The sequence below is a fragment of the Pezoporus flaviventris genome, unplaced genomic scaffold (genome assembly GCF_033815535.1).
Source record: "Pezoporus flaviventris isolate CSIRO_AGI_PZ_B2104156 unplaced genomic scaffold, CSIRO_AGI_Pfla_v1 ptg000034l, whole genome shotgun sequence".
In the NCBI taxonomy this organism is placed as follows: Eukaryota; Metazoa; Chordata; class Aves; order Psittaciformes; family Psittacidae; genus Pezoporus; species Pezoporus flaviventris.
In genome coordinates this window covers 876,638-1,331,450 of record NW_026892582.1, presented here as the reverse complement: position 1 = coordinate 1,331,450, position 454,813 = coordinate 876,638, and the positions used below count along the sequence as shown (strand labels likewise).

General features: G+C 50.9%; 4 protein-coding genes across 16 annotated transcripts; 1 reads left to right on the top strand and 3 right to left on the bottom strand.

Moving 5' to 3' along the window:
• Positions 1-25,104: 25,104 nt before the first annotated feature.
• On the bottom strand, positions 25,105-152,855 carry DNAH9 (dynein axonemal heavy chain 9). 2 transcript variants are annotated; one of them, XM_061461934.1, is made up of 41 exons: positions 150,967-152,855; positions 150,653-150,791; positions 149,638-149,925; positions 148,684-148,894; positions 146,075-146,202; positions 145,509-145,617; positions 144,733-144,880; positions 143,127-143,301; positions 138,984-139,157; positions 138,081-138,288; positions 133,532-133,697; positions 132,638-132,740; positions 130,838-131,077; positions 124,636-124,797; positions 124,084-124,280; positions 122,306-122,468; positions 120,408-120,531; positions 118,633-118,775; positions 115,898-116,059; positions 114,367-114,600; positions 108,699-108,959; positions 107,434-107,859; positions 105,456-105,575; positions 95,650-95,838; positions 94,097-94,332; positions 91,425-91,547; positions 89,298-89,502; positions 83,885-84,049; positions 81,541-81,681; positions 77,696-77,866; positions 75,970-76,092; positions 61,595-61,788; positions 58,522-58,670; positions 54,612-54,739; positions 46,971-47,198; positions 42,709-42,900; positions 42,020-42,211; positions 41,113-41,283; positions 38,515-38,697; positions 32,179-32,568; positions 25,105-25,904 (listed from the first exon to the last, which is right to left on the bottom strand). In XM_061461934.1, the coding sequence occupies exons 1-41, from the start codon at positions 151,023-151,025 to the stop codon at positions 25,677-25,679; spliced, it is 7,548 nt and encodes a 2,515-aa protein (XP_061317918.1). In that variant the 5' UTR covers positions 151,026-152,855; the 3' UTR covers positions 25,105-25,676. The 2 variants fall into 2 exon arrangements, with proteins under 2 accessions (XP_061317918.1, XP_061317919.1); XM_061461935.1 differs by lacking the exons at positions 124,084-124,280; positions 124,636-124,797; positions 130,838-131,077; ... (10 more) ...; positions 150,653-150,791; positions 150,967-152,855 and having other exon boundaries at positions 25,111-25,904; positions 120,408-120,596; positions 122,306-122,431.
• Positions 152,856-153,389: 534 nt separating this feature from the next.
• On the bottom strand, positions 153,390-194,176 carry LOC133273630 (dynein axonemal heavy chain 9-like). The gene is made up of 29 exons (XM_061462019.1): positions 193,835-194,176; positions 190,803-190,999; positions 189,286-189,444; positions 188,505-188,635; positions 186,414-186,625; positions 185,137-185,370; positions 183,851-184,018; positions 181,859-181,975; positions 180,512-180,662; positions 179,519-179,633; positions 177,285-177,353; positions 176,197-176,323; positions 174,786-175,041; positions 173,537-173,778; positions 172,282-172,417; positions 171,183-171,379; positions 170,679-171,103; positions 169,112-169,334; positions 166,788-166,954; positions 165,079-165,949; positions 163,172-163,302; positions 161,692-161,818; positions 159,091-159,243; positions 158,702-158,827; positions 157,320-157,559; positions 156,412-156,572; positions 155,078-155,234; positions 154,027-154,131; positions 153,390-153,822 (listed from the first exon to the last, which is right to left on the bottom strand). Exons 1-29 carry the CDS (start codon positions 194,174-194,176, stop codon positions 153,748-153,750), a joined length of 5,814 nt encoding a protein of 1,937 aa, XP_061318003.1. The 3' UTR covers positions 153,390-153,747.
• A 1,901-nt stretch (positions 194,177-196,077) lies between these two features.
• On the bottom strand, positions 196,078-212,497 carry ELAC2 (elaC ribonuclease Z 2). Its single transcript, XM_061461936.1, has 24 exons — positions 212,241-212,497; positions 212,116-212,166; positions 211,956-212,026; positions 210,420-210,484; positions 209,758-209,815; positions 209,221-209,289; positions 208,593-208,748; positions 208,048-208,106; positions 207,380-207,438; positions 207,223-207,295; positions 205,849-205,961; positions 205,205-205,303; positions 204,880-205,018; positions 204,718-204,803; positions 203,195-203,304; positions 202,328-202,424; positions 201,469-201,607; positions 200,862-200,900; positions 200,589-200,698; positions 200,075-200,174; positions 199,874-199,994; positions 199,589-199,667; positions 198,476-198,620; positions 196,078-196,834 (listed from the first exon to the last, which is right to left on the bottom strand). Exons 1-24 carry the CDS (start codon positions 212,495-212,497, stop codon positions 196,592-196,594), a joined length of 2,538 nt encoding a protein of 845 aa, XP_061317920.1. The 3' UTR covers positions 196,078-196,591.
• Positions 212,498-221,158: 8,661 nt separating this feature from the next.
• On the top strand, positions 221,159-446,986 carry MYOCD (myocardin). 12 transcript variants are annotated; one of them, XM_061461915.1, is made up of 14 exons: positions 221,159-221,423; positions 344,484-344,713; positions 422,599-422,664; positions 428,089-428,144; positions 431,730-431,805; positions 433,985-434,146; positions 438,057-438,223; positions 438,954-439,079; positions 439,867-440,120; positions 440,793-440,946; positions 442,092-443,039; positions 444,279-444,392; positions 445,338-445,395; positions 446,017-446,986. In XM_061461915.1, exons 2-14 carry the CDS (start codon positions 344,566-344,568, stop codon positions 446,583-446,585), a joined length of 2,898 nt encoding a protein of 965 aa, XP_061317899.1. In that variant the 5' UTR covers positions 221,159-221,423; positions 344,484-344,565; the 3' UTR covers positions 446,586-446,986. The 12 variants fall into 12 exon arrangements, with proteins under 12 accessions (XP_061317899.1, XP_061317903.1, XP_061317902.1 ...); XM_061461923.1 differs by lacking the exons at positions 221,159-221,423; positions 344,484-344,713 and adding exons at positions 413,757-413,821; positions 426,641-426,685; XM_061461922.1 differs by lacking the exons at positions 221,159-221,423; positions 344,484-344,713 and adding exons at positions 413,833-414,519; positions 426,641-426,685.
• The last annotated feature ends 7,827 nt before the right edge of the window (positions 446,987-454,813 follow it).

Sequence of the window (454,813 nt, the reverse complement as noted above, 5' to 3'; positions counted from 1 at the left end):
TCTTCACGGAAGGCAATCCCTGTGAAAGCATTGCACTTGCTGACCTTCCCACAGACCGGAGCTTGTGCCTCTTGAAGAGAAGAGAATCACACATGGCTCATGGGGAGGCAACCCCCGCTGAGGTTCTGGGGCTCTTCCATCCTCTCATGGCCCAAGCAAAGCCAGGATCTTCCGCCCTGCAAGCAGGGAGATGTGAACACTGTGGGAGAGGGGAGGCGATCCCAGAATCTCCAGGAGTTAAGATGGAAGAGTCGGAGGAGCAAAGGTGACCATGTGAGGCTGCGGGTAGGTGAACTCTCCTCTCTATCCATTTCCGTACTGTGTGTCTCAAGCTCTAGTCTTTGTTTAAATGTTCTGTTCATGAACATAAGAAACTGCTGGACCAAATGCCAATATGGACACGTTTCACTCAAGTAGCTCATGCTGTGCTGTGCTCCAGCCCATTTGACCTCAGAGCCTTCTCTTATTCTGACCAAGGCCCTCTTCTAACTTGTCCTACCTGGGCAGCAATCCTCCAAAGAAAACGTAGCCCCATTTCCTCATCTTTTCTATCAGCTCAACAGTTTCAAGCAGATGTGCCCCACGAGAACCATCAAAAAGACTTTCTAGGCCAAATCTCTTCAGGGACTCTGCCACCACCACAGAAAATTTTCAGCAAATTTCTTTGGGAAGGCACCATGATCACAATTTGTTCCTGCGCACCATGTCTTCCCATGGCTTGCTGTGTGTGCTGGAATGCGTTGATAGCTACAACACTGACATTGCAGCACACTGAGGTGTTCTTATGTCATTTGTTACCTTATTCTGTGTTCTGAGAGTTTGTCACTGAAAGGACACTTGGTTCAGGACTGGGTGTCATGATCCACAGGCTGGTCCCAAGCACTTTGGTTCCCCATGGTCAACATGTGTGATAATGGTAACGCTTCCCTATTCTGCAGAGGCATTATGAGGGTTCATACCATAATGTTGATGAAGTGCTTTGAGACCCTCCCACAACAGATACTGTAGAGCAGCAAAGCATTTTTATTAACATTGTTTGTCACCATTATCCTGCCACATCACATCTGATGTGTTGCAAGCCAGTGTCTGTCCAGAATGAGAGTGCTGGGGTAGGGGGATGCAGTTGCCCAGATTTCCTATTGCTCTCCTTCTGGTCAGGGTCTCTCACAGGCAAGCAGCTCTGAGGGATGCTGTGACCTGCACTTGGACCTTTCTGTTTTCTTCTCCTCATGTCTGAGTCACCTTAATGTTCAGCACTCAGGAGAAAAGCAGGAAGCAGTCACTCTCCTCTGTACAGTAAAATATCATCTGCCTTGATTCACCTAATATACTCTGAAGAATTGATCTGTCTTTCTCTCCAACCCCCAGGTGGAAACACACATCTGTGGAGTGTCCAGTTCCCAAAGTGCATGTGCAGGGACTGGGGGAGGGTGATGTGGAAAACTTTATATCGCTTCCTACAAACTGATAATGGTTTGCATTCCCCAAGCAGCAACACGTAAGAGTGAGCTGCACTGATTTTGTACAACTCTCCTTGATAGAGCTACACGTATGTATATGTATATACACACAAACACATGTATATACATACATACTGTAAATGCAGTCATTAAGCTCTGACTGACCCTGTACCAGTCTAAGCTTCCAAACTATGTTGAATCCTTCTTTGAAATGTGAAAAACTATTTGTAATGAACCACACAGAACACCACATGGAATGGAGATTTTGTCATAAAAGTCTTCTAATGCCACTGAATTGTGTTTTAAGGAAAAAACAAAATATTTTTCAATGTTTTAATGTTCCTTTTATAAATGAGGATCTGTTACTTGGGGGTGGGGGGATGTGTGGGTGGGAAGAAACAGGGACAGTTACCCGGGAGTAAGCCCTCCTTTCCTGGCCTAGATTTCATTTCTGTCTACTGTTCTGCTAGCCTGGCTAACTGCAAAGCTGGTCCCATGAGCCTGGGCTTCCCTCATGCATATTTCTGTTGAGAAGCATTCCCACCAGGAATCCACAAGGCCTTGGCATCAAGCTTTTATAAGGGATGGGTAGTTCCCGGTAGCTGGGAAGATGTCTCCATCTTCTTCCACCACAATAAACTTAACTATCATGAAAGAGGGTGACTCCAATTGTATTTGAAATAAATGTTCGGATTTGCAATCAATTTGCCGTTCTTCAGTTTATGTGATGGAGAAAAAGATCATCTTAGTTTTCTTTCAGATTTAGTGCTTATCCTGGAAGGAGGGACTCCGCTGAAATACACTTAACAAACACATTTCATGTGCAAGTGTGTTTCAGACGAGTGAAAAGCTGGTGGGGGTTAAATATTTTGATAAACAGTGTTGTTAGCAATAAGCCTGTGTGGTGGCTGCTTCTTAGAGAACAGCCACTTCTGTGTTGTATGTCCCTAAGTGGATGGTCGAAGGTCTCGATCCCAGCCTCTCTTAGCTGGTTCAAGGAGGTGCCCAAATCCAGCTGGGAAGACCAACCTACGCTTCACCCGCTGGCTGCCCGGGGCGAGGGGAGAGTTGGACAATCCCGTTCCAGCACGTCAGTGTACATCTGGAATAGGTCTCTGCTCCCAGCAACACATGAAGAGGCATCCCGTGGCTCCAGCAGGAGGTCGCCATCCCCACCAGCTCCGCTGCAGGCGGACGTGCGTCGCTGCCCGTGTGCTCCGCGATGGCTCCTGACCTTCTGTCTGCAAACCCCTCCGACGTTTTTGTAGCAAGAATTTCTTGGCTCTGAGAAAGACACTTCTTACTGTAGGCTTTTTAGTTTGGGGGACAGTATTTCCTAAGAGGGGGTAAGTGGATATTTTTGTGCTTTAGCCCGGTTTATGGATTCCATGTTTATTATACAGTAGTACTGAAGAGGAAGTACATTTGTATCTGTAACTTTGCACAGACTCTTGGTTGACCATTAAACAAGCTTCAAGATGAGCAGTATTTGACTGTTTTTCTCTGTATTATTCTCGTTGTTATACTTACCTGTAAAAGCACATTCTGTATGTACTGTAAACAAAAATATTATCAGTTTAGTAAAATTTAGAGTCTTAAGGATTTTTCCACTTTTGTCAGTAACAAATATTTATGGATTAAAAAATAAAGGCAATTTCAACATATAAATTGTTTCTTTTGGTATCTATTGGGGGGGTGGGGGAAAGGCCATTTTCTTGGCAACCTTCCCAATCTTTGTAACCAGCAATTGAAAGGTAGATATCTATATTTCTGTGTGTAGTTAAATTGCAGCTATTAAAATGAATGCTACAAGGCCTGGAAGAGTCATTATTTTTACATAATTCTTTACTGCATTTCATCATCATTCCAGAAAATAGCAGGGGAAGAAACGAGATGTTCCTATTTGCTGTTGAATTTTATCATGCAAGCCCATAAGGTTTTATTTCCATGTTGTCCTTCTTTAATTTTCCATTTAGAAGCCACGATCCATTCTCTATCTAGAACACCTTGTATTTAAATGCAGAGCTTGTGAAATGTCCCATAACGCTGGAGGCTTCTGTGGGTGCTTTGCTTTTGCTGCTGGCAATGCTGCACATGCAGGAGTTTCCCTGTCATTCTTCCAAGATGTGGGAAGTGCCAAGGAGGCCGGGGTGTTTTCCTCACTAAACAGCTCCCACTACTACCACTGCAGTTTCATTTCTACAAGCTCCGAGTCCGGATTTATTATTACTATGTCTTGATGGGAAACATGGCAGGGTTTTTCCTTATTTCATACTTCCATTTTCATATCACTTTGCCTTCAGCATTATGCAGATTTTCCTGCATTAAAAATGTGATGTTTTGGAATGGTTGCTGGGAATAAAAATCATTGATGCATCAGAACCCTTTCATACCACAGCACTGGGAGCAGATGAAGGAGGGCAGGCACTGTGGTGGTGCTTCCCTCCCACTGTGGAGCTGCTGGATGCCCATCCATGTGCTCCAGGGCTTTGGGAGAAGCTCTCCTCATCCAGTCGTGCCACATCACACCACATCTGCCCCTGTCCCTTCTCTGCTAGCTTGCAGCTCTGGTGCTGAGTTTCAGAGTTCTACTGAGATAACATCACAGGGCTAATGCCCCACAGGTCCTTCCCCACTGCTACTTTGATGTGATGCAGAGGTTATCACATCACCACCACTCACCCATCAATCCCAAGCACTCATTCGCACTCTTTCCTTAGGCATAGCTTTCTCCTGCTTTGCTGTTCAGCTTAAATAGATTAAACAAGCTTTGAGGAGTAAAAGCCACTGCCACCAAGAGAAGGTCCTTTTGTAGCCAGGTTAGTGCTTGAGGTCTCCTATCTCCCTAAGATCAGAGCTCAGAGTCAGCAAGACGTCATCAGCATTTCCTAAGAAACACATGAACCCAGAAGAGTGAATTAAAATGCATTTTTAAGTGAGAAGTTTCATTTTTCCTGGCAGTTCTATTTGTAACTTCCCAATCCTTTGTAGCACCAATAAGTGGGGAGGGAGCGATGGGGAATTACGGTTCAGAGTGCAGAGCTGTTCTGTCAGACCTGCCTGGTGGACAGGGGCAGACTGAGCAGGTTGTGAGACCCAGCAGATACCTTCCCTGAGGACCCAGAGGCAGCAGAGCACACAAAGGGCAAGACCAGCTGTAGCAGGGGTCTGTCAAATATCTGACTTATATCTGGAAGGACTTGGGGTGGTCATGATGGGTGTGGGGTTACCTGAGGAGCAATAGAGCTGGATTGTGTCAGCCGTTTCTTATCCTTAATAGAGACAGCTTGCCCACAGGTGGCTCCTACAGCAGGGTCCTGGTATCACCTCCTCACACCAGAGCAAAACCAGAGCTGAAGGGAAGCAAAAGAAAGCAGCAATCCCTCCAGTTGGGAAGGCAAAGATCCTCACACAAGAAAAAGAGACAGGATGGTGTCACCGAAAGGCAAAATCCAGAAACACTGCTGGTTTCTGGAGCACCAAAGGTGCTGCTGAAATGTGAAGGACAGGAGTCCAGATAGGAGGGGTGGCCACTCCATTGGTGACATCTTCCCAGCAGCTCTCCTGCTGTTCCTGAGCTCCAGCATGACATTTGGGAATGTTTTCCTAAACCGAAGGATTAGCATTGCTCCCAGTTGACTTGGAAAGATGTTGAAAAATGATGGAGCATTAAAGGGCTGCTGGATAATTAACACTTGCCAGCATGGGTTGAGAAAGGCAGAACTTATCCAAAACCCTGGAATTCATTCTCTCGTGTTCTTACAATCTGGACTGGCAAGGGTGATGTGTAGATGCAATACATTTAGCCTTTCCTACAGTACTGGATCATGTGCCACTTGATAATCTGATTTCTATCAATCACTGCACATCCCGGTGCAGTGATTGATAGCACATCCTGGAGAAAAGTGATGTTGGAGGGGTGCTGATGTTAAAGAGTGGAACTGGCAGCCCTCAGAGAGTTGGTTTCAGTGGGGTTTACCCTTCAAAGAGCTGTTGCAAGTGGCATTTGGCAGAACTTAGCACAAGACCACGCACTTTTCAACACTGAGCTCAGTGATCCAGAAATAAAGATGAAATTGCTGCTGCTAAAAGTTTCAGGAGACACGGAAGGTTTGGGATGCAAAGAGCAACAAAAAAGGAAGCTCTGAGTCAAGGGTGGGCTGGCTCCTTTGAACAGCAAGTGCCACAGTGCTGCCTATGAAGACCTGCAGGAACTGGAGCAGGGCTCCTGGGATTCATACAGATGCCTTAGTGGAGTAGTCCAGCTCAAAACTTGGTTGGAGAAATGTTTTTACAAAGCTCAACATTTTAGGTCATAGTGAGAGGCTGTGATGTGACTCGGTCACCAGGTATAAGCAATTTTAGGGGGTGAAAAGCGTAGGGTATTAAAAACCTCTTTAATCCAGCATCAGAAGAACCAGCTGATGACAGACAGACTGTCATTGGAGCAAACTCCCAAGGACAGACCAGATGGGCAGTGTTTCTTGCTGTAATAAATGCTGTGTGGCTGCTAATGCTAAGTCCTACTGCCACAGTAATCCTCTGAACAGGTTACCACCTTTCTCTCAGTTATTCTTGTAGATAAAACCTACAGCGCAGTGAGCTGTCAGGAGTTGAAGCTCACTTTAAACCTGGAACTGTTTTCTGCCCAAGAAGGAGGGATCTGTTTCCACAGGGTGTTTCCTCCCAGGCAGTAACACACTCAAAGGCTTTTAATAACTAATGGAGCTCTGCAAGAGCCTTCAGGAGCATTACCATTCCCTGCAGAGCCAAGAGGACATCAGAAGGAGACACCTTTGGAAGTGACTCACGCCAGGCACAGAGTGAGTCAGGAACAGCCTGGGAATACGATGCAGTCCCCCATCAACCTCCTTGTTGAAATGCCAGGGAGCAGCTTTTCTTGTCTGCCTCCAGCTTTGGGAATCACTTTCTGTGTGTGTTAATTCGACCTCTGGCTGCCAGCAAAGAGGCAGCGCGCTTCAGCTGTGCCACAGCCACACAGGGCTGCTGTGGGACAAGGAGGTCTAGTGCAGGGCAGAGGACAAGTCTTGTGAGTGATGTGCAGCACGTGCCCATTTCACCATCCAAGCAGGGCCAGGAAGCTTTTTCCCTCATCTTATTGTCTCTTCTTGCTCGACACAAGACTGCATCGACTCAGAAACCAGCTCAGGGCTGACTTCATGGTCTTTCAGAAGTTATAGTGCCAAAGTGTACTCAAAGCTCCTCAGGAGCTGATGTGCTCAGGGAACTCATGGGGTTATATGCTGGACTGAAGTCCCTGGGTTATACGCTGGACCGAAGTCCCTGCAGCGATCAAAACTCTGTTTAACTTCAGCAAAGCTCAGGAGCTATTTCAGTCCTTTCAGGACAGGAGTCATCTCTCCCTGCTTCAATGAGATATCTCTGTGCAAGCCGCAGTAGCTGTCTAACCCTTGCCCATCTCCCGTGTTAGTGACAGCAGCAGGAGACTGAAGGAGCCTGGAGAAGACTTGTTGTGAGAACAGCCTAGATCTATTTGTATGGCCTTTGGTCATTACTGCACCTGACACCATGGGCAGTGATCAAGCACAGGGTAGCACTTGACTCAACCAGACCTTCGGGATCTGTAGATCCAGCTCTGTGCTGGGAAGTCAGGAGGGTCTGTGCTTCTCGCAGGATCTGTGCTTCAGGCTGATCTGCAGACCTATCCAGCACCGTTCCATTTGGAGGGTCCTCCAAGGACAGTGAAATACTACACAGAGGTTTCTGTTCCAAGCTGTAGTGGGAAATGGAAGAGGGAGAACTGGGCCATGTTTTCAGGGCAGCAAGCACTGGATCTGCCCACACTAGCACCAAAAAGCATTTGAAAGCTTCTTTGAACCTCGCAACCAGCTTGCTACTCCTGTGCTCCTGTGGTCATGTGCGCTGAGCATACCTGTATCACAGACCCAGCCGGATGGTCTCCTTTGACTGACCAAGTCCAACATCCAGGTTTTTCCACCTTGTTATTGCCCTTTAACAGGAAAAGGGCTCCTCTGGTCCATGCAGGTTTCCAGGTCAGCAGGAGGTGTGCTGCTTGCTGAGCAACGTGACTCAGACACTTCCACAAAGCACACAGGGCTGGCACTCACTGCCAAATCTTCCACCAGGGAAGCGGAGGAGCAGCCCCAATAAAGAGACAGCCATGGAATCATAGCATTGCTTAGGTTGGAAAAGCCCTTTAAGCTCACCCAGTCCAACTGTTCCCAAGGCCACCCCTAACCCATGGCACTGAGGCCTCGTCCCCACGCTGTGTGAACACCTGCAGGGACGGTGACTGCAGCCCTGCCCTGGGCAGCCTGTTCTGGTGCTGAACTGTCCCTCTCACCCCAGTGAGTGCACGGCCATGCCCGTTGGTCAGAGGCACATCTCCTAACCTGCTGCTGCTGATGGTGACCTTCTCGAGCTAAAACGGCGGGTGCTTGTGCCTTCCGAGTAGCGCTCTCTCGGATGGTCAGTCCTTGCTGCCTCTGAAGCCCTTGGAAAGAAAACCTTTGTTACCCCCTACCTTATGCTTCAGATCAAGCCCAAGTCCTGTGCCGCTTCCTTTCCTCAACAGCCTAAACGGTGCTCCCTGGTGGAGCAAATGCCATCCATTACTGTCCCTGCTTGCCTGCTGTTCACAGCAGATGAGGGACAAATTCCCAGAGGATGCCTTTTTCACTCTGCATTTCACACCCGCCTCTGGAAAAGGAATGACTCATTTCCACCAAGTCCTTTCTGTGGCATCTATCACCAGCATAGGTAAGGCTGTATAAAGCTAACTTTATCTCTAGACACCCAGATGAAGTGCCAGCATTATCCTCACCACACACACAAAGAGCTGAGGCTTGGGAAGGAGAGAGTGAACGTGTTGGTGCATTCTGAAGGCTGGTTTATAAAAGGAACAGCTTTTTAGGACGTCATACAGCACTTCTGGGGATTAAAGGAAAAGCCTCAGCTCCAGCTATGAATTTGGAGCCCATAACCCCATCCAGCATCAGCCAGTAGCTCTTCCCTGCTCCATGCCCAAAGCTGCTTCTGAATTTGAAGGAGGGTTCTACAGGCAGCAGTGTCCCTTGAGCACCCAGCTCTGGAATGGCCCTAGAGAAGGTCTGCTTTGAGATAGGGCCACAAGCAAAGCTATCTGCAATCATTTAATGGATCCTCAGGCTGCAAAACTGCTTCTCTGATGGTATTTCCTAATTGGTTTAGAGCTATGGGGAATCACCTCATTCTTTTTAATGAACACTCTGTAAAATACAATCCCAGCTTCATCTTCCAATCCTCCCCTACTTTTCTCACATCAACTCACAGCTTAGACACCCATCAGCTCCCATTATTTTTGCCCAATTCACCCCAGTTCCTCTCCAGTCCTTTTCTGATTCCTTGCAAGCCAACATGCCATGCATGCAAAGCAGACCTCTTCCCCCTCCTGTGCTGGGTAAGGCTCAACAGTGGTTCTGTGAAAGCAGAGGATACATAGGAAACCTCCACTCATTTCTGGCTCCCTTGGTCAGTCCAACCTGGTGGGGCAGACCTCCTGTCCTGTCCCCATTGCCTCCCACCCCCAAAGCTCATGGGCCTGACCTTTATCAAACAGCTTTTGGCCAAATTTTGCCCAGGTTTTGTTTCAGTTTGATGCAAAAACTTTCCTGGAAAATGTCAAGTTTGGGAAAATGACAACCAGCTGGACGGAGTGTCTCCATGCAGGGTGTACTGAACAGGCAGGACCAGGCACCCCTCACCAGCCCCTGCTCACCTCACCTCTCAGCACACACACATTTACACAAGCACACTGCACAGATAAAGCAAACACAGAAAGGAGCTGTTGTAGCTTTAAATTCTGGGATATCTCTGCTATAAAACATAATACAGTTGGTAGGAAAAACCTCACACTACATCTACCCAGCAGCCATCCTACCAAGAGGCCAGTTCTTGTTCCAATTACTGTGCCATCAATTACGGCATCTTCTGCAAGGAGCCTTCTTGTTGTACCAGTCACCCTTGATTTGTGGCTGCTCTGCTCCATCTCCTTTGAGGCCCATTATAAATATTGACTAATTGAGGATTCTTCGGATCCCTGACTGTAATGGTAAGTACCTCAGGACTGGTGCTAACCTGTTGTGCTGTTCTAAGGTCTGACTTCGGATTACAGTTGAAGGCAAATTCATTCCTGGCTTCTCACTCTATGTAGTACAACCAAGCACTTAAGTAAAAGCGAAATGTGACTCTCACAGGTTTATAAATGGCCTTTTTTGGTGTGTAGAGGGAGATAGAAAGTAGTCCAAGCAGCAGGTTAACTAAACCAACTAAACCAATGTAGCTCCTTGTCTGTGAATAAGGAAGCATGAAGCTTTACATCCTGTATTTATGATATGGGACAGGGTAGCAGGTTGAGACAGAACAACTTATTTACAAGGTCTCTTAACGTTTGGGACCAACAAATACCATTTTTACTGGACTGGAGCTGTCCTTTGGACCAGGCGAAGATCAGAGTGGGAATGCCACTGAAACACACCTACTGTTCACTTCCGAGCACTTTTCTGACTGTTTGAACGGCTGAACCCCCTGCTCAGCACAACCTCACCCTCATCAGGGGGCTGTGCCTATGGGGTTAATGGGAAGATATCATTCTGGACATGCAGAATGGCCAATGAAAGCTCCACAAATACATATTCACAACTGTCCAGGGACCTGGAGGCAGTGGCTCTGCAGGGGTTCGTCCGAATGCCGGTGCCTTTGGACAGACAGGACTGCAGAGACTGTGAACATGTTGAAGCCCTGCTGCAGAGCTACCCCAGGGATCTGCCCCCAGCTCTGCCCATTCAACCTGAAGCAGGCACAGCTTTTCTGTCTTCCTATCCTATCATCTCCTATCTGCAGCCAGGGCAGGCAGCAGGGCCATAAACCCCTTGCCCACATGGTGGGCTACCGTGAGTGCTTCACCTGCAGTGTCTTAGGGTATGATTGAAGGGAAGTAAATGCACCTGAACGCAGGGCAGCAGTCGCCTTGCTTCCCATCTCCAGGTCCTGTCTCATCTTCAGTCCCGAGGAGAATTCACAGGCAGAAATCTTGTCTGTGTGCAGAAAGGTGTCTCAATATTCCTTGCTGGAGATGTGCCCCCAGCCTCTGGTCTAAGTGAAAACTGTGTCCGTACTGCTCCGCTGCAGTCCCAGGTGATCCACAGAAACTTGCTTTACACACTGCTAAGAAAGAAACACATGGAGGAGGAGAAAAATATGTGGGTAGGAAGGGGACATTCTGCTTGCTCACATGCATGTAAGGCCATTGAATTCTCTTGCCACAGAACAACATCTCTGCATGGAAGTATGGGGTGGGAGGCTGCTTCCCAAAACCTGTTGTCTGTCTGTGGAAGCTACCATGAAGCTGCCAGCACAGCACCCCAGCGTGTCCCCCCATGGTTTGGCAGCCTGCACCCACATACCTACTGCTCCAGCAGCCATTGCTGGTGCTGCAAGCTCAAGGTGACCCTGTTCACCTGAGGCAAGAAACTCAATGTCCCCCTGCCATGTCAGATAAGCCTCTTCCTATACCCCCAGTGTCCTTGTCACTGTGTTTACCAGGAATTGCCACTCAGTGCCTTCCTGCATGGCACAGGCTGTTTGCTGGGTATCCTAGAACCCCAGACTGGTTTGGGTTGAAGGGACCTTAAAGCTCCTCCAGCTCCAACCCCTGCCACGGGCAGGGACCCCTTCCACTGGAGCAGCTTGCTCCAAGCCCCTGTGTCCAACCTGCCCTTGAGCACTGCCAGGGATGGGGCAGCCACAGCTTCTCTGGGCACCCTGTGCCAGCGCCTCAGCACCCTCACAGGGAAGAGCTTCTGCCTAAGAGCTCATCTCAGTCTCCCCTCTGGCAGGTTAAAGCCATTCCCCTTGGCCTGTCCCTGCAGGCCCTTGGCCAAAGCCCCTCTCCATGTATCTTGTAGGTCCCCTGTAGGTACTGGAACACTGCTGTAAGGTCTCTGAGCATTCTGTATGCAAGTGGTGAGTCCGGAGTAATTGCTATGAGTGATGGCAGGAGAGCGTGTTAGTGCTCATTAGAGACAAATTGAGCTGCCTGCTGTGAGCAAAATAAAGAGGCATTTACCCAGTCTTCCTTAGCGGCTGTGTTTACACAGAAACATCCCCCTGTCTATGGGATTGAAGAGCTGCTTTTACCGGGGTCTCCAAGGACCGGGTGGGTAAATGTGGGCACGCTGAACAGGGATGGTGTGTGGTCTACCTCTGCCCACGGTACAGGGAGCTTGGCCTGGGGACATGGCTTTAAACACAATCAGCCAACCATGGTGGGAAAGCTTTACCACCAGGGAATCCGGCAGCTGGCTTGGACTTTGGTTTAATCTCCTCCACTTACTCGGGCCCCTCAGGCTGTGTACGTGCTGGAATCAGTTTACTGCAGAGGTCACCCATCAGCTCTGCCCCTCCAGTCTGGGCTGCTTCCAAAAGGCACAGCCAGCTCGGTGGCACCTTTGTTTGTAAGTGAGTTGTCAGGAAACCAGCACATCTTTGCTTTGGGTAGAGAGGGAGAGCAACCAACGTGTCCTAGGACCTGGGTGAGTTCAGCTGCACATCACTGGTGGTTTCCTGTCTCTGCTCCCAGGGCACGCTGCTCCAAGGCAGAGGCTGGACACAACTGAGGGGGTCTTGATTTGCTGTTTTCTGCTCCTGCCCCTCAGCAAACAGACTGTGCAATCAGTCCCATCCCCACTGCCAGAGAGCCCGGGATTACCCTTGATCCTCCCGTGAGTTTGCTGCTGGGCGATACGCGGATTGACTCCACGACTCGTTCAAGTTGTAAAGCAGGTATGCTTTTTATTCAGCGCTGAGACGCACGGGGATAGTTCCTCAAAGCCTCAGTGTTGTTTCCCTCTACGTTTGTTCTCTAAAGTTATATATATTCATAAGGTTGCACAACACGCCTATACATATTCATGTCCTATCCCCACTTCATATTATAATGAGCCAGAAGGTCCTCTGCGCCTGCGCATCGCCCCCTCTGGTCATGGGCAGGGGTCTCAAGATGAAGTAACTGAGTCTTCCTCCTGTGGGTAGGGGTCTTCAAGATGAAGTAAATGAGTCTTCCTCTTCTTGAACCTTTCACCTTTCAGTCTTCACATAGGGCCTTGAGGTTTGGTCAGTGTCCCAGCCCTAAACCATCTGCTTCTCCCCCTTCAGGGGTCTGCTTTTCCTTATCAATAGCTGCTTATCAGTAGAATCAGGCATCTGCTTTTCCTTGTCAATAGAACCAGCTGTCTGCTTCTCCTTATCAATGGTTAGTGCCTTTGTTCTGCTTAGTAGGCATGATAGGTACAGACAAGACTTTTGTTTCAGCAAGTGAATTCCTCTAACCCCCCCTGTACAACCCCCCTGTACAACCCCCTTGTACATTGGTTAACCCTGTATCACTGGGGATTCAAACCCAACCCGCTGAAGCATCCTTCTCCTGCATCTTCTCTCACAGCAGCAGAAAACGGGTTTTTAAGTGAGACAGTAAGAGACGTTTTCCTGTCAATCATGAGGCACTGCATACTGAAAGTGAGGGAGGAGGCCAAGTGTTCCAGGCATCTGCTGGCTGCAGATCTGGCTATAGAGGCAGAGAGCTCACTGGATGGACAGCTTGTTCAGGAGCCCTGCAGGGTGCTGGTCACATATGGCCTGGCTTTCTCCCCAAAGAGCTCATTCACTACAACCATTTGTCACTGGAAAAGTATGTGCACTCAAGGATGCTCCTCTCTCCATAAGGCACAGCTTTGTGCTGGCTCCAGCACAAAGAACTCCTAGGCTCTTCCATGCCTTTGCCAGGAACACATTCCTTCAGAATATGAAAGTCCACTCATATTTACTCATTGCATGCATGCATGAGTCTCAGGACTGTAGGGTTTGGGTATTCCCTGGAGCCTGCAACATGCTGGTGGGACATGGCATCACTGGTGCGACCTTAAGGAGTAGCATTCACTCATCCTGCAGGATGTGTTAGACCTGCTGCTGCCCTTACTGCCCCAGCTGTGAGCACCAGGGGTGCTCGTCCATGAAGTTCACCCATCCCTGTTATGGTTTGGAAATATTTTCCTCCAGGGTAGCCTGGTAGCGGGTAATTGGACAGATCAAAGAGCTCAAGAAATGGATTTAGTCAAGTGTTGGATTATGTGTTTAATCTGCCTTCCACAGCACGTCTTTTTCCCAAGGTAAATTCACACTAGCACCTGATGGAGAGCCCATTTGTCACTGTCCAGCATTGGAATTCAAAGGCTTTCCATGTAAGACAAGACAATTTCTCATTGTCTCTCAGAAGCTGGCAGTCACCTTCTTGGTTTGTACTTAACAAAAGCACTACACACCCACAACACGTAGCCACCACTTCCAAATGTGTCCCTCCAGCTTGAACAGCCTGCCATGTCCTCCAGAACATGATGGCTGCATCTTCCCATTAGCCAGTGGGGTCTGGATAACTGAATCTCAAGAGTAGGCATTGCCCTCACAGAATGGCTCTGTTGACCAGGGTAGCCCTAACCCAAGCAATAAAGGGTTTCAGCATGGAGATGCAGGGGATACCCAGGCAGATGTGATGGTTGCGGGAATGGTCATATCACCCTGTGGAAGCTCCGGCTGTCAGTGAACTTGCACTAACACAAGCAGGATGTGTTCCTAACCACAGGCACATCTGGGCACAGCTGGATCATGCTCAGCTGAGGTCCTCCACAACTTAAGTGGTTGAAGCCAGGGTTTTTTGTCCCGGCTGGTTTGTTCCAAGCTGTGAATCAGACTTCCAGGAGCAACCCAAAGGACTACTGTTATGAAGTTCTTTAAGGAAATCAGCTCATCGTCCCATGAGGAAAGCCCTAGAGGGAAATGAGTTCTTTGAGGGAGATGACTTCACAGCATGTACACAGTCCTGGCAGCACAGAAAGCTGAATGAGTTCTAGACACAATTCCTTCCTTTCTCTCAATATGTCTATGGAGCACTCGGTCTTCCCTAATTCCTGCCAAGGAAACTTACTAAAAGATTTGCTGATCAGGCATGGAAAAATAATCAAGGATTAGCATGGCTTTGAGGCTGGGTCCACAGGGAATGTTCGGAGGAACCCCTGCCACTTGTCACATTGTGATCTGCTCACCATAAGCCCACGGATGGGTGAATGAGCATAGGTGATGAGTGATGGCCAGAGTAGGCAGGACACTCTCTTGATGTGTCTCAACAGCAGTCCCAACCTATTCTTTAGACACAGGTTTAACCTTGAACCAGACAATCCATTGTGTGCACATGGACACTGAGGGGGAAGAGATAGCCCCTGATGAAGCACTGCTCTCTCATCCCTTGTCACTGCTAATAGACCTTTTTTATTGTTATCTCCATCAGCTCATACCAATTACCCTATTCTGCCCACTGGCACTGCTCCCAGAGGCAGAGGTCACCTGGAGCTGAGTACATCCCAGCTGGCAATCAAATGTCTCATTAATTTGCAGAGGTGCTTCTGCTTCCTTTCCCCCACACCATCACCTGTGCAGCGAGCCGGACCCTGCTCCAGAAATTCTCAGTCACATGCCCCAGGTCCCTCTTTACCTTGTCCCACCAACCTGGCCTGGGAAGACACCAGATGCTGTCGCTGACTCATCCCAGATGCTCCTAAACCAAACAAGCTGGGGGCAAATGACCTAGAGCCAACAGACAAGGAAGCTGGTGTGGCAGACATAGAAAGGGAAGAATCAAAGGCCTGTGGGCAGGCAAAGCAAGCAAGCTTTCTGAACACAAAGTGGTGCTGGCCCCACTGTGGTCTCACAGTAAAGCCAGGGTTCTTCTAATCAGTCTTGGAAGCACCTTCCCTGAGGAGCAGATTCACTCTTTGTGAAGCACAGAGCACTGGGTCTGACACGAGGTCCAGATGGTTTGATCTCTGGAAATAGCCCTGCGATGGTTTACCTGCAAGGGTGGGGAGCAGAAACAAAGACAATCACTCTACTCTCCTTATGGGACAAGGACATCTCCACTCTGCACCTGGGACTACAGCTGGGCTCTTAACTAAACACAGTGTACTTGAAAGCAGCCCTGGAAGCAGGGCTCAGCACTCCAGTATCCCTATCAAACCCCAAGCTGTTCCCAGGGAGCTGCTGTGCTCAACATCCTTTTCCAGCTCTGCTGGGTAGATGTGTTGCCAGCACTGCTCAGATCCCCTTCCACTGTGAAAGCATTACCAGGACCATCAGCCCTCATGGACTCCTCCCTCCTAGGATCTGTCAAGTTGCCATCCACACCCACTCTCCATTCCCCGAAGTGAGATTTTATTAGCATATTATGCATTATTAAATGAAATGCCTCCCATGAACTAAGTCTATTATATCTGTGCAATTACCTTTGCCAGCCCAACCTGAAATTGCATCATTTGTTTGCTTGACAAGACCCATGTCCTACGAAGCCTTGAAGTCAGGCAATAATTACATTGCTGTCATTTACTTCAAGTTTAGCGGGATTCCATATGACCTTTCATTCATGCCCCCTTCCTAAGCACTTCATCCAGTTTGGTCATCCTAGGTGGCCTTTTATCATATTCACACACTTTGGAGCCTGTGGAAATTCCCTTGTGTTCAAAGGCAGCTCAGTGTTGGTAGAGTAATGCCCCCAGTCCTGCCCTGGGAGAGCTATGGGCAAGCCAGCCGAGTGCGCTGAGCCCAGTAGACGTTAATAACTTGTCTAGCTACAGGTGCTGGGGTTCATTCCCCTGCTTTACTGAGCACAGGTGAATGCCTCACAACATGAAAAACCTGCATCTGGTGCCCACCTCTGCAAAGCAGGGGCCTGACCAGAGCACAGGTCATGGCCCCCTGTAGGCTTCCTCCACAAGAAACATGGAGAGGCGGAGGGGAATCCTTTGTGTGTCTCCATCACCCCTTGACGCAGGGCCAGCAGGCACCTCCACACCTGATCCCAGGAATTATTCCCAGTGCCATTGGATGAAGAGAAGAGCAAACCACCCCCGGAGTTCGTGTCTGCACAGTCCAGAGACAGAGCCCATGTTACACACTGAGCAGGAGCATGAGGCTACAGAGTCCAATCTAACCACAACTGGGCTTCATCTTCCTGACTTCCGCCCTTCCTGGTTCCTGCTGGAAGTTTTCCCCACTCTTTGATGTGGGACCTGACCCTCTGGGAAGGAACGCCACGACTGCTATGGGCTTTCTCCCAAAGTCTGCAGCTTTCCTTAGGGATTTCCCACATCTCACAGTCCTGGTTTCTGAAGAATTCTTTTCTCTCCTTTTCGTTTGCTCTCTATTCAGCATTATTCTCAGTTGCTAACACCATCCATCCTCCAGGCTTTTAGGCACAACTGCCACTCTGCTTGTGGCTTTTTGTTTCCAAATACCTTTCTTTAAAGGATTTTTAGGTTTTGCTCATTTTCTTTTCCCCCTCTACAATTTTCTCATTATCATTAATTTGGAGAACTTGGTCCTTTTGAAGAACAGATAATTGATTTCCAGGGCTGCCATCTTTCCCCCCTGTAATCAGATCCACATCCCTGCTCCCTTGTGCCCTTATGTGGTGCCTTTTGTGCTGCAGAATTGAGGGCTGGATCTCATGAGGCTTTCAGCTTTCTGCCTGCAGCCTCCAGCACGTCCCCTGGGCAGTGTGCACCGAGGCAGCCCCTCTCCTCTCCCTGCACTCTATGCAGCCAGCAGTGTGATGCGCAGATTAGGGGCATGGGTGGCACGAGAGGTGCTGGAGTCTCCACACTTTGGCAGCAAAGGGAAGAAACCTGCCAATAATAAGCTTAATTTGTGGTGGAGAGCTGACAGATGGCAAGCTCTCAGCCTGGTCCAAGCAGGAGTTGAACCTCTTAATGGATTCAAAGCAGCCGTACTTCACTTATCGCAAACCCATGTAATGTCACAGGGTCGTTAAAGAGGGGTCAGCTCAGCCTCCTAGTGCTGGGTGATGTTCTTGATGGGATAGATGATAGTGGTACACTGGAGGAGTGGAAGAGCAGGATGCTCTAATGCACACAGGTTGGTCAGGATGGGTCCCCAGTAGCATTGTCTGGGACAAGAGGGGATGGGGTGGGATGGGGTCGGATTTCATGTGAACCCGATCCAGGGCATCTCTGCTGGTGCAGGACTCCCCCTCTTCGGTGCTCAGGACACGGTGGTGTGTGCAGCGCTGTAAAGCAGACACGGCCTGTGTGATGCGTCACTGATTTCCCAGCAGAGGGGTGGCAGCAGAGCTGTAGGAGCTGGCTGCAGGGAGCAGAGCCCACCCCAGAGCCTCACAAGAAAACTAATGAGTGCTCAGTCAGTGGCTCCAGTCATCACTTTAAGGTCCCCCCCTGCCATCCTACCCCCAGGCAGCTCCCAAGCCATTGCCCCACAGCAACCGTGGTCTCTCGGTATCTGGGACCTGTGGGGAGCTGAGATTGAGAGACATGGCTGGGGCAGTGTCCTGGGTTCAGCTGTAACTCATCTTTCTCCTTCCTAGTATCTGGTGCAGTGCTGTGTTTTGGCTTCAGCCTGGGAACAACGCTGGTAACACCAATGGTTTTAGATGTTGCTCAGTTAATGTTTACTCTGATCAAGGACTTTTCAGTCTCAAGCTCTGCCAGGGAGGAGGAGCACAGGAAGCCGGGAGGAAAGAGCCAGGACACCTGCCCCAAACTGGCCAAAGAGGTATTCCATACCATGGCACGTCATGCCCAGTATATAAACTGGGGGCAGTTACCTGGAAGGGCTGGATCACTGCTCAGGTCGGGCTGGGTATCGGTTGGTGGGTGGTGAGCGGTTGTATTCTCTTCCCTTGTTATTTCCCTTATCATCATTATTATTGGTGGTAGCAGTAGTGGTTTGTGTTAAACCTTAGTTACTGCACTGTTATCTCAACCCATGGGATTTACATCCCCTCCATTCTCCTCCCCATCCCTCCGGGAATAGGAAGGGAAGAAGGGGGAGAATGAGGAGGTGGCTGTGTGGTTCTGAGTCACTGGCTGGGCTCACACCAGGAAAGGTCTCCCCTGCACCCTTGAGTCCATAAGACCTTCCCCAGAAGGGTCAATCCCCAGCTGAGACAGGGTTTGGGGAAAGCTGCCCCTTGCTTCTGGCTCTGCTGCCATTCACCTGCCTTCATGACCCTGCCAAAGGGGGATGTTAACACATTCATCTCCTAGGTACACACTGGGGAAACTGAGGCATGCGCAGTGGTCATGGCAATACTAAACACACAACCCCAGGCTGTAACAGCAGGTGTGACTGAGGGGTTCAACGTCCTCCATGGCAGTGTGATCTCCTCATCTGGCTGGAGCAAGGATGCACAATCCCAGCAGGGTGGGATGTGGGAGACGATCAGTCTTCCCACTGCCCAGGAGAGGAAAAGCCCACTGCTTCCCCATGGCCCATCATTACCCAAAGACCCATCATTCCCTCATGCCCCTTCATTCCACCATAGAGCACCATTCCCCCTCAGACCATTGTCTACTGCAGGACTGACAGTGGACACAGGATCTCAAGGCTTGAAGGACCCATGTCTTAGGGTTTTCCATCACACTGTCCTTGGTCTGTGGGCCTAAGAAGAGGCTTGCCATCCACCCAGGCTTCCTTGAAAACCAGCCTGGACCAGGTGCTGCTCACAAGCTTGGTCTGCCTTCAGAGATGGAGGCAGAGAGTGGAGGCAAGAATGGGCCCATCAGGGCACACCAAACCCCACTCTGCCTTCTGAGCTGCTGTACTGCCCATGCTGCCTCCTCGGAGGGGCTGATGGGACTTGTGCCCTGGAGGGGCACATCTGGGAAGGGACTCCAGATGTGACACAGATGGGGACTCCTGCCCAGGAGCCTGATGTGAGAGTGGGAATGTTCAGGTCTGCACAAGGAGGAACCTGCTGCTGAGGCCACCCCAGCTTCCAGGGAAATGCTGCAGTCAGGACACTGATGACCTCAGCTGGTACCAGCCTCCTTGGGTGGAGGTGCCTCCATGTGTTTACCACAGCATCTTCTCCCAGCCCCAGCCTGAGCCCCCACCTCCATTGTTACTAAATCATTTTCTAGAGAGGTAAACCTGCGTTCAGCAAGAGAGCTCCGATAGATAGCAATTTATTTCTCATTACCTAATAATTCCCCTTCTATCTGTTGCTTCTTCCCAAAGATAACATTACAGTAATGAATTAAAACACTTGTTAAGTAGACAGCACAAGGCAATGTCCTCACAATCCAGACGCATAAAAAGCACACAGCGATGGCAGATGGGGAGCGGGGCATGATTTCCAGGGATCATTTTGCTCAGATTTATCCTGTCTCTATTCTGACAAAGCAAAGGGACACATTCAGCCAACTCCTCTGCCAGGCTGCAGCTAACAAAACCCCTATTTCACTTCAACAATTAGGCAGTAGCTGTGTAATCTTCCAAAGCCCTTTGAACCCCCCCCCCCCATCTCTTATAATCATTCCCCCATTTACAAGGTCCCACGTGTACCTGGGGTTTTGGTGACTCCAGCATGGTTCTGCAGTAAGATCTCTGATAAGCAGAGCAGATGATGGGTTGCATGGCTTGGGTTTATCTTCAGCAGAAATGCCCCACAGAGGTCCACAGCATCCCACTGCTTGCTGGCTCTCAGTGCTAAGTCCAGCAGTCAGCTGAGCATCGTCCACTGCTGTCTGACACCAGTAAGGATGAGTTATGTGGGCATCTGGAGTTAAGTACCCTGATATTCAACACTGTCAGTGCAGAGAACCACAACCCACAGAAAGGAACGTGCAGCTCTTGTCCACAGTAGATTGATGGACCAGTGGTTTAATGCAAGTTTGAATTAAAGGTCGAGATCTGACAGTGGGGGTGTGCTCCAGATGCCAACAACGGTAGGTAAAACCCCACATCAGCTTAGGACCACTGAGTTAGGAAATGGAAACTCGTGGTGGACAAAAGGAGCGTAGCAACAGCAATGGACGTGGTTCTTGCCAAGCAGCTGGTATATTAAACTCTAAGGTTTTGGCCTTTGCTTGTGCCTTGTCCTGGAAGGAAAGGATGATGCTTCACTGCTTCTCAGCCTCCAGCCCTCCCCAGGACTAGTTCAGGACCAGATCAGTTCTATGGGCTAAGAAGAAATCCCTGCAGCTTCTCCAGCCCTGAGCAGTCAGTCACAAAGACCCTGGTCCACGACCATTACCAAGGTAAATATGTTTGGAGATTTGTTTGGGCAATTACAGTCATTTTAAAAACAATGTGTAAGAATGGACAAGACTCCAATAAGCCATTACTAATATTATTAATGCCACTTTAGAACATGAATGCATCTGGCTTATCCAGCTGATCCAGCGAGTTTAGTTCTGTAAATAACAGCAGTGATACAGGCAGAATTTGCATCCTGGGCATTGCCAATGCCTAATAATAGAGGCAATAAATGGGCTCTGGTGAACTGCTCTCGTACTACCAACCAGGTTCTCCCTTGACATGTTTTGTGTTCATTTTCCTTTGCTCTGTGAGAAACTGTTGAGTAGAATGGAGCTGGTTAACCCCTGAGTACGGGACACCATTACAAAGGGGTTTTGAAGACTTTGAAGTGTGCTCTCTGCCAATTATAACTTGCAGCAGGTACGGCACTCCCAGCCTATGGAAAGGCCATTTCCCCATCAGTTTCCCCTACTATTTTCAGTAGCACAATTTTCCTTCTTTCACTTTCATCCCTTTGGAAAATGTCACCAGTCTGGAGTTAGCTGACTGACCACGGACCTTGTGAAGAGCCAGGCCCACAACAGCACCACAGGGTGCTGTGCAGGGTCAGCAGCTGCAGAGATCCACAGAAAGGGGAAGAGCAAATCTGGGCTCCCCTGGGCATCCAGTACCTGGCCTCGCATGTGAAACACAGGATGCAGCATCTGGCTGAACTCTGGGACAGGGCAAAAGGGAAGGACACATAGGCTTGACCTTGAATGTAAGAAAGCTTCTCATCTCAAGCTGAGCTGGTGTTTCCTGGGCTCCATGTGGCAAAGAGACTCGTGGCACTTTGGCAGATCCTGATCCCACCATGGTATCACTAAGATGGGTCAGATGGGTGACTTGCTACTTGAGTCTATTTCTTTCCACTATAACATGCTCACAGATGAGCTCAGATGATGACACCTCTCTTGTGCCCAACTACCCTGCCCTGTTGCCCTGCTCCAGATCAGCCTCAGATCTGCCCTGGATGTTGTACAAAGCTCTGCAGCTCTGCCAGCCCCAGAGCCCCAGCGCTGTCTGTGCCAGCTTTGGGGATAGGGCTTTTCAATGCTCAGACCCTTCCAGTCAAATGAGCGAAGAACGGGAAGGAAATGCCAAGTGGGCACCTATCTCCAAGAGCTCACACCCAGACACGTTCACCTTTGACACATCCATCTCTCCTAATGCACAGCCTGGCCAGCTGTATTTAACTGCCTGGGTAAGGCAGATAGAGCTGGAAAATCTCATCCCTGTCAGGTCTTTTTCTTGCCCTAAAGCACCAAATTATTCACCATCCCCTCGTAGCATTTTGCAGCCAACTCTTTCCTGGGATGCTTTTCAAAGGATGAAGAATGAGCACCCTGGTGACATTTCTAGTATCTATAAATATCTCCCCACCACCCTGCCTGCCCAACTGGTGAATTATGCAGGAAGATATATATAATAAAACAATGGGATCCATTTTGTTGTCAACATCCCGTTCTTCAGCTGGCAAGGGAACAGCCAGGCTGTTGCTCTGGAAAGAGCGAGTGATGCCTGGGGAACTACTTAACGTCTCTTTGCCGGTAGGCAGGTATGGGGCACGTTGGAGGGCAGCACTGAGCAGAGACTGGCCCTGGAACGCTGGAGAAAGAAAGAGGGGCTGTAAAAGAGAAACAGCATGAAGTTTAGGGCAGTAACAGTCACCAGAACGGCAGGAAGCCCACATCGAGCACTGAGAAGCTTGTGCTAAAAGAAGCACTGAAGAAACACCAAAGCAGCACTAATCCAGCAATGTTATCTGGAGCACGATGCACTTAACTCCACATTCTGGTCCTGCTTTTATGTGTTTCGGAAGTTTAGATTGGATATAAGGAAGAAGTTCTTTACTGTAAGGGTGCTGAGGCACTGGAATGGGTTGCCCAGGGAGGTTGTGAATGCTCCATCCCTGGCAGTGTTCAAGGCCAGGTTGGACAGAGACTTGGGTGCCATGGTTTAGTGTGAGGTGTCCCTGCCCATGGCAGGGGGTTGGAACTGGATGATCTCAAGGTCCTTTCCAACCCTAACTATTCTATGATTCTATGATTCAGCAGCGCTCTATTTATGCAACTAAAGCTCCTGCATGGTGAAACACGTGGAGAATTTAATGCTCCCAAACATGCAAAGCTGAGGGAAGTGACCGGTTTACATTCATATCTAATTGGCATCATTTAAATTGGGAGGGATTTAAGTTACTAGCATAGCTTTCCCTAGCTATCAGCCCTCCTCCAGCCAGACACTGTTCTATAGCATAGCCTGCAGAATCTGGTGCCTCATTTATGAGTTAAGAGGCATTTTAAAATAGAAGTTTAGGACAGCTGTATCCTTTGCATTACGTATTTGCAGATGTGCCCTGCTAAGCCATAACTCACTGCTTCATCATTAGTTCTTGGTGCCTCCAAGACACTGCCTCCAATGAAACCAGGTCAGTACCTGAAAGATTTCCCAGCTCACCTTCATTTGGATAGTTGCTGTTTTCCAGGAGTACAAAGACAAGATGATTCCTGAAGGATCACGCTCAGACCATGAGTGTTGCTGTGGATGTCCTGAGGAGGTAAACCCTGAGGACTTCACCCTCCTGCATTATTTTGGGTAAGAGAACAACTGTGATGCACTAGATGGGCAGAGTTGACCATGTCCCCATCAGTGCGTGCTGAGGCCACCCATGAAGTTGTCCAGCTTCACACACTGCCCACAGAAAGGCTGTCATGGTTTTATCCCAGCTGCAGCCAAGCACCAGACACCCAGCTCCTCACTCACTCCCACCAGGATGGGGTAAATGTGCAGAAACTCATGGGTTGAGATAAAGAGTTTCACGTAAAGCCAGAAGTGAATGGCATGAGGACTGTGCAGAGCTGCTCTGAACACAGCATCAGAAGCATTTCACAGCAGCCCAGGGAAGGGTGGTGGTACAAGGTACACAGTGACAAAAGGACCGGCTGTGGTGCCTCCAGGGAGTTCCCTGGGGTATGGCAGGACCATAGAATCATAGAACAGTTTGGGCTGAAGGGATCTTAAAGCTCACTCAGTTCCAATCCCCTGCCATGGGGGACACCTTCCACTACAGCAGGTTGCTCCAAGCCCCATCTCAGGGCCTGGCCTCAGCACATGTGCCTGTGAAGACCCAGATCCCAGGGACACGACAGCTGCTGGCCTGGCACTGCCAGGAATGGTCTTCAATAAGGACCTGCCTTCTCTCAACTGAACTGACCCAGGGACAAGTGATGTCCAGGCACCCACACGTGCTGCTGCCAGGGATAGGTTTCAGATCACAGAGCAGCCCTCTTCTTATCCATTACCCATTCTATATCAAGCCCTCCACAACCCATGCAACTACCAGGAAGTTTCTCCCAGTGACATGCAACACACCCACGCTTCCAGGCACTGCAACACATGGAGCACAGTAGAGCACAGAGGGGAAAACACTGTTGCTTCCTTGATTTTTGCTTTCTGTTTGTTGGACTTCATGTGTACCCACCTCTTTAGGATGCTCTGGCTGAGGAACAGTCTTTCGAAGCCTCTGATCTATAGGCTTCTCTGGGAAGCTTTGTCTGTGGAGCTCTCCAAGTGATGCTGGTGGGCTCTGCTCATTGAAACACAGCAATGGGCTTGGCCCTCTTTTTGGAAGAGCCTTTCACAGCATTGCTGAGTTGGCCAAGGTGCACTTGGTGCAGGTCAGAGAGGGCTCGGTAAGACAGAGCAAGTGACCCCCAAATACCCTTTGTGGTTTGTACATGAGCCTCTTACCCATCTTCCTCCCACGATCTGCTCCACCATCCTGAGTGCTGCATGTGCTCCACAGCTACATTTCAGGCCAATGGACCATCTTCTTCTTCTGCTGCTTGTCCCAGGTGCAAATACATTGCTGGGTGACCCAGAAGACATTGGAGGTGGGATGGATGCACTGCTCTTGCCAACCCACCACTCTTTCCTGCCTCATGGTGTACAAGGACTCCAATGATGCTGAGCTAGAAGCTCAGCTGGGAAGCATCATTTTTAACCTGGAAGTAGATCCTCCTCCCGCAGTTGCAGTGGCCATACCACAGGCTGGTCAGACCCGGTTCACCTCAGTTAAGAAGTCTAGAACTTAAATATCTTGGTCTAGGCCACTCACTCTATTTCTTCACAGTGAGAGCAGGGAAATGAGAGCCAGATCAGACCCCTCTGACAACCAGTGCAGAATGAGCTGAGAGGACCAAGTCCCTTATGGAATACCAGGGCAGCTAAAGGTGACTTGCCCAGACCTGCAGGTCTCTCCAGGCTGTAAACTCCCACCCTATGAACCTCACAATTGCCTGGAAACAGGGTCCTGAAGTTTCAATGGCACCACCATTCAATGCCACCAAACACAGCTTCCCACATTTCCTAGCTCGCAAGCACTCAGCTTCTGCAGTGCAGAGCAATGCTCTCCGTGTTCAGCTCATTCAGGTAACCCACAGCCCAGGCATTCCTCTCTGTGCTTTCTGCTTTAGAAACGCTGTAGTTTTATTGATGGTTACATGAAGCACACTGGATATTAACACTATTTTAAATGGGTTTAAAATTTACAGCAATATTAGTAAGAAACAGTTTACATCCACAGTACCTGTTGATCTCCCAGCTTCTGCTATCACACCTATAACAAAGAAACACTCCTGTATAGAAAAGGATAAGATCTGAAGAATTTCACAGGTCCCTGGCCTATCTGAGGAGTCTGGAGAAGGCCACTCACTTTAAAACTACTTTGGATCCTGCAAGAGAAATCAACATTACATTCATTCTGGGGGTGGAAGATCCTGCTGCAGGTTAGGATCTTCCAGTGCTCCAGTGTAGGGATTACAGGGTAGTGATTGACAGCAGCCACGAATCTGCTCCATGTGTCCCCCTGAACCTCTGTCACCTCCTTGTAGGTTCTATTTCAGCTACGTGCCCAAGTGCTCAGAGAGGTGAATCCTGGGTTCAACCTCAGGATCCTATTTAAGTTGTCTGAGAAAGACCCCATGAGGGCTTTGCAATGAGGGGCCCTGCTGGGGATCAGACCTGCAGCAGCAGCGCCACACCAGCGAGCACCCACTTGGAGGGATTCTCTTTAGTTTTAAGGTTAAAAGTCCACACATAGGTTGGCCCTCTCTGGTGGGTTTTGTACACAGGACACGGGTACATGTTATGGAGATCTTGCTTGTCAGCAGGAATGGCTTTGAGGAAAACGACGGGCATGGCTGGGGTTAGCTCCTTGAGCCTGGCATCCGTGATTATCCCAGCCTACAAAGGCAAGAAGACAAAGTCTTAGTTAGATTTCTAAGCCATCCATCAGCTGTACCCCGATCCACATGATCCTCTGTGGTGCTTATACAGGCTGGTCTTACTGGGGAACAGGAGACATCTTTCCTGAGATCAAGGTGGGGGATAATTCTACTTGAAGTAAGGAGGGTCTGGATCAAACACCTCCCCTGTTCCATCAGAAGCCTCCTTCAAGCTTCATGCCTGGTCTCATCAGATGCTCAAACCCACACATACCTGAGCAGGACTCTGTGGGGGAATGTTCCTGGCCGTATCCAACCACACTGTCCTCATGCAGCTCTTGCTCAAGGTGTTGCCAGCCCAGAACAATCTCATGGGAAGTGCTGCTTATGCCAGGTTGTGCTAAGACCAACTGTGAACAGCTCAACGGGGCTCAACTGAGAGCAGCCTAAAAGGCACCGAGTAAATGTCCCACCACACAACCAGAATTTGAGCATGACCTGGGTGATGAATGCAAGCAGGGGTTTGTGTGGCCCCCAAAAACATCACAGGCTTGTCCCCACTCTCTCAGGTGCTCACACCAGCAATTGGGATTCAGAAGGATTGCTCCTTAGGGAATATCAGCATTAAATAATGCATCTGTATTATCCCCTTCAAAGCAGTGCTCTCACCCAGCAGGCTGTCCAACCCAGGAGGACAGTGTGCTGTCAGGGCATGAATTCAAGGCTTGTTTCTCTAACTCAGGTCTGTTTCTGACAATAAAATGCCCTACACATCAATCACTTTCCAGGAATGCTTTCAAAACTGCTTAATGCAAGCGAGAGAGACCAAATGAAAGCAAATACAGGTATGGAAATAAAACTTCTCAGTGCTCAATAAACTGCCTCTAACTGCAGCTTAGCTTTACATATCAGTATTATTCCAAATGCTCTTAGATCAGAGCTGTGGGATGAGGTTCAACATCTCCAGTTGTTTGTTTAGTTCTGCAAATGAGTGAAGAAGAAGAACCCCTTTTGCAACATACCTGGGTTTAATTGTACTAATGCCATCTGTTCTATTAAGCTGTGATAAAGCCAGCTCAGATTTCAGATTCTCTATTTACAACGTGCTGAACAAACATGAAATACGCTGCAAAGAAGCCATTTATCACACGCTCTTTTTAAACCCACTCCTCGAATTCCTGAGGCTGGATTTTGATCTGAGCTCTTTTTCTTACTCCCGACAATTCCTCCAATCAAGTTTTCAAGATACATTCCACCTATTCCTGGGTTAAGAAGAGCAGAAATCCTCCCGAGCTCTCTCTATGGAATACAGCACTTTGTTATGTCTGGGATGATTTGCATTTGCATTTTTTATCGCTCTCATCATCAGAAATTAATCTTCCTCTGAAAGCAATTTTCCCTCACTGCTTGGCACAGCACACCTGGTGAACAGCCACTGTCTGTGCTCGGGGCTCAGGCCTCACATCCTCAACAAATCCTCACTGCTGCTTGTCCTGGCTCCTCAACAGGCAATTTGAAGAGTGGACATGCTACACTGCTACGTATCAAAGAGCCCAGTGAGCCAAAGCAGCTGTCACGAGCCAGGGATGCTAACAGATGGGCCCAAATGCACAGGCAGTAGGCCAGCATCCTCACTCAACTGCATCTGGAGGTGTTACAGCACAGGCACACTTGCACCATGGCTAATTTAGGGTCAGTAAGCTTAAAGACTTCAATATGGCTTGGTTTTCTGTCTCATAGAGCTGTCTCTGCAGGGAAGGAGGGCTGGTGATCTGACCAGCAGTACTGCCAGCAGGGAACATCACTCCAAGGTGGTCCAGATATTGCTGGAGTTAATGGCTTCAGCTGGACACGGGGAATGAGAAAAAGAGCCACACATGGAACAAGCAGTGAAGAAGATCTGATGATAATGAGAGAGCTGGGCTGGGTCAGCCTGGAGAAGAGAAGGCTCCTGAAGGGGAGACCTGAGAGCAGCTCCAGTGCCTGAAGGGGCTGCAGGAAACCTGGAGAGGGGCTTGGGACAAGGGATGTAGGGACAGGACAAGGGGAATGGCTTTAACCTGCCAGAGGGGAGACTGAGCTGAGCTCTTAGGCAGAAGCTCTTCCCTGTGAGGGTGCTGAGGCGCTGGCACAGGGTGCCCAGAGAAGCTGTGGCTGCCCCATCCCTGGCAGTGTTCAAGGCCAGGTTGGACACAGGGGCTTGGAGCAAGCTGCTCCAGTGGAAGGTGTCCCTGCCCGTGGCAGGGGTTGGAGCTGGAGGAGCTTTAAGGTCCATCCAACCCAACCCAACCCATTCTATGATATGATATGATATATGATAGGATACGTGCTGTCCAGTAAAGCCAAATGAGAGAACTTTCAAAGTTGAGGTACAGATGGAAAAGGGTTTGCCAAGTTATTAATTTTTCAAAATAACTCTAAAAAGGAGACAGGCTGCTCACAGCACAACTTGTGTCCCCTCCAAGCCTGTGTTTTAAGCTCATCACTGGAGACTTCAGCTTGAACCACATCCTACTCTGTCTCACAGCTCACAAATACATGGGCCCTACGGACAACTGACATCTCCAAGAAAAGGCTTCACATGGTGTCCCATGAAACCTCTGGGGAAAATGTCCGTCTCTGGTGGACGAAGTCTGATGTACCTGGTGTCTCTGCAGAAGAACTGTGATGTCTGGGACTGGAGAACCAGCACCGGGCTGTACCAGGCCTGGGCTACACACTTGTGTTTTCATCTGCATCCGCTTCTGGGAGCATCTCAGATAAACGTGGGTGATGTGCAACTGCTCCCAAAGATCTTGAGCTACTTGAACCATCAAATGAACATGACGGTTCCTCGACACACAGATCTGCCCTTCTAAGCCTCTCCACTGATTTCAGATCGTGCTTTACGTAGGATTAGCCTTAAAAACCACACAGAACCTGTAGCTGGCTTGGCTTGGAGGAGGCAGGACACCCTCAGTGTTAAGCCACTGCTTAGTGCTGTGCACTGACGGGCATCTCCTTCAAGGACAAGGCGGTGTGCTCTCTACACTTGGCAAAGCTTCATGTAGCCATGTAGTGCAAAACCCACCTCTCCCCTTGTACCCCCTGGGAGTAGCAGGGCACATACCTGGCATCACACTCTCCATTGCTGGGAGCAACAAAACCAGGAATCAGGTAAAATGCCTCAGTGTCACCAGTCAAACTCTCTCTCACGGAGTCCCACTGACTTTAACAGTGCTACAGCAACACATCATTTGGGCCCAGCTTCCCTGCTTGGTTCATTCCACCTACCAGCTGCCTGCTGCTTTGTAATGAAGGCTTTATACAGTTAAGACTCTCCAGGGCAAACACAAATGTTTAAATAAACAGAAAAACGTGAGCAGCAGCACATGGAGGGACTTGCTCCTTTTGTGGAGGCACAACCTAAATGTGAAATATCCTTTAAAAAGCAGAGGTGCTCCCCAGAGGGGCCCTCCCATTGCCAGCAGAAGATGAATTTGGAAGGAGTATACAACTCAAAAGAACTGTGAACCTGGTTTACAAATGCTGTATCCACTAAGAGACACTGGTGCTCGGTGGGTTCCAGGTCAAATGAATAGTTCACCTCGTGGAAATGAGATCTCAGTGTCAGCAGCAACATATGAAAATACTCTTTTCTTCTCTGACATACCCTGAAGTGTGATACCCAGAGGTTTGGAATGGTTCTAGAGAGGGGACTGCTCAGTATCTTTCCATCACAAGGGAAATTGTAACCAGAAAATAAAGTCTGGATGATCTCTAAAGACAAACCTCATTGCTGACTGCAGTCACCCATACGAGTTATTGTATGGGAGGCAGAGGGGAGGAGCCATATGCTTCCCAAGAGATTGGCTTTGCACACCAAAACTGCTCTTCACTTCCACATGGGGATGGGTAAAACTGAGGCAGAACTCAGCCATTTGACCATTATATTTTCTAGTAATGGTGGTAATGATGGTAAAGGAAAACATAAGCTATCCAGTCACTAGGATTTGGTTTTGATGGAGTATTCTACATGCATTCTAACCTTTCCCTGTACTGCTGTGTGCAGCAGTCAGGTTTTGAGGGTAATGGAAATCCAATGCTCCCTGTAGCAAGGTGTTGTGATGTCCAAGAGCTGGAAGGGGGTACATATGGAAGCCACACCAAAGGCTGACACAGGGGAACAGGCAGAGAACTGTAGGACCAGGGCTTGGGAAATGGACTGGGCTGGTCCCTGTTCTGCTACTGTGACTTTTGCTGTTAGCAGAGCCAAAACCACAGAGACAGAAGATGTGAGCTGATACCTATGTGAGAACTTTACTGCAATGTTCTGACAGAGCCTTTGCCAGTATTCCTGACTGCCCATGGCTTTCCAGACCCAATGTACATGTAAACTCATTTCCAGAGAGAAAATGGCCTGGAGCTTCGACTTTCACAAGGATTCATGATAAACTGCACTGGATGCCATCAGTCAGTGGGTTCAAAGCTTTGCCTGGTTTCCTATCCTTCATGGAAAACTATTGCAGAGAGGGAGCTGAAAAATAAGTGGGCAATATTAGATCTAAATTGCAAGGTCAAGCTGGGATATGGTATAGAACACGTACAGTTTCTCTTCTCAGCATCCTACCACTAAGCCTCCCAACAGGTAAAGTAGGGGCTTCAAGGCTAAGACCCTAAGAGTGCCCTCTGAAGTAAGACCCTTTGCACAGATAAGTAAGCTCTGGGTGACCCACTTTGATCAGCCTTCACTCTCTCCTAGACCACTGGCAGCAGAAGGATCTCACTGGCTGTCCAGTGCAAGTGCTGCATGAATCACATGAATCACTGTAACAGGGAGCCCTGGTACCACAGGCCAGGCCACTCGGAGGACCAAGCCCAGGGGGGATTTGTGAGCCTAAATGCTCTGTGTCTGAGGACTGCAATCCTAACAGCTGACAACTGTCACAGGGAATGACAGGGACAGCTGTGCTGCTCTGGGATGCTGCGACAGGAGTGCTGACAGCTACAGAGGCAGGAAACAGCAAGTGTAGAAGCTTCCTGCAGCTGCCTGGTTGGTGGGTATGGATCGCACCTAGGCTGCCTTCAGGCTGGCCATGCTACAACTGAAGGTTGGGTCACATCCAGAAGGGGAAAGAAAAAGCCACCCATACTGATCTGCTTGCCCAGGGTGAGCCTACCCGTACACCGAGTCCTCAGCTTGAGTCTGCATTGACCATACCAGTTAAACCTTCATGCCAGTTTTACTTGGCACCCTAAGGGGATGCCTAAAGGATGTGATTAATTTTTGGTCACAAACCCCACCTGCACAGATCATAGAATCACAGAATAGTTCGGGTTGGAAAGGACCTTAATATCACCCAGTTCCAACCCCCTGCCATGGGCAGGGACACCTCACACTAAACCATGGCACCCAAGGCTTCATCCAACCTGGACTTGAACACTGCCAGGGATGGAGCATTCACAGCTTCCTTTGGCAGCCCTTTCCAGTGCCTCAGCACCCCTACAGTGAAGAACTTCTTCCTTATATCCAATCTAAACTTCCCCTGTTTAAGTTTTAACCCCTTACCCCTTGTCCTATCACTACAGTCCCTAATGAACAGATGGCATCCTGCAGCACCTGGCAGTGGAAGGACAGTGGCCTGCATTTGGCACATCCCACCCAGTCAGCTCTGGGGATGTGAAGATGTAGAAAATCAGAGTGTTCTCCTTTGTCTCCACTACTGCTGGACAGATGACAGAGCAGTGACACTGCAAGTCTGCCACGTCACTTTTGGAGGTAGCAGTGAAATCATGACCATGAAAAGGGGCAGGGACAACACAGGCCTGAGAGGACCCCATGTTTTCTGTTTGCAATAATACCATGAGCAATGACCAACGTTTACTTGGTTTTGGTAATGTGGCCTCAGGACCCTGGGGGAATAATGGGACTTGAAGAGCCTCAGGCTTGAAAGCTCCCTAAAACTACCCCAGGCAAACTAGGGGATGGAAATCCTCAGAACCATAGAGCTATAGGTTGAGATTCAGTTTATAAGAACTAGATTATCAGTCCAAGCTGGCCACCTTTAACTCCCCTCATGGCCATGGAACAGGCAGCTTCAAGGGGTGATTCACCTGCCCACCCTGGACACGCACTCTAGGCTGCAGAGGAGAGGCCCAGATTTCCTATCACCCCCATTCCTAAAGAAGCAGCTCAATGACTATTTTCGGTGAGTTCCTGTCTGGGCTGAGAAGTTCCCCCGAGTACAGCACCAAGCATTAAGGACATAACTCCCATGGCTGGCTGCTCAACACAAGAGCCTCGGTGAGCTCACCTGTGCATCCCAGCGCGCACCCTCCAGGAACAAGCCGTGGACGTACGCCCCTTCCCGAGGAGGGCTGGCAAAATCGTCCCTGTTCTTCTTTGTCACATCACACTGCAAGGCCATCTTGTCCAAAGGCCACCCGTTTTTCCGGGCTGTGCACTGCATGATGGCTGTCAGGATAGACTGGGGATTGAAGAACCCAGCAAGCCACACGGTGGAGGGTAAGGAAAAGTCTCCTGTCCAGGCCTCCAGCTCCTTGATGCGCGCGAGGAGGTCAGCAAACCACGAGCCCAGGCTGGCCGTGGAAGGGTAAGCTTTCTTTGTCCAGGACTCAGGCACCATGTCCAAGAAAAGAGCATTCTGCAGGTTCTCCATGTCGCTTGTCATGGTCAGTTCTCCCTGAGTGAGAAAGGGTACAATTAGCACCGATAACTGCTTACCTTGAACAAAGCCTGCTTGAAAGCAGAAGCTGAGCTAGGAAGTGTGGAAGTACATGGCAGCCTACCCAGTCATGAGTTTCAGATTTTCATGCACATCTTTTACTGCATAGTCTTGTATCCTCATCTTCCCTACTGTAAAAATACTACTTGGAGGAAAAGTTGTGTAAAACAGTGACAGGACGGGTGTCCCCCAGTTGTCCCAATGTCGTTTCTGTTTCCTCTCATTGACTGAAGATCTTCATAGGGCAGATTCTCAGCAGTGTAGACCAATGTGCCCCTGCAGCACAAAAGGCCACTAGTGTCCTGAGCTGCATTAGGAGGAGCATTGCCATCAGGCTACTGGCAGCACTCTGCTCAGCACTGGGGAGGGACATGCGCCACGCTGGGCCCCGTGATGGGATTGTTTGGCCTCAAGAAGAAATGGCTCAGGGAGGATTCTTTTCAGCACCTACAGATATCTGATGGTCGTAAGTTAGGAAGATGGAGCCACTTCTCAGTGGTGTCCCGTGACAAGAGGCGGATGGGAACCCCTCAAAACACAGGACGCTCCATTGAGATACAAGTACCAACTGTTCTACTTTGAGGGCACGGTCCTAGGAACCTGCTCTACCTGCCCCTGCTTTGAGCACAGGATTGCACTAGACAATCTTAGTGACACGGTTTAGTGGTGGCCTTGCAGTCCTGGGGTAACAGCTGGACTTGATGATCTTAAGGGTCTCTTCCAACAGAGCTAACTCTAAGATTCTATCCCCAAAACAACGAATCTGTGATTCTGTGACACTCAAGCCAAGCAGTCTGCAAAGACAAAGACCTTAAAGGCAGGCTCAGCATGACCACTGTAATGCCCTTCACAACTGAAATCTGCATGCCCCATGCTGAGCTGGAGCTGTACAACACACCAGAGCGGCTTGGAGACTGATGGCTACTGTTGATCACTGCTTTCCATTGTAAATACTTTTGTCCCCTTCTCATTTTGCCAGCATCTTTCTGCCTTATTTCTCTTTGCCTCAGGCAGAGTGGTTTTGGAAAGATTAACTGAAATCAGTTGAGCCATTGCTGAGAAGGGTGAGGGAATTGGGTCAGTCTGTTCACATTAAAAAATTCCAACTGCTCTTCCACAGGACTTCAGTGCCTCCAGCCACAAGGTCAGCAGAGGTGCCCTTTACTGGGACCACAAAAATCTGTGAAGCTTTAGCAGAAGTTGAAATGCACTTAAAGCACCCCCAACGCATGTTCAGCAATGGCTGTCGGAGTCCTGCAGTTCCAAATCTCTGCACTTCACTCCTATACTCACGGTGCCCTGCAGAGCTCTGATCTGCAGATCAGACTGAGAGGCTCCAGCAGGACAGGATCACAGCTAGACACCCAGCCAGACCATGGAAGAGCAGTAATGAGTGCCCTCGTTGACGGCCCATGCTGCATGTGCCACTAACAAGGGTAAGGGGGTTCAGTGCTGAGTGCAAACGAGCACGCTGGTGCTCTTGGGTTAGGAAGCACTTTCTCAAAGGAATTACACTACAAAGAGACCAGAGACTCCCAAGCTTGGAATGCCGACTTGTCATCAGCACAGAAATCCTCTGAGCTCACCACGCTGTTGCCAATGCAACACGCAGAGCTGCTGGGTAATGCTTAAACAAAGGGCGTGAATGCACATCTGCCCCATAGACTGTGTCTTACCAAAGCAAGGAAGGTGTCAGCACTGGAAGCGTCCATAGCAGCACTTCTGGCTGGTACAAGGTATTATCAAACCTCAGCTCCAAAGATGACTTGCTAAAAGTAATAAGCTTTTAAAGGTAGCAAATATCTGAACCTGCTGGGTTCCCCCATGGAGAACACATTTCTGGTGGACAGAGAAAATCGTACGTACAAAGGTTTTCTGATGGTCTTTGTTTTAACACTCTTGAAGCCAAAAGCAACAGATCAGGTTAAATCAAAAAGGGGAAACAGGACTATTTGTAATTAGTCCTAAAACATGAGAAGCAACCTGCAAACACCTTTCAAAATACACATCACCGCCTTTCATATCATGTGAGCAGGGACCAGGTAAGTCTGCAACCTCATTATTTCTATTTAATGATTTTACATTTGTAGGGAAACTCACAATGATGGGTCTTCAAAGTCCTGGGCAACTCCAAGGAGCAAATACAAATGAAAGGTGTCTCATGCTAGTATTTGCCACGAAATGACAAAGAAACACAATGGCAATGCATGCCCCATGCATTTCCTCTTAGGCACCTGAGCTGTTTCACTTTATAGCACACTACAAGATAATTTACTGACCCCAATTAAAGCTCACACAACAGAAAAGCAGGGGGGGTCTATTCAGAGGGGCTGGGTCCTGAGCTCCACAAGGATGTCAAAATGATTTGAGCTCCTCAGGGGGCAGTTGCTTTGTTATTTAATGACATCTGTTGGAACACAGAGTGTGAAGCATCACTGTGCTTCCTTCCTTGTTCACATCGCATGGGTCACCATCTCCCACCTGAGGAGAACTTAGACACTGACAAGACCAATTCAATTGGCAGCTCTCTGGCTAAGGCCATGCAGGAGAAAACAAAGTCTGAGGGGCAAAATACTGCACAGGTCACAGCAGGACACTGAGAACCACAGGGCCTTCTAACAGTGACAACCACTCCTGGAAAGGTTTTAAAGGGGTAAATGTGTGCGAGTGGTCAAACTGATCTGAAGACAAATCCTCCTGGTCGTATCTCATGTCTGCTTTTACTGGCAGGAAACAAATGACTTAGCAAAGGGAACTCGGAGAAAGCCTCAAAGAAAGCAATTTCTAAAGCCTGCATGCTCAAGCAGACTTGTTGGAAGCTCCTGTGAGGCTTCAAAGCATCTCTGGCAGCTATCTCATGTAGTTGTCCAAGCACAATTATGCATAAATTTGCATTGCAGATGCTGAATACTAAAGTGCATCGGGAATGAATCAAGTTAAGGGTTTTTTTTCCCAAATGCTAGGAGTAATTTTCATTAAAGGAAATCCTAATCAGCCTGCAGACCTCCCTTCAAGATGAGCAGACTATTGTCACCCATTGTTTTCTCTGTGAAGGTTATTCTCCCTTAATACAGTAAAATACCCAGCCAGCCTTACAAAATGGGGTCTTATTCCATTCTTCTATAACATTTATTATCCCCATTTTGGAGGCTTATCCTTCCCTGAAGTTGCAAAACAGGAAATCTGCTTGCAAAAATTACACTGGGTACAACATTAACATTCAAGTGTTTCAGCCCAGCCTCCGGGCTCACCCAAGTCAGCCAGAACAAAGGGCTTTGAAATGCAACATGCCAGTTATTTCTTTGATGGCTACCAGTCTATTGCAATTTCCCTTCCTCTTAATGGGATGTCTCCTATTTTTGGAGCAAACAATCACTTTCCGCTACAGAGAAACAATGAATTATTCAAACATTCAAATGAGGCATGACATTTCCAAATCGCTGCCTTTTAGCAGATAGGCAGTTAAAAACAATCAGACTTGCTTCCTCTGTGCTTTATTTATTCTCTTCTGAGATCTGTGGTTCCTCTTATGTAAACTCTCCTCCTCTGAGTGCTGTCAGTGAAGATCCCCAGTCCCATAGATTAACGTGCATTAGCAGCTCCCATAGGAGCTACTCTCAGGAGAAACAATTGAAGAGTGATTTCTCTCCCAAACTGAGTGTGAAGACTGAGCTGCAAGTCAGGACAGCAGCCCTGCCTACACAGCCAAGAGCAGGGCCAAGCTGTAGTCCTCAAGGTATGGGAGAATCCCCCTGGGGGATACTGTGGAGTGCAGGTCATGCATCATGTCTAATTCAGCTCTGCAGGGACCCACATGCAACTTGTGCTTGCAGGCAGAGAAGAACTGCCCACTGGTGGTATCTCAGACCCTTCATCCTAACACAGATACTGCTCCTCATCTGCTCTTCAGGAGTCCTTAAGTCCTGGCCCTGTGGTGGCCCTGGATCACCCCGCAGATGTGAGCTGCTGGGACCAAGCTCTGTAGCCATCGGAGGTGCCTTTCCTGCAGACATCATCTCACTCCCCTGCCAGGATCTGGGGAGAAATTTGCTCTCTATTATTGCTTGATTTCTGTGGTTTATTTTGTCTGAGGTTTATTTAAGCCCATGCATCCACTCATTCTCCCTACCAATATTAAATAGCTTGTTCTTCTCCTCCTCATTAAATCTAATTGCTATACATTGTCCAAGTTACAGTCATATCTTGTTTGGTGCTCCTTGATGAAACATTAAATCACTTCTGTTTACCTGTCTCAGGCAACTAAATTTTCAATTCCACTATGCTAGAAAACAAAGGAAATCTGTTTAGAATAATTGACTACATAAGTATCAGCCCATTTTAAAATGAATTGTACACACTGGGCCACCACAAAGTGGTTATGATGTCTCTCTCTTTAATCAAGACAATAAGCATCAGCAGCAAATGCAATGCAGAAATGTCTGAGCTCGCATGGACCAGGCTGCTGGGATCAGTGTAGAGCACAACGTGAAGCAGTCAAGTCCTACCCCTGCAGAGCTGCAGCTACCTAAAACCCCAGAGCTGAGCCTCCCACCTCTGCATGCACACTGCAGACATGTCCTTTGAAGGTCTCTCTTCAAAGCTGTCTCAGGAGAGAGTTGGGATTGTCATCCAGGTCCTCTCTGCTCACCTGCCAGCTTTCTCCTAACGGGGTCATACAGAGTCACTGCAGTTCCTTCAAGTGCGATGGTTCTCATGCTATACAAAGTACTTTTGGTGAAATATATGTGGTGTATTTCACCATTTTGATGAAATGGGACAAGAACCTGTCATTCAGGAAATGATGGAGCAGAGAATGGCCAGCAACTGATGTCCTTAATTGCTGCCTCACGCTAGGGAGCAATTGAATGTCAATCATGTGGGAAAGGCATCGGGGTAGCACTGAAGCTCCAGGTAGCATTAGTCTCCTCAACTTAGCCCTTTCTGAGGGATGCACTTGGCTATTGTGAAGTCTTTTGGGATGACAAGGTGAAGGGGAATTGTTGCTCCAGGGCACCAGGGCTGGCTAGGCAGGTACTCACTTGCAGTGCAGCCTGCTCTTTGCTGGTTTATCCCCTAATGGGCAGTCTTTTAGCCTTTTCCATTTTGTCCAACCAACTGCCCGGGAGGGAATTCAGCAGATGAGTTCCCCTGCCAGCAGAGGAAGCCTTAAAGCACAGCCCCCTTGCATATCTTGTTGAACCCAGAAATCTACCTGGTGTGTTTCCTGCCAGCCCCACAGCTCCTCACTGTTCTCCATAAGCCAAAGCCACCACCCCAAGGCACAGAGACATCACCTTCCTGGAGCGGATGGAGAAGGAACTATGGGGTGGAGGAATCAAGGACAGTTTGTCCACAGGGAGGGTCTGCTCGTGACCCCCCTCCATTAGCAAATAACTCATCCCCAGCCAGGGGAGTTGTATCTCTTCCAAAACTCTTTCGGTTTTAGGCTTTCTCTCTTACAGCTCTGGACATTCTGTCTCCTTACACACGATCACTCTTTCATTTCAGCTCAGTTTGTGCCTTTAATAACTTTTTGTTACGAGTCCCCCCCTGCCCAGTACCTGGGCATTGTGTGAAAAGCTGTGATTTTTTGGCTTACTTTTAAATAGGCCACATCTCAAATTCTGAGCAACCTGTTGTTGCTGTGCTACAATACGGGGTGGACAGAAGTGCCTGGTCTCTGTTCCCAAAAAGCGCCGTTGCTATGTGTACCTTTAACCTCTCCCAGTGCCTGTGGGCAATGTGTCATTTGAAATCCATCTGTGAGCCCTTCCCCACGGAGTCAAGTTGGTTTTGCAGGCAGTGCTCAATAGCGTGTGTGACCCCTTTTATTGTGTGAGCACCTCTTCCAATCAATCACCAAGGTTTTACAACACTGCAGCCTCAAGCATCCCAAGCTCTTACCTTCAGCCCTAGGTCCAGCTCCTTAAGAGAGCGCTTTATTTCACTGGTGAGGATGTTCATGCGCTCACATTCCTGGAAGGCAACCACAGCGTACGGTGTCCTCTCCTCCACCTTTGCCATCAGTTCTGCAATGTTAAACTCATCCATCAGTTTCTCTAACATCTCTTCCAGAAGGGCTTTCACCTGTGTGCCGAAGGGAAAACAGAGACGGATGTTGGTGAATGATCCACTGAGCTTCCCCAGCTGACAGCTGCCTGAATGCAGTATGAAAACTCCATCTGCCACTCAGTGCCTCTGAAACCATCAGTGTCAGCGGCGCTGGACATGGCACCTTTCAAAGAGCCTGCCCCATCCTATTAAAATTCAAATGCTCACAAAAGTTAATGTCAGATGAGAAGCTTTCAAAATGATGGTTCAGAAATGTCACTGTGACATGCAGCAGTCTCCTTTCTTCTTGGGTCTTGAGCCCGCAAATGGAAACAGAAGCAGGGAGAGGAGATTTAGGTTGGATCTAAGGCAGAAGCTCTTCCCTGTGAGGGTGCTGAGGCGCTGGCACAGGGTGCCCAGAGAAGCTGTGGCTGCCCCATCCCTGGCAGTGTTCAAGGCCAGGTTGGACACAGGGGCTTGGAGCAAGCTGCTCTAGTGGAAGGTGTCCCTGCCCTGGCAGGGGTTGGAGCTGGAGGAGCTTTAAGGTCCCTTCAACCCAAACTATTCTATGATTCTCCTAAGGTCAGATTCAATGCAAGGAGACGGAAGCGGGTAGAGCCTCAGCTGAGCCTCAGGACAAGTGAGCTTATGAGCTGGTTTTCTGCAGTATAATAATAGAGGTGATTATAGAAAACTTAATTTTAAGCTGAATTTTGCAATCTGAACTAATGGAGCCATGAAAGAAAAGCATAATGAAACAGAATTGTTTTCTGGTCACCACCAGAGCTTGCTTTGGGAACAGTGCTTTATATCTCTAAATACTGAACAGGGAATGCTCCGATGCAATAGGATGTATTGCCAGAGAAAATCAGTAGAGCAAACAAAACCCTTTCTGGCTGAGAGCGAGGCCTGAAGCCCTGATCTTCCTGGGATCTGCTGTATCTCTCAGGTGTACATGGACCAGTAGGCAGCTTGGTGTGGAAGCCTCTCACATAATGCTCTCCTTTACTTCCATGCCGGAACCTAAGCCAGACTTTTGCTCCTTGGGGATTTTTCAGGAATGCTTAATGCAGTTACAATTCTATGATGTGATGGGCAAAACCTGGTGTGAGGGTGGCAGTGGCAGAGAAAGCCCAGGGTAGGTATCACCGTGCCCGCCAACATTCATATGAAGGGCTCTGTACTCAACTTCCGGGCATTGGTGCTCTTCCAAACCCTCCTCACTCATGTCAGATGTTACAAAGAGGTGATGATGAGCAGCCTGTTACTGACCACTGAGGTGGCTAAAGGTAAAGCTCAGCTGGCCCATCTCTTCAGCTGCACCTCAGGGGCAGTACAGAAATACCCTCTCATTCTAAATTCCTCTGCAAATCCCTGCTTTTTACACAACGAATACAGCTTGTTCTTGGTAAAGTGGCCTCAGAATCCTGTGGGAATAACTGAACTTGAAGAGTCTCAGGAAAATAAGAGGCTTGCAAGCTCCCTAAAACCACCTCAGGCAAAGTAGGGGATGGAAAGCCTCAACTGGAGGATGCCTGTGACACCACTGCTGGATCACTTAATGATAATCTTGCTTCTCTGGCCAAGGAGTTTAATTGTACTTCAACATCAAAAGGACTGGAAGGGGACAAGAGGAAGTCACATTTGATGCCTGAGCATCTCCTTTGGCTTTGCTACCTCTGGGTTATTCCCCTCAACTCAAATTCCAGTACGATCCGAAGCACTGAGCACTTTAAAGAGCAAAGGCAGTTCCCCAGCTCCACACCAAGCCAAAGGAAGCACGTGTGAAGCCACAGACATCAGATAAGCTCTCTAATAGCTATTCATTACTTTGCAAAGCTTGAAACAGAGCTGGGACCTTAAGACAGCAGAAAGAAAAACCTGAGCAAGTGTTGGCTGATTTCATTAAAATCTTGGGCCAGATTTTAATGAGCCGTGAGCTTTGAGAGGAAGGGCTGGGATCAGCCTGGTACCTGGGCACAGCAAAGGAGCTCAGCTGGAGATAAGGTATTACAAGTCCCCTGGGAGCTCGATGGGACCTGGTGGCAGCAGCAATAGGTGGGTTGAGCTCCAGTGGCACATCACACATGGCACACAGAGCACTCAGGAAGCCCATTGGTATGCCAGGCACAGCGTGGTGCACAGGGACGGGGGGCTCAGAGGCAGTGGAGGCCACAGAAGGTTTATTTGCAACATCTTCACAAGATGATAACGAAGGCACCGCAGTTCAGGGGGTAATTAAAAGCCACTGTCCTATTACTGACAATACTCCAATTACATCCCACCATGGTGGTGTTCTGCATACTTAGAGTCAGGTGGTTTTAGACACCTGGTTTGTATCCAGCAAAGGCAGAACACATTATAATAAGCAGTTGTGAGACAAACCTGAGCTATACAGCACTACTTATGAATGAGGCAGGTATCAGAATGGAGCAGCTTGACCACTCTCACCGTTTCTTCCCTGGTCACCACTCCTCCATCACCCGTGCTGCTGTCCCGGGGCTGCATCTCCAGCACGGTGCGGAAGAGCTTCTCTGAGGTCTGGGTAAGGAAGCCAATCTCAGCATTGGGATGGAGGCCATACAGATAAGGAGACTCTGGAGGCAAGGCATCGTCTATGTACTGTACAGAGAAATCCAGGTTCAGGTTAGATGCATAGATCAAGGGCATTCTGCTTGCAGAGTTCACAGCGCTGGAATTATCAACTATGGGAGCAAGTAACCCCAGGCTGATGTAACTCTGCTTGTGCCTGAAACACCAGCACACTGATGAGAGAAAGGAGTGAATGGCTGTTTACAGAACTGCTTCTGCTCCTGCTGTGAAAATGTACTAATTGCTAAAGTTTGCCTTGGCCACGTATCTCAGGCCTGGACCTTCTCTAGCAATTACCCACGGTGCATCAATATCCTGGTATCTCCTGTGGGAATTTAGCTTCCAGTAATGAACAAAACCAGCCAAATATGCTTATCTCTGCTACCACATTTGTGTACAAGGAGCAGATGAGATCAGTGAGCAGAGCAACAAGACCCTTCACTCTTTCACATCAAAACTGATGATAAAAGGAACTCGAAAGGGCCATTATAGCAAACAGTATGTGGATGTAATTTTCCAGGAGCCCCACTCAAGTCTCAAGAACCAATACAGTTACTCTATTCATGCCCAAACAGAATGAGCCCATGATGAAGTAGCAAATTACCATTAGACTTGGTTCATCCAGGAATGTCTACAGAAACAGAATAGAGTGGGAAATAACAGGAGATGTGCTGAAACACTGCAGTCCTATTCGCTGCCTCCTGAGACAGATTATAAGGTAGTTACATTCATGAGTATAAATAGTGGCAGAAAACCAAGAGCTTACCTGATGATAGCCATTATAGTCCATGTTTGCTGGGAGGGGGAAGCCTGGAGCTAGGAGGAGTTCTCCCTCCAGCATTTCTGGCTTAATAAATTCTTCCAAATAGGTTCTGCAGAGCCGCCTGTCCCAGTCATCTGTAATGTGTCCTCCATACATGATCTCACCAAAGAGGTAGCGTAAATCATCATATGGGACCTGAGGAACGAAGCAGGAGGGTGTGAAGGAGGTTCAGAGAGCCAGAGCTCCACCAGCCGGGTTGCTGAGCTGCAGTCTACAGCACTGAGCCCTGATCTGCACAGTGAGTGCTTCCACTTCACTATTCCAGTTTCCTAAGTAAACAAGCATTAGGTAGTAGTTAAATCCTGCCCAAGGAAAACTGGATCACAGCATAGATTTTGTGCAGGTTCCCACTGAAATGCAAATTTATTCTCAGCTCTGTTAAACCAAAGACCACAGTGCATTTTCAATTAATAAGGACCACAGGCACTATTTGCTATGATGTGTAAGCTGCTACAGACATGGGGGACACTGAAGCTTCCCCTCTCACCACAAAGGTACACTGAACTGGGAAGTTATGAACCCAAAGATGCCAAGGAAATGGCATTTAAGGAGACTTTCCAGGAGTTTCAGCACAAGCCAGACCATGGCTGAGGGTTAAAAGCCACCAACCAGCCCATCTTTGGTTCACACACCTTTGAGCTGGCCTCCAGGTAATTATACAGCACGTTCACAGAGATGGTGAGGTCTCCAGTGTTGAAGGGGTAGGACCGGTTCCAGCCTTGGGGACCAAACTTGCGCCTTTCTGCCACCACAGCATGGAAATAGCAGAGGGCAAAGAGGATGCTCTTGAACTCATGTTCCCGGGTGCACATCTCCAGGGTATCCTGCAATACAAGCAAAGAGGCAGGGCTGTGTGAATCCACACTGCCCGCAGTCTCTGTGGCTCTCAGGGTCTCCTAAATACAACAGACTTTGGACAGGCGTGAAGTGATTTACCCAATTTGTTCATTTCTGCATAATATCCACAAGTCAGTGGCTTTTCATTGCAAATTTAGCAGCAAATTCGGATGCACATTTTACAAATTAGTATTTTCTTTCCCAATTCCAAGCGGCTTTGCACAGGAACGCACACTGACAGCCATGAAAGGAAGGACATGTGCACCCACCCAGTGCCCCACCACCTGCACATGCCCTACGTCCCACACCAGAGAGATGGAGAGGCACCACACAGGGCAAGTGTGCCATCAGTGGAACTGGGACCACGGCCGTAAGCAAGGCTCCTGCCGAGGAGTACTGTACCTGGAAGAACTAAAGTCCATCACAGAGTGGCTTGGTTTGGGAGGGACCTTAAAGCTCCTCCAGCTCCAACCCCTGCCACGGGCAGGGACACCTTCCACTAGAGCAGCTTGCTCCAAGCCCCTGTGTCCAACCTGCCCTCGAACACTGCCAGGGATGGGGCAGCCACAGCTTCTCTGGGCACCCTGGGCCAGCGCCTCAGCACCCTCACAGAGAAGAACTGCTTCCTTCTTCCTGTTTCAGTTTGAACCCATCACCCCTTGTCCTGTCACTGCAGTCCCTGATGAAGAGTCCCTCCCCAGCATCCTTGTAGCCCCCTTCAGACACTGGAAGCTGCTCTGAGGTCTCCATGCAGCTTCTCTTCTCCAGGCTGAAGAGCCCCAATGTTCTCAGCCTGTCTTTGTATGGGAGGTGCTGCAGCCCGTGACCATCCTCGTGATGATATTCTTTTCTTTTCATGAAAAGACTATTTTCTGGTGCCACAGAGGGTATGGGTCAATATCAGTCATTGTGACACAGTGATGAGAACCTGCCCTGTGGACTCACTAAGCACTGCAAGGCAGGAGCACCTGGAGCAGTGGGACACGGGGACATGGATCGAGCAACGGTGGCTCCCCAGGACACAGCCTGTGTGTCAGGACAGGCCAGAGCCCAGCGTGTCTCACTGCTGGAGGTAGCCATGCTTCTGCCGACCCCACTTTCCACATGACACGAAGGGCAAGAGCTAACTGCTTACATTTATGATGATCCCATTCCCAGAGACACAGACCATTGCATCCTGCTGCCCGGAACAATCATTAGCTTCATTCACACACCTCAGCAGCCAAGCTCTCACGTTCAGCCTGGAGAAGAGAAGGCAGCATGGAGACCTCAGAGCAGCTTCCAGTATCTGAAGGGGGCCTATAGGGATGCTGGAGACGGACTCTTCATTAGGGACTGTAGTGACAGGACAAGGGGTGATGAGTTAAAACTGAAACAGGGGAAGTTTAGATTGGATATAAGGAGGAAATTCTTTCCTGTGAGGGTGGTGAGGCACTGGAATGGGTTGCCCAGGGAGGTTGTGAATGCTCCATCCCTGGCAGTGTTGAAGGCCAGGTTGGACAGAGCCTTGGGTGACATGGTCTCTGTGAGGTGTCCCTGGGCATGGCAGGGGGTTGGAACTGGATGATTTTAAGGTCTTTTCCAACCCTAACTATTCTATGATTCTATTAAGACCCTGGCTGTTAACCCTAGAGCAACCAGAAGGGCCCGAAGGCAGCCTCACTCCTTGGACTGCCTTTTTGGTTCACTAGTGCTGAAGTTACCACGGCCTCTCCACCTTGGGAATGTGCAGGGGCAAACCTTGCAGGACTGCTTTTCTTTCTGTTCAAGCAGCCTCTTGTCACCATCCCAGGCAAGACTAACCCCATCCTGCCATGGATCTCACTCACTGGCCCATGAAGCAGAGAAATGTGGACAGTTCACCACTATTTTGCACTTAGATGCTGGTTTGGAGGGGATCTCAAGTGCAGGAGGTAAGTGCTGAGCAGGTGAAGCGGGGAGGCACCACATGAGGATTAATGCAACTAGTCAGGAAAGATTATTCCGTTTTCATCTCCTGTCATTCATCATCCTGAACTCCACGGAATGTCCTGGAGAGCAAGGGGAGGGGAGAACCTTCACCCCCAGGAGCACTTCCATCCTGCTCCTTTCAATCAGACAGTAATTAGCATTTTCTAAATTGCTGGGGCGTTATAAAACCTCTCTTATCAGAAATCCTGGAGCGAGTGGGTGGGGCCCCTTCACCCCTCATTTCCCTGCTTCCTGCAGAATGGATGTTCAGATTTAGCTCTCAGCTGAAAGCTACAAAGAAGGGCCATTATTCTGTGCGGGGAATATTGTTCTGCTTTGTGAGTGAGGAAAAATGCACAACTAAAGAGGGAGGCCAAATGAGACTGAGCTGGATTCGTACTCAGCGTTCATTCAGGCAAGCTCCCCTTGAAGTCCAGGAATGGTTTCTAAAATAAGAAAGGTGCTCAGCAGATATTGGAACCCGTTCTTCATCAGGTGGCTGATACCGAAGGGAGCAAAGAGCGCTGTCTCATCGAGGGGAAAACCGAGGTTTGGGACTGTTCTTGATCGTCTTATGCAGTTAGTGAACATCTTGCACAATTTAGAGTAATGGATTCCCTCTTTTCAGTCCATCCCCTGAGCTCTGTTATGCTCTTCAGGCTGATTACAGGTCTAACATTGGAGATTTTTAGGACAGATAATGAAGGGAAGTCACACAAGTGCCCTTTGTAGTCTGTGCCAAATAACAGAATGGATTTAAAGGGGCTGTCCCTGCGGAGGGATGGTGAAGGGGCTGGTGTAGCTACTCCCTCCTTATTCAGATGCTTGCTGAGCTGTGGAGGTCAGAGCCACGATATCCTGGATGCACTATTCCCAGACAGGGTTTGCATGAGAGGACATGGAGCTGTTGGAGCAGGTCCAGAGGAGGCCATGAGGATGGGGGCTGGAGCAGCTCTCATACAGACAGGCTGAGAAAGTTGGGGCTGTTCAGCCTGGAGAAGAGAAGCTGTGTGGAGACCTCAGAGCAGCTTCCAGTGTCTGAAGAGGGCTACAAGGATGCTGGAGGGGGACTCTTCATCAGGGACTGGAGTGATAGGACATGGGGTGATGGGTTCAAACTGAAACAGGGGAAGTTCAGGTTAGATCTAAGGCAGAAGCTCTTCCCTGTGAGGGTGCTGAGGCGCTGGCACAGGGTGCCCAGAGAAGCTGTGGCTGCCCCATCCCTGGCAGTGTTGGAGGCCAGGTTGGACACAGGGGCTTGGAGCAAGCTGCTCCAGCGGAAGGTGTCCCTGCCCCTGGCAGGGGTTGGAACTGGATAATCTTCCCACACAAAGCAGTCTAGGATTCTATTATTTCCCATAATTTCCACATGCTTTACTTCTGTGTCCTCTGCACTTTGTTGCAGCTCAGTCAAAAAGGAGTGGAGATGGTGCCTGCTGTAACAGGAGTGTGTGTAAGTGGTCACCATGCAATAAAAGCAATGAGCAACCTGCCGTTGGCTATTCTGCTTGTGGGCCAGCAGTTCTCAAGGTGGCCTACTTCATCCTTGCCTGGCAAAGCCAGTCCTCCCTGCAGGGAGATTTCAGCTCTAATTTGCACCACTTCAGATGTCAGCAAGGTTTTCAGCTGAATGAATGGCCTTTGAGCACACAACATCCCCTACCCTGCTCTGAAGAGTGCTGTGAGATGTGACCACATCAGCAGCTCTGAACCTGTAACCCTGGTTAAACAAAAGGGTGTAAAAGCGAGGTTTAACCTGAAATGTGACAAAAGTCTCCCAAATGCTGCATTCAGAAGTTTGATTCTGTAACAAAATAGCTTTTCAATGGTGTGAAAATGATTAAACTGGGCAGAAGTCTGGTATCCTGTGACCTTCTGCAAGAAAGAGGCCATTCAGGATCACCTGAGTCCTCACTTGGGAAAACCAGTGCTTGGAAAGAGATCTGTGCCCAGCTCCCGGAGAAGAGAGGAGGGGGCTGTTAGATCCAGAGACTCATGATGCAAAGGGACTGCAAAAGAAGCAATGCTCCCACACATCACACTCTACTTGGGGCACCACAGCAGCTCCAGTCCTACCTGCCTCCAGTCAACAGCGCTGCGGTCCTACCTGGTTGAAGTTGTCGAGGGCTTTGTGCAGGTTTGCGTGCATCCCGGTTGGGGCCTCGTTGGTGATTTTGATGGAGTTCTCCAGGATGCCCTGGGGAATGATGTGGCTCTCAGAGGAGGGGGCTGGCTCTGCGCTAATGAAGACACGGAAGTCCTGGTGGCTGCCCTCACTGTGCTGCTCCAGCTTCTTCTCCAGGGAACTCAGCCACTTGGCCACCAGGTGGATGTTCTGCAGAGATGAAGGGGACAAGGCTGCATCAGTTGCTCCCCTTTACACCAATGCTGGGCAGGCACCAAATCCATCACAACAACAAATGGCACCCACCAAGGCTATGCTGTAGGACTCGGTACTTGTCCCAGTAGTACCTGCGTGCAACTCAGAGCCCCAAATGTCCAGTTACATCAAGTACACTTTTAAATTCAAATATCAGTATAAACCATCAGCAATGAAGCAAGCCAGTGTGGGGCTGTTTGGGTAATCAGAGACTCATAGAATGGCTTGGAAGGGAAGGGACCTTAAAGCTCATCCAGTTCCAACTCCCTGCCACAGGCAAGGACACCTTCCGCTAGAGCAGCTTGCTCCAAGCCCCTGTGTCCAACCTGCTCTTCAACACTGCCAGGGATGGGGCAGCCACAGCTTCTCTGGACACCCTGTGCCAGCGCCTCAGCACCCTCACAGGGAAGAGCTTCTGCCTTACATCTAACCTGGACTTCCCCTGTTTCAGTTTGAACCCATCACCCCGTGTCCCATCACTACAGTCCCTGATGAAGAGTCCCTCTCCAGCATTGTTATGGCCCCCTTTAGACACTGGAAGCTGCTCTGAGGTCTCCATGCAGCCCCTCTTCTCCAGGCTGTCTCCTCCTTGTTAAGAGTAATATACAGCTGATGAACTAGAGTCACTTCCCCAGATCTACCAAACTCAAATGAAAAATGTTTGGTCATTTGGAACAGACTAAAAATGAGGACCCCCCATATCAGTTACTGAGAAACAAAGTCAAGCAGGTGGGTTTACAAAGACCTTTAACACAAAATACTTCTTTATTCATGCAACTAATTATACATATCTGTTAGAAAATGAAGCAGTGTTATGCTGAGATGGTGAAACAGAGGAAGACAAGCTTCAGTTTTCAACCTAAAGTCCTACAGAGTCTTGTAGTTTCCAGCCAAGAAAATAGTTTGAGGGTGGTTTCTTGTATTAAGAATGGGGCAGGTCACACACATCAGCGACTGTGGCCTAAAAGTACCTTCAGTTTAAAGTTAGGTGTGCAATCCAAGCACACTGTGCTAACAGGCCCCCTGGAAGGGGATTTATCCCATCCAAAGGCAGGACAAGGAATTTTCTAACCTTCAATTAAAAGCAGCCACCAAAAAAGATAAACTGCTTAGAGGTGCAAGGAAATGACATAAAGGACCCAGATCAGAAGCTCAGAATACATCACCCATTAAAGGGAGCAGAAAGGAGGTTTTGTGGTTGAAGAGTAATGGAGACTATCAGGAGTAAAATGACATTCTTCCGAAAGTGGAATTGGTGTCCAAATGAGGAAAATAGAAAACAGCACAAAATCCAGTCATGGTAAGGCCAAAAGGTTGTTTAAAGGAGCAGTATTCTGAAAGCCATAAAAACTACTAATAAAGTCTGTTCCAGAAGTCAGAAACCTACTAAAGAATCTGTAAAACCAGAAGATAACCAAAGTCTACAGCAAACGCCCAGGAAAGGCAAAGCCACCACAGAATAGCTCATGTGCAGGAACATTCACTGCAGAGCTTAGGAAAGCTCTCACAGTTACAGCCTGTGTTAATGGTGGGATCACTGAAACGCTGAGGCTGGAGACACCTCTGGAGATCACCCTGCCCAAAGCAGAGCCAGCGAGAGCAGGTTGGTAACTGCCACAGAATCACAGCCTGGCTTGCGTTAAAGCCCCTCCAGCTCCAACCCCTGCCACGGGCAGGGACACCTTCCACTAGAGCAGCTTGCTCCAAGCCCCTGTGTCCAACCTGGCCTTGAACACTGCCAGGGATGGGGCAGCCACAGCTTCTCTGGGCACCCTGTGCCAGCGCCTCAGCACCCTCACAGGGAAGAGCTTCTGCCTAAGAGCTCAGCTCAGTCCATAAATCACCAGACAACTCCTGCCAGAGGCCAAGCCTCCATCCCTGAGACAGCGGCTGCTTCAGAAACATGGGTCAAGAGAACTGTTATCTGGGGGAGCCATGGACACCTTGCATCTGCCCGCTCTCTTGCCCCAAATCTGATTCATGTGGGTGGGAACAACACTGGTTATTCAGAGCTGCATGAATTCATTCTCTTCCCCTGAAAGGGTGAGGGTTGTGCTCATTTTACAGGGATGACATGGAGTCTGAGGGCTTGGGGGAGACAAGGAGGAGATGCCTGAGCAAAGGAACCGCGCTCTTGGAAGCGCTGCCTTGTGGTAAACAATGACTCTGTGAAAGGCAGTAGACCAAATGCAATTACATCTGACTGCGGATGCACCAGTGCTTGTCTGATGCATTTAGGATTTCATGAGATGAGGTAATCCCCAGGGTCCTGGCACCCAACTCACTCTGAAAACACAAGTGTAATAATAAAGTGGGAGTGGACCGAAACCTGCAACCAAAGAGCTTTGAACAGCCACAGAGATTTACTAATTTAAGGAAAGAGCGCAACAAAACAGCAAAAGAAAACCTGTGCATTAAGCATCTGTGTAATCATAGACTCCATACCTGACCTTAAGCATTTCATCTTTAATTGGTAGTTTCTTCCTATATCTGCTTTTGTGTTGTTAGGTGGCTGAAAAATAATTGCTTTTGCTGCTGCTGACATGACACCAACGATCATTATTTGTCAGTATCACCACCTTCTAACAGCCAGTTCAGGGCATATCTCTAATCTAATGATAATGGAGTGCATTTCTACACAATCCTTTTGTGATAGAAGGGATGGAAAAGAGCAGTATATTGAGCAAAACATGGGTTGGCACTGAGAATTCCTGACTCCATCGAATGGCTGTGTCTGTAACCAGACAGATGCTGTGGAGGGGATTCACAGCTTTGGAGGAAACTTTGCAAATGAATTCTCTGCAGTCAGGTAACACAACTTGACAGGACGTGACTAATGACAACATAGGAGGTCGCACTACTTGAATATGTCAATTATCAACAACAACGTAACGCAGACAGTGCTGCAGTAACACCAACCGCAGCTGAGCTACATGTTGCTCGAAGAACCACCTCCTCTTGCTTGTTTGGAAACCTGCCTCCCACCAGTGTCATGGGTTACCTCTAGATCTTACTCAGGAGAAAGAGGAGATAGTTCAGCCTGCCCACCTTCTTTTGGCTCAGAGCTTCATGCACTCCCAATACTAGCTCCCTAAACCCCACTGTACAGTTTACACTGCACCAGTTTTACTTCCTTCTTGTTCCATAAGATCCCTGAAGACAGTTACCCAGGACGCAGCAAGGTAACTCGTTGTTTCACCCCATTTTTTTTCTCTTAGCCAGATTTTGGTCTGTTAAAGAGCTGTTGTGCAAGGGTAAAAGACCACTCCCCATCATCTCTGGGTTTTCACAGCTTATGTCTAGGTCTGTGCTGCAGGCAGAAATAGGCAGAGGTCTCCAATTCATTACCTTGCTTTATGAATGGATGGCCAACTCCTGCTGACAAGAAGGGAAAAAGACACCTGGAACATCTTCCCATGCACACTTCCCACTGCCACAGCACTTTGCCCTGTATCATTGCCCCACTCTGTGCTATGGCACACGAGTGACTGAGAGCAGGTACCAGAGGATGAAGATCTGCAGCACGAGCTGGGCTGCACATGAAGGAACCTGGGCAGGGGGGAACCAGATGCTTTCCTTTGGGAATTCACTTGTAAGCACCTCTGTGTTTGTACTTCACAAGGCAGAACATATATCACAGGATGCAAGCGTTGCTATGGTAACCATCAGAAATAGCACCATGTATATATAAAGCAGCACACACTCCACGATGTGCTTGCTCCCTTTGCTGAGAGCAACTGGAGACCCTTCACATTCCTGAAAGGGGCTCTCTCCTTCATGCCTTATCACAGATCACCTCCTGGAGCAATGAGAATGAGTTGCTTTTACAAAGTCTCATTCTCTCGTGAGATGCTCTCAGAAAATAGTCACCACATTCACAGTAAGTCCGAAAGCTACGATTTACAGTCCAGAGACAGCCCAGCACCTTAATACACAATGCATTGTGATAGGATATGAAAGGAGGGGCTCTGCAGAGGGTCCCTTCCCTTGCCATGCTTACTGTCAATGGTAGTGTGAGGTTCCATCCCATGAGAAGGTGCCACACATGGTCAGGAACAGCTCCATCCTTCCACAGGCAGTAGCCCTGTGGTCATGCAAATACTGACACAGGACCAAAATGGATAAGCACAGACCCTACTGCCAGCGCCTGCTCATACGTCTGAGAGATCTGGACCTCAGCCTAAATGGAGCCTTTACTGGTAGGGGAAACTTCTGGGATTTGCCAGGCCAGAGAGCAAACGAGCAGCAAGTACAGAGAAACTGGACTGACCTGAGCTCCCCAGAGTTTTAAAGACAACGCTGGAGCTTCTATTGCCAAATTTCACTTTGTAAGACACAATGATTTAAAGGTAGGTAGTGATGAGCAGCTGAAATGCACAGCAAAGGGCACGGTCTTGATTAAGCTCAAGAAATGGAGAAAAGATTCCATTGCATTTGTGTTGTAACCCAAAATTAGTCCTGAGACAGAGGTTTCTGTAGCAGTTGCACAACGAAACTGGGATTGCAGCAGTTACAAAGGTATTGAAAGCCCAAGAGAAACTTAATTCCATCCCAGATCAATATTTGGATTACTTGCGGGTCTGTAACTGGATTTGCTATTGGAAAAACTTGGGAATGGCTGTCACATGAGGCAGGATGGAAGACAGCTCTCTGAAATCCAAAACCTTTCTCCATCAGTGTATTAGTCTGAAAATCATGAAGAAGAACTGGAGGAAGACTGGGTATTTCTCCTTTTACATATATTTAAGGATGAAAAGATACTGTGGCTGGAAGGAAAACTAACTTGTTCTTTGCTGAAGCAGAGGCTTAGTGCCAAATGCTTATGTGTGCTTTGAATGGCCAATGTATCTCATACAGGACAGTGTATGTCTGCTGCTTGTAGCAAGGACTAGTGATGAAGTACACGGAAAAGGGCTCCATTGTATTTACAATGCAGTAAGAAGGGCTCTGCCAATGCCTGAATCACAGCTTTGCTCTGGGATATCCCTGTTATTCCATTTGGTACATGAACCTGACCCAGTGAAGCAACAACCTCTGGAAATGGAAAGATGCTCAAAAATTAAATTCACTTGATCACAAAGAGTGAAGTGATACTTTGGCCAATGGATGAAGACTACAATTAAATTCAGAGTATTTAATGTCTGCCCTTTTCCCTGCATCACTTCATTCAGACATACCTCTGGAAACATAGAATCATAGAATAGTTAGGGTTGGAAAGGACCTTAAGATCATCCATTTCCAACCCCCCTGCATGGGCAGGGACACCTCACACCAAACCATGACACCCAAGTCTCTGTCCAGCCTGGCCTTGAACACTGCCAGGGATGGAGCATTCACAGCTTCCCTGGGCAACCCATTCCAGTGCCTCAGCGCCCTAACAGGAAAGAATGTCCTCCTTATATCCAATCTAAACTTCCCCTGCTTAAGTGTTAACCTGTTACCCCTTGTCCTGTCACTCCAGTCCCTAATGAAGAGTCCCTCCCCAGCATCCCTACAGCCCCCTTCAGACACTGGAAGCTGCTCTGAGGTCTCCACGCAGCTTCTCTTCTCCAGGCTGAACAACCCCAACTTTCTCAGCCTGTCTCCATACAGGAGCTGCTCCAGTCCCTGATCATCCTCGTGGCCTCCTCTGGACTTGTTCCAACAGCTCCATGTCCTTTTTATGTTGAGGGCACCAGAACTGCACACAGTGCTCCAGGTGAGGTCTCACAAGAGCAGAGTAAAGGGGCAGGATCAGCTCCTTCGACCTGCTGGTCATGCTCCTTTTGATGCAGCCCAGGATACGGTTGCTTTCTGGGCTGCAAGCGCACACTGAAGCCAGCTCATGTTCATTTTCTCATCCACCAACACCCCCAAGTCCTTCTCCTTGGGCTGCTCTGAATCTCTTCTCTGCCCAACCTGTAGCTGTGCCTGGGATTGCTCTGACCCAGGTGCAGGACCTTGCACTTGGCATGGTCAAACTCCATAAGGTTGGCATCAGCCCTCCTCACACGAAGATGTGAATGGATGAAATAAAACCACTTCAGGCCATAGTACTCATCTGCTGCCACTGACGCAACAGACATCGAAGCTGACACTGCTAGCAGATCATTTACAGATCTAACCAGCATTGTAGAAAAGAGCCTTCACTTTGCATTACTAAATGGAATATGTCTTAAAAAGCTGCCTGTTTTCTTTGTCACCACCTCAAAGGCAGATGCCAGTATTGCAGCCACCTGTATTCAAAGCTCTTGAAAAGCTCAGCATTGTCTACCTTAGAGGCAGCTTGCAAAAGAAGCAAAAATTAAGATCAGAATATCAGTGGCATTCAGTTTAAATCCAAACCCAAGCCCATAGGCTCAGATCAGGACTCAAAGCTTTGTCTTAATCTCATTTTATCCAACCAATTCAGTGACAACAAACATTTGTAAAATCCACGTCTAGGAAAACAGAGGGGTTTTTAAGACCTGCAGTGAGCGCTGGCATCCCTGACTCTGCACATCAGCAAACCCAAACACTCACTGAGTAAGTGGCTCTGGAGACAGCACTTGACAGAGCTCCCTTTGCACCCTAAAAGGCTCTGAAACATTTTGCTGTGTTGTGATAAGAGCTTCAAACATTTATTTACCTGTTTGAGGATGCATGAAGGAATCGGTACCACTGCAGAGAGCCCTGCTTTCCCTGCGGTGGTGTGCATGTTGTCATTGCTCATTTAAATACATGGGTAGTCTTGAGTGGTAGTGAGAGAAACAGCCTAACACCTCTTACCAAAGCTCTATTTATTCATAAAGCAAATAAAAACACTGGAATGTAGCACAACCTTCCCTCAGAGGACTGCAGTGATAGGACGAGGGGTGATGGGTTCAAACTGAAACAGCAGAGATTTAGGTTGGATCTAAGGCAGAAGCTCTTCCCTGTGAGGGTGCTGAGGCGCTGGCACAGGGTGCCCAGGGAAGCTGTGGCTGCCCCATCCCTGGCAGTGTTCAAGGCCAGGTTGGACACAGGGGCTTGGAGCAAGGTGCTCCAGTGGAAGGTGTCCCTGCAGGGGACAGGGTGGAACAGGGGCTCATGATTGTGGAAGAGGGGACAGGTGGCAGCAGTTGGAACTGGATGATCTTAAGGTCCTTTCCAACCCAAACCGTTCCATGATTCTATGACTCTGCACAGCTACACACCCTTCAGAAGGTTCAAAGAGCAAGAAAATCGAAACGGCAATGCCTGATAAAAGCAATAGGTAGCAGCAAGGAGCAGTTAGAAGGTGGCTGCTTTGGACACCCAGACGACCCCTTGTCCCACCGCCCACCAGACAGGAACGACAGCCTGTCCTTGCTAAGGTGATCAGCGCCAGGCAACCTGGGAGAGCAGCGGGACTGATTCAGGACACCGTACCTGAAGGATGACCCAGTGACCCTCCTTTGCAGCCAGATCCAGAGCTTGTTCAGCAACGACCTCCTGACCTTGTCCAAGGGAAACGTTGTGGAAATTCCTGTTGTTAAAAGTATAACCGAGTTTCTTCCCTAAAATCAAAGAAGAAGAGTGATATTCAGTACTTACACCTGGACTGGCACACAGCACAGCTGAGCTCACACAGCACGAGCCAGACAGAGTTCATACAACCATGGAATGCTTTGGGTTGGACAGAACCTTACAGCTCACCCAGTCCCAACCCCTGCCACAGGCAGGGACACCTTCCACTGGAGCAGCTTGCTCCAAGCCCCTGTGTCCAACCTGGCCTTGAGCACTGCCAGGGATGGGGCAGCCACAGCTTCTCTGGGCACCCTGTGCCAGCGCCTCAGCACCCTCACAGGGAAGAGCTTCTGCCTTAGATCTGACCTGACCTTCCCCTGTTTCACTTTGAACCCATCACCCCTTGTCCTATCATTACAGTCCCTGATGAAGAGTCCCCCTCCAGCATCCTCATAGCCCCCTTCAGACACTGGAAGCTGCTCTGAGGAGTTCAGTTGTGTCAAAACCCCCCACAGATCTATCACACTTCTTATAATAGTATCATGTCTCCTCCTTGCCAAAGCACTGAAAACAGCAGTTGCTTCTTCCAAACTACTTTTAATTACAGAGCAGCCCCAACCCAGAGGTACATTATCACCAAGTGCTTGCTGTTTAAACAGTGTTATTCCCCTGCAACCCCGTGTAAAAACCTATTTTACACTGGTAGAAAATGAAATCATTTCCTGCTGATTAAATAGGCTTTGAACAAGACACGGCTCTGCGGGGAGATGCACCCCACGGTGTGCGCCAGACCTAGCAGTAGGGTTCGGATCCCACTAGGTTTTGAGGAGGCAGCTGAAGTGTGAGCTTCCTGTGGCCTCGAGCAAGGCCTCCCAGGTCTGCTCCCAAACCCCACGTATTTTACTGTCCTGCTCTGGAGCACCGATGGCAGCTATTTAGTGTTTCTTCACTTTGGGACACTCCTTCAGACTCCACAGGTTTCTCTGTGGCATCCAGTGCCTCAGATCCTTTAAGTGATCGTGGCTAAAGATCTCACATTGAGTTTTGTGAATCTATCCCCCAGAGATGGGGGACACCAGTCACCACTTGTCTCACAGGAGAAGCAAATGCCTGGAGCAAGCTACCTCTGCTGAGTGCTCCTCAGATGAGCACCAATTTGTGCTGCCGGAGGGAAGCAGCCCAACCAACAACCGACATCCACACAGGATAGTAGGATGTGTTCAGCTCAGCCAGGGAGTCACACACGTCCCACATGCTCATCCCTTGGGATTGCCTACACTTCTCCCGGCATGCAGATGGTGCATCCTTGATTCCTGATTTCTGCTGGAAGCAGCCAAGTGTTACAGTACAACAAGGAAAAGATTTGTCTTGCAAGACTTGGGATTCAGCTCTTGGTACAAGATTGGAAACAGATGGCCACAAGTAAAACAAACATCCAAACTCTTCCAGTTGCTCAAGCTCTCTACTTAGCCTTACTACAGCAACCCCCAGGGATACAGCTCTCCCCTTATTGTACCATTTCCAGTTTTCTTTCTCACCATCTCTGGTGGCTGCCAACCTTGAGAGCTGCTAATCTCCTCTGCCTTCAAGACCCACCCTCTCAGAAGGAATGGCACATGCTTCCAGAAGGCAGAGTGCTCCCCCAAACCAGGTGATTAATAGCAAGGTTAGTATCAGTTGTTATTTCCACTTCACAGGTGATAGGAACAGGCCTGCAGAGGGATGCACAGTGAGTCTGTGCTGCTGCCTCAACAAAGACAATGCAGCCTTCTTCCTTCCTCACTGGCTTGGAGAGGAGAGCCGATGGTGCAGCCAGGCTGCCGCAGGGAAGCAGGAAGCTTTCCCAGCCCTAAAGTGTTTCATAGAATCCCAGCCTGGTTTGTGTTGGAAGGAACCTTAAAGCTCCTCCAGCTCCAACCCCTGCCACGGGCAGGGGCACCTTCCACTAGAGCAGCTTGCTCCAAGCCCCTGTGTCCAACCTGGCCTTGAACACTGCCAGGGATGGGGCAGCCACAGCTTCTCTGGGCACCCTGTGCCAGCGCCTCAGCACCCTCACAGGGAAGAGCTTCTGCAGGGTCCTCCCCGTGTTGCCATGGAAAGGTCCCACGAGTGGGCAGCATCTGGAAGAAGCCATCTTCCATTTACCAGAATTATCTAGCCAGAAATAAACCAATAAAACCTAATGAAGGGCAAAGAAAACATGCACCAGTGAACTCAACCCAAACCCCACCACGGCAGGCGTTAGGGCCAGAGCAGCTGCACTGAAGCAATGCTTTTATTCCATTAGATCTTCTTTCACTTTTACTTGCTGTCACTTTTCTGGCTGACTGACCCCAGGTGCTCACAGCTACACTCAGCTTTACAGTTCCAATTAAACCATTCCTGGCTGGATTGTAGTGTTTCATTTCCCGTTCAAGAAAATAACACATTGAGAGACAGGATGACCGACATGGCTCCAAAAGAAAGCCAGGCACATGAGAGCCCCTTTCTCAGGGGAATCCCCTTCAATTCACAATGATGAGACCTGGTGTCAGGGCAGAAAGAGCACGAAACATGAATGCAAAGTACCCGGAATCTCCCCACAGCTAAGAAATGGGATCTGGCCTGTGGCTCAGGCTGCTCTGGGGTTTAATGTCTCTGGAAGCTGCTTGTGGCAACATGGGTAAAGATGGACTGAAGCATTATTTTGGGATGCCACAAAAGGTGCATCACAGAGAAGAAAACAAATCCAGGGAGCAGCATTTCTCCCCCACTCGCCTGAGTGATGGCCTGGTTTGATGTTACTGGTTTACCTGCTGAGGCTGCCCGCTGCTTGGTCTGGAGACCTGCACACTGAAAACCTATGGCAGCTTGATACATGATTAATGCAATTTAAACACATCATGCTCCACGCTACAGGGAGCGTCTGGCCTTGACTACAAGGCATGGTCTTGGAGATAAGTAGGGTGCATTGCTGGAGAAGGAGAAAAGACATCTGACAAGCCTGGCAATCTGGAGCAGCCCTAAAGCAGTACCCAAAGGCATCCAGAGGGATGGAGCCCCTCCACTGCCACAGTCTGGAAAGAAGTGACCACAGTTACCTGTGCTCAACAGTCAGAAGCAACCCCATTTCCAGACCTCCTGTAATTGCCATATTGAGCCTGAAAATGGCAGTTTTCATGGTGGAGCTGAGACCCAGAGCAAACTCTGCACGTTGGCAGCTTTAGAGCACAAGCATTGACTACAGCAGTCAGTGCACAACAGAAATCACTGCCTTCTCAAATAAAGCACCTTAAAGACGCACCTTTGGCTCCGAAGCCAGCCAGCCGCACTTCATCTGAGCATCCACACCAAAACCAACACAAGAAGGATGCCATTAAAAACTGGAAACTCTGCTACTAACCAGCAGACTGTTGCTTACTTTTAACTATCACAGAGTCATAGAATACCATGTTGGAAGAGACCTCAAGGGTCATCTGGTCTAACCTGTCTTGGCAAAAAAGCAAGCTATCTGACAGCATATGATATATCTCTGATGTAAATTATAGGCTGTGTATAAGGCCAAGTCAGAAATCATTGAGTGTGAAAAACGCTGGGAATTCAGGCAATGCAGGGAAGAGACAAATTTAATTTAAACTTTGGATGAAAACCCAAAAAACTTGAAGAAAAACATAGAAAAACACCCCCAAAACCCAATCACATCCTGTCACAATTACCTATTTTTAACAGATTACTCCATTATGTATAGAGATGAGAGAAATAACCCATAACAACAGAAGAATGTCATGCCAAGATAATTACACAGAAGATAAAAAGCAATGCTGTGGTATGCCTACAGACATGACTGGTTTACCTTGTTTCTCCACATCCTTCAGTGGGTCGACTCCCGGGGACAGGATGAAGAACACTGGCGTCGCAGGTCCCGATTCCTCAAAGGTTGTTGCAAAATCCAGGGATCTCCCTACCACGTATTTACTGCCAAGCTTCTCCTCCACAAAATCTCTGCCAGAAAGAAAACAGTTGCCAGTCTCCTGTTGTTCAGAAAGGACAGATCCCCCTGCAAATAACCCATTAATCACTATTGATTTTGCTGATTCAAACAAAAGAGAAACTAAACGGGCATGGAATAAGGTCAGAGAGGATGGGCAGACAGGGCTTCAGGAGTTAGCACTCAGTGGCAGCACTTAGCACTTCTTCCCGGGGTAAAATGACACATGGCACCCCGATATCTGAGAAATGAAAGGAAGGGAGAAGGGAAAGCATGGGGCCTACCAGCCCAGGCTGCGTTCAGAAGTTAAATACCAACTTGATGTTGACAAAGGTATTTCAGGAGAGAAGAAATAAGTTACGGTACAGGAAACTGCCACGGACTTTGTACTCCCCAGAGCCCTTGAGAGGAAAGAGCACTCCTTCAGATTTAACACCAAAAGTAGCAGCAAGTGCAGAGGATTTTCAAAATGACTTTGTTCTGGAAAGATAAAAGGGAAGAGCTCTGAGGATATGTGGCACGTGAAGCTTAGCCTCTGCATGAGAGGCACAAGGCAAAATACAACTGAGTGAAGAGGGAAAAGCTCAGCTCCACGGCAGCTGCTGAACAGAATACAGCACATGGAGAACGTCCAGGCTCAATTTCCCTGGGGTGAGCTTCCAAAATCACTGCTTTAGAACAAGAGGATGCAATGAATATTGATCCAAAGCTAGGAATGTTGTATTCAAAGCCCGGGAACGAGTTACTCCTCTAGTGCAAATGCATGATTTGGGCCTTTTGGAAAACTCATTATCATGGGGAAGAAAAACGTTTTTCACCTGGTAGATGATACAGCTTATTGCAGTCAAATCCTAAGAGAGCTGAGAGTCTCCTTCAAGGACTAGTGAAAGGCAACTGGAATAGAAACGCCTGTGGGACTGCAAAAGGAAAAGCTTCCTCATTGTTTGGTATGACTTCACCTTCACCAAGTCATACCTTGCTAGTAGATAATGGACTGATCTGACCTCATCATGGATTAGGAAGCACCAGGAGCACAACGTGTTGCAAGAAGATCCTTGCTGATGTTCTTCTATAAGACTGAAGGATGAAATGGGTATTTACCCTAGTGAGGAAATTACAGTTCTTGGTGATTGACCTGGCCTTGCTCCATCCCTGGTGGTGTTCAAGGCCAGGCTGGACAGAGCCTTGGGAAAAACGGTTTGGTGTGAGGTGTCCCTGCCCATGGCAGGGGGTTAGAACTGGATGATCTTAAGGTCCTTTCCAACCCAAACTATTCTTTGATTCTGTGATTCTATGATGGATAACAGAGCCCTGCCCCCACCTAGGCTCTAAGGAGTCAGGGTAAGTGGTTTCTCCTCAGGCCTATGGAACAAAACAGCCTGTACAGATATCCCTAGCGATCTGTTATAAAGAGTGGCTGAAAAAACTAACTTCCAGTCCAGCAAAATGCATGAATCCTGTATAGGTGTGGGTCATTTTAGATACCAAAGAGCTTCCTAGACCATCTTCATGGAGCTGGCACATATGACATGGGACATAAAGGGTCTTGCACCTTGCTGAACAAGGTAGGGGTATCCCAAGGCATGTAAAACACCCCAGGTCACCTGTGCTTAGCTTACCAAGTTACTCCTAAAACATACTTGTCAAGACTCTCTGAGAGACAGGAAGGTAAAGGAATACTAGTGATGCCCACTGATCATTGGTAAGGCAGAAGAGCTTTAGTCACAAACACCTTCAAGGGAAGGCACTGCGAACTCTTACTGTATATCCAGCCAAGCTTTTGAACCTGGATTCTGCTATCTTCTCACAACAGGGGAATATGAAAGGTGCTGAAACTTTGCGTTCTAGTTATTTTTGAGCTGTGTGAGTACCATTCTGATTGAAAGAAATGAGTTTAACTTGCTTCAGTGAATTATGCACTTAAAAGTTTGGAAAGACAAGAGCTTATTTTACTCAAACCAAACAACAACAGGAAAAGCAGTATTTTCAGCTGACAGAACACATGGAGAATCTAACCCTAAAAGAGTAAGAACTTCAAAGATGGCTTAGAATTTAATGACTGTCATAAATACAGTATTTCATTTAATAAAACATAACAACACTGACCAAAGGGAGATGGCATTCTGTCTTGGCTGCATTTCTCTGTGGATATTAGAGCAAAACCAGAAATCTGGTTCATACACTGGGTAATACATTCTGCTGCATGTACCCACAGACACGCACACACCAGTTGCTGGAGCAATATAAACTATTTGAGAGGCAGTAGCAGGAGAGACATTGCAAAAATGTCAAACCACAGACTACTAGGAAAGAGAAGTTAAAAACAAGTCCTAATGGGGTGAAAGACCTTTAGTTTCTCCTGGAACAAGCATATTGCTTTTGTGCACCTCCATAGGGCTTAGGCTCGCCTGGTTCCCTTCACTCCATAATTCACAACTACAACTTTCACAAGTAGCAGCACATAAATTTTGTATTTTACAGGGGGAAAAAAAAGGCAAAAAGAGAAAACCTCTCTAAGGCTTTCCTTTACTTCCACATTTGATTCCTATGCCTAAAGAAGAGCCATAAAGGATTTAGTAACTAAAATAGAGCTTAATGAACTCTAGGAGTCATACTGATGGTTCTAGCAGGTGTGTATGATGATGCCCATTTCTGATCTGGCATGTCTGCTCCTCACCCAATACTAGTTTTACTACTCCACTGCTGTTAGTGATATTGGGATTAGATCTCCCTAAGCAAACTCCTGTTGACTGTCTTGCAGAGTTCAGAGGGGACTCATTGAGCAGACTCCCTTATAGGAAACCATTCTGCAGAACTCACATTCTATAATGACTAAACCTAAATGTGTTTCTGAATTCCTGCTGTGCCCCCAGAAACACCCACCAAAAGCTGCTTCCTAAGCAAGAACGTTCCCAAGACAGTTGGGAAGTGCCTGTACCTGACAGCATAGGTCATGCGATCGGGCCGGATGGCTCTCAGGATACACAGGCGCTGCAGGGCTGACTTGTTCTTCCATTCCTGAGGGAACTTCTCCTTTTCAGGACACTCAGACTCAACAAATTTCTTCCACCGTTTTGCAGACCCCTCAATATCCCGATCCAGGTTTCTGAATTCCTCCATGGATGAGAGAGCCTGGAGAAAAACAAGGACAGTTCTCAGAAGAACAATCCTAGGTGCTTCTGAACTGGTTTTTGACATTAATCACAGAATCAAAGAATGGTTTGGGTTGGAAGGGACCTTAAAGCTCCTCCAGCTCCAACCCCTGCCACAGGCAGGGACACCTTCCACTAGAGCAGCTTGCTCCAAGCCCCTGTGTCCAACCTGCCCTTGAACACTGCCAGGGATGGGGCAGCCACAGCTTCTCTGGGCACCCTGTGCCAGCGCCTCAGCACCCTCACAGGGAAGAGCTTCTGCCTTAGACCTAACCTGACCTTCCCCTGTTTCAGTTTGAACCCATCACCCCTTGTTCTATCACTCCAGTCCCTGATGAAGAGTCCCTTTCCAGAATCCTTGTAGCCCCCTTCAGACACTGGGAGCTGCTCTGAGGTCTCCACACAGCTTCTCTTCTCCAGGCTGAACAGCCCCAGCGACTGCTCCTGTTTTGCTGCATCAGGAGGGTCATAGCTGGAGCCTGGAAAGCACAGTCAGAAACCCACCAGGATCAGACTTTGTCCATTCTCTTTCCCAACTCTGTTGTCACACATTGTGAACAGGAATCCACATGTGAACAGGAGCCAACAGAGGCCACAGGAAAGTAGGACTGAGAACAGCTTCATACTTGTGGAAGGTCTGAACTGGCAAGTGTCTCAAGGCCACCCACAGAACGCCAGCTCTAAAATCATGCTGCACCTAACACAGTGTTCCATAATGCCCTTAACACCCATGCCCAGCCTGTGAAGCTACTGGTGGCACCCAGGCCCTCACCCCTGCAGTGCAACCACTGGGACAGGGGAGCTTGGGAGTGACAATCCAGAGAAGGATGAAAGAGTCTGGCATCATCCACAATGCCAAATAACCTGTCTATAACCCAAAGAGAACAGAAATCTGCTCTCCTGTTTTGAAACCAGAACTGGAAGATCACAGGCGACAAGCATTTGCTACTGTCAGTTATCCAGAAATGCCTGATTTGGATGGGAACCGGGAAAGGTGAGCCCAAGTGTGACAGAAGACATCACTGGCATTCCTGTTGCTGCATGCCTGCAAAGAGTCTTTGTACTGCTTCAACAGACACAAAGAGAACTGTGCAGCAGAAATCACAACCACTGGTGGAAAAATGTGCTTTTGTATTAAGGATGCTCAGGATCCAAAGCTCAACAGAGACTCTGACCACGCTCACCAAAACTGGGGTTTTAAGGGATAGCTGAAATATTTAATGATCTTCATCTTTCTTCACATGCAGTTATTCTTCTCTCCCTGTTCCCCTGGGTGTATTCCTCCGTACCTGCATAGCCTGGTGCACATGTTGTGCAACCACAGCACTGTGTATTCACCATGCAGTTGTGGTGACCATGGAGCCACAAATCTCCACAAGCAGTGCAAACTGTGAATGGGTGGGATCTTTTCTTGGACAAGCACAGATATCACCCTGCACCACTGCCAAAATCAAATCAAAGTTCTGGTGTCCTCAGCATGAAAAGGACACGGAACTGTTGGAACAAGTCCAGAGGAGGCCACGAGGATGACCAGGGGCTGGAGCACCTCCTGTGTGGAGACAAGGTGAGGAAGTTGGGGCTGTTCAGCTTGGAGAAGAGAAGCTGTGTGGAGACCTCAGAGCAGCTTCCAGTGTCTGAAGGGGGCTACAAGGATGCTGGGGAGGGACTCTTCATCAGGGACTGTACTGACAGGACAAGGGGTGACAGGTTAAAACTGAAACAGGGGAAGTTTAGATTGGATATAAGGAAGAAATTCTTTACTGTAAGGGTGGTGAGGCACTGGAATGGGTTGCCCAAGGAAGCTGTGAATGCTCCATCCCTGGCAGTGTTCAAGGCCGGGCTGGACAGAGCCTTGGGTGACATGGTTTAGTGTGTAGTGTCCCTGCCCATGGCAGGGGGTTGGAACTGGATGATCTTGGGGTCTTTTCCAACCATAACTATTCTATGATTCTATGATATATACTTGCTAAGTGCACATGGAGATTAACTTCTTGGTGCTACAAGTCTGTGGCAGAAAACAGGTAGCTGAAGAATGCCCCAAAGAACAGCTCAGCAAGGCAGTAAATAAACTATAATGACAAAGAAAATGTAGCTACATTTTGTAGCTAGAATGTGGCGACCATGCACGTTATGCGGAGAAATAAAGAACCCAAATAATCTCCCTTACAAGCAGTGCAAAGCGTATGGCACAGCTTGCAAGGTTCTTCTGGATGTCGAGCAAAATTCTCGCTGTAACCAACATCTTCAGAGCATTTTGCATAATCTGAAGCTGTCAGCAGTTGAACATGAAGTGGAAAAGACAAGTGAAGTATAAAAGAGAGTGAATGAGCTGTTTTCTATAGAAACAGAAGGGCACACTCAAAGCGCAGAAGCTTCTTGATGGGCAGTGGTGTTCTGCAGCATCGATGCTCCAGCTCACATCCCTCACAGCTTCACTGTGCAGAGCAACTGAGGGAGCACCTTGAGAAATGCTGCTGTGACATCTTGGTCAGATCAACTGCAGAATACACACTTGCCACAGGGCTCTGAGAGTCATGCAAGAGCCCTGGCAGTAGTGCTGAGGGACTGCCTTGGATATGGTGCTGGTGCAAATGAGGCAGAAGACACTGATGGCCACTCTGCCCTAAAAACTGGAGAGAGCCACACTTCCCCACTGGAAAGGCTTCCCAGTGAGAACACAAGAAGGGGAAAACTTTGTTCTTTCTGATGGACTGAACTTCAATGCAGAGAGTCAACAAAGGGAAAGAAGGTGTCAGAAAAAGGGGCTTCTTAGAACAAATGAGTTCATGTTTTTAGCAGTGGGGATGCCTGTAGATGACAGAGAGAAAGAGTTTGTCAAGCTGTTCCCAGTAGGTACTACTGACCCGGAACATTTGTTAAATATACCCTCACAGCATCACAGGAGCAATGCTTGGAAGAAACCTCTGGAGGTGTCTAGTCCAACCTCATGCTTGGACTGGGACTACAGCCAGTACTGGAGCAGGTCAGCCATGGCTTTGTCTACTGAAATGCTGAAATGGGAGTGCTTCATTCTAAGCCTCTCTGGGTGCCTGTTGTAGAGCTGCACTGTCCCTCTGGTAAAGAAGATTTTAGGGGTTTATGTATGCTTATATATGCTGAACCTCCCCTACCTTCAGTTTATCACAGTTGATCCTTATGACATTCACTGTCAATAACATGGAGTGTGTGGCTCTGTCACCTCACAGCTGGAGAAATCCCTTCACCTTTCCCCACAGGCCATGTGCTCTAGGACCAGAATTAGAGCTATAGGGAGAAAAGTACTTGAAGATATTACTATAAAGCTGCTGTGCCAGGTCAAGCCTTACTTGAAATCATCATTCCATCGACAGCTCCACAGAAGGCTCAGATAAGAGCAGAGTGCTTGCAATACCACTTGAGAGCTACAGCATGGACTGACTCAATCTGGTACAGACCCTCTCCATGCCAAACTCTCAGGGATCCTAAGAATGCCATGAAGGAGTGTGAGCCAAGCAGCAGTTCAATGGATGTTTCCATGTATAGATCAGCACTAACATGGAGAAACGGCAGCGACAGAAGAACTTGCTCCACATCCAGCGCCATACCCTGCTTTCTGTGGGACGCCAGAAACCAGAGCACAGAACTCGAGGAACTGAAATTCACAGGAACAAACCCATGGATCCTGACCTGCAAAAACCTTGCCCTTGCAGCAGTAAATATATTTGATGCACCTCTCATTGCTGAACACATTACGGTAGCCAACATTGAATTCAGCAGATTCCTCGGTGCAAGTGCTTATACAGAACATCTTAAACACTGTCAGCTTTGGAAGTGACTTACTTAAAATACCACTTCAGAACTTTGGCTGCTGTTGCTTCGAGAAGTCTCCTGGTTGATGTTAACAAGGGAGACTGTGAAAAATTGCTTTCTTCTTTCTAAATGACAGACATAATCAGGGATGATAGGCTCCCTCCCCCTGAACAACACGCTGCAGCATCAAGCAAGCTCTAATTGCAAGGATAAAGTCTGTGTTACATAAATTAACACGAAAATTTTCATTAGTCAACAATTTTAATTGCGTGCATTAGGAGTGATGGTATTAATAAGAGATGCTGCTATTTAAAAGCCCGTGCAGTGAAAGCTATCTCAATCAGTAATCTTCCTGTGAATATTAATTGCTTTTCAATACCTCTGCTGTGAAATCTTCCAAGAAACTTGGACCAACAATACCTATCAGTGTTTCCAAGCAGCAGGAGGGAAAGCAGGTATGGTACATTGCCTCGGCAGATGGGTACAACACATCAACCTGTGCTGCGTGGCTATTTTTGCCAACACAGTGAAGAATGCATTTGTCAGTGAGAGTTGTCATGGAAATTGAGAAAGACAAAAAAACATTGATCAAAATAAAGCGTGATCAAAAGGGCTCGAGGACTCGAGTTCCTGTCTTTGCAACCCACGTTCTAATCAACACTGATTGTTGGAAACAGTGGAGCCTTGAGTTCCTATCTCAGAATGAGACTTTGCCAGCAAAACAGGTCTCTTCACACCATGTCAAGGCAAGGATCATTGTTTCCTCAGATAAAATGCTTTTTCATTCACTGAATCACAGACAAATCGCTTTAGCACTTTGGTTTTCTCTGACAGTTTCTCATCTATGTCAGAACCAGCTTTAAACTGGAGCTGGTATGTGAGCAGATCTGCGAATTTCACACATTCACACATGGCAAAGCGTTCTCTTTCTCCCCCACAGCTGTAGGAAACACAACGTGTGTCAGCCATCGGCTTTGAGGAAGGAATCCTAGTTGCCATTGCAAGGGCTGGTGTGCTCACAGGGTGTCCCTGACACACGAGGGGAGAGGGGATCTTCGCAGTGTCTCGGGGGACAGGGAGATGGACACTAGGAGGAGATGCCACACTCCATCCCCTCACTGCCTGCTGCCTCCAGAGGATGGGCTGAGTCTGTAGCTGAAAAGAACAACTTTGGGTCTAGTGTCACTGCTGCTGTATGCAGTTTATCTCCTAGGGCCAGATACACTACAACAAGCTTTTGTGAATATATTAGAGAAAACACTGGCTCTTATCGCTAAAGGCAGTTATTCTAAGGACACCATCCGGTCAAAACTGGCCTGAAGTTTAGGCATTGCTTCATAAAATCTACAGAAAAATACAATGTATTCTCTTCATGCTTTGTTCCCCTTGGCTGCAAAGGAAAACATTCTGTAAAAGAAAATATTATTTTGTATTTTAAGCTATTTCCATCATTTAAAATACCCTGCCCCAGAGCCAACTGACTCAAAAACAGCTCTGGGGCAAGGGAAGTCAACCCAGCAGCTCATTACCATGCTCTGCACTGACATAACTAGTGTTGAAAATAATACAGTGCAAGTCAAACCAGCGCTGCCAGAGCGAGCTTCTAACACCCAGCTCCCCAGCAGCCAAGAGACCGGCTCTTCAAAAGACATCATGAACTCATGATAAAAGAAATGTGATTTTCTTTTCAAGCTGTCCTTGCTCTCTGACTCCTCGGGCTATTCCCAGTTCACACTTTCAGTCTGAGCTCCTTATGTAGCTTTCTTTTCGGTACAAAACCCCAAATCCTCTACTTATAAAATGAGGTCTCTAAAGAACACACTGAACATCAAACGTCTCTCTATAAAAATCACACAACTTGACAACACTGGAAAGAAACGATAGTTCGTACTCTCACAGTTGTAATCATCTGAGAGATTATTAAATCCCAATGATTAGTCATCTACAAAGTTAGGGAGATGGGGGTTTCTGAAGGATGTGACACGGTTTCTAAGCAGAGCAGGCTCCACAGAGAAGCAGCTCACAGTGCTCAGCAGTTCTGCAAGGCACCCTGAGGCCGTCTCCTCCCGACAAGGTGATGCACACCTGAGGCACCCAGGTTCTCAGGGACGTTTGGGGAAGTCCCACCCCAGGCTGGCTTCCCAGCTCTCTGTACATGGGCTTGCAGAGTTTGAAGCAGTTCCTATGGGAACTTCTGCAACAGGGTTAAAGCAGAGCAGCTGGATGAATGCCTGACGCTTGGGAACAACCTCGTGTGTTCTCAAAGCACCTTCTGAAGGTCATGCATGGTCCATGTGCCCTGTGAGCTCTGCTCAGATAGGTTTCTGCAAATATTCACTGTTTCTTTCCTTCATTTTCTGCAGGTGGCCCAAATGCTGGTAAAAAAAACCAGCATCCCACAGTCAGAGGAAAACAGCTCCTGAAAGAATGATAAAGTCAAACTTGCATCTGGCTTGAATTGATAGATTGGATCATTCAGGAAGGAGACGTACAGGCAGATGAATTACTCCATTTGAATAGCACTGTTAATTAGAAGGATTAATGTAGAAAATGATGGATTATTTGCCATTTTTCCCACACTAGGTTTTGGGTTGTATTATTCATTCACTGAAGGTGCTGTTTTCTGTTTAGCTGCACTACTTGAATTATCCAACTCAGAAGAAAAATCTCCACTGAAGGTACAATGAAAGTGATGATGGTTTTGTCAAACTTCAATCACCCCTCAACACAAAAAAGGTTATTTTAATCCTCCTTATTTCTTTCACAGAAGCTGACTGACAGGCTCACTGCACTGTGTGCCCCTGTCTTCATTCAAACTCATCCTTGCTTTCTCCCCATGTCTAAATTATACTGGGGTTAAAAAGTGTGTAGTGCCATGACGTGTCACTATACAAAAACATCCTGTTTATCTGTAGCATCCTTCCTAGAGCATCAGAAAAGGCAGACACCTTGTGCTTGGATGACAGGAGTGGTCTGAGGAGTGATGGATCGGATCTTGCCACCTTTCCTTGGAAAATTCCTAGTGAAACCCATATCATAAATCAGAAAGCATCGGCTCCTGCACTCAGCTCCTTCCTGCTAGTACATTCTTCCATACAGGTCCACTGAACAGGAAAGCTCAGCAACCAAAATGAGATTTAGCCATGATCATTGTACTCTGGTTGTTTATAACCACCCACCAGATTCTGCCTGAGCTGCTTCACAGCTGGGGTCACACTGACATTCTTCTTGCATGCTCTGCAACAGATGTTCAAGAGGTTTTGAGAATGGGCCTCGGGAAGCCAGGCTGTTCTGCAAAGCCTCACTCTTTGTCTTTCTCTTTGATGCTTTCCAGCAAATCAGGGACACAGAGAGACCCAGCAGCTGGCTGTGGGTCCCTGATGGCCGCTGAAGGGTGGTACTTGTGTATTTCTGAGAGGTGCCCTGGGTTCGGCTGTTACAAATCACAGATGGGCCATTACCATGGGCTGCTGCACAGCAAAACTTAGAGAGAAAATACGTCTCACGGACAGGAAGAGCTCAGCCTCACTTCCCACTGCTCTCATCTACCCTGTCTCCAGAAGGTCTGGACCTTCTTTAAAATGCAACAGTCAAAGATCAAATCAGACTGCAGCAGAGGTGTGGCCAACTCTGAGTGAAGTGAAAAGTATGTCCCCATGCTCTGTCAGACTATATTCACTGCACAAGGATGCTCCTAGTCAGGTATTGGTGATACTTTGGTCCACTGATGCACTGTGACGTGGGGATGACACAGAGACCAGAAGCCCCTCCACAAAAGGCCATCTCACATGCTTCAACACAGGTAAAGCCTTGGTGTTACCATCAGGGTTCCAGAGATTGTTCCCAGTCAAAATATAGCTGAGCACTTAATCCACTGTCTTCAGAGGTGCTCATGTGAACCAGCACTGCCATGCAAAGGAAACGTTCATGAGCTCTGCCGCATTACAGAAATAAGGAGCTCCAACAAGTCCCTTATGGCAGACCTGGGCTTAAAAGGAAGAACTAATGAAGAGGTGCCATTTCACTTCATTGCCTTTCCAAAAGCATCTTGTACATCTAGGCACAGTATACAATGTCCAACCCAGGATGACTGCTTGTGTGCCCTTAGCTGGAAGTAGAGCTTGGCCATCAGACCTCTGCTGTCCCTCCTGGCTCCACAGTCCACTGGCATCTTTTCAGGAGTGCACTGCAACTGGTATTCTTTCTATTTTTTTAAGCAAAGCAGTAAGACTTCAAAAGCTTTACAATGGCCAAAAAAGACACATTTGATGTCTAAAAGATATCTCGGATGAAGCAATTACTTCCTTTTCCTTCTGTTTAAAAGGTGAAAGAACTTTAACATTCAAAATGACCATCTGACTGTAGGCTTTGTGTCATGGGTGGATTAAGAGTGAAGGACAACGCTGCTGTAGAAGCCTCTAAGAAAACTCATTTTCCACTCAGCAATCAAGCCAACAAAGTATGTCTTTAAATCTTTGATGTGATCAAAATCTCTGTTCTATTTCAGATAAGCATCAGACAGTCGGCCAGCAGGTTATAAAGGGAAAGGAAAAATAAAAGGTAAAACGTTCTTAAGAAGTAATTCTGTGAGACATCGGGAATATTTCTCCAAGATCTGACTGCTAGTGAGGACAGATGAATGGCCTTAGGAAACTTCTAGATGAGAGCAGAGAAATGCACACTGAAGGGTCATAATCAATGTTTTCTATCAAAGTGGCACTGAATGGCTGAACATCTGAAGAACTGAGTTAATGGAAAAGATTTAAGTAAGCCTATGACTTTCTGGCATAGTAACAACCCTGACTGTACATGGGACGCTGTGCAAGGCCTTCCTATCGGACCGGCCCGATCAAAGGACTTTGCTTATGCACAAAGAGTGCAGTGGATTGTGTCACAACGAATCTTTGACAAGAATGAAGCATCTCAGTGCCTAGAAAGTACAAGAAGTGAGAGTTGGGAGTGACATTACTGCTCTTTTGTCACAAAGAGCCCCCGTTCTCTAAAATGCAAACTGTGATTCGGTATTTCATCTCCTGAGCCACTCACGCAATCTGATCATCTGCATGCTGCAGGATTATAAATATGGAGTTAATATACTACTTTGTCTAGTGCTGCTCTCCTCCTCGAAAGCTGAATTCGGTATTTAGAGCTCATTATTCAACATCACATTTATTAAACAATGCCCTTTCAGCGGCGTTTTCATATCTACATAATGGAAATCCTCCCTCTTCAGAAAAAGCTGAGGGAAATGATTGGGATGAAGCAGTAATCCAAGTTGGCCAGGTGTATTCTTGCTGTATATTAACTAGCTTCACTTATCCTACGGGACACATCTGCATTCAGCAAAGAAGAGGCACTGCAGAAAATATCACAAAGAAAATCAGACTTGGGAAATGAGTATCTGTGCAAAGGAGATCCAGAGCTGCCTGCATCCAGCCCGTGGGAACACGCTGCTGCGGAGAGCCAGATGCAAACAGAGTTTACCAGGGAGCACAGGTTTGCAGGAGGCACAAAGCCAGAGGGGAACACGGGCACAGGTCCCCAGGAAGGGCATGGAAGGGGCTGAAGCATGGGAGAATTTTACATCACAGACCCCTGGGGTCACAGGGAAATCCATTCACCCAACCTCTCAGTGGCCTCAGAGCAAGCCTCATCTTCTAAAAAGGGATGGTTGTAGCCAAGGCAACCTCGCAAATGAAGGTGCGAAGGGCATGAGCACCAGCTTTAGCAGTAGTGGTAAAGGTCAAGAAGAGCTCAGCTTGACTGTGGGTATGTCCATATGACCTTTCCTAGGCAAATACAAACTGCTCCGCTGAACCCCTGAGGAGCACTGGCACTGAACAGAAGATGCGGAACTATGCCTTGTGTGAGGCTCATCTATGAAGCTGTTCCAGAGTGAGGCTGTCTCACACTATGGGAAGGAGGAGTGCCTTTCTGCCCATCTCATATCCCAGCATACCTATACAGTGAGGGGAAGACACACACTTTCTTCTTGCTTGCTGATGTGCTCCTGAATCTGTGGTTAAAGAAGAGGTCCAGGCCTGAGCTCACTGTGAGCCACACAGTTTGCTAGCAGCTTGCCATCTCACATTTGACTTTGGAGAACTCACCTGCTCTCAGAAAATGCCTGGACACAGCCAAGGATTGCCCACTGCAAGCAACCTGGTTTGGGACATGAGGGCACTTTCACTGTATGGATTTAGACACTGACAGGGCCAGAAAACAACTGCTGGGCCATTTTACTTGTTAGTCTAGACACAGTCTGCAACAACCACAAAAAACCCCGTGATGCCATTTCTATACCTGTGATCAGAGCAGAACCATGACATGAGCTGTCTGTCCTAGCCCTGCGGGTAAGTGAAGAACAGCTCAACAAGCAGAATGGGTTTCACACATGGTTGAAGAGACCACAGTGCACCAGTTCAGTGAATACTGAATACCGATATCAATACCCTCATATTAGACACTGGAAAACTTTTAGAGAAGGAAAGAAGCAAAAAATGGGGGAAAAACTCTACAGAGGACAATCTCCACCCTGATTCTATGTTAAGTTCAATCATGCAACAACAATATCAAAATGGTCGTTGGACATGGCTGTGTCCTGATGTCCTGTGCAGTTCAAGCAGTAGCATCACTGTACATTTGGGATCTAAGGTGTGTCCACACATTTACTGGTAAGGTAACCAATAGCCAAGTCAATCTCACACATACACAAAGACCTTTTCCAGAAGTACCAAGAGAAATGAAAACTCACAGCTAAGTCCAGGGAACACAGAGGGTAAGGCAAGTACAACAGAGTGTACTAAAGGAAATAGAAGAAAGACAGAAAACCTCATTAGGAGTAAAAAATACTTTGGACTTCTCAAGAGGTCACTATTAAGTACCGGCAAAAGACAGGCCTTAGAACTGAAATGACCAACTCTATTGAACACCAAAGCCAGGGACTCAGCAAAGGCACAAATTTCATTAAATGATGCTATTTTCTCCCCTTCCTGCTCATAACTAACCCTTCACTAACCCAGAGGCCGTATTTGCACTGAGGATAATGACTGTGTCCTTTGCTCCCATCTCCCCTTGCTCCAGAGCCTCTGCAGATACCACTATTTCCCCCATATCTGATGAACAGAATCAAGTTAAGCTCAGAGCAGTTTTCCTTGACCTGTATTTGGATTGAATTCAATTCAGCCTTAGAGAAGCACCTAAAAAGCCTGAAATTTTACCTATTTTTCCCAAGTCTATCAGCAGCTCTAATAAGAATATTACCCTTCCCTACAGACTGTGCCCTTCTGGGCAGGCAAGTGGGTTTCTTCATCCAGTGGTGAACATTGAGCTTCACTGGTTATAGTGAAAAGCTCTGTAAAACGTCTTACTGAACTGAAAAGAAGCTGGAAGCCTAAATCATGCACGTGTGTCCCGCAGACAGATCCCACATCATGAGCAGAACAACTGCAGAGGACTGTTAGCCTTTATGCATTATAAATCAAACAGCAGTAAATACTAAGCCAAGTCACACAAGGCTCCTTGCATGCCCAGAGTCCTCAACATTTAACGAGGCTTCCTTTGAAGTCAATGTGCCCAAAATGGGAGGCACAGAATGGGCCACAAATACCAATATTGATTTCTTTTGGCACCGCTACCTTGGCCTGAAAGCCCTGGCAAAGAGGAGCACTTTGTGGAGGAGCATTTTCTATGTTTCTGTGAAGAATGAAGGAGAATGCTAAATTCCACTTTGAATTTGAACTACGAATCTGAAATGTATTTTGCTCAAGCCTTGTTGGAAAAACAATTTATTATAGCACTTAATCTTGCCGATGAAAGCAAAGGGGATTTTAGCCTGCTAATAAGCTGTGTAGAAGCCATGACTAATTAACCTAATTATAGCAGTCTGTGACAAAATGTGATTATACTAAAACCATGCCTCAAGTAACTGGAGTTGCCAGAAACTCAAAGGCTAATAAACAAACACATTAATAGAACATAAACACTAATAACATTGACACCAGCCATATTATTTATAGCCAAATCAATGCTACAATTGTCACAGAAGACAAATCGGAAGTGTTCAGTAGCTGATAATATAGAATCCATACCCTAAAAATCCCTTATGCTTTTGTCTGTTCTCCTGGATATGTCAAATAGACGTAAGAATAAAGCGTGAAGAATGGATGGGAGTTGTTTTCCTTCTGGTGTTGATGACCCTAAGCTGGCAACTGTACCAACTTCATCACTGTAGTGAGGCTGTTGCAACACTCATGATGAAGCACACAAGGAACATGGAAAGTCGTTTCACCCACGCTGAATGGAACTGGCCAGCACAGAGGGGATTATCCCAGAAACAAAACTCACTGCAAACTTAGGCGGCTGCTTGGCGAACGTACTACTTCTAAGTCCGGACTAGCAAAGACATCCTTGGGCACTACAGGAGCATTGTGTTTCCTAAGATGCATAAAAAGAATCTCTAAAAATAGAACCAGAGCCCAAAACCTCTGAAACCTGTGGAGAAGGAAGTTCCCTTTCCAGATGAAATTTAGAGGACTGACGTAGAAAGCAGCTTTGTAGTGCTGAACACTCCCAAGCAGTGAAGAACGCCAACCCAGAAGGACTCCAGAGGAACTGGAATGCACCATCCACCCTCTGTATCCCCCCACTGAGCATGCACAGGGACAGAGCAGAGTTGAAGAGGTGTGAGATTTCAGGCAGTAATGTGTATGTACACTATAATCTCTACAGACTGCACAGCCCAAAGACAAAATGTGCTGTTGCAAAGCATGTATTTCATGGGCTTGACGGCTGAGCTCCCTGATTATGTGTGTTGACCCTAAGTGAACACTTAATTTGTCTTCAAAAGAGAGGCAAAAATAAAACTGCTGCTGTCTGAAGAGCAAAATGCCACTGCTGAACAGAAGATGATAAAAGAAAGGGTATAGAATTCTTTCAGTTCCGCCATTATCATGGAAATATGCCTTTTAGAAGATGAACAGCGCTGGTTTAGTGAGAAGTTCCAAGCTTATTTTATGGCTGAAAATGTGACTGTGACATTTTCAATGCGAGTTAGGCCACGTGCGTGCACAGAATGAGTCAACAATGACAACTCCTGGTCAGGACAGACACACCTGCTATGAACTGCTCCATGCTACAATTTGAAATCACTGTGGCTGGCCTGGGTCAGAAACATCGGCTTCATTTGACTTCTGAACTGCAGTCTGAAACTCAGTGCTTTAACTCCACATTACAAGACAGTGTTTGCCAGGTGAGGCACAGCCTGGCATGTGGAACCGTAAGCCAGGGCTCCTGGTTTACATGATTCAAACAGTAAAAGAATATCGGGGATGTCTTGGGTGTAGATGAAGATGTCTTGCCTGACCACCTTCCAGGAACCAGATCCATTCTCTGTGTAGCACAATAGAAGGGAGAGAAAGGGAAAACCACAATGCCCCAGAGGAGAATATAAGAACTATCCCGATGAAAGCAGGATGTCTTCACTCCCTACTTTACAGCACCAGAGAGATGTCACACAAAGGCAGCATGCTACAACCACATCACTACAAAAAGGGCCAGAGACTGAGCAGAAGCCCCATTAAACCAAAAGCTGCAATCTCAGATCCCCCCAGTGAACATGCCTAACTTGAAGAACATTTTGACCCCTTCCAGACAACCAATCACACCCTGCTGAACCAGGTCCAAATCCAGCACAATTCACATCGGTTGGCAAATTAGAGCAAAGATGGGATAACTCACAAGTCCTTCAGATGCAATTCCTCACCTCTCACTCCAAACATGCGGCAGCTGTTAGACCTTCCCACTGCCAGGACAGTGTTCTTCTGCAGAAGGTCTGTCAGCTGCGACTCCTCTATCCCCAGCACATCTCTGCAGATGGTGATACACTGAATTCCCACCTCTTCCCAAATACAGTGAGGATCTCCATTTCCTTTACAATCTATAACCACATAAATCAGAGATTGGATGGGGCTTGGAGCAACCTCCTCTAGTGGAAGGTGTCCCTGCCTGGGGCAGGGGGTTGGAACTGGATGAGCTTTAAGGTCCCTTCAACACAAACCATTCTATGATTCTGTGGTATTCTCATTCCTGTCTTACAGAGAGAAAAGCCTAAATCTTGGAAGAGAAAATCACCTTCTTGGGGACACACAGATCATTGGGGTACAGTCATGAGGAGCCCACAGAGACAGTCCTGTACCTACAAAACTCTCTATTTCTATGGCATTTTTGTGCTCCTTCTCATCTAGGGTCAGAACTTTGTTCACCAAATGCTGTAAGGACCAACCTGTATGCTCCTGAAAGGAGATACAGGAGGTATTTCCCATGGAGGGGAGATATGGGATGCTGATTCACACAGCTCAAGTAAAGCAGATACCTTGATTCCTCCCCAGGAGTGATTAGACAGGAAATCCACAGGGCTTGTGACTCTGGTCTGCGCTGGGTACCTTAGAAGAAAATCCAGTTCTACTGCATTGATCTCTTTACTCATCAGAAGTACCTGTAATTGCAAACAAACAAGATATCCTTGAGCAGCCAGGATACAGAGCAGGAATATACTCAATCAGATTCATTATTTAACTCATGCAGCTGTCAAATATGTGGCTCAAAGGTAAACGGTGTCCTGTGTTGAAAGGGTGTGATGAAACTTACCATAGAGGTGCTTTGGGCCTCCCCAAAAGAGAACCAGGAATGAGTATGGAGATTGGCAATATAAGTTTGGGAAAGCTCTGTGCTAAGGGCTGTGATCCAGGCTCATGGGTAACACACTTGAGAAGTCCCTGCCAGGGACAGTGACTCCATCACTGTGCTGGGCAGCCTGTTCCAATGCCCAAGCATCCCCTCAGTGAATACATTTTTCCTCATATCCAGTCTAAAATACATGGAATACATGGAATAAGACTGCCAGAGCAATGTTCGAGGTAGATCTGGATGCATGCTCAGAGCCCAGCCAGAGCCACATGGCTCCACACGCACTGGCTAGAGCCACGGCTCCATGTGCACTGTCAGACTTCTGGAATCTCAAAGTCCAAAACCCTGAATACCATTTCTGTACTGTGGAAAAAAGAACAGTGCTGGAGTGGTGAGTTTGTTATCTCCTTGTCACAGATCCCAGACCCTATCTCATTATTGCCTCCTGGCAATGGCATCCACAGTGTGCCGGCATCTTCTCTTCCACCAAGTACTGAGGTGCTTGGTTCAAGATCCAACTGCTTGTTTATATGGGAGAATCCTGGGCCTCCTCACTCAGCTGCCTCCACACACTGAACTGTAGAAGCTGTTTTTCCTTACAGCTTAAAGTGACCCATTAACTATTTTTAATGCTTAGTGTAGATACAAGTACAATGTGTGCTACTTCAATACTTCATTTAGAGATCTATATTAGAAAAAGATGGCATCCTTTGGGTCAGAATTATGGCTGCCATTGCAAAATATGAACTGACTTTTTACACACAGGCAATTTATGAACAAAATACAGTGTTCAATTGTTTTATGTGTGTCTATAAGTGTGTGGACACATACACTTCCTTGCCATTTCACACCTAGTTATGTAGAATGAAAAAAATCATGGCAATCACTGGATCAAGGTTAACGAGACACAGCGTTTCAGCACTTCAAACTTGCTTCATATTTGCATTCTCCATGGCAGGGCATTTACACAGTCATTCACTGCACAAAATAAATAACAACTTTGCAGCATCCTGCCAAGCACTATTAACTGATTGAATTTGATTTCAGCACAGGGATATACAAAGGTCTCTGTGCTCAGGTCGTAGACTGAAAATTATACTAACATACCAGCCAAAGACAGCAGTTATTTAGCAAGCATTTCTTTGGCCTTCAAGACCAGCTTACTTTGCCCTTTTTTTCAGGTCCTGCAAGTAGGTATTAATCTCTCCAACAACCCTTTGTCAGCACAATGCAAATCAAGCACAGCATCTGTAACTGTTACCGGCAAGAGAGGCAGAGAAGAAAATCCAATCCCCAGCCCTTGTCTTTTCTGCTCTGATGCTGAAGGCCACGGCTGTGATAGTTTGAGCTTTCCCTGCATGCCAATATCTTTGCCTATGAAATAAATCACTGCATGCAATGGTGCCACTTACCTGGAAGGTAACTTGAGCGGTGTAGGTCAATTTATCACACTCAAACAGCCCCCGGGTTGTGTACTGGAACACAGAGAACGTAATGCTGTCGATGAGGTTCAGCACGCGCGCCTCCAGGCTCTCATCCGGAGGTGCCCTCTCAATGGCTTTCTGAAACACGAGTCTGAAGGCCTAGGAGGGGAGACACAGAGGGTTTCTAGAGGCAGCCTGCATGCTCCTGGGTGTCACCTGAAGCGTTGCAGTAAGTGAAGCCACTCAAATACTGTACCCGTGGGGCCACAGACGAAGCATTCCCATCTGCCCAGCAGCGTGGCGCACCAGCTCCAGAAGGCAAGGGACCACATCTAGAGACCAGCCCCTGTATCTGCCTTTAGCTGCTCTTCCAAGTACAGCCAGGCAGTGACAACGGTCCCTATGACACTGCTCTCCTGCGTTTGATGAAGTGCAAACGTGGGCTGCCTGAACTAGGACACACACAGGAAACATTTCTCTGACCAGTTGTGTTCTCTCACAGGGATTAGAGTCCACATTTTCTGCAGAAGTTAAGCAAAAGGCAGGAGGAAGAGGAAGCCACACCTCCCACGTCCCAAACGTCCCCACGTGGAAAAAAGCAACTCCCTTAAATACAAAACCAAAAAGTGCAATGCATGTGTTACTGTTTGGGTTCAGCAAACCCCTCTGTGTGCTGAGGTGAACCCAGAGTGTGAACAGCAGCTCAGGGAGGGGATCCTGCCCCTCTGCTGCTCTCTGGGGAGAACCCCCTGTAGCCCTGATCCAGCTCTGGGGCAGCAGCACAAGAGGGACGTGGAGCTGTTGGAGCGAGGCCAGAGGAGGCCATGGAGATGCTGCGAGGGCTGGAGCAGCTCTGCTCTGGAGCCAGGCTGAGAGAGCTGGGCTGGGTCAGCCTGGACAAGAGAAGGCTCCTGAAGGGGAGACCTGAGAGCAGCTCCAGTGCCTGAAGGGGCTGCAGGAAAGCTGGAGAGGGGCTTGGGACAAGGGATGTAGGGACAGGCCAAGGGGAATGGCTTTAACCTGCCAGAGGGGAGACTGAGCTGAGCTCTTAGGCAGAAGCTCTTCCCTGTGAGGGTGCTGAGGCGCTGGCACAGGGTGCCCAGAGAAGCTGTGGCTGCCCCATCCCTGGCAGTGCTCAAGGCCAGGTTGGACACAGGGGCTTGGAGCAAGCTGCTCTAGTGGAAGGTGTCCCTGCCCGTGGCAGGGGTTGGGACTGGAGGAGCTTTAAGGTCCTTTCAAACACAAACCATGCTGGGGTTCTATGAATCTATGAAAGGAGTAGATGAGAGAGGAGGGTTGGACATCTTCTTATGGAAGTGGGATTAACCAGTCAGACAGGTTCCCTTGGGGTGGGGTGTATGCACTGAGAATGCTGCTCTGATTGAAGATAATAAGGGTTCTTATAATAACATTCCTGATTTAGACAAGACAAAAATCTTCTCAAGCTGCCCAAAGAAACTCCATCAGTAAATGATCAAATTCAAGTAGAAAAAGAAAAGCAAAGCCTAAGGCCTGATGAGCAATGCAAAGGCTCCATACACTGGGACCCAGCAACAGGATATAACCAGGCCAATCTGAATTAACCGCACCAGCCGGATGAGGCATGACTTTGTTGGCAGCATTAGTTGTAGGGTTCTACAAAGGAAAAATGATGCCTCAACAAACTCGAGTAACACTGATACCTACTGCATTATTAATTAATGGCAGAATGCGTTTTCCTACTGAACATTTCTTTAAGTTGTGTTAAACCAGGCTGCAGAGTCATGCATAAATCTTGTGTGCTCTAATTTATAATGGGCTTTTAGCTGCGTGGTTAGGAGTTTCAAATTACCTCCCTGCATCTTTACACGACGCTTTATGATGTGTCATCAGAATTTATTAGCTAAAAACATGTCATTCAATAATTTTCTATGTATTTATACACACTGCAAATGTTAACTAGGAAACATAAACCAAACCAAATACAGGAGACATAGATTAAAGGTGAAACCTCAGGAACTCCTGGATCTATTATGTATGTGGAAGGAATGAATCTTTCAAAGGGCACCCTCGGACAAAAGGGATTCTGTCCATTTTTCTGGTGGATATCACAACGTATGAGTTGTGGATATCAAGAAGAAAAGCTTCGTTGTGGATGAGGCTCCAAATATTGTATTCTTTTCTCAACTACTTTTTCCAGGTCACTTGTCAAGGTAAGAAATTCTCTGGAAGAAGTTCTAGCCTAGGATGCCATCTCATTTAACCCTCCCCCCCCCGAAACACCCTTCTCCTGTGGTAAAAACAAAAAGCCTTCCATTTATGAAAACATTACTACTGGAACTCTTGGATGAATACCCAAAAACCCTTGGGGGTTACTGGCCACACCGACTGGGACTACTCTGCCAAGGCAAGGGATTGTCTGCACTTTCAGTTTCACTGCAGCAGGTGCTGCTGAAGGGGGCCTACAAGGATGCAGGGACTGTAGTGACAGGACAAGGGGTGATGGGTTCAAACTGAAACAGCAGAGATTTAAGTTAGATATAAAGGAGAAATTCTTTATTGTGAGGGTGCTGAGGCGCTGGCACAGGGTGCCCAGAGAAGCTGTGGCTGCCCCATCCCTGGCAGTGTTCAAGGGCAGGTTGGACACAGGGGCTTGGAGCAAGCTGCTCTAGTGGAAGGGGTCCCTGCCCGTGGCAGGGGTGTGGAACTAAATGATCTTAAGGTCCTTTCTAACCCAAACTATTCTATGGTTCTATATCCACACAGGCACTGTGACCCTGATGACATCACAGATACAGAACCAATGTAAGTATAAAGAAAAGACTAAGCGATGGAGCAAATGACTCCAAATGCTGTGCAAAATCTCAGTGCATAAATACATAAAATACATAGAAAAAAAGCACTTGGCTGGTTCTTTTCCCATATGATATCTTTCAAATCCATTGTGTGTTTTGTTCTTCCAGGCCAAGGCTCTGAGTACAGAGAAAAAGAACAAGTGGCTTGTAAGGTTCTGCTTTGCAAAGGCACTTCCTGGGTTTTCAGTAACAAAGACTGTTAATGCATCGCTGAGCAAGGCTGTGTCTTTCCAAAGAGCTCAACTACTGAGAAAGAATCCAAGCAAAAGGAAGAACAGCCTATTATGCCTTTTCTAACCTGACCGCAGCCTGACAACCGGCATCAGGCTGACTGGCACATTCAGAGCTGAGTAGGGTCCCTCACCCAAACCCAGTAGCCAACACAGCAGGACCTTTTCTTTTGACATTCAGACCACTCCTCACCGGGTCTTTGCAGGTGCTGCTGAAACTCTGCTCCCTCCACAGAGGGCAGGAAGGAACATGCTCTGCTCAGCATGTGCCACAGGTTCTGACCAAACCTTTCCCAATGAGTACTAAAGAGGAGCACAACACAACTTACGTGTTGCAAGCTGGTGCTGGCCATCCCCTTAATGGAAAAGGAGGAAGTGTTCTTCCCTGTGAGGGTGCTGAGGCGCTGGCACAGGGTGCCCAGAGAAGCTGTGGCTGCCCCATCCCTGGCAGTGTTCAAGGGCAGGTTGGACACAGGGGCTTGGAGCAAGCTGCTCTAGTGGAAGGTGTCCCTGCCTGTGGTCTAGTGGAAGGTTCCTTGCAGCCCAAACCATTCTGGGTTTCTTCTATGAGTAATGTGTTAAGTAGGCACATAAAGAAATAAGTAATGCAAAGCTTTCCCATAAAACCAAAGAAGCAGAACCGTTTAGGTTATGAGCTCAAATATCCCCAAGAGACCCCAGAGGATGACTGTGAACTTCAGCAAGATCAAGAAGCAGCAGCATTGCCTCCTGCAGCCGTGGGGTGGCCCATGGCTCATAGAGAAAGTACCTTCAGAGAGAACTGGTACATGGGATGGATGGCATGGAGGTCGTTCATGGTGAAGTAGAGCAGAGAGGCCCGTGCAGCAGCAGGCCTGTAGTGCTCTCTGGCCTCATTAATCTTAGCTTCTGTCACCTTAGACTCCTGGACCTGGAAGGAAAACACAGAACCAAGTTACTGTGAAACACCTTTGTGAGTTGAACCTGCAGCCCAGGGGAGGGCTGGCATCTGCCACAAAGACATCAGCCCTGGCAGTGGGTAACCCCCATGGCCTAGAACCACAGTGCAGCCAGGCTTGAGCCGCCTGCTCCCCATGTCCCCCTTCCTTGGTCGTGTTCTCCATTTAACTGCATTTACCACCCTGTGCCCAAGCCTGTTTTCCTGAGCCCCCTCCAGGCTTCTCCCTGGATCCCTGCTCTTTACTAAGTGGAATTGTTTTTCTCCTCAATGAGTTTCTCCTGCTAATTGCCCCCTCCTGTGCAGGTCATTAATAACCCAGGGCTGAACAGTCCCCATGCTGCTCTCAAGGCAGCTTCCCCCCCAGGCTGAGAACTGCTAATTCATATTAGCTCTTTGCTGCCTTTCCTCAGCAGCACTTAACACACCCCTACCTTGCTGGCGCAGTGTCTGCACAGCTGCTGTGCATGCTGGCTGTGGTGAAAACCCTTTGGCCAGATAAATCACCTCATTATCATCTCAGTCCTGTTCATCTTCATTCCACTTCGGCAGCATGAAGTGACAGCCTCAAGCCTCTTGGGGACAATTTTAGGCTCTGGCTATGTACAGCCATAGGTGTCTAGCCATACAGCCACATGCCGCCACGCCAGTGCTGATCCAGCAAACCATACAACAGGGATGCAGCAGAAAAGGGCTCAGCACATGTTGTACAAGTCAGCAGGGCATGACACAGCCCAAAATACATGCCATTGGGTGCTCCTTTGCCGTGACCTGAGCTGGTGTGAGCACATCTGGCTGGAGCACATCAAACCTTGCCAACGAAGCACTTTAACCTGGGGTGTTCCACCAACACATCTTGGGATCTTTTGGCATATCCCCAGGGACAATGATGGACTGTGAGTCCCCCAAAGAACAGCTTCAACGTCTACTGCAGAAACAAGCATCCACGTGGACCTGTCTACATCAGATAAGTTCCCCTTCTGACAGCACCCATGTCTCCCCACTGACTATAAAGGATGCCCAGAGTCTAGCTTAGACTTAGGCAGCTAACTTTTAGATATCCCATCCCCCAAATGATTAATAAATCTAGTAAAATAAAAGCCCAAGGTGGGGAAGACAGGTGCTTTCCATCAACAGAGCAGGGAGGACTTCCACAGGAAGGAAAATGTTGCCTGAACATTTTTCTTTGGGTGATAGAGTAAGAACAGAGTGAGGGTTGACTTGAGAAGCAGGCCTCTAGCAAACTCCAAATTCACCAACAGAGCTGTCAGCAACCAGCTTTACAACCACAACTGGCTTAGAGATTGGAGCACTTCCAGAGGGAGATGCCAAGCTTGAGAGGTCGAACTCCCCTTCATCCCCTTTGGGTGTTCAAGTAAACCCTCCTTAAGGAGCTGAATGCATCCCATGGACCATGAATAGCCAGCAGAAGTAATTCCAGGTTTTAATGTGGAGGATCACTTAGCCCCTCAGTCACTGGGGCTACACTGCTGGGAAGAGAAAGGCAGCTCCAGCCCAACCCCACCCCATGGGTAACTCATCCAGGTAATTTATCCCGCCATGCAGGCTGTGAAGACGGGAGGATTGCAGAGGGAAGCTGTTGAGAACGGCCATGCAGGAGTCCTTTGGCTATCCTGGCATCACAAACACACTTCTCAAGTTCCCTCCATGGCACAGGGAACCACTGTGCATTTACCTAACCCCACCCAGCCAGCAAGGGGAAGGAGGTAGGTGGCAATGCTGACACTGCACAGCTAATCCAAATGGTGACTCACACTCCAAGGAAGCGTATGAAACACCCACGTTCTTGCAGATTCACCTGAGATCACAACTCCCTGCTCAGTACTAAACTCCAGCTTAACTGAGGAAGTGTGATGTATTCAGGCTTATGCTGGAATGGTTTAAAGCTGCCTTGGTACAGTGTGTCAATTTTATTGTCTTTACATCATTTTCTCTTGGTCTTAAATAGGCCATTTAACATACAAAAGCTCTCAAGAACTAAATGGCATGAAGCTGTCCAGAATGGAGAGCACTTCAATTTACACCACTTTCTATTCTCTACTATGTTCTTGCCCTGCATACCTAAAGAAGAATGTTCTCTTCTCTGTTCCATCCAGAAATCCCCACAGATAACACCACACACATGCTTTTCTCTAGGCTATTGCTCTCTTTGTACCTTCTCTCCGATCTCTGCAGCGGTCTGTTTAGTGACCTCCAAGTTCTCCACCAGCACTGTGTCTTCCAGGAAGTTCCCAGATGCTGATGACAGCCGAGAGAGCAAGTTGTCCTCTAGTGTTTTCAAGGTGATTTTGAAGCCATTTTGTTGCTTTGTGAGAGATGACTGCAAGAAACACATTCAGGCAGTTTTAGACACAAAACACATGGTAAAGTAAGGATTAGCCACCTTCACATGGGAGCAGGCTTCTAATTGACAGCTATCATAGTTAATATTGCTTACTCCTGCTCTTTGCTCTGGGAATCAGTCCATATCCAGCAAGCTATAAAGTCAGAGAAACCTCAAACAGCAGAGAAACCACAGGGATAACTGAGCCCTTTCACTAGAAATGTATGAAAATGATGGAAGTAAATCAGGAAGAAATGACCTTCAATCCCCATCTCATTCACATGTCCTGCATCTCCATCTTAGAAGTGTCTATTTATTGGGCTTAGGTCAGCCTAAATATCCCTTGATGCTTCTCACCCCTCCTGGTGAACCTCTGTACTTGCCACAACACACAGATACCAGTCACAGCAGCGATGAGGACCACAGGGTTAAAAACCTGATGGCAAAACCAACAGCAAGGCCACTTGGATCCAGAGCTGAGCCCAATGCATCTCAGGCTCAGAACCGAGAGCAAAGTCCCAGCCCCTCTTTGATTGCTGGACCCATGTGCATTCCAGCCTCCAGATCTCACTGGTGCAGGTGATCTCCTGGTGCCCTGTGCCTGCAGTGATACCAGTCATTAATGCTGTTCATGGTGAAAACAAAGACTCTCATCTAGCTCTTTTCTGAACTGATCCTCCACAGCAGGCTTTCTCCCATGAAATGTGATTGCTCTATTCTGTGTGTTAGCTTGCCAGAGAAATGGTATCTTTCCTGGCTGTCAGGTATATTCTGTTATTCCACTGTACAGTCCTCCTGTGAATGCCTATTTTTCTTGTTATCACAGAAAACATCCTGTGGAAAAGCTGTGCATCTGGCTTGGATGCTGCCAAGGTATAAGCCTGGTGGCTGTTCTATACATTAATGAAGCCAATCGCTAACACCCTGGAAAGTACAGCACTAGTGTGTGACAATTTTAAACCCTCAGGCTGCATTTAAGTGACAGAGTCTTACAAGGGCTGGTTTCAAGTACCTCCCACCTTCACCCAACTTCATTGATTGGCCTGAAATGTCTCAAATGGTGAAGTGAAGGAGGTGATTCCTCCCCTCTGCTGCGCTCTGGGGAGAACGCACTTGCAGCACTATGTGCAGTGTTGGGGTCCTCAACATCAGAAGGACATGGAGCTGCTGGAGCAAGTCCAGAGAAGGCCACAAGGATGATCAGGGGCTGGAGCACCTCCTGTACGGAGGCAGGCTGAGAACATTGGGGCTGTTCAGCCTGGGGAAGAGAAGCTGTGTGGAGACCTCAGAGCAGCTTCCAGTGTCTGAAGGGGGCTACAAGGATGCTGGAGAGGGACTCTTCATTAGGGACTGCAGTGATAGGACAAGGGGTGATGGGTTCAAACTGAAATAGGGGAAGTTCAGGTTGGAGATAAGGCAGAAGCTCTTCCCTGTGAGGGTGCTGAGGCGCTGGCACAGGGTGCCCAGAGAAGCTGTGGCTGCCCCATCCCTGGCAGTGTTCAAGGCCGGGTTGGACACAGGGGCTTGGAGCAAGCTGCTCTAGTGGAAGGGGTCCCTGCCCGTGGCAGGGGTTGGAGCTGGAGGAGCTTTAAGGTCCTTTGCAACCCAAACCATTCTATATGTCTATGATTCTATGACACAATCAAGAAATTCAAATCAATTGCAATGGAAAACATACCTACAATTTCCAGCTACCTACAGTGTCTAGAAGAGCCCCTGAAATGTGAAATGTGACCCTATGTCTCTTCCAACCCCACAACACTTAAAGGAGCCAGCAGTATTTGTGCTGTTGCCAGAAGTTTCAAGCAGACAAACCAACTCTTTCCTTAATAAGTCATCTTTCAATATGTGGGCTGAAATTTCATCCACTCGCTGCACACACACTCATTCCATGTTAATGTCAACCCAAGTAGTGTGCACTGAAGCATGCCCTTTATTGGCATTTCAGCTATAAATGGCTGGCTTTAAAGGCATGTTCTAGAGGCATTACACACAGGAGCTTGCCCATGGAGGTAAATATTTTACCAGTCTTGAAACAGAAAACTAACTTGGCTAATTTTGTGTGTTCCCATCCTTCAAGCACATTACACGCCTTGAGGAACTGACATTTTGCAAGCTAGGATTCCAGACCATGCACTGCAAACCCTGAAGTTATTCACGAGGACGTGTGTGATTTTTGCTCCAATAGCTTGCAATCACCATGCAGAAAGAAGCCCTCTGACGTGCACACAGTGCTGGATTCCCCACAACAGCCCACATCCATGCCGCTGTTTCCAGCAGTAGCAAGGTCATCAGCTCTTACTTCTGCAGTGGAGCATGATCTGTTATTTCACAGTTGATCTATAACAGGGCTACTTCTGGGAAACACGTTACTCTGGGACCCTTCAAAATGTCATTCCATTGGGAAAAACAGTTCACCAGAGCTACAGGCCAGAGGGAAGGGTTCATGGCCAACCCCCTCCCAGCTCAGCAATGCTTCCTCTCCTTGCTGCTTCTGCTGGGTTTCTTGTATTGTTTTAACATCACAAACCAGAGGGGGGAAAAAGTAATCCCTGTTCTTCAAGTCCATTCCTGCAGAGCAATTTGTTTCCTGGAAAAGCAGCTCAGCATTGGCCATGACAGCCTAAATGTGCAGGGACTTTCACATGCTTCACCTAACGAACCAGCGAGGCAGGACCCTAAGTCATGGCTTACTCACCATGACACAGCTGCCATAAGAGTCTTCCTAAGGCTGTTCTCAGCACAACAGACAATGAATGTGAAGCAAACACAACTTGAGACATTTCAGTCCAAACAGTGAAATCAGGGGAAGGTGGCAGATACTTGAAACCAGTCCTGGTAAGACTACATGGACCATGGGCAGCACCAGCAGCACATGGACCATGTCATCCTTGCAAAAGGGAGTTGCAGATGAGACTAGCTAAAGGCCAGAGGGTTTGTACTGACCTGAGAGGGGAGGTCTCAGGAGTTGGCTTCGACTGTCTTGACCTAAACTGGTTTCAGCTTCCCCTAGCTGTGACTGCCTCACAGCCGGGTCACTGCTGCGTTAGCCTGGCTTTAATTTCAAGTCAGAGCAAGCAGTTCTTCTGCACAGATTGATCTGTCTGTACAAGCAAAATATGGGAGAGGGCAAACGTGGTCTCAGACTCTGAACACCCGTCATAAGAGTGCAATCCTGTCAATCAGATAAAGACACCTTCAAAGGCAAGAAGGAACAGAAAGACTGAATAATGGGGAATCAATGAAGGAAAAGATTATGGAAACAGACTGTGTTGAGAAAGCATTTTAAACAATGTTAGTGTTATCATCATTGGATTAATAATAGCTGTTTGATGAATCTTGATTAGGTTATTAACAATAATTTCTGGGCTCTACACATAACGTGTGCTCCTTCTTTCCCTATGACAAGACTTTGAGCTCAGTAACTATTGTGCAGTACTGTAGGAGTCACCTCCACCTGCCCATGAGCCAGAGCCCTAAACCTTTCCCAGTCACCACACGTCCTTTTTGTCCCAGGGTAGAGAGGATGGATTAAAACACACCCAGGAAAGTGCCCTTTCCTTCTGGGAATCCAATGATCCAAATCTGTATCTTCAAGGATCTGAGACAACAGCCCAGTGGCTTTTTCACATCAGTAAATAGACGGGGGCAGAAGAAAGTACAGAGCCCCTGGCCAGCAGTCACCACAGGGGTCAGCCACTGCCAGCCCCCCTCCCTGTGTCTGAAGGGACAAATCCTTGCTTGTATCCCAGCAGGGAAGAGATTGTTTGGACACTGTTCCCCATCCAGCAGCACATCGGGAATACCAGGCTGGGTTTCTCCTCCTTGATACCTGCAGGGGCAGCAGGACTGCAGCAGAAGGGAAGCAGATGAGAGGGAGAGATAGTGGGCTCTGGTATTATCGTGCTTCGGTAACACAAAGGGCTTAAATATTCTTAAAGGAAGAGGTAATTACATCCCACACCACTCTGTATCTGCTTAGTGCTTTCTAAAGCAAGACCTCAGCCCCATATCCCTCATGCCAGTGGCATAGCTCATCTGGGAACACATTTCCCTGGCTCCTTTCTTCCACAGCACACATGTCCTGAAGAACTGGGGACTTCAGGAGACGCGATCCCTAACTCCCATCACTGTCAGTGTTTTCTAACAGCTCTTCCCAAGCACAGGAGGGAAGCGCTGCTGAATGCGAGTTACCACTTCCCAGAGCCTGGCTATGTTGTTGAGTGCACATGACAGTGAATTCATCTGTCTTATCCCGACAGCAGCCATTAACTGCAATGCTGCCGAGGTGAGCAGGAACGGTCCTTAACATCCCAGCACTTAATGCCACCACTGTGCTAATCGTGGCCATCCCCAGTTCCATTTGCAACCCAGTGCCCAGCCTGCACGAGGGGCGCCTGGCCAAGAGGCTGCGGGTCTCTCGCAGAGCCAGCCCAGACCCAGGGCTCACACATTAAACCAGCTCATGATGTATTTCTGATGCCCTCTTTTGGCTCATTAACACAGGAGCCTGGTTAAAACTAAATGCATCATTAAGGCTGCAGAGCTAAAATGCTTTAAAACCTCATTAAATGAAAAGATTATCACAGAACTGGCCTGGCCTGACTGAACATGTGCAGTAAATGTATTCCCAATCTCAGTAAACATTTAGTATGAGACGTATTAATTTCGTTGTGAAATGTGCCATTGGAACAAAGGATTTTCCTTGAAAAATCCTCTTGAAACCGAAGCCATAGTTATTAAGGGAGGGAGGGAGAACATTTTGGCCTGTTATAAATAAGGGGGAGGAAGAATCAGAACAGAAACAATTCATTACCAGCTCCGCAGTACTTACAGTGGGAATCCTGTACCCTTAATGCCTCAAATGAAGGGAGCCGAATCCTACCTACAAAATGAAATCTGTGAAGTCCAGAAAAACCTGATAAACTGAGAAACTCAGTTTCCATTTCTGGGAAGAGGAGGAAGAGAAAGAGATTTTTGCCCAACTTTTTGGAGGAAAACACTTGAAGTTGCAGTTTAAGTGTTCCCAAAATACCAAGGAAGCAAAAGAGTGAAGAAAAAGACTCTTCAGTGCTTGCCATTCAAGGGAAACCTCCTGATGTTACGGTGAGCAGAGCCACCTCTGCAGCCTTGCACATAAAATGCTATTTAATTACAGTAATAATGGTTATGAATTATTACTATTAATGCTGTTATCATGATTATTATTTATACTTGCTCCAAGTGGCAAATCCCAGCCACTGACCTTAAGCTCTTCCAAGTCAGGTCTCTCCATGTTGACCACTGCCGCAAGGAGCTGGTCCTCCAGCCCATCCCGTGTGACAGTGAAGTTGATGAGGGTGCACTGCGCCTGCAGCTCGGGCTGGAAATGGGGGTTTGCCAGCTTTGTGTGGAGGATGAGGCGGAAAGCAGGGTTCAAGTCACACTCCTTGTCCCCAATCTTAATGCACCTGCAATTAGAGCACAAGAAGGAGCACACGTCTCTTCCAGGATATCTCACCCAAAGAGAAATAGTGGCACTGGTCCATGGCATCTACCAGCATGGGATTTTGCACTCTTCACACAGAAATCACTCTGAAAGCAGAAAGTGTTTAAACTCAGGCACACCTGAATCACTTCTGAGTTACAATAAAACCCCCAGTTGTCCCTGAATTCTGGACTGTGTTAGAGAAGGTTCAGTTTCCAGCAGTAGGATGGTCAGTGCATTCAGAGAGACTGCATTCTATTTAAACCTGGAGCTCCATGGAGGAAAAGCCTATCAGCACTGAGATTTTAAGTAGCCACAGCTAAAACTGGCCAGTCTGCTGGCTCAGATCAGGCCAACTCTGTGGTCACATTGAGCTTGAGCAGTGAAGCCAGATGAGGTAGTGGCTGTTTGCAATTCATCACCCAGGAAAACCCAGCCTTCTCCTGCTCTGCATTGCTGACATCAGGCCTAGAACTTACAGAGGCCACAGGAATCAACATCCTCTGAACCCAGATTTAACAAAGCCCATGAGAACCACGGGAAAAGAGAAACTGGAAATGCTTTCAGGGATGCAGCTGGCCTATGATGGGAATTTGAATACACTTCCCAGTCAGCTCCCTTGGTGTCCTCTTGGCTACCTCTGCTTTTACAGCTGTGAAACTGAGGCAGAGAGAAATCACCCAGAAGTAATGCCGAGAGCCCTGACTTCAGAAAACCCTCTTGCTCTGGGTCTACCAGCATCTGTGGGGGGGGTTCTGTGATTCCTAGGCTCATGTCCTGGGAATTACAAACCCCAATGACTTCTTATTTCAGACTTATTTTCCATCTTCTTAAGAAAGATGCGATCTCACAGGGAGTTCTGAGGGCAGGGACACCCAGTCCCCAAAGGGGATGACGGAGCTTTTCCCTGCAGGGGGCTCAGGAGTCACACCAGCTCTGCTGTAGCCCCATCTCCACTTTCAAATGTTTCAATCCCCTTCACTAGGGCCATCATCACCTCTGAAAGGAGCCCTCCTGCACCTCCCCACAATGAGCCCTGCTCCTCACGATGTTTTACCGTGCAGGCTTTCGCAGCTTGCCTTTCCCAGCAGTTCACATCACCCCAGGATATTTTAGGCCAGTGGGGAAATGCTCCTCAAAGAACTTAAGCAATGTAAAAAGCAGAGCTTAGCAGCTTTTCATTCTTTACTGCAGCAGGCACAGAGCTCAGCCCATGCCAGGCTCCTGTGAGCAGCAGAGCTGTCCATGGCAGAGACTTCCAGCACCCCAAAGGATGCACATCCTTCTAAAGGCAGACTCCACTCTGTGAAAGCCAGCAAAACAACATCAAAACAGCCCCTGAATCACCTTCAGCGCTGAGCACACAGTTTAACTTGTTCCCATTATTGAAGCATACACTAGACACGTGTTTCCGTTACTTTACGGACAGAAAGAAGGGAAAACTGAAGTCCCTCTTGCTGCTCTCTGGGTTGGAGGGTGACCTGCATCTGCCATGAACATGACCTCATTACAAGCACTTATACATTCCTGATGCTTAACCCTGTCGCTGTATTCCTAAGTGAGGTGCAGTGGTTGCTAAAATCCAAGGTTACTTTTTCTCACACCAGCAACAGCTACTCTCGTAATAATTCAATGGCAGGAGAGCCAAATACAGCCCCCAAGGTCAGAATTACAGGCCTCTCTTTTCCAGGAGGTTTGAATGACGCTGTCCAACAAAATGGAACATGGAGGTTTATTCCCTATGGCTGAATTACCTGTGACTGACTGATTTAAAACGCCCTCCCTTCTGAAGGCAGGGTGTTAGTGCTGCTGTGTATGAACACCCACAGTCTGAGGTCAGGAAGAGAAAGCACAACAGCATAAAGAGCCCATTCACACGCACCGTTAAACCTCCCCGAAGCTCACCTTCCTTTCTTGATCGTTTCTCGCCCCAGTAACGGCCCCAAAACTGGATCCACGAATTCCTCCAGGTTTTCAATCAAAACCAGCTCTCCTGCAGCCAGGGCTTGTTCCAGCCTGTCCAGATACCTACGGGAAACAGCACTGGTACCCACTGCAGCAAAGCGGGATGCGACGCTTTGCAGCAAGGAGGATGCCAGGGGGACAGAGGATGCTCCACACTGCAATGGCAGCTACGTGCATGTGCCAGCAGTTGCAAGACAGAACAAAGGTGAAGATGGTTTCAACATATGGAGCAAAAAGTGGCATGGCAGAGTCTTGGCTGTCCAAAGAGAATTAGGTCTCAGACCTCCAAAGGACAAGCAATAGGAACTGTTTCTTCTTTCCTGGGAAAAGATCCTGGCCATCAGAAAACAAGGATAGGACAACTTGGAGCTGTTACTGACAAATACTCTGCTTCCCCTGAACCCACTGGTGCAGTTCATATTGAACAAAAACAAGGATGAAGAGCAAGTTTCAGCTCCATTTTGCCCAGGGTTTAGGGTCACATTCAGTACAGCTTCGTTCCTCATGAGGGAATTGGACCCCTTTGCCCAGTGCCTAACTGGGAATTGGAGATGCCCTGCATTGGGATGCTTTGTACCAGGAAGAGCAGGGTCAGGTGCTTGTTGCTCTCTCCTTCAGGGCTGCTCTGCACTTCACCCAACTCCCTTCCCTGAAAAAGGAGAGAAGGGCCCTGGGCAGGAGGTGAGGATGCTCCAGCTGCTGGTAACAGCATCACTGCTGCACTGAATGGGTCCAGCTAACTCTACTGGCTAAATTTAGGTTCCCCATCTAAGCTAGAGAGTTTGAGACCTCGAGAGGTGACAGAAAGATCAAAGACAAGAAGCTCAGAGTGCCCTTTAAACCAGCCTTTAAAGGAATATGTTGACGTAACGCAAAGCCCATCCTCGATCAGCAGCACCTACTTTTTTGAGTCCAGAAAGACTTTATACACAGAAATAGAGAGAGTGACAGCAACTGACCCTAAAGCTCCTCAATGGCCCTTTCCTGAAGGAGAGAAAGGGGTGGGTTTAAACTTCATAAAGCATTTGAAAGCAAAGAAGCACCATGTGCCAGATGTTGAAACACTCCCTTATTTACTGTAATGGGGCAGTAAATGATGCTTTTAGCCAGTGGCCCTGAGACATCACAGCAACACACAGAACTCCTCCCTTAAGTACCTGCTGGCCTGGTGTGTGGCTGGGGAGGAGGGGAAAAAGAGATGCTGTGTTTGTCCACCAAGCTGTAATGGCAGCACATGGATATTACAGGGTCTATTCCTCCTGTTCCACCTTGGAGGTTTGTATTAGGGTGCCTCCTCTGGGATCCTTACCTTGCTACGTACTGCTTTGGATAACTGCAAGGCATGCTGACCAGGTTGGCCAGGAAACAAAAATGTGCTCTAATGAAAACTGAGCTGTATTTTCATCCCACACAAGATCAAATCTAGTAACTTCTTGTTCTTCTCTATGATGAAAGAAGAGGAGACAGCAGCAAAACAACCTGGGCAACCCCAAGACATCTCTAAACCCACATACAAGCACTAAGCTTGGGTCCCTCTCGCCTGTTGCCAATGCTTTGCTCTTTATTAAAAGAAATAATCTCAGAGCTCCTACTCAGGCAGAGATTTGGCTCTGGGTCTTTTCCATCCCAGCTGGGACTCCTCCATAGTGGGTAGAAATAGGGGCAAACTGAGACAGCAGAAGACCAGCCTGCTGATAAGAGCCAGGAGGGAAAAGCCTTCCCATAGAAGATTTAGCCACATCACTGTAAATGCTGCAATAAGAACCTCCTAGCTGGTGCCAGCATGGGAGCAGGGTTCACCCAGCTGCTCTTGAGGACATGGTGACCCTCATGGCAGCTTCTCTCTCCATGGCCTGGCCCAGTCTCTTCTTTTAAGTAGAAAGCCCTACTCACCCCCCTGGGTGAAACTGAGTCAGGACATGACACATAAGGGGGCCTACAAGGATGCTGGAGAGGGACCTTCATTAGGGACTGTAGAGATAGGACAAGGGGTGATGGGTTCAAACTGACACAGGGGAAGTTCAGGTTAGATCTAAGGCAGAAGCTCTTCCCTGTGAGGGTGCTGAGGCGCTGGCACAGGGTGCCCAGAGAAGCTGGGGCTGCCCCATCCCTGGCAGTGTTCAAGGGCAGGTTGGAGACAGGGGCTTGGAGCAAGCTGCTCTAGTGGAAGGTGTCTCTGCCCGTGGCAGGGGCTGGAGCTGGAGGAGCTTTAAGGTCCCTTCCAACACAAACCAACCTCTGAGTCTATGAATCTATGAAAGAACTAGGTGAGAAAGGTCCTTTCCAACCCAAGCTATTCTATGATTCTAGAAGTTGAGCCCAATGGAGGATGCCACAGTCCTACATGTAGCTCAGCTTCCAGCTGAGAATGGCTCGCTCCATTCTCAGCTTCAGAAGAGTTTCCATGGTAACTGAGCCAAGCACTAAACAGAACCTCTATTTAACAAGAAATCTCTATCATTTGGCTAATGAATAAGCAGTTAATGCACAAATACATGTGAGGGTTTTCCTCAGTGTAATTGGTTGGGATGGTTGCAGTTAAATATACAGTGCTCATCAAGTAGGCAGCTAACCAGTAACAGGTACTATTATCTGATAAGGCTGATGTTTACCCCTTCTGCCCAATCCGGATCACTCGGAGGTCTTCTCCATACTTGGTTTTGATCCATTTGATACCCTGCAGCTGGGGGTCCACCATGAGAGGCCAGCGCTCACAGGTGCTCAGGATGGTGGCGTTCTCGGTGGACATCCGATCGGCCGGCAGGCCCTCGTTCTGCCAGGCTGCCACATCAGCATCATCGGCCAGCATGGTCAGAGGATCAAGGGATGGAGTCACAGGGATTGGCACCTGCGAGGAAAGGAGAAATGCTTCCTTGTGTGTCAGCAACAAGTGGCCAGCGTGACCTGCAACAGAGCTGAGCAAGGACAGTATTCCCAGACAAAAATCATGCTTATCAGTGGCCTCCCATTCTACAGGATAGTTTTGATGTAGTATTCAAGGTTTCCCAATTCAGTTGTGAATAAACCCAAACCCAAACCATGCAAGCAACCCAAAGACTTCTGCCTGCACAGCACTATGCACTCGAAGGACCGCAGCCCAGCCAGGTGGGCTCAAACCTGCCGGTACCAGCTCGCTGGGAAGAGAGCTCCTCATCATGAACATAATGAACACCCTCTTAAGCCTGATGCAAAAGAGCATCAGGAGGTCCAGAAACACTCCTCTGACATGGGAGGCCATTTGTGGGTGTGACAACCAGAACGTTCTCTGTGCCACTTATCTGAGCAGAATGGGCTTTTCCCTGAAATTTCTAAGCCCAGAGTCAGGTCATGATTTTGGACCAATATTGCTTTTCTTCACTAAATTTTTCCTATGAACCCAAATTTTGGCTTGGTTTTAAGAACTACAAAAGGTAGCTCTTCCTCTCCCATCTGAAGGAACTTGCTGGTTTCCTCACCAATTTGATCTGGGCATCGCTGCCCCATTGTAAGCTTATTTACAGCCTTCTTGGCATTGCACCAGGATTTATAACAGTGACTGTACTGATGTGCAAAAGCTCAATCCTGCAGGAGTCCCAGCACTTGTCTTTACAATGCATGGAGGACCATTAAAGATCAGTGAAATATTAAACAAGTTTGAAGCATGAGAGTCTCCATTTGGTCCTAAGGCATGGGTAAAACCAGCTGAGAGGCATGGCCAGCATGAACAGAGCTCGTGTCCAGCATGAACAGAGCTCGTGTCCAGCATGAACAGAGCTCGTGTCCAGCATGAACAGAGCTCGTGTCCAGCATGAACAGAGCTCGTGTCCAGCATGAACAGAGCTCGTGTCCAGCATGAAGACCCTTCCAGAGGCTTTCCAAGCCAAGTGGTGAGCTCAGCCTGCTCCATGCAATTCCTTCTCCACACTACCCCCATGCTTGGGTTGCTGCATTGGAGATTTTCCTCTGCATAGAGGGACTGGGTCACTCACATGGAGCAAGGACACCACATCTTCCCCAGAGAGGAGTAAATCAAGTGTGGCTACATCCTGCGCCTCAATCCAACTTAGTGGGGGAAAGGGATGCCCCTCGTTTGGGGACCCACTCACTTGGGGATCCCCTGTGGACATCAGAATTTATGTTAATTCTGGTAAGAACAGGTTTTCAGAGGAATCAGGTCTTGTCTTACTTCCAGCTGCTGCAAATACGGCCTCCAGATCCCATCCAGGAGGTCCTGTCGGTATTTCTTGGTGAAGTAGCCCAGGTAGGAGACAAAGGCTGTGATCAGCAAGACGTCTCCACACAACGTGCTGTGCTGCTGTTTGAAGTCCTTCACGGCTTCAGCCCATCTCACGTCCTCAGAGGCAAGTCCCCCAACCTACAATTTCCCAAGTCAAACTGATCATTACAGTGGGTCTGTAAGAAACACCTCGGGATCTGGCCAAGTCCAGACCTTGTTCCTGTTGTCAACTGTCATTTGCTAAAGTTTAAAACCTGGGGATGGGAAATATCCCATGCTAACCCCCCCTTCCTCACCCCCTCCCATTCAGTGAAAGACTGCAGTCAAATCTCAGCTCTCTGCTCCAGGACTCCTCTAAAACCATCAAGGGAGGATCCATCGCTTCCGCAGCGGGGATTCACATAAAGATGAGGATTGCTGAGGCGGCCCCAGTTCCCAGCTTCACACCCCATTACACCCTCTCACACGGTGCACTCCTCTCCAGCAGCCACAACCTTCAGCTATTGTACGCAATTTATTACTCCCCCAGGCAGATGGGATCTTGATCACAATCCCCTTGGGTCTACACTGGGATGTTCCTTGAGGCTCTGACCAGAAAACATTTCCTCAAAGACATTTTTCATGAGCATCCAGTGCACAAACAGTCCGAGTGAGGGCTGCCCAGCTTTGGAGAGGGTACAGCACCTCCTGGTAAAGTAAGAGATCCCTGCATGCACAGACACTCAATTAAGGAGCAAGCTTTAGGTTGATTAACCGAGAACCACAGCTTGGAAACCTGACCGGAATGCATCCTTCAGGTTTATTAAAACTTCCTTTACATCCTGTTCTGCAAACCTCCTTAGATAGGGGTGGCTCATACTATACTGTTTCCTTCCAGGTCGCTGTTAGATGCTAAACAGTACCATCTCTAACATAAACCTCTGTGATGAGCCTCATGAATACCTCAAACAACTAGTTCCCCTGAAGTGGGTTATTTTGCCATGTTAGCTGATATGCAGAACACGGGTCCCAAGGATGGGAAGGCACCACCTTCAGATCCATCCTGAATTCCACCATCACATGTTCAAAGTTGACCAAGTCCTGTTTCTGGCAGAATCTTGCTGCAGAGGGTTAGCAGACACCCTCTGGCTTCCTACACGAATTTACTCCTGGCCAGTTTACACCATTGGTTCTCCTGCAAAGACTCCTCCAGCTCCAAGAGAATCACAGAAACAGCCAGGCTGGAAAAGCCCTTCAAGCTCATCCAGTCCAACCCTTACCCCAGCCCTGCCAAGGCCACCCCTAACCCATGGCACTGAGGCCTCGTCCCCACGCTGTGTGAACACCTGCAGGGACGGTGACTGCAGCCCTGCCCTGGGCAGCCTGTTCCAATGCCTGAGCACCCTCTGGGGAAGGAATTGCTCCTCAGCTCCATCTAAACCTGCCCTGGTGCAGCTTGAGGCCGGTTCCTCTTGTCCCATCCCTTGTTCCTTGGGAAAAGCTCGCCTCTCACCCTCTTGGGTACCTCCAGGTTTTATAAGCAGCCATCATTTTCCAGGCAATGTGCTCTGCTTGGCTAAGCAAAAGAAGTTAATTTTCTTCTCTTCTGAAATCCATAATCACAGGAACAGCTCTACCAGGCCAGACCTAAGCTCCACCTCCTTTGGCATCTTGTCTCCTGACAACAGCCCTCAGCAGCCGACTTGGGAAGACCATACAAATGAGCATGTGGTAATGCTAGTTCATGACAATCTCCCACCTCCCCACAATTAGAGGTTAAGGACCTTCAGAAACAGAGTTTATATCTGTGTGCTTAACAGCTACTGCTGATTTTTTCCTTCATGATTGAGTCTCAGCTGCCACGGATACAAACCAACCTTTCGGCATCTCCAGCATCCTGTGGTCAGGAGACAGGCAGACTAGCAATGCTCTCTGTTAAAAAGGTACATCCTTTGATGAGCAGCCGGAACTTTTCAATTGCTAAAACCCATTCACACAGTGGAAAAACAGTGAAGAACCATCTTCACGTCACCTGCTCTGTACCACTTATGATTTCAAGCCCTTGATACCCCCTCTGCCGTCTCCTTTTGAGGCTGAAGAGCTTTACCCTATTCAACAACTCCTCACAAGGAAGCAGCCTTTTGATTGTCCTTGCAATCCATTTCCTTGCAATTCTTTACTGAATGATGCAATCTTTATTATCTGGTTTCTTTTCATTGTTACCTTTCCTGCACCATTTCCCATTCTACCACATCCTTTGAGGTACAGGGAAGCAGGCAGAAGTACAGCAAGATTTATTTAGAATGTATTTGTATTGTGAGGTTGTGATTCTGCTCTGTTTTGTTCTCTCTTCTTTTCCTAAATGCCCTAACGTTCCATTTTGGCCTGGGTTTGGAATTTCTTGCCTCTGGGAGCACAGAGCTCATATTCACAGAACTCTTAAGTGCATCATTTCATTCCTGAATGATAATTCAGCATCACCTTGCAGGGCATGAAAAGTGAAACCTGATTTTTCCAATAGACATTACTTCACATTTATCTGCCCCGCATTTCACACCTCCACCACTCTGTATCATTTTTACAATGCTTTATAGACAGCCTCCATCATTGTATTACTGAGGAGCTGTGTGACCTGTTTACACACCAGCTCATCCAGCTTGCTGTGATTCTTCTGACGAACAAAGGACGAACAGACACCTCTTAAAATACCTCTGGTGGCCTTTCTGCCTTGTCAAATCTGCCCCTTTGATCCAGTGAACCAGTGAACCAGGCTTCTCACAGCCTGCTTCCTTCCAGGAGCAGAGAGGCTGCGGGGTCTTCTTTGCCATATTCAACCTCAGAGCTCTCCCTAGGTTACAGCCTGAACAGATTCAAGCGGTCCTCACTGGCTGCTACCAATGTGCTCCTGGTTTAGAGACAACCAATCTGTTATAAATCCATAGGTACATGTCTGCATCTTGTATTACCAAATTCCATTCTATTCCTGTGTTTCCCTTACCCAAACCATCCAGTTACTTCAACTACAGTCATGCTTCCCCTTTATCTGCAGGAATTCTTAGTTTTATGTTTTCATTCTTATAGTTCTGTCTTATCATGGATTCTTTAAAGTGGAGCATATGAAGGCTGGAAAGTATCAGGGATCAGGCAGCATGGGATATACCTGCCCTGCTCCTCCTCTGACCTGGGCATTTGCTGGAGTCCAGCTGAAGCTGGGCAGACCCTGGTCTGAGGCCCCGTATCTGTTCTTCACATGATCCTACTTGTTGAAAAAGCAAAGCACTACTTTCAAGCGAGCAGTTACTCTTAAGGATTATACCTAAACTATCATTCATCTCAGTTCCAGGAACAGAGCGCACAGAGGTCCACTTCCTCCGGCTTTCCACCTCAGATCCTATAGAAGTCATTGGAATCCTTTTTATTTAGGAAGTGGCAAATAAAAGGCCATCTCATTTTATTATCTTTAGCTCTTTGATAATGGGGGATAGTGAACAATCATTCCCTACCCACCTTCTGCAAACCAGTCCTCATTGTATAGGCTTCTGTCCCATCTCTTCTCCAAAATGAAGAGTTCTAATTCATTTCCCCTCTTCACATAGGAAAGTGATTATAAACTTTGTGGTAGGTTTTCTACGTCGCCTACAGCCTTCTGACTTGGGCTAAGATGACTGGGTTCAGCATGAAAGCTGCTGATAGATGAGCACGACAGATCCGAATCAATGATCATTTAACTTCTGCTTCCTGATTTTTTCCTACCAATTGCTAATACTCAGTTTGCCTTCCTTCCTCCAGTGCTACACTGCTGTTTCTCTGCAATGACTCCACGAATTCTTCTGGGAGTGACAATAGTGCAATTAGAACCCATCAATGGAAATGCATGATTACAGCTCACTTGCCCTGCACGCATTACTTTGCGTCTCTCATCATGGTATTTCATCTGCTGCATTAGCACATATCCACTCACTAATACCGCCCAGCAGCCATCCTCTGGTGCACAAACCCCTTGGTATTCCCTGGTTCCCGTCCCTTAGGTCCTAGAGCATCTTCCTTAAGTCATCTAAGTTCATGAGATGCCAAACTAAGAGGAGGGCACTCTAAGGTTCAACTTGTCTTCATCCCCTTGATTCATTTTTTAATCCAAAGCAACACTACCTGTGTTCAGTTAGGTGTGGTCTTCATACAGCCTCAAATGTCTTTATTTCCAAGACTGAGAATTATTTTTGCCCACAGTCACATAGGTGACTTCTTGGATGTCTTGGATGTCCATTCTAAGTGAATAGATTCTCCGTTAACCCACAATACAAATGCTGCAGCTCATATCCCAGCCACAGGCAGAGACAGCTGATTTTCCAGGGACCAAGTGTTTCTCCTCCTCTCCCAACAAGCTCCCACCAGCAGAAGTAACCCTGGCCTTACCCAGACTTTTAGATCATCCCTGATCCTAATAATTTCCACATGATCCACAGTAAACAGAGACCCCTGGCAATTGTGCCTTGCTGTGTGCAGAGAATCCAGAGTTACTTTTCTCTCTTTGCTGGGAAGAGCCATGTTCTCCCCCATTAAAGCTTCAAACAGGAGCCCAGGGAGTATTCATTCAGAGGTTTCAGCTCCAGGCAAGCGTCTGAGCCAACAGCCCATGCTCATCTCCCATATGAAATGAGACACAAGAGTTTCAGGGTTTAGTCTGGATGACTTTGCTCAGCAGGGGCTAATGCTGCCTGCAGGTCCTGAGGCTTGATGCGGTTGTGTCTGTGCAATGTGTTTCTAGTTGTGTTGCAAAAAGTTCCATGCAAGAGGGAAGTTAAAGCCCTCACTGTGGCAGCAAGAGGTGAAAATCCCCTCCAGAAAACTAACCACAGCTCCGAGCCTCAGGGTGGAAGCTGGAGGTGAAGTTCCTCCATCTACACTCCAGTCCCAAGACAAGGGCGATGGAGGTCTCTACGGGAAGCATTGGTTGGGTTGCTCATGCACTACTAAACGGGGCTGCTATGTCTTTGCATCTTCTCCAGTGTTTTTCTGGAACAGCTGGGTAGGGTTAAGGGGGCTGGGACTGAGGGAGCAGCAGAAAGTGAGGTTTTGAGCCTTATCTATCTGCAGCATTACAAGAGCTCTAAGCAGCACACAGATCTCGTTCCAAATCCTTGCATTCAGAGATGTGGCAGCAGCAGACACTGAACAGGGCAGATGACACCTGGCTTTCTACCCTTGTTTGCTATCACACTCCTTTTTTAGACTGTGCATTGTTCAGAACAACAGGAGACTCAGTAGCGCTTTGTGTGGTTGTGTGTTTGTTCGTATCCTCATCTCTCAGCAAGCCATAGATAAAACCAGAACACAAACAATCCCACACCAGCCTTCTCTGCCTTATAAAAGCTCAGGGTTGATGCTGGCATCCCAGAGCTCTCAGCCTCTTATCTGTTATCAGTGTTTATGACTATCAGGCTGAACGCTTTACCCAGCAGATGATGTTTACCAGCTAGAGATCAGTAAAAACCACACCGCTTTCTTCTAGCTGAGCCCAGGGCATTGCCCAGCACACATCTTCCTCAGCACTGCAAAGACTATGCCAGCTGTATGACACTTCATTTTGTGTGATCCTAGTTGCAGGAAGATTTATTTCCACCTGCTTTATCTCTAATGATGAAAGCAATGGGTGTTCTAGATGATCTTAAGGTCCCTTCCAACCCTAACTATTGTATGATTCTGTGTTTCAGCCTGGGGAAGAGTGCATCCTGGCAGCATCTGGGGACAGAAGACAACAACACTGGCAAACTATGGAGAGAACAATGCTCACCCTGTCTCATTTGTGTGCACAGGCAGATGCTATGTGGGGAAGCTCTCCACACTTTCAAACACAGAGCAAAACTGCCTCCCAGCATCCTTGGACATCATCTTTGGGAGCACAGGAGGACATGACTGCTCATGGTCCCCCACTACAGTAATGCCCCATACTTGAGCAGATGTCCAAATTCCATCAAATGAAAATGCTTATAAACCTCAACAAGCTGCTGCTGAAGAACAGCAATGTAATCAAAGCAGAAAGCCCAGTGATGTCCTTCATCTGCCCCAAAACATCAAACCACCTCTTCCACAGAGTTCCCTTGATGCCAGATCAGGCTGCACCTTAACGCATCCTCTGGTTTCCTTTTACTGTTTTCAGTTTGCTTCGATGAGAGACTTGAAACCCGCTCACTAAACATCCTAACTTAAGTATCTATAAAAGACTGCAATAACTCTGGCAGCAGTCACCATCACCCACTGATGTCCGGGCAGAGCCACGCAGGGTTTCTCCCCTTCATGCAACACCAAACCCATTTGAGCACAACCACTTCCTAAAGGCTTTCATGGTTTCAAGAGTTCAAAGGTTGCTGCTGTTGTTCTCCTGAAGCCAGGAAAGGGAAAGGTTTCTTTCCAAAACCGGTTACCTTGTGCATCCAAGGAACTTCAGGAGGAAAGGAACTGCGAGGCTTTGAAGCCAAGGCAGCTGAACTGCTACACAGAATAAATCAAGACTGTGCCTTAACAAGTGGAAAACACACTGAGGTATTTTACAGTTGAGGATATAGTTCAGCACCAGCAAAGCACATCAGTAAGTACAGCAGGGGATGACCCTGACCCTGGCCCAGTTAATGAGGGAGATAAAGAACATGATTAAAAGCAAACATATCCTTGTTGATTGACTGAGATGATGCAGCCTGGGACACACATTCAGTGCTATCAGAACGCAGACTAACCCACACACCATCCCAACCTGAAGTGCAACCAAAGGAAGCTTTTCCAAACTTCATTCCTGTGGTTTAGCTCCATTTCAGAATCCAAAATCTTTCTTTTACAGGAAATGATTACATTGAAAAGATCATGTACGAACGGACATCACAAGTGACTCTCGATAAAATACCTGCTTGTTTTCCTTTACAAGGACAATTTTGTTAACAGAGATAAGCACCCCCCCATAAAAAAAAAACAAAAACCCAAACTCCACAATTTTTCTTTATCATAGACTCACAGACTGGTTTGGGTTGAAGGGACCTTAAAGCTCCCCCAGTTCCAACCCCTGCCACGGGCAGGGACACCTTCCACTAGAGCAGCTTGCTCCAAGCCCCTGTGTCCAACCTGCCCTTGAGCACTGCCAGGGATGGGGCAGCCACAGCTTCTCTGGGCACCCTGTGCCAGCGCCTCAGCACCCTCACAGGGAAGAGCTTCTGCCTCAGAGCTCAGCTCAGTCTCCCCTCTGGCAGGTTAAAGCCATTCCCCTTGGCCTGTCCCTCCATCCCTTGTCCCAAGCCCCTCTCCAGCTTTCCTGCAGCCCCTTCAGGCACTGGAGCTGCTCTAAGGTCTCCCCATAAGGAGCCTTCTCTTCTCCAGGCTGACCCAGCCCAGCTCGCTGAACCTGACTGAAGATTCATGCTTTAAGCCAAGAATTCACATGCTAAGCAGGCACTGTTAAGAAAATGTGTTCTGTTTGTTACAGTGGTACTAATCGAGGTGAAATTAAGCCCTATTCAGTGCAAAGCACACTTCTATACACACATATACTTACATGAAAAGAACTGAAACCATCATTTCTCTGTTTCTTTTTCATGAAACATTTTCTTCTTTAGTGTTTACTCACTCCTAAGTGGGACACAATCTACCTTCACATCCCATGCTAAACTGGATGTTTTTAGGCTGTGGAAAAACACAGGGAAATAACTCATCCTGCAAAATCTGCCCAGAAACGGCTCTTTCAAATGGAAAAGATACTTCCCTGTCTTAATTAAAGGCTTGGGAAGCATCCAGTGAGGCTTAACCTGAAGAACATGAAAGCATCAAACCTCTTTGGTGGTTGCATAAGAGATCTGCATCAGAACAGGAGGGGACTTATCTGCTATTTGTCTTTGACCCCTTACATCTGAGTCTATCACAGTCCTGGCTGCATTTGTTTTCAAAGGAAGCATGCAGAAATTCAAGACAAAAGGGGTTTTTTAGTAGTTCCCCAGTACCTAAGCATGTAATGGGTGAACAGAGAAGTTCCTGGAGCACTTTGATGCCCCACAACATGCCCATGAAAACCCACCTGAAATCTGGACAGCTCTGAAAATCCCAGCTAAAGCTGAAGGTCACATTACAAGGTTTGAGGGTAGGAGATAGAGAACTGAGCACAACTCTCCATATCCCAAGCAATAGGCTTCACTGCTCTGCTGTTTTTCCTTATCTGCACTGGGATAGGTACAAACAGATACTTTACATATAAATTACAGCCCAACACAGCCAGGAGCTGATAAAACGAGCAGAGAAACTTGGATTCAGCATCACTTCTGTACTGTGACTTACCTGCCACCAGCTCCACCAGCAGAAGCACCTTCAACAAGACAGAGATGAATCCCCATCCCTGAATACAATCAGACAGGCCAGGACACTCTCCTGGACATACAGGTACAGCCTCTTGGTAAAGAGACTGGTTTGAGTACACTCTCTTTATCTCCACTGCTCCTGGGAGGAAGGGCACTTGGGAGTGCACTGCCTAATCTGTACTCATAGGAGTCCTTACTGCTAACTGCATCTTATCATAGACTCACAGATTGGTTTGTGTCGGAAGAGACCTTAAAGCTCATCCAACTCCAACCCCTGCCACAGGCAGGGACACCTTCCACTAGAGCAGCTTGCTCCAAGCCCCTGTGTCCAACCTGCCCTTGAACACTGCCAGGGATGGGGCAGCCACAGCTTCTCTGGGCACCCTGTGCCAGCGCCTCAGCACCCTCACAGGGAAGAGCTTCTGCCTCAGAGCTCATCTCAGTCTCCCCTCTGGCAGATTAAAGCCATTCCCCTTGGCCTGTCCCTCCATCCCTTGTCCCAAGCCCCTCTCCAGGTTTCCTGCAGCCCCTTCAGGCACTGGAGCTGCTCTCAGGTCTCCCCTTCAGGAGCCTTCTCTTCTCCAGGCTGACCCAGCCCAGCTCTCTCAGCCTGGCTCCAGGGCAGAGCTGCTCCAGCCCCTGCAGGCACAGCGAGTCAGATGTTTTGAAAGCACAGAAGAGTTGAGGTTCTCCATGCAGATGATGTCAATGCTGCCTTTGGGTGCTGGAGGGTGAGCTTGAGTCAGCAGATCTGGCTGCTAGAACCAACTCCAACCCCCCCAGGCACAGCTCATGCATGGGACAGTCTCCTGCAGTCTGTTTCTTTGCTAGGAGGAAATGTGGCTTGCTCCAAGCTAACAGCCAGTGCAGAAGCCAAAGCACAAGGTTGTTATGGGTAATGGCAGCACTGGATGTGAGCTGAGGCTCCAGCTGAGAGGACAGTGGGACCAGTAGCTGCCATCTCTCAGTCTTTAATGGGTGAAGCAATGCCAAGGGCATTGCCCCCACTGAAGACAAGGGGGCTGCATGAAGATACAACAGGTGATGCATACTGATGGCCTGAGAACAGGGACAGATACTGCTTTTATGGGGCTAATCACTGCTTCTCAGTCCAGAACCTGCAAAGCTACTGGCATATTCCCACCTTTATTTTACCCATCCGATGTTTAAGTCACCCAGTTTGGGCCCATCAGTACTTGATCACACATTCAGGTAACAGAAAGGAGATGAGAGCTGTGAAGAGAGTACAACTGGTCTCTTTAAACACGAGCAGTGGATGCAAAGAGCCAAGGCAAAATCATTTCCATTCCTGAAGCTCGCTGCAGGGCAGGAAATGCATTCCCCACAAAGGAGAGGATGTCACGTACCGCGTGCACGTGGTTCACATCGCAGCAGCACCCGATACCTCCCATTCATGCCACGGGAGCTGCATCTGCTGACACTCACCAGGCGATTTGCAAGCGCGATGGTACACGCTGTGGCTTCAGCTTCTTGCTGACATTTGAGTTTGTCTGAAGTGGCCTTCTCAAACTTGGCTGTGAGCTTCCGCAGGTTCTCGTTGAGGCGCTGCGCATGCAGACAGGGAGACAAGAAGAGCACAGTTTGAAGGAAAACCCTTCCCCAGAGACCGTTCACCCCATGGGCAGTGCCGGCCAAGCTCCACCACCACACGCAGCACCATCACTGCCCAGGGTGCAGCCGCTAGGCAGTTGTTGTGGCATCAGGAGCCAGCACAGAGCAGTGATGTGCTGTGTTATTTTATGTGCTTGTAATTCACATCCTCAGCACAGGGCCAAGGCAAAGAACACGTAAAGCTCCTTTATGTGGGGCTCTGCCCTAGTGTGAATTTAAACTGGGAAAGGGGGTCCCATTGAGACCAAGTATGAATGACCGGTGCTATAGCTGAACAGTGAGGGGGCAGCTGAGAGAACAGCACTCCATGTTTCCTGATGCTGCAGCTCCCTTGGTCCCAGTGCAGCCCTTGAGGCTGCCTCACCAAGTTGTGCTCAAGTCCCCAGGGGATGCCTTGGGCAGCTGCAGGTATTGAACCATGTCCAAGCCATTCCTCTCACACCCTATTTCTAGAAGGGAATATAACAAGGGAATCAATAAAACTGTTCTGCTCCTGAGCGTGTCCCCTGGGAGGTTCCTGCAGAGGAGCCCAACCAGCACTAGCTGGGACCATCTCACATGCAGGTTGGCTGCAAAGTGCTTTGGGGCTGAGAAGGGGCAGAAAGGGCCCAAACCACCTGGAAGAAAAAAGCCCTTTGCTTGGACAGAGCTGTTCACACTCTGGTCTAAACCAAATCAGGAGCTCCCATGAGCACTTGGAACATCTCACTTCTGATAAGAAAAGTAATAATTGATTTTATCTGCACCCAATGCAAACTGCTTAAGGCTAAACTGCTTGTAAATCACTTTAACACTGGTTGAGCTACCACCAGAAACAAAGCTGGAAATGGAAAAGGATCATATTGGGCATCTGTAGCTCTCTTGGATACTGGGGAACACAAAGCTGTCTCTCCTTGACCTGCTTTGGAATTAATAACACAAAAAGGTTCTGTTTCTGCAAGCATAAGAATGTACGTGCAGACGTACACTTGTATATATAGAATCCCATTACACAAGCACGGTCTGATAAATGGGTACCTATGAGCTATGAAGAACAGATGACACCTGCAGTACCCCACAGACACATACATCTGTGTGCAACTGGGAGTATACATCTTGCTTCTACATCTCCCCTCCCCAGAGTCACAGCAAACGTATTTCCCAGGCAGACAAAGCAGAGGGAAAGGCACTCAATATTTCTGACAATCACAACAGTCTCATTTATTACTAAAAAAGGGGTATGTGACAGCTCAGGGCCTTGATGTGAGCAGGTATGAATTAGTCTCACATCAGTGAGGCTATCCAAGATACCCCAGCTTGGTAAGCAAGGATATACCTCCCCATACATCTCCCACACTGAGCAGTGTCTCATTACCCATGTGCAGAGGGGAAAACGCACCTAAACTGGGTAGTTTTGTAAGAGCACGCCAGTGGAGTAGCAGTAACCAACCCAGAGATTGTCATTTGCTTTAACATCATCATAAAGTTCAGGCATTAAAAGCTTTGGAAACAAGCAGCATAAAGGCACAGAATAAGTTCCCCAGCACTATTTTACATCTGAGATGTGAGAATTAGAGGCTAATTTCAAGGCCAGGTTGGACACAGGGGCTTGAAGCAAGCTGCTCTAGCGGAAGATGCCCCTGCCCATGGCAGGGGGTTGGAACTGGATGATGTTAAGGCCCTTTCCAACCCTTCTGTGATTCTGTGATCCCCTCCCTGCCCTTAAAATCCCACAAGCGCAGAGAAACAAAGCAGAGCTCTCTCCCCAAGCAGCGACTGCTGTGATGGGTGCCACCACGGGGCAAGCACTCACAGCGATTTTGGCCTTGATGCTGGCCAGCTTGTCCTGGGCAGCCGCCAGCTCCGCGTTGGCTTTGCTGAGCGCCTGCCTCTTGGGCTGCACCTCGCAGAACACGGCGTGGAAGCGCACGATGTTCAGCACCCAGGAGCAGAGCCCGGCCGCGGCCAAGGACTTGGTGGTCACGAATTCAGGCTTGAACTTGGGGTCTTGTAGATAGGGCTGAAGGGCTTTGAGGCAGTTCTCATGGATGTTCTCCTTATCGAACTTGATCAGGGAGTCCAGGAAGCCATCCACCCTGGCCATGGAGGCTTTCGCTGCCTTCCAGCTCCTGTCCTTGGGAATCCTTCCTCCCGGAGCCATCAGCACCATCACTGCCGCGGTGACATTGCTGACAGCTGAAGGTGGTGACCCAAAGGACCTCAGCTCTGTCAGGTTCTTCTGCAAAGGGGAAAACGAGGCTGTTAGACAAAAATGAATGGGCTTTCCTTTTGCTTTGCCACTAACAGAGTCAGGCTTCCAAGCTATCAATCTGATAAACTGGGTTGGCCAAAGCCCCTCTCCAGGTTTCCTGCAGCCCCTGTAGGCACTGGAGCTGCTCTCAGGTCTCCCCTTCAGGAGCCTTCTCTTCTCCAGGCTGACCCAGCCCAGCTCTCTCAGCCTGGCTCCAGAGCAGAGCTGCTCCAGCCCTCGCAGCATCCAGTGTAAAATGTCTCTTATGAACAAGCTCAATGACATGGAGCCAACCATGAGCACAGATAAGCCCCCCAACATGCCCTTCTCCACCCCGTGTGCCCTGCGCAGCTCAGCACATACTACATGGGCTCTCCCTAGCCTCACATGTGGTGGGGCTGCTGCTCAGGGTGCTGAGAGGGCTCCAGCAGAACAGCCAGTCTTTAGAGCCTGCATCTCTGTGGAACTCGGATGCTGAGCTGGTACCCTGGCATCTTCTCTAGGGAAAGAGCACTTCCATGACATGACAGGAATGGTGACTCTATGACCCTGAATGGGAGGAAGGATGTTGCTGTCCTGGTCAGGACACTGAGGAAGACCTGGGCAGCACGGGGTGCTGGTTTCCTTCCTTACTGCAAGAGCCTCTGGCACCACGGGAAGAGGACAAGCCAGGTCCTCAGTGAGTGCCATGCTGCTGGACCAGGTAACAGGAGCTCTGCCCTCTTCCCTCATGGCACCAGTTGGTGGCATTTTCGCAACCATCAGATGTCCTCTCCCCCCCCAAAGCAGAGGGGAGATCTGGATTCCCACAGGAATCCTCACCCTACCTTGTTGAGGGTGTTCAGAGCAGCCTGGGCAGCTGCCAGGGCAGGCTCAGCTTTGGCCAGGTCCTCCTCACAGTCCTTCTGTTTCTGCTCCACCTCCTGGGCGATCAGTGCCACCTTCTGCTCCTCCTCATCGGCGATGGCCTTTTCCCTGCTCACTTTCTCCGTCTCCACCCCCACCACCTGGATCAGCTTGTCAGCATCATCATTCTTCTGCTTCAGCTCCACTTCTTGGGCTGCCAGCTTGGCCTTCAGCTCATCCACCTAGAGGGAAGAAACACACGTGGGAACACGGATATCCACCAACCTATTCCCCCCCGCCCAGCAGCACAGGCTCACACCTGAGAAGGGGCTAAGTGGTACCCAAAAGCATGGCTGGCCTGTGTGTGAAGCAGACGATGCCCTGGGAGCACAGAAAAGCAGAATTTCTGGCTGTAAGCAGGATCCTACTGCTCATGATGCTTGGGTCACAGCTGGAAGTGCCCATGGGCATGGCCTGTACACCAGAGCAGCCTGCTAGTGGTGGGAAACCCAGCAGAGGAGACACCAGCACCAGCAGGATGAGCTGTTGAGGAGGTTGTCCCATCCCTGCTCAGCTGCCAGGGCAACGCGAACGTGGCTTTGAGCAGAATCCAATGGAAAGTAGGCAAAAGGTTTAATTTCAGGTGTACCTGAAATGGATGCAGGGATTATGCCCTGGGATTACTTCTGTACAGCCCAGGAGCCTCTCCACAGACCAGGCATTGGCAAGGAAGGTTCTTTCAGTGTAAAGCCAAGCACATCCAGCTTTGAACATGAGATGTGATGTTAAATCACAGTCCCAGTAAAGGCAGCGTGCAAGCGCTGTGCATGTGTGTTCTGCTGTGGAGATGACATGGTACAACCCAGCTACCCTTCCTATTGCTTCCCAACCTTGACACTGGCAGAACAGAGCATGTGAAGGACCTGTGCACCAGGTACCTGTGCACCCTGCCTCTCCCCCACCCCTCCATCCTCTGCCCCACACACACAGGGCAGAGGCAGCACCCCGTGACTTCCCTCGGAACCATCAGGTCCTACACACTTGTGATGGGAAGGGCATTTTTCACACCAGGAAGATCATGGCTGGGATCTGCTGCCAGGTACAGCCCTTGTCAGAGGGTGCAGGGCTCAAGGGGCTTTACAATGCAATATCACGTGAGCTTGAGAAAAGATCTCCTGGTCAGCCATCAGGACACATGGCAGTGGTGGCAGCTCCTCACACACTGCTCCACCGAGCACCTGCTCACACCCAGAAAGGTGGGGTGGGGACAGGGGGAAGGACCTGCATGGTGCAGGAGCTCACACCAGCTCACCTGAAGACAAAGTCTCTTCCTAAACCCACCCCTTCCCATGACTTCACATGGGCTTTATGCAGACCACAGAGGCTTTCACTGCCCTGCTGTCAGGCCCATAAAGGGCTGCTTGGAGCTCCCGGGGTACATCTTTACTTACATAAAATACTCACTAGAAAGGAAGTTGGACACTTGCTTTTGTTGATAATTCCATCTTCCTACCCAAAGAGAGCACAATTTGCAATCCTATAACCTGAAGCTTGTGACGTCTGGCCTCAGCTTGAAGTGGAGAGCGGTTTCTCTGCAGTCTCTTTGTGTAGTTGAGCCATTGTCAGCTCCTGCTGCCTGCCACTACAATGCTGTGTTCACCAGGACAAAGACACGACTCTAAATCCAAATGACTCCGGGCTCATGGCACATAATGCCTTCAGCTGGCAAACTCAGCGCCGGCTCCTTGCTCAGCTCCAGGCTTTCAGGGATGGCAGGAAAGGGAAGTTTTGCTGATGACAGATAAGGCTTGCGACCTTCTGCCCCCAGATCAGTACTCATGTGCTGGGTACACATGCAGATGGGGGCTTTAGGGGTTGACACGACCACGACAAAACAAGCCAGGGATTAAAACCCACGAGCACTGAACAGAATGAGCAGATGTAAACTCAGCCCAGGCACAGCCTGTGAGAACAGGAAGTGCCCTGACAAAACCTGCTTTCAGCCAAGCACATGAGCAATGGAAGGGAAAAGGACTTGCTCCAACATTGTCAGGACTGAAAAGAGCAAAAGGCTGCATAAGGCTTTGCCTGAGAAAGATATTTGGAAGCCCAGATGTGTATGTTACAGTGAAGGCCCCTGCCCAGCCCCAGGCTTGGGTTCCATTCCCAGTGGAAAGGATGCAAGTTATGTGTCCTAAGGCTCTGCTGGACCAACAGACCTCACCACACTGAGGGACACATGGTGACCTCCAGCCCCCCTAGCTACAGCAGAACTTTGCATCATGAAAGGAAACAACTCTTTCCCCTAGTGAGGCTAAAGCTCAAACACAGCTGATGGGGACAATTTAATAGTGTTTGTGCAGTGGCAAGAGTGAAATGGGAGCTGTACCTCAATAACCTCTCACTGTCCTTAGGGAGGCCCTGGAGGTGACACAGGGAATGTTCATTCATGGACTTTACTCTTCCAGTTCCACCCCAGCAAACAAGCTCCTCTTAATGCTGCTCTCACATCCACAGCGAAACCAGGCTGGCCCATTGGATCACGCTGTGTTGTGGAGCAGCCACAGACATGTGCTTTGTAAATCACCACCCAGACACCCCAAAAAGGAGTTGTCACCACATCCAGGGGAGGGCAGAAAACCACCATTGACTTTTTCAGTGTCTGCCAACACTGGTGAAGGCAGAACATGCCTTTTGGGTAACACGCAGCTGGTAAGCAGAAGAAAGCAAGAGCTACAAGGGAATAACAGTACAAGGAGGTCCTGAGGTGGCATGGAAAATGATAGCAGAATGTCCTCCCAAAAAGAAGAGACAATACTATGAACCTCCTTCCCATAGGCAGCACCAGATCAAGGTGTGGACAGATCCAGCATGTGCCTTAGCATATGGAACATCATTATGGGACACAAACAGTACTTTGTCCCAGACAGTGCTAAGAAATATGGAAAACCTGTAAGCAGCTTCCTCAGTCCATGACAATCTGCTAAGCAATTAGTAATGTGAAGTAGAAAGGGAAAGAGCAAAGCAAATGAGAGATTCAAGGGATTCATAGTACCTAGATGTACTATGACTGCAACAGGGAAGGAGAAGTGCTTGCTTAACACCAGGAGAGCGTAAGAAGAATTATTCAAGAACAGAAAAGCTGGAGGGCAGGCTCCCAGCAGGCTCATTTTATCTGATTGTCCTTGCCTTGTTTCAAGAACACCAAATACCTCACAAAGGTCAGCGATTAATTGATAGAGCAAGTGAGACCTGAATCTGGGATACAGTGATGCAATCCTAACCCAAGTCATCCTAAAATTACTCACGCTGAGCTCTGAGCAGAGTGCTGACCTCTTCAGAGCAAGCCTCTGAAAAACAAATTACTCATCCCACACGGCTTCCACGTCTGTTATGTCCTAGGAACTGGAAGCCAGCTTTTGCTTCTCTGAGTGCTGAGGACAGCCACTGCCTTCATGGAAGGACGGTTGGGCTTGTAAGGTAACGAAACAGGTTTCTTTAGAGGGAAGCTGCTCAAAGAAGTCCAGATCTCAAAAGACAAAAACAGAGCATGTGAGGGGGAGCAGAGTAAAAGGAAGGGGAGAGGTTACGTTGAACTGGAACAGCAAAGTCACAAAGTACTGGCCTCATGCTGAGGCCAGACTGAACAGCTTATGCAAACACGTACACCTCATCATTGACGTGTCCCAGCATCCAAGCAGCAGGAATCTGGAGAATGCTGCTGATGGGAGCATTAGTCCTCAGAGTTCAGGCACAACCTGGCCATACCCAGGTATCAAAATCCTCCCCCTTTGCTTTGAATACATGAGTTGCATCCATTACAGAACACAGCCTGGAGATGATACACCTGAGACCGAAGACTTGTCACATCCTCAGCACCAAGACCAGTCATTTCCATGGTGAAAATAAAGTTCAGGCTTTTAAATCCATATGAAAGATTGAACATTCTGGTATGATTTCCAATACTGGTAAGTATCTACCCTCTGGTTTCAAATCAACAGCAGCTTTGACAATTGCACACATCTGATAATTTAGGTGTTTAATTTTAGGCCCCCACTGTTAATTTTAGATTCAAATTTGACATATTTGTCCTCACTGCTCTGCATCTTAATCAACTTCACAAATAGGCACTTCTCGCCTTGCAACCGCAAAACCTACAAGACCCCGTCTCCTCCCAGTCCTCCACCACCACTTAGAATCTGTTTCATGGCTCATCAGAGAGCACTTGCCTACATAACACCCATATGAAGATATACATGAAGAATACAGAGTGGTCCCCATATCTGACACTACAGGAACCTGACTCCTCTCAAAGGTTATTTTTACATCAGTTGCTCCCAATGAAGAACAGACCCAACCAATCTTGTCCACCACTGGGGTGTCATCAAAAGCAGCAATGTCCCACAGGTCAGCAGAATTATTTGCCTCTATAGGCAAGGAAGGTGTAAGGCCTGCTTTGCATTGAGGGCATGCACTCCTTGCTTTGGTTGGCATCGCTGGTTGTGGTGGGTGCTGTTCATCCTTAGCTGCATCCTTACATAGGAGACGCTATAACCTGCAAAGGGGACATGAAACATGCCTACTCTCCTCCTGTGTCCCTAAAGATCTGTCCTCACCATGAAAGAAGCAACTGCTTGAAGTGAGATGCTTGAAGTGAGAGGCACTAATAAAGCCCATACATCACCCTCCAGTAAGGCATGTGTCCTACTGAGTGTGAGAGACATGATTTATGTTCCCAGCATTATCCAGAAGATCTATAAGGAAGGGGATGAACCTGCTAGTCCTCCATTCATGTCAACCCCCGCATTTCTTTGGAGCAACTTCAGGACAGGCCCACTTGCCACAGTAGAAGCTTGTAAATGAACATTTGTGAGAGTGAACAGAATACGAAATGGAGAGAAAAGCAGGAGTTTGGGAACAGAGGTAGAGAGCAAAGCTCTGAAAGGCAGCGTGTGCACTGCAAAGACCTCAGTTAAATACTCAGAACAACTACTTTTGTTGCTTTATAGCAGGGGGATTTTGGGATGGCTAATCCACATTTCAGCTAATCCACATTTCAGACATGCATTAATTTTCCTTAAAGATGGATAGCACAATGCAAGGGAAAATGATCAACTTCATTTTAAAAGGATGTTCTATTTAGTTTGAGAGGGGTTTTGCTGAAGTTATTGTAGATGTCCTGGATGCAAATCCATAGATCACTGATCTTCCTGTATTTTATAAGCTATTTTGCCAGCACAGCTGATTTTTAACCATCAAAAGAAGATGCACACAGCCAACTGGATCCCTACCTCCTTTTACTTACCATGATCTCTCACAGTTACCATCCAAACAGCAGAGACCGGACACACATGGAATCAGCGCGGTTGGAAAAGACCTTTAAGATTATCAAGTCCAACCACGGCCCCAGCACTGCCAAGGCCACCACTAACCCATGGCACTGAGGGCCCTGTCTTCTCCTTCTTTCTCCTTCCCAGTACAGACCATCACTTCTGCTCCTCCAGGAGCCCAGCTCAAGCCAAGATCTAACATAGATTTTACCCCTTGTACAGTTTCAGCCCATAAAGTTCTCCTCTAAACCAGGATGCAGAGATGTCCCTAACAGAGACAGGGAAAACCACCAGCTTTTAACCCAAGGGCTTTGCTTACTTGTGCAGAGGTGCTTTTGAGCTTCTCCAGACCATTCTCCAGCCGCTCCATTTTTGCCTTTAAATCCTTGCCCTTTTTCAAAAGCAAATTCTGATATAGTTTGATTTGCTCAAGGAATGACTTTGGAGTGGTGTAGTTATATCGCCGCTCATTGCTCAGATACAATCGGGATATCTCGTTGACACTTGTGTGGACGTAGGCCATGAATTTGCTTATTGAGCTTTTCAGTGAATCCTAAAGGTAAGATAAGAAGACAAGGAGAAACTATTTGAAACAGAACAACTATATATAACACACTCCTGTGCTGGATAGAAAGGAATTTATTAACTTTTTATTCTGCTGCAGCAAAATCCAGGATGTAACATCTAAGTTGATCCCTTTTCACTTCTTATCTCTAAAATAACTTTGACTGCTCGTGTACTTTATGCCTGTCTTTATGTCGTTTTATCTCATGCTTTATCTCATTCCGGGCAGATTTTCTTGCATTTAGCTTTACAAAATAACAGCCTTTTAAGTATAAATTTGGGCTTTTCTTCTGTACAAATGGGGAAAGTGCAAACTCGGAAAAAGAAGCAGTGTAGATTTTATTCTTTCTAAATCCTGCCCGGAAAAGCTAAACAAACAGAAATGAATCTCTTTTAGTCTAGAAGCAGGTTGTCATCAATGAGAACTTGACATAATTTGCCCTTGAGAATTACAGACACTCAGACACGGCAGCGAAGAGAAAAGTTCCCTGCAATAATCATAAGCATTAGGTTATTTCTGGACTGCTTTGTAAGGTGCCTCTTGTTAGCAAAGCAGTCATTTCACTGGCAATACCATCAGCGTCCAAGCACACACGTGTGGTGCCCATGGCCATACCTCTGCTAAGGCCCATGGGCCTCTCTGAGAAACACAGAACTGTAGAATTAGTTGGGTTGGAAAAGCCCTTTAAGCTCATCCAATCCAACCCTTACCCCAGCCCTGCCAAGGCCACCCCTAACCCATGGCACTGAGGCCTCGTCCCCACGCTGTGTGAACACCTGCAGGGACGGTGACTGCAGCCCTGCCCTGGGCAGCCTGTTCCAATGCCTGAGCACCCTCTGGGGAAGGAATTGTTCCTCAGCTCCATCTAAACCTGCCCTGGTGCAGCTTGAGGCCGTTTCCTCTTGTCCCATCCCTTGTTCCTTGGGAGCAGAGCCCAGCCCCTCCTGGCTCCATCCTCCTGTCAGGTGGTTGTATGAAATATGGACCATATTTGAAGCATGGTTCAATGAAGGTGAACAGAGCACCAGCAGTTCCTCACGAAACAGTCACCCAGATGTCCTGGGTAAGTGTTGGAAGGCAATAAAGGTGAGCAAACCCTTCCAGCCCAAACTATTCCATGACTCTATGACTCTGCAACACTCTCCTCACAGTGTGAGGCACTGCTTGCAGGAAGAGAGGTACAAAACCACACGCGGCTGCTGCCAGCACCGTGCACCCATGGGTGGCCAGCACAGGAACCCCATAGAGGAACCCAAGCTCGGATGGTGGCGGGTGAGGAGCTCACCTCCACGGCCTCTGTCTCACGCAGGAAGCGGAGGCTGACGGACTCGAGGGCCTCCCGTGGCCACTCCTGGAACCAGTCTATGGCCACGCAGCTGACGATGGCCGGGAACCTCCTGCTGCGGACACGGAGCCTGCTGCCGACGGGGGAGAAGCACAGCGCGACCTGCGGAGCCAGGGGAGGAGAAGGGGAGAAGACACGGCTGGGAGCAGGCACCAGGCTCCAGCCCAGCCTGGGCTCTACCAGCCACTTCCCCACCACCAGCGACCTCTGTCCTCAAGTCGCTGCACTTCACACCAGCAAGCCTGGCCTGGGAAAGGCATAATCCAGCAGTAAACACGTTTTTCCTCCGCAACGAACCCAATTAAATGCTGAGCATTGCTATGGGCACGCTTTCAAGGCTGCAGATGGGGTTTAATATAACCCCAGTTCCCTGCTTTAGCAGTGACACAAAGCTGCACCCAGCAGGGAACTGGCATCCAGATTCAAGTGGTGCAAGCAGAAATTAAAGCGAATGGATCTAAACTCTCCTGGCTTTGCTCCCCGAAGGCCAGCATTGAGGTGGCTCAAACTCAAAACCTCCTTTGAGCAGAATGAGAAGTTTTTGTTTTTAAATAGAGCACTCTCAACGCAAAGCAGCACAGGAATAAACCCATTTGTGAACGTGCAGTTTTGCACAGCAAGTCCTTTGCCTTCCAGGCTTTCATTTCAGTCTGAGTTGCAGCGAACGGTGCAGTGTGGGTGGGTCTGTGGGGAATCTCTGGGCAAGGGGCTCTTGCCCCCCTGCTCAGCATCCTCCTGCACCATTTCGCCTTCCCCCAGTCTTCAGGGCTCTTCCCTTACCCTTCTGCCTTGCCCTGCAGGCTGGGAGCCTCATGCCCCCCATAGCCAGTCTGCTCAGCTCCTCTCATGGATGCATGAGCTCTCCCTTTTCCAGAAGGAAATTTCCCATCAGCGTGTAAAGACAGGTCAAGGCAAAGAACCTTTCCTCTTCACTGCCCCTTCACCAGCTTTAACAGCAAAATAAGGCCCAAGGACCAAAACCTGCAACCACCATTGGTCACGGTTTGGATTTACAAACTCTGCTAATCTGGCACAAAGAAGAACACAGACAAGTTGCCAACGTGCAATGAAGCAGCAGTATCTGATCAAGGGCCAGTGTGGGCAGCAGCGCATCTCACTCAATGCATCATTCCTCTCCCACTTGTTAGCCCTGGCTGGTAAGTGCATACACAGGCCTGCAAGTACCATGGGGCAGGCTGCTCTCAGCCCAGATATCTCCGTAAGGTGTCACCACCTCCACCATGGGCCAAGATCTGGTTTTTAGAGGATGTCAAAGCCAGCCTGTAACAAAACTGCTTCTGTTTTCATTTCAGAAGAGAACTCAAAGCTACTGCTCCTCTGACATGGCCACTGCTTGCTCACACACAAGGGACAGACACATTGAATCATTTTTACACCTTCAAGCACAAGCCTCGGGCACCTCTGTGCTCCTCTTTCAGGAAGCTCTCCAGGTACTCTCCGGGTCTCTTCCGCACCTACCCTGCTCTCTCTCAAGACCCTGAGGCCGGTGTGTTGGTGCTCATGCTCTGTTGGGCCACGCTGCTCTTGAAAGTCCAGCATGCCCTGGGCAGCAAGGGCTTGATCAGCTTTCTGCACAGAGCATGATGCCATCACACAGTGCTGGGGAGAATAAACAGCACTTCCCAGCTGACCCCATCCATCTGCTCTAACACACTGCTCAGGAGAAGGGCAGACAAGGAAAAGGGCTCAGCCTCAAATAAATCACATTCACACTGCCCTTCCAGTGTACCTCAGTAGTGAACAGGAATATAACCAGGCAGAGGACAATCAAGGTGCTCTAAGAGCTACAAAACAGCACCAGTGCTCATCAGAAATTCCCGTCTATGCTGAGAGAGAGAGGGAGTAGGACAGGATTCCATCTCCTTGGGCCTCTATACTGTGTATGGTCCTCGAATTTTCCCTCACAAATCAACTCTCCAGCTCTTCCCCATCCTAACTGTGTACCCACCTACACCAAAAAGGGAACAGGACACCCTACCTCTGTGAACGTGTCACACCAACACCAACCAAGCAGTGAGGAAGGAGGAGGATATGCTTTCATTGAGCAAAAGTCAAGTCTTCACTCACTGCCTGGTCGCTAGCTCCCTGCTCTGGCACCACAGCGCTGTACAGTCCTGCAGATGGGTAAATACCTTTGGAAGAGTCTAACTCTCTTGCACTGTACTTTCTCCACATGCTGGGCATACCTGGGAAGTCCTGAAACTGTTCTGGGATCTTAGGACATATTTACAAGGCCTTTCTACAGGGCTGGAGAGGAAGAGATCCCGTAAGCATGCTGTGTCCCACCCAGTGCCCTGGTTGGGAATTACCAACAACATGAAGACCCTCAGTGCAGTTTTTCCAAGCAGCAAGACCCAGTCCTGATGTACCCCCGCTGAATCCCTGCGCATGGCTCTGAAAATGGGAAGGCTGGTGCTGTCAGCCTTTCAACCCCCATCACTTTCTAAAGCCCAACAAGTGATGGCAACACCCAGCATTTCCTATCTATGCTTCAGTACTGCATGGGGCAAGAACCTCAGCTCAGCTCATGACCAGGCAGGAAACCCTTCCAGGCTGCAGTCTGACCTCCCCACAAGGTAGCCCAAAGGGTCCCCATGTGGTGTCCCTGCAGCAAGGTCGATGGTGAGCACACAGACTCCCTCTGAACATCTCACCTTCAACTGTCGCCTAACGCGCTCTATGAAGAACTTCCAGCAAGTCTCCTTGGAGTCCAGCAGCCCCCGGCCTTTGACTTCATTCCTCACACTGTTGATGATGCTTTCAACTTCATCATCAGGAAAGAGATCCGGGATTTCACCTAGGAAAAGAAGACCCATGTTGGTTTTCTGCTCTGGGTTTTGCTGTGGTCTCAGAGCACAAGGAAGCAGCTCATTGCATGAGGCGCCCATGGGCTCCAGCCTCAGCAAGGTGGCACAGGTCACTCTGCTGATGAAGAAACACTTGTGAGAGCAAACTTCCTCATGAAAGCACAAGGTAAAAAGATGCAGAAAGAGTCAAAGAACACAAAGTCCATTTTTTTTCAGATCTACAGTGCTAATTAGAATACAAAGCCATTATAATTCAAAACTGACCAGGCCATACATGATCATGAAATCATTTTAGGTTGGGAAATGAATGTGTTACACGTCCAGCTCCTGAGGTTGTTCAACACCATGTCCAGCAGTGGTCAAATTACTCCCAGACCACCAAAACATCTTCAAATCTTTGAAAAACTTTTAGAAGTTAATAGTTCTGATTGCCAAAAACGTACCAAACCAGGATTTTTATAGTGGGGCCTTAATTTATCACCTATTCACTTCCTTTCTGGCTTTTGATCTGATTGAAACCATCGCTATTGAGCAAGATAGTGCCAATACGAACACTAATCACTCAGGTAATGCACTCATGAGAAATCTGCTCACTGATTAGAAAGACTAAAATGTGTATTTTGTTCCAGCTGCTTCGGTGATGCTAAGAAGTGAAACAAGCATGCAGATAGTCAAGAGCAGCCAAAGCCATCAGAGCACTCCCTGGGCAGCAGGAGCTCACATCCTGGGAAGTCACAATCCCTTCAGGGCCTCTTCCTCCCTGGACCTTGAGTGAGGACTCTGCCCTGTCCCTGGACCCCCACACAGCAACCACAGTTACAACAGAACACCCTTCAAAGCCACCATAAAACAACCGGGACATCCCAAAGCCAGGCTGCTCTGTCTGTCCCTTGCTGCAGGACACTGAAGAGCTTCACCCCGAGTCATGAGATGTTTGTGTCACCCACACCAGAGTTGGTGGGAGCTACTCGCCACCCTCCACAACAACCCCTGTTCTTAATCCTGGTTACAAAACCCATCACAGGCAGAGCTTGTTTGCTGCTGATACCAGATGGCCAATTTATAGCCACATATGTCAACTCTGGAGTTACTCACAAGCTATCACTCCACTGTGCTGTCAACTCTCCACCCCTCACCATCCATGGAGATCACCTGAACCAGCTGGTATCTTCCCACTCCCAACTCATAAATAAGGCACCAATAACCACAGGTACTCCAGTCAAATATTCTAGCCAGGAACAAGCTTATTTTAGTAGGTAACTAGAGTGAGGATGCATGGGATCCTTAGGCCAAACTCCTCATCTGTCAATACATTCCTTTAGCTCCGTCCTCAGCTGCAGTATCACAACAGATATGACACATAACCACCATATGGAGTATATACCATGAAGTATGGAAAAATTGGGTACAGGACATCAGAAGAAGAAAAAAGTCTACCAGATGATGGAGTGCATCCTCACCAAAGAAACCTTAGTGCTGCTTTTACTCTAGAGCTTAACCCATCCATATTCTAGCTTACTTCATAGATTGCCCTTCTGCATACCCTACAACTACAGATGCTACCATGAGCAAAACTACATTGAAATGGGGGAGAGGGGAAATGAAAGCAGGAAGACACGTACCTGATGCTAAGAAGTCATTCACCAGCACCAAGAACTGCTCGTCCGCCACTTGCGCGTCAGTCATGAGGAACACGGTGCCCATGTTCTTCACACCAGCTTTCAGGTACTGGTTTGCCAGGTCTGCCTGGGGGTTGAAAAGGCCTTAGGGGCTGCACCTACATTCTGCAGAGCATGGGCTGGGTACCACACCTACACGCAGGACATTTCAGGATCTTCCCATTAACCAAGAACAAAGCAACTGCAATTCATTAGCATGAACCAGCCCTCTGGCCACTTTCCATCCTCATGCTGAGGCTTTCAGGTTATATGGGGGAGACTATTGCTATCATCATTGTAAGACATTACCAAGGAGGATTTGACATTATGCCCAGGTCTATGTAACACAAAAATCAGAAGAAAGCCTCGGCCAGTACCACCAAAGGAAATTTCTGTGGCTGGAACACTCAAGAGGTCAATGGATTTGACTGAAAACATCAGACTGGGGTCTGCAAGGGGAGCTCATAAAGCTCGCTCTGCCACAGACTATGGGTGCAGTACAGCTCTTACAGAGAGAGGCTAAAGCACCACAGGGACTGGGGGAGACTGAAGTGACCAGAAATGTTGGTCCTTGATATCCCCTTCATTTCTTCAGTTGGGTATTTCCTCCTCTCTTCCATGGACTTCAGTGAGCAGTGATGCTGGCAGAGACCTGCTTGCATGGAAAAGCTGTTTCATTTCAAAGGGGACAGTGTCCTCCTAATGAAGGACACCATCTCTTTGAAATACAAGTTATTTATGAGATGGGAAAACCACCATCATCCTGCTCAAACTCCTGTCCCTCCAAGCAGGATCCAAGACATGCAGGGGCCCCTGAAGGCCATTGTTTCAGCAGCTCTCTTACAAATTCAGCACATGCAAAGCTTCTACTAAAGAATCATTTGTTACTTTCCTCACTGAGTAAAGGGAACAGCGAATTATCTTCCACCTCCACAGGCAGAGAAGCAAAGAGCTGCTTTGCAAACAAGTGTATTAATTTATTATCTATTATTGAGCTATGTTCCTGGCTGGGAGCACAGGCTTCCTCAAGAAATAGGCACGTAGGAGCTAGAAAATCCCACTAGTGGGGCTTAAAAACACAAAAGGAGAGTTGCAAACAGGCAATGGATAGGGGGACAGGCTCGTGTGACATGGTGAAAAGAACTTGCACACACACACAGGTAGGTCATCAGGTGGTGCCACTGCTGGGGAAGGAGCCCGGGGTTCATTGGCCATCACATCTCCCAGGCAGAACGGGGTGATGTTTCTGTGAGCGTGGTGATTACATTTTAAATGAGAATCATTTTGCCAGCAGCTACAATGGGTTTAAACCATTTCAGTGAGATTGTAAAATGCTAATTTATAACTCCCAGGCAGAGGCACACGCTGTCTGGAGTGACTCATCCACCACTCAGCCCCTCTCTGATACAAAATACCAGAGGAAGAACTGGATACGATTGGGAAACGCTCCTCCTCCTCTCTACTGCTCCTTCTCCACCTTGGTATTACCCCACAACAGGTACCTCATGGATGAGCTCATTACCACATCTTGGTTTCATTTCTATTAAATCTAGAAACCAAGGTTTTTCTAGGGAATAATGAGGGTCCCTTAGCACAGCCCAGGGCTGACACTAAGCCTTGAGCTGGGATGGCCTCAGGCTTGGCCAGCTCAGAGGACTGGCAGGGGACAATGGGTCTGTCTGCTCTGTGCAGAAACACTTCAGCAAGGTATTTTGAGAGCCACTGCTCCTCTCCACAGTCCCATATCGTGCTTGGAGCTTTTTAGCATCAGTGTCGCTCCAATATGCAACAGGGCGAAGTTTTCAGGGCCAGTTCTGCTTTGGATGTCATTCCCCATCACCTCAGCCTTAAAAGTCACTTACCTTCAGCTCAGGGATGCCATAGCCTTTCCTCAGGGTGATCTGGAAAACCTCCAGGGAGCTAATGAAGGCTGCCAGCCTGGTCAGGCTCTGCTTGCCACTTCCACCCACCCCGACCAGCAGAGCGTTTCCTCTGGGGGACTCCAGGATACGGTTGATGCGGCAGCTAAATTGAAGCATCCAAAACCTCTTATTAATCACAGCCTTTTCCTTTTTCTCTGCCCACTGCTTTTCAATACATATTTTATTCACTCAGAATCTGTATTGTGAACGGGATGAAAAATGTCAATCTGAGCGACGTGGCAGCCATCAATCCCCATCTCTGCTGAGACCTGTGCAAAGGACAGGGCTGATGAAAAACAGTTTGCCGGCAATTCAGACTCTGTCCAATTATTTTTGTCCACCTGCCAAGTCCTGCTGGACAAAGTTATTTTAAGGTGGAGGCCTGGACATGTTTGCAGGGAAAAACACATTAGGGAGACACGCAAAAACTGCGGACAAAACTCACAGCTCTAGCACACCTGCCCAGTAAACGTTTCTCTTCACCAAGCATTTGGGATTCGTGTTCAGTTTCATGTTCTGCTGTGCATTAAAACATGTTCATATGTCTAGAAGGGCAGAAAAGCTGTCTGGAAAACACAATCCATGTTTCTCATTTATCCAAATCAACCCTACTCTTTTCTCACTCTTCAAATGAACTTGCTATTATTTTCCAGGTCTGTTTCCCGTGGTAAGCTCTCTCTGCCTCCAATTTATTCTCCTTAAGAAAACGCTGACATCCCCACGTTACAACCCCAGGTGAGGAGCGGTTGGAGGATCCTGCCTGTGAAACCCCCCCTGTGCTCTGCCTGACATGCCAGCACCATTCTTCACTGTGCTGCCTTTATCCAGCTCAGTTAACCAAGTATTTGTCTAGCCTAATCTAATTAATTTTTCACATCAGACTGTGAGAAATATTGTACTGCTTTATTACAGCTCAAGTGTTTCCTGACCTATGTGCAGACTCCCACTGACAGTGAAATTATACCCAGAAAAGCATTCTGGTTTGTGTGGAAAGCTTTAGAATTCCTGCTTTCAGTTCTCTCAGCTAGCTCTCCCCAAAGGTGACAGTATGGTCTATGTCTGTGATGTGCTCCCAGGGCTGTGTGCTTTGTGAATCATGGAATGGTTTGTGTTGGAAGGGACCTTAAAGCTTCTCCAGCTCCAACCCCTGCCACGGGCAGGGACACCTTCCACTAGAGCAGCTTGCTCCAAGCCCCTGTCTCCAACCTGGCCTTGAACACTGCCAGGGATGGGGCAGCCACAGCTTCTCTGGGCACCCTGTGCCAGCGCCTCAGCACCCTCACAGGGAAGAGCTTCTGCCTAAGAGCTCAGCTCAGTCTCCCCTCTGGCAGGTTAAAGCCATTCCCCTTGGCCTGTCCCTACATCCCTTGTCCCAAGCCCCTCTCCAGGTTTCCTGCAGCCCCTTCAGGCACTGGAGCTGCTCTCAGGTCTCCCCTTCAGGAGCCTTCTCTTCTCCAGGCTGACCCAGCCCAGCTCTCTCAGCCTGGCTCCAGCAGAGCTACTCCAGCTCTCGCAGCATCTCCATGGCCTCCTCTGGGCTCTCTCCAACAGCTCCACGTCCCTCTTGTGCTGCTGCCCCAGTCCTGGATCAGGACCACAGGGGGGAGTCTCATGAGACAGACCCATTACTGATACCTACACCCTCCAGGAAACTCCACGGAAGCAATCTACACAGATATATGCTGAGATGAGATTACAAAGCCAGAAAATCTCCTTACACATGGCACATGGCATCCTCAAAAAGTACCAAGTTCATAGCAGGATTGACTTCATTGTAGTTGTCCAAGGCTTCCACAAGGATCTGGTTCAACTCCTCCCAGGTTGGAACTGGCCTATAGCAGGGTTCACCGATCCCTTTAGCAAAATGGCAATAAACATTCATTCTCTTGGTCTGCTCTAAAGTTTCCTCAATTTCCTGTAAAAGAAACAATATATATACATATACTTTGGAAATAGGGAAAGCAGTAGGTATTTGTGCCCGAATTGCACTTTGCTCCCATCAAGACGAGGGATCCAACCCTTCTAATGCTTTTGCCACACAAGACCCAAAGCACTTGAATAAACGAATTTAATTCATTCACAGAGCCCAAATCTCCTCTCACCAGTGCCCTCACGGAGCGCATCCTTTACTCATATCACAGCACTGCAGCCCAGGACACAGATGCCAGAGATTTTGTTCCTATAAGAACACTTCCCTCTGAGCAAATGGATGATGGGCAGACCTCGGCTTTCCCAAGGAACACTTTTCCTGTAAGCACCTCAACACTTACATCATAGAACTTCTTCACCATCTCCAGCTGGATTTTATCAAAGGTACCATAATCCTTTTCTTCAACCATCTTATCCCGGTACACCCGGTTTGACTCATGCAGGTAGAGTTTCACCAGGTCTTGGGGCTGCTTCAGACATTCAGGGGTAGAGAACAGAAGGCCCTGTGGAGAGCAAAGACACTCAGTAAACCTCACCCCCAGCATCCATGTTATCACCCTAGATAGGCTGAGCTGTTACAGCAACTTGCAAGTGAACTTCTGAATAAGCCCCTGGAGAACACGTTCTTTGCTATCCCCCATCTTCCAAAGCAGTTTCTATTCATTAGACTCATTTCGAGACCCCAGACAGCATCGCCAGGGCAGCCTGGCTGGGCTGATGGTCCTGATCTCAGCAGCAAAGAGCATGCAGAGCCCTGATGTGTGGCTTTTTGCATGCCAACACCATGCTATGGGTGCCTTGTCAAGAAGAAAGATAGTCTGGTAATGGCAGTGGTGATGTTTTTTTAAGTATTTCTTTTTTATTTTAAATCCATTCATTTTAATTAGGTGCATTCTGCCTGCAGGAAATATTTGTTGCTGTCTGCTTATCCCAGTGTGTTTACCATGAGCTCTATTAAAATGCATTAAAGAGTTATATCCCCAAAAGGTGTCACCTATAACTAAACCTATTAACCAGCACACAGGGTTTTTGATGGCATGGATTAAATAGACAGCTTTTATCCCTAACATCTTATCATTCCTACATAAAATACACCATGTATTAAAAGCCATAGGAAGCAGTGCCTCCCAGCTCCTGGACCATTTTGGATCATTTGGGTTTCACATTTGTCATTACAGCTGCCAAATTGTTCTTTTCTTTATTCCAGGAAGGAAAACTGAGTGAGAAGAGGTGCCAGCTTGAAGAGAGAGGTGAAACCCATCAGGTCCTCAACTGATGTTAAAATAAGCAGCACTCGGTCACTCTAAAGACACCCGAAGCCACACAAGTGGTTGTGTTCTTGATGCAAGCACCTGTAAGGCTTCCTCAGAGAGAGGAAAACCCACACTTCACACCTCCATCATCACTTTATTAACTTAACACCTGAACATCTCCCCTTTTGCCACGTTGCAAACCCAGCTCTCTTCACTCCTCTCAGCAGAGCTGCCAGGCTCTTCCATGAGCACAACCAGCAGCAGCTCCAAAGAGCAATGGGGATACTCTACCTGTCACCTTGAGCTTCCAGTAGTTGCCATAGTGCCTGCAGCTAGGATGCACGAGTGATGGATGAAATACATGGCTATATTTCAGCCACATCTTTCAGCTTCTCCTCCTTGCTGGAAAGGCCAGAGGCTGGTTAGGAAGCCATAGGCTTCCCTAGAAAATGATGTCAAATATCATGGCTCAATTCGATTTCACATTTTAATGTGTTCAATTCTGGGCTCCTCAGCACAAGACAGACAAGAAGCTGCTGTAGAGGGTCCAGAGGATGTCCCTCTCCAGGTTTCCTGGAGCCCCTTTGGGCACTGGAGCTGCTCTAAGCTCCTCACAGGAGCCTTCTCTTCTCCAGGCTGACCCAGCCCAGCTCTCTCAGCCTGGCTCCAGAGCAGAGCTGCTCCAGCCCTCGCAGCGTTTCTGTGGCCCTCAGTAAGAAGCCTCTGCACATACAGGACAATCATGGAAAGCCAAAGACCTTTCACACCACTACCTAGAACACACCAAACCCGATGTGTAAATGGAGGTTGAACGTGTTTAAAATGAGTAAGTACATAAAAAGCACCAGGGAGACTGAAACCTTTGTGGCAAAGCCTGCTGACCTGTACCACAGGTCCTGTCCTGTCATCAAGGACTGAAGCATTAGAGTGTGAGTTCCAGACAGCAGGCTTGCTCAGGTGCCACAAGGCACCCTGCAGCTGGCTGGCTTCCTGCTAGAGTTGCTGTGGGCAATCTGGCACAGGAAGCTTCCTCTGCCACCAGCCTGGGAGCGAACATGAGGGGCCTTACCCTGCTCCCACCTGGGGCCATCAGGTGACAGGACAGAAGGTTTCCAATGCATTAAAAGGTAAGACAAATTACTTTTTCCCTTTCTTTGCAGTGTAAATACCATGTGGGCAGTGCCCTCTTTCCAGCTGTCCTGTGCTGTTGGACTGAGCACCCTGCGCTCCTCCTTCCTGAGCACAGCATCATAGAATGGTTTGGCTTGGAAGGGACCTTCAAAAGTCATCTCATGTTACTCCTGGGGCTCCTGGAGCATCCTCAGCACTTTGAGGACAGTGGTGATATGAAAACATCATGATATAAAGTAGTATAGAAATATATATAATAAACCCCAGCATTACAATCAACAGTGTGTGGGTCATGCACCCAGAGCCCAGCAAGATGAGGGCCTCCAACCACCCCTTTGGCACGCTGGCAGGGCTGTGCCTGCTGTGTGTGACGGAGCAGCCCGTAACCAGCCACCAGCATCTGCATCATAGAATCCCAGACTGCTTTGTGTTGGAAGGGACCTTAAAGCTCCTCCAGCTCCAACCCCTGCCACGGGCAGGGACCCCTTCCACTAGGGCAGCTTGCTCCAAGCCCCTGTCTCCAACCTGTCCTTCAACACTGCCAGGGATGGGGCAGCCACAGCTTCTCTGGGCACCCTGTGCCAGTGATCTCTGTTAGGAAGAGAAATAACAGAGACACTAAGACAGGAGGAGGGGGAAGCTCTGAAACCAGGCTGCTCAGGGGACCAGAACCAAGCCCTAGGCTAAGTCCTGTCAAACAACTGCACAGAGCAAGGCATAAACCGAAGGTGCTGCTGACCCTGCGCCAGCCTTACACCCATTTCTGTCCCTGCTCCTGTCCCACAGCAGCAGGTAACACTCTGGCATCCTCTGGCACATGCCAGCCTGAAGCTTGCAGGGGTCTTTAGTGAGTTCAATCACAGGTAGATATGAAACCCCTTCTCCGTGCAAAGGAGTATGAAGTCTGCCAGCCACCAAAGCCTGCATGGAGGCAAAGCTCAGCTGGGGCCAGGCACCCTGGGGCCACTGCTATCATCTTGCTGTCAGGAAGAGAGAGAGGCTGTTCTTCCTCAGCTGCCACAGATCTTAATGTGACATGCTGCTTGAAAATCTTGTTAGAAATGGGAATAAAAAGCAAAATACAGCCCTGCTGAGCCTGTGATTATTATTTTACAGAGATGACAGATATAATTTAGAGCATAATACTATGGTAACCCTTTCAGATGGAAAGAAAGACAGCACCAGGGCTTTCTCCAGTGTGAGCCAGCAGGGGATGTGTTTCTAAAAGCATAATCCCCATCTCTGTCACTGCACAGACCTGTCTTCTTTAATCAAGGGGAAATTGCCTGGAGCATACCAATTGAGTTAGCTCTGCAGTGCGTGGTGGGACCCAGAGGCATGAAAAGATGCCACAGAAGTGTAAGGTAAAGTTGTGCTGGACAGCTGCAAATGGGACCTGCTCAAGAGGAAAAGTAATGGGTAACACCTTCTGATGAGCCCAAGAGGTTCTTAGGACTGATGGGTGACCTTGCCCCAGCAACATCAGTAATAGCGAGTGATACAGTGCAAGGACAAGGCACCAGGGCTGCCATTCCTGCAGATCTTGCCTAATCCTACTCCAGCCCCTTCTTGTCCACCCTCCTGGACTGTGGTTTCCAGCTTCTCCTCACCTAAACATTTCCTGTGGGTTGTGACACCAAATGTGAGCTGGTTTATTACAGCCAGTTCTTGCTGAGCTTTCTGTAATGGTTCAAAACCAGCCCTTGAGCTCAGGAGTTTAAGATGATCACAGACTCTGAAGCTCCTTGTTAGCAGGAAGAAGCATGCTGCAATCCAGACCCAGCTGGGTTTCCAGGTCAGCAGTGACCTGCATGTGTTTGTGTGCTCATCACAGAAACAATGCCCACTGCTGGCTTTCTTCTTCCCTTGGGTCTCCCCTTCTTCACCCCCAGCCCTTCTGCCAGTCCCTACCTCCCTGGAGCCTTGTGTTGCCCTTTGGGGAGCAACATTGAACCCCACGGTGGTTCAATGACATATTCCTCTGCTGCCACACAGGAGAGACCAGTTTATGTCTATGTGAGGTCCTGAACTGAAGCTCCATCCTGTGGCCCTTGGCCAGCTGATGCCAAAGAAGAGGTGGCACCACTGAGGACAATGCTGAGGCATTTCTTGGACTTCAGCATCCTGCTGAAGGTTATGTCCAGAGGCAAAACCCAAGTGAGAATGGTGAACAGAGATCATTGCTGTGCAAGAATACATGGAATTTCTCACAGTTCTACCAAGTCAACAACAACTACATGGTTCATCTGAGGAGACACCGACCCTACAGCCAAGGGAGCCTCCAAAGCAACACAGTTCAAGCAGCTGGGACAAGACACCAAAACAGAGCAGGCAGATACAAGAGCAAGATGCCCATGCCTTTGTACACCACTGGAACCCTCAACTGTGTTCCAGCGGAGAGAAACGGGAAATCCAGAGACCCCAAAAGCCCCAGGAACATTTAAGGTAAGGAAATAACTAAGAATGAATAATGAAAGATAAGGAAGGATTTCAAGAAAAGCTGAACTGTGTCTTCAATAAACACGGTGAGACCCAGGAGCCAGGCTCCAACAACGCGACCACCAAAAAGCCACCTGCGCTCCTGGCACTGCCCCTACCCTGATGGCCCAGCATCCAGCAGGACATTTCCTAATATCCCACACCCTCAGCACCTTCCAAGCAGAGCACAGCTAAAATTAAAGCTTCCCACTGAAACACTGCTTTTCTCAATCTCTGCCTTTCAAAGCACAGATGAACTAAAGCCAGGATTTAACATGACCCACATCTACCGTCAAAGGCTGCTCATGTTTAGCTGAGCACAGGTGACAGGTCTGATTCCTTCCTGACACAATGGAGTTAATAACTTTTGCAGGAGCCTGTTCTTGGATCTCCCATTGCCTGTCATTATTACAGCTCTTGTCTGATGGAGCAGACCACAAGGCACCGAACTTTCAGCACCTACTTTGTAAAACAGACATTAATCAGGACAGCAACAAATTACAACCTGGGGCTTTACAACAGGTTCTGGTGCTTCAAACCTCTCAATTTGGCTGCTCAGATCTTTCTCAATCAGCCTTAAACTCTGAACTGCTCTCTGAGCAGTAAAGGCTCGGGCTTCAAACCTGAGACTTTGGGAGAAAAAGAATCAGCTCCACTGTTGAATCGCTGCTAAAGCTGAGTTACTTCCCCTTGGTACGGAACTGGCTCCAGTGGTGATTCAGTTTCAGCAGTTAAGTCAAAGCTGGTTTGGATTTCTTTATTAACCATTTAATGGCATCCTTCATGCACATGTTGGGTACCTGACTACCAAGAAGCTAAGAGGATGTGCCAGTGTAGACCAACAAGCTGTCCTGGCTCTAAGCAGAGCAGATGAACTACTTACTGCTTTCCTATCTTCAGGGCCAGGAGCCCACAAAGTATCCACCACCTCCTTCAATGCAATCAAATGCTTTCCCTGTGGTGGAGCATGCCATTCATCTCCACATTCCCAAGGGTGGAACTAAGGCTTGCAAAGACAAGCCCAGCTCCACCACCCCCACCAACAGGCACCTCATCAAGTTAGGAGGCCAAAGCTCCTACAGGCAGAGAGCATTTCAACCCACCCCAAACCTGCACCTCTTTCTGGAACCAGTCATCACCATCCCTCCCCACTGACCATAGGAGGCTGGAAAGTCAATAAGCTTCTAACTGATACTCCTCAAAACCAATGCTCTGGAACCTGTCCAAAGTCAATCAGGAATTAGGGAATCATAGAATCACAGAATGGTTTGGTTTGGAAAGGACCTTAAGATCATCCAGTTCCAACCCCCTGCCATGGGCAGGGACACCTCACACTAAACCATGGCACCCAAGCCTCCATCCAACCTGGCCTTGAACACTGCCAGAAACGGAGCATTCACGGCTTCCCTGGGCAACCCATTCCAGTGCCTCAGCACCTCACAGGAAAGAACCTGAACTTCCCCTGTTTCAGTTTGAACCCATCACCCCTTGTCCTATCACTGCAGTCCCTAATGAAGAATGCAAGTGAATGGGCCAAGGTCACCCCCTTTACAAGGGGGACACGCACGCTATGTCACTGTGCTTGCTCACCCAGGCCAGCTGGGCCAGAGGAACACAGGTCCACAGACCTCCACAGCACTGGGACAAGCTCCAAGTGCCACGTGCCAGCAGCTGCACTTACCTGGAAGATATTGGAGAAGTCTCGCAGGTTGAAAACATAGTGGAACTTGATGGCTGTTGGCAGGAAAGTGGCAGCTACTTTCTGATGCAGTCGCAGAGCGAGGGTAAGCAGCTGCTGAGCTGACTTCTGCACAGCCCCCGGGAAGCCACCACTCGTCAGGTGCTGCATCAAAATGGTGCTGTAGATCCTGGACAAGGCCTCCTGGCCAGGGAGGGAGAGCGCAAAGACGCAGAAGTGACGCTGAGGAAGAGAAGACATGGGAAGGTCAGCACACGGACACGGACATGGGCAGCGCCATGGACAACCACCTCTCAAGCAGAACACCCTTGGAGGCTTGATGTGCTTGGACACAGCGCTAGGTGGTATCATCTGGGATCCCTTCCCCATGCAAGGTTGGACCAGGTGATTTTTTGAGGTCACTTCCAAGCCTGGGATGCTCTATGGTTCTATAGCTTGCAGTACGCCTATTTCTCTCTTCCGACTGTCCAGCAGAGGACAGTTGGCAAGGGACATCCTTCAGCTTGGGAATGATGCAGGGATTCAAAAGCACAAACCCCCCAGAGGGATCTTCAACAGCATTTCACAGCTGCTTTGCTGGAAATTCAGCCCACTGAAGAGCTCTGCAGGTCCTACTGACCTCTGATGAGAGCCAGTCACTGTCTCTGTTAGAAACAGCCCCTGGAAGGCGCCACCTCCCAGAAGACCCCTTTATTGAAGTGAAACTTGCAGACAGAGAAGATTCCCACATACAGCCAGAGGATGCTTCATTTTAACACCACAGCCTGTTAAAGAGGAGCCAGAGCCTGGGCTCAATCTGGTGAGGAGGTTTGTCCATGAGGATCAGGATCCAGGCTCCCCAACAGTCACAGTGCCATGAGCAGGATCTGTCCCTGCAGCCCCACTGAGTTACAGCTCCTCTTCCATGGGCACCTGTGTCTCAGGGTGTGCCCCGCTACTGCCTAGTGCCAAGCTGCATCCTACAGCACAGCAAACACCTGCCATGCTGCTGGGAAGGGCGCTGTCCCTCTGCTGCTGACTGCCCTCCTGGGAGCCAACAGGTCCTGCTCAGCGGCTTTGATCTGCAGGCACAGGGTACAGCCAGGCTACCTCTAACCAGGCTCTGTCTCCTGGCTGGAGAAAGGGTAAGGAACACAATAAGCCAGCTCTAATGACTCAGGTTGAGGCTCACAGCTCCCCAGAATCAAGCCCTGAGGTTTAAGATCTCTTAGCAAATCTGTACTTCAGTTACCATCAGCATTTGCACTGGTTTGGGGTTGGCTGGGGGTGGGGGAGGTCTTTGAGTTTCACCACCACCACCTCTTTTTAATGAGAATATACTGCCAGCTCCATCAGGAAATGACAGAAACCAAAAGGCATTATGCACTATGTTCCAGGGGCAAATGTTAGCTAAATGAAGGTCTGTATGAACCAGAGACTGTCCTGAAAGTAGGTGTTAAGCTGACCAGGAACTTCTCAGTTGGCTTCTTCCACTGACTGAGCAGCAGAATGTGAGGAAAAACAAAGTAGGGAAAAGGTCTGTTGCTTCACCATCAGGAATTACAGTCACTGCAGAGATCCACACCATTTCTGCTGATCAAATGACAGCAGGATATGCAGGATACCAGGTTGGACAGACCCTTGGGAGACATGGTCTAATGTGAGGCACCTCTGCCCATGGCAGGGGGTTCGAACTGGATGACCTTAAGGTCCTTTCCAACACACACCATTCTGTGATGCGCTGAGTTTCCTCCAGCCTCATGCTTAAATAACCCACCCCAAAATAAGCCCTAGGACATGCACCTGCAGCCGAGGGTTGATGGTGAAGCTCCCCGCGGTCGGGTTCATGCACGACACGTACTGCACGTTCCTGATCTCCTTCAGCGACAGCTTGGTCCTGTCGTACCTTTGGGCAGAAGGAAACAGCAGCGCAGTGACCACAACCTGTGAGCAACAGGCACTGCCTCTCCTTGGGGCAAGGAGGGGCCGACGTCCATTTGTCTTCAGGGGGTCAAGTTGTGCTTCTCCTCAAGGCAGGGCACAGGCTTGTCTGCATGTCAGCCCATGGCCTGGCTTCCCCGACACCCACTGCCTCTACTCCACTGCGTCCATACTCAGAAGTGTTTGGCCAAGCTCAGGTATGCATGTGGCTGAGACTGGAAACTGCCCTGTATTCCCTATGGGGATAGCTGCAAATATTCCCATCCTACACAGCACTGCCAGCTACGGTGTAACATGCACTGACTCCCTTCCAAAACATGTCACTGGTTTCCCTTCAGATTACCTCTGCCTAGAAAATGCTGTTGCTGCTGCCTGACTGGAAACAGTATTAGGTGCTCACTGCAGGGTTCATCCAGCTGAGGCCAAGTCCATGGCCTTCCTATGCTCCCAGCATCACAGCGCACAGAGGCCGAGCATCACGCTCCCCTTGCAGGCTGCACACTGGGACCACAGGCACGAGCCCCAGCAAGAGCAGAGCAAAGCTCCTCTCAGCCAGGCTTGTTTGCTGGGGATAGGGGAAAGCCTGAGGGTGCACAGTGCTCACCCAGAGCCTCCAGCAAGCTCCAGCCCAGCAGGATGCAATGGCAAACACAGGGTGGGAAAGGGAGCCAGGATATGCGACTTCCTCTCAAACCCCATCCCCAAGAGATGATGAACGAAAAGCTCTTGGATGACCAAGCCCAAGCAACTTCCTACCAGTGGCCGTAGTCCAGGTGCTGCCTGATCAGTGTATGGGGCTGCACAGTCCCGTAAGCATCCACCTCAGGCATGTTCAGATCATCGATGAAGTACACGAGTTTCTTGGTGCCTGGAGGGCCGTAATTCCTGCCAGCCTTTTTATCCAGAGGCTTCTCAAGCACCCCTGTGTGGAGCAGAGGAGCAAAGCTCAGCACCGTGCTGTGCTGTACCTCCTGAGCCATGCACAGGACAGGCAGGGCTCACCTCACAGCCCTCCAGCTGGCAACTGGGCTGGTTATTGCTTTGTGAGGAGGAAGAGGTGCTCTCAGCACCAGCTCAGGATGGTGGCTGTCACCAAAGTGCAGCCACAGAGCAGCTGAGAGCCCTGTGTGGAGCTGCCAGGGACCCTTGGGCAGCTTTTCAGTCTGACTCGACCCAAATCAGAGCGCTCTCAATTCCTCCTTTCAAACCAAACAGAGCAACCCAAATACAATACAGCAAACCAAACACAATACAGCTCCAAACCACATCCACTTCAGAGCAAACAAAAGCTTTTCAGGCAAGATAAAAGCCTTTTGAATCCCTTCTGGATAAGTTTTTTAAACTAAATCTTGCTTGCTGGTATTATTCTGAGCTGTACAGCAGAGCAGTGAACGTCCTTTGCTGCCTGCCCCAGTGACACAGGCAGTAGTGGCTGGGTACTGGGGAGGAACAGGGAGAGCTCTGGGCATAGAAGCCCACGAGCAAAGCTGATTTTGTGACTGTCAGTGCACTTCTTGCCTCTGGTAAACAAAAGCAGTAGGTGATTTTGGGGTAAAATCCTGCACATCTTCAGAACAAGCCAAATATTATTTATATAAATGTACCAAATACCCACAGGTTCCCTGCTCCCATCCCCAGCATCACCCAAACCTCCAGGTAACGTGACAAGGCTCAGTTCCAACAGGAGTTATCAAATGACCACCTAGTTTTAAGCAGGGTCGTGTTTGAGCAAGAGAAAGCATGGAGATAAAAGTTCCTCATTTCAAAGCTTTGGAAGGTTTCCATTCCCTTCAGCACAAGGCTGAGGTTCTGTGGTGCTCTGAATTACAAAATGTGGGGAATATTTATAAAGCTGGGCTGTTATTTGATAAAAACCACCCCCACTGCTGCACATGGGGCTTTGGGGCTTACTGATCCCCTTGAATGCAGCTCCAGCAACCTTTACTGACTCAGTAAGAGGAAAAGCAAACAGAAGAGCTCTGCTCTGCCCAGAGCCCGGGATGGGCTTTCTGCTGTGCGCTCACTTGGAGAGCATCCTCACTCCCCGGGGCTCAGTGCTCTCCTGGAGATGGAGGCAGAATTTCATTTACATTGTTTTAGGTGACAGGACAAGGGGTGATGGGTTCAAAATGAAACAGGAGATTTAGGTTGGATCTAAGGCAGAAGCTCTTCCCTGTGAGGGTGCTGAGGCGCTGGCACAGGGTGCCCAGAGAAGCTGTGGCTGCCCCATCCCTGGCAGTGCTCAAGGCCAGGTTGGACACAGGGGCTTGGAGCAAGCTGCTCTAGTGGAAGGTGTCCCTGCCCGTGGCAGGGGTGGGAGCTGGAGGAGCTTTAAGGTCCCTTCTAGCCCAATCCATTCCATGACTCTATGATTCTGTTAAGGTACTGTAGAGAGGAACATGAAGGAGCAATTCTTTGTCATTAGGGAAGACTAGCAAACGTAAATGGGACTGGGAATTCTTATTCAAATCAGCTTGTGAAAACATACACTTAAGGCATTCCTTATTATGGGCAAATTCTGTTAAGGAATGATTCTACGCTGCGTTTTGTTCAGACCACAGCACTTTTCACTGCTCCAGTGCATTGCAGACAGCTTGTCTTTCCCACTCCTCAAAACTGAGCTGATTTCTTGTCATGGAGCGCTGCTGCACAAAGGCAGGAATTGTGCTCAGGAAGGGAATGATGGATCTTCCCTCGGTGGAGCCTCTCTCCCCCTTCCGTAAACCCACGATATTTGAAGTTTCTGGTAGCAAGTTAAATTAAGTGTTTCAAATAAGCATTTAATCTCAATTTAATGAGGCCTTCATTAACATAGAAAATCAGCCCTTTTTGAGGTTAAACAAGTATGCAGGAGATTCATCACACTGAAATGCAATTACTGGGGATCAAGTGACATGTTTGGGAAAGTTGCATTTTAATTCAGAGCTGTATCTCACAGTATTAATAAAGGGCCTCTGAGAACCTGACACACTCAAATCAGCACTGAAAGAGTCACTGCAAATGGGACTCTCAAAGGGAGTGTGGCTCCTCTTGCCTGCTGGGTCCTGGTCGAGAGGGGAAAAAACCCAACATCAAAACCACCCAACACCTACGGCAGTTTTCTCAAGTTAGATCTGGAGTAGAAGGTGCTGAATGACAGAAGCCAGGGATGGAGAAGCATATGGTGGAGAAGCAAAGGTCCAAGAGGGCATGAAGAGGGAGAGCAGTCGGCTGGAGGTCTTCTAGGGCAATGGGCTGGGACTGCACCAAATGCCACACAAAGGGCAGTTCAGTCACAGAACACCGAAGAAAAGCCCCCAGCTGGCCCCAGGCTTGGGCAGAGTGTGGTTAAAACCCCTCTGCAGATGGCAATGCTGTCACCATGGGAGCCACAAGGATGATCTGACCCACATACCTGTGCTTACAGTGAAGGGCGCACGCTCTGCACCTTACAAATCCCTGCACCAACCGCCACCTGGTCTAGGAAATTAGGAGCTTTTCAAAGGAAAAAAAGAAAGAAATGCAAACCTGCTTGGTATCCGTATTTTGCACATTTAAAGAGGTGCTGCTGGGGAGAAAAACCAACTGACAAGCCACACAGAAAGGGACAAATTAACTCTAAAAAATGAGCAGCGGGGCGCCAGGCCAAGCAGTATAAATCATGCTTCCCGATGCAAATCTCACAGCCACATCTTCATCCCCACACAAGATGACTTGCTCCCCTCTGCAGAGGAAGAAAGTCGCTGTCTCAGCCCATCGCTCACAGCCAGAGTAAACAGGGACGTGCTGCCAGGGCTGCTGGCATCAATCTCAACACCTGCACACACTCATCCACCCTGATGGAGATAAATGAGGGCACGTTCCACCACCCAGGCAGCTGGGTGGACAGACAGACAGTTCAGAGACTCCACACAGGGAGGGAAAGAGAAGGGGCGCCTGGGAGGGGGAAAGGCAGGTTATAACCATCACACCACTCAATCAGGGCTGCAGGACCGGCCCAAAGGTGAGATTTTACCCAAGTTTTCTGCATTCCCAAATAATCTGCATTCACACTGTGGGCAGATTGTGGGCACAGGCACCATCCCGTTGGCTGACAGAGAGGGGCAGCAGAGCCTGGGAGGGTGCACACCAGCAAGACCAGAAACCCTTCAAACCTGCCCAGAAAGCAGCCCCACAGCATGGCCCCAGGTTACACATCATGGGATGAGCCTGGGCTGCCATCTCTCTAAAAGTGGGTCAGCCCCAGAGGGCAATGTTAAGCTCAAACAGGACATCCAGCTCCAACCCCTGCCATGGGCAGGGACACCTTCCATTAGAGCAGCTTGCTCTGAGCCCCTGTGTCCAACCTGGCCTTGAACACTGCCAAGTATGGGGCAGCCACAGCTTCTCTGTGGTCCTCTATGGGGCTGGGGAAGTAGAAGAACTTCAGGACACTTGGGTCAAACCAAGCTACATAAAGGCAGCACCTTGGTTCACAATGACCCATTCAACTTAAAACAAAGGAGGTTTATTCCTGGTTAATAAACACATGTAACAAATTATTTTCTCTCTCTTTAGTTCAACTCAAAGTGAAAAAAAAACATTCCAAAATGAACCACCTTTCAATAATTCCCTCCTTTCTTTTCAGCTCTGAAGAGAACACATAACAGAAGTGACCTTACCTTGATCTTAAACTTCATCTTTCACTGATGTGTCAAATCCTCATCAGCGATGTTCTTACGGACTTCCCCAGGGGCAGCAATTCCCTGGGGCTCTGAGCCCCACAGGGGCAGCAACTCCTGTGCCCTTGGGGATGGGGGACTTACTCCACAGGACCATGATGGGCTGTGGCAGGAAACCAGACAGCGCCAGGAACTGGCAGGCCTGGCTTATAGGCTGCACATATCCATTAGCACCATCCTCACTGGTAATTGGGATGCAATTCCTGTTACTTCACCATGAGGACAGTTTAGATCTCAGTCAATAGACCCATCCTATTCAGCATGGGCTTAAATTCAAGCATCTTAAAGACACATCTCAAGTCAAGTACTGTGTACTATACAAAACAGCAGCAGATTTAAGCACATGCTTTGGCACAGCCCTGAGCTGGAGTCATGGTGGTCAGCCCTCAAATCCTCACGATGGAAAACATCACCTTCCACAAAACCAGGGGTCTGCTGACCTGAGGGTTTCACAGTGGGTTTTAAGAGTCTGTGGGTGTCAATGCAGTGCCCATAGACAACAGAGGCAGCTCTCCCACAGGCCTTCTCCTGTTGGGAAGGACACCCCAGGAATTCTACCTGTCTGAGTCACAGACGGAAGTCCTGTGACTCAGCCACCTCCTTACCTTGCAGCATGGCAGAGGTGGTGTAGTAGTTAAACGGGACCTTCTTCACCACATAGGCATCCGTGTCCAGTGAGGACAGCTTGTCCCCCACCAGCACAGACTTGCCTGTGCCGGCATTGCCCACCAGCATCACCGGGCGCCGGCGCTCCAGGAGCCGGTCCATGAAGTACCGCACACGGACTGTCTCAGTGGTGGGCACCAGGCAAGCCTGAGAGGGGCAGAATGAGCAGATGAGCACCCCCATCCACAAGCCCACAGCCACCTTCTGGGGAGAAGCCCAATTAGGGGAGCCAGGAATGAGGGAGGCAGCCCCAGTTTCCAGACTGCAGCAGGAAGAGAGCTGTTAAAGTCAAATGGTACAGAGGGAACCTCGGGAGCTCGCTGCCGGAGCAGCACCTGCATCTCCCCGCAAACACACGTTTTCCTAAAATGGGAACAATTTCTAGCAGCCAGCTCCTCACTGTGGCACTTATAAAACAAAAGTAAAGCAGAGCTGGCAAACACAATTCGCTACCTGCAGGACGGCTCATTTTGTGTCCAGATCACAAAACCAGATCTATTTTCAGCCACGCAGAACGATGACATGGTGTCTCAGGGGCTTTGTCACTACATTGTCACACATCCTGCTTCTCTCTGAAGGACAAATTCCCCCCATCCTGCACCCTGGGCACACCAGCTCCAGGGTCACTGGGTGGCTTTGCGCCTGCCCCTCACGCACATCACTCATATTTGGAAGATGGATGGAGGATGTATCTTCACATGTAGAAAAAGCTGGGTAATTTGGTTGTACCTCATAAAGAAGCCATCCTTATTACGAAGTGCTTGAATGGGACTTCACTGAAATGCCCACATACTAAAACCCATGTACTCCTCCCAGACCAAATGCAGGTGAGGTTCACATACCTGTAATGGCATTTCTGGATCAAATTCAAACGGGGGAATAAGTTTAGACCAAGGCTCAAACTTCTTCGTTTCTGGCTCGATGTAAAAGTCAAAGACTGTGCCCTGAGAAGGAAACTTGATGGTCTTGAATTCTGCCACCCACCACTTGCTGAACTCCACTCTGTGGTCCACAAGCTGCAAGACAGTAAGTGGAGAAAATATGCTAATCTGGAGAAATTCACTAGTGCTGGAGAACGTTACCTATCCCAGGCCACCAGAGCAGGATTAGTCCTTAAACACATTCCATTCATAACGATTTTATCCCCTATTATTAAGCCTAATTTTTCATCTTCTTCATTCCTTCTCATCACTCCTATTTATTCCCCTAAATAATTCATCCTCAGTGTTGATCACTCTTGGTATGTCTGAGATTAGATAGATGGATCAATCTGAAAAAGAGAAATACGTGCCCGTGACTAAACAGACCCCTTGATTGATTCTGCTGCTTCTGACAGACAAGGACTCAACATCCATCTACATCTGTGGTCATGGGTAGCCAAAGCACGCATACTAAAGCCTTTCCTCATAAATCACACCCCTCTATTAATATTTAGGTTTTGTCTTCTGGCCTCTTTTCAGGCCACAATGTTTAGAAAAAGCTAGATTGGAGACACCAGTGTACCAAAGCACCAGAGAGAGAGCCTGCCCCTTTGTTTCTGTGCTGCTGCATCAGCGCTTCCTTGTCTGTCCCCATTTTATCTTCCCATCCATGGAGAATTTGGAGCACCTGATTATTTTTCAGGAGCTGGGGGGTCAGTTTTGCTCTCGATGCTGGGCCAGGACTTGCAAAATGTGCTTAGTCCCCTGCCCCAGGTCTCCTGTATGACACTGGGCCTGTCACTCAGCCTGAGCACCTTCCCATGCAGACAGTGGGGACTACAGACTCCTGCCTGGGGAGAAAGGGGTGGGAGAAAGAGGGGGAAAGTGCTGTTAGAAAGATGGCTGTGAAATACATAATGTGCTGTTCTAACAGTCCGTGGGGCATCTGCAGGTCTCACCTCCCCATAGCCATTCAATGTGCTTTGCCAAGCCACCAACACTTTGCCCATAGACTGCTCAGCCTCCAACAGGAAACGTGGATCAGAAGCTGAACTGAACCAAGTGGCCTCTATAGAGCCTCCTGAGTCACAAGCCACCAGGAGAGCAGAGGATTTGAGAAAGCACATTATTGGTACCCATGCTTTTGCAGTCCCGTGCTGTTCAGAGAAGCAGAATAACTGTTATCCTCCCTTCTGTTGCTCTGCCTCCTCGGTGCCAGCAGCAGAGCAGCCCGCAGTGGGGAGGGACGTGCAGCACTGCTAAAAGCTTTCTCACAAGGGTGCCTTTACCCCTACAGAGGCAAACTGCCTCCAGCTGCATTGTGAGGGGCTGCCCCCCCCCCAGCCAAGTAGTTCAGTGGAGCTGCTCCAGCCCCAGCTCTATTGCCAGAGCAGTGCTGAACTCAAGCTGCTTCTTTAATACAAAGCCCATATGGATTTCTGCTAATTTCAGAGGCTGGAAACGGCAAATCTATCATCTGGTTTTATCCAGGGGCCCCCACTCCCCACCAACAAGCACAGAGTAGCAGGAAGCCTTCCAGACTGTTTCTCCTGACATTTCGGCAGCAAAAGGTCAGCACGAAGGGCACCTTCAATGGAGAGCAATAAACAGATTTTATATTGGATCATTTTTCATCAGGCTTCCCCTCGCTCCGGCTGCCGCATCCTCACGCTCACACTCCTGACATTTACAGAGCATCACAAGCAGCAACGCAGAGTCCAGCCTCCAAGACAAAGCTCCCAGAGAGATGCTGTGCCCCTGCAGCACAATCCCAGGCACATGTGTCCGTGCCATTCCTCCCCAGGGAGCCAGGCAGAGCCTGAGGTGCCAGGGATTTAGTGGTGGCCTTGGCAGTGCTGGGGAATGGTTGGATTTGATGATCTTAAAGGTCTTTTCCAACGTGGCTCTTCCTGTGACTCTGTGACTGACTCTGCGGTGGCTCAGGGAGCAGTGTTCAGTTGCTACACGAGCGTGCTCCAGCCAACTTGCTGAAGGAGCTGTGAGCTCCTACAATGAGACAGCAGCTTGTACTGCTGAAGCAAGCACAAGCAGTGCTCCCCAGGCTTCACTGTGTTGCCTTTATGTCACCCTGTGGTGATGCCACTAAGGCTGAGCATTTCCCAGCTGGCACAGAGGAAATGCAGGGTTAAGTCTTCCACAGGGACCAAGAAAACTGGTCTTACACTGGTCATTTAACAGCCATGAGGCAGGATGGCTGAGCTTGACCTTTGTTGTTGTCACTTCCCAAAACATCTGCTCCTTACCCTGAAGCACAGGTGGAGTCCAGCACATGCTACTGGTGCACTGAGGCACAAGGGGAAACACAGACCCCAGTGAGCACTTGAGCAGCCCCTGAGAAGGGCAGTGCCTCCACCTGAGCTGGGAAAGGATCGCTGGTGTCAGGTCCATGGAGAGCCCCACACACTTCCAGACAACACAGAGCTTGACACATCAGTGTCCTGTCACACAGCAGACCCACATGTCAGGATTACATGCATTAAACCTGGGGACAAAGTATCCTCTGACCAGGAGATGCAACCACCCAACAGGTTCCCAGCAGGGACTGGGCAGAACATGTGAGCAGCTCCAGAAGATGCTAAGTGTATTTCAAAACCTGCAGACTTTGCAGCTACTCACACTGCCTTGTGCTACTTCCTGAAAACCTGGTACTCAAAACCTGGGTCTTCACATGCTTCATGTGCTCTTAGACAGCTCTGACCCTGCTTTTCCCAGGCAAGTCTGGAGAATACCCTTCCCAAGGTCGCTGCTGTTCACATGCTACAGCTCCCACCAAGCGGCTGTGTTTCAGCCTGGCTGGAGATGTCTCTGCTCCTCCCTCCCATGTTTTAAGGACAAGGACCTGAAAGGGGGCTGAAAATGCTCAGTACCAACTGCTGACCTTGAGAAAACTGTCTTCTAACAACATTGCAATGCAAGAGATCACCACCACCATCCCCATCCCCAACCCCCTTGTTTAATGCAAGCTGGTGGATTCAGAGCCTAACAGCAGCAGCAAATCCACAGGACAGACAACCTGGGAAGCAGCATGGAGAGTACTGCCCTGTCTGACTCTGCATCTCAGACACGAGTGTAGTTTGAACATCAGGGACGCCACTAGTGAACCACAGCCTGATTAATCCTCCTGGCCCAAGATCTTGCTCTCTAGATTGCGCCCTGCAGCGCTACAGTCCTGGGTGTGGGCATCCATCCACCAAGAGCTTGACTGAGCCCAGGAGCTCACGTCACAGACTCCAAACAGCAGGCTGCCAGAGGGAACTCAAGCTGAGCACCTACAGCCACCAACCTCAACCTATGACAAAGCACTGACTGGTTTTGTGGTTCAACATCTACCTGCACAGTCAGAGGGACAGAAGGCTGCTCCATTGACAGATCCATCTGATAAGTCAGTTTTACTTTGATCCCATTATGCACATCCACAGGCCTCTATAAATTAACTGGGGCCACACAGATGATAACGGGGGTGGAGCACCTCCATACGAAGACAGGCTGAGAACACTGGGGCTGTTCAGCCTGGAGAAGAGAAGCTGCGTGGAGACCTCAGAGCAGCTTCCAGTGTCTGAAGGGGGCTACAAGGATGCTGGAGAGGGACTCTTCATCAGGGACTGTAGTGATAGGACACGGGGTGATGGGTTCAAACTGAAACAGGAAGAAGGAAGCAGTTCTTCCCTGTGAGGGTGCTGAGGCGCTGGCACAGTGCCCAGAGAAGCTGTGGCTGCCCCATCCCTGGCAGTGCTCAAGGCCAGGTTGGACACAGGGGCTTGGAGCAACCTGCTCTGGTGGAAGGTGTCCCTGCCGATGGTGGGGTGTTGGAACTGGATGATCTTAAGGACCTTTCCAGCCCAAACCAGCCTGGAATTCTATGATAATCAAACATCTCTCTGCCTTTATCACTTGACTCCTCAGCCCTTCTCCCCTGAGGTCTTTTACAAAAAGGAGCTGTTGCATTCAGGTTTCTAACCTATGGTCACCTACACGAGACCCCCAGGCAAACAGCACTATGTAAAAGGCTTGCATAAAATGCTGAAGTGGCATTTTCATTCTTACCTGGTCTTGAAACATTGATCCACCAAAAGCCCAGACAGCAGCAAAGACAAAGTAAAGTTCATAGAGCTCCTTGGGACAGTCGGGAGGTGTGTTCTCCTCTGTCAGGAGGCATTCCAGGAGGTAGCACAACATCTGAACCATACTCTGCCCAGGAATGGGAATAATCTTCTTAAACCTAAGGGATGGCAATGTCAGCATCACAGCTATTCAGAACCCAGGCAGGCAAGGCTGGAAATGGTTTTTCAAGGCACTTCACTTGTCAGCAGTGCGTGTCTTGCTCCCTGGTACAGCAGCAGAGAGAACAGCCCTCCCCTCCCGCAGACCCGCTGGCCCCGGCACGTACACAAGTAATAACAGTGATCAGAAGTTTGAACCATTTTAAAACTTTGATCCTCTTGAAAGAAGTAAAATGGAAGCTAAAGGCTGTGATTTCCTGCGCGGACGAGCACTTCAAACGCGGTCAAATAGAGGAGTCATCAAATAAAACCTTTCATCTTGCCATTTTACATTCATTTAGGCTCACTTACAGAATTCCAAACTAATACTGCAGCAGCGCTCAAGTCCTCCATAAAGTAATGACAGCTATTGGAGAGGTGGCTTCTACAATTTCTGAATTAAGCAAGCTACCAAAACACCCTGCTCGGGGCTGCCTGCAGCTAATCCTGCGCCTGTCACGGGCTGACACAGCGCTTAGCAAATGGAGTGGGAGATGTCTCATGGACTCTGCTGCCAACAGCTATAACCAGCTTGGTCACTCAGAGAGCAGCTCCTACTTCAAAAGCCCACTGCTATCACTAATGCAGCTGCTTCTGACACATTCCCACTGTGGCTGAAAACTCCCATGTTCAACAGCACCTCACATATGGAGACAGGCTGAGAAAGCTGGGGCTGTTCAGCCTGGGGAAGAGAAGCTGCATGGAGACCTCGGAGCAGCTTCCAGTGTCTGAAGTGGGCTACAAGGATGATGGAGAGGGACCTTCATCAGGGAGTGGAGCAATGGGACAAGGGGGAATGGGTTAAAACTTAAACAGGGGAAGTTTAGGTTAGATATAAGGAAGAAATTCTTTATTGTGAAGGTGGTGAGGCACTGGAATGGGTTGCCCAAAGAAGTTGTGAATGCTCCAACCTCTGTGAAAATCCTGGCAGTGTTGAAGGCCAGGTCGGATGGAGGTGGGTGACATGGTTTAGTGTGAGGTGTCCCTGCATGTGGCAAGGGGGTTGGAACTGGATGATCTTAAGGTCCTTTCCAACCCTAACTATTCTATGATTCTATGGGGGTTTTTAAATTAAGGTATAACTATGAGAAGCAAGCAGAGGATAGCAGAAGATCCCTTACTTCAGTTTGTTGGGACTCTACTTTGGCCAGTCCTCCCCATAGTATAGGAGAGTTGTCTCACACAATGACAAGCAAGAACAACTTCCCTGTGGGCACAACTATGAAGCCAAATCAAGGTAAGGAGGCCCAGGGCCTGTTGTTTCTCTGCACTTAAACCAGTGATGCTCAGGGCTCTCAGGGGCAAGGAGGAAACCAGCCACCCGTGCCATGTGCAGCACAGCACAGCTGTGTCCCCTTGCCCTTGCCAGCAGAGCTAGTCCTCAATGGTACCTTGTCCTGAGGGTGTCCAGGCAAGTTGGCAGGTACTTATCAAACAGAATGGTCAGGTTGGCTCTCTCAGACTGGATCTCCCTCCTGTCAATCCAGCTGCTCACTGGGGGACTCCAGCCCAGGTCTGATGGGTTGATGTACAGGATGCCTTTAGGCCCAGGGTAAGAGAGAACATACAGTAAGGACAGAGAAGCAACTCTTCCTTTTCTCCAGCAGAATTTCTCAGCTACTTTCACACTAATAAAAGCCCATCAAAAACACCTTGGTGTCCCAATACCTATCCCCCACACACACATTGGAAACATTAACAGTGAAGAGACCTAACTCAGGAAACCAGGACACCTTTCTTGACCCTGCCCCAAATACAGAACACAGTCTTGCCTTAGTGATGTTACTGCTCTGGGCCTCATATGTACAATTAGGGGACATCTTCATTCCCTTTCCTATACTTCATGTACTCCAGAATATCAGGAGCTTTTTCGGATACTGTCCCTCTCCTCATCCAGTCTATAAAGGGCTTTGCACAACAGGACCACTTCTGCGGCAACGCTGAAGCCATGGTCACCCATCAACAGTCAGAGCACTCTGGACAGATCTCCAAGATGACAGCTTCCCAGGGATCTGGGGTCAGGATCCTCAGCCTGTCTATGTGCTTCAAGAACCCACCCTGGGAACTTTCAAGAGGGACCAAGCTGGCCAACGAAAGACTGGTTAAAGGCACTGGGTCCTACTTAGTCCATGCAAAACCCCAGTGTGAAGCTCAGGCCAGGACTCACCAGCTCTGGACACAGTGGCTGGAGTGGCTGTGCGCAGGTGGCTGATCTCAAAGACCAGCCTCATTGTTGGGTTCAGAGGGATTCTCTCATTGCTTGCCAGGGTCAGCACCTGCACGTGGCAGACAGACAGACAGTCAGACTAACTCCTCCCCCAGGAACAGGAATGAAAAGCATTCAGCATTTTATATTCAAAAGCTTGGCTGCTCAGCAGGTGGTTTCTAACAGACAGAACAATCCTTCTCTTCCATGACCCACAACACTCCCTCAGGGTGGGGAAGAAAGGTGTTGGATTATGACCCTGCTCTATTTTTAAAGGGCCTAAAGTTACAAGCAGGACATTTGTGGTTACTCATGAGCCTAACGCCCCAGGAAAGGGGAATTCCAGTGACAACATGCTTTGAGCTATTTCCTTCGTGTACCATTTTCTTTATGCACTATTGGTTGTTCTATCTGAAGAAACACAATCACATTATTTTAGGGGGTGTTATCACAGCATCTGCATCTCTCCCAGGCTGAATCACAACACACAATCAAGGAATATCCCCTCTTTGACTTATCTTCATTACCTTATTATCATCCATCACAGTATTAAGAGACTCAATCCACATCGGATCAATATCTCCATCTAGTACCATCCACTTGGGACCATCATGTGTGATGTTGGCCAGCTCTCGCATGATGGATGAAAACAGTCCTGGGAGTGGGACAGGAATATGCTGATGAACATTGAAGTTGCGACCTCTCCAACAGTGTTCTCTAGCAGATTACTAAAAATTATCCTAATTAATGTTTTCCTCTTAAGCATTCAAAGCTCTTTACATCTGTACCTATCTATTACTATCTCACAGTCTGGGTCTGGTCGGCATTATCAGTTACGATCACTGAAAACTACCACAGACCTATGTAACAGCTTCATTCTCACCGAGAATCATCAGGGATGATGAAAGTGAAGAACAGGTACTCAGAGGCAAAAGGAGGCATGAATTACACACTGCAGAGAAAACCACCTGAATATGCCTTGGAAATTTCTACGTGGTTTTCTGTGGCTGCAAGGATATCAGGGAAATCAAGATGCATTAAACGCTGGACCATGGCTTTAGAGAGATTGAGGGGAGAACAAGCACAAGATGACACTGAATGACAGAACAAACTGTCAGTAAAATCAAGGAGACAGAGAGGATACAGTGTCTCAAGGGGAGTAAATAATGAATGTTAAGAAGAGCAGGAAGGCTGGGAATAGAGCAGCAGCACTGCAGAGCAAATGCAAACTCCACGAAACTATCGCTCTCCTCTCCCTGTGAATACCTGGGGAGATGCTGCTCCTCATGACAAAACAACAGGCAAATGTTACAAAAAAAAAGCCTCTTTTGGTGAATTGTGACAAACACACCTTTTTTTTCTCTTCAGGACAAGCTATTTCTTTGGGAGCCAGGTCAGGAACAGCTACTGGAATTCTATGACTTAAGACCAAGCACAACAAATGCAGAACAGCTTATCTGAAACAGGTATCCCATTCAGAGAGGGGCCAAAAAAACCCCATCACATTTCACTGGCTCTGCCTTGATTCAGCTCCTGACACATAGGATACATGCCTTGGAAGCTGCTCCAGCATCATTAGTATCAGAAATAGCTGCTGGCTCAGAGCATCAATGGCTGCCTCAGAGCATCAATGGCTGCCTCATATACACCACAGCAGCAACAGAAAACTGTGTGCATCCACACCACAGGGAGGTCTTGGGATTTAAAAGAAGGGCTGAGTTCTACAAAGAACACTTTCAGGATTCCCTTGTGGGACCTTTTACCACCTAACATGTATAACCCTTTCAACTGCTGATAACGAAAGGAGTGACAGGACGAAAGAGGAGGAAAAGAAGGGGCTGATCCAGGAGGGGACACATCACCTCCCGTTAGGCTGGGGTGATGATTGCCTTGCTGATTTTTGACAAGAAACAACCTATTCAGGAATGGTTCATGCAGAAAATATCTGCCTCGAGACCTCAGCCTGGAGCTCCATAAGCTCCCTTGAATGTTTTGGCTAGAAACCACTGGACAACTTGTAGGATATCCCTCCTGCTGCTCAGTCCCACCAGCAGCCCTGACCTGCAGCCACTGCGCAGAGCTCAGGCTCTATCCCCCACCTCCCTCTTGTCACTTTGATTTAGGGTCCCTAATTACAATTAAAAAGACATTAACCCTGGCACTGGAGCAAAGCAGGAGGTCAGGAGAGGTCTCCAGCAGGGGCCAGGGTTGGTGGGTGGCAGCTCATCTCCTGGCAGGCTTCTGGCCAAGAATGATTTATGGCAACATCTTCCCTTACCTCCCACACCTCCAAAGCAGCCGCACGCGGAAATCAAAGCTGCCTTTACCCATTAGTCACAAGTGAGCCTTTCCACTCCAGATTTTGTAACCTTTCAGCAGGTTTTTAATGCCCATCTGATTTTCCTCAGGAGCAATCAGGATCAACTGACTGGCAAATGCTGGTGTGCTAGATTGGGCAGCAACAGTTATGTGGAAAAACACCACTTCTGCAGGTGTGCTACCAGGTACAGAAACTTGGGGATGGCACGTTCTGGGGGACCCCAGTGCACACCACAGAGCAAAAGGGAACGTTCTTCCATCACCAGTGCAGCCAACCCCAAAAAACTGCTTGCCAGGAACTGGTAAGTGCTGATATTAATGGACACTGGTAAGTGCTGATAGTAATGGACACAATTATTATGGTGACAGGACAGAATCATCAAATCCCAGCCTGGTTTGTGTTGAAGGGACCTTAAGGCTCATCCAGTTCCAACCCCTGCCACAGGCAGGACACCTTCCACTAGAGCAGCTTGCTCCAAGCCCCTGTGTCCAACCTGGCCCTGAACACTGCCAGGGATGGGGCAGCCACAGCTTCTCTGGGCAACCTGTGCCAGCGCCTCAGCACCCTCACAGGGAAGAGCTTCTGCCTTATATGCAACCTAAATGTCCCCTTTGTTTGAACCCAAATAGAACAGGTTTATGCTATACTTCCCGTTTGATGAGGCTAAAACATCCTGTGTATCCTTTCAACAAACTCTCGCAAAGCTATGAGCGCCTGGGCCTCCGCTGCACACAAAGAACCAGTCATCCTGCTGCTGCTCAGGAAGGTCATGAAAACATCCTGTATCTACAGATTCCTTCACAAAACGCCATTTACCATCCTTCCATTCTCTGGTTGCTGGGTTAATGATTCCAAAGAGCTCGTCATTGGTGACTGCTTTGGGGTTGAGGTCTGTCCAGACGGGACGCCGCTTCATTAGCTGGTAAGTCTTGTGGAGGGATTTCATCACCTGAGACTTGCCCGTGCCTGCGTTACCCACCACGAAGACAGAGTGACGGACAGTCAGCAGCTCCTCCAGCTGCACCACCTGGGGAAGAACACCCCCAGGTTTAGATAGAGATGCTAAACTGAAGCTCAGATCTACGACATTGCTCCCACTGGGGCTCTTCTTTAGAAAGATGTGACCCACAGACAAAGGGATTTGACACTGGGTTTGGTCTCGTTACTCTATAATCACAGTGGGTGAAACCCTCCAGCACTATTCACATCTGATGGCCAACAGCTGATGAGGCTCTGCTTTCCAGGGGCCACACTTCCCTAAGCCTACAAGAGTTTGCCCCTTTGGATGCCTCCAGAGAGGGAGGCTCTACAACCCCCCTTGGCAGCCTGTTCCAGGGCTCTGCCACCCTCAATGGCAAGAAGTTCTTCCTCATGTTGAGGTGAAACTTGCTGTGCTTATGTGTTTATGGTCATTCCTCCTTGTCCTGTCGCCGGGCACCACTGAAGAGCCTGGCACCATCCTCCTGGCACCCACCTTTGTGATACTGATCTGCATTGATGAGATCCCCTCTCAGTCTGCTCTTCTCCGGACTAACCAGGCCCAGCTCCTGTAATCTCTCCTTGTAAGAGAGATGCTCCAGACCCCTGACCATCCCTGTGGCCTCTGCTGGACCCTCTCCAGTAGCTCCTTGTCTTTCCTTGTACTGAGGAGCCCAGAATCCACAGCCTCCATCAAGGTCTGCAGAGCCCTCTTTGGGAAAGCAAAGATGGTTGAGAAAACCCAAGTGATGGATGGTGATGTAGGCACAGCAGAAGATCACTCGGCCTTACTTTGAGTATGAAGTTGTCCTCAGCCTGCAGCCGGAGGTCCAGCACCGCCTGCCTCACCAACGACTCAAAGTTCAGGTCACGCTTCCGAGGTACATCCAGAGCAGGGAAAAGGTCCCCAATGAGCCCCATGAACACCGGCACATCATCAGTCACAATCTTGGGGATGTTGAAGTCACGAAGTGAGCGCATCAGAACCTGCTCTTCGGGTCGCCCTGGGTCACCTCGCTTGAGGGAGCCGGCGACAACCAGCACTGACTTGATCGCACGTAAGCCCCAGTCGTAGTGATCCTGAACAGGGGAAAAAGCAAAGAAGGAAAACAAAAGGAGGGATGAGTTTGTGCTTACAGAGTACAACTCTTCATATTTCTGCTCTCTTAAGACCCTCCAGAGCACAGCTCAACAGTTGACTGCTTTGTATGGGAGACCATGGCTTCCATCAAGACTTCTAAAACACAGCACAAAGCTTCTGTGACAAGCATCGTCCACCCAGCCTCACGCTGGAACAGCCAAGATCAGGTTTTTCACCTGGAGTCCTCTTTCAACTCTTCTCTGGACCCAGCTCTGAGTTATGCAAATGATGACAAGGGAAAATCTGATGAATTAGAGCTTTGCACTGGAAGTGACCCTATCTGACATGACAGGGAACTTGCTCACAGATAGAATGGACATCAGAAACTCCTTACAGACAAGAGAATCAATAGGAAGCAAGAGACTGGAAAGCAAAGGGTCACTGGATACTACTTCAAACACGGTGTCATTTGAGCCCATTGGAAAATCTCTCCCATTAATACTGCTGGCCAAATGCTTTTGTCCTGGCAGATTCTTTAAAGTAAAGCAGTTCAAAAATGTCATTGCTCTGATGATGACAAACCTTCTCCTCTGCCAGAAGCTACTGCAATAGTTCAACAGCAGCTGTGAAGCTTTCGCCATAGAGATGAGTGGCAGAGTGCCACGTTCCTGCTGATTTTGGAGATCAACAGATTCATTGCACCATCCAGCCACAGAAGGGGCTCACCTTCTTGGACAGGAGCTCTCTGCAGAGCTGGTACAGGGTGATGAACTTCCTGGCCAGTGCCCGGGCCTCGATGAATCCCTCAGCCACCAACATGATCTCACAGATCAGCTCGAAGTCTGGCACAACCATTGCACAGGGCCTAAAGAGACAGACAAGAAAAGATTGCAGAGCGCAGTGGTTGCACAAGGCTGAAACCACCTGCAAATCCCCAGTACAAGTGAATTCCTCAAGGAAATGAAATCAAGCCTGCATGTTCCAAAAGACAATTTCTGCCATTGTTATAATACAGGTCACAAACCCTGACCTGGACTCACCTGAAAAGAGCTTTTAAGTTCTCAGGTAGCTCAGTTCGCCCTGCATAGCCAGGGTTCATGGTGATGAAAATGCCTACTGTGGGAACTAAGTTAATGTCTTCTCCAAGAAAATTGAAGGATTTCTTCTTTTCCCTTATTGCATCCTGCACACACTTCACCTAGGAACCAAGAGAGAGTTATAGTATCGGTGTTATGAACCAGACAACAGTGCTGCTTTCCTTACACTTGGCTCCATCTTAGGGGCTTATCCCTGCTTTGCTTTGGCTTTTTAGTGACCATACCAAGCTTTGTACATTGTTTGGAGATCTGTATGGCAGCATCAATGTCCCATCATAATCAGGCTTTGACAAAGCAGAAAAGAAGGCTGGAGAGACTGGCCAAAGAGCAAAGGAGTTGCAAGAATTTGCAACATTGGCTGAGAAGACAATGATGGACGTGGCTAAGGAAGAGCAGCTGAGGAGAAGTAAATGCCTCCAAAGCTGCCCACATCTCACCTTGGCTGTTGACATCACCTGCGGGACACTTCTCAGCACATCTCACAACAAAACCACCACCAAAAGCTGAATCATCTCTGAACTTCCCAAGCCAGCAGGAGGCCAGATGCCTGAGATGAGATTCGGGACTGGCCAAACATCCACAATGCAGCCAGCACCAAAATGTAGCCCCAATGACACAGTGCAGGTCACTGACCCCCTTCTCCCATCTTCACTCCCCACACACCACTGCTCTTCATGAGAACCCAAAACCCTCCTGTGGCTGCTCCAGACCCTGACTGGGCCCAGAAAAGGAGCAACATTTCCCATAAGCTTGCCCTCAGCTCAGTTGTAAACTGAACACTCGATATTGCTTTTAAAGACTTGAGGACATTAGATGCTTAATTTAAAAGCAAACCCACAAGGAAGAGGCTGTAAGACCTCCCCTGACACCTCCACTCACTAATGTATTGTCTTGTGTATTTGCCTGATTGCAAAAGACAAAAAACCCCTCTTTCCAAGGAGAGCAAGTTTATTAAAGCCAGATCACAGCACTCCAGTGAGGGAGAAATTCTCTATTCACTCCTCTAACCCTACTGCTCTTTGCCATCTTAAAGTTAAGCAATTAATCGATTCTTTCTCTGGAAGGAACTATATCGACATTAGCTGCATGACTAAGACAGCCAATTAAACATCACCATGGTTACAGCTCCTAATAGCAGCCAGGAAACATGATGATGGAATGACAGCCAGGCTGCTTCCTTCAGATGCTGCGCTCCAGCCAGGAGCGAGGGAATCATTAGCAGTTGAGTCATATCAGGGCTGCTTTTGTTCAGCTTCCTTTTTCATTTTAAGATCCTCAAAGACTTTTTTTCCCAATGGCAACTTTCAACTAGATCCTGATGGAAAAGAAATTGAGAGGGAACGATACATAAACCCCTGTTCCTGCCTGGGGCTTCTCTGGGACATCATGTCAGGTACCAATTACAAGTGAAAGAGAGATGAAAAGAGCGAGGAGTTCATGGAGGGGTTCAGAACAAAGTCTTTGACTGAAACATTCACAAAAGTGTAGAAACTTCTGGGCTCTCGATCCTTCTTTCTGCAATACCAAACCCAAAAGGGGGCCTAGGAAGAATTCAGCACCTTACTCAGACACTGGGATCCTAAAACCTGCACTCAGCTACAGCTGGGTCCAGAAGAACTCGATACTTTGGATACTTCAATTTGAAGTCCACCAAGGCTCAGCACTTTCAGTTCTACCCTTGTAACAGCTGTCTTGGTCTGGACAGTGCAGTTGAGCATCTGCCCTTTGCTCAAACTCCCCTGGCAGCTGAAATTAACTGGCACTTCCAGAGGATACTACTGAGATTTAGGCTCTGGAGAACAAACAGATAGAGCTCTCCTACAAAGCAAGAGCCAGAAGCGGGAGCATGGCCTGCTCTCACTGCTGCCCCAGGATTTCAGCTCCTGCCATAAGGATTCGCACCCACAGCACTTACCCTGGGTGCCTCCTCACCATCCCTGGGGCAGACAGGAGCAGGGTATGGAGCATCTCTCCTCCTGCAGTCCTTTGCCCTGTGTAAAACACCTCCAGATTTCCTTGTGGGTCAGTGAAATGAAGGGAAGGAGGTGGGAATGTGCCAGATTATGTATAAGCACAAGAGAACAAGACTCTCCAGCAGTTCTCTTCATCAGGGACTGTAGTGATAGGACAAAGGGGAACGGGTTTAAACTTAACTAGGAAGTTCTTTCCTGTGCGGGTGATGAGGCCAGTGCACCTCAAATCCACCCAGATTCATAGAATGGTTTGTGTTGGAAGGGACCATTAAGCTCGTCCAGATCCACCCCCTGCCACAGGCAGGGACCCCTTCCACTAGAGCAGCTTGCTCCAAGCCCCTGTCTCCAACCTGGCCTTGAACACTGCCAGGGATGGGGCAGCCACAGCTTCTCTGGGCACCCTGTGCCAGCACCTCAGCACCCTCACAGGGAAGAGCTTCTGCCTAAGAGCTCAGCTCAGTCTCCCCTCTGGCAGGTTAAAGCCATTCCCCTTGGCCTGTCACTACAGGCCCTTGTCCAAAGTCATCATTAATCTTGAATATAATCCTACTTGTTGAATATGACACATAACTTGCACCTGACTGAGGCAATAAGTAACCTCCGTAAGCCTGGACATGGATCTGCCCCAAGCACCTCTCTTTTCCTCCATGAAAATTATTCCCTACATGACTTAAGGCTACTCAGCCTGCCAAGGCAGCTCTCCTCCCTGAAATGATATGCTGCAGTTATCTCACAGACACCAGTGTCTTCCTCAGGTACAGAGCCATAGTGTGCACTGGTCTGGGAGAAGATGTTGTAAAGAATTGCCTCGACACAAATGCTGCAACTGCAGAGAGAAAAGGAGAGATAAAAATGCCACATTTCGTCAGTGCTGTGATATGCAGATGCTTAATCTTGGGATGTAATTCTTCACCTGCCTACACGTGGAACTGAAACTGGAAACAGGCACTTTCCATCTTTACCCTGGCTTCAAAGGCTGCATCACAGCTGTGCCTTGTTTGTATTTATTCACAAGCGTTTCTCCACTTACCTGTACAGCAACCACAGAGAGGACCTCAACTGAGATCCTGTTAAACTCATCAAAGCAGCCCCAGGCTCCTGTCTGGGAAAGGCCTTTGTAAATATTCCCACAAGACTGGAAGAGAAAAAGAAAATGACACAAATGAAATCCCAAACGGAATCAAGGAAGTGATTTCCCTGCCTGTTTATTTACATTTGCAGCCTATTGTGGGTATGGAACCAGCAGGCACAAGTCAATTATAATATTTATAGCTCTGCTGCTTGCCACTTGATTTGCTAATTGCACTTTAGCAGCTCTGTGCACTGCTTTCATTTAAAGGTTACCTGGGCTGAGTGATGCTTGGCTCCCAAAATGCCTGTACCCAAAGCAAGACTTGGCCCAACAGTTCAGCTTTCTGCAGTGGCCGAAGGTTTGGCACGTTTTGGACTTGTTATAGGAGAGGATCCTGAGAAAAGCAGGACAGGTTCCTTCCCATGCCAGTTCAACACAGGAATAGTAAAGAAGGCAGAAGCTCTTTCCTGTGAAGGTGCTGAGGCGCTGGCACAGGGTGCCCAGAGAAGCTGTGGCTGCCCCATCCCTGGCAGTGTTCAAGGCCAGGTGGGACACAGGGGCTTGCAGCAAGCTGCTCTAGTGGAAGGTGTCCCTGCCCATGGCAGGGGGTTGGAACTGGATGAACTTTAAGGTCCCTTCCAACACAAACCAGTCTGTATTCTATAAGAAATGACCAGCACCAAAATATCAGCACAGCCTCCATCTCATCTGAATAGGCCACAGTTTAGGAAACATTTCACAAGGAGTCTACCTCCAGAAGGGAATGGGAAGGTGTAATGAGGCAGAGAACACAGTTCGGGTCTCTGCCTCTTGAAGAACCTTGTACAAGTAGAAAACCTGGTACAAGTAGAAAAGTGAGGAGGAAGAGGTGTTCTGCAGAAAGGAACATAGCAGAGATTTGAGAGGTGGTGGATCAAAGCAATGGAATACTCCTATCCTTCATGTCCTATCAGGCCCTGAGCACCCCCAGCCCCATGTGACAATACCACGGCCGAGGTGGGAGTAGTACCTTGTAGTCCATCTGCTCGGAGCAGTTGAACACATACACCATGATGCCCAGGGCTCGCCCCAAATCCTTCGTAGTCTCCGTCTTGCCAGTGCCTGCAGGGCCCGCAGGTGCTCCGCTCATGGTCAAGTGCAGCGACTGGGTCAGGGTGATGTAACATCTTCCAGAGTGAAGGATGAAGGAACAAAGGAAAGAGGCTGAGCCTTGGTCCAACAGGTCACTGTTGGGCTGCAGAGAAACAGCACTAGGGCAAGGCACTCAGGAGAGCCTTTCTTCTGGAAAGCTGCACATAAGCAGGACATAATGGGCAACCTGATCTAGTTCAAGATGTCCCTGCTCATTGCAGGAGGGTTGGACTAGATGAGCTTTGAAGGTCCTTTTCAAACCAAACTATTCTATGACTCTATGTCTAAGCTGAAAGTCCTCTTGGGCATTACTTACCACTTCTGGCCACCTGTGTTTTCTTCAAGAGATACTCATCTTCCACTAAGGTCTGTCCAACCCCTTCACATCAGGCGGGGCGCTCTCTGGATCCTGACACCATTGGGCATGACTCATTGACACTGGGCATGTCCCACATAGTATGAGAAAAGGGCAGCTTTTCTGAAAGACCTTCCTCTTGTTTTCCCACTGCTCTTCATCCCAAAAGATCCCATTCCCCACCATTGAGAGAAACCTGCTCTGACGGCCTATGAATGATGCCACTCAACACTGCAGCAAGCTCAAAAGCTTCTCCATCATGCTGATGACGGACACCAGGGAGGTGCCCACATGGGGGTGTCCATACTCCCTGTATAAGCCACAGAACAGTAGTCAATAGAGCCAACAAAAGCTGATAATGCAGGGAGAGACTGGTTCAGCTGGCTAACATGGGTGACTAGGGCCACCCAGATGCTCCTAGCTACTGAAATACAACATAGGGTGGAAAGATTTGACAAAGGATCCACAGGAGACTTGCACACTTCTGGACTGGCTGCTGGAAGCCAGGTGCAACAACACAGAGCATCTCAAGTCAACCTACGTGTCTCTACTGAGAGAACTGATGTCTACTCCAAGATGGGATGAAAGCATTCTAGACTCACAAACTCCATGGACTGGGGACATCCTGTGCACAGGCAGACATCCACAAGTGAGCAAAATCTGTGAGCTAAATCCCACCTTGTGATCTGAGGCACAGATACTCCAAGGAGTAACACCATCAAATCACAAACCAGGGAAGAGTTAGAGCTCGGCCACCAGATGTTCCAACATGGAGCAAGAACAACCTCTTTGGCTGGCAGCTCTTTGTCTCAGTGCATGGCAAAGCCCAGCTGTGACGGTGTTTCCCAGGGACTTACCTGTCAGTCAGTGGAGTGATGACGAGCCGTGGGGTATTCCCAAGGTACTCATAGGAGTAGAGGAACTGAGCATCACAGATGTTGGCAAAGCAGTGCCGCTCCTCATCTGACCATCGGTGCCGGAGCTGCGACAGCCAAATGAACGCCTGGGCATTGTCCACCTGGAACACACCCACAAGCACCATCATGGGAAGGCCAGGAATGCCAGGCACACAGAGCCAAAGCACCAAAAGGATGACTGCAATGAAGTGTTCACTGGGGGTGGACTGGTTCTCACTGACAAGGCAGGTGTGGTGGGGAAGGTCATCTCCCCATCTCCCACCAGTAGAGGGTAGGAACCAAGTTAGCAATGACCTTGGTGGGAGAGGAAAAAGTGCATAACCAAAACCAGAAAGAGCAGCACAAGACGGGACTGTCCATCAGGGACTGTAGCGACAGGACAAGGGGTGATGGGTTTAAACAGATAAAGGATAAAGCCACAACCCAGCACACTCAGAGCACCTTCCCACCCACCCCCAGGCCTGGACACTTGACACAAGATGAAGGACAGGAGAGTGCTGTGGGAAAGGCATGCAGGACAAAGGAGTCCCAAAACAGTCCCTGTGGCCCCATACCAGACTGAGTGGGCTGCATCCAGCAGCCTCCCAACATATTGTTGTCATCCACCAACGTGGGGCCACACTCTTGCCCATGGTGGGAACGTGGCAAGTGCAACAAGCCCTTTGGTGTTGCATGGCCACGATCCAGAACAGCTCTGCTTACAGTGGCTTTCTGCCCCCTTACTGCAAACAGTGCAGAAGTACATTTAGTGATGTACCTCCCACTGGATGGCCTGTGGTTGGTCTCTCACTCCTGCAACCCCTGCCCCAAGTCCCATGAGAGGTCCATGCTGAGCTGCAAACACAAACCTTCTGCACTATCATCTTTGACACCACATCCCGAGCGTGCACGTCGATGGTGCATATGGTCATGATTTTCTGCCTGTCACCCTTGGAGAGCTGCCCAATGAGCATGGTCACGAGGGCATTCAGCTGGGCCACTTGCTTCTTGTGATACTCCTTCATCGCGTTCTCGTAGCCTTCCTCCACCCTGGCGAAGGCAATCCCAACCTCGGCTGTCCACCAGATCTGGGTGCAGGTAAGAGCCACCTATGGAAAAGGACTGGCTCAGTACCATGATAAAACCAAGGCTTCCTTACCTGCCAGAGTGTCTGATCCCCAGGGAGATCAAGGATGAAGTAACCGTGACATGAAATTAAGTGTTCTGTCATACAGCAGTCACAGCAGACAGGACAACGGGGATCTGCCCCGTGACATTCATTTCAAACACCCTATCGGTGGCAGACATATTTAGCAGCTACTTATTAGTAAATCAGCACCTTTCACGTGCTTGACACAGCAGAGGAGGAAGAGCTGAAGACCACAAAGCTGTCAGAGATGCATCTGAGGGGCTCTTTTCTCACTAGACCTTACCACTTGGTTGTCCTGCTGCACCTCTGGCTCTCTGGGTGTATAGATCCACAGGGTGCAGCAGGCATTGCCCAAACTCCCAGGCTCTGTAACCCAGCCAAGAGCATATCTTGCCTGGAGTCCCTGTCAGAGAATGGAGCTCAGCCTGGAAACCATCAGGAGATTGCCGGGATCACAGAACCCCAGGCTGGTGGGGATTGGAAGGGCCCTTAAAGCTCACCCAGTTCCAACCCCTGCCACAGGCAGAGACACCTTCCACTAGAGCAGCTTGCTCCAAGGCCCTGTGTCCAACCTGCCCTTGAACACTGCCAGGGATGGGGCAGCCACAGCTTCTCTGGGCACCCTCTGCCAGTGCCTCAGCACCCTCACAGGGAAGAGCTTCTGCCTTAGAGCTAACCTGAACTTCCTCTTTCATTTTGAACCCATCACTCCTTGCCCTGTCACTACAGTCGCTGATGAAGGTCCCTCTCCAGCATCCTTGTAGCCCCCTTCAGACACTGGAAGCTGCTCTGAGGTCTCCACACAGCTTCTCTTCTCCAGGCTGAACAGCCCCAATGTTCTCAGCCTGTCTCTATACAGGATATTCTGCAGCCTCTGATCATCCTTGTGGCCTCCTCTGGACTTGCTCCCACAGGTCCATGTCCTTAACAGGATAAAGGACAACCCATCCTCCCTGCTGCACAGCAAAGTGGAGGCCAGAAACTTCCACATCCACTGCTAGAGGCCACTACTTAAAGAAGGGAAAGGCAGGACTAAAGGGAAACCAAGCACTGCCTTTCCCACGTGCCAACCTGAGTGGAGATGAGGAGCAGTGCAGATACCTGGGCAGGGTAGTCGAAGAGCCACTGCTCCCTTGGCTTCTCCTCATAAGCCACAACAGCTTCCGTCATCTCATCTCTCACAGTAGCTCTCATGCTTTCCAGGACATGATTCAGCCAGACCTCAACCTGGAGGAGAGATTAAATGACAGTAACACATTTGCTCTTCTTAAGTGCCTTTGGTAATCAGTGAAGACAGTGAGGACCTTTCTAGCGTGGGACCAAAAGCTGTGGTGTAAGGAGGAATTAAATTACACACCATCTCTTCCAGCCTTTCTCATGCATAAAGGAAGAGCAGTGAAGCTTTGCAATGTCTTGGCAGGAGATGCCCACACAAGGCCAGGAGAGCAGACTCCACTGATAGTTCTGATAGACAAGGGCTTCCCTCTCACCTGCCCGCTGCAGTCACAGGGCTCACTGAAGCTGACATATTCCTCCTCTCTGCTGTACATTCCCAGGCCAACTTTGGTCGCCTTTTGCTCAGAATCCAGCTGGAATTTAATGTGGGCCAAGCTGTCAAAAAGCTTGGGAAGATGATGCTGCACCTGCAAAAGGACTTGGATAAGTAAAGCAACTGAGGTAGGACAAGGAGAATAGAGATCACCATTCATGTCACAGGAGCAATTATGTTCAGAAAGCATGCTCGTGGACGTCTTGGTAACACCACATCTTCTCACACAAGGCCAGGATACTGCCACCACAAGCCTCCTGCTGTCTCTCCCGATGCTTCCACCTGTTTCTGCATCAGTTAGACGGGCTTAATGAACCGCATTTCCCACTGGGAAAACATCTCACGTGGAGCAAAAGCACAGCAAACGTTCAAACACTGCAGGACCTCCTAGCCTCCATTTCCCTACACGACAGGTCTCTTAACTTCTCTCCACCTCATCCTATTCTCAGCACACTGCCGAGTTTTCTTCACTATGAACCCTTCTGGGTTTTCAGTACTAGAAATCAATTTTGCGCCAATGAAAAGCCCTGACTTGTCCTCTGTGGAGAAGAAAGACCTTTTTATTTCTGCCCAAGAACCATGATAAAATGCTCAACAACCCAGACCTACAAAACTACTCCCTTCTTGGACAAAACCACTCGAGGAAAAGAGTAATTCCCTCATGTCCTGTTCACACCCAGATGAATGTGAAAAGCCAGCAGGTTGATGCTAGCACCACTGCTGCAGGCTCTCAACATCAGCCCAGCAGGTCACCAACGCTGCTTCTAGATCACTAGAGAACACAGCTAAGACACTGTGTCACGCTGTCACAGGCTCCTCCCAGCACGGATGTCCCCACAGCAAGGGTCAGCTCACAAAGCTGTCTCCCTCTGAGGACAGAGACAGGAGATGGACACACTCCCATGGGTAGGATGAGAAACAAGCAGAGCCTGTGATGCCTGGTGCTTTCAGAGACAAATGGGTGGGCTTGTCCATTTAATTCCTCCTCGGTGACTCACAAAGGATTACAACACTGCCTCTCACAAGCTGTCCTGCAGGTGAGGACAGCTTCTTACTGGTGTCTAAGCAGGGCTAAATCCCAGAAGGTGGAAAGGAGAAGCAATGGGCACTCAGCTTCCCTCAGATAAGATTTTAATGGAGATATGATTAGAGTAAACCACAGAAACCTTTTCTTACACCTCGGAGGTCCCACTCCCAAATCCCCACTGTACATTCCCAGCCTCTGCCCTGGCTGCAGGACATTGGCTGCACTCGGTCCTTGGTGCAACCCTGCCACCAGCACCCTGACTACACCTGAATCTGTACAAGTTCAATATCCAGTTGAAGAGGATAATAACATTAATCCTTCTTTAGGAATTACCACTTTGAAACTACAGTGGAAAGGCTGAAAGCGAATCTGTGTGTGATCCCACTTGACATTTGCTTTGATTTTACTGCAAACAGTTTTGAATAACAGAAAGCACCACGAATTTCGTCTTCCTCCGTGGAGCACTGCAACACAGCATCTTCTGTTTGCTTCCTGGGGTTTTTTTCCTCTCCGTTTTAAATATCAATCAATATGTATTTATGATACTCTGCAGGCTTAAATCACCCAGCAGCAGAAACAGATATAAGCAGTTAAAGGTGCTCACATGAATGCTGAAAATGATGAAAAGCTTAAAGTAGGTGAGATTACTCACTGCTGACAGAGGGACTAAGGAAGAGCAGAGAAACCACTTCCTAAACCAGCAAGGGCACCACAAGTTCCTCCACAGGAGGGTCCAAAAACCCATCAAAGCCAACAGGAGGAATGGTGTATTTGGATCATTTCCCCATACCTGGCACTCAGGCACCACCCCCAGAAACCCAGCCTGGAGAGTAGAAGAAGGTGCAGGCCTGACCCTGGAGCTGTGCAGGGATGGATGGCAACCCAGGAGATCTCCTTGCTTGCCTTGGCCATAGCGACTGTCTCTCCACCAGCTGTGTTACCTTTTTCAGGCTGTGCTCTTCTCTTCCCCTATAATCAGGACATTCCCAAAGACCTTTGCATGGTGGAAGGAAGAAGCAGGTGATTTGCAAATGCCTCTTCTGCTAAAACAAGGGACCTCTCCAAGCCACCAGCTGTCAACACTGCCATATGTGAATGACCAGTCTGTGGCTGTTTCAACAGCAGATGCTCTTTGGTGGCATCCCAGGTTGGGGACTCAAGGTCAGCAAGAAGTTTTGGCTGAGCCCCTCAAGAAAGATGGTTTCCTCCAACCTCACTGTATCCCAGCAGAAAGAAAACCACTATTTTTATGGCATCAAAAGTGTAGCTCTACTCTGTGCAGCACTTTCAGAACCATCTGCAAGTATCACCAGCGTTAATCAGACAACACACAGGCACATGTTGCCTTTTAAAGATGACAGATGAGGGTCAGCTGTGAAAGAATCATTATTACTCCAAGTAAAAGGTTGGGAGAAAAAGCACTGAAGATGCTACAGGTGAGTCCCAAGACAGCATCTTCCACGCTCACATTACTGACAGCTACATAATGCAAAGGGGATGCAGTACAAGGCTTACCAGATGTGGGTTGGTGCCATTGGAAAGAATATCTAGTAAATCTGCAGAAGAAATGAAGTAAAATCTGGGAAAGGCCAACCTCTTCATGTCCAAATATTCAGCTAAAGCCTTCTCACACAGAGACAACCTGTGGAGACAAAGGAGTAGAACAGAGCCCAGGGCAGGGCTGTAAGCATTCTTTATCATAGAATGGTTTGGGTTGGAAGGGAGCTTAAAGCTCACCCAGTTCCAACCCCTGCCAGGGCAGGGACACCTTCCACTAGAGCAGCTTGCTCCAAGCCCCTGTGCCCAACCTGGCCTTGAACACTGCCAGGGATGGGGCAGCCACAGCTTCTCTGGGCACCCTGTGCCAGCGCCTCAGCACCCTCACAGGAAAGAGCTTCCTTACATCCAACATAAACCTCCCCTGTTTCAGTTTGAACCCATTGCCCCTTGTCCTATCACTATGGTCCCTGATGAAGCAGGGACTTCATCTTCCATGCTACAGTTTGAGTTAAGTAGATTCACCCCTCCCCTGTGTAATGCCAGGCAGGAGCTGAGCCCATAGGCTGGTCCTCTACAAAGCTCATAGTAACTCAGAGATCTCTCTTTACTCCCAGGGGTCAAACAGCCTAACAGTGAGAACAGCCTCATAAAAAAGCAGCAACAGAGGTGGAAGAAGAGGCTAGAAGGGTTTGCAGCCTGACCTACTGTGTTAGACAAGCTCTTATCTGCCACAGGTGACTTCCCACTGGGATGAAAGTTCCCATAACTGCTTTTATTCTAATGAGCCACATTTGAAAGTCTGATTCAGCCCTACTCAGCTTTTTGTGTTTGCAAAGCCTGAAAAGAAACTTGCTCGTTTCCATCTCAAATGAATGTTTCAGTGTTCACATGCTAAACTGCTGCTGAGCTTACAAAGTGCATAAATAACACGCAGCTACTCCTCTGTGAGGAACTGCCTTATCTGATTAACAAAGAAAATACAGGCTTCTTTAAATGGAGAGTTACTACTGACAGCAGCTACCACATTCACCTTTACTTGTGTTCCAGGTAGACCAGCTCCTATGTTTAGCGAGATATGGATCCATCTCAGGACACTAAGGGCTTTCTCAGGGAGTGCAGTTATCCCATGTGGCAAGGGTATACAGGCAGAGATAACTTTGTGAATGAAAGAACATGGGCTCAGCTCTGCTGCAGATATCCCTGCCTGAACTGCTCAATAGGTATTGAAGGGCTCCTGTACGGGGTGGCAAAATGAAACCAGCTGGATGCTGGTTCATACGTCAATATTGAGGATGAGGGTTTGCACATACACAGAGCCAGACTCCCCTCTGGGGGTTTCAGGGTGATGGATCACAGATAAGGCTCAAGAAAGATCAGAAATGCTGTGGCTTGTGAATGCAAAGAATGCACAGTGGAGGCAGAAAGCCTTGGAGCACAGCTTAAACAGGGCTGGTGGCAGTTTCTGACAAGCTCCTGGGACTGAAGGTCTACCCACCTACTCTGAATGTCCTCCAGTTGTTGGGACAGGCCTGGCTTATTGGTGGCTTCAACCACATTTGGGGTTTTCTGAACTTCATAGGCCAGTTCTTTGAAATCCACATCAATCCCTTCAAAGTGTTCCGAGTCCTAAAAAGCAAAAGGAAGAACATGTCCATGGTGAGTCACTATTCCTGTGCTAAAGGATCCCATCTCTTTGGAGTGAGGGGAAAAACTCTCTGCAGAGCCCTCTGTGCAGTGCAGAGGGACCTCTCCACCACTGCAAAGGGCTCTGCCACCACATGCTTGAAACAAGTCTCCAATCAGGCTCTTGTCTTCCTGTCTCTATATGCCAAAGGGCTTGTGGATAATGTGATCAGAGCAGAAGCCAGTGTCCAGGACCAACCATTTCCATGGGGCTGAATTCCCCTCTGAATATCTTCTCTTGCGTGCAGCCTCCCTGGCCACAGCCATTAGGAGATGCCACAGCCATTTCCATTAGGAGATGATCCCTTAAGGGGGAAAGGCTACCAACCTCATGGGAGCTCACTCTCCCCCTCCTGCCCCAGCACAGAAGTCCCATCCCTGAGTGACTCCTGCAGAGGAGAGCCCTTCCTCGCCTTGAGTAAGGCCCTGGAAAGGCCCTGGAAACCCCACACCAGCAGCAGAAGAGCACACTGACAATTGTGCTCTGCATTGAACAGGGACCCTCCATTTCTGGAGCTAAACAATGAAGAATAAAGTTATGTTCAAAATGTCTCTGCTCCTTCCTGAGTGAGCCAGGACACTGAATAGAAATGCTCCAAGCTTTCATTAGGGTTGGAAGGGCCCTCAAGATCATCCAGTCCAACCCCCCGCCAATGCAGGGCCACTCAGAGCAGATCACAGAGAGGGAGAGTCCACAACCCCCCTAGGCAGCCTGTTCCAGTGCTCTGCCACATCCAGTTCTCCCCCACATTGAGGCAAAACTTGTGTGTCAGTTTATGGCCATTGCTCCTTGTCCCATCACTGGGCACCACTGAGAACTTCCACATTAACCTCTGTTCAGCCCCAGTAGCAAGGCTCTGGCCAAGAGGTTGAGCCCTCCCTGCACACAAACCACGTAGGAAGCTCCCTACCCTCAGGGATTCACATCCCCTGCCCTGCCAGCACATCCTCCCCCAGCCCTGGATGCATCCCGAGCAGATTCAGCCTCAGGAGGCTTTGAGCTTCATCCTGCCACGTGCCAGATGGATACTGAGATACAAACAACTGCCCAGCAGGATGCAGCTTCAGACCCTGATGTGCTTTCATACATGCCATTAGGTAGCTGTTGGATATTAACAGCTTCCTGGCACGTGGGCCAGCCTTCACTGGTTATCAGCACCGGCAGAGGTGGCCCAGTCAGTGAGGTGTGCCCAGCGCTCCCCAAAGCAGGGGAAGGAACTCACAGACACCCCTGAGGAGGTCACCACTGACAACCCTGCTCCATCTTCAGAAGCAGGAGCGGGAGTCCAGCTGCCCAGCAGTGCTGAAGGCAGGGATGTGATGGGGATGCTGCCAAAGCTGCCTGCCCCAGCTCTGGTTTGATGATTTGCAGGGTCGAAGTCCCACTCCTCTCCCCTCTGAGGAAAGAGGGAACATGTCTGCGGCACTGAAGGAAGCCAGCAGCCCCCCTCAGCCTCCGGGAGCTCTGTATTTGCTCTGGAGCAGTGGAAGGGAGACAATCAGCTACTCAGCATGACTCAAGCACAACCCACAGTACAAAATCACCCTGGGGCAGCACTAGGGAAACTCCTAGAGCCCTAAGGGAGCCTCCAAAGATGCAAGGGAGGAGGAGAAAAAGCCCTGGCTCTGGCAATTTAGGATTATAAATACCCCTATTTTGTATAATGGAAGCTCTTTTACACTTTCCAAACAGAAAAAGCAGGATTTGGGGTTTCCTACCTTGGGAAGCTGTGCCCGTATATCTTCTGAGCCTATGAATATGCTCTCCAAGTGAGCCCATGTACGCTGCACTTCAAACCAGAGGCAGATGACAGAGTCTGCAGTGGAGAGCTTCCTCTGCCAGGCAGACACTTCCTCCAGGAAGAAGGCGATATACTTGGATGTCATTAGGTTCTGCAGCTGCACCTGGTTGTCTTCTAGAGTTTCAATGAGCTCCTCATCTGATCTCACCAACGGGATGTTTGTGCGGGGGTGAAGCTCATACTGAAACTCCATGGAACCCCAAGTCATCTTCAGCTCCTTCAGGACTTTCTCCATGCTCATCTCTCGCACTGCTTTGTCCACAATGCCATGAACCTCATCCTCGAAGTTATGCAGGTTGAGCTTCAGGAGGTCAGCCAGCGTGGTGTCCACGTCCATCACAAACCTCACACCCGTCATCTGCATCAGCTGGTTCCAGTGCCTTTCTCTAATGGCAGGATTCTGAAGCTCTGCCACAGCTTTCAGGGCTGTTAGCATGTTCTTCACCTTGCTGTCCAGCCCATTGAAAGCATCCCAGGCCCTCATTTCCTTATCCAAATTCCGAATGTCTCTTGCAAACTTTTTGCACTCCAGATCCATTTCTTCCACCTTAATATCCACCCATTTGGTGGTCTGCCAGTCAGCAAGGCGGCTGTTCACAAAGGAGATCATATCCCAGAGCTCTTTGAGCAGACACAGCTCCTTCCTGCACTGCTTCAGTTGTCTATAATCTGGCACCGTGACTTCAAACAGACCGGCTGATTCATAAATCGAGGTCATGGCTGACTCCAGTTGTTTAATCTCAATGTGTTTTGCATCCAGCACTTGATAAGGCTTTTTGGTGTCGAACCTAGAAAGAGATATTTATTCTTGCTAAGTGAGATTGCAACAGCTTCTAAAGAAAACAGAAACCAACCAGTGTGCAGAGACGAGGCACAGAGGAAATGTCTGCAGCACAAGCTGATGGCACAGCCATCTGATGCCACCTTACAGTGATGCTGTGCACTCAGCAGCCAAGTTCAGTCTCTTGTTAACACTGGACTGTGTCCCCAGAGACAAAACCCCCCAGGTGTTACAGATGTTAGAAGGAAGGGAATCATCAAACCACAGAACTGGAGGAAGTCCAGAGGAGGCCACGAGGATGCTCAGGGGCTGGAGCACCTCCTGTATGGAGACAGGCTGAGAACATCGGGGCTGTTCAGTCTGGAGAAGAGAAGCTGCGTGGAGACCTCAGAGCAGCTTCCAGTGTCTGAAGGGGGCTACAGGGATGCTGGAGAGGGACTCTTCATCAGGGACTGGAGGGATAGGACAAGGGGTGAGGAGTTCACACTGAAACAGGGGAAGTTCAGGTTGGAGATAAGGCAGAAGCTCTTCCCTGTGAGGGTGCTGAGGCGCTGGCACAGGGTGCCCAGAGAAGCTGTGGCTGCCCCATCCCTGGCAGTGTTCAAGGCCGGGTTGGACCCAGGGGCTTGGAGCAAGCTGCTCTAGGGGAAGGGGTCCCTGCCCGTGGCAGGGGCTGGAGCTGGAGGAGCTTTAAGCTCCCTTCAACACAAACCATTCCATGGTCAGGACGGGTCTCCACAGGCCACCTCACCTCACCTCACCCGCCCGCCCACAAGGACCCCGGCGCAACCCCCGGGGACCGGCGCCGTCCCCACGAGGCCTCCCCGCTCCGGTAACGCCCTCACCTGAAGGCCGCCTCTCTCCGGAAGTGCTCTCGGAAGCGGCGCTGCCGGGCCTCGAAGGCCGCACAGCGCCTGCGCAGCTCCGCCCCTTCGCTGGCCTGCAGGGGGGCCACGTGCTGCTTGACCGCCTGCGCCGCCTTCCGCACGTGGCTCCACGCGTGCGGCAGGTCCTGCGGGCAGAGCAGGCTCAGTGGCGCCGTGCAAAGGCCAGACCCGCAGCCTTGTGCGCAATTCGCGAGGCTCAGAACCCCGAACTGCTCGCTCCGTGCGCAGGAGCTTCGGGAGGGTCCCAGGATGGTTCAGTGCTCGAGAGAGAGCAGTGGCGGTAACACCATCCTGCTGGGAGCAAGCTGAAGGCGGGAGGATGGGCTGTGGATGCTCACTGAGGCACAGAGCCTGGGGAATTCCCTGGCAGCTCTTAGAGCAGGAGAAGTTGCACCAGAAGGATTCCTGCAGAGCTCTGTGGGCAAATGCTTCCACAGCCTGTGTGTATAATACTGGTACTAAATAAAACTGGTTTCTTTCTCAGGGCTGCATCCGAGCTGCAAGTGTGCAGCACTGCTGACAACCCACTCCCTCTTCCTGGGGTTTTCCTCAGAAAGGGATCTTATTTCTTCTCACCACGCTCCTCGGGCCACATCCTCAGCCCGGACACTGACACCAGCCAAGGGCTCTGCTATCCTCAAGTCCCAGTGCTTTGCCCTCAGAGAGCTCCATTCCCTATGTACTGTGCAAGCCTACAGGAAGGGCTCCATAGAATCCCAGACTGCTTTGGGTTGGAAGGGACCTTAAAGGTCATCCCGTTCCAACCCCCTGCTGGGCTTCCTTTTTCATCCCAGTTCACATACTTGGGGAGACTGAGACCAGCAACGCTATGGGAAGAAGGGAAATAACCTAGAGGCAGCTCTGAGGCAGCAGAGATGGCCAGTCCCTCCTGAGGGGTCTCCTTCTGGCACTTCATATTCCAGTCTCAGTAGAAATCACTGTTCATGACCACAGCAGGGCACCCATGGAGCTGCTTCCTCATCCTTCTCATACAAACTACCAGCTCCAGCCCAGCCATCTCCACAGCGATGGAGGGAGCAGTGCTCAAAGGAACTTACTTCTGTTTTTCCCACTGTACGTGGAAGTCAAGGAATTGTTCAAGTATGTGTTGCTGTCACTTGCCAGAAAATGTTCTGTTGCCTCCTGCATCTGACCAGCCCCACATACCTCATTCCTTTTATCAGACACATGAATCCATTGCTTGCATGTACCTGCACACACAGGCACCAAACAAGGAGCTCTCAGGCAGAGGAATCAGCAGGTTCCCCACAGCAGCATGGTTTATGTTGAACTGAAGCTGTAGCAGCAGCCTGTGCAATGCAGCTCTCTCAGTTGTTAGGGAGTCTGTAAGAACTGTCCTAAAGACACCTTTAGGACCCTACTGCAGATCTGGTGACCCCATCACTCATGGATCACAGCTGCACAAGCAGAACACCAGCTAGACCCCACTCAGCTCCCACCCAGCCTGCAGCAGAGGACTGGAGCCTTTGCTGCACAGGTGCCTAAGGCAGGAACATCTCCCTCAGAGATCCTGCTTTAAACCTTGTGTCCTACCCAGATCCCTCTGCCCACAGCACCCCATGGCTATAGGGTATCCATTAGCATGGAGCCACACACTTGTCCACTGTAATCTTGGCTGTGGCCAGTGCTTGTGTCCTGTCCCCCAAGGCTGGCTGGGCACCTCACAACCTAACCTCCATCTCCAACCTTTCCTAACCTCCACCTCATGGTCCCCTGCCCAGAAAGAAAAAGAATTCCCCAAAGGAAACTGATTCATCAGAGCCAAACGTGGAAAGGTGCCAAAATACTTTCACAACCTGCTCCCTGTGATGTTCTCTGGGTCAAGCAGATTTGGTGTTACAGACCCAGTGGAGGACTAAAGCCCTGTGAGAAGGCACCTCCTCTGCCAGCATTATCTTTCCCATCTCCACAGTTGCCAAGAACTGGCTGATTTAAAAATCATTATAATTCACCCTAATTAACAGATCGAGTTGAAAATGCATTAATTTTTGTCAAGAGCAATCGCAGGGAGTTGGAGGAGGCAATTCCCTGGTTTTCAGACATAACAAAAGCCTTAATCTCTGCTTTAAAAGAAAAATCTCAATATAACTCCAAAATGTGGATCTAGAAAGGCACATCCTGCAATAGCAAACATTATCCACTGAGGCCCTCTAACGACAGGGAGTAAGGTCCTAAACGTTCCTGCGCTGCTCTGAGGCTCACTCTCTCCTTGACATCTGCTACTTGGCAAAGCGGTGTGGCCATCCCAAGCGTTCACCCACCTCCAGCTGCTTGTAGACTTCCTCTGGTAGCTGTTGCTCATAGGTCTTCAGCAGTTCAACGGTTTGCTTCAGGGGCTCAAACATGGCATCGGTGACACTCTGCCTTTCTTTAACGGCCAAGAGGTGACCCATCACCTCCACCAAGCCACCATAATCACCTTTGTCAACCTTTTTGCTCAAACCTTGCTCAGCAGTTTTGATGAACTCCTCCAGGTCAGCCAAGCTGGGGAACACAAAGCAGGAAAGCACAAAATGAGAGCAGCTCCCACTGAAAGAGTTATCAGCATCTGCCAGGCAGCTGGACTGGCACAGACAGGGGAAGGGCCTGGCTAACCCTGACCATTGCATGGCAACATGCTGAGGGCATCAGAACCACAATTAAGGGATCCATAAATGTGATACTTGTGATACTGTAACATATCAGCTTCCTGCAAGGAACAGATACATAGAGGTTCTCCAACCTCTCAGGCTGGAGAAAAGGTATCTGAGAAGGAATACATTGGAGACCTGTGAGCTCAGCATTACCCCTGGCACTCAAAGTCCTATAAATTATTAGAGACAAGGAGAGTATGTGGGGGACATTTCCCCACCTGCTTACCCTGTTCTTAATCTCACCCAGCTACTGGGCACTATTGGCAGAGGCACGATGGGCTCCTGGATCTCTGGTCCGTTCCAGCACAACCTTTCCCCTCTCCTCAGAACACTTACTTTTTAAGTGCCCACTTAAATTCTGTGCATGCTGCTGAGCCAAAATGGGTCCTTAAATACTTCACCTAATAAGAACTAAACTGCTGAGTCAGGGACTCTTAGTAAGAGCTCCTAAATGCCCATTCTAAGCTACACAAAAGCGTCGTTGCACAGCAATTAGCTAACAGAATTATGGTGCTGAAAAGAACACCAGAGATCATCCCATCCACCACTCACAGCAACCTTCACTACTGCATGTCTGTAACTGCTTTGTAAACATCCAAGACCTGTGACATCCATCAGTTGCCACTACTCAAATGGATCACCTGGTGCATCATCCTGCAGAAACCTGAGAACTAAGCAGCTATTCAGAGCAGGGAACATGTGCTAATCCAAAACTTACATCCCAACCTCCTTTCTTTTTGTAACCTTGAAGCCTCCCCATGACAGCTCATGCCAGGCAACCCAAACTGAGTTGCACTCAGAAGAGTGCTGCATTTAGAAATACAGCCAGTATCTCATGGCATTCATGCAGCTTTACTGACGGCTAATCTCAAATTCAGCAAAGCACAGAGCCCTAACAGAGATTAGATCAGTTGGATCAGGATGAATGGACAAACAGACGTCCTATCTAACAACACACAGCAGATCCCAGGAGCATCAGCTCCTTGTCAGTGCTCCAGGAGCATCAGCTCATGGGATGTTAATGGTACCAAGCCTATGCAATGGTTTCCATTCTACACACTCAGCAGGCAGCATGGGCCCCTTCTCTTGCTCCTATGTTAGCTTAATGGTTACCAGGGTGTAATGATAAAGCCCAGCCAGACAAGAGAAATCCCCTCTGGTCAGCACAGGGTGAGGAGACAGGAACCTCTCTTACCTGTGCGTGACATGGTCCACGAGATGCTGCTTGAACACCAAGCTCCACCTTTTGATGGTGTTCAGCAAAGATGCCTTGAAAGGCCGAGCATCCACTTTCATCCAGCCATGGAAGATGCTGAAGGGCTCGATGCGATTCACCTCCTCATAGATCTTCTCGTAGGAGTCGATCTGCTCTTTGAACTGCTGCAGTGTGGGGGGAGTCTCAGGGACCCCGTCCTCCGCATGGGCCTCGACTTCTGCAGCGGTGAGGATGTGCCCGTAGAGGAGGAACTGGCGGCAGAACTCCTTCCTGTCCTCTCCGTAGAGGTAGGAGTAGTGGTCGAAGGCACTGCGGTACTCGCAGCACGCCACCATCACAGCCTGCACGCGCTCCATCAGCTCGTGGCGCATGTCAGCCAGATCTGCCATGTCCTCCATGTCAGCCTAGAGGAGAGGGGAGATGTGGGGGCAGCGTGGAACCTCCTCACCACCACACACCATGAGGGAGCTCCACAGCACGGACCTGGTAGTGGGGGAAGCCGCTGTGCTCGGCCAGCCGGGGCACCAGCGATGAGATCCCGTAGATGTCATTGAGAAGACTTTCCACCATGTCGTAGAAGCCATCGTTTGTGCCAGGGTCCATGGAGGGATGAAATATCAAATCCGGGATCACCAAATCCAGCTGCACCTCAAACAGGGGAGCGAGCCCAGCCTTGGGATCTGGTAGGGAAGAACGGAGATGCCAGGATCTTCTTCAAGAGGAGAAAAATGATCTTGAGCCACGTCTAACATCCTACCACAAGATGCACACATACCCCACAGGGACACAGACACCCACTCAGTGGGTCCAGTGACACTGTGCTGGCACACAACACAGAGGCTGATGGTCTGATACCCACAGGAGATACTGGAGACGAGACACAAGTGATTTAAGGACTGGAATAAAATGCTGTGGAGAATGCCTTAAAGAGACCAGGCTCTCCAGCTAATCAAAAGGGAGCCTGAGAGCTGAACAATTACAGCACACAAGTACTTGCTGAGGAGAAAAACAACAGGAACCAAGAGGCTCTTTAATTTAGTGGAGAAGGGCATGAAAACCTCAGCAACTGGAAACTGAAGCCAAATGCACATGTGAAATTCTGTGCGTGTTTTGAACAAGATGGGCAGAACTAGATGCAATTCCCACTGTGCCTCCATATCCAGGGGTGAAGTGTGCCTGGAGATGGGCTTTAGACGGACACAACTGGCTCTGGAGACTTCCCACACATGAGATTGTGTCACTTGTCCCTTTGTGCATGGGAGGGTGTAAGATTGATGCCCAAGCACAGACTTTGGATGATGCCTCAGTTTTGTCTGTCCATTAATCCCTGCAAATGATGCACAATCATTTCTATCCCTCCCCATAAGCAATGCTGGCTGGGAGATGGAGTCACCATGGAGATGAGGCCCTCAGTGACATGGTTTAGTTGTGGTACTGGCAGGCCTGGGGTAAAGGTTGGACTTGGTGATCTTAAAGGTCTTTTCCAACCTACCTGATTCTATGACCCTGTCTTGAGGCAGAACCCTCCCTTTGGTGAGACTGAAGCAGCCATCACAACCAGGGCAAAGGAACAAGCACTGACCTGTGTTTTCCAGGAGGTACTTGAGCGAGCACTCAATGGCAGTGAAGAATCCATCCAGGACTATCTCATCCACGTAATCCACATAGGCCTTCCAGACGTCAGATGCTGGGTCTGCGAGTAAGAGGCTCTGGTTTTCCTGCAATTAAAAGATGCAAAAGTAGTACCCAAATCCTCGCTGTGCTCCCCTCAGCAGCCTCAGGACCCTCCAGCCCCCAGGAGGACTTGAACAACCAAGGGAAGCCCAGCAGAGCAGCTCTTGGCCCCTCTGCTGCTGCTCCCCATGGTCTGAACAGCACAGCAAGGACAGAGCATGGGGACACTCATTTGGGGCCATGATGCCCTTCCCTCCCCAGGACCTCTGTGGCGCTTTGCAGTTGGTGCTGCCCCTGTGAGCAGCACTGGTGATGCCATCACACCGGTTGTGCCAGCCCTCCTGCCATGACCACAACCCCATATTCTCCTTGGCCAATCTAGCAAGTGCCCTGGTCTCTTGGGTGGTGGCTGGAGGTGGCTGAGCCTGTTACAGCTGTGACAGCAGAACCTGGGCATGGGAGACTCTCACTGTGGATTCAGGGTGCAGACAAGGGGGTTATTGGTCCAGGGCTGAGTGCAGACAGCAAGGTAAGGTTAGCAACAAGAGCTCAGTGTCCCAGAGAGGCTCTCTCCAGTGTCCAAGGCTGGATGGTGACCCTCAGGAGCAAGCTTGACCTAAAATCTACCTTCCTCCAGGCCAAGTCCTGTCCCTGGTGTGGTAACACCTCACTGCGAGCAGGGGAGGAGCTCAGCTCTGGGCTTTCTCCAGGCCTGCAAAGAGGGGTCTCAGCTCTGGCAAAGCCAGAAAGCACCAAGGTTTCAGGCAGCAGCTTTTGTCCTGTCACTCAGCTGACCCCCGGACTGGCAACGTCACTGCTTGCTCACAGAGGGACAAGCCTGAAGCAGAAAGGCAGGCAGAGCCTCTCTGCTGCCAGGAACATCTTTCAGAGGAGGATAATTCCAGCTCCTGCTGCACGACTCCCATCTAGTGGCTCCACAACTGCCGGGACTGGAGCCAGGCTGAGCCTGAACGGGGCGCCAATGGTGCCCAGCACCACACACGTAGCAGCTCATTTAAGCCACCCTTCATTAACACTGGATGAGGCTTGCAAAGGAGTTAAGGGAGTTCATTTTTAGGTGAAACAGCTCCAGACATTTCCTCCAGTGCAGAGACACGAAGCCTATGAGGAGCCAATGAATCCCTAGGGAAGTTCCCTCTCACCTTCAGCAGGGAATGAATCCTCTGCCCTGACTCCCGGACCAGGCTGTAACGCTTCCCCAGACGGTCCTGACAGTCCTCTAGGACCAGCAGTGATTCCCTTTTGCAGTCCTTCCTCTCCAGTATGGGTGACACCCAGGCCCGCACGATGGTCTGGATCTCCTCAACGTTGTCTTTGGCTTTCTGTACCCTCCGCTCGAGGTCATGGACACCATCCATCACCGTGGAGATGTGACCACAGACACCTGGTAAACAGGAGATGGTTGATGGCTTTTCAGAGTTGCTGGGCCAAGCTTTTGTGCACCCTCCCTAAGACCAGCCTCTGACTTACTCTCTGTGGTCTCATGTATTTCTTACCCATCATGGACACAGGAGACTTACCACCTCGACCAACAGACCCATTTCCAGCTCCCCCCTGTCCCAGCAGACAGCCACAGCCTCTGCCTTCTGCCAGGAGCACCATCCTCTGGGGATATCTGATAGGTCCTGATTCCCTCTGTTCAGGTTTGATCTCCCACTGACTGCTACTGGAGAGCTCAGCATGGGCAGGATGAGCACAACAGGCTGAGCATCTCTGCCACCATCACTTGAGCAGGGACCCATGGCCTCAACAGGTGGGCTGTGTCAGCCCCAGCTACCAGCGAGGGCTGCAGAGAGATGCAGGGAACTTAGGGTTCATCTGCAGGAAAACCCATCTTTATTACACAATGGAGAAAGAGGTTTTCACTGTGAGGACTTCTGCTCTGCAGGTACCCAAGGGAGGACACTTGTTCCTGTTCACACCACAAGCCTGATGACAGAAATGCATATTCCACCCGTGAGCAGTTCACTTTCACCAAGAGGAAACAAACTTCCTCCGCTCTACAGTTCAAACTGGTAAAGCAAGAAACTGCTTCAATCACCCTACAGCCAATGTGCACAATCCCACCCCAGCTGCAGTATTCCATCCTTCAGGAAAAGACGAGGTGGGCCTGGCTCCATCCCACTGCCCAGCCTTGCCATCTCCTTGATGGCACTGCTCACAGGGCAGCCTCTCCTCCCCAAAAGCCCGGCTGATCCTGAAGGGAGCAGGATCCTTTCCACAGCCCCAGCACATGAAAGGAATGTGGCAAGATGGGAGCTGCCATTCATCCCCCCCGTGCTGGCTCTGCTGGGAGTTGCAGTTGGGAACCAGGTGATGGAGGTTTGGCACATGGGCAAATCCCATGAGACCCACATGGAAGTGCTCTTTCCCCCTGCAGAGGCAGCTCACCTTCCACCTTCCAGTTCAGTGTTTCTTCTGCCTCTTTCAGCTTCAAGTCAATGTCCTGCAGCTGCCCCTGTATTAGAGGGTATTCAACCTCCAGGACTGTCTTCAGGACCCTGTTGTATCTGTTCACCATCAGCTCCAAGTTGGCCACCATCTGCCGGAAGGATTCCCTGGAGGAATAGATTTCTGCTGCCACAGCTGGGATGGCTCCCATCTGGCTGCTGGACAGGTAGCTCACCTCCCTCAGCACCGACACCAGCTGCAGAGAGAAGGCAGAGAGCTGAGCATGGGACAATCCCACCCAGTGACTTTCTGAGCATCTTAGGGATCTGCTGCTGCTGCTTTATTCCCAAAGCAGAATGCTCTGGAAAGAGCCTGGACACCCCCGACTCCATTCCATCTGTCTCCCATTGATCTTTGCCCCTGGTTTTCTTCCCAACCAAAGACAGCTCTGTTTACTACCCAGCCAGCCAAAGCCACGATGATCTCTGGCTCTCTCAGCTACCCTCATCAGTAGTCTTTCAGCAGCCCTGTGCCTGCAAGCACAGTTTAGCAGTTATCTAAGCCAAAGACAAGATGGTGCATGCTCAGCACACCACAGGATGCCACCAGGATGAAGGGTGGAAAACATCCCCTGTGGCTATTTGACTCCCACATTAGCAAGGAGCTTCCAAGGAGATGGACAAATCCTTTGACTGAGGGACCAACCTTGACTGAGCTCTAAACCCCAAAGACTTCCCTAACAGGAGCACGTCCCAGGGAGCAGGGGATGTGTCGGATTCCAGCGCTGCCCAGGCCCCTGCCATGCAGCACCTCCAGCAAATGACATTTCTACAATTGAAGAAGCAGCTTCTACAGAAGCTTCCACTCTATCTCCACACACTGCTGGCTTGGATCCCTGCTTCTCCTTTGGGCAAGGTGGATGGTCAGTCCTCCCTGTGCTGGAGGCATGCTTTAGGGGGGCTCTAGGGGACAGAGACAAGGTCTTAAAACTCCCCTAAGTCTCATGCACTGCAACAAAGGAAGTCCAACAGGAAGCAACCAAACTTTTCCTGGGCTTTTAACACCCTTTCAGGAAGCTCAGACTTCAGGTACATGTAACACAAACTCTGCAGGTGATGCCCCAACACCCCCACCAGTACAACTCCGGGCTGGAGATGCTGACACCCATTCACTGGCTACTCCGGGACTTTATGTCTGCCTTTAACCAGAATGTGCTCTGGTTAAATTGGAATTAAAGCCTGCAAAAAGGATGGTCCTTTCCAACCCTGACTGTTCCATGATGGTAAATCCATGTCAGCCATCACAGAAAGGGGTTCCGCAGACTCAGCAGCACAGATGTAGTACCAAGTTCACCAGGACCCCCTGCATACACTGGAGAAGCCCAGGCAAGCTCCTCGGCAGCAGTTTTTACCTGGGGATCAAAGTTGACTGTGATGAGTTTGGTGTCTGGGTCCCGCTGGATGAGCGGCTGGGCCAGGTTGTACTGGGATCGCTCAGACACTGTTTGGGACCAGTTCACGTAGAGCTTTTCCTGATACCTGCAGAAGAAAACCCCAAAGATCCATCATACAGCTACCAGCCCACCAGAGCGATGTATAGCACCAAAGGAGAGCCAAGGCCAGCCCTGAGGATGAAGAACATGAAGGAATATTAAAACCCCATCTATGTCATCTCCATGAGCAACATGGCTTCAAACACAAGCACCCAAAACCAGTGTCAGCATCAAGTCAGGAGGGCAAAGCTCTCTCAAGCATGATTTTCAAAAGCATTCAATCTAGAGTAACAGAGAAGCAGCTGCTGGGCATTTCCAGAGTGTCTGAGCAGGATGGGTGCACTACAGAGCCCATCAGCCTCAGGGGTATTGAGCTCTTGAAGAGCTCAGCATCACCGCTGGGGATGGAAATGCAGAGGGCTGACCTGGGGTCCTGGTAGCCCACATGCCATGGAGAGTCCCAGCACCCAAGCACCAGTGTCTTCTGAACCATGTTGTCACCTGAGCACCTTGGGAACAGCACCCAGCAAACACCACCTCTGTTGAGGGCACCCGGGATCCTCTGGTGCCTGCTTCCTTCTGGAAGGCTGAACCAGGAACACTCAGCCCCTGTTCTGGCAGTCAGAAACAGGAAGAGTTGGTCTCCATCCAACCACCCTGTGGTACCCAGCAGCCAGATGTCTCAGCTCCCTTCACTGCTGATGGAGAGCAGGCCCTGAAGGGGTATCTCCTTCCTGGGGAGGTGGCTCTTCCCAAGGGAAGTCCCGGAGAAACCAGTTCAGATGGAACATCAAACATCATGATACTAAGTCATGGGCAATGAATCTGTTCCTCCCATGGAAACTTCGAATTTCAAGATGGCACAGAAAGATTGTGGCATAGACACCTCCTCCTCTCTCACCAGGTGATTCCCTCTGGCTTAGAAAGAGACATTCCCAGGGCCTGGGCTTCCAAATGTGCTAGAAGGTGGCACACACAGCCCCAGCCTTGCCTGAGCCACCACCTACCTGTCGAGCAGCTGGATCATTTCTTCATACTTCTCCATCACCCTCCTTCCTTCAGCAGAGTCCAAGTAGCTGGGAGCACAGGAGACAAGCTCAGCATTATGTGTAGCTCTGCCCTAAATCTGCACCTACCCTTCCCAAGAGCAGCCACCACTTTGCAGGCAGGTTCTGACTGGGGACTGTGGATTTCATCCCCACCACATCACCCAAAACAAGGCACAAAAGCTATCCAAGGTTATCCAAAGGCTATTCAACCCTTAGTGTGCCCTTTATCTGGTATGTGCTTGACAACCTGCACAACAGGCTGTCAGTCTGATGACAGATTCAATCCCTGGTGGGAAAGGGGGCTCAGTGCTGCTGGAGGAATACCGGTCTCTGACATACCTGATGCTCCCAGTTCCACACTATTTGCACAGAGCATGGCAGCCTCTGCTCACCAGCCAGCACTTCCCAAGGTCTAACAGGCTCAGAAGGAAGCAGCACTTGGCTCCTGGGAGATGCAGCTCTTTGTGGTGCCAAATCTGTGCCCTTCAAACAGGGAAGGGCAAAGGCATCCCAGAGCTGTGGGGCTGCACCTCCAAGCCCAGGCAGGCAGAGGAATTCCACCTTTTCCCCACTGTTTTATGTACAATATTCCAGTTTTCCTGGACACAACTGTTGATTTTAGAGGCCGTTTTGACAAAACCTGAATGAACATCAAAACCTGAGCTGTCACCACTGGGCAAGTGCTGCTTAAACCTTCTGCAAGTAAACAGGTCCCCCCAGCAACCCCCAGCAAAAGCATCTTTGGTTTTCCTATTGACTCCTTCCTCCCTTTCAAGCTGCATGCAGGAAACAGCATCACTCCCCCTCCCTTCTGCGGGGCACGGCTTGAAGTGATCTAAACCAAGGAAACAAAATCAATGCAGAATGTAGATCTGGCTTCTTCTGCATGGTTCCTTGAATTTGGCACCCAGATTAAAACCAGGCGTGAGAACTGTGCTGGGAATGCTCCAAGATCTTGTTACATTGCACTCATGTCTTTATAACAGTGCACGTAAACCCTTCCTTAATGCAGTACACATTGAGAGAAGGCTACTGATACTGCCCAGTGAGAACCCTAGAACAGCTTGGGTTGAAGGGACCTTAAAGCTCCCCCAGCTCCAAACCTTGCCACAGGCAGGGACACCTTCCACTAGAGCAGCTTGCTCCAAGCCCCTGTGTCCAACCTGGCCTTGAACACTGCCAGGGATGGGGCAGCCACAGCTTCTCTGGGCACCCTGTGCCAGCGCCTCAGCACCCTCACAGGGAAGAGCTTCTGCCTAAGAGCTCAGCTCAGTCTCCCCTCTGGCAGGTTAAAGCCATTCCCCTTGGCCTGTCCCTACATCCCTTGTCCCAAGCCCCTCTCCAGGTTTCCTGCAGCCCCTTCAGGCACTGGAGCTGCTCTCAGGTCTCCCCTTCAGGAGCCTTCTCTTCTCCAGGCTGCCCCAGCCCAGCTCTCTCAGCCTGGCTCCAGAGCAGAGCTGCTTCAGCCCTCGCAGCAGCTCCATGGCCTCCTCTGGCCTCTCTCCAACAGCTCCACGTCCCTCTTGTGCTGCTGCCCCAGAGCTGGATCAGGACTGCAGGGGGGGTCTCCCCAGAGCACAGCAGAGGGGCAGGATCCCCTCCCTGAGCTGCTGTGCACGCTCTGGGGGTGCAGCCCAGCTGTTATGGAGATGACTTATTTTGCCCAAGCACATAAGTGGATCCAGGTACTCCAAATCCTACCCAGCACAAGCCAAACTGTTCCTGTGACCACAAGCTGCAGCTCCTGAAGCACTTTCTGTTATCCTGTGTCCAGTGCTGCTGCTTGCAGGGCTCTTAAATGCTGTCTCATATAATGCCATGAGACACGGCAGCTGAGAGCACAGGGCACCACTTATTCAAGACCACCCATAATAACAAGCATCTGGGTGATGAGTATTCCAGAACTCTCTTTCCTTGATCTTGGGAGATTGCTCCTTTGTTTAATGCTGAGAAAGTTCTGCCAGTGCCCAAAGTCCTCATCTTTTCAACCTCGAGACTCAGCCCCAATCAACACGTCTTAGGTGAGTCCAATGCAGCACCCCTCTGCCACCCACAGCTTGGATGATGCCAGAACCTGGGCAGAACCTTCCCCCCTCCAACTGGGAATGACTGCATCCATGACCATTGGATAATGTTCAACAGAAAGACAAACAGTGATTAACAAGACCAACTCAGCTGGCACGGACACGCACGCACGTGGGATGCGCCTCAAGTGACCAAACGGCCCCTGGATCCGTGTGCGCAGCTCCCGAGCCCAGCCCAGCGCTCCAGCCACGGGGGGCATGTTCTTGTGCACAGCAGGGGATCCTGGGGAGGGCACATTGAAACAGCATTTGGTTGAACACGGTACTTGTAACCTCAAAAGATACACCACCAGCAGCTCATCTCCACAAAACTGCTCTCGTTTCCCAGCTTCCTGCCTTACATCCAACATGCGATACACTGGGGGAGGTCTGTGACCAGGGCAAGTATCCACCAATCTCTCTGTTCCCTCTGTTAACCCACACTGGTTCCAGCAGTGCTGCCTCTCCCAGACTTGCCTGGCTCCAGTACAGCCTTCCTGAGGCAAGGGACCTGGGTGCTGTTCAACAGGACACACTCTTGTCCTCATAGCCTGACTGGAGTCTGACCCATGTCCTCCTGCACCAACCTTCCTGGGCCAGGATAAACCTGGAAAGGTTGATTAAAGCCTTGTTAAAGTCCCACTTACATTTACAGCATGACAGTGGAAACACAAGAACTTCATACTGAGGAGCACATGAGCAAGGCCCATGGGGTGTCCAAGGCAGGGCATAAGTGTGGAGAGAAACCCCCTGTTAGAACCTTGCTGGGGTAAAGCTCATTCCCACTCACATCCCACGGACACACATTTAAACCATGGTCTTTTCCCCCCAGTAGATCATTTGCTTTAATACTAAGAACAGCTTTCCCAGGCACTTCCATTGCCACCAGGAGCTACAGAGGCTCAAACCATTTGTAACAGGGCAAGTCTTGATCTCCTTAGAAGAAAGGAAATTGTTCCCCAAGAAATGAGTCTAAATAAATCATAATTATTAATATTAATAAATAATATAATATTGTAATAATAATATTATAATATATAATAATATAATAATAAATAATAATAAAAAGAATCTAAACCCCATTCCCTGTAGAACCTGTTGTACTCAGCATCAGCCACCCACCAAGCTCCAGCTCTGCCTGGATGTGCCTGGAGTAGATGAGCCTTGCATGGGCCACAGCACTGTGGAACATGCTGATGAGGACAAAGTATTTGTCAGCAGCATCTGCAGCGATCACTGGTCGCTCCAAGAGGCTCCCAAACATGTCCAGCAACTGCAGAGGGGAAGAAGCAGGAAAAGAACAGGGGAGAAATTCACAATGCAGACTTCAGCGGAGATCCACTGGGATCTCCTTCCCCAGCCCACATGCTTCATCCTTCTCACCAGCCCAAATGTCTGCACCAGTGGGTGCTGTGGAAAAGGGAATTCCTTTACCCTGCTTTTCCAAGTAGTCCCTTCCCTTTGTTAGAGAGATCATGGGATCACAGAAGCAACCAGACTGGAAAAGCCCTTCAAGCTCATCCAGTCCAACCGTTCCCCAGCCCTGCCAAGGCCACCCCTAACCCATGGCACTGAGGCCTCGTCCCCACGCTGTGTGAACACCTGCAGGGACGGTGACTGCAGCCCTGCCCTGGGCAGCCTGTTCCAATGCCCGAGCACCCTCTGGGGAAGGAATTGTTCCTCAGCTCCATCTAAACCTGCCCTGGGGCAGCTTGAGGCCGTTTCCTCTTGTCCCATCCCTTGTTCCTTGGGAGCAGAGCCCAGCCCCTCCTGGCTCCATCCTCCTCTCAGGCACTTGTAGGGAGCCATCAGGTCCCCCCTGAGCCTTCTCCAGACTGAACCCCCCAGGTCCCTCAGCCGTTCCCCATCACACTTATGCTCCAGGCCCTGCACCAGCTCCATTGCCCTTCTCTGGCCCCGCTCCAGCACCTCAGTGTCTCTCCTGCAGTGACTTTAGAACCATATTCCAACTGGCATTCTTCAAATGTTTCAAAATCTGCTGTTTTTTCCAAACCCTTCCAAAGGGAATTGCTCTCACTTCCCATGGGCTTCTCTACAGACACTTGTTTTGAAATTGGTCATATAATCCCATTTCTTTTTCCTGCAAGATGAACACAGCAGCCTGGTTCCTGGAAAACCCCCGTTTCCACACCTAAAATCCATCCAGCTATTATCAATATGAACAAATTGATAACAACCATCCCCACAGGTTGAACGGCAGTTCCCACCAGGAAATCTTACAAAAAGCAGAAGTTCCCCCAGCACGCAGAGACACAAGTCAAACGTCTGAGAGCCTGATGTGCATAACGTGACTGCTCCTCCTGTCTGTTCTCATTGTGCCACTCTCCATTCCCATGGGCCTGTAGCTACAGCACTGCCCGGGATCCCAGCTCGGGGATATTCTCACCCATGCAAACCACAGGTGCCCAATTTCCCCTCTCCAGAAGACAAGGACCATGACCAACAAACCTTAAAGGCATGCTCCAAGTCCGAGGCGTCATCAAAAGCCTGGATGAAAACAGTGCCCAACCGGCGGTCGATGTCTTCTACTTTCTGCTGGAATTCCAAGGCATTTTGCACAAATTCCTGTGGGAAGACAGAACAGCAGCTGTGAGGCTGTGGAAGGGCACCTGGAAGGTACCTGCATCCTCCTGATCCAGGGATCTTTCCTACTCATCAGGCATTAAACCACTTGACCTGAAGGCTACACCGCCATCCAGCCAACCCGCAGATGAACCTGCTGGGTCCAAATCCAGGTAGTTCCAAGGCAAAACAAGCCTGTGGTTTTCAGCTTGAATTGGCTGCAAATGGGACAACAATAAAGGCAGCTCGTAACACTGGCGCCGGTTGCCCAGAGAGGTTGTGGAGTCTCTACCCTTGGACATATTCGACCTTGGAGAAGGTTAACCTGCCTGTTCACAGCCTTGCTCTGGCTGAGCCTGCTTTGAGCAGGGAAGGTGGAGGAGGTGATTTCCAGAGGTCCTTTCTAACCTCACCAGGTCTGTGTTTCTGTAACGTCCATCCTCTTCCTGCACTGCTTCTTCAGCTCCAGTTGTAATAAATCCTTTCAAATTCAAGTGTAAAACCCAGGTTTGTTTTCCTACAGGTAAGAGCCCAAATCAAAGCCTCAAAGTGGGAGACATCAGTCCTCCTGTCCTGGCTTGGACAAAGCCACTAAAAATTAAGCCTCTAAATATGTCTGTTTTCTGTGTCATAAGACAACGGCTTCTGCCACTGCCGAGCTCCAGCAGAGCCATGTGCCCTGGTTTAGCTACAAAAGAGGCTCTAGAAAGTATCAGGGGCTGCAAAACATAAGCACTGAAAGAACAAGCACAACTCAATCACACAAAGGCCATGGGGTCAGTGAACCCCAGCCAGCTCCCCCAGAGCCAACGTCACCCTTCCTCCTGTGCCCTCCCTCCTGAAGCAGGGGGGACACGGAGCAGCAAGATCCCCCAGGCAGCACTGGGGACAAGCCAGCACTGCAGAGATGTGCTGGGAACTGCAGGAGGCAAAGCACAAGCAGCCATCCCCACAGCAAAGTCCCAACACTTGAGAGCAAGGCACAGCAGCCCCGTGTTCCACTGCCAGCCCTGACACCTTCCACCCCAGCACAGCAGGGAGCAAGGCAAAGGCCTGCAGGAGCCAGGACATTGCCCCAGGATCACCTTCCACTTGGATGTGTGTCAGAGCAGTGAGACTGGAGCTCCTCACCATGGAGCTGCCCTATGGCCACTCCAGTTTTAGCCCTGGGACAGGCCTGACCATGTCCTGCTCCTGAGGCACAGCGAGCTGAGCCTAAAGCAAATGGGACAAGCAGCAAAAGAAATCAAAGCTCCTCTCAGATCAGCCACAACCACAGGACCCAGATGGGACCCCTTCAGAAACCCCATCCTCACCCTTCCTTCACAGCTCACCCCCAGGCCACGCTGCTCAGTGTCAAGACCAAGAGCAGGAGTTTGTGAACAGGCAGTAAGCAGGCCCAAGGCACAGTTGCTTTGCCCTGCTTGCATGACACATGCTGCTGTGAACACCTGTGATCCAGACAGCCACTGAGCCATGACCCAGAGGGCTGGCAAGATTCATTAAAGAACTACTGATAACACAGCATGGAGCCTTTAAATTCCAGGAGCACCAGATGCCAATGTGTTCATCTAGACAAGAGCAAACACATCCCCAGAGGTTACCTGAGCTGGCCCTCATCACACAAGCTGGACACCAAGAGCAGGAAAGCAAAGAAACAGGGATGTTGGTACAGCTCAACCACACCAGCAAGTACCACATAGAGGGAAAGCTGGCGTAAAGGACATGGAAATCCCCGTTTCCCAGCTGCACTGGTGTCAAGTCCTGAGCTGGGAAGAGGCCAGCAGGACTGCATATGAGCCAGGGCTCCATGGCAGAGGAAGCTGTTGCTTACCAACACACACATTGCTGGAGTTACCACAAGCTGGTCCCACCTACCGTGTTGGTCAGGTCAAGGCAGTCATAGGAGTGCTCTGTCAACACCTTGTATGCCTCCTGGAAGTTCTCATTCATGTCCAGCACCTGCTGGCCCAGGGCCTTCCCTTTAATCCCACTGAACTCCATCTTTTCCAGCTTCATCAGGTCCAAGGCAGTTGCCAGAAGATCCTTCAAAGTCAATGGAGGACACAAGTTATATCGACAAAAGATGGCAACAGTGGTTGCTGTTGATGGCCGTACTTGCTGCCATTCCAAGGATGTCCCCAAGCCGAGTGGCACAACCAGGACAGGGGGAAGCTAGATGCTGCCTGTCCTGGTCACCAGCAGCTGCTCAGAACATGGCCCTCCCTAGGGGGACCTGCTGCTACCACCAGAAATACTACAACAACTCTAAACTGCTTTAAGGATGTTTAAAGGACAGGTCCAAAGCAGACCCTGGTCTGTCATGCACAAACCTCACAATCCCAATGTTAGAGGTATTGACCAAGAGACTTCTGATGTTTACAGGTTCACAGCTCCTGCCCAGACCTCCCTGTCTCCAAGTGGGTGTCACTGTCCCTGCTCAGCTCATCTCTGCAATGGGCAGGGACACCTTCCACTCCAGACAGCACGGGGCTGCCCCAACACACTCAGACCTGCTCTCTGCAGAACATCACCCCCAGCCCAAGGGGCCCTTGGCCACCCTGGGAGCTGAGGGATGAGGGGACTCATGACTCCAGATGTCACTGTCTTGGATGAGCATCTCACAAGCAGTGACAAACAGGGGCACCCCTCAACCACAGCATCCCAGACAGACAGACCATCAGGGTGTGAAGGTGTCACTGAAACCTGGTATCAAAGCGATGAGCTGGTGAGGAACATTTCCCTGCTCCTCCCCAGGCCCATGTGGCCACGCTCAAGGGGAGCACGTGGGCTCTGCAGCTCTGGGGTGTCTCTGATGGCAACAGGAGGACTGGGAGACTGTAGAGCCTTATTTACAGCTGTGAAATGCACAGCCTCCAGGAACTGCCATTCCCCTGCCCAAGAGGAGCAAGGAGTCCAGCAGGACTCTTTGGGAACAACACCACATTGACCAACCTGAGCAGGACACAGCTGCACCTTACACATGCAGCAGCAGGACATAGTAAAACAAAGTCCCAGCCTTGCTGTAACAGACCTAACAGCAAAGAAGTGCCCCATGCCCTGGTATCAGGTGAAGCGACAGGAAAGGAAGATGCCAGCAAATGAGTTCATGGCTACAGACCTCTCCTGAAGGCTTGCAATAGTTTTCAAGACCAGAGTCTCACCTCCACCATCTCCAGTCTCTCCAGGAAGCTGTCCAGCCTTGCAAACACCATCACAGCAGGGAATTTCCACTCCCTCACTTCCTGGCCTGGTCCATAATATGTGTGCAGTCTTTCCCTTCTCTCCTCAAACGCCTCTTTGAATGCATTCAGGATGCTGAGCACCAGCTGCACCTTGCCCAGGCTCTCTTCCATCTCTCCTTTCAGAAGATCTTCTGGACACAGGTACACCGTGGCCTAGAAAAGCAAAATTTGAGAGGTCACTTCTGCTGCCACAGAGAACATGGACTTCTTGCAGTGAACATGTCTGATCCCACCTCTCACATTAAGAATCCCTTTGCCAGGGAAGGATGGGGAATAGAAGGAGAGAAGGCGAGAGAATAGAAGGAGAGAAGCGAGACCTGGATAGGCTGGAGAGTTGGGCAGGGAGTAACTTGATGAAATATAACAAGGGAAAGTGTAGAGTCCTGCATCTGGGCAGGAACAACCCCAGGTTCCAGTATAGGTTGGGGAATGACCTGTTAGAGAGCAGTGTAGGGGAGAGGGACCTGGGGGTCCTAGTGGACGACAGGATGACCATGAGCCAACACTGTGCCCTTGTGGCTAAGAAGGCCAATGGCATCCTGGGGTGTATTAGAAGGGCGGTGGTTAGTAGGTCGAGAGAGGTCCTCCTTCCCCTCTACTCTGCCCTGGTGAGACCGCATCTGGAGTATTGTGTCCAGTTCTGGGCCCCTCAGTTCAAGAAGGACAGGGAGCTGCTGGAGAGAGTCCAGCGCAGGGCAACTAAGATGATTAGGGGAGTGGAGCATCTCCCTTATGAGGAGAGACTGAGGGAGCTGGGTCTCTATAGTTTGGAGAAGAGGAGACTGAGGGGTGACCTTATCAGTGTCTATAAATATATAAAGGGGGAGTGTCACGAGGACGGAGCCAGGCTCTACTCAGTGGCAAACAATGATAGGACAAGGGGTAATGGGTACAAACTGGAACACAAGAGGTTCCACTTAAACTTGAGAAGAAACTTCTTCTCAGTGAGGGTGACGGAACACTGGAACAGGCTGCCCAGGGAGGTTGTGGAGTCTCCTTCCCTGGAGACATTCAAAACCCGCCTGGACGCATTCCTGTGTAACATTATCTAGGTGTTCCTGCTCCGGCAGGGGGATTGGACTAGATGATCTTTCGAGGTCCCTTCCAATCTCTAACATACTGTGATACTGTGATACTGTGAAGGGACTTGCATGAAAGAACCCCCCTTGGCAAACACAGGCAGCATGGCCACGCACCCGCTGGATGAGGAGGTTGCAGATTTCCTGGAGCAGCACTACTATCCTTGCAGGCATGTTGTAGTGCTTGGAGGTGACCCAGATCAAACACACCACATGGAGCAGAGGGACCAGGAAAGGCTTCACCTCATTGAACTCAACCTTCTCGATGTCCTCCAAGTGGCGCTTGAGGGGCATCAGGTGCAGGTGAATGTCCTGAGCTTCGGCCAAAGCTGTGGTAAGAGATGGGAGAAGTGGTGAGACTGAACCAAGCTGTGGTGGGCTATAAGGTGGATGGAAGGTACCTGGGAAAACCAGGAGTCATGGAGCACACTCACCTACCTGTGTGCTGGAGAGTGCTCAGCCATGAACACTGCTCACCACAACAGGATGTACACTGACATGAAGTTGAGCAACAGGGAGCTGGGACAGGGCTCTGTGCACAACCTGAGTGCACAACTGCTAAATGTTGTGCACAGCAACCTGTGTGGTGCAGTCACCACAAAGGAGGGAAGGATGGGAACCAGAGGGACCTGGACACGCTTGAGAGGTGGGACAGTGCAAACCTGATGAAGTTCAACCAAGCCAAGTGCAAGGTCCTGCCTCTGGGCTGGGGCAACCCCAGGCACAGACACAGTTTGGGCAGAGAAGTGATTCAGAGCAGCCTCAGGAGAAGGACCTGGGGGTGTTGGGTGAGGAGAAGCTCCCCATGACCCACCTTCACTGAAGGGCACAACAAAAGGGAGAGGGGCAAAGGCAAAGGCAGGTGAAAACAAATCCCAACTGAAATGTTGCAGTCAGGGGGAGTGTTGCTGTAACTGGGTTAAACCCACATATTTGGTGTATTTTGATTAGATCCTTAAAGCTTTCATTACAGAACCATAGGATTAGTGTGACAAGGAACTCTTGGCTCCTTACAGAAGGGGGTTTTCTCGAGCCTGTATATAAACTGCACAGCATAGAGTATGACACAGATCCCTACTAGACTGTTTCTATGGGAAGGGGTGAAGAACAGAGTAACCTGTCAGCATGCACTTAGCTAGAAAAGCCTGGGTGATTTTCCTTGTAAGTCTTTAGTTCCCTCAACTGGGAAATGCAATCTTGTTTTCTCGCTCCCAGCTCTCGTCTCACTGCAGTGTGCCAGACTGGAAAAATACGGGAGAAGGCAGATTTGCTGATGCACATCACCATCTACAGGTCACCTGCCCCACAGCATCCTTGCAACCATCTCCCTATCAAGAAGGCCAGGAAAGCTGGGCAGGCCGGACCTTGCATTCAGGAGGACATTACTGGGTGGGGATGTGGGCAGACACATGGGCCATGCTCACACCATGCTGCAGCCGCTTCACAGCTACCAGGCCTCCAACCACAACGCAAAAGCTGGGGTAAATCCCGCTGCACTCACGTGAATCACAGGATCCCAGCCTGGTTTGTGTTGAAGGGACCTTAAAGCTCATCCAGCTCCAACCCCTGCCACGGGCAGGGACACCTTCCACTAGAGCAGCTTGCTCCAAGCCCCTGTCTCCAACCTGGCCTTGAGCACTGCCAGGGATGGGGCAGCCACAGCTTCTCTGGGCACCCTGTGCCAGCGCCTCAGCACCCTCACAGGGAAGAGCTTCTGCCTAAGAGCTCATCTCAGTCTCCCCTCTGGTAGGTTAAAGCCATTCCCCTTGGCCTGTCCCTACATCCCTTGTCCCAAGCCCCTCTCCAGATTTCCTGGAGCCCCTTTAGGCACTGGAGCTGCTCTGAGGTCTCCCCTTAAGGAGCCTTCTCTTCTCCAGGCTGGACAAGCCCAGCTCTCTCAGCCTGAAAGCTTTATTTCAACAGAGAGTTCCCAGATCCCCTCACTCAGACCTTCGGGAAGGATCTGGCTCAACAGACCAGGGATCAGGCTTGTCCCAGCCTGTAAAAAAAAGGCAACAGATCAAGCACAAGCAGCCCAGCTGCACTCCGTGAACCAGACAGGGCCAGACACAAGGCTGCAGTCCCCTCAGTCACAGCAAACTGAATGACCAGGGCCACTACAGCCACACTGGGCTTGAGACCAGTATCATCAGGCTAGGGACAAAGGCCAGAAACCAGCACTATGGTGAAGTTGCCCCAGCACCTCACCTGTCTCAACATCCATGAGCATAGTGTTGAAGGTTGGGATGTAACTGCTCCCAGCTCTCTTCAGCACCTCTATCATGTTGCTGACCTTCTTGGTTCTCAGCTGGTTGTAAATACATTCCAGGTTCTCACACCTGCAACAACCAAGACAGATTACAGCTGCCCCCTCACACCACGCATTTCCCTTGCCCCTGATTCAGGATTTCCTTCAGCTCCACATGGGCTGAGTGAAAGGAAATGGGAAGAAGACACAGACAAACCCCACAGGACAAACAGTGCAGGGGTTCAGCATTATCACAGCTCTGCACTGCCAGAACACTTCTGAAGGAAGCCATGACGAGCTTCTGCAGACACCAGTAACAGCTCTCCTGCAGGAAGGGCTTTAAATGATGGACTGACACAGCTCGAGAGTTTGCAAAGGGCAGAAGGAAATACCATTCCCAGGCTCTTGAGCCTCTAAAACCCCTCTGGCACAGACAGATGAAGAGCAGCACTGCTTCTAGAAGGCACTACAGAACACTACACACTACAGAACACTACACCACATCATCACTTCCTCCTGTGGCTGGTTCCTAGTGAACAGTGACAGAACTCCCTCGAGGTGCAGCCCCTGTGCTGGGGGCAAGTTAAAACACAGCCCAGGGCCCAGTGACCTCCCTGACACTCTGCAGGCCTTGCTCTTCTCAAGTCATAGAAGCAGCAGCTCTGTGTGTCTCCAGCACTCTCCCTCCACCCAAAACCAGAGCCAGTGACCACCATGCCCTGGGCTGGCCCCCCAGGGTACCTGTTCTCCCAGAACTCCAGTTCCACCTTTGGGTTGGGGTTGCTGCCTTGCAGGAGAGGCTCTGAAGACTCTTTCTTCAGTGCTTCCTGGATCTGGTAGCTCCAGTCTATGATGGACGACTCAGTGGCATAGACCAGAGATTTATCTATCAGCTCCAAGCTGCAGAAAACAGACCACGAGGTTAACTTTGCTTTCCTCTTGTTGATGGGCAATGCTCGACCGGATCTACTTCAAATGACCCCACGGATGGCTGGAGTTTACACATTGCAGTCTAGCTTCACCTTTCAACACCCCAGAACAATGGAAACCCAAAAGCCAGTTGCCACCTCTCTGCACAGCCAGTCACTGTGGCATCAGATCCATTCGGGTTCAGGGGCTGACCTGGAGAGCCAAACCTCCAGCAGCATTATCTCTCCCTGTACTGTTCTCCCTGAATACATTCCACCTCCCCACAGCCATTAACTCAGTTCAGAGAGAAACTGCACAGAGTGAGCTGTAGCCCATGTCTGGGCCACGTGCTTCCACTCGGGGACCTCAGGAGATGTGCAAACACATCTGCTCTATGGACCTTCCAGACTTAGTTACTGTGGATTGGGCCAGGCTCACAGCACTGCCACAGTCAAAATCCTTGCCCCCCCCCCAGCCTCTGGCACCAGCTTGGCTTCTTGGGAGGACCAGGGTGGAAGTTCCTGCAGCTGCAATGACACGATCAGCTAGCAAAGGATGAGGGGTCCTCAGCTGCCGGATAATGCCTGGCTACACAGGGGCCTCAGCCTCCCATGGCTGCCCAGTGATCTGGACAAGGAGATCCAGTGCACCTCAAGCTGGGCAGGAGTGCTGATCTGCTTGAGGGTAGAAAGGGTCTGCAGAGGGATCTGGACAGGCTGGAGTGATGGGCTGTGGCCAACTGTATGTGGCTCAATAAGCCTCAGTGCCATGGGTTAGTGGTGGCCTTGGCAGTGCTGGGGAACAGTTGGACTTGATGGTCTTAAAAGTCTTTTCCAACCTGAAAGTTTCCATGGTTCTATTCCACGGTAATAACTAGTGAGAAAACCTGGGGTGGCTTTCCTGGGGACTGGCCCTCAGGGCTGTAAGAGAACTTCAGAATCAGGATTGCTACCAGGGAGGTCCACCTATGACTGGAGAGAACCCAAATTATCAAAGTCTTTACTGAAGAGAAACACAGTGGGTGTTGAAGAGAAAGGCAGTGGGTGTGTGGAAACCACCCTGCTTCTCCAGGAGAACAGATGCAACAGGTTCTATATCTCTCTATGGGACCAGGAGCAGTTTAGGAGCTTGCTTGCAGGAAGTTTTAGGTGACTTTTCCCATACGTGATAAATCCACGTTTGAAAGGAGGCAAAATAGTCCTGCCCAAGCAGGCAGCATGGACCTCTATGAAACAGGGTAAAACCTCTCCTGGGTTTGGGTTTTATCATCATTGATCCCAGCAGTTCATTGCTTCTGGGGAGAGGCTCCCCAGAGGACCCAGCACATGCATCAGTGAGGTTGTACTCACCATTTCTCATTGTCCAGATCAATGTCCTCGATTCCCTCTGAACCAGCTGGAAGAGGCAGCAAGGTCTTGCCCTTTACTTGGCCAACAACCTTGAAAACAGTGCTTTTCAGGGTGTGGACATGACGTATAAGGTCTTGGGACACCACTCGTGGCCAGCCCTGATGGTTCTTCTGGTTCGTCAGGATGGGCACGATCACCTACAGCAGGAGTCGTGAGAGCAGTGAGAAACAAGTGCTGCAGGAGACAGACAGGCCACCCTGCTCCTAGGTCCTTGCTTGGCCAAGCCTGCACACTCATTGCTGCCTCAAGCATTTCCCTGCTACATGAAACAAGGGCAGATGATGATGAACAGACCTCATCAAACCCCTGTATAGGCCCACTCTGTGCACTTGTACATCCCTTCCCCTGAATCCAAGAGGCTGAGTAAGTTGGAAAGCAGCAAAGTGAGCAGCCCCATCTTCAGCCTCCCTCAGCCCTACATCTAGAGACAGCACCATGGGCCCTTCTCCCCTTGCCTTCACAGAACATCCTGGTGCTTGCTTCACCTTTCAGAGCACAGGCTCTCCCAGGGTGGCTCCAGGCTGGCACCAGCCTGCAGCAACAACCCGACAAAGCCTGGTTGTCCCTGGTGACAAACAATGGCCTTGGCTGAGGGGAAAGGGATATATAGCTACAAATACACTGAAAAGGAATAAATACAAAAGTGCAAAGGAGTCCAGCAGCCAGGCCTGTCCTGGTGCTGCCCCATCTCTGTAACTCCAGCTGGCACTGCAGACCTGGCACCAGCAACCGTCATGCTCAGGGAGCTGTGGGGAGGGCGAGCACAATCCCAAGGAACTAACTGTGGCTGCCCCATCCCTGGCAGTGTTCAAGGCCAGGTTGGACACAGGGGTTTGGAGCAAGTTGCTCCAGTGGAAGGTGTCCCTGCCCGTGGCAGGGGGTTGGAGCTTTAAGGTCGTTTCCAACATAAACTAGTCTGGGATTCTGTGAAACCATGGACTGAGAATGCCAGTGATGTTGTAACCAGTCAATGAGAGCTGCTCATTTTCTTCTTGGTTGTTAAACCCATTGTTGGGCTCCCCAGGAGGCCCCAGCTCCACAGAGCAGAGGCGCACTCCTCCTGCCAGGCAGACAAGGTTGCTTCCTCACTGAATGCACACACAGTTGTGGTGTGTCTGTTCCTGACATCCTAAAACACCCGCAGTGAGATGGACACAAACTGTTTCACTGACAAATTCTCCTAAGGCTGCCCTAAACCCCTCTGTTCAAGGACCAGAGACCCTTCCACTCCAGCACAGCCCCATCACTGTGTCCCACAAGTGACGTCTGAAAGTGGGACCAAGCCCGGGCAGAACCTGCTCGGCAGCAACCCTGCATGGGGAGAGGAAAGCCTGGGAATGACCATCAGGATGCACCATCCCACCTGCTGAAGGCAGCCCGGAAACAGGATCTACCGGGATCTGCTGGAGTGTTCCTGGCCTGTGCCACCACGTACACATCAACCCCAAATGCAAACCCCTGTCTGGGCAGAGTCACCAAGACCATGGGACTCAAGGCCCTCAAAAACAGAGCTGCCCACATACATAATTGTTATCCCACCAAAGTGGGATAACCGCTCTGCGAGGCTGCTCTTGGAATCCAGCCTATCCATCACCATCAGTCCACCAAGAGCATCTCCAATCAAGCAGCTCCTCTATTCCCCATTGCAGCCTTGCTGCTGAGACTTCTCCAGGTGAGAAGCCATCAGGAATAGCTGGGGACAGCGCTGCTTCTGGCTGCCAGCACAGGAAGGAGCAAGGACCTTGAAGATCCCTCTGGGCAAACATCAGCCTCCCGGGGTGTGTGAACCGAGTTCAGTGGCGCTGAATTCCTTTAGCTGAGTTCTTGTCACTGGTGGCTTTGCCCAGCTTGGAGCTGGTTTCTGGAGCCTTGGGCTGTGCACCCGTGCTTAGCTCTTGGAAGATAAAGGAGCTGCGTGGATACCAAGGGGCAGAAACCAGAGAGATGTGAAGGAGTTTACAGCCCACCTGTAAAAACAACCCAATAATGGACAAGGAGAGCCCAGAGCAGAACCCAGCACTGGACCGAGATGTGATGATATGCACACAGACCAGGGCTGCTCCTATTCCTGCACCACTTTGTTACACAGGCTACATGAGGCTCCCTCTGACCACCAGGGAAGGCTTTTCCACACGAGAGTAACCGAGCACTGGCATGAGGCTGCTGGGTTCTTGTGGCATCTCATCTGCATCCTCACAGAGACTTAGAAGCCACATGGGCATGGCCCTGGGCACCCGGCTTTGGGTGGCTCTGCTTTAACAAGGCTTGGACCAGGGGACATCGAGGCGTCCCCTCCAGCACTTTCCAGCCTGCGATTTGTGTCCCACAAGGACAGCAGCATTAGACAGGCCCAGAGCTGATGTGGGTCAGGACTGAGGAGGTTTAACTGAAAGACCCCCATGAAGCAGGAGGAGGTGCTGTGAATCATGGAATCAACTCCCCTGGAAAAGCCCTTTCAGCTCCTCCAGTCCAACCCTTACCCCAGCCCTGCCAAGGCCACCCCTAACCCATGGCACTGAGGCCTCGTCCCCACGCTGTGTGAACACCTGCAGGGACGGTGACTGCAGCCCTGCCCTGGGCAGCCTGTTCCAATGCCTGAGCACCCTCTGGGGCAGGAATTGTTCCTCAGCTCCATCTAAACCTGCCCTGGTGCAGCTGGAGGCTGTTTCCTCTTGTCCCATCCCTTGTTCCTTGGGAGCAGAGCCCAGCCCCTCCTGGCTCCATCCTCCTCTCAGGCACTTGTAGGGAGCCATCAGGTCCCCCTGAGCCTTCTCTTCTCCATCTGAACCCCCCAGGTCCCTCAGCCCTTCCCCATCACCCCTGTGCTCCAGGCCCTGCACCAGCTCCATTCCCTTCTCGGGCCCCGCTCCAGCACCTCAGTGTCTCTCTCGTAGCGGGGTCAGAGCGGCTCCAGTCGCAGCAGGAGCAGCCCCGCAGCCCGCTCCCAGCGCTGGAGGCTGCCCGGGCCTTACCTCCTCCACGAGGGCGGCGAAGTGCGGCAGGGGCTCTGCGGGGAGGTCCCCGCACAGCAGCGGCCCGGGGCCGGGCGGGCGCAGGAAGAAAAGCGCCTTGCGGCGGGCGGAGGGCGGCGGGGGGGGGCCCAGCTCCAGCTCCCCCCCGGGCCCGCGCCAGGCCAGCAGCGCCGGGCCCGCGGTCCCGCTCAGGAACGACCTCAGCGCCGGGGCCGCCGCCCCCAGCCCCGGCCCCGGGCCCAGCGCCAGCGCCGCGCACCGCTCCAGCCGCGACACCGCGGGGTCGGGGGCAGGCTCCGGGACCGGCTCCGGGCTCGCGGGGGGCTCCTCCGCCGCCTCCATCGCGCCGGGACCCGCCGTGTTTGCGGGCGGAGCCGCTGTTGCCCGGGGCACACCAAGGCGGGGCCCAGCGCCGGCCCCGCCCGCCCGCCCGGGGGCTTCGTTCGCCCCGTCTGGACGGGACGGGACGGGCGGCCCCGGAGCCAGCCCGCGGGGAGCGCAGCGGCCCAGGCTGGCCCCTGCCGCCACCCACAGCAGCACAGGGAGCTCACCGGGCCCCGCTGCACCCGCGGCGGCTCCATAGGAAAGCGAGAGGCGGGTCTGGAGCCATGAGCACGGGGGAGACCGAGCTGAGCTCTTAGGCAGAAGCTCTTCCCTGGGAGGGCGCTGAGGTGCTGGCACAGGGTGCCCAGAGAAGCTGTGGCTGCCCCATCCCTGGCAGTGTTCAAGGGCAGGTTGGACACAGGGGCTTGGAGCAAGCTGCTCCCGTGGAAGGTGTCCCTGCCTGTGGCAGGGGTTGGAGCTGGAGGAGCTTTAAGGTCCTTTCAACACAAACCAGGCTGGGGTTCTATGAGAAGAAATGATCCAATTCACACCCATGCAATAACAACAGCTCACTTAGTCTTACCCCAGGCCCTGCACTGGGGTTTCAGGACCCGGCTGTGCTGGTCATCCCCTTTCTGCTCTAGACAAGCACACTTAAAACACAGCTGATCAACAGAAGGTGCTTGGCTGCCAGTTGCCTTCTTACGTTTCCATGCCCTTAAAATGAAGCCTTAAATCTTTAATGCGTGCTGGCACTGTTTCCTGAGCCACCTCTGAAAGCAAAGCCAACTGAAGCAGCACAAAGCTCCCGCCCCTGCTCCCAGACACAACACTGTAACGCTGACCCCTAGGCAACCTCCATCACTCTCACCTTGACCCCAGGCTTTCCTCCTGTCTGCCCACTGCCAGCTCACAGCCGCTGCACCCAGGGTGGGAATCTGCTCCAGAGGCCTTCAAAGGCCACCTCAGACGTTATCAGTTTGAGTTGACACACGGAGCTGTGGATGTCCACGGGCCAACTGAGGCAGGCGGGACATCACTGGCAGGAAACAGCCAGCACAGGCCTGAGGCTCCAGCAGGCTGTGGTACTTACACGAGCGCTGTAATGCACAAACAGGTCAGGTCAGTGCCCAGAGCAGTTCAGGTGTTTGCTTTCCCTCACTAAGTCACAGAACTCCAGCCTGGTTTGTGTTGGAAGGGACCTTAAAGCTCCTCCATCTCCAACCCCTGCCACGGGCAGGGACACCTTCCACTAGAGCAGCTTGCTCCAAGCCCCTGTGTCCAACCTGGCCTTGAACACTGCCAGGGATGGGGCAGCCACAGCTTCTCTGGGCACCCTGTGCCAGCGCCTCAGCACCCTCACAGGGAAGAGCTTCTGCCTAAGAGCTCAGCTCAGTCTCCCCTCTGGCAGGTTAAAGCCATTCCCCTTGGCCTGTCCCTACATCCCTTGTCCCAAGCCCCTCTCCAGGTTTCCTGCAGCCCCTTCAGGCACTGGAGCTGCTCTCAGGTCTCCCCTTTAGGAGCCTTCTCTTCCCCAGGCTGACCCAGCCCAGCTGTCTCAGCCTGGCTCCAGAGCAGAGCTGCTCCAGCCCTCGCTGCAGCTCCATGGCCTCCTCTGGCCTCGCTCCAACAGCTCCACGTCCCTCTTGTGCTGCTGCCCCAGAGCTGGATCAGGACTGCGGGGGATGGGGGTCTCCCCAGAGCACAGCAGAGGGGCAGGATCCCCTCCCTGAGGTGCTGCTCACGCTCTGGGGGTGCAGCCCAGCACATGTAGGTGTCTGAACTGCCAAGTCCTCATTACTAACCCAGACAGAACCCAGCCTCTAGCACATGTCCAGTGGTTTATTCAGAGTCTAAATAAAGGATTTGAAAAAACAGGAGGAAAAAAACTGAGAAAACCACAATAAAATGGGAACAGCAGCATTCGCATCCTGACTTTAACCTAAATAGTAATTGGGTCCCATTTTATTGTGATATTTCCTCCTATGCTGATACAAACACCTCTGGGTGCCAATACCTGGTTACATTCCTCACAGCCCTGAGAGCTTCCCATCTCACTCTAGTGGACCCAGGGCACCTCCAGGGCTTCTCCAAGCTGAGCTGCACACGGCTGGCTGCTGCCCTTGCATCACTCATAGCCTGTAGCATAAAACCCAAATTAAAACAGTTGAGAGAGAACAACTTCTGGCTAAAAGAAAAATGAGAGCGGGACTGGTGAGACCCAGGGCAGGAGCTGCAGGGGCAGATACTGTCACCACAAGGCCTCGTGCTGCTCACGGCGTGCTCAGCAGCTTCAGCCCACAGAGATCCCTCACGACCAAGCAAAGCCAGACACTGAGGCCAGCCCTGTTCCATGGCTCTCACAGCGCTGCACACTCTGCGCCCCGCAGAGCAAGACCTCTCCTTGCAGAGCATCCCCAGCCCCTGTCTCTTTCAGTTTACACTTTTAAGCTTCTTGTTTGGAAGTTCCTGATGGTTCTTGACTTGTTTCCGTTTCTGGCACGGTGCCTCCTTGTTCTCCCCAGCACTCAACTTCTCCAGGATTAGAGCAGTCTCTTTCAGGAGCCGCAGCTCCCGTTTCTCCTTTCTCTCCTCCATTTCTACTATGTCATCTGCAAACAAAGCCTTCAGAGGTGGGATCAGCTTCGGGATGGTCTGGAAGTCACTGAAGCGTACCTGCAACAAAGCACAGGAGCACCTGCATGAGAGCTGAGCTTTGTTTTCCTGCCTCCAATTTAATTCCTACGAGACGTGGGTCCTGTCCACGTTTCGCTCCATCAGTGACTATTCCCACTGCTATGGCTGCATTCAATCCAACACCAGCAGTGTTGGGCTCCTCCGTGTCCTCTGCAAGAGGCATCAGCAGCACCAACAGAGAAGGGAGAATATGGTGGCCACTGTTAGAAACCCACAAGAGCTACACTCACTGCAGAGCCCGAGGGTCCAGTGGAGGACATCAGAAGTGTTATGGTCAGACTGGGCTCTAGTGATGGCGCTCGAGCTTCACTCAACCATACCTCTGACAAGATCATTTACTCTTTTTCAAAAGACTTGTGCTAAATTTCAGCTTTCTAAACGAAGGGGCAGTGAAAGTCAATACAGAACAAAGAGCGAAGGCAGCAGAAAGAACAACAGGTCAGTGCAGCTCTGGGCAAATTCAGTGTTCACGGCAGTTAATGGCTCATTTACATCCTGATTCCTACGTAGTTATATGAAGCCCAAAGGAACATTTAAGCACTATGTGTAGGAATCAAATCTGATTCAATTTATCAGGCAACTGCTGAAATATGGAGATTTGCAGATGTAATAAAGTAGCTTTATCTGAACTTGAACAGGACAAAAGTCAGCCTTTCCACTGGTTAAAGACCCCCTACATTCAGCTCTTAGCAAACTGAATTTCACATCAGAAGTACTGCGTGATTCCAAAGTTTCCAGAGTGGAAATGGAGCAATATGAAATGTCAAAGAGCCCATTATCATAGAACAGTTTGGATTGGAGAGGACCTTAAGATCATTCAGTTCCAACACCCTGCTATGGGCAGGGACACATCACACTAAACCATGTCACCCAAGGCTCTGTCCAACCTGGCCTTCAACACTGCCAGGGACAGAGCATTCACCACTCCCTTGAGTAACACATTCCAGTGCCTCAGCACCCTCACAGTAAAGAGCTTCCTTATAACTAACCTAAACTTCCCCTGTTTAAATTTAAACCCATTCCCCCTTGTCTGGCTGAATGAACTCCACAGACTTTACAGAGATTGTCCATAGCCAAGAGAACGATATCTGAACAGATCATAAGGCAGGAAAGGTGATGATGTACTGGAAAGTGTGGGATCTGGGCACAACATACATGGTGTTGAATAGGGGTGGATACTGCCCTGAGATAGTTTCAGCTTTAGAGTTTTAGTTGTTGCTCAACAGCATTTACCTGACAAAGCACTTTTCAGTCCCATGCTCTGGCAGTGAGGAGTGGCACAAGAAGCAAAGAAGGGGAGCAAAGACAGGACACTTGACCCAAACTAGCCAAAGGGGTATTCCACACCACAGAGCATCATATAAACTTTGGGGAGCTGGCCAGGAGCATATGATGCCCATCCCATCCCTGAGCAGCACTCTCAAGAGCCCTCAGCACCCATCTCACCCCTTCCCCACACTGACATCTGCTGCTAGCAGCAAAAGGAGCTCTTTCAGAGGAGACTGACTCTTCAGAAGGAGATGGTGTATTGATACGAGTGGAGAATTCAACTTGTGAGCAGCCATTCCCAAAGTAACACTGAAACCTTTCCCACAGGCTGGCTCCAAGCTCCCAACTTACCCTCATATGATCGAATGCAATTCCAACTTTCTCACTGAAGTCTTCACTGAAGAGCGGGATCTTGGCATATCTCTGGCTGAAGTGGTTGAGCATGATGAACTCTGCACCCATCTTCATCCCAGTCTGAATTGCCTGCGAGGTTGTGCTGCAAAGGAACAGGAACAGGGCACCATGTCCCTTTCACACACAGCCTGGCTGGTGCTGCTGCTCCAGGGTCAGGGCTGGCTGCTCTGCATGCAAGGGCACCTCCACACACACCACCAGGTCCTACTGACACGGGTGGAGCATGAGGTGTCCCTGCTCTCTGCAGCCACAGGCAGACACCTCTTCCTCTGGCAACCTGTGCTGGTGGCAGGTTTGACCTCCAAACATCTTCAAGTGCATGAGAGCAGCTGCAATTACCTGGATCTCTGCATTGAAGAGCTCCACAAAGTGGGGACAAGGGCTTATTCAAGTACTTGCCCCAGGGGTGCCAGCAAGTCCAGCTCCGGCACAGCAACTTACATGGAATTCTAAGAAGCTGCTCTCAGGTCTCCCCACTTTTGCTGGGGGAACACTTGGTATTGCAGCACTTGGCTCAAATTATGTAGTTGGGTGCAGGGACAAGATGACTCTTCCAGAGTAATAGTTTGTGTTGGAAGGGACCCTAAAGCTCCTCCAGCTCCAACCCCTGCCACAGGCAGCGACACCTTCCACTAGAGCAGCTTGCTCCAAGCCCCTGTGTCCAACCTGCCCTTCAACACTGCCAGGGATGGGGCAGCCACAGCTTCTCTGGGCACCCTGTGCCAGCGCCTCAGCACCCTCACAGGGAAGAATTCCTGCCTAATAATCTTCTACCTCCTGAGTTTAGTCCTCCATATAATCAAGCAGAGGGCCTTGCCTTTGGGCTAGGCTATTTGTAGAGCTACCGCAATCTACTACTCTCTGGGGACTTTCAGAGGAGCTGTGAAGGCTTCAAACTGGTGCAATGAGCAACACAGCATTTTAGTACTGAGGAGCTCTACACACACCAGAACCATGTACAGGACTTGGGCCCTCCACCACCAGCTCCAGGGACAAAACCCAGCTCAGCATCTCTGCCTTCCTCGTGAGAGACAGCAGAACATCCCCTACCTGTGTGTCTTCTCTATAGCTTCTTTCTCCATGCCATCTTCCAGCGTTGCTTCATGGATCAGCAGGGTAGCATTTTTACCTGGGTACAAAAAGCATATATTCAATGTTCAGGTGAATACAGACTGGTTCAACTGCCTGCATGAATTCTCATTTCCCCCTCTTAGAACCCTGGTGTGTTGCAGGCACAGCACCGAGGGTCTAGGGGTGCCCACTAGTTTAGGGGATACCAACAGTTCCAGACCTTTCTCCAAGACCTTCTTCAAGCAGAGGGTGTTTGTCACCTACCCATTTGTACTAAGGCCATGCAGGGCATTGTGTCCCCAGAGTAAACTACTTTCCAGCCAGATTTGTGGATCATTGCACATGCAAAAGCATTTTTACAGTGCTGGACTTCACAAGTCTGAAACTGAACAAGGACACAAGTGTTAAAGCTCAGGTCCCCCCTGGCCCCTTGCAGCAACTGTCCCTGCCAGCTCAGGAGCTTACCTCAGCCAAGTCGTAGCTTTGCAACAGAGAGCTGACAAACTCTTTAGCTTTAGGCTTGATGTTCTCACAGCCTTTCACAAGGGACTGGGATGGAATCATCCTGTAATGGAGGGGAGAGAACTAAGGACAGGTACAAAGGAAAATATCTTGTCTCTAAGCAGATGATTTCTCCTCAGTTCACAGCCTTACAAACAAGATGCCTTTGTGCAGGCTCACACTACCCAGTGGCCCAGAAACTCATCCAACCACTTCCCCCCCACTGCCCAGTACTCTGTTCCAGGAATCTTTGTTCACTTCCCCAACTCTCTGAAGGGGAAGCAGCATTTAGGCCTCTATGAAGTAGCACAACTGTAATAAACTGTCTCCCTCTCCTTTGCAAACTGCACATCCTAATTCTACACAATAGAAGGAGTCAGTCACCTTCAGTAAAGGGGTTGGGGAATGGATGACAGCAGTTTGCCTTGAGTAAGGACCCAGCAAGGCCATTCCTCCACATACCACACAGAACACTCACTTGATGTCTCCAAGAATCAGTTCACAGTGGTTGTGGTACTCGTGTAACCATGGCATGATCTGTTCAGGTGCTACCAGAAACAGGGGGCTGAAAGGCTGACCAAGGGCTGCCTGGAAAAGCAAAAGCGGGGGAAAAAACCAAACTCAATACCAGATATACACCAAATCGGAGATGAAATACCAAGGGAAAGGATGGTGCTTTTTCACTGCTCTGAAGTTCCCTCCCCTCGCCCTAAGGCGAGGTGCGGGGCAGTGAAACAGCAGCACTACTTACAAAAGCTTTCCGCCTCTCCATCAGGATGTGCAGCAGCCCCTGCAAAGGGAGTGAACAAGACACAAAGCTGCAGAGATGTCTGGGGTGGAAGTAACAACAGCGCTACCCCAGCTCGCTGCAGCGCCTGGAAGGTCTATAGTCAGGAATAGATGACAGCTCCTTTCCAGTAACTGCAAACTGCTGAGCTGTGGGAACAGTGGCACTGCTCCTACCCCAGGCCAGTGGCCAGCAGCCCCTCAGCCCTTGCCAGTGCTGCTGTGCTTTCCAGGCACAAGGCAGCAGGCCAGCAAAGGCCCTGATCAGGCCCAACCTACAACAGCAACTCGCCCTCCTTTGAGCAGTGACTGCAGAGCACTGAAGCAAGCTGGGCTGGACACTGCTAAACTATTGCAGCTCCAAATGGTCCCAGCAAATCTGCAGGGACCCCTAACTGAAAGGGAGAGGGGATGAGAAACAGAGAGGTTCAATAGTGCCTTAGGAATGCAGAGGAGATGAATACAGGCATCCCTGCCAGCAGGGCAGCCTGTAGTCATAAGTTACTCCCAAACCCCAAGGAGCAAAGCAGGCCTGGACAGGAGCCCATCTCCTTCCAACCCCCCCCACCTACCGAATGGTGGTCAGTGTGCATGTGAGACACAAACACAGCTGCTATGTTACACAGCACCCGGTCAACTTGCTCTCCGTAGTGGCGACAGAGCTGTCCAAAGGTTCCTTCTCCGCAGTCCAAGAGCAGGGAGTGGGTAGAGCTGACAAGACAAGTGACAATGACAGTGGGCACTGCATGAGCTCTGCCCAGGGCCCACTCAGGGAGGGGATCTGTTGGGTTGGATGCTGGAGAGGGACTCTTCATCAGGGACTGTAATGACAGGACAAGGGGTGATGGGTTCAGATTGAAACGGGAAGTTCAGGTTAGGTGTAAGGCAGAAGTTCTTCCCTGTGAGGGTGATGAGGCCCTGGCACAGGGTGCCCAGAAGTGGTAAATGCCCCATCCCTGATAGTGTTCAAGGCCAGGCTAGACAGAGCCTTGGGTGAGACAGTCTAGTGAGGCATCCCTGCCCATGGCAGAGGGCTGGAACTGGACGATCTTAAGGTTCTTTCCAACTCAAACCATTCTGTGATCCTATGATTCTAAGGCACAGAGCTCTCAGTGCTCTAAACCTCTAAATGCAACTCCAGCTCTACTAGCCATGGGTTTAGAAAGACTGTTCTGCCTGCACAGCTCATTGTGCTCTCGTATTAATGCTGAACACACCCTCGGAGCAGACGGTGAAATGAGATTTATGTTTGGCTTCACAAACATTGAATGCTTGGCTTTACAGGTGGCTCTCAGGTCTTCCCCTACAGAGACACAGGGGCCTGACACAAGTCCTACAGGCTTCACAAGAGGGGCACTCTCCCTGTGTCATCAAAACAGCCCTCTGAGACACTGAGCCGGCCCAAGCAGCATGCGTGGCACTGGGATTTACCTGGTATTTACCAGCGTGGAACTGACATTTCGGATCTTCATTGGAATTGCAGATCCTGTTCCCAAGAACACAATTTCAGGATAAGCACCCATATTTCCTGGAGAAAACAGAAGGATTTTCAGGCAATTTTATCCACATCCTGCCCAGTCAGACACCACTGAGTTCAAGAGCCTGGTAACTCCATGGTCTTCATGTCCAGTGTGTTTTTTGCTTCCCTCAGCCTCAAGCTTTCCTACAGCACTAAGGTGTATGAGGGAAGACAGAATGAGCATCACCAAGAGCACACATCACAGTCAAGTGCATATCCAGAGGTGGGCAGACAAGGCCTCTGCTCAATGACAGAGCTGGCAGCTCAGCAGTGACCTGATTCCTCCTGTTCTGCACTGCCCTGACTCTGGCCCAGAATCAGGATGCAGGCAGTGAGTGGTGCTCTGCCATACCATGGGAGCATCACTGCTGACAGGACAACTGGGATTTGGAGGAGAGTGCCTCCCAGAGAGCTGGATCTAGAGCCAGGACACGAAGACTCACACTGTGGCTGTTACGACAGCACCCAACATGAGCAGGGCTCTGCTCAGCTTGGAGCAAGAATCCATGGCTGCTTTGTCTCTGCCCCCAGCAGTGCTCAGTCCCCAAACCCAGCAGCTTCAGAAAAACAGAAGCACAAGATGGCCTAAACCCAACTGAAGCAAGACAACTCCATTTGCACTAAGCCTGGCCTCTGTACAGCTCCAGGAGGACTTAAAAGCATCTTTAAGGTCTCAGGAAAACTGTATGTTCACAGCTTTGTCTGGGTTCTAAGGCAGTGGGTCACCAAGACCACCTACTTCCCATTACACCGATCCAAGACAAGTTGCTGACTCTCACCTGGAACAGCAGCCAGGCTCTCTCTACACTCCTTCACTCGGGCCTGGAAGTCAGGGAGGTCCAAAGCTTCACTAACAAACGCGTCGTGATCGCAGACAGTCACAGCATCTCTGCAAGAACAGACCAGGAGCAGGATGGGGCAGGGTTGGAACTGAAAAGACAGCACTCGTCCAAGCACAGTGTGCCAAAACAGCCTTACAACAGTCACAGAACCCCAGACTGGCCTGTGTTGGAAGGGACCTTAAAGCTCATCCAGTTCCAACCCCCTGCCACGAGCAGGGACCCCTTCCACTAGAGCAGCTTGCTCCAAGCCCCTGTGTCCTGCCAGGGATGGGGCAGCCACAGCTTCTCTGGGCACCCTGTGCCAGCGCCTCAGCACCCTCACAGGGAAGAGCTTCTGCCTTATATTTAAATCTCCCCTGTTTCAGTTTGAACCCTTCACCCCATGTCCTATCGCTCCAGTCCCTGATGAAGAGTCCCTTTTCCAGCATCCTTCTAGCTCCCTTCACACGCTGGGTGCTGCTCTGAGGTCTCCACGCAGCTTCTCTTCTCCAGGCTCAACAGCCCCAATGTTCTCAGCCTGTCTCCATACAGGAGCTGCTCCAGCCCCTGATCATTCTCGTGGCCTCCTCTGGACTTGCTCCAACAGCTCCATGTCCTTCTGATGTTGAGGACCCCAGCACTGCACACAGTGCTGCAAGCAGGGTCTCCCCAGAGAGCAGCAGATGGACAGGATCCCCTCCCTGAGCTGCTGTTCACGCTCTGGGGGTGCAGCCCAGCACATGGTGGTGCTCTGGGCTCAAGCACACACTGAACCCAGCTCATGTTCAGTATGTTCTCACTCAATACTCCCAAGTCCTTCTCTGTTCAACCTGTGTCTGTGCCTGGGATTGCCCCAACCCAGGGGTAGGACCTTGCACTTGGCCTGGTTGAACTTCATGTGGTTCGCGCTGTCCCACCTCTCAAGTGTCCCTCTGGTTCCCATCCCTTCCCTCCCATGTGGTGACTGCATCTGTGTTCTATTCTGCCCAACAGAGCCAGAAGCTCGAGCCATGGTAGCTGCTATCCCCATGTGGTCCCTGCCCTTAAGCTCCTCACTGAGCAGCTTCACCTACTTGCCCACAAAACAAGCACCAGGGAAGTCTGCAAGTGTTCAAGCACAGCTCTGGCACCCTCTGAAGACCCAGAAAGCCCAGCAGGACTTTTACCAGGCTCCCCAGAGAGTCTCTCCCTGCCACCGCCTGCTCTGCCACAGCCACACTTGTGTGCACAGTGCACAAGGTTAAAGCAAAGGGCAGAGCAGTGCAGGAGGCTACAAGAGCGACAGAAACAGCACTCCAGACCACGTCCTACACCTTGTCTGAGACTTCCTGGGACAGGCACACAACTGACAGCTTAGCAGCTACCCCAGCACAGCCACCAGGAGGAATGTGCAAAGGACACCAGCCCGCCCCCCCCCATCCACCCTCAGCACAGACTCACCCAGAACACCCCAAAACCAGCAACCACAGATTCCCACCGACCTCTGCCACTCCTGCTGGGGTCTGAAGTGGTATTTCAAGAGGCATTCTCCTCGTACAATGGGCACGCTACACACAGCCTCTTCTTCCTGCAGGGAGAAGAGCGACATTAAACATGTTCTTTGCTCAGGAGCATGAAAAACAAGCATTCAGGGCTTGGCCTACCTTGCTCTGGTAGGTGCTGAGCAGAGGGAAGATCTCAGGGTGGATGAGGTTGAGCTGAGTTTGGATCTTGTAGCTGCGTGGGTTGTGCACGGCAGAGGAGTTCCCATTGAGCACCAAGTGCTGAGTTCCGGGTCCAAATCTGCAAGAGGACAACAAAGGGCACAATGGCTTCAGTCCGACATTAGAGTTGGCATATGCGTGCATCCGAGCCAGCAGAGCCCTACTGCCAGCCAACAGCTCTTTCCGTTCTGGGACGATGCTCTTATCAACATGATAAGAACATGCTGCTGCCCATCAGTGACACTCCAGGAATGAGATCACCCACCTCTGCAGCCACTGCTGGTAGCGGCTGTCTCGAAGCACTGCCTCTGGAGTCATGTGAATAACCAAGGCCACCTGATGCTCAGGATTTCCCTCCTGGTACCTGGGGCACGTTCAAATAGAGAGCACCTGAGCTTCAGCCTCCATCACCTTGGCCTCCCCTCTCCCGTGTGAGTGCTGTCAGAGATGCCCCCTGCAGCAGGCAGAGCACAGGAAGCTCAAGGCTCCACAAGGCCTAAGCCTGCCTTTGCTGCCACCTGCGCTCTGTCCCCAGGGCAGTTCCTCTCCTCCAAGAGCAAGACCTGCAGAGCCTTTCAGGAGCCTGCCATGCTTCTGCACAAGCCCTGCAGAGATGCTACACGCAGCCCAGGCTTCTACTGCACAGGGAAGCAGCAGTCTCTGCACTGCTGCCTTCCAGTGCACATGACCTTCTTTGAAGGCTCCTAAGGGAAGAGCAGCCTGTGACCATGACAGAACCCCACAGGTCCTGCACAGCCCTGCCTTTCCTAAAAGGCTCAACACACCACCAGGCCTTTCCTGGGTCTCTACCTCCTTAATAGTGCCAAGGAGCACAGACATCAGCCCCAAGAACCACCAGAATAAGAGCTTCTCTTTGGCATAGATGTGCCCCCCACACCACCCCGTTACCTTCGGAAGGTCTCGTTGTCACACACAGCATCCACAAAGCCCTCGTGGGGACACTCCAGCACAATGAACACTGGGCCAGGGTCACCAGGGGCGCACAGTTCTTCAGGAAAGAGCTGCAGGCAGATACACACAGACCACACCACCATCAGGTTATACACACAACTTCCTGCATCACTGTGTTTGACTCCAGAGAGGCGGTGGATGCCCCATCCCTGGAGACATTCCAGGCCATGCTGACTGTGGTTCTGGGCAACCTGATCTAGAAGATGTCCCTGCTCATTGCACAGGGTTGGACTGGATGAACTTTGAAGGTCCCTTCCAACTCAAACCATTCCATGGTTCTTTAGGGAGCTGTTACATCAGCTCCAGCAGCAACTCCCAATGCTCAGCAAACCAACCAATGCAGTTCTTGTTCCCTTTCTGCTCTCGCTACACATGTCTGCATTTTGCTGTGCAACAACAAATCCCAACTGTGGTCTTGGAGCAAATCCCAACATAACACAGAGGAAGGGAATTTCGGCAGTTGCCAGGTACCCATGGCAGCTTCAGACAGGAGCAAAAGCATGATTAAGAAAATACTTTGTGGAATTCTTATGACACAAACATACATCAGTCACATCTCCCAGGTTAGGATCTTCACTTACAGATCACCTGTGACATGGCCAGAGCTGGCTCTGCCTCTCACTTCACACTAGTGTTTGAGACATGAAGACCCTGCACACAGGAGCCACTGGACTTCTTTTGGTGCAAGAGGAGCAACCAGAGCAAGGAGGGAGTGACAGCTACACCAGCGTCCAACCCATGCAGGGATTAACTCTACTAATGCACTCCTAGAACTGCATCAGCTTCGGGCAGGGGAGGTAAGAAGCTCTGACAACCAGCAGCCACACAGCCATAAGCACAAGTGAATTCATTTCAGAGCACACCTCCTTCATCACACCCTGCCACAGCCCCACTCATGCTCCCCACAGGAGCCACATTCAGGCAGAACAGGGAGCAGTCACTCACCATTAGCCACTCAAAGCTCCAAACCAGCAAAAACCACACCAAGGAGGGGTGAGAGGGAACAGGCAGAAATCACTGGTGGGACACTGGCACAGGGTGCCCAGAGCTGTGGCTGCCCCATCCCTGGCAGTGTTCAAGGCCAGGCTGGACAGGGCCTGGAGCAAGCTGCTCTAGTGGAAGGTGTCCCTGCCCATGGCAGGGGTTGGAGCTGGATGAGCTTTAAGGTCCCTCAAAAATGGGTGTAAAAACCCACCCCATGTCCCAGTAATTACTGGTAGGCAAAATCTACACAAAAAGATTATTCCCCCGGGAGCCTGGTGAAGGAGGGAGGATGGCAAAGCCAAGGCACAAAGCACAGCCACATCTTACCTCTCTGCCTTCAAAAGTGATGCTCTCCCCATTCTTGAGAGCTGTGATTATGGGAAAAATGGCTGGAGTTCCCCTGAAACAAAGGGCATGGAAACATTCAGCTTGCCAGCAATGTGCCTGGGGTTTCCCAATCACCCAGCTGGGATCCCATACTCACACTGGCAGGCCCATCTCCTGTGCTTTAGCTGCCAGGAATTTTCCCTTCCTGGGGTGAATCTGAAAGGAAGAAGCAAAGCAGAATTACCAGCCAAATAAGAGAGATGGGAAACAAGATCCATGGATTTCCACTGGTCTCATTTTCCCCAGAAGAGACTTTTTTGTCTCCAAGATGCTGTAGCTGCTTCTTGCATATTTCTTTAGCCAAGGGAGCAGTACAGATTTCCCCATTGTAAGCATGAAGCAAGAATGGAACCTGTCCACTCATAGTTGGCTGCTCTATAAAGAACACTGCTCAAATATGCCTCCAGCTTTCACACATTCTTCTTCATGCTCCAGCCACTCTGAAGAGCAGCATCACAAAACAGCTTCAATGCCCTGCTGGAAAATGTCATCTCGAGTTAGATCTGTTTAGCAAGATGTCCTAATGACATTAGGAATCATTTCTTAACAGAAAGGGTGGAAAACCCTGGCCCAAGCTTCCCAGAGAGGTGGTTAACGCTCCAAGCCTGTCAGCATTTAAGAAGGGTTTGGACAATGCCCTTAATAACATGCTTGCACAGCCTTGAAGTGATCAGGTAGTTGGACAAGGTCACTGTTGAAGATCCCTTCCAACTGAAATACTCTTCTATTCTACACCGATTTTGATACCTTTATGCCCAAGCTTACTTTACAAAGGAAAGCCATGACCAGGTCAGGGTGCCTGCCTGCACACTTCTGTTCAGCACCTGTAAAAGAGAGCAAAAGACCACTCACAATCATCACTACCATTCTTCCTTAAAACCAAAATGCGTCCATGTTTGCTAAAGCACCAACAGGAGCAACATCTTCCAGCCCAGCAGCAGAATGCTGAATGAGCCTAAAGGCAGAAAGCCCACGGCTTCAGCTGGGAGAAACCAAATTAAAGCCCAAGACTGACAAGTAACTAATCCAAACATCCCCTTGTAATTACATGACACAGGCTGAAGCACCCACTCCAGCCAGCGGCAAACTACTACAGGGGCTATCCCCACCCCAAGCTGGAATCGTGCCCAATCTCTATGCCTTATTAGTTCCGTGTCAACTTCCAAAGTGACAGAACACATCCTGCTCCTTCAGCTGAGCTTCTCTATGGACCTTACTTCCAGACAGCAAGCAGCTTGGAGGACAAATACATCTCCTTAACTGGGCATCCTTTCATTAAAGTTAAAAAGGGAATACCATTTCTTTTTCACCTCTTTCCTTTGGGCTTTCTTCTTCCTTGCCTTTCTCCAAGCTTTGCTGTGCAGCTCTTGGGGATCCAGGACCTGCATCTCCTTTAGGGCTATTTCCACCTTGGGTTGATGCTCCAGGACTCTGAGGCAACATACTTTCAGCAGCTTGTGGCTTTCCTGTCCCAAATCCAATAAAACCAGAGAAAAATCACTCAATCCCAAGGGACAGATATGGAAGAGGGAATGCTTCTTGACCAGAACACAAGGCTCCTCCCCCCCAGTCTGACTTGTGCTTGCATAATCCAGTCACATTTCAGGAGCCATCCACCATCCAACTCCACAGTCCAACTGTCAGAATGGCTCAACTCTGTCAAGTCTGTGCCTGCACTATGGGAATCACAGCTCCCAGCAGTAAGAGACCACAGAAAGCTGAACACAGCAACAGTTCAAGGTCATTCTACACACCCACACCTAAAGGAACAATCCAAAGCCCCGACTCAGCAGGTCCTGTCTCTTTGAAGGAGATTCTCTTCCTGAGAAACACATGCAGCTTAATAGACATCTTACTCAGGCTTGCAACCAGAAGCCACCCTGAGCGTGGTTAGTGAACAAGCGCTTCTCCTGCGTGACTACAGCCTCACATGCTCACCTGCAAGAGGTATCTGGTGGACTGTCATCGTCTCATCCTTATACTCAGGCTCTGTGTGCAGCTGCACGGCTGGAAAGAGATCAGGAACTGGCATTAACAGGCTCAGAAGGAGATTTCAATCAGGAAAAACTCTTGTATCTTTCTTAAACAAAGCCTGATGAATATCCCCCTCCTTCCCTTCTCTGCCCAACTGTAAAGATTGAGTAATTACGCCTTAAAAGCCCAATATCCACAAGAAGCAGTCCACGACCCCATGGGAAGGTAGTTCACTGCCAGACTCTGCAAGCAAATTGCCTTCACAGTGGTTTAAAACAATGCTGTCTAATAGTCCAACAGACTGGCCATGGCCTACCAGAAACAGAGCTGGAAACTATCTATGGATCTGAAGCGGGTATCAGAGCAAAACAAAGGCTTAAAACTGAGTGGATCTAAAACAGAGGTTCTATCCTGCAGGTGTGACTTTTTGATGCAACCTCGGCTACAGCTGAAACAAAACCATTCCAAGCTCATATTCACTAAACATCACTCCCCACATACCTAAATCCATTCTTTTTAGGGGCCCAGGGAATTGCCGAATCGCTTTCAAATAGTTTTGCTGGAAAAGAGAGAGCATATCAGTTCCTTTCAGTGAAGTCAAAGGCTTTGCACCATGTCAGGCAAAACCTGGGCAGCACACAGCCAGCCAGAAAGCACTGGGCAGGTTCCCACATCCCATGGGCATTGCTCCTCTAGAAAGAGGAAAGAAACCCAAGAACCACTCTCCCCATCCTTTCCAGCAATGTAGTCAGCAGAAACTGTAAGGAAATGAAATAGTGCTGAGGACTGGGAATGACCAGCCTAGTCATGGCATTAGTCTGGCAAGCAGCACATTAAGCAGGAGATCAGAGACCAAGTTTCTATTAAAAGAACATTGAGAGGAAGCAGATGGGAGAACAAAGGCTGCCCTTGGAGGAAACATGAGTTACTAGAACCTCAGCTGACAAGACAGGCTCAAGGAGCATCAGTCTGATGCTGTCCTGTATGTAACTGAAGAGATTTGCTTCTCAAAGCCAGCCCTTTGGCAGAACCTTCAGGCTGGCACTTGCTCAGACCAGCACTTTCCACCTGTATGATGATTCACTCCTGTTCTACCAGCTCTCTCAATTCCAAGGTCAGCTTTAACACTAGAAGGGTTCCCTTCTTCAAGCTTCCCCACTTACCAGCTTTGGTGGCCCTAGGAAAACGCATCTTTGAAGCCCCATAGCCTTTAATGTGAGAATCATACCTAAAAGAAAGGGAGAAACAGCTTTATCACAGCCCTGTAAGCGCTGGTGGATAGTGAAGAAAGATCCCTAAAGGAGTGCTGGTTCTCTCCAGGAAGGCTGGAATTGAACTGGGATCCAAACTCAATTTCACCTCAGCTTTGTGGCAGTTTCAACAAGCCACTTAGCAGAAGATAAGGAAAAGATTCCCAAATCCTGACAGTCACAATTTAGAGCCAGTTACCTGCATGGATTGTCGAGGTGCTCCTTCCTGGAAGACTTCCAGTTTTAATGAATCCCAAACTGCTTTGGGGTGGAAGAACCTTAAAGCTCATCTTGCAATGGGCAAGGACACCTTCCACTAGACCAGGCTGTCCAGAAGCATATCCAGCCTGGCCTTGACTGTCTCCGGCGATGGTGCATCCATCACCTCTCTGGGCAATCTGTGCCAGCGTTTTACCATCCTCAGTGTAAAGAATTTCTTCCTCACATCCAGCCTGAATCTTCCTCGTTTCATCCTACCACAACAGGCCCTGCCATCCTTCTTACAGGTCCCCGTTAAGAACTGAAAGGCTGCAATAAGGTCTCCTCAGAGTCTTCTCCAGGCTGAACCAGCCCAGCTCTCCCAGCATTTCCTCACAGGAGAGATGCTCCATCCATCTGACCCTTTCTGTGGTCCTTATCTGGACCCTCTCCAACACATCCACATCCTTCCTGTGCTGAGGACTCAGGAGCTGGACACAGCACTGCAGGTGGGAGCTTACCAGAGCAGAGCAGAGGGACAAGAAGGGACCTTCTTTAATTTCACCCTGCACTGAGAACAGGAGCGGGGCAGAAGGCCCAGGAGGTGCCTGTAACTCAGGAGCAGCCCATGCCGGCAGTGCCAGGCTGGTAACGTCTCTGCTCTGGCAGATCGGCTGATGAGAAACTTAACATGAGCCGGCTTCAGTGTGTGCTCGCAGCCCAGAAACCAACCGTATCCTGGGCTGCATCAACAGGAGTGTGAGCAGCAGGTCGAAGGAGGTGATCCTGCCCCTCTGTGATCCTGCCCCTCTGCTCTCCTGAGAGCCCGCTTGCAGCATCGTGTGCAGTTCTGGTGTCCTCAATATAAGGACATGGAGGTGCTGGAGCAAGTCCAGAGGAGGCCACAAGGATGATCGGGGCTGGAGCACCTCCTGTATGGAGACAGGCTGATAGCATTGGCGCTGTTCAGCCTGGAGAAGAGAAACTGTGTGGAGACCTCAGAGCAGCTTCCAGTGTCTGAAGGGGGCTATAAGGAAGGTGTCCCTGCCCCTGGCAGGGGTTGGAACTGGAGGAGCTTTAAGGTCCCTTCCAAACCAAACCGTTCCATGACTCGGGCCGGTGAGGCCGGGGCTGCACCTCCCCCTTCCCCCTGGCCGCACCGCCGCGGGCACACCCCGCCGTGACCGCGCTTCCCCTCCGCACCCCGGGCAGCTCCCAGCGCCACGGCCGGCTCCAGCCCGCCCCGCTCACCTGGCAGCCCCCCGACGTTGGCCCAGGCCACCCGGCTCAGGAAGATGCTGTCCAGGTGCGAGATCTTCAGCCTGGGGGGGGGGGGGGGGGAACACGGGGCGGGAGCGGTGAGCAGGGCCCGCCGCGGCCCCCGGGCTCCCCCCCGCCTGCCCGCACTTACTTGTGCTCCTGCATGGCCCGCTGCGTGCCCTCGCCGCAGTTGAAGAGGTACCTGAAGGGGAAGGGAGAGGGGGGTTCAGGGCGGGCCCGGACGGGGGCTCCCGGCTCCGGCGGCCCCGCACTCACCGGTTGAACTCGGAGAACACGTAAACGGCGGCTCCGGCATCGCGGCTCCCGGCCGCCACCACCTGCACGTAGACGGTGTTAGGCCCGGCCAGGCCCGTGCCCGCGCTCCGCCGCCGCTCGCGGGCCCACACGTGGCGCGGCACGTCCCGGGGCCGCCGCGCGGGCCGCGCCGCCGAGGAGGCCGCGGCGCCGGTGTCCGCCATGGCCCTGCCCGCCCCGCGCCGCGCGGGGCCGAGCGCCCGCCACAGCGCCCACATCCGCACAGCGCCTCCGCGGCGGCCCCGCGCCCCGCCATGTGACGGGGGACAGCCAATGAGAAGCGAGAAACCCGGTTCTGCTCCACGCCCGTCCGCCGCCCCAAGCCCGTGTGGCCGCCGGCAGGGGCCGGGGCCCCAGGGGGGGGTGTTGGGGCTCGGTGGCCTCGCGGCCCTGGAGGGGCCGAGCCCCGCTCCCCGCGCTGTCAGGACAAGGGGGACACCTTTAGGCTCATCCGGTCCAGCTGCGCCCAAGGCCACCCCTAACCCATGGCACTGAGGCCTCGTCCCCACGCTGTGTGAACACCTGCAGGGACGGTGACTGCAGCCCTGCACTGGGCAGCCTGTTCCAATGCCTGAGCACCCTCTGGGGCAGGAATTGTTCCTCAGCTCCATCTAAACCTGCCCTGGTGCAGCTTGAGGCCGTTTCCTCTTGACGTGTCACTCAGAGCTCGTGGTCAGACCAGGCTGGATAAACCCCGTGGCCGCGGGGCTGAGCCAGAGCTCAGCCCTCCCAAGGTCCCTCAGAACCCACGCCACCATTTCCCCGTTGCTCACAAGCTGCGCCTCCACAGGAGCCTTGCTCAGGTGCTGTTCACAAGCACCGAGCACTCAGGCCGCAGCTGTGCTTATCCTTGAGTTCTCTACACCCCCTCCGAGCCCTCTGAGGCTTCGTGTTTGCTGCTCTACACTGTGCTGTAACCGGAGTACCCCAACATAAACAATCCTGATCATCAATATCCCTTCCTTGCTTCCAAAGGCGAGCCTTATCTTCCTCAGGGCTTTGCTTTCAAAACAGTCTCCCTTTATTCTTAATGCCAATGCTCTTCCCTTTCTTTTCCAGTGATCCAAGCAAGCGCTTTGAGTGGGGACCTGTCCAAACCTCATCTTGCCGTGGCTGTTGTACATCTGTGCCCAGTCTTCCTGCAGATCTATAGCTCACCAGTTCCCCTTCTTCTGACTCCCATCTCTTCACACCAATTAACGTGGTGGTTTTCCCTGCTTTTCCCACTTCTGGATGAAATAAAAGGCTTGTTGCTTTGAAAGGCAAGCTCTGTTCATGCATGTTTTCCACATTAGAGCCCTGCAGCCTAAAGCTCACTCCCAGCACTTGGCCCTGCTCCCTGCAGCCACATAGGAAGGGAAACATCACTTTAGATCCTATATTGCTTCCCAATAGAAGTTGAAGGTTCCTAGAGGTGGATTCTCTCTCTGGGCATCCCTCCCCACTGCTGCATCGCTTCCTCCCCATGAGGATGATTTTATGCTCAGGTGAATCATTAGGAAACATGAAAAGAGCTTTGTGTTTTTTGTGTTGTTTTTTTTTTTTTTTTGGGGGGGGGGGCCTTAATGCATTTGTTTCCACACCTTTGGGAGCACAAAAGCTTCTTCAGGGCTCTGACTCGAGTGGCCCGTGCTGTTCCAGCTGCAGTGTTTTGGGGCAGCTCACACGCTGGAAGGGATTCCAAAGACTGGTTCATTCAGGACAAAAAGTCTTTTATTTTACAGTTTTGGCCCTTCTTTTAGGTGAGAGGTCACATCCCAATGGATTTGCTGTCAGAAGTAGGGACACCCCCATAGTGACATAGGGACCTGTTGAAGAGCGTCCAGAGCAGGCAGTGGAGCTGCTGCGAGGGCTGGAGCAGCTCTGCTCTGGAGCCAGGCTGAGAGAGCTGGGCTGGGTCAGCCTGGGGAAGAGAAGGCTCCTGAAGGGGAGACCTGAGAGCAGCTCCAGTGCCTGAAGGGGCTGCAGGAAACCTGGAGAGGGGCTTGGGACAAGGGATGTAGGGACAGGCCAAGGGGAATGGCTTTAACCTGCCCGAGGGGAGACTGAGATGAGCTCTTAGGCAGAAGCTCTTCCCTGTGAGGGTGCTGAGGCGCTGGCACAGGGTGCCCAGAGAAGCTGTGGCTGCCCCATCCCTGGCAGTGTTCAAGGCCAGGTTGGACACAGGGGCTTGGAGCAAGCTGCTCCAGTGGAAGGGGTCCCTGCCCGTGGCAGGGGTTGGAGCTGGAGGAGCTTTAAGATCCCTTCTGTGACTCAGTGTGCGGGATCTCGGGGCCGCCCCACAGCAGAGGAGCCGGGGGCCGGGCCCTGCAGTACCCAGGTCCGGCTGTAGATGGCGCCGCGCTCCCGCCGGCGCCGCCGCTGCCCTCCGCCGCGGAGGGAAGGTGCCGTCGGGGCCTCAGGGGGTGACGAGGGATCCCCTGCGCGTCCCCTCCGCACATCCCGTGCTGCCCCTGCCCCTCCTTCTGCCCCCTCCCCACCGCCCTGCTCCCCCTGCCCTGCCCCATGTCCCGAGCCAGCTCCAGCACCCGCAGCTCCTCTGCCCCACGGGTGCCCCGTCCCCTCCGGGAGCAGCCTCCTGCAGCGTGTGACCATTTCACCCCAGAGCCGAGGCCCCGGCCGTGGGCCCCTGATGCACTGGGCACACGTGGGAGCCGGGACCAGCTCCGCTCCCACCCTCACCGCTGGGCCAGCCGCCCTCCAGCCGCAGCGTGGAGAGCCCGGGACCTGCCGTGGGGCCTGAAGCTGGTGCCCGGTGTGGGCAACCCCTGAGCAGTTAAACTGAGCTATGGAGCATCCATGGAGCGCATCCCCCTTTTCGTCCCTGGGGGAGTGACTCCCAAGGAGGAGCAGTGACCTTCCTCCTACCTGAGTCTGCCTCGCCCCAGCCCCTGCTCCCCATCCTTGCATCGCTTGTGTGCTGCAGGAGCGGATCCAGCAGGAGCAAATGCCCTGGATCTCTTGCGATAACCACCCCATCATCCCCATCCCCTCCTCCCGGTCACACCAGTCTTTACACTGGGCTCTCCCTGCCACGTGCTGGGGTGCAGAGCAGCACAACCCCAGCAGGCCCATCCTGGCCACCAGTGGCGCAGAACCAGCCCCCTTTGCTGCCAGAAGGGCTCTGTGGTCCTGAGCCTGTGTGCGGAGCAGGATGTGGGGTCCCACCTCTGCCCAGAGCCCTCCCTGCGTACGGAGCTGTTTTCCCTTGCTCCCTGTCATCCCATGGGAAGCAGACAGATGTCAGCAGGCGGGTGAGGGCTCACCCCTCAGCACAGAGCTCGTTTGACTCCATCCCCTTCCTCCTTTATTTATGGACCTTCATCCCAGCATGTCTTTGCCCTGATGGACGGCGTTTGCACATGTCCTCCTTATCCAGAGCATGGGGCTTTGCAGCCACTTCTCTCTTGACTGTAATTTTTAGCTCAGACACAACCAGAACTCCCACCCTGTCTGGGCGTCTCAGTGCACAAAACAAGACTAAACTATTTTGGGATGTTTTTCCCTTTTCCTCATACTTGGGTGCTTTCCCATGTGGCTAAGCCTTGCGAGCCTTGGGGAGGGTGAACCTGTTTCACACCCCCCCAAGACCTGCTCCTGGACCTCTCCAGACGCTTTAACCCTCCTCTGGCCATGGGCACCCCCAAGTGAGGCACCTTCGTGCTCCACTTGGGTTTGGGGGCTAGGAACGAATCCAGTGTCATGGGAAGGATCGATGGGAACAACCCTCCCAGGCTCCATCCGCACCACCCTTCCGTCACTTCCTCCCCATGGTGCCCACTGCTGTGTGCTGCTGCCCCACAGCATGGTGGGGATATGGGTCCAGAGCATGGGGAAAAGAGCCTGAAAACCACCCCTTTGCCTCCATCATTCCCGTTCCAGTCCTTGTTGCATGGCAGAGGCCGGCACGGAGCCGGAGGGATGTGCAAAGCTTCCCCCCTCCTGCCTCTGTCACAGCCAAGGGTCTCTCCATTGAAGTTTACTTCAAGGTCTTCATAACATTTCCAAACTGGAAAAATCTGTGCAGAGGGATGCTTTGTTTAAAGGAAGAGGGACCATAAAGATAAAGCCCGGCCCGGCCACAGCTCTCTCCCGCTGCAGGGACACAGCCCCGGCTGCAGGAAGAGCTTGTTTTCCTAAGGAGAAGTTGAAAGATTAAAAGGGGAGGGGGGGAGAAATCAGCCATTTGGAATCCTGTCCTGACGCTGCAAATACCCTCCTTAATAGATCTGTCTCGGTTTGTTACCTCATTTTAATTCATCATTAAACAAAGACAGCTGCCAAATTTCGCCTCTGGCTCCCAGCCTACAACTGACTCGGAGCCCTTGAAAAATAGACTATTTATGGTGCCTGGGCTTAAAGCTTCAATGTCTTGTATAAACTCTCCCCTTCCCCAGAGCAGCGTGGGGAGCTGCACCCGCAGTGCCCAGCCCCGAGCCCCGGACTGAGCCGGGAATGCGGGTCCCTCCGGCTGCCGCACAGCAGCGGCTGCACCCGTCCCAGCAGCATGCCCCGTGGACACGTGCTGTCCATGCGTGGGCAGGTGCCCCGTTCCCAGTGCCTTTGGGCAGAGTATCCCAATGCATGGGAGCATCCCTGCTTCCTCTGGGGCTGGCCAGGCCTCTGAGGGAGTCACAGAGTCATGGAATGGTTTGGGTGGAAGGGACCTTAAAGCTCCTCCAGCTCCAACCCCTGCCACGGGCAGGGACACCTTCCACTAGAGCAGCTTGCTCCAAGCCCCTGTGTCCAACCTGGCCTTGAACACTGCCAGGGATGGGGCAGCCACAGCTTCTCTGGGCACCCTGTGCCAGCGCCTCAGCACCCTCACAGGGAAGAGCTTCTGCCTTAGATCCAACCTGAACTTGCTCTGTTTTAGAAGCACCTGCAGAGGAGCCCAGGGCTGCTGCTCTGGAGCTGAGCTGCACTGCACCATGCTTAAAGCGCCCCAGTGGTGCTCTGACTGCACACACTACCACCAGTGTCCTGGTTTTGGGCACGCCCCTGCAGCAGCACCAGCAGCCCCTGAGCTTTGTCAGTGGGATCACACCACATCCCTTTGTGGGGTCTTCACCACTGTGAGCTCCTGGCTGCTGGGCTGGGAATGGGAAGGAGGTGATCAAACAACGGGGGTGCATGAGCCCCGTGGCCACCACATCATCCTGTGCCAGTGTGTCCACACGGATGTGGTGCTGGGATCCGCACTGCTGACCTGCCCCTCCTGGCCGGGGTTGGGAGCAGGGCCAGGCTGCAGGATGAGCTGCTCCAGCCACAGCTGGGAACGCGCAGCTCATCTGTCACAGTGCTCGTGGTGACACCAAACGCGTGTCACACGTGAGGGCTGACGGCCCCATCCCACCCACCCGGCTCCAGCCTCTGCAGCTAACATAAACTGTGGGATACACAGCCGGGATGGTGCTGGGAGGCTGCAGCTGGATGGGAACCAGCAAGGCGCGTGCGGTGCCAACAGAGCAGATCGTGTCCCCAGAACCTGCTGGACATGGGGAGCTGCCAGATCCAACCTCAGCATCTGGGTTCACCCCAGCAACCCCCTGGGACACCCCTGGTTTCCCCACCCCAAGCTAAGCCTGCGCTCCCCTGAGTGTGCTCTGCTCCCATGGGATTGCCAATGGAAACCCAAGCTGTCCACGGGCAGCACGGCCACACCACCTACCTGCCACTCACTGATGGCCCAGTGCCATCAACCTGCTCCATGCCCTGGGCTGTGAGGTCCAGAGGATGGAGCTGAGCCCCTCTGCTGCAGAGTGCTGTCAGCTCATGGGATAAAATCATAGAGACAGAGAATGGTCCGTGTTGGAAAGGACCTTAAAGCTCCTCCAGCTCCAACCCCTGCCATGGGCAGGGACACCTTCCACTGGAGCAGCTTGCTCCAAGCCCCTGTGTCCAACCTGGCCTTGAACACTGCCAGGGATGGGGCAGCCACAGCTTCTCTGGGCACCCTGTGCCAGCGCCTCAGCACCCTCACAGGGAAGAACTTCTGCCTTATATTTAATCTAAATCTCCCGTTTCAGTTTGAATCCATCACCCTGTGTCCTATCGCTCCAGTCCCTAATGAAGAGTCCCTCTCCAGCATCCTTGTAGCCCCCTTCAGACACTGGGAGCTGCTCTGAGGTCTCCACGCAGCTTCTCTTCTCCAGGCTGAACAGCCCCAATGTTCTCAGCCTGTCTCCATACAGGAGGTGCTCCAGCCCCTGCTCATCCTCGTGGCCTCCTTTGGACTTGCTCCAACAGCTCCATGTTCTTATGCTGGGGACACCAGCACTGCACACAGTGCTCCAGAACCTCCTCAGGGTGGCTATGGTGTTCTCCAGCTGCTGCCACATGGCACCCAGGTCTCCCTTGAAATGGAACCATCACCCTCCAAACGGATCCCTCCCTCTCCTCCTGTCACCCTGGCCTGGCTGGCAGCGCTGGACCCGCTGAGGCTGCACAGTGGTCCTGCCCCCCCTGAGCTCTTGTGGCCAAACCATCCTGAGACCTTCAGCAACCCAAGTCCGCTGTCAGTGGTGGCAGCGCTGTTAGTTCTGAACCCTAATGATGACACTTCAACAGCCCAGCAGTAGAGCAAAGGTCTGCTCTCCACCGCAGACATGAGGCTGCTTCCCTCTGTGCCGCTCTCCTAAAAGCCTGCTCCCAAAGGACCCTTTTTGGGGTAGCTCTGCCCTGCCCTGCCCAGCCACCCTTGAACAGACCCCTCCTGTGCAGTGTCCGGATGCGATGTGACTAACTTGCACAGGGACCATCGTGCCCGCTTTGGTCCGTGGCTCGGGTCTGCCCTGGCTCGGTATCTTCTTTGCCGAGGGCTCTGTTCACAAGCTCCGCGTACACGGACGTGGTGGGAGCCGAGGATTTGTGCTGGGGAAGGGCTGGGGGGACCCCTCCATCCATGTGGCTGCTTGGCCAGCGGCTCCTGCGCAGACCAGAGCCGTGTCTGTCCGTGTGAGCAGCCGGTTCAGCCCCGGCTGAGTTTACAGCCAGAGGGATATAAATAAACGGAAGGAAAAGGACTTTCGCTGCGCAGGGAGCGGTGTCCTGCGGAGCCCTGGGGCTGGATGGGTCCCAGGAGGGGTTTTCTTCAAGGGAGCTACCTGCTGCTGTCAAAAAATGGTAGAATCGCGGAGTCACAGCAGGGTTCGTGTTGAAGGGACCTTAAAGCTGGGGGGCAGCCACAGCTTCTCTGGGCACCCTGTGCCAGCGCCTCGGCACCCTCACAGGGAAGAGCTTCTGCCTAAGAGCTCATCTCAGTCTCCCCTCTGGCAGGTTAAAGCCATTCCCCTGCTGTGGAATCCCACAGTGGTTGGTTTTGGTTTGTTTGGAAGGGTGGAAGTTTGGGTGGGAGGAACCTGCCACCAGCAGCATCCCCAGCACATGGCACAGCAGTGGCACCCATGGAGCAGGGTGGGTGGATGTCATTCTGCTCTTCATCCCTCAGGAGAAAGGACCAGGGAGAGAATGTATAGAGCAGAGGCAGAAGAGGTGCAGGGAGCAAAGGCAGCAGCCTTTGGGGCTCGGTGTTAATGGAAAAAGAGGCAGAGACTGAGCAGAGGTGCTGCTCGCAGGCTGCTCCCTGCTTGGAAAACACCTTTGCACACCAGTGATGAGGACTGCACCCAGGAGGACCCTGTCTCCATCCAGGTTTCTTTTCCATCAGTGAGAGCCTGCAAACCTCCAGGCTTCAGCAAGACACTGACATCCAAAGGGAAAGCGTTGACTTAAGGGATGGTGAAGTATTAGAGGCTGCACTGGTGCAGCTCAGCCCAGCTCAGCTGAGCAGGATAGCCCAGGCTAGCCTAAGTCCCGAAAAAAGGGGGGTTATAGGTGGGAAAGTGGCATTCTGGGGGCTTTGATGCGTAGGTGAAGGGCACTTAGGAGCTCTTCGTTCTTCACTCCCAAGGATCAAACCTGGAGAAATGAAGTCGTTTGGGAGCTGCTGATGCAGCAATAAAGACAGTAGTGCTCAGAGCCCCGGGTGTTGGACCTCGGTGCTGTGCCCAGCCCAGACACTGTGACTTGGTCCCTGAGCTGTGGCAAGCCCCAGGCAGGTCCCGGTTCGCAGGTCCCAGCTCAGAGCCGTTTCTCCCCGCACCGGGACCAGTGGGATGCTCCCAGGGCCGGGAAGTGGGGCAGGAGCCTGTCAGGGCCGGGATCCCCACAGCAGCTTTTCCATCTGCCCCACTGCTCGTGCCGGGGTGCCGGAGGGGTGCAGAGGTTTGCGGGGGCCGCGGTTCGTGCGGGAGGTGGCAGCAGCCGGTGCAGCCCGGACCCGTGCCCAGCCCCGCGCCCCGCTGCGGGACACGGAGCCCCTCCAGCGCCAACCCAAACGTCCGCTGGCAGCGGTGGCAGCGTGGCCAGCATCGCTTGGAAGGCAGTTGGGAAGGGGAAGGGCGGGCTGTACCGCTGCCTGGTGCGCGCTGTTAATTCTGAACCCTAATGATGATTGAACCCACTTCAACACCACCACAGGTACTTTGCATCCCTATAGCAGAGCTGCGGTCTGCTCCCTCCCTCTGTGCCCTACAAACCTCCCGCTCCTAAAGGACGCTCCGAGCGGGAGCAATGGGAAGGGGGGGGACGGGGGGGGGACGGGCGGGGGGGTGGAAGCTCCGCCTCTTCCTTAACCCTTGCGGGGCCGGATCGGATCCCGCCGCCCGGGGCTGCGGCTGGGGATGCCCGAGACGCTGCGTAACGGGGCTGGGATCGGTGGGGAGTGATCCCCCCCCCACCGGACACAAGCAGAGACACGATCGCTTCGCACCCGCGGGGCTGCGCCCCCAAATTCCCCCGTTCACCTGAGCCGGGCAAGGTGCGAGTCCGGAGAGCCCCCGGCACCCCCCGGCACCCCCGGCACCCCCCGGCACCCGGCTCCCTCCGCTGCCCCACGGGCTGCAAGAAGTTAATTTGCCTTTGGAAGAGCAGCGCTCGGAGCTTGTCTAATTCCACCGCAGCAGCTCCTTGCGCTCTATTTTAAACCAGTTCTCCCCGTGCTTTAAGTTTATACAACCCCCCCCCACACACACCCAGTCCCTGCTCCCTGCTAAAAGCAGCCCTAACGCGCGGAGAAAGCGAGGAGGCACAAAAGCAGCATCTCTCCTCCGGGACACTGTAGCCCAGCCGAAAAGTTCCCAGGTAATTCGCTTTTCCTTCTTGATGCCTTTCTGCTCTTCAGCTGCTTTCTCACACGCGTTCGGTGCCGCTGACACACGGCACCTATGAGGGAGGCTGAGGTTGGGCATTGCCAGTGCTCCTGGGTCACTGGCGGGGCCTTGGTGGCCACTGGCTCCGTGTTGGGCTCTGTGCAGCCCATCCTGGAGCGTGGCACATGTTGGGGACCCGCACAAGGTGCTGTTAGGAGCTGGCCCTGCTGGAGAGGCCGGTGGGAGGGTGCTTTGCACGGAGTGGATGGTGGTGAAGGACCAGGCGCGGTTCCCAAAGGCTGCTCTGATGGTGAGCGTGACCCCACCACCCCATCAGTGCGGAGAGGAGGTGGCTCCTGGCTCTTATCCCTCTTGCTCCTTTGCCAGGAGGGGCTGTGGAGGGTAGCTCTGGTCGCACCAGATGCTCAACCCTTTGGAGCAACTTCTCCCTGTCTCACCCGTGCAACCCACAGAAACTGCTCCCGGTCGCTACCGCTCAGAGATTCGGGGCATTTATGGACTTTTTGTTTCCTTTAAACAAATGCACTGAAAAATGGTGCCAGCCACCAAGCCCTAATGTCATCTGTTGAGCACTGCAGTGCCCGGGGAGCACTGTCAGCCTCGTAAAGGGCTTTCTGGTGGCTCAGGGTTAATGCTTTCGAAAGCGCCGCCTTGGTCGCATTCCCAGCACAGTTGGGCTGTGTGGAGCGGGAAGAGCTGTCAGGATAGGGCTGTGCCTGTTATTCCTGCTCCTCCTCACAGGCTGCCTGATCCTGTGCTGCCCGTGGAGAACCTTGCTCCTCATCAGAGCAGCCCTCAGTGTGTGTACTTGTGTTCTGAGGAGAGGGATGAGGGTTTGGTGCTGTGCATCACAGCTGCTGCTTGCTGAGGTCCAGTTGGTTGACTTTTCCCTGCTGCCTCTTAGTGCCACAAACATCATTTCAGCTCTGGGTGGCAAAAAGCACCCCAAAAAGCAGAGAAATTAATGTTTTATTTCAGATTCCATGACCCCATCCCTCCTATAGACGTCATTTGTGAGGTGGCCTGAGGGACAGCAGAGTCAGTGACCCCCAGCTCCGTTGCTGCTCTCTCTGATGCTCTCTGTGTGTTTTGGTGGTCCAGCGGGCAGGGGAAGGGAGATGTGGTGCTGGTATGGAGTGTGCAGCCTAAAAATAGTTTTCCTCTTGTGCTCCATCTGAATGGGCAGCCACATATGACTGTACATGGATTGGTCTGATAGTCCCGTTTCGGTGTAAGAGACAAAATATCTTAGTTATGGCTTTGTTCTTCAGCTAACAATGGGTAGCTAAAAATATCCGACTTTGTTCCACTCAATAAAGCTCTCTCAAGGGGAGACACTAACGGTACGTTTTTGCCAAATCCTTGCAAAACACAGCCAAAGAAAATGCACATTTTTGCCAACAACTTTTCATAAAACATGGAACCAGAAGAAAACTCCATCCCGGCGCTGCTGCCTGCTCTGCTTCCAGGGACCTCCTCCCCGTGCCAGCATCCGGCCTTGGAATGCGGGCTGTGGGTGATGCGCCGCTCGTGCCTGGCAGGGGCACGTTGCCCCAGTGCTCCCAGTGGCGGGTGGTTGGTGGTCGCTGTGGTCTTGCTCCAATTCCCTTATTTCCCATTTGATGGCAGCCAGGGCTGGAGGGTGGCCAGGCCGGCCCCGTCCCGCTGTGCGAGCGCTGTGTTCGTGTTAAAAGCCTGGCAGGGCTGCTCGCAGCCTGACAGCCAAGAGGAAGCCAGCAGAGACCTCACTGAGCTGGCAGAGATGAGCTCTGCTGCGCTCACCCCATCTCCAAACAGAATCACCACGTCCCCACTGCTGCCATCCCGGCCCCTGGCTCCTCCCGACCAGGCAGGCACTGCATGGATGGGTGCTGCTCCCAGAGGAACCATCTCGCCACCGAGGAGCCAGCTTGCTCCTTGGGTGATGCTCACACCCTTGCCCTGCAGCATGGGCAGAGCAGGCCTGGGTGACCCCAGCTGAGGAAGCCCCTCTCTGGGGCAGAGCTGGTTTGGATGAGCCACGGTGTTTGCAGCAGGCCATTTACAAGGAGCTGGAGCCCAGTTTGGGTTGGGCTGCAGAGCTGCCCAGCAGGTGCTTAGAACCCCAGCCTGGTTTGGGTTGGAAGGGACCTCAAAGCTCATCGAGTTCCAACCCCTGCCAGGGGCAGGGACACCTTCCACTAGAGCAGCTTGCTCCAAGCCCCTGTGTCCAACCTGGCCTTGAGCACTGCCAGGGATGGGGCAGCCACAGCTTCTCTGGGCACCCTGTGCCAGCGCCTCAGCACCCTCACAGGGAAGAACTTGTGCCTTAGATCTAACCTGAACTTCCTGTTTCACTTCAAACCCATCACCCCTTTGCTTCCTGAGTGGGACCAAGGCTTGCTTTAGCTTTGCCCAGTATCAGGAAGGGATTGGGCTTCTTCCACCTTCTGTGGTCCTGCAGTTTTCCAGGGCTACAGATCATTCTTGCAGATCTTCTCTGAACACGTCCCCATTTTCCAGCATCCCTCCTGTTGTGAGGGCACAATGACCAGTAGTGATCTCCCCAATTCTGGATGTCTCGCTGTGCGGTGGTTGCTCTCCAAGCCACAGCGCCAGGTCCAGAGCTGCCATTCAACCAGTTTCCACTGTGCCCCTTCCTGCAATCTTGTCATGTTGCTGCTTTTCTCCAGGGTCATTCCGTGTGCATGTGGCTGTGCGAAAGCCACTGGCATCAGGTGGGGACAGGAGAACAGGAAAGCATGTGGGTTGCAGCAGAAGCAGTTCCCTGTGCCAAGACCTGTGGAGCTTGTTCAGTGCCAGCGAGCAGCTGAGGTTGCTGATGGAGGAGGATGTGAGCCAGGGGACACTGTGGCTCTTGCACACACTGAAGCAAAGCCTCTTTCTGCCTGGTGCTTATCCTGCTCCTTCCCCTGCCCTTCATGGAGGACCTGTCTCCTGCTCAGAGGCTGAGCTCTGGAGGTGGAGGAGCACATCTGTTGGGAAGCAGGGGCTGCCCGACCTGATCCATGCAGCGGTTGCTGCTGCACTGTTCCAGGAATGTTCTTGCTTTATTTCTTGGCCTTCTTGTCTGTTCCTGGAGAGGTGCTGAGTTCATGGATGGCAGATTAGATGGCAGAGATCCCATCCTGCTCCTGGGCTCAGGGTGTGCACGCACCCCTTGGGGTGGGGAGTGTGAACACAGGATGGAGCTCCCTGAGCTGGAGGGCAGGGACCTGCCAGGATGTTGCTTTGCCAGATGTGACACATCTGTGACAGGGTTATAAGTCACCGCCTGCCTTTGGGGCCTGGCAGGCTGGTTGTGCATGTAGAATCATAGAATCACAGAATGGTTTGGGTTGGAAAGGCCCTCAAGTTTATCCAGTTCATCCAGTTCCAACCCCCTCCAGTTCCAACACCTCACACTAAACCATGTCACCCAGGGCTCTGTCCAGCCTGGCCTTGAACAATGCCAGGGATGGAGCATTCACCACTTCCTTGGGCACCCTGTGCCAAGGCCTCTCTCACTCTCACAGTAAAGAACTTCTTCCTTATACCTAACCTGAACTTCCCCTGTTCCAGTCTGAACCCATCACCCCTTGTCCTGTCACTACAGTCCCTGATGAAGATGTCCCAGCACCGCCTGACTGCTCAGTGCAGGGAGTGTGCAGGTGGTCCCCTGCTCCTGAGGAAGCTCAGAGCATGGCTGAGGACATGGTGCCAGCTCAAGGCTTCCCTTGCCTGCGGGCCCATCAGCACTGCTGGAAGATGGTCCAGAGACACAGCACAGACCTTTGCACCCAATGGAGCAGAAAGAGGCGACAGGCCCAGACATGGGGACTTCTGGCTTGCAGGGGTAGCTGTGGACATAGGGCGTCATACATGAGAATGGCTCATCCAGCCATGGGACTTTCTAGCTACATGTTTGTGTCTGCATGGCCCCAAGATGCGATCTCATGACTGAGGGTTTATGAATGTGGCCTCCCCATGACCTGCTGTGGCCATCTCCTGTCCTGCAGCCAGTGCTGCTCATCAGGTGCTAATGGTTTAGCTTAAACCATGAGGTCCTTTCTGAGAGCCTCAGGTGGGACCATTGGATCGTCCAGATCTGTGTGTGTGGTGCCTGTGGCTTGCTGGTCAGCACGCTCTACGCTCTGGGTTCAAGAGCACTATGGGTTGTCCTGCTCTCTGGATTGTCCCTTCCACATCGTGGTGCTTAGTGTTTGATTCTGAAGCCAGAAGAGCCAGCGCAGTGACCTTCATGACTCTCTTCATGCCCACTGCACCTGGGACCTGCCCATGGCCATTGTGTGATGTGTCCCAGGCACACAGCAGCCACCGGCTTGGTGCTGTTGGCACTGTCCTGGAGGAGGCTGGGGACACACGTCTGCCTTCTCTGACTCATGGTGATTTATGTCCCAACATCAAGCCAAAAATACATGCTGCGTGCACGGGCCCGGTTGGAACAGATGCAGAGGGCTTATCAGCCATCCCCAGGGACTTCCTGGCTCTGGACCTCATTGGGAGGGTGTGATAGCAACCAGCACCCTCTGGAATGGGGCCATGCCCTCTCTCTGAGCTCTGGGGTGCTCATGCTGATGTTTGCTCATCTACCAGCACACTGTGCAGTGGGATTGCTGGTGTCAGCCCATGGGGAATCTCCTGGTGGGCCTGCAGATGTGTGATGAAGAACCTTTAGAACCAGTAGATGCCTTTGTAGAGCTGGGAAGGAGTTAAATGTACTAAAATAGATCCCAAGGTAAAGTGAGCAGGCTTTCCCACCCCGTCCCTCATGCTGGGATAGGATTAGCCCAGCCTGATGCACCAGCTCCTGTTTTCCCTTGGGTCTGCCCCAGCCCTGCACAGTGCAGGCATCACAGACCTTGGGGTGCCAAGAGCTGCTCTTGGGGAGCCTCAGGGCAGCTTTGGGGCTTGCTCTGTGCTCACCCCCTTCAGACACGTGGCCGTGGGTGAGCTGAGCGTGCACTCACGGCCATTCCTCATCCTTTGCCCCCAAGCTGTGCTCAGAAGGGAGAGAGGACTTCACTGTGTATCTCAGCGAGCACCATCCAGCCCTGGGCAGGCTCTGACCTCTCATGAGGAAGCCTGCCTGCGTCTTTGCGCATTAGCAGCAGGAATGGTGCCCAGTCTGTTGATATTCTTCATTCCCAGTAAACATCTAGGATACACCAGACACCTCAGCCAGGCTCCTGGCACCCTGCAGTTGTCCCTCTGCAGCATCCCTCTTCCCCTGCTAGAGCCTGTGCAAAGCCACTGCTGCTCTCTCTGTTGGCAGAGCTGCTTTTATCCTTTATGCTGTTTTTCAGGCTTCCCAAGGCCAGTGCATCCCCACATGCTGTTGTAGCCAGTGGAGGGGAAGAAAACAAAGTGGCTGTGGCCTACTGAGGATGAAAGCCCGGCGTACTGTGATGGAGAGAGGCTTGTCTGCTCCTAGGATGAGTTAGTGAGCAACAGGGTGATGCTGTTCCCATGGCACTTTACAGTGTATTACTCCCAGATTGAGTCATGCAACTTCCCTGCATTTCTAGAAGCTAAACTGCTGTTGAGGGAGAGCAAATGATGAGGAAGCAGGGCTGAGCATCCCGCTGCAGGAGCTGGTCTCAAGGCACCCTCCAGGGACTTGCTGAAGTGCAGAGGGACCTGGGGCTGGGAGAGCGACAGAAAGCACATAGACCCAACTGGGTGTGGATCCAGATCCAGCACATGTCTGCGCGTGATCTTCCCTATCTGCACTGCAGGCTGATGCAGTAAATCCAAGCAGAGCCCTGCCAGAGCAGGTCCTTTTGCGGGGCTGCCAGGCAGGGCATGGGGAGGGCGTTTAACTACCAGCAGCAGCACATCTCGCTCTGGTTTGTGCTGCAAGTAACAGCACCGTGCGTTCACAGCTGATGGAGAGTTGTGGTGCTGCGAGGGACTTGTGTGGGCTCAGGAAAGCTTCCTGGGAGAGTCTTTTCCCTCCCAGTGTTGCCACAAGAGCCTCAATTCCTGTCCCTGTGCCACAGGGGCTGCCCTGTGCCCCTGAGGAGGCCAGGGATGGATGCAGGCAGCTCGAGGAGTGCCCTATGCAGTGCATGCAGGCAGCTCGAGGAGTGCCCTATGCAGTGCATGCAGGCAGCTCGAGGAGTGCCCTATGCAGTGCATGCAGGCAGCTCGAGGAGTGCCCTATGCAGTGGATGCAGGCAGCTCGAGGAGTGCCCTATGCAGTGGATGCAGGCAGCCAGCTGCGCTGCTGCTCCCAGCCTCGCTGCTTCAGGCACGGTCCTTCAGGTGGTGTTTGGGCTTGGTCCATCCCTTGGTCCATCTGGGACATGTCCTGACACTGGCAGTGTTCAAAGGCCAGGCTGGACAGAGCCTTGGGCTGTATGGTCTAGTGGAAGGTGTCCCTGCCCATGGCACAGGGTTGGATCTGAATGAGCTTGAGACCCTTTCCAACCCAACCCATTCTATGATTCTATTGGTCCTGGGCACAGTGTGATGAAGGCACCTGGGACAAGGGACAGGGATGTCACTTGGAACCATGACAGATGGTTTGCTCAGTGGGGAGGTGCATTTGGCTCAGCCCTGGGTGCAGGACGTGACCTGCTGCTGTCACTAGAGCACAAGGGACTTACTAAAGCTGGGCCATGAAGAGTGCACTGAGGAGTGATGCTTACAGCAGTTAACCCATAGCACACTGCCAGGTCTAGAAAGAGATAAGGGATGTCTGAGCGCGGAGTGGGAGGCAGCAGCTCTTTGGAGACGAGCAGGATGTGCCAAGAGCCCCGTGTTTGTGCTCTGGAGATGGTCAGCACTCCCGATAATGCATCCGTGCAGGCTCTTCCGTCGGGGTTCTCAGCCGCGCAGCGCACCGGTGGTATCTGCTCCCCTGCACCGCCTCCCCAGCACGCACGCTGGCTGCCCAGCTCCCCAGCCATTCCTCATGGAGAAATTCAACTTTCTGAAGTCTGCAAGCCTGCTAAGAATAAACCTAATAAATTAGCGAGCGCATTCAGAGCGCACCCCTGCTCGCTGATCTGGCATTTTAATCTACTGGTGAAGCTATCCAGAGTGTTTGCGCAGCGTGTGGCCAAGTCTTGACATCTTTGCATGCTGCTATTGTCAGTACAGCTCCTGACCCTTTGCAAAGGGATGGCAGGAGGAGTGGATTTATAAGAATCTTCCACTGGCGAAGGTAGCGGAGTTGTTCCTGCTCACACACGCGCTGGAATTATCTCCCTGAGCTCATCTTTGCCCGTTATTCCGATCCAGTGGATGAGATACCATTAAACAATGCAGCTGGTTTATGTTCTCCAGGGCTACGCATCCTCTTCAGTGACACACATTCTTTGCAGGTCAGTTGTAAAACATGTTTGATGCTGGCACACAGGCAGCTGGAGCAAACTGAAGCCACTCTTTCTCCTGGGGAATGACGGCAGTGGTAGCTGCAGGTTGGAATGGCCTCTGCCCTGTTAAGGCAAGAAGTGGAAGCTGGGAGAGGGGACTCATGGAAGCAAGACAAGGGGCAAACAGCTCAGTGCAGGGCCCCACACAGAGAAAAACCCTGAGGAATTTGAAAGAAGTAGAAAAGCCTCATTTTCTTGAGAAAACAATTCATAAAAAGTTGATTTGGAAAAGGATGGAAAAGGAGAGCCATGAAAGAATAAAAGAGCTGTAAAGGGCAAGGTAAGGCAGAGGCCACAAATGCCCTGCTGTGATATGAGAAGGGGAAGGAAGTTACTGGGTCTGCCCGATACTCTGAACCTGGCCAGCTCTCTGTCCCTTCCCAAATTCACCTTCCACACTGCTTGACCATAACTGACCCTTCATGTTGGAGGCCTGTTCAGCAACCTTGGGTCCTACGCAGACCCACAGAGTTCAGAACACCTTGGCTCCCAGGCTGCCAGGGTAAGGAGGTCCAAGCGAGCAGGTCTGGGAAGGAGGAGAGGTTGCTTCTGCCATGTTCCATGATTTAACAAAGCTCTGTGAGATCAGTGCAGCTCTAACAAATGGGCATAGCTTTTTTGTAGCAACCTCACCAGGAAAAATGCCCATGTTGAAGCCTTTGCTGTCAATGAGGCATGACTGAAAGGGAACAGTGGGACTCGGCCTTTAAATATGAGCAAAGTCATCAGGAGTAGTGGCGGTTTAATTTTCAGAGTTCCTTTTCATCTTTGTTTGCACTAAGAGGCCTTCAGATACCTTTGTGACTATCCAGTCTGGATAGCAGGGGTAATCTGAGCCCAGATTTATTCCTGAGCAAGCAACCAAGCATGATGCATCATTTACTCATGGCGGAGATTCCCACACTGCCTCAGTAAATTGCTTCAGTGCCAGTAAGGATGATGCCACGTTACTAGTTTGTTTGCCTAACTTTAGGTTCCGCATGTTGGATCACACTAAAGCTCTGTCTGTGAGGCTGGAGAGTCTTCTGTGGGGAAATCCCTGTGGTCTAGATACCACAGCAAGCAGAACATGTTGAGCTCTGGCAGTGTCTCACTGCAAGGCTGGTCCTCTTTGGTCATCCTCATGGCTTTCCCTCCAATCTCTCAACATCCTGGTGCACAGTGAGACCCAGAACCATGTTCTGGCCGGACACAGGTGCCCAAGTGTGGGGCAGTGTAATTTCTGGAGGCTGCTGGTGTCCTTTTGGCCACCTTCACGTGCGAGGAAGGTACAGCCAGACTCCCATGGGTCTCACAGTCACCACTCCCCAGGACAGAGCACCCTCACTTGTGTTTGTGGCTGATAATCTGTGCCTTGTTCCTAGATGTATGACTATATTTGGCTGTATTAACTCTGCTTGTGCCCAGTGTAACCAGCAACCCAGGCCATTCTGCAGCAGTGAGCTGGCTGCTTCTCTCTTTGCTGGTCTCACAAGCTCAGTGTCATCAGCAAACATTGCCACAGATGATTTAATAGTTCTTGCAGATCATTGATAAAACTGCTGAGTAGCAGAGGGGCAGGACCCGGCCCCTGGGGACCCCACTGAACCCACCCTGCTGGGTGAGGAGTTCCTACTTACAATTGCATCTGAGACACGTCACCTAGCCAGCTGCGAATCAATTCCATATGTGCCATGTTGATCGTGTATTGTTCTAGTTTCTTCATCACACTGTCACACAGGACCAAGGCAGTTGCCTTGCAGAAGTCTGTTCCACCACCAATATTGTTTTTCTCAATCAAACAATTTCAGGGAGAAAATGGATCCGAGTTTGACACGTTCTGCTTTCCACAGTCTGTGTCAATTGGCATTAGTCATATTTGACTTAAATCTCTATTTGTTGTATGCTGTGGCAGCCTTTGGAGGTGAGTGCCTAGCGCTAATGCCAGGCTGGCCAGTATCTGCTCCAGCCAAACACTTCCATAAACACTGGCTTTCTTCTATTGCTGTTGTTTGCTGTAGCACATCCATCCACAGATAGAATAAGACACCCAACAGCTTCAGAAAGAGCTATATTTATTCCCTTTATATTGAGAGAAATGGCTTCTCATTAGCTTCAGGTTTGCAGCCCATACGTTGTCCTCAGCTCTTGGCTTTCCTTATAGGCTCTCTACAGTTTCACACTTCTCATTCATTATTGCCAGTTTCCACTTTCTTAAGTTATAGATGCTCTTCTTTGACACAGTTGTCTTCACTTCCCCCTCAAGCCAGAGGGATGGTTTTTGTCTTTTTGCTTTAACCAATGTTGCATCTTTCTCAATTGTGGGATTGTGGTTTTGGGGCAGCGCGTCAAATGTTTCCCAACAATTCCCACTTAGCATTCACGTTTTTCTGATTAAATTCCTTCTCCCAATTGATTTGGTTCCTAATTGTTTTCAGCTCTCTTAAACTCAAATCTTTTTAGCATTAAGGCGATGTATTTTCAGAGCAGAGCTTCACTTGAAATGTTTTCTTCATTGTCATTTTGCTCGTCAGTCAAATGAAAGCAAACACCAACTCTCAGAGACATTTGGCAGCGTTGTAGGGTCACAGAAGTGGGAAACGCAAACCCTTCTTGAGAAAAGATGTTTTCCTGAAGTGCTGTTTTGTCAAAATCCATGTTAATTTGACTGAAATGAGGCTTGTCTAAAATCCAGCAGCGTGAAGGTGCCATTGTCCCTCTTTTAGCAACTGAAGATTGAGACATTTAGTCTGAAACTCCAGATTTCCCCTCCATTTTGAGTTTGGCAGCTAAACAGGAGGAACTCTGCAGTCAGTGTGTGTGGAGCTGTGCAGATGGCACTGGAAACCCAATTTCCTTTTTTCTTTGTTTTGGTAGGAAATGTACGCTCTTGAAACGGTGACTTTGACACCCAAAGCACCTCATTCCAGTGACAAAACTTTAGAGCAAACACTTGCGACTCATTCTGTGGAAGGTGCCTACAGCTCAATGTCTCTTGTGGCCCAGCTCATGGCAGGACTTGTGTCCATGACGAGAGGGTGATGGCTGTGGATACGGCTGAACAAGCCATTGCAGGCACAGAAAACCATGGGGGGCAGGAGGGCAGTGGCCACTCAAGCCATGGGGTTGGGTCTCTGCTGACCCACAGGAGTTGTCAGCACAGTCCCAGTCTGTGCTTGCTTCTGGTCAGGATGCTCTGGTTGTGTGGAGCCTTCATGAACTCTTTGCTTTCCCTCACCCTCCTCTGGCTCAGACCCTGGGGTAGGCTCTGAGCTTTCCCCAGCCCTGGCAGCAGCCTCTGGGGTAAGATTACAGGACAAGATTACAGGACTCAACGTGTCATTCTGTTTCACTTTCTCATTCACAGTTCAGCATCTGCAGAACCATTTACTGGCTTGCAAGGACTAAAGACATCATCTGCTCTGACCCCTGCAGAGCAGGCCAGGGGCTTCCATCTGCTCATTCTTGCCTCCTGTCTGCAGTGTCTGGTCAAGAAAAAGCATTTCTTTTCCAGTGAGGTGCCCAGTGTTGAATTCAAGCTGCCTTGCTGAAAGCAGATCTGCTGCATCCCCAGCCAAGTTGGTCCAAAGGGCCAATAGTGCTCAGTGTTAAAAGTGCATCGCATATTTCTGTGTAGACCCTGGGGTTTGCTTGCCAGATGAAAGAGCACTCTGCCAGAGAGGTCTCCCTCCCACACTGGTGTTGCTGGATAACTGGAGACGCTCCTGCTTGCTGTGGAAAAGAAAGCTCCTTATTCCTGGGAGAGCTCCTGGTTTCCTCCAGATCTTTCACTCCCAGAGCCCAGAGCAGCCCAGGCAGGCTTCTCTCCCAGCTCCCATCCTTCTCTTCTTCTGCTTCCTACCCTGAGGAGACTTGCACATGCTTCTAAGGGCAGTATTTCTTTGATGGGATGCTTCCTCATGGCTTCCCTTCACCATTATTGACCTGTCCATCATGCACACCCTTTCCTCAGCTGCTTTACCAAGTGCTGTTGCACCCCACCGTTGGCCCTGGGCTCAGCAGCAGTGGGGCTTTCAGTGATGGACAGACCTGATGGACCCTGTCACGTTGGCTGGTTCTTCCATGCCACCAGGACTCCCCAGATCCTGAGTGCCTCCCTTGGGGCAGCATAAAAGCAAAAGCAAAGCGGGAACAACGTGGTCATTCTTGGCTCCCTCGTACCCTAAACTCAGGAGCCTTTTGCTGACCCTAAGGAATCATAGAATGGCTTGGGTTGGAAAGGACCTTGCAGTCATCCAGTTCCAACCCCCAGGAAGGGCCAGTGCCTGTGGGGCACACTCCTGGGAGATGCCCCATTGCACCATCCAGGTCTGCTCGTGCTCTGCTCCTCTCCTGCAGCCCTGGGTCACGTAGCTCGTGCTCGGAGCAGGCCAGACAGACTCTCTGGCAGACTCTCTGGCATCGCTTTTTCAAGCCTGATTAATGGAGCTTGAGCTCTCCTCCAGATTGAACTCAAGAAAATACCATTATCTCCTGTGCAATGACTCAGATATTGTATTGCAACATCTCGTTGGTAATGTCAGATCGCAGGCAACGATATTAAAAATGAACATTTTACCCTGGACAGGGTATTAACTCTGAAACGAAATCTGTATTTATTGCCTTTAGCCACGAGCATCTGGGCTCTTCCAGAATAAATGTTTTTAGTTCCTTGCAGGAAGATTCTGGCATTTATAGGCCAGACGTTTCTAAGGGTGACATATACCTCTTGTGCACACCCTGGGTGATAACCCTGGCTATGGGTTACCATGCCATGTGATGTCATGGCAGATATGATGAGCTCATACCCTCTTATGCTGCACTGAGATGAAATAAGCACCGAGTCCCAGAGCAGCTCCTTTCTGACCGAGGGCACGTGGCAAACACCAGCCACATCCATTTGTTTAGTGTCTTTGGCCAGTGCCTGGGGACAGCAGGTCCCGGAGGTGTGAGGATAGAGGGGGCTGTCTGTGGGATAAGCTTCATCTCCAGCAATAGGGCACCAGCCCTGGAATGGCGGGGATGACAGCACTTGTCAGCAGTAGGAAAGCCACATAGAATCATGGAATGGTTTGGGCTCGAAGGGACCTTAAAGCTCCTCCAGCTCCAAGCCCTGCCACGGGCAGGGACACCTTCCACTAGAGCAGCTTGCTCCAAGCCCCTGTGTCCAACCTGCCCTTGAACACTGCCAGGGATGGGGCAGCCACAGCTTCTCTGGGCACCCTGTGCCAGCGCCTCAGCACCCTCACAGGGAAGAGCTTCTGCCTTATATTTAATCTAAATCTCCCCTGTTTCAGTTTGAACCCATCACCCCTTGTCCTATCGCTCCAGTCCCTAATGAAGAGTCCCTCTCCAGCATCCTTGTAGCCCCCTTCAGACACTGGAAGCTGCTCTGAGGTCTCCACACAGCTTCTCTTCTCCGGGCTGAACAGCCCCAACGTTCTAACCTGCTGCTGTCCCGTTGTCCCTGGCATGCAAGTGTGTGCCATTCTCCAGCACAGAGGTGAGCCCAGTTTCCCTGGAAAGCTGAGGAAGTGCTGCAACCCCCCATCTTTCCCACCTGCTCCCCTCGGATGGAGGTGCAGCAGCAAAGTGGGCTGCAGGTTTCATTTGTCCAGGGTGAGTGAGATGACATTGAGTTTGCCATACAGAATCATAGAACCAAAGAATCATAGAACCGTAGAACCATAGGATAGTTTGGGTTGGAAAGGCCCTTAAGATCATCCAGTTCCAACCCCCGAATGGCCATGGGGAGATGCCTGCCAGCAGTGCACCCTCACCCAGGTCACAGCAGCTCCATGTCATGTGCTGAATGCAGGTGCTGGAATCAAACCCCGGTGGCTTGGTTTGAATGCAAGTGGTTTATCAGGGGAACCCTTTGGTTGAAAACCAGCAGGGAGGGATGTTGAGAGGCTGATTTTGAAAGGAGGATTTTCAGGTTGATTCAGCTTGCGTAATTATTTCTTTTACTTTCAATGTATTCCCTGTTTTGGACCAATATTTGCTATGCCTCTTGGGTTGGGTTGAGCTATTCTGGGTGAGTTTCTGGTGGTGCCCGGCTTTCATGCCAGTGTTCCTGGGCTGTGCTTCCTGGGAGGTAGGAACCATGCAGAGCCAGATGCCTGTGCCAGATACACCTGGAACCTCCACATGGCAGCTCCTGATGAAATCCTGCCAAACCAGCTGTCCAGTGGTGTTCCCAGTGCCATGGAGTGCCTTCAAGCACACCAAACAGGGCCAGCTCCTTCCTCAAAGCATCTTAACTCTGTGGTCACACTGGAAGGGGAAAGAGAACCAACCCCCCCAAGCTTGCTTCAGCATCAGCATGATGTGCTTTGCACTCCCTAATCGTGGCAGCATGGGTTCTCCCAGAGCCTGTGTTGATGCTTTAGGGCACTTCCCCATGCACGCCATGGGGTTCCTCTGCTTCCTGCTCCCCGTTTGCCTGCTCCCATGCAGGGCTCTTGCTCTTCCCTCCCCACCTTTCTTCCCATCAGTGAGCTGAAGCTGCAGCTCTTGCCTTGCATTTCCACCGTGTGGCTCGGGGTGGCTGCTGTCCCATGGGACATGAGCAGCTGGCTCCAGAACATCCCCCCCAGGCAGAAGCAGAGCACAGGCAGATTGTCACTTGCACCCCTTGGAAGGGCGGGATGGGACTGTTGGATTTGAAGGGCTTTCCCAAAAGGCACCGAGTCTGGAGAGCACATAGTGGTTGTTAAACGCAAGAATCCTTCATTGTTGTCAAGTGTAAAAATCACTTTCTGTTGTCTTGTGCAAGCAAAGCTGCGCTGGCCTCACACAGAGCGTGCTGGCAAGGAGCGAGCCTGGAAGGCAGTCTGCATTTAACAGCACTGCAGGGGCTGCCTGACCCCTTGGGAGGCAAGGAACAAGCAGATGCACGTGTGGGCCAGCATGCAGCACTGGGAGCTGGAACGTGTGCTTCCCAGGACAGCCGTGCTTCCCGGGGACAGGAGGCTGTGACGGCCACCCTTGGCTCCTAGGGCCATCTGGAAACCCTCAGACCTGCTGCTCCACCAAGGGCTGGTCCCTGGGGACAGCAGGGACTGCCCCATGGGTGACTATCCAGATATTGAAAGTACCTCCTGGGAAGAGGAGGCTGATGCTGTGGTGTCACTGTGTGTATACATATACAGGGCCATCAGCCTGCTGGGAGTGTAAATCCCAGGCCAGCTCTACCCTAGCACTCACCACAATGTGCCTCTTGTCCAAGTCTGCAGGGGCACATTGGATGGGGCATCCCATCCCGAGGAGAAAAAAGGAGGTGCACAGGTCCTTTCCCTCCTGAGGCTTCTGGGGCTGCTTGAGAACAGGGACCCCTTGGGCAAAGCCTCTGGCTCTTGTCCCCTGAGACATCCTTGTGGCCCAGAAGATGTCACCCATCCCCTTGCCCGGCAGCTCACAGGGGTCTCCTGCAATGCCCAAGGATGTGCAAGGCCACTGACTGCTTAGTCCAACCCATTTCCATCTTCCCTGCAGGGAGAAGGGACCACTCTCCAGGTGGGATGCTGGAGCAGGTCTGTCCAGGGGTCCCTTCCCACCACTGGGGTTGTGGCCACATGAAACCAAAAACTGAACCCTAAAGAATAAGGGGCATTCCAAGGAATAAGATGCCGTTAATCCTTTGAATGCTTCCTCTGCAAGGAGGAATGCTTCCTTGGATTCTAAGTATCCTTAGGAGCATTTGAAGGTAGCCTCAGGATCATCTGAGTATGTTACTGTGTGTATCCTTAGCACTGGGCAGCTCTCCTAGCAGTTTAACCAGGAATTGCCTTTGTTGACTGGGAACTCGGTGCTTGTGTCTTGTGAGATACCTTGCTCTGAGTTCTGGGATGCACTTTCAGTGCTGGAGCACAGGGTGGCTTTGGTCTGATTTTCTGTGCTAATTAAACCCCCCCTCCTCAGTGGCACGTTAAACAAGGACGTGAAGGGAACACTCCTGCAGCCAGGACATCTCCGAGCCTGGCTCTAACTCCCTGGAGCTGTGAGTAGCAAGAAGACTTAGAACCAAAGGGTGAATGTGCAAATGTCTCTGATGTCCTTGGCTTAGGGTCAGCACAGAGCAGCCCTTGCAGAGCTGACCAGCTCAGGCTTGTGGTAGCTTCATTTTCTCTGCCCTACCCACAAGAGACACATCTCCTGCAGCTCGGTGTGTTCTTGTGAGTGTGGGCAGTGCTCGGTTCTGTCTCATCTGCAGCTCCATCCCTTCCATTAGCGAACTTCTCTTCAGCAGTGGCATTTTTAAAGACTTCCAGGGTTAATGCTCACTTTTGCTGTGACTTCCCATAACGACGTGGACACTGTCATCAGTGGCATGAAGTAACTGGGGGGTTTGCTGGACAGGGACAAAATGCCTAAAAGAGGAATTTGGGGGGAAGAGCAGTGACTCAGGGAAGGGTGGACGTCTGAGCACAGCGAGTTCCCTGGGATTTGATGCTCAGCATGCAGGGAAAAGCAGGATTTTGTACACAGCTGATGCTAAACAAGCAAGACTTCATAAAATAAATATCTGACTCAGCTGCTAATGCTTCTAAGTGCAAACCTATGGGAACCCAGGGTTGACTTGGTGTGTGGCAGAGCAGCCTCTGTGAGTTGATACTGCTGGTGAATTGAAATGAGATAGATGATGGAGATGGTTGAGAGGAGGTGGAGGAGAAGAGGACACCTCCTGCAGGATCACTTTGGAAGTGTTCACAGAAGACCTGTGGAGAAGATGCTGGGGCAGAAAGTCCATCTACATGAGAGCCAGCAAGACTTGAGGGGGTGGAGATGGGCAGGACCTGCTGTTTGCAGTAGATGTCTCCTGCTGGTACAGGACCTGGAGGGCTGTTCTCATGTGGGGTCAAAGACCAATGCCTGGAGTGAAATGTCCCCAGGAGGTGCCTCTGGCTTGGTTTCGTATCCTAGTGCAATAAATGGCTGGGAAAACCAGCCGAGGGGAGAGGTTTTAGCAATCAGCTTGAGTGAACCAATTGCTGCCAAACTTATCCCCATAAAACAGAGACTCAGTGATCCAGATCTGATACCAGCTCTTGATGCGTGGCTTGGAGCCAGGCGTCGCTCCAAGCTGGCCCGAGCAGAGCTCAGAGCTGGGGGGGAAAGGGAGAAGGAAAGAAACCCCACCTGAACTGGCAGAGGGTCTGCAGAGACTCAAGTGACGAATGTGGCTGGGTATCGATGGGGCCTTCCAGGATAAACTTGCACTGGGCAAGCAAATAGTCACTGTTGGGGCTGGAGATCAGCGGAGGAGGCCAAAGGCACTCGGAGAGCCTTGGAGGTTGCCACAGATCCCAAATCTTTTCTGGCAGAGACACACCTGGAGGGGAGGGAGCTGGGAGCAGGGGAGGTGGATGCTGCTTGAGATATGGCTCCATGTCTGTTATTAATGGCGGCATCCTGCGAGTCCTTGAGCGCTTGGGAAGGGTGATGAGTCCTGTCTGTAAAGCAAGAGGACTGGCAAGAAGGCAAGACCGAGGAGAAGTGGTTGAGTTGGATGCTGGCACCTTCCAAACTCACCGTTTAAAGACCCTGCCTGGTTTGCAAGGCTGGGCCAAGGCACTGCTGGGCTGTGTGAAACAGGAGCAGCCCCGCCAAGGCTGGACAATGCTGCTGCTTGCTCCCTGCCTCCTGTCCTGGGGTCAGGACCGTCAGAGCTGTCTCCAGACCCAGCACTGCTGGTGACAGGACTGCCTTTAGTGATGGGAAGAAAATGGAAACCTGGTCTGGTGCTCAAACAAGCAGATTCTGCAGGCCATAGCGTGCTCCCAGACAGCATCCTTGCGGACTCTAGCACTCGTCTGCCTCCACTGCCCAGACAGCATCACACCAGGGTTTCCGGGTGGTGATAGACTCCATGGTGAGGGAAAACTGCTGCATGGACACATCCAGGCTCCCCCTGATTCCTGAGTGAGGGGGTGAGGGTGTCACTGAAGGGTTTGCAGTGGTTCTCTGAGGATGCCAGCTTTCCAGCTGCTCCCAGCCCCATATTGCTCATCCCAGGCACTCTTCCATCCGCATGCTGCTTTCTTGCCAGGTTGTTTCCTTGCCCTCTCTCATGCCCAGTGTTGCAGTGGTGGGAAGGGAAGGAAAGCATGGTGGCCGAGCTGAGGAGTGGGAGGGAAGGCAGGACCAGGCATACAGTGATGTGCAGGAGTCTGCTATCCGCTCCTCTCTTTGCCTCTCAGCTCCTAAAGGGCAGAAGAAGAACTCCTGGATCACCAGCAGCATTCTGGTGTTGCTATGGGAAAGCTGCCTGTTACAGAGGGTCAGGCTGAGTCAGGGAACGGGGTTAGGGACTTGCTGGCTGCCACTTGGCTGCTGTACGTTTGCCACCTTTGGGCAGTGCAGACCATCGGGAAGGTTTGGAATCGTGTTTATCCTGGGATTCCCTTTGCTGCTTAGAAGCTGTATTGGGAATAACCCACATCCTGTCTGGAGCTCTTCTGCCTTGTTTCTTGGAGGTGGAGTTGTTACTTCTTTCTCTAGGATGAATTGACTTTGGCCTCAGAAGCCTCTCTGATTCTGGCATTGTGGCTCTTGTCCATCAGCTTGGCAGCCCTGAGCTCCAGAGGGAATTGTGAGGTGCCGCAGGATGTGGTAGCAAGTCTGAGCCCACTGAATCATCCATTAATTCAGGTCTTTGTCATAGTTCAGCTTTTTCCGCTGATTCACTGCAATAGTGAGGCCTGGAGCTGCCATCTCCAAGACATCTGTCCAAGTGAGTCACACCTACATTATGGCCTCTTATCTCCTCTTCACTTATTTGGTCTCCCCTGTCCAACAAGCAGTGATTTACAGTGTCTCCCCCAGCTACGTAGCGTGCTGTGCACGAGCTGCATGTAAGAATAGCTCTCAAGTGTCAAGATAATCTTGATTCAGCTGAAATGGATCTGCAGCAGCGCGAGCCAGGAACCACAAGGGACCTCCTGTGATTGCAGTGGGGTTTCAGCTTTCCCTGTTCCTCCCTTGTGCTGGCCCAGAACAGGATGGGTTGGCTTGAGGAGATGCCTTGCCATGGGCTCCTCGAGGAGGTGAGGAAGAAGTTGCCTGAGCCTCTCTGCAGTGTTTTCCAGTCTACAAAGCTCATGGCCAGTGCTGCAGAGCATCAGTGCTGTGTCTGCTGTGTGTCCTTTGCACAGCGTGCTCTTGATGATCTGTGGTCACTGCCTGCAGCTCCTTCCTCCACCATCCCCGCTGTACCTGATTCTTTCAGAGCATCTCTTGCCCCTGCTCTGGACAGGCTGCAGCGCTCTTCTGCCTGGAGGTGGCAGAGTAAAGTTTGCTCCAGCTCATCCCAGACTTCCCATTCCGCCTCTCCCACCTTCATCCCGTGCCGAAAGCCCTGCTGGACCTTAGCAGTTGGTCCCGTTTGAACCTTCAGTCATGATTCCACTGGAGATCCCTGCTCTTCCTGTGCTGCCTGCCTGGTGCTGTGCTTTTCTGAGCTGAGTGGAAGTGCGCTTTCTGTTCATGACTGATCAGTGTGCTGTGGAGACAAGTTTGCCTGTGGATAGGGGATGCTGTGGTCAGGATGACCTCCCCTTTACTTAAGGGGATGTGCATCCCAGCCCAGTGGTCCCTGCCACTTGCCCAAAGTGGTTCACCCCTCTCCATGTTTTCTCCCCAGCTTGTGGCACTCCTTCCTTCCCCCAGGGATTCAGCTGAGGCTGGTCCGGAGCCAGCGCTGGAGTAGACCCAACCGTTGTAGTTTGGCAAACAAGCCTGGCAGCAATGCCCACAGCAACGTGGGGCACAGTCCTCCAGGTGGGGCACAGTCCTCCAGATCCTCCATCCCAGAGCAGCAGCCAGCGCTCAGGGACTTCTCCTTTGCCAGTGATGAGCACAGGATCAGGCTGAGAACATTGGGGCTGTTCAGCCTGGAGAAGAGAAGCTGTGTGGGGACCTCGGAGCAGCTTCCAGTGTCTGAAGGGGGCTACAGGGATGCTGGAGAGGGACTCTTCATTAGGGACTGCAGTGAAAAGACTTGGGGTGATGGGTTCAAACTGAAACAGGGGAAGTTCAGGTTAGATCTAAGGCAGAAACTCTTCCCTGTGAGGGTGCTGAGGCCCTGGCACAGGGTGCCCAGAGAAGCTGTGGCTGCCCCATCCCTGGCAGTGTTCAAGGCCAGGTTGGACACAGGGGCTTGGAGCAAGCTGCTCTGGTGGAAGGTGTCCCTGCCTGTGGCAGGGGTTGGAGCTGGAGGAGCTTTAAGGTCCCTTCAACACAAACCAGGCTGGGGTTCTGTGGTTCTATGGATGGCTTTCAAGCATCCTCACCCCAGCACTTGCAAACCAAACACCGTGTTTTCCTGAGGGGGAGGATGTGCTGCATGTGGCCAGGATGAGGATCCAGAGGGAAGCTCGGGGTGCCTCTGCTCCCCAGAGCTGATGGCAGCACTGCGCACACGCTCCTGGCTCACCAGCCACCGGCCCTGCTGCCAGCGCAGCCGCTGCCAGAGCTGCTTATTCCTGTGCTGAAGGGAGCAGCCTCCTTAGTGATAAGGAGGAGCTAAAAATAAAAGCCAAGCCTGAGCGCAGCGCCCAGGGGCCGGGCTGGCTGCGAGCCCCCGCCCTGGCTGTGCCCCGCAGCCTGGCACTGAGCTCCACAGACAGCCCATCGTGTGCACGCATCCGCAGCAGCAGTGCTGGGACACAGGGCTTGGTTCTGCTCACACCAAGCCGCTGGCAGCAGCTGCTCCAGCATCCCTTCAGCTGCTCCAGCATCCCTTCAGCTGCGCCAGCATCCCTTCAGCTGCGCCAGCATCCCTTCAGCTGCGCCAGCATCCCTTCAGCTGCTCCAGCATCCCTTCAGCTGCTCCAGCATCCCTTCAGCTGCGCCAGCATCCCTTCAGCTGCGCCAGCATCCCTTCAGCTGCTCCAGCATCCCTTCAGCTGCGCCAGCATCCCTTCAGCTGCTCCAGCGTCCCTTCAGCTGCTCCAGCGTCCCTTCAGCTGCGCCAGCATCCCTTCAGCTGCGCCAGCATCCCTTCAGCTGCTCCAGCATCCCTTCAGCTGTGCCAGCATCCCTTCAGCTGCAGGGTGCTGGGAAAGGCCGGAGGTGGCTGCCCGAAGCCACAGCAGACGGATGCTGTGCTGCCCATCCCTCCTCTGTCCCTTGGGTGCTGTCATCCCAAGGCCAGGTTGCTCAGTGCAGCTGCTCGTGGTCTGTACTCAGGGCACAGCGCTGCTCCCGGGTCAGTGTGGAAGCAGCAGGAGCAGAGCCGGTGTAAGCTGCAGGAGCTGCTCGCACCCCTGCTCCCTGCCCAGGACCCGCAGGGAGCCGTGCTCCTGCCTGGAGCCTCGGGAAGCCAAGGGTGCGGGAACTGCAGCGCATGGGCAGCTCCCGCCGTCCCTCTAGAGGCTTGCGAGTGACGGCTCCAAGCTGCTGGTGATGATTTCCAGGATGAGGGATGTGAGTGCTACTGAGCAGCGGGAAGAGTGCCTCAGGCACAGTCCTGCCACCAAACACCCGCTGTGGGCTGCGCTTCCTGCAGTCTCTGGGGTGGCTGGGTCCCCCGACAGCATCCTTCCCCTCCTACTGGAAGGGGGGCATCCAGCTGAGATGATCACAGGCTCTCACACAGCTTTGGCAGGTCCCCAGCACCACAACTGAGAGATCCAGGTATCCCCCCTCCCTCCTGCAGCCCAAACCTAGGCTCAGACAGCAAAGTTGAGATCTTCAAAGCTGAAGGCCACACTTTTGTCTCTTCCTGAAGTTCCTGAGCGTCAGATATGAGGGAGGAAGCAGGAGGGGGTGCCTTCCTTCCCGTGCCCTTTTGTTCCATCAGGCTAAGGCTGTGGCAGTGGGACTGTGTCCTGCAGCAGATGAGGTGGCTCAGTGTGGTGGAGCAGCTGGTACCAGAGGGGTGTTCTGGCACAAGGGTGGCAGGTTAAAGGGATCTGCTCACCATGGGTAAGTGAATCCAAACCTAAGGCATCTCTCAGAGTGGCTTTCAGGCCCTGATGTAGTTAGGCTGTGCTGCCAGCCAAGCCAGGCCACATGCACAGGGACTTTGCCCCCCTCAGGACACATTCTCCTGCTGGACTGCCCTGGGCTTTCAGAGCTTCTCTTGCTCTTGGGAGGCTGCTGTACGGTTCAGTGGAACGCTTGGACTGGGCACACTCTGCTGCTTGTGCCAGTGCACATTTCTCAGCTTGATTTAAGGAGAGGGGTGCTCTAAACACCGCCCTGCCTGGAGCAGCTGCTGGTGCAGGGCTGTATAACCCAGCGCTGCTGTGGACATGCTTGAGAAGAACCAGCCATGGAAAAACCCTGGAACATTCCTCGGCTGGTCCGGCTCCGGGTATCCGAGTGTTTCCTGCTGCGTTTCCACCTTTGAATCGTAATCCAAGGGCTCTGGGGGAGCAGAGAGAGGGTGGGTGAGGGCTCTGCAGAGCCAAAGCCCCTCTGAGGAGAGGGCAGGTCAAAGCTGGGTCACGTTGTCCACCCGTGAGGAGCCAGAGGTCCATGTCCGTGCCTGCAGGAGTGCTGAGCTGTGCCCCAGCTCCTGCTCTGGTCCCTGGGGAGCACCCACAGCTCGGGCTCCCCATAGTCCTCCTTTCATTCAGCAGCCAAAGGCAGTGCTCTGGCATCTCTCTAGAAAGGCTTTTAGGTCAGAAGAGCTCATTTCGACCCTCACCTCTTCATTAATAACCTATCCCTGCCTCTGTGAGCCCTCAGACCCGTGTGTAGGTGCTGGATGAGTTTCTAGTTAGCTCTGCTGGCTGCCAGGGCAGGAGGCAGCACTGTCCCCACCACTGTCCCTGGTTGGGTGGTCTGAGCTCTTTGGAAGGGTGGCTGGTGTCCAGCACTGAGCCTCCTCTGCTCTGGGAACCTGTGCTGCCTCCCTTGGTCCTGAGCCTTGCAACGACAGAATCGTAGTGCCCCAGAGTGGTTTGGGTTGGAAGGGACCCTAAAGCTCCTCCAGCTGCATCCCCTGCCATGGACAGGGACACCTTCCACTAGAGCAGCTTGCTCCAGGTGTGCTCCACACACTGCCCACCCCTGCGGTGTGTGCAAGGGCTGCCTGCTCTCCAAGCAGTGCAGACCTGAGGCCTGGTGTCTGCCAGCCCCAGGATAATGTGCCCAATGTCTGGCACTGAACATGGGGAGCCGGAGTGCGCTTCAGATGGAAACTGCTGAGTCCTTGCTGGCAGAGCATCAGCCCTCAGCCCCCAGCAGCTCCTACACCCGCCTGTGTCATGTGTGCAATGAGATCTGCAGCACATCAACAAGTTCCACGTCTCTGCTGCATGAAGGTGTAAGAAAGGTTCATGCATGTGACCTGGTCCATGCGCAGCTCTCCAACAGCTCCACAGAGAGCCATAGGTTGGAAAAGCCCTTTAAGCTCATCCAGTCCAACCATTCCTAAGGCCACCCCTAACCCATGGCACTGAGGCCTCGTCTCCACGCTGTGTGAACACCTGCAGGGACGGTGACTGCAGCCCTGCCCTGGGCAGCCTGTTCCAATGCCTGAGCACCCTCTGGGGCAGGAATTGTTCCTCAGCTCCATCTAAACCTGCCCTGGTGCAGCTGGAGGCCGTTTCCTCTTGTCCCATCCCTTGCTCCATGACAGAAGAGACCTACCCCACCTCACTACAACCTCCTCATGGGTGCCTCTGAAGTGACACCAATGGCTTCTTCTGCCTCTTCAACCGCAGCAGACCCTGCTTGCTTGGAGAGCAGCGTTGCCTGTTTATTGCCATTTTCCTTGAGTGTCACATTTAAGCTCTGCCAGCCCTCACCAAGGCACCCCTGGCTCAATTGTATAGATTCACTTTATGACTCACTGTGCAAGTGGATGCATTATGTCCAGATAAAAGACACTTTCTCCCTACGATAAAAACGGACCAAGATGATGTCAAAATAAAAGAATGTTTTCTCATCCCAATGAAAGCTGAAGCTGCCGTTCTCGGGGATATTTTGCTTAAAAACCTCCAGAGAAAGCAGGACTTTGAGTTTTTTACCATTTATAGCTAGTTTTAGACAATTCACCATTTGAAGTTTGCTATCTGCCTTCCTCCCCTCCGTTGGAGCTGGGTGTCTCTGTGTTGGTTGCCTGGGACCATGCTGTTCCTGTTGGGGATGCAGGGGAGGGACACGACCACCCAGGATGGACCCAAACCCATGGGACACTCCTTGGGTGGAGAAGGAGAAAGTGCATTGGGTGCTCACGATCCACAGCCGATGCTGTGGAAGACCTGGCACCTGGAGGCCACGCAGACACAGTCAAGAGCTCAGCCAGACCATGCCCACGCCACCACCGCGCTTGGGCACTCCTGCAGCAGGACCACAGCCAGGCATGAGGCAGGAGCGCTGGTGTGGAGCCCGGGCCCAGGGGAGCTGTGTGGCTCTGGCTGTGCTGCGCTGAGCAGGAGGGGGTTATTTTTAGCAAACAATGCCAATTAGAGAGGGATTGTTCAATGGCTGCATCGCAGTGGAGAGCAGCAGCCGCTGGCGCAGCGCTGGGGACCCCAACTGTGCAGGGATCCTCTTGGGACAGGGCTCTGCCCCGCTGCTGCTTCAGCTTCTGGTCACCATTCCTGCACCTTGAGCAGGAGAGGCAGGGCTCACTGAGTGACCAGGGTCCGCGCTCTACTGGGGCACCTTGGAAGTGTCCTCTTGAGGCACTAGGTCTAGATGCCATCATTGCCATCACTCATCCATCTCAGAAGAGCCTGTGCCACCCATGTCAGCTGCAGCTCGAGGGTACTCCTTGGTGCTGATTCACAGAGGTGCTGAAGGACCAGAGAAGATAGACAGGAGTATCTGCACCTGGTGAGCTGGGCTGCAGGTCTGGGGAAGTGCAGAAGAGTTAAGCACAAGTGGGATTCAGGCACCTTGCTGTGACTGTGCTGTGTGGTGTCGTTGGACCATCTGTGACCATCCTGCATCAGTTCTCATTTCAGAGGTCCCTGAATCACATTTCTTCAGTTAAATCTGATTAATACAGACAAACATTTTCTGGAGAAGGATCACAGATCAAGGTGGGGGGGGTGGAACCAGATGATCTTAAGGTCCTTTCCAACCCTAACTGTTCTATGGTTCTGTGATCACCTGCATCCTGATTGTAGGCATCCATGAGTCTGTCAAGGGAAGCTGCTCCCTGAAGATGCCTCAGGGTAAAAGTACCAACCTTGAGGTACCCAAAACTTGGTGCTTTCGGTGTTTCTGTGGCTCTGGAGACCAAGTTCAAGTCTGTGACCAGAATCAGTAAGCTTTTAACCTTCAGCCTGAGTCTGTCCCCCAGAGAGAGCCCTTTAGACAGTGGAGGGATGCAAGTCATAGGCTTGGTGTTAGTGATAAGCTCTCGGAGCAGACAAAGCCTTGTGCCTGTGTCAGAACACTGAGCCCATACAGGCTGCACACAGTGTCCTCCTCAGGAGAATGAGACAGTCATTGCTGCTGACCAAAGGGATTTCCAGCCAGCGCCAGGCTGTTTGCACGGTGCACAGTGCTCATCTGCAGGGAAACAACTTGTAAAAGAGGTGAAGAGAGACCACAAGAGGGAAAGGAACCGAATGGCAGAGACGTGGCTCTGCCTTGGTTTGGAAATGAAAGCGCCTGTTGGCAGGAGCAGAGCTTCACACGCTGAGCGGGAATCGCAACCCGGGGAAAGAGGGAATGAATTAAACAGAACAAGAACTGAGGGACTCTAAATGCTGTCTTCAACATTTCAGTAGGGGCCTCATAAATCTAGACAATTAGGAGATGCTCTAAAAGAAGGCCAGCATGATTCTGTTGGGGCAGGAGGCTCTCTGGAAACAAAGCTCTCTGCAGCTCTAGCATGAGGACACACTGGAGCTATGTGACCTGTGTGGGTCTTTAGTACCTGGAAGGGACAAGCTGGATGAATGGAGGGGGCTGGAAACACCAAGTCTGTTCACTGAACATGGGGCAAGACAGATGTTACCTCGAGGTAACTCGCAGAGGAGGCTCATCAACACCATCTTTGTGTGGATGCATGTGGGGAGGATCCAGCCAGGAGGAGCTGGGTGGGATGAAGCTGTCTGGATTTTCCTGTGCACTGTGGCTCCAGGGGTGCATCGTGGGTGAGGGTCCATGGGCTGCTCATGGGGCATCAGTGGCTGTGGTGGTGTCAGTGCTCGTGGTACCCGATCCTACGTCTGGGTGCCAGGAAGGGGAGGACAATGCAGTGCAAATGTAGGTTCAGGGGTTCCTGCACATCTGTGTTGTGTCTACAGCCCCACTGAACCTCCTCCCATGGACAGGCAGCACTGCCCGTGGTGTCTCCTCACTTCCTTGGTGTGGTCTCCTGCAGCTGCAGCATCCCTGTGCCAGGAGCACAGGGAAGGGAGGTTCTGGGCACGGGGGTACTCAGGGCTGCTGTCATGGAGAGCTCTGCTTTCGGGGGCTCTGGTGGGGTAGGCAGACACTGCACAGCCACCTCCACTCCCAGGTACCAGCACGAGTCAGGTGTGTTGTGAACCCCTGCAGTGGCTGTGGGCTGAGGGAGAGAAACCCACTGAGAGCCCTGTGTGAGGGCTGCAGAACAGCCCTGACCAGGCTGATGAGGTAGGACCAGTGGACTGCATGTCCCTGCACTGCAGCCCTGGAACCACCTGCAGGACGGACACAGCATGGACACACGGGTTGTGAAGGCAGGACAGTTTGGATGGCCCCACCACAACCTCTGCAGAGCTGTGAGCATGGTGTGTCTTGGCATCTCCTTTGCAGATCACCTCTCCAGCAAGGACCAGATGTCTGTGGTGTGGCTGCCAAGGAGGAGATCAGCTCTGGGATGCTTTGATGTGCTTGGCTGCCCAGAGCTTCCCCAGGACCACAGCCTGGCCATGCAGTTGGAGGGGATAAAGTGAGAGTTCACTGGGTACTTCCTTGGAAAAGATCATTTCCCTGTTTCCCTTAAGTGGGGGTGAATGAGTCGACCACAGGGAAGGTCATTCATAAAGCTGATGGGGTCACGGTGCCCTGCCTTGCTCCATCAGCCCATGCTGGGCATGGTGGCAGGCACAGCCCCTTGGCAAGGACCTGCTGGGGAAGGATGGGCTGTGTCTTTGCACACGTCTTGCTCACACCCCTACTCAAAGAGCAAATGCAGAGGTATTTTATCCTCTGTGCTTTTGTTTAAGGAAGTTTAAAAGCAAAATTGGCCCCCTGACTTTGAATCCTTGCTCCTATAAATTCAAACACCTTGGACAGAGCATGTCTGTGCAGTCTTACATGTGACATTTAGCTAAAACCACTTACAAACAACTTGCATTACAAGTTTATTCATTCCCTGCAGAATGTTGGCTCCTCTGAGCGTCTCGCGAGCCATCTGCTGCGGGCGAGCTGCTTATCTTTGCTATCAGAGCCCTCTTCTAAATATTATGACCAAACAGAATTCCAAGAACAACATCCATCCCGCTGCACTGCAAATGCGCAAAGCTGATAAACTGTTTATATATCATCAGCTAAATAAGTTGGGTTTATCTGGAAGGGTTTGCAAAAGAAAGCCTCTTGGGGTGCTTGGAAGGAGCGGCTGTTGCAGGTGGTGCTGGGTTGGGATGGGGACTTCATCGGGACCCAGCCATGCTGTGCCACCTTTGGCTGAGCCAGCCACAGGATGCCCATCATGCCGGCGGGATGGGAGACCTGGGAAGATCAACTGTTGCTCCCCTGGAACCTAATAAGCTGTGGTGCAGCGCTGGTTGGGCATCAGTATCTTGTGGGCATCAGCTTCCTGTGGGCATCAGCTTCTTGTGGGCATCAGCTTCTTGTGGGCATCAGCTTCTTGTGGGCATCAGTTTCTTGTGGGCATCAGCTTCTTGTGGGCATCAGCTTCCTGTGGGCATCAGCTTCTTGTGTTGTGTTCATCTGGTACCTGGGGCTGGGCTGAACCACTTGCCCCATGCCCAGCAATGAGGCGAAGAGCTCCAAGACCTTCTGCTGCCCTGGGTGGCCGTGTCTGCCTGATGCTTCTTGCTCCCCTGCTGCCCCACGCCCCGTGTTCTGCAGGTCCAGGGTACCAGTGGTGCTGGATCAGCCCTCAGGGCAGCCTTGGCCTGAAGTGGCAAACCAAGGAGCTGCCTGACCTCGGTGCGGGGACAGCGGCGGGAGCCGGCTAACCCTGGCGCCTGGGAGAGTGCCCAGAGCCACTGACCCCAGAGCCCCAGCATAAATTATCTAAAGGCTTGTGAAATGCACCCAAAGTGCCGCTGCCCTTCCCAGTGTCCCGCAGCCCAAATCGGGTATCACGGACTCTGTTTATTCGTCCACATCGGGTTTTCTTGACCGCTTTTTGGTGTCAAGAAGCCCCGGGCCAAGGCCATGAGTAGAGGTCACTGTGGGCTGGCGCAGCAGCCCCCGGCTGTCCCAGCAAATGGAGAGCATTTATTCTCCCCAGGGGACTCTGGATTTAAGGACACATCTGCTGGCTGCCAGGGAGCACATCTCACAGCTCAGACGGGTTCTGCTGGCCCCAGCCACCACCCTGTCCAGGACAGCCTGAGCATGGGGCACTGGGAGCCAGGCTGGCAGCAGCCCCTTTGGTGGCCCTGCATGGCCAAGGAGGAAGGGAGAGGCTGTGGCATTGAACACCAGCAGACCTGCCCAGCCCTGGCTACTGGGCACTGGTTTAGGACCTTGCCTCCTGGTCTGGGGAAGGGGATGGAGCTGCTGGGCTTAATAAACCCCAGGGCAGAGGCATCTCAGTGTGGGCAGGAGGAAGAGGAGGAGCAGGGTACTGTGACGTTAGCTGTGCTGTGGATGTGTCTGCACGCATCAGCCTGTGCTTCTTCATTGACCCAGTAGTGGAAGCATGCTCCTCCTGCTAACACTTGCTGAGGATCATAGCTCCTGGAGGGACATGGAGAGGGCAGCTGTAGTTTGCTGAGCTGGGTTGCATGGCAGATAGAGCTCATCCAGAGAAGATTCATCATCCAGGAGCTCGAAACTGTCCTCCAGGCTGGTCCAGAGATGCCTGTTGTGGCAGCCAGAGGGGAACAGGGGCTTTGGTGAGGAGGTGAAGTCAATGCAAGAGAAAGGGCTGGATGGGTGTCCACTGAGGAGGATCCATGCTTTCTGCACAGGACTATTCCTGTAAAGGGAATGTCATTCACTGACCTAAGCCAATGCTTCTCAGAGGGTCTGCAACTGGGAGAAGAGCTACGTAGTGGCTTCCAATACGGCTCATCCATCAGTCAGTGTCCATGGGCAGTTCAAGTGACAGCGCTGGGAGCTGTTTCCACCAGAGGTCCTCAGTCCTGGCAGGGTTGGTCCCCCACTGTCAGGTGGTGGGAATGCTGTGGTTCCTGGCACAGCAGCCCTACGGGGGGTGCTGCCACCCCTGTGCCTCATGGTTGCCCTCCTCAGGGCATGGCTTCTCTTCTGGCAGGCTCATAGCATTGACCTTGAATGGCTCTTTGCAGCAGTGCATTATTCCCATGCTGTTCTCATCTGAAGAACAGCTCATTGGAGCCATCATTACAAGCTGATCCAGGGAGAGACCCTGGCTCTTGATGCTTGGCAGCACTTGTGATGCTTGTGGTTTCTATGGCAAAGCTTGTGATCATGAGGTCTTGTTCCTGTATGAGTCCAGGATGGAGACATCTGGGGCAGACACGAACCCAGCTTCCACCCTGGGCTGCTGAATGCCCCATCCCTGGCAGTGTTCAAGGCCAGGTTGGACACAGGGGCTTGGAGCAAGCTGCTCTAGTGGAAGGTGTCCCTGCCTGTGGCAGGGGTTGGAGCTGGAGGAGCTTTAGGGTTCCTTCAACCCAAACCAGTCTGTGACTCTATGATTTGATGCCACAACCCTGCATCTCTCCACTGCTCAGCTCTGCCCTTGACCGTAAACAGTCAAAGCAAAAAGATGTCACTTCCCCTCTCATAGATGTGAAAATGGGCACTAAAAAGGGCCACAGTCATAGGGAGCCTGTTTGTAAGTGACCCTGGGGGACCAGGGTTCATCCTTTTTCTTTCCTACTTTCATGCTTCAGCATACTGAATCCTTGACAGAAAGGCCAAAGGAGGGGAGATGGTGGCTGGGGTGTTCTGTGCCATCAGAAGTGCTGTCCCTGTGGCTATCACCCTGCCGAGACACCCCGAAAGCTACTGCTCCCACAGAAAGGCTCTCCTTCTCTAGGCTTTCTGTGATGGGGGTGAAGGCGTTTCCCAAAGCAGACCTTCAGTACAGGCACCCCTTGTCCTGGAAGTTCAGGCTGGCTCCGAGCCTCATCATTCTGCATACCTCGTATACATGAAATAACCCCTTTGCATAAAGATACGGCGTTTATTGGGAGACATTGGAGCTTAGGAGCTGCCAGGAGTGGAAATCAAATCTGTTTCTGACATGCAAAGAGCCTTTCGTAGGCTGGGATGGGCACAGGACCGCAGCTGAGCACCTCCCCTCAGCGCTCTCCCCTTCCCAGGCAGCACCGCTCACTGGAGCCTGATACCTGGGGCTCTCTGCTGTGAGCTGGGTCCCAATCCCTTCCGGTGAGATAACACCGCAGTGTGAGGAGTATCTTGAGCTGCACTTATGGGAACACACCCACACAGACTCCTCAACTCTTGTCTCCTTTCCTGAAGCTCTTAATGTTCCGGAAAGCTCGTGAGCCAGGTGGCTGTGAAGGGCCATGGGATGCTGAGCCTGTGCCCTGTATCCCTGGAACATAGAGACAGAGAATCATGGAATCAAATGATTCTGTGGTTGGAAAAGCCCTTTAAGCTCACCCAGTCCAACCCTTACCCCAGCCCTGCCAAGGCCACCCCTAACCCATGGCACTGAGGCCTCGTCCCCACGCTGTGTGAACACCTGCAGGGACGGTGACTGCAGCCCTGCCCTGGGCAGCCTGTTCCAATGCCTGAGCACCCTCTGGGGCAGGAATTGTTCCTCAGCTCCATCTAAACCTGCCCTGGTGCAGCTTGAGGCCGTTTCCTCTTGTCCCATCCCTTGTTCCTTGGGAGCAGAGCCCAGCCCCTCCTGGCTCCATCCTCCTCTCAGGCACTTGCAGGGAGCCATCAGGTCCCCCTGAGCCTTCTCTTCTCCACACTGAAGCCCCCAGGTCCCTCAGCCCTTCCCCATCACCCCTGTGCTCCAGGCCCTGCACCAGCTCCATTCCCTTCTCTGGCCCCACTCCAGCACCCCAATGTCTCTCTTGGAGTGAGGGGCCCAGAGCTGAACACAGGATTCGAGGTGCGGCCTCACCAGTGCCCAGTGCAGGGGGGCAGTCACTGCCCTGAGAGCTGGAGAAGCAGCAGCTCCTCTCCTGGGGCTCCTGCCAGCCCAGGATGCTGACGGCTTTCCCATTTCCTTCATTGTTCTCTAAGAACACATCCGTCTCTTCCCTTTGCTTTGAGCCATGGGCACTCCCAGGCCCCTCAGCAACCCTCACCATCAGCAATACCTGCTTCAATGCGGCTTCTCTCCATCAGTGAGGGGTTTTGCTTCTTTTAGGTCTTTGCCCAAGGACTGGACAAGGTTGGACACAGGGGCTTGGAGCAAGCTGCTCTAGTGGAAGGTGTCCCTGCCTGTGGCAGAGGTTGGAGCTGGAGGAGCTTTAAGATCCCTTCAACCCAAACCAGGCTGGGGTTCTGTGAGCCTGTGACTGTGATCCAAAGGCCCAACCATGTTCCTGCTGCAGGCGCGCTCCGCAGGGACAGAGCCCTTCAGGCACTGTGGGTGGTGGAGACTCCAGCAGAGCTGCAGACACGTCACTGGGAATCTCGCTCATGCGGAGCTCATTCCAGGGCCGCAGCTGCCTCCTTTACGCGCAGTTTACTCAGCATTGCTGCATGCTGCAGCCAGGAAGTCATTCGCTGCAGTGTGTGACCCTGACCCCCCAAGCTGGTCTGATCGGGATCCTCATGGGGGATCCCAAACCATGGGCCTCGCCGTGGTGGTGGTTTGGAGCTGGATGGGTCCCAGCTCTCCCCCCACACAGGGCTCACCAGACCATGTTTTCCAGGGCATTCCACACAGACTCATCCCCGCTCCATCCAAGCCCTTCTTTTCCTGGTCCTGCAGCCCTTTGTTCTGGCTTGCTGGCAGGGCTGGGTGCTGCCCGGCCGGTGGGCAGAGGGGACCACGAGGGGATGCTGCTGCCCTGAGCCCCACAGCTCTGGCTGCAGGTCCTGAGCACCCAGGTGAGCCTTGCTCTGATGGGTCTGCCCTGGCCCCAGTTTCATCCATGGCACAAGGGGAGTGTCAGGAATGGGCTCTGTCTTGCATCCTCCAAAGGCAGAAATCGTCCTGCTCTGTGCCTCAGTTTCCCCATTGTTAAGGAAATGAAGTTCTGAACACTTTGAGAAAAGCCAGCTTGGTGGCTGCATCATCTGGGGTGCACGCTGGCCCTTCGGATGTCCCAGGGTGCTCCGTGGTGCTGCTGACGCTTCCCAGGTGCCCAGGAGGGGAGGGGTATTCCTCTAGGATCCTTCCAGCTTTTCCAGACAGCTCATTCCTAACCCTTTTCTGACACTGAGCTCCCATCAGACCATGCTGGGCTTGCCTCCTCCTGTCCCAGCGATGGTGGGAGTGCTGCATTGAGCTGCAAACAGCAGATTTATGGCCCTGGTGTCTAGACCAGCTCCCAGCTGCCTGGGAGGACAGGTACATCCTGGTGGAAGGTGGGAGGCTCATCTCTGCCCCTCATCTTACAGCCAAGCAGAGGGAATTACACCAAAATCACCCTGCAGCACCGGCCAAGGGCATGGGGGGTGTTGGCCATCGCTGTCGCACAGGGCTGATGGCTCCCGTGTTAATAGCACCAGCTCCCCCTCTGCTGTGAAACAAAAGGGATGGGGTCAGGATGGGACCCTGGCCCCAGCAATGGGTCTGCAAGGAGCCTGCAGCTTTCCTATGAACAGTCCCGAAGGGATGCTCCAGCCTGGCTGGGGGTCTCAGCTCTGTGGGAGCAGAGCTGGACTGGGAGAGTGGGGAGAGACAAGCAAGGATTGGAGCAGGCAGAACCCCAGGCTGTCCACATGCAGAGGGACATGAAACCACCAAAGGAGCGAGCGATCCCTTCTGCAAATGCATGCAAGGGAAGGGAAAGCAGCTTAGTTTGATAGGGCAGGGATGCTCAGAGGTGCTGGGAGCAGTGGCAGAAGTGGGAGGGGGGCATTTCCTTCCCATATGGGAGGTTGGAGCTGAAAGTCTTGGTGCCAGCAGATATCCTCACCCCGCTGCAGACGGCTTGTGGCACGTCAGTGCTACACTGAATGGTGTCCATGGGGTTGGCAAAGCTGCAGGGATGCAGGTCCCCACTGTAGAGGGGACAGTGCCCACTGATGCAGGAGCACCAGGGCGGGTGTCTAGGGTGGGAATGTGCTGTGGCTTTGCTGCTCTCTTCCTTCCATTTGCCATTTGATGGCATTTTGTGGGGGATTTAACATGGGAGGCATCACCGGCTGCCGAATGGAGAGCTCCATGCCTGTGTGTCACCGTGCAGACGTGTGCTCACACGTGCCTGCTGGTAAACACACAGATGTGAATGGGAGAACGAAATGTAAACATACACAATCGTTTCCCCCAATTTTGAGATGTTTTTGAGCAGAAAATTTCCATTTTAGGCTTAGGAACATCAATTTTCTAAATAAAAGATTGAAATAAACATGAGCATGGATCCATCAGCGCGCACACACTCACACACACACACACTCACACACTCACTTAAAATAGGCTCCCACACTAATTTTAAATAGTACAAACCAAATGAATTCTCCAAATATTGTTTAAACTGGCACGGGGGGTTATGATGTCATCGCTGTAGTAATCATAAACTTGTTTTCCTGTAATAAATGTGATCGCTCTTCCCATTAACAGTTTATTAGGATTTTTTGGTCTATGCAAGACCAATAGCAAACCGTGGCTGGTTTTGATTGCTGCAGACTGCATTAGGTCTCCATCCTCTCTGCTGGCTCACTCGCACTGCTGTCAATAGTCGCTCTTGTATTTTCTCATCCTTTTCCTCTGGGGAAATCAAGAGTGGCGCCTCGCTCACGAGCAGCATCTCTGCTTCTGCAGAGCAATGGGACTGTGCCCATGGGCCGGGTCACCAGCTCGAGCATTGCCCTCAGTGGGCTCAGGGTTGGGCTGGGGGCCAGAGGTTGACATGACACAGGCTGCAGGGGGATGGTGGTGTGGAGCAGAGGTGCAGAAGTGGTGACAACGAGCCTGGCTGATGAGGAAGTGCCCAAGGCACAGTGAAATGCCCTCGCCATGCTGAAGGCGCTGGGACAGTGTAAACCCGTTGTGCTGAGTCAAGGCTGTCACTGCCAGCCGCGTCCTCAGACGAGGTGAGTGTGCTCTGGGTGAGCGTCCTCAGCAGCTCCGTGGGGTCCAGTCCTGACTCTTGGGCACCTCCGCTTGGAGGAGCCTGTGCTGGATGGGGAGGTGACAGCCCCAGCAACAACAGCACGGTGGTTCCAGGCTTTCACCGTGAGTGCAGATGAGACCCGCTCCTGGGTGCCCTGCCTGGGCAATTGTAGAACCAGCTGGGCTGGAAAAGGCCTTTAAGCTCATCCAGTCCAGTCATTAACCTAACACTGCCAAGGCCACCCCTAACCCATGGCACTGAGGCCTCGTCCCCACGCTGTGTGAACACCTGCAGGGACGGTGACTGCAGCCCTGCCCTGGGCAGCCTGTTCCAATGTCTGAGCACCCTCTGGGGCAGGAATTGTTCCTCAGCTCCATCCAAACCTGCCCTGGTGCAGCTTGAGGCCGTTTCCTCTTGTCCCATCCCTTGTTCCTTGGGAGCAGAGCCCAGCCCCTCCTGGCTCCATCCTCCTGTCAGGCACTTGTAGGCAGCGATCATGACCCTGCCAGAGCAGGAGGAGCAGTCCCAGGGATGGATCAGGACTGGGGCTGAATGCATTTGACAGCATCTCCGAGCTGGGGGACAGCCTCAGCCGAGGGGGGCTGAGTCCCGCCGTTTTATCTTCTGTTCCATGTAGGAAACGCTGCTGGAAGCGGCCAGCGCTGCTCCTATGAGCTATGTTCATTCACACTTATCAGCACCGGGACACTGTGTCTCTGAATGACTTAGAATAATATTTGGAAGAAATCCATCTTAAGTGTATTAGTGCTTTAAAGCCTTTAAGTCTTCAGCAAGGGCCTTAATTCCAAGGACACTGGATCGTGCCTGTGCCAAGGATTTTTCCAGGCAGCCGGGCTCGTCCCTCGCCCCATCCTGCTGCCTTCAAAATGGTTAACAAATGTCTTACTGCTGGTAATGTGTTTCTGCTTAGCTGGGAAGCTGTGGGGTTCTGAACCCTGCTTTGTAGCACCCTGCTGGCAGCTTTTGTCATTCTCAGGCTTGGCACATTGTTGGAACCATTAAATGCTGTTGCATTGCCTCATTGTATTTAGATTTTAAACATATTTGTAAGGCTTTGAGAAGAAAAAAATAAATAATAAAGTTGTTCTCATTATTAGAGCAATGTACCAAGTACCTTCTAGTAAATAATGTGTGCCAGAAGGGCTCTGCTCACCCAGAGCGGGCTGGGGAGCAATAAACCAGCAAAAGGGAAGGGAAAGAATAGCGTGGATGTTACAGGGATATAGAGCCAGGAGTGAGAATGGGGAAGCATGGGATGATGCACTGAGCTCCCTGCAAGCTCCTGTGCACAGCCACCTCAGGAGAGCATCCCGCTGCCACCGGGAGCCCAGGGCACAGTGCCGGAGTGATGCGCGGAGCTCCAGGGAGAGGTGATGGGATGGACGGGCTTTGCCTTGTGCCCCTGCCTCTGGCAGTGCTTTGGCATGCAGAGTTTGGGAGCGAGGAATGTCAGAAAGTGCTCAGAGGTGTCCCCGAGGGCTGCTGGGGAGGGCAGCTTGAGGAAACACAGCCCCCACTGCCTTTGCTTCTCAGTGCCCCTTGTCCGAGCACCTTCATGGCCAGAAAACAGGCAAGAAGCCTTTGGTTCTCCAGGCTTGCCCATTGCAGCCCTCAGGGAGTGTAAAATGGAGTAACAGAGCCAATTTGCATGCTCACCTGCACGTCTCTCCATGGAGATAAGAGATGGAGATAGGGAGATAAGGATTGAGATGGAGATGGGGATGGAAATATGGAGATACGGAGACAGGGATTGAGATGGAGATGGTGGTGGAGATGGAGATGTGGAGATAGGGATTGAGATGGAGATGTGGATGGAGATGGAGGTAGATATGTCTGTGTTTGGGAAACAGTCCTAACCAAGTCATATGAGCAACCTTGACGTACCACAGTCACCATCTGCTTTATCCAGACTGGCAAAACACCTGAACACAAACCCCCTGCAGATGTTTTCCCAGAGTTTGGCTGATCCCTTGGCATACCTGAGCTTACACCTGCCACCAAGTGCTCCTCCTTCCCATCCCTTCAGACCAGATCCCTGAGGCCAGACTTCATCTGCTTCCCCTCTCCCCCTCTGGTGCCAATGGCCTGAGGGGCTCTGGCAGTGAGCCTGGGACACAGCGGGAGAGCCACATCGTGTCCCAGCTCCAGACTCCCTCCCCAGGGAAGGATGAGCTGTGCTGGAGAAGGAATAACATGGGTCAGTGCTCGCTGTTTACTTGCAGGGCCATAAAGCCTCCGTGCCAGCATCCCCAGGCTACAGTGCTATGAAGGCATTGGTGATCTGTCCCCCAGCTCCAGTGTCCCCAGCACTTCAGCAGCAAAGCTCATTGCTGGTAATTTAACTCACAGGACTGGCCTGGGCCAAGTATGTATTAGGTCAATCTTCTAGAAGCTGGGAAAGAACCAGAAAACAAACCAACCCCCCAAACCAACACCAACAGCACAACAAAAAAGCCAAGGAGAAAGGCAAATAGCTGCGATGCTGTTGTGATGTCTGAACACGAGTATTTTTGCACCGAAGGAATGCAGATGCATTTTTGCTGTGTTACAGCACAGCTCTAGACAGACCAGCAATGATGCACTGTAAACAGACCATGTTAAAACACATAGTTCTCTCTAGATCTTTCTGCAGCATTTTCTCTAAATAGTTATTTTGTAATAGGCATTTTATTTGCTTTGCAGAGTCCCTAAATAGTCCAAGTTCAGGAACATGCATGTTCTGGCATTTATTTTGAAGGGCTCTTTATTTAGTAAGTGCTGCGATAAGCGACATCCCCTGCCAAGGCTGCCCTCTGCACAGGGTGCCCTGCTCAGCCGGGGTGCTGCTCCCCAGCAGTGGGCTCTGTGAGGGGTCCCACTGGTGCAGGCTCAGGTGAGGTCTCTCTCAGCTCACTGCAGTCTGGCAGTGTTCAGGGCCAGGTTGGACACAGGGGCTTGGAGCAAGCTGCTCCAGTGGAAGGTGTCCCTGCCCGTGGCAGGGGTTGGAGTTGGAGGAGCTTTAAGGTCCCTTCAACCCAAACCATTCCATGATTCTATGAAGAGCATCTCCCCTCACTCACCAGGCAAGGCAGGAGCTGGGCTTTTCTCAGTGTTCATCCAGCAAAGGTTATTGAGGTAGACTTTTCCTCCTCCAGCAAACAGAGAAAGGGACAGAGGATGGAAACAACGGACAGATCTGAGCTCAAAACCCTTATGATTTGCTTCATAGACCATCAGGAGGTAAAGCCAAATCTGTGCTCTGCTGCCCTGCTTCCCTGCTTGCCCAGGGAAAGCACCCAAGGGGATGTGCCTCTCAATTATGTTAGAAGGAATGGGGCTTTCCTGCTATCAGATTTGCAACCTGATTAGTTCCTGAGAGACTGGAGCACCCTTTAAAATGCTGGACTGATCAAATGTGATGTTTCAGAGCGAGCAGTTACATATGAAGGTGGACAGGACACCCTGTGAAGGACATCTGGAGAAGCTGTTATCTCCCTTTGAGCTCTCAGACTCAAAAGGGATTGAGACCCCAAGGGATGTAGCCATAGGAAAGGGGAGACAGCCCTGAACTTTGGAGAATAAGGGTCAATACCCATGTGCTTCTCCATGCTGGCTGCATGATCCCATGCCAAAGAAACTTTTGGAGGAGGGACTGGACCTTGACAGCACCATTTGTCACTTGGCTGGAAGTGGGATGGAGCCAGGAGGAGTCCCGGTGTCAGTGCTGATGCTTCCAGCAAGTTGGAGGATGCACAGAGGTTTGGACACCACCCAAGCTCTTCTGCCTGCCTTGGGGCACAGGAAAGGTAGCCCTGTGCTGAGCATCGCCGGGTTGTTCAAGAACAAAAGTCCCTAAGAAATTCCCAGATCTCCCCAGTGTAAACTTCTTGTTGGGAGGAACACAATACAAAACCTGCCTTCTTTGACACCATTTTCTTCCTTTGTATAAAATCTATTCCTCCGTGGCTGCTCTTTGAGTTCCCCCCTCCAAACCTCCCTGTGTCACCAGCAGGAATTCCTTTATGGGTTGTAGGAAACAAATTGGAACCAAACTACAAAATATTTTGCTTTTGCAGGCAGGGGGAAGGGCAAACACAAGTTAAATGCAATTTTCTACACTGGTGTCATTTATGGTGCCAAGTTTTACCCATTGTGTAAAACGCAGCTCAAACCCAAGCAACGTAGAAGGAGATCCAGCACTTGGGGATGGGCGAAGCTGTTTGGGTTTGGAGATCACGCTATGTAACTGTACGCAGGAGGAGAGCTTGCCATTGTGGTTCCCAGCTCCAAACAGGGCTGGTATGAATAGCCAGACTTTTCATAGGCGTTGTAAATTGTGTTTCCACAAACCAACTTCCAGGAATAACAGCATGCTTTTCTAAACGATGTTTGTTTGCTCTCTGCACCCCTCCCAGCCCTCCCCCTTCCCCGCTCTGCTTTTTATTCTTTTTATTCATACAAGTGATGAAAACCGAGGGAATATTTTGGTGACTTTCACAGACATTTGTGATTTTTCCTCCTGAACTGCCAAAGTAAAAGTTGGCCCAGCCCAGCTCAGGCACTTCCATTGGGATTTGAGGATGGTAAATCAGGAAGAGGCAATAGCAGAGTGAAATCTTGGTTAGCAATGACAATGCCATTTTCCCCCTCGCAATGAACGGAAAGACAGAAATAACTTTAGGGAAGACTTTCCTGCCTCCGCAAAGCCAGTTGGAATTTGCAGCAAACCCAAAGCTTTTCTCCTATTTCCCACTTGCACATACTCCACATTTTACTTGTTAGCAAGTCCTGGACACGAGTCCTTGGTCCTTTATCTGATACAAGCAGTGGAGCAGCTGCTGGACGTGAGTTACAGTAATGGCCCACCTAAGTCGTGTGAATACTGGATCTCTATGGAGTGGGGGCAGGATCACACAGGCTCTGGTTCTGAATCACTCTTGGAGCTGTTCCTGTACAGGCCACACTTGCAATGAGGCTGCTTCCAGACCTGGCTTTGAGCAGCCTGGAGCTGAACTATTGTTAGGAACAGTTCAGTTGTGTCATGCTGACAAGACACTGCTCTCCATCCCAGCACAAGGCAAGGAGCTCTCCAGTGAGCTCCTCCACCTTCCTCCCAACATTGGGTGGCTGGTGAGCAGTCTGCTGGTTTGGGCATCATTGTGCATGATTTGACTGGGGACAAATGTGATGGGTTTTGGCTCTTTAGTCACTGCAGTTGTAGGAGATGCTTTGGGGCAGCACTGAACCCTAACATCAGTTACTGGTGTGAGGCAGGAGTTTGAAGCTGTGTCCTAATCTGTGGCAGAAGTGCTGTAATTGCTGCTTCTCCTGACTCTGCCAGCTGGTGGAGGGAGCCTCGACAGAACAGTAGCAGGGGGTCTGGCTAGAAGAGACAAGACGGTCGTGATGTTGGGAAGAGATGTTCTTCAAAGAAGCGTTAAGATCCTACACTTTTAAATTAACTTTAATAGTGGTTTTGCCATAAAAAGAGGGAGCACGCTGGAGAAGTCTATGCTGAATACAAGTGCAGTTGAAGCACAAGAGGAATGTCACCTCCTAAGAGGCGAGGGATGAAGAGCATCTCACCCCAGGTGGGACTTGAGGCCTCGTCTTCAGACAATCCAGAGCGAAGTCTGTAAGGGGTTATCACTCTGACTTAACGTGGAAGGGGATGAACTCGAGGTGGAGAGGGAGCTGTTGAAACTGCAGGACATTGCTGTTTAATAATGAACATCAAAGTGAAGAAGATGTTTCAAAAGCAGGCAAATACCAGAAAACCTTTGAAGTAGAAATGAGGAACAAAAAAGACTGGTGCCACAAAGCTCATCATAGCAGGGACTGGACATGACCAGACCGTGGTGAGTGGGCCTCTGCCCAGGATATCTCATGAATCCTGGGTCAGGGGAGATGCTGTGTTTCAGAGGAGAAGCAGCACAGGGCTGGGGCTGGGCTGTCACAGACACATCCAGTCACACACTGGTGGTGCTGACCTTGGACAATCCCCATGGGCAGTCTGCAGTGAGCCAGCAGTCACATTGCCCACAGCACCCAACAGCTTTGTACCGTGGGTCCAAGAGAACCAGGTCGGATTTTCCCCTCCAGCCAGCCCCTGACAAGCTGGACTCTCCTTGATAAATCATATTGCAGGGAGTTTACGGGGGGATAATGCTGCCAGGAGCAAGAGTTTCCAGGAACCAGACCCAGCCTGGTGGCACGATGTGATGTCTGAAAGGCCAGTGGGAAGCATGGGATGGATCTCACAAAGGAGCCATGGTCTCTTTCCTAGAATTTCTTCCATGTCAGCTGGAAAACATTGATTTAAACCTGAAACAGGTTTAAAAAGGGGATTGAAATAACCCCGTCAGGGTTCTGCTTGTGTTAGTTGTTCCCCAGCCTTTTAAAGGGGTCATTTTGAGCCATGCTTTGAAATTCAGAAAGCAAGAAACTCACTTTGAGCGAAACTTCTCCCACACTCATGAATCTTGAGGACAAAGGCGTGAAATCAGATCACCTGACACCAAACCGGGTGCTCAGAGCTTCCTCATGAGCTGCTGGACGTGCCCATGGGCATGGGGCAGGTCCAAGAGGAGAAGGTGGCAGGGGCAGGGTGGAACATGCCCGTGCTGCCTCCTGCACGGTGCCCCAGCTCACCCCGCAGCACGCAGACATGCTGCTTCCCCCTTTGCTGAGCGAGTCAATACATTGTCTGGGGACTGTGGACTGGCAACTTCATATCCTCTGGTGAATTGCCCTACAAGAAAATCCATTCCTATGCATGTTTCCATTTCTATACCCACTGGTATAACATCAGGTCCTGGGAATGCTCCCCCCTCCTGCACTCTTTCGGGGGGTATCGATGTTTCCATTTAATGTGGGTTTTTTTTGCCCTCGCTGAGGAATTTTACAAATAGTTTGTTTATTGTGTCAATCTCAGCCTTTGTGAGCAGCAGAGGGAGCATCTGGAGAGCATCATGAACTCTTGGCATGGATGCTCCTGGGAGGCTGTGCTCTCCCCAGCGTGAGAGAAGCAGCCCTTCCCCACCCCCTGAAGCCCCCATCACGTCCTCAGATGGGGTCCTGCCTCAGCTCATCGCTCTGCTCCAAGCTGTGTGAGAGCCTGGGGCAGGCTGCAGGGACAGCCACGCTCTCTCTGCTGATGGAAGGCTGCGTGCCCTGCTCCAAGGCCACATCACCCTTGCGGATTCACCTACGGAAGGTGAATTCTTCCTGGCAGAAGGAGGTCTCCTAATGGGTCAACTCTCCTGGGAGACGCAGGAGACCAAGACCTGTCTCTCCGTGTGTACCAAAGCAATGCAAGGCTGTTGTGCCTTAGGGCCATGAATCCACCATCGCGATTCAGCAGAATGGCAACCTACATCTGTGGTGTTGCCTGCTTGTGAGCAGCAGCTTCACCTCTCCATCAGCAGGGAATTTTCCATCACAATAGAGTTTCAACTGGGGGGAAAAAAAAATGAGAGGGCTGATTAATCCGAAGGGAAAATGTCTCATAGGAACGCATCAGTTCAAGTTAAAGTCTTATCTGCAAAGGTCAGCAGCATTTGGGAAGGAATGCTTCATTAGGACGGGCAGACCACCCTGCAGTCACCATCACCTACCGGTCAGGACACAGCTGGGAGCAGGGAATGCTGCAAAGTGGAGACTTGACCCTGGCTCCCTGCATCCCAGAAGAGCGCAGCGCTCCATACACTCCAGGACAAGCACATGCCTTTCCTGCCTTGTTAGAGCTGCTCAATTGTGTACAGCTAATTACTCTCCATTAAGTCAAAGGGAAGTTGGCCCTTGCTGTGCTCGGTGAGGTGCTGGCTCGAGTCCAAGTGATTATTCCTGGATTTATAGCGTGGAAAGTTGTGTTGGGACAGGCTGTACGGACCCGCGAGCCCGGCAATTCCAGTGCTCAGCTGGGGCCTGGGGGACTTCCAGTCTGCCAGCGCTGGAGAAGACCTTGGTCCTCCTTCCCGCACCCCAGCTGGGTCCTTGCCATGGCAATCCATCTGGGAGCGCCTTTGGTTTTTCATGGAAATCATTGAGGTTTTGGGTTGATCCTGGTGTGGGGTGGGAACATTTTGGGATGCTTTTAGCAGTTCAGTTGGAATGGTGAGCACCACGCGGGCAGGCAGGCTGCTGCTGTGCTGCAGCCAAGGTGAGGGAGCAGCGCGGTGCTGCTCGGAGCCTTGGGAGCAATGCCACAACCACACCAGTGCCCCATGCTGGCCAACTCCACAGCATCCAGGCTGGGGCTGCACATCCTGGGAGGCCATGGGACCTTCCCCCAGCTCAGGCTGGAAGCAGTGGCTTGTCAGGAGTGAGCTGCAAAGCCCACGTGCTCCTTTCTGTGTCCCAGACTGGCAGCAGGGATGGCTTCCCATCCCATGGGCAGGGCAGTCACCAGCAGCTGATGAATGACCTCCCCTGTCCCAGTTGAAGGTGGTTCATGGCTCGGTTGCTCTGTATCTGCCAGATTATAACAAGTCCCAGGCAGAGGGCTGGATGTAGGGCTCAAGTTGAACTCCACAACAGGCAACCAGGGATTTCCAGGTGATGAATCCGAGGAACACACTGGAGAAAGAACGCGGGTGCCTGTGCATGCTCAGAGGTGGGTTGGGTACCATTCCTCTGTGCACAAGGATGGGCATAGCCACAGGGACAACTCATGCACTGCCAGGAGAGCTGGGCACACTTTTCTGCCAATTCATCTCAATGGAAACTTTCCATAGGAACTAAATTTGTTTGGAAAAAGCATTGAAATGAAGCGTTCTGCTGGTGTCAGGGGCCTTGGCTTTGACATTAGGTGCTGAAACACTCGGATTTCTTGTTTTGACTTTTTGTTTCTACATCCTGCTGACTTCATTACCCCACTGTCCCTCATAAAAACAAGTGATAGAAAAAAAAACAACAAACCAAATGACTTCTCTTGGCCCCGGTGCCATTCCTCATGCAACACGTGACTGGCCAGTTGAGAATCTGTTGTTCTCATCCTGCTTAGAGACAAGATCCAATCCCCAAACAGCAGAGGTTTCTTTGAAATGGAATGATGTCGCTGCCAGCTCCAGGTGCAGGGCTGGAGCAGAGCTGGGATGGGGCCAGCTGGGGCAGCCTCCATCCTTGAGAGCAGTTTAACACCCAGCTAACGACATCTCCCTCTGTGCCGTCTCCTTCCCTGGCATCTTCCAGCTCCCATTTCCTTGGGTTCCCTTTGCTGCCAGGCAGTGCCTGAATCCCGACACAGCCACAGTGCCAGGCATGGCACGGTGTAAGGAGTATGGGAAGCAAAACTGCTCCTACATTTGAGTCCTCCCTGCACCTGTACCTCACCTCCGACCCTACTTCTCCTCCTCCTTTGCACCCCCTGTGCTTGGTGCTTGGCATTCCTGCCCAACAGTGCCAGGGGCACCATTCCTGTGTCTCTGTTCTCTGCTGCTCCGGCTGGCCATGGGCATGGTGCCGTATCACACACCAAGGACAGTTCTCCTAAGAGGCTGCTCAAAAGGCTTTACAGCGAGAAAACACGAGGAAAGCACAGTCTGAGCACCCCTTGGGACCGCTGCTGTTTGGTTGAAGAGACTGACATAACGCTGCTGACACACTTCGTTCCAGGCAGAGAGGAGCTCTTTGCTTTGGACCCTTGCAAGATGCAGTGAAGTTGCGCTCTGCCTGCACCTTGTGGGCAGGGCCTCAGGGCTGTTGTAGTGTGGCACATGCCTGGGCTCTGCACAGGAGAGCCTGCTTTGTAATGTAGGGCTGAAGCTTCAGAGGGAGCAACGCGTGCCTGCACTCAGGCTGCAGGGACTGGGCACTGGCACTGAGATGCTGAGCACTCTGGTCCCAGACTGGTCTGGGGTGGAAAAGACCTTAAAGCTCCTCCAGCACCAACCCCTGCCACAGGCAGGGACCCCTTCCACTAGAGCAGCTTGCTCCAAGCCCCTGTGTCCAACCTGGCCTTGAACACTGCCAGGGATGGGGCAGCCACAGCTTCTCTGGGCACCCTGTGCCAGCACCTCAGCACCCTCACAGGGAAGAGCTTCTGCCTAAGAGCTCATCTCAGTCTCCCCTCTGGCAGGTTAAAGCCATTCCCCTTGCCCTGTCCCTACATCCCTTGTCCCAAGCCCCTCTCCAGGTTTCCTGCAGCCCCTTCAGGCACTGGAGCTGCTCTCAGGTCTCCCCTTCAGGAGCCTTCTCTTCTCCAGGCTGCCCCAGCCCAGCTCTCTCAGCCTGGCTCCAGAGCAGAGCTGCTCCAGCCCTCGCAGCATCTCCATGGCCTCCTCTGGACTTGCTCCAACAGCTCCACATCCCTCTTGTGCTGCTGCCCCAGAGCTGGATCAGGATGCAGGGGGGGTCTCCTTTACCTCTGCAGCCATCCCTGCTCAGCAAACCTGGGGGACAGCAGCAGGACGCTGGGTGCTTGTGTGAGTCCTTTCCAGGTGCCTTTTAGCTCATGGTCTGAGGCACTTGGCCAGAGCCTTTCCTCTGCCATGGGCTGGGCTTGTTGGCACCCTGAGAAGGAGCTGCTCTTCCTGGTTTGCTGGGGAACAACTGCAGCCCCTGCCTCAAAACAACCTGAGGGCATCTCTGATTGCCTTCACTTTAGTTGGAGGCTGGGTCAGCACCACGCAGAGGCAGCCCTGTGCTCAAGCCCGTCATGCTGGCAGGTCTGGCTCTTTCCAGAGTTGGTTTCTGTCCATGGAGCAGAAGTTACGTGTGGTTTCCTCCCAGGAAGGTCCAGAGCCTGCTGCCTGCATCACGCCTCTGTGGTGGGGAACCTTCCCTGCTTGGAAGAGCTGGATTCGGACTTGCATCCTTCAGCAAAACACAGTGTTTGTTTATGCACAGTCTGCCTGGGTCCCTTGGTGGCCCTGTGGGACATCTGCCTTCAGAGTGAGGGAGCTGACAAGTCTTGCATGTAAAAGCTGAAGGCTGATGACCCCTACAGTCAGCCTGGGAAATGCATCCCTTCCTGAGCAGTTTCTGCCCGCAGTGGTCAGCGGCCACCCAGCCCCATCCGGGGATGCTCTCTGGGTACAGCTTCACCTCAGCCCTTCCTTGCCAGCAAAGAGCATCCTGGCTCAGCCCAGCTCTCACAGCAGGGATAGAACCATGGGTTTGGAAGGGACCTTCAAAGCTCATCCAGTTCCACCCCCCTGCAATGAGCAGGGACACCTTCCACTAGGTCAGGTTGAATGGTTCCTCGAGAGAGAGCTGATGCAACTCATTCATTGCTTGGAGACTGAGATCCTGCACCCACTATTTGCAGAGCACCCAGGGGCTGCAGAGAAGAAACTCTGTGCTCATTTGTGGCATTGATACAGGAGGTGCTCAGCCTCAGGCAGGATCAGACCCAACTGCTACAGCTCTTCCATATCCGCAGCAGGGACATGGTACTTGACCCATCCTCTGTCAGCACGGACACTGATTTATTGCTCTGCTGCCTTTCATTTCCAGTAGAATTGCTCAAATGGGGTCAGGAGCAGCATAACCTGTCCCACCTACAATGTACCTTGTAGCAAGGTTAGTTACCTGGGCTGTGTGTGTTTGCATGGCAAGCATGCCTGTGTTTATCCTTGTGGTTATATGGTTTGTCAGTGCTGGAGGCACCTGTAGAGCTCATTCCTGCATGGACCACATTAGATCCAGCAAGCATCAGTGTGGTGCTGCCTTGGGACGTGCTTACCCAGAGGGAATGCTGCTGTTTCTGATGCTGTGAGCACAGCCTGAGCAGCTCTGAGTCCCGGGAACCAGCCCCCAGTGGGATGAGTGCTGCCTCTGGAGCAGCTCCCACACAAACAGGCTGGAGAGGCAGGAGCCACGCTCCTGCCCCATTTCCTAAGAGGGAACTGAGGGGCATTAGGGGAAAAAGGAGTCCTTCCATGTAAAGAAAACGTGTTTTGCAGAAATAACTGGTTTTCCATTAAATCTGTCTGATTTTCTATCACAAAATGAATGGGCTGGAGCTGCAGTTTGGCCTCTCCCTGCGCACCTCCTTCCCCTGTCCCCATCCCCATCCTCCTCCAAGGGCTGTCCCCACCACGGCCTCACCCATGGGTCTCCCTGGCCAAGGCCAGCCTCAGCACAGGAGCTGTAGGTTCTGGGCTTTGGTCGTCCCCTGCAGCTCAAAACTTGTGTGAGGAATAGGACCGGGCTTTGCAGCAGCTTCAGGGCGTGCTCTGAAAGCATGCTGGGGGGCTTTGGGCAAGGTTTGAGCATGGGCAGAGCATTCTCAGTGTCGGCATTCCTGTGCTTGCCTCCTTGCAGCCTGATTTCCTGGTTTTGTCAGGGTAAGCCATTAATCCCCACCAGTGTAGGGGAAGTGCTGACTCGACCCGGGTACCACATCTGTAAACCAGCGACTCTCCCAGCGCCTGTTGGGCTGAACCCACAATTAGCAGTTGCTTTCTTTGTGTCTCAGCAGTGACACAAAGCTTATTTTGCTAGGGAAATGATGGCTGTTGAGCCTGGGGTAGGGGATGGGAAGATGCCTGTGTGACTGAGGGGAGTAAAACTCCTCCTTCACACATGTGAGTGCATCCTCATCCAAGTCCCACTCTGAAGGTGGGACCAGCACTTCCTCATCCAACAGCACTTTGCACCATAAAGCTGGGGGAGGGAGACCCTGGCATGGATTTGGAAAGCATTTGTAGGAATCCTGTGCACAGCCCCGCTGAGATCCCAACCTTGTGCAAAAGCTAAACAAAGTGACGAGAGGCTGACAAGCCTGAAGGGCAGGAGAGATACAAGTGGGAAAAGCAGCTGAGCAGAAAGGTCACTGCAAAGAGACAAATGCTTGAAGAAGCATGGAAGCAGAGGAGATGTAACTGCCCGTGGCAGTACAGCTGAGAGCCCCCCAGTGAGTTTAACTGGAGGAAAATGTGGGCTGGATATCAGCAAAACCCTGTCTTTCGGGCAGCAAGATCTATGGGAGCAGCGTGGTTTCCCAGGGGACAGAGCAAGCGCTCTATTGCTGGAGTAACTTAAAATTGGATGGGACAGAGTGCTTGGGAACATGCTGCAGGAGCTAATTGTGGGGCTGTGGCTGTGTGAAAATCCAGCGTGCATGGAAAATACACGCTTGCTGCAGAGGGATGCGGCTGTGGAGCAGTCAGTGGTTCGAGGGCTGGGGTAAAGAGGCTTTGGGTCTGGGGGAGGTGAGTGCTGCTCCCTGCTGAGTCAACAAGAACGCAGGGTCAAGGGGCTCCACAAGTCCTCACGCCACCTTGCACAGGGGGTACGTGCTGTCTCTCCATCCCATCCCGGTGAGACCCCTGTTCCAGGCAGGAATCTGCAGGGGTTTATTGCCTGGGGGGTGCGTGTGATCTCTGTCCATCCTGGTTGCAGCAGCCCCACACCATCACCTTCTTCCACCCTGGCAGGGATGAGGCGGTACCACAGGAGGGATGGACACTGCTCTTCCCGGCTGGTGTGGGAGCTGCTCTCCGCAGCATGCCGTGGGTTCAGTGCCTCTGTGCTCTGCTAACCTCTGCGCTTGGCTTTCAAACACCAGAGCAAACCAGTGCAGCGCTGCTGGAGCTGCAGGGCTGAGCTCTGTGTGCCAGGAGGGAAGGTGCAGGCTGCTGTGACCCTGCTTGGTGGGGAGCTGGGACGTGCAGCTGCAGCCTGGCTCAGTGTGAGCTCTGTAACGGGGAGGCACCTCAGTACCCAGTCAAAGGGCTGCTGGTACCCACTGGGTCATCAGTGATGGCTTCAAACCATTGTACCCCAACTGCTGTAAGGGCCGGCTGCCACCCACATGGGGTTAGGCACCCTGTGGCACGGGGGTGAGACTGCTCACGGTCCAGTCATGGATTCCCTCCCTGGTGCTCTCCTGTTGATCACCATGGGCTCTTCCCTCCATAGTGGTCAAGGGCAGAGCACCCCAATGCCTGCCCCTATGTCTACCCCACTATGGAAATACGAAAGGTCTTCTAGTGTCTGCCAGGACACGAGTTTCGAGCTTACTGTGGGACTGGTACCAGCAGACAGGCTGCCCCCCAGCAAGCTCAGTGATCCCTGGGGTGCCCCTGCCCAGCAGTAGGCTGTGCAGTGACTTCCTCACCCCCTTCCTGCAAGACAACCCCTTTCCTCAGCCTTGCAGAGTTAAAAATAGAGCCTTGCTTATGGAAAGTTCATGCTGGAGAAGAGACTGAGCAGGACGCTGCTGCGATTCCCATCTGCACGTAAATCAATCCCCGCGCTGCAGGCAGAGCGGGCGGGCAGGAGCAGGACAAGCCCCTGGCATGCTGCGAGTCCTCTCTTCCTTAGGAAGAGGCTGTTTGCTCCACTTTCTCTTCATCAGTAGGAGAGCAGGGCAGCGGCCAGGTTATGACACCCGGGCTCTGGCTGGTCTGGACACGGTGATGTGATGAGACCAGTGTCCTCCTCCTGGCTCTGGGCTCTATCAGGGTGAAGGGTCCTGCCTGGATGGGCTGTTGTGAGACCCTCACTGCTGGAGCCCCATGGGTGCATTTGCAAGGCAGCATCTTTGCTCCATGCGAGCCCAGCACTGTGTCACTGCTCGCCCTGCAAGCACAGGTCAGGATTCATACCTGTGGCTTCCAGCATGGACCAGGGAGCGAAAAGGCTTTGGGATGCTCTCTGCCAAATGGTCTCTGCTCTCTCTCCATGGGTGGCTGGGGTGCAGTGGGAGAGGGGTTAAAGCAGCCCCCGGTGTGCTGTGGGTGGGTGCTCGAGCCACTAACAAAGAATAGTAATGAATGGAAAAAGTGAAGTGTTTTTTCCCTAAAGCAAACAGCTCGGTCAGATTAGAAGCTCGGAGTGTGCTTTACCCAACTATTAATACATTCCTCGCTCATCTCAAACTAAACAGCCGCACTGAGCTCCAAGTTCATAAAAACAGCATCAGATCCATGAGAGCACAGTACATTTATAGTGTCAGCCAGTAAAACTGCCTGCTGGAGGTGACGGTACCCTGGTCCCCTGCCAGGGAGGAACAGGCTGGGCCAAGTGAGAGCAAGACCAGAGCAAAGGGACCCTGGCCCTACTCACAGGGGCTGCTGGTGGTGTGGAGGCAGCCTGGAGCTGCCCCTGCCACTGCTTAGGAATACTGAAACACAGCAAGCTGGGGCGGCCAGGTCCTCAGGCTTGTGCCTGTGGCTTGAGCATGGTCTGGGATCGGCAGGGTTGTTGGATGGGCTCAGTCTTCTCAAACATCCTGCAGGCATCCCCCCTGCTCCAGATTGCCATGCTCATCTCCCTTCCTAGGTATGATTCTATGATTGTAAGGAAAGGCCGAGGAGGGCAATGAGTGCAGTGGATCAGTCCCAGGGGGGTGCTTGCAACAGGGAAAGATGGGCAGGTTCATGCTTCCCCTTATTGGAGCAGAGGGGCTGTCCCCATTGAGTACCCATGCCTATGGTCCTGTGGCATGCAGTGTGCTGTGGAATGGAGCTCCTCAAGCCCCCTTTTGAAGCAAAGGAGATCCCTGCCCCTTGCTAACAAGTGCTGAGGCAGCCAGATGCTTGCCAGACCCCCACAGCTGTGAAATCCAGCTGTGCAATCCAGCTGCAGCTTTTCCTGAGCATCAGCCATGAATGGCAGCATCCCCTTTGCCTTCTGCAGCCTGAAGCTTGGTGCACCAGGTGTCTGCCAGAACAAGCATTTGGCAACCGAACGAGGGCTGCAGCTACTAGAGAGTGTGTGTGCCCATCACACAGTTCTGCCCATCACACAGTGTGTGCCCATCACACAGCTCTGCCCATCACACAGCTCTGCCCATCACACAGTGTGTGCCCATCACACAGCCCTGCCCATCACACAGCCCTGCCCATCACACAGTGTGTGCCCATCACACAGCTCTGCCCATCACACAGCCCTGCCCATCACACAGCTCTGCCCATCACAGTGTGTGCCCATCACACAGCTCTGCCCATCACACAGTGTGTGCCCATCACACAGCTCTGCCCATCACAGTGTGTGCCCATCACACAGCTCTGCCCATCACAGTGTGTGCCCATCACACAGCTCTGCCCATCACACAGTGTGTGCCCATCACAGTGTGTGCCCATCACACAGCTCTGCCCATCACACAGTGTGTGCCCATCACAGTGTGTGCCCATCACACAGCTCTGCCCATCACACAGTGTGTGCCCATCACACAGCTCTGCCCATCACACAGTGTGTGCCCATCACACAGCTCTGCCCATCACACAGTGTGTGCCCATCACACAGTGTGTGCCCATCACACAGCTCTGCCCATCACACAGTGTGTGCCCATCACACAGTGTGTGCCCATCACACAGCTCTGCCCATCACACAGTGTGTGCCCATCACACAGCTCTGCCCATCACACAGTGTGTGCCCATCACACAGCTCTGCCCATCACACAGTGTGTGCCCATCACACAGCTCTGCCCATCACAGTGTGTGCCCATCACACAGCTCTGCCCATCACAGTGTGTGCCCATCACACAGTACGTGCCCATCACACAGTATGTGCCCATCACACAGCTCTGCCCATCACACAGTGTGTGCCCATCACACAGCTCTGCCCATCACAGTGTGTGCCCATCACACAGCTCTGCCCATCACACAGTGTGTGCCCATCACAGTGTGTGCCCATCACACAGTGTGTGCCCATCACACAGTGTGTGCCCATCACACAGCTCTGCCCATCACACAGTGTGTGCCCATCACACAGCTCTGCCCATCACACAGCTCTGCCCATCACACAGTGTGTGCCCACCACACAGCTCTGCCCATCACAGTGTGTGCCCATCACACAGCCCTGCCCATCACACAGTGTGTGCCCATCACACAGTACGTGCCCATCACACAGTATGTGCCCATCACACAGTGTGTGCCCATCACACAGTGTGTGCCCACCACACAGCTCTGCCCATCACAGTGTGTGCCCATCACACAGCTCTGCCCATCACAGTGTGTGCCCATCACACAGCTCTGCCCATCACAGTGTGTGCCCATCACACAGTACGTGCCCATCACACAGTATGTGCCCATCACACAGCTCTGCCCATCACACAGTGTGTGCCCATCACACAGCTCTGCCCATCACAGTGTGTGCCCATCACACAGCTCTGCCCATCACACAGTGTGTGCCCATCACAGTGTGTGCCCATCACACAGTGTGTGCCCATCACACAGTGTGTGCCCATCACACAGCTCTGCCCATCACACAGTGTGTGCCCATCACACAGCTCTGCCCATCACACAGCTCTGCCCATCACACAGTGTGTGCCCACCACACAGCTCTGCCCATCACAGTGTGTGCCCATCACACAGCCCTGCCCATCACACAGTGTGTGCCCATCACACAGTACGTGCCCATCACACAGTATGTGCCCATCACACAGTGTGTGCCCATCACACAGTGTGTGCCCACCACACAGCTCTGCCCATCACAGTGTGTGCCCATCACACAGCTCTGCCCTGGCTGTGCCCCTCCCTGCCCTCTGCCTGGGTTCTCCTGCTCAGCAGCCATGTGGCTCCCTTGAGGCTCACCCGATGTGTTCAGTGGCTTGAGTTCCGATGGGGGATAGATGTGGGCAAGGAGCCCAGCTGACCGGGCACACTGGGAATGCTGAGGATGCAGCACGGAGCCTGGGGCAGATGCGGGGTTAACACAAAAAAAAATGGTTGGGAAAAGGAAAAAAAGAAATCCCTTGGAAAAGTGGGTTTGGTCTCATAGCGGTGCATCTTCCTGCTGGATAATTATCACTGTGGCACAAAGTGGAGCTCACTTGTCCGGCAGGATTTATTCTGTGTTTTGTGTTCAGCTCCTCAGAGGGGTTCACTTCTACGTGCACCTCTGCAAAGGCCACCAAGCACCTTAGGAGGGTTCGAGTGCAGCGGCCTCACATGTGCCTGGTGGCTGGCAGAGATCTGCACAAACCTTTTCTGGCTGCTGAACAGACACTTGCAAGGGCGGATGTTTGGAAAAGCAGCCTGTGGCTTGCTAACAGCCTGTGTTAGGGAACAAATGAGGCTTCTTCCATGACAATTTAATATACATTTTGTGAGCAGTAACAGTGCAGCTACTTCACCCTGCCAGGGACCAGACCCACACTCAGAAGGTTTGTTCTTAGAGCTCTTTGTACCTAATACATGCTGAAAAGAGCCTAGAAAATGTGCCAGGACACAGGACCTGGTCCAGAAACTGCTGCTTGTTAAATCATCTGGGTGGCAGAGGAGCAAGCTGATCAGAGACGAACTGATAGCTCTGGGATCTGATTGGAGATGAACTGATGGGTCTGGGATCTGATCGGAGATGAACTGATGGGTCTGGGATCTGATCAGAGATGAACTGATGGGTCTGGGATCTGATGGGAGAGGAACTGATGGGTCTGGGATCCAATTGGAGATGAACTGATGGGTCTGGGATCCGATTGGAGATGAACTGATGGGTCTGGGATCTGATGGGAGATGAACTGATGGGTCTGGGATCTGATCAGAGATGAACTGATGGGTCTGGGATCTGATGGGAGAGGAACTGATGGGTCTGGGATCTGATCAGAGATGAACTGATGGGTCTGGGATCTGATGGGAGATGAACTGATGGGTCTGGGATCTGATCAGAGATGAACTGATGGGTCTGGGATCTGATCAGAGATGAACTGATGGGTCTGGGATCTGATCAGAGATGAACTGATGGGTCTGGGATCTGATCAGAGATGAACTGATGGGTCTGGGATCTGATCAGAGATGAACTGATGGGTCTGGGATCTGATCAGAGATGAACTGATGGGTCTGGGATCTGATGGGAGAGGAACTGATGGGTCTGGGATCCAATTGGAGATGAACTGATGGGTCTGGGATCCGATTGGAGATGAACTGATGGGTCTGGGATCTGATGGGAGATGAACTGATGGGTCTGGGATCTGATCAGAGATGAACTGATGGGTCTGGGATCTGATGGGAGAGGAACTGATGGGTCTGGGATCTGATCAGAGATGAACTGATGGGTCTGGGATCTGATGGGAGATGAACTGATGGGTCTGGGATCTGATGGGAGATGAACTGATGGGTCTGGGATCTGATCAGAGATGAACTGATGGGTCTGGGATCTGATCAGAGATGAACTGATGGGTCTGGGATCTGATCAGAGATGAACTGATGGGTCTGGGATCTGATCAGAGATGAACTGATGGGTCTGGGATCTGATCAGAGATGAACTGATGGGTCTGGGATCTGATTGGAGATGAACTGATGGGTCTGGGATCTGATCAGAGATGAACTGATGGGTCTGGGATCTGATTAGAGATGAACTGATGGGTCTGGGATCTGATAAGAGATGAACTGATGGGTCTGGGATCTGATCAGAGATGAACTGATGGGTCTGGGATCTGATTGGAGATGAACTGATGGGTCTGGGATCTGATAAGAGATGAACTGATGGGTCTGGGATCTGATTGGAGATGAACTGATGGGTCTGGGAACTGGTCAGAGATGAACTGATGGGTCTGGGATCTGATCAGAGATGAACTGATGGGTCTGGGATCTGATTGGAGATGAACTGATGGGTCTGGGATCTGATCAGAGATGAACTGATGGGTCTGGGATCTGATTGGAGATGAACTGATGGGTCTGGGATCTGATCAGAGATGAACTGATGGGTCTGGGATCTGATTGGAGATGAACTGATGGGTCTGGGATCTGATAAGAGATGAACTGATGGGTCTGGGATCTGATCAGAGATGAACTGATGGGTCTGGGATCTGATTGGAGATGAACTGATGGGTCTGGGATCTGATAAGAGATGAACTGATGGGTCTGGGATCTGATTGGAGATGAACTGATGGGTCTGGGAACTGGTCAGAGATGAACTGATGGGTCTGGGATCTGATCAGAGATGAACTGATGGGTCTGGGATCTGATCAGAGATGAACTGATGGGTCTGGGATCTGATTGGAGATGAACTGATGGGTCTGGGATCCGATTGGAGATGAACTGATAGGTCTGGGATCCGATTGGAGATGAACTGATGGGTCTGGGATCTGATCGGAGATGAACTGATGGGTCTGGGAACTGGTCAGAGATGAACTGGTGGCTCTGGGAGCTGACTGACCTCAGTGTCATGTTCTGCCCCTTTTTTTATCTTTCCCACACATTGCAAAAGCCCCAGTCTGAAGTGATGCTATATATACAGCAAACTGTGCCATTCATCTGGGCAGCACGAAGCCCAGATTTGTAGGGATCTGTCTGGCTTTAGCGGATCGAAAGGTTATGTTATTGGTACATTGCTGCACATCCAAACCATGAGTCATCATTTCCAGAAAGGCAAAGACTTACTTACAGAGCCATGATGCAAATTGTGTTTCCCAAATATTTTATTCCTAATGCAACCCTGGACATCGAATCTGGGCGTGCAGTTTGTGAACAGCTGATCTACAGCAAAGGTTGAGGTAATGGGTCAAAGCTGCCTCCCAGTTTAGCCTGATTTATGGACAAAGTAATTTTGTTCTGAAAAATAAGCATACAAAGTACTTGGATGCTACAGTAAAACCATAAACAGTGCGCGTTGCCGTCCACATACAAGAACTAATTGCATTATGCAGCGGAACAGAAAACAGGCTGAGATGTGCTTGCTAGTATTTCATACTGAAGTGTGATTGCTAGGCTTTCATATTGATAGTTGTTGGTGTTATTATTGTTATTATTATTATTACTGACAAGGGTGAAATAGTTTTTAACTAGATATGTTTTGGAACTTCCCTTTCGCCCTGGACTCCAGCACTAAACCATCAACATCATTCCCCTGGGAGTTAGAAGGAAAAGCTACAAACAAAACCCAAATACAACTTCCCAGCTTGGAAAAAAGGGCAAATGTTGTGCCAGAAACCATGAAATTTCAATAAAATGCCAGCATTTTCAGGGTGCTTTTTGCACACACTCTTCACACCCCATGGCACGATGGCGAAGCTGCCACCATCCATCATGTGTCCACATGTGCACCCAGCATAGGTCCTGGCTCTCGTGAGCAGCCTTGGGTGAGGGACACTTCCCAACAAGCAGGACAGAAGAGCCCCTGTGTTTTGCGGAACAAAACTGAGTTTAGATGTGTGGACAGCAACCTCGTCGCTGCAGCTGTCCTTAGGGACAGAGAACATTCCATAGATTTGCTATTTATCTTATTCAGCAAAAGCAGCTGCTTCTCCAGGAGTCTCTCAAGCCGCACCCAGCCTCATCCAGGTTGGGATGAGCACCACGTGCACCAGGAATGAGCACAAATGGGCAGCAGGAGCAAGACATGGCAAAGGCCAGACTTATGTACAGCTATGCAAGTGATGAATAACCACTGTCCTGTGCCTGCCCTACCCCTTGCCAGACTGCTGCTCCCTATTCCCACGGTGCCAGCTCTGTGACTCGGCATCCCGATGTTTCTCAGAGCTGAATTGAGCAGAGGTGACCGAGGGGGTGGATAAGCCCATTTTGTCTCTCTACCATGGGATCCTCCATGGTATCTATTCTAAGGTTTGCTGTATCAGGCTCTGGGAATGAGCTGGGAGGCTGCCTCTCGAGCTGCCAGGGGTCCCTGGGGACCTTGTGGCTACCCACGTGCTCTTCCCAGGTTGTGTGGCCATGGTTCCTGATCCGGGAGATGCTGCTGGGGCTTTGCTCAGGCTGGACCTCCAGCAGGATGAGTGCTGGGCATCTCTCAGCAGTCCTGAGACCCTGGAAACCAGGCTTCAGACTCTGAATCTCTTAGGTATGGGTCTGTTATCTGCATCCTGCCTGACTAAACATCACCTCACAGCTTTATCAGCCAGGTGCTGGGGTAAAGGAAGGCTCCCCCAGTAACTGTGTGCAGCATTTCCCTGGATGCTGGTGACGGATTTAGTCATTTTACCATTTACTTAGCCTGATGCATGGGTACAGAGGGGCAGGTGTGCAAAAACCTGGAGCAGTTCATTCCTTACTTAGCACACAAGCTAGAGAGTTTCCAAGGGGGATATTTCCTTTCCTCTCCCACATGTTCTCCGAGGTCGCACCAGAGATGTTTTGCAGGGATTTTCAAGCTCCATCTCTGGTGGTGGTGGTGGAGCTACGAGGCCATGTTGTTTCTCCATGACTTTTGCAGTCACCAACTGTTGGACCTTGCTGGGCCCAAGACCAAATAGAATTTCTCCCAGAGTCCTTCAAGGACTGAAAGAGGAAACAAAAGGAAAAGAAATGAAGAAATCTATCCCAAAGTTTAATTTTAAGAATGGGAACGAGATAAAAATACAAAAGCAGTTAAAAAGGAATTCAAAAGGAAAACTAAATGGATAAAATATTTACAGAAGGCATAAAAACTGTTTAAAGGCAAAGTATTAGAGGCTTGAAATAAAGATATACAACCAATCCAGAATGTGCTAAAATACCCAGAAAAAAGCCCACATAACACAAAAACCTGCCATGCTTTAGGAGTGAAAGGAGTTAGAAGAAGAAAGAGAGATTCATCAAAAATGAAATAATTTCCAAAGAAGGAAGCTAGAATGGAGTGCAAAGTATGCCTGTGAGATGTAATACCCAGAATAAGGACAGGCCAAAAATATTTTTAGGAAAAACTTGCTAAAAGCGTAAAAGCCAATAATAAAACATTTCTCTAAGCATAAATCGTAGGAAGCTCCTCAGAAAGTGGCCCTGAGCTCAGATCTGTGGAGGAGAAGTCAGAAGAAAGTTAATGTTGCAGTGCAAGAGGTGAACAGCTCAGCTGCTGCTCAGTGGGAAGGAGAAGGAAGCACCCTACACTGTGCCCATCCTTTATACAAACCCCCATCCCATAACCAAGGGAACACCGAGAATCGATGACTATTTCTTAGACTCAAGTGTCAAACCTGGAAGTACCCTTGAGCTCTAACCTCAGCTGAACCTAATGCAGCATTTGGGAAGGTGGTTGGCCTGAAACCCAACGTTTCACAGCCAGGTCCCATTCAGCACAGGCACTTGCATCCCCAGGGAGCGTGAGCCTTAACACTAACCCTTCCTCTGCCCTGCACATCTCACCTTAATGCCCCCACTGACACCAGCCACGGGCTCCACATAGCATGGGAGCTTTCTGCACCCGCATGGAGCACCTCTTATTCTGCTGCTTGGCCAGCAAGGGACAGGCAGACACTGTGTGATACCCCTTCTGCTGTAGTGGAACTCTTGAATGCTGCTGCTAGCCAATCCTGTGGGTGCCCATCACTCCCCATTCCCCACCACCACTATCCTCTGTTGCATCTCACTGCCAGGCCAGTATACCCTTAGCTCCTTTCCCTAGGGTCACTGTCAGACCTAGCTGGCACCAGGCATGGCAGACCAGGGACACAAGAAGAGCTGGGCAGGGATGGGAGAGGTGCCAAGGAGAGAGGAACAAGTGTCTCATGCCCCTCCTTGGCTGAAGCCCTATGTTGTGGGCATCTCTTGTGGCCCCAGACCAATTTTGCATGCAAATAGGTAATGATCTGCCATTAGCCTGGGCTGGAACTGGAATATCTTCAGTCACATCTGAGCCCAGACTGGAACAGAATGAAAACCATGCAGTGGTTGGGCTCCCTGCTAACTGAGCACTGGGCTCTGAATTAGCAAGTACCGCTTGGAAACCTGGGCTTCTTGGGCTAGATCATGGAAAACATCATCTCAGTAGGGGGCAAGAAAGGGAATCAGATTTGGGGAATGATTAGGGAACTGGGAACAAAACAGAAAATGCAGTTCTGACATGATAAGTCCACAGCATCCTCGTGCCCCACGCAGGCTGGCATGTCCATTCCTGCCTCCTCTTCCTCTCTTCTCAGGAGAGTTCAGAAAACCAGGAAAGAGCAACCACCATGACCACAGGCACTTAACAGTGTCCTCGGGAACCATTAAATAGACAAGGGAGACATCTGAGTGGGGTGATAGGGGCTGTGATCAGCAGACAGGAGCAGTCTGGTGAGGGTGGGTATGGGACCATCAGTCAGTGCTCCTTTCTATTCAGGAACTAGGAGACACCCCATGAAGCTGTCAGGTAGCCGATGTAAAACAAACAAAAGGAAGTACTTTTTTCCACAACTCATAATTCATCACAAAACTCATTACCAAGGGACAGCATAAGGCCAAAAGTACAGCGGGCTTCAAAAAGCAATCACATTCAGGAAGAAAAATCATTGAGACTGTTAAACATAAGACACTGAGGATTAGTGAGGATCAGGCTGAGAACATTGGGGCTGTTCAGCCTGGAGAAGAGAAGCTGTGTGGAGACCTCAGAGCAGCTTCCAGTGTCTGAAGGGGGCTGCAAGGATGCTGGAGAGGGACTCTTCATCAGGGACTGGAGCGATAGGACAAGGGGTGATGGGTTCAAACTGAAATGGGGAGTTCAGGTTAGCTCTTAGGCAGAAGCTCTTCCCTGTGAGGGTGCTGAGGCGCTGGCACAGGGTGCCCAGAGAAGCTGTGGCTGCCCCATCCCTGTCAGTGTTCAAGGCCAGGTTGGACACAGGGGCTTGGAGCAAGCTGCTCTAGTGGAAGGGGTCCCTGCCTGTGGCAGGGGTTGGAGCTGGAGGAGCTTTAAGGTCCCTTCACCACAAGGCAGTCTGGGATTCTATGATTCTATGATAACCTCTCACTATCCAGACCCAAAGGCTGGGAATTGCACAAAGTATCACAGCAGAGATCCTTGCTGTCTTACATAGTCCTTCAGCATCTGTAACTAGCCACCTGTGGAGAGGACACACTGCACAGGGTGATACAGGCTGGCACAGTATAGGTGTTATAAGTTCTCTCCTATTCAAAGCTGTCCTTGGCCTGAGGGGAATTCATTCTTGTCTTCTCCTTCAGCTTTGGTCTTTAACCATCCCAAAGATAGCCATCCCCATCAAAGAGAAAGCGTGATTCATTTGACTGGGTGTAGACATGCCCTGTGCAGAGGAGCTGGAAAACCTCCTCTTGCCAAGGTTTTGCCTGACCTTTTGTTCTGGGCAAACAGGATCTCTCAGGGCTTTAATTACCAGCCTGTTCTCCGTTAGGTGTACAGGAGCCATCCTCTCTCCCTAGCAACAGCTATATGAGGCCAAAACACAGAACCAGGAATCTGCTGGGTAGATTCTGCTCTTAAGCAGAAGTTAGGATCTGCTCTCAGGAGCTTCTTCTGAGTTTGATGTAGAAAGAGTGATTAATCCCCAGACTGATCCATTTCACCTGCCATAGCCTTCAGGTGAGATGAATCACTGCAGAAGAGCACCTTCACCTACCACCTCCTGGCCATCAGGTTGCTCATGCTGACACTGGCCAGCTCAGAGCCCTGGCGTTGCAGAGAGGACACACAGAGTCATTGAATCATTTTGGTTGGAAGAGACACTGAAGTTCATTGAGACCAACCATAACCCTAACCCTGACAAGTCCATCAAGGAGAAGGTACCCAAGGTAACACCTGCTCCCCAGGAGGGAGCTGCTGCCTTCTGATGGGGCAAATGCCACCTCCTGGTGCTGTGCCAAATGAGAGTGCTCTACCAATGGCACCAGTGCTGGTGTTGCTTGGGCACACGGGTGTGTGTGGGTGGCTATGGGGGACCAGGGACACCAGAGACCCTCAGACGCTCACACACGAACGCGTGCACCCCTGACAGTGCGACAGGCAGCGGGAGGCTCTGAGGCAGGGTTGGGTGGCGGGTGGCAGGGCAGAACCACCCCCCGAGGCTGTCATGGTGCTGTAATCACACGTGACTGTTGCAAACGGAGACACGGCTCTATAGCAACAAACACAGACATCGTCCAAGTACATTCAGTTCGCTGCCCCGCTTCCCATCCGCCCCCAGAGTGGTGGATATGTAAATAGAAGTTATTCTTAGCAGGGAGGATTCCCAACAAAATGCCATGTCTCCTTGATGCAAGCAAGAACGTAGAACCCTGGCTTGGGGAAATACTGAGGTCTTCCTAGCGACAGGACAGGCAGAGCCTTCAACACTCCCTGGCAGGCCCGGGGATGGGGTGAGGGTTCGGGAACGACTTTTTACTTCTCCACACTGATGACATTAAAGGGGTGAGGAGGTTGATCAAGTAGCTGAGCCAGCCAGCGCTCAGTGCATAGAGTCATGGGATGGTTTGGGTTGGAAAGGATCTTAAAGCTCATCCAGTTACAACCCCTGCCACGGGCAGGGACACCTTCCACTAGAGCAGCTTGCTCCAAGCCCCGTGTCCAACCTGGCCTTGAGCACTGCCGGGGAAGCACTGCACATCTAGAAGAGCTGGTCAAAATTGCCATCAGATTGGTTAAGTGAAAAGCACAGATCTAATCAGCAATATAGCTTACAGCTTTTAGCCAGCTTACAATTCATGAGACACAAGGCGTGCTAGAGCTGGAGGGAATTGTCTGTCTGTCTGTTGTCTATTGCCTATTGTTTATTGTCTTTCTGTCCTGCAGATCTGCTTTACTCACTTCTCACTCATACCTGGTACCGGCGATGTCTCTGGGGGCATGGGTACTTCCCACACAGAGCAGACGAGCAGTGTGAGCACCCTTATTTAACTGGGCAGCTGCTGGTGTCCTTTGGTGTGACAGCACACTGCCACACGTTGTGTGTGATGGAGCATAGGGCACAATAAGGCAGCAGGGCAGGTAAGGGCTGTTCGTTTATCTGCTGGCACCTGAGGCACTGGGAGGTGTGAGCAGCACCAGATACAGGCTGCAGGATCAATGCAGGGCACGCTGAGACCCAGCGAGCCCCAAAATAGGGACCTCATTCCCTTGGTGGTTGCCATGCACGGGGCATAGCAATGAATTCTCTAGGGCTAAAGGCACAGTGTGGAAGCTGTGAGATCTGGGCACAGTTTCTCCTCAGTGTGCCTGAGAGATAGACCTGAAACCTATGCTTCTCTCTGATGTAACAGGGAGAGAGCTGGGATGTGTGAGCACTACAGCCTGCAGGGCACGAGGCCTCGCTGCTGGGGACGTGTTACTTCTTCCTGGCATTGAGGTATCTTTAGGGTGCACTCAGGGACAGAGCACCCAGCACCTCAACTTCCTTCAGGGAGCAGGAGGTTTGGGTGGGTGCTCAGCACCCAGTGGCCTGTCACATCACAGGACAGCACTAACAGCTCAAGCTTTTCTGCCCTGGCAGCGCTGTGCCCTGTGTTCCAATCTCTTCCTCAGTGGGATGTGCTGCTTCTTGCCCTCCAAAACCTGCCTGCAAACACATTCACATGCTTTGTCCCACCCTGCTGCCTGCCCGAGCTCTCTCTGAAAGCACACACACACACACAGAGCTACGCACAAGCCTGACCCAAGGTGCCTGCTTCATCCTATGCCTGGCTTGCAGTGAGCATGGGTGGCCGTGGGTGCTCTGTGTGCACACAGAACACCAGCAGGCAGCTGCCTGTGCTGCCCTGGCAGCAGTGTCTCAGCGTGGCTGCTCTGCCACCAGCACCCACGTCCCACCTCACCCCTCCGAGTGCACCAGCCCTCACCTCGTGGCTGAAGGTCTCGCAGGGCTGTTTGCAGTCTCTGGTTTCACAGAGCTCCATGTGTGCTGCTTTTCAACATCCTGCGTAATGTTTTAGTCACATTTAATAACAATAAAATTCTCCTTCGCAGCCGCAGGCTGGAAAATGGGGCTGATTTTACTAAAAACAATGAATGTGAATAGTTCATGGTCTTCTCGCATTACCCAGAGATTTATCACATCTCTTGCATAATTTAATCTCTACATCTGTGGGACACAAATGTTTTACATTTCTTACATTTATGGGCAGACATCGAAAACATCTGTGCAGACCCAACGCGCAAAAACATCTGGAAGACATCTCTGCCTTTTTATGACATACGTCTCCTGATCTTTTGTCTGGAACAAGTGTGCTGCTATCAGTAGTAGCTTTATGTGTCGGTTACTGGGCTTCCCGTTTGGGCTCTGACAGGCACAGGGGAGAATGTGATCAGCTCTGAATTTCAGCCCATTTCAGCAAGTGGGGAAGCAATTCCGGGAGCTTCCCACCCACCCACGCTGTGAGAATTTGGACTGGGATGGAAACAAGGCAGCCAGGGTTTGCTGCTAAGCCTGTGGACAGCACTGCTCAGGCTTGGAGCGGTGCTGAGCTGCTGCTGTCATGTCGCTGGAGCAGCCCAGGCTGGTGCAGCAGAGCGGATGAGGAAGGGGTTTGCTCCCTGAAACAGGACTTGGCTTGGTAGGGACTCCAGATGTGGGGCAGGCCAGACGGCTTCTAGGGACACTGTGAGGGTGCTGAGGCACTGGAACAGCTGCCCAGAGAAGTGGTGAATGCTCCATCCTTGGCAGTGCTCAAGGCCAGGCTGGACAGAGCCTTGGGTGACATGGTCTAGGGTGAGGCATCCCTGCCCATGGCAGGGATCTTGATCTTGAGGTCCTTTCCAACCCAAACTATTCTATGATTCTATGACGTGGGGGGACCATGTACACCCCCCAGTTTGGACATATTGCTGCTGCTGTTAATACCCCAGCCCATTGAGACTGAGACCTTCCTATGAGTGAGATGAAAGGCAATAACAGCACACGCAGATCATTCATTTTTTCACTGTACAGTTTCTGTATGCTCATAGCAGTGTGTCTGAAGAGAGTTTAGCTATCATTCCTAGAGATTTTAGGCCCTGCCATGTGGTCATGGGGTTGTGGAGTAGGCTACTTTCGTAGTATGGATGGAGCCATTGGACCCACAGATGTACTGTTTGCATTGGAGGTTTGGTTGGGAACTTGCTGTGGTGGATGTGGTGCAGAAGATGAATCAAAAGGTTGCTTCTGCCAGCATAGGCATGATGCAAAGAGGAGGCTGATGGAAAGATGCAGAGAAGCTAATGAGGCTTTAGGGCACTGAGTGGGGTGATCTGAAGGCTGTTGAGCTGCATGGGATAGAGCAGGAAGGTATGACCTCAAAAGCAGGGAGCCAGCGTGCTCATCTGAAAAGAGTGGATAAACCATGTCACTGCTGACTGATAAGGGAGAGCTCAGAAGAGCTTTGGGAGGGAAGCAGCGCCAGCAGGGGTGCAATAAGAGAGGTGAACAGCACACCAGGGGATTAGCTGCCACTGCAGTTATCACCTCACGTGTGTTTAATGTAAAAGCTGGCTTAAGCAGAACTGAATGCCTGGTGGAAACCAAGCGATGAAGCTGTCAAGTCTCTGCTCTTCTTGAGGTCATGCATGCCAGATACACACCCTGTATCTGTGTTACTCCCTCAGTACTGGTCCATTGTGGGCTGGTCAGTGGGGCTGAGCTGAAGCAAGCAAAAGCAGCTGCCTTCTGTCTGGGTGGAGACCTGAAAACCAAGGATGTGGTAAATGAGACCAGCTTTTAGCCAGGCATCAAACGCTCTCATTCCTGCTTCTCCTGCCTGTGCCAGGAAGGAGTCCTGGTCACCTGGACTGTCAGTGGCACTTTCTGCAGGGAGCACAGACACTGTGGCAGAGGGGAGCAGTGCCCCATCTCCTTCACCCTCAGGAAGATGGGTGAACCACGGTGTCCTTGCAGCCAGCCATTGACTTCCTTGGGGCTGGTCGTGTGAAGAGGTGACACGCACTGTGCCACCCCCAAATACCTGCTCTTTGGGGCATGCTCTCCCAGCCCTGTCCTGCCCTTGTTGGTGTGTGTTCCCCTGCTATCTGCACTTGTTCCAGCAGATGGGGACTCCAGCACAGCCCTCCCTTGTGTAGTGAGGACATATCTGTAAGGGCAGGGAATATAATGAGGATTGAATCAAGCCCCACCAATATGCCAAAGAGCAGTAAACCTGTGAGTGACACAGAGTGTGCTCCACAACCCCTGCACACTCCACTTGCCCTTGGCCCTTTTGGTCAGGTTTCCCTCTTGTCTTCCCACTGCCCCTGTTCTTGGAGCCAGAGCTGTCCAGGCTCCATTAGATGTGTCTCATGGCTACTGGTGACTTCAGCTGTAGCTCAGACCTGGTGGGTGCAGCGAGTGGTGTCCCTGTGTTGCACACATCAGGGTATCTGCTATTGTTATACATGTACATATATCTCAATATATGCTATTGCTATTAATCATCTGCAAAGCAGCAGGAGCAGGACATCCCTAGAGGATCTTATCCCTTTGGTTAGGAGCACGCACAGCTCCTGCCCTGTGCTCACACCCTGATTAAAACAAGCCCATGTGTGGGAACATGGTGAGCGGGGAGGCTCACATCTGGCGTGGGTGAGTGGGTGAGCAGGGTGAGGCTCACATCTGGCGTGAGAGATGCGAGTGGGTGCCACATCTGGCAAAGCTTTCAGCACAGATACAAGCACTGAAAAGGTGCACAGATACAAGCACCATCCAGGTCTGTGGGACAGCTTAAGAGTAGGAAGGTGACTGCAGCAAGTGACCCCCTGTGGCACAGCAAACATTCTGTTGTGTTCCAAATAGAGTCAATATAGAATCCTTTTTCTCACGGCTGAGCAAGCACTTAAAAAGCAAATGCTGAGGTCAGAATAGACAAAAGTTGAGATTTCAGAAAATTTGAAATGTTTCACATGAGTTTGGGTTTTGTTTTTTTTTAATGAAAATTAAAACAAATCTCAGCAATCTGATGCTTCAAACCATGTGTCAGGGGCAGAGGCTCTGCACAGATGTGTGTGTGTGAGTTCTTTACACAGCTTCAAATTGATACCTTTGTCAGTACGTTCTTACAGCTTTACATTTTGACACATCTGCATTTGCCAGTGCCAAGGCATTTTGTTCAAATTTTGTGAATAAATTCCCAGACTTTCCTGATTGCCTGCGCAATTCCATTTCCCTGCATCCTGAGAGAAGGTGGAATTACATGAACAGATGTTCTTTTTTATCATGGGAGGTACAAACTCAAACTTTTGGAGACACCTACTTTCATAGAATAGTTGGGGTTGGAAAAGACCTTAAAGCTCCTCCAGCTCCAACCCCTGCCACAGGCAGGGACACCTTCCACTAGAGCAGCTTGCTCCAAGCCCCTGTGTCCAACCTGCCCTTGAACACTGCCAGGGATGGGGCAGCCACAGCTTCTCTGGGCACCCTGTGCCAGCGCCTCAGCACCCTCACAGGGAAGAGCTTCTGCCTTAGATCTAACCTGAACTTCCCCTGTTTCAGTTTGAACCCATCACCCCGTGTCCTATCACTACAGTCCCTGATGAAGAGTCCCCCTCCAGCATCCTTGTAGCCCCCTTCAGACACTGGGTGCTGCTCTGAGGTCTCCACGCAGCTTCTCTTCTCCAGGCTCAACAGCCCCAATGCTCTCACCCTGTCTCCACACAGGAGGTGCTCCAGCCCCTGAGCATCCTCATGGCCTCCTCTGGACTTGCTCCAACAGCTCCATGGCCTTCTTATGTTAAAGACACCAGCACTGCACACAATATTTGATCAAATATAGCTGAATTTGCCAGAAGATGGTAGCTGGTTGGGAGCTCTTGCTGCAAAATGAAGTGGTGTAAACTTCTGAATGGTGGCTTTGAGGAGCTTTTTATCATAGATAAAACAAAATATCTTCCCCAGAGCCTGTTCTGAGGAATTGCTGACCTATTTAAGCAGAGTGCTTGCAAAATCTTCGAGTGGAAGCAGACATCCTGGCAGTCAAATCTGGGCTTTGGCAAACTCTGAGCTGTGAAGGGTTTACAGCAGAGCACTGATGGACATTACCTGCCTGTGGTGATAACAGAGCTTGTGTTTTCCATGGGTTATTTTGTAATACTTCTGAATTCCAGGATGGAAATAAGAAATCAGTGTCTGATTTCATCTTCCTCCGTGGTTATGGGGAGACACACTGAGTACAACATGGCTTGAGAAGTAACGAGGTACTGGCAGGGGAAGAGGGAAGTGTCCATATTGTGCCTAATTTCAAGAGACAGTGCAGGAGCCAAGGCCAGGTTTGGGTATTGCTGGGGTGGTGAATGTGGTACATGCTGCTATGATGGGAGGCTGTTGCTGATTGAGTCTGCTCCTTACCATGGAATAATTCACCCCCACAGGAACCTCGTTTGATCATAGAAGCAGGATTGGAGCCTTGGTTGCACCAGGAGAGGCTGACTTGTATGTTCTCCCCAACCCGGGCCAGTGCCTGCAGGCTGGAGCAGAGCCCAGGGATTTGGCAAGCACTGATGGCCATCATCTGGCTCCTGAATCACAGCTTCGAGATGCCAAACATTTGCAGCCAAAATGCAGCCAACTCCCAGATAACGCCCTCCAGCTCCCCGAGCTGCTGACAGAGCCCTCCCGTGCCCTGCAGCGGGGCTGATGGAGCGGGATGGTCCTGCTCCGAAGCGCTGTGAGGACCTGGAGGTTGGGGACGAGCCCATCACAGGCTCCTGCAGAGATGGGGCCTCCAGGGCTTCGGGAGCTGGCAGGAAGGGTGTAGTGAGAGCTGAGACTTGGCAGGAGAGGTCTGCAGGAGGAGGGCTCCCCGGGGCAGCCACTGCTCCCCCCAGACACAATACTCTACTGCTTCCAAGCACATTTTTCTCAGGCAGTGCTGGATAATCTGTGGGAATGTTAAACACCAAAATGAGCAGCAAGCCCGCCTGGAGCTTCTCTGCAGGACAAGCAGTGATCTTGTGCTCCTCTCCAGGGGTAAAGCAAAGGGTGGTGGAAGAGGTCAGTGTTCACAGGTCACCCAAGGGGCTCTGCCCATGTTGAAGGCACCTTGGACACTTTCAGGGCTGAATAGTCTGGATGAGAAGAGGCTGGCAAAATCACTTCTGGGCATGCTGTTACCTTGTTCGCTGCTGGGAACAGCAGTTCTGCAAGGGAGAAGTGTTGAGTCCGCTTTGCTTAGCAGCTTAGTAGTTCAGGGACTCAGCAGCTCTGGAATGGGCCTTTGTGCCCCCATTGCCAGCAGTCGGCCCTGCTCCCCTCCACAGCCGGACCTGTGCCAGGGCAGTGGGATCCGCAGCTGGAGGAGGGAAGGATGGAGGGTCTCTGCCCCGGGACATCACCTCCCAGCAAAGGAAATAATAGTAATTCTCTAGCCCAGGAGCAGAGGTTAGGTCTCCCACTATGCTGGTCCCTATCCCCATCCCAACATCCACGCTGCTGTATGGGGACACTGCAGTCTGGATCCCAAAAAGCTTCAGGCATAGAAACAGCACCTTCAGTCACCCACAAATGAGTGGGTTCTGCTGCAAAAGCCGCAGCAGCTTGTGTCCCCTTTTCACACTGGGGGACAAGCAGTGCCTGATCCAGAGTGATGTGACACCTCACTGCTCCAGCAACTTGTGCTCTGTGAGGGTACTGACAGAATCACAGAATCAACTGGGTTGGAAAAGCCCTTTAAGCTCCTCCAGTCCAACCCTTACCCAGCCCTGCCACGGCCACCCCTAACCCATGGCACTGAGGCCTCGTCCCCACGCTGTGTGAACACCTGCAGGGACGGTGACTGCAGCCCTGCCCTGGGCAGCCTGTTCCAATGCCTGAGCACCCTCTGGGGCAGGAATTGTTCCTCAGCTCCATCTAAACCTGCCCTGGTGCAGCTTGAGGCCGTTTCCTCTTGTCCCATCCCTTGTTCCTTGGGAGCAGAGCCCAGCCCCTCCTGGCTCCATCCTCCTCTCAGACACTTGCAGGGAGCCATCAGGTCCCCCCTGAGCCTTCTCTTCTCCAGACTGAACCCCCCAGGTCCCTCAGCCCTTCCCCATCACCCCTGTGCTCCAGGCCCTGCACCAGCTCCGTTCCCTTCTCTGGCCCCACTCCAGCACCTCAATGTCTCTCTTGCAGCGAGGGGCCCAGAGCTGAGCACAGGATTTGAGGTTCAGCCTCTCCATTCTCTTTGTGAACCAAAGCCGGTGCTCCGGGTGCTGCAGGGTCTCCATGTGCCCATGGCAGGGGATGCACTGCTCATGTAACCGGGTCCACGGGAATCCCGTGCCCAAGCTGGCTGCTGCTGGCCACCCTGAGCCCATGGTCACAAGTCACGGTGATGTACAGCTCCCAGCACTCGGGCAAGGAAGCGCATCCAGCCGAGGCCAAAATCCTCTGGGGCTGTGGAATCAGGGTTTTTCTCTCACACAAACACAGCGTTTTCATCTTTTTCAATAAAGTGTTCCCGTTTTGTGTGGGAACACCACAGGGCTTGTTTATTTATTTGCTTTTAATAACTGATAAATGTTTCCCTCTGAAGGGTTCTCCTGGGTTTCTTCCATGAAAACCCTCCCAGAAGTTCAAGGGGAACCATGAGGTGGGCTCAGCTGTTTTGGTTATTCAGTACAATGTCTGCTTGGTCTAAAACACCACTTTCCAGTAAGGGACAAGACCCATGCCCGGCCCTGGGGGTCGGTGCTGGGTGCCCATCCCTCCGGTGCCCATCCGAGCTGCAGGCATTTGCAAGCCAGCAGCAGCTCCCTGTCCCGGGGGTGCTGGAACCAGCGTGTCGAGGCTGTTCGTGCTCCAAGCTGCTCCAGGAAACCTCCCTCGGATTCTTGGCGCGGGCCCGGGCTCTGTGATCTGGCACCGACCCTCTGAAAGGCACAGGGAGGCTCATTATCATTTGCTGACCCAACTCCTGTTTTCATTCCTCGTGACAGGAATCTGCACAGTGTTTAATGCAAACAGAGGAAGCACATTTATTGCCCTTTCTAAAATATTCCGGTGTTTCAAAGCCGTGTTCAGAAAGCCAGGGCAACTAAATTCTTCTGTCTGCAACCCCAGCTCTGAATACTTTATGTTCTCTGGTGGGAGAACATCTTTCAAACCTCTGCCTAGGAGACATTTCTTTTACACATCCTGGACCTTCACCGAGGGGCTGCTGGGCTCAGTGTAAGGTCAGTCGCGCTGTCTGCTCGTAGGAACAGCAAGTTCTGTGCAGGAAGCTGTGTCCCTGCTGTAATTCTTCCCTGCAGAAACCAGGTTTGACAGTATCTTGATCTTCTCATGGGCTTAGCCAGACGTGTGCATCTCACTTAGCCTGCATGTCCATAGGGCTGGCCCTCCTCAGCCTGCACACCAGCAAATACAGGGGTTTCCATCTTTTACAAGAGCGAACAGTCATTACAGAGCTGCTAAGGAGAAAGCAAACGTGACCTCAAGGACAGGCTGGTGGTGAGCCCGCTGAGCTGCCCATGGCATGCAATGAGCAGCAGACTTCAGGATGAAGCCTGGATTGAGTGGGGTTGAGTGCACCCTCATCAGGCTTGCAGGTGACACCAGGCTGAGTGGTGTGTTTGGTGCTCGAGAGAGAGGGGATGGGATCCAGGGGGACCTGGACAGGCTGAGACACTGCAAACCTCCTGAAGTTCCACAAGGCCAAGTGCAAGGTCCTGCACCTAGACTGAGGCAATCCCAAACACAGGTGCAGGCTGGGCAATGAGCAGATTAAGAGCAGCCCTGTGGGGACTTGGGGGCATTGGTGGATGAAAAACTGAGCATGAGCCAGCAATGTGCACTCACAGCCCAAAAAGCCTGGTCACAGCATCCTTTTCCCCACCGTGTGCTGGCACAGAGCAGTGGGACCTGCCTCCGTGATTTGCAATCTGAGGCAGATGTGAAAGGAAAACATTATTATTTTAATCAAATTACAGCTCTGTGCATTGCTGCTTAGAGCAGCCTGAAGGATATCACATTGTTTTGAGGGTGCTTCACTGCCCTGAGTGCTGTGACCCATTAAATCACATCAGGGAACCCATTTTGAGCAGCTTCAAACATGTGTGCCATCTGTAAGGGTTGTGTAATGTCCGGTTTATCACAGCAGTGATTTACACTGTCATCCTTGCAGGAACTGAGGTACACCAGTGAAACATCCAACACGTCAGTCACCCAGCATGTGCTGGGGCTGCCAGAAGGACTCAGTGCCACAGTACCACTGATCTTTGTCCCTGCTCATGGCAGGGGGGTTGGAACTAGATGATCTTAAGGTCCTTTCCAAACCTAACTATTCTATGAGTCTATGATGCCTCTCGTAAGTCTGTGCTTACACAGCTCTGCTTCTTGCCATACAAACACCTAGCACAGAAGACAGCAGCAAGTCTTAAGCCAGGTGAACAGTGGTTTGTTGTAGGTCCAAGATGCCTGCTTGTGGGATAGGGTTAAAGCAAAAGTTTCCTCTGGATAAAGAGGATTGCACAAGACCTCACAGGCGCCTTGCTCACCTCATGCCCCTCCAGAGGAACATGGGCTGCTCAGAGCTTTGCCTTTTCTCCAGATCACCCCTTTGCTCCTGTGACACCAGGATCACTAAGTGGAACATTTGGAGCAAGTCCAGAGGATGCTCAGGGACTGCAGCACCTCCCATACCCATACAAAGACAGGCTGAGAACATTGGAGGTGTTCAGCCTGGAGAAGAGAAGCTGCGTGGAGACCTCAGAGCAGCTTCCAGTGTGTGAAGGCGGCTACAAGGATGCTGGAGAGGGACTCTTCATCAGCGACTGGAGTGACAGGACAAGGGGTGATGGGTTAAAACTGAAACAGGGGAAGTTCAGGTTAGATCTAGGCAGAAGCTCTTCCCTGTGAGGGTGCTGAGGCGCTGGCACAGGGTGCCCAGAGAAGCTGTGGCTGCCCCATCCCTGGCAGTGTTCAAGGGCAGGTTGGACACAGGGGCTTGGAGCAAGCTGCTCTAGTGGAAGGTGTCCCTGCCTGTGGCAGGGGTTGGAGCTGGAGGAGCTTTAAGGTCCTTTCCAACCAGAACCATTCTATGATTCCATCCTTTTGGTGCTCACAGAAGCCTTGCAAAGACTTCTGTCTCGTCTAGCCCCTGACTATTTGCTATTCCCAGTTCACTTTCTAAGGGCGGAAGTCTGACAGTGATGGGCGACACTGCTGGTCTGTGTTGCTTAAAAGGAGAGTTAGGAGCACACAGCTCAAAATCCCTGCTCTTCAGTTAAGTGAATTGTGTATCTTACCAGGACTGCAGATGAAATAAAGTGCTGTCATGCCGAGAGTGGCTTCACAGTCTTACCCTGTCCTCAACATAAAGATTAAGGGAAGCAGTTCTGGTTCAAGTGTTTAAGTGGGTGCCTGTATAATTGAATTTCATGCTTGCTCATTCCCTCTGAAGTGGTGTACGCAGGCAGTCACTTGAAAGGGGGAAAATCTTGCTCAAACGCTCTGTGAACCTTCCTACATTTAGAAAGTGGGTAAATCCTGCTTCAGATCCCTTTAGTGTGGGATGCTGATGAGAAAGGGCTTCTCTTTGTAAATGTTTCTGAGGATAAGGGGTCACTACAGTCTCCTTACATCCAAATGACCTGAAATGTTTGGCATATATCAGAAGCGATTCATGTAGATAAAATAATTGCGCACAGTTGCTGCCATTAAATAACAGAGTGAGACCCATGAACAGGTCTCCTCTGCCTGCCTGGCCTTTGACAGAAGCTTCTTGCTTCCAGCTCCTGAGTAAGCACCAGAATTCCTGTTATCTGCAGTCATTGTGCATCAAAGCCCATTGACATGGTGCCATAGGTCCCCCACCAGATGCCTGTACTGTGATGCATCCATGGGCCATGTGTGGGCTTTGCATCACAATGCTTCTGTGGTGACATCATGAGTTCTATGGCTGTAAGGTGTATTGTGTAAGCAGTGTCACACCACTACAGTCCAGTGTCTGGTCCACACTGGCCACTAGTGAGTCCATCAGGGTGCAGGGTTTCTGTACATCAGGACCTCCGATGCGTGGCACCAACGGAAAAGCGGTGACAGGGTGAGTGCTCACATGAGGACCATTGGTGCACTTGGCTGTGGTGGCCAGTGGGGTGAGATCCATCCCACCTTGTCTGTGGGAGGGCTTATCCACAGCCACAGAGCAGTGACCTCAGCCCCACGGGCCCCATGTGCAGTGGGTTTGGTAGATGGAAAGCAAAACACCAGTCAGAGCAGAGGGAAGGTCCATGCTCACTTCTGTGTGCTCAGATGGACGGGTAGATGGTCCGGGGTCCTGCTCAGAAAGCACAGCGTTGCCTGGCACTGGTTTAAGGGGGTTTGCAGGCAGCAGGAGCACGGACTGTGGCCAGTCTGAAGTGTTGAGTGTAAGGAGCTGGGGCCTCAAGCTGCCCTTGGGTTTGTTCTTACTGTTTCCATAGGGTGGGTCCAGCCCAAGTGCATTTGTGGTCAATATAAAGGCAGTTGTTTCTGTGCCGCCCTTCTCCAGCAAGTGGAACATCTCCTTCCCTTGCAGAGCTCGGTGCAGATGTGCCGGCAGGGGACATCCTATTCCCTCCCAGATTCTGGGGCTCAGAAAGCCAGACTTTCTCCCTCTTTGCAGGCAATAATGTAAGGCAATGTCCTCTGCTCTCCATGGCTGCAGTGTGCCCCACACACTCCTGCAAACTCAGCTTGGCTGAGCCAAGTTTTGCCAAAATAGGAGCATACTGCAAAGACAAAAGTCTTCGCCATGGCCTAGGCTGTAAACCCTTCTCCGGATCTCTCCTTACAAATCAGTCCCTTTTGTCTCAGTTTTCTCCCATTCTCCACTGCTTTCTGGTGTTGCCTAAACAGCAGCTTCGGGTGGTATCAGAGCTAAAGGATGCTGTCTGCCCAGTGTCACTGTTCTCTGCGCTGACATGATGTGCTCAGAGCTGTGTGCTTGCTCACTCTTCTCCCTCCAGCTGAAAGGTGGCTTTGGGCATACCTGAATGTGCTATGCCCAAAATGAGACGGTGATATAGCAAGAGCTAACTGGTGAGCTCCAAGGCGTCCTGGCTGAATATGTCCCCTTTACTGTGTGTGGTTACATATATGTGTATATGCATGCATACATATATTTATATAAATATGTATTTCACTGCATTTCAGATCTTGCATCCTTTCTGGGTCAGCAGCATGCTCCCAAGGTGATGCAGAGTTTGTGGGTCCCTGTGTGCACAGATTGCTTTGCTGTGTGGATTGCTGCAGACCCCAATCCTGCCCTTTCACTTTGAGACAGATCCCACCTGCACTTCTTCTGTAGGTCCCAAGGAAGATGCAGGCACCCAAAGGAGCTTCCCTGGCACAGTAAGATTTAACATGCCTCCAAGAAGACCATGTAGCTAAACAGCACCCTGCTGGGTTACAGCCTCAGCATGCCCGGAGTGCAGAGACTCATGGCAGTAACAGCATCTTCCCTGCTGAGCCTGCAGCACCCTCCCTGATCCTGTATTTTATCCATGAGCACTTAGATTCCAGGTGGCTGAAGAACAGTTTGGTTAAATGTGGCAGCTCTGCACTTCTGTTTCTGTGCACGTTTGTCTCCGGGCCTCGAGTACTGCTGCGGGCAGGGATCTGTTCCTCTGTGTCCATATGGTCATACCCATGATTGTCCATAGAGGAGGGGATTTGGGATATGGAGGGAATGTGCCTTCTCTCCAGTGTTAAGGATGTGTGTAGGTAACAGTGGGCTTTCTGACATGTGTTTGTGAAAGAATTATCCAGGGAAGTCTTTGCTCACAGCAGTGATTTGGCTCCGCAGCAGAGGTGTTCATCTGCCCTGGTCCTGCCCCTCTGCCCACTGCTGTTCCCACCTGCCTGGCATTTAGCTCCTGCATCACAACCTGGCTATAGGGAGATGAATCCATGGGGCATACAGGGCTTGTGCCACAGAGTTTTGGGTAATAAGTTTGTCTTGCACCCAGAGTCAGTCAGGAGCAAGGGAAGACACAGACTCGGGGTGTCAGACAGATGGGTCAAAAGCTGGAGCTGCTCCCAGTAGAATGAGACAAAACTTATCTGACCATTGGCAGAAGAAAAAGGGGTTTTTGTGATTATTGTGGCATTTGGACAGCCGGCAGCAGCGAGGAGTCCAGGGAGACGACAGGGCTGCAGATACCTTGGCAGGGAAGAGCAGATACTGTTGACAGAGCAAGACACTGGACAGGAGGCGAACAGAACCCCAGTGCTTCCTTCTGCCTATGAACTGGGGGAACTGGGAGACAGAAGTGTGTGGTGTTGACATTGGCCAGGCACCAAGAGATTTCCTGTTCTTCAGAGGGCCCTTGTCAGCAAACCACAGCTCTGCAGGCAGCAGCAGCACGGGGACCTTGCCCTGCAGAGCAGGGGGCTGCAAGGCCAGGTTGCCCCTGGGGAGCAGGATGGCTGCTGGCAGCAAAATGCCCAGTCTTGGGGCTCTTCTCCCCAGGGTGCCCCCATCATCGTGGAAACAGGGATGGATCCAGTAAAGGCAGAGTGCAGGGTCACAGGAGTGCTCTTCTCCCCTGTCCCCAATGCCAAGAAGAGAAGCTGCAGCTGCAGGTCCAGGGCATCCCTCCAGGCAAACCTCTGCTTCCGCAGTGCCGTGTCCTCTGCCTGGCTGAGGTGAGGGCATAAGAAGCTGCCAACTTGGATTGGAAGGGAGCTTAAAGCTCCTCCAGCTCCAACCCCTGCCACAGGCAGGGACACCTTCCACTAGAGCAGCTTGCTCCAAGTCCCTGTGTCCAACCTGGCCTTGAACACTGCCAGGGATGGGGCAGCCACAGCTTCTCTGGGCACCCTGTGCCAGCGCCTCAGCACCCTCACAGGGAAGAGCTTCTGCCTAAGAGCTCAGCTCAGTCTCCCCTCAGGCAGGTTAAAACCATTCCCCTTGGCCTGTCCCTGCACCATGCACACCACAACAGCTCATTTCTGGCCCATTGCCTGCACCGAGGGCACTTGTGGAGCAGCAGAGCCAGCGCTGTGGCGGCATTTCCCTTGAGGAAGACCGAGCATCACTGTGCTGAAAGGAGGGGCACCCTCAAGGCAAGATTTACAGCTGCATTGTCCTGTTGCCAGTAGACATTTGACCAGCACCCCACACATGACATTTGTTTGTTCAAATGTAACACAATTCATAGACTCTTTAGGAGACTGTTGATGCTGTGACATTAAGCAGCCGATTACTCCTGTGTTTGGCAGGCTCTCAGTCCTGCTGCGATATGGCTCGTGCCCAGCACCTTCCCTAGCAAAGTGCATTGGCATAAATATGTGAGCAATGCAGGTGACAGGCACTGTGGCTCTGGCTGATTATCCATTGCTTTTATGTAATTTATGCTCCAAAAGTAACTGTGCTTAATCTTGTCCATGAGCTTGATTCCTTTCATGTGGTTTTCTGTGCTAACGAGATTAAATCAGTTCCAATAGGCACCGTTTTAATGGAGATGATAAACTTTTATTGAACTCAAGCACATTAAAATGAAATGTAAGCAATAGGTGACTTTAGCATTCGTCTAGAGTCTTTTCCAATCTGGATCAAGCCAGCATACCTTCCCTGTTAAGCAACAGCCAGCACCCCAGCACGTTTTATGAGCTCCTAAAAGGGCTGAACATCCTTCCCCCACCGTGCTGCCATGTCGCAATGCTGCTGGAGGCCGAGGCTGAGCATTAATAGGAGCAGCTCCATGACCTGGTGCTGCAGCCATGAAGTGAGGCGTAAACACCGCTAAGTACAGGACTTCACATCTCAGGAAAACAGGAAAGCAGGGGCTGGGTAATTTGGTGTTTTACAGCAGCTTTGTCTGCTAATCTGTGCTCTGTTTGGTCTGCCAGGAGGATTATTATGGTGGGTTTACTGAAGAAGTGCCAAAAATGATGTTAAATAAACTGTTTACACAAAGTAACTACAGGCTGAAAAGCTAAACAGAGAGTCCCGAAGTCAGCCCCGCTGCAGGTTTGAAGAAAAATAAACTCCTTGACACTCCGGACTGGATGCTGCCGCTCGGCAGAGCCGGCTGTTTGTTGAATATTAAAACATAAAATTAATGTGTTTCCCCCTCGTTCTGGGGCTCTTTCCAAAGGTCTCATGGTTAGAAACATGATCGGATCATTCTGAGCTCCTTGGCTGTCCTTGGGATTTGCCGCGATCAAAATAGTCAAGTTCCAGAATGGCTCTAAGGAAGACGATCGTTCTTGAGAAGCGGGTTGTGTAACATCATGTGGAAGAGGGCAGGAAGAGCGAGTGCTTGCTCTTTGCTCTCCAAGGAATTGTATAGGAGATGTGGTGGGAGCTCATGGTGCTCTCCCATGTGGTGCATAGGGAGGCTGGTCATGCAAAGGGTCATTTCCACCAGTGGGTGGGTGATGCAGGTGACTTAAGCCACCAACTTAAAGGACAATGTGGAGGGATGCAGGAGCTTTCATCCCTTCCCTCTGGTTTTGCCTGTGTTTGACATGGGTGTATTCCTTGCTGAGGTAAAAACTTGAATAGAATTTGGAAAAATGAGTGGAGTCAGCTTTTTGGCTAAGGAATAGTGTGCTAACAGCTCCTGAATTCTGACTTGCCATTTAACTTCTGTTAGCCACAGCTTCCCCAGAGCAACCCAGACAGTTTCTATAACACGGGGGATAAGCACGTACATTGTGCAGAACCCATCAGTTACAGCCAGTGTTCGTTTCAAGTCTTTATCTTAGAGTCTAAGAGCATGGACGTGATTTTTTAACTACAGTGAGATGAACAGGGCATAACTGGCATTGCAATGACTTTAGGACCCTACCCAGGATGGGAATTCGGTGCTTGTACACAGTTTGGGAATAACAAATGCCTTAGAGATCAAGGAACCACACGTGTTCTGGCCATCGACAGCAGAGGGATAGGACAGCATGTGCCTGGCACCAGTTGCACAAAGGTTGTATTAATGTTCTCTCAACATGTCAAAACAGTGCCAGAGGAGGATAGCTGGCAATATTGGCATGGACTTTCAGAAGTCCTTCAAAAGACGCAGCTGAAGGGGTTGGATCATCCGTGGCACAGACAGGGATCAAAACATAGAGGCAGGAAGGTAAGCAAGAATCTGTTCAGAGGCTGACCTACAACAGGGCTTCTGGGGTTCTTGCCACGTTCTGTGCTGCCAGCTATTGTGATGTGCTTTGTACAGAAATGAAGGGAGCTGGTAGGAAGGTGCAGTGTAGAAAATGCCATTGGAACCCACCTGTGCAGTTTTGCTTAGCCTCTGTGCGTCTGCTTTGTGAGAGAGCTTTAGTCCTATGCAGCAGTAATTAGTTTTTTTCTTTTCTATAGGAACACCTTTATTAATTACACAATCTTACTTTGTGCTCTGAGATCTTGTGATTAGATAAAGCAAAGCTGCAGTGACATTGCACAGGCAATCCCATCGACGCTGCAGCATACAATCTATTCACACATAGGAGAAATCATCACTCATTCAGTGCAATGTAATCTTTTTGAAAGACATCAAACCAGCAGATTTGTCCTCAGAGTGGTGCACTACAGAGCTAGGTTCCCTCCAGTGCCCAAGCTCAGAGCCAGAGCAGCAGCCGAGTGTTGCCCACAGCATGGGCCAACCAGCAAAGCCTTCTGCTGGCTCCTCAGCAGCTTGCTGAGAGCAGAGAAATGTGGAGTCGTGCGAGTCAGGCATTGCAGTGTCCCAGCAGGAACAGCTCAGGAGTGGCAGGGTCCCCATTATCCGCCTTGGTGGCCAAGGTGGGTTTCTGACATAGGGGCAGCATGGAAATGCCAGTGGGTGCAGTGGTTCCCATTGCATGGATCATCTGGGATGAGGGAGAGGATGCAGAGGGGGGTGAGAAAATGTGGGTTTTGGGCACTTGTGTAATTGTGTGGATTTCTCACCAGAGACACAAGTCTGAAACCTAAGTGCCCTTCCCAAGTAATCTTGCCAATCTCTGAAGGACAAGCTTCCCAGCCAAGCCTCGATAAGAACTGAAGCAAACCTTGTCCTTCCCTGTAATTTTGCTTTCCAAAAGGACTGAACTTGTTCCTGCTGAAGCTGTCCCAGATTATTCAGCCCAAAGGGTTAAAGTTTGGCAGTGGTGTAAGCAACCGAACAATGGGTCATATCATGGAACTGTCAGGCAACCTTAAATATAGCTGTTATGATCTGCATAGTCTGCAATGCTCTGGAAACCAAGGATGAGCAGTGAGGGGAAAAAATTCATAGAGCCCATTGAGTTGTTTAGGTTAGTCAAAAACAGGGAGGGCTGCAGGGAGCTGAAGAAAGCCAAAGGGTGCCCTGGGGAAGGGAGGTTGATGGGAGCGTAGGAACAGGGCAAGGAGCCCACCAGGAGGAAGACAAGGATGAGGCAGACTGGAGGGCAGTCAGCGAGGGGGGGATGCTTTGGAAGTTCAGTGGCTGGTCTGACAGCAGCTGCTGGCCCCATCTTTCTGTAGTCCATCTTCTCATCTGGCCTCTCTAATCCACCCAGAGAACTGATTTAGTGTTGGCACAGACTGACCTAACAATGAGCCAGGAGTCAGGGCCAGGCTCAGCGCTGATGTGGGGGGCTCAGATATTCTCAGGGGAGCTGAAATCCACCCCTTACCACTCACCAGGGGCTGCAGTATATGGATGCCTGCTTCTTCCCCAGCCAGCATCCCAAGTATCCCAACTGAGGCAGCCAGCAAACACGGACTGAACTTGGAGCCTGAAAGCTTCAAAGTGAGTCGGAAACTATTTTATCACAGCAAGATCAGTGCGAGCCGCAGTGCTGGATGTGATCAGGTCTGAGGCTGAGGAGCCTTCTTACGGGAAATGGCTCTTAATGTGCTGTCTGAATGCGAGCCTGGCACATAGAGGGAGTTGCTGAGGAGCGTTGAGCTATGTAGGAGGTCAGACCCAACATCCCTTCGACCTCCAGCTCTACAGGCAGATGCTCAGCTGGAAGAGTGCTATAGCCACAAAGCCTGAATGATTTATACCACTGGAAGAGTTTTTCCTTTCCCTTCTTCCTCCCCACAGCCCTGCTCTCCCTTCTCCTCCATCAGCACTGATGTGCAGCTGAAGGGCAAGGGAGACATCCAAGTGCCTGCCCACATTGATGCCCCCAGCTCAGTCATGCCTTGGGGAATAGAGTATCACGGAACACCACTGCCCTGCTGCCCCTATACAAGTACCAAGGCAGTGACTGCTCTGCTGGTCCATGGCCTGTCATTTGCTGGCTGTGTCTTCAAGGAAAGAACACAGCCCTGGCCACATACAGAGGCAGCACAGAGATTCTGCGAGAGGGCTTTGGCTCCTATCAGTGCCATGGGTAGCTGCACTTCATTCCTCCCAGCATCCCCATGTCCCTCATGCTCATTGTCCCTATGGGCTCCCATAGCATCCCTGCCACCCCACAACCCACACCGCCTTCCTTTGTACTATCTGCTCCCACATCTCTGGCTGCTGTCACGGCTAAGAGCCATGTCCAGTGTGCCAGGCAGGGACAGGAGCTGCACTCAAATAGATTGGGATTCGCAGGGCGGGTTTGGGACAGGTCTGTGCCGGGGAGAGCTCCAGGGCGCAGAGGGACACCCCCCGTGCTACGTGGCACAGCGCTGACCTGAGTGTTTCCACTGGCCTTTTCTTGACCATTTTTGGTCCCTTCCATTTGTTTTTGAATCTGTTCCTCCTCTTTGCCCAAGTTCTTTGTGCTAATTGGGAACTGGCTCCTCTCGGGGTGGGAGGTCTGTCAGGACTGCCTTATGACAGATTTACTTTGTCTCTCTGTCTCTGCATTTTGGCAGTTGGGTTCTTCTGCAATGTTCTGGATTTGGATTTCGCTCCTCAGTGCTGATATCCTCACAATAGGCAGCCTATGGATTGACTAAATTAAAACATAACGAGCTGGAATGCAACTGGCAGCTCTGCAAGATCCCCATCAGCACGGCGGTGCCTTGCAAGCGCAGGGCTGAGCTGTGTCTCTAGGCGGGCATGAGCCGATGGCTGCAGCCCTGCTGCAACGGGGGAGACCAGGGTAGGATGCAGGTGCCCTGCTCATTATGCCATGAGCAATGGCACAGACACCCCACTGCGGGCAGGGGCTCACAGGAACGGCTTGCTGGACTCCAGCATGGGGTTGACACGTGTCAAAGTGTTGCTCAATAGAGATCAGAGGATGCAGGTTCAGAAAGAAAAGCCAGTGAGCTGAAGTGCTGTTCCTAGATCTGTTCCTCTTCACCAGTGTTTATCCTTGCACCCTGGATGCTTTGAGAGCATCCATTCTCTTATCTCCATGACTGGAACCTCTTCTTCATCCTATTGCCATGTTATGAGTGCCACCAAAAAACCCTGAAGCTGAGTTCATTCTCAGTGGCACCATGTTCATATCAGTCTTGCACCTCAGAGTGGTGCCTGTATCATCTTTCCCCTCACTTCAGCTGCAGGGTGTCCATGCAGGGGATATATCTCTCCCAGGAAACCCTTGCTTCAGCTTCCCCTTCAAAATTTCCCCCTTTTCTGAGCAACCAACTCCTCCAGGCTCGTTTTCAAGCCAAAGGGGCTTTGCGAGCCCATTGCTAACTTGGCCCAACCTGGCACGTCACCAAATGCAACGTGTCTTGTCCTGTGCATGGAGGTGACACAGAACCACTCGGCTCGTAAAGAGCAGCCAGCAAATGGAAGCAAAGGAAATCCTGGGTGGCACTGGATGTGGGAGTCTGTGGGATTGAGAGAATGCTCATCCCAGCTTGCAAGCCTTCAGAAGGAGATCCAAACCCAGCAAAGGCCCTTGAGAGATGGATAACACGCATGCTGGGGCCAGAGCTGAGAGCGGCTGTGATGGGAACCCGGGCAGGGAGCAAACGGGAAACAGCAAGGAAGGGTGAGAAAGCGGTTTGCTCTCCCTCCTGAGGATACTGCTGCTCACTGCAATCTGCCTTAGCACTCAGTGACCTGCCTGCGGGCTCTCGTAGGGCTCTACAGCCTTCCCTCCAGCCTGCTGTGCTTGCCAGCAACCTGGCGATTGCAAGTGGGAAGGCGCATGGCATAGGTATTGTGCAGCTTGGGTCAAACACCCAGGCAGTTATAGGAGGAGAGAGACAAACACATGAGCAAAACGAAGTGTGAGCCACAGGAGGGGAGAGCCGGAGTTGGGTGAGGTGAGCGGATAGCGCCTGGGAGGGGGAACAAGCAAGCCTAGGGGAAGGGGTGAGTCCCATGGGAAAGCACTGCTCGGATAAAGGGCAGAATAAGGTTGGCTTCAGAGCAGTGGGGTGAAGAAGTCCCCCCCTGAGCAGTTTCTCTGGGTATGTATCAGGACATTTTCCTTCTTGTTTCTCAGGAGTTTCTCTTCCTCAGTGAGGATCTGTTCTTACTTACCTGGACAAGCTCTGCATCCCCTCTCTCTGAGGTCTGGGTACCCACCTTGCCCATGGGAAGAGAACTGCTGCACAGAAACCACTTCACCTCCAACACGGCTCCTCTTTCAAGGCAGTAGGACAATAGCAGGACCACAGATAAAGTTTCCAAATTGCTCTCTGCTTTATTGACTGTGGGATATCTCTAAATCCTAACAGCAAGGCAGGGAAACACCAAACTTCACCAGTGCCCCTATAATGGATATTAATAACTGAATTAGGTAACTAAGTAAAGCCAGAGGGATGGTTGGAGAAGGAGATCAGAGATTCACTGTTGGTTAGTCCAAGAAGGGATGTCATCTGGCTTGCCTTCCTGCATAGACTAGGCCAGAGTGTTTCCCCAAGTGAGTACTTGCAGAGCACGTATTTTCAACAGTTGATTTGTACTGGGTTTTGAGTTGGCAGTGGCAAAAACTCCTCCCACAGCCCTGGTTGACTTGTTCCAGTGCATCTACATCAGATCATCAAACTAACCCAATGATCAGCTTGATTAAATTATAGTAAATCGAGTAACGGATCCATGTCATCTTCCTGGAAAGACATCAGTCTTCTTTAGCAATGAACTTCCCAAATCAGCTATCATTTGACTAGCTATGTCTCTTCCAACCCAACGGGGATTTTGGACTAGACACCCTCCTGAAGTCCCTCCAACTAATGTGTCTTTGCTTCTATTAATAGTTTGTCCTTGGAGATTCAACCTTTTGCATGGGCTTCAGCTTCATTATGGGACCACTTTGCTCAGCTCTGCTGCCAGCTGATGCAGCTTGACCAGAGCAGCACTGAGGCTGCCTCCTTCTTTAAACCTGGTGCTGTGTACACCACCCACATCCACCAGGCAGGACAGGCAGGGCATCCCATCCCGCTGCTTTGGAATTGCCCAGCTCCCAGGGTTGCTCACACAAGGCCTGAGGCTCCCAGCAATGAGCCCCTGGGGAGCTGCAGCATCCTGAGGAGCAGAGGTGGGGCCATGCCCCCGTGCTTACAGAGCAGCTCAGCAGGAATTAGCTCTGTCCCAGAACATAAACAGTGCAAGTGTCTCATTTCCAAACAAGCCCCAACGGCCCCTTTCCCTGAGCTGCTGTGACTAATCACACTGGGAGGTGTTGGGTCAGAATCAACAGTGGTTCTCCACTAAGGTCACTGCCTTTCCCTGCTTACACTGCTAACGTTATCACTGCTCAGAGTGGCTAATGGCATTATTTATACGTGTAACAATGATAAATGGTGATGCTAAATAAAGGCTTCCTGGCGTAGGCAGGTTAAGGGCTGATATGGCACATCTAGAACTTTATCATCAAAGGAATTAGCACTGTGGGTAAGAGCTTTCCTGGTTTTCAAGCAAAGCTGAACACTTATGAATGGGAAACGGTGTCAGCTATTAGCCTTGCCTGATAACAAAGCACATGGCTCAGGAGCAGGCCTTTAAGAGGCTGAAATTCACCCGGCTCCCAGGGAGGGCAAAGGGAAATCCCTCAGCCTGCTGGCCACGGTGAGAAGCTGCATGTGAAGGTGTTCACACCTTCAGCTTTGTAAAACAGGGTCTGTGGGAGAGCAGAGACAGGGCTGTGCCACTGCGAACATGCAGCCCAGGCTACCCGGGGCCACCCCCTGGGGGTGGGCAGCCCAAAGAGGAGCGCTGAGCTAATTGTGATGCTCAGGCAGGGCTTCTCATAAATCAGGCTTTTCCTCTGGAAAAAAAAACATTTACTTTCTAGTGAACCATCACAGCCCATATGATCCTGGTGGAAAGCAGGCTAAAAGCCAGGCTGTTTGACCCAGGGATACTGCAGGGGTGATTCACTGGACTTGTGGTTTTGGAAGCCCCTGTTATGGCCATCCTGCCTGGGGCAGCCTTCTGAGGTTGGACTACATCACCCATGGTGCTCCATGAGGATTTTGCTATCAGCTGGGCTGATGCGTGGTGAAAGTCCTTGGCTGAAGCCCAACCAGACTCAACCATCATGAGGCCCTGACATGTCTTTTCTAATTAGAAACCTCACCCTTTTCCAGAGGGATGATATTTTAGGAAACCTTTTGTGATATTTGATTCCATCTTGAGAGAAAATTTTTGGCCTTTTTCTTCTTGGAAAAAGGACATGGGAGTGTGAAAGGGTTCTCAAGGCCAGGAAGGCAGGAAGATCTGTTCTGGAGGCATCATGACCATGGGCAGCAGAGAAGGGGCAGCAATTGAAGTGGCTTTTGGAAAGGGGAACAGTGAACTGCTACCCCAGAGCTGTGGAGTGGCAGTAAAGCCAGAAAAGCAAGAGAGCATGGAGGGCCAGTGGGCAAGAATTCATCAAGCTGTGGTGGAAAGGCTGGTGGATGTGCTCTGACATCTTCATTCCTTGTGGTGTCCGTAACTGATGTGTTGTGGTGCCCACAGCATCCCAAATCCGAAGGTTAAACATCTTACAGAGTCCTGGATCCTGATCTTTATTCAAAATAAATGCACCTTATACAGATGCTGCTCTCACAGGTTAAGTAAGAGAGAGCACAACTCAGTTTCAGCCCTGGTTGAAGCCCCTGTGCTCTGCGCATGGGTCCTTTTCCCAGCTCCTCCTGTATGGTGAGACAGTGAAGGCGACTGCAGGTCCATGGGCTGGACAGGAGGCAGGGAGCAGAGATCCTGCTGACAGCAGTGTGGTTTTTCTAGGGACATCTGCCTGGATGTAGCCTGTGGTTCTGGGATGTGCTTCAGGGTGAAGGACTGGGGTGGCTGCACAGACTAAGGGTGTCTCATGAAGGATCTTTCCTCAGTGGAAGCTGCACAATGTGCGGTGCCTGCACCAGCCTTCTGGTTGGGTGGTGGGTGCAGATAGATCCAGTCCACAGCCTGCATTCACACAAACTCACTTCAGTGCAGAGCTGGGGCAAGCTGAAGTGCCATGGTTACGTGCAGTCCTTGTCCATGCATGGACTCTTCAAGCCCCAGCCCAGTGCACGATGCACAGGTGGGTCTGGGATTCTGCTGCTGCAGCTGATGTGTGGCTCCTCTGTGGCTCCTCATCCATGCCTTATACCAATTTCACCGAGATCAGGATTAGACCGACAAGGGTCTGGATGTCGTTCAGGAGATCCCCTGGGCATGGGTTTCCTCCACAGCAGACAGCAGAGCACCTCCACCTCCTTTGGGAAGATAGGACTTTCATATCCTCTGGAAATCCTCTGATACTATCTCACAGCAGTTCCATGGCTCTCACAAACATTCCCATCTATTGCCCTGCCTATGTGACAGCAGAGATTAAAACCCAGGAGCATAACCACCGCTGCATTTGGTAACATCAGTTTCTGAGTAGCTTTTCCTCTCTCCTCACAATGAAGGCACTAGGAGATCCTGCAGAGGAGCGTTGTTTGATGTCAGAACAGGATGCTTTGTGACTGTGAACCTAGATGACAGTTTTTGGAGGGAACTGGGGTATTTGTGAGTAGGGGAATTAGAGCTGTAAACCCAGGTGAAGATGCATCTTGTGAAGGATGATGCTGCTTGCCGCTCCTTCTGCTGGTGTGGTACCTGACTGGGCAGGGTGGTGTTGGGGCAGGCAGCCTTGGGCAGCCTTGGTGTTCACTGCCATGGGGTGCAGTTCTGATGGTCCATCAGAAATCAGAGGGCTGTTTCAGTGCATTTAGGAGGTAGAACTTGCAGATCTTCTCGATTTTGTGGACTACATTGCTGTTGATTGCTTTGGGTCATGTAAAGATTTCACTGTAGTAATAAAGGAGCCTTCAAAAATGGTTGGTTGATGCTGTACTGGGAGTCCCTTCCCCTTGGAAAGGGTGGCCATGTCCTTAGCCATATCCCTGCCCTCAATGGGATGCATCTGAGGAGTGGTGGGTGTGTGGCAGTCTGGCATGATGCTGGTTCAGGCCTTGTCTTGAGCCTTCTTTGTAGAAGGTGGAGGTGAAGAGCTATAGGAATGTCAGTGTCACAGAATGGGAGATCCTGCTCCTGGATAGCTGCTGCCTGCCAACAGGGCCAGCCTGAGCACATCCTCTGTCTTAGCAAGCACCTGAGAGCACATGCTGTGACAGGCTGAGCTGCAGTTGTGGGGCAGCCTGATTCCCTTTCCTTGTTGAATGCTTCCTGTGGGTAATACAGCAGGGCTGTAGGCGGTCCCTGTCCTCAGGGCTGGAGTCAAGAGCTATACATTCTGTTATGTGAGCTAGCACATTAATGTAAACAGCAGTCTCCAAAACAGTGGCAGGAGAATTAGCTGATGCTACATGCTGCTGCTTCATGTTTTCGTTGGAGTTGAGGAATAGGTTTTGGAGAGATTTTCCTCCCCATTTTCTACTCGTGCCCTTGGACACAGCTCTGTTATCCCCAGCTGACTTGCCTAAGCCTATAATCCCTGGTGCTCAAGAGAGTGAGAAGAAAATAGGATTCAGAGTCCAAATGCCTTTTGTGTCGGACTCTAGAAGATTCCTACCATATGCTCTGGCCACCAAGCAAAGGGACTGAGCTCATTTTGCATCCTGTCATGTATCACTGTTGTGCATAAGAATCTGGAAAAGCTGTGGTGAGGTCTGTCTGTCACACGTTTGGCATGTGGACCTGATGTAGTGTTGGGAATGCAGCACACCCTTACTGTGAGCTGCCCCTCAGGCAGTGCAGTGTCCAATAAGCTCCTATGCATCACCCCATGGAAACGTGGCAGTCAGAAAGCTAGGCAGATCCTGTGTGCCCACCTCAGGTAGGAGATGTAGTTTGAAAGCAATTATCTTGCATGCTTGAAACTGAAAGCACACCGGCAATCATTCTGCTGTTTGAGGAGGAGATAACTAAAGACCCAATGTGTTTACTCAGAGCAACTACCGACATATGAAGGGTCCTCCAAGATCATACCCAATCCTCTGCTTGTGGCCAGCTAGAGATTGAATTAACCTGATTTGCCAGGGGCATGGTGTTGGCTCTTCCATGCAATGCCGGCTGCTGTCATTCCCTAGGAATGCCCAGCTGGGGGGATCCAGCTCCTTTTCTACCCTGTGTGCTGCCACATCCCTTGACAGATGTCAAGTTGCAGCAGTAAGGATGGATTCCTATTATTTTTGACAATCTGTGTTGGTTTGGTTTACTTGCTTGGGTACAACCTGTAAGAAGCTGTTGGCATAGAAGAAATGTTTATTGTTAGTTGAGATGAAATTCTCTTTTACATGTCTCTCTTGCCAGTGAAGTCCATTGCTGCCTTATACTGCAGCGTAAGATGAATTTGCAGTCTTCATTTACTACTTTGTCATATACCTGGCCTCAGAGCAGCCAGTATTTACGATAGCCTGCAAATTCAGTCCTCTCCAAACCCTTTTTTATGATGGCAAGAACCATCACTGCTGGGGTCTAAAGCATCAGGGTTATGAACCCTGTGGATGCTTTTCAGAGTCACAGCGTAATTCCAGGGAACAGGCAGCACAGCAAGCCTTCTCTTTCAGAACAGATCCACCGATCCCTGGCTGCAGGTCAAGGGCAACCACAGGGCAGAGGTCATAGAATCATAGAATGGTTTGGGTTGGAAAGGACCTGAAGATCACCCAGTTCCATGCCCAGGAGTGTCCATGTGCAGATCTCCAGCACTGGTGTGGTGGAAAGTGGGGTCCAGCCACACATTCCCAGGAAAAGGAGCAACCACCATATCCCTAAGCTGAGATGCTGATTTTGTTGGACACCTCCATTACAGCTGGCACTGTCTCACTTCCACCACCAGCTAGTAAGTCCTGTTCTTTATTTTTCCATTAAATCAAAGATTCTTCTTGTAGAAATGTCGACTTATAAACACTGTTCGGTCAATTCATCATCTTTTCTTGGATCGGTTACATGGATTGACCTGCTTTAATCTCTCAGTAAAACATGCCCTTTAGATACAATGTCTTTTCTATAGCTCTTTTCTGAACCCTTCCTTTTGTTCATTTTTCAGTATCTTAAAAGCAATGCATAAGGTTAAAAACGGGACTGCATTGCCACATGTAGGCAAAGCATCCTGTTGGCAATTTGGGCTGTTATCAGCAGTGACCCCTAAGTTATTCTCAAGGTCATGGCTGTCCAGGGTCCAGTACTGTGTCCTGTCAATGAATCTTCATCTTCCTTCTTGAAAGTAAAACGTTCAGCTGGCTTTAGTGGCATTAAGATGTGTGGTCAGCAGTGCTCAGTTAACTGAAACCTCAGTCGCCACACAGTTCAAATGCTGCACGTACCAAATAGCTATGCTTTTTCTACTACCACACTTTCCTCAGCTTTGAAAACCACAACAGCAAACATTTTCCCCAGATCACTGATAAAGAGCTTGTGTTGGGCAGGGTTTGGAGCAGGACACTCATGCTCCCCCCCAGAATCTCCTGCAGTATCATCAGATAGTGACACCCTATGAGCAGATATGTTTCACGATCTGACTGTTGGGCAGACATAGCAAATGTCATTTATGGTCAATGAGAATCTCAAGCACAAAATATCACCTGGTTTCAGTCTTCAGGGAAGGTCAGTGTGTCTGTTGTTACCTTTACAGACCAAACTCCATACAATTATGTCTCGAATCCATGCTTTAAGAGCAGAAACAGCTTTCGATTCACTCTGAGTAGTCTTGTATCAGCTTGCCACAATTTCATCTGGGACTGATGTCAAGTTAAGAGGCTGACAGTTTATTCTATGCTCTGTAAATATTTGTACACTGTTGGCCTCTTCCAGTCCTTTGGAACAATATTCCAACATTTGTTAAAAATAAACATCAATGGGGTGGAGCTCAAGCTCCATTCTTTATAAACTCTTGTGTGCAGATTTTTAGGTTCCTGCCATTTGTGAGAGACTCGCTGCTTCCCACGTCTCGGCTTCCCAACCTGCAGCCACTTTGACACTAGTTTCATCAGTGGTTGCTGTTTTCAGCATGAAGTCACCGCGGGGTGTATCCAGCAGCTAAAGCACTGCTGCTGCTGGGTTTACTGACCCAGAGACCTCTTCACACTCCCAGGTTACTGTGAAGTCTCAGCTTTCACAAAGAGGTTGCAGAGAGATGAGAGCTGCAGACTGGGTCAGCGTGGGGCAAGGGAGGGGAGGGAAGGGAACCCCCAGTGTGGTGGCCAGAACATAGGCAGGGTTGGAGGAACGTCATCTAGCAGGAGCTGGGGCCTGGGGTGTCACATACATGGGTGGGAAAACAGCCCGGCCTCCAGACCCATCATCATTCAGGGATGGGTTTTTCCCAACTTTCCCATTACTGCTTAGGATTTCATGCCAAAATGAGGAACTGCAGTCATGCACAAAGGCTGAACAAGCCTGAGGAGCTAAGGAGGCATTCCCTCCATCTGACATAAAGCATCTACCTCAAGACCAGGCACGGAGTTTGCCAGGATAGCTGGAATAACGTGGGAATTCATATCCTTTCCCCTCGCCAAGCTTGCTGCACATCTATTGAGGCAACCCAGAGGAGCAAAAGGGAAAGTGGAATAGCCTTGGATGTAAGAGGAGCCCTCCCCTACCATAGGCACCAGGACAGTGGTACTGGACAAGGAGGGTGAGAACTGGCCCAAAAGTGCAGTGTTTCCATGCAGGGAGCCTCATGTAACTGTTGGCCTTTGGGGTCGAGGTGCTCACCTACTGCCTCCCACAGGGCACAAATCCTGACCACCAAAGAACAGAGATGGGGAAGCAAGGACACCTTGCAGACCTGCTGGCAAGAGGCAGGGGTCTGGCTTGGGTATGGAAGATTCCTGTCGGTTGTTTCTTGCCTTTTGCTATAGACCAAACCAGAGAAGATGCCACCATTGTCTCTTCTGGCCTCACCTTTGTGTTTAGCACTTCTGCCCTTGGTGAGGATGTGCAGCGTGAACACGAATTGCTGTGTCCGTCCTCCTCCTGGCTCTGAGGTGCCAACAGCATCCCCAGCACAGGGTGGAAAGAGTACAGAGAGTACAAATGTGTGCCTTGCTGGAAAAGACTGACAGAGAGAATGAGGCTAGGAAAGCATGTGTCAAACCCCAGGGAAACACTGAGCAAATAGTCTAAGAGCCTGGTACTATTATTCATTATGTTTTGAGCATTATATAACGGCATGAGGTTAAAATAACACACTCGAGTAAAGAAAGAAATGACCTAAAGGATACCAAAGCAAATACATAGGGAGGACAAGTGACTTTGGCTCTAAATCCTCCAGAGGAGGCTTGATGGGGAAACCCTGCTTTGGGGCATCTCCCCAGTGGTTTGCATGTGCCTTTAACACAGGCGAAGCTGGATGCAAGCATAAAACCATGAGAGTTCTCAGGGGGTGGGCAGGGAGGCAGGCAGTCGGGCTTGGAGGAGAGGGTGAAACCAAGTACAGACCCAGACACTGAAGGAGGAGTTTTAGTGAGAGTAGATTTTTGGTGCCAGCTGGAGCTGGCACAGTCAGTCCTCAGCTCATCAGGTTTTGTCAGGGCTCCGAGAAGTGGACCATCAAGCAGATATCCCAAGGCAAAGGCTCTCTACAGAGGCTGCTCTTTTCTCTTGGACTACTCAAATGCCATGAGCCAAAGACCCACTGCCATGGTGGGCAGTACTGCTGGAAGAGCCAGAGCCCGCTGGTGAGGATGCATGAGATGCCTGAGGGGTCAGTAGACCCCCCCAGTGTGGCACCGCAAGGCGTGGATCATTTAATTTGTGCCATAAATCTGTGCTGTCTTCCCAACCCCGGTACAGCTGGATCCAGTCCCTGGTATGTGTGATCCACATCAAGGGCCAGCACATTTTCAGCAAGATGGGAAAGCAGAGGAACGCATGTGCTGTGCATGATTGCAATTGGTGTGGACAGCTTGTTTGGGAACTGTGGTCATGTTCTATCAGAGGCAGCAGAGAATGGCAGGTTCGGCTTCGCTCCCCACAGCAGGGACAGCAGTGCCGTGCCCGGTGCCAGGCAGTGCCAGGGAGGCTTTCCCAGGGACACATTCCGGTCCCCTGGGTCATGGCAGCTCGCTTGGATGTTGTTTTCATAAAGCTCCCAAGTGGATGTCTGACAAAGTGCAGCCTGAAAAACAGCAAGTGAAACCCTCGCTCCTTCAAAGCCAGCGGGATTTCTGCCTCAGAATGCTGTGGGGTGAGGATTTCTCCCAGACTCTCCCCGCTCCACCCTTGACCACTCTAAGGCCATAAGGACAGGACAGAATGGGGAAAAGTGCATGCAACCATTCCCCAGATGCTCCCTTCTGCAACCAAGAGGGTTGCAATGGCAGGAGCTGTAGAGCTATGGAATACTGGGGTGCATCTTCTGGCTAAGGAATGGAAAACTTCCCACAGCTCTTTGAGAAGCCAGCCCAGGACATGTGGGGTGCAGCCCAGGTGGATGGGAAATCACTGCCTCACAGGGTGGGAGGTGGCTTCAACCCCTTTCAGTGTTTTTAACTCCGGACATCTCCATGTGCTCGCGGTTCCTGGGATGTTGGGTGCTCAGAGCAGTGTTTCAGGACTGTGCTGCATCCGTGATGGTTCCTCCTTGGCTTCCCCAACAGCCGACCCGCAGCACACCCCTGTCGCCTGCCCCACCATGAAGCACAGAGAATGGAGTGAGCAACAGTGTCCCCTCTCTGACCTCAGCTCTCTGCCATGGGACCCTGCCAGCTCCCTCATGGCTTAGCTCTCCATAGCACACGTGGTGTGGTGTTTCCTGCACGGCTGAAACGCTCTCCCTGTCCTCTTTTTCCTTTTCCCCAAGGTAGGCAGGGATTTCTTTGCTCACTCTTGGATGGAAAGTCATCTCCTGATGTGTAAGATGAGGTGTCACTTCCACAAACCCTTCATTCTTTAGCAGGAAATCTCTCTCTGTCTCAACCTCTCCTTAGCTGGACGATCATTTATCTTTGGGTTTCCACTGGTTTCATGTTTCCTGTTTTCTCCTTCCAGATTGTGATCCCTAACTGTAGATATTTTACAGCTCTGCTTTGCTTTCCACGTATCACTGCAGAGATAATCTCTGAGCAGACAGTTTCTTTTTCCTTGGTAGTTATTGGAAAAAACTGAGCTATCAAACCATGACTATGTCTTTGAAGCCCAAAAAGCTCCTCCTCTGACCATGGCCCTGGCACATTCCCCAGTAACTGGGATCTCTGTGTTTCCCAACTTTTGCTTTCCCAAGTTTTCTGTTTGCTTCTCCTTTAAATGCCCAGGAGCTTGCTGGTAGCACAGGCAGGGCCGATGCTGCCTTGCCAGTGGAGAATGCCTTGCACTTGGTTTTGTTGATACCTTTAATCTAAACTAAGTCATTCACCCAGAAAGTTCAAGGCTCTGGAGCGGTGACACTTTGGGCCCCGACCCAGGTGAACGTTCCTGTGCCCTGCCAGCTCCCAGGAGGGTCAATGGCTTTCTAGAACTCTCTGCAAATGCAGCGCCGCTGGAGTCAACTGTTATAAACCTGCCATGAGGGATGAGAGCTCAGGAAGGATAAAAGAGCCTCTTTACTGGCTGCCTACTCGCCTGCCTTTGGTGCTGCTTCCCATCACTGCACTTATCTCAGACTTAAGATGTACATAAGATGTACAGCAGCATCAAAACCATGTGCACACAGAAATGTTCTTAAAGCAACTGAACCCGACCTGGGTCATTCAGCGCTGTCACTGGTCCCATCTCAGCCATTTCCAGGAATCTCCTTCCCATCCCTTTGCTTTCTCAGAACTGAAGTGGTCACAAGTGTTCTGGGCTATGTTTTCTGAAGGGAAGACACGAGACATGGAAAGCTGTACCCATGAGGAAAGCCGTACAGCTGGTGACATTTGTCTAGGAGCTGAGCTCGGTTGCTGTGATACTGAGGGCTTTGTACTGTTTCTCCATCTACCGCTGCAGAGATCAGTTCCAAGGGGGAGGTTTCTTTGGATTTTCATGATTTGCTCAGAAAGCACTGGGGTGGGAGGCAGGGGATGCAGGGGGTGTGTGTGGGTAGAAATCTGGTGTCAGATTAGCTTTATAAAGAAAAGCAAAGCAATGGCTTCTTTGCTTGAGATAGCCCTGCTCAAGACCTGACTCCTGGTCATGCTTACATCTCTTTGGTCACGCATGGAGGATCAGGATCCTGGTGTTGAGAGCCAGCTCAGGTGACACTGGAGGAGTAGGCAGAAGATGCAGAATTCACACTTTCCTGCATCTGGGGACCTTCCTGTGGGGTTGCGAGGCAGCTCACAGCACCCTTGAGTTCAGCCTAAGATATCCTGGAGATCAGACCACCCTTTGGGCAGGCTCTCATGGATGCCTGCAATGCAGTTGCTCCCACTGACTCACGATCCACCACCCCTCTTCAGAAGGTGTGAAGCCCCAGGGCCTGTTGACAGCCAGGGACCATCCTCTCATTTCAGCCTCAGTGGTTCCACAAGCTGTTTACAACCACGCTCTTGTGCCAGCCCCATGGCTCATGCTCTCTATCTCCCCACCCTGCTGAGTCTGATGTTGGTTCTTCTTGTTGGACTCGAAGCTTTCATTTGGAAAGGCCTCTTCTGTACTTTGAGAGATTAGGGCTTGTGCTTACTGGGGTTTGGGAAGAGAGGCTGTGCCCTTACATGTATGGGATGTGTATGTATGGGATCACCATATGCTCATCCAGACTTTTATTGTGAGCAGTTTTCAGTCATTTCATGCCTTGCATCTCTCCTTGCTGTAAACAGATTGATTTTCCCAGCTGATTCAGAGGGCCCCACCTTCACAGACAGTTCTTTTTGAGCTTACACTCATGGCAGCCCCTCTACATAGATATTCATTAGTGATTGTGTAAAGAAGTGCCTTCCTATGTTGCAAATTGGTCTGCTCATAGTTTCATCCTACAATCTGCTTCTAGCACAGCAGTGGGGGAACAGCAGTCCTGTGTTCAGGTTTCCCATCACCTCCAGGAGTTTGCAAACCCTGCTGCCTCCTGCCTCAGCCTTCTCCTCAGCCTCCTTGCAGGTCTCTGCTCATGCAGCAGCAGCATCATCCCATCTTCATTTCCATCACTGCTCTCCAGATTTCTCTGACTCCATAATGTCCTTCTTGACACCGAGACTGGTTTCTGGTCATCTCCTGTCTTTTTCTCCATGCTGTCAGAACAGCCCCAGGCTAGCACATGTGCTGTGGATGATCCTGTGCTGTGCCAGCCCACGGCAATCAGCTACACATGCAGAACATGGGGTGGGACATCTCCTCCAAGCTATAAATGCTTCCTAAGCCAGCCCAAATGCCAATGCTCTGTCTGCGCTAATGCACCACAGCACTGCTCCTATGTACAGTGCCCAAGTGGATATTTAGTCTGAGAGAAGGCTCAGGGGGGACCTGATGGCTCCCTACAAGTGCCTGAGAGGAGGATGGAGCCAGGAGGGGCTGGGCTCTGCTCCCAAGGAACAAGGGATGGGACAAGAGGAAACGGCCTCAAGCTGCACCAGGGCAGGTTTAGATGGAGCTGAGGAACAATTCCTGCCCCAGAGGGTGCTCAGGCATTGGAACAGGCTGCCCAGGGCAGGGCTGCAGGCACCGTCCCTGCAGGTGTTCACACAGCGTGGGGACGAGGCCTCAGTGCCATGGGTTAGGGGTGGCCTTGGCAGGGCTGGGGTAAGGGTTGGACTGGATGAGCTTGAAGGGCTTTTCCAACCCAGTTAATTCTATGATTCTATATACTTAAGTGGCTCTTGCAGGCAGTGGGTGGCACCAGTGTCCCTCAGTGAACCCCCACCACCTCCTGAACTTGTGTTGGACCCTATAATAATCTCTCTTATTACCTGTGCCTCTACATGGGGGCAGCAGGGAGGACAGGGATGCTGTGTGGCTACTCTCCAATGTCAGCAGGGTGGAGAGATGCAACCCCAGCAATGAGCCCCACATCCTGCTCTGCTTGGCACAGTGGGCAGGGGCAGGACATGCACTGAGCATCTCAGTGCCCTGAAGGGGAGCCAGGAGCAGGCCTTGGAGTGCCCCCCTGGGCTGAGGCGCGCGTGGGGCAGGTCTGGCAGCGGGGGGATGCACACGGACACAGAGCAGAGCAGAGCCCCGGATTCTTGGCTTGCACCAACCGCACGATCACAGCCTGCGCTGCAAAGCTGGAGCTGAGATTTCCACACATGGTCCTTGTCGACTCCTTCTCCAGCGGCTCTGGGGAGCCGGCTCTGCCGCCTGTCACGTAACTGCCTGCCTGCAGGAATGTGCTGCTGTTTCTGTCAGGGGATTACTAGGTCGTTCCTGTCCTGGCTTTTTCCTCGGAAAAGCCCTTTCTGTCTGCAGGGCCCAGGCAGGATCTCTGGGCTGTGTAAAGCTTTGCACCACGGGGCTCTTGCCTGCTGCCTGTAGATCTGTGTCAGCAGAGACCAGTGGGGATGAGCGGCTCTGCTCCAGAGAGGAACATTCATCAGGATGCTGCCAATGGCAGAGCTGCCCATGCTGTGTGACCTGCAGCTCATCCAGCCTCTTCCCAGCTGTCACGGAGCTTCAGGTGGGATGCAGGTATGGGGCAAGCACTCCAGGAAGCACAGGGAGGTTGTTGCCCTGTTATTCTTGCTCTGAGCTCCTCTTTGGTCCTGGGAGATGGGGTATTTGGCTACCACAGTGCTGTGCAGGACGGCAGCAGAAGGGGACTCAGAGGGGAAGAACAGAACTCTGCCTATGCCCTCCCACAGCCCTCCCCTCCCGTTCACAGCCCTTCCTTCCTCCAGGAGCCCCCTGTCAAGCTGTTGGACTTGATGGTTGAGCTGGACATCATCTGTCATGGGATGTCCCCACATCTAATGCATATTGAAGTCCCAGTGGCTGGGAATGCATCCCTGGCATACAGCCATAGGGATAACCTGGAAATATAGTTTAGACATCATACGGTGGCTCTAGGCCTCACGTTTAAGCTCAGATTCAAGAGAATTTCTGCTATAAATAGCTGGAAACCCATGACCCACCTTGTTATCTGGAACTAAGAGATGTTTTCCATAGTCCACCTAATCTGACTGTGATTTCTGTGGGCTCCAAGGGCTCAGATGTGCTGCATTGCTGTCAGGCTTGGAAGCCACTGGGCTCATCCTCAATAGGAAGAGGCAGAAGGGGTCAGTGATTCAAAGGTCCTGTGCACTATAGACTGGACAAGGTGTCTGCTCCCACCTCTCCTCTAACACAGTTGTGCAATTCTTGATTAATCCAAAACCAGCTCCTATTTCCTCACGGGCATTTATGTACTCATCCTCCCAATGGCTGACTGCCGAAGGACCCCGCCAGGCTCTCCAAAGGATCCCTACAAAAAAGTCTTCGTTTACAAAGCAGTTGAGGATCAAAACATATCTTGTGATTTGTGTTTGCCTTATGTCAGCACTAGTTTGCTTCTGGATCGCAGCGGTTTCACTGAAGCAAGAGCTCTGTATTTGCAGCCCCAGAGATGAGGAGGAAATGCCTTTGTCATTGTACCAAATGGTAGACTGAGTCATAACTTTCCTAAGGGACCCATTGAGTCCATTCTAGGCTGTCCATTGCCTGTTTAAGAGTCTGTGCTCTCCCTGATCCTCCAGTGAACACACAAAATGCTTCTGAAGTGATGGGAAGATGCTCCTCAGGCTGGCCTGTGGGCAGGATGGAGACCAGCCTCCCTGTTGGCTTTGTCTGGGAGACCCACTTGTGCCCTTGTGCTGTGTGCATGGGAGGGAGCAGGAGGCACAGGAGCACCCATGTCTGTGTGTCACAGAGTGAAGGAGAGCCCACAGAGGGAGCAGGGTCTGGCCCTGCCCACGGGGAGGGTTGTGACACGCATACCTGTTCTGAAGGAGCATTTCCTCTCATTGATCGCCTCCAGTCCCAAAGGATGGCTCTTCTCATTGCAAATCCATCCATCTAAGCTATAGAGTGCCTGCCCACAGCCGTGTGCTGCAGGACAGCACAGGAGGGAGGAGGTTAAAGAGTTACCTTGAGCTGGGGTCTGTATTGTGTTACACTATTTGAAAGAACAGCATTTCTGCTGTTTCCTTCTCCAACATGCACAAGAAAAATGACTGTATTATGGTTGTGTCTAGTGTAGCCTCTGGCATGAGGCCAGTGGGATTTACTATGGCAGGGTGAAAAGTCTAGAGGGAAGGCAGTTCGTTTTGCTCTGGACAGGACGTACAGGGTCTGCAAGGACCAATCTCATAGCGGAGAAGGGGCCCATTGAAGTGCCAGGAGGGAAACCTGCCAGCAGAAAGCTGCTGGAGAAGCCATTTGTTCTGTCCATGAAACATGAAGTCAGCAGGACCCACCACCTCCTGCCAGGAGTGATAAGAGAAGGAAGGCAGCAGAGTGAGATGGGCTTTCTCTATTCTGGATGAAAGATCAATTTTATTGCAGCTTTTTAGCACATAGATTTTTCATGTTGGACGTTTCTGGCTGGAAGAACACATCTCTGGTTCCGAACCATTTTCAGAAAGAAGCACCTGGCCTCACTCCCTGCAGGGGAGGGAGCCCTGAACGCTGGTTTCTAATACTCTCTGCTAGATTCATATGCACTCCTGAAGCAGATTTCACTCTAGAGGCAAGTGTGGCTGCCCAGATGGACAGGTCTCTACTCTGTTCTGGTTCCCATCACAGCAGGTACGGAGTATTTTCCTGGTCTGCCTGAATGCTGTGTCCTGCCTCTTGTCTGCTCTCCTATCCTCACCAAAGGGAGAACCTCAGTCAATGAAGGGTCTTGTCCTGAGCAGTCTCACATTGGAGACTTGGGCTGTGGCACTGTGTGGACCCGTGTCTCAGCTGGGCACAGCAAGTTTGTTGGGTGGAGTCTGCAGATGCTTCACTCTCTGGGGATAAGACCTACTGCTGCCAGAGAGGGGATGCACCAAGATGCAGGGTGCGCTGTCCTGTGCCATGCAAAGCTGCAGGGAGTGCTGCAGCTTGGCTGCACCAAGCTGTGGGCACGGGGGGTGAGGGCTGAAACCTTGAACCTGGTTAGGACGATGGTGTGGCAGATGGGACTGACGGCTCCCTGCAGAACCTCGTGTCTTATTTGATATAGATATCAATGTTTAATGTTTAAACATTTGATATAGATATTGATGTCATGTCTATTTGATATAGACCAGCGATTCCCACGTGCTGAAGGCTCTGTGCTGAGGGACATGGCATGGCAGCAATTCAGCAAGGGTTGCCTTGTGGATGCTGCTCTGAAAGTTCAGGAACCCAACAGCACTTCTAAACTGAGGTGTGAGAACGTCCTCCGTCCTGCTCAGGAGTTAAAGCAGCTCTTCACTCTGGTGGGTTGGTTTGTGCAGTACCTGTCTGTCACTGGCACTGAAACCCACTCACTCCTTAGCAGCTCACTTTGTGGTTGCAGGAGGACAGGACAGCACTGGAGAGATGGACTCTGCAGAGAAAGCAAGGCATAGTCTGGAGGTGAAAGAGATTGTGGATTTGGTTCTTTGGTTTACTCTGACCAGGGCTGACAGTGGGTAGAGCTGGAAGAAACCGGTGTGTCCAGGTGGATTTCAGACCTTCAGGGACAGCGAATGCCTTTTCCAACAAAGGCACTGGCTTTTGGATAAGGGTTTGTAGACTTAGGTGGTGACCACAGGCAGAGACTGCAGGCATGGGTATCACATAGTTGTCACTCCTGAGCTAAGGAAGCAGTAGGTCAGACTTCACAGACACCACTCAGTGCTGCGAGGTGCCCTGTGCTCTGACCAGTAGTGCTGGGCCTCTGGACAGGGGGAGGATCCTGCCTTGGGATCCTGCACCATCCTTCTGAAGGGGTGAGATGTGGCTGCCCACACCTCAGCTGAGCTGCTCAATCCATCACTGGGGTGCATTAAACTTCTGGCCAGAATCTTTTCCTCTGTTGTGGTAACACCTCCAGCAGCACATGTGGGTGACTGGGACACACTGGCCCTGTGTCCTTGCCACCAGGTTTCACATCCTGGAGGATCGTTACAGCTTGGGTGAGGTGTTCCTTCAGGAAGCCCTATGGGCTTGCTTTCTCAGGATGGGCTGTGGCAGATACCCACCTGGCAGCAGCAGCAGCAGACCTGTGCTAAGAGTGGCCTGGCAGGATGTGATGAGGATGGGCAAGCACTGATTTACACAGCCATACCCTCACAAAGGTATTTAGCAGTAGACAAGTGCCTGTTAAACTGCTTTACTAGTTAGGATAAGATGCATTTTAAAGACTGGAGGAGAGAATTATTCTGGGAACCTGCTCTGGAAAATGTATCCTAAAGATGAATCCCCATGGACTGAGCAGCACTGGGAATACAATGCTGCTGCTTCCCTTGTAGGCCCACTCTGAAAAGTTGTCCTAAACCCACAGACCAGCGACTGGCTTGCATCTAGGCCCTTTGTCCCTGTCCAATCTGGACAAACTTTGTGTCCTGTCTTGGGAAATGAGCTAAAGCTGTCCCATTTCCCTTGCATCATCCTGGATTCTGGTCATGTCCTGGCTGGTGTTTGTGAATGGTATAAATTGGACATCTCTGACACCAGGCGTCCAGGACAGCCTGCCATTGAATTTGCTATTGACAACGTGAAAGCCAAGGGAGCCCCGATGCCCCAGGCAGATGGAAAGGACAGTTGTCTCCACCATGTCACCATGGCCCATGGGCTTTTGGGCCGGGCTGGAGAGCTTTGCTGGTCTGTGGAGTCAGGGGCACAAGAGCTGGCTCTGTGCATGGAGGTGTCCCCTGGCCTGGCAGTACCAGGTGTTGTGCATGTGGACCACCGTCCTACCTCGTACCCAGGCAAGACAGGCTGGTGAATCCCCTCGCACCCGTGGTCTCAGCTCCATTGATGCTGCCTATCCCCAGTGCAGGTGGAGGGAATGGGTCGAAGCCATCTCCGCTGGGGCAAGGGGAGCAGGCGTGAAGGCTCAGAGTGTTGGTGAGTGTCTGCCTGAGCATGCAGCTGCCTAAATCCCAGAGATTACTCACAGCAACCTCAGCACAAGAGTTACTGCTCAAGGAAAAACTTCAATGTCAAGAGCATGAGTAATAACCAAGCTGGCACTTAATGGTTCAAACAGAAGATAAGAGCTAAGGCTGGATTCTCAGAGGGCTCATTTTATCTCTTTTATATATGTCACAACTGAAGAAATGAAGAATATAAAAGTTATTTATTAGCGTTTCGTTCCTGCAGTACTTTAATCATGTGAAGCGTGCACTGACCCCACGGTACCACGGCACTGGAGAAGGGATTAATGGATTAAGGGACTCCTCTATCTCAGTAGGACCAGATTTGGGGGTGATCTTCACCCTCTGACCCCTTAACAGCTCTTCTCTCTTCACTTGTGGAGCCGTGGTGCTGCTCCTGCTCAGCTTGGAGACTTCCCCGCAGGGTGAAGAAGACATTTTTACCCTCTGGGCAGGAGGCTGGAGGTGTTCTGGTTCTTCCACTGGCCCTGGGTCAGCTCCTCTTGTTCTTGAAGAGGAGACCATCACCAGGCTGCACTTTTCCAACTCCTGCAGCACGTACTGGAGCACCTACCAAGTGGACATGCTGCAAGCACCATCTACAAGAGTCTGGTACTAACAGAGAGGTGAGAGAACTCGTCAAGGGCTGGGAAAATAATATTCAGACACAAAAATACGAGGAGCCAACTCTGTGATGTGCTGCATAGGAAACAAAGGTAGGAAAGGAAACCGGAGGAAGCGGGGAGAAGTGACAAACTTCAATCAGTAAGTAGAAAATACGTCTTGATTCTGTGATACCGATCGTGGCGATGCTGTGTGCAGCATCCTCAGCTGAAAAATGATCTTCCTTACAGTAACTTTGTCTTAACTGTGACAAAGGCAGTTCTGAGGTGTTGACCCTGCAAATGTAGTGGTAAATGTAGTAGAAAATGTAGCTGCTGACAACAATGGAGCTGAATAACGGAGTGGCTGTGGAGAGCAGTTCTGGTCCAGGGGCTCGGCTGCAGGGCAGAGCCCTGCACCATGTCCTCCTGATGCAGCATCGCGAGCTGAATTGTATTCTGACCAGTTTATATTGGTGCAGAAATGCCGAGCACTGACGGACAGTTTGAATCATTGTGTCTGGCTGAGCTAAACAGCAATGAAAGGGGCAGCGTTCTCAGTCTACACAGACCATCAGGGTGTTTACGTGGTGCAGGCAGAGGGATTGCTCCAGGGCTTCAGGTGTAGGAAAGGTCAATGATTAATTATTGAGCAGATGTGACAGTTTTGCTTGCATCTTCCCATACCCTGGCTGCTAGCAGGTGGTGACTGTCTTGACTCTGTCTGTGATCTGCAGTTAATCTCTGTCACTGAATAACTCTTGATCCTCAAAACATTTGCATGCTGTAAACGTAGCAGAAATTCAAGCCTGTGCCCTTTGATAGTACTGCAGGTAGGTCCACGCACTCAGGTTTGGTCTTGCAGGCTGGGAGGGAAGCAGAGTATTCCTGGTCTCAGACAGGATGTATGTGATACACCCTTACCGGGGTGGATCTGAAATATCATGGTTGAGTCCAGCAGCTGCAGTGTGGGCTATTTGAATCTTTAAGCTTGGAGATCAGCTTTCTTAACTATTCCTGTTTATGATGTCTATGAGCTGGCTCATTTATGGAAACCAAGTAAGACACAGGTAGGGGTATTGGGTTGGAGTGAGCATCAGCGCAGTGCTTAGGAAAATCCTCATGTGCCAAGTACAATCCAAGTACTGCAAAGCTCCTGGTCAAAGCCACAAGTGTTTGTTATTCTGAGTGTCAGGACAAACTCCAGTTGGAAGATGGGAGAGTCTTCCAGGAAAGAAGCATCATCACTGGGTGGACAAAGGGCTGGTAAATGCAGTTCTGGGTGTAGGCCTGGGTTGCTGATTCGGGAATGCCAAGTGTGCTCTCGATGGCACTTTAGACAGCTGCATTTTCACAGCTGTAATTCCTCTGATCTCACACAAAATGTGCTGGATTTTGGCATCAGCATCACCCTTTACAAAATGACTGGTACCCCTGAAGCAAACCAAATCTGCCTTCAAGGCAATTAAACGTGATATTCCAGATTGAAGTATGGCTTGTTGTTAGTGACAAGTAAGTGAGTAATAATCTTTGCAGCTCATGCCACTCAACACTTCTCATCTTAAAGGTCCACCTTCATTTGCCAATAACTCTGATGAACAGCCAGGACCCAGGATTCCTTATGTATATGCCCTATGCTGGATTTGTTTGAAACATTGCACTGAAATAAGTTCAGTTGCATCAGAGAATGAGGTTAATGAAAAAAAAACAAAGTTGATTTTGCCCATTTTCCAGAATTCTCATGTCTTTTATTTTGAGAAGCTCCAGCACATGCAGGCTATCGAGCAGCACATGACATTTGGCAGAGGAGGTGGTGTGTATGTCAAGATGTGCCTCTTGCTAATCGTAAAGATGCCCAAATTTGGGAACATTAAAAGTGTTTGAAAAGTCCCAGTTCACACAGTCTTAATGGAAACTAGTGAGAGCTTAGCACCTAAAACCTTGCAAGTTTGTCTGCACTGGTCATGCTGCAGCCCTGTTCTTTGGGTTATTCTCCATGAGTCCTGCTGAGGACAGGCTTGTGAGAGGGGCACGCTCTGGATGTGACCGTCCTGAGAAACAACACGGATCATGCAGGGGAAAGAAAGAAAACATGACAAGGATCCTGGGGTGAAGACAGACTCATGAGCCCAGGTGGGAGCAACAGTGTGGGGATGCAGGTGGGGAATGGGTGGGATGGGTACTGGGGGTTCATGGGGCTGAGAACAAGTGACACCGGTGGAGCAGTAGAAAAGGGATCAAGGGTCAGAAGGCCTGAGAGCTGGAGAACGTGGAGTGAAAAAGTGCACAGCAAAAGGGCTGGGATCTGTAAGGAGTTGGGCCAGAGAAAAGGAAGTGAGCTGGACAACAGAGCAGGCTGGAGACCAGGCGAGAGATGGGGAAGAGAGGTTGAAGAGCCAGGAATTTGAGGGAGGGGGTGCTTGGTACTTAGAGCACTCTGAAGCTTCAGTCATGACCAGATTTCAGTGTAAGAGTTGCTATATGAAACTAAATCATGGAATCATAGAATGGAAGAAATGTCTTTCCCAAGGGTGGACAAACTAAACAGGGCACACAAGGAGGTGGAGAAACATACCCAAGCATGGCTGGCAGGCCAGTGGTGGCCTTGCTCTGTGGGAGATGGATAATCTCAAGGAGCTGCTTTCAGTGGAGTCCTTCCCTACCTCTGCACTGAAACCTCAGTCACCTCCCAGAGCAGCAGCCAGGGAGACCTCCAAGTTGGGGCTTTACCCTTCCTGTCATTGCAGCTTGAGCCCTCAACCTGGGAAGACAGTTTTGTCTTCTGGACTTGGAGTGATGTGAAGGAAGGATTGCCACGTGTGGAGAGGAGAGGAGGAGAAAGCACTGCTGCTTTTCTTTTCACAAACATATTTCGGTCACCCCCACGCACTTGTTAGAATATTGTTTTAGCCTTTTAGCCAGTGACACCATTAATGCAGTGCTTGGTGCTTCCACGTGAGGACTCTCATGGAAGGGATAGGGCAGCACTAATGAAGGGCTCAGTCTGCTTCTATGCCTAAAGCAGACATGTTTAATCTTTCCTTATATGTCAGTCATCCCAGTGTCTCAGCCTTTCCCACCAGTTCTCATCTTTGCCTCAATTCCACTGCACTCTGTGATGCCTGTTGTGCTGGAAATGCCATAGTTGTGTACCAAACCATCCCCAATTTCTGTTTCCCACCCACCTGACACTCATCTAATCAGAGCCTATGGGCCCCAGCTGCAGGGTCTATCTTTAGCTGGTGAATTTAGGTCTCAGCAGGCAGTAGATACTCTTGATTTCTGTTATCCCCGAGGAATGGAAGGGCCCAGTGCACATCAGGCAGTCAGAGGTTTCCTGCAGTGACAGCCTGGCTGTACCAGTCCGTACAGCTGTGATGGTGATGGGAGAAGATAAGAAAGTCTTTCCATTGTATAATCCACACCAGCTGCAGGACCCAGGAGCATTTCTCTGCTTGGAGGCAGGCAGGGAACCCTGCAGCCTGGCTGCTCAGGGCAGGAGGATGTGCTGGGAGCAGACAGGACGATCAGGAGTCCTGAGGAGCTGTATGTGAAGCTGGCTCACAGCTCCAATGTAGGGAAGCTCCCTGGAAAAAGTGTTTGCCTGCACTGCTCCTGCCTCAATGTGGGACATCTCTTCCCCTTCTTCAGTGGCTACCTCACTCTGCTGGTTGCAAAGCCGGGTGAGAAACCCTCCACATCCTCCTGTTAACTGCTGTAGCAGCAGCAGGAAGCCTGTTCTTGAGAGCATGTGCCTGAAGATTTATGTCCGCTCTCCTGCAGCATGCAGGGGGCTGATGTACTGCATCCTTCCTGCACAGAAGTTCAGCTGCCATCTCATCAATTCACAACCCCAGCACAAGGTGAGGTTGCTGTCATCTCTGTATCCTGGCCCCTCTTCTGATGGTGTTATTCAACAGAAAGGGTACTAGACTAAACTATCCTTCTCGTAAAGATAGTGCAACACACGGTGTGCGTGTGCAGCCTCTGCGCCAGTGCTCTGCACTCAGGTTTGCTCTGCTATATGTTGTCTGACAGGACATGGGAGTTGGATTGTAATTACAGTTCCCGTGTTGTCATTTAATTAAAGACTGGAAGACAGGAAAAAGGGATAGTGGTGGGGGGTGGGAAGGGAAAATCAAACCTGGAAGAGCTGCAGGCTCAAGATTTGGGGAGCGTTTTACAACTTCCAGCTGTCTGCAATCTGGTGAGGGTGAGCAGAGCCATGGGAGTAGCACCCTGACCTCAGGGCAGATACATGGCAATGTGGGATCAACACAGGGAGAGGTGGGTGGACAGGACCACGTCCATCACCGTGGTCTCTCCTTCACCTTGCACAGCCCCTGGTGGGGTTTTCCCAGGGGAAATTCTCTGCTTTATTCTGGTAGAACACAGCTGCCCAGTTGCAGTTTCCTCCTGTTAAAAATGGTTCTGAGCTGGCAGTTGTAGAACCCCAGCCTGGTTTGTGTTGAAGGGACCTTAAAGCTGGGGGACAGCCACAGCTTCTCTGGGCACCCTGTGCCAGCGCCTCAGCACCCTCACAGGGAAGAGCTTCTGCCTAAGAGCTCAGCTCAGTCTCCCCCCTGGCAGGTTAAAGCCATTCCCCCTGGCCTGTCCCTACATCCCTTGTCCCAAGCCCCTCTCCAGGTTTCCTGCAGCCCCTTCAGGCACTGGAGCTGCTCTCAGGTCTCCCCTTCAGGAGCCTTCTCTTCTCCAGGCTGCCCCAGCCCAGCTCTCTCAGCCTGGCTCCAGAGCAGAGCTGCTCCAGCCCTCGCAGCAGCTCCATGGCCTCCTCTGGCCTCTCTCCAACAGCTCCACGTCCCTCTTGTGCTGCTGCCCCAGAGCTGGATCAGGACTCTAAGTGGCCCAAGGAAGGTCGAAGAAAGTGAGCCCTCTGATCACTGCAGAGGAGAAGCTCATAGATGAAATGGTGGGGTTGAAAAATTCAATGCTTTCTGTGCTTCAGCTGTTCCAGGAATCATTAACTTCAATGAAGTGATTAATGCAATTAACTAGCTACAAAGAGGGAGATGGATGGAATAAGAAATCATTCTGAGAGTGTTTCCATAAGTGAAATCCATTTATTTTCACCTCAGCAGGGCCTGCTGAAATTCTGCTGCATTTCTCTGGATCATTTAGGGAACTGAAGCCATCTCACAACTGGCAGCTCTCCCTGAGAACAAGGGCAGGGACAAGATTGTGTCTGTCTTCAGGCAGGGAGAAAAAAGGATCTAGATATATGGAATAATCCACATTATTCCAATTATACTGTGAAATGCTGGAACAAATGATCAAACTCTGTGCTGTTTGCAGACATCTAGACTAGGACATGATGAGGTGTAGCAGCCAGCTGACATGGAAAAACATAATGCTGAAATATCTTTCTCTCTGTGCCAACATATGTATTTGAGGCAGGGAGTAGGAATAGCTGACAAGTAACTGAATACTGCACAGATTCTGCACCATTGTGCACGTGCAGGTAGGAGATGCTTTGGGGTGGAACTGCTAAATTCTGGGTGCAGAAGGAGGTAGCAAGCGTGCTTGCTGGTCATTTGGCTTCTGTCTGAAGGGCTGTGGTGAACGAGAAACCACAGTCTGTCCTCAGTGGGATACCCCGGAAGATGCCCATGATGGAGATGGAGCAGGGGGTGTTTTCTGCTTCGGTGACTGATCACAGGCTGGGACAAAGGGGAAGTTCAGAACAGGGCAGGGTTTGGACTGGTTTAGAGCAGCATGCACAGAGCCCCGTGCTGGTGGTGGGCTCGCTCAGGAGGTGGCACGGTCAGACCTGTGGCTCGTGGCAGGTCTGTTCCAGCAGCAGGATGGGGTTTCTCACAGCCACAAGCAGGATGCAGAACCCTCAGGGAGCGGTTGGTTGGAATTCCCTGCTCCCGCTGCCAGCTCAGGAGGTGGCAGCATGCTACAGGAATACTGCTGCTCCCTCATGCACTTTACTTGAGTCCAGACTCTTCTTCCATCGGGCTCATACAACTGTGTGGACATCACAGACGGACTGAAGCTGCTTAACTTCTCAGCCAGATAGGTGGAGAGGGGACCTGACATCCTGTCTTCTCGCAGAGTGGCACAGCCCACCTCTGTGCTTCAGCAGATTTGGGGTGTCTCAGTCCTTTTGCATGTTCCCAGCCATCCTGATGTCTCCTGTCTGCTAAAGGCTGCGAGCAGGGAGGCAGAGGCTTTTGCTTCTGGTCCACAGGATGCTGTAAATCTTGGGGAGCTGCTGCTGTGAAGCCCTTCACAGCACCAAGCCTGCTGTCTATTGAGAAAAGCCAATACCCTTCTGTCTGTCAGATGGCACTTAACTGCTGCTGTTATTCTAGATGAGTGAACACTTGTGTTATATTTTCCAATAGCAAAAACTGGGGTCAGCAGGGTGTCTGCTGTTTTAGCCAAATCCAGATGGGGTTTTCCTATAAACAAGTGCACACAGAATATTTATACAGGCGATGGCACCTGACGCCTTAACACTTAGGCCATCCTATTGAGTAGCCACTCATACTATAAGTCACTTCAGTGCATTAAGTAAATATTTTAATATAGCCATGTCACTGTTTATTATATAATGGCGGGGGCCCAAATCTTGCCTAATGCTTGGTTAAAAAGTCAGTTTACACCATCCTTTACAGTGAATCAAAGAATGCATAAACGGGGCTCTTTTGTTACTCAGAGCTCTGTTTACTTTACTTTTCTGTAAACCTTTCGAAACACTTGCTTATAAGAGCTGATAGAACCCAGATTTTCCCCCGGGGCTGAGGTGTTCATGATGTTGGGAAGGTACCGCACCGAGTAATCAATGGAGTTTCCACTGAGCAGCATCAGGCTCACCCCTCACTATCTGTCCCTGGCTCCGGTTTGAAACCAGCTCGTGGTGGCATAAGGACTGCTTGTGTTGGAGGGGGAAGGATGGTGGCTCCTGCACCAGCACAAGTAGCTCTGTCTTGTGGAGACAGACCTGCTAGGAGCAGACAGCAGCAGTGCAGGGGAGCATCTTTGGAAGCAGAGGTGCAGTCTGTATCAGTAAATACAGAAGCTTCTTCAGCTGAAGGACTGCATGATCTGGTGACCACAGGGATGCATTCATATCTTCATTGCCTTCTTTCTTTACACTCTAAATGCAGCACTAGCATCATGCAGTGATTCTCTCTGCAGTGTGATGCTTATATACTTGTGGTCAGGAAGCACGTGCAAATCTTGCCTCAGGCAAGTGATCAGCTTAGAGGAACTCAAGATAGCAAAGACTAGAGACTGCGGACTTCAAAGGTCCATCACAGGTTCTGTCTCGGGATCTGGGATGTTGCACAGAGCATGTGGTGCTCGCAGCCCTGCTCATGGACCTGCTGTCACCCCTGTGTACTCCACTCCTCAGTTCTCTGTGTTTGACCCTAGTTCCTGTTCCAGCAGGGGAGAAACTTGACCTGAGCAGAACATGCATGATTCTTGTGAGGTACTTGGTAGGACAAGAGGAAACGGCCTCAAGCTGCACCAGGGCAGGTTTAGATGGAGCTGAGGAACAATTCCTGCCCCAGAGGGTGCCCAGGCATTGGAACAGGCTGCCCAGGGCAGGGCTGCAGTCACCGTCCCTGCAGGTGTTCACACAGCGTGGGGACGAGGCCTCAGTGCCATGGGTTAGGGGTGGCCTTGGCAGGGCTGGGGAGCAGTTGGACTGGATGAGCCTAAATGTCTTTTCCAACCTGGTTGATTCTATGATTGGTTGATTCTACTAACAAGAGTGGTACTTACCAACACAAGAGCATCCTCCAGGGCAGTGCCCACTGATCCTGGTTTGCCCTCCGCTCTTCCTCATGCTTCTACCAAGGGCATGAGTCCCAGTACAGCAGACAAAGCCTCTGCAGAGAGGACGTGGGTGAGGCTAGGACATGGGAAAAGTCCATCTGTAACCAGCCTGGCTTTGCCATGAGGTGTCATGCAGACTCTTCCAGAAAAGGATCAGGTTGGACAGGAAGATGCCAGGGACATTTGGGAATGGGTTGTGCCTCATTTTGCCTGCCTCACCAGCTCCCCATATGCTTGGAAGAGCATCCTGCACATGGTACAGTGCTAGTGCTCAGTGTACCTGTGAAAAACAGCTAACTAATGCCAGGGAAGACCTGAAATTACCTGGGGGATTAAACTGGTGGCCTGGCAGCTACTGAGTACTGAGTATACCCTGGTGTCCTCTGCATCCCCCTCTGAACTTGCCCCTGGAGCCCTCAGCTGAGAAGCATCACGTATCCCCACAAAGCTTCATCTGCCCAGGAGTTCATGGGAGCATCAAACCCACCCAAGCCGGGGAGGAAAGGCCTGCAGAATACCAGAAGGATGCAAGATGTTCTCTGCCACTGGGTCAGTCTGAATGGACAAAGAGACCCTGAAAGAGGGGAGAGGACAGAGCCAGTCTGTGGGAGGCAAGGTGCTTGAGGTAGCAAGAAAATGCTTCCTTGGGCTGGTTGTTTCAGTGTGCTGGGCGTGTGTATCCATAGGGAGTCCTTACACTTCTTGCTGGCTGATCCATCCAGCATCTGCTTTTGGTTACTCTGCCAAAACAACAAGTCTGAATGTAATTTTAAAGCATTGGTTCTGGAACTGATATCAATCAGAAAATTACCCCTCTGAGTTTCTAAGGTGACCAATGTCCTTGTTCTCCCCTGTGCTGTAGTACTAATGGCTATAGCACTTAGCACCTCGGCTCCCTGGAATGTGAGAGAAGAGGTTCGGGGTTAACCAGACACAAAGCTTGAGGACACAGGTGGGTCCTTGAGCCCCTTTGGACAGGCAAAAGGATAGGAGAGAGGAGAAGGGCCTCAGCGCTCCTGGTTCAGCACAGGGCAATGAGCCCAGCTCAGTACATGGGCTCTGCTCCTCTCCCCCGGGCTCAGCCTGCCCACAGCATGGACACGTCTTCACATACTCAGGTCCTTCAGCCACCCCCAGAGCAAGCTTTGGGCTCTCAGGGCTCAGTGAGAGAAGCATCTTTCTCCAATGCAGAATTTCCAAAGCTTGTGTGTTCAGTGTGATAAAGAGACGTTTTGAAGCCAGGCTGGACAGAGCCTTGGGTGACATGGTCTAGTGTGGGACATCCCTGCCCACGGCAGGGGTTGGAGCTGGGTGATCTTAAGGCTCTTTCTAACCCAAACCAACCTGTGATTCTGTGCTTCAGAGACTGTGCAGACCTATTGTGGGTGGAATAAAGCTCCCAGTCAACTCCTGAATGAGCAGAGCTTTGTAGCCAATACCCAGGGTGAGAAGAACCTACTCTACAACCCCAGCATGTCTGGTGAAGCAGTTGTATGTTTTCATCTGAAAAATAGAATCATAGAATAGTTTGGGTTGGAAAGGACCGTAAGATCATCCAGTTCCAACCCCCCTGCCATGGGCAGGGACACCTCACACTAAACCATGGCACCCAAGGCTCTGTCCAACCTGGCCTTGAACACTGCCAGAGATGGAGTAGGGAACTAGCTCCTGTGTGGGACTTCTGAGGAGTTTTAGGGTGGAGCAGCTCAGCTCCATCCCCCCTTACTGCCCCACTCCCTGTGTACTACTGGGAGAACAGTCCCACCTGCAGCGGCAGGGGCTGGGCGAGGATGAGCTCTCACCCTGCTGCATCCCTCCCCTGCCACGTGTGGATAGCAAGAGTAGTGGAGGGTAAATCCTGGATCTCCTGGGTCTCTGGCCCCTGTAATATACTGTTCTCCATTTCCCCCAGGGCAGCCTTGTTCCACTGGGTAATTGGAAAGTATTTATCTGTGTCATATTAAGAAGCATTGGGATAATTGTGAAATTGGCAGCCCCAGACGCCCTTTGTTTAGACCAGGACATAATTGGGTTAATTTTAGTGTTTTTTTTTAACTTTGCCACAAAAAGGCGGAAATTTAGATTCCATTATTTAGCAAGTAGCTCTGAGGAATGTCCCTTGGCAGCAGGGACGTGCGGTGGGGCCACAGGGCTTCTCACAGCCTTGGAGCATTCACTGTGCTGGGCGCATTGAGTCTCAGCCAGGCCTCAAGAGCCTTTACCACAGATCTCCATCCTTTCCTGAGCCATGTGTGTTTCTCCTCCCTGCCTGTGCTGCACTGTGCCACAAACCAGAGTTGATAGACAGTCACTAAAGCATGTTCACATGTGAAAACAGAGAGCATAAGAATGGCTCTACTGGGGGTCAAAAGACAGGCCAGTCTAGTCGAGTGTCTGGTCTCCAACCTCGTGGACATGGCTAGAGGAGATCACTGATTCTTAAGGCCCCATCTCACTTTGAGTTTGTTTTCTAACAGAACTCTGTGTTTGATATCTCGTGGTAATGTATTGTGATCATTCATATATCCCTGAATGTATCAAAGTGCCTTTTGAACCCTTCCAACCCTCGGGCATGTTCAGCATCCTGCAGCCGAGTTCCACAGTGTATGAAATGGGAGAGAAAAATCCTGCTTTTGTCTTTTTTAAACCTGATGCTTGAGCACATCACTGATCCTTCCTAGTTCCTGAAAAAACAACCACTTCCTATTGATGCTGTTTGGGCCACTCCTGACCGGGCAGTCGTCCAGCCTGAGGTCTCCTGCTTCAGTCCTCATCTTCCAAGCAAAGAGTTCCAGCCCATTTCACCTCTCTCTAGGTCATCCCTCTTGCTCTTCTCTGTGGATTGTTTTCCCCATAGATATTACTTTGCATTTACCTTTTTATCCCTCAGCCACTCAGTATCAGGATATCCTTGTACAGCTTTCCATGTCCCATTTCTTTTTCATGGCACTGAGTAATTGGACATTACAAGGAAAATTCCTCTCTTTATCTAGATCATTGTGTTGACCAGCATGAGCCCTAGCACTTCTTACCTTTTTCCTCCATTAAAACAAGCCTCTGGGTTGCTCATTATTCCTAAACACTCATATTCTATAAAAGCTCTTCAACAGCATTTAGTGAGAAGAGTTGTTAGAAATGTCCTGGCAATCCAAGATCACTCCAGTCACCTTTATCCAGGTACCTTCAAATAAGTAGCTTTAGCAGAGCCATTTGGATGGGTTGCCTGTACCATGTACCTTCTGACTCTTCATTACTCTTCCACCAGCACATCCAGCGGTGGTGCCAGGGTCTGAGCTTTGAGCCACCTGTTCTGGTACTCCTCTACCTTACTGAACCAGATTACACCTACTGTGGTTCTGGTGCTGAGGACCCATTTGTCTGTGGTTAGGGAAGGCTTAAATCTGTCCATGTGAGCTGTGGCTTGGGAATGGGGATCCACTGATGTAATACTATTGCCTCAGGAGAAGCCATCAATACCCTGACCTTTTCTAGGGTATTTGACAGGAGTAGGGAGATGTCCTTTCTCATCCCTAGACACCACTTCCCAAGGATCTTACTTGCCAGGACACAGACAAAACCATCAATGGAGACACTTCACTGCGTCTTGTCTTGTAGCTATGTTTGTGTCCTTTCCAAGCCAGACTCAGCTCCTCCATAAAGTTCTATTACAACTGGAATCTGGATTCTTCATGGAAATACTGGGCATGTGTCCTCGCATAACTGTGGGATAATTATTATTTTCTTTTTCTGGCATCGATGTTATCCATGGTGAAAGAATTCTGTAATTCCTGTGCAGCTTTACTGATCCTTTCCCACACAGGCAGGGAACTGATTTCTCAGGTGTTCCAGGGAGCTGTGGGTCATGGTCACTGAAATAAGAGGGACCAGTGATGAGACTGGCGACTGGACCTGGAGTTCCAGGTAATGCCAAGCCTTGCCTCTTACAATAACCCCACCTGTCCTTACCTAAACATGGCCCTTTTTGGGCACAGGCCTCGTGTTTTCAGTCTGGGTGATTTTGCAGATAAATTTAGACTGGAGGACATATTAAAATTTCTAGCCAGTAGAAGAATGACGTTCTTGAGCAGCCTTCCAAACCGGAAAGTAGGGGCAAGGAGCCGATGTTGTTTCTAGATGGAGCTCGATAAGTTAATGGAAGGGATTTTATGACATGACAGGAATGATCCTAGAGTGAAAAATGAAGTCATGGGATAATGGCCTTGAATGTTTTACTTGCTAGTATCTCTGGAAGGCTGCTAAAAAGAGAGGGCTTCTTCAGTTCTTGATATTCTTCATTGCGTGATGGTTTATTATCCTCTTGCTACAGAGCTTTAACTAGTTGTCTGAAAGAACCACAAGTTTTCTTTCACCCTGATGCAGCCTTGGCTTTTGGGATGCAGAAAGCAGCTTGATTGCTTTCATAGTACTTTGGCTAGAGGTGGGATCTGGAGCTGGTGCACTGCTTCTCTAGTGTCAGAGCACTCCTGTGTGCCTGTGTGAAGTACCTTGCTCACAGTAATGTATTGGGATGGGAGCCACACAGTGTTTTGCCCTCAGCTGGGCTGTTGGATCCATGTGTGGCTTTTCACCTTCTTTCATGTGATGAAGGAGCTTCACTTTTACAAGTCCTATGGGTGCAGGGAGAATGGGTAGATCTTTGGCTACCTTGGTCACTGGGACCATTGTAGAGGATCAGACCTAAAGATGGATGGTGACCACTAGTTCTGCCTTCTATCAAGAAATGAGTGAATCATTAATATCCTATGATGTCTCTCTTGTAGATCCAGGTATTTCCTGCAGGACACAGTGTATGTCCTTTCTTACCCCCATGAACGGTTCAGCTGCTCACTCTAAAGGGAAAAGCTGCTATGGGACAGTGACTGAGTGGGTGACCCACCTCAGGATGCTCTCAAGCTTGGGACCATCATGCACTTATCTTCATTCAGTGGAGACCTGTGTCTCCATGGGATACATCTCTTGCTTGAGGAGAGTTCCCATTTGTAAAAGCTGTTTACCAAGCTAGAGAGGGACTGAAAGGGGTTTCACCCTTGTTAATCGTGGGCTGGCTCTGACAACAGGGCCTGGTCCTTTGGGCCACACAGCACTGAGGAAGTCCAGCAGGAGACTGAAGAATGTCTCAGGCTTGGCTGCACTAGATCTAGCAACAAGGAAGTAAAGGGTCCTTGAAACCTACAGAAGAAAGAGTTGAAGCAGAGCCCTTTGCACAAGCCCTGTGGTCACTTCCAGCTTGTGGCAGCCCCCCTCATGGTTTCCAGTCACAGTGTCTGTGATCTGAAAGTTCACAGACTGCCCTGGAGACCTCTGCAGGGCTCAGCACCAGAAGACAGGCTATGCACCAGAACCCCTTTGTGGGGTTATGGTTAGAAGCTCTTACTGGGCAGCTCTGTTAATTCATGCAGCGACAGCAGCTTGCACAGGACGCACCCTGAAGCCCAGATGATTCAGTTGGATAGACCAGGGCCTGGCTGCCCTCTGGGCAGCAGACAGACACTGCTCCAGCTGCTGCCTGTGCCAACACTTGAGGGCACGAGAGAGAGGTCTGGACAAATGTGCCCTGTATTTTGACTAGGCTTGGAGCAAGGGGATGACAAGGTCTACAGAGGTCAGCGGATGCCCTGTGTTTCCTGCCTGTGCTGGCTGAATGGCTGAAGAAGGCAGAGAGGCTTTAGGTCACCAAGCCGAAACGTGGAGTTGGACATGACCCCTGCCACCAGATGGGTACTTACTTAGCGCTCAGACCCAGAGCCGTGGGGCTAGAGAGGCAGTGCACAGGGCATGACGCACTCAGTGCACATGCCCACCCCAGTCTGGCTCAGGTTGGTCCCTGCTGCAGCGGGAACACACCCCTTGGACACGAGTCCTCTGCCAGCAGTCTGGGACCTTTCCCAAAGCCCTGCCAGGTCAGCCTGTGGCCTTTCCCACCCACTGAAAGCTCCCTCTGCCAACTCCGGCTGGCGAGGCCCCCGCGCCGGGCAGAGGGACCAGCGAGCTGGCTCTGCCTTCAGCTGCACTCCCGTTTGAGAGCTGCCTTCGTCGCTTCATTAACAGTGTTTGTCACTGTGGGGTTTGTTGCTTCCCCTCCTTCTGGCCTCTAGCAAAGAGGCATGGCTCCAGTCTGCGCTCATTTTCCATTTCAGATCTCTGCCATGTTTTCTTTCTTTCAGAGAGATTGTGTTTATTACATTTCTAAAACGTAACAAAATGAGAGAGACAAAGATCAGACATAACCGCAAATGCCGCAGCGTTAGGGAACAGTCAGACGATGCAGCGATAACCAAAGACATTCAAATGACCTTCCATGAGACAAGACAGTGCTTGCTTGCAGAAATGTGGGGAGGAGGCTGCTGGTAGGGGTGCAAGTGTCACCGGGAGAGCCTGTCGGAGGTGGCTGATCACAGCTGGACCTCCCTGGTGGCTGCAGAAGAACCTGAGCTGGGAGCTGGGCTCCACTGACCATTAGGAGATGGGCTGGAGTGGGGAGACCCTGGGATGTGGGCACATTGCACAAACCCAGTGCAAAGTGCATCCACACTGTGTAATGTCATGTGAGGAGGACAAGCAGACCCAGGTCTGAGACAGAAGCTGCTCAGCACTGAGCTAGGGAACTACATGGGCTGAGGAACCTCAGCTAGTGTCTTGTTTTGGTGCTGCAGGGCCAGCCTTGCAATAGGCAGAGCCACTTTTCTGGTGAAAGACTCCGGCTGCTGAGTCCAGGACAGCTTTCCATGACAGTAGGGTTTTTTTCCTGAATGCAATGCAATGCTATGAGAAAACTCAACCTGGATGCTGTGGACAGTTGTGCCCAAGAGCTCAGGAAGCTCAGAGTAGGACAGGCAAGCCTGCTGTAGGGCCTGGCCTCAGGAACCCTCCACACTTAGCTGAAATGAGAAACCTGCCCATCATGTAGCTGTCAGAGCCATGACTTAGTAGGAAGCAGTGTCAGTGTTAATGGCAACAGTGGTGCTGGTAGTATTAAATACCAGCGGGCACTTCCAGAGGCCAGGAATTCTCCTATTTCACTGAAAAGTTGAAAAACATGAAATTTGGTTGGGGCTGTATTTAAACCCAATTCTGAAACCAATGTATGCCAGAGAGGGACTCTTCACCAGTGACTGTAGCAATAGAAGAATGGGCAATGGATTCAAACTGAAACGGGAGATTTAGGTTAAATATAAGGCAGAAGCTCTTCCCTGTGAGGGTGCTGAGGCGCTGGCACAGGGTGCCCAGAGAAGCTGTGGCTGCCCCATCCCTGGCAGTGTTCAAGGCCAGGTTGGACACAGGGGCTTGGAGCAAGCTGCTCTAGTGGAAGGGGTCCCTGCCCGTGGCAGGGGTTGGAGCTGGAGGAGCTTTAAGGTCCCTTCAACCCAAAGCATTCTAGGGTTCTATGTTGTTTCCTTTGAACCAGTTTGTCCTTACTAAACAGTCCAGGTGTCACAAGCAGAAACGGCTCATTGCTAAATGTTCATAAATAAAATCAAATAGAATCCCAGACTGGTTTTGGTTGAAGGGACCTTAAAGCTCATCCAGTCCCAACCCCCTGCCACGGGCTGCCGTCAAATCAAATAGTAGTTTAGAAACAAATGCTGCTGCTACCAAAGCCCTCATCCTTCCCATGTCCTCAGCCCACCAAGGCTGCTGGGAATGGGTGTGCAGCACCCTGCATCCAGTGTCCCAGCAGTATGTGGTGTGATCCAAGCACCACCAGCCCCAGCATATAGGGCTCATGAGTCAGACCTGGACAATTCACAAGATTAGCCTAAAAGCAGTTTTGCAAACAGAGCACGCAGCAAGAACAAATTTGAGGTTGATATCTGCTTTTTGAGCCTTTTCAGCATAGTTAGAACATTACCGCTTATTTTAAGATTTTGAAGTTTATTTTAAGATTACTTTAAAATCTACAAACATGGCCCAGATTCATAAGGAGGTGTTTTATCTAACTCAGAACTATTTGCATGTGTTGTCCAGTAACATTATAGTAGTGTTTTTAATGGACTGTTTTGCCAGGAAATAGCCGCAGACGCATGAGCAGGGCTAAGAACTGGTGGCGAATGCTAGGTAGCACGTGAAGTGCAATCCTTAAGGACTTCTGATGTCAAGCCAAATGCAGGAACCACAACCACAGCTGACAAAGTGCTTGTAGCAGAGGGCAGTAGTACAGCAGCCTGAGTAATGAGGGCTAGTAGCCCCTGTGCCTGGCCCTGGGCTAGCCCATGGTCAGAGCAGAGGCTGTGGATGACTGTGTAGGTCCCAGCCCTACTTCCCTATCCACTGTACCCTGGTCTTCTGAGTGTTTGTGTCTCTTTCTCAGCATGGAAAGAGGTTGTAAATGGAAGAGCAGGCTGGCTTTAGTGGCACGGGGCTTGCTCACAGGAGCCAGGGATCAGCACAAGGCACTAGAGGATAGTGCTGGAGTCTCCACAAGGGTTGTGTCATGTGGCATTAGGCATAAGTCTGCAGGAATGCCAAAGCACCAGCCCTAGGTCTGCCATCCACACCTTTAGTACAACCATGACCAGACCTGAATAAGGTCTGTACCAGAACAGGAGTTTGGAGGGCTCAGGCTGCCCCATGTCAGCAGGAAGATGCATCCTCTGTCTTCAATAGCCACAAGTGAAATTTTACTCCTGCGGCTCCTGCAGCCTGCTGCCCAGGCAGACTCTGCTCCCCTTCTCAAAGCTTTCATTCTTTCTGCCTGTGAGGATGACTCTGTTTCCCCCCCTTTCCCTTGGAGCGTTTACTCTGTGTCTGGAGCACAGTACCATGTCCCAGCATTATCACCACCATCCATCCCTTACACCGCCATCCATCACTGCGATGGGTCCTGTTAGCAGCGTGCTGGCTGTAGGGACATCTTCCCCTGGACAGTGCCAGGAACTGGGGCTGCCTCTGTGCCAATACAGAGCCTGTGCAGAGGAGCTGTACAAGGAGGCATCAAAACTTGAGGGCAATGTGAGCAAACAGGGTATCCTCTCCTCCCTGTCTTCTTTTGCAAGTTGCTGTGAATGAAGAGACTGCGCAAGAGTGGGACTGAGGGTTGAACACCCTGGACATGGTACAGCGTGGCCACTGTCTCAGCTAATCCTTCTTGTGAGTCCATCACAGAGGCGCTTTCTATAGCCAGTGGCAAGAAATGGGTGCTTTAGGGAGCAGATCATCTCACCTGCTCTTAAGCTCACAGACAGGCAGTAGAAATTCCTCTTTCACCCCGGTGAATGCAGAGGGAGCTGAGAGTGCCAGGCTCTAGTGCCTGCACTTGCAGGGTGACGTGGTCAGATGGATGCCAACCAGAGGGAGCTCTGAGAGCTGCACCAGGTTGTGGACCTGAGACATGCTGTTCTCAAGGCCCTGCGTGTTTACTGGAGGCTGTGGAGCTCTGGGTCTGATCAGGCAGCTGGCAGTGAGCACCAAGCTGGATCCTGCACAGATGTCAGCTAAGATCTTGTATAGCACAGGCCTGCTCCCAGGTCCCCTGAGAAAACTCGGAGTTTAGCCAGGGTTTCAGCCAGGTACCTTTTGGAAGGTTAATACTGACCTGGCACTTCCCTATTAATCAGTCCTGCAGAAGCAGCAGGCAGACATGGAACAAGAGAAGAGCTTTGCCATTGCCTCTTCCGTGCAGTTCATCACTCACAAGTGTCCCCACAGGCCCAGCCCAGGTCCCATCCACGCTGCATGCTCTGCCAAGCATCCCAACACATCCATGTTCATGAGCTACTTCCTAGCAAGGGAAGGAGATAGCATTAGTGTCAGTTTTGCACACTGCAAACGGGAGGATAAAGAAGGCTGACAGCTCTTTGGGTGTCCTAGTGGTGTCCCTGATACATCCTAATGCCATTGGATGTGTCAGGGGGACACCTTCTGCCACCGTGTTAGACTCCACATCACTGTGCCTTTTCAGGCACAAGGAGTCCTTGTTCTGGGAAGGGCCCTTGGGTGCCAGCAGGTGAGCTATGGACATGGATGCACAAGCAGGGAATCAGTTCTTGAGGAATTTCATAGAATCATAGGATAGTTTGGGTTGGAAGGGACCTCCAAAGCTCATCTGGTTCAACCCCCTGCAGTGAGCAGGGACATCTTCAAGTAGATGAGGTTGCAGGTTCAGAATCTGCACCAGTGAATCTGATCACTGAGAGCCTACACCAACAAGATCAGTTATTTCACAGTGTACAATTTGTCAGTCTGATTTTGTGCCAGACATCTTCAGCCTACTTAGAGGACTGTCAGAGAGGTGGAACTTAGGAGGATCTGGGGCCACAACTGGTTTCCTGTTCTCCACTGCCTCTGATACTTTTCACCAGCTAAAGCTTCATTCTGTGAAAAATGAAGGAGAAATTACTCCTTTTCAAGGCAGGGGAGGGGCAGGGCTGATGCCAAAACTGAGATGCTCCCTTGAGAACAGCAGTGCCTATATCCCATTGCCTTCCCCAGGCTGAAGGCCTGGGTGAAGATAGCTGCCACTTCCCATCACTGTGCTCTTTGCTGCTGTCTCAGGCCACATGGCCTGTGGGCAGCTTGGAGCAGCTATCAGTGCTGGCAATGTGGAGGCTGGAAAGCAGATACGATCCTAAACCCCCTGGGGTGCAAACAGCTGGCAAACCTTGCTGAGCGTGAGGATCACAATGTGACCAAACACTGGGCAAGTTTGCCTTGAGTGAAGATTTCATGGCCTCGTGTTTGCACAGCTCTGTTCACTGCGCCTTGGCAGAGGGGATGCACAAGGAGCTGCATGGAAGAACTTGTCCGTGAAGGGGGTATCCAGGCTTGGGGCAGGCTTCCTTGCTTTGTTTTCCACTTAGTGGGGAAGTCCCCTGGGTTTTCCAGGAGCTCCTCCTGAGCTGCAGCTTGCGTGGAGGCTGCAGTGGGGACCAGGTCACTTCTCTGGGCCATGGGAGGAATGTGCGGAGCTGTGGGAAACAGCCTGTAGGCTCCATGCTGCTGCTCCAGCGCTGTCACAGGATGGGGCTTTCTGCATCCCTGGAGGCACGAGGGAGTTCAGAGAAGGGAACCATCCGTGGGGACATCATCTGCAAGGGAAACAATGAGATAAGAGCAGTGGTGCGTTTCCTGGCAGCTCCAGGATGGTCCCAGAGGAGCAACGGTCTCTTCTTGTTCTGGGTGTAGGGGCAAGAGCTGTCTTCTGCCTTGCCAAGCATGCATGGCTCTAAAGGAGGACCAGGCAAGATTCCCACTGGAGGAATACATAGCAAGGTTTGATCAGCATTTGCAGCAAGACAGTACAAATGTCCACGGGACACACAGGAATCCAGAGCTACTTTTACTGTCTGAGCACTGTAAACATTAGCTAAAACACACAAAGTCCATGTTCAGTGAGATGGGTTTATCAGCAACATTCCTGCAAGCAGAAGTCCAGGAATACAAACACACCACAACAAACACGTGAAGAATTTGATAAGGCTGGTCTGCATCTCTGAACATCTCTCTCCTGGTTTTTCTCTTTGGGAATTCGAAGTTTTATGGTGGGTCACGATTGCTTAAGAGGACCTGCACATGCATTAGAGCTAAAAGTCTTTACTTCCACTTCAACCTCTAAGAGAGCAAACAGGAAAGCAGGGGAGGATTTAGATGGATCCAGTATGTGAGGAAGCGTAAGCTATGCTCATTCCCACCTCAGTGCATGCAGGAGGTGGCACAGGGGAAAAGGTGAGAAGGTGGAAAGTGCAGATTAGTTTATGGGTCCGTGCTGGGCAGGGAACAACCGTGCGGACCATCAAAGCTGCATCTCAGTAACCCAAGCAGGAGCCAGCCCTGTGCCAGTGTCGCTCATTAAGACATTCCAGTGAGACACTTCTAAAGGAAGACATTTGCATAGCAGCAGACTGCATTTTGAGGTGTTGTGCCTAATCCTATGCAGGCTACAGGCAGCAGCCAGGTGCCTAAACATGGGTGTCCCAAGCCTGTAGAGATGCCTTATGTCCAGCTGCCGTAGGCTCTGCATCCTGTCTGTCAGGCAAGCAGGGGTGTCTTAGATGGTGCTGGAGGCCTCTGCTCAGACACTGGGATCAAGCCTGGATCCCTGCATGCTTCACGTGACAGAGAGGCTTTCCATCTCCTTTCTGTCTTGTCCTTTTGGGTTGCTCAGGTGTACCTGCAGAGCAGCCATGGTGCTGAGCAGAGGAAGAAGTGTCTGTCCCTATGTTAGATGCCAGGCCAGGGCTCAGAAAGGGTCTTGTTTTGCTCCAGGGAGCAGCAGATCCTATTTCTGGTGCACACCTTGGCACGGTGCTCACTCCTAACTCGCTCCTGGAAAGCCAGCAAGAAGCTTGATCCACGTATTTGCTTGACACGGGGAGACCTGGGGTATGGAAGTGAACTGGTGCAACCTGGACAGGGAACTGTTCAGTTTAGGAATTTTCCAGACAAACCACTTCCTGGTTGGAAGCTGAGCTGCTGAAGCCAAAACTGTTTCTCAGGGGGATAAGGTTTTTTCCCCAATTCTTAAAATAATTTTTTGGTTTCTATGGTTTAGTTCATTTTTCTAAGAAGCAGTTAAAAAATGAAAAATTTTAGAATTATCCAGTGGGAAATGATGAGTGACCTGTTACCCTCCCCCCTGCTTTATTTTGCAATATCTCCCTATCTCCGTTCGGGATCAGGGGAGATTATAAAAAATCCTGGGAAGTTTTGCTGTGGGAAAACATCTCCCTCGGAGCTGTGACAAACTCGGAGCATCCTGCAGAGCCCCCAGTGCCATGCGTGTGGGTGCACGGTGTGCAGGAGCGATGCCTCCACCTCTGCAAAGCCTGAGCAGCACCAAGCACCCAGCCTGGATGAGGGCAGGGATGGCTCCGGGCTGCCCGATGATGCTCGGTGGTTGCTGTATTGGGCTGGGGGCTGCCGGGTGGCAGAGGGACACAGTCAGGGCTCAGCACTGAGGCAGAGCTGGTCTTGCCAAGCTGCCCCCATGCAGGGCTGTCCCCTGCATGAGTTACCCTGGCTGCATGGTGCGGAACGCTCAAGTCCAAAGGGAGGTCGAGGCACCTTCATCCATGCTCCAGGTCCACGGCACTCCCCAGGGATGTGCCTGCGCTGCGCTCCTGTTTCCAAACCGTGTAGAAACGTTCATGGCCGAGCTGTGCCTGGGCAGAGCAGGACCTCCCGGGCCCGCACAATCCTCAGTCTACATCTCCCCCAGCAGGACAGACTCAAAACCGAGCCTGGTGCGTGCGGGCACTGCACGGGCTGCCCAGGAGATGGGGGAGCAGGGTAAGGGGAGAAGGGCGGCTTGCCTGGGCACGCTGCTCCCTCCTGCAGCAGCAGGGATGGAGGGAAGGGAAGGCAGCACCCAGAGGGGTCAGTCTGCAGGCAGGGCCAATGCAATCCGCCTGTGTCACAGCAGGCACCAGGGACAGAGTGTGTGACAGCTCCAGGGGAATGCATGAACGCCTACGCTGCTGTGACCCAAAGGGTGATATGTGAGATGGTGCCATGACCTGGCCATACCCACCTGGCCAGTGAGGAGATGAGTCCATCCAGCCTGGCCCACATCCCAGGGAAAGCATATCCTCATCCGTGCTACAGTGCTCTCTGAACAGAAAGCAAGGAGGCTTGTAAACCAGGCATCTGCTCCGGAGAATCTCCAGTGTCTTACAAGGAAGTACACATGAGCCACCATGGCAGTCCAGCTTTATGAATTTGATATTTATAGTCAGAGAGAGATGGGAAATGGCCTGTACTGTGTATAGCCTTGCAATTTATGTGCTGGCAGCAGTGCTTGATGGGAGATGTTCTCCGAGGCTCAGAAGTGCGCTTAAGCTTTGTAAATAGTTGAGGCTGAAGTGAGTGAACAATGTGGGGTGTTTTGAGGCCAAATCTGACTTCAGGAAAAAAAGCCCCACCATTGAGCCGTTGGTGCTTGAGTGTGTGGTGGCTGCCTGTGTCTCAGGATGCCTGGCTCAGGCACCCCGGTGCACTCACTGCAAATTAAAGCGTTGCATGTGCCCTGAGTGCAAGAAGATTGTACCCAGAGCCTGTAAGAAGCCTTCCTGAGAGCCTCCTGCCTCTGCTGGTGGTCTCGCAGCTTCGGCACTGGCTGGCTCAGGCTCTCGATTTGTCAAAAGCATTAATAATCATAATCCATATAAAACTGTCATATTGGTTCAACATGTACGTCACCAAAGGCCTGACTCATTTATCAAAGATTTAGTGTTCAGTTGAACAAAGTCTCATTTTTGTAAGCAGATGCAGTTTGCTGGATTGTCCTGTCATCACCCGCTGTTTCCACTGCAAAGATGCATCATATCAGCAACTTCTAAACGTTCAAAACATGTACGTTTTAAAATAGCAATGTAAACACTTGTTGCATGTTCCACGTTAGTCACAAGTTAAATAGAGAGCTGAGGGGCTGCTTGTGCCAAAGTGGGTCTGCGGCCCTACAGCCACTAGTGGTGGATGTGCAGTGGGTCAGTTGCCCATCGCAGTGGGGCACATGCATGGCACAGCAGTCACAGCACTAGAAAAAGACCATGAGCTGCTAAAACGCTTGAGCAGAGATGGGAACTGAGACTGCCAGTTCAAAGATGCAGCACATCACATACCCAAAGATGCAGCACATCACACACCCAAAGATGCAGCACATCACACACCCAAAGATGCAGCACATCACATACCCAAAGATGCAGCACATCACATACCCAAAGATGCAGCACATCACACAGCCCTGGCTGTTTCCATGTGTAGTGGCAGCATGTCAGACTTTGGTAGGGATACCTGAACACAGATGAGGAAAGGGATGTAAAGGCAGTGGATATAAAGGATGGAGAAAGCAGTGATGGGAAGCATGTGGGAGAAAGGAGGGTCTGGTGGGTAAGGACTTGGCTTGGATCAAGAGTGGGTTTGCATTTGTTTCAGAGCCCAGACAGCAAGGTTGGGTATGGGCACAGGCTGCCTGAGGTGATGCACATGGGGGCAGTTTGGTGTTCCACCTCCAAAGTGATAAAGGGACACAAGCATTTTGGGACCTTCTCCCTTTCCACCTCATGGACACCCTACACGGAACCTCCCAGCAACAAAACCCAGTGTGAAGAGGATGGAGTATGTCACCTGCAGCCAGTGGGACACAGCCATGGGGCAGGTGGGGGCAGACAGTGAGATGGATGAGAAAGAAGCTGGCAAAATCCCTGCAAGTGCAGGGTAGGAAGAGGCCTGTGGGACAGTCCTGGCACACACAGCGTGGAGGAGATGGTATCGTATACAATGCACTATTCTTACTTCCTTATACAGTAAATTGGTAACTTTTTTGTATTAAATCAGATTTTATCACTGAATCAATCTTGCACTTTTCTATTCTTGCTCTCTACAAATGACCTTTTTTAGCTCTCCTCGGCTCTTTCTTGATGGGACTCATTAGGAGCTGGTGCTGATTCTTACAGGCATTCACTTTCACTTAGCATCTGGAGCTTTGTTTTAGACAACATGATGTTGAAACGGCCCTTGCAGCTTTCTTCTGCTGTGCTCAGTATCAGCAGCTCCTCCTGGCTCACGTGCATGCATCCCACAAATACATTTGGCGTGAGCTAAATCCTTCCTGTGCCTGTTTCTGGTGAGTTATGAGCGTCAGCAAGGCAAGCATCTCCTTGCCCACATAGATGTAGAAGCACAACTTGAATTTGCAGAATTTCCTGAGACTTTCCCTGATGTATTTTGACCATAAACCCCACATAAACTTCAGAGCAGAACAAACAACTCCTCCCATCCTTTGAAAACTCACACAATTCTTTACGTAATCTGGCTGAGTTCTTCATAAAGGCTTTAACTCTACCATGTGTGCTAGGGACAGGTTGGATGTCAATGGACAGTTTTTGCAGGGCATTTGTACACTTCCTGCTGTAAAAGCTAGCTGAGGTTTGCTATTTGGTGTTTGCTGTCTGTATCATGTAATTCTGTGTTGTGTGGAATCTGGATCTAACCTATTCTGTGTTGTGTGGAATTATTTCCATCACCCCGTTTTCTCAGCAGACCAGAGCTTTATATAAAGGAAGATTGACCTCATTTGTAGACCTGTTCTGTATTTCTAACAGTTGAATCGCTTTCTCATCATCAGCAGCAAAGTAGGCAAGGATGCAGACCCAACAGACAAGGAGAGCAGAACCAAGCAGGCAATAGGGAACCCTAAATTCTTCCTCTCCAGTGTGTCCAATGCAGAAGAACAGATGGAGTAATGGCTCCTCTGCTGTTTGATTGTTTCATAAATGCCAGTCTTTGTCCACAGTTCTATGAACTGGTTGGGAACTTCATCCTTACCTGCTCCTCTTCTCTTCCAGAGGTGACTTTGGGGTGTGCTTCTCTACCTGATCATCTGAAGTGGAGCAGCAGGAATCTGGACCATTCCCTTCAGGCACGGTGATGAATGGTGCGGTCAAACAGGATCGCTCCGACCACAGAAGCGCGCCGAGCGGGAATGAAGAAGAAAAGACACCCAAGGAAAAGGCTGGCAGCGAAGTGAGAGATGGCCCCAAGCTCCAGGCACCACCCTTCGCAGAGCGGAAGAACGGTAAGTGCCTCACCGCACGGCGTCACGAGCGGGGAGCTGAGGCTGGATAAATGCTGGTGGAGCATCTCTCACACGTGCTGTTTGTGGCTCACCATGGTTTTGGTGGGTGGTGCTTTTGATGGTGTTTCTGGTGGCAACATTGAAGTTAAGATGGAAGTGGCTCCTCAGCTCAGTATCTCCGGGTCAGACTTGAAGCAGTTGCTGTGTTATATACCAAGTGTTTGGTATAATTGTGGCTGCACTGTGGATTTCAAGGTCTTAGGAAAAGGCTGGTGCTTGGACCCCAGGGAATTTGTATGGGATTAGGGTGATGTGAAGTTGCTCTGTGGAGAAGGAATGGAAAAGGCATTTTGTTTGCAAAGGCACAGATAGACCTGTTCTGCCCTCACAGAGAACTGGATGCTTCAGATAACCTTGCCTTTAGCAAAACTGCTTCAGATCAATGTAACAGAGGCCAGAATTTTGCTAAAGGCAAGGGTCATTTGTATTTCCTTGGTCATGGGTCCAGCAGCTAGTCTTGCTGGCAGGTGTCGATCTGAGTTTCAGTGGAGATCTGTTGGTAGAAAGCTGATGGACAGAAAACCCCACAATTCAGCATGTGCAGAGCATGCTCAGGCTGAGGAGCTGTTTGCTGTTTCTTTCAGACAACTGCATAATATACGAAATGAAGCAAATTCCTTTTGTGCACGCTAAGGCTTTCAACATTAAGTCCTCAAAATATCATGCAATGTGAAAGTGCAGTTCCAAGGCACTATTTTCGCTTTGTGTCTTTCATTGTTTGCATTATTGTACAGAACCCAATTTTTCTCAATCACTATAAATCACAAATAATCCAAATGATGTCATCATGGCAATGTACTGGTGTCAGACTGGAGTAACACAGCAGAGAACCAGGCCCAGCATCTGCCCATAGTCAGACTTAGTCACACCACTGAGGGCACTTGTTTTTTACAGTCTCAGCTGTCAAAGCGTACCTAAGATCATATGATAACAATGAGAAAGACAACACGAACTTGTAAAGGGGCAAGACTGGTGATGTTCAAAGAAATCACATTTTCTCTGCAGCTTTCCCATCCTTGTTTTCTTTTGCATCCATTTCCCCCCATGTTTTTTACTATGAGAAGGCAGAGAAAGCAGTATCTCCTGTGCCCATAGGCAAAAGCTGACCAGCAGCCATGCAGATACTGACTGCACTGAGCCCTGCAGCGCTGCCAGCATCTGCCTTGCAGCCGACCCTGTGTCAGGCGGGTGTCCCACAGGACACGGCTCCATCCCCGGAACCCCTCTGCCCTGGATCTCTAACTGAGAAGAGCCCCCCCACAGTCTGGGCACCCCTCCAGCCCTTTGCTCTCCTGTTGCTGCTTTTCCCTTTCTTTTGCACATTGAGACAGCGCCGAGGCTCTGCTCTTCCTCCCGGTCCCCAGCTGGGAACAGCCGGCTCCCTTCATCTCACATCATCACGGGAGCTGGCAAGCCCACCAAGTGTCACACGTGTCCTGTGGCACCTGGGCTTGCCTTTGATGTCGGCTTCCCTGGTGTGACAGCTCCCGCAGGGCTCGTGGAGCAGCCTGAGGAGCGCCCAGACTGCGATTGAGGAGGGGGGGATCATCTGCGGGACACAACAGTCACCTCCCTTTGACCGCAGGACACTGCAGAGCCCTGAAGCAGGATCGTCCCTGCCCAGGTCCCTTCCTGTCCCATTCCGTGCCATTTTTTGGGTGGTCACAGCAGGGACCTTCTACCCCATCAAGTCACCGCAGGGTGGAAAGTCAGTAGCTGGGATTGCCATGGGGAAAACCCAGGATGCCAGTGTCTCATATCCCCATGAAGGGGGTCCTACCCATCCCCATGAAGAGCACCTCTACTGCTGTATTCACCACTCCCACCCTCATCCCACAGATACATGGGGATGTATCCACCATAAAATCATAGGAGCATAGAATGAGTTAAGCTGGAAAGGAATTTAAAGCTCATCCAGTTCCAACCCCTGTCATGGGCAGGGACACCTTTCACTAGAGCAGGTTGCTCCAAGCCCTGTCCAGCCTGGCCTTGAACACTGCCAGAGCACAGCTCCTCAGAGACGACTTGCTCCTGCCCAAGTCTGAACTTTCAAACTGCAGTCTTTATCTGACTTAACTTTGATTTAATAAAAACAGTCTAGCTTGAATATTTTTAGATAGGAAAAGAGCCTTTTAACTCTAGTATTATTCAAAAAATGGCTGAGGGGATTTTGTTTAAATTTGTAAAAATAAATCACCTTTGAGCAAGCAGAAAGCTCTTTCAGCAGGACCTACAAAAACCTGGGACTGGATGCATAGATCCAGGAGAACAGAGACTGGTACCTCTGCGACAAGCAGGAATCCTGATTTCTGCCTGGCCAGTTGCAGCCCCAGCCCCTGGCCCTTTCCTGCCCCTGCACTGTCAGGCTGCCCTTCCAACACGACTGTGCCCAGCCCCTCATCCCATGCTGCAGATATGCTCATCTGCTCAACTGACATCTCTTCCTCCTGAGTTCTGGTCCACACTGTGAACCACTGGTCTCAGAACTGAGAACCACTGTGCTCTCAGTGCAGACTGTGAACTGTGAACTGTGGTCTCGGAAAGGCGTAAGGCAAGCATGGCTGTGAGTCTTCTTAGAGTCACCACTGATGCTGGCTTTAGAGCTGAGATCTGCTTGAGCCCACCCCACCACCACCACCACCTCCCAAGGGTGCTGCAGCCTTCATCCCAGGAATGAGGGACAGTGTCTGCACTGCACAGTGACCCAGAGTCCCATTGTGCAGCTGCCAAAGCTCATCATGCCCAGATCCAGAGATCATCTTACATGTATCCTTCACACCCTAAGCCTCAGTTAGCCACAGGCTCAGGGCTCTCTGACCCCCTGTCTGGGGCTACAAAAGGGTTTCCAGGGCAACCCCTCTACATAGGGCACAATCACTGGGCAGAGGAAAACAAATATAATCTTTTTAACACCTCATGTCTGAGTAATAAACTGAGTTGCCTGCTGGTTCCTGGCAGTGCCTTAAGCATTGTTAGGATACATAAACTGCTTTTCCCTTCCATCTGAAACCCTCCCAGATGTTGACACCAGGCCCAGTAGTTGTGCTCTGAGCACCAATGCTCCTAAGATCATTTTCTTCAGCTGGTAACTGCTTCCATCCTATTGTATCCCACCCCACTCCATCCCATCCCATCCCATCCCATCCCATCCCATCCCACTCCAGCCTGTCCAGTCCATGCTGCACACCTGCACTTCATCTGTGGCAGCTGTGCCTGGGAACATCTGTACAGCATTTTCCTTGTCTTCTGTGGTTTGCATCAATTCTGCTCATTCCCTTCATGACCAAAAACGATGATTTCTCTGCACACCTTCCCAGCAGCAGGGAAGGCACTGAGGATGCAGGCTCTGCGCATGGACTTTGGCCATCGATCTCTTGCAGGGCCTGTTTGGCCAGATGGATTTCAGAAAGAACTTTCTGGTAACACTTGCAATCATGAGAAAAGGAGGCAGAGGACAGGCAGGAGCTACTTACCATAGAGCAGCTCCTCTGAAACTGTCTCACACGTGCGCTCAATGTGTGAGGGGTTAGGCATCCTCTGGTACAGTACAGACATGGCAAAGTCCCCGGCTAAGAGCTACTGTCCCTTGTTCCCTGCACTAGGACACTGAGAGTGAGATGTATTTCACTGACAGAGTTATCAAAGTGTGAGACATCCTGTCTGATCTCAGGAGGTTTCTCTGCCTCAGAAACCCTGTTCAGGGTGGGCTCAGTTCCCTCTGGAGGGTCCCATTTCTCTCCAGTGACTATCAGAGTTTTGATGACCAGCTCTGACCAAGACAGCTTTTAGAGAAGAGATTCATTTTAGCCATGTCCCCATATAGGCATCTCCAGGTTTGGGTGGCCAAGCTGCCGCTGTGGGTGATGGATCCATTCCTCAGGCGTGTGGCCAGAGGCCACTGGCAGGCTCCTGAAGTTACGGAGAGCTGATGAGTTCCCCTTGTGCCTGCTTCGGTTCAGCAGCACGTTTGGTAGCTGCTCCTAATGCTTCCACACAGGTTTCCCACTGCTCATCCTGGAAAATAATGTCATGAAACTCTTCTGTTTATTTGTGTAGTGAAATAGACCTGAGCACAGCTCCTTCAGCCCCCTGCAACAAAGGGGAGGATTTGCAAGTGCCCATCTGGTTTGTGTTTAATGTAATGTGCAGAAAGGTTGCACATTTCCAGGACCCTTGTTCATAAGTAGTAGGTTGTACAACAGTTTATTACACAAATGGAGCTTTATATTGCTGGGCTTTGTTGAGCTGCCAGTTGGGATAAAAAAAAACCCTAACGTGCTTCATAGGTCTATCAAGGAAAATTAGACAGCATTAAATTCTGCTCAAACTATCAGCCCTTGGCAAGCGGGTAATCAAATCCAGAAAGGCTGGTGGGAGGTCAAGGCTTTCTTGCTCTTGGTGTATCTGAATCAATAACTACTATGAAAGGCATGTAAGTAAAACAAACCAAAAAGAGAGGTGTCTTGACCTAGAAGTCATCACGATATCATGGTAGTCCAAAAGAGACAAGATACGTACAGTTTTGGGGGAGAAACCCTCACATAGTCTCCGCTCAGTTCTTGTGGGGAGCATGTGTTTCAGTTTAAATATATATTGAAATGGTTATTGAATTACTATCTAGTCCCAGGCAAAATCTAGCCCTTGTTCCACATAGCCAGGTAAGAGGTGTATCTGCAGGAAGATTTTCCAAATTACCTTTGGATCCAAATCAAATAAATCCTGCAAATGTTGTATTGAACCCAGGTGACATCTAATCCGCAATGAAATATCAGCCTGCAGCCTTGAACTGCACAGCCCAGCTTTAATGCCACTTAAATCAGAATGTAAGAACTAAAAGAATTCCAGGAATCCAATGATATAAGCTGTATTTTTAGCGCTGTGAGTGACTTGTGAGAGTGAAACATTGCAGTGACTAAAGATAGCAACAAGCAAGGTTTTCCATGATTTATCGCAAGAATGCTCACAGTGAGTTAAAGCCATCGAATGTTGGGATAGCAGCACCTACATGTTGGCATGTGTTCAAGACAAGTCATTCATAACATATTTGTCGCAGAGCAAAGTTTCCATAACAGAGCTCTCAGTTGTTTCTCACTTACACAAGCACCACACACATCACTTTTCTATTAAGGCACTGAGAGGTTCATTTGTTTCCTTAGGGTCTATTCTGTTCTCTTAGACAGCTTGGAGGAACCCGCTTGCCTGCATGTTTCAAACCTCTCCCAAACTCTCAGAGGTCAAAGTGGTGGTGGGAGAGGATCATGACCCTGCATTGGACCCAGACAGTCATGGTCCCACTCCGTTCCTTGCTGGCCATCTGGGGTTTAGCTGGTTCTTTAGTAGGAGCTCACTGAGTGATCCATCATTCCTCCTTGGGGGTCTGTGTTGATTTGTGCATGAAGAGGTTGGGTAGGACCTTTCTTTCCTGAGCAAAATGTCTACAGGGGTTATTTTAAGGATAAAGCCATGGCAAACATTTCCTGACACCTCTTGATCAGCATTGCTCTTGGCTCCTGGCCCTTGCTAGCTGCAGTTAACTGGATAAAGGAACTGGCAGAACTGTTTTCTCCCGGTTTCTAACACTGGGATGCACTCAGACAGAAAAGTCCCACTCCTGTGAGAACTCATCCACAGGCAGCTTAGCCCGTGCCTCCTTCAGCCACCTGCCCGACAGCCTGAGAGTCACCTCCAGTCTTGTTTTCCCATGTGTCAAGTCCCAGGCTCATCTTACAGCACAGGAGCTCACTGCACGTGTGGGGCCACGCTCCCAAGGCAGGGCCCCCTTCTGTGCTGGATGGGGACATCATGTGCAGGGTGTGGATGGTGTCTGGGACACTAGAGTCGGTTCCCTGCTCCCCTGCCCCTTGACTAGCCCTGCCCTCAGTCTCATGGTGTCCCTGCCCAGCTGTTTGGTCGCTACCCAAAACCAAGGCTATGCCCAACTATGTGTCGTCACCTTCACCCCCTTCTCACAGTGTGGGTATGTGTTTCATTTCTTTTCCTGCTATCTGTTGAGATGATTCTAAGGTTAATTTCAATATCATTATGACTCAAAGCTGCCGCGTTGTTTCATCTTCCAAAAATGAAGCTGAAATGGGGATAGCCTTTGTTACAATGATTCGTGTTCCATCTCTGTGTGCTTTGAACCATGTCCTGTGATACTTCCACAAGTGACCCTGTCCTGCTGCTTGTTGCAGCCTGAGCATGGCAAAGCACAGTTGTGCCGAGGTACTGTTGTCTTCACTGAGCCTGTTCTTGGTTGAGTGCTCCATGGGTCAGAACCATTGCTCAGACCCAGCAGGACTGAGCCCCCAGGAGGCTGGGTCTCCTCACTCCACCATCAGTCCAGCCTTAGCACTCAGTGCCCATTGCCTGTTCTTCCCTTGTCACCTTGCCTGTGGATAAATAAACCAAGGGTGCCAGTGATTATAAGCTTCCCTCTCCCCGCTGCACTGGGGAAGGAGTGCTGATGTCTCCATGCACAGCTTGACTTCAAGTTTCATCTCAGTTACATTTATGGTCATTTCTGTGGTGCTTTCCTGATTTGCACATTCATGAGGCTGTTGCTTGAAGCACCTGCAGTCAGGTTGCACTTAGCATCCCTTTGTTGTAGCTCATTTTGAGAGCTGCCTGGTCAAGGGTAAAGTTCAATCCAGGACATATTACTTAATTCTTGAAGTTGCTAAGCCACTGTCCATCATATTTGAAAGATCATGGCAGTCAGGTGAAGTTCCCAGTGACGGGAAAAAGGGAAATATAACCCCCATTTTCCAGAAGGGGAAAATGGATGACCCGGGGAACTACAGAGCAGTCAGTCTCACCTCTGTGCCTGGCAACATCTTGGAGCAGATTCTCCTGGATGGCATGCTAAAGCACATGAAAATCAACAAGGTGCTTGGTGACAGCCAGCATGGCTTCACTAAGGGGAAATCCTGCCTGACCAATTTGGTGGCCTTCTATGATGGGGCTACAAAACTGATGGACAGGGGTAGAGCAGTTGAGGTCATCTACCTGGACTTGTGCAAAGCGTTCAACACTGTCCCACATGGCATCCTTGTCTCTAAATTGGAGAGACATCAATTTGATGGATGGACCACTCGGTGGATAAAGAACTGGCTGGATGGCCGCACACAAAGAGCTGTGGTCAATGGCTCAATGTCCGGCTGGAGACCAGTAACGAGTGGGGTCCCTCAGGGATCGGTGTTGGGACCGGTCTTGTTCAACATCTTTGGCGCTGACATGGACAGTGGGATTGAGTGTGCCCTCATCAAGTTTGCTGATGACACTGAGCTGTGTGGTTCGGTTGATACCCTGGAGGGAAGGAATGCCATCCAGAGGGACCTCGACACGCTTGTGAGGTGGGCTGATGCCAACCTCATGAAGTTTAACCATGCCAAGTGCAAGGTCCTACACCTGGGTGGGAGCAATCCCAGGCACAGCTACAGGTTGGGCAGAGAAGAGATTCAGAGCAGCCCTGCAGAGAAGGACTTGGGGGTGTTGGTGGATGAGAAAATGAACATGAGCCGGCTGCAGTGTGCGCTCACAGCCCAGAAAGCAACCGTATCCTGGGCTGCATCAAAAGGAGCGTGACCAGCAGGTCGAAGGAGGTGATCCTGCCCCTCTACTCTGCTCTTGTGAGACCTCACCTGGAGCATTGTGTGCAGTTCTGGTGCCCTCAACATAAAAAGGACATGGAACTGTTGGAGCAAGTCCAGAGGAGGCCACGAGGATGATCAGGGGCTGGAGCACCTCCTGTATGAAGATAGGGTGAGGAAGTTGGGGCTGTTCAGCCTGGAGAAGAGAAGTTTGCGTGGAGACCTCATAGCAGCCTTCCAGTATCTGAAGGGGACCTATAGGGATGCTGGAGAGGGACTCTTCATTAGGGACTGTAGTGACAGGACAAGGGGTAACGGGTTAAAACTGAAACAGGGGAAGTTTAGATTGGATATAAGGAAGAAGTTCTTTACTGTGAGGGTGGTGAGGCACTGGAATGGGTTGCCCAGGGAAGTTGTGAATGCTCCATCCCTTGCAGTGTTCAAGGTCAGGTTGGACAGAGCCTTGGGTGCCATGGTTTAGTGTGAGGTGTCCCTGCCCATGGCAGGGGGGTTGGAACTTGATGATCTTAAGGTCATTTCCAACCCATTCTATGATTCTATGGTCAAGCCTGATAAACGGTGTGTGGATGACATCTGAACATGGGAAACTTGATTTTGAAACTGTGATGTAGCGTATAAAACCTGATAACCCTGAAATCCTAAGAAGAAAAAACATCCTTTTGCAAGAATAACTTTGTGTTTGCTCCATGCATGCTTAACCTGAAGGACTCAGTATATTGAGCTCACCGACACCAAAAACTCAGGAGGATTCTGGAAAGGCTTAGGTATTTCTGGACGTAATGAGATTATCCACAACATAATAAGCATGCATGTACCCAAGTGAAGAATCTATCAGGAAATAGCAGGGAAAGGCACCTATTGCAGTAAGTCCCTAGGTAAGCTGGCCTAACAGAAAAATTGACTCAGAAATGACGCTTAATTAGTTCTTCAGGGTGATTTGTCTATTAGACCAGCTATGGACTTACTGCAATCTTCAGCACTTTAAATCTTTCAGCTGAGATGCGCTGGTTCCTTCCAAAAGGAACAACATACAAGCAAATTACACATGTATGCAGACAGTTTCTCTGGCCCTTACTTCGTAGTCGGTTACCTCAGTGCTCTCAGGTGATGAGTAGCAAGCCCAAAGGAGTCACGGGAGGCTGTCACAGGAGACAAAGTGCTAACAGTCGAACAAAAGCAGCCTTGCTCCACACCAGCAAGTTTTAACTGATGCCTTAGTGCTGACACTGACAGCCTTTAAACCTGTGCTTTGGTAGTATTGGTAAGTTTTTAGTAAGAGATCACCAAGCTGTAAAGATCAGGAGCAGTGAAGGGATGATCATAAATGTTCAAAAGTGGCACCTTCAGTCCTTGAACAGAGTGAATACATGAACATAGCGGAACAAAAGATGTTTCCAGTTAATGCACCATCTGTCTTAGATCTGCTCATTCACAAAGAGGAAACATTTTCACTCTGAATGACTTTCTGAATTAAGAGACAAACAAGGAAAGCAAGTACGTAAGCTGTATCAGCACGCGGACGTGCGCGTGTGAACCCGCGGGCACTCTGCTTGGAGCTCTCTGCCCCCTGCACAGGAGGAGCAGCTCAGAAACCACAGGGCCCCACAGAACCCTCGTGACGGTCTCTGTCAGGCAGCAAAAGCTCTCTATTGGACTGACTTTGGGGAAATTGCCATCCATTAGGGGCAGCCCCGGCTGAAACACCTGGGATGCAGCCCCTGCTGTGGGAAGGGAGGGTGGGCTCAGAACAGGGGCTCCTGATGTGCACCAGGATTGGGTCTTGGGTGCTCCTTAAGAAGCCATGTCCACCCTCTCTTGTTAGCCAGTATGTGGGGTGAACTGGAGCTGACCTCCCTCCTGTAGAGGGGATTGACCAGGGCTTTATGTGTGCACTTCCACTGCAGTGTTCCACTCGCTTGCAAAGCCCAAAGGAGAGGTCTGAGCAGCCAAGTTGAGGATGCTGACTGCTCTGGGCCTTGGGGAAAGACTTTCCATGCCACTGCTTGGGAGCCACAGACCTCATGGATTGCTGGGGACCACAGGAATGGTTTTTGTGCCAGAAGCAGGGCCTGCTCCCGTGGCTGAACAGCAAGCAGGAAGATCTCTGTAGGAGACCTGCTCAGAGCTGGCAGCGTGGGGCTGGGGCTAGTTCATCCCTTCCTTTGACATTCCTGTCACAACATCCCTGTCTGCGCTCCCCTGTGTGCCCAGTCGCTCTGGTTTTGTGACAAGCAGAATCTCCCATGGGGACAGACAGGCTGTGATCGTAGCCATTGCACTCCGTCCCCATGTTTGTTGTAGATCCTGCTTTCTCAGGGCTGTTTCTGGGCAGGCTCGAATGGGTGGCACTTCCAGGAATCCATCTCCAGATCCAGCGCTGCATCATCTTCTGGTAACATCTGGCACGGCACACTCGCGCAGATGTTTAGTGCTGTGGCTGTTTCCCAGTAGTTCGGTGGGGTGGTGTTTGGAGAACAGCTCCATGGATGGGAAAAGCTGCTTTGTACTGGGCTTGTGCAAACCAGCTCATATATTTTAAAATGAGAAAAGAGGAAATTCACAGCTGGGTCTTTGTTATATGTGCATTTAGGGCCAAATCAGGCCTGTTTCTGGCTTGGATGCCGCAGGGAGAGGGCTGTTCCTTCTGAGGCTGCTGAGCAGCAGCAAAATCTCTCCACAGCTACTGCTTCCACCCTGAGTCTGTGCACCCGTTGTTTCTCCTGCACTGCATCTCCCAGAAGATACAGGAAATCTCTGCTGCTTCATCCCTGTTCTTTCATCCCCCTCAACCCTGCTGCTCAGGGGCAGGCTGTGCTGAAAACTGTGAAGTGGGAACAAAGGATCAATGTGGGTTCGGCTTCTCTGGGCTTTTCTGGACCCACAGGTCTGGGGTAGGACCTCTACTTTCACCCCTATGTTGCTGAGGGTTATGCTTTATAAACCCTCCTTCTCAACGCAGCCTCCCACAAAGTCTTGCTGAGCTGTCCCACAGGAGGGGCACGTTTTGAGGGTTGGGATCTGGGAAACCTCTTGGATCTATGATGGATTTCCTCATGCCCAGTTGTGTTGTGTTGCTGGTACTTTGTTTCCCTGGATGATGTTTTTGATTTTCTCAGTAAGGGATGTAAAGCACTGCAGGGAGTTCTCTTTGTAGGCTTGGTAACCAGAGCACTGTCACAGGTGAAGGATCACAAATCAGATGAAGAACCTGGAGACTCTGCACATAAATCAGCACCAGCACCTGAGCAGCAGTTTAACACTGCCCTGTTTCCACAATGTCAGCCCTTGCAAAGCTGCAGAGAGGGATGAGTTTTATGATCATGGACCCGTAGCACTCTGGCTTTTCCATCCCCTAGCCTAGGGCTCATGAACTTCTCTCCAGGCTGGGCAGGCAGCAGCTGGTTTTCTTGCCCCAGTGGTGTTCTGCACTTGTTTTGGCTGGATGAAGGATCACGAGCTTCCCTTGCAATGGAGGGCAGCCTGTCCAGGCTGTTACCCCCAGGGAGGTGCTCATCTCTGTGTCCCTCTCAGCCATCAGCTGGCTGGAGAGCTGCTGGGCTTTCCAGGTGGGAGCACATGTGGAAAGCTGTACTACAGGGACAGGGAAGGAAGAGGGTAGGAAAACACACTGAGACCAAAGCTGCTTTCCCCAGATGGCTTCCTGAACACTGATGGACAGGGCAGGGCACAGGAGCCTGGCTGAGCCTTTCCCAGCAGATGATTCCTCTCTCATGTTAAAACTAGTCCAGAAATGAACCTTGTGGCTATCTACCGTGATGACCATGGCTGCAATCCCACACCAACCAATGTGAACACAAAGCCAGCCTCTCCCATCATCACTGTGTTCACTGTCCCCATCTTCCTGATGCTGCAAGGCTGATTATGGTGCTTCCAAGCAGTTGTCAAACCTTCTGGATATCAGCAGCACCTATAGAGCTGCAGAGTCTGGAGTTGTAATTGCAGATGGATTTTAGGAGCATGGCCATGCACTGGTGTTAGCAGTGGATGTTAAACACTAATCAGGTTGGGGTAATGAACTTTGATTTGTTCCTTTTATGGGTGCTTACCCCAAAACCACAGTCCTACAGTGCTCATCCCAGATGTGAAGCACTCCTCTGGCTAGCCAGCAGCATGCAGGACAATAGACATTGTCCTCAGTGGTACGCAGTTTAGCCAAGGATGCCTGAACTGGTCAGGGTGCAAAAGGCTGCTCAGAAACGTGGAAGCAAACACTGATCAGCACTGCTCGCACTGATGCAGAGCTTCCAGCTCCACAGGGAAGCTAAAGAGGAGAAGAAAGAGGAGGACTGGGACATACAGGCATCAGGAGGGTGGCCAAAGTTTTAACATGCCTGTAACACCAAGCACAGAGCCTCTGTATGAGGGGACAAGGAGCAAGATGTCCTGGGGGACCACAGGAAGCCTGGAATGGGCTCTGGGCTGCTCCCATCTGGAGCAGCACTGCCCGGGCAGCAGGAGCACTGGGCTGCCAGCACTGCTGTCACCCGCAGCTAGGAGCAGCCATGGTTTGCTGAGTAGTGACAGGCATGGAGACCAGGGTGGCTGTGGATTTGTTACAGCATTGTTGTCCAAATCAGGAGAGGCTAATGTGAAGCCAGCAGGAGAAGCACTGCATGTTCTGTCCTCAGGACTGCATTTGCAAACACCAGAGCAGTGCTAGGAAGGAACATGGTTACTAGCAAGGATGTTAGTAAAACAAGAGGAATCGTAACATGAATGTAAACACAACAGATCCTTTCCTGATGGATGCATGTAGTCCATAAACATCATTGTCACACTGGAGGACTTGCCAGAGATTCCTAAAGGTGATTTCAAGCACGCTGCAGTCTTGTCCTGTGGTTCTTGGGGTTCCAAAGTTATGACCATCTGTTTGTAATTGAGGCCCATTTGGAAGCAGAGAGTGCTGCCAGGAGATTCCTTTTGGACTAAGAGTGCCTTCAGTCCTGCTGAGTAGTTCCCGCAGGCAGGTACAGGTACAGCCCAGAAGGGCTCTGCCTCATCCCAAGATGTGGTGGTCCAGCTCAGCTAAAATGCCTATGATGGGTACGATGCCAGGCCAGCACAAGGGGTGTGAACGGGATGGCTGGAGGTTTCTCAGATTCAAGGCCCAGCCCTGCAGATATCTTCCACCTGCTGTACTGGTGGTCATTGCTCAAAGTAAGAATTTCCAGGAGCGAGCATTAAGTTGCATTCCAAGGTTTGCAAGTGCAGCCAGGCTACCTGAAGCTTTGGCAGAATATTTTAATTCTTCCTTTGCAATATGTTGGATATAAAGACTGTGGCCATGACTTGAGAGAGCTGTCACAGGTCACCTCAGATTCCTACAAACCCTGACATGTGTCGTGTAGGGATAGTGGTTGGGCATCACTTTGAAAGTGCTCTGTCATCCTGGTGAGCTCTGCACTAAGGAAGGGATGAAAACATAGACTCTTTGCAGAGGGAAAGGGATCAAAAAGGAGCAGCAATCTTGAGAAGTTGGGAGTTTTTTCCAGTCCTTGAATGTTTCTGTTGAAACCACGGTGATGACATGGAATCTGTCGGTCCGCATTGTGTGGTTTGGACTTCCGTCATCCAAAAAATGCCCCTGGTAGCTCTAAACCATTGCACTGCTCTCCTCAACTCTGTGCAGCCTCAGATTCCCAATGGGAATGATCAGCAGCAGCTTTTCTGTACACCCAAAAGTCCCCTGAAGGAGGCTGTCTTCATTAGCACTGAACCAAGGGTTTGAACCCTGGCTTTAAATGTCAATCTGCTTTAAAAGCCTCAGGCAGCCCCTGACGTGTGTGTTGTGATCCTGTTCACTCAGCTCTGCTGAAAATGAGCCTGAAAGTTGATAAGAGCCCCTCATTAGGCCTGAAATAGCCCTTTGCAATGTGGGACTGTCTGGAACAGGTATCATGTGAAGAGGAATAGTGACAGCACAGCAGAAAGGAGACCGAGAGCATGCCTGCAGTCTGGTGCGGCCACAGGCTGCTCTGAGGTGTTGCTCTATGTCACCTAGGATAGTGACATTCTGGTGTTCCCTCTTCCTGAGATGCAATGCCAAGGAGATAGATAGATAGATAGATAGATAGATAGATAGATAGATAGATAGATAGATAAATAGATAGGGGGGGAGAGATGTTGGAGCTGCAGAAAAAGGACAGAAGTTTTTGTTGTTACCTGTGGATGAAATGCAGTGATCCTGATGCAAAAGAACCCCAGCAGTGATTCATTCCACTGCCTTCAAAGAGGGAGGAGAGATTACCCTCTATTTCCAGCCTCCCTTGGTACGGTGTGTAGGAAATGCTGTCGACACTGTGGCAACTGGGGTTTCACTCTGTCAGGGTTTTGCTTTGTGCTAATGAAAGACTCTTTGGTCACTTGTTGGGGATGGAAAACATGCCTGTGCATGCAAGCTCACTTTAAAGTCAGTCAAAACTGTCTGAAAGTGTATTTCTCTGCTATAGAACATAAAAGTATTATCCTTCTGGCATGCCTCCATGAAAATATTAAAAATAACTTACTGAGTTACTCTGTGAAACTCACTAATATAATAAGACTTTTGCGTCTTATTTCATTAATGAAGGAGCTCTAATGCTGGGCTTTAACGTGATACTGCTGTAAATCAATAAAGAATAGTTTGGGGTAAATGCAATCCTATTATTCAAGGATATTTTTGTAGGGTGAAGTTAGAAAGAAACATTTATTGCCATGACTTTTGTCAAGCTCAGTAAGCTGTTTGCAGCTGTAGTGCTAGCTAAGTGAAAGCATGCCTCTGCCCATGGGCTGGCATTTGCTTTGCCAGTTTGTTTTACTGCTGTTTGTCCAGCACGGGGGAGAATCTGTTTGGCAAAGAAAAGCTTGGAGCTAAAAGCAGTCCTGACCCCTCGCAGCAGAAACCTGTGGCGCTCTTAGGGAAGAGTCAGAGCAGGACAGGGCTCCCGGCTTTTCCTGAACAGCAGCCAGAAAGCAGCAAGCCTGGGATGTGGCCTGACTCTAAGGCTCAGGATTTCTGTCCTGTTTCCAGCCTCCAATTGTTTGTTAATACCCCCCTGGGTCTGTGGCCATCCCAGATGAATGCACTGAGAATTCAGCTGAAGACCACAGAAATGGTCCTGGCTGGGTCAGCGCAGGGGTTGCTCCAGGTCTCCCTCCTGTCTACAGCACTGGTACCCAAAACGAACCGTGGAGTACCAGGGCAGGCGTGCAGTAGCAGTTCTGCCACCCAACAACCAGGGATGCAGGGCTTTCCTTAACAGGGAGAAAGACTTGAGATTTAATGGCCTATTTCTTGTCTGCTTGCCTTCTGAACCCATGTAAAAGAGGTGATTTGCTGCTTCCGCTGCAGCCTGCTGAGGGGCATAAATCACAGCTCTGTGCAACACCCAGGGAAGCAGGCAGCATTCCTCCTGCTGCTGCTGCTTCCCAGCGTGCAGAGACAGGGAGAGCTCCCTGGTTCTGCTGTGTGCAAAGCTCCTGGGATGGTCTGTGCTTGGAGGCTGGACATAGCGTTCTGACACCACTGGAGTCCTCTCTTTGTTGCCCCTGCCATGGTTTCACAGTTGCCTGCCTTTAAGCAGGGTGAGGAATGGCTGATGCAGCAGAAGCACAGATGAGCTGAGGGAGAAGAGCCCTCTTAGACCAGAAAGAGTATTCAGCTGTTAAAGCTGAGAGCATCTGGGAGCAAATGATATAAACCACCACAGTGTTGTCGTGAGCCTTGAGCTAAGCATTGCATCCCACCTCTAAATCCATACGACCATGCTAGGTACGTCTGGAGGAAATCTTTCCTGCCCAAAGCCAAGATCAGCTTTCCCTCGGTCATTCCTGACAGAAGTTGTTCTTCAAAACCTTCTTTGATGGAGATTCCAACACTTGCCAAGACCACCTTCACTCTAGCTCCTTGCTGAAGTACAAGCCCATAACTCCTAGTACTACACAATATAGATATGGAGAATAAAACACTCTGTTTCTTTCCATGGTAATCTTCTCTACATTTAAAAACCTATCAGGGTCCCCCTCAGCTCAATCATTCTTCTCCAGGTCTTTGTGCCTTGTGCAGGTGAAACGCATGCGGTTTGCAGTCTGCCCTATACCAGCCTAGTGCCCATCCTCTCACACTCGTGTAGCATCGCGTGGTCTGGCGTGGCTCATGATCCAGGTCTGTTTCCACACAAGAGCTGAGGAACCTTTTGCTCCATACATTGTGTATGTGCAACAGGCCATTCCTGACTAATTCTCATTGGATTTGTTTCTGTAAATGTCCTCACAACTTAAGTACTTTTAAAAGTCATTTGGAGCTCTAATCCTGCTCTGCTGCATACGTGTGCCACCTTCCAGCTTCATCTCTTACCAAATAAAATCATCTTCGACTCCACTTTACAGAAGGACACAGAAGACAAGGGCACTCTGTGCCATTTATGACCCACTGAGAGCATCTTCCTGGGAGTGTTTTGCACCGTTGAGCCGTTTCACACAGACCATGTTTTCCCAGTGAGCTTTTGAGACTCTCATGTCAGACAGTGTCAACAGCCTTGTTAAATGGAAGATTGATGACATGTACTGCCTCTTCCTTATCCTCAAGTGTCACAGAAGAATTACATTTGACACATTCATATTGGCTGGGTTTATGTCCTTTCTCTGATTTGTTTCAGTATTTGTTTGTTGGCTCAATGAGATGTCCCAGTTCTTTTCTGGAAATGGGAGTTAAACTAGCTCATCCCTAACTGCCCTTCTCCAAAACCAGATATTCTGCCTACATGTGTTTGAAGTACCCGCAGGGATGGCAACTCAACCACTCCGCTGGGCAGCAATGCTTGCAACCTTTTTGGTGAAGAAATGTTTCCTGATATCCAACCTAAATCTCAGAAGCATTTCAGCCTTCCAGTGGCACTCCGGCTGCAGAGAGGGGCAGGGAAGGGGAACAGGGGTGCTGGTTTATGCACAGTGTCATGTTGGATGTTCTGCTTTAACACATCCTCAGCTAGGCTGCAGAGAAAGATTTGGGTCTTCTGGTCGTAAAACTCACAGATCAAACTAGACAGCCATGGGGGTGTCTAAAGGAAAGGGGCAAGACCATGAGCATGGTGATCTCATTATTGCCATGCTGTATGGGCCAGGACCCTGGGAAAGACCAACCAGCAAATCCTCCAGGATGCCAGCAGCAAGAGGGCTCCACCATGCAGAGTGAATTGGAGTAGCCTAAAAGCTGCATGCAATACAAAGCCTTATCAGAGATGGTCTCTGCCAATGCAAAACCCCAGGGTAAGGCTCTGTTTTTCATGTCAGTGTAACGCTGCAGAGGTGTTGTCCTGCAGCATATGGGGAAGGGCTGCTAAGACCAGGAGCTGGAGAAGTTTGTGACAGTCATTCTGGATAGCCTTTGCTCATGGATGGGCCATTCCCAGCTGATCTCGAGGTGGGGAATGAGCATGGTTGTGTCCGTGACTTGCTGCTGGTATGAATTCCTGGCATATGGAGCAAAGCAGGAGGCATAGAGGCAGGCTGCAGGTAGGGCTGAGGGGTGCAGCAGGGCTCCTGCTTCAGGAAAGCTCTGAGGTGTCGTAAGTGGCTTGCCCACAGCAGGAAGGCTGTGCCAGGATACTTGGATTAATGACATTTTGGGGAAAAAATCATCCATATTTTCTGAAAGAGACCAGGCAGTTTGCTCTGCTTTCCAAGGAGGAAAGGTGGTAGCAGCCCACAGTCCCCAAGCCTGTAGTGGCCCCATAGGACCCCCACATGGAGATCAACACCCCCCCCCCCCCCCCCCCAAGTCCATCTCATGCTAAGGTTTAAGGACTGTGAAGAGCTAGATCCTGTGGTTGGAGCAGCCCGGAGGATACAGCTGTCCTGCAAGCAGACACGCTGGAAGCCATGGGATACCCTGGCAGCCGACCAGTCACTTGTACATCCAAATAATGTCTGGGTTTCCTTGTAAATTAATGAAAACTGGTGCATTTCCATGAAACATTTTGATGTCTATGAATCAGCGTTTTCCAATAAAACTGTTTCATCAGAAAATTCCCAGCGAGATCCAGCCCTGATAAGGTCAGGAGCGTTGGATGCATTCCCGACAAGCCTCAGCCATGGGGCAGTGCTGGAGGGTGATCTCTGTGGGCGATGACGACTCTGCCTGACCTTTCCTGCAGTGTGACTGTGTGGCCTGGGCATCTGAGACGTTATTTATAGGCAGGAGCAGCAAGTGCTGTGGAGACAGTCTCCAGCAGCCCCTTTAGGCAGCGAGCTGCAGCAGGGAGCTGCTGGCAGGGAGCTTGTCCAGTGGAAAAGCCACTTTACAGAAACACGGATAGAAACAAACTCCCTTTCGGAGATAAATCATTCCTGATGGGGGCTTTGTTCTGTGCACGTGCTGCTCCCCGGCGTGGGGACGTGGGTAGCTGTGTGACATCGCTTATAGCAGTGGTTTCATCTCCTTCTCTCCATTCCTCTGCCCAGGCTGCTGCCAGAGGAGGAATTGTTATGGTACAGGGAGGCTCTGGTTTCACTGGTGTCTGCAGATCTGTGCATAGATGTTTTCATGCATCTCAAATGATAAGAACTGCTGGGGAAGGTTTGCTCTTTGTAAAGAAATGAGTTACTCTGGCTTCACCTGGGGCGTGAAATAGTGAAATCGAGTGACTCCCTCTCAGAGCCATCAGCACAGGGCCATCAGCACAGGTTTACTCTGGGTTGCCCAGAGCTTCTGAGCTCTCTAAAGGCCATTTTCTGTACTAGCCCAATGTGCAGGAGCTGCCACAAGCTGCGACACTCCATTGTCCCTCCAAGTTCTTCACACTTGCCAATGGATTTCTCCCCTTGTGTACAATGAAACAAAACACTGGAACCAGGGTGTAGTTTCTGCTCAATTTCCCTTCAGGCACGTGTGGACTAGTGGGACAACAGGCACATTTTATTCCAAGCTGACACCTTGGTTTGGCCTAAGGTATAACCCATGGGTACGCTGCTGCTGGGAGTGATGAGGTGGAAATAAACCCTCTCAAGCTAAGGAAGATGCACACTGCCAGAATGTATTACTTTATCTGAGCAAGCAAAGAGGCTGAAAATGTCCCTCTGAAGAGAAGGAATACCTTGAACTATGGCTGTCTGCATCCTTGCTAAAGTCATTACAGTGTCTACTAAGAGGACCCATAATATGCGACCATCAGAAGAGATGCCTGAAAAAGGATCCTGTCTGGTTCACAGCATGTGCAGGAGTTTCTTTTCCAGCAAGACTGATGTGTAGATGCTGTTGGATCTGATGCATTCTGATAAGCCATGGAATTGCAGGGCATCTATTTTATTACATTGTTATCTGAGACCAGAAGAGAAGGGAGCAGAGAAGGGAGGCAAAGGCTGCTGTGCCTGATGACTTGTTTACTGCTATAGCTTTTGATAACTCTTCGATGCACAGGTCACAGGTATGTAGGTTGTCCTAGAGATTTCAGTTCCATAGTGAGAGACACTATTCAGACAAGTCAGCTATTACCCAAAGAGAGTTCAGAATCTCCCTGAGAAATGAGCTGAACGGATGAACTTCTGATGCTTTCAATGCATGGTTCAAACTGGGTGAATATCTTCACTTTCTTTGGCTTCTCCTGGCACACTGAAAAGCAGCTCTGGGCAATTCATAGATAGGTATGCAGTGTATGAACGTGGAGGAACTTTGGCATTGTGTTCTTAGGCAAAGTTGTGTTTTAGTTTTCATCAGAACATAGAAGTCAAACACCAGCTCTTTAAGACTGTGTATAATTGCATCTCAGAAAAGAATAGGGTGGGATTACATGTCCTTGAAAGAAAATTCTGCATATTAACAAACAGGGAACAAATCCTTTATTCCGTGTTTTAATGTCAGAGACAGTTCAGAGGCAGATTTAGATCTGTGGTTTGGTGTCATGCTATGGCAATACGTATATTAATGGATTTACTTCGGACAGACATTTGTTTGCATACATGCACTCTGAGTCCCCTTTGGTGAAGAGAAATATTTATTCTGACAGCATATATTGTGTTTTCAAGATGGACCAATTCAGATTTTCATTCAGCAGTAGAGACTTGTGGCATATTATTAGTTGAAACAGTACAAATAGACTTTCATTCTTTCCTTTGTACTTCTGCTCATGCGAATCAGCAGCAAGACGTGTAAACCAAACCAGGTACCGCTCTTTCAAGGTAACAACATTTTTGTGTAATATCTGGAAACCACCTCGACATCCACATTGCAACAGTGGCTCCTGACAGCCAGGTCTGAACACAGTTCAGAATAAAATGGTGGAAGTAGATGGAAAACCGCTTCACATTCCTCAGATAAATATACTCCAAGCACTAAACAAAGCCTTCCAAGTGAGCAAGTGTACACTGAAGAGAGGTGGTTGCTTCTTTTACCTACCCGTCCATTCCTATTCATGCCATTAAACATCCATGGCCATTGGGAACCTGCCAAGTCTCACCTAGAAGAGCTCTTCTTGGAAATAGTGTATATGAGCCCCTGTGGAGCCATTCTGCCTCACTCTTAATTCAGTGTAGCGGTGCATGGGTGATGTGGATCTCAGTCACCAAGGAGGTCCAGGACTTCTGGTTGATATTCATAGAATCCCAGACTGGTTTGAGTTGGAAGGGACCTTAAAGCTCATCCAGTTCCACCCCCCTGCCATGGGCAGGGACACCCTCCACTAGAGCAGGGTGCTCAGTATTCGGTGTATTAATTGCAAAGGCTTCACTCCCCAACAGCCCTGCTCTTGCATTCCTTCAGAAACACAGCACAGAGCAGGTCCTCCCCTGTTGGACCTGAAAGGGAGACTCTGCTCTTAAGTGTCCCCATGGTGCCCTTGGAAGATGCTGCTGATCACTGCAAAGTTTGAGATCAGCCTGTAGAGCAAGCAGCACATCCAAACCCACTGTGTGCATAAGTAAGTGGAGAGAACAGGGACAGGCAGCTGCCTGCAATTAGGGTCTTGAGCAGGTAGCAATGAGGGGTTGGCTGGTACTGACACAGGGAGATGTGCACACCCATCATGCTTCGAGCACTTCTGTGATTGCTTTTCTCTGTGTGAAAAAACCAGCTCCTTCAGTCTCCCTGTAATGGCAGTGATGCAGCAGAACTGCAAGCTGCCTTTGGTGCAACTTATACCATAATTTATGTCATGATTAATAGCACTTAGCACTTGTGAAAGAGGATTGGTTACAGTTAAGCTGACATGGTCAATGTATAGTGACTCCCTGTATGCATCCTCCCTTGACAGAGAGCCAAATACCAGTACTGGAATGGACAACTTCCACTAGCTCTTGTTCATCTCTCAGAGCTGTGCAGTGATTGACTTTTTTATTATCCCTGATATTTCTCCTGCTGTTTCTCATTCCCCTCCTTCTTCCCAGCATTTCTCCTTTAATAAGGAGAAATAACATGCTCATATTCAAGTTCATAGGCTCCATAATTTCAGAAATGTCACTGTTCTGCAGTGTTCTCTCTTCACCCCACTGCAGTCAGTGATGGGCCCTACTATCTGATTCCAGAAAAACAAAACAAATATGCTGGCCCAATGATCTTCTGACCATATATAGGCTTAAATAGCCTTTGGGAAGATATGGTTGATATCTGTGATTAGCACAGGGCAATTAGAAACCATTATGGAACAACCCTCTTACCGTAATTTATTGGGCAGTCTCAAACTATTTCCTGGGGGGGGGGGGGGGGGGGGGCAGCTTCAAACCCACCTCCTGCTCAGGAGATGCAATGGGTTGATTTTTAGAGAATATCTGATGGGGAGGATGTGGAGCTCAGAGGAGTAATTCCATGAACCTAAGCACACAGTTACACCTTGGAAATGCAATGTCCCAGAGGAAAGCAGAAAGGAAAGGATTAGTGTAGATAGAGTTCTCACTAAAGCTGCTTTCTGGAGATACTTTGATGGAGTAGTCTTTACTTTTCAGTTGCCTTACAAGAAAATCTTTTCTCTTGTGTAATAAACAACACTACTAATTGCAGTCCCTACTACTTTGTAATAGGGGGAACAGGCTGTTGGTACCCGGAATGACAGTGCTGCTGCACCACGGTGTGCAGTGCAGCTGTGGAGAACTTACCTCCAGACTCCTCCTTTATTCATGGAGAGGCTGCATTGTCTATAGCAGGCTTTAGGGCCCAAAACAGCCAAAGGAGGCATGGGGCACACATGATGTATTCCAGCAGTGGCACAGCAACGTGTACCCTTGCATGTGCTCAAGTCTAGTTCTGTTGGACATATTGAGATCTTGCAGAAACATATGATTTTGTTTGCCATGGATATAGTGGAAAGAGGCAGAGAGGGAGTTTCGAGTCCCAAACAAGCTGGGTTTGAAGGTCTCATCATCATTTTTCAGTGACTTATGTGCAGCACAGAGCAAAATGATCAGCCTACAATGGCTGTTGGGGCAGGAAGGGGCTGGAGGAGAAGCCAGGGTGCAGGCAATAACACCAGAGGCTGAACTGCAGAGCTGCCTTTTCTTTTTAAAGTCATCTGTTGCTAAGAATAACCTGCCTGGACAATGTCCTACAGCATACTCCAACCTAAAGGGCATTTTGGTCTGACAAATGAAAACTATAATAGAGTGGAGCTATTACCACATGAACATGCGGATTGAAAACACGTGCTGAGTGATTAAAGGCGAAGGCTTGATGACAGGCCCATAGCGGAGATGGTGCATCTTGGGGAGGAGGCTTGCTGTTTGGGAAATGCCATATTTTACCATTGAGTTCATTAGTATTTGCCATAAGGAAAACAACAAAGGTTGACTCCAGCGAAACACTCCAGCTCAGATCCTATCACTGCGTACAAGATGTTTGCTTTGGAAACACCTCACCGGGGTTTCTGTCAGCCTGTTGCTCTGCAGATGCTGTCTCATGGACAGTTCAGGCTTTCACTCTGCCTGCGTTTGGGCCACGTCCCAGGAGCGTGCTTGGTGTCAAGAATCCAAGCTGGGAAAAGGGTGCATTCTGGAAAATGATCCACTGAGTGATGTCCCCACAGTGCCCACAGGTCAGCGTGCTCCAGGGCTGGTGTGGGCACTTGTCAAGCCATGCACCAGGGAGTGACCAAAGGCAGCGAGTGCTATTGCATCTATCAGTATCTGTGCAATAGAGACAGCACAGAGAGCTGTGCGGAAGTTTTGGTTCAATACCTGTTTATTATCCGTCACTTTCTGCTTGTCTGCTTGTGATACTCTGTCTTTCCTTAACGTTGGTAAGGTAATAACAGCCCCTGCAGTTTAACTTGACAACAGTATTTTCATGGGAAAAATAATTACATATCCTTGTTATTCGTATTTTGGGATGAGATGTTAACCAGGACTATGGGGCCAAACACCTCACCCCAAACATTGCAAATGGAAGTGCAAGAACAAATCAGTCACAGAGCAGGAACTTCACTGCATTTTGTGACAATAACCAGCGCATCTATCTGTGACTGGGTGCGATGTACCTACATCAGGCTAACATTTGACAGTCCTTAGCAGTCACAGTTGGTTTTCCGTCAAGGGATTGCATCAAGAGGTGGTACTTAAAAGCCAACTGAATTAAATATTTAGGTCCTCACTACATCAGTATCCAGGCAGCACCACTTTGGCTGCAACAGAGCAACAGAGGTAAAATCAGCAGTTCCTGAAGAAGCCCTCATGCCAATCAACTCTCAGGAAGTTTTACTGAGATGAAACACTCCACAGGAAAGCTTTTATCCAGCAGGAATTCCTGCTCTGTCACAGGTTTTGCGGGATGCTACATAGCGACCATTGATGGGTCACTGCTCCATTGTGGATTGGAGTTAAGCTGGGTGTGCTCTCACACTTACATCATAAGATGTTGTAAAAGCTGGTGACAAAGGGCTCATTCAGATGTGTGCCCGGGTCTGTTAATGTTGTGCAATGTATTAATTGTTGTTAATTGCTATGGAGTGGGATCTCCTGTCACTCCAGTCTGTTAAACATTATCTTGGTCCATTCAGAAATACTTTGTGGAATTGAAACGTTCAAAGTTTCACAAGTCTGAAGACTGGTGAATGATGACAGGGGGAATTCATTTTAGGCATGAAGAAAACCATGTTAGGATCTGTCTGGTTTCTATTGTTACACAGGTTTGGGGAGAATTAAAAAAAGACCTCAAAACTTTGATTTTATTTAAACTACACCATTCCCCTGACCTCTGCTTTGCCACCTCGGTGGTTGTGCTGGCAAAAGGGAAAGGCAGGCAGAGGGACTGAAAATCGCTATTGACAATTACAGCTCAATTATTGTTGAGTGCCTGTGATGAAAGGGTAAGACCAAATTTTGCTTTACTTTTTTGCTGGCAGTCAGCTAACAGTGGTTGGAAATGCAGAGAACTGAGAAATTTTTCTGCTTCTTGCATTCAGCACTCCGTCTTCTGGGTCTGCTTCTGGTAAAACAGGCTACTTAGTTCAATTTGTTCATTAAGTCCCTCTGGTTTCTTTTCCCCTTCCTTCGGAGCATGGAGGATATACCACAGTGTGGGCATGTGGGATCGTTTTTGATGAGTATCAGTTTCCCATAGTCCCATTGACCCTTTGAGATTCTAGCTGCTCACCCCCAGGACACTGCGCACTGATGCAGGCTGGGCAGATGGAGGTGGAGGTGTGCAGCTCCATGCCTGGCCCAGGGACAGGTTCTGCAGCATCCCCTGCACAGGGATTCCCTCTGTGCTGGAAGCAGGACTTCACTGTGCCAACACATTTCATTCAGCACATTGCAAATGTACATTCCAGTTTGGTATTGCCCGCGACATGTGGGAATGTAGAGCTAGAAATACAGAAAGCTGAGACACTTCTCTGGCCTCTTGGTTTGATAAGGACTCTGCGTGCTCTGTACGACGCTGTACAATAGGGAACAGAAAAACGGAAGTTGTTTGTTGTGGCTCATGCACCTCCTTTATTCCTCTTTCTCCCAAGACCCGGATAAAAAAAAGTCTATAAAGAAAAACTGCATGGAGGTGGCAGCTGGAGGCTGCGGGGCTCCAGGGAATGGTGGGAATGGGGTCAGAGACAGTGAAGGGACAGCCAAAAAATAGTGAGGTCTCTGCTGCCAAGCGTCCCCTGCCATTTGAGAAAGGGCACAGGGCAAGGGGTGGCTGCAGAGAAGAGGGCTCTCCCGCAGGACATTGGCATGCCTGTTAGATGAGGGGCATCGCTGCGTCCATCACTGGGAGCAGGCATGCCTGGGCAGAGGTGGTGGCAGCTCCAAGAGGGCAGGTAGAGAGCAAGAGAGCACTTGCCAGGCAGGCAGAGCTGCCTTTGCAAGAGGAGAGGATGCTGCTCTCGCAGACACTGCCAGGCAGAGGGCATTTGCTGCAGGGGGATCTCCAAAACAGACCTCGAGTCTTTGCTTCATGTGGCTGTGTCCAAAAGAGCCGCGTGGTACCCAGGCTGAAGGGATGCACCAAGTTGTTCCCCCTGCTACAGCCTGCAGAGTCCGTGTGGACACTGAAACAGGGGTTTGCAGTGTGGCAGCAGCATCTGCCCTCATGCACTTATCCTGCACTGCCAGAGCAGGCTCTTTCTGATGATCTGTTTGATGAGCAACAACGTGCCTGCTGCAGCATCCTGTTCCCTTCCTCCCCTGCTGGTCCCGCAGGAAGGCTGAAGGATCCCACAGGCACGTGTAGCCTGTTGCAAGCCAGGATCCTTCCCCTGAGCACAGGCAGAGCCAGCGCTCAGGAAGGGCAGAGCTGCCTGAAGCGGCTGCCTTCACACACCCCCGTCCATGGCTTCGACACGTAAAGCTCCCTTTCTGCCCGCCTGTGTTGGAATACATTAAACTGGTTTCTGTCTCCTGGTATTAATAATCCCTTGGATGTCTTTGTTTAAAGTATTGCAGTGGGAAGTGCTATTTTAAGGCTCCATTGAGTCAGGTGGAATGTGAAACCTCCTCCGGCCGGACACTTCACACTTGGTGCTTATCTGCTGCTCGCTGGTATTTCGTCTAATACAAGGCAGAGATCAGCTCCCCTCGCTGTTTCCCTTTCACAATTCACATGTCTCGTATCTGCAGCAGCCACAACAGCCTGCCTGAGGCTGCGGCCATGTGTTCCTGTGCTTTGCTTCGGAGGTGCCGAGGGGCAGGTCCTTCGAGGTGCCCATTGCCGGGCAGCCCCTGGAGCTGGCATGCTGGTGCTGGACTCCCGGAGCAAGCTCAGCTTGCTACCGATCCATCACGCAGCTGTGAGCGGGGTTTGGCTCTTCAGCCTGCGATAACTCTCAGCTGACTCGCTGCATATTCAGAAAGTGTTTCTGTGTTTGAAGGGCCTCTCAGTTAAAAACTCCCTCCCGCTGCTGGATAAATCCCTGTGGGAGAGGTCCTGGTGTAAGCACTCCTGGACTGGATGGGATCCGCTGTGTGCCAGCCAGCACATCAGCTCTGGACACTCAGCCTAGACCAGCACAAGAAGTGCTTTGCTTTACTTTTGTAAACCTGTGCTGTTTTGTTGTGACCGTGGACTGAAACTGGCTTCTGAACCGCAGGGAAGGGAATCCCTGTGGCTAAAAAAAGCTGTAAAAGCCATTGCTGAAAAGGAAATATTTTTATTAAGGTTGCAACAAAAGCCCAGACTAAAAATATGTCAAAAAAAAATGGTGCAGGAGGTGGGGTTTTTGACTAAATCTTCCTGAGATATAACAACAAGGGAAGGAGAGGTGGACTATCGGAGTAAGTACTGTCGTACCTGGGAAAGTTTGCATAATATGCATATAAAGAAAAAACCTGTGTGTTATTAATAAGAAGGAAGGGAAGACTGGAATTGCACAAAACCCTCAGGAATTTATGATTGTACAGCAAATATTTTATATGCAAATGTTTTAATTCAGTGTTCTGGCTTTGCAGGAAGCGTGACAACAGCATAGCGTGGCCACTTTGGGCTTTTCATGGTAGCAGCCACGGCCAAGACTGAGGACATGGGAGGTGCTAGCACCAGAGGGTCTGGGGGGGAAGCTCACCTCGACCCAGCTCTCTGGACTTTGCTCTGTGTCCCCACCTTCTGGGGTAGAACTAAGTCAGTGACTAGATCTTAGGAGCTAATCGAGGCTACACAGAGGCAGGCAGGTTCATCTCTTTGTCTGTCTTCTGCCTCAGCCGTTTGGCAGCTTGTAGAGGAGGATGGAGACAAATCGTCTCCAGCTCTCACTCTTCCAGTCATTATCTGGGACAATTCTTTTCCTCTCCTGGAGGCCTCCTGAGGAAATAGGCAGGTGAATGATTTCTCCAGCCATCTTCTCCTATCCAACCCTGGGGAAGGAGAGGGAAAATCTGGGGAGGTGAAGAATCTCTTTGGAGCAGATATTATCTCCTCTGGTCCTTGAGATGGTGGCATCTGGGGTTAGGGGTGTACCAAGTGGCAGATTCAGAGAAGCAATCCCAAATACCTGAAAACCAGAGAAGAGAGGCCTAAAGAGTCCCTCTGATGAGGTAGAGCAACCAGAACAGATGGCACAGGACAGGGCCAAACCAGATGTTGCTGCTCTCCTTGTTTCATGCGTGGTCCCAGGTTCCTCACTTTGGATTCAGCAGGCTGGGATCGCTATGGCTGGTTGATCCATTTTGAATGGGATCAGGCCAGGTGATTGTCCCACCAGTTCAGCCCTCCAGAAGGTTTGGAGAAAGGGATGTTGGTCCAGGCAAGCCCAGGTGTTCTGTGTTAGACTTCTCTCAAAGCCCCTTACACAGTTTTTAACTTACACAAACTATAACCATATCCCCATCCGCTGACACAGCGCTGCCACGGATGCTCTCTCCCACAGCAAGTGTGGTTGAAGAGAAGCAGAAATCGTGCCTAAGAGAAATAAGGGCTCCCACCTACAACCTGTGCCTCTGGGCTTGAGAAGAGGACCTGGAAGACATCCTGGTCCTGGTGAGGACAGGAAGCCCACTCCTTTCTCTGGGGTCCCTTTGGGTGGGCAGGAACCAGCCCTCCATCACAGCAGCACCATGATCCTCTGGGCAAGGAAAATCCAGAGCTGATCCCGGGTGCAGGGATGCCCAACCAGGGTGATCCCAGCAGCAGGGAAATGACTCTGCATAACGGTGCGAAGCAAGGGACAGCCTGGCAGGAGGGAGCTCCCTCTGCAAAGGAAAACAAGCCCGTTTTGGAGAGGCGAGCTTTGCTGAGTGCAGCGTGTGTCACTGCTGGATGTCAACAAAACATGTTCCTGCTTTACCCTTTGCAACCTTGCTTATAAATATCCTGATCTCCACTTTACCCATAACTCTGAAGGAACAAAGTTGATTTATTATTGTTCTTCCAGCCGTGGCTAATAATAACGTGTGAACTCCATGCAGAGCTGATCTCAGTACCAGGGACTCTCTTGGTATGAGCTCAGTGACTCCAAATACAGAGGAGATGGGTAAACATCAGAGGTGGTGTTGAGGCACTTTTCACACCCATTTTGAGGGCAAGCATGGGTCCAGGAACTCTTTGTTTAAAGCCTCTGGTCAACTTTGGCAGGTAGCTGCTGGTACCTCTGTTATTTCAAGTGGCACAGGGAGCTTGCAATGATTTACAAGTGAGAAGCAACAACATGGCAGCAGCACTTCTGAAGCACAGTTTTCCCCCCCTAAATCATTTTCAAGTGTTTTTCTGCAGAAGCTGGAGCCCTGCTGAGGAGCACTGGGTCAGGCCAGTGTTTCTCCCGTTTATGGTACCCCACGCACAGGCAGTAAATGCCTCCATTGGCCCTGTAGTTCCCTTGCCATCATAGGGCTGCCTTTGGAGAGGTCCAATCCCTGCTTCTGGCCTGGCAGGGATTCCTAAATCACAGAGCTTCACATCCTGCTCTTCAGGCATCACATACTCACTGCAAACAAGCACCTTCAGTTCTTCCCTGGAAGCTCCTTAACTCTGACCCTGCTGGAAAACTCAGCAAGATGGGGAGGATTGCATTAGAAAAGGTAAAAAACAACCAAATCCTCCTCAGCATGACATGGAAGAAAAATTAATATTTAAAATGCAATGATGTAATGGGACTTAAAATAGTCTGTATCCTGGAAAAAAGAGATTAACTGCTTAAGGCAAGCTAATGAAAAGGTCACTTGGACAATACTTGCAAAGCACTCCCTGTACTGCATCATGGACTTATCGGTTCTGTTTGACAGGGACTCACACATGATCCCAAGCACTTATCTCTGTTTTATACTTTATGAAAAATTGATTGACTTCTTTTGCCCAAGAATTTGTGTTAAATAAGAAAGAAAATGTTGTTTATGGACAACTTTCTCTTCCCATAATCATCAGGGGCCAGTTTTATAAGAACAGGGCATCAAATCTTAATACTGCAAAGTACCTGCATATTTGACATGGCAAAGTGAACTCTTCTGTTATTATCTCAGCTGGATCAGTTCCTAAAGTTAAACAGAAACAGCAGCGAGCATTTTCCATTCTCTCTGCCTGTAACCAGCTTCCCGCACCCTCTGGCACAGACCACATCCTGCCTAGGTAGCACCAGTCCCCCCAGTTATGCACAGTGAAATGGGTGGAATAGAGATCTCCCCGAAAGTGCCCCAAACCCATGCAGATGAGGCCCTTACTGACATGGTTTTTCAGACCCAACCTTGTATAATAGCATATGAGAGACTTGGAGCTCTCATGATAGCCCCTGAGCTGCCTGCTGAGGTGAGGACCATGGTCTAGGAAGGTGTCCTTGCATGCTTGCTCTATTCTCATCTCCTTCCATAGCCATCTGCTGTTGGCCACTGCCAGAGACTGGACTGTTGTCTGGATGAGCTGCAGTCACACAGAGTGGCCTCCCTCTGCTCCTTGCTGATGAGAGCACACCAGGAGGGGAGTGTTCAGTGCTCGGTTCCCTAGCTGAGAGTAGGTGGAAGAAACTGGGGATGGTACAGGGAAAAGCTTGAGCAGGTACCCTATGAAGTGAGGTGGAAGGAGCTGCGCCTGCTTCATCTGGCAGGAAGGAAGCTCAAAGGGAATCTAACAGCAAACTGCAACTGTTTGAAGGGTGGCTATAAAGGAAACGGCATTAAACTCTTAGTATTGGGAGACAGCACAGCAAGTGCCAAAAGCCATTCATAGTAGGAAATTCAAACCAAATTCCAGGAGAAATTCCAGCAAGAGTTTTTGCTGGAGCAAAACTCTCCAGCAATGCAGCACTAGGACAGATCACCCAGAGAGGATATGGGCTTTCCATCCCTGGAAGTCTTGAAGAGTCAGGTAGACAAGCCATGGCTGACCTGACCTGGGTTTACTGATAATCCTTCCTTGGGGAAGAGTATGGATGACAGGCTCTGAAGGCACCTTCCTGCTGACAGACCTGGGGTTCTGTGAGTCTTTTCACCACTATATTTCAGGGGTGCAGTTAAACAGGACATCATGTAAGGGTTGCTTCTGTTTAAAACATTGTTATTTTCATAAAGGAAGGACTTGGCAGTTAGCAAGCCTTCTGACCAGACTGTACCTGCTCTTCTCTATTGGAGTCTTGCTCGTGCAAGATTTGCTCAAGGATGTATTTGCTTTTCATCCATGCCCTATAGCTGCAGAGTGGAAATGTTTCTTGACTTCCTTTGGTGCAGAGCATCTGCTCTGCCTGAGGGAGATGGATTCTGAGCGAGATGGATTCTGTTTGACTTACCTCAACACAGGACACACATGTATTCCCTTGGGTGCTGGGAATGCAGCCTCTGAAAGAGATGTTACACAGTCCCTCATCCTAAAGATGGTTTTATTATCCTAAGTAAAGCCTTCAGAGATGTTGCAGTATACCTCAAATGCTGTATGGTGCTGCAGCCAGCACCAGGCACAAGGTGTTAGATCTCACAGTCCTACAAGTTGTGACTGTAGCAGCCTTGATAGGGAAGGACTCTGTTAGAAATGGTAGCTTGGATGGAAAAACACACTCCAGCCTGTGCTGAACTCACATTTTCTTTGCTAGGCTGGCCCAGGCTCTGCTGGATGAGCAAGAAGAGTTGTTCTGGTTTCACCTGCTACCATAACTTCTGCTCCCTGCATCCTGGGACATCCCACGTTGGGCTATGGATGTCCTCTCTGCCCAGGGCTGAGCAGCCTGCTCAGAGCAGTGTGGAGGAGCTTAGCTGTTCCTTGCTGTACCTGCCTAGTGACTGCCCAGAGGATTTCACACTGTGGCATCACTTCTGCAGCACCTTTCACCAATTACAAGTTCTTCCAGAAATGGAGAAAATGACCCAAAGCCATTGTTACACATAAACCCCTCAATTATACAAGTTCTGCAAACATCAGATAAGCCCATAACAGAGAAAAGGTCTCAGCAACACCAGCTATGTCATGAATAGCAGCAACAAGTAGCAGGCAGTGCCTGATTCAGTCTAAGGCTAGAAAGATGAAAAGATAGAAATGTTGTTGGCTTTAATCCTTTTGTAGTGTGTTCCAGGCAGCTGTCAACTGCTGAACATTCGAACAACCAGGGCCTCCCAAAGGGAAATAACATCTTTGGAATGGCCAGGCTCAAGAAAACACCACATCTTAGATGATGCATTGATGGGGAAAAATAAATTCAGAAGAGAATTTGGTGCTTTGCCGAGCAATGTCCCACAGATAAGCTTGTACCAGTTATTCAGTCACGCACTAATGATCCTTGGTTCATTACATGTTATAAATCACTCTGATGGATACAGAAAAGGGTAATAAATGGATAAATAAATAACAAACACTCTGTGGATAGTGCTGGTCATTGAAAGATGAATTAATCATAAACACTGTTTCCAAAGGCTGTGACACGAATGAGAATTCCTTTGATATCAGCCGTGCTCTTCTTCCCACCAGCTTGTTCTCAAATAAACATCCCAGTAAATATTTGTCTCCTTGCTCCGGACTTGCAAATAAAATGAGAAAGGCTACGTCGCTTCCTAGTCTGCAGGCAGCCGTTCCCTTGGGCTGCTGCTGGATCTCAGGTTGGGATTCACCTCCGTTCATTTTAGATAGCTTCTGTTTTGCCATCTCAGCCTAGTCTCATCCCCTTGGGCTCCCTTTGGAGCTACCCTTTAGATATGCCATCCTCCAGTACTTTCATTTTCTTCTATCATTGCTTCACTATCTGATGTCACACTCTGGTGCTCTGCTCTGGGAAGTTTTGGTGTCACACTGCAGCTCAGCGTGCACTAGAGTCCTTTCTGGTCAAGTGCTTTCCATCTGCATGCTCCCAGCTTCTGGAACACAGTCCATCTTCCACCTGAGCACTCCGTTGGCTTACTGCTGTCCTGCAGATCTGTGCCACCGCAGCACACCAGAACTGAAGTGCTGGAATCATAATCATGGCATGGTTTGTGTTGAAGGGACCTTAAAGCTCCTCCAGCTCCAAACCCTGCCACGGGCAGGGACACCTTCCACTAGAGCAGCTTGCTCCAAGCCCGTGTCCAACCTGGCCTTGAACACTGCCAGGGATGGGGCAGCCACAGCTTCTCTGGGCACCCTGTGCCAGCGCCTCAGCACCCTCACAGGGAAGAGCTTCTGCCTAAGAGCTCATCTCAATCTCTCCTCTGGCAGCTTAAAGCCATTCCCCTTGGCCTGTCCCTACATCCCTTGTCCCAAGCCCCTCTCCAGCTTTCCTGCAGCCCCTTCAGGCACTGGAGCTGCTCTCAGGTCTCCCCTTCTCTTCTCCAGGCTGCCCCAGCCCAGCTCTCTCAGCCTGGCTCCAGAGCAGAGCTGCTCCAGCCCTCGCAGCATCTCCATGGCCTTGCTCCAACAGCTCCATGCCTCTCTTGTGTTGGGGCTCCCAGACCTGCATGCAGGACTGCAGATGAAGTACAAAGGAAGTGGCAGCACAGAGCCACATCCCCTGCTCCCCTGGGGATGATGCTTCAAGGTTTGAAGTGCCCATCGGCAGTGGAACGAGGCTGCTTTACTGAGCTGACCCTCTGCCCACCTCCAGTACTGTTACACAGGACTAAGAGGCAGAGATGAGCATGGATCGCTCTGTAAGACTCAGATTGAACCTTTCTAATAGATTCAGGGCTGATTTCCTCTTTCTCTGCAACATTACTGCAAACATTTCATTCTTTGCCTGCTCTTTTTCTTAGGTAAAGCTCATTCACTGTTTTGAGCTGTATGCATAGCCCTTCTTTATCTCTAAACCCTACTGTTCCTCCTGCACTGATTACATGACTGCACACACTGGTAGCTTGCCTGAGCACAAACCCTCTTGCTGCTCCCTCTCTATGTTTCCATTGGCAGCAGACAGATGCTCTGAGGAATCATTTCTGATGCGTGGCTCTGCAGCTGGTACCTCATTCCTTAGGCTGCAGAGAGGTGACCACTGGGGCAGCAGCCTGTCCTACATCCATATCAGAACATCCTGCTTCCTGATGCACAATGTGTGACCTTGGCCTTCTCTCGCCTGCGTTTGTCCTGTTTGACCTCAGGAATTCCTTGGCAAGTCCAGCACACGAGTGGTCTGGAGTGGACACCATATCTCAGCCTCATCTTCAAGCTGTTGCTTCATCTTTATCACATTTAAAGCCTAAATTCTCGTACGCCAAAGCCAAATTCTGTCTCTAAGTTCAAGCTCCTAGTCACCTATTTTCTTGAAAGCAATATGGTTCAGACAATGGGAATGCTGCTGCAGATAGATGATGCTCAAAGAGTTTGGGATCCTCTACTTGACACAGGGTGTAAAAACCTGCGTGAGCAGCGCCTTTCAGCAGAAAACGTGTGATGCTTTACCAATAAATACATCTGGTTGCCTCCCCATGTGCACCATTCCCTCTGCTTACCCTCAGTGTTAGGAATGCCTTGAGATCACAGAGATGGAGGATAGCTAATGAGAGAATTCATTTAGCAATCTGAGGCAATAAGCAAGTTCTTAGCTTTCCCTGCTGCTCTTTTTTCCCTACATTGGAAATGAAACGAGTGGCAGAAGAACTGGAAGATTCTTTTCAGTGTGGTTCTGGCCTGCACAAATGACTCTAATGTGGATATTTCTGCATATTGTTTCTTAATAGGCCCCTCAATTAGTTCTGCTGAGTACAGCACAGTGGGAGAACTGGTTTTATCTCCCTGCCTCCAGCCTTGATTTTAGCTCAGCCAAAGAAGGCCGTTCACTGCTGTTTCTCAGCACAGGGCTTGAGGAAGCATTTGAAGAAAGCACAAAGATGAGCACAGCTGCAGGAAGAGAAGATGGAGGAGCAGGTATCCTACCCAATGGTCTCAGCTGACTCACAGCCATGTCTTCTCTAGCTGGCACCATGGCACTCCAGGCTGTGAGAAACATGCTGGGCTCCTTCCAGATGAGATGCCACCATCAGTAACAACAGACGTGCAAGACTTTGTGATGCTTGGTTTAAATCCCAGCCTCAGAGACGCCTGTACAATCCCCTTGCTTCCACTGTGACTTATGAGATGCCTGGGCAGGACTAGTTGGTGTAACAGAGCTGCGTGTTCATGGGTGGATGTGGAAGCCGAAGGATTCTGCCAGCCAGTGAGGTTGTGTTTGGTGCATGCAGGCACAGCTCTGAAACTTGCACGTTCAGGCCTGGAGCATAAGTGGGTGGTGGGAATCTGTGCAGAGGACAAAACCGTGCTGTAAGAAAACACTGCAATGGGGATCACCCTTGTCTGCCCTGCTTGAAACAGTGTGGTCCAGAATACCTTTCACTCTGCCCATCCCACAAGTGCTTCCACAAATCTGTGTGTTACGGTCTGGGTTCCCGACCAGATTTGTTGTATGGTCAGTCTCTGGAGACCTGCTTGTCTTTTATCAGACCATCTCTGCATAATCCCACAGTGGTTCAAGAAGGAACGAATCCTCTTCATGCTAATTTGCTTTGTTGTTCTCTGAATATATACCAAAGAACTAATAATAAGGACACATCTTTATTCATTATTGTCTTTCTGCCTTCAAAAAATGAAGGAAGAGAATAAATGGACATCTATGAGACAGAACAAGCTTTAATGAGATTAATATTAAATAACACAGTGAAGTGGAAAATCTTGCAGGTGCTGGAAAATTATATGACTTCAGTCAAGACTGGAAGGAGCCAGCTAAACTTAGGTCACTCTGACAACTGAATTTTTTGAGCTTGTAGTGCAAAGTTCTGCATTCAAAGGAATTATGTGTGCTGAGTCCAAACAGGAGGTTGGTGCAAAAGTGTACTCAAAAGCAACCAAAAATGGGCTTACTTTCAGTGCTACTGAGGGTAAAACATTACCCTCCAATAGGCTTGTACGAAAGGCTGGTGTGCATTCACCTGGGATGGATCACTCACCTTGCCTCAGAGGAGGATGCTGTGAAGACAGAAAAGGTGCAAACAAGGGCAGAAAAGATGGAGGGGCAGAAAGCATCCTACCTGAGGACCAGGTACATGGTTGCCATGACAGTATATAGACACATGGCCTGAGGGTGGCAGAGAAACATCAGAGCATGTTGAGGTTCCCACTTTGTTCTTTGCTGTCATCATTCAAGTGCTAAACTGCAGTCAGTAAGTTTAGAAAATAACACAGGAGGAGAACCTGGATGCTGTAAATACAGAAACTATGGATTCTGAGCAGGTTATACATTTATATGGGTAAGAAAGCTCCTGTGACAAAGCTTCAGAGGATGAATTGAAGACTTCAAGGCATTCTCTGACATAACTTTTCAAGTGCAAAGAAGGCACTTGAGCTATTTATCTGATTTTCCCCTGGAATATTTGCCTTCAAAGCATCCAGCACAGCCTGTGCTGTGCTGTGCAGGACAGGCACAGACTGCACTTTCTGCTACGGGCAGGTTGGAGGAGCTGAGCTTCAAGGGAGCAATCTGTAGACCATAAACTGATGATCCCTTGGAAGAGCTAATGGAACGATACGTCCTTAATTTGGGGGTGAGGGACAGCGACATTGGATTTGGGATAGTTTAAACAGCAGTGAGCAGCGGGTGTATGGGTGCCTGTGCACAACTGTGTGTGGGGTGACTTGCAGTGGAATTTACCTACCATTTCTTGTGACACTCAGTGACCTTGCTTCCCATCCCCTGGAGAGGCAGGAGGCCTGTCTGCTGGGCCTGTTGGTACCTGTTGATGTATGCTGGTGGAAGTTGGATTATCCCTGGAGTATCTTGCTGCTTTCATGTGCTGTTCTCATGGCTTGGCAAGTCAGGAGGAACATCTCTTGTCTTCGCAACTCTATGACTTTGCCCTCTAGTAGTCCTTCATCTCCTAAGTTTCCCTTAAGGAACTCCTACTTGGAAAGAGCCCCAGGATCTCTGATTGAGCCCACAGTGACAGGGCTGGCTGGAGCCCACAGTTCAGACTAGTCAGACTCAGCAGTGGGTTTCTGAGGGTCCTTCATCCAGAACCAGGATGGAGCAAACAGTGTGTGTTTTCCTTCTTGGCTTTGCATTCACCTCGGGTGATAGTGGCTTGTCCAACCTCCATTGTCCCAGTGAGATGCCCTCAAGTTTCTTCTACCAGGTAGATGTGGGCTCTCTGAGGCTGAGCGCTGGAGCCTGGCGAAGGCCCAGGAGGATGGATATCTGTGCTGGGTACAGTTCCAGCCCTGTCCTTCTGTAGGGCTCTTGACAGTTTCAGTCCATGGCCAGAGCAGAGCATGAAGGTAAATGTACTACATCAGTAAGCATGAATCCAATCCAAACCAGCAGGTAAGGAAGGCATCCCTCCTGCCACACGAGAGGCGGCTCCACAAAGTACAGGAGGTCCTGCCAGGAGCTTTTTTTGGCTGTTCAGTCTAAATTTCCCTTTGCCTAATTTTCCGTTGCTCCTGGGCACATTATGTGCCTTCTTGGAGCACCCCAAATAACTCTCACTGCTACCATTGACTTATTGTTCCATTTAAATGATATTGGAAGCTCCTTCAGCCCCAGCTAGGGAGAAAGGCTTTCCCTCCCTGCCAGGGGACTGTGTAACACAACAGTTTGCTGCCAGTACTGCTCTGTGGGGGCCAGGGGAGAAGCAGGAGGGACATAATGTGCTTTCCACAAGGGAAGCCCATTCTATCAAGGTCTGCTGGGGCTTGCCCTGCCGCTGGCATGGTTGCCTCTCCCAAGTTGTGCAGGACTTGATAAAGTCAGACAGCTGGATGAAAGAGCATAAATACCCTAAACTTAAACATGCTATTGAAAAGCTGAAGGCAGGACATAAATAACTGCACTCTCGCTTTCATGTTTATCATACAATTGCAACAGGACCATATTTGGAATAAATATTCCGATATTTGAATGCAACATGTGATTGGAGTTTATCTGTTATTATGTTTTGGATAAATAGTCAGAAAAGTTATTATTTCGGATATCCCGCTCTTCTCACTTCTGCCCAAGTGAGGTGGAGCTGGGCAGCTCGGACACTGCTTGAGCTGTCGGTCAGGGTTTCAAAGCCCTGAAGTCTTTCCCTGGAACTAAGCTCAGCACAGTTTGCTCCTGATCCACCCAGGAGGCAGGATCCGTGCAGGATGCGCACACCAGCCCCGGGATTCCCGGAGGGATGGCCACCCTGTGGAGCCACAGCTCCTCCTCACTGGAGGCCCTCTCTAGGTAGGTGACTGCAGGAGGGGACAGCATGGCTCCCCTGTGATAATGACAAGGGCCCAAAGCAAGGCCATGGCAGGATGGGATCGTGCAGTGGGACACCAGTGTTCAGGTGATGGGTGAGACCCTTCGAAAGGCTTTTGCTCCCTGGAAGCATCTGGAAGGTGATGGCTGCCATCACTGACCTCATTTCCAAGGACCTTAATCTGTAAAGGGGGACAGGATCTCACTGGCCCTCTGAGCTTCCCTTGATGGCAGCCACTGACTCCTGCAGACCAAGCTCAGCTAGTGCAGTGGTCCCACAGGGCTGGTGTGAGGAGCAGTGCCCCTCTTGAGGTGCATAGCAGGGTAAAATGATGGGTATAGTTCATACCAGCCTGTTTTGGATACTGCAGATGCCCTCATGGTCCCAGTCCTCACCTGCAAAGCATCCTCTATGTTTGGTTAGATCTACCTTGTAGCTGCCTGCTGGTACATGTGGGGACCTGCTACCTCCAAGGGATTGCTGTGCTGAAAGCATGACCCTGAGGGAGCTTTGAACTGAAAGAATCTGCCCTTCCTCCTGGAGACACCAAACCTGAGCAAAGACATGGTTCCTTCGGGCCTATGGAGCAGACCAGCAGAACCTCGCTAAGGGTAAACGCCTTCAATTAGCCCAGGTTATAGGGCAGGCAGGAATTTCCATGTCCTTAAGCTGTCTTCTGTGAAATTATTCCATTGATTAGATCCACATAAGAGCAGAAATGGTGCAAAGAACCCCAGGGTAGTGGCATCAGGCTGCAGAAGCCCAAGCAGGTGTCAGTATCCCTAGCAAGATGAGAGCTCAGTGTCAGAACACTGTGGTGTTCATGGTGAGGGTTTGTGTGTTGGGGATGGGGATGACGGTACTCTGCTTCTGCTGTATCCCACATCTTGGCCACTGATACTTTTCAAACCATAAGCAGCCCATTGAGCTCACCCTGGTCACAGCTCAGTGGCACTGGGGGCTGCACGGACCCAGGACCAGACAACCCTTACTTATATGGGATCCTGGTGCAAAAACTGTTTTTGCCTTTGAGTTTAAATAATGTCAAGTGCAAGACGTCACCAGAACTGCCAGCCATGATCAGGTGAAGCATAAAAACTTGTCCAAAAGCATTGAGAAGATGTAACAAAACCAGAGGATCAAGGATCACAGAACCCCAGACTGGTTTGTGTTGGAAGGGAACTTAAAGCTGATTCAGTTCCAACCCCTGCCACGGGCAGGGACACCTTCCACTGGAGCAGCTTGCTCCAAGCCCCTGTGTCCAACCTGCCCTTGAACACTCCCAGGGATGGGGCAGCCACAGCTTCTCTGGGCACCCTGTGCCAGCGCCTCAGCACCCTCACAGGGAAGAACTTCTGCCTTAAATCTAACCTGAACTTCCCCTGTTTCAGTTTGAACCCATCACCCCTTGTCCTATTGCTACAGTCCCTGATGAAGAGTCCCTCTCCAGCATCCTTGTATCCCCCTTCAGACACTGGAAGCTGCTCTGAGGTCTCCAAGCAGCTTCTGTTCTCCAGGCTGAACAGCCCCAATGGTCTCAGTGTGTCCGCATTCTGGAGATGCTCCAGACCCTGCTCATCCTTGTGGCCTCCTCTGGACTTGCTCCAACAGCTTCATGTCCTTTTGTTAACCACAATGACAATTGTATCTTCACCCCCAAGCCAGTATCGTTAACTGGGGTTATGTTTATACCCATTTGTAAGAAATTTAAATCAGTCAATATGTGGAGGGCACACAGGCTGTTCTGCACCGGCACTATGAACAGATGGAGGGCTGATGTCATCCCAAAGGTTGCTTAAAGAAAGGTATTCTCTGGTTAACAGAGCTTACAGGAATTGTGGTAGGCATCCCTGACAACCAGCCAAAGTGTTAACCCAAAGTTTGACCAATGCTGTTAGCCAGTGAAATGGTCCAGGGCTCTTCAGGCTCATGTGAGCCAGTTGCAGGGTCCTGCGTGACAATGCAGCTCCTGGGGTGCTTTTCCTCAGATCTGCTGGCTGAGGTTTGTTCCAGCTTTTACAAACACAGCTGATTAATGCACTGGTACCTTGCTAGGACAATGTGGATTTGATCAGGGCTTGTACCCAAGGTTACCTTTGCTGGGGAAATGCAGTGCTACCAAAGTAGCATTGCCCGTGACATTCCCTTTATTTTCCCTTTCACTCTTACTCTTACTAGATCAGATTTGGCAGGGAACATTTACATAATTTCATTTGCTTTTAAAAACACGAGATCTGCAATTAATTTTCATCTTTCTATTGTCTCAGAAATGTTGGTCAACAGGGAGAATAATTAGCCTTCTGGACTAGATTTCGAGCGTACATCAGGGTACGGCACCGCTCCGTGCTGCCAACCGAATCCCAGGCATGGGCTGCATTAGAGAGGAAATTAAATGGTGTGTGGAAACTCAGGATGTCCCCTTTGCACGTTTACATGCTCACTAGCACACGTGTGCACTCAACACTGCCAGTGCACTCATGGAAGCATTCACACTCTTACATGGGCACCACCACATGCAGTACGACACACGCATGTGCTCGGGCAGACACACCAGGGCTCCCAGCACTGCTGATGTGCTCCTGCCCTCAGCACCCGCACACCGGCACAGGCTGCTGTCACATGCCATTGCAGTACTTCTTCCTTAATGTTTTGGGTTTCCTACAGATGGGCCACAGGGTGCTCAGCATTCTTGGGATCGATGGAAATGCCATCTGTCCAGAGCTTAAAGCATAAATCTTCACTGACCCCTTCATTGCCAAGCTGCCCATGCTGCCGGGAGCACAAGCTATGGGTGAAAAACCAGATCACAACCTTTTAGCATGCCTCCTCTCTGCTGGCTCCGTGGCTGCACCCCCATTTGCTTTGTCACTGGGAGCACTGGGGCACAGAAATCTGTCACTCCCTTCTCCAAAGTGCCACTGTCCCTTTGTCAGATACCCACTTCCTTCCACACAGAAGACACTGCAGGTGCGACACTGGGCCTCTTGCAGTAGGGTACTCCTGGGTCTAGGTGCAGTCCCCACTCTGTCTCTTCGTTGTCCTACGTGCAGGCTGGAAAGATTTTGGATTATTCCTCCTTTCAGGGTTCATTTTAATGTTCTCATGCTCCATTTATGCACATTTTTAACATTTAGCTGCCCTGTTTTAAAACTCCATTTTCACCCCTCAAGAGAAGCATTATGGACCCTTCATCAGGGACTGTAATGACAGGACAAGGGGTGATGGGTTCAAACTGAAACAGGGGAAGTTCAGGTTAGCTCTAAGGCAGAAGCTCTTCCCTGTGAGGGTGCTGAGGCGCTGGCACAGGGTGCCCAAAGAAGCTGTGGCTGCCCCATCCCTGGGAGTGTTCAAGGGCAGGTTGGACACAGGGGCTTGGAGCAAGCTGCTCTAGTGGAAGATGTCCCTGCCTGTGGTAGGGGGTGGAACTGGATGATCTTAAGGTCCTTTCCAACCCCAACTATTCTATGTTTCTATGATTCTAAGAGGGGAGCAGCCAGGGTAGACAGAAAGGGTTGTTCCTTTGTGACCAAGACCGCCCTAAGAAAAGGCACTCTGGTACACGTTCTTCTTTCGTGAGGTCCTGCACTGAGTGTGACTCAGGTTCGAGCCGCTCCTAAACGTGGAGCTCCTTCACTCGGAGCAACTAATGCGGAACAGCGGGTTGAATTTGTTGACACATCTCGGAGAGATCTCACTGATTAATGTGCTGAATCTCAAACACAGGCTAAAAGCATGAAATCCTTAACAGGGGTTTAGATGAGAGATAACATAATAATACACAGAACTCTTGGAAACGTTTTCAAACCATGTAATGTCTATATTCTTAGTGTTCCTGACAGTGTTAATGGAACCAGCTAGTTGACAAGATCTCCTCTGTATTCAATTCCCTGATTGCTTTTAAAACCCTTTTCATGTAGGCATGGTTCTTCCAGCACCATTTAAATCATCCAAGCCTATAGGAACTGGGATCTCGAGCCTGGCAAGTCACTGTTGCTTCTCCCCACTCTGCGATCAAGGACAAAAGGCCTAAAGGCTGCCTCAAAGGTGATGCCCTTGCAAGGGGCAGGGAGGGCTCAGTTTTTCTGCTGGAAGGGAAGGTGATACAGGCCAACAGGAGGATGTTAGCTTTGTTTCTCAGCTTTTGTGTCCCCGTTCTGCTTCTCTGCAGCGTGTGGAGGGGAAGGATGAAACGGTGTTTGAGTGTTGGAGGCAGGTTAGGGAACACTTATCACTGCCTCATCCTGCAGGGAAAGGCGCACGAGAGAGCAGAGCACGCAGTAATTCATTAGAAAGCTCTGCTCCCCCCTGTCAGAGCCTTACATGGCGCACAGCTTACGCCTGCTGCCTTAATCCTTTGAAGATGCTGGGTCAGTTTTTCCTGTTCATCTGGCTTTAGCAGCACATGCCTGCGTTGAGCTGCCGGAGCCTCCTGAGCTCCCTGGAGGGGCAAAAGCGAGGTTTTAATGTCTGTTGCTCTTCTGAGCTGTGCCCAGTGCTTCCTTTGTACAGGAAACAACAAAGGCAGGGATGGTGCCCCTGTTAGTTCCCTCATGTGCCCGTGCCATCAAGTTCAGTCTCTTTAGGATTCCCGGGAGGCAGCTCTGGGATCTCATACTGAAGCCGTCAGGGATGTTTTCTCCGGGTTGTGAGGCAGCAAGGGGGAAGGTTTCTGAACCCCCCTCCGAGTTCTGGCACTGGTGCAATTAAATGAGCTGGAAAAGGGCCCTTCCCAGCAAGGGCTGTGCATGCACTCACAATGGAACGTGCTCTCAGGATCCCCATCCAAGCCCCACACACAGCTGGCTCCAGAGCACACTTCAGCTTCACCTGACTCATTTGCAGGTCTCACTTTGACTTTATCTGCTTTATTTTGCTTGCTTTGGCCTGCAACTGCCTTTGCTGACATGGGACAGAGACCTACTGGCACTGAACCATATGGAAGCAAAGCAAGATTGCTCTGGGAGTGCAGACCTTTAAGGAGCAGCCTCCAGAGGGAGATGCCAGCCTGGCTCTGGCACAAACAGCTTCTCTAACTTGAGCTATGCTCTGGCTTGCTGCTGGAAACGTGGAGCACAGGTCTCCAGGCGGAGGCACCAACCACCACCAGCTTTAGGCAGGGAATGTGAGGCAGCCGTGACTGAGTCCGTGAAGGAGGGGATGCCAGCATCAGAGCCAGCTTCTCCCCGACCCTGCCTCGCACCTCAGCTGTGAGGGGAGAGTACCTAAAAGCAAGGGCAGCCATCACCTCCTCACACAGCACAGGGTGGTACTAATGAATCATAGAACCAACCAAGCTGGGAAAGACCCAACAGCAGCATCCCCCGAGAGGCTGGCAGGTCCCTCCTCGTTCTCCACCCCAGGAGCACCCAGGGAAAAGGGAAAAAACAAGTGTGGGGTTTTGAGGGATACCTTGGGAACAGCTTGGATCTACCTGAAGCACATATGTGACAGCACAGTTCTTGGGTCACAAACTGAGGTCACACTATACCCAAGGACCTCCAGCGCAGCAAGGAGCTTTGTATGGCCTCTCCGCTCCCTTTCCATGCCCAGCTTTCCCACAAGCTCTCTGTTACTTTCCATGGTACATGCTCTGGTTTATGCCAAACCTCAGGGTGTGCTGCAGCCGGTGATAGGGGGTTTCACTCCTCAGGAGGTGAGTTTTGTGCATTATTGTCAAAGAACATTGTTATTTCTTTCCCACTCTTTGGAAATTTTGGGGACTGCACAGAACGGAAACTAAATTTGCCTGGCCAGTTGGTGCTGATTCCTGGCAGAATCAACACCGTATAACTTATACCAATGACTATCTTCCCGCTCCTCATTGCACAGGTTCAGTGGCACAGCACGTTAGGTAACAGCTCACAGCAGGATTTGGCCCTCTGTGCTTCTTTCTGGGGCTCTGAATGCCACTGAAGCCATTGCTCAGTGCAGTGGGGTACCCTGTACCTCACTGCATCTCTTGATGCTTCCTGGGCATGATAAGAAGCATGTGATTTTTTGAAGCATTACTTTAGGGAGAGCTCAACACCTCGGCAATCACTGCACTGCTCCCATTGTGTTTAACTGCAGTCCTGGCAGGACATGAGGACACCAAAACCTGGGCTGCTCCTTCCAGTTAAGCTAAATGGTGCTGTCAACCAGTTCCAGACTGGAGCAGAGTCCTATTGCCTGGGGAGCTGGGCAGCACAGCAAGGGAGAAGCCTGGTTTTCTTCTTCATAGAAACATTTCTCACTGGTTTGGGTAAAAGTTTGTTACTTGCAGTTCTTCTTATTAAAGAGACAGGAAAATAAGTAACACTAATTCAATTTACCAAACACCAGGCACTGGGAGCACTGCTGCTGCTGCTGCGGTGGTGATCTCAGCCACAACAGGACAGTGTTTTGTAGAAATAGCACTTTTGATCAGATGAATTGTGTCTGATCCTAGTTTTAGTTGATCTTGAGCTATTGGAAGTTGGCTGCCATATGCCAGCATGGATCAGGCCCTCAGGAAGTTGGCCGCTGCTCCAGACCGGGGTTCAGCAGCTGGGATCATGGGGAAGACTGCAGTACGCAAGTTTATCTTAAGACAAATGTAACCCACTGATGTAACATCACCATGAACGAGGCAAATGGAATTCCAGGATGCCTCAGGATGGCTCCTCCCAGCAGTGACAGGGAGAAACCGGTGCCAGGGAGCTGTAGAGACCATGTCTGGAAGGGTGCACGCAGTTCTGGTTGCTGGCTTCAGGAGACACACATTCATTGCTCTTTGCTCATAAGTCTGGGGTAAATACCAGGGATTAAGAAGAGCTGTTCTTGGCTGTTTCAGCTGAAGATCTTTGCTGGCAAAAGAACAAGTGGGTATAAACTGGTCATTATGAGTTTAATCTGAAAATGAGGAAAGAGTCTGAAGGTCAGGAGTGAGACACAGGAACAGCCTTCCCTATGAACTGATCACATCCCTTTGAAGTGGAGACGATCCACTGGAGGACAAAGGCACATGGCTGGCTGTAGGGTCAGGTCCAGCAAACCGCAGCGTGGCACTTCCTCCTTTGCAGAAGCTGCCCATAGACAGCCATGAGCTGCCTTGTGCACAGGGGACTGCCAAGGCAGAGGAGCTGAGGAGAGGCTCTGGTTATCAGCCCTTCCTCTGATACCTCATCCCCCCAGCCTAGGCTGTTTGGTTTGCTCAATCTTTCATCTCCCAGCGAAGTCCCATTTTTTCCAGACTGGGAGTTTCTGGGTGCTGAGAAGAGGCCCTGCTGCTCCGTGCGCGTGCAGATGGAGAGGGTTTGCTGCATGCTCACACTGCAGCCATCTGTGCCTTGAAAACAGCAAATGCGCTCTCAGGAGTTACCCCCGAGCAAAACTGGGTACCGCAGTGACCTCTTTTAGGGCAGACAGCGTGTGTCTGCCACATACATCTCCTGCAGATCGGTCCTCCCTGCACAGCCCCAGGGAGCATCAGCTCCACTTCCAGGCAGGGAGAAGGGGGTGTGCGGAAGGCTCAGCAATTGGGTGGGAGGCAGGTACAAGCCACACGGGAACAGTACATCCTTCCCATCACGCATCTAGAGTAGAGAGAAGAGGCAAGAGCGTGCTGAGATGTGAGTGGAGGGGAAGAAGGATGTATTTGTTGCACATTAGAGCAGGGTAGTGACAGCTTCGCTCACGCTGAGGAGCTTTTAATCCCTCTTTCCTGGTGAGACCCAGCAAGTCTTCTCACACAAGCACTTGGCAAGGAGGAGCACGGAGACCCCACAGCCAGAAATCAGGCTGCTCCCCCAGAGCTCTGCCAATGTGCCCTTATTCATGAGCAAAGAGTTTAAACAACTCTCCTTGGGTTTGGCTATTTGTTAGCGTTCACATTGTGTGACTGATAGTTGAAATCATCTGCCATTGTTTCTGTTCCCTAATTGGGTGGCTTTTAAACAGGGGACCCAAAAATACACTCGGGTAAGAAATTTCAGATGAATAACCACTTGGGATTGAATTTGTGTGTTTCTGCCTTGCAAACACTTGCCCCAGCATGGAGCTGCCATGCACGTGCTCACCAGGAACCCCAGCACTCCCAGAAATCCCAGCAAGCTGGATGTCAAACCACACTGAGCACACATCTTGGCAAAGCTCCTGTTCTTCAGTGTGTGACTGGCCCCAGGGGGTACTGAGCGACTTGCTCTGAGCACTGGGGGTGTGAAACGCTCTGCAGACTTTGACCTGTTCGTTTGTGAGCTTTGTGATTAATTCTGCACATCTTCCAATGGAACAAGTGTCACTGCAGGTACTTGCTGTGAGCATTGCACTGCTGTGAGAACTCTCGTCACAGCACTGGTCACTGACTGTCCAGGCCTTTTAATGCTGCCCCTCCACCTCCTTTCTCTGGTCTGCTAAGCAGAAGGGGTAATCATGGATGCAGTAAAGCACCCATGGTCATGGCTTCTGTCTGGGCAAGTAAGAGCTGTGGCAAGCAGCCCTGTGCAATGTGTGGTGCATGCCCCAGCCCTTCTCTCACAGTGTTCAGCCCTCCTGCAGGCCAGCTCTTAGCTTCTCGCCGGCGTGCACAGCAGGCAGGAGGAGTGCACTGTCTACAATGGCATCTGCAGCTGAGAAGTGACTTGGTACTTTGACCTCTTCCTACTCTGCCCATTGCCTGGAGGGAGCAAAAGGTGTGGAGGGAAGGTGCAGCCATGGGGCAGCAGCATGCACGAGAAAGTGTGCGCCAGGCACCCATTGCATTATCTCCACTTGAAAATGTCTCAGTTTGTCTCTCCAGAGGCCTTCTGGAAACAGGAGCTGGTACCTGCTGTAGCCCCCTAAGTCATTGCAGGAAAAACAAAGCCAGATACTGCTGTGTAATCCCAAACAGATGATAAATCCTGCTGTTTGTGTACAGTGGGGAGCTTGCCTGGCAGGTAGGCACTGGTGTGCCACTGGACATGGAGCAGAGCTCCTCTCCACTCATGGCAAGGAAGCGGGGTGGTGCCAGGCTCAGGCTCACTGGCTTTCCAAGGAAGTGATGTGCTAGTTCATGGGAATTGCTGCGTAACATCTTCAGGATGCTCAAGCCATGGAGGGTGCTTGTCAGGCTTCCAGGGAGCTCACTGCCCGGCAAGGAAACCATGAGCAGCTCCACTGGTGTATCTGGGGATAAGAAACCCATTTCAGGAGCTTCCTAGAGCAGGATGGGCATCCTGACCACACGTGGCTATCACCAGTGGGGATATCTGCTAACTTGAGATGAGTTTGGGCCAAGGAGGCAGGCTATGGAGGAGAAGCGACGAGGGAGGGCAGGTAAGCCCACAGCTCACTGGCTCAGTGCTTCACATCTCTCCCCTCTCCAGGGAAGGTTTCCCACGTGCCCAGGCACATCTGTGTCAGGAGCAGGGAAACGCTTGGCAGGGAAAAGGGCGGTGTGGCAGCTCTGCTTCAGAGCTCCGGAAGAGTCAATCTTCACCTCTCCCCTGCCGTGCTGACCAGCAGGCACCCAAACACTGGGAGTCGCAGCTTCTGCCTGAACGAGGCACTTGCGTGGCTTACCCCTACCCCTGCAACGCTCGGCTCACAGGCAGCCGGAGGCAGCCGCCTCGCTGCCATCCTCCAGGCTGTGTGCAGGGCAGCTGTGGGGCAGCACACGCACAGCACCATCAGCTGCGCTCCCCAGGGCTGGCGGGGAGTCCCCCTTCAGCAGGAGCTGCAGGAGCGGGCGGCCCTGGGCTGCCTAAGGCAGCGTGCGGGGTCCCGGGCAGCCGCCGGAGCTGGGATCAGGGAGCACGGATCACGGAACGCGGGTCAGGGGGGGAGGCTGGGGCTGGAGGAGCAGCCGTGGCTCCGCACCATTCCCACCTTGTTCTCCAGGCTGACAGGGTTCCCTCCGCTGGTTCCCACAAGCCAAATGCTGCCCGGGGGATCCGTGCCTTGCAAACTGCCTGTGCTATGCACTGAAGCACATTCCACTCGCCAGAAGGATGCAAACAGGTTTTATATCCTGAGTAGTGGGGGGGGGGGGGGCATTCAGGAAGGTTATTCCAAACCCCTTATGCATCCACCCTGACGGACTACTTGACAGAGCTGGCTGAGCATCCCACCTTGGAAACTCAAGGACAGAGTTTGTAGCAGAACAGAGTCAGGTCCAGACTGCTGGGTTTTTATTGGAGACACAGGTGAGATCCAGTTCTGGTGTCAAATCACCTCTGAAAGGGATTCAATAACCTCTCCTGTTTCCCTTCCCCCTAGTACAAGGGAGGGTCTCATGGACCTTTGATTCTCTGCAAGAGGATGCCAACCCTTTTTAGTGCAGGACAGGGCTCAAAGCCAAGAGCCTGGAGCCCAGCTACATTTGAAGGACAGGGTCAGGACCTGTCCTCTGCCCCAGTCTTTCCTGCTGACAGTGTATGTTGGTAAAGAGGGTAATACCCAGATGGCCCTCTGCAGGGTGGGCTGAAGATGAGTCCTACGTCAGGGGACTCCCCACTGCATGTCTGGCACAAGGCCTCAAAGGGGTAGAAGGAGTTGTCTGCGTGGTTCCCCACTCAGCTGCGTAACCGCTCTGAGCCCGTGAGCAGATGGCAGCTGAGAATGTGACACGGATCTCAGAAAATTAAGGGGACACAAATATTTGTGATATTAGAAATAGCTACAAAAATATAGACCAATAAAAGCCATGATTGGGATTATAATAAAAAAGTGCATTCCAGAGCTGCCGCTGTGTCTTAGCATGCTTGGGAAGCTGGCATCCCAGCCTCCCTCTTTCAGGGCTGGTTTTCCCCAGAGGTTGGCGTCAACTACATCCTTGTGTCTGTTGTCTGAGATGTCCAGCACTATCCCTTGGGATGAAGGAGGAGGGACATGAAATGGAGACTTCAGAGGAACTGTGTCCCTCATCTGATCTTGAACACCCCTTCCTGTTTCATTCTCCTGTGTAAAGGCTCCCCCCTTTGGAGAGCAAACCTGAAGAGACCTCCCAGCCAGGGTGCAGTGGGTTCTGGTGTCTTGTTTGCAAGGGCTGCTGATTTCCACTCTGCCTCACATTATCCCTCCTGGCTTTATCTGAAATAATTTTGTGTTTAAAGACCCCTTTCATGGGATGCTCATCTTGGTAGCTCTGTTTCAAAGCTCTGGAAGACTCCTGGCCCCACCACACTGGTTGTGGACTTAAACTCACTTGTTGCCATCACTGGAAGCACAGTGGGATTATGTAGACCAAGCGGTGAAACTGGGAAAAGGGATCCTAAATTCGCCGATTCAGGCTATCAATCACCACATGTTTATTTATATGGCCCGGGGATCTGTGAGCTCCAGAGGTCTGAATGAATTCTCACTCCATCCCTGTTGCTGACACCAGGTCAATGGTGGGAAGATGATCTGCAAAGGTTACCAACACGTTCATAGCAGCACACACAGCTGGCGGAGCAGGCTCAGTGAGGATGGCATGGACACAACAGGAGATGTCCCAGGTAGCACTGAAACTGGTGCACGGGGAGCAACCCACTGCTACATCCCCACCTCATATGGACACTGTTCCGTAGGAGGTGGCACAGTTTTCTCTAGTAGGTGACAAGTGCAATCACACGCAAGGTGCTGCAAGTGCAAGCTTATTGTAAGGATGCATTGTAAGGATTAGAGGTGTTTATCTCCTTCCAGGGCACCAGGTAGTGCCACGCACTGGGAATAGCCATGCAGCAATAGATCTATGTCCATCTTTGGGTCACATTCCTGCTGGGAAGTTCTGAGCTAGCAGAACTGCAATGGGAACGTGGTTGAACTGTGTTTTTAAGGGTCTGTGTACTGCAGTCTGGAGAGAGGTGCAAAAGGTATGAGACAGACAAGTACACAGCTGAGCACAGCCTCAGCTCAGCCCCAGCTCAGCCCCAGCCACTGTCATGGAGATGATGGCCCCAGCCCAGCAGCTGGCTCAGTCATCACCTCCACAACCCTGTGCATGGGGTCTGGGAGGTTCACTGGAGCTCAACCATGTCAGTGATACCTGAAGTGCAGGTATTGTGAATGGGAAGCAACAGCAGTGGTGTAGGAGATCATAGAATCATAGAATAGTTAGGGTTGGAACGGACCTTAAGATCATCTAGTTCATCATCTAGATGACAACTGTATCATCAGGGCTAGGTCACTCTGGGCTAAATCTGTCTCTAAGGAGCACCATCGTTCCTAGCTAGGCTGTTTTCCCCAAGCAGGAGCAGTCCGTGCTGCCAAGAGCTGGCTGCTCTCAAACACTGTCAATAGCCTTGGAGATGCTTGGAGATCAAGGTCAGGTTGGACAGAGCCTTGGGGAACATGGTCTAGGGTGAGGTGTCCCTGCCCATGGCAGGGGGTTGGAAATGGATGATCTTAAGGTCCTTTCCAACCCAAACCATTCTGTGGTTCTATGTTGCTGCTGCACCTCTAAATAATGTGAGGTGGTACCTACTGGCAACCATGGTCCTCTTGCGCTAAAAGCTTTGAGATGCTGAGCAAAACCATAAACACGCAATTTTAACAAAAACCAAGTAGGAAGGTCAGCAGAAATAGTGATAATTGTTTTCTTAGACCTTTGCATGATCCTGAAGATATTTAATGAAGCCACAAATTTTATGTTAGGACAGAGAGAAATGTCAAGGGGGGATGGGGAAAGAATGAATGGGAGTGGTTGAAGGTAAGAAGCCGTATTATCTTCTCTGGGCAGGTACTCAAAGCTAACCACATGCAGCAGCTGGTTCCATTAACCAAGCAGTAGCAAACCTGTGCCAAAGTTGGCTCTAGTCTACATGGAAGGAAGGTGGGAAAAGCTTCTCATTAATTCTTGAGGGGTGTGAGAAGTGCCCTTCTCTGGCAAGACTTCCCCAAAACACTTGTCCATGCTGAAGCTCTAGTTTGCAGACGCAGCCCTGCACTGCACACGATGAGCAGAAAGTAATGACTCCTGGGTGTTGCCAGTGTGTGCTGGTGTGGTAAAACACTGCGGTTTGAAGCTTCCTTTCCTTCTGTTGGGCTTCTAACCATTGTTCTACACATCCCTGTCTTTTCTGCACTGTTGGTGTTGCAGTATTCTGTTAAAATACTTTGAAGTGATTGGTTTTCTTCCCTTTATTTCCTGGGGAGGAACAAGTTCCTTGAATTACTCCCCATCCCAGCTCATGTAAAGCTCCTTCACAAGCAGACAAAACCAAATCCCTTTCTTTCCTCCCAGCCTCTGGTACAGCTTTTTCTCCTTGGACATTTGGTGTGCAGCCAAGAAGGGATGGGAACTGTCCACCACAGCAACCTCACAGAGGTGATGCAGTCCTGCTTGCTGAAGGCAGTGACTCTATTCACTAACAAGCAAAGAAACAAGTAGAGTTTTGGGAACTGCTTAGTTGGGTTTAACCATTCTGTGCTGCTTTTTGTCAGATCATACCACTGATCTGACCATAATGCCATGGAACTGCCTTCTGGAGGACACTCTTTGCAGAGTCTTAAGAGTGTATTCCAGCCCTAGCATGCAGAATGGGAGACTGTAGGCACCAGGAGGTAGAGAATATGGAGAAAGGAAAGTCAAAGGGCTTCACCATCCAGGACATGGAGGTGGGACTGAGGCAGGCAGTGGCGATGGGAAGGACTGCGGAAGATAACTGCATCTCGTGTCCCTGGAATCTACCTTTGCCAGGAATGTGCATGCATCATTCCCATCATGTCTGCTGGTTGTTCCCTTCTTCACTATGGTAATGGTGAGAACTCCAGCAAGTTTCTGAGAGATATCACTCTTTCCAAGCTGGAACAGCTTGTCCCCCCTGCCAACCCAGCCTCCCACAACAGAGCAGATGTGTTTGCCTTTCAGAGACATGAGTGAGTTTAATTGAGGGCAACTTTATATAATCCTCTTAACCAGCAGCTCTCCTTTGGAAAAAAAACAATTCCTTTCTGGAAAACACTGGAATTAAGCACATACTGCTCCAGTGAGGTATGAGCAGTGTGCATGGAGCAAGGTTTCCCTTGTGAGCACAGCAGCTTGCTCGCAGCACACACCAGCACAAAGCAGCAATGAGACCCTGACAGCTCCACTGCCCTGCCTCTTTCACTTGCCCCATGCACCATCCAGAACAGGAGGAGCATGTTGCTCTTGACAAGCTTTTTAGCATCCAGTTTAAAGACTGCCTCGTTTTTCCTGGTCATTCCCCCGCAGGGATTCACTTATCACATTCTTTAGGTGGCATTTGTTTCACTTGCTTGCACCTTTGAGCGCACACATGCACTCACATCAGAGCTAGCAATAAGTAGAACTTTTTCTTCCAAAACAGAAACTCATTCTTGTCAAGATTCCCATCTATAAATATCTCTGAAAAGGACAAGCAAGTTTAGCTTGGCATGAAAATGTGGGTACCATGAGGAATGCCATTTTTCAGTGCTACCGGCATAGGCCCCACAATAGATGCATCCCATGAACACATATGCTCTGCCCTGAACACATGCCTCTCCTTGTGCTTGTCTGCGTACTGCCGCCTGTAGAGTGACTGTGCCTCGTAAGCAACAGCCTGTGGAAAGCTGCAGGGTGCTTCAGGCAATCTGACTGGCCAGGCAACAGTGCACAAATTCCAGCCAGAATGCCATCTACAGTGAGGTAACAACACCACGAGGTGTTTGGACGTGAGCTGTGCCAGGCCAGGACAAGGGACACCCCTATCTGGAGGAATTTAGCATCTCAGTAAAACCCGTGTGGGAGAGGAAGTGGGCCAAGACGTGACTTGCTGGAGAGGGACTTCCCTGGGCTGGCAGTGACAAAGGCAGGTTCCCTGAGCATTGGTGCCAACCTGTGCCCTGTCTCCTAAACTACTTTCTCCAACTCGATGCGCACCCACCACCCCCTGAAGCCAGTGGCCCTACAGGTCTCCAATCCTCATGGTGCTTCCTGGGATACTTCTTGATCTCTCCTTGAGGAGTCCTTGCTTTCTCCTTGGGACACTGCCCCACTGCTGGGAGACCCTCCTCTTCACACACTAGTTCATCTCTTCCCTTCTGCCCAGAGGCAGTCCCACATCCTCTGGACTCTGCTGTCCATGGGCCATGCTCCCACCTCTGCACACATGAATGAGTGGGTAGGTCTGACGGTTGTGGCTGTGCTTGCATAGCAGAAGCGCTTGTTCCTCTGGGTGATACAACTTCCACAGGCACGTGGATATCCCCCAGGTCAGGTGTCTTCTCAGTAAGACAGCAAGAGTTCACCAAACGCTACTTTTCCAAAGGGATCGCCACTTTCCCAAGTGTCTGCTCTGATGCTGCTGTGCCTCTGGAATGCCCCAGGGATCAGTAAGCAGATTGCAAAGGACACTCTCATCCCCTGCACACCAGACACTAAACTGGGGTCTATGGTGGCAGAACAGCCCCTCGTCTCTGCTATCAGCTAGACCTCTCTCAGAAAGGACCCCATCTGTGACGGCTGCTGGGGCTGCTGATAGCGAGGTCCTTAGGTCAGACCATTTCTGAATAAAGCCTCCTATCTCAGCTCAAAATCCTTTCCCATTCCGTGTTTTAAAGCAATGCCTGGAGAGCCTGAGCACTCTGGGCACATTTGGCTAATCTCTGTCTGTGGCTGCCTGCTCAAAGCGCGGCTGATACCTGTCAAAGCGATAGCAGGGGTGGCTTTCCAAAGAGGCCTCTCCTCAAAACCCTCCGAGGGTCACGGCAAGTAGGAGCCAGAGCCCTCAGCCGTTATCTCCCAGCCGCGCTGAGAGGAACCCGAGGTGTGTGAAGGAGCCTTTATCTCCCCAAGTGACAAAACGCCTCAAGTAAATAAGCTACTGGCTTGGGCAAGGTCCCAGATGTGTTTGTGGGGCACGTTTTGAACTGTCTCAGTTCACCGTTGAGCAGGGAGCGCTGTGTGCAGCCAGCACAAGCCTTCCTCACACCCCATGGAGAACAGCAGGATCAGGGCATGGAGCAGACACCCGGACTGCCCATGGGAATCACCTGACAGCCATGGCAAAGACAGCAGTCAAAGGAGGTGTCCCCCTCCACTGGACCTTGGTGAGGGCAAGGTGGCACAGTCTTATCCAGAAGTACATCCATTGGGAATGTGATGTGTGCTGGCACAAAGGTACTGGTCACCTGGGATGATGTGGCCCCTTGGAAGGCGAGTCTGGGCTGGAGACCTCCATTCAGCATCACTCTGGGTGTCACCAAGGGAACTCTCCCTTATTTCCTTTCAGGCCAAAACCTGCCTGCCCCTCCTTTCCCAAGCAGGAAAACCAGCCAGGTGTCCCATCAGAGGGCAACAGCTCTCTGGACAGAGCCTAAGGATGCTGGGGAGGGACTCTTCACTGAGGACTGTAGTGACAGGACAAGGGGTAATGGGTTAAAACTTGAACAGGGGAAGTTTAGATTGGACATAAGGAAGAAGTTCTTTACTATGAGGGTGGTGAGGCACTGGAATGGGTTGCCCAGGGAAGCTGTGAATGCTCCATCCCTGGCAGCATTCAAGGCCAGGTTGGACAGAGCCTTGGGTGCCATGGTTTAGTGTGAGGTGTCCCTGGGCATGGCAGGGGGGCTGGAACTGGATGATCTTAAGGTCCTTTCCAACCCTAACTATTCTATGATTCTATGTGGATGTTTGCTGGCCTGCTCACCAAGTTACACACTCCGAGGGTGATGATCATTATGCCTCAGAGCAATATTACCGAGGGCAATGGGCAGTGTTGTACCAGCACCGTCATCTCCCTCTTTTAGCTCTCTCCCAGCTGCTTCTCTCCTCCCGTACGAGGGAAACTGGTGACCAGAGCCGTGGGGTCAGGGCACACTCGGAGGAGCAGGCAGGCCTGCCATGTCCCGATTATGTCATTGGAAGCCAGAAAGAAAACCAGGTTTTTCACATTTTTTCCCCAAATGTCATTTCCATTAGGTCGTCTGTTTCAGCCAATTTGAGCTCTAAGCAGAATTCCCACCAAATTTTACATCCACTATTTTAGGGAAGGGTTTAAAAAAGTGAAAGAGTTTGACTAATTTTAAACGCAGCGTTTCCTGAGGGACACTTAACAAAACATACAATGTCTAAAAACCTTTGCTGTTTCAAAGAGTTCAAAATAACATTCCAGAAGGGATCATTAGAAAAATGTTCCTTCACCGGTCCCGTTCCCGCTGCTGGGCCAGGCCGCCTCCCTGTAATGCACCACATTTGTTTTCCATTTAGTTATCAAACCTACATTAAACTGAAATCTCGGAGTAAATGAAATCAAACAAACCTACCTCCTTTCATTTTCAGGATGTTTAAGGCATATTAAGGAAGCAGAGCCCGTCTATTTTCATTCCCAACGGGGCTCCAGGTACTGGAGCTCACAAGCTCACCACTCCAAACCCATGCGGTGGGGATGGGGCTGAGCACACCTTTGCTTTCCCTCATCCCACACGACCATGTTCTGCGCTCTTAGTCCCAGAGACACTCCAAGAGAAAGGTTTTGGGGCTGTCCCTTCCACCAACACTTCAGTATGAAGGCTGCCACTTGCAGGGAATAGAATAAATCTCATTTCACACTAATCCAAGGAGTCTGCGAAGCTCCCTCTGTAGCTTTTGTCTGGAGAATCTGGACCTATTCAGAGATAGTTTATTAAAAGAGGCTGGGAAGGGGGTTTATTTCAATCACCCTGCTTGGCAAACTGATACAATTACCTGTGCTCAGCCCAAATTAAAACCACCAGATCATCTGCAGAGCTCTCTTCCTGATATAAAAACTAAAAAGCTTTCCTCACTTGACCAAAAAGATGTGTTTTCTTTTTCCTGTTGTAATACATTGCTTTTATCATGGCCCCCTCACTCACAATGTGATGTCCCCATCACTTTCGTGCACCAGCACAAGCAGTCCTGGTGATGGCAGGCATCTGAAAGTCATTTTACATTTGTATTGATCTGTGCGGTGGGGAGTGCTAGCGACAGTGCTGGATCTTTTGGAAGAAAGATCTATTTTGTCTGCTTTACTCCTGGTTGTCATAATACAGGTATTCTTCAGATTACAACATTTATTTCTGAACTTGTTGGTTTGTTTTTAAAGAAATAAAAGTGAAGAATTACTGTACATGTGTCCACATCTGCCCAGAGAGCATGTACTGAAATAGGAACTATACAAGTAACTCCATACAGTGATGACCTTCTTTTCATTAGCAGCAGATGACATTTCTTGTTGTCAACAAAGATATTCCAGATTTATTGAAGCGTGGTGGGGTATGTCTAGGTCCCAAACATACAAACAAAACTATAAATAGTGAAGAGACAAAAATACTCATTCTAAAATGAACACAGAACCCAGGAATCCTTCCCTGCTCCCCAGTATATTCAATAGTTCCAGATGTGCTATGGTGACCAGTCGGGGATTAGAGGTCTGAAGCTGCCCACTCTTCAGACAGAGTAAGTTGGAATAAATGTCCTACAGCACATCCTTTTCTCTATAGTTCTCCCTTACCTGAACAAGTACTTGTGTGTTTCATCAGAGAGACCTCTTCCACTTCACTTTGTTCTGCAGATCACTGTCAGGCAGTTGCATTTATTTTACTGCAGCTTCAAACCCTTTTGTCCCTTTGGGTTATATGGTCCTGCAGTCATCAGCACTGAACAGACTTGGATGTTGCAGTGGACCAAGAACCTCACTGTCCTCACGACCTTCACATTATTTTGCTTGTGAGCTTGGTCTAGAAAAAATGTCACATCTGGCAGCCTGTGACATGTCCCCATAGAGCCCTCTGACTGTCCCTGGATGTCCTGTACACAGCCTTGGCATACCTTAGACATGAACAGCCCCAAGATTTACTAGTATTATCCATGCAAAAAGCCCCAGGGATGCCTTCCCTAGGCCTTTCCCAAGGAGGCCCAGATTCATTAGGCAGACTGACAGCCTGTTATGTGGTACGAGACACTCCGGATTCATTGTACAGTGGCCAAAGCTGGTGCATACTCCAGCAGAGCCTCGCCATCCTACTGACATCCTGCACACAGGGCAGACTGATGGAGATATGCTGGGCCCACAGCACCACACAAGGCAAGAGAGACATTAGAGACAGAGCTAGGCATTTGAAGGAAGCCACTGTGGTCTGTTTTCAATGACTTCCCATCTATTCATCAAGCCTTCATCAACTTAAACCATCCCATTGCCGCATAAAGACTCCTAATGTCGTCCTCTCTGTGCCAGGCACAAAGGGACACTGACACTGTGTTAATGACACAATTTAGGTCTTGCTAGATCACACCCTAAGACTGGCAGATTTCATAACTCTTTAATATATCTGCTCAGATCTGGCCGGTGTGCTGGGGAGGGTTTAGAAGAGGAGTGGGAGAAAGTGAGGGCAGGGCACAATAGGGCTTGATCCAGTGCTTGTCAAGTTGCTTAGTACCACTAGGTTTTCCTGCATGCTTTCTAATGTCACTATTCAGAACTGCTTGCATCCCTGCCTCCCAGCATTCAGACCTGCTGTGTTCCTACCATGCTGCTCCATTGCTGTCACTTCACCAGGAACCTCTTTTCCCCCACAAGCCCATTCCCTCTACACTCATCTTTCCATGCTGCCCAGTGATCATCTGTCCTGTCTGTCCTTTGCGCTCGGCCACGTCTCATGGGATCCATCTCCTCTCACGTCAGTTATCTGAAAGACAGAATCTAGTCCTAGCTGTCATCTGGGCTTCCTCTCTGCCTAATGGAAAGAGAGCCTTTGCTCCAAAGACCAGCTCCTCCCAGTCTGAGCTCAGGGTGGAAGATAAGCAGAGCCGGTGGCCCTCTGCCAGCACCTGCTTTCCTCCTCTGCCTGTGCAGGAGACCTCAGAGCTGAGCCCTGCATCTCAGACAGCCAAATGGGGAAGGGTGAATGCAGCTCTCACACCACAGCAGCCTTGCTCCTTACAACAGGGCACAGGGAGGAATCGCCCCTCACAGCCAGCACGGGCCATGTGTGGGGTTCTCACAGAGCACCCTCCTTCTCATCCAGAGACGTGAGGCTCTGACAAAGCCCTCAATGCTTTCAAAAACAAATGAAGAAGTTAACTTCTGAAAAGAGGTTTGGAAGGATCTATTGTAAAGAGCGAGGATGGGCACCTCCTTTGGGTTTATTTTCCCTCGGAATGGACAGGAAAAGGCTTGTTAGGGCAGTGTGTGAAATGATTTTGTTTCCAAATTTTCCTGTCTACACAGCAGCTCAGAGACCTGTCCAAATAACGTTCCTGTTTGTTTACAAGTCAGCAGCAGGAAGCTCCCTATTACCACTGCTTTAATGCCTGCTCCTTGCAGAAGTATGAGCACAGGGACCTAGAGCTACCTGTTGTGCAGTACAGTGCTGCCCTGTTTCTAGCAGCAGGCCTATCCCTTACCATTTAGATGAAACAAACATCTACTTTAATGTTAAAAGGTTATACCTAACATTAACTTTTATTTTCATAATCTTTAAAATAGCTCCCACAGTTATATCAAACCCGCCCACTTTCTGTTTACGTGGGGTTTATTATCCTGGAGGAGGTTTCCTGGGAATTGTGTCCCCGCGCTGCAGCGCTGCATCAAAGCCTTCGCTCAGGTTGCTCATCTCCAAACCTGTGTTTTGCAAACCTTGGCACCTCCCTATCCCTCCCCAGCTGGGAGGATTTCAAAGTCTCTGCTTTCTCTCCTGCTCGAGTAGCCTGAACTGATTGAAGCAGGAGACTTGAGGAAGCTGCTGTAAATAGGATTAACTCTCAGCTATCCTGGCTTCACAATACGGCTCCTGGTTCTGAGTTAACAGTGGAAGAAGATGCATCAGATACCCTGGGTGAACCATAGAACCAACTGGGTTGGAAAAGCCCTTTAAGCTCATCCAATCCAACCCTTACCCAGCACTGCCAAGGCCACCCCTAACCCATGGCACTGAGGCCTCGTCTCCACGCTGTGTGAACACCTGCAGGGACGGTGACTGCAGCCCTGCCCTGGGCAGCCTGTTCCAATGCCTGAGCACCCTCTGGGGAAGGAATTGTTCCTCAGCTCCATCTAAACCTGCCCTGGTGCAGCTTGAGGCCGTTTCCTCTTGTCCCATCCCTTGTTCCTTGGGAGCAGAGCCCAGCCCCTCCTGGCTCCATCCTCCTGTCAGGCAGTTGCAGGAAGCAAAAGGCCACCAGGGAGGGATTCAGCAGCAGCAGCAGAGCTGCCCTGCGGAGGCTGCAGGAGGAACCGGTGCTCTCGGAAGCTGGCAGCTCCGGCGCAGGCTCTGCTGCAGATGATGAACAGACCCGAGTGTGAAGGGGGAGCTCCCGCAGCCCCTGTGCTCACAGCAGCGCTCAAGCAGGGGGCCGAGGTGCAAGCAGCAGCAGCCTGAAACCGTACAAATAAACAGCACGGGCAGATCCCCGGGAGCAGATCGGGCTGCTCCCAAAGGATGCCATGGCCGGGCCCACAGGGAGCCTATAGCTCTGACATACCCCCAGCAGCTCTGCTGGGTGCAGGCCATGCCCTCGCTGCCTCTCACAGTGCTTTGGAGGAGGCAGAGCCCTGCAGAAGTCACAGATTCTCTGGTTTTAGCATTATTTCACGGTGGGAGAACTGGGCTGGAGAAGGTCCATGTGTGACAGAGCGAGGGTAAATGATGCCTGGGAGCTGGGGTCCTTCCAGGATGCTCCTGAGGAGGTGAGGGAGCTCAGAGGGCTGGGCGGTGCTGGGCACTGGGGCAAACACCATCATTCACAGGCTCCTGTTCTGCCCCAAACCACCGAGGCCACACTCAGTATTCCTGCCTCTGGGCTGATGGAACGCTGAGGAACCTCTCCTGCACCTGGGGAAGGGCCAGGCTTAGTTGTGAGGAGTAAACAGTGACAGGGAAGGGCACTTGAAGCATCTGTGACAGGGCCAGCACCTCCATGAGGGCAAGGACCATTAGCCCAAGGAAACAGGAGAAAGATCCTGTCCTGAGAGGCTCAGGTGGGATCAGCATCAGAACATCCATGTGCATCAGGAGCTCGTCTAAGCCCAGAGGTCACCTGGGTGAGGAGGGCTGGCAGCACCGCAGGCACAGTCCTCCAGGAATCTGACAGTGGGAGTGAAATTTGGGATCCATCTGCACCCTCTTCCATGGCCAAGGCAGGCAAGCAATGCCACAAGCTTCAGTGAAATGATGCATCTAATCCGCCTGAGTAATGCTAATGCAAGCCTCTTGATTAGTGTTTAGAAACCAGGCAAACAATTGATTTAAAATAATTGGTAAATTATGATTAAATAAAAACATTTATACAAAAGAGTTTGTCATTGATATGGTTAAATAAATATTTGTAGAAGTAACTTAGACTTGGCCCCGTGCCTGGGCGATGAGCTCTCTTGGGCTGGCTGTGGTTTCATTTTAATAAAGACCAGAAGGCATTCCAGAAATACATAATGCTCCCAGCCCATCCGATGTATATCTGGGGCTTTAGCTCCGCTTGCCACTAACCCGGGCCCAGCTTTGCTTCGTATCACTCACTAGTGCCTGTCACCCCCCTCTGCAAAAACACCCTCCTTCCTTAGGGCTGAACCACAAAACAAGTGGCTGTGTCGAGGTACTTTAATGGTCTGGAGGGAGGGATGTGGAGGGAAATGTTCAATTCACTGCCGCTCTCCTGCCTGGTCGGAACAGAGGTAGGGCTGGGCTGGCTGCTCTGTAGGGAAACCTCAAGCTTTGGAGCTGCTGCAGGGCTTACAACAATACAGCTCTTATTATCTGGCCCTGCTCTGGGGGGGGAGACTTCCAAGAGCTTCACAAAGGGGTTAGCCTCATTACGGCAGTTTAGAGATAAGGAAACCGAAAGGAGATGTGATTTACCCTAAGTCCTGATGCAGAGGGAACAGAAGCGAGGTCACCCCACGGGGCTGGGGCTCTGTGGAGCATCCGCAGCTCTCAGGGCACACTGCCCTGCTCCAGCACAGCCCCCTTGGCTCTGTTATCCTTAGGGATGCTGTGTCATCTGGATCCCTTGGACTAGCAGGACTTGTGCAGCCCTTCTGGGGGTGCACAGCGTGCTGCTGAGTGTCCCTCTGCAAGCACCCAGTGAGCACAGGGTGAAGGTGGGACACAGCACAGCCAAGCAGGTCATCTGAGGGGCACGGAGGTGATGCTGCTGCTGCCATTGCTTCTCTCCCTTCATTTCTAATCAGACATTGGAGGAACAAAAACCCCTTCCTGCCTGCTCTGCCCATCCAGCAAAGCACTGAGGCTTGTCATTACTGCAGTGTACCAGCTCAGGCCTGAGGCTCACATGTCCCATACTGCTCTCAGTATTGGTCCTGCAGTGGCTTGCACAAGCCCAGCTGCTGGGAAACTTGTGGAGATACCACCCCAGCCCCGGCCTTCCCCTCCTCATGTTTTGGTACAGACGCCTGAGCACCAACGCTGCCACAACACTGCTTGTCCAGGCTGGGGCAGGGTGAGGATCACCCAAAGGTGCACATTTTGCCTGGTGTTAAAGGCCAAGAGTCAGTGCACACAGCAACTGCCTCATTCACCATGACATGCCTTCAGGAACACACAGTCAACCTGCAGCCTAGACAGCACATACAGCACGTCCATAGCATTGTCTGGAGCGTGAATCACAGAACCCCAGACTGGTTTAGGTTGGAAGGGACCTTAAAGCTCCTCCAGCTCCAACCCCTGCCACGGGCAGGGACCCCTTCCACTAGAGCAGCTTGCTCCAAGCCCCTGTTTCCAACCTGCCCTTGAACACTGCCAGGGATGGGGCAGCCACAGCTTCTCTGGGCACCCTGGTGTGCTTAGGCTCCGGGCTGGGCTGACCTGGCTGCTCAAGGGAGGAGGAGAAGCTTGAGGGATGCAGGAGGAAGGACATGGGCAGCCAGCCATAGGCTTGCTTTGTACCATGCACGGGGCACTCATGAAAAGCAGTGAGTAAGTCCCTGCTCTTTTGTCCCTGCAGCATTTGAGGTCCCCCCAGGCACTGTTGCCAGGGGAGCTCAGCATCTGCGACCACGCTGCTTGTGGCCCAGGACATCAGAGCAGCTGTGGGTACTAGAGAAGTCCCCTGAGCGAAGTACGTCACCACTGCCATCCCTGCCCAGCTCCATCGGGAAACCATCCCCAAAACATCATCTTCGGTGGATTAAAATAGAAATAGCCTGCCCAGGCTGTGGGACACAGAAACACACGGTCCCACTCAGCATACTCCTCCTTCAGTTATGCCTGCAGGAAATCAGTGAAGCCTGTCCCCACTCCTCCTCCCCACAGGGACAAAAGCCTCCTCCAGCTGCGGGTCCACACCAGGGGCACACGGTGCTGTTGTGCTTCCCTCCTGCCCAGTGCAGTGCCCTGACCTTGGTGTTCCCCACAGTCATGAGTCAGGAGGCAGTTCTTGGCATCCTCCAGCCCACTTCTGCTTCTGGACAGCATGGGCCATGTCCAGCCTGGCCCTTCCCCTGAGCACAGCCCACTTGACTGGAGAGCTGAGCTCAAGCCAGGATCCCCATCGCGAGCATCGCACCAAACACACACACACACACACCCCGACCTCCCCGGCCACAGACCAAGCTGAGACTCTGAGCCTTTAACTCCTCCTTCACCCCCTCTGCCCTGAAGCTCCTGCAGATGATGGAGTGCCACAGGACAGGACGGTGGGTCAGGAGTGAGCCCCCCAGTCAGCCTGCAGCAAGATGGGGTCAACTGTCCGTGCATGCACCATGCTGGACCGCATGGGAAGGGATGGGCAGGGAACACGGGGCAGCCTCCAGCACAGTGCCAGGCCGCAGCAGCTCCCTGCATCCCTGCTCCATAAACACAACAGGCAGAGTTCTACAATCAAATATTTATGCTAGGAAAAAACGTTTTACATAATCTTTAAACAGCTCTGTCATCTCCCTGTGTTCATCCTCTGATCTCTCTGTTTTGAACTGGGATTGGGGAATTGAGCATATTTACAAAGAAGTAAATATTATGCTGAAAACATCAGGCACTTTCATAGTAGCTTTAGTAAAGTGCAGAAGGATTTTTGTGTTCGTGTTGTCAATTGCATAATATCTTCTGGACAGTCATAAATTAAGGGACCTCGCTTGGATGCTTGCAGTGCTGTGATAATAGTTCACAGCTTGATTTCAAGCAAGGCCTGTCTGCTGTCAGAGTGGGAAGAGCTCATGACATCTCCATCATAAATTCCTGCCCTCAGGCTCTGTGAGGAAATAGGAAGGTGACAGACCAGTTAAATGCCTGGCAGGCAGTGGCAAATTCAAGGTAAATGCCGCTGCGATGGCACTTAACCAAGGCCTGATGCAATCAGAAGGTAAAGAGTAGATTGTGTTGGACCATCCATGCTCACAGTCTCCTGAGCAAAGAAATACTATGCTCTGGGCTAAGTCCTGAGCTAGGACCAAGCTAGGGTCACTGTGAGCTATTCCCCAGAGACCACCTCTGCTTCACAGTGACAGAGACGCTACTGCTTTGCTAGCTCCAGCTCAGAAAAACTCTGTTTGTCACAGGTCACGGGGAGCACTATCCTGTCTGTTTGCCATGTGAGAGCCAGAGGAGCTCCTTTCTGTGCAATTCACCCCCGGGGCTGAGCCTCAGGCATGCAAAGAGAAGCTGATTTCTTTGCAGGTTCCTAAAGACTATGACCAACAGCAGTGATGGAGCTCTGCTGGGGCAGTCTCAGAGCAGGAGATTCATACAGGCCCTGACCTCAGATGGCTGCAGTGATCCATGTCTCCATCATCAATGGGCAGTTCACCTGGCCCATTGTAAAAGTCTCCATCAGGGAAAGATTGTTTCTTCCACTCTATCAAGGTGGTGACATCCTGGCAGTAGTATCTTCAAAGGATGGTCAGAGCTCTCTGTGAGCTTTGGCTACCGGTTTCCCTGTAGTGAGTGCCCTATACTCAGTGTGTCACAGCTGTATTGGTTACAGGTGGAAGAATGCTCTCCTGAGTAACATGTTTCTAAAGGCAAATCTCTCTCCAACCTTTCTCCTCAGAAAAGGACCTCAGGATTTCAGGAGTTATACCAGTGTGGGGGCATTCAGCACAGAGCTTTATCTCCCCAGGGGACCTTCACCAGCACAAGCATGCAGCAAATTGTCACTAGCCTACACGTGGGATGGGGACAGTCAGGATCATGACTTCATTTCATCAGATTTGTCTTCCCAGAGCATGCTGTGGACATCCAAAGAATAAGGGCATGGCAGGAGGGCTCTTCTCTAAATGGGGTTGTCAGGTGCTAGAGGGAAGAAGCCAAGGGCTAAGTGGTCTTATTCCTACAGGACAGCATGGTCTGAGCAGATGTGACCAGCAGGATACCAGGTCTGGGGAAAAACTGCTTGCTTGGACAGTTGCAAACTTGTTATAAGACCTTTTGCTTGGCATCGCATCCAACCCTCGCAGTGAATTCGTTCAGTTTGCTAAATTCAGGTGTTTGCAGGTAAACGCTCTCTATGGCAGCATCACCAGCAGCAGTAGCTGGAGCACACGGGTGGAATCGATGGTCCTCATGGTCCTCTCTGGTGCTGGACCTCCTGTGCAACAAGAAAGCAGAAGGCAGAGCAAAGGGCTCTGCACACCCCAGCCTCACCTGGCAGTGCACCCTGAGGGGGGTCTGGCACACTTCCCTCTCCACAGCCCTGAGACCTGCTGGAGGCACAGGCTCCCTGTCACACGCTGACCCCTCCATGTCCCCAGAGGGATCGCACACAAACGTCAGCTCATTTGGGTCTTTTTCCCACAGATGCAAAGCGACAGAGAAACAAACAATCTGCTTCAAAATAAATGAGAACCATAAACAATGGGGTGTGCTGGGAGATTAGAGGGGAACTGCTTCCTGGTGTCTGGTGAGCAGCACAGAGCTGATATGCTTATGGCTCTGGGCTGTGACTTCTCAGTTCAAAGGAATTCCCTACCATGACTAATTTATTCTGGCTTTTAAGGCTCACTCCTTCACTCACTGCAGTAGGTGTTGTCCTGTTTACAGCAGAGACACTGTAATGCATGGGAACAGGAGAATGGGGAGCAAGACTGGTCTTGGCAGTCTTTGGTACCTGTGTTCCTGTTTCGCCTTCCAGCGAAAGGCAGTAACTGGTGGTGATGCTTGCCCTTTCCAGAGCAGGACAGTGAGTGTGGTACAGCACAATACATGTCCAAAGCATGCAAGGGCTGGGCAGTGTGAACTCTCAGCATCTGTGGTGTGATCTCAGTGCCTGTCCTCCTTGCCTCTATTCTCAGGTTTATGGGTGACAATTACCTCTGCTTCCTTTTCTTGAGGACATCAAGACCAGACGTGGTCAGGGCTGACTCTCACATAATGACCAGCACAGGGAAACACCAGCTCTGGCCTGTGAATTCAGCAGTTGAGTCATTTGTGGAGATGACTCGTTTCTTTGAGGTCACCTTCTAAGAAACAAGCTCGGACAGTGAACTGAGCACTTGCAAGGCCTGGATACTGATATTCCCTGGAGGAGGCAAGCAGAGACAGAGCCAGAGAGGAAGGGAGGGAAAGAGGAATGGAGCAAAAAAGGGAGAGAGGGAGGGATGGAGGGAGAGAGGGAGGGAGAAGAAAATCTCATCTCTTCTGCATTCTCAGCCTCTGGCAGGGCATGGCTTTACAGGGCATAGTCTGTGGCTGTTCAGTTCTTGAGAGGGGAGAAAAGATTTCTAAGAGCAGGTCCTGGAACCAACATTACGGGACTTTGAATGTTCACCATCTCAGAAGCCTGAGGCCAACTAACAGCAGGAACCTAAGCAGGGCAGAGCTCATGAACTGGCTTGCTTCTCTCCCCTAAGCACCTGTGCAACTTAGCTTACTTACCTGGCTTGGTAAGGGAAGAGCATCACCCTCATTTGGGAAACAACTGGCATGCTATCTAAAACAATCTCAAGGAGAGAGGAGCAGCCATTGCAAGCACCAGTAGAAGAGCAAGAGGTAGAAAGGATGGCGACCAGTAACAGCTTCAAGGCCAGTAGTATGCTGGGGTCTGTCCTTCCTATAAATGTGATTAAGGAGCTGGTGAAGTGATTGTAGAAGAAATCCATCAAACGAGTAGGAACAAATCTCTGGGAGCTGGTAGTCCCAGAGGGCTGCAGAACTCTGCAATATGCAAAGGCATACATCTGAGCTAAGCACAGAGTGAGACCCAACATCCCACCTGCCATGGCTGGGAAGAGAGGTGAATCTGATGCTCGTTTTTACAAAAGGCTCCAGTGAAGACCCAAGAAACTATAAATGAGGAAATGTTCATTCCAGTTTGCAAATAAGTTGAATGGATTTAGCAGCTATATGGAGGAATTCTATGTGTGAGGGTTACCGTGCCCACCAATTGCTGGGAGAAGGCTCCTTAGCAGAAATGTTAGGGAAAAGGACTGATGATTCAAAATGACTAAAGCAATTAGAAGTAAATCTTCCTGCAAGCAGTTGCAGAATGCTCTCTCCATGCTGAATGCCTGAAAGATGAAACATCAGATGAGATTCAACATCTGTACATGTAAATAATGCACAGAGCAGGGAAGAGAAATGACCAGTCCATGAATTGCCACAGCCAAGAGCCCAGCCTTAGAAATTACCCCTTAAGGAAGAGAAACTGGGGTCACTTCAAACTTGAGAAATGGCAGTCCAATGGCTAGTGACTGGCTGCCAGAGTGACCAGTACAATGTCTTAAAGCTCCTCCAGCTCCAGCCCCTGCCACAGGCAGGGACACCTTCCACTAGAGCAGCTTGCTCCAAGCCCCTGTGTCCAACCTGCCCTTGAACACTGCCAGGGATGGGGCAGCCACAGCTTCTCTGGGCACCCTGTGCCAGCGCCTCAGCACCCTCACAGGGAAGAGCTTCTGCCTTAGAGCTAACCTGAATCTCCCCTGTTTAAGTTTAATGGGCTCCATCTGCTGCTCTCCGGCCATCCTCCCCAGCTGAGGCAGGCCACATCCCAGTATCTTGAATGTGCTGGGATTTTACTCAACGGTTCACTTTTTCAGCTGTGCCTTTTGTAGCCTCTACCCCACCTAAAGAAATAAAATAAGTAAATATAGTGCTTGCTGGTTTTTCTTGCTGATCCTTGTTCACCTTTTCTACTCCCTTTTCTTGTGTCTTCCTGATTTTGACTCATCTCAGCCTCAGTCATATCAATCCTTTGCTTCCTGCCTTGGAACAGCTCTGAGTTCTCCCTGCATTTGTGTGGGACCATGTGAAAAAATGCTGGTTCTGATTTATTCACTGCTTTAGAGGCACCTCCAGAGTGCTTGGAAGAATTATGAGCCCTGGACAGAGCCTTTATCCGTCTCACCCACCAATCATTATAGTTAAGGGGAAAAATCATTCAGTTGAGGGGAAAAAAGTCCTTTGTCTTCATTTATCATTCAGGCAGGGAACACATCTCCATGAAAGAGGGAAGACTGCAATACTCAAGAACTTCAGGGTTCCAAAAGGCTCCTGCACTGCCTACATCCCCCATGTGGGGTCTTGTGACAACTCCTTTTCTGTGTACAGGTGTCAGCAGGGAAAATGTGCTGGTGGTGGAGGTGATGGGAGAATCCCATCCAGCAGCGCCCTGCAGCTGGGACCAGGCCTGTCCTGCCAGCCTCCTCAAGCATTTGGTACCAGACCTGGAGCTCCTGTGTCCATCCTTCACACCTGCAGATAGTGCTGAAGGGGAAGAGGGTCAGTCCCGGGGGGAATCAGACTAGGTGCTGTGCACCTTGGGTAGTTCATCCAAGCCATCTCTGCTGAAGGCCTTTTCTGCCACAGGGAGATCCACCCCAAGCAGGATCACACCGTACAGTGCCTCCCTTGCGCTCCACTCCTCTTCCACTGAACTCCAAAGGCTGGAGATGGACACTTGCAGACAGAAAAGGTTACGGACATGAACCATTCCGGGAGCAGCAAGAGGGGCTGAGAAAGCAGAGCTCATTTCCACGGGAAGAGGCAGCACTGGAGTGAAAAAGTCCTGGACGCCCTTCCTCTGGGCTGCTGGATGACGTGCATTGCTGTGGCTGGTGTGGAACCAGGGAAACATCCATCACCTCTGCAAATGGTCCTGAAGGGGTGGAGGGACAGACCAAGGGTGAGATCAGCATGAGGTGCTGCATCAACAGAGCCTCCTCAGGCAGGTCCAGCTAATGCACAGTGGAGGAGACATTAGGAACCAGCAGGTTCCAAAGGGAGCAGGGATACCTGAGCAGGTCTTTGGCCAGATGTTAGGAATATCCACTGCACCATATGTAGCATGACCAGGAAATCACATCCAGCCCAAGACAAGTAGAGGGCTTGGCTCAGGACATCATGGGCTACGTGAGGACCACCAGCACTGATAACTGCCAGGGCACTTCCAGAATCAGAGCTTCTGGGGCCACTGAGTTTCTAAGGTCTCTGGTGACATGGGCCATCTGAAGTGGAAGTCTGTCTGGAAGCATATCTGGAAGTCCTGAAATTCCTGTCACCAAGCCAGAATGTTTCAGAGGACTTCCCAAACCCGCAGGATAAAAAACAGTAAAACCACCACCAGCACCGAACACACACGCACAAAACCCCACAGCCAACAAACATAAACCCCAACAAATCCCCGAACCAGGCCTGAGGCAGTTTTCAGGTGGGTGTTTATCATTTAGCAGCTTCCCAGGTGAGACCCCTGTGTCAGGGAAGCTGAGACCTGCCCCTGACTTAGCTTGACTGCTACCACTTACGTTCCAAGGCAAAAGGTGCCATCAGTTCACTGCCTCCCACTTGCTTCAAGTGAACCAGACATGGGTTTGGGGAAGGGGAGCCTCAGAGGATCTGTATCTCTTCACTTTGCATGTTTGCAAGAAGTTTTTCTTCTCTGAGAATGTCTGGAAGGTGAAGCATCTTCCATGGCAGCTGTGCCCAGCGCATGGCTGTGCCCAGCCTGCTTGGGACCACTGTGCTCATCTGTAGTGCAGGTAAAGGTTTAGCCCTGCCTCCTCTGTGTGGCATTGCCCTGAGTGTCTGTGTGTGTGTTATAGAACACGAGGACGTTTTTGAGTGCCTGCAGCACAGGCCACCTGAGCCCCAGTGTATGTGAGCATCTCAAGTGGAGCATCCTACAGATGCTCAAAAGCGTTCTACAGATGCAGCCACATGTTGACAAAGGTGTGCACTGAGCAGCACAGCCTTGGGCTCACCTGCCGGCAGGAGGGAAGCAGAGACAACGCACCCTGAGCACCCCTGTTCAGCTCCCCAGGACCCCTGCAGCCCTGGGTGCAGTCTCCCTCTCCGGAGACATCCCAAGCCCACCTGGACACGTTCCTGTGTGCCCTGCTCTGGGTGGCCCCGCCTTGGCAGGGGGTTGCACTGGATGATCTCCCTTCAGCCCGAATGATGCTGTGATTGTGTGATCAGCACCCAAACGCTGCGCCAAGGGGCACATTTGCTGGGCAGCCGCAGCCACATCCTCTGGCTCCCTGTCGGGAAGGGCATCCAACACGGTACCCACGGGAGGCCCTGCACCCAACCACCCAGGACTCTTGGCCTGACCCCAGCCCTTCCTTCATGTGAGGGCCACTGGGATCCCTCCACGCTGCAAAGAGTTAAGCCCTCGCTGTGTTGATATTTCCAGCAGCTCCCAAAGCGGGGAGCGCCCTGATTGGCTGCGTAGGGGCCGGTAGTAATTAGGATCAGATATCCAAGTCCTGTCTTTGCGGAGACCCTTCCCGATAGTCGCTGCTCCCCGCTAGACGATGACATCAGCCAGGACACCCGGCTGCTGGTAGTAAACTCCGGGCGGGAGGAGGCTCCCGCCAGCTCCACGTTCATTAGTTCAACACAGCACAGGGGGAGCAGTTGGTGTCTGTGGAGGGTCAGGGCTTGGATGGGACCAACTCTTGCAAAGCCACTTGCTGCTTCTTGCCAACCCGCTGTAAAAGCACCCCGAGAGGCCAGGAGAGCTGGATGAATCCTGAGCACCAGCCGTGGTCTGGTCGGCTTTTCCCTGTTGGAGGAAGTTAATGGTTTAAGTGAGGGGCGTCTGGAGCTGGTCCCCGAGTCACCATGACACTCCTGGGGTCTGAGCACTCCTTGCTGATTCGGAGCAAGTTCAGATCAGGTAGGGGAAACCTTGAGATTTCTCTTAAAACTTCTCTCTCTGCAAGCCGTGCCCACAGGGTTTGCGTTGAATGTTTTGGAAGCAGCATGTGAGTAAAATACTCAAGGGGTCGTAGAGCTGTCACGGCTTTGCTCTTACAGAGGCGATTCCACAAGTGGAGGAATGCATCTTCCTTCCTCTCTGTTGCCTTTCCATTGCTTTCTTTTTTCTTGTTTTCCTCCTGTTTTTTCATTTCCTCCGGTTTCTGTTTGTGGTTTATTCTGGTAAAACTCTGGCTCCCGGGTCTCCTGCCCTGGCCCTGCTGCGAAAGGATTAGGGCAGGAAGCCAAAAGGGCATCTGGGATAAACAAGGCACCTAACGCCGTCTGTATACTCCAGGTGCTCATGTGGGTCTGTCTGTGAGAGCCGCAGTGGGGACGGGCCCGACAGCCCCTCTGCCATGCAGGCAGCTGCCTTTGGGCCATTAAGTTGTGACTAATTGGAGAAAAATGAATTTGAAGAAATGCGTCATTTTTAGAAGTAAAAATAACAAATGGAACATGAAAAGTATTTAAAGTGACATCATCAGAGAAATAAAACCAGAGCCACACAATTGATTGCCACTCTCGGAGGCTTTGCAAGCAAAATATGCCTCCGTCTCCTAAGTTAGGGGAAGCACCAGTACGGGGCTTCTCAGAGGACACTCGGCGTGAGTGAAGGTGAGTGAAGGTGAACTATGGGACGGTCACTTCTAAACCAGACCCTCTGCTGGATATTCGTGCCTTTATTCACTGGCTTTATTTATAGTAAGTATGCCGGGTTTGTGAGTGGGTATCTTGGAATTGCAATGACCATAACATCCTGTAATACTAACGATCACGTCAAAGATATGTTCTCGAGGGGCTTTCTCTGAACTTCCCAGAGGTGAAGTGAATATCACCTGTGCGGATGTTCAGACAGCCCAGCTGCGTGTGCCGTACGGGATGCTGTAAAACCGGACAGGGCAGTCATGCTGGCATGTCACCCACACTGTGTGTTTTTGCCTCCTTGTGCAGTGTAGATAATGAAATAGAGATTTATGATCCTGATGGTAGACATGAGTGGTGTTATCGGGATCTCTTAGATAGCTGGGTGGTCAACTTAAACTTTGTTTTCTCAGCAAGTACAAAGTTGGCAGTTGGTTGAAAACCCAAGAGTGTGTGTGCAAACACAAGTGTCCTAGTCTGGCTGAATTATACAGAACTTGGGTCCAGGGCTTTGGTGTGGTTTCCATATCGCTCTGATCTTACATTTCATTAGATTAAGTCATTCCTTAGATTGTGTTGGTATATTATGGTACATTGCTGTTCATTTGAAAAAGAATCTGTCTGTAACTATTCCTCCAGCAACTCCAAAGCAACACTGCCACCTTTCTGACGAGAGGAGTGCGCGCTCTGTTACATGTCCCTGCATTCTTTTCAGATGAACCAGTATTGGTTTTAGGGCTCGTTTCTGGTTTATTTGTAAGCTGGCTTTATGTTGGAACCAACAATGGGATCTCTAAACATGTTTTTCGAATGATTCTCCAGTAAAAGCAAACTTTGTGGGTCTTTGCATCCATAAATTCTCGTGCCTTTCAGCATTTCTAGGGCAGTCAATTTGTGGGGCATTCTTTAGTTCATGACTTACTCCCACAACAGCAATCCCTCACTGTTGCCTGGTGGCTTCCCATTCGACAAGAGTCTTCTGCCTATTTATTTTGTTTGAGTGGGGCTTGCCAAAATCCCAAGTGTGGATCTAGGATTCCCCACATTGCCTCTCTACTGCTGGGACCGCTGCAGGTAGCACAGGATATGGCTACAGCACAACCCTGATCACTGCAGTCTGTGAGACACGGAGGGACAGCAGGATGCAGAGGAATATGAATACATCAGTAATGCTGCCTTCATAATGCTGCTGGGGTTTTAACATGAGGAATAGAGGAGAAAAGCAAATGTCTAATGAGAAATGGTCGAATCTCTTATATGTAAGGTCTCTATGGGACAGAGTTTACTCTGGTGTCCCTGCTCCATGTGCAGACTTCAGTAGCTGTAAAGCCCTGCAAGTATGGCAGGAGGTGCAGTGCTCTGATTTACTGCCCTCCATTCACTTGGAGGAGAGGTGAACCCCTCAAACAACCCATCACCCCGTCCCACACCCCCCTGCATGGCTCAGAGGCTGTGACACGCTACAGGACAGCAGCACAGGGAGCTGTGTAGCTTGCACAGAGCATGCAAAGGACAAGCCAGGAGGGATCAGACCCTGCGATGCCAAGCCGCAAGGATGCCTCATGATGTGCTGCTGCTTTGGAAAGGGTCTTGTGCCACCAGGTGTGAGGCTTCGCTTGCTCCCAGGTTTGGGAAGGATTAGCTGTGCTCCATGACTCATGACAAGCCTGGATCCCTTTTGAGGGATTCCAGGCCAACATTAATGAGGGCTGAAGTAAATCTTAGCAACTAAACTTTTCCTGTCTCCCCATGGCCTGCACACACTGAGCAGCTGAAAGACCTATGTGTGTGTTAGAGGCTTCTAGAGATCTATGGCTCGCTTGCTGTTTCCTCATCCCAGAATCCCTTTAATCTCTGTGGTGCACACAGGCAGAAAGGGGAGCAAGGATTTGGCAACTAGAAGATGGTGGCACATAGATGTCCCTCCGAGAGTGGTGTGTCAGCTTTCCTGCCTCTTGCTTCCATCTGGAAGCATCAGTAACAAGAAAGAGCTTGTCCAAGAATGGCTCATCTGGTGGAGGCAGCGGCTCTTTCACACAGTGCCCAGCAATGCTGCCTTGAATCCCACAGTGTTTTCTCCTGCTCTTCCCTCTCCAGTGGTCCACAGTGAAGGACCAGCATAGCCATGCAGTGTGGACACACAGCAGCTGCCCCAGTGCAGGGCACCAGGAACCGGTGCAGAGGAGATAGATCAAATCATCACCATGCTGCAGGCCTTCGGGTTCCCCCTCCCCTTGCTCAAGGATTTGTGTATGCATTTGGTTTATCTCTTTTTCCAAAGACAAATGCACTGATCTGAGGTCATCCTGACAAATTTTGCAGGAATGACGATCCTTCAAGCCTGCCATGCTGCCCCATGTGCTCCAATTGTCAATGGGATTGCACTAAATCAACTAGGACATCTACGGGCTGTTCCAGAAACATATTTAACTCTTCCCAGAGACAATAATTTATGTGCTCTCCTGCTTTGAATACAAACCAATTGTACTCCAGCAGCGAAGCGTTGTCATCGGGCAGAGCAAACAAAGCTGGCAAACGCAGACTTAACCTTAACTCTGACCTTTTCTGTCCAGAGATATGGAATGAGAGTTTAAAGGCCAACATCTGCATAACATCAGTGGTAGTTCAGATAATTGGTGAGAAGTGAAATTTTAACACCCTAAATATGGCTCTGCACGGCTTGGCATGGGGTAATACCCAGGCCTAATTGTGGACACATGGTGTGAACTGCAGAGGAGACTTGCCTGGCTCTATGGGGGAGAGGGCTCATGCTTGCACACGGGGCTTGAATGAAGCTGGGTGAGGTGGGAGAGGATTTTATTCTGTCTGCCTTTGGTGGAGAGGATGATTCGGACCAAAATCAGCAGGTTAATAAAGTAGGGCCTGGTGGGGTGTCAGGGCAGGCAGTTTGGCAGAAGCTTTATTTTCATTCTCCTGGTGTTCAAAGATGAAGAGTGTGCATGTGTTTCCTCTCAGACCATGAACTTGTGCAGCCCACAACCAGAGTGTGTGTTCAAACCGTGGCCTCTCTATGACCGGTGACACTGTCTCATGGTTTCGTGAAGTTGTTGTAAAGCACGGGCTTGATGTAGATCAGTTTGTGCTTGGTTTCGGTTTTCTGGCAGCTTGTACCTTGGTGGCTTCATCTTATACCTTGGAGGTTCAGCTGACAGCCATACGCTTCTCTCTTGGCCAGGCATGTGTTATAGCACAAACTGGCACGTACCTCACTGTGCCTGAGCAGAAGGATGTATGGGCTGCTCACAGGGATGCTGAAGGCATGACCCCAAGGAGGGCTGACAGCCTGTTCTCAGGACCATGGGGAGGTTGGGGTTGCATGTTATGATGAACACAGAGGTGATTTCTCTTTAGTGGTGACATGTGCTCATTTGCTAGTCAGGTGTGGGCCTATGTCTCTTCCTATGACAGATCAATGTCATCCACCTCAGAGTGACTCCACATTCATCCAAGTACAGCCTCCATGTCAGGAGCTTGATGTCAGCCTATTGCTTAGGACTGAGCACTCCTGCTGCAGGCTGCCCTGCCCATGTGGACATCCTGCTTTGAATGCAAGATCCTGCTCCTGACATAGCTGCAGGAAACAGCCACAGCCTGTGAAAGACCACAAGCAACATGCCTGCAGCAAGCCAGCCCTGCTCCTGTCCTGCTGGGGCCCTGGGACAGTCAAGGGGTCCCACTTGCATCTCCCTCTGGGCAGCTTCTCTCCTCCTGACATGCTCAGACAAGAAAGCTTCAGTCATCATCTATAAAGACATCCTCAAAGCCAGCAGCAGCCCTGCCTTTCAAGGGAGGATGGGGGCAAAACAGGCCATTTCCTGCAGCCAGTGCCAGAGCAGGGGAGAGCCAACAGGTTCCTCTGGCCCACATCATGGCCATGGACAAACACATGTTCCACGTTTGCTCAGCTGCTGTTTGACAGGCAACAAAGCTGCTGCTGTTCAAAACAGGAGTCCGTCCTCCCCATCACCCCATTCTCAATTTGCTGACAGCTCCTCCCTGGCCCCATCCTGTGCAGCACTGAGCTGCCCGTCAAAGCCCAGCAGGAACGAGCTGCTGGGGTGGCTGCAGAGAGGACAGTGACTTGCTGCTGCTTGTCAAACTGCTGAGTGCCATCAAGTTCATGGGCTTGGGTCAATCCGGTGCAATGTGGTGCTTCTGCTCATCCCCTCCACTACACAGCTCGGGAGCAGCACAAGAGGCAGGGATGAGCCTGACCATCATTTCTGGGAGCAGCAGTGACTTGTTTGCACAGCAATGGCACTGGAGTGAATGTGGTTCCAAATCAGAGCAAAAGTGCTGGAAGGGAGGAAACCAGCAGTTAGTGGGATTTCACCTGAAACCACCTAGGAGAGCTGGGAAGAGCTGAAGCAGTGGGGACTCTGCCTCAGTCACTCCCAGAGGGTCTGTCTGAGATAGGGACAGGTGCTAGGTTGGAAGTAAAGCAGCAGCACTATGGCTGCAGCTCCTCCGGGTGGCTCATCCCATTGAGCTGAGTGCTGAGAAAGCCTCTTGCAGCCTCAGAGTTCCAGGGAACATGCTCTGCTTGCTACACAAGTGTTGGCTGGAAGGCACTGCTCTGAGAACCTCCTTCTCAGACACAGACGGTCACCAGCACAGGATCAGGTCAGCCATGGCTTTGCCCTAGTCATCCCTGCAAGGAGAGCAGCTCCCAGTAAAGCTGATTCCCCCAAAGAGAGGATGGTGCTGTGAGTGCTGCGGCAATGCCCCAGCATGGGGGACAATCTGATGGTGCAGGGGAGAACAGTCCCATCCTGACAGTGTGCTGAGCACGGGACTAAAAGTTCCCTGCAGACTGAAGCAGAAGGCCAGGTCTGCCCATTCCTGGGGTGGAGGGAGGATTTGAATATGTCTTTTCCAGAGCATCATCAGGCCAGGCAAGGCCCAAGCTGTCTTTTAGAATCACAGAATCAGGTAGGTTGGAAAAGACCTTTAAGATCATCAAGATGAGCTTCCTAAAGCTCTGGAGTGAACTCCTGGGGAAGAGGATTCAAGTCATGGGCAGTGCTCAGAGCTTGGGCCACCAGAGTGACTGATGACAGGAGGTCTGCACTGATAACAGCCACACTGCACAGGCTGTTTCTGAAAGCATGATCACTAAAACAGTGCTAACACAGAAAAGAGGGGTATTTCTGACAGAAAAATCACTGCAATAGCTGTGACATGCCTCGCATCGCCTAGGGAGGGATTTCTCACCATGGGGTACCAGAGGAAGAAGCAGGTTGCTGGAAGCTGTCTCTGAGCTGATGGTGCCACAGGATGACCAGTGTGGATGACTGCTCCCCTGGGGGTACTTCTCCCCATCCAAGCTGGTGCAGGCAGGCAACAAGGATGCTGGGGGTGTGGGACCAACATTGTCTCATCAGTGCTCCAGCCATCACTGTTCGGAACATAAATGTTCCTCTGACGCATCAGCAAAGCAGTTTCCTTTAAAAATAATAGTCAAAAAAGCCTTTGACACCATCCTCAGAGTGAGTCCCAGCAGCAATCAGAGCTCAGACATGTAGCAAAGGAAGGGGACAGGAGCGCAGCTGGGGTCAGACACAGCTTCAACAGGTCTCAAGTCCTGTTCAAGAAACTACATGGTGGTTGTTTGGATGGTACCAGGGGCTCCTCCAGCCTGTTCCAAAGCATTGTTGGTTGTAAGAGAAATGTGCAAGTCTTGAGCTGGCATCCACCAAAAGGCGAGCTGCAGCATGGACTCAGAGGCTGCCAAGAGTAGTGGCTGCTTTACCTCTTCCTGCAGGGATGCTCGGTGTTACTGTCTGGCACTGTGCACCGCTATGTTTCTTCAGATGGTTTGGAAGTTCATAGAGATGGTATGAGGGAGTCAAGGCGTGCAGCCCACCACATAATGAGGACCAGATATGGATGAGTACGCAATGGTTGAAATAACTGTTTCAACCAGCAAGCTTGGGCTGCTCCTGTCCTAACGTTCTCTGTCAGCATGGCCTGTCCATAGCCACTCACCCATGGAAGAGCTTAGCTCTCACAGCCAGAACAGCTTGTGTCATCGCTGGGTCACAGCCTTACTGCCTGTCAGCATGAAACACAACTCTGAAACCTTTTCTCTCTGCACAAAAAGATTATTAAATAACATCAGGTCCCCTCTGTGAGGGTCTCTCTGCAGTGCTCAGTGCAGGGGCCAAAGGAGCAGCTGTTAGCCAGGCTCTCCTGGATCGTGCACTGGTTGCTGGAAGGGAGTAGCATTGGAAAACCTGGGCTCCCGAGTGCTGCTCCCGGATCCCAGCACAGGGAGAGCCATGGCCCTGAAACCTACACATGCTTTCAGCACTTCTTGCATCAAGACAGATGCTGACTCTTACAGCCACCACAACTGGACATCATCACCATCATTCCGAGCTATGCTTCAAGGGAGTGTATAACTTCTTTCTCTCTGAAAGAGGCCTGGCTGACAGCTCACTGCACACACCCAGACTTTACCAGGTACTGAAGGCTGCACACTTCCCTCATAGCAAGAATCTCTCCTTGGTGTCCTAAGAAGTGCTGGAATTTGGCAGATCATGGTCCCATGTGAGGCCTTTACCAAACACTTGATCTGAATGTGAGCCATGGCTTTTGCAAAGGACACGGAAAGTCACAGGCAATGGATCTAATTGGACTGTGTGCTTTGGGAACTCATCTGGAAGGGATTATTCTTCAGCTCCATCCACATCCTGGGGAAGCTGCACTGTAGACATGAGCTGTGCCAGAGCTCAGCAGGTTGCTCTTGAGGACAAAAAGGCCGTTCTTCCTCTCTTCCAGTTCCAATAGCACCTCTCTACAGTCAGCTCAGGAGATGCAGCCTGGGGCTGTGCTGTAGGGAATGTGCATGCACTTCTATTGTGACCACTGACCAAGGCATGTCCTTGCGGCAAGCTGTACTGAGCTTCCAGCAGGAAAATACAGAAGTGAGCTCTGTGTTTCACCTTGTGATACAAGTGCCTGTCTTCCTGAAGACAAATGTGCAAAAGCAAAGGTGTAGAATATGATCCTAAGTCAAAGCGCAGGGTTACCTGAGTGATGGGAGGAACTGACTTGTCCTGGGCCAAGCAGAGGCAGGTAGCCTTGCGCCAGGCAGGCTGCAGGTGTATGGTGGGATATCGTTGCATGCTGTGCATGTTGAGAGCTGCTTCTTTATCAGATGCCTCATCAGTGCTCTGTACCTGAGGCCATGCTGCTAATCCGCACAGTGACCATGAGCAGTGGTTCATTCCCATCTGTCAGTGCACTGTTTCCAAACCCAAGTTATACTGGAGACTGCAGGTCCTTGAGGCAGTGGATTCATACAGAGATGGTACTAATCTCTCCTCACCACATCATCTACATCCCCCTCGGAACAGTAAGGCTGTCTGCATCCAGTGCTGAGCCTTGCAGGGCTGGAATTACACTGCCAGGCCCTCAGGAGAGTGATGGAGTTGGACAACTGTACTCAACCCACAGTGCTGGCGGGAGGGAGAACCTCCCAGCCTCAGAGTTCAGAACTGAGCAGTTATCTGAGCTGAAGCCATGGCCACCTGAGGCTGCCATCACCCATCACCGGCGCCAGGCAGGGATCAGCCTGCCCCAGGCACTAGGGAATTGCCTGGACCAGAAGCAGCCCTGTGCAGCTCATCTGTCTGCAGCAGTGAGGATGAGGGTGGTTCAGTCTATGCAGCTCCTCCTTGGCTTTGAGCACTCTGCTGCGCCAAGGCTGGTCCAGCAGCAGCAGAGCTCAGTGCCAGACCTCTGTACCACACAGAGACCCACGGCACATTGTCATAGAATCACAGAATCCCAGCGTGGTTTGGGTTGGAAGGGGCCTTAAAGCTCCTCCAGCTCCAACCCCTGCCACGGGCAGGGACCCCTTCCATTAGAGCAGCTTGCTCCAAGCTCCTGTGTCCAACCTGGCCTTGAACACTGCCAGGGATGGGGCAGCCACAGCTTCTCTGGGCACCCTGTGCCAGCACCTCAGCACCCTCACAGGGAAGAGTTGAAATCCTGCCTCTTTTCCTGACACCATCTCTCTTACAGTTTTGCAGCTACGGCTTCAGCAGAGAAGGACCCGCGAGCAGCTGGCAGACCAAGGCATCATGCCACGTGAGTACCTGTTTGTGCCTTGTCACCCACTCCTGTGTTCACCCCGGGCACTGCTGGAGCACGCTGTGGCACCAGCTGCCTGCCCAGACCCACTCCGCTCTGAGCAGGTTATTACCAGGGGACTTTGCTTCCTGCCCCATAGAAATATCAGAGTTCCTGTCGCTGCACAACAGTGCCCAGCATTTGCCACATAGACTATAATGCCACTGCTCAAACTGAGGTCAGGAGAGATGCTTAGCTTACAGCATCCAAAGATTCAGGTGCATAGCTCCCTGTCCCTGAGGTCACCGTAGCAGACTAGCATACCCAGCTCCAAGCAGAAGACTCGCAAAGCTCTTCATGTAGGCAAAGGCAGAGAATCTCATGTCCTCCTGTAAAAGCCAAGACCCTCTGTGGCTGGACCAGATCCACAGAACAAGGAAGAGGTAGAGAGAGCCCATTCCAAGAGGCTGTGGAAGAAGGAAGCGGTGGGTAACTGCCTTGGCCCCAGTGCACTTCTATGAGTGAGACATATCCAGACCTGTGCCTGTGCCCAGCCAGGACCCCACAGGACAAAACTGTCAGTGTATACTTGAGGCCAGTGAAACCCCACCTGGGCCTGCTTGCTGCAGACAAATGACGTCCATGCTTTTCCCTCTCTGACCACATTCATCCTTTTCAAGCTGGCATTCAAGCCTGAAGAGCAAGCTCCAGCATTATCATGTGCTCATTCAGCATCAGAAAGCTAGTTGCTAGATCCCAAAAAGTAAGTGAATGAACATGATCCCCTTCTGCACCTGCAGGTGCGTCATGAAACCTGTAGCACTACCAGAGAAACGCTGTTGGCAGCTCAGGTGTGATGGGATAACTCCATCCTGACCTAGCTCAGGCTCCATGTGCATGAATGTGATACCTAGGACCCAGGTAGAGACTTACCCTGTCTCACCAAGGGCCCTTAGTGTTCGCTGCTAAGACCACAACTTTCCAAAGCCTGTGTCACTTCTGTCTCTTCTGGCTGACCTTGAAGATTCTGATGCAGCTCTTGTCTAAAGAGCAGAACAACGCACTAGGAGCACAGCTCTAGCACTGCTTGCTGCACCCTGTGCAGCCCTCAGCCCTTCCCATGCAGCTGCCTTCCTAAAGCACTGGGTCAAGGTAGCCAGCAACGGACAAATTCTCAGCGCAGTGTTGCCAGCAAACATTAAGAAAACTTGAGCAGGATGACAAAAATCATGACTGTCAAAATGATCATTATGGTTTTCAGACGGATAAATATGTGTTCTTCCTATTTACCTTCTGTTTATTCCTTTAAGCATTCAGATTTTCTGCTGCCTGCCACCAAAAGGCAAGCATTAGGGTTAGGGCTAGGCAAGCATTTTAACCACAGGGCTCCAGGAGTGACGTTTGTTATAGTATTGCAAGCACTGGAAATAGAGTCAGTGGCCAAAACTACATCTAACATCTCCTGAACTGGGAAACCCACTCTAGAAATGGGAATGCTCAGATGAGGTGCAGGACACCCCTGGAGCAGTATGGAGCAGTGGTGCCAACTGAGAGGTCTGAATACCTGACACTGCTCTGCACACTGAGTGCACGGGACTGACACCTAACATTGAAAACCTTACACACTGCAGACCACATATTAAACCAGATTTATCTGATGGCAGCTGAAGGGTATTTTCCTGTTACTTATGACTTCTTTGCACTCCCAGCTTCTACTCTGACATTTTGCAGTCTGGGTTCTGTCCAAGAAGGCCATTTTGGGAAGCTTGAGCACAGTTCACTCCCTGAAAGTAATAGAAGAGAAGACACTTCTGCCATTAGAAAAACAAACACGTAAAATTTAACTGCTGCATCTGACCTCCGGAGGGAGCGTCAGGCGTCAGCATTTAGTACATGGGAGCCCCAGCCAGACTCCCCATGGCTTGGGCACGTGCAGTCATTCCTTATGGAAAACAAGTATTTAAGGATGTGGACCTGCTTGAGTGAGTCCAGAGGAGGCCATGGAGCTGCTGCGAGGGCTGGAGCAGCTCTGCTCTGGAGCCAGGCTGAGAGAGCTGGGCTAGGGAAGCCTGGAGAAGAGAAGGCTCCTGAAGGGGAGACCTGAGAGCAGCTCCAGTGCCTGAAGGGGCTGCAGGAAACCTGGAGAGGGGCTTGGGACAAGGGATGTAGGGACAGGCCAAGGGGAATGGCTTTAACCTGCCAGAGGGGAGACTGAGATGAGCTCTGAGGCAGAAGCTCTTCCCTGTGAGGGTGCTGAGGTGCTGGCACAGGGTGCCCAGAGAAGCTGTGGCTGCCCCATCCCTGGCAGTCTTCAAGGCCAGGTTGGACACAGGGGCTTGGAGCAAGCTGCTCTAGTGGAAGGTGTCCCTGCCCGTGGCAGGGGTTGGAGCTGGAGGAGCTTTAACGTCCCTTCAACCCAAACCAGGCTGGGATTCTGTGATAACTTCTCATGCCTGTTGGCTTTGAAGACCAGCAGGTGAGGTTGGCTCTGGGTGTTGCACCAGGACAGGACCTCACTTCACATGTATTGCAGGAGGGCAAGAAATGAGCCCACAGAGCTACAACCCACAGTGGTTGAGAATTGCCCTTCTGGAAAAGAGTAAAGTTGGGCATTGCTGGTCTCCACGGTTAGAGTCAGGTTTGGTATCAGGCTTGGAGCATGCACTTGATCCCACATTGCACATTGGATTTTGCACAAGGATTGCTTTCAACCCATTGCATACATTTTCTGCTGATACAATCCCAGGATGGAGAAACTTTGTTTTTATAAGTGATGCGTTTTATACAGACACCAGAGAGACAGAAGGTCAGAGTAAGAGAATAGCATTGGATAAAAGATTTGAGGGTTGTAGAAAGCCTTGTGGGAAGGGGAGCTGAGGGAGTTGGTGACTATCTTCAGAGCCTCCAGAGCTCAGCAGTGCAGCTATAGCACAGCAAACATGAAACACTGGAATACATCCTAGGAACCTGGCTGGATTTTGGCATCCAAGAGAACAGCACAGGGAGAAGTATCAGTGCTACCTGAGCATAGCAGTAAAGGAATATCCTTACCAAAGCCTAGTCTGTACTTAGTTTGATTGGAAAAGATCAACTCCATCACATACCTGAGCTTTCATCATACTTCAGATGTTCCTCTGAGAAATGTGAAACCTTCAGATGGCCTCATCACTAGAGAAGGCAGGAAACTGCTTAGAGGATGCTCAGGAGCAGTGGCATTGCCAAGGCTTCAGGTTCAAAGCTGGACTCAGATTGTCAGATGTTTTCAGGTTGTAAATTGAACAACTGGCTGGCAAAACTATCCACACTGCTGAAAAGGGCTCTACCAATAGAGACAGGCACAGACTGGTGGGCAAGAGCAGCCTCTGAGTTCCTGCAGCCCTGTGACTCTGTGTATGGAGGGTCCTCTGGGAGCAAGGGGAGATCAGATTCTTTGGCACACAGCAAGCTTCTGATGCACAGGAGATGTGCAGGTGAGAGCAGAGCCTGCCCCTTTCTTCAGGCTCACTCAATAGGATGTTCCCAGTTCATGCACCAACACATGGTTTTACTGTCTTGGTGAAACTGGTGCAGGCCCAGCTAAAGCATTTTAAACCAAGAACATGTGGGGACATTTGCAGAAACACAGGCTGTGGGGCTCAGCATGGGTGACCCCTCTCTCTAGACCTGCACAGACACCTGCCCCAGGCCCCAGCCAGACCCTGGTCACCTACCCTGGAGGAGGGGAGGCAGCTTGCAGCATCAAGGATTCCCCTCAAAGCAAGGCTCCCAATAGAGTGATGGGCTGAGAAATAGCTGTGCTTGAAGACTCCTGCTGTACACAGCCACCACCTCATCCTTTAACAAACCTTAGAGGTCACGGTCCCAAGATTATCAACACCAAGCACAGCAGCTCTGCCCTGTTACCTCCAGACCCTCAGCCATTTCAAGCTGATGTGTCACCCATGACAAGTTGTCTGAATAACAAGTGCTAGCGATGTCTCTGTTTGTTTTGCAGACTAATACAAGCTGCAGCATCCACATAATTCCTCCAAAAATGTTGGTAAATTACTAAATTCTGCAACATGTTCCTCTTGAAGAGCACGGAGTTTGGTCGATGCCCATAGCACACTCCCTATGTCAGTACTTCACAGTGAGCGGGGCTGAAAAGTCATCTCTCTTGCTAACTTCATGCTCTTGTGTGCATCATTTTAGTTTGCTTCTGATTAAACCTCACAAGTCCTCATGGCTGCTCACTGGAGCATGGCACAGTAATGCTTGTCTGTATGTCTGCTTTCCCATGTTAGGAGCAGAAATGGGCTCACACAGTGATTTACTGTGATTTACCGGGGTTCATAGTGGTTACGCTGTGGGTTGCCTACCAAAAGCCAACACAGAGGGCCCCCGAACATTTCCCATCTGCCCCAAGTCTTCTCTTCATCCTCCTCTAGACTGATGGAGGATAAAATGTCCTATGTGGAAACAGTTTCTCTCCTTACTGGATCTCATTCAGAAGATCAAAAGGGAATTCCTATTGCCAAACAGAGTTGTAGCAGGTTGGTTTTGTGGGTCAGGACACCTTCCCCTTCCCTGTCCCAATGGGAACAGTTAATTTTGCCTCTTATACAGCCAGAATAGAATTTTTGCAGGATCTCAGAAATATTAACCCCTTCACCATAATTCTACTATTTCTAGTGAACCAGAGTAAAGAAGGAAACATTCAAGGTTCTCCATGACTCCAATACAGACTCCTCCATGGGGCTGGTGTCCACTGCTCCTACAGCCAGGGCTCACTGGCTGTTGTTTGGGACCCCATGTGGGTTAGTCCTCCTTGGTGTCAGAAGATGCTGAGGGCATGGTCTGCAGCCTGGTAGCTGACCGGGCAGCAGCCTGCTTAGGGAGGCCCCAAGTCACACTGGTGCTTGTGGGCAGAGAACAGGACCAACATCCAGTGAGAGATGGAGGGGAGGTCAGCGATGGAGGAGGGACAAGGGACCTTGCACTGAAATTCCCTTCCTGGAGCACAGTAGAGGCCAGGTAGTTTTCCTGCTGTCCTCAAGTCTCCATCACCTGCAGGTTTTCCTTGCAGATGTGGTCCCCTCTCAGGTTGTAGCTCTTCCCACATCGTCTTCTGGGGCTCTGGTGCCTTCCATGACCTGCAGGAAGCACTCCAAGGAAAAGCCATATCTGCTTTCTGATGTGTCCCACAGAGCACTGTGTTTCAAAGCCCACACCCCCTCCCTGCCCATTTGCCTCCTGTGCTCCCCGTGCTCTCCATCCATGGACTGGCTGAGAGCAAGGGATTTCCCAGAGCTTTCCTGAGTTATTTTTAGTCAGTGCAATAAAGGGAACGGCTAGTTTGTGTTGCTATTTATATAGCCCTCATTAAAATGCTGTTGCTGAATATCCTGGTAGCTGCTTGCTTCCACTCCTGTGCTGACTGCTCCTCTCTCTTTCCTGTTGCAGCACTGAAAAGCCCATCCTCATTCCATGAACAGCGAAAAAGTCTGGAGCGAGCCAAGGTAACTCCTGCAGCCACCCAGTGAGGGGACACGTGGGCTTGCTTTGCATGACTCGCGGGGTTTGATAGCACTCTCCACCATTGCCCCCCTGCTCTGGCATCCTTTATTCAAGCCCTGTGGCCAAAGGTGAGGGTCACAGCATCTCCCCTGCTTTTAGACATGCTGGGGCCAGGCCAGGATTCACAAATGCTCTGGAGCATCTGTGCCTGAGCTATGGGGTTTTACAACATCACTTGGGGTTCACAAGAGACTGTGGGCAGGGAGCAGTTCACATGGCATCAGCAGTCCTTCCAGCGAACATCCAAGCAGCTGAAGTCTCCGGACCAGGTCCACAGCCCACTCCTCAAGGCACTGACTGGTGTCCACTCCTCAGCAGGGTTAGAGCAGGGCCAGCAGCAAACAAGGCTGAAGGAGCCTAACTGTTTAGCAAGCATGCAGGAGGCCTGCAGATGCCCTTTGTCACCCGGAGCGGGTCCCCAGGGAACTCACATTTGTCGTCAGGCAGGAGCCCTGCTCTTAGCTCTGCAGTGCAGCGTGGCTGTTACAACACACAACATCCAAGGGGCTAAGTGGGCCAGGCTCCCTCTGGCCCTGTTATCTAGCTGCACTCAGGCTCCTTAAATATTGCTGAAGGCAGAGATAAGTAGGCATTTCCAGAACACATTGAAACCCTGTGATGAGACCACTCTGTGGGTTTTCCAAGCACCTTCCATCCAGCCTTGACCGAGCTGGAGGGATGTCCATGGAAGAGGGAACACTCAGTCATGCAGGTTTTGCTTGAACGCAAAGAGTTTGTTCCATTAATCTGTGTCTAAGAAAGGACTTTTGCAAGGAAGAATGATTGTGAAACATGGAGGAGTGCTCATCTGAACTTAAACACACTCCAAATCACTTGCCCTGAGTCTCCTGTGGTGATAAACGGCCAGCATAAGAAACACAGCATGACTCTGAAAAATTGGTGTGCTTACAGAATTTCAAGCAATCCAAAGTATCCCTGAAGTGTCACATATTTTACAGCTCAAGTATACATCTGTGTCTCTTTGTCTTTCTCTCCAATAGCTTTCGCTGGCTACTTGCCTAGGGAAAGGGAAGGATGCTCTCTAGTCTATCCCAAACTGCGTTTTCAGACCATGCTAATCAAAACACTAATGAGCACAGCCCAGAACAAACATACTCCTTTGCAAGGATGCCCTGCTTTGAGCTGTGACAGGGAAGGAGCAGCAGCTGTTTCCAGATACTTACTCAATGGCATTTGTTGCTTAGCTGACACTCCTCCAAACTGATGTTCTGCAAACAGAAAGCAGATAACAAGAACTGCTTTCATGTGTTTTGAAAGCTCTTCTGTTTCAACTGACACTAAAATAGACCTCAAACACATCTGAAGTCTTTCTCCACCATTTGCACCCCAGCGGCACAAACGTAGCTTTTAAAGAGCAACGGTCAAGAGGAACTGAAACCTGAGCAGAAAGTCAGGGTAATGCAGTGTGAATGGTGGGTTTGACAAGGACAATGCCACAGCCGTAGGGCAGCAATTCAAGCTTAGCCCAAGTCAGGACCTGACCCGAGGATTAGCTAGAAATGCATGAGGTGAATTTAACCGCACTCAGGTGCAGACAGCAGCTTGCTCTGTCCTTCATAGGAAGCAGCAAACATACACGTGGTCCAAGCAAGGGACTGTGTTGGTGAAAATAAGCCGGGGAAAACCTAGCGGGGGAAGGGTAAGGAATGGTAAAGACTTCAGTAAATAAAGTGTCTATTATTTGTTTAAACATGTCACTGGCGACATTAGAGGCTGGCCTCGGGCCAGTGCACAGCCTTTGAAGTCAATGCCTCCTAAGAGCTTGCTGGGTCTGACTTCCCTGAGGCTCAGAAGGGCTTGAGCGCTTCCTTCCCGCACCCTGCAAGCGTGGCAGGGAGGAAAAGCTGTCGTTCCTGTGCCCCAGAGCAGCCAGCCCCGGCTGGGTCACCCCTGACCACCACAGCCAGCCCAACCATAGCTCTCTAACCTGTGCTCTTAGCAAGTGGCCCCAGTTCCCAGCCCATGCTCTGTTGAAACTGAAGCCCATGGCTCGCTCTTCTCTATGCATGTGCGTGCACAGCTGCTTAGCTTCATCCACCCCAGTGCAGAATCAGCTGTGACCTGAACGCAGTCCTTTCCACGTGTCCTTGCAATGGGATCAGAACTACTTCAGATCATTTCTTCGATTACTCTGAATCATGTTGCTTTGTAATCTGCTAGCCTTGAATGAGTCAGAGCTAAGGAGTATATTTTCTATCCTCCAACACAGTAATGAATGTATTGGCTGGTAGAAAAAATTGCTGTGTAATGTGATTTGATCTATTCTTCTGTTTAGACTGTGAGCCATTCCTAATTCCTCTGATGACCCACAGCTACACTCCTTTCTTATGTTAGTCTTATCCAGACCAAATTTCTCTGGCTTGCCTGTGAGAAAGCCATGTGAGATAATGTCAAAACATGCTTCAAGTCAAGCTGCATGACATTCACTGTTTATTCCTGTAACAGAAATCTGTCAGCTCTCCATAGAATGAAATAAGGTTGGTGTGATGTGGCTTGTTCTTGATGAATCCATCCTGGCTCTTACTCACCTCCTCTCTATCTTCAAAATCTGTTTATAGAGGCTGTTTGATTGCTTGGTCCAATATCTTGCTGACTGGTTTATGAATTCCTTGTTTCTTCTCTCCATTTCATTTAAAGCAAGAAATTATGCTCTCCCTCGCCCTGTTTCCTGGAGACCCATAGATATTACTCTTGTGTATCTCAAACTGGGAATATTTAACCCATCTGAGGATTCTCCAACCTGTTCTCCAACCTGATAACTGGGGTTTCTTCTCTTTTGTTGCTGAAGGTTCTTGGCTTAGTCATCTGATCGATAAATAGCCATTTATCTTCTTAGGCAGGATGGTTTAAAAACGCATTAAATCCTGTAGCCATCCCAGCAGTATGCATAATTATTTCTCCTGCTTATGGAACACAGACAGCACTTTCCATTGCCTTGTCATGCCTACGGAAGTCCTTATGAAACCTTTTTCTCATGATCCTGTACATTTTGTACTGCAGGTTTTCCAGTTTTGCTCCAGCTGCTTGTACTATTCTTTCATATTTACCCTGAAGATTTTAACCTCTTTGAACTATGTCCATTTTTTGGTCCTATTTCTTCCTGTACCTTAACTTAGCTGCAGGAAGACCAAGCCTCGTGGGTGACCCAGGTAAAGAGCCTGGGAATCTCCATGGCCTGCTCAGCCCCAGAGTGCCAGGCTTGCCACAGAAACCATTGCTAACCATACACTCTGGAGGTGCCTTGGTGCAGCTCTCAAAGGCCACATGGCATGCTAAGCTAGGAGAATATCCACCACTCCCTGTTGAATAGATCTCATCCTTCCCATAGGCTCTTGTAATACTTCCAGGCATGAGAAACCCAAGGGAAATTGGAAAGGAGACATCTCAGGAGTGGGTTTAGTAAACATTGTAATAAATCCAAAAGAACCATGGGGTGGCACAGGGGCAGATGCTCTCTGTACCTTACTGCTGCTCTACCCAGGTAACTCTGCATTTATGTCCTGCAGACTGAAGATTATCTCAAGCACAAGATCAGAAGCAGGCCTGAGAGATCAGACCTGGTCAATATGCACATTTTGCAAGGTAAGACTGCCTGAGCTTCTCACACATACTCCTTGTTTCTCCCACCTTGTGACTCATGCCTTTCCTGCCCCACTTGGCTTCCCTGCAGGACTCTCATTGGGATAACTTTGTCCCAGCTACTCATGAGGGGCAGGGGGCAGATTCAAATGGTTCACATGTTGTACGGAATTCAGTCCTGGCCTTCAGGAGGCAGGACACACATTTATTCCCTGATGTAACATCCAAAGGTTATCTAACCATTCTCCCATCTCTGGCGGGGACCAGTATAAAATACCATGGAGAAGAGCTGTAAGAGAGGACTCAGCAGAGGTGACCCTCATGAAAAGCATACCCAAGGCACTAGTTGTCCAGGGCACTGAAATCCCTGTAGCTGGTGGCTGCAATACCTCCCAAAGCTGGATGTCTTTCCATAATTCTGGATATTTTTTGTGCCAGCTCATGCCAAGCACAGCTGTAAAAAAAGGGTGAGCCCTGCTATCAGGCCATGAGCCACGGCACCTCTCCCCTCTCCCATCCTGGTGTCCCTTCCCGGCCAGAGAGCTGGCAAGGCTCTGCTGTATCCCATCACAGACAGCGGAACACTGTGGTGCCCCCTGTTATCTCCAGAGATACCGAGCTCCTTAGAGCCAGGGAGGATGTGCAGCCTCTCTCCTGTAGTCCTGTCAGATGCCTGGAAGAAGCAGATCACTCTCTGGCAACTGTAATTGCTGGCCTCTGCTCTCGGCATGGATGAAGTCCATATTTCTTTTTCCTCTGCCACACAGGAGGGCTGAGGCAGGGACCCATTCCAGATCACTGTCACTGCCTTGCTTTCTCTTTGGATGTCCATCCCTAGAGTGAGCTAGCACCATTGCTTGTTTATCAATCAGGTGGAAAGTATCTTTCCCTTAGGTTAAACCATAGAAGCGCTAGAGGAGTTAGGGGACTACAAACAAGATGTGGGGGCAGCTGCAGTCGCCAGGCATGGGCAAGGCCAGGCAGACACAGCCAGAGGGGAGCTGGAGAAGATACTGCCTGGCTTTGTATTGAGCAAGCTGGCTGTGCTGCCTCACACACACCTCTGCATACAGGACATGTACCCTGGCATATCATGGACTCACATGTCTACTTGGTTCGTAACAGGGCCTAGAGGTGATTGAAACCGGCCAACTGAGACTTCACATCATCTAAATGCTTTACAGGGACACCTTCTGTTACGGTTCACCTCAAGTGTGTTTACTGCCCTGTATAGTCTGAGGCCAGGAGTTACCCTGGATCAGCTCTCCTGGCCTCCTGCAGAGAACTTTCCATGGTATCAAGCCCTGTAACTTCTGTTGCCTACAGTCTCTCTTCTAGAAGAGTCTCCAGTCTTTGAAGACAGGACAATCTAGATGCAGCCCTTCTTCCTTTAGACCCCCAAGGGTATAGACATGGTCTGTTTTAGAATCCCACTCCCTCACTGCTCATGCCTGTGCCACCAGAGGAGCCAGACGACCTCTGTTCAGGCAATGTCTGTTTAATTGGCTACTTACATCACCACTCAATAACTGTAGACTTCTCAGCTTGGTTTGGTAGGGCTGTAGCTTCCAGATCTAGCTGCCTCTCTTATGCTCCTCTGCAGCTTGTTTTTTCCCTGAAGTCCTGGAGCACTGTTGTTACATTGCCTCCAAATGTCTGCTCCCAAAACCTCAGCCTTTTTTCTTCCAGTGCAAGACATTTCCTCCATCTGTCAAACACTGTCAATGGTTCATTTCTGCAGCTGCTCCCCAGAAGTAGGGATCCATCTGCATTAGCCAGCAAGGGCCAATGGGCTCCTAGCAGACAGGAGCTGGAGTCCACTTTGGCCCCTACATTAGTGGGAGTTTGTTAATGAAGTTTCCATTGCAGATCATTCCTGATCCTTGGGGAGGATGCCCCAGCTGCAGGATGGGTTTGCAAGCCTAGGCTAGTAGACAAAGGCTTTTGCCTGGGAATGAGAAGTTGGACCTCAGGCTCAGAGGAGGACCTATGTCTCAAATCCCACCAGCCCCATCCAGTCCAGCATCCTGCCTCACAGCCTCACAGCAGCTCCTGCTGTGCACTGAGCCATCTGGCTGCAGCCCAGATTTTGGCTGCGTTGAAGGGAAAGCACATTCTCACTGTGCACTGTGCTTGGAGATGCCCCAGGTCCCAAACTGATGCCTTCCATTTGGCCTTTTAGACTCAGCTGCAGAGGGGTCCATTCAGTCTACTCAAATGAAGCTGAAAAGAGCCCGACTGGCAGATGATCTCAATGAAAAGATTGCTCTCAGGCCGGGTCCTTTGGAGCTGGTGGAGAAGAACATTATTCCTGTCGACTCCGCTGTGAAAGAGGCCATAAAAGGTAGTGGAAGTGAACGTGCATGTTGTGTTGTGTGCATAGCACGGGGCTGGCAAGGTTATGAGGATGTACTGCAGCGGCTGCAGGAAGTGACTGGCCTGGACTAAAAAGCTGCATTTATTGCTTAAATTTAACTATTTTCACAGTAAGCAGCCCAGGCCAGCACAGCCTGGGCTATTTTACCCAGCTCTAGGAAAAGAGAGCTCTCATCTTAGAACAATAACCACTGCAAAATGCTCATCTCCTCAGGACCTCTCTTCTTAAGCTGTTTCTCTAGCCAAGGCTTTGAGCACATACATGATACTGTGGGAGACAAAACATTCTTGCCTCCCTCTTGAGGGAGAGGACCTAGGTGCACACATGTTGTGAGGCCAGCTTGGGTTTGCCCATTTGTGCCCTATCAAGCTTTCCTGTTGCAGCAGGTGGGGGTGAAGTGTTCCAGTTCGGTTCTCTCTTATTTCCACTGATGTCAGTGGGATGCGTGGCCCAACAGAGTAGGATGCTGCATCTCTGGGGGGTGGAAGCATCCCTGGGGTGCTAGACTGCTGGGGAACACAAGGAGCAGCCTGCACCCCACTCCAGGGTTCACTCCTACCTACCAGTGCCCAGCACTTGACTTATGCCTAAGCTGGGTTTTGTCTATCATCATCTACCCCCCAACCAGAGCACGGAAGCAAAATCCTCCACTTTCATTCCCCCTGTGCTGCTGCAGGGAGGCTGGTGTGGGAGCTGACACAAAGCAAAAGGTGACTCAGGTTTCACCAGGGCCAATACCAGGACAGGGAGATCCAAAGGCAAAGAAAGGGGCAGGAAAGCCAGTGGGGTCCTGCAGTACCAGGACAGCAGCTTGTGTTTGAGCATCTGAGAGATGCTGTGCCCCATGGGAGCTGCTCGTTCTGTTGCTCCTGGTTCCTCAATTCATGGGATTATTTCCATTGGCAAAATCCCATGTTAGGTGCCTGTTCTGGGGCTCAGAGCAATCTGGGGACAGTGGCAGGGCTCTGGGACAGGAGTGGGGTTTGAACAACAGAAGTGATGCTGAAAACGGGAATTGAAACAGGAAGGACTTTGACTTTCATTTCACCTCATAAACCAGCATAAGTGACACAAGATACTTGAGGCTCCAATACTGCTCTGTCCTGCCCCACAGTTGCTCCTGCTGTTGGTTTTCCTGCTGTGGCTTTTCTAGTGTGGCCCTTGAGCTGCTCCTTTTGCAGCATTTCACAGCTCTCATCTTCGGAGGTGAAATGTTCCAGGACTCTGCCTGAAGAGGAACTTTTAATGAGAGTTCAGTTAAAATCTCCCCAGCCACTTATTGAAGGGAAGAACAGTGGAAAACAAAAAATCCCCCCCCCCCCTCCTAAACATTTGAGACAGTTTGAGCCCGACTTTATTCACTGCAGCAGAGGCTTGGAGGCTGGGCAAGTGAGCTGGGAACAACGTTTCTCTCCAGCTGCCTTGTCAGGAGCTCGTGGTAAAGAGATTTACAGGACAAAACTGATAAAAACAAAAAGTCTGGCTTGAAAAAAATGGATCCATTTGAACTTTCTCCCTTGCACAATGCCCTTCTATCACATGGCTGAGGGAAAACTGTCCCCTGTAAGTGAGTTTTATCCCATTTAGGATGAATCATGCAGCACATTAGGGTTAACCGTGAAGTTACTTGGTAACGTTGGGTGCCATGAGAAGGAGGAGGTGCAAGTGCACCAGGAACACAATCCCAGCCCTCAGGTTTCTGCAGAACAGAGCCCCAGGCTGAAGGATCTTCAAGGTGATTTTTGGGGTCAGAGGCACCTTGTGGTGCTCACAGCTAAGGGCAGAACACAGAGCAGGGATGAGCACTGGCACTTGTGAACGTTTTGTTTTTGCAATACCAGAAAGATGACAGGGTTTAAAATCATTTTACTTTAACCTTGGAATCTCAACTGTTTATACAGTGGAAAGTTCAGCTGACGTGTTCCTCTAATCACCTCCGGCAGGGTGAGCAGCAAGTGCCAGACCCCAACCGAAAGCCCTAACGTCCTAGTGACAGGAGGCCGCCAGTGCCCTACATAGCTGAGCAGTGATACAAGAACCCTTTTTTACCAGGTCCTTGTCATCACTTTGTCCAATTCGCTTGAGAGGACAATACCCAGTGCATTAGAAACAGCCCCGAGCAAACACCATTCTGCCTGAGATTACAGCAGAGACATGGGATCCTGAAACAATACGGGCTGGGTGAGAGCAGGACAGATAAGGGCAGCATTCCCCACCCGGCACAGGCCCGTGGTATCAAGCAGCAGGATGCAGCACATTCCTGTCATGCTCCAGGCTGCTGCTGTGTCCCAAAGGTCCCTTGGGCTTTCAGCTTTGGCACCACTTCCCAACGCGTGCTTATTAAATGCCAGCGCAGCGGGAGCCCTGCACATCCACAGTCCTCGCGTGTTGTCATTTTTCCCAGAGCAAGGATGCCCATGCTTGTCTGCAATTTTTCTCTCTATTTATGGAGTCACTCATTTCTGCCCAAAGCCTCTGTCCAGTGCCCACTACAAAAGCATCTCTGGTGGATAACGCCTTCATCCACCCCAGTGCTTTATCAGCAGGCTTAGCTATGGCTGCGGGCTCCAGAGGGAAGGCACAGTTTGGATGCTGGAGAGGGGACATTCAAGGAGCTCCGTGCGCCGGAGAGCAGGGAAGAGAGGCTTTCCATGGGACACATTGATCTCATATTCTCATCCCAGGATATGAGATACCCAGGATATGATCATATCCATACAGCAGCAGGGAAGAGAGGCTCTCCATGGGACACATTGATCCCACACCCTCATCCCAGGATATGAGGTACCCAGGAATGATCATATCCATACAACAGCAGGGAAGAGAGGCTCTCCATGGGACACATTGATCTCACACCCTCATCCCAGGATATGAGGTACCCAGGATATGATCATATCCATACAACAGCAGGGAAGAGAGGCTCTCCATGAGACACATTGATCCCACACCCTCATCCCAGGATATGAGGTACCCAGGATATGATCATATCCATACAACAGCAGGGAAGAGAGGCTCTCCATGAGACACATTGATCCCACACCCTCATCCCAGGATATGAGGTACCCAGGATATGATCATATCCATACAACAGCAGGGAAGAGAGGCTCTCCATGGGACACATTGATCTCACACCCTCATCCCAGGATATGAGGTACCCAGGACATGATCACAGCCACACAGCGGCAGGGCAGCGGCTCGGGGCAGGGAGCCAGGGCTCCCCGTGTCCTCGCCCTCCCCGGCCCCAGGAGCCGGAGCAGGCAGCGATAACGTTATCTGTGCGATAGGGCAGGGGTCAGGGCCGGCGGGGCGCGCTGGTGAGCAGAGGCACCTCGCCGGGCCGGCAGCAGGGGCAGGTGGGAGCTGGTCCCCAGGCCCTGCCCACTTCCCCCGTTGGCACCTCGCTATCTGCGGGCCGAGCTGCCTGACGAACGCCAGCCGCGAGCACGGGGAGATGGCGAGCGCGGCCCCGCTGCTCCTTCCTCTGCCCCCACCTGCGGGCTCCGGTGCTCACAAGACCCGCGTTTCTTCAGAGCTTCATCTGGCAGCGAGAGCCGGGGGTCAAGAGCCGCTGCCCACCCGAGCGGCAGAGAGCACGGCTGCGGGGAGAAGCCGTGCCGGGGGCTCTCGGTGTGAAGCATTCGTGCGGGTGAAGCCTGCGGACAGAGGCATCTCCCCACCGCAGCCCTGGCGAGCCCCATCTCCCTCCCCACGGCTCGGGCCAGCAGCCGATGCCACCTCCCCTCTCGCTGCTGCCCCCGCGCAAGGCCGAGGCCCCCGAGCACCACAGGCGGCCTGCGCTCAGAGCCAGCTCTCACGGGGTGGGTCTAAATCCCCCCGCTCAAGGCAGGGCCCTGAGGTCGCCGCTTCCTCCCGGCAGGCACCCAGGTCAGCTTCCCCAAGGCGGCGGACGCCTTCGCCTTCGAGGAGGACAGCAGCAACGACGGGCTGTCCCCGGAGCAGCCGCGGAGCGAGGGCTCCCCGGGCCCCGCCGAGCCGCCGCCGGCCGCCAAGGGCCCAGAGCCCGCCGCGGGCTCCGCGCCTCAGGTGGGCAACGGGGGGGAACACGCGGAGCTGCAGCACCCCCTGCCGGGCAGCGCCGGTACTGCAGGGAGGGTGGTGCGGTGGGGTGGGGAATAGAGGGGACTGGGGTGAGCTGAGGCAGGCTGGGGGACTGGGATGGACTGGGGGAGACTGGGAGGATTGGGGGGACTGGGATGGACTGGTGTGAGCTGGGGCTGACGGGGGACTGGGATGAACTGGGGTGAGCTGGGGGAGACTGGGGGGATTGGGATGAGCTGGGGCAGACAGGGGGCACTGGGATGGACTGGGGTGAGCTGGGGGAGACTGGGGGGATTGGGATGGACTGGGGTGAAGTGGGGCAGACAGTGGGATTGGGATGAGCTGGGGCAGACTGGGGGGACTGGGATGGACTGGGGAGGCTGGGAGGACCTGAAGTGGATGGAGGGGCACACCTGAAGGACTGCGGCTGGTGAGAGGCGACCTGGGCTAATCTGGGTGACAGTGACGGGGTGCACTGGAGGTGGGGTGAGGATATGGGGCTGAGGTGATTAGGGTGGACTGGGATGCGCTGGGGAGACAGAGGCCTGGGAAAGGGCTGGGATGGCCTGGGAGAGCGGGGATATTGGGCTGGGATAGATATGTTGGGGTGGGATGGACGGGGGACAGCACGGGCTGTGGGAAATGGGGTCCCAGGCAGCCCTGGCTCTGGCCGCACTCCCTGGCTCCCATCACACAGCAACCCCCTCCCTCGCAGGACCAGCCCTGCAGCGCCGATGGCCACGCACTGGACCCCGCAGTGGTGCAGGGCATCCAGTGTGACAGCCCCAAGCAGCCGGCGGGGCAGGAGAGCCCCACGCTCCCGGTGCCCTCCGCCGTGAAGGTAGGTCCTGAGCCTCCAGGCTGCCCGGGACTGGGATCAAGCACGGGGAACGTGGCTGTGCTCAAACCCACGTGCTGCACCCCACGTGTGTGGGAGCTCTGGTGGTTGGCCTAAAGGCTTGGGATAATGCCAGGAGACAAACCTTGTCCCAGGCTGTGATTTGATTCATTTCATAACAGTACAAGGTATAGCATCGTACCTTGCTAGAGGCGAGTGCTCAGGTTCTGCACTGCCGATGTCCCCTGGGGCTAGGAGCAGAAGGAAATACAAGGCAATACTGAAACTCCTTCATAGAATCATGGAATCGCAGACTCATAGAACAACTGGATTGGAAAAGACCTTTAAGTTTGTCCAGTCCAACCATTCTCCCAGCCCTGCCAAAGCCACCACTGACCCATGGCACTGAGGCCTCATCCCCACGCTGTGTGAACACTTGCAGGGATGGTGACTGCAGCCCTGCCCTGGGCAGCCTGTTCCAATACCTGAGCACCCTCTGGGGAAGGAATTGTTCCTCAGCTCCATCTGAACCTGCCCTGGTGCAGCTTGAGGCCGTTTCCTCTTGTCTTCCAGTTAAGGAGAGTCATTCTCCATCTCATGTGCTCTCCCACGCAACTGAGATGGTGCAGGGGCCTGAGGGAGTCCTCTACATGCAGGCTGAGCAGCTCTTTGAGTTGGAGGTGTCAGGGTGCTTGCAGGAGCTGCCCTTGCTCTGCCCCAGGCTTTTGAGTCCCCACAGGGGTGGCAGAGCTCTTCTCCCAGCTAATTCCTTTCCTTCTTGGACCAACAGTCCAAATCAGCGAGTGACAGCAAGAACCGTCACAAAAAGCCCAAGGACACCAAGCCCAAGGTGAAGAAGCTGAAGTATCACCAGTACATCCCTCCAGACCAGAAGGCAGAGAAGTCCCCTCCACCCATGGATTCTGCATATGCCAGACTCCTCCAGCAACAGCAGCTCTTTCTGCAGCTCCAGATCCTCAGCCAGCAGCAGCAGCAGCAACAGCAGCATTTCAGCTACCCAGGGATGCACCAAGGCCAAGTAAAGTGAGTAGCAATATGTCAATAGCAGGGTTTAGTCCTGTCTCTCTCCAGGTTGTTCCCTCTATACCCATTTGTGCCAGTGCAAGGGGGATATATGCATGCAAGTGAAACAGAATCATAGAATCCCAGACTGGTTTAGGTTGGAAGGGAGCTTAAAGCTCATCCAGTTCCTGGGCAGGGACCCCTTCCACTAGAGCAGCTTGCTCCAAGCCCCTGTGTCCAACCTGGCCTTGAACACGGCCAGGGATGGGGCAGCCACAGCTTCTCTGGGCACCCTGTGCCAGTGCCTCAGCACCCTCACAGGGAAGAACTTCTGCCTTAGATCCAACCTGAACTTCCCCTGTTTCAGTTTGAACCCATCACCCCTTGTCCTATCACTCCAGTCCCTGATGAAGAGTTCCTCTCCAGCATCCTTGTAGTTCCCTTCAGATATTGCAAGCTTGGGAACATAAAAGCTTGGAAACAGCACAGCCTCCTGCAAAGCCAGCATGGCTTTGTGCACTGGCTTGGCCAGCAGAAATCTCCTTACAGCCCAACCTGGTTCTCTTTGGGGTTGGCAGCCCATCAGGTCTCATATGGGAGATGGCAGCCCCAAAGGAGCAGAGAGATGGTACAGTGGGCACAGAGACCCCAGGGGGATAGACAAGTTACCCCAAATCTCCTTTGTTATTCCAGGCAATCAAATGAGCAAATGGTCAAAAGTTCAAATTCTTCATCAACTGCTGTCAACACCAGCCCTCTTTCTCCTGTGAAAACCACCTTTTCAGGCCAGACTTGTGTCTCATCAATCAAGCCAGGCCCTCTGCCGTCAAACCTGGATGATCTGAAAGTGAGTGCAAAGTTTGTGCAAAGGAGCAGAATCTCCTCCCCTGTATGTGCCTTGCAGTCCTCAGATTGTGCATTGTAGTGCCCCAGGCTGATCAGCAAACCAGAGGCACCACGCTGTGAGCAAACCCAGGAGTACATCACATTGGTCGTGAATCTGTTACTGTGATTGCAACTGAAAACCTGGTTTGCTGCTCTGCAGGGCCATGTGGGTGCCTTGCTCCAGGGAATACATCAGCAAACCTTAGGTATAACTCAGGAGGGCTGCAGGCCAGGCCATCAGGTCAAGGAGTGAAGGACAATCAGTGCTGCTGCTCCTGCAGCTCACAGCTCCATGCCTTCTGTGGGTTTATGGTGGCCATCATGGATGCTGCTGGCAGACCAGCCAGAAGCTGGGATGTCAGCATGGCCTCCTCTTAGTGACTCAGCTTCTCAGTGGTCACTGCAACCAGGCCAGCTCAGCTCTCTGCACAAGCAGGTATCTCCTGGAGTCTGCAGCTACAAGCACTGTGAGCACCTAAATCTCTCATGTAGGCGTGACAGGCAGGGCATGAATGAGAATCACTCATATCAACAATTCTTTTATACTTTTATTCTTTTATACTTTTGTATTCAACCGTGGGGAAGGCCAAGTCCCTTTAGAACTAGAGACCTGGGGGAAATATTCATAATTAGAGGAAGAAATAAGGTGAGGTAGAAAGAGCATCAGTTTGGCCGTAGTGATGCCCCAGCTCAGACATCTGAACTGTGTGCAGATGCCTGAACGTGGGATATCTGACTCTGAGGTATATGGTCACATTCCCTGAGCTAAAAGATGCCATCAGCTAGTTCCTTTAGTGTGAAAGTCCTCTGTTCATTTAGAAACCTACTGCTAGGAAGAGAGTCTTGGTTTACCTCCATGGCTCAAGGACCACTGCTGGTTCATGGAGAGGAGTCTCAGTTACTGAAGGAGGAAAGGTTTTCCTGTTAGGAGAGGTCGAGATCCTGCAGGACGTGGGGTGGTCAGGGTTGCACAGAGTGATTCTGGGGACTGCAGGTGAGACAGTGAGCCCCTGGGGGTCAGAGCTTTAAAGCAGGAAGCTGGGAGCCCGTGATCTGAGGCTCCCTATTAGAAATGCTGGGTTTCTAAAAGGATCATCTTCCTCCCAGGTGTCAGAACTGAGGCAGCAGCTCCGAATACGAGGCCTTCCCGTGTCAGGTACCAAAACAGCACTGATGGAACGGCTGCGGCCCTTCCAGGAGTGCGGCAGCAACGCAGTGCCCAGCTTCAGCGAGATCACCACCGTCACCTTCCCCGTCACTCCAACCAGCACCCTGTCTAGTTACCAGTCGCAGTCCTCCACCAGCATGTTATCCAATGGCTTCTACCACTTTGGCAGCACCAGCTCCACACCACCCATCTCTCCAGCCTCCTCTGACCTCTCTGTGAGTGGCTCATTGCCAGACACGTTCAACGATGGGCCCATGTCTTCTCCACAGTTTGGTCTCCAGCCTTCTCCAGTTCATGGCAGTGCTGAAGAAAGCCTCATGAGCAGCATGAATGGAGGGAGCATCCAGCTGGAGCTGGAAGGGATCGACACAGAGAAAGACAAAATGCTGGTGGAGAAGCAGAAGGTCATCAATGAACTAACGTGGAAGCTGCAGCAAGAGCAGAGGCAGGTGGAAGAGCTACGGATGCAGCTCCAGAAGCGAAAGAGAAATAATGGCCTTGAGGAGAAGCAGCAGCCCGCTCCTCATTTCTTTGGTGTCCCCATCAAGCAAGAAAACACAGTGTCCAGCTGTCCGTTTGCATCCAAACAAACTGCCTTGAAAGGCCAAGCCAACAGCTCGGATAAGTTGAGTAACTGTGGGGTGCCACAGCTGCCTCACATTGTAAATAGCCACTGCTTGGAGCCTGCAGGGCAAAGCACCATCACCTCCTCGACATTCCTGAGCCCGCAGTGCTCCCCCCAGCACTCCCCACTCGGGGCTGCAAAGAGCCCCCAGCACATCAGCCTGCCACCCTCTCCCAACAGCCACTATCTCCTCTCGGTGTCCCCCAGCTCAGAAGGGCGCAGTGGGTCCCCGCAGGCCAGCAGTTGCCTTCGCACAGCACCGGTAAGTGGATGCAGCCCATCGCAGCAGTGAACGCGCTGGGCTCTGTGGGCAGCCAGTCCAGCATCCCAGTTTGAGTCCTTCCGGAGGAGCCCAGGACCGCTGGCACCCAGGGGGCTGTAGTGGTGCCTGGAAAGGCTGAGAGCATCCCACATTGACAACGGGTTGGAAGCTGAGGGCACCACAGGGTCCTTTACAGGGCATCTTCTGGGGAATCCTACTGCCACCTGGGGGACCACAGCACAGCTCCCATGCCCCATGGAGCCCTGGCACAGCTCCTTCTGCCCTGGGGGAGCCCTAGCACAGCTTCCCTCTTCCCCAGGGGACCCCAGCACCAATCGCTCTGCCCCGGGTGAGCACTGGCAAATCCTCTGCCCCACAGAGCCCCGGCAGAGCTCTGTGCCGTGGGGAGCCCTGGCACAGCTCCCTCTGCCCTGGGGGAACATTGGCACAGCTGCTTCTGCCCTAAATGAGCCCTAAGCCAGCTGCCTCTCCCCTCAGGAGGCCCTGGCACAGCTTGTGGTGCCCCTGGGAGAATCCTGGCACAGCTCCCCCCATCCCATGGAGCCCTGGCACAGCTCTATCCACAGCAGGGAAGCACCGGCACAGATCCCTCAGCCCCTGGGAGAGTCCTGGCTATATTCCTACATCCAGCTAAGCCCCCAGCATCTTCCCAAGCCATTGCAGCTCCTAGCAAGGAGCGAGGGATTTTGACCACTGGGTTGAAGGAGGGCAGTTTCCCTGGTCATATGGGAACCTTTTTCTTGGGAAGATAAAGCAGGGTTTGCAATTGGAGTCTGCAGTCAGCTGGAGTGTGTGCCTCCCCACCAGGCAACCAGCACAGCAGAGTTGTCCCTTCAGCAACCACCACTCCTCATTCTGCCCTCTGCACAGGGACAAAAGCTTGGAGAGGGCACACGATGACAACACATGAAAGCATCACAAGGTGCTGCTGATCCCAGCCCCAGTTCATCCTCGTTTCTCTCTTCCCCTTGCACCAGGATGCTCTGCAGTATCATGCCTGTGCTCCAGCAGTGAGCAGAGGTCAGCCTGGCCCTGGCTCTCAGAGCTAGTCTGATGGAGCTGCTTTATCTCCCTCCCTCCTGCCTGGAAGCCAAGCACTTTGAGCTGATTTGACCCACACACCTGTGTTTCCCTGGCACCAGCCCGGCCTCACCAGGGGTGAAAGAGAGCTGGGCCTCCCTTTGCACTGACTCCATTTCCCTGTATTTCCCCATGCAGATGCCTACGCAGGCAGGTCAAAAGTTTTCTATTCCATCCCCAACTTTTTGTAAGTCAAGCCCAGCCCTCTCAGAGGTAAAGCAGCCTCCACCCTATGAGGATGCAGTAAAGCAGGTAACTGCATGGTTTTTATTTTCTATAAGGCTAGGGCTGTGCAGGGAGTTCTTTTGAGGCTGATGTAACTCATCCTCAGGAGGTATAACCCGTTAGAGGGTCTCTGGGTAGAACAGGCTTGTTCCATAAGGAACAGGCTTTGCTTGAAGACTTAGGTGCTGAATGACTGCCATAAGGCAGTCAGACACCCGACTGGATGGGACAGCATCTTCTGTCCTGCTCCAGCTGCCCTGGGGCCCTGACATCCCCCTACAGGACTTCACTGTACTTTTCTTTGGGTGCTCAGCCTGACATGAGAAACAGACTCTTGCGCATTCCCAAGTCATCAGGAAACCTCCCCTTCCCTCTTTAGCCCGTTAGCAAAGTTCTGTGCTCCATGGCATCTGCCTCCCTTCGGCTCACCCTGGAGCACTGTTCCCATGGGGAGGACTGTCTCCATCACCCGTGAGCCCCTTACTTCTTGTGACAACCTGTCTTTGGCCTCAGTGCTGGTTACGATGGTGCCTTCAGGACAGCGGAGCAGTGCTGTTGGCAGTGATTAACATGGGCTGGTGCTGGCAGGGAGGTGTGCACGAAGTCCTTCCAGGTCAGGAAGAGGAGGAAGATGATGCCCTGCCCCCTAGGCTGCAGGGAGTGCTAGGAGGCACATGCCAGTGCAAGATGCTGGGTCCATAAAGTCCCTGTGTCGTGACAGCCCTGGGAAGGAGCAGTGCGTGGTGGCCACTGAGCAGGGTGGGGGGAACCTGGTGCTGTGCTCCCCAGATCTACTGTGCCTGTCCCATGTCCCTGCAGTGCTCACCTGAACGCCGCTGCCAGCCCCATGCTGGTGTGGCACCTCTCCTGCATGGGAGAAAGCTGTTTGTGGGGTCTAGAGCCACCTTCCTGGCTTGTGGCTGGAGGGACTCTCCTCCTAATGCCCTCTACTCTCTTTGTTGTTTGCTGCAGCAGATGACACGAAGTCAGCAGATGGACGAGCTCCTGGACGTGCTGATCGAGAGCGGAGGTAGGCACTGCTTCCCTGTTCCCCTCCAGGCCTTCCCCTCTGAGCCAGTGGCACCCCATGGGGCTCAGTGCTTTCTGTGCACTCCAGTAGAGCTGCCTGGGTTGAATGCAGCTTTCAGTTTCCCTCCCTGTGCCAGCAGCCACTGAGATTGAATGCAAAAGCACATTGGCCCTCCTGGAGCCTGCTCCTGAGGACCTGGTGGGTGGTCCGGGCTTGGTCACCACCTATGCAGAGAGAAGGGACAGAAGACAACAGCCTGTGCACAGCACTGCCAGCACCCTCCCCACGCAGAGCCTCCTGCCCTCCACCACTCCCAGTGCTGCCAGTGCCGTCTCCTGCATAGAGCACTGCCAGTGCCCTCCCCTGTGCAGAGTGGTTGCCTCTGCCCTTCCCCATGCCCGTGGGGACAGCTGCCAGTGCTCTTGCCCTAGGGACAGTGTCCAAAGCCAGGGAATCAAGGTCAGAAAGCAGGAACCTGCAAGGCTTCCCACAAGGAGGGTGGGTGAGCAGTGCCAAGGGGGTTGAGTGGGACGCGGGTCTCTGTAGGCTGAGGTGATGCCCCTGTGCCCAGCAGCGGTGAGCACTGCCAGAGCACCTCAAACCCCTCCCATCTGTTGACAGAAATGCCAGCCAATGCCAAGGAAGATCAGTCCTGCCTCCAGAAAGTACCTCAGATAACGGTGTCTACAGGGAACTCCAGCACCGCGCTCCCCAAGGCATCGGCCCCGTTTGAGCAGGTCTCCTCAGCCCAGCTCCCCTTCGAGCACTGCCCGGGCAGCGGTGACGCTCACCTCGAGGTGCTGCTGAGCGCCCACAGCCCCCTGGGCAGGGTCAGTGAAATCGCCCTGCTGAAGATGGGGGCAGAGGAGTCCCACTTTGAAGGGATGATGGAGGGGTTCCCCGGCAAGGCCGCCGATGAACTGCTCCCCTCTCAGGAGATCTTACAGCCTCCCCTCTCGCCCATGGACACCCAGCTCTCCCCTTCCCCTGCCGACGGCGCCGGTTTACAGATGAGCTTCACTGAGTCTCCATGGGAAACGATGGAGTGGCTGGACCTGACCCCCCCCAGCTCCGCCACCGGCTTTGGCTCGCTCACCCCAGTGGCTCCCAGCATCTTCAACATTGATTTCCTAGACGTTACCGATCTCAACCTAAACACCAGCATGGACCTGCACCTGCAGCAGTGGTGAGAGGGAGGGTGGTGGAGGCAGGACGCAGCAGCCAGCACAGTGTTCCTGTCATTCCGGAGAACGCGCAGGGCGAAGGTGCCACATCCAGGGGAAACTGGAGTCATTTTCCCAGCGTATAAACTGAATTTCCAGTTATGGCCAATCGACAGCACAGTTGCTCTGGTAGCTTGGTTTTCCTCCATCGACACGTCCCCACAGAGGACAGCAGTGCCTTTAATGCTTCTTTAGATTGAAAAGAACTTTGGTTCTCTTTCTTTTCTCTTTCCCCCTCCCCAGTTTTAGCAGCCACTCTTGTGAGAACTGGAGCAGCTCATGACAAAACTCTGTGATGAGGAGACCTCACCTTGGTGGCAACAGGAAATCTTGGAGAGGATAGCCTGTTGCTGCCCTCTCCTCCTGCCCGCCTCGCAGGCTGGGCTCATCTTGGCCATGCCCAGGCAGGGATGTGGGATCAGGGAGGCTCTGCCCAGCCAGGGTGACAAGCACACTTCTCCATACAGCCAGGCTCGCCGAGCTTCCTGCCTCCACCGCTGTGTTGCCCAGTCCCTGCACAGCTCTGCCCCATGTGGATGAGAGGTGGAGACCCCCGTATTCATGGTATCACCTTGTCATGTCCTCATGGTGCCTCAGGGGCTGAAAGCCCAGGAGCCATCCTGGCTGCAGTCTGAAGTGGATCAGGCTGGAGCCTGTGAGCGCTGGATGTTGGAGGCAGCTGCTCAGGCTGCACAGGCAGGTACCAAAGGGATGTGGAGTCCCAGTGAAGCTGCTGCACCCCAGCTAGCACGGTACAGATGAAGAGATGTGTAATGTGTTTTGGTCCAAGGTAGGAGCAAGTCGTACAGAGAATACAGCCAGGCTTTGGAGGGGCTGACCTTTGCACAGCCAGAAGTCAGGATGGATTTCCACCACCTTGCATGACCTGGGAGCAGGGAGAGCCAGAAATGGACACTCAGCGGCCGGCACATGGGGCAGGGTTGAGCAGGTCCTCGCGGGGCTGCAGTTCTGTGCAAGCATCTGCTGTTGTTGCCTCCACTCCTCAGCCATCTCCCATTCCCACTCCCTCCATTCTTCCCGTCCCTCCTCGATCCCCATCAGTCATCCCCTGGTTCCCAAGTTTACTCCAGCATCACTGCTCACAGCCCAGAGCAAGGCCACCCGGAGAACGGCTGTGAATCACTGAGCCTGGAGGAGCTAGTTCTCCTGAAGCTGGCAGAGACGGATGCTCTCCTGCAGTGATGCCTCCCATTTGAAGTCACCAGCATTTCTCCTATGAGTCTCTGTGCAATATATTTCCTCAGGCTCTGGAGAGAAGGAGCCTTTGCTTCACGGCTTCCACCAAAGACCTTGCTGCGGACTTGTCTGACGGACACGTCTACTTCTTTGCAGTTCTGGTTTTGCCAAAGTAAATATTGTTGCTGACAAAGATTGTTAAACTATTTACAGACTGAGCGTATTTAATATTTGTGTTACTGGAAAGACAGCACATCGGAGGTGCAGCAGCCGGGGGGAAACCGGCCATGGTTCCCATGGGATGCTCCCCCCAGGGATGCTGGAGCTGTCGAGGAGGCTGTGCAGCCCCTGCTGCGCCTCCAGCTCGTGGCGTTGTTGCATGCTGTATAAAGCACGTGGCAGTAGCTCTCAAGTCGCTGTTTAAAGCACCACTTTTCTATTGTACAAACGGTCACAGTGCACTGCCGGGGTAGGGGGTCACAGGGTGCATTTTGTAAAAGAATTCCTTTTTCTAAGTGAGAGATTTTCCCAAGCCAGTCCCTGCAGAGTATCACCAGCACCTGAACCAGAGTAGTGTTAGCTGCTGCACTGCGGCACTGTACAGGCCTGTCCAGGTAACTTCCTCCTCTAGGCAAACCTATTTCCTTATTTAAAGGGATGCTGTCAGCTTCAATCTTGTAAGCAAGCACATTTCCTTACCTATGTTACCAGCAACACCTTCATTATTAAAACCCTTTTGTCTTGACGCTCTTGTTTGCTGTTTGATTTCACCATCTGGCATCAGCCCCGTTCCCAGCTCAGCTCAGTCCTTGCAGGAGCAGACGCGTTTCTTTCACAGCACCAGTTTCTCCTGGAAGATTCCTGAGCGAGCTGACTGGAGTCTCCTGTTTCTGAAGGCTTTTTCTTCTCACAGCTTTGGCTTCACTTTGTTCTGTAAACCTGGGGTCAGTGACCCCTTCAAAGGCAGTGGTGGGCACCCTGCCCAAACCCCTTGCAAGTTCCACGTACCCATTAATGTCATTTTCCAGATTCTTTCTTCTGCCTAAAAAAGGGTTCCCAGGACGTTCACTCACTGTCTGTGGGGGGATTCCTGGTGTGTCTGTGGTGGGATGATCCAGAGACATTGCAGAAGTGAGTCTGAGATGCAGTTGAAAAACACTGTTAAACGTGTTCAGGTTTGAGTCAAACACATTCATGTGTTCAACGTCTTCAAGTTCAGCGACTTTAAGATGTTCATGGACTAGGTCCTATAAACATCTTGAAGTCTCTAAACCACAGCCTGCAACCGAGTGTGCTGTGATAAGTGGCGTGCACTGAGCCAAGCTGTCAGCAAAACCTCCACCTTAAGAGTTCCAGAGGGCTGACTTTGGCCTGTTCAGGATGTTGGTTGGCAGAATTCCTTGGGAAACATTACTGAAGGACAAAGGGGTCCAGGAAGGGTGGATGCTCTTCAAGAATGGAATACTTAAGGTGCAGGCATGTGCAGTGCCTATGTCCAGGGAAGAGAGCAGCCTGGCTGAACAGGGAGATAGTGCTGGAACTCAGGTGAAAAGAGAATCTGTGACGTATGGAAGAAGGGACAGTCACCCCATGAGCAGTACGGGGTGTTTAGGTGATATAGGGAGAAAGGTGAAGGCACAGCTGGAACTAAATCTGGCCACTGCCATAAAGGATAATAAAAGGGTTGGAAAGTGGCTGGATGGCCAAGCCCAAGGGAGGCTGCTGATTGATGGAGCTGACCATGAGCAGTTTGTGCCCAGGCAGCCAGGGAGCCCCCAGCATCCTGGCCTGTACCAGCACCAGTGCAGCAGCAGGGCCAGGGAAGGGATTGTGCCCCTGCGCTGGGCACTGGTGAGGCCGCACCTCGAATCCTGTGTTCAGCTCTGGGCCCCTCACTGCAAGAGAGACATTGAGGTGCTGGAGTGGGGCCAGAGAAGGGAATGGAGCCGGTGCAGGGCCTGGAGCACAGGGGTGATGGGGAAGGGCTGAGGGACCTGGGGGGTTCAGTCTGGAGAAGGCTCAGGGGGGACCTGATGGCTCCCTACAAGTGCCTGAGAGGAGGATGGAGCCAGGAGGGGCTGGGCTCTGCTCCCAAGGAACAAGGGATGGGACAAGAGGAAACGGCCTCAAGCTGCACCAGGGCAGGTTTAGATGGAGCTGAGGAACAATTCCTGCCCCAGAGGGTGCTCAGACATTGGAACAGGCTGCCCAGGGCAGGGCTGCAGTCACCGTCCCTGCAGGTGTTCACACAGCGTGGGGACGAGGCCTCAGTGCCATGGGTTAGGGGTGGCCTTGGCAGGGCTGGGGTAAGGGTTGGACTGGATGAGCTTGAAGGGCTTTTCCAGGGGAGTTGATTCCATGGTTCAAAGTTATGGTTAACTCAGAGAAAGGGAAGACATCCTCAGTCTAGGATTGCTTCAGGAATGTTGATGGACCAGAGCACTCACCTGTCCCACCTGCCCATTGGACAAGCCTGCTTGTATTGCTCAACCGGCAGAAGAGATGGGAGGATGTGCTGGAAGTGAAGGCAAGAGGAGTCACAGCCTTCAGGGTCAGGAAAGCTGCTCAGCAGGTGCTCAGGTTTGGAGCAGAGCATTTGGGGAGGCCGAGTCCTCAGCAAGGACCTGCTGGGGGTGGAGAGAGGGATCAGGGATCTCCTGAGGTCTCCTCCCAGGCTCTGAAGGATGGGGCAGCAGGGGCCTGGGGCAGAGCCCAGGTCAGCTCCATCCCCATGGGAGCAGCCTCCTGTGTGAGCACAGGCCATGGGGCAGGACAGGACGTGCTCTCCCTCCCCATTGCCCAGGGGCGTTCCACACTCAGCCTTCTGTGCGGGGTGATGTTCCCACACCAGCTGTCCCAAAGGATTCAGTATCCCGGGGTTTTCCCACCTGTCGACGCCGAGCTGGAGGATCCCGGTGATGTCCCACTCCCCCTGGGCCTTCCTGCCTGAAAAATACAGGAAATACAAAGCCAGAAGATGTTCCAAGAGTCAAATGAACCCTTTCCGTGCCTTTGGGAAGTGTTTAACGTGAGAAGCCTGGCTCGGCGCACCATCCTCCGCGAGAGGCACCGAGGCAGCAACAGCGTCTTTCCATCGGCTCCAGCCCAAGCCAGGCCGCGGTTTGGGCAGTTTCCCTCCCCAACGACCCGGTGAAACATCCATTTCTCAGCCTTTCCGGGCTCACTGGGGAACCCTCTGCCCTGGGCTGGGGGGGGATGAGGAGCCCGCACGTGCCCATCGGGTCCCTCTGCTCATCCCTGCCCGGGCACCACAGAGCCTCTACCCCCCTCTCACCCCGGCTTCCTCGGGGGGGGCAGGACCTCTCCTCCCCATCCACGAACGTTCTGCACCCCCGGACCCGCTGCCACCCTGCGCCTGAAAGGAGGCCCCCGAGGACGGGGGCTCCCTGCTGAGCGGGGCGCGCCGCGGGCAAGGCAGCAGTGCGGGGCTGCGTCCACAAGAGGGAGCTCGTGCTTCGTCCCGCCCGGACGGGCTGGGCGAGACCTTGGGGTCCGGTCCAGGCGCTCCCAGCGCTGCCGAGGCCCCCCCTGCCCCGGCACGGAGCCCTCATCCCCGGTTTAGCCATAACGGGAACGTTCCTGAGCTGCTTCCTCTTTCCTTACCCCCCAGAGCAGCCGCTCCTTGCCCTGGGCATGCCCCGGGCAGCGACCACACTTGTGGTTTGTATCAGGAGCCAAAGGCAAAAGGTTTGTTTCTTTTTCTCCTATGGCATTAACCCAGGCCCAAGAACTTCATTTATACTTACGCCGGCCACCAAGAAGAGGCTGGGATGAAGGCTGAGGGAAGCCAAGCAGAAGATGAATGGAAACACAGAGCACAAACCCCAGTCAGGAATAGGTGTTGGTGCACGTGTGCATTCGTACTGCTCGGATCCAGGCAGGGATGCGTTTGAACACATCCAAACCTCAAAGCTGGTCCTGGAAGAAGCCAGGATCGAGCCATATGGACCTGGTCATGGTGCCAGAGGAGGACTCCCAGCCCCAGGGCAGGAGGAAGACATCACCCATCACCGCAGCAAGGAAGGCTGGAGCTATCCAAGGCTCGAAGCAGCAACAGCTGTGGCACTGTGCAGGTGTGGGTCCTGTCTGAGAGCAGCAGCAGCTCTGGGATGTGGGGTGCAGGGTTCCTGTACCTCCCTCAGCAGGGACACAATGACAATGGGGTCTCAGCACAGGCAGTGGAGTCCAAATGAGCGTGGAAGAGTCTACAGGAGGCAAAACAGGGCATGAGCTCGACGAGGAGCAGCTGAGAGGACCTGAAGTGGCCACAAAACCGCCCCTTCTGCACGGCACAGTCACAGGGGAAAGGGACGAGAGGGGTCCCCTCCCTCCCGCAGGGCATGGGAATACCCAGTGCGGGAATGGACTCACGCAGCCACCAGCCTCTTTCAGCTCCTGCAGCTGTGGCAGCTTCCCAGAGAAGAGACCTCGGGATGCAAGCGGGCGGCAGCACCACAGGAACAGAATCCCAGGGCAGCTCCGATGATGGGAGAAGGCTGCAAGGTGAGGAGCTGGATCCTTGTCTGCCCGGCAGGGAAAGGCTCTCCCTGGTGTGCGGTCAGGTTCTGTCTTCCTCCAGCAGATCCGGGATGCTGGATCCTGGCTGAGGGCTGCAGCTGGGCCCAAAACATCCCAAGTACTGAACTGTTAACAAGAACCTCCCAAAAGAAGGCTTGGGGTGGTGGAGGCACTGACTGGGTGCACACTGACAGGCTTGGACCTCTCACATGGTGCATCTCGACACAGCAAGGCTTTCCTCAGCTCTGGTCTGCCTTCCACTGACAAAACTGCAAGAGGCACCGCAAGAGCCAACGCCAGGTTGCTCCAGCCATTGGGAAGTACCTGTGCCCCTGAGCTGTGCAATGAGCAATGATCCCCTCACCGAGCTGGGCGCTCCCGGTCCCATCAAGCCAGGGTGAGCACCACAGGTAGTCACAGCTGCCCCGACACGGTCTTCTTTCCCAATGGGGCTGTTGGGGTCCTGCTTTGCCCACTCGGCAGCCTGCAAGCCCCCCATGGCTTCCAGGCAGGAGACACCGACCCCAGCATCCCTGTAGCCCCCTGCAGACACTGGAAGCGGCTCCGAGGTCTCCAGTGCAGCTTCTCTTCTCCAGGCTGAACAGCCCCGATGGTCCCAGCCTGTCCAAAGCAGCCCGCAAGCTGTGAGCACTGCCTGTCCCTTCCCTGCAGTGTGGGCAGTTTCCTGTCCCCCTCGCTGGCACAAGGTGTCCTGAGCCACCAGAACCTCCCTGTGCACCAAACGGGGCTCACCTGAGGCACCCCAACAGCACAGAGGGCTCAGCTCTCTTACACTGAAACCAGGTCTCCCCCCACTTGAGGTTTGCTATTATTTGGCATAAGCACTTCCGAAGGCAGCTTTTCTCCTGCCTCCACCTGGAGGAAAACCCTGGAAGCTGGGAATTTCAACAGCTTTTAATGAACCTTCCCATTCGTGCCTGAAATGAACGCAACAAGGTCACAGTCGCATCCCAGTTTTATTATGACCTGCAGGCAAAAGGATAGAACTATTACATAAACACTCTGATCCATGTATATATCTTAAATAGAGGAGGAAGCCAAACCAGGATCCCGGATAAAATACTCTGAAGCTCTCTGAAACAGTTACATTCCTGAGCTCCATCTTTACAGACAATAAGGCAACATCCCTGCACATCAGCTTTTGGATCATTTTTATACATTTTTCTATGGTACAAGAGGAAAAAGAAAGAAGCAGAGTCCACAATGTACAGTTCCTGCACTATTTTCACAGCTTCTGAACACCATACATCTTCCCCCCTCTATGTTTTAATAAAGATACATAATCACAAATGGTGCACCCTCAATAGTCGATAACAACCTGTGTTGAACATGCTAAATCTGCCTGTGCTGCAGCACCTCAACCCTGGCTTCGGCACTGGCAGCTCAAAGCTTTGCATTTCCATCTCCCACCCACCAAAAGCAAAGGTTGGTGCTGCCATAGACGAGCTCCAGCGGGGCTGGCACCAGAGGACAGAGCCCAGGAGCAGAGCAAGGCAACCCCTTGTGCTGGAGGGACACTGATCCTGGGGAGGATCCATCTCAGCCGACTGGAAGGGTTTGGGGATCCCTGCCACCGGGGAGGTGTGAATCAGACCAAGACCTGAGAGCAGGGGCAGCAGCACAGCTTCTGCATGCCCCTCTCTGTGCCCCCCCAGGCAGCACCCCATGGGACCCAGCGTGCCCGAGGTCCTGCCATGGGTGGCTGAAGGCTGCTGAGCTGGATCCCAGCTGTGAGGATTGGCCAGGCCTGAGGAAAGCCGAGTTCTCTGAGGCTACAAGGCTGGGGCGGTGGGGATCAGCACGCTGGCTGTGTTCCTTGCTCTACTGATCCTTCCAAGTGATCAACCAGAGCTGCTGGAATGATCGCTTCATTCACAAAGCTCTGCTTGTCCGTTTGGGAAGACTTCAGTGACTTGCCTCACTTGACAAGCAGCTCCATAGGAACATAATCCAGGAAGGGCTGCACCCCAAAGGATCCCATTGGCATCAGAGGGACCAGCTCCCACAGCCAAGCAGGAGATGCTCGGTGCTGCGTTACGTGAGGGTGTCACCTCTGTGGCGGGAGAAGCACCTGGTGTCCACACGAGCATGGCCTCGGCTCTCTCCTTTCCCAGCCCAGCAGCTGGGGCAGGGATGTGCTGGTCTCCAGTGCTCCTGCATCAGCCCAGTTTGCACTTGGTAGCATTGGTTTGTGGTGGGAATCCCTTCCTTGGGAATGCCGCCAGCACTGCTGTGCTCTCACTCCCACTGCGCCTCCAGCCCTCTGCGTCCTGGATCCAGTTTCGCTGCAGAGCTTTTGCATAGGTTGCTCTGAGATGGACAACTCAAAATGGGTATCAGAGGCCCTGCAGCCTCCATTTTAGCCCTGGCAGGTGACTAAATGTCTGAAAACTACAATGATTTGGGGAAAAAAAAAAAAGAATGTTTCTAAGAAAAAT

Coding starts and splice junctions, on each gene's coding strand:
- DNAH9 (XM_061461934.1), bottom strand. CDS start 151,025: ATGAACCCTGGCTATGCAGGGCGAACTGAGCTACCTGAGAACTTAAAA. Junction 150,792..150,966: donor AACTTAAAAGCTCTTTTCAG/GTGAGTCCAGGT, acceptor CTGTCTCTTTAG/GCCCTGTGCAATGGTTGTGC. Junction 54,740..58,521: donor GAAGGATGTGGAGAAACAAG/GTAAACCAGTCA, acceptor CTTTGATTTTAG/GGAAGAAACTCGGTTATACT.
- ELAC2 (XM_061461936.1), bottom strand. CDS start 212,497: ATGTGGGCGCTGTGGCGGGCGCTCGGCCCCGCGCGGCGCGGGGCGGGC. Junction 205,019..205,204: donor TACCAGCAGTGGCTGCAGAG/GTGGGTGATCTC, acceptor GTCCTCTTGCAG/ATTTGGACCCGGAACTCAGC. Junction 200,175..200,588: donor CTGATTCTTGGAGACATCAA/GTGAGTGTTCTG, acceptor CCTCCATTACAG/GATGATTCCATCCCAGTCCC.
- MYOCD (XM_061461915.1), top strand. CDS start 344,566: ATGAATGGTGCGGTCAAACAGGATCGCTCCGACCACAGAAGCGCGCCG. Junction 422,665..428,088: donor AGACCAAGGCATCATGCCAC/GTGAGTACCTGT, acceptor TTCCTGTTGCAG/CACTGAAAAGCCCATCCTCA. Junction 428,145..431,729: donor AAAGTCTGGAGCGAGCCAAG/GTAACTCCTGCA, acceptor TATGTCCTGCAG/ACTGAAGATTATCTCAAGCA.
- LOC133273630 (XM_061462019.1), bottom strand. CDS start 194,176: ATGGAGGCGGCGGAGGAGCCCCCCGCGAGCCCGGAGCCGGTCCCGGAG. Junction 173,779..174,785: donor ACTGAACTGGAAGGTGGAAG/GTGAGCTGCCTC, acceptor CCTGTTTACCAG/GTGTCTGTGGTCACATCTCC. Junction 169,335..170,678: donor GTGGACCATGTCACGCACAG/GTAAGAGAGGTT, acceptor TGTGTTCCCCAG/CTTGGCTGACCTGGAGGAGT.